This window comes from Falco cherrug, chromosome 7, assembly GCF_023634085.1.
Source record: "Falco cherrug isolate bFalChe1 chromosome 7, bFalChe1.pri, whole genome shotgun sequence".
Taxonomy (NCBI): domain Eukaryota; kingdom Metazoa; phylum Chordata; class Aves; order Falconiformes; family Falconidae; genus Falco; species Falco cherrug.
Window position 1 is genome coordinate 48,735,442 of NC_073703.1, and position 412,358 is coordinate 49,147,799.

General features: G+C 42.2%; 5 protein-coding genes across 23 annotated transcripts; 2 read left to right on the top strand and 3 right to left on the bottom strand.

Moving 5' to 3' along the window:
* Nucleotides 1-121,428: 121,428 nt before the first annotated feature.
* Nucleotides 121,429-123,941, bottom strand: FJX1 (four-jointed box kinase 1). Its single transcript, XM_055717208.1, has one exon. The coding sequence runs from the start codon at nt 123,736-123,738 to the stop codon at nt 122,446-122,448; it is 1,293 nt and encodes a 430-aa protein (XP_055573183.1). The 5' UTR covers nt 123,739-123,941; the 3' UTR covers nt 121,429-122,445.
* Nucleotides 123,942-159,815: 35,874 nt separating this feature from the next.
* On the top strand, nt 159,816-219,319 carry PAMR1 (peptidase domain containing associated with muscle regeneration 1). Of its 2 annotated transcripts, XM_014281399.3 has the most exons (12): nt 159,816-160,044; nt 172,635-172,811; nt 173,564-173,692; nt 179,990-180,104; nt 185,712-185,929; nt 190,042-190,149; nt 208,237-208,407; nt 211,067-211,279; nt 212,860-212,926; nt 215,065-215,297; nt 216,690-216,985; nt 218,266-219,319. In XM_014281399.3, the coding sequence occupies exons 1-12, from the start codon at nt 159,972-159,974 to the stop codon at nt 218,800-218,802; spliced, it is 2,337 nt and encodes a 778-aa protein (XP_014136874.2). In that variant the 5' UTR covers nt 159,816-159,971; the 3' UTR covers nt 218,803-219,319. The 2 variants fall into 2 exon arrangements, with proteins under 2 accessions (XP_014136874.2, XP_027663770.1); XM_027807969.2 differs by lacking the exon at nt 208,237-208,407.
* Nucleotides 219,320-222,855: 3,536 nt separating this feature from the next.
* On the top strand, nt 222,856-316,728 carry SLC1A2 (solute carrier family 1 member 2). Of its 2 annotated transcripts, none has more exons than XM_055716941.1 (11): nt 222,856-222,986; nt 283,456-283,595; nt 285,288-285,440; nt 286,069-286,319; nt 289,696-289,864; nt 292,830-292,956; nt 295,696-295,929; nt 299,424-299,618; nt 302,486-302,620; nt 309,555-309,786; nt 313,242-316,728. In XM_055716941.1, the coding sequence occupies exons 2-11, from the start codon at nt 283,466-283,468 to the stop codon at nt 313,314-313,316; spliced, it is 1,701 nt and encodes a 566-aa protein (XP_055572916.1). In that variant the 5' UTR covers nt 222,856-222,986; nt 283,456-283,465; the 3' UTR covers nt 313,317-316,728. The 2 variants fall into 2 exon arrangements, with proteins under 2 accessions (XP_055572916.1, XP_027663763.2); XM_027807962.2 differs by lacking the exon at nt 222,856-222,986 and adding an exon at nt 223,618-224,398.
* A 12,124-nt stretch (nt 316,729-328,852) lies between these two features.
* Nucleotides 328,853-387,583, bottom strand: CD44 (CD44 molecule (Indian blood group)). Of its 14 annotated transcripts, none has more exons than XM_055715838.1 (15): nt 387,397-387,583; nt 364,986-365,151; nt 361,704-361,840; nt 360,195-360,266; nt 359,278-359,517; nt 357,439-357,534; nt 348,928-349,032; nt 347,360-347,542; nt 345,421-345,582; nt 343,724-343,849; nt 341,756-342,016; nt 340,671-340,856; nt 337,276-337,398; nt 335,783-335,861; nt 328,853-331,606 (listed from the first exon to the last, which is right to left on the bottom strand). In XM_055715838.1, exons 1-15 carry the CDS (start codon nt 387,458-387,460, stop codon nt 331,390-331,392), a joined length of 2,217 nt encoding a protein of 738 aa, XP_055571813.1. In that variant the 5' UTR covers nt 387,461-387,583; the 3' UTR covers nt 328,853-331,389. The 14 variants fall into 14 exon arrangements, with proteins under 14 accessions (XP_055571813.1, XP_027663746.2, XP_055571815.1 ...); XM_027807945.2 differs by having other exon boundaries at nt 343,724-343,909; XM_055715840.1 differs by having other exon boundaries at nt 343,724-343,909; nt 347,360-347,395; nt 387,397-387,582.
* LOC129736468 (uncharacterized) lies at nt 351,421-357,393 on the bottom strand. Of its 4 annotated transcripts, XM_055715847.1 has the most exons (3): nt 353,541-357,393; nt 352,742-352,864; nt 351,421-351,593 (listed from the first exon to the last, which is right to left on the bottom strand). In XM_055715847.1, the coding sequence occupies exons 1-3, from the start codon at nt 353,683-353,685 to the stop codon at nt 351,421-351,423; spliced, it is 441 nt and encodes a 146-aa protein (XP_055571822.1). In that variant the 5' UTR covers nt 353,686-357,393. The 4 variants fall into 4 exon arrangements, with proteins under 4 accessions (XP_055571822.1, XP_055571821.1, XP_055571820.1 ...); XM_055715846.1 differs by having other exon boundaries at nt 352,742-353,677; XM_055715845.1 differs by lacking the exon at nt 351,421-351,593 and having other exon boundaries at nt 352,056-352,861.
* Nucleotides 387,584-412,358: the final 24,775 nt, after the last annotated feature.

Genomic DNA, 412,358 nt, shown 5'->3' on the forward strand with positions numbered 1-412,358 from the left:
GGGTGGGCCTTGCTTTAACAACATTGTTTTTCAGGAGTGAAGAAAACCCACATTGGCACATCAGCTGTTCTACTTTTATGGGAAAATTGCTGCCTGTTCATTAAGTGGTACCTTTTGATTGTAAAGTATTCCCTCATGTGTGTATGTCAAGTACATAAGTAGATCTGCAGGTGTATAGAATAAAGTTTTAACTCCCTAAAAAGCTTGCAAGCACGTATTTAATAGCTGAAGAGGAGAGCTTAGTGCAGAAGGTATTTTAGCTGAGAATTAAAGCTAGTTTATAACAGTAAAAAGCTGCCAAATGATTTCTAAAACTGCTCAGCTGATCTGGACAAAAATACGGTTTCAGGCAGAATTCTTACAACTCATTTAATATAGTCAGAGGGGCTCGAGATTTATTGGTAAGGTTTTCACACCATTTGGAAGAATCAATTTTATTTTGTATTTAAAATAAGACTTCTATTTGCATATTTTAATTTAGCTTCTGTTAGTTCTTTCATGGTATTTTAATCCCTGATAGCTAATTCCCACGTGGAAGTCATCTTGGGAACTAGTTTCCAGAAGGGGGGCTGAGACGGAGGAGTGGGGTTTGACCCCTGAGGGATGTGGCTGTGGGAATTTCCTCTGCCTGCCAGGACCCCGGTCCCCAGCCGCTGCCCTTTCTGCCTGGGCTCCCAGTGTGACAACCCAGCGTGACCCATCTCGCCACTCAGCCAGCTCCAGCCAACTCACCCCGACTACATGCAGCAATAGGGGTTAAGAGGCGAAGTAAGATGGATGGGTGGCCTCCTTGGCAGTTACCAAAAGAGCAAGATCTTCTAGTCTGCTAAGGGATTAAGCGGGAAGCTCTCAAGCTGTAAAAGCATTTTATTCACCTCAGTTTATTAGTCAGCACAGGATAAAGGGTCCAGTGTGATTCCTCGTTTTACCTTGTGGGTGTCGGGTTATACAATTAAAAGTACATAAAAAGATGCAGGAAGAACAAAGACAGGCAGAGAAACCTCAGTAACCTCATCAGGGAAACCAGAGCATACAACATTGGCTGCTTCTAGGTACATCAGAGAAGACTTGATTAGACCTTCCTACCTGGTGTGAAGTCTGCTAAGATAAGTCAATCAAGAAACTGTCTCCCAGATGACTTGCAAGCTAAAGGTGGTTATTGCCTATGGTATAGGACGCATTTAGAGATGCAATGCAAAAAACGTTTTGGGGACATGCAAGACTTACTATAGAATGTTTAGGGCAAAGACTAAAGGAGGGGAAAAGGAAGGTTTGAGGTAGATTGAGGAGGAAAAAACATGGCTAAATAAAGGGAAAAGAGGATCGAAGGGGCTGGCCAGTTGTAGCTGAGCCATGTGTTTGATCACCACAGCCTATCCCATGTTCTAGTTAAATCCTCTTTCTAGCTATCTTGCATATAGGTGCACTGTCGATTCTGAGTGGGTATGTCTGAACACTAGCAAACTTCAAACTAGATTAGCCAGCAAACAAGAGGTCTGGGTATCTGTAACTGAGTGGCACCACAGACTTCAGGTCAACAGTACATGCTCTGAGTCACCTTACCCTCATATGAACTGCCTTCATATCACCAGGGTGGATTTCTCATTTTGCACCTGGAAGCAACATGTGATCCCAGCTCTGTTGCAGACTTCGTGTGGCCTTGAGCAAGTCACTCTTGTCTGCCCGTGCTTTGGCTCTTGATGAAACTACAAGCCACCTACACCACAAAGATACTGCAAGGATAAAGAAGTAATTTCATGTTGCTCAGAATGTGGTTAGATTCTGAATGGCTACCAGTAATGCAGGGTACCAGCCAATGATCATAACAGACAAGGAATATAGTCTGAAAAAAAAACCCCATTTTTTTTCTTGCTTCTGTTAGCTTCATAGTAAATTATGCTGCGCTTGGCCTGTGATCTTGGCAGGATCTTTGTGCACTATGGCTAAGGGCTGGGAAGGGAAACTTTCTTCAGAGCCAAGCTTGTCAGAGAAGGCTCATTTACATTAGCACAATTGCTACTAGCCAATGTTTCTGGCGCTTCCTTCGTGACTCTAATAAAAGGTGTGGGATTTTGCTGCTCGATTTTAATTTCCAAATGCAACTTCACCTTCTGCCCTGTCTTGAAATGAAATCAGCAATCTTTTAATTTACAAACATCCCAATCTCCTGACATCAAACAGCATTTAATAAAAAACTGCATGTGATGGCAGTGTCCACATGGCTCACATAGTTGCACTCTTCCACAGGAAGGCTGCAGGTGGCTTCAGGGAAGCTGAAGTAATGGAAGAGGGACAGATGGAATGGAAGTACTAACGGAGGATGGGGATGACCTGCATGAGTACTGCCTTGTGTGGGTGCGAAATTATGTGTTAGAGATACACAGTCATTGTCTCCATCCACATCATAGCTGCATTCTGCCCTGCTTAGAAATTTCTTTGTGGCAAGTCTGTATAGATCAGGTGCTCTTTCAGCAAACCGTGTGTCAAAGTTTGGGTGCCTGATGACAGCAGAAGAATAGGTGTGAGAATATCTGGCTTTGGTATAAAATTCTCTCTCCACCTTACTGTGCTGCTAAGGGGCAGGCAGTTAATCTTTGTAATGCAAACCTGCCACCAGGATTGTGGGGTTTAACCCCTTTTTGGTTACATATTCTTCTGAGATGCCCAGACGAAAAATAACCAATAACATAAAGGGTTTGCTATAAAAAAAAGAAATACCCAGATGCTTATTGAAACTAATCTCTATCAATTATTAACCTAAAGGCTGCTCTTTTTAGGTTATTGTAGATGACAGAGTGTCTTCAGCTCATATTGGCAGACTGTCAGTTCCTACCTGGGGAGGGGGACACAAATTTTTAAGTACCTTGCAGGGCATCTGCATCTCCAAGAGAACCCGACCCCTCTAAAAGATACCAGTGCTCAGCATGTTGTAAGCTGAAGCTCAGATTTTTCATTTCTCATTTCTAACCAGCTTAGTATACAACTCATATTTAATTTCACAATCATTCTTATAAACTAGAAGTTGCTTTTTAGGGAGTTCACACTGCCTAAACAAGGGAAAAGAGAAAACTGTAATAATGTCTCTAGATGCAATCTAAATTTGCTGGCTTCAGTCTGGAAATAGTGCTTTGAAAAAAATTAATTCTAGTCATTTATATGTGTCATGCCCAGTGACAGGACTGATGATGATAAAAAGTCAGGACTGTTTTAATTAAGGATAAAAAAATTTAATAATATATTGCAGTATTTTGTATATGACTGAGCTGCTACTTAGCAAGCCAGGGAGTTTGGAGCTCTGCTTAGCAACAGCTTCTTGATGGATTCAAAATAATAATAATCCAATTTTTAATATATTGCAGCAAAATGATAAATGTAGATCCAAATACATTTATAAATTTGTAATCATCATTAACATCTATCAAGTTAAACAGGTATATTAGCATATCAGCCTATATCCATCTATCCATTAGAATTCATCTCCATTATGGCTTTGCAATGTTTTGATCTTTAGCTCTGCATCAAGCTTGAAGCTCTCCTGACTGTTGCAACATTATTCACTTTAGAAAACAGTCGGAGATCAGTTTTCAAAGGAGTCATAATAGGCATTCAGATTTCCTCATATCACTCGTATGGTTCTCTCATAACATCTTAACATGTAAAGCGTTATTAACTGTATGCATTGATGTGGTCCTCATCACTATGCCAGTCGAAAACATAACGATCAAATGAAAAGTAAGGAACAGTTCTCAGACCTGGGCAATTACATTGGCAGCTTTCTCAAAAAAGCAAATTGAACTACTATGGAGTTCAAAGAGCGAGTGAGACAAGCCTCCCCCATCCCCTGCATACCACGGGCTCCAGAGCCTCCAGCAACAGGAAGCACCTGGGCAAACCGGTGCACTTTCCTTGAGCTCCAGAAGTGCCAGGCTTGGATTCAGGCATCTGCTCAGCCACGGTGGCCTGCCTCTTGTGCTCCCAGGAGCTCACTGCTCACAGCTGCCTGAGGCACATGAAACATAAACAGTTAATATTGGGACTGGTCTTGCAGATTGCAGCTACTCTATGTTCTGTGTGCAAAAAGTGTTTTAATGAGCATCCAGAAGGGGTATCTGGGATGTTCTGCTAGTACAAATTAAGCCAGCTTAAGTGTTAAATTCTCTTCCTCCTCTCCTGCCAGGCTGTGGGCTCAGCATATTAGAAAATGCACAGAACCCCCTTGCTCTACAATAGCTGCTGGCTTTTCTGTCCTAGTGCTATGGAAAGGGAAGGCCCTGAGGCTCTGGCCCATTCATTTTAATTTTTTCTTCACAAAATCTGCAAAAAGCCCCCTGCTGCACAGCTCCCATTTGGCCTAAGCTGCAGCCATAATGGCGTTCTCTCTTTGGGACTCAGCAACTGGAGATGGAAAAGGCTTGCAAGGCAAATTTGCCCATACCCTGAGCAACGTGGGACTGTTCTCCATTGCACAGTAGATCTTTACGCACCCTGCCTACGTCCCTCTTACTGACCCACAGTGAGAGGCCCGCCACACTGCTCCAGAAGACTACACCACACTCTGAGAGCATGTTTAGACTCTTGCCCACGCTTTCAGGCTCATCACTGCTTGAGTTCCTTCATCTACCTCCTATCTACCCTTCGCTTCTGATTTTGGGACTAGGCAGCAGTGGGGGGCAAAAATCCTTCCCTTTTTTGTGCCACAGGCATAACCTCGGGCTTCACAATTTCAGTTCTGTCGTGCCCTTCCCTAGCACAAACTGCATCAGTGGTGGTGCATGACTGCCCTGCTGTTAGCGCAATGGGATGCACTTGGTTTTGAGCTCTCCCCTACTGCCAAAGCCATGGTAAGAGGCTGTAATGCCACAGCAGTAGCAGCATGTCCTAGGGCACAGCTTGCCAGTAGGGCAAGGGTCTTAGCTCATCACTCTGCCCACCATGACGGCAACTTGTGAGTATTACCAGGTGATGTCTAAGTTTTCCCTGATAATACAAAAGGTGCAGGATGCCACCTCTCAGTTATATAGCTCAGGTGGCACACAGCTGTTTTTTCCTTCCCTCCATTTTACTCTAAGCTATGTTAAATATCAGCTGGAAAATTTTCAGAACTGTTTTCTCACTCCCAGCCCCACCCCCACCCACCCACCCACAACATATGTGGTTGCCCCAGTCTTTCTAGACAATTCTACATCCCCACATCCCTAGCTCAAGCCAAGAAAATTCCCTGTTCCAGGTCTCTGATACAAAGGACACAGTTCGAAATCAGAAAAGCTGATAGAATGTTTTGATGCCTGTTTTACCTTTTAATCCTACTCTGTGGAGCGGCAGGAGGCTACACTATCAGATTCAATTGCAAAATAAAAGCAATTTCAAAAAATTTGCATCCTTTCCATTTTACATATTTATAAATGTACATATAAATTAGGTGGTTCTATAGTTACAGTTCTCTAGCTACAAAGCCAGACAGTTCTTGTTTGCAAGCTCCTCACCCCGCACGCCTCACCCACGGAGGTCACAGTTTTATTATACTTGACCTTCTGAGTACTGGTGTTTTCTGGAGGAACTCATTAGAAATCCATTGCATTTGCAGGGTGTTTTTTTTTAATTCAAAAAGTAATGTTGTTTCTTTGATGTGAGCTTTATTCATTACCTAACCTGTCAATATTTTCAGCTAATGATTTCAAAATAAGTAATCATAGACAGAATGTAGAACAGCAAGATGATTATGTTGTCCCCAGGTCTTCCAATGACCTCCTGGATAATTAGCATATCAATACTTTCCATTAATGTAATGGGCAGTGTGTGAAATTTCCAGACTGCTTCCAGAATCTAAAGTAGATGAAAACAAGCAGAGAGGATTATTTGGCAGTAAAGTATATAATCAATAAATGAATGCCCAGATCAATACCTGTCCCCTAGCAGGACCACAGCAGTTTAGCTCCAGCTATCCCTTAAAGGGGTTCTAACAAATAAATAACAGAAGTTAAATTGGTATGTTTTGATGATGAAAGTTTGCTGTAATTTGCAGGAAAATGTGATAAAACTCCATTATGTGTGTAAATCCCCAGCTAAAGTAAAATGTTATGCCACCTATGGCATCTATGCCACCTGAAGGTCTGAGAGTTTAACTCATGCTTCTGATTTAACACCTATTTTAAAAGTAAAGTGCCTCTCTTTTGCTCCAGGCCATGAAAAAAACACATCATGAAAGCCTCCTTTTATGTGCATATGTGAGAATTTATTTTTTATATATTTTCACAAAATATTTGGTGCTATCTCACACTGATGGCCTTGTATACAGGGTAGAGGAGATGCAACAAGAAGCAGGCAAGTCATTAAAAATACAAGGTGGGAAGGAATGGAGTGGCCAGGATGCTAAAACCTTCATAGGAAAACAAGACCTAAGCTAAAACTGAATTTTCTGAGTGCCTGATCAATTCTTTCAGAATTGAACCCTGAGGTTCTTAATCAGACCACAAAATGACTTTGTGATTAGGTAACAGGTGAAGAAAGGAACCCATCTTCTCTTTTCTAAGCCTTCTTGAAGTGCAAAGTAATAAGATGTCATGAGAAGATAATCTACGTGGTGTTTGCAGTTCCTAACTGGGAACCCAGCTGGTATTTGAAAAACTGTGAATTAAATAATTTTGTGTTTGCTAACAAGGGTAAATTGAGTAATTGTTTACATTACAATGTTTGTTTGAAATGTTATATTTTTAAATGGTAATCTGGAATTTAGAGTTTGTCCAGAATTCAGTCTTTTCCATGACTAATGTTCCTCAAGATGTACAAGGGTAAAGTCCTCCTAGCAAGCACTTTTAGGGTTCATCTAACTTTTTAAACGTCTGCTTCAAGAGGTGTTAAATCCTCAGAAACACCTATTTCTCTCCATCAAGTGTGAAAGAAGTTCACAATGTCTGGCTCTAGTGGAAAAAAATGCACTGAAAATGTCTGGAGCTAAGAGGAGATGAATCTCACCCACAGTGTGCCAGCTCATACATTTGCACAGACATCAGATTGGCTGTGCCTGAAGTGAACCATAACCTCTTTACAGTGCCAGAGCCAGCACCGGGTGAGCTGGGGGCACCCAGCTCTCCTGGGGCAGAGGGGCTGCTCAAACGGGCTCAGATCATTTCTCCAGCCCCTGAGGTGCAACCATCAGTAGTGAGCACAGCGAGGTTTGCACCCTGGGAAGCACAGGAGGCTCAGTAGAAATTTATGACCCACACAGGAACTTTTTCAATTTTGTCTAGTTTTCAGAAGTGTGAAGAACTCCCTGGTTATTGCAAGTACCCCTTAATGACATGTCATTTTGGGTGCATGGTGAAAATGGAAGACTTAGGTGTCTGCAGCATTGTTAGTGCGGTGGCTCTGGCAGCCCTGTTTTGAGGAAAGCACATCTCCCACTTCCGTGCTGCAACTTCTGAACACTTTGAGGCTTCCTAACTGAGAACTGTGCTGGTATAACCATGTTTAATATATAAGAACACAGCACAAGCTTGTATGACCAGAGGTCTGATGCAGGGGCCAGAAATACTGCATCTCTATTTCCTAGTGCCTAATGGAGGAAGAAGAGCAACAGCTGAATGAATCTGGCCCATCACCTTAGTTGTCTCAGCTGGACTGCACACAGTATAGATACAGATATAGTTTGGAATTAGATAAGCGATATGCTTCGCATACCTTTTTAGTATTTTCTGTTTGTTTGTTTGTGATCGATGCACAGAGTTGGAAGGGAATAAGACCCCAAGTCGTAACATGGAGCTGCTCTTATTTTACACAAGAGAGCAATGGCATATTGAAACACTCACTTTGATGGTTTCCCTGGTCTGCAGGGAGTGCTCAGTAAAAGCTTTCTGCTACGTCTGGATGAACATAACTGGGATTGTTGGTCCCACATGAATTGAGCCAGGAAGTACTGCAGTAGAGAGATGGTCCAGATAGGAAAGCAAATGTCACTGACCGGCAAGATCTAATTTCAGTGTTAGGCTAATTATGTGACTGATGCTGAGCCAGTAGAAAATTATTATGGCCTAGATTAGATTATGCATGCAATGTCAGAAAAGCCCTTGTCCACCCCTGCGTGCATCCCTGCCCTTCCCTACCACGTTTCAGAGTGCAGCCACCCCCTCGCCTCTCTTCTATCAAGCTTTTGTTAATACAGGTAGGTTAGAAAGCTGCATAAGCAATTACAAGCTCCATAATAATGTTCTGTCAGCCACCTTCCTTCACCCTCTCCTGAAATCTCATTAAAGGAGAAAAAAAAAAATAAAAGAAAACCTGTCTGTATGGAAATGCAAAGTGATCTCCCTTACACATGCATTGGTATTTGTTTCACATGCCAGAAGCACAAAGGGCTTTTCAGGTCCAGAGGCTGCTGGGAGTGTCAACAGGGTGGACAGCAAAATGAATGACTGCCACAAACCAGAATGGGAATTTGAACACAGCAGCTCCAGTCTGCTGAAACTCCCAGCCAGCAGATCCCTCCGGCCCAGCACTGACTTTCCTAAGCACAAAACTCTCCATCTCTTTCTCTGTCCAGCAAAAGGAGCAGGTTTGGATTCCAGTACAGGACAGCTTACATTCATGAAATGTTCTTTCCTGTCTCACCGGCTAGGAGAAAAGCCATCTTTGCTCATACTACAGCCAGAAATAACAGAGCACTGTGCAAAGCCACACATCCAAACATGGTGGGACACCAAGATGAAGCTCATGTTACACAAGGGGATGGCATGTTATCAGGTAAAAGACTATTTTTGTCCAGCTGACTTCAAGAGACAAAGTACAGCTTTCATGGACGTAGGGAAACACCACAGAATCACTACTAGAGAAGCTGTTTCTGTCATGTAGGCTTCCAATCAAACCTCAGCACAAGCTACGTCTGGATGAAAGGTACCAGTTAAAGAGTAGGTGTAGGAGCACAAGAAAGCAGCAGTGACCCCTGTTTCTTTGCAGGTGGCTGCATAACAACAGGGGTTGTGCAGAAAGTGAAGATCCTGAATGAGGAAAGGTTTGGGTTTCCCCACCCAGCAGTGTGTTCTCAGATCCCCGAGAACTGCCCTGCTTGAACTCCAGTGGATCTGAATCAGCTCTGGTGGCCCAAATGTCTCACAGGTGTGAGTCAAGAGTTAAACTGAAAATAAAAGTTTTCAGTGGCTTGGAAATTCATACAAAACCAGTGCAAATTTGGATCTGAAAACAAAATGTCCCCAAAGTCCAATGGGTTCATTTTTAGAAACTGGTGCTAATGCCCATAAAACAGCTTCATTACTGTTTGTTTTACAGTTTTGCATTAGGTGTTGCACAAATACTAAGCACGGGCTTACCCTGCACTTACATGGCCACTGGGTTGATTGATTTGGATTATTTGGTAACAGCTGAGTGTTTATTTATTCAGTGTATTGTTACAAGCCTCTTAAGGTTGACTAGAGCACTGTATAGGCATTCATTTGGGTCAGCTTGTAAAAATTTAGTGATATAAACAGGGAGTTCTCCCCTGAGCTTGCAGACGTTAGCAGAAGTCAGGCCCTAGCAGAGCTGTTCGAAATGCTGGCAGCTCATCTTCTGGGATGGCATGAAAATGGGATTTATCTTTATTAACACTCTTTTCAAAGCTTTATTTTTGAGACACTCAATGCTTTCCAAGTTTGACCTTATTAATGGCTAAAATGTAACTAGCAATGAGATGTAGCAAGTCAGATTAAGCTGGCCTGAAACCAGCTGAGAGGTGTCATTTAAAAGATAGCTGTCCATACTCTAATTTATCCATGACACAAAAGCTCCGGCTTAGGAACACATTTGAGTATAAGTTTCTGGCCTATACAGTCAGTCAAGATTGTAAAGCGTAGAAAATGGATGAGTCAAGAAAAATAAGATCAAGATAATCCTATGGCAAGCAGAGTTGGAGGCTCTAAAAGAGCAATACAAAAAGTATTTTTTTCAAGAGCAAGAGAGATCCTAGCAATAGCATTAGTCCATCATGACAAATTTCCTGTCTTCATCACTAAGGCAGGAGGACACAATTTTTTTCTGTCCTGTACAGAGGAAGAAGGAATTAATGAATTGATACCACATCACGTTTCTTAAGATACTTTAAAGCAAATGATAAGTAAACAGGAAGCCAGGCAATGGGATGCTAAGAAGCAGCTATTAATATCAGGGAACCTAAAATCAGCAGGTCAAGACAACTTCTGTACAGCATGTTATTACAGACTGTTACTTTGCATCAGTCCTGTCCCAAGTAAAAGATAATGGGTTAAAACAATGCTCAGGGTCTACCCTTTTGTTCTGAAGCAGGAGCTAGAGTTTCCAAATCATCTGTACCAGCGATATATGGCCTAAATGCAAAGACTTACCAAAGGCACTTAGCTTCCAAGAAATCTTTCCAGGAAAAGGATATTCTGAAAAGATTGCAACACTATATTAACAAAATTCTTTCCTGCAGCATACAGGATTGAACAAACTTCTGCTATGATACCGCTTTTCACCCTTAACTCTTCTCTGCTCCAACTCTTTTTTTGGTAGCCATAAAAGAAAATTCTTCATGGCATCTGTGATTCACATTTAACAGTCCGTTTTCATGAGTAGGGGTTTCCAGCGGAGAAACCTGGGCTGGTGCCTGGCTGAAGCTTGCTTGAGCTTCATGTCACACTGGGGGAGCCATCGGATCGGACTTGTCCTGCTTTGACCCGGATTTCACAGATTAAAGGCTCCATCCCAGTCCCCCAGACCACCCTATTCATGCCACGGTTGGCAGTGCTGAACAGCCAGGCACGTGTTAGCTGGATGCAGTACTGTGCTTACACATTAAAAATGCCATAATGTGGGGTGGCTGCTTCCAAGCAAAACAGCTTCGTGGTCTGCTGCCTGCCCCTGGCACTGCTGGCACCTGCTAATTACGTGTCACGGGAGCAATGAAGTGCTCCCATCCACTCCTGGGCTGTGTGAGCCTTCCTCTTCCAAGGCGGTGTGCCTTAGGGAGGGGAAGCAGGGACCGGGGTGGTCCACCAAGTACTGCTGGGCCCTGTGGCAGTGTCCCCGTGGGCAGTGAGCAGGGAGAAGCTGGTGACAGGCACTAGACCTGCCTGCACTTTGCCTCACAGGACTCAACACCCTTCTCAGATTTTAATGTCTACATACAAAGCACTGGTGGTCCTCCTGTAACAGGTATTGTATTATTATAGGCATTTATCTAAGGCACCCAGGACCTAAACACTAATTAAAGAGCAGTTAAGGTCAGACAAGTGATTAGTTAACAGTAGTTCTCCAACTCAGCTTACGTGCCTTGTTCATCTTCATTCAAAATGATTTAGTTTGCTGACAGTCATAGAATTTTCTGGTAGGTAATCCTGAACATGTGAGTCATGAAATCTTTCCCAGAATTACCAGAAGCTGAAGGCAGAGTTATGGTCTTCCAGAGGAGCATTTTCCCCCAACCTGTTACCACTGAGCTTGGTCCCCTCCATGCCACCTTGTGCCTGCATGCACATGTGGCCTTTTGTGCAGCTCCTAGAGCTCTGCTAATTAATCTAGTCAATCAGAATAACTTATATGATACTGCTAATTTGAGGCATTTTTATTCTGCATGCACTTTGCATGCATGCACACAGATGTGTGTTTATTTGATAGGCCTCATCCTTGAGTGGGAATTTAAGATTTGTTTACATGGACTAAAAGTGCAAAGATATACATGAGAAACCAGGGCCCGAGCCCAGCTTCCCACACAAGCATCAGTCATTTTCAGGGTCAGATTGAGGATTTTACATTTGTTTTGATTATGTTAGGCGAACAATGTCTCCTTATCCCAGTACTCTGCTAGTAAAAATAAATATCCATAGCAGGGAGGAAAAATATTGTCCTTGATTTGATATCCCATCCAAGGTAATTATTTTCTTTTCATCGTAATGCTCTTGTTTCTTTGTATCATCTCCTTCCTTTTTTCCCATTAGCCTTTTTCAGTAAACAGTACAGGGCTTGCAAGGTTAGCAGAGATTTATTTTTTTTTGCTCTACAAAGGGCACTTCAGCACATTAACTTACTGGACATGTACATATCTGTAGCTGCTCAGAACACTACACCATCAGGCAACCCAGTACGCTCCCTGCAAAGGCACTGCCCTCCAGTGCCCAGGGGAAATGCTCCAAAACGTTATGCAGATGATCAGGATTGTAAGTCTTTCTGGCCTTAAAATACACAAAGCTTCAAGGAAAATGATGCTTTTGCAGCAGAAAGGCTATCATTACATAATGCAGCTCACGCCATGAAAAGCAACCTAACACAAGTTCTTGGATTATTACATGACTAACACTTCCACTTTTACAAAATCTGGCCAAAAACTACCACCAAAAAACATGTTAAAATATAGTTAGAATATTAAATATGTTTATAGAGCTGTGTTTGCTTCTTCTCTCTCTCATCACATTTCCTGGGTTTCTTTCATGTGGTAAGTTTATCATCTGCTGGTTGCATCAGGTGTGTATCAAAGCCACCCCCGCTCCGTAGATGTACTTTTGAGGGATGAGCTGGGGCCCTGCAGAGATCTCCAAGGAACCACCACAGAAAACTCATTGCATCCACACCGAACTACGTGTGTTTGGAGAGGACAGTCATCCCTCCAGCCAGAGGAAAGCAATCATAACAGCTAAATTATGGGACTTCAAAGCTTTCACTGCATTGTAAATCCTGAGCACAGCAGCTGCCGGGTATTGTCCTGGTGAGCAAAACTGATCAGTCTCATTTAATCACGTCACACTTCATTTGTGCCACAAGTGTCAGGAAGCTGGTCAAAACAAGGTTAACAGGCTACAGTGCGTCACAGGCCAATAATCAGATTAAGTGGGCAGTTGCCCAGTTACTGGCCGTGATTATATTCACCCTACGGTACCGCTTTTAACTATTTGTGACTGGACTGCCAATCCAGTATTATAGTCAGGAAGAACAAGGCTCAGAACCCAGGGGAAATTAGTTACGGCTACAAATTAAATGGGGCTTCTGCAAGGTGCAAAATAAAAGCTGACAAGAAAGATATAGAGGTATTTGCATTTTCACATACTCTTTTTAATATTGTGAGGGGCCATTAGTATGGACACAATAATTTTTAAACTCTCTTTATACACACATATATTTACCTCAGCAGCAACCCATTAAGTAATCTATTAAAAATAAAACAGGGGAAAATGAATGGGGCCTTTTCCTAGTATTTTATAGGTCATAATAAAACAGGACCTTTCCTTTGACACTTTCTTGATTATTCAACTTGAAATGCATTTTTCACAGCTCTCAGATTTCATTGCTTCATCACCGGCTCAATGGGGACAGAGCATAAACTGTACAGTCTCAGTGCGGCTCCAGGTCAGGTTACAAGTCTGTGGGGTCCTACAGACTACATACGCAACAAGAGTGACATCATTTGAACAGAGGCACGGGTCGATGCATGGTAATGTTCCTGGCTGCCTGGCATCAGCCTGACTGCTGGGATGTGATGTAGAGTTGCCATGGGAAGTAGAGATGTAAGAAATGCAAAGATTAGAGAAACTCAGTGTTTTAAAACCTGTGTGATAAAGATACAAAATCTCCCCCTCCCCCTCGCTTCAGTTTTTAGGGGGAAAGCCTGCGAGGGGCTGCAGGACTTCACTGCACACAGTAGGGTGAGTGTGGCAGGAGGGTCCCAGTGTGGCAGCACCCCTCTCACCACCTGCCTCCTGGCAGTGATCAGAGCAGCTGCTGTGCTCCTGCCTTGCTATTTCTTACATGGATAAAATGGAGAGGTGAGAGAGTCAGAGCTGCCACCCACCCTACCTCATGAAGTACTTCCCTTTTGCCAAGACATTAATTTAAAGCAGAGTAAAAATGGTTCCAAGTTTGCACAGAAATATATAATTAATGAAAAGGTGTCAGATAATTAAATTGTCTTATTATTTTGGGAGCCTGACCTTTTCTACACTGAGATTCATGTGTAAAGTTAGACATCTGTTTCTCTTCAGTGACTCAGTTTTACTGTCTGTAAAGTGTATTTGATCCTATTATGGTATGAAGCCTTACTAGGCAAACAATCAAAGCAGCTCTGAGATTCCCAAACAAAGCCCCGATTTTCCTTCAAGTGCAGCTTTGCCAACAGGTAGCTCCTCCAGTTCAGGGTCTCTGCCTCATGAAATTAAAGCATTTAACACAAATAGGAGAAGTATTCCTCTATGCACTTTGCTTGTCTGGTGGTGCAGACCCAGAACAAAGGGCAAAGCCAAGCTAAGCACAATGCCACAATGCTTGGAGATACCAGCAGTGGGGGCTTTGCACCCTGTGCTCCAGCCAGCAAGTGGAAGTTTGCTCTCAGCCTTGCCCAAGGTGGGGGCTATTAAGCCAGTGAGGCAAAAAATACTGCCAGAAATTATCGTAAGAGCAGGAGAATCAAGGAACCTCCTGAACCCAGACTTATTTGAAACAGCCGCAGCTGCTGAAGCATATGATCCTGGGTGAAGTCAGGCCATAGGCACTTTGCATTTCAAGGCTGTCAGCACATCCTTCACTGTCACATATCCCCAGCTCTCCATCTGGCATACACCTGCGTCTTGCTCCTGGCTCCTGGCAGCGCAGATGCCTGCATACAGAAGAAGGCTTTCCTTCAGCAGGTTCAGAGAAGATGACAAATTGATTTCTCCTCTGACTTCCCAGTCACAGCACCCCTTAATCCACTGCAGGCAAAATGACCTGGATTAGTTCAAGCAATGTAAGTAGATGCTGTAAGTTATTCTGGTTGGTTTTGCCTGGAGGAGATCAGGAATGCTCACACAAAACAGTTTGCTGGGAGAGCTGATGAATGGTAGTGGCTATAGCTGGAGGAGGAGGTACCACCTCCGGCTGGCACAGCTGGATTTGGGATAGTGCTTGTGGCCACAGCTCTCTGCCTGGCAGGAGAAAACTTGCTTCTTTTCCCTTTCTAATGCAGAAGGTAGCTTTTATGCCTGGAGGCGTGTGGGAGAAGCCCAGTAAATCTGCACTGTGAAGCACGGTCTTAGTGCAGTGGTTGCTTTAATGTGGAGTTGGAGCAAAAGGAAATACAGCTGAATGAGAGACTCCCTGGGATTCAGTGCTGGCCAGGGAGCATCGGTGGTACGGGTCTGTGGGGATTGTCTAGGGAGAAAGCCAATAATGGGAAAGCTTGCAAAATCCAAACTTAATCTCTTGCGCTGCAGAGAACTAATCCTTGTGCTTGACATTAATCTTTTCAATGGAGATAGAATGCCCTTATCTTCCATGTTGCTCACTGAGCCAGAAAACAGAGCCTACGGTCTTTATAGGCTGGAGATGGAGCTGCAGAAACCCTTACACTGACATTGTCTTTCCATTGGCTTTTCTTAATAATTCAATATGGACTGGGCTTTCTTTGATGACAGCCCACCTTTGCTCTTTTTTTAAGAAATATACGCACATGTAGTCCTGATACAGCCCCTTCACTTGAAATCAGCAAATCTCTCTGGGCTCAGCAAGGAAGAAGCCATTGGCCAGTAGCACTGTAATAACCTGCCACCCACGGCACCCCCTGGAGGATCTCCAGGTTTTGAGCTGGCTGGCAGCGGGTATGGCTGTCACAGAATAAGTACTTGTGTTGCAAATGATGGCAGCCCAATTAGCCTGGAGGCAAAAGCTTTGTTTTCCTCAGTGAAGCAGAGGCCATACAGCTTGTCCTACAGGCAGCACTGGAGTGAAAGCCCACCGAATTTTCCACTCTTCTGGACCAGGCATGATTCCCCTGCCTCTACCTTGTTCTGACCCACAAGTTTTGATTTCTCCCTTTTCCCCCCTTACTTCTGTTTTTGTTATTCCTACTTTTGTTTCTTTAAGGAGAATTCTCTAAGGGAATTCAACACATTGCACAAGCCCTTGCACTAATCAAGGCCTCAAGGCTGAGATATTTGGATGCTCACCCAGCATCTCCGTAAGCTGCACGGTAACATATTGGCTTCTATAGAATCAGGAAATGTTGAACTTCACTGTCTGAAATAAAACTCAAAGATTGTAATACTTCTTCACTCACCAGGAGCCATGCTGTGGCAGAGCAGCCCAGCCTGTCCAGAGTCTAAAAGCAAACTGTGAAACAAATCTTTATGCTTGTTTCTTAATAAACATTAATTGCAACTAGAAGCCAAAACTATAAACACAGTCAAAATCTTCTGGGTTTCCAGACAACTCTAGGATTTGTGAATAACAGAAAAATGGGCAGTAGCAAGGGAAGTAATCGAAGCTCCTATATATCATATTGATTAAAACACAAGGACTGCCCTTCAAGGAGGGACTTCGCATCGGGAGGGAGATACATTGGCTGCTCTCGTAAGCTGCTTCCAGCTCTGCCAGTGGCACTTCAGGAGATATGACTACGTTGTCATGGATAAAAACAAATCTGCATTTTCACTCTCTCTACTCTAAAGAAATAGCCCAGGAAGAATACATGTCTTAATTAACCCCTCAGGAACAGAAGACAAAAGCAAATAACAAACAGAATACTGCACAGATGGAAAGCATTTTAACAACAAATCCTTTGAAATCAGATGAGGTTTTTGTTTGTTTTCATACAAAATAAAAATACACCTCTGTCGGGTAGCCTAGCAAAAGGTCACACAACAGTGGAGCCCTCTAAGAGTCCAATTTCAAAGACCCAAATGAGACACTGTGTGGATTTCAACTACTGACTGTTGCTCTTCTGTTGGCAGGAATTCCAGCTGTGCGTGGGTTGCTGCTTCACTACACAGGAGGCAGGAGCAAAGTATGACAAGTTGACACCACTATTTCCTTTGAGCAACAGATGCCCACATTTGACATCAGTTGGATCTTTTAAACAGTGAGAGCAAATGGGCCTGTTTAAAGTTTGTACAAGCAGGTGCACGTTGCCCTTCAGCTATACACAGACACTCAGAAAGCACAATTAAAGCAAGAAGAAAACAAAATGTTTTTTTCCTTTGCATCCTGAGCACAGGACACCTGTGCAGCAGGGCAAAGAGCAGAGGGGGAGGAACAAAGAACAGTTTGTACTGAGCCAACACAGATGAGAGATACTCTGCCTTTTCCTGAGCCACTTCTCACCAGTGTAAGAACCCAGAGCCTGAGCAGATCCTAAAAGACTCTAAAGTGGCAAAAGTTTGTCCCATGAATTTAATGGGAACATAATTTTCTTCGAAGATATTTTCTAGTTGATTTTCTGTAGAACAGAAAGAAAAGCCCTTTTCTTGATGAGGGGATTACTTGGCCTCACAAATGCTCATCTGTTGGTGGTGCTGCTCAGCTCACATCACATCAGCATCTTATCCATCGATACCTGCATAGCACTCAGGGGCCAAGTGAGCTTCCAGGGTCACACTGGAAGGCTGTGGCTGAGTCAGAAAGGTGTTTTTGCTTAAATAAACCCCAGGCAGATGGCTGTTCCAGCTGTTTTCTTCCTCCACCATAAGAATGGCAGCAGCGCATACCACACAGTGGGTTTCCCTCACAGTCACGTGGAGTTGAGTGCACATTGTACTCAGTAATGCAATTGTGCCGTTAATACTGCCTTAACCATATGTCGGAAACAACTGCCAGGAAAATGAGAGGGTTACCCTCCTGGTACTGGCCACCTGCCCATTGGGCTGAGGTCATTCCTCACCCCACCATTCTCTCAGTACCTGCCTCTGCAGACAGCCAGAACCTGGCTAAGTGCCTGCCCAGCATGCAGCATACGTGCTGCTGGAAAAAGCTGGCTGCCTTCTTGCAGCAGAGGAAATGGCCTGTACCTACCTCAGAGAGGCAGGCATTGTCAGCTTATAAATGTGTCCTGAAATTGGCTGTATCTTCAGGCAAGAAATGTAAATGCAACGATCATACCTGGGTAGAGAAAGATACTGCATTAGCCCTGATACCTGATTATAAGAAGCAGCGCTCAAAGATTGTTTCTTCCTGTCTGTTACTTTCTTATTCCCTCTCTGATCTAAGCATGATCCCTCAGCCACACTAATTACGCAAATCACATTCACACAATTGATCCCCACAAGCAGAGCCTCTTTGTTGGGTGGAAAAAGACACTGAGGAAAATGCCATTACTTCAGGCAGTTGGGCAGGGGTTGGCAAGAGGGCAAGGATGCAAGATGCATCTAAACCAAATCTTTATCTTCATTTTTGAAGTTCCCTTGGCTGGAGATGTTCCTTATCTCCTTCTCACAGCACCGCTGCCCTTGCCCCAAGGATGCAGCACGCACTGGGCATGCAGTCACTGAGGGCATGAGCAGCTGGGAACTTACTGATCCCTTGTGGCACAGTGCACCCTCAGCAAACCCTAGGTGGGCACACTGCTGTGGCTGCACTTTCTGGGCCAGCACAACTTTAAAAATCTCCACTCCCACTGCCTTCTACCTCATATTCTTGACTGGTTAGCCCTCAAACCTGAAGGGACATTTTGCGAATCCTTATGACCACCTTTGACAAACCCACTTTGGCCTAAGCAGACAAAGTGATATTTTATGGGAGATTTATCTAACAGTTGGTCATCTTTCAAATGCCGATAGCAGCAAAGTCTTCCTTGAGGATCTTTCCTAACACACCATCACCTTACTCTTCTAACAGGACTGCCTCCAAAAGCTTTGGTGCTCTGTTATGTGCCTTCTGCAAAAATGGTGAGGAGAAAATTACGGTCCTTCTATTTGGAAGCAAAGGTGTCAAAACAGAATAATAACCTAAAGCCAGACTGTGATTTTAGTGAGACAAATGGAAACACTGAGGCACTCCTATCAAGAAAACGGAACTGCTACCATGTCACTGGAGATGAGAATCCAGCCCAAAGATAGGAAAGACAGCACCAGATGGCACACCGTGCTGGTTTGCTAGTGTGTACTAAGGTGCCTCTGCCTTCTGTGAGCCCTGGCGGCCACGTGGAGAGTTGTGAGCTACACCATATCAGCCCTGCAGATTTCAGCATGGTCTTTGTTCAAATTGCCTTCAGGTGTTAATTTTGAGAGGCACCAAACATCCAGAACTCTATTTAAAGCCACTGAGCACCATGGATACAGCACGTCTAGGAACATGGGGCCCCCAAAAGTGACTGTTTGTCTGTGGAAAGCCTCAGCCATGCCCCTGAGCAGCCACAGCTAGGGGTATGGCAGCACTTGCCCACTGTGCCAGAAAGTCACTGTCCTTGACATGGGCACAATCAGTGGCAAGGGGCCATTCAGTGGTAATCAGGGCTTATAACCAATTTACTGCCTATAGCAAGCTGTTGTCCACTACCAATGACTTTGGATCACTACTAGTTTTCAGCTGTCTTTGAGACAGTGACCTAAGAGATGAAGTCTCCAGCATGTTCTCAAACTCCTTCAAAACAACAATTTCCTGGAAACGTCTGGTTTCATTAGTCTCCAGTGCAGTATTACCTTATTTCTGTTGTTTTATTTACTTTTGTTGCTATGCCTTTGATCCTCAGGTTTGCTGCTGCGCAGTCAGCAGGGACCTGGCTTTTTCATGTTTTCACAGCACAGTGACTTGGGGATGACAAATGCTGGAAATGAAATAAATGATGGATCAACCCATCCTTTCACTGCCCAGAGCCTGAACTTCAGAGAGCCCAAGGAGAGTGCTGGCAGCCAGGGCAGCACTCGGCAGCACCGCAGGGCATACAGTGGCACCCAGAAAAGTGCTCAGGATCCCTGCAAAGCAGCACAGGATTGGTTGTGCATTTGGCCAGCTGTGTCCTGCGCTGTCAGCAAAACCAGTATTGCCAAGAAGTGCCAGCAAGAAGGCAAAAGGTATGATTCTCTCCACAAAAGCCACCCCATTCATGCCAGACTTGAGAAGCTCCTCACTTGCATGCTAAATCCTTCCTGCCTTCCCCTGGATCATCCATCTTTCCCCACCTAAAGTTCCTGTGCTCCCAGGGATTTACAAACACATACACACACATGCACATCCACAGAGGCAGGTTTTGAGATGCTTGATGGCAGCCCAGACCACATACAGTCTAATAGTGAGGGGCCAGAGCCACACAGGCAAGTCAGGGAGGAGGTGGGATCACCCTGGTTATCTGTTGAGCTGACAGGCTCAAGAGAACCAAAACATCTTTTCAGCTTGAGTGCTGGTTGATCCTGTGTCCAAATTGCCTGAAACACTGGACCATGCAGCTGTACTCTGTGGGTGACACTTGGGTTGAGAGGCTTCCCATCTCCCCTCATCAAGGTCACCTGGTCACTAATGAGCTTGTTTGGGCCACAGCCATTGTGAAATGCTTGCCAGGGGATCTCAGCGTTTTCTCATTCGCAGAGGAAAAGCAGCCACTGGGGACGTGCTGACACCATGAGTTTTCCTTGTTGTCAGCTTCCCAGGCAGTGGGCTGGTGTGAGGCAGCAGGATGCAGCTCAGCATGCAGATGCCTCACAACCCGCCGGCCAGAGAGCACGGCCGACGCAGGACAGCCTGGGAGCTCAGGATGGGAACACACATCATACACAATTTATTTTCCAGCGCACTGTGCTGCTTTGCTTTCTCCACTGATGTTTTCATTCAAACAGCAGCAATATAAAGGGGAATAAGGTCAGCTCATGCTTGCAAGTAAGAGTGATTCTAAGAAGCTGTTCCAGAATAGATCTGAATGGTCTGAATATTGAGGAGCCAAGATGCAGCCCAGCCTCAGGAGCTGAATGTGTGTATGTGCATATACACAGGTACAGACAACCTCCTCCTTCCCCCTTTCCTCCTCCACTTTCTGGAGTTGTCTCCACAGCCTCCCTTGCCAAAGCTGCTAATTGAGGAAGCAATGCCTTTCTCCCGCTTTCACATAGTTTTAGGGTGACTACTGAGGGTGACCATGAAAACAGCTGTTCCCCGATTAAGGTGTAAAACAGAGGACCACCACTGATCATTAAAGCTCTCGGGAAACATTTCCATTAGGGGTGGTTTTAATTTTTGCTTCTGGACCAAATTTTTCTCCATGATATTGCTACTGCAGACTTTCTTGGGAAGATGCTTCCCTTTCTGTACTGAAGCTCCATCTCTCCTGTATGCCCAATAACTGTCAATATACATATTGAGGAATCTTGTACCTGTTTGAAAGGAATCAAACCTCCTTTGAATGAGACAGTAGAAAACAAGGTTTTCGGAAAAGGAAAATTCTTACTTGCACAACTAGGAAGCAAACTGCAGCTCCATGTTAGTTATCTTGAACACCTTGGACAGTGGAGAGATCTGCCAGGGCCACCTCGGGAGACAATGTTAGCAGCCTGGGAAGGAGTGACCTTGAAGAAGGTGCCCAACTGCCCTGGGCATCCTGGTGTCCCTGCAGGCTGAAGACTCTGCTGCCACTTAGTGCCTGGGTTCTTTGCATCACATGAAGCTAATTAACAGCAAGCACAGTGGCAAAACGCTTTCTGCATTGACATATGGTCACCATAAGCAATCCAGAGCTCTAAGCTCACTGCACGCTGCCGGCAGACTGGTGAGCTAACAGCAAGAGCTTTCACTGACGCCAGTCCTGATCTGGCTCAACGTAGCAATGTTGCTTCCCCAGGAAGCTCCCATGAGCTGTCTTCTCATCTGACTTTCTTTCCTTTATGCTGTTGCTGAAGGAGGCACTTGAAGCTGACAAAGTCTCAGTATCTGGGCAATCTTCTCCTACTATAAATAATAGCAGCCTCTTTCGGTAATCATCAACGCCATCAGCCCAGCATCTCAGCAAGCAATACTGGCATATGCGTTGTTAGCCTATCTTGCAAAGGATGCAAAATTGTACCTAACATCTCTCCCTCAGCCCAGAACAAGCCTGGAGGAATATCCTGTGCCATCTGACTTGTCTCCATTAAGTTTTCTCTCCTGCTTTGCACTGTGCAGTCTGTAAGGTAGGTTGAACATGCAAGACTGAAACTAGTAGTAAATATGTCACATTGAGCAAATAGGACACGCAAATTGGTAGGAGTAAGGAACCTCTGTGGCATTAGGACTGCTGAGGGGCCTTTGTGAGGCTGTTCTTCATTGTGACAGCAAGAGCCTGTGAACTACACAGGTAGTACTATGGTGGATATATAGCATCTAAAATGCTATGTTTCTGAATCTCCCCATGAATCTTGTATCCTTGAGCATTCTCTCTCTATCTATCACTCACACAAACAGGGCTGTTCTGATCATCTGAATGAGAGAAAAAATATTATGCACAGACAGCTAACAATTTTCAGTGAAAAAGGTAGATATTATGATAGAAGCTGCTGTTTATGCCAATGAGAATTTGAGATTGGCTGAGGATATATTGCACAAATACTGTATACAACCAACTCTTCTCTACCTCTAGACATACACATACTTTCTTTAGCTTAATAACTATGAGATGCCTCATTATATTCCCACACCTAATACCTCAAGTCAAACCACAGTATGTATGGCAATCAGGTTTTCAGAGCTTCAGCCCCCTTTTCCACTTTTGATTCTCTTTTGGGTTTCACCTTGACTTGTGCTGCTTCTCCTTCACCCCCTACCACAGCCCACACAGCCCAGGCTGCATCAAAGCAGCTCAGGGGCTGCAGCTAGACCAAAGTAAAAGTCACAACAGCTGGTTCTGGTCAGGACCTTCTCTAAGATCTTGGGAAAAGGAGACAGAGTTTCCCTTGATTTCCTCTCCTGCTTCTCCAAACAACTCTGACCCTCGATCTTGTGAGATAGGTTTATCTAATAAAGCTATCATGTTGAATGTAACAAGAATATACTCCAACCAGTCTCATTTTGCAAGCTCTTAGTATTTCCTCAGCTGGTTTCACACTGAACAGATCCACCATCAACAGGTGTTCTTTACTGGATAAGAATAAATAAAGTATCTTTTCTTCTCCAGTTACTTCTAGGAAGAAAGACAAAGGTTTTAAGGAAGGCAGAAGGAAGGAAAGTATGTGTGGGCAAGTGACAACTGTAACTGCAGTAAGGAGGAGCAATGCTCATTGTTTCATAAAAATTCACCATATGTTGCATGGCTTCATTACTCATACATTGTATGTGCTTGTTTGATGATTTGATCAGCTGTTGATTTCATTCCGTACTGCTGCCAATTGATGACTTGGCTGATTTGATTTGAGTTGTATCCCTAACTCAAGGATTGCATTTTGCTCATTTTCAGTCTAGTTATTAAGAAAAATAAAAAAGATTACTCTGCTTTAGAGGTATTTTTAATTATTTCTGTGTATGTGTTATTTAATTTGCAGTAAAGCCTAACAGGAAGACATAGCCCAGAGTGTTGCTGCTAAGTCCCCAGAAAAGCCACACACCCACTGTGTACAGGCATGGGCAACCATAATGTTCTGCTTATCCATCTTACACAGGCTGCTGGGACATTTACTGGCTATATGGTAAGTGTCTTGAAGTATAGGAGTCTAGGAGTATAAAAAAGAGACTTGATGGACCACAAAGGCCAGTTTCCTACAACTACAGATAAAACATATTTTATAATCCTCCTTCATACACTTCCCAAGTAAACTTACTAACATGTAGCTTTCAGAAGTGACAGTATTCTCTCTTGGGTGTTATGTACTGTTACCTATAAACCATGGGGTAAGGTGCTTGATTTCCTGTAAGAATTTTAGAAAATTTACATGAATAGATGACACCTCAAGCTATTGCTCAAATCCAGGCATTTTTCTTCAGCAGCCTCAACGTCAGAGAGAAACTAGCAGAGCTATGTAGCTTCAGTTCCACTTTTCCCCTTGGTACCCATGAAAGCCCGTGCCTGATTGATGGAGACGTCTGTGGTCTGAGTGATGCTGTCCATATGGGCACAGGCAGGGCTGCGTTTGACAGAGGGACTGAAAGAAGCATGTAATTGTGCATATCGCACTGCAGTGCCTGAGCCCATATGGTTTAGTGCAATATGCAGACTTGATTCTGGAAGGTGGTAGAAACATGAATGCGTTCTCTGTGAATCTGGGCCATCCAACATTTCTGTGGTTCAGATCTTGACTCTGAAGAAGCAGCCTTGCCTTCTCTTTTCTGTTTCTCAGGCAGTGAAGCAAGCCAGAAAGGTTATGGGGAAATTCTCCTTTCCTCTCCATACTGAAGTCTTGTGTATTTTTCCCTGCCACGCTGCAGATGTTATCAATGTCAAAAAAGCTTAGATGTTAACGAATAACAGTAGCTCCATCCCTAATGCACTGCCCTTTTGCAAGGGCACAAACCAGCACAGCAGCGATATAAGACAGCAGCACAAAGTGACAGGGAAAAGCTGGTGAAGAAAAGCTGTGTCTCGACAAGCTGCAATATATGCCAAGGGAGCGTTTACTCTTGAGATTAGCTTTTTTGCTGAATTTCAGATGAAGATGCAGAAAATGCATTAAACACGACTGTCTTTCATTTGAATGTGTGTGTCTGTGCACACATAGCATGCCTGGAAGTACAGAACATGCAAATAAGAAATCCTCCCATGATACAGAGAAAAGCAGGCAAGAAACTGAGATGCAGCCACAGTGGCCCAGTGTGTGCTGTTGTGCTCTTTGCTCACCAGTTGCTTTTGAGCAAATGCAGGAGACTATAAGGGCTACATACCAAACAGACCACACACGGCTCAGGGAACAGTGTGCCGGGCCGAGAGCGAGCTATGGCCATGGTTACTCATGGTTACTTAGCAGTGGAGAGAAAGAAGTCAGGGGACAGTCCTCTGTCTGGGAGGTGTTGACAGGCAAAGGAAAAGATGAAGGAGCCAAGCAATGCAGAAAGAACTGTTGATTACATACATGTGTATATAAAAAACCACAAGAAAAAGGAAGAAAAAAAGGAAGAGATGAATATGGATATAAAATGTTGGGAAAATACTTGTTCAGGTTCACAAACTGAAAACCAATCTCATTTCACTTGCCCTTTCTCATCTTCTCATTTATTCACAGGACTGTGCTTTAGCAGTAGTAGTGGTGTGGATCTAATACAATCACATGGCCATCTTGCCAGAAATACCACCAGCCACCATAAGGGAGCTGCAGCAGCGCTGAGCTTAACAAGGCTCACAACTCTTGCAAACTGCATTCCAAAAATGGATTTTTTTTTTTTTTTCCCTTAAGGCAGCAGGGATATAGTCTGCTCCAGATTTTGCTCTGTGATCCAGATTTTGATCACAACACACACCTGAAGGACAAAAGGATGTGGGCAGCAGAGCCTTAAACTGTATTAATGACAATTAATTTCCAGACCCCAGAAACAATAGAAGGCAGAGCTTTAATTAAAAAGTTTGAAGATGACACAGATAGAGGGAGAGAGATTTATGACCTGGCTTCTGTTTTCCAGAGGAACAGAACATCTGCAACACCTGCTAAAGCTAGTGGGATTCATGGGTGCCCAGCACCTGTGAAAACTGGGCCATATTTGTCTTGTCTGCTCTGCAGATTGGCAAGAAGCCATGGAAGTATACTTTTTACTCGGGAATTTATGCATTGTCTTTTTCTGTGGGAGCTGCCAGTTGCCTGATGGATTGTTTCTCTCTCTGCTGATATTCCCATAAGATCCAGAACAGAGAGGCATGGGAAGGGTTCACTCTGCATCCTTTAGGGTTGCAAATGACTTCTCCTGCCCTCTCGCAAGTTGGCAGCTGCCAGTGTGATCAGTTGCACCGCACAGCCCTTCTGCCTGCAGGAGGTAGGGTTCAGCCTGGTGGGACCCTCCTTTCACCCCTACTTCCACCCAGTGTTTCGCTGTACACGTGCTTTGGTAGCTCCTTGGTGTTCTCGTAACTCCCCGTTGCTCACCCTGCTCTTGCAGAACCACATGATCTCCTTAAGCTGTGAGCAGCACCGTGGCTCCCCTGCCCCTGGGACAGCAGAAGCCCGCAGGCAGTAGTACCCCAGGACGTGCTGAACCCCACTCCCTCAGAAATGCTGGGAAAGCCACCGGAGCAGTACAAAAAACAGACAGAACGTGGGAGCGGACCAGTATCTCAGTGGATTAAGCATGTTAGTGGGGAAGTCCAAATGCAGGCATGGGTCTAACCCAGGGTGACGCTTTTGTGGCAACAACAAAATCATCGCCCATGTCCACCCTGCAGATTCAGAAGACTTGCTGCCTCTGTCTCAGGACACTGCACCAAGTGACAGGTGCTGGTGCCCCACCCTCCAAGGGCTGAGTCGCTTTAAAAAACAAAATGCCCAAGGAAGCAGCTCTCTGACTCCCCTCTGCAGGTTTGTTCATCGCTGCCTGCAAACGCTCCCCCAGGGTGTGCGCTTGAAATCCCATCTGGGACATTGCTCTACTCCAACTTTGCATATAGCCACTGCATTGCCAAAGCTCGTTACCAGTTTGAGGAGCTTTGATTTTCAGGGGTCAGAGCTTGACAGAGTTGAGCTTCCAAAGGTGCCAGGTACAGCCTGCTCCCCAGACCCTGCCCACCCCCAGGCTGCTCCCTCCGGAACGGCAGTGCTGGAGGAGGAGGAGGGTTTACAGTAACACGGGCCAGGCAGACCTCAGGATATCCCTTTACACGGCAGGGGCCAGCAGGTTTTCAGGTTGGCCTTAGGGTGTGCTGGCCCGGACAGGAGCTCAGAGTGGAGAGTCCCAGGCTGTACAGAGTGCTCTGGGTCCCTGCTGCCACTGCAGCAATGTCCCTGGCTCACCACCCAGCATCCTCGATGTTTCAGGGAGGATGGTGAGTTCCCACTGACTTCAATTATCTGAATATGCTGTTTATTTATGAAAAAGGCTTTTCTGTGGAGCTCAAGTGATTTGCCAGTGGCTGTGACCTGTCTCTATGCCTACAAAGAACCAGCCAGAGGTAAACACAGATGCTGAAACCCTGCTGGCATGAAGCAGCTAAATGAATATATTTTCTTGGGTAATATGAGGGCTTCTGCCCATCGTGTATTTAATATACTTTACTGCTGACACGGGTAATAAAAAAAAGGAAATTAATTGCATGGCTTACTCTGTCTCCAAAAAGGCTGAGAGACCAGTTGCTGCTGGTCTCCCTGTTAGGAGAGGGGACAAAATATTTACAGAGTGCAGTGCTGATCAACAGGCTACCCCTGACCATAAAACAAGCGGCACATTTTTCTTTTGGGCCCTGGTATGTGATAAATGTGGCTGTCAGACCCCTGCCACAGCAGCCATGAAAGGCATCCTGGACCCGACAGGCAGCAGGCAGGAGCTGCCTGCCAGCTCACCTCTTCCCCACGTGCTCATCTGCCCACCAGTGGGATTTATGGCTTCGGGATTTCTTCCTCCCAGCCCCATGACACTACCTACGACAAACTACAGCAGCACTGCAATTCCTGCCAGGAAGAAGTGTCTGTGCCACCTTTTCTCCTGCCTCACCTCTTTTTAAAGTGGGAGAGAAGTTAACAGGAGCACAGGAACACAAGAAACAAGCAGATGTGTGACCCTGATGCCTCCGATTATCTCACCGCAGCGGGCTGGCCCCTTTGCCCCACACTGTGACTTCTGGCCAGGGCAGCTGTGGCCCTCTTGGTATTCCAGAGTACTCGGAGCTTTAATGAATACCAGTTGGTGGGTTGCTGGTCCTCACTCCCCCTGGCATTTGGGTTCACACTTCATTAACTGAGAAATGTTTTCCTTGGGGGATCATACTTCTTCCTCATTTGACCCCAGCTCTCAACTCATTTCCAGTCTGCTTCCTTGCCTGGCTCTGGGAACAACCCAAAGTGATTATGGCCTAGATCAGCAGCCAGGGCAGGAAATTAGTATCAGAGATGAGATGCCCTCAGGTTTGGCAAGTAAAGACTGCAACTTTAGAAATTAAGGGAGTCCCACCATACCAGAGGGAGCTGGTATCCATCAGAGCAGCACCCTCTGAGTGTCAGTACAGCCACCCTTGCCTGACCCTGCTGGTTCCACCTCCCTGCTCTCCCAGTGTTTTTAGCACTCCTGCATGTCTGTACCTCCCTCCGCAGGAACAGCACCATCCATCACATTGTTTCCCTGCTTTCCGCCGAGCAGGCAGCCAGCTCTCCTTGCTGGGAAGGGCCTCACCACTTTTCCTGCCTCCCACTAAAGATCCATGAGGACTCATTAGCACACCTCACACATCAGCAAAGGATTGTTTCTTTATTGGAGAGGGTAAATGCTCATCTGCACTTTCTGCCCTGCCCTTTTCTCAGAGTCTTGCCAGCAATACTGATGGAAGAGACGCCAGTGCAATGGCAGGGAGCAATGTGGGAAGAACGTCCTCTGTTGTTCACAGATGGTGTGGGCTTTCGAAGCTCAAGCACCAGATCTCTGCTCCCTTGCCACCTCCCTGCACACAGTGGGGGCCAGGCCCTCCCCAGTCACCAGCACAGAGGTCACAGTGGACTCAGGGAAACCACCCAGACCACGGCCAGGCCTGAGGCATGAGGACCAAACCCAAACACTTCCCAGCTGCTGCATACCCGAACAGACTGCAGCAAGATGCAGGCGCAGGGTGACAGTGCTGCTGCTGTCCCACAGCAGGCCCCGGCACATGGCTGCGCTCCCTGTGCCAGTGGAGGCAGAAGATTTTTTTTTTCTGACATTTTTGCAGTGACTGCTGCTTCATGCCTCAGCTTCCCCACTTCAAAATACAGAGGAGGTTTTTTTTGCCTCCTCTGGGACACTTTGCCTCTTTGCCATACAGCTCTCAGGGACAGAAACCATCTGCTCATGTGCCTCTCCAGGGCCACACACAATGGTGCCTCGCAGGACCCGGCTGCTAATATTAAACAGGGCTTTGGAGCCAGTTCAGACTATGAATTCACATTAGTGCCAGGACCATACTGCAAGCAGTGGACAGAGCTGCAATGGCCCTCGGTGTTCACCCCTGCCTTCCTGGCCACAGCACTTCTTGGGGAACCCCCCAACCCTGCCTGAACCACAGCAGCACCCCCCACCTCTCCCTCCACTGCAGAAGGGGACAGACTGGGGGGCTCCCCACAGCCAGGCTGCTTCACTTTCACCCCCATGTTCCTTGCTGTAACCCCTCTGCCAAAAGAAGCCAGACATATTCTAAAGAAGAACACTGCCTTTTCTAAAGCTGGAAGACGAAGCCCTTGTTTGCAATGTACCTCAACAGGGAGGAATTTGCACATCGGGGAGCTTGCTTCTTTTTTTTCTCCTCAAAAACGTCGTGGGTGGTTTTTCTGCAACAAGTCGGGTTGGGGGGGAGGAAGCCCTTATTTATTTACTTCCTGTGGAAAGATCCCAGCTGGTTTTACTGGTATTAGTTAACAATGAAATTTTGCAGCAGGGAGATAACATTCTGAGAGGAGACTCTCTCCATAGCCTGAGCTGGGGCATCTGTGCATGGAGGGAGTTTACCCTCCCCGGAGCTGCTGAACCGAGAGGCAGTGAGGAGAGGCCATGAGGAGTCATGGCCTTTTAATGTACTGGACAGAGAGAAATATTTTTGTCTGCAGTTCTGACTGCAGAAAAGACAAAGCCACCCACTGTGTACAAGGTCTGCTCAGCACTGCTGCTCTTTTAAACCTGATTTTTTTTTTTTTTTTTTTTGCCTTACTCAGACCACTGGAGCACCATCAGGGGCAGGGGCTTGAAGAACAACATTCAGATTTGCACTTTCCCAAAGTATAAGGGAATTTAAATTTTTTAAGCAGCAATATTTGCATTTAAATGCTGAAGGCTCCAGCCTGAAAAGGAGAGATCTCTTTTGCTGTGGTATGCAGAGTCTCCCAGCACATTACTGGGAGCCCCCCAATGCTGCAGAAGGAAAAGATGACCACAGCCAGCTGCTTTTCACCACTCATTGCAACGTGGGAATGATCAAACAGCAGGGTGGAATACATCCTTATAAATCCATGCAATCTAATCCCAAGTCCAGCAAGCCACATTCCTGTGTTTCTTTGAACTTGATTTTGTTTCCGTTGTATTCAGTTAGGAGCGTTTCCCATTCAGAGGAGGTCAAACAATCTTTTCAAGTCCCAGCCCACAGTGGATTAAATACTTGGCAACACTGGGAACAGCAGGAGCTAGGCATGCCCATGATGCCAGGCAGGATCCCAGCCCTGCTCCCAGCAGCTTCGGTGGTGTTTTAGCCTGATTTAGGCACACAACCAGCTGTTAAGACCCTGAATTCCTGTCCTGGAGCTGAAACGCAATTGTGCCGTTGATTTAGGCTACCTTCCTGAAACCAGGGTTTCTTTCTCTGTAGGTCCATTGGAGATAACTATTCACGGGCAGACAGCTTTGTGGGGAGAAAAGCAACAAAGGAACAAAACCAATCCCAAACCCACATTTTAGTCTACAACTACAAGAAGAGTAAGGGCAGCAACTCTGAACATAACATCTTGGTACCTACAGAAATGCACGGCCCACTCCAAAAGACAGCGCACAAAGTGGAGCACAAAGCTTCAGCAACTGCACTGAAATGCCTCAGTTCGTTGCTTGCAGCGTTTGTCTTGCAGGTGGGCAGGTCAGACCCTCTGAAGTGGTAGAGGAAGCTCATCTCAGTTCAGTCGTGCCCCAAGAAAGGAACTATAACAGAACCATTAGACAATGAAGCCAAGTGGAACGACCAGCACATGTTCTTGTTTTGCAGAGAGCCCCGCTGCATACAGTTGCACCGCAGGAACTGCAGACCTACGCATGCACCACAGGGTTCACACAAGAGCTCAGATTGTGGCAGCTCAGGACTTTACTGTTTTGGGTACATCCATCTGCAAACAACTAGCCACTTACAAAACCTCCCAGCCAGAATGTAAAAGCCTGTGTTAGGTAAGCCCTCTTCTCCCAGATAACAAGCAATGAGACAAGAAGAAATGGCCTCAGGCTGGGCTGGGGAGGTTTAGATTGAATATTAGGATATTAGGAAAAAATTCTTCACTGAAAGGGTGGCCAAGCATTGGAACAGGCTGCCGAGGGAGGTGGTGGAATCACCATCCCTGGTAGTGTTTAAAAAATGTGTAGATACAGTGCTTAAGGACATGGTTTAGTGTTGGACTTGGCAGTCCTGGGTTAATGGTTGGACTTGACCTTAAACATCTTTTCCAACCTGAACAATTCTATGATTCTGTGAAACTCAGGAGAACAGCAGCCACTGAGCACTGATGTTAAAGGCCAAAGTTTTTCCTTCAGACACCTCTGGCATCACCACGTCTTTTTTTTTGTTGTGGGTCCAAACCTCATTTCAACTTTCCAAGAGTATGACCTGCTATTTAATATTGCCTTTAACTGCTCCCCTCCTCTTTCTCAGCTTTGCAGAAGCAATTATTAAACTTTTGTTTAATCTTGGGAAAAGCTGAAACACTGTGAATTTATTCACCAAGGAACGCATATGCTGTGCACCCTGGATTTTGCTGAATTAAAGTCATGACACAGGCTGCCACCTGCCTTTGGAGAGCTTTCAGAGGTGCCTGGCATCCTTGGGCTGCATTTTGAATGTGCCCTGGAAAGCAGATGCTAAGCAAAAGCAGGAGCCCGGTCAGGTTCTGACTCTTGTCTCCAACACTGGTTGTACAGTCACTAGACCATATTACTATTTAACCCCTCTAATAGCAGGTAAAGTTACATTTAATAAAGAATTTGAGAACAGAGTTCATTTAGCTGTGATGAGAAGCTGCTTTAACACCGGCACAGCGCTAGAGATGAAATGGAGTGCTCAAAAATCAACACCCATAGCACAGAAGTGCTTATGCAGTAGGTGACCAAGCACTGAAAGGACAGGAAAAGAGATGCATCCCCTTCCCTTGACTACAAACTCAGGCAAAAGAGCACAAGCCTGGAGGACTAATTAAGTTACTTGTGAGCCAGCTGTTAAAGGCAGGTGTTTAGACTAGTTTCCTTGCTGACGGCTTGTAGAAATAGGCTGCTAAGAGAGAAATGGTCAGCTTTCTCTATTACTTTTTACTTCCTTCCCTGATGGGCAGTTAAGGCTACAGAAAGCAAAAAATTTCTTCTGAGAAGGTGTATTTATTTGTATTGCTTCTATGTTTATCCTTCAGAGCAATAGATAATCACCACTTTTATCTTTGTCAGTTTTGCAAGCTATAGAAATATACACTCCACCAGCCCTTAGAAAACCCTGTTCAGGCCTTGGTTTACAGATCTCTCCAAGAGAAACAATCACATACCTTAATGGGTCTAGGCTGCAAAACCATGTTCCTCTGGTTTGCTTCATCAGCTACTGGTCTGGCCTGCTTCTTGCTAGGATCAGGCTGAAGACTTATTTCAAACTGAGAAAACTCTAAAAAGAAATTAAAACTTTGTTGTTTTGTTTACTTTTTAGATAAGACTTTAAAGAGAAATAAAGGACCTGAAAAATCATAGCCTAAGAAAAGCTTTCCCCTCTGTCTTTAAGAAAGCTTTGCTTAATGGCACTAGCTGCCTCAGGTGCCTAAAGGTTGCTTTCAGGCACTCCCGATTGCCTGGTGGAGGGTGGGAGCTGTATGGGAAGGGACATGTCTGTGAGATATTCTGTGGGGGATTTTTTGCCTTTGAAAACATAATTCTGTTGGCTCTGATCTTATGTCAGCTTCCATTTAATCCCTCTCACGTGAAAGCAAACCACAGAACAACTGATGCAAAGTTGCCACACAGGGTTATCTTCACATGCCTGTGTCTTGGCCCGCTAGAGGTAGTGCACAGCATTTGCAGATGCTGTCCTGTGATGGTTTTGTGGTCCTTTGTGGGTTTTTTTTCTTTTCTGTCTGGCTGCCTGAGGGGAAGGAGCATGTTTCTCTTTCTTCTTGGCTGTAACAGAAGCAGAGGTAAGCATGACTCCTCTGCCTGGTGGTGTTCTCCCCTGCAGCCTCCTGCAATCAATTCTCTGCCTGCCTTGCAAACAACAGATACGAGGGGAGCTATTGTCAGGCTTCATGAGATGAACTGGAGGCACTACAGACACACTTTGGGTATCATTGTAGCAGGTGATTTCTGTGACCTGCGAAAGCCATCAGCTATTAGGGAGGTAAAGCATGCAGGCAAGTTTTAAGCAAAGATCTGGCATCGAGGTGATTCAGAACAGTACCTGCAGCTCTGCCAGCTGAGATAAAATTACAAGGTTCATCAGCTCTCAGCCTTCAGGGCTTCGAGCTGACCATGAGCCAGAAGCAGGAAAAGTGTCCCCTCGAGGAAGCTGCATCTTCTTCCAAAGCAGCCAGAGCTGTGGGTCCTGCTGGCAGGATACTGACCCATCAGTCTACTTGGGACAGAAGCTGTTAGGCTGTGATGAGCTGGGAAGCAAAACCGTCCCTGCCTCCTGCTGTGCAGCTGGGGTTGATGTCAAAGGAAGATGGGTCCCTGAGAAGTCTGTGATGTCCCCATACCACTCCCCATGGCAGGCTGGACGCTGTGGGAAGGTGGCTGCTGAGCCAGTACCTGAGCCCTATCTCCTCTCCTGCTCTGGCACACCAGGCTACAAACAGGGCTCAGCTGTGCTACTGCCTTTAGGTGGAGTTGTCTTGGTTGCTTTTAGCATCTTCACAACACTGAATTTCTTCACCAGCCCATGTTCACCCCTCTCAGTGCAAAGTATTTCACAGCCTTAGAAACCCAAATATCTTCATGTTCACTGCAAATGGACAGTAAAATCGCAACCATGCAGAGGAAGGACCAACACTAGCCTTTACCTGTGCCCCCCTCTTGCCAGTTCACTCTGCAGGAACTGGTGTGTGAAGCACCACCATATTGCAGTGCTTGCTGACCAGCAGTGGCAAATGGGACACTGCATATGCATGCCTTTGATCCAATTATTCCCCTCCTTTGAGTCCAACTTTATGTATAAAGGCTAGGGATGTATCAAGTGGTAAGTAGCACCTTACTTTGCCACATAAGTTGCCTGATAAAATGCCTTCTAAGGAAAGAGGAAATAAGGAATGCTGTACATCCTTTAACTGCTTTATTTTGCCGGAAGATTTCATTATTTAAGGCTTAGTGAAAGAATGGGGTGAAGGCTGGCAGCCAGGGCTGGCAGCCCTCTCTGCCAGCATTCAGCTTCCAGTGCCTTAAAGAGATTTGATGTGGCCATCAGGAGAGCGTCAGCTCCTATTGCAGTTGTACCCAAAGCCTGGTGAAGAGGGGAGGGAGAAGACAGGAGGCAGACAAATGCCTGGGAGCACAAGTACAAGCCCAAATGAATGCTGCAGTGCTACAAGTTCGGGAACCAGCGCTTCACCCAAGAGCACTGAGCTCACAGTGAGCTCCTCACATGCTATCAACACCTGTGGGTTGCTCCAGCTGCACTGGGGTGTGAATGGGATCCCCTCTTCTTCTGCTATGGGAAAGACAGTATAAAGCTGATGTAGAGCACGCTCTTTTTTTGCATTCCAGTAAAACAGATGATTAAGGAGCATCACGTTGAGATGAACCTCTTGCTCTTGCAGAGCCCCCCATCTATGCTCAGACTGCAAGAGTGAAAGTCAAGTGAGACTGGCTGTGGTGTGGGCAGCAGCATTTAAGCCACATTGAAAGCATGTTACTGGGTCTATTCAAGCAGTGTTTCTCCCGGTTTCCACCCGTCTCATTAAGAGTGACTCCTGGCACACTTCATTCATTGCCTCCCTGTACAGATGAGTCTTTGACACCACACTGGTCTGAAAGTGCCTGGTGAGTTCAGAGAGCAAAGCAAGCTGAAAGCTGGCACCTCTGGATAACCAGCCTGCAGCTACCAGCAGCATGTAGGTTCTCAATGCAGAGCCAGAAAACACACACACGCAAAATTTAAAAAAAAAAAAAAAATTAAAAAATCCAATCTTCACAGTTTTTTGAAGTAATTTCTATGAAAAAGCTTGTTTTATCTTCAAGAGTCTGTAAGCCCACTAAAAATAATGATGATGTCGCTAATACTCCAGTTTGATGGAACCTTATCCTTCTGAAAACACAGTCTAACTGAAGTGGCACAGTACCATTTGTCATCTGGTACATGCAGATCATCCTGTGTTTTGTAAAATGTATGTTATGAAGTGAAAGCCCAATGCATTCAAAGCCAAAATGGTAGCTATCATCATGACTAAAGTGGTGGTGGTGGTCGTTGTTTTTAAAGAGAAACAACCTTATCTTTACTTTCCAAACCAGAGGAATGGCAAATGTTTAAAACACACAGTTGTTAAGAGATACTGAAAGCACCTAAATGCACACACAGGAATACCTGTACAGTTAGGCAGAATAACATTACTGATATTGGTTAGCTAGCAACTTAGGCGCAAGTTAAAAAAAAAAAAAAAAAAAAAAAAGGATTTTTTTTTTTAAAAAAAAAAGGAAAGAAGAATTACAGCCTACCCAGAAAAGAAATTAAACCTGGTCTCCACCTACTTAAGTTTTCTGGGAATCTTTCTGGTCTTTCTTTGGGAAATGCCCGTAATAACTTTAACTGAGAAAGGACTGAATAAAATGAGGTGGGACATCAGAACCTGGCCTTTCATCCTGCAATCATATCTGCTGCCTTTTGTCCCATGTGTAACACTCTTGGCACCAAGAGAGGTCTGCTTAAGGGCAGCTGTCTGTCTGCTCCAGCTAACTATAGCACAGAAGCTACAATTATCAACATTTGCATTCCCCAAATTCCTTTGCTGATCTCCACTGGGATAATATTATAGTTATTCTTTGTTTGCAAATATAGATACTTTACCAGACTAATTAGCTGGGAACTACATTTAAACTGAAGCCATATGACATTATCTGAGGTTTTTTTAAACAGTCATGTTATGAAAAAGTGACCTTCCCTCTGTAAGCCTTGGGCAGAATGATTTGTGTTCAACAGATGAAAGTATGGGAAAAGGTTAAATGCAAAATCAACCCAAAAGTTTACAAAGAGGCACATGGGTTACTGTGAAACCACTTTCCTAAAAAGCTATTTATGCTCTTGGTTCCATTGTACAGATGGAAACACGGGGGCTCACAGAGATGAATGATGGAATGAACTCCAATTAGCTGGAATTCTTATTCAAAAGAGTGGCAAAAATATTTTAAAACCTTCTACAAATAATATACTGTGTTCTTTGTATATTAATTTTCTAGCAGCCCAAATGCTGCTTCAATGTGATTGCTTTCCTGTGCAACTTGCATGATTAAGAACTGAGCAAGGATGGAGTTTATTGCGGTAATTTTTAAGTAAAGCCCTTAAGTATTGGACTAATTTTGAATTCAGTGGGACTTAAGCTCATGCTTTATTCTAAATACCTGCTTAAGTATATGGCTGAAGTAGGGCTTAGCCAAGACTGGTTGATCCTGGCCATACTCAGGAAGTTGCCGACTGCACAGGGCATCCCCACCTGGTCATGGTGAAATAAGAGATGTGCAGCAAAACGTTAAAAGAACAGTCTATTGCTAATCATTGACATTTGCTTGAAAGGGTGTTTTCATCCCACCCAAGGGCTGCCACATTGCATTGCTGTTTCTGAGACTGACAGGCTGCCGGTGGAAGAGGCTGTCAGTCCCTCAGGAACAATTCGTTGGTGACACTGGCAATTATGTCTGGATTGATCACCTTGCTTTTCAGGTTCACTCAGAGGTAAGCAATAATGATACCGCACCATGCTCTCTAGTTATGACAGGACTTGATTTGTGGTCTTTACAGAAATTAATTGGAGTTCAAATCAACAGTTTCAGAAGCTAAATGAGCAGAGAGGCTCATAATATCTGCACAGAGGTACTGAAAATCTCCATTGCAGCATTTCTGTTCCACGTTTGCAAGTTTAAGGTGTTTTTTCAGTGGCAATATTTAGGAGAAACGCTCTTTTTGGCAGAGAGACAAAAATATATGTACCTATGTGGAAGACTGCAACGGTATAGCGGGGTGGTTAAGATCTATATGCCTAAACAAAGTTGTATGGTATCTGTGGGCCAGAAGTACTGCACACAACCAGTGGCCAAGCTCATTATTGCCAAGTGTGAATCAGAGGGTATAGTTTCATTTTAAAAGTGGCATCGCTGTTTTTCTTTCAGACTCTCCTCTCTGGTATTGTCTATACTAAGAGCCTAACGCAGCAGCAAAGAAGTCTGGAGAGGAGTTCATGGCTCCTCTGCTGAGAAAGCACCATTGTATTAAGCTCAGGCTAAGGACTCCTGGGGCAATGGTCAGCTCTGTCCCATGCTTGCACGGTTCCAGCACACCAGAGTTGGGCTTAATGAACAGTTTTCTATCCTCCGATGATAACAGCAACAACCTTAATGATAAAACCTGGTTGTTGATCCTGAGAACAGATCACTTGAGGCTGTTACCTCCCCCCGATGAAGGCTTATTCAGTACTTCAGCAAGCAGTGCAATGCAGCTCAGGTCAAATCAAAACATAATTCAGTCCAAATCTGAACAATGCACCAGCACCTAAGCATGGTCTAGGAACAAAATGGAAACTGTGTGAGTTTCATGCTCAAGGCCTATGATGGCACTGTGTAGCTTATGAGTACCTGCTGTAGCAATCAGGGGAAATATCACAGGATTTAAACTGATAAAATTAGTAAACCAGAAACCCTGGCCTGCTCTGTATAAGCCATTGTGCTGTGTTTAATATACTTACTGCTTCCAGTTTATCAGGTGTCCTAGACAGTATTAAACTGTAAAAAATATCACAAACTCCCCCTAAGAATGCTGTGATGCCTCTTTACTGATTTTTACAGAGTTTAGAGATTGTAATCTTTAGTGTTAGGTAAATTTTGTTTTAGAGGAAGCTAAGATGTTTGATCCTGGGTTGAAAATATTATTTTCTTTGAAATTTGTCATGATATCACACAACGCTAAGGCTAATGAAAAAAAAAAATCACAATCAGGCAGACGATTAAAAAACAACCAAACTCACCAAATACTAAAGTACACCCAACAGCCTTTCATTGAATCTGGCACTGCAAGAAGCGAGGAAGATTCTTCCTAAAAGGCTCAGGACTCCCTTTTCTTCTCTCCTGCCCATCACTGGTTTCATTGATCTTACTATCTGAGTGGTTATAACTGCCTCTTCTCAACCGTCCCATACAATTTCAGGTTATCCTAGAAACTGAAATGAGAAACAGAAGTGTAGAAAGTTGTTAAACTGTATATTATGTGCAAACCAATTGACCAGTCATGTAGGATCACCCCATGACTTCAACGGGTGGCCAGAGAGCTTGGCTTCACTCATTCATTGCTGTCAGCAGAAAGTTAGAGATATAAGCAAGGTATACAACGAACCTCGCAAAGCAAATGGGAGAAAACCTGAATAATTTCCATATGTATAATCATGCTGCCCTGACTTTGCAGTGATATTTCACACAACACGTGCATTCCAACTGTAATATACATCTGCAGTGTAACTCACCCACCTGACACAGAGACAGGAAATAACGTTCTTCCAGTGTAACAAGGTAAAGCAGCTGAATTTAACCCTACTGATGCCAGCAGAAGAGGAGGAAGAAGCCCAGAGGACTGTTCACATGCTTAAGGCATCTTGCTGAATCAGGATCTGAACAGAATCTCACTGATGGATCTTTTAAACTTTTGGCCGGGGACTAAAATGGCTGGTCCAGTGCCAGCTTCTGATTGTGACATGGTTATTATCTTCCGAGTCTCTTCACACAGGATGACAGCCTCATTGTTACCAGGGAAGGCAGCTCTTGTGGCGAAACGAACATAGAAGCAGACAGTGTCTCAGGACCAGCCTGCACGCAGTTGTAGCCAGTTTGGGGCACGGAGGAGCTGCCTGGGCTGCTCAGTTCTGTTGCTACACATCACATGCAGCTCTTTCAGGACTATTCTAGTTAGGAGTAGCAAAAAATTGAGCCCAGAGGGCAGAAACACAAGAATCCTCAGGTTTGTGCCTGAGGAGACTTGCTGACACATTTTGGCCACAAAGAAGTAGGCAGCTCAGGCTGTACAGGCACCTAAACAGCCAAGGGGAGCCAGAAACCACAGCCCTGTTTCATATACGCAGGGACAAATCCCTCTACAGAAGGGCACTAAGGGAATGCCACAGGCCTTACACCCGGCAGCAAGACACACCATGTTCCTGGAGGTCATTAAAAAAAACAGTTGATGGAAATTCCCCAAGTCCTTGTCCCTTAGCAAGTGTTTTGGATTTCCAGTTGGCTTTATAACCCTGAATGAGCAGGGTAGTAGCATCTTTCCCATTTTCAGAAAACACCAAGGCAGAGCTGTTCTGTAGCCGAATGGAAGATTATTAACCTGCCCAGCAGCCACATCTCAGTGCTGCTTGGCCTCACACCTTAAATGGAGAACATGATCATTTATCAGGCTTAGTCTTTTCATAACAAAGAGAAAAATTCTCATCAAATATATCCACGATGCTTAAAGCACAACAAACTGCGCTGACAAGTGGCTCTGCTGGCTACACAAAGCTAATCCTTTCAAATAATTTTACTGAGCCAAGGAATATAAACAGCTATTTTTTATCTCCACACAGGGAGAGTTCCTGTGTGAGCAGGACAATGTGAGAACTAAGGAGTCCAACCTGAAAATGCTCTCTGGCACAGCACTTGCAAAAGACAGCAAGGTCATGAACCCCATGGGACTACATTTAGGAAGCCACATGTTTACAGTGTTTGCAAGTAAGATTTGCAGAACTGAACTCTATTGATACACACAGCCCTTTAATTCTGAAGCTGCTTTGATGCCCTAAAATGTGTTCAATGCGGGGGGAAGCTGGCCTGGAATCTCCTGAGGCTTTTGGGAAATGGAGCAAGAAAGATAAAAGTGATCGTGACCACTGCACCGACCCAGAGCTTTGCACTTTGGGAGAGCTCCCTCCATCAGCCCTCTGCTGTGGGACACAGTAGGTGGGACTGCTCCCTGGCCTGCCATATTTCACCCATACATCGATGATTTCTTCCCCCACTCTCTGTACCAACTTATCCTTGGGAAACAAGGAGAAACAAGGAGAGGATTTCCTTCTGGCCCACCCTGGAGGGCTTGTGCCATGAACAGGCACTTGACTGTGGGAGCTCGTGGTTGGGCAGGTCTTTGGTCCTCCCTCCACCTGCTTGTGCTCCCCTCTGCTGCTGCCTGTGCAGAAACCGTTAGTGAGGTGACTCCCTGCAGACTAAGGCAGGAACAAGCACTAAGGCTGGGATTTCCAGGCTTTTTGCCTTCTTCTCAGATGGGTCCCCTCACTTTGCATAATATTCACAGAGGATGAGTGTTCCTCCTTTTACAGAACAGGCTCAGAAATTGTAGGGCTCTGCTGAGTTATTATACAGTAATCCTGACAGCATCTTTAAGGATATACTAAATTAAATTGTTAACTACACCCCTGAAATCCTTCTTCTTGAAAGACCATTCCTACCTCATACCATTTATTAATCTCAGCTGCGCTGAATTATTAAACTGAAATCCTCAATTACTCCCATCACTAAAAATACCAGTGTGGCTCTTAGACCCATACTTCTACTTTTTACTGTAAAGCATTCTTCATTTTAATTTTTGGCACCATATTTTCTAAGGCCAGTACCTTATCTTTGCAGGATATTTGTCAACCTAAAAAAAAGGCTGACAAGTGACTAAATCATTAGGTGATACAAGCAGTAATTCTTGAAGGAGAAGTACATGGGAAAAAATCTAGCAAACAAGAGACATGTTAAAGTGAAGTAACAGAACAAAACATCAGCTGATTCTGGGGCTGCAGGTGTGCGTTGCTCAAGACACTTTTCTGGTGTTCGTTACCCGAAGAAGACTAGTAGAAATTTTTCTGTGAAGGGAAATCAACTCTTTGGTAAGAAAGGGTAAGTTTGTGGACTAAAAGTATAACAAGGGCTCCCCAACCAAAATTCCTATGTGAAGAAATCAAGACGACTTCCAACCAAAACCACTAGAGACACCCAAACAGCAACCCCAGCCCAAAGCAAGCCTCGTCTGGCCGATGGCTCCTAACAATGAACTACTGCAGTCCTCTGGTTGCCATTACCTTTTCTGATTCAAAGAGCAGATGCTTTGTCATGAAAATGCCATCCTCAAGGCCTGTCAGTGGTCTAGCTGGTGGAAGCCCACCACACAAACTCCTCTGTACCAGCACACAGGAATGATAACTAACTCAGGAACAAGGAAAAAGTGTCCTCTGTCTGGTGCAACCCATTTTTGAGCACTCCATTGACCTGCCAGCTGGTCAGGGCAACGGGAAAGGGCTCCTTAGAAAAGCAAAGGGTTGGTTGTGACATGGGGTTACCAGCTATGTTAGCTTTTCTCTAATTAGAAGAAACACTCTAAAAAATGACAGCACACACTGATGAAGGGTCCAGAAAAGCACTGCAGTGTTGAAACCGATGCCCTTACCTTGGCTGCTAGCCCATGCCGATGCCTCTTATGCTACATTTTCATGTTTGCTACCCAGGCCAGCTGCCTGCGTCAAAGTCACTCCTCTGCCCTGCACACCAGCTGTGACACCTCACAGGCTTATGGTATGGGCACTGCCTTGCAAGAAAGCCGGCATTAGATTCTCCAACGTAACTCCTGTCAGCTGATGATCAAGAATAATTATCCCCAGCATTCGAGTTGGAGCACATGTGAGGAGACAGCAAAATGCCCAGCACTACATCCTCAGCATCCTAAAGGCAACTGCAGTAGGGGGCTTTCTCCCTCAGGGAGCAACAATGTATCCAGCCATCATCTTTTTAAATTCACTTCCACCTAGTACAACAAGAGTCATTCTTTTCCTGTCTAGTTTCTTTCTTACTTGTGTGCTTTCAATTTCACTACTTGTAAAAATCCTGGGACCAACAATGACTTCAGCAAATAAAGTAGAAAATGCAGGGAAGACTCTAGAGACCACACTGGATTTTTTCCTTGCAAGACAAATAATGTATTACATTATACCTCTCATTCCCCTTCTAACCTTAATAAGAAGAGACAAACGCAAGCCCAGCTGCACATAGTTAACATCTGACAGGGTCAAAAACTTTTAACCCACAGCATATGCTGAAGGCACTATGAAAAGTAGTTTTCTGGGAACTCTACCACCAAAAGGATACTCTGGAGAAGGTTTATATGAAGGTACTGTTAGTTTTTCAAGCTAATCTAGTGCCAGCTGGAAATGCAGGAGTAACCACCCCTGAGGCTGAACATCTAATCTGCAGAGCCAGAGTAGTACAAGATGGGAAATAAAACTTTCTCTTGTGCCAGTCCCAGTCAGCCAGTTTCACTTTTGATCTAGCAGCCGCCTTCTGGAGGTATGAGAGGGGATCTTAAACTTTTGCCTCTCTGGAGGTACTGGGTCTCCTCAGCCATCTGTGCCCTTCAAGGGTAGGGCTGGAAGATTCATTAACTCACAATACCCGTTGCCTTGTTTATCTAGCACCGAGCACAGCGACTGATTTTGATAGACACAATCACCTTTCCTTAAAGTGTTTCCCAGAGTAATTCCAGCCTATCAGTAAGAGATGAAAAAAGTACATCCTTGAACACTGCCCCTGGTTCTTCTCTTCTGGGGGAAAAAACAAGGGGAAAAGAAACAGACCTCATGTCTCATACATGAAGAGTTCCCTCCACCCACCGATACAATGGACGCTACACTGAAAGACTACACTGAGAGACTACTCCAGCTAACTGCTTTCAACCTACTGCATGAGGGTTAGCATCAGGGTCACGCTGAGGAACCAGCCACCAGAGCTGCTGTGAATGCTATCAGAAACACCTCCTTTTTCTGGGGCAGACGTGCCTCTTGCATGCCTGTTACCCTCAGTATGCTCAGGAAAGCCATGCACTTTTATACTGTGCTCTCTTGTCCAGTCTCTGCATTTCTATATAGTTCTGATGAAAGCTTCAGTTTGGTTTTCATTTTAAAAGGGGACAAGGAAAATCAAAACACAGCATGCATGCAAATGAGAAAAATATCTTCGAAGACACAAAGTAGGGCTGAATTTTCAAGGACCATCAATTGATGATTCAATAGGGAAAGATCCCTCTTTGCAATTCGTAACACTACTGAAGAAAGTAAATTTCATTTTTATTGATGAAAATGGCTCTTAATATTTATATATGTATTAAGTATCCCACCCATTTTTAATAGGCACTGTTGTACCATAGTAGCAGAGGGACTACATCATCTTCCAGACCTTGCTTCTGGGGCAACAAAACTAGCTGGGCCCTTAATGTAATGTGGTTGGTCAACCCTTTTCTCTTTTTAATTTATATCCCACCACCTCCTAAAGCTCCATCTTTCATTCTGTGCCACTGGTATTAGAGCCCCACTGCAGTCCTTAGAAGTGGCTTTCTGCTATTCAGCGCAGTTGGCTTTTGAATGAAACATGAGGTTCTTTAGCACCTCAGGAGGCTGAGCATGCTTTAGCAGCCCAGCCCCAGCCTCAGCACAAGGACTGCCCTTTAATACCACTTAAATAAATTCAGTGTTGTTGGTTTTGCCCCTGAACAGAAAGGAGCTTAGTGGGAAAGTCAAAACAGATCTCAGCCAAAGGGAAAAAATAATAAAGCAAGCCCATAAATTAAGTCAAGCAAGTGTATCCTAGGAACAAGAAAGAACTCATGCAGACGAGGCAAACCATGCCATGCATAGAAAGCAAATCCCCACTGCTGGTCTTCCCTCATGCCATTCCAAAGAAGCAAATCTCTATGTGAAGTGTTTGTGAGCATGCTGGAAACAGAGGGGCCCTAGAAAAATAATTAAGAAATAAATTCCACTATTTGGTGGCATTTGTTCCAAAGGAGACAAAGTGTCTTTTGTGAAACATTCCCACCAGAAGCCTTCCAGAGTTTGAACTGCATACACAGCCTTCACTGCTATTAAACCTAAAGTGAGATCTCATTGTTTGCCTTTCTTTTTACCACTGAAAATCAAAACAGATTTTAAAATATCTGACTAATCAGCCAGGTCTGAGCTGTACTTTTCCCAGGATATGAATCAACTTTATTATCATTTAAAAAAAATCTATTAGCATTAAACTAAACAAGAAAGGGCCATTACACTTCTGTGTAATTACATAGTCATATTATTATGGCAAGAAGAGTACCACAGGAAGTAAGAGAGGGTAAGGTGCTTAAACACCGTGAGGAGATTGTCCCTAGACTCTGACAATAAGCCCCTGCCGATTCATAATATGAAGACATATCAAGTCTGTAATATTGCTTGCTAACTAACATGTATTAGGTAAGGATGAGATTTTTAGGAAGAATTAAGCCCGCTCCAAAAATATCTTCCCGCTCAGGAGGGTTTGGAAATCTAGCTCCTATTAGACCTTGCTAAACACCTTCATGTTTACTTTCTTTGCTCTGAAACTCTAAGTAGTCAACATAGACTGACAACTGCCTTATGCATTGTGAGAGGTGCTGTGGGCTCACAGGGCAAAACCCAAGCCCAGGCTATTTTACAGATATTGCCAGGGCAGGAAGAGCTTCAGCAAAGGTCCCAGGAAAAAGGTCAAATCACTGGAAGCATGTGATCCTCTTTTCCTTTTTTCACTGAGGAAGGCTGGTAAGTGAAGTGCAAGATACCTGTAAAGTCTCCCTTGCAGCCAAAATCACTGTCTCAGCAGGCTCCATTAGCAGAGGATGCATCGTCATCATCGTCTTGCCTTTCTCCTGGGAAGGACAAATGGGAGGGAAAGGATGAGCTCTGTAAGCAAAACAAAGTGGAGAATGGGAAAGAGCTAAGAGACCAATTAAGCACTGCACGTATGTAGGCTCCCTGCACAGCAGCTGACCTACAAAGGATATTCAGTGTAGACAAAGGGCTGCACATTGAACTGATAAAGTAACCAGATGAGAAAGCAATGCAGCATCAAGCCATGTTGAGGGGGGTAGATTATCCTCACATTAACTCTATTATAAAGAGATTATCAATGCCACATAAATCAAAGCATACATATTGGCATAAACACCCAGATCTAGCTCCACTGTCTTGCATATGTGTGGTAATACAGTTCGCAACACTGTAAATGCAAAAGGAGAAGGCAGGTCCCAGAAAATGTCTTTCCTTGTATTTGCAATTATGCAGCTGGGTGATGCTGGAAGAAAGCTCCCTCTGGAAAATCCAGTTCACCTGCCACCCCACAGGAAGGCAGGGCTTAAGTAGGCCACCATCACCTTGCAAGTACTGGGGGATGAGCTGATTTTGCTCCTTCTCCTCCTACAAACATCCCTGCTTCTTACTGTTGGGAAGAAGGCAGTAAGTGACAGCTGGGCAGGGGTAAAAGAGGCAAATGGGGGTGTGAAAATTCACAGTTCTCTGTGTGGCTTGTTTGCAAGTGAGCACCGAAGCATGTCCCTAGACAGACGCATCAAGGTGAGTGAAAGGAGCCCTTTTAAGCATAAGAATTTTTAAAGTCTACCATTTGAGATGTAACCTGAGTTCAGACGAATGATTTTTCAACCTATTACACTGGCAACAGAATACTTTCCAATCTCCCCCTCCTCCCCTTATTAAGAAATGCTTCCACTCCTGCTTCTTCCTCTCAAGCCAGGACTATTGGAAAGATGCACCTTCTGAGACTGTTTACTTCCGTGGAGATCTTTAATAAAAATGCAATGACTGGAAACTGTGAAGATAGAGCAGTCTGAGGAACAGGAAATTTAAAGAGACAAATATGCAAAACTCCTCAAGGTGCTGCCAAGGCAGCAATTTCAGAAGGAAAACAATGCTGAGTAACCTAATTTCCCCCAGTAGCTGCAAGTCGTTCAGCAACCTTGTATTAAGTTCACACCTCTGCTGTCTCTGCATGGCCTCACGAGAAAGGAATGAAATCCTTTATCAGCAGTACCAAAAAACCTCCAAACAGCATAAATATTAGAAGGCTCCAATTAAATCAGGGAGCTGGCAGCCACCCGTGATGATTAATGGGTTCACACATCTCCCTATGCCCTGGCTCAGTCATACTAAGCTAATGTTTGAGAATTTCATAACCTGAGCAGCCCCTTTGCTTTCAAAGACATAGCCTTGGCTATCCAGTGATTCCTCCAAGAGACAGGTAAAATGAGAGTCTGGTTTCCTTTCTCTCCCCCCTTACTTGAAAGCATCCTTAAGACTGGGGCATTGAACACAGCCTACCAAACCGCTGTATTCAGTGTCACATTGTACACTGAAATAAAGAACTGGACCTTCACAGTAAGGAAGGGATTAGACAGAGAAATCTGTTTTCATAAACAAACAGGACTAGCCACAAAAGTGGATGATCAGCTGATAAAAAAAAAATACTGCATTATGGCTAAGAAAAATTCAGCAGTAAAAAAAAAAAAAGGAGAAAAGTAGGCACATGCAAACACTCTGTGCATCAACAGGAACCTCCTGGAGTGTGTGTCCTGGCTTCAGCAGCCTGTGTGATCCCATGTACCCACACAGCTCCTGTTCAGCCTCAAACACACATGCACATCTACATGCATCTACAATGGAAACAAACAGAAGCAAGAAAAGTACCAGTAAAGACAGGGCCTGTCTGAAGACAGAGCTGGCCTATACCTTTCATGTTATGAGTCTACATGCAATGTATACTCTTGAATACAATTTCTAATTTACAATGACAAATTCATTTGCTTCTTTTGATGCCTGACTTCGGAGTCACTGAAACATGCTGCTGACACAGCCCTGGAGGCTGACGTCCCGTTAAACCTCAAAATAGGCACCATCGCTCAGCCTGCAGAAAGTCCTGTCAGTGAGAGCTGGGTTGGGTGTCCAGGACCTTTCAGCCCTTAGTCTCTCCTGGGACAGCCACCAAGAGCTGACAATGGTCATCCAGAGCACTGGCATTATGGCTATGCACCTAATAATCCACCAGGGACTTTGATGGTAAAAATCACAAATTCTACAAATCAGACCTTATGTTGTCCACCTTTTAGTCCCTTCCAATTGTACAAACTACAGGTAAAACAAGCAAGGTCCCTGTGCAGCAATGAAACCCTTCAAAGCAGTTTCTCTTAGCACACTGGTGTTGCTGAGAAAGCCCATTCAGACCTCTACAAACAACTCCAGGTGAGACACTCAGGCATCCCGCTATCCTGCCCTCTAAGTTGCTACAACCTGTTCGATCCACTCTGTCCCCAGGGTGTCTGGAGACATGGGGACATTGGGCTTGTAAGCCAGACAGCTCTGCCTTTGCAGCTTTGCTGGACCTTTCAGCAGAAGATTCGCAAGTACATTAGCAGAGCTCCACCACAGCACTACAGACAGGGCAAGCACCCTCATTCCCACTTTGAAGCGAAACGGACCAAAGTGGCAGGAGATCAATTGACCTCCCAAGGCCACAAACCATGTCAGTGGCACAGGTTAGGCTGTGCCATCCTGGCAAGCAGTTCATCCCTCTTCAGTAAGCCACAGAGCTTGGAAAAGCTCAGGACCCAAGAGATGTCTTAGTCCACATTGCGTGAACATGTGGGGCCACACCACACTACATTCTGGGTAAGGGACAGTCATACAGTGCAGATAAAAAGCTGATTGCACACATGTATGTATGTTCAGACCATTATCTCTGTGTAGCATGCTTCTGCTGCAAAAATCTGCCTATTGTATTCAATACCATTGCATATCTATTAAATGTGTGCACAGAAAGGGGGCTAATTGCTTTTCCATTCACCAGTTATAGTTGCTACGGCTGTAGAAAGTACATTAAACACAAAGTGAATTCATGTTTGGAAAACAGAGCTGCTTCCAGAAACCGCCTGCATTTTAATTACCATCTGGATATATATGAGATCCTCTGTTTTATAACAATGCTACCGTTTCACTTGCCTCTCCCATTCCTTTAATATGGAGATTTTTATTGTCAGCCATATCTTTTAATGGTGGTGGTAGTGCTGCAAACAGGGTGCTCAGGTGCTTCACACATACGATTACTGCAGGCATGACTGCAGCAATAATGAGTGCCAAGGCAGCATGTGAGTCTAACGGAGGGTCACGGGCAGTCATGAGGGAAAACTCGAGGCCCGTGGCAAGCAGTTGTGCCGAGTGGCAACAGCGGCTCATTGCTCTGCCGGGGAATCTCAGCAAGCCATCTCCACTGTGGCACATCCTGAAATTTCCCTGGTGTATTTATCTTCCACAGTGTCTGTTTTGCAGCACATCCATCATCCGAGAGGCGGGGGGGGGGGGGGGGGGGGGGGGGCGGGAAGCAAGAAACAAACACAAACATTCAACCCACACTTTATGCATTGTACAGAGGGCTGAGGGCAGGGGATGCAGTGACAGAGCTGCAGGGAGCTTCCCCAGCCGACAGGGACAAGGGAATAGGGCAGCGCTGATGGGGGGAATGCAGCTGGGGAGAAAGGAGGCCAGCTTGGTCAGTTGTGAATGAAGCCTTTGTCTTGCAAGATTGAGTCTGGGAAGAGCGTCTCAGGGGCTGTCACCTCCAAGGTAGCTGGCATGGAAATTCCCCCCGTTTGTTTAGCGGCTAGCCTTATTTCAGTCAGCTTGAGTGCAGTCTTAATTCATGGGCAACACTGAAACAGAAGTAAGGGACCCAGTACCAAAATCTCCTGCACCAGCTGTGCACTTCCAAAGCTCACATGACAGTTTCACACTGGATACTGTGCCTAACAGACCTACCCAACTGCTTTGTGCTAAATCTCTTCCAGGACTAATCTTTTCACTTCTGTCAGAGGTGCTGCCCTTTCTCAGGTGGAAGTGTGCATAGCGGTAAGGAATAAGCTTGAGCAATTTCTTCCAACAGTACAAGCTTTTGCTTTCCTTTTGGCAGTCCAAGAGAAGATCACCTCTGGTCTCCCTCTCACCCATTCAGATAAAAACCTTTGACTGGAGACGTTAGGGTTAACAGAAATATGCCCCCATGTGCTGGTTCAGCTTTATACTTAGGTAGCACTGCTGAACACAATTTCCTAGCCACGATGTTGGCACAGTATGACTACAGACCAAAAAAACAGCAAAAAGAAGAGAATATATTATTTGTCTTGCAGAGAAACCAAGCACTGATGGCCTTGTAGAAAAGAGAGAAGTCTAAGGTTCAGTAATTCCCTGTTTCTATTGAATAATCTGGGACATTTTCAGTGAGATCCTTTTGGAGGCAGCAAAAACACAGATGTCTGAAAGCAACCGAGCAGTTCAAGCAGCACGTTCACACTTCAAGGGGTTTTCAAAGCTGTCCTACACTTTGCACACAAGTGGGAAAGTGGCTGGAATGATAACACATGTGCCATGTGTCGGGTTGTCACTGGGAAAGGTATCTTGAAGGACAAGCCAATAATAAAATCACTCTCTTCTGCTCCCAGAGATGTTACTATTATCTGTCTCCTCATTTTGCCAGATGTTTCACACTTCCTTAGGAAAATTCAGATTCTCTCACCTTCTCTGATCACAGTATCAGGCATGATTTACCAAGGAAGCCAGCTGAACATCTTCTGTATTCCTTCTTACTTTAGTGTCCAATCAGGGGAAAAAAACCCGCAAAGCCCACAAATAGCTAAGTTTCTTCTCACTCAGTAAATGAAATGTAATCTTGGTTTCATGCATCACTCATACACCTTTGTGTAAATATGTATAATACAAACATGAGCGTGCTCCCTGGAAACAAATGGTTGCAAAGGTCTTTTCCAACCTAAACAATTCTGATTCTGTGATTCTAAGTACAGAAATGCTATTTTTTCACCCAAGAGCCTGCTGCAAGTATTTTTAAATAGGACAGCTGGTTCAACAGTTGTGGTGAAGGGCCCTTATGGGATCAGGTCTCTGCTGTATTAAAGCACTGTACGCAAGGGTCCCTCACTCAGAGACCTGACTCCTAGCAAACAGCTGGGAGAAGCCTGAAAGGGGAATAAGCAAAAGGGACATTTCCATTTCACAGCATTTGTGTCCAAGGCAGAGGTGCCTTTTGGCTAAACTGATTTCTAATTTCAGCTGTCCGTCTTGCAGACTCCAAGGCTTTGCTGCTAGTGGAGCACGGATGACTGAGAGGGACGTATATGTGCTCCTTGGCTGCTTATTTTTGGCTTATGCAGTTTCCTATCTGTGCTGAAACAGCGAGGGCTGTGGAGTAGAAATGTGCCCCGTTCAGCAGTTGTTTCAGCATGAGGCTCTGGCAGGAGGAGGGCTAAAGCAGCAGCATTTCAGCCTCTGCTAAAACAAACTCCAATTGTTACATGGGGTCCGGAGAGGGGACTCCAAGTCCAAAGCCCCAGCCACTGAACCTTCCTCCTTAGCTTTTCCTGTTGTCATTGCCTATTCACCAGTGCAAACGATCACAGGAAATCTGACTTCCAGAGCTCCTTTTCATTTAGAGGGGCAATCTCAAGTGGGGGACAGACCTACACCAGGTTTTGTTAACGTTCACTTGCCTTCAGAGGTAAGAGCCTGCCCAGCAACAGCAGCAGAGACGGTGAGTGCCTACCAAACCCACCTGCATTAGCCTAAAGTAGCCATTTACTTCATTGCAGTTTCCCTCTTTTAATCTAGAAAGGAACTATAAAAATAGATGCTTCAACACAAAAACAACTGCATATAAAACACTGCAGCAAGAGTAAGATCAAATAGGAAAAACATATGAAGTCACTTGGAATAGCAGCTACAGCATTGCAGCCTCTTATTAGGGAAAGAGGAATAAGGGACACAATGCACACATACCTACTGTTTACATCAGTGTGTCTGCTCAAGTGAAGACCTTGAATTGTCAGACAAATGTACTCTGAGTTTTTGGTTTATAAATATATCTCGATTCTTTTCTTCCCTGCTCTTCCACTCCAGGCCTGTAAAAAAGTACAGGACCAAACACAATTTCTTCTCACAGTTTTGATTCATTCTTGAGAATGTAGATTAGGATCAGGAAGCTAGGGAGAACTTGGAATGATTTTAATTGCCTGTGGTTTCTTTTGGAAAAGAGGAGAACATATATGCAAAATTGTCTATGAAAGACAAATGGATGACTAAGGTCTACCTCATTATAAGCTGCTACAACACAAATGTGGCATGTGGCAGCATTCATTTGAGCACACACACATCTCCTCACAAAGACAGACAATGTTAGAGGCTCTCCACAGCTGGACAGCAAGCTCTTGGGATGAGACTACGATGTGCATGCAGGTACCACAAAATTAATTAGGACTGGACAATGAGAAAAGAGCAAAGGAGTAAGGGCAAAGTCCTCATATGATTCATTCACAGGTTCAGCCACCATGCTTTCACTCCCCCAATAATGCACCTCTGACTTGGCTAGGAGGAATTTTTCCGCTGACACAAGGCATCTGCCCTTCACTTCATGCTGTGTCTGCTAGAACTGCTTGCTTCTTATTTTCTATATTCACACCTCACTGGCAACCAGGAAGAAGTCACAGCTAACAGCCTCCCTCCCAGAGGGAACCCTCATGTCTCTTTTTAAATTGACATTGTTTTATGCAACCAACCTGTTGCTCCTTGTCCTAAAGTTTACCAAGATCTATAAAGCCCCATTTCTTTAGGGTCTCGTTAACCCCTTGCATTGTTTGCACTACACTGATTGCTTACTTGCATCTGGTTTGCAGGTTTGTTCCTACTTTTGTGTATTGCTGGGGAGGAGAAGCTGCCCAGTGAAGGAGGACAAAAAGGAAGCCAGAGTTAAGACCTCAGTTTGACAGGCTGGCCCATACACCACTCAAGCAGCTGTTCTCTACCAAAACTGTGACTACCACACAAAACATTTCCTTTGAGGGAAACTGTAGGTAGAAAAGCAAAGTATAGAGATTGATACCTTTGTGACACCATGACTTCTGATATTCAATTAGGCCCTCAACTGAAGGTCTGATGGTTCAGTAGACATGCAAGTACGCTCAGTGGTGCTGTCTAAACCAAGGATACTGCTTCTCCTTTGGATGCTTCTTTGCCAAGCACATTAGGTAAATTGACTGATTCTTCTCTTGAATTACCAAGAAAAAGAAATTACTCATAATTTGATTTATAATTAAAACATTTTATAAATTCATGAAAGAGAAAATGGTTCCACTGTTCCAAGAATAAGTAGTTATATAGGGTCACATTTAAGTTTTTAAATAAAGTAGGATACCATCAAAGATATTTGACAGCTCCAAAAGAGAAATACAAAAAGTAAATTATATATGGACACTAACGGATTTACAGGAGACATTTCTGCGTCGTGAAGTTTTTTCAGTTCTTTAATGAGATTTCTGGTCTCCTCCCAGCAGAGTCCGCACTGAGAACAAACCCAAGTGGGGCTTCATCACAGCAAGCAGCAGAAATAGGAGGCACATGGCAATCGACTAAACGAGGGACAAAATCATTTTGCTCAGAAAACAGACAAAAATGTTGCTTAGAAATTATATTCAAGCTACTTACAGGAAAACACCACAGACATCCATAGGAAGAAATCTGTATCCTATTTTGCTGCTTCTAATGCAACTTGAACATAAAAGCTAGTGTACTGAATCTATACCTTCCAAAACAGGGCTTGGGCAGGAAAGCTGCACTCTGTAGTTTGATTAATACACAGCCAGGAAACAACCAGCTGGATGTTTGTTTTTATTAACCTGTTAAGTCAGCTCTAACTTCTGTAAAGTACACTTCTAGCACTGTTGGATCATCCAATGTCATGATGAGCAATTGTTAAGAGCCATGAGCTAAGAACCCAGGCCCTGGTCTGCAGCAGAATGCCACGGGGGTGTCACTGCCTGAGACGTGTTGACAGGGACACTGAAAGAACTGGACTCTACCCCAGCACATGAGGTGGCCAGCACAACTTCACACTCTCCTTCCTGTGCACTGTGATCCAAGCTAGGGAAACCAGCTGCAACTTCAATGGGCAATGCATCAATAGCATGCACCATTAATAGTAGTTAATAATACGAAGACAACACTGTCTCCTAAGCATTACAAAGCCCGAAACTGAGGCTGGACCAGGAGAAATCAGGTAGAAGCAATTTATTTCCCCAAGGAACACAGGGCCAGACTTATGGGAAACATCTGGACATCACTGGACTGGCATCTTGACGTTCCAACAGTGCTACAGAGCATTACACAATGAAGTCTCCAAATACTAACAGTAGGGACATGATGTTAGCTGCTCTGTACACAGAAAGAGCCTCAGGTGGTCTTGCTAAGGAACTGACAGAAGCTTTTGTAAGACACATTACAAGGGAATATGAAAGTATGCTGGAATACCTTCCCTGGACTTGCACTGCTGGTGTTCATTGTTCAAGGAAACCGGAGGGAACACAAGTAATTAAAAGCCCACATTTCTGTACTGAATCTTTCCTTTTTTAAAAAAAATTGGTTCAGCAAGTTAAATAGATGTTCTAGGTAAAGCTTTGCAGAGAGTTGGGTGCTAAAACCGTTTTTATGGAGATTGGCTACCATCTTTTCAAAATATTTACAAAATATAATCAAAAAGTCAGACCTCTTGCCTCTTCCCTATTTGTGTTCTGTGAACCACTACGTGCATTGTAATGCAAACCATACAAAATAACATATCTATACTACCTGTATTCTTTCCATATTGTAACAGCATCCCACAAGAAACATGATTCCAGAGTCAATGAAAGCCATCATCCCCCCCTGTGAAACCTGTGCAGGAGTGGTTTTTAGTCATTCGCATCAGAGCTGCAGTAGGGCAGGGACAGCTGCCACATTTAACAATGTGAAACATCTTTTGTGCCACTCTCAACAGCAGCATGCTCTTGTAAGGGTGGCTGCTTTTAAACCAAGCCAACTCCCAGCACAACCATGAAAGCCTTTTGTCCATATCACAGATGCACGTAAAACTCCAAAAGTACAGAGGAGAGAGTGGAACCACTTGTGCTAGAGGCATATTAAGGAGAAGCAAGGAGACATGCAGGGTGGTGAAGGTCCTGGATGCCCACAAGGCCCACAAGGCCCCTGGGTGCACCACTACCCCACACATGCGCCCAGTAGTGTTTCCTGCTGCTCAGCACCGTGTAGCATTTCACCGTGCTGTCCAGGTCGAGCTAGTTCAAATTCATTCTCACTGCCTGACAGAAGTGACCTGTGAGAAGCAGCTGATGAGCAGTCATCTCATCGCTTCATGAAAGACAGCCCTATTTGGTGCCGTTCAATCTTGATTTTTTGCAAGAACAAGAATGTGCTGTTCCAAATGTTGCACGCAGCATCTTGGAATGATGCCTCTGAGCAAGGGCACCAGTGCTGGCAGAAAAAGGAATTATTACACAAAGATGGTGTCTTTGTCCATTTCTACAGTTAAAGAGAAAGGTGCAGGCACGCAATCACAGAGTGCCTGATACTGCTGTTTCTGTAATATGTGCTGGAGATCTTGCACTGTCCTGAATAAGACACACGTAAACTATGCTTCTGCATGAAATGTCAGCCTACTTGACTCCTCAAAATGGTGTGACACTATAGGAGAAGATGCTGTGTCTGCAGTAGGTTAGAAATCACTTTGTGGTAGACAAAGACACACTAAAGCAAGGTTTTGCTCAAAAGCAGCAACAGAAGCATAACTTCTGATCACTATTTCTACAGGTTGTTCCTTTTTATCTCAAAATGGTTCGTGAATAAATGGGAATTTATTTTTTTTAAAGTGCTTTGCCTGGAAAATAAATTGTTTACTAAATCTTAAATATTTGGTCTTCTTCCCGGGAACAATCACCTGACTTCCTCAGATCAGAAAAGTATTTATGCTGCCCCTGGCTCATGCTCAGGTGCCTCTTTTTATAAAACTGAACATCTATAAATTGTATTATAGCAATTATAAATATGCCCATTAACAAATGAGGAGCTGTGAAATTTCATGATCAATCTGAAAAATAGACAGACAGGAAACTACGAAAAGAGGGTCAAAGAAGATAAAAAAAAAATCCATATAATTAAGATAGTGAGGTGAACCCCTCTAGCACATCTACCCATCCCTCCCCAGAAACACACCATGCACCATCATGCACTGGTCTAGAGAGAACTGAGCTGCAATTTATCACGCATTCATGTGCTTCGACGATGTCTCAAAGGATGCTCTCATTAAAAAGACTGCTGGAAATTCTGCCATTTCGTTGCTGCCAGGTAGATTCCTACCTGCTGGCATGCTGGCATTCTACCTGCTTCACTGAACATCTCCCCAGCCAAATGGCTTCCTCTCCCCTCAAGCTCTCAGAATGCAGCACCAACTATGGTCAAATCACATTCTTCAGCACAAATGTGGGGGTGATTCCTACTTTATATATGTAAAACTGAGACCTCCAGGGACACAGGGCACCTTCATTCACTCTTCATTCATCCTGGAATAAAATACAGAATGCAGGATGCAAAGACTTCCCCTGAGCCACCCAAGCCTGTTTTCCTTCTGCCACAGATAAATATATATCCTGCCCAGACTAGGCTCCATATCATAGTCATATTTTTGCCTCTGTTTTTTGACAGGAACAAAATAATGCTGTTCCAAATTCTGCAAGTGTAAGTCTGCTTCAGAGCCTCACTTTTCCACAGTTAAAAAGTTTCTTCTAATTTCTAGCTAAATTTATTCATCACCAGTCTATGCCCTGCTGTTCTTTTGCCAAGACTGTCTGTTAGCTTCAGTTATTCCTTCCAACACACAGGGCAAACCCCTGTTGATTTTACAGACTGCAATCATATTGCCTCTTTGCCATCATTTTACTCGGTGACACAAATCTTTTTCTCCCTTTCCATTACCTTTTTGTTAAAGCAAACCATCATTGAACGTATTTCTAAGTTCATCCTTCTTGAACATGAGCAACCAGAACTGCACTCTTGATTCCAAATACACAATAGCTTTAATGACCCTCTCTATCAGCTCTACAGGTAGGATTGTATTTGCCTTTTCGCCAGCTGAGTCACATTGGCATCTCATGCTGCAAAAGACAGTACAGATTTTAAAAACATATTGCACAAGATCAGACCAATCCTTTTCTGCAATAAAATAACTGAATTTGTAGACAAAGCAAATGCAGCAAGTCTTATCTGGACAAAGCCGCTAGCATCTTTCTCTGCCTCACTACTCTAAGTTACGAGCCCATTTTACAGCAAAGTGGATCATGTTTAATCCTTAGGTGAATAACCTTGTACTTGGTTGTACTTGGCTTTCTACTGCTTAATCTTCAAGGTCATCCAATTCTTCTTGGTCTTCCTTTTACTGATGTGTCTTACAACTTCGTGTCAGTAACAGAAAGCTATTTCATTAACTCTCTCCACTTTCTGAGCCAAAGTCTATATATTAAGCAAGATTGGTCCCAAGACTGCTCCTTGATAAAGTCTCAATAACCTCCCTCCAAACTTCCTTCCCTCTACAGTATCACCTCCTGCCATCTCCCTGTTACCCAAGTGCTAGTACTACTTTCTGATCCCTGACTTCTCCAGTTTATCTAACTCCTGGTGATAATGGCACCAAATAATTTCTGTTTCTTGCTTTTCTTTGCCAAGGAGATCAGTTATTTCATTACTTAAAGGTATCATACATTTGGCACAATCTCTGAAAACCCTATGTTGCATTTTTTCCCACTTCACATTTATTCTTGATCATTCTCTGCTTCCCAAACTGGTCTATAGTCCTGCATATGTACTGAGGTTAGATTAGCGTGTCTGCCTGTCCCTGAGATTTCTTGTTCTTTAGTTAAATGGCATAAACTCAGACTTCACATATTTATTAAAAAAAAATAAAATCCTTATTTCCACACTAGGACTTCATGTACAGATTGTAGTAGAATTCTGGGAAAGATAAAATCAACCCTGCAGGCATGTCCACTAAACTCTCAGAATTTTGCATACACCTTGAGTGTGATAGTTGCCTCTCCTTCATACCTCAGAGCTACTAGTCACCTTCACTTTGTTCACCCCAGGTACTCAGCAAGGGTGGGAAGGTACTGGCTTGATCAGGTCCAACTGAATCATCTTTCCTGAGTGAAAAGCCAAAGCAGTTTCTGAGTTTTGGAGCTTCACCTATGTTACATTTAATTGTAACCCATCATTACTGTATCATGCATCTCCCTCTACACCCTCACTGTTACCTCATTTTGTAATTATTTGATTGCAGATCTTTTTTCCATTTGTTTTACTTCCCTTTGCTTTGAGTCTAGCTCAAGCTGGTTTTTGACAGTTCTTACTTTGTCTCTAGGGAGCCCTGTGATACTTTCCTCTTACTTTTAAACTTTTGTACTTATTTAAGCTACCCCATTAACTTAGACCTGGGGCCTCAAAATTCTATTTCAGCTTTTTAGAACTTCGTAATGTCAAAAGTGAGAATCGCCCTCTGAGATAACAGAAATGTTAAGGATGAGCTTCTCCAATGATCATGTTCACCATAATTTAAACATCTATCCTGAATAAGACCTTTCCAACTTAATTGCCCCAAAGATTCAGAACAGGCAAAACTCACAGAACAAAACCCATTCATGATGCTTTACTCCTCATTAAGTATGGCATTCTGATGTGTTTCATCCTTAGAAGTTGAACAGTTGATTGTCTCCATAACGAACTCTTTCACTTTCTCTCAGTGGTCAAGGGTGAACTCCATGATTATCTACTATAGTAAGTAGTACATTGGCTCCATTAAAGACAGGAATGCCTCCCAGGAATCCCACATAATGAACAACAATAACAAAAGACGACAAGGCCCTGGAAATTTTTTTGCTACTAAATACACATTGGAAGAGATGGGGAAAATGGAAGACAAAAGGTTACAGTTACTGCTTGTTCATTAGCTCTGCTTGAATGTTTGGGAGCTCACACCTATTATCATGACTCATTAGCTATTTCCCTTCAAGATACACTGGACAAAGTAGGCAAAGAGATATTTATGTCACAGTGAATTCCCTGTCCTCAGAGGGCTTCTGATGCTGCACTGCACTGGAGCAGTGAGGCCCCATTTAGCCAAGGAGCTTGAGTCAAACCCTACAGTCACTGCCTACCGGGTGCTTCCATGCAAACCTGAGCTCTGGCGGGTCTCCATTGCTTCCAACAGACAACAGCTCCAAGACCAGAGTTAAACTGTCTCCAACCCTGTGGTGCCCCAGGCTCTCAGCCTGCTCTTCTTCAGGCTCCTCTGGAGCAGTGGATTCAGTGGAGATTATTTAGCAACAGCAGATGTATTGTTTGACAACTCACACCATATAGAAAAAGCAGGGCAGAAAAATTTAACTTTCTTCCACTACTAAGTACCCAAGAAATGTATTTAAGAAATGAGGAAAGTGGGTAGCATTTATATCTTAAATGCAGGATATAGAGTTCCCTCTTTCATATGCCCTCAGAAGAGCAAGGAAAATCAGCCACAGAGACATCTGGAGGGATTTCAGGACTTGAGTGCTTTCCATCTGGGACCATAAATAAAAAAGTAGCACTGCAAAAATTTTCCATTTCTAGACCAGACAACAAAATTATCTACCCCAGAGCCATTAGATGCCAGAATGGAAAAAGGTATCTGACTAAAATAGCCAACAATTTACATCTTCATTTTAAATATTTATTGATCAAAACTGAGCTGCAGTTACATGCAACAGTAGCTAGGACCGAATTGGTAGTACATGCCTGCAGATCAGCCAAAAAGGACAACGGTCTGCTATAACTATAAATGGCAAATCCAACATGAAGTACCGAGACGCTTGCAGGCACACAACTGGGATGCAGTAAGTTATCCCAGGCCTGATGCTGCTGCCTGTGTGTTCACTCAAGTCCTGCCCCTGAGCACTCCAGGAGACAGCTAGTTAGTACGACCGCTTGCATGAACCAGCTATGCTGATCAAAAGATACATGCATTCCAATATAGCTGGAAAAAGCAGCTGACAGCGAAACTCTGGCAAAAGCTTATTGTTATACTGGCCAAATCCTAACATTTTCTCAAAAACCCAAACAAAGCAAACCAAAATTCCCACTGCGGTCAAGTGGCCTCTTGAATAAACATGGCTAACCAAGGTCTTTCAGACAGTGACTATTCTCCTTTTAAACCTCTGGCTCATTTCTCAAAGCACTTCTATAATTAATGCTAATGAATTAGAATTAATACTACCACTAAGACTGACATTTTGGAAGCTGCCTGGGTAATACAAATGGCCATTTCCCTCCATTTTTAATTGAAACTGAGCATCCAAATGCTTTAAAGCCTTTCTCTGTTCCCACGTAGCACATAAAACCCCTTCCTTGATAGTATGCTATAACTGTTTGGCACAGTCCTGGCACAGAGACAAAGCAGGGTGGTGACCTTACTCTGAAGCAAAAAGGTTTCTCCAGGCCTGCTCCAGCAGGATCTGCTGCTCCCAAGAAACCAGAGCAGATCAGCAGCAGGCGCCCTTGCCTGCCTAACACGTACGCTCAAACTGAGAACATCTGTAATGAGCCACTGTGCCAGCTAATGTGAAGGTTTTATACAAAATAAAGCAAAGGGTAAATTCAGCTTTAAAATGGAAAAGATTCTCTGCTTTACAAACATGCATCATTTCACATTTCGCTATAGAGGGTGATTTACATTTATTGCATGCAGAGTGAGGACTACATATTTTTGCAAAATATAAATTTCTTTAAAAGTTAGAATCATTCATAAATTGTTTAGAAAAACACCTCCCTTGAAACTATGTAGGGCATTTCAGAGTAATCCTCTCTTCATTGTTTGTTTCTCATCTTCAGGGTAGACTGGCCAGCTCAGGTTCCCCATATGCCATTCCTCTTGTGGGACTGTCAATCAAACCATCCCCACCACCAATGGTGAAGCTTGCAGGCCTCTTGCAGTGTGGTTTCCTTACTCTGGTTTGGCCCATCTCAACACAGCCAGAGTGGGAATTAAAACAAAAACCTGCAAAGCGACTACAGCAGGACTATGATCCAACACAAGATTTCAGTTCTTGTTTTTCATTCCCTATACAATCCACTTCTGATTACAACTGGACAAAAACCATACTGCAGTCCACCACCTCAGCGGCCTGGGGACAAGGCGCATGAATTATCGTAAATGTTCTTTTAAACAGACTTCACAGTTTGGTGCCATCAGGTCACTATGGTAGTTTGCAAGGCTTGAGCACTGTTAACAGTTTTGACTGTAAGGCAACATGTGGTTGCTGGCAGAAGCAGCACCAATGCTGACACTGCTGTCACTGTGCTGAAGAAATTGTCCTTCATCCACATAGCATTGGCCTTGTTTTAAGAGAGTATGTCATTTCCCATCTGTCATCTCCAGAAGCATTTCCAAGTGACATGTCTGTAAGTGCTGACACCAAAGAACAACTTAAATTAAGAGATAATGGGGTAAGCATTGGACTGTATATTGTATTCCTTTTTTTTTTTTTCCTCCCAGAGTAGCACTGCACACAAAAGGAGTCCTGCACCACAGGTAAACCATCAGCAAAGAGCACCACAGTCACACTCTTACAGTAATCTCCTGAGGTTCAGTGTGCCACTGATGCTACCTGACTGCCTGAAAGGTGGAAAATTCAAAAGTATCCTTTCACAACAAACCGCTTCCCATTCTAACTTCATTTATGTTTGCTCTGCCTGTCTCTGCTCTGAAATGGAATTTGGAATCGATTATTGGACACTTCCAAAAATAAAACCCAACAACTGTTCATGAAAAAAAAATCACCAAGGTTTATACAATCTCCATCTGAAGGTGCAATTTACCTGAACTTCATCTGAAGTAATTACTGAAACATGAGATAGGAAGGACGCTAGACCTTCCTTGCTGGAAATACGTGGCATTTTTCAGGAATGGTTAAAAATGAGCCAGGACTGAAAGCTACAGCAGCTTGTATGATCAAATTCCACAGCTCTGCCACTTTACACAACACTGCTGCAAGGGGGAGGGTGTGGGGGGTCACACCAAGAGGACCAGACTAAATCTGTTCCCTTCACTTCTACTACACCAAAGAGAAAAGTGCCCCAAAAGCACAACTCTTAGCTTCAGCTATGAAATAAGATGTGTGGAAGTCTTTGTACCAGGAATCTATTTGGCTCAATATGTCAAGAACACATAAACAACTGGCCACGGCAGCCGGGCAGTTTACTGCCCCCTCAACCTCTTTCAGCATAGACATGAAGCAGCAGATATTAACCATTATAAATTTCCACCTTAAAAAAGCAATAAATGGTAGTAGTACTCTATTTCAAAACTATTTCAAAATCAACTAAGAATCTATATCTGAGGCACAACAGCTATTTTGCTTTCACGCCCCATCTGTACGCTCCCTTTTCACATTAAGGATTCCTCTTTGCAGTTTCACGTCTGAAGTGATTATACCTAGACCACATGACAGCCTTCTTGGTGTGGAACAAGAGTGTTGAATGTGGCGGGGGCAGAATCATCATTTCAAAACCATGATTCCCAGCTAGCTGTCTGAAGCAATAAACCTGAGGAGATGCCTTTCTACTGCATCAAAAATTTAAGCAGCAATGGACCTACTGAGTGCCCCCTAGAAACTGCTGTCATGTACATGCATATAAACACAGGGGTCAAATTATCTCTTTCAAAGCGATGCAGAGATTTCATTACCTTGAAAATGATAGAATTCAGTGAAGGTGAGTTCTTATTAGATGGAGTGGTCAAGTGAAACACATTGTTTTATTCATGATGAGATTGTGACTGTATTATCAAAAAAGCTTACGGGTCTCAACTCAGCATTCCCTGACTTTGCTACTCTGGTTCACACCGGGTCTCCTGTTCTTTGGCTTTCCAGCCTCTCAGCCTTTCCCCCACTTCCAGTCTCTGTAAATGAAGCCCACCAGTCTGAGACCTGAATACTCGATCTGGTGACTCAGTGTTCAGGACACTAACATGAACCATACAGTCACGGTTTGAAGACACAGGTATTTTGTGGCCAGCTGTATCTGATATCGTAAAATGTCACCAAGGGTTCCTGCCTTCAGACTTACCTGTTAAGACACAGGGAAAGAACAGAGGAGACTGAAAAGGGCTAAGAAATCCAGGGACTGGGGCTTCCTCATTCCAGTCCTTTCTCTGACTTACCTCATTGATGACCCTCAGCTGATCATGTAGTTCCCCAGGACCACTGTTCTCTCAGCTGACTCAAGACTGTTAGGAAACTTGAGCACCTTACAGGCTCAGCAATACACAAAAGGGCTCTGGTGGGTTTCCAGAGCCACTGGGAGCACTCAGGTCTTCAAAAGACTTGGAAAGCATCAAGAAATAATGTGAGTGCACGATATATAAAAATTTGCATGGTTTTTTTTGACAGTGTGACAGACCCAATAGGAGAGCTGTGAAGACATTTAAATGCCTGACTTTGGCATTCTTTACTCTGTACTTGGGTCTGCACAAGCCCTCTGGTTCCTCTGTGCTTCTCCCCTTCTGTACCCTTCCCACACACTCCACAATTCACATCAGTGCTTGGAAGTTTGGTGCTGTTTGAACATCTGCCACCAAATTATTTCTCTCTCCTGGTTCAGTGAGCAGAGATTCTGCATCACTGAACTACAGAGTTTATCCACCAACAACAGGCTTATCACAGCAGCGCCAACCTTTTGCAGCTAAAGTGTGTTTATGTGAGCAGAAGCACCGAAAGCATCCTGCAAAAAAAAAGGGAATGGTTCCTCTGATAAATACAGAGAGCTCCTTCCCTTCCCAGCTCAAAAAAATCTCAAAGCAGGTATCTGATACAGTAAGTACTCCATTAAATTGAGCCAGCCGCTAAATGACAGGGAAACGCCTATGGCATGAACAGATGTGCCTGTTGTGTACGCAATAAATTGATTAAGGTCCGTGCTGTCACAAGGAACAGTCAATCAGTCCAGAAGGGCTGGTTGCTAATTTCTAGCCAGGAGGATGCTTCTGCGCTATGCAAGGATTATACAAGCCTGACACTACAGGCACACTTTTCCCTTGCTCCCTTGGCAGAGCAATGGTCCTATGGATAATGCTTTTAAGCATTCATTTACTGATTTAAATTAGAAAGAAAAAAAAAAAAATCCAAAGTGCTCATGACATCTACATGAATGCAGAATGAATTCATCATGATTGGCACTATTACAAGGAGCAGCAAATGCATTCATAACGGCAGGACATTTAAGAAGTAATGTGTTGTTGGATACTTTCTCTATAAAAGTGATAATAAGGAAATGGGTGCATCACAAATCTAAGAGGAACTCAGGCACTGGCAAGCTGCTGCTTCAAAGGCTCAAAAGAGAAATAGAAGTGCATGTGGTTTTTAGCACCTCAGCTGCAAGATCATTGCTGCTCCTTACTGTAATGGATCTTTTTCCATCTCGAAATCTGAGCTATCTAGACCACTTCCCAGTGCAGAAATGTTCCCTATAGGATACTTGCTACTGCTGTATCCGAACTAATTTTCAGACATGTCAAAAGAGAGGCTTTTGGCCATTCCCCTGGAAAATTTTATACAGTCTTGGAAAGGTTAAGGTTTGCAACAGGTGCCTGTAACTGAACCCAAATCTCCTTTCTTAATTTGTTCATCTACAGTCAGGATTAGATCTGGAAGATGTCTAAGGCACACAAGTTTCATTTCCACTGTTACATCAAATCAGCCAGCAAGAAGCAAAATCATCTCACTGAAGGCAAAGCACTGGCTACTATCAAGCTGACCTAAGTGCAAAAAAGATGCAAGGGGAGCATACAAGAGTGCAGGTTCAGACTAGTAAGGCCAGAAACATTCCCTGGGATAGATACTCAAAACCTCCCCTGCAAATGCTTTATCTGAGAGTAGTCTCAGCTTCACACCCTGAAGCCCATAAAGTCTGTTAGTGAAAGCCCACCTGAAGAGGTATCTTTCCAGGAAAGGTACACCAGCGGGGCACAGAGCATGTAGCACTTGCACCACCCCATTTCAACATCACACAATTGCCTTCAGAACAAAAGGCAGAGAAGATTCACAATTTCAGCATCTTTCTGTCTTCTTTTTTTCTTCTCGAATGTGGGAGAAGTGCATGGCTCTCTTGGGCTCAGATTAGCCCAGTCACAGGCTCACCTTTCTAGGCTTTCCACCAAGAAACAACAAAAGAAAGGCTAGAAAGAACTGCCCCGTATCTGCATTGCCTTTACATCTGTGCCAATGGGCTCGTGCTCATGCTGAGGGCAGTGCAGGGTGTGCCCTCAAGCACAGGAAGGGAACAGAGAAAAGTTGGTGGCAAAGCTTTCAGCAACAGCTGTAACCAAATCACACCACAAGCAGAAGTTGTGCTGACATTTGGAAATTCCCTTTTTCCTCATCCCTATGATCAAAGATTAAAAGCATCTCACGTAGCTAGCTCTTCACCACAACAACCTGAGGAACAAATACCCAACGGGAAGCAGAGCACAGCACATGGAATCACTGAAGTACATGAATGCAGCACCACTGAAAACTGAGTGGTTACATTGCTCTGTACTGCTGGTGTTGATTTTGGCTCAGAGCCTTCCAGCATGTCATGGAAATTGGAAGCCCTGCGGCCCTCCCCACACAAGACGTGAAGTCAGCTCTCCTGTGAGCCTCCTCCAGTTTGTGAGATACCCATGATCCACAATAAAACAGCTCTTTTTCCTGCTCCTCTGATGTTGTCCCTTACTTCCTCCCTGCAATGAAAACCCATTTTTAACACAGACAGGCCACAGCAAGGTGATGGAGTTACATTTTACATTTGTCCTATAAACTGAAAAAAAGCCAAAAACTCTTCACTTTTTTGTCCCTGAAAATGGAAGAACCATTTGCTGGTGCTGACTTAAGATGATGTTCCTGAGAATGCTTTGACAGCAAAAGCATTTATAACCTAGGCAATTTTATTTGAAAAATTAAAAGCTCATGCTAGGAACAAATAGGTTTGAGCTCTCATACACAAAAGCAATCTCTATGTACAAGTCTCATTAAACTTCTAAGAAAGGTAGTGATCTTTATGGTTTTAAGCTGCTTTTGGAAATAGGTGACTAGGAAGAAGTTGTTCCTATGTGCTTTTAAAATGTAACTCCATTTACAGCCAATGTCACAAGAACTCTGTAAACTAACTTGAAAACATCTCCCTCTCATATTTATTACAGGGTGTTAATACACAAAAGACCCTCATTCAGCATCTCTGCTTTTGCACTTCCACTTTGCTTCAACATCAGTGTTTTTGTAGAAAAATGCCACTCTACACCCAAGCTATGCATCAGGCCAAAAGAGACACTGTTGTGTATTTCTGAAAAGGGAACCAGAAAGCAACCAAGATATTCACTTACAAGCTGCCCAATGGCTGCTATTGCTCAATAATATACAGAATTACTGCTACAGTGAATTTGTAAGAAGCAGGGTATCCTGCTTTGTGACTTTTTGCTGATTTCTAAACCCAGTATAAGAGAAATTAACGTGCCACACAGTTCTCACACCACGTTTTCAAATACAGCCATGAAGCTGCCCTTCTCCATTTCTGAACATCCTGCTGAGTAGGAAGAACCTGACCCAGGCTTTCTACTCCACCCAGGCAGAGGCTGACAGCGACCTCTCCAAGAAACTGAGTGTCCAGCTAACCCCAAACTGTGGGGCTTCCACACTGAGATTTATTTCTCCTGTTGTCTGTGCCTGGCTTTTATATGCAGGGTGAGCATCTTAACATTCTTGTTCTTAGAAGAGAGACTGTATTTGCAGGACACAGTTTTCCCTCTTTCAGAGGTCAGCTCTACTACCAAGGCAAATGAAGTACAGGCAAGACAGGCTCTTTCCTAAATGCAACAAAAAAAATGCACAGCACCAGACTTCACCACAGGCAGGCACCAAGGGTAGAGAGTATCACACTAAAACTGCAGATAGTGCAGAGTCAAACTGCTAAAAAATGTTGTTGGAAACTTTAAAAAAGAAAAGAAAGTAAATTCAGAAATCCTGCCAGATACTCGAGCTGGATGTCAAATTATGATCAGCTGAAAAGTTCTGTCTTTCAAATACAAGAATCTTCTACAGTCTATTACAACCTAACTACAACAGTGGCTGAGTATGTATTTTTCACATTTACTCCCATATCTATCTTACTGTGACAGTAAAACAGGCCAGTGGGGAAAAAAATCTAAACACTAAGTATGCATCCTTCCTGTAACAGCTTTCCCTCTGCTTTCTTGTGTACAAGCAGACATAAAACACGGATAAGAGAACATCCAACAACACATGACACAGCTCAAAAAAAGTAATGTCACCAAAGAGCTTGTCAGGCAAAAAAGTGATACTGTGAAAGCCAGAGAAAGGGTTAAACCCAAAGGGGATCGGGTGGTTCGATTACCAGTTTAACCACTGAGGACCCTGAGGGCAGAAGACAGGCAAGCAGCTGGGTACATCGCTTGTCTTAGAGTTCATCACCTCCCATTCTGTATTACCAACCAGCCACTCTTGTTTAACAGCTTCTGGTCTTGACTAGCCTAGAATGAATTTGAGCAGGTATCTCAAAGCCCGCACAGAGATCTTGCTGGTTGGATATGCTTTTGCTGAGCACAAGTTATGGGTTCAGTGCAGCAGCACCAGATAAAATTCCCAACCTTGACTTCTGGGGATGTCAGGAGGGATGATCTGATAGTACATTAAGGTGTGGTAACTCACTGAATCACACCATTCCCCTTACTGACTTACAATTGCAATCTAGCGGAGCCTTCTCACTCACTTTACTGTAAGGAAGCATTGCTTAATAAACAGCAGCACAGTTAATTGGCCTTAGCATTGAAATCATAGGTTAAGCCATAAATAACACTCTGGTCTTCAAGCAGACAATGAAGCAATGTTTACAGCTTTCAGACTAAAGAAACATGTTCAATGTTTTTGTTTACTTAGTAAAGTGGAGTGCTATCTCTGCTGACACAGACTCTGACCTGGTTTATCTGCACTGAAAATGCAATTGCAATCTCTGGCAAAACAGATGTTTTCAAACCCAAACGTAACAGCAATACATTAGGGGGAAGAAACTAAGAACCTCTGAAATCTGGAACCGATGTTTTGGAGTGGTGAGAAGCTATACTGGCTATCAATTCCTTCCACACTCACCAAGCAACCCCTGATTGTTGGTCTTCACTATTTAATACTGTTTTACAAAGAAAGTATGAGCAGATACAACAGCATAACTGGGATTCCAGTACGCTTGCAACTGGCTAAAAGAAAGTAATCAAATACTGTGAGGCCAAAAGTGCTCTCTCCACGATCTCTTTTTTCAGAAGTATGAAAATCCCATTTGCAACTCAACTGAGACATATCAATATATTAAAAAAAACTAAAAGAAAAAAGAAAAAAAATAGTGACATTTCTCAGCTACACAACTGCTTCACTCTGAACTGATAACTCATGATGACCTTTAAAAAGGGTATTTTGGGGACAAAGAGAAACTATTACTCCCCCCTGGCCAAGAAATGTACCTGTGGCACTAACAGGATGACTGCAAGCCCTCCTCTGCTCACCTCAGAGCTCTTTAGCCCTGTCATTCACACATCTCTTTAGAGTGTAAGATATTTAAGCTATGTAAGATACCTTTCAAAAAGCATTTTTTAGGCATAGGGACAATCTTGTGCTCTAAGTTTTCATGAAGACCACCAAAACGATGTTGTCAGGCATGCCACCCTTCCTCTGGCTCAAACCATAAATAACATTTAACACACAGCATCTTGCACAAATACCTGAATAAATTACTAGCATATGCAGCAGAAATAAAGGATCATGACTGCAATTTATCACAACACTTCTACCTATGGATGTATAAGAATAATAAACACAATGTTACAACTTGGCACTATCTAGCTCATAAGCAAATTGCATCAAAATATACTTCCTAACTGCAGCTCATTACCACTGTGTTAAAAAAAGACTTCCAACCTACACAAATTTGAAGTAGTGTTTCCCTACTCCTATTTCTGCATATTGTCTGAAAGGTAAATCATATCATGAAACCGAGAAGATAAGCAGTGCTTTATTTATTTATTTCAATGCTAAAGCAGTTAAACACACAGGTTGTATGCAAGAGAGGTTCTGAATTCCCTTGGTAAACTATGAAGGGGTTTTATAAAACTGCACTCCATTACAATAAATCAGTGCCTTTTGGGTAAAAATCAATAGTGACATTCAACACAGTACCATCTGGCACATCTCCCTTGTTGGGTTAGAGTTGACTTGTGGTTTTGACTTTAAAAATATTTCTAGACAGTTGTAGAACTTGCTATGGAAGGGTTAGCACAAGACACTACGGGACTAGACTCTGGTGGTGTCTGCACATCTAGTTCAATGTGACCTGTAACTGAGATGCCTCCATAGGCTGGCAGTGCTGATAAATACCAGCTGGCTTTCCTCTGCAGCACTGGTCACCATCTCTTACATTTTATGCAGCAGCAGGAGACCACCCCTCACACCTCATGCTGGAAGTGGGGAGCTTCCAAGCTTTCTGTGCCTCAGATGTTTCAAGAGAATGTTCACAAGCAGCACAGCAGAGGCAAAATCAAAACAGATGTGAGCAGAATCAGGAAGGGGAAAGCTGCCTGAAAATGTCTTTAGCAGTGTCACACCCCACACGCATCAGCAGGGAGGGGAGGAAGTTTTGTACGATCAGAAAAAGCATCTGCATTGCCTACATGGTGTCCCAGAAAGGCCTGAGTTTTCACACATTGATCAAACTACAACCAAACCAACAGCACTTCTTTCCATTCTTCTGCATTACCATTTCGCTCCCCTTAGAGTACAACAGGTCATACATGACGGCAGCACCTGTGGTCCCTGACGAGGGGTGCAGACCTGGCTTCAAAGGAGCTGGAGCACTGCACAAACAGCCATTCATCTTAGATGAGCTCTGGACAATTACTATCCATATTACAGATAGACAAAGAGAAGCAGACAGTAGAGGGTCATGCTTACGGTCATATAGGAGATAAGTCACTAATCTAAAGAGAGATGCCAGGGGAGCTACCTGCCTGCCCATCCTCAGCTGCTCTGACCACTGCTCCAGGGTCCCTCCTGAATCCTGAGGCTTCACTGTTCACGTATAGCATCTGGACAAAGGAAGATGGGCACGGGTTATCTGCTAGCTATCAGGAAAGGAGTAAATGTCAGGTCTCCATCTTTTTAAATGAAATCTACTCCTATATGCTCTTACCAGACAGCAGAAGATAATTTATTTCTTTAGAACCAAAATTTGAATATATCACCCTAGCAGCCTTCTGCATTATGACCCCCACAATAATCTTATTAAGAGAGAGGTTACTGGGCTCTTTGTTGGTGAACAGAACATTAATGAGATCTCCTTGAAATAATCCCATCTGTAATATGCAGAGGAAATTACATTTTCCAGCGTAATTACTATGTCAGTCAAAAAACCCAGCTCCATCATTAATTGCTTTTCTCCAGATTCCAACAGCTTCTTGTCAAGCAGCAAAACTCCAGGAAGAGGAGGGGTAAAGAAACCCAGGCAGTTCATCTTATTAAGTAAAACCAACGGCAGCTCTGGGAAGCTTTGCCTGGCTGGAGTCTGTCGTTTTAACAGTGGGAGCTGCGGACATCCTGGCAGGCTGGTCAGAAGCAGGTTGCTTTGTTAGGGCACACCTGCTGCTTCTCCTCCCTGCCCAGATCACCTCAGCCAGAGCCCTTGGGTCAACACAGTGGCACACAGCAGAGCTCATCCCTAGCCGTGGCCCGTGAAGCCAAACTGCTCTCCCTGCGAGCCATCCGGTCTCATAGATGAGGCAGGGTCTAGCCCAGTCACATCTTGTGAGGGCTGGCCGAGGAGAAATACATGCCACAAAGGTGAGTGTGGCAAGTTGGAAGGTAACACTCCATGTCCCCCAGCTCAGCCCTAAGCCAAGGAGCACGGCAACAACAAGGTGGCAGTTACTGTTAACTTTTCCATAACACACAAAGACAGAGATGTGACCAAGAGAAGCTGCTTTCTAGAGAGTGTTTAATGTCCCCTTGGGGCAGGGGAGCATGGAAGGCACAGGGAGGGTGAGGAGGGATGCAGCTGGGCAGAGATGAAAGGTGAGGTGTCACAGGGGAAGCAAGACGTAGTGTGGCAAGAGGATTTGTGCCCCAATTACAGTGGGTTGACCTGGCACCTGCAGCTGTGCTACTGACTTGCTCGCACTCAGTAAGGGTGTTCAGTTCCCTTCTTAAGTTTGAGGCGATTCCAGTTTATCTTAAATAAATAAATTAATTTCAAAGGCGGTGGGCTCCCACCTTTCCACCTGGTAACAAAAGGGAGCTGAAGATCTCTTTCAGAAACTAAACACAGGTGAGTATGAACGAGGAGCTAAACCTGAGACCTTGCTTGGGGCTTATAAGGCCATAACTTCCCTGCGCTTTGATCTGCAGTAAAAGCATAACGCTTTGGCTGAGAATTGTGAAACAGTAAAATACTGGTCTTCCACTGCCTCTATCAGAAAATGGGGTTTACATGAGAAGATTTTATGCAAACATGAAAGTCAGGGTTTGGGCCTTAATAAAACATTAACAGCTTTGGGTCAGGTGCTTTGTGCAGGAAAAGCAGGTGGTTGATGCTATATATTGCTGCAAAACCACAGAGGGGTTCTCTTTCCCCTCACCCCAGGGGTCTTTAAGGATACCTGACAGAGCACTGCTCTTAGTTCAGAAGTGCTAGTCAGCTCCAGCTGACACACACCAACTTCCCAGACTGGGTAATTGCAGAAATAGTTCTGACATTAGGTGCACATCTAGTGCCTTTCAGCGAGTGAGCTCCCACCCCAATAAGCCTGGAAGCTGTACAGTATACAAGAAGGAACATATTTCTAATGAGCACTTACTTGGTAATGGACAAGCAAAGGCAGGAGCAGAAAAAGTAAGAATCCTGGGCGGGGGCGGGGGGGGGGGGGGTGGGAGCTGGAGGGGAATAATATCTCTCTCTGAGAAAGAAGGTATTTGAAGGAAGGAAATTAGAAACCAGATTATGCCTCTTTAATCATTTTTCACTGAGTGTGAAAACAGGAAACAGTTGCACGATGTTAATGAATAGAAAACCCAGCAACAAAAAGCTTGCCTGCAGAGAACTCCATGGAGTAGGGACCCTGAAACAACTGTCTGAGAGGAAAGGAAAAAAGGGATCCCTAACCACCAAGATACTTATAAAGGGATGAGGGACAGGGGATGGGGGGAGAAAAGAAAAGAAAGAGAAATTACACAGCAAGCAACAGCTTTATTCTGAACGGGGACAAACAAGCCAGCTAAAAGATTGCCAGTCCACTTACTAATTGTTGAGGTTCTTCGTTAAAGTTTAACCCATGAAAAGTCTCCATAAAAACACAGAAGTGCCACCTAGTACCTGTCCCACAGAGCCACAGCATATGCATGGGTGGAATCACTCCCCTCCCTGCAATTAGACCTCCCAGGGTTCCGATGTGACTTTAACACAACCGCACAGAACAGAGATGTACTCAGACTTCCTCTTTGTCTGTGCCACATGGTCTTTGCCAACAACCTTGAGCAAGTTTGCCATGTAAGAAGACCAAGAACTGAGGAAGGAAAAGCAGGACAGCCCTGGCCACATTACGAGCCCTATGTGAGACCCTCAAGACAGACAGAGTGACCTGATTGCTAGTGCTTACAGCTGAGCAGCAGGCAGCCCTCCCAACATCTCTGCCCTGTTAAGACAAGATCCTTATGCAAGTTATACGCAAATAAGCTTCTTCAATAAGATACATGACACCACATCAATTGCGGGATGTTAGATTTCTCTACTTCTACCTTTTTTAGTAAAGAAGCTGCAGAGACAGAAGACATCCCTTCTTGGGGACAGACCACCAAGCCTATTTTCTCCCACCTCTGTTGTTTCGTAGTCCCTTTTCCCAGGTGCTGATATAGTTCCTAGCGAGGGTACACCTGGGTGAAAGTTGAGAGGTTTCTCACCAGCAGACTTTAATCAAAAGAGCTTTCTCACTGAGAGGGCCTGACCCACTGGTGAACTCCTGCAATATCCCATTTTATTATGCTACATGTGAAACACAACCCCTGGAGAGGGATGAGGAAGAAGAAAACCCTGCACCAACAGGGTAACAAATGACCTTTCCTTTGTCCCTGGCTGCTCAGCCTCTGGGGAGAAGCTGAAAACAGGAACTCAGCTAGGAAGAAGGGTACAAATCCTCTGTTTGCTGAGTGAGCGTGGCAGTAGGCAGCTTCTTGCAGCCATGGGAAACTGCTCATGATCCAGTGAGGCAGGTTAGGGCCAAGGGACCAGGAGAGCTTTCAGCAGTGATCTATTACCACCTCCTTCCCTGGATCATAAAATGAACGTGAAATTTTATGATGAACCATACGATACCAGCAGGAGCAGAGAAAGTTGAAAACAGCATGAACGTTTAATATTAGGCACTAAAGAAAAACACTTTCTCCTTCTCTTTTATTTATTTTTGGGGGCTTTTCTAAAGCTGAGGTCTCCCTCAGCCTACCAATCACTTCAACAATGCCCTATTAACAGGAAGAGCTTCACAATCAAACCCACACAAATCAAAGGAGACCACCGGCCAATAATTAAAATGGGTCAGATCATCATGGCAGATTTCTGCCGCATCCATACTGACAGGTCACCCACTGAAAGAGCCCTTGTACAAGGCTCTTCGTTAATTATGTGCAAAGTGGGTCAAGCAACATTTAAAAACTGAAAACAATGTAGTCATGAAAAAATTGCCTGGGCATGTGAAGAGTCAATCATATCTCTGGCAAAAATGAAATTAACAGTAAAAATATGACCCTCTCTAGGGACTTTCATTTTATCTGCATGAACTTGTAGGCTTTCAGGTCCCAGCTGATGTATTGACTATTTTTGGATGAAATGTTTAATGATTTATTGCTAAAAATCTACTCAACTTTTAAAATGAAAATATATCAAAGAGAAAGCTAGGTCAGAGCAAAGTGCCTCAGTCAGCTACCTGTCTGTTAGGTGAGAAAGGAGCATCACATTATAACTTCCTAGTAAAATCCTACCTTTAAATCAGGCTGAGAAAGTAGCTCACTGATTCCTGCTGCTTTCCTAGGGTGAAACAACAGATGTTAATGTCGACAGTACCAACAGGCACTACCAGCAGCTCTGGAAGAGATGGTAGGACAGCTGATGTTGCTACTGAGTCCAGTGACTCCAGAGGGATACTGTGTCAGGGCATGGAGACATTCCTACTAATAGATAATTCCCAGATTTCTAAATAATTAGTGGATGCTTTCTGCCATAAGTCAAGCCCCTGGAGAAATCACTGTACTACATATCCAGAAATAGATGTTTACTGTGAATTTTTGCTCCCTGTGCCCCATCTCTTCTCCCTCCAGCCACTACTGATGACTCCACAGTGAGCACTGGAAACCCCCTGTGACAGAGGAATGCTCCAGCAGCCCCTCCAGAGCTTCCACACAGCAGGGTCTTCCAGACTGCCCAGAGCAGTGCTGAGGCACTCCAAAACCCCACCTTATACACACAAACCTTTGCAGCACATCTGAGATGAGGCCTCCAAATAATTGCCCTACCCCATACTTACTGGTTCCATCATGTCCCAGTGACTTGTCCCACAGCCTTAAGGCTCACTGCCTGGTTGGTGCTTTCCATGGGCAGGAGGGAACAAGCGCAGGAGCTCAACCCCTACACTAGCTGTCTTCTTCTCTCTCAAGGTCTTTGTGCGCCTGTCTCTAGGAGCTCACACAGGCCAGAGAAAGCAGTAGCTCCCTGTACAGGCCTGGTCTACCTGAACACACCATTGTGGAGCACAGCTGGCTCTTTCCAAAGACTTTAGGGCCAGAACATACTAATTTCCCTGTCTTGCAGGCCCCCTCCATCACTTCACTGCTGCCTGACTATGGACCGAGATATCATTCAGTCTCACGTGTTGCTCCTACAAAGATCGCAGCACTACTGCTATGGTTGCCTGGGAAAAAACCCAAACATTTTGTCTATTCCCACTTGCTTAAGCTGTGGGCAAAGAAAAGACTGTTGTCACTGCTGCTCAAAGGAAACCACTTGCCTCAACAGACTAATATAGAGGGACTGAAGGGAGAGGAGTTTGTCTTATTGCTCAGACTGGCTTGCTTTGAAAGGGGACACTTGAGCAGACAACAGTGCCACTGCTAAGATCGATAAGAACACCCAGCACTGCATGGAAATACCTCAAGTGGCAGCACCCCTCTGTCAATGACTTTCGGCTCTCCATGGTGCTCAGCCTTCCTTAAGGATACCCCCACCCTGTCCCTTCCACCCTCCCATGTATGACTGTAAGCACGGCATTGTGTCTGTTTTGGGGTACGTGCCACACTGGGACAACCCACCCTCTTCTCAGCAGTGTTTTGAACAGGTTCATGAGCCTGTTTCTTGCCATTCATGGCTGTGTAGGAGCTCAGCACCAGGCTGGTCAGGGCTCCAGGCAAAATAGCATTTGGTTGGCAATACCAAAGAGACCCTAGTGAAGATCAGAACAGGGACAGCACAAGGCTCCACTGTGGCTTTAGCTATGGATCTGTTTTCCACCCTTGGAACACTGTGGGACTTGACCATTGACACCACGGCACAGGTTATGCATGAATGCAAAACATGCCCCATAATCAAAGAGCCAAGTGGCTAATGCCTCTCTGGTATAGAGGATGGTGGCTGAAATATCAAATTGGGAAGCCTGGCAGATTGATTATATTATATTACACTACCTCAAACCTGCTATGGCTCCCCTGAGAGGAGCAGGGAGTCGGAGTCAGCAATTCTTATGGGTCCCCTCCAACTCGAGATATTCTTTGTTTCTATGGGTAGACACAGGAGGCCTGGCGCAGCTGCACCAGCAATGTGTGCAATACATCTGCACATCATGTGTGTTCTTGCAGTGGGGTCATCCAGACCACACCAGAGGATACGACACAGGGATGGATCAAGCACCCCTGAGGCTTGCCCCTGGCATACTAACTAGAGTGCTCTCAGGGCACTGAAGAAGTTGCCTCAGATTCTAGATGATGTAGGCATGGCCTGAAGACAGCTCTGAGCAGAACAGACTAGAGGTTGTTGGTTTCCCAGCACCTGTGCTGCTTTTGATAAACAATTAACATCAAAAAGTAAGATAGCCCACAAGTGCCAGAGGGACTTGCACTGAGGCATTTGCTGAGACCCTTAGAGGTGGCAGCATTCCCTGTGTGCTCTGCTATCCTCCAAAAAGCAGCATAATGCACTGCCTGGCTGCCTACTGCTCTGAACAAGCCTCTCACCTTCTCCTTCCTACAAGGACACCACCACAACTAGAATAGGACTCTTCAACTCTGGAGAAGGACAACTGACCAACTGTGACTTCTGCAAAATCTCTCCTCCTCAAAGACAGTACTGAACAACATAACCAAGAACATACAGGAGTAAGAAAAGGGCAGCTGCCCTGAAATCTCGCAAACTTTACTTCGGCTTCTGCCACTGTTACCTCGAGAAATTTAGCGAAACTTCCTAGTCTGCATTTCTCTATAGGTCAAGCAGAGCAGCTTTGTCATCTGGGAAGTGCCTGGAGTCATATACAAACACAGAGCAAAGTCTTGTTACTTGGGTTTGTATAACTGCCTGTTCTGAGTGTTGATCTTCTTTCCCTTTTTTTAATTAATGTGCAAAAGGTGTGCTTAAAAAGTATGTGGCATGTAAGCAAGCCCACTGAAGATGCTAGCAGAAAATGAAAGCACGAGGATTTACGGAGAAGATTGCTGTTAAATCCAAACCATCATAAATTAAGATGGACTCATTAAATCAATACAATAAGCAATTAACAGACAACTTCACAAGTTCTGTTTTTGAGAAAAGTCTGTCAGAAGCATGCTGAAGCCTACAGAGTGAGAGCCATGATTACGGAGCTGTTTATTCTGAAAATGAATTGCTACTTCATTTTATTAGAAATTAAACCAAAAGAAAACCTGTCAAAATCTATACAAAATGGTTTCATCTTACATGACAGAAGAGGAAAATGACTCAGCCTATCTGTACTGTGAGAGGACTTCATGCTCCAGTCCTGCATTAACACCTCAGCATCTCTTTGAATGCTGAATAGCTTTACGTGCCCCCATGTCCCATGCTTCCCTAGCCTCATGCCACATGCCTGTGCTTCTTCACAAGTACACTGAAATTCAGATAATGTAACAATGGACCAGTAACTGAAAAATGGAAAGAAGTGGCTGAAGTAATACTCTTGCTGTCTGCGCCACAAAGGGGCTGGAGAAGCACTTTGTGTGTCCAACATGCAGCAGTGGGCAAAGGATTAATGAAACAGATGCTTCAAAGCAGACGATGTTGCTCAGGTCACCAGTATGGATGCTTTACCCAGTGTCAACTATCTGTAATAAAAATGTTAATGTTAAAGTGAAAACAGAAGCCAGAATCTCCCGTTATGTACACCTAGGGAAACTAGGAACTATTTAAATTAATTTTTGAATTATACTGTTCTCACCTCAGTATGAGAGGAACCAGGAACCAGTATGGGAAAGCTGATCAGCTCTACAAGAGCACAGCAGTATTTCTGAAGCTAAGCTATCCCTCCATGAGCAGTCCTGGCATAGGAAACACTGAAGGTCTGTATTCGAGCAACTGCAAATATGTTATTGCTTGAGTTCCCAGTTATTTTGTGCCTTTTTTTCTACACAACATACTACGAAAGCGAAGTATGGCTTATACTGGGGACAGGAAAAGTGCCATGAGCATTACAGGGAGCCTGTAAACTGTAATATTTCTTTTTGATATAAAAAAGATGGGGTAAATACTTGCCTGTCAAATCAGCAAACCACTTGCTTTTTCATCATCCCAGGAAGATTTTGTGCTTGGGCTGGTAGGCTTTTCCATGACATTTGCCATAGTTTAACATTTTCCCTTCAGATTAAGCAGGGGAAAGGTAAAGCCAAGCAAAACAGAAAGAAAACACAGGAACAGCAGAAAAAACAGAAAAATGTTTCTTCAAAACAGGAAGCTTTCTGTTTAAATATCCTCTTCAAACTTACTCTTTGCAAAATCCTTTTTAAAATGACTAAGCATTAGTTAAATCTCCATTTCCAGCCACACCAATATGCCCCGATTCAAGCCACTTCTAATCAAGCTGAGACAGAAGAAGGGCAGATGGAAAGACAATGGACAACTACTCCCCAGTGGCAAAGCTAAGCTATTAGCTCAGTATTGGTCTGTGTAAGGTGAGCAGATTGTTCTGGTTCGTAATTTATTCTTCTGCTAGAATCCTGTTAACATCTTTTTACTGTGACAGACAGCTTTAGCTTGGCTTGGATTCCCCAAAGGCAGTCCTGGGTTGAATAGGTGCCCAAAGTCACTTTTGGAAGTTATTTTAACACCAGAGATTATCCCTGATACATAAAACTGAAGGCTCTTTGTGAGGCTGCAAAAGCAACCCATGGCCATAAAAAAAACAGAGCTAGAGTCCAGTATCACCAAAATTCAGAGAACTCTATGCAGGCTCCATACACCACGTGCTCTACCAGAGTGTTCAAGGCTCATTTTGTCCTTGTCAATTTTATGCCAGGCTCTTCAGCTTCATTAGGTATGTAAGTGATGCTTACAATAACTACTAACTGGACTCGTGAAAATGAGCAATGTGGAAAGAAAGTATGGTTTCTGGCATACTGCAGTACGTTAGCATTGCCAGCACAGCAATGGCTAAAGGAAACAATGCTATGAGATGAGCCATTTGTTATGTTGCAGAGAGGATGGAAGGTAAATGGCAAAAGCAAAGTTGTTCTGAGTTAGCCATTAAGGCAGAAAAACCACCTTTTGCCTTTCCAGAGGACCTTTCATCATGCTACACAGCAACAGTAAAACTACAAAGCCCATGCAGAAGACAATGACAGAAGATGCAGAGAAGGGGAAAGGCCAAGAACATCAAGGAAAAGCCCATCCCACAAAGGGGAACATGTTAACATCCATACAAACTTCTGACTTCAATGGTTTTAACTATAAGATACAGACTTTCACATAGAGTATCACGTAAACAAGAAGGGTGGTGCCTTCAAGTTGGTGCCACCTCCTACCAGAAGGAACCAAACGCCTTAGCTCTTTGGCCAGCATTTCCCACTTTCAGATAGGTTTCACTCTCCACAGACAATGCACTGTGTCTATGAAGAAGGTACAGGAGGAGTTAGGGTGCAGGGGAAGACTTCGCAGAATTTCCAGGGTTCTTTGCTAGGATGGAAATAGCACAGGTCTCCCTGTTCAGTGCTGTTGCATTGGTAGCTATGGAGTCAGGCTGCCTTTTGCAATTAATCCTTCCTCTGCTGCAGCAGACAGCCACACTGACAGCTGCCACAGTCCAAGTGAAAAATTCTCATATACTCGGTTGCAAATTATTTCTAAAACCTGTTGCAAGATGCCTAAATGCTGCAGCTTTTGATGTGAATTTTGCAGTAGTTTTAAGTATATTCTACTTGCAAGACTTATATTTAAGTAATAGAGTAGCTCCTGGGCATTGTGTTTGTTGTTGTGTTTTTTAAAGCAAACTATATAGACTACACAGAGAGACAGAGACTATATCTATAGTGTGTTTATATATAAACATATACATAGTATATATAATTCCTAAGCTTCTCATTCTAACAATTGTATCTTTTCATGTTACTACATAGGATAAAGAGGCAGAGATAGAAGGAATAAACACAGCCTCTAATTGTCTGTAGAAGGGTCTGGGGCTCAAACAATTCAAACTGGTAGACAAACTGCAGCTGCAATTCTTAAAGTTATTTTTAACTCTGTTCTCCCACACAGGCTGTCTTGTTACCTTTCCATCTCTGAGACACACAGGTCAAACCACAGTCCAATAGCGTTATCAGCACCTTTGTCAACAAAATATACTTGTCTCCCCGGGATGGTGAAATGTGTGCCATGAATGAGATTTCTGGAGTTCAGAAGCAATCTACAAGGAAGCGTTAATTAGAACAGACTAAGTCACAAGGAAGCACAACAGAGACAAACTAATTAGCACCAACAAGTGTAGCAGGGCAGCTCTGCAGAGGCAGCACTCCATCACTGGCTTCTAAGAAGTTAGCACTCTTTCCTATTTCTGGGCTTTAGCCTCAAAATGACATTAAAACATATGCCACCAGATCAAGAGTCACACAACAATATAGCAGGAAGATCTTTTTCTTCATCACCCACTTACCTTTCATCAACTTGTTCTCACCACAGCATTCAAATCAGTCTATCCACAAAGTTAAAGATCTTCAAGATTTCATCCAGTTAGGAGAGGGTGAGTCCTCAGAAAGGTATGCATCCCTCCTGAGTCTCAGTTGAACTGACAGTCTAAAAATGCTACCAGTTTCCTTGGGAAATCAAAAACCATTGGGTGTCAGTGCAGAATTAAACTACACAGCTTCAGTGCACAACAGCAAGGGGTTCTAAAAGTCCAGAAGGAATCTGAGAAAAGAACTAGAAAAATCTATTCAGCATGTCAGCTTATGAGCTTACAGCTTAAGTATTGCTGACATTAGTCAAGAAAAAAAAATGCTTCCTAAGTGTTGCATCAGATGTTCTCCAGATGAATCCCCGTTTTTCCCAGATGCAGCCTAGCAGATGGACTTGTGCACGAGTAATTCTGTAAGCAGATAAATAAGAGGCTGGAGATGTTAAAAAAAAAAAAAAAGTAGTATGAAGCATCATATTCAATGCTTGTTTCTCACACTCCTGTGCTCATTAATTTCCTCAATTTCAAGGAAAAGGATTTCAGACTGAATACAGGTTATACATAATACTAGTAATCAATGGGTCAACATTCAGAGTTTCCTCAGCTTCTGGCTTATAGATATAAACTTGAAAATAACACTGTAAGCTGAAGAACCCATACCCATAAACACCTAAGGCTTCAATAACCTTATTTGTTAAATTTTGCCTTTGTACAATGGCTATTTAAAACACCGTGTGTCTACCAGTTCATATTTCCCTCTGCCAGCAGCCCAAGCTCCTTCTTGATTCAAGCATGTAATTTCTTTAATAAACACAACAATGGTAGAATTCTTTGGTATCTTGTCCTCTTACTTCTTTTGGTCAAGAACCTACCTCATCTGATGGTTACAAGCTTTCTTCTCCACTCTAGTCTAAACGTGCTTGACAGACATAAAAGAATGTAGTGTTAAAACTGGTTCCTAAATAAACAGAAGTCAAAGCACAAATCCAGTCAAAGCCAATGGGAGCCATGGTTGTGTAACATATGCTAAGAACAAATCATTTCAACATGCTTTTAGATACATGTGTTGGAGCATTTTAACAAGCACCTTTTAACACAATTTGGATTACAAGGAGGTTCTTCAACATTAATGCTGTGATCAGTCCCTACTTGCCCATACAAATTTATAAAAACATTGGCTCTCAGAACTGAATTTCAGATATCAAAGAAGGCAGGATTAGAAAAGCTGAGGAAAAAAATCTGTCTTGTCTGCATTCCTCATCTTCACTCTGTAGGCAAACAAAACCCAAGAAAGACAAGGGTGTTAGGTTCAGCAGTTTAGAAACCCATCCTTTCTAAACCAAACACTTAGCAACAGGAGAGTTTATCACCTGCTGTCATTAGGGGAGACAAGACCTTACAGTCTGATAGCTGAGGGCATCATCCTCACATATGACTGGATCAAGAAGGAGCTAACAGGCCAAATGCTTTTATTACTGCATTTAGATAGCACAACAATATAGGATCACAGCAGTTTACAAAGGATTAAAATACATCTATACCCTCTTTAAGCCGTTTTCCTTCCTTTTACACTAGTAGAGAACTGGGACCAATATTATCCACCACAGTACCTCCTGCTACAGAAAGAAGCTGATCAGCTATCCATTGTGTACTGAAGCAGATGGTGTGTAAATACCAGGAGCCCAACGATACCTAGCATTTCAGAAATCCCATTTCTTTTTCATAGCAGAGTTTAAATTAAACTGCAAATGCTGCAAAACACACAGGGACAGATTCTTTCTTCTCACAAAGCATTGTAATAAGAATGAACTCCAGCCAAGTCAACAAAAATAGAGGTGTAAAACAAGTATCAGAAGAGAATCAATGTTCTTTGAAGTCATACTTGTTACAGAAGGCATCAAGATTACTTGTATCAGGTGATCGTAACTGCATCAATCACACAAGATCCGTGCAGACTGGACTTTTTGCAATGGGCACATGCAAAAGACATCTTTTTCCCTGCTCCCATTACTTTCACCCCAGAGAAAAGCAAAAGCACAGAACTGTACTAAGCAAGCTTTGATTTCTGATTGCTTGGACAATCTGGAAGGGAATTCTGTTACATAAACCAAAGCAGTCATGCAGTTTAACATGCTTTGCATAACTAAGCCCCTAAATGTCTACAGCATACCTCAGCACACCTCAGACCACTTCAAGCATTTGCCTTGTAGGTCAACTGAAGCTGTGTGGACAGCAGTTTGAAAGACACTACATTAAGGTACCTTTGTGTACAGATGACATTGCTATTGAGGCATTTACATGAACTATGACAATCTAGATTGCTTTCTCTTCTTGCTGCTAATTCCTCACAATCCATCAGGGCAAGGACAGAAATCTGGCTGGATATACTCACACACCCTACTATTTTTCACAATTGTCTATCACTCTTGCGGTTAACAATGAGAGATAGGCTTGCAAAAGACTGAGACAGAGTAAAACACAAAGCCTGTGGTGAAGCAAAGAACCAGTTAGATTCTTAGAAAGCAAATCTCTTCTCCAAGACTATTCACCAGATTGCTGGCTATGAGTTACAGAATTATAAAAACATGGTTTTCTTTGCATTACTACTCTGTGTCTTTCTTATCCCTTTCTCCCAGGAGAAACACTGTTACTTTTGTTTACAGTTAATTTTAATTCTGAACTCAGATGAGAGCACAAGTGAGATCCAGGCTTGCAATCCATTTCATTGTTTTGCTCATGCTAACCCAGCACAACTCAAGCCTAGGTCAAAAGCATCATTGCAAGCATCACATTGATGGACTTATTTGAATGAAGAGGGGAAAAAATAAAATACTTTCTTCTTCTACCTCCCTTCCAAACACACACATTATTCTGAAAAGCATTTTCCTTTCCCCTCAAGCAATAAAAAGAGTAATCCTGTGCATCATCAAATGCACAGCCAGGAAAGGAGGAAAGAAAAGGAATTTGTTTAATACTGGATCAAAAGCTATGTGCAGCACAAGGGAATCCAAATTCCTAACATCTGGGGGCCTGTCAGTGGGACACTGGTGTAACTACTCTGAAGTGCCTAGGTTTAAAGCATGTACTGATTTGCTCCTTTGGCTCTGCAAAGAGTAGGAGAGCAGGCCAGCTCCTGTATAAGCCTACCAACCTGCTTTGTCAGAGAACGGCACTAGGTCTGTCTGACTTGATGCAACATGCTTTAAACTCTCACAGTTGCACAAACTGATTATGAAATGAAATGTGATGATGAAACACACTAATTATCAAAATCTTCAGTCAGAATGGCAGCTTTGTTACCCAGTTTTACTCATCTGAACAGTAGAAAATTGCATAAATTGTCTCTTGAACTTACTGTGTAACACTGCTGCTATGGTTCCCTGCAGCCATATGGGCAATTGGGGGATGATGTGTTGCACACAGTTGCTCGGGCTTGCTCCTCTCTTCATACACACTGGGAAGATGAACAGAATTAAGGATCAACTTTTCCTCGTTGTTTCTCTCAGACCAGGAAACTCCCCTCAGATTATTTTATTTGAGTAATTTCTTAATGGTGTGGCAATTTATAAGCCTTGGTGCTCCATACCTGATTATATCGGGACAGCTGAGCCCATGCCTCTGCACTGGAAACCTTGTGTCCCACATGGTAAAACCATTCATGACCCCAGACCTATGCCCATACAGTTTCTACCAAGATGTAGTAAGGAAAAGGCAGCAAACACCAATTCTGTTTTTCCTCAGCACTCCAGGCTATGTACCATTCCAAAGTGTAGAAGGTACTTCAGTACCCATGAAGACATCTTCCACGATAACCTCTGAGAAACAAGCAGGACAATGCAATTTAATCTGGTACTACACATGAATTACAGCCTGCACGTAAGAGACTCCAGTTCAGTTCATATAGCTGAAATGCAGAGATATAACAATGTACTTAACAAGCTATTAATGACTTACAATATGGTGTACCCAAGGTCCCAAGCCCAGATGAGGCATATTTCATGGAAGCCCTCTAAAGCCTCATTCAAAAGTGTAGGGCCCTTCCTATGCAAAACCCAGGGTACCCTTCCCGCTCACGTGGACATAATCACTTGCTGCTACAAATTCTACCATACAACCTCCACTTTAAATGTAAAGCCCCCCGGCTAGAAGTAATGATTTACATTAGCACTGTGATTCTCCCACTGCCAGGGAAATAAAAATCTCTTAGTACCAATATCGGAGATTTCTGTGGCAACTCAGTGAATAACAGTAAAAGCAGCTGCAAAATAGCAAGTGAACAAAGACTACACAGCTATAATGGTGACTCAACAACCTTTCAATTCAGCTAGTAAAGTGTCTGCAGTTCCCTTTATGCTGCAGGTGAATCAAAAGTGATTGAGCAGAATTAATCTCTCCCTAGAGCATTAAAAAAAAAAGTTAGTTTCAGTGCAGACTTGCTGGGCTCTTTCAAATCTGAGTTTCTTAAAAATTCCTCCCTGCTGTAACACCAATGAACTGAATTTCAGCAAAGCTGAGTTTTGAAGGACTGAGTTAAAAGAATTATGTGAATGAAAAGTGAATATATTTCAATGATAAGCTTCCAGTTGAAATATGTAAGCCCTCAGGAAATACCAATACTGAACTGCAAACTCTCTTGGCCTCTAACCAAGCACCCATGCAGCACAGAAGGTACTCACCTTGCCTATGGGGCATTGAATAACTGCATTAATATTTTTAAATACCATACTGAGACCACAGATATTTCAGCATGTTAACAGCCAATTTATGGGTTTAGCACTAATTTAAACATCTGTTTAGGAGCCCCATGTAAGGAACAGGCTCCACAGCTCTGGCTTGGAAACCTGAAGCCCCAACTGATACATGTATATCCAGCACTTGCATTATTTAATCATCTAAGGAGAGCAATTTTTATCACCTTGCAACAAATACCATAACTATAAACAGGAAGGGGTTTATGAAGCTTTTGCTGAGCAAAAGACAAAGGAAAACAAATTTATAAGTAAAATTATTAATGTGGAGAAGTCAAAGCTGTCTGGGGAAAAAACAGAAACCACATCACAGGTTTTTAAAAGTTTACATGAAAAACACAACCTGCACATTTTCCAAATGTTTGCATAGGCTTCTCCTCACCACCACAGTTTCTCCTGAACATCTTTGTGTTTTGGATTCAGACCAGGACTATAGAACCAGGCATGTCACGTGAGACTTATTTCAGGTGCATGAATTATGAAATCTGGCTGTAAGTGAATTCTGGATGGCAGTTTATCCAACCCAAACCTTAGTCACCCGATACTCAGCGCTGAAGCCTATAGGCACTAAAAAAAGAATGAAAGCATAATATTTCCCCTTCAGGAAACAGAAGAAAACCCTCAAATACATTCTAGGACACATGCAGAAAACTTAACATAACTAAGAATAACACTGGGACATGTGAGGGTTTTTGTTTGTATAGATTGCTAGCTCTAAGGACAAGTTTACTAATGGAAGCTGATTAGCAGATATGCCTATTTGCAGAATAACAAGAAATCATTTGGTTCAGCTGTTAGTGTTGCTGCTCCCTGCAAAATTCTTTCAAGTGAAAACTCAATGCATCTCTGCCAGCCCTCCTATGTGGTACAGAGCTGAAGAGAAAACTCAGCTATTCTTCACCCACTTCTCTCTAGGACATCCCAATATAATTCAGTGCAGCAAATCCAGGAAGGCAGGGCTTTAAAATACAGACTCAGAGCTCCCAAAACTCGAGTGGCTTGTATCTCCATGCAATCAGAATTATCGGTCTTACTACACCCTCTCATCTGTTTACTTCTAAAGGACTGATTTCATTTTTGTCTTCTTTGGGTTTGTTGGAATTTCTCCATAGGCACATCTGCACCAGAAACTGAGTTTCTAGACATGCAATTACTCAAAATTACTTACAGCCTCCATGCAAACAGCTACAATATTAAGGGAGTTCAACATCAAGGTTGGTTTGTCCAAGGTAAGAGTGTGGAGTGCTCAAACCATCACTGCTCTCTTTCATTTCTACAATGTGCCTAAGCAGAATTTTGAATGTGAAGACTTCAAACTATAATTGAGCAAATCCATATCCAAAATCTGACTTGTGTCAGGCAAGAAAGGAAATCCCTCGCTGATCTACCCTCCATGCACAGACATCCAGGACCCAGGCTACAAGGAGAAAGCGTCGAGATGCACAGGCTCTTGGGGATCTAGATGAATTAAGAGCAGTGTCTGTAACAGTAACAACAGTTCCTTTTTCTAGAGAGACACATGCAATATTGCGTCTACATCAGTTCTTACTTTCAAAAAGCATTATTACAGAGAAGTAATTGGATATAAGGGAGCTTTGAAAAGCTGGGTGTCCCTGTTTGTCAGCTGAGTTATAAAAATGATAAAGCACTCTTTCACTTTCTATGAAGCAACAGCATCTCTCAATAATTTTATGTACAATACACCAGAAATCCAGTATTAAGTGGCTGAAGACATTTGGCGTTTTACCCCTCATAACCACTGAAAATCCGTGGGCATCCAAATGTAATCACACTTGTCGTGTGTTATCACTCACACCATGGCTTATCACCCTAGATATTTAGTGGCATTTATAAATATATTTAGTGCTGACATAAGCAACAGAAAAGTAAGCCAAAAAGTAATCCACTTTACCTGTTCTTAGCTTTTACTTCAGGTTTGAGTAAGGCCAGCTCATTAAAGGCAGGTGTTTGGTTGCCTTTAGGTTTCTGCTGATCAGATTTGCCATGTGGACATGGATTTCAGCCAGTACTGCAGTCAGACAAGCAGCAGCCACTGCTTCCCACAGGTCCGTGGGGCAGAGAGCACTCTGCTCCTCCTGCCAGACCAGATGCCATGCTTTACCAGACTCCTGCTGAATATACATTTTTGCCTCTGCAGGTCTTAGGAGAGAAAAACCTCTTTTTATAAAGTCTACACTGTTCATCCTCAAATGACTGCCTGGATGCAGATAATATGTAACTTATATAGGTAATAGAACTTTGGCTATACTCCTGGACACAGCCTCAGAGCAGTCCACATTGGACTCCTGAAACTCATTCCCCCCTTCCTTGAGTGAATCCTGATCATCCTCTAGAAATACAGCACTTACAGCGCGTGGGGGACAGCACAGATCTGTTACCAGACCCAGAAGGTGGCAAACCCCTGTTATCTGTACAGAGCCCATAATACTCCTGTGCTCCAGGGTACTTCTGAGTCCCTGTTCCTACTGAGAAGGACATCCCGAAGAGTCCAATGAGTACTGTATTAGTGAAGAAGAGATTCTGAAAAACAAAATCCCCTCTAAGAATTAATGTGACTTGAGACTGGTGAATACGGAGGTGGGATAAGCTAAAGCTATGAAGGCTTAACAGAACTGACACAATCAATTACCAGATAATGGCCACTTCCAAATGTCTTATCTCAATTACCAAGCAGTAAAAAAAGAAACTTCATTAAGGTAATTTGATTTTAACTAGGAAGGTTTCAAAAACTAATTTTAAAAAATGGGCTCATAGTATAAAGTAGTTACAAACAGCTACAGCAGCAAGGTTCAGGACTATTTTCCCAACAAAAATTTATCATTTCTTCCTTGCCTCGAGGCTTCCCACCTTACCTACAAAAAAATTGTTTGGTGAAATCCCCATTTTGTTAATTTGTTCCTAGAAAATATGCAAGTGAGCAGAGGCAGGCTGTGTACTTTAATCAGCAGAACCCAGCAAAATTCCTGTGGCCTGTAGGCACCAGGGACTGGGTAGGACAGAGTTTGTGGTCAGACAGAGTATCTCAGATTAGACCAAACAGTAGAGCTGGGAGAAGCAGAGAGGCTTTTGGCCACACAAATTGTAATTGGGTGCTGCTTGTGTGTTTGAAAGCATCTTTGTCTTTTCCAGCTAGATTTGCTGGTTTAATACAATACATTACCTCTGCAAGCCTTGGTCTACCTACATCCTTAGATTGTCACAATTTTGACAACACACCAAACAAAAACAATCAATGAACAAAACAAACCATGTTAAAAAACTGGATAGGAGTTACAAGTTTACATGCTCCTGAATTTAAAGCCTGTTAAACTGACCTTCTTCCTTGATAGAGTATATTCTATACTGGGTCACACAGTCTGAGGGACGTGAAGTTTCATTTCACGACTGATTTTCTGGATTCACCACAGTGCCTGATATGAATAAACAAATGGGTTTCTTATCAATTATTTATCTCTGTCCTCCCCATGAAAGGCAGAGTGCGCAAGACTAGTATACATATTTTTAATTTATTGCCTTTATCTGCAAACAAAGGTGTTTGAGACATACGTCTGCATCCTGACATTTGTGGAAATGAAAACACAGGGGCAATGTCAAACTAAACCTCTTTTGCTCTAGACTGACAGAGGGCAATTTACCCTGCCAGAAGCAAATTAGGAGTAATGCTGGAATATCTAACCACACCTGAATACAGTGAAATGACTTTTTGGATCTAGCCTATGCCTACAGATCTCAGCAGATAACTGGAAGCACATAAAGAAGTTTTTAAAAGGTGCACCGAGTTGACAGAATGAGTCTCAAACCAGAGAACAACAGGAACACGTTCATTACACTGACAGCCCATTTTGACACCTCTCATGCAGATGATGCTGCTAATCCTGATGAATATTCACTCTCCTCTGAGCAGGAGCCTGAAATGCATAAATTCACACTTCTCAAATAGGACATCTTTTGGAAGCCATCAAAATACAACGTTCACTACCTATTTTTCCACTTTGGCTTGTCCTTTTCATTTCAATTAATTAAATATTACTGTGTATGACTATATGTACATAGCAAAGACAACCACTGTGCTCTCAAAGTTCAGGCCTCAATACAAAGGCCATACACATACCACTGGCACATGAACAAAAAGTATTCTTCGCCCCTTAGCACACATTGTTCATGCAATAAAACACTTCCTTGAAATATTATAATTGCATTTGATGGCACAACAAACATTCTAGGGGCGGTACAAGCAAATAATAATCATTTTTTAACAGGTAACCAGCCCCAGCTCCTAAGGGACAATGTCCTTAGGGACAATGGAGGCTCCACACCCTGATGTAGCTCCAAACCCAGAGTAAAAACCTTGTGGGTCTTCACTGCTATCATGGAAGCTTGAAGAGACTGATATCCTCATAACCCAGAAGATCCCTGGGCTAAACTACAAAATGTTCTTTTTTTCTGTGGAAATGAGAATCTACTACAGGAAGATGATCACCAAATACAAATCACTGAAGGTGGGAACTGAAAATAGGATCACCAGGAATAGTCACAGAATAGTAATTGCCACGGGCTATCTTCGGGACTCTGCTACAACACACAAAAGGCAACCTCTCCGCCAGTTATCTGAGACACACACTTGACCTGCAAAGCAGGTGACCTCCATGGAGCTACCCAGTTCTGATCTTCAAGGAGAGTTTCACTGGCAACTGATGGACAATAATGCTATTGTTTTTCCCCTCATATCTAACCTCACTGGTTTTAATTTTGTTGTGACTTAATGGGACTAGATTCCATTAATAATTAACACCACTAATTAAATGCCAACAGTTCACAAGTGACAAGTGCCTTACAACAGTCAAAGCAAACATTTTTGTTTTATCTGTGGAGGAAATGGTGGCAAAAGGATGATATGAAGAGCAGTTCAGGTTTTAAAGCAAAACACCAGAATGACTAAGTGACTAAGCACTCGTATGTAAAAATGTTTCTAACCAAGAAGTTCCTGTAATGACTCTGATGGACAGATTCTCCAATTGCTCAGCACAAAATATGCCAAGCGCTCCTGAAATCTTTTTTAAATTTTTCCCAGTCTCTGAAGGGGAGTTTCTGCCCAGTGCCTATATAATGTGCCCACCTTTCCTCCCGCAGGCATTACAGTATGTCCTAGAAATGCACAGCCTCAGATTCTCTTCTGTAAGAAGAGCAAGAGCTTGCAGAGGCAACAGTACTTCTTCTGGACCCTGTGAACTCAGACTTCTCTGTCAAAAATTTTCACATCAGAAGTCCTTGGCAATGAGCTGAAACTTGGAGAGGATGTTATTCACAGGTAAGTGGTGGGACCAGGTTTGTCAGTAACTACTGTATTTCACTGGTCAAAACTGGGCAACTTTCACGGAAAAGTAGCAAATTACAGCAATTCTAGTGCAACAGTTCCAAAGTGGTTGTCTTATTTTTCTTCACCTTTGGAAGAAAAGTAATCTCAGAACCCAGGAATCCAGCCCCAGAAGGCTTTCTCTGTCAAGCCAACACCATCCTCTTACCCAAAACCCACAATAACTGTTACTGCCGGGAATATATTCCACATGAAGCACCACTAAGGAAGCAAGCAACACCATTCTCCCTTGAAGTCTGAGTTACCTTCATGGGTCACCCCACAAAAAGCATCAATCTGACAGTGTTTTGTGCATTTTGCAAGGACACTTGAGCTCAGGGGACAATTCACAGACAAAAGGAATGTGACCTTGCTTCAGAGGGGTTTTCAGTACTCCTCAGGACAGAGACTGTCTTTATTTGCATCTTGTACATACAAAGAATACAAGACTTTGCAAAATAGAAGCTTTGATCTAATTTCCTCCTTTACTTACATGCACTTGAGCTGAGCAAAACATGAGGTAAAATCTCATCTGCTCAGGGTCTACTCAGAAGGACAAAGGAGAAACGATACTAGGACTCCGTGTTCTGGACAAAAGGACATCACCTCCCAACAGGGTCCCCTTCTCACTTTAGGAACTGAGGCACAAACAAAAGGAGCATCTTTGTGTGAACTTCTAAGAAGCTACTGGGAAGGCTGAGCAGTTTGGAAATGTAAAAAGAGAACTATGATGTTTAAATAATAGAATTGCTTCAATTAAGATTAATCAGAAGAAGGAGATATCTTCAGGCATCCAATAGGGGGTACTGGGGGGAGGGGGGGGGGGCGTGGGCGCGCATGGCCCTCCTCATCCCATACTCCTGCTTCCTTTGAAATGCCATGAAAAGTCATCACCTCATGGAGACCTGGGTCAGGCAGCTGACTCATGGGGAAACTTGGGTTATTTTTCCTGGACTGCCCAGTAGGAACATTCTAAAGGAGCAAGAAGAGCTGGACCACCACTTCTAGCAGTAGAGCAGACTAAGATCCTGGCTGATAGCAATCATGGGTTGCTCTCCAGAGGACGTAGGATAAGGCACGCTTTCTTGGGCACAGACACTCCTGCCTTCCCTCCTGCTTGCTTGACTCCTCTGGACCCATCCCTTCTCCTGTCTCTAACTACCACAGCATACCCAGCTTTGCTTGCTCAAACGATAGGACAGGTTTAGCCTTTCAGTGAACAGAAAACCTTAATGTTCAGCAACAAAACTTTGAAGTTGCTGCTGCATACATATGATATGGCTTAAAACTAGGCAGCTTCTCACAGAAGGGGAAATGCTCACTAATGAACCCAAAGGCCACCCCTCTGCCAAATCCCAAAACTGACTTTCAAGCATTTGGGTCACTCCAGCTCACAGAGAAGGCAGCTGCCAGGATATGTTTGCTTGCTTGTTTTAATGTAAAGCAATGCTCTCTTCCTAGTCTTGTTCCTGGAAAAGGCTGAACAATTTTTTGGATGATAAACCTAATAATAATAACATGGTGATAGATAGCCCAGATGCAAAATTTCAGCCAAAATGCTAATGACTTGGTAACACTATAATCAATTGAGAACTGCTTCGGACAGAGAGCTGAGGTGATCTTAACAAGTGTAATAACAAAATTTCTTATGCAATTAGAACAGACAGTAAAAAAATTTCCTGTACAGCTCATGCTAGATACTATCCACAGGCAGCATCTTTGAACTGGCACAGGTTAACCTCAATTGACAGACAAGGCTGGTACCAACTAGGTAGCTTTGAACGCTATAGGTTTCCTTTTAATTAACATGGTTAGGTATCCGTGGAAGCCTGTGTGGAAAGTTCTCTTCAAAACTGCTCACAGGGATTCTCCAGCAAAAACTCACAAGGGTCAAAGGCAGGAAGCAGCACAGGCAGGCAGCCAAGCAGCGTGCTCGCTGCACATGCACTTACCCTATTAACCAGCCATCATGCCGGGTACAAAGGCTCAGCGCCTCACCTTATGAGACAAGGATTGAAATGACAGTGGAATTGGAAGTGGAGATCTAATACTAAAAATCAAAACAGAAGCATCATCTCAGGTGCTTATCTGAGTGGTCACTGTTTTGAAAAGGAGGAGGAGTAGTAAACAAAAGAAAAGAGCAAGGGGACATACTCTTCCTGCCAGGGTCTGCCCTGCCCTGCCTGCACAGCAGCAAGAGTCACTGGAGTGCTACCCCATGCAGATTTTGAAGTTTATAAGCCTGGAATGGCAATTTCTCCATTTGTTCTTAGTAGATTAATCTGGCTGCTTTCCAAAGCTCTGGCCTGCTCCAGGGGAGATGCATTTTGTTGTTGTTTCAACAAGTTTAATTAGGTGACTGGAACAGAGTGCCAAAAATACCCTCTGCACAGAGTTCTTCCCAAAATAAAACCCGATTCCTGTAAATAAAGGCCATGCCTTAAGAGAATTTGCAGTGTTCACCCTATTGTCAGTCAAGCTTTTCTCTTCACTCATTTAAGATGATAAAAAAAAAAAAAAGTAGAGACCAGTCTGATGGTGGTATTTCTCAGTGGCACTTACCAGGCACCTGCTTATCAGCCAACTGTTTTTGAAGCTTCAGATGCTTTCTTTGCATGGGGAGACAGCAGAATAACTACGCAATTCCAACCTGAATTTAAAGTTAATGTCTTGCAGGAGGCACTGTATGCAGTCAGACTACTGTAAAGCAGCTTCCTGAGCAGTCAGGGAAATGGCAGCAATGTGACAGCACAGTGTCTTACACTTCAGAGCTACCTAATTCCAACAGTACAGCCAAACTACTGCAACTTTCAGCAACTTCTGACTACCACATTAGTCACCAACTTTTGCATGGCTAAATTCAGCACTGCCTTGGGAAGTTAGAGAGTACTCATGCCTACAACAAAATTCACAGAAAGAAGGCAAGCAGTCTTCCCCCTTATGCTGGCAAAATGGGACTTTCCAGAATTAGAGATTAAATCAGTTTTTGTTCGGAAAAATCTGGCACTGATGCCTCCCTGGAAAGGATGCATATTGTCATGGAGAAAAGCCCTCAAGCTAGTGAAGCACCTTTTCCCTACTCCTTGAAATTCCGTTCAAGTTTTATTGCTTTATAAACAGCAGGAAAAAAAACCCAACAACTTCCTTTCTCTTGTGTTCCTCAGAAAACAATGGCAGCCTGTCAAGTAATAACTGAACGTTAATATATATATATATATATAATTTTTTTAAAAAAATGGAAATTGCTGGGTCTGTCCTGACAAAGTAGTTCTGTGCCCCACCACTACTGGCAAGGCAGGCAGACACCAACAGCATGTGAGGAGACGCTCCCTCTCCACCAAATCCATACCTGACCTTGCTCACCACCCACACTGGGAATCCCAAATTGGGGAAAGTATCCTGCTGTGAAGGATGACAGCATTCCCCCTTGGAGCCAAGGGTCCCCTTCCTGCCCTCTGACTGACAACCATATTCACTGGTGGCAGGAGATATTTTAATCCAAATGCCACAGCCACCTTAATCAACAGTCTACACACACCAGGTAAAATTCTGAAAAAGGTCTTTGCCTCTCAGCAGATCAGGGAATTAATGAGGAGACAAGGATCTCAGCCTTTGCCGAAAAGCCCCTGAAAATACAGTAAAGCATTACTGAAAACATACCAGCATCAGCAAGCAATCAGGACATCAAATTCTACTTTGCTCTTACACTGTCCCTCCCTTTGGCAGTATGCTTGTTGGGTGCTCAAAGAGGAAAACTGCAGATGGTTACTTGATTTTGTTTTGGTGTTTGTTGGGGGTTTTTTTTGTTTTGTTTTGTTTTTTTAAACATAGCTTTAACAGTTCTTTTGGGTTCTAAAAAAATTCTGGCTGTGCAAAGGGATGTTTATACTCAATTTCATGCATCTCACTAAGATGCAACTCTGTAAGACTTCAACCACTGTACTTTACAAAAAGGAAAGTTTTCACTTGAGAACAACAGATCATGTAATACAGGGAGTGATGCATACAGCAGCTGCATAAGCAACTGCAAGACTGCAGAGGACTCATCCGTAGGCCTTTCCTCCAGCAGTGATGCTGTGAAAGGACTAGAGCTGAGCAACCAAGGGGGACACAGGCACCTGGTATGAGTGACGCGCAGGGTCACGTCAAGTTTACGGCTGATAAGATGCTTAGTTCATGCCCCCTGAATCTCATACTTTGTTCTGTTGGTTTGCACCTTGCTCAGTCCTTGACATAGGTCAGAGCGAGCCCGCTTGCTCTTTCAGGTGGCTGACAGAATAGGATAAACATGCTTCTCTGTTCCTGGTCCAGGCACTCATGAACATAAAAATCAGGCAATTAAAACCACATTTTCCCCTCTCAGCAATTTCAGGAACAGACCTCCACAAATACCCAAATTCATCTGTTTAACATGCAATTTAGTTCCCTCCGAAACAATGTCTCTAACACCTTAGCATCTCATTAGCATAATGTGCACTTTACCTTTCGATGGCCGCTTGCTTGGAGTGCCAGGTAGATTGGCCAGCATAAACGAGGGTTAATAAATAACAGTCCTTTTTCAACACAACTGAAGAATACTTAATTTTCTATACATACTCAGCTAACACTTTGTCTTTCTAGAGCATACCTATTTATTTCAAATCCCGGAGCAGGTGCTAGTTTCTCCACTGTGAAATAACAAAGCCCTGTAAGGAAATGCTCTAAGAACAACTCTGCCCAGAAAGCTTGTGGTGTGATGTTGCCCAGCCATCTTATAATTAACACTCAAAACATCGAAATGCACACGTCAGACCCATGCAGTTTCACAGTCTAGAGTTCAGCATGGGATTAGCTGTACCTAATCCTTCCTGCTCTGCTGTACAGCAGCTGCAGCAAAAGTATGGTCTCCTGGGCTGGCAGTGAGAAACTCTCCTTCTGTGTTCTCGGCCCCTCCCCACAACTACTTTCTTTACTGCTGCTTCCTTGGACCTGCTTTCAGTGTATTTATCCTTCTGTGACACTTAACCTTTGTCCCCCAATTTTCAATTTATTTTCCTGTACCCTTAGCTCCACTAAAAAGTGAGCTGCTTTCCCCCGCAGCCTGCTCTTTGAGAGCTACAACCCCATATGGATTCCTACTTACTTCTCAGGCTAACATCGAAAAGATCAGTTAGAAAAACAAGACAACCCACCCCCACCTCAAGCTTCTCAAAGGCCCAGCACTCTGGTGACTTCCCTTACCTTTGATGGTTGAGATAAGGTCCTTTTATGGCCATGAGGAGATTTATTTATTTTCAGAATAAGCAGATCCTGAACACAGACACTAGATGTTTCAGATTAGAGAACAAGATTAAAAGTCCAGATATGGCAGCAGAAGAGACTATAGCATAACAAGACAGAGTCACAGTTCACAAAGCTGTAAACTCGGCATCTAGCAGTGCAGGTGAATAGGCTAGTGAGTGTTTTGAGTGTCACATTAACTGTCCTGCCTAAGAATGGACCCAAAACAGTGGGTTCTCTATCATTTTGCCTATTAGTGCAGCAGAAGCAGTAGCAGAGGGAATTTGTATATTATAACACATACAGTGATTGTCACAGAGTACATTACGTCCTGCTAACCAGGTCTCGCTCCAAGTGAGGACATAAACTATACCACGCATCCCCCTCATCTGTTTCCTCCTTGCTTACTCTCCCCACTAAACAAAGGTTCAAGATAATTCCCAAAGGAATAATATACATAAATTTTAAGAACTGTGTACTTTATTATCAACATTGCAAATACCAGTCAAAAAGAGAGTGGGGGCACAAGTTCAGACAGCTAAATACATCTCTCTGCAAATGCTGCTGTTAGCAATTCAGTCACACCAACAGAATTATATAGGTCTAGAGTGAACATTAAAGCATCATCTCTGACTGCATGAGTCATAGCTCCCAATGACTGTATCAAGTGGTACAAACCCCTTCTAGAGTTCTTCACTTGATCTTTGATTTCACTCATTTTTGGCACACTATCCCAGCTGCAGAGCCAGAAATAAACAAGATGCATGTGAATCATCTGCTCCTGGCAATCCCTGCCTTCCAGCAAAGCATCATTTTAGCATTCTCACAGCTCACAGGTGGTGCTGGAGGACCCCTAGCCGCTGAAACTCAGAGCAACCAGCAGGCACCTGAGGTAAGGTAACCCTCCCAAAACGCCATCCTGTAACTCATTAGCCCCTTCACCTCCTTTTTGCTGCCCCACTCAGGCAATGAAAAAATCTTACAGCAGTCTACACAACTACACCAAAAAATAGCAAATGTCTTCTTCCTGCTTTGCTATTTCATAAATGGTGCTATCACCCAGTGCTTCTATGGCCTGATATATTTTCTAACTAGTAACACAGCTGATTATTCTAGATCACTTCAGCCAGATCCTGCCAACCCTTCCCCCATTTTACTTAATGAATTACACTGGAATTCATGTCAGATTGTCTGGTAAGAAGCATTTTTTTCTAAGTGGGAACACTGAACAAGCCACTTATTAATAAGAAATAAGTACCTGCAATAGTTACTCATAATGAAAAATGGAAGGTAGTAGTGGTAGGAGTACTCAAGAGCTAATAACAGTGGGTTTAAATTACGGTAAGGAATATTTAAAACAGACGTTTGGAAAAGCTTTCTAATGCTCAGGGTAGTAGCAGACTTGTCCTGACTTCCTGAAAAGGCTGTGGAATAGCACCACTGAAGGTCTGCATTACAGGGTTAGACAAACATCTGTCGGGAATGGCAGATACAAACGATTCCGTCCTGAGGGAAGGGCAGATTTGAAAGTCTGAAAAAGTTTGAAAGAAGGAGCATCTTTCCATCTGCGTTTTTTTGTGGGTTTCTATGTTCTGCTCTGGCAACACCAACAGGATGGCTGTGGCAGTAGCTGCAACCTGCTGTGGACAGCCACCTCTGAGCCCCACCACCTCCACTCCTGCTATCACCAAAGCCAATTTCTCACATGTAAAAGCCAAAGCCACAGTCAAGAGCTACTCCCTCACAGCAGCACAAAGCACTCCATGCAACAGCTTCAGCAAAAAGGTGGTGGTGGGTCAAAACAAACCCCTCAGTGCGGTTTGAGCAAGGCAGGGCAAGCCCTGCCAGCTATCCCTCAGGCAACTCTATCTGCTGAGATGTGAAAAGCCCTGGAATCCAGGTTAAGCAACCGTGAGACAAAAAATGTACAAAAAATGCAGAATCAGCATGGACACAGACTGGCGATGAGGGTTGCAGCTAGCCTTCACTGACTATTCTTGATCACAAGGATATGGGTATGCAATGGAGCTACGTTTCATCAGTGGCCTTTTATCCCTTCTGTGTGAGCTGTCTCTTCACCATGCTTTAACCACATCATAAATAACTGCACACCCTCTCTATCACATATATCATAAGCCCCAGGACTCTCCAAGAATAACAGGGCAATTTCAGGTTTATTTGGGGTTTTTTTGGGGTTTTTGTTTGGGTTTTGCATATTTATTTGTTTGTTTTTAAACAGCGGTCTTATCAACTGTTAAAAGCTGGAGAGAAACAAGTGCACTCCAGACAATTAAGGAGGAAGTGGGTGGCTGCAACTGACACAAGGAGCTGGGCCTCTTCATGCACTGTTTTTAGACCCTGATGTAGAATGTTTGTTCTCCTCAGAAAAAAAAAAAATCCATTCCCCCATACTGTGCCATGCCCACTCACTTTAAATTGGAAGACTTCAAACACCATTCACCTGTTCTTTCTAGTCTCTGATGTAGGACTGGGTATGTAACTTCATGAGAAGCATGTCAGATCCCAGAGACTCTGTAAAACCATCTCTGTGCCACCTTGTCTAGGATTTAAAGACTGCTGGGTAAATCAGCCTGCCTTCTCTCAGGATGCAGTCAGAGGGCAGGACAGCTACCATGTGTATGTTTGGCATGAAAAATAACACAGGGAATTAAGATTCTGAGGCACTGACCCCATGAGGTCCATCTCCTGCTGCCACAGAGAGGCACAAGCGGGACACGCCAGCCTGTGGAAGCACACCAGGGAGGGGAACTGCATGGACGAAGCACCACTGACTTGATGCAGGGCCCCAGCACTACCACCTCAGCTCTTACCCAGTTTGACTGTTTATGAAAGACAGACATATGGTCCCTGTCATTTGCTCCTCCATCACACCCTGCAGGAAGCACGGCTCATTCTCCACAAGGGGGACAAGCTGCCATGGTGTCCCTGACCTCTCCTCCAGGAGCCACTGGCCTGACCTACTTTTGCCTACAGGATAGACTACAGTACCATCAACATCGATGCAACTCAATGTGATTTCAGAAAAATCCAGTTATCTCCTCCTCAGTACAAACACAGCCTTGTCAATACTACTAGTGCTATTTTTTTTTCTGTGGGAAATGCATTACTGATCAATACAGTGTGTGCTACTTTGTGAGAAGATGAGTAATTGGATGAATTACGAACAGAAGGTCCTTCTCTTCTGCTGACACTATCCTCACCCTTTCCTTCTCCTCTGCATAAATTCTGCCTGGTGTCTTAGGAGTGAGCCAGTGAAAGGGCTCACAGCCAAAATAAGATTCATTATTAGATCTTTATCTGCAAGTCAGATCTCCTCAATTCATAAAAATTCAGAGTTAAGTCTCCTCCTCTCCTTAATTCAAATCAGATCCTTCAACCCAAACTGAGCATGGGGACGAACCAGGAGAGAGGAAGAAAAGACTGTCAAATACAATACTCGGCCGCTTTATCACTATTATCATAGTAAAGTTTTATATGCAGGCTCTGAAGGTCTTAAATTAAATGTCAAATATTATCTGGCACCAGGAACATGAAGTATAGTTGCCTACAGGGAAAAGGAGCCTGACAGCTTTGCTCTGCATGTCAAAACAGCCGTTGCCTCATTCAGCTCCTCAGGCAAATGAACCACCATTTACCAAACAAAAAGTTACCAAAATCTACTCACTCATATCTACCAAAAAGAGGCGATGGCAGGGAGTAAGGGCAGTTTTTTAATCCTATTCAGATGTTGAAAAGATTGATTTCTCCACTTGTAACTGTTGAACAGAAGAAAATATAGGGATGTCTCAATTTCTTTTTGGTTTTATGTTGAGGTTGAAACAAGGTCATTAAATAGTCTCCTGTTTCAGCTGGCCTATGTCCTCCTGACAAGTTAAAACAAAAGAAATGCCCTGATCTTATTTCCCTCTCAGGCAACCCAGGAACTGTTGCGGCCTTTTTGAATAGACTCCAGAAAGCTTGCCAGCTGGAGTTTATGAAGTCTAGTTAATTGCTTCAGCATATTGATTTCATGTTTGTATAGGGAAATGTATAGCTAGAGACACCCCTCACTGGTTAGCTCTCCAATGGCTGGTGCCACAGCACAGCCACGCTGCTCACTGCTGCACTGGAAACCCTGCTTGGTAGGGAAAAAGGTGCAATCCTCTAACATGGCAATTGCTGCTGTGAGCCACAAAAAAACCCAGCTTCCCAAAGTCTACAGCATTGCTGCAAAGGCACATTACTACGAATTGTTGATAAGCAATCCAGATTCTAGAAAATGTTGCACCAAAAAAATTTTGCTTTCAGAAAAGCAGAATAATTTAGATAGTAGTAACTTTCCTAGGGACCTGATTCTGTCAAGGAGCATTCTGTGCCCACACAGACCTAGAGCACAGCCCTCCCAGTGTGTGGGGAGCTACACTGCAAACAGGCACAGGACACAGGGAGAAAACAACAGCTCCCAGCTGGCACAGGTGGGCACACTTGCATGCCTAAGCATGTGCTGGAAAATACATGGTAATTACAGCTGCCTCCCTGATGTATTAAATTCATTTTAAGTGGGTTTTGGGGTATAAACTGGAAACTAGGCTTTGGTGTGCCAGGAAATAGCTATGATATATGACATGCCTGACTTGGAAAAAAAAATAAATAATCTGTGAGAATGACTGTATCCTGGTCAGACTAACATCTCAATTGTGCTTGGACTTGCAGAGCCCAGGAAGGACAGTAATGCACAAGAGACAAGTGAAGAGAGACCCAAACTGATTCTTGATATTTCTTACTGAAAAAAAATATCTTTCCCCACTCCCTCAACAAGGGCAAATTCTGTGCCTGTTGAAGTCAAGCACAGATGTGTCAGCTGCAGGAAGAAATGGAAGAGTGAATGAAAATATTAAAGAAGAAAAAGCAAATTTCCACCATGCAAGTTCTGATTGGGTGCCCACATGCCTAAGCAACCTTTCTTCTCCCAGCTTGTAACAGAAAGAGCTAAAAAGGCTCTTTCCAGGATGAAGATTTACGAAGTTTTAATGACTGCAAACAAGAGCTGAAATTCTATATGTGGTGAACTCCAGAAGAGAAGTGGGACCCACTCTGCCCCACAGTCACAAAGCAAGACTGCTGGCCCTCGCAGCTCTTTAATTAAAGAAATAAAAGGCAATTTTGGGCATTGGTGTGTGTGTGTGTGTGTGTTGGAAATCATCCAACTCATAGCAGAGAAAGGAAAGGCCACGAGATTTGCAGGAGAAAAAATCATAAATCTTCATCCACCCTTTGCAGAGCTGTAACATTAATGCTAAAAATAACTACAGCACCTGTGGGATTTCAGCATTTGGATTAATCAAGTCTTGGCGGTGGTAGATGGGGGGAAAAAAAGCAGCAGAGGAACAAAGGGCGGAAGGATTTCAGGACCTGAGCATGCCGACAAGGACGCAGCATCCAGAGAACAAGCTGCCGTTTGTTCCTGGCTGGGGCAGATGTTCCATAAGGAATACAGCAGGGGAAGGAAGGGGTAAAAAAACAGACAGGCACAAAAGCACATTGAGAAATGGGTCAGGCTAGAGCAGAGCTGTCAGCCGTCCTTACCCACAGCATTAGAGCTTAATTAGTCTGTGATCTCTTATTAAGGTCCATGAGCCAGGACAGCCTATCTAGGAGCTGCATGTATTCAGTCAGAAGTTTCCTTCACAGCCCTTCAGATATCTAGCATTGGCTTGCCATTGCTATACAAACTTCCACGCTTGATGCAAACTTCACAGGCACTAAAGTATGTGACTCAGCAGCTCAGAAAGGCAGAAGCCATCATCATGCTCCACAGGAAAATAAATGTTGAGGGTTAGAGATGGGAAAAGCCTATTGGGGTACCTTGGCTAGCCACTCTAGTTTCTCTGCTATTATTTTGTCCTGTTCACTTTATATTAAAATAAGGCAGATAAACTTCTGGTGTCTTTCTGAAAGGAAGGTTATTACTGACTTTGAGGTTTGGGACTTTTTTTTGTAATGTGTGATCCTAACTTGTTTCTCCTTACAGTCATGAAAAGTCTCCTGTACAAAACACTGTAATCTCAATCTTACCAATATGCTTTATTTTACAAACATGCTGTGGATTAGAAGCTACCTCTTTTATGGTTGTTTATAAAACAGTAATACTAGATGGTGGCTTTGCCCCCTAGCTTCCTCACTCCCAATGCCTCGGTGGAAGTTCCAAAGCCACACCACTTAATACTTCCATTTTGGATTGTGGTTAGCAAATCAGGATTTACAGTAGCTGTAACCATTGGTGGCTCTTGCTCCAATGTCAGGTAGAAGATCCAGTACTCTAGATGTTGCACCCTCACTCCTATTTCCAGAAAGGCCTTCCAGGCAGCTGTCATACTCACTCCTCCTGATCACGTTACTTTTAGCATGCTTTCTGACATTGCATGAAAAGCTAAGAACTACTTTGACTTCGCTACAATGCTCCAGTACGACCTTAGCTACAGCCTGGCAAAATCTGGACCTTTTATGTGATACTTGTCCAAAGCCATTTTATAATGAAAGCTAGCCCTTAACGTAAACACTGTGGCACACGTTCATTAAGCACTTGTCTGCAGTTCAGAGCAGAAAAAAACCAAACCCATACCTACCAGTTACATGTTCGTAGTCAGAAAATTGAGGGGGAAAACATGACTTACTACCAGGCACATTAGAAGCATGCTTTCTGGGTTTTTTTTTTTTGATTGGCAGGCTTAATTAGAGCTTAATGCAATGTTCAGATAGGCATTAACAATACACTGCGCTTAGATCAAGGAGAATGAAAGCCAAGAGCAAGCAAGTGAATGCTCAAACAAGCAATCACTTCTGTAACTTACTTTTGGGTCTGTGAACTTGAACTTTAGCCTTTCCACCATCTCCACCCTGAGCAGGTTCAGTGCAACAGACTCTGTTCTTTAACGACGGGGAGCAGAGGGCACTAGACAGCACTCATTTCAACTCTACAAAGCACAACAAAGGTTCTCAGTAAACAATGGGAGGCAGCAATTTTTCAGCTTATTCTATCAGCCAAGTTGCAGCAAAACCATGAATACATTAGCCTGCCCTTGTGGCACTGCTTTTGTTCAGTCAAAAGGACCAAGAAAGAATGAAAAAAAACCGAAAGCAAGCATGAATTGGGAAAAGAAAAAAAAAAAGGAGGAAAGAATAGCTGCCAAGTGAACTGGGAAACCTGCTAGAACGCAAATTCAATGCAATTGCACAGGCAATTCATTTTTCTCATGGTTTTTTTGCATCCTTGTTAATGAAGTCGGGCTATGAGATATGTTCCTGGATGCTCCATAGCCACCACCAAAGCCAGTGGCTCAGGAGCTTGTGGGGGGCACTCAGTCATTGCATGTACAGGTATTAAATTTGCTCTCCAGAATGCGCATTGAGTATCTGATAAATTAATACTCTGATTTTCTATTTTGATTTATTCATAAATTGGAGTAGAAGAAGATTTTTAAAGTACTAATTGAGGAAGAAATCAAGGAGTCATGCTTCAGGAAAGAAAAAGTAAGTGTGAGACTCTTAAGGAATACCTGAAATATTTGTTTCCTTTGCTTCAGCTACTCCCTGCAAAAAATTGTTGCTCTTACACAAGAGGCAGCAGCTTGCTGAAAGATGCTTCAACTTGAAAGAGTTGAGGAAGAGTCCAATGGAGGCTTTTTCCAGAAGCATTTTCTGATTTTATCTATGGCATTTAATAGGAAAGAATCCAAAAAATGTCCTAACACCTTGTAGAAGGTGGCTTACTTAACAACTAACACACTCCTACCTCCATTCAAATGCCAATATCCAAAATGTCAGTCCTCAACCTCCCATCTAATCCTAAAGACACTTGAGTGTTTGCCAGCAAAAGACTTTAGATTTCCTTTCTTCTCCCCCTCTAGCATTGAGACCACCTAAGTTTCAAGCCCAAAGAGCCTGGCAGCAGTCTTGTACATTGTTTCCCACCTAATTCATCCACTGAACCATTCTTCTGCCTTTGCCACAGACAGGCCACATGTAAAACAGAATGAAGCAATGCTCTCATGATTCCTTTGTCTTGCACAGCCAGCACCCTTCTAACAGAGATCAGGCTTAGTGATGCTGTCTGCTTGATAAACCTGAAGCCAGGTCCTCTTCAAGAGAAGTGATCCAGCTCTTGGTCTGCTGGCCCTTCTGAGGCAGGACTCAAAATCTCCTCCTCTCTGCATAAATAATTAGGTATCAGTCAGATTACAGGAGAAAAAAAAAAAAAAGACTATGATTCATTGCTGTACATCCAAGCTGAAATAGGTGATCTCCTTGGCACCGAAGACAAAGGATAAAGCTTAAACTATGTATTTCTCCCAAGCATGTCTGTCTACTGACCTCATGGATCTGGCTTTCCTAAATCGCTTTCTCAGGCAGTAACTGTTCTTACATGTAACAGAGGAAGCCTAGGTCCTACATCAGAAGAGTATTTGGTATTAACAGTGGTTGCCTGACGACTCTAAAGCTGGGAGATGCAATACTTAGACTAAGGCTCTTTTCCAAATCTAGCCCCTCACGGACACTACTCTTGACAAACTCCCTCTTGTTCACACACTGAAAAGTGGGAAGAATTCAGGAGGTCCTCTTTGTGTTTCTGCCTAGGCATCCACTGCACATACTAGCGAGACTACTGGATTTTGACATTAAGTTGCTGCTATTTTTGCTTTATCCTGATACCACCCTCCATCATGGCCACCAGGGATGAGAGACAGCTACACCAAACCATAACCATCTGCTATTGGGCACTTCAGCTCCAACCTCCACTCCCAACTGGAAACAAAGAAGTGGTGTAGATATCCTGCCTAGCCATGGTCCCAATCTTCCAGTCCAGGGATGTGTCATGGTACCGACAAGTATGGTCAGTGCTAGTAAAGAAGCCTTCCAAAGCGAGTGTTGGGCAAAGACCAGGCTAAACTAACTGTATCACTGGAGACAAGTGGAGGTGGGAACAAGGGCACTGATGGCTTCCACAACAGTACCAGCAATGTGGGGGGTTTTGGGTGCACCTTGATTGACCCCTTGACCTTTGATTGACTCCAGCATCCCTTCTGATGCAGGAGAATGTTTCCTAGCCATACTACCAGTTACCACTACCTCAAGACTTTTTCGTTTCACTGTACTCATCCCACTGCTGAAGAGCCCTTTTAAAATTCCATTTACCAGACGGCTACAAAAGAAAACCAAATCCTATTTCACATGTACTTGGTTTCTCGTAGATGGAAATGAATAAATTTCCCCTGCTCCTCACCCTCCTTTCTCACTCTAAGTCTTGCGATGCTTATGGAGTGCCAGTCACTAGACTTCCTAGGTCTCCTCCACCTTGGGCAGCACAATTCTGTTGAGCAATCAGCTTGTGACATAACAAGCATGAAGAACAGCAAGAGATAAAAATCAAAAGCAACAATGTTTTCACACAGGTGCCCCAAGTCACCAAACAAGGAAACCATAAACTTCTAACATATGGCTTGCTGGCAGGATTGCTTCCAAATAGCTACTTTTTTCCTCAGCAGCATCAGTGTCAAGTGTCCTGAGGGACTAGTAATACTCAAGACAGAAGGCAGAATTACTTAAACAAGCCAAGAAGCATCCCAATAGGCCATTAACATCCCCCCTGAAGTGACTGATAGAGGCAGAAAACAGTAACTTTTTTTTCCCCTCTCTCAAGAGACACTGCAGACACTAAACATGAAAACAGATTTATATACAAGTTCCACCTGACTCCAGCTTCAGCCATGGCCCGGCTCCACTTTGGCAGCTCCACAGTTCTGACCACTGATCAGCATGGCCTCTGTACTTTTGGCTTCCCTTGCTATATGGCTCTTCTGCAGGATGACAGTACTGTCCCACCTGGTTTGCATTAATAAACCAGTAAGTGGGCACAATGGCAACACATAGGGGGACTTCTTTGCAGGGGCAGGAGGCAAGTCCTTTAGGCTAATACACACACATTGCAGGCAATGTGCTCCATCCCAGTGTTAAAAAATGTTAGCCATTGAAGCCTTTCCAATCTAGACAAAGGCACCAATTTGAAGTACACACAAATACTAATTCATCTTATTCAGCTTCCACCTGACCCAAGCTCCCTCCACACAGCAAGAAGCCTACTGATGCATAGATGTGGATGCTCTCCTGCAAAGAACTTCTAACTCATAACAGTTTTTTCCCCTGTGCAAGTGCCCTCAGCCAAGGGCCACCTCACACAGGTGGTACAGCCAGGTACCACGCACCTGCGAGGGTGTCAGCAGGACACGTGATGAACACAAACTTGCTAGTTCATTTCAAGATAGTACTCCAAGGAAACTAAAGCTTTAGCTAGCAAGTATTTATCTTTTCAGTAATAGAGACAGGAGCATCATGATTAGACTTGGGTAAATATAAATCAGTAACATTCAATTAATTAAACCTGTATACATTATAATATAAGTAAGGGTCAGCATGGACCAAGGGCAGATTCTGCACAACTTGCGAGGAGCACGGGGGTCACACAGTGACAGAAAGGACTGTGAGTAATCTCACTGCAACACCCAGCTGGCCAGAGACCACTTTGCTCCAAACCAGCCTCCAGGGAAGACCTTAGGAAGGTGAAGTTGTCTCAAGGGCTCAAGCATCTGTACTTTCTTTTAGCAGCAGCTTGAACCAAAGCACAAAACGTAAGAAGGGATACTTGCCTCCTCCAAAAGCATGGAAGCTCGAGACCAAACTAAACTTTGCTAGCCATATTCCTTCCCGATTTTCTGGATTTTTTTGTTTGCTTTGACACGGACAAGCACCACCACCTACAGCTATCTAGCAACCTTATTTGTGTGAGCAGGTCCTATGGCATGACACTTCCTTTACAAAAAAGGAAAGCCACGATCTTCAGGAGGAACCTGAAGCAAAAGACCACAAGCTACTCCCTAGAAGGCTTCAAGTTATGTTTCTTCTGTTCCCTTAGATAGCAGCTCTCATTTCTCTGAACCTTTAATATGTCTAATTTCCACTGAAGTCACAGTGGGCCCCAGGCACAAAACAGGAGCCATTTTTATAAACCTGGGAGACTGAAGTCCCAACTTCACATACAAAATATGCCAAGTCATAACAGTATTTAAGTTTTTCTGACCAATTAATCTAGCAGTTGGGGGAAAAAAAAACCCTCACTGGTAGCCTTTTTGCTAACACTGCCAGCTGAGGCAACATTTTATATGCACTACCAACAGCTCCTACTGCCATGACATGGCAACAGCCTTCCATCACAGCTGGAAGCAACCTGGAGGCAAGGGGACTGATACTTTGCTAACGAACCTCCTGAACCAATATATTCCCCTCCCTCACCAGCACAGCCGTTTAGGAGGAACTTCCCAAATCATAGGTCAGCGAAGGAATGCAGGAGAGCAGGATGAGCGCTGGCTTCTTCCACTGTTTTGTCTGTTAATGAACAACTTAACTGTCAAGTGAGTCATGAACTCAAGAGTCCCCAGCGCCTCCTCTGAATATTCCCCCTGCCACGTCTATTTAAGCAGCTAGAAAATTAACACTGTGATTTAAAAGCCTCCCACTCTTACACAAAAAAGGAACACTTTCATTGGGTGCTCAGGAAAGCAGCCATCAAGCAACTTCTTGGGAGACACGTCCCGAGACCTGCCAGGTTAGGAGGGCACCATGCACCAGGTTCCTCAGCGGCCCTGAAGGTGCCACCCGACCGGGCCAGAGGGCTGCATGTCCAGCTGCCTCCTGGGCTGCCGGGGCAGGAGGCTGGGGACAGGTGCTCAGGGGAGGCCAGCCAGGTGGCACCGACAGCAAGGAGCCCAGCACCGCCACTGCTGCCAAGAGCCACAGGCCGGGAGCGCCCGGTCGCTGCCCACTCGCTGCCCCGGGCCGGAGGCACTCTCCCTCCGCACACGCCGGCGCTCTCTGCCTTTCACCACCCCGGCCTCCCCTCCACCGCGTCCCCAGCCGCTCTTTGCCGCCCGGCCCGCGCCCCCGCAGGCTGCCCCCGGCTCTCTGGGCACCGGGGGTGCGCTGCCCGGGGCGCCCCCACGGCGCTCACCGCCAGCGCGGACAAAGCCCGATCCCGGGGCGCCGGCGGGGCGCGGCCGGCACAGGCGCCGCGGGCCGGGAGGGCTCAGCCCGTGGCCGCCACCGCCACTGCCACCGCCCGGGCGGCGCGGAGCCCCTGCCCGCCGCTGGCTGCCGCCTGCCCCCGGCGCCCCCCGCCCTCGGCGCTGCCCTGCGGGGGCCCGGCCCGGCCTTCCCCGCGCGGGCGGGGCCGCGCCCCCCGGCGCCTTAAAGCGGCGATGCCGCCCACGAGGTCGGCGGGCGGAGCTGCCGCGCGGCCGGGGAGGCGGGGAGGCGGGGAGGCGGCCCGGCGGAGCCCAGCACCGCCCCACAAAGCGTGCCCTTAGCCCACGGTGTCTGCCGTGCACCCCCCCACACCCGCACCCCCCCACAGAGCTCCCTCAGTGGCATCACTCCCTCCATCACCAGGGACTCGCTGTTGCTGTGGAACAATGTTATCCTTAATCTTATTGTTAATAATTGTCAGTACAGTTGGCATGGTTGTTACCAGCGATGGCTGACACGAATGTGAGGCAGTGTAGCCATACACGATGTAAATCTTTTTTTTATTTCCTTGGGGTAAGTCCCCGCTGCAGCCCCACTACAGTTTGCTTCTAGTGGCTTATCCCCCACCGCCATGCCCTCTAGGTCTGCTCTTGCACAGCAGGGGATGAGGAAGGTGCGTTCTCCAATGGCAAAATCCATCAAGAAAAGCTCTTGGCGGAAAACAGTTGTTAGCAGCGTCCTTTTTTTTATTGCACTAAACAGATGCTAACGTGACGATATTAGCCGTGTCCCAGCTTTTCTGTGCAGATGTGTTGTTTCGTTACAGCTGTGCTCCCGCATGTTAGTCTATCAGACCCAGCACAGCTCCTTGGGCAGCGCTGAGACAGCAATGCCCGCAGCCGGGTCCTTGTCTTGCACAGGTGAATGTGGCCACAGCACCTTCTCACACCAGCTCTGGCAGCCAGAGCCAACCTCACACCCAAAAGTACTGACAAGGACACAAGGCGCATTCCCACCCACATGAGGGGACTGCTCAGGGTGTGAGGGGACTGCTCAGGTTGGGAACTGTGCTGTGGACTTGGTAGCTGAAGTGAGCGCGGTGACTGTGAATGATGGCCCTAAAGTGTTTGAAGCGATCAGTGGGGACAGAGGTGGCCCTGGGCTTCCTGTGCTGCAAAGCACAGTGGCGGTGCATTCACGGGAGCATGCCGTGGCGTTTGGGTTTAGAACTGCCGTGTCACAAGCCTTACGCCTGTGAGCGTTTATCAGCATGCTTTCAACATAAAATTGCAGCTGCAGTCAAAATGCCACGCGGACACCAGTTCTAGCCCTTACTCCTCCATCTGACCCTGGCAGGAGGAAAGCCGCTCACCCGGCAGCTCAGAAACCCCTCCTCGCCCCAGGCAATCCCCTGTTAAAGAAATCAGCAGTGCAGCACCCTGCTGCAGGTGCTGAGGGGACCTCAGCATTGTTGTCTGCTCCTCACTATTTTGCAATATAATGGACCACTGCAGCTCCTTGGCATGGTCCTTGGGGGCTTTTGAAATGAGGCTTGTCAAGAAAGAAGTCAAAGGCCCTAGAGAGCCATCTGATGAAGAGCAAGCGAGTTTTTATGTGCTCTAAATCCTCCCACCCAATTTTTCCCCTGCTGCCAGGCAGTCCACCCCTTTCAGCACGCATTAGTGAACATCACAAGCCTATTGGAAAAAGTGCTGGAAATGAGAAATGAAATGTACCCTATTTAGTCTTCAATTAAGGAAGAAGAGTTTACTCCATCTCTCTAGGGCAGCGAAAACTGGAGCAGAGTGTTAGGTTCATTGAACATTAATGATCTTTTCCTATTATGCTAAATTATTGTTTCCTTAGCCAGTGATCAAATACAATAGCTTTATTAAAGCTCATTTCAGTTAGAAAAAAGAAAGTGCCTTTCTGCTGCGGTAGCTCTTATGAATGACAAAGGAGCAAGGGCCCTACAACAGGGTGATTGTTGGAAACAAGGGAAGCGATGGTCCCGGCTGCTCCTGCATATGCCCTCACCTTTCCCCCACCCCTGTAACAGGGACATCGAGCTGCCTGAACAAGAAGCTAATTCAGCTTCAGTGCTCACCGAGTGTAGGCTCCCCTGGCCTCTGCGATGCGGCAGGCACTGCTGAGCAGGTCTCTGGGGGTGGGTACTCTGCCCACAAGTACGCACAGCTCGCCCCACGGAAAAATATAAAAAGCCCTAAAAAGGCATTTAGCTCATGACTCGAGCTGGATTAAAGTGTGTGCTTTCGGCAACAAGGAGCAAGTGCAGGCCATAATAATGCAGTCCTGTGGGGAAAAGATAATCTGAAGTAAAATGAGCCAGTCTTGGTGCAAGTTTATGGAGGCAATGCTACACTCCTTAGACAAAATTAAATGAAACTATTTTAGTGGAGTTCTGTGGAGGCTACGGTCCAATGTAATTACAATGGCAAATTGATGTTCTGATATAAGTATGCTGCCGCTGCAGGGAAAGAATATGAAGCCACGACAAATACAATAGGTATAAAAAAAAGGGTTGAAATTAAGTTAGGTGAACATTGTAAACCACTTTTGAAATGTATTTCTTTATACCTACACCCTCTGTGTCCCTCTCTGGCATGATCGTGCTCTTGTGAGATGATTGCCTCTTGCCCACGGCTAGACACTACCCCGTGTGCTGTTCGTGAAAACTGGGTGCACGGCCTCATCTGCTGCAAGAGGAAAACACAGAAGCAGAGGTGTCACCTCCAGAAGGCCCTGAGCTGTGAGCAGCTGTGTCTTCTCTCCTTACCTGCTTGCCCTAGATGGATGAGCAACTTGACCCTGCTGGGTCATTCAGCAGTCGGGGATCCTCCTGCAGCACTCTCAGACATTCATCTTCACACCACTCTCCCGCAGTATTTAAAATGCCATTGCTCCTTAATCTGCAGCATACACAAAAATTGGCTTATCTGGGGCACAGCTCAAATCTGAGTGGGTTTGGGTGGGAAATGGGAATGATCCATGCCATTTGCATGGTAGGAGGCACATGGAGGAGGGAGGGGGAAAACCCGAGTGCTGGCAGAGGAATGTGCCAAGCACAGGGAGAACAAGTCCAGCAACCCCCCGGAGGGCACAAGATTTGCTTTATTTCCACAAGGCACTTTTGAGCTATGGGAACTTAAATTTTAAAGTTGCTTCTTCCTGCCCCAATCTGTCTCTTTCTTGCCATCCATGCTGTGGTGCCCTCTGATGTTAAATATCCTGCTTGGAATCTACCTGGATAAGGGGAGGATCAATAGGCTCTCAGTTTTGCATCCATGGCAACACATACTTTACATATCATTTTATCCTGAACAAAGGAAAATTAAATACTTGATGTGAAAAGACTTGGGGTTTCAGGGAAGGGGGGGAGGGGGGAAGGGAACAGCCTTTGCCTCCAGTGCAAACCTGTCATACAGAATCCTTAATGCAATGCACTTAAGAAAAGTGTTGATAGAGCAAAACTTGAGGGTCTGTGAGGAGCCTATGAATGCCAGACTTATTTCAGCTGACACTACCCAGAGTCTAATGCAAACAGAGCCATCACCAACCTTCAACAGACAAAAATGCAAACAAGCCATTCTCAAAAAGTAATAATAGAAAAAAGTTACCCACCCCGCCCCCCAAAAACCAAAACCACCAAGAAAGATCAAACATTTACATCTTGGACTAATCACATTCTAAACCTGATTCTGATCTGACTTCTGCTGGCAGAAAGCTAGAAAATCAGTTTTCAAGCTGCAGTGGTTTAAATCAGAAGAAAGTCCTTCCTGTGTTCCTGAGCCATGGAAGGGTTGCTAATACTAGGTGGCATTTGTGATTGCACTGGGTTTGATATCTAATGATCTACAGAACCCTCACCTACATCTAAGGATTTAAGCTCATTACTTTTCTGTCTTAGTCAAGGTATATATATATTCTTTTTTCCAAACCCAGTTATTCTGAAGTTGGGTTGAACAGTAGTTAAATTAGGCAGTCAACAGCATAAAATTGCCTGATTTTCTTCTGCTGTGTCCCTAGGGTTTTATTTACACAATCACAGAGTGAGTAAAATGCATACAACTATACATTTCTTGTATGGTTTAATTTTACAATCATGATGATCCACATTTTTAAAAGTGCAAATTCCTACACCAACAGCAATGCAGTAGAAAAATAATTTCCTAGCTGTGTGTCTATCCACATGAAAAATGAGCATTGAAATCCCAAATCTTTCTAAGCCATTACTGTGTCCCCAGTAAGTGCACATACCTATGCTAATATATAGCGCTGCACTGACTCCTCCAATCAAGCAGTTTCAAATTTCAACTTTAATGCTCTGCTTTTTCAGGAATGGCTCTGAACCAGGCGTGCTGTGAGGCTGTGCGTCCTGCTAAGGCAAGGGGAACCCAAGAGCGGAGTCAGGCCAGTTGAAGGGTGGTAGTGAGTGCTGCTTACTACAAGCAAGTTCGGAGACAACCCCAGAGGGGTCGGTGTGTTGCATCAGAGTAACCACCATGCAAACTCGTACCTGCACGTTGCAAGCCTGACACTCCTGAGTCGATGGTACCCAAGGAGCAGGAGCTTGGCCTGAAAGGCTTCATCAGCACAGAGCTTTTTCCTGGTCCTTTGTTAATAATGTATCCAAAGACACTCCAGCTGATTGCTAGCCAAGACAGGAAAGCAGAAAAGACCATAGTCTCAACAGAAAATTTGTGCAGTTAATACAGCACTGATGGGTAAAACCTCAGAGATTTTCAGCATACTTTCAGGTTGTGTATTAAGCCATATCCCCTGGGTGAGGATCCCAGAAGACAACAGATGTAGGCATGTGAGCTGTTGATGCCACGTTTATGCTCATTAAAAACAGAAAGATCTAGTATAAATATGGGGGAAAAGAGAAATAGTTCATCTGGATACTGAGCAGTGCCTGCAGTCAGGTTATTCCATTAAATCCACATCACTGCCCTTCAAGGCACATGTCACACAAGGACTCTGGGAGAAATATAAGACCAACAAAGATATGACATTAAATACAGGCTATAATAATGTCACAGCTTTCTTTCACTTGCAGTTACGACCCTGAGGTTTGTAACTATAATCCCAGACCCGCACTACCTTTTCTTTAGCCTGAAGCCTGCCTGGCATTGCTGGGAAAAAAGGTGAACTCTGCAATGTGGCTGTGCTGCTCCTGTGAGAGCAGCAACACAGCACCGGGCAGGGCAGAGGCACAGGGGAAGCCGAGCAGCAGGAGGGAGCTTTCTGCCAGCTCCCAGCAGCAGCACGGGCAGCCTGAGCTGCCAGCTGCCAGCTTGAGGGAAGTGGGTCCCCTGAGGCACCCTGAACAAGGGCCCCTCCTGCCCACAGCAGATGGTGAAGGCTCCCACCAGCCCGCAGTGTCAAGAGCACCTCTGACATAAGAGCACTCTGCAGCCCACACAGCACAGCTAGCAGAAGAAAACCCATGCCCAGGTCTTGGCAGCTCCTGTGTGAGGTTTGCCTTAGCTTACCTCCACCTTCAATGCAATATTTTCTAGAGCTCACCCATCACTTGCATTGTTTTCCTGCTAAGTTAGGTGCTTTGGCTCTCCCAGTGCCACACAACGTGCCCTTGGCTTCTCCATTCCTGTCTTTCTCTCTGTAACATAAGGGCAACAAGAGACCTGCTACAAGTGCGCTGTGATGCCTAACTCATCTTTGTAAAGTGCTTCAAATCCATCATGAAATGCCCTGCAGGAGTCCAAAGCACTAGTGCAACATCATCAGTATTTTATTTTATTTTATTTTACTGCTTTCTCTGAATGGTTCATGTCATTATCATTAAGCATTAATATTATTGTTATCTATCCATGCTATATCTCAGCTCCTTGTGAGTCGTATGGAGATGCTGTAAATGCTTTTCTTATATTTGCCCTTTCCCAACAATTTCAGGAAGATGTGTACACATCTGAAATGTTGGAAGTCAAAATTCTGTCGTTTCTAATGCACAAAAGGCTCCATCTGGCACCTGTATTTTTCAGCTGTTACGCAAACTGAGAACTGAAATGTTAATGAGCTTTGTGAGAAATTCATATCAGGCACAATAATTTTTAAAGTTGTTCAGTGAGTACACTTTTCTTTCTGAGAAGAAATTCTCTTGGTGACTGTAAACATAGTGATAGTCGCTGGAATTAGAAGAAATGGATGGATATCATTAAATCGACAGCAGACTGAAAAATTACAATGAAGAAAACACTTTTTTGCATTTCATCATAAATGATTCCATCATTTCATCATGTTGTTTGTTCCTTACCACCCTAGCTGGTGTTTCTGGGGCACTAGGTGTAAGTATGGGTAGGTCTTCCTGCCCCAGAGTAGCAAAGCAGAGGTAGCACACCCCACGGGACAATCAGGCTTGGCTGTGCACGGTATAACATGTATCAGCGTGTGCAGATTTCAGCGGTGTCTGAGAACCTGTGTGCAGCAAAGCAAGGATAAGAGCAAAAATGATCCAGATGGTAAAGAAGAGGAGTTGAGCGGTTTTAACAGGGCAAGGAGTCAATATGCTCAAGTTCCCTTTCCAGATGTGGCATTTGCTCATTACCATATAGCCCAAGGCAAGGCACTCAAATGCACCAGGGTGTCATAAATAAGGATTTAAGCATTTTAAGTGCCATCAAAACAGACAAGTTTGCTGGAGCATGTTCTTTCCTGCTGACTGGACTCACCGACTGACTTGCAGAAGCAGCTGTCCCACCCCCACATTTCAGAGGTGCCCCTGTCCCAGCCTTTTGACCAGCAGGGACCACAAACCCCAGCTGAGCAGCACACAGCTGCAGCCTCAGCTTGTGGGATGCCTCTCCCTGATTCCTAATGGATCCTTCTGCTTTTGCTACCCAGCCCTGAGGTCAAACCCTGTGTCTCAAGAGCAGTCTTGGCTGCTGAAATACTGAGGATGGTCCTGGCAGGGAGAAACACATAGTCTGGAGCAAGGCAGTACCTTTCATTAGCAAATACACAGACTCACTTATTTTTATGCCACTCGTACCTGCTAGAAATCAGGTATTGAGTTTCCTACTTGTGTCAAACAAGACCTGTCCCCTAGCACAGCCGGTGCCATGGTATGCGTGGCCCCACAGCTGTGGGGCTGGCTGTGCCTGGGGCCAGCCAGAACGCAGAGTTGTGGCACAGTGCTCGTGGCAGACAGGGTGACTACTCCGGGAGGATCCCAGCCCAGCGCTGCCCCCTGTGCCAGCTGCCACTCTGCTGTTGCCGGCTGAATTACATTTACATCAGCAGTGGGGTTAGGACAGATCTTGCAGCTTCCCAGGCCACCTGTTTTGATCCTGTCTGAACATGCTTTGGGTTGCTCCGTGGCTTAAAGATCTATTTTCAACCAAAGAGGGTGAGAGGTGACGGAGGAAGAGGGGAGATGGCTGTTCTGGGGCTGATTCTGAGGGTTTTCTTCTCCCCAGGCCAAAGCAAGCCTCTCTGACACTTGTACTCACCAGTGTCCTGAGTCACATCAGTTGCTGACACTGCGCATGCATCCGTGATCTTTGTACTAACCCAAACTGCCCACACCTTCACAAAGCATAGCTATGTCACCCATGAAGCAACGAAGCCTTAGATCCATACTTCAGTGTGTAACATACCCATCCTACGCCTCTTTGATCAGAGACAGCTTTCCTGATGTCACCAAAAGCACTGTTAAGACAGATGGGATTGCCATGCTGTTTTATAGGAAATATATGTTGCCACATGAAGCAGTTGTCTGCCCTCCCTTTGGCATGAAGGAGCTAAACCTGACAGTTTGAAAGAGGAAAAAATAGTAGCCTGGTTTGTTGAAAGTCACAAAGAAAAAATCTAAATATTCTCTTTTATATGAAGAAATTCTTTTATATATGAAGAAATAATTTTAATGAATTTTATGGGAATAGCTTAATTTCAAGGAATAGTGGTTGTAGACTCTACAGTACAGTTACTAACTGCAGTGTCCTGGTCGTGTGGGAGAGGTCTAGAAAATGAAACTGCCTGAAGGCTCAATAATGACAAACCGCCTCATTTATGTGTCTTGCCTAGAGGAGCAAAATGCCAGTAAAATAACTATCTAGACTATTCACTGAGAAGCAAATTAATTTTCTAATTTAGTTTTAATCATCTGAAGCACAAATAGAAACATAAGGAAGGGAAATGGTTTGGTTTTCTTCTTACAGAAAAACAGGAGACTTAACCCAGGAGCATTAGTTTAACCAGTCTGTATCAGCTCCAACCACTCATCTTCGGAAAGTCAGACATTTCATCACCTCCATGCATTACAAACTGGTAAGAAAACTGTCAGTCATGGGTTGTGGCCCTTTGTTCTACAGCTGCCAGGCACCTGAAGAGCCTGGTTAGCAGCTCCTCTGCATTGGCTTGAATGGAAGGGTAAATGACTGCACGGGGCTCTTGGCATTTGCAGTTTCGGGAGCCTCAGACTCTGTCACTGGACAGCATCCTGCGTAACGTGTTGTGGTGCTCCCCAGGCTGTTTCTGTCCCCCTCTGCACTGTTCCACGTTGTTGGAAAGAGGACTCAATGCTATCTGCTAATCACTTTAATGAGCCTGGGAAATAACATAGCTGGACTCAGTGTGACATTACCAGTTTGAACATTTGGGGTTTTTTTTCTTCTTTGCTGCTACTTTTGATAAATTTCTACACAGGTAATTGTTTTTATGAGTCAGAAGATGACTGCCTCATTTCTGGCACAACCTGAAATGTTCCTTGATAGAGGAGCTCATAAAACCTCCTGTCATCCTGACTCACAGCAGGCTCTGGTTAGCTGGGCTCCCGGCAGTCTGCTGGCTCAGTTGGCAAAGAAAGGAGCAAGAAGCACCACTGTCACTCCCCCTCATCATTTCTAAAAGAGAGACAAAGCATATCTTAAATAATACTCATTGCAGATATATTCACCGCCGCCTTTTGCAGCCAAATTGCAGCAAATTCATGCTTTTACCCCTACAGGGCTGTAAATCAGAATAGAATTTAGATGGTTACTTGCATTTAACAAATTGCAAACAGAGGGCCTGGTTTAGATCTCGGGTGGCTATCAAACCAGGAATATCTCCACTGAGCAGTGCCTTGCTGAGTAGCTAGTGTAAAAGGAAATACCATTAATATCCTCCAGATCCTTGCATGCAGGTTCATCCATAATGTATGCCACCTGATTTTGCACTGCACTGTTAAAAATAAAAAAAAACCACCTTTGTCAGATGGGTAAATCCTGTATGTTTTTAACAAAACAAAGGAAGCAATTAATTTTCCTTATCTTGAACATACTAAAGGGCATTGAAAACTTTGGTGATGAGGAAGGTGACCCAGCTAAACCAAAGGAAATTGACTAACTGCAATCACTTAGATAAATTCTGTGAGCAGACTCCTAGCTCGTCTACAAAGAATCATGTGTGGATAAAAAAAATTCACAACGGCAGCTTTAAACCATAGTTTATTAATGCCCTTTCCCCCACAGCAGGACACAAAAAGGAAACCTGGCAAGACAGGAACATTAAAAAATGATGACTCCTCTGACTGAAACATATGATACACAGAAATACACCCCTCTTCTTTCGTGCTGGGGTTGGCGATGCTGATATAAAACATGTTAATTCCTTACCTCGTTATGGGGTTGCATTAGTGTGTTAGAATCACTTGAGGTAAAAGCCTGTTTGTCCTTATTGCAAGGCATTTTTTAAGATCCCAGCCACAAGGGAGGAAGGCTTTTGAGAGAAGGAGTTTAATGGAGGGGTGGTTGGAGGGGCAGGCACACAGACATGGGCACTTTAACAGCTGCCTTTTCTTTTTTGTGAGATACCTTTGGGAACAAAGCCCTTCAGCTACATTTCAGTTAAAGGAGGAAAATCAGCTTCAGCTCAGTCCATACAGACAAACAGTAATTTTAACTCCTGCACGTGCTTTTGGGGAACATGAGGAGCAGCAAGTAGCAGCAGCGAGGGGACCCTCCCAACCTCGCTGCTCACCCAAAACCACACTGACCCCAAATCTCTGAATCCTCACCATTGCACAGCTGCAGGTGTAAGCTCTGAGGATGCCTCAAGGCTGACAGCATCCCCCAATCCAAATAGTTTGGGAAACCCTGGGCTGTTACATACTTGGATATTAAATTATATATGTGGATTTTATGGCACCAAAAATGGAGTTTTTTAATTAACTGCTTACAACTCATAACATGGAAAGTAAAAAGATTTTCAACATTTCATGAGTTTTGGTAAATAATATTGAATGGGTTGACTTAAATACTGAGGGCAGTAAAAATTATTGAACACATGCAATGTAATGCAGGCTGAAATGCATCAGATAACAAAACCATTAAATGACAGGTTTTGAAAATGGGCCTTTGCTTTCAAGATCACAAACTACCAGTGGTCTGTCTACACAGGGGAAGGGCAGCTCCCCTGTACTCAAGTGCCAAAGGCCTTCTGGTACACACATTTTTCCCCTTGTGCTGTGACAGGCTGCCTAGAAAAGACCGGTTTCAGAGGTTGTTGCAGGAAACGTGTCACAGAAGGAAGAGAAAGGGGCCACGGGGGAGACACTGCCTCTGCACCCATGCAATTTCCTTAAAGGAAGTTTGCCAACTGCCATCCCCATCATCTGCAAGGATTCAACTGTTTCTTTGTCCTTTTCTCTGTGCTTTCCCCTCTGTCCCTGTGTCCTTCTATACCTTGCAAGGTGGCACACACAAATTCATTGAACATGTCCCATTGCTGCAGACATACCTGGAGTGGAATTCACCAACTTTTAAATGCCTCTAAATCCATTGCTTTTAGGAATTTTCATGGCTTTGACTAGTTCTTCGAAAACACCTTCTGCTGACTTGACACTGAGGACTGGCTTGACACTGTGTGACACTTTAAAAAGCCCAGGTGACAGAGGGTAGACAAGTATGGTGATATTCTGGCAGTACATGTAACAGTGCAATTTAAATCTGTCTGTATTAATTGTATTACAATATGCTGTAACTTAGTCTTCCCCAGCTTGCATTCTGCTTGCATCCCACCTGAAGTGCCCCAACCTGCGTTTCCCTCTCTGGGATAGCAGCTGGAGTGGTTTGGGCCTTCAGGATGTCTGCTCAATTTTTCCTGCATCAGCAATAGCTGCATTTTGCAGTCAGTCTTCCCTTGGGTTTATTTCCTTGCAGAAATGGTCCGAGTGCCACATGCACTGCAACCCACAGCGCAAAACCCAGTGGTTAAATAACAGGATCACTCAAAACAGCATCAGACCCACTTTGTTGTCCTATTGCTGTCATTGATCCTCAAATAATCCAGCCGGAGCTCTTTCCCTTGAGTGCAGCTCTGGCTTGCTTTCAGATGGAATTACTCTCTGTCCTTTGCACAGCTCCTTTCCCACCTGCACACAGCAGTAGTCCCAATTCATGCAGGCCCGTGCGCTTGCTTCTTTCCCGTAAGCTCACCCTGCACCTCCACCTGGAGCAGGCAATGGAAAGTCACAGAACAAGAGGGGGTTATGAAAGTTACAGGGATAACACCTTGTTCCTGCCCCATATCCAAAGTACATTGAGTCAAACTGATCGGTCCCTGAGGGTGGGACTGATAATGTTAAAACACCAGCTAGTTCAGGACAAAGTACTCTTTGTGTTGGCGACCCCAGTTGCCATGTTGGGAAGTAACTTCTGCTCAGATGAGTGCACATTACTTCAGTGGGGAGAGCTACATTAGCACCTGAGACAGCAAGGTAAAAGGTTTTCTAGGTCATGGAGAGTCGCAGGAGCTGTGTGGGTGAGTGGCCGGCGCTGCTTACCGTGCAGCCCAGCCCATTCTCGTGGGAACGTCGCCACATTCAACCCAGTGAGTGCGGCTCTGAAGGAGTGATTAAATGTTATGCTGTGGTTGCAAAATAGGAATAATATGCAAAATGGGATTAAGTCTTAATATGTTCTCATATCCAAGCTAGCCCTGGAACACCTAGTAATGTCAGTGAGAAAATTCTAAGTATTATTACCGTTTAAAAAAATGCACCAAACTTCAAAGGGAAAGCAAACCACAAGAAATATGCTGGTGATGTTAAGAGCGTGCTGTATGCCCAGTAAGACAAAGTGTAACTAGCTATATTTTCACTGTCTTCCACTGGCCCTGAGTTATTTCCCGAATCTTTGGATGGGCTGACACAGCCTCAGTCGGGCAGCAAAATGTGGCACCAGCAGTTAGCTCGGCTCCATCCCAGGGCTGCTGCTTTTGTGTGGGAGGCAGGGGACTGTGCCTGGGAAGAGCTTCCCAAGCAGTGAGGGAAATTCTCAAAGGGAAATCCCCACTGAAAATAAATCCAGATTGGAATTTACTTCAGATGCAAGGAAACAAAAGCAAAGATTTGCATTGCGAACGCTGCTGTTGCTTTTTTCACTCAGTGGAAACCCCACTGAATTCACCCAGGCCCTGCTGTCCTGGTGCTCCCTGGGGGTGCAGTAGCCACCGCAAGTGCAATTTGGATACCCCTTAGGCAGTTCTCAGAAACTGTGAACTCGGTCCTCCCTTCACACTAGTAGGCTTTGGAGGTAACAACCCAGTGACTATGAAGTCGAGCTGGGAGTAGCAACAGCGCTCTACCCTACACGCCTCCTTAGATTCCAGTGAAAGAAAAAAATCTGAGGGAGGCATTCTGAATTTAATCAGGGAAACATACAGAAATATGGGACTGAATGAAGTGCATTCAAATTACAACACCCTCCAGATATTTCTTTCCTGTTTTTTTCCCCCCCCTGAAGCTAGCGTTATCAGTTAAGCACATGGATCTCCACAGAGCTGAAAACCAGACCTCCTGTCTCGAACCTGGGCAGACAGCACACTGTCAACCCCCACCCTCCTCAAACCTTTTTGAAGACTCTACTCAGACCTGTGTAACAGCCCACACCTGACCAAGGCACCAGTGCATCCAACCTGTAAGTACGTACTTCACTGAAAGCCTCTGAAAAGTAGTGGGAAGTGCATCCTTGAGTGTTCCGCCGAGTGAGGCCTAACCCCCGCAGCACCATTCTGATAGGACCGCACAGCCCCTGAGCCTCAGGTAACGTACTGCCGAGCTGCTGGCAACGCACAGCCAGAACTAGCCGATCCTGCGGTCCCGAACAACCTTCTACTGACAACTTCCAGGTCCTAATGCCTTCTTGTTCTCCAATAAGCAATGGCCTTCCTCACCTATCTGCTCACTGTAACTCAAAAGAAACTGCACTGGAAGAAAGCAGAGTTAGATGAGTGTCATTGAAATTATGCTACAAAAACAGAGTTTCACTCCTTGGTGCTGCAGGAAGACGATCAAACATCAGACAGCATATACAGCTAAAATGGCATGCAAAAAGCGTACCAGAACACCAGTTTACAAAGCACTGTTTGCCTTAAAGAAATCACGTGGAAGAAAGTAAATTTTCCTTACTGTGATGGCAATTCAGAGCTTTCTCTGGTACAGAAGCAGATGATCTGAACCAGACTAAAACGCAATGGAGTGAAGTATCATCATCCATCCAAGCTAGTTTTCTCCATCCCCTTTGAGCAAACACATTTCCCACTAGGGCACGCTTCTCTAGCGCAGCATCTCTAGTTTCACACCAACCTACAACTAAGCCATTTTTGAACACATAACCTATATATAACTTGAGGTGGTTACCAGTCATCGAATAGAATACCATGTTTCTTCTCAAAAGGTGCAATTATGTAGGCTCCAGCTCCAAAGACATTACAAAGGAGATTTATTTCCCATTAGCCTTCAAAACCACAGTTGTGCCATAGTCATAGAAGTACTTAAACAGAAATGAAGCCTTAGGTGTTTGTGGCACAGCAGTTTGCTCTTCACAGTGGTTTACAATTTATGCCAGCAGTTTATTATTTCAATGTATTTTCATTAGGTGAATGCAAAAGAGCTGCTGCATTCCACTTACAAAGCAAGGCTAAAGAATTAAGAATTACACAGTTAAATTGTGTATTATCATGTAAATGGCAAAGGAATGTCACATGGGATTCTGTGCATTGTTCAGAAAGATAAATGCAGTGAACTATAAATACAGGTTCAATAGAGAGCCTTGTCAGTTAAGCAGTTCAATGAAAGCTAGTCTTGGAGGCTGCTGGTACGTTTTAAAATAAATACTCATACACACAGTTGCAGTATCTAATATAGCTAACTAATCGACCATTAAGTTTAAGTCGTTTGTAAAACTGTTGTCTTGTCCTATAAAAGAAAAAAAAAAAAAGGAAAACACTGTAATGGCCAAAGAAAACTGTTAATATATGAAGTTTGATTTAAATAAATGATTATTAACAAAGACCTCCTGCAGGTATGAATACACATTGGAGTACAGGAGAAGGTTAGTGCTCGACATACTGAAGACAGCACCTACTTGCGAGCATGCTGTTGCTCTGCTGCCTTCATCGAGGTGCCTGTCCAGATGTAGAAGTGATTATGCTGCTGTTTGATTATAACAGGATATATACCAGTATGTGGGGTTTAAAGAGGATTAGTTTTTCCTTTGTCCTTATTCTGGCTGTATTTTGAGCCATACAATGGCCTCTTCTATGAATACTGGTACATGTAAAAAAGCAAATGAGATGCAGATATTTTATTTTGTACACCCACTGCTACTGCTTCACCCTACCTAGAACAAAACTTTTGTAGGAAAAAAACCCACCAACTATTTTAGCAAGATCAGAAAGCTTTCCCGTTCTTCAGTTCTGCCTCAACCCCCATTGCAAAGATAAACAAAATGGGAAGAGAGGACCCACTGGAAGAAAGAGCCACCTCCAAAGATGTTTCTGATACAGTAACACTTGACCTGTGTTAAGAGGCTGGTTCCCAGTCCCATTACCCGACGAGGCTAACGGCAGCTAGACGCACACCATCTATACCAGTTTGCTCATACGAACTGCTTCGGTTATCTCAGTGCTAGCCAAGGCAGTTCATTTCAAGCTTTAAAAAAACCAGACAAAAGTCTATTCAGCTGAAGTATGCAACAGTCACATTATTTTAGCTACTCAAAGACCTTTTGCCCTTTTGGTGACACAACAGCTAGGAAAGAGAGAGACTGAGAAGGGTAGCATTTGAAAGCTTAACCCTATCCCTCCTTGTCTCTGAAGGAACGAGAAAAATTTTGTTCAATTCGGTGGAGTGAGAAGCTGGGAAGCGCTGGCCTCCATCGCCCATCAGGGAAGATCGAGGGGGTGCACACCTCCCTGTCAAAGCTCAGACAAACATTCAGGACAAAGAAGGCAAAACATTAACACACTTTACTGAAGTATCAGTTTCTTTAGTATGTTACAGAAAAGCTTATGAACATATATAATGTACATAAAAGGCAGACTTTGTAAAATAAAAAGGTCTTCTTTATAAAAAATTAAAAAGTCAAAGTAAAGTGCATGAAACAGTTTTTCCTCCACTTTAACTATTGCGTCAGTCTTAGCGCACGGCAATGTTTGTAAAACCTGGGGAGATCCTCTTGTGTCACCCATTAGTCAGTTACTTTACTGGTCAGACGAAACGATGACAGTGATGATGACAAACAAACGCTTAGGAATCAAAAGTTTAACTCGATGCATCCGCAACAAAGACTAAGATCTAACGCAATATGGGCTTCCTATACCCTTCTCATTGACAAGATTTAAGAAACAGCAGAAAGGTTCACTCTCGTTAGAGAAAATCGGTAACAAACCAGCTTCATAAATAGGGCAGTTTTGCTAGTTAGGGGCTCCCCTACGGTGCACTCAGTTCTTAGTCTGTGAATATCAATAGCCATATTTCAAGATGCCGTTGTAAAAGGAAGAATATGTAAAAAAATGTTTCCGCCTGCCTCCTTTGGAAGGAAAAGGTAGTCGGCCCCAATCCAGACAAAGACGACAGCTTTCCAAGGGTCCTCTTAGGAGGGCGACTGCACCAGGAGAGTTAAGGAAAGTGCTCGAGCTGCCGAATCCTGTCGGATTTGTAAGCCCTGGGAGCGGAGCCCCGAGCGGAGCCGGGCTGTCGTTGTACCGATCGCGCTCCGCATCCGCAGGGGCGCTGACAGGCGCGCACTGACCGCCCCTCCGGGCAGCCCCGGCAGGCGGCCAGCGGCAGCACCCCGGCCCGAGCGGCGCCCCCGGCCGCGGCACCGAGCACCGGGGGGGCGGGCAGGGTCCGCCCCCGCCTCCGGTAGCCGCCGGGGCAGGTGAAGCCGCGCTGCCGCCGAGGGGAGACAAAGCCGGGCGGTGCGGGCGGCCGGCCCACGCCGCCAGCCTCCGCCCGCCCCGGGGCCGTCAGAGCACGGCGGCCTGTGCGCGGCAGTGGGCGATGTGGCGGTGCACGAAGTCGACGCGGGCCTGCAGCAGCTCGGCCTGCCGCTCCGAGAGGAAGCCGAGGCGCGCCCAGAGCGGCTCCCGCGCCCGGTAGCGGCGGCGCAGCTCGGCGGCAGCGCTGCGGCGGCGGTGCAGCTCGGCGACGCGCCGCGCCGTGCCCTCGCGGAAGACGCAGACCGAGCGGAGCAGCGGCTCATTGTAGGGGTCCCACATGGCGAGGAGGCGGTAGCCGTGCACCAGCCCCGCCTCGTTGTCCATGAAGACGAGCCCGCCGTCCGGGGCGCGGAGCAGGTTGCTGGTGGCGCGGCGCATCACCCGCGGGTCCCACTGCAGGCTGAAGAGGTTGCTGACCAGGCGGTCGAAGTTGGCCGTCAGGTAGTCGAAAAGGATCAGGTCGCTCCACTGCACCAGCTCCACCAGCTGTGACGGCGGCAGGCCGCCCAGCTCCCCCGCCGACAGCGGCTGCAGCCGCCGGCCAGCGCCCGCCTCGGCGCCCCAGGGCGCGGGGGCCACCACGGCCGTGAGGTTGTCCACCCAGCGGGTCAGGCTGACCACGGCGCCCTCGGCCCAGTGCGAGCCGCGCAGCTCCTCCCGCACCGGCTCCCACTGCCGCCCGCGGGCCTCCACCAGAGCGAGGGCCATGGGCGGCAGCCGCTCCTGCATGCCCAGCACCCCGGCCAGGTGGTAGGAGAGCGCCTCGCCCTGGATCTGCTCCGGGTTGATGCCGTAGCGGACGCAGGCGCGGCTCCCGTCCGACAGCCGCGCCAGCCGGTTGGAGCTGCGCCCGCAGCCGCCCCGCTCCAGCGAGGCCACGCGGGCGGCGCGGGCGGCCGACAGCCACGCCGCCGCCTCCTCCGCCGCGAAGCCCGGCGGCACCTGCTCCTCCAGCTCACGGCTCCAGAAGATGCCCCGCTCCACCGGGGACCCGGCGGCAGCCGGCGGCGGCGAGCCGGCGGCAGCGAACCGCCCTTCGCTGCCCCGCTCCGCCCGGCCCTTCGCCGCCGGCACCGCCAGCAGCGTCCGGAAAGTTTTCTGCCCGCCGCCGCCGGGCTCGCCCCGCGGCGCCGGGGAGCGCCCCCAGCCCCAGCGCCCCGGGGGGGGGCCCGCGGGCGCGCGCGGCTCCGGCTCCCGCTCCCGCCGCGCCTCCTCCTCCCGCCGCAGCAGCACCGTCCAGAGCCCCGGCAGGGCTCCCAGCAGCAGCAGCAGCCCCAGCACGGGCAGGGGGCCCGGCGCGGCCCGCCTCGCCCGCTTCATCCTCCCGCCGCTTCACGCCGCTGCCGCGGGACGCGGCGGCGGTGCAGCCCCGCCGCTCGGCCGCTCGGCGCGGCGCTGGCGCATGGCGCCGGGCCGGACCGGACCAGCCTCCCGGGGAGCGGCAGCGGGCGAGCCCGGCGGCAGCCCCGCGCTGTGTGCGCCCCGCTCTGCCGGCGGCCGGCAGGCACGGGTACCCACACCACGTGGGGGAGCCAGGGGGGCGCGCCCGACCCGCCCCGTCTCCCGGTGTGGCCCTCCGCTTAAAGCGGCGATGCCCCGCGCGGCGCCGGGCCCGCTGGCGGTGGGGCGCTCCGTCCGGCAGGCTGCGGGGGGCGGCGCGGGGGCCGCGCGGCCGCCCGCGGGAAGCGTGCGCGCTGCGGTGGGGCGCCGGGCTCCGGCGCTTCCCCCTGCCCGCTGCGGGCAGCACAAAGGGGCCCGCACACCGAGGGAGAGGGAGGGGGAAAGGGAAAGGGAGGGGGAGGGGGAGGCGGCGGCGGCGCCCACGCCGGTGGGGGGCATCTCCTCCGCTCCCGCAGCCCGCCGGCGCCGGGGGCCGGGAGCCGGCAGGTGGCTGCGAGAAGGGACCGCCCGCGACGCGGACAGGCAGCGGGCGTGCGAGTGGGCGCGCTGGCGGGGCCACGGAGCTCACCGCCGGGGGAGCGTAACGCCCGGGACCAAACCGCGACCCCGCGGCCCGGTGCCGAGGCTCCCTGCCGGGCGGGACCACCGCCGACTGTAGGCACCGCCGCCGCCGCCGCCTCCTACTCTGGCCGCGGCGGGCACAGCCGTGCGGGGCCCCGCCGCCTCCTCACACACCGGTGCGCGCGGACCGGCTCTTCCCGGCATCGCAACCCCGGGAGAGGAAGCGCCGAGGCGGCGGAGCCGGCGGCAGGGCACGGTCCCGCCCCGCGGGGTTCTCTGCCCGGGGACGAGAGCCAGCCCTTCTCTTCGAGTCTTGCACTTCTGAAGGCGTTAGGGTGGACACTGGAAGACTGGAAGCGCAGCTGTTTCTCCGTGTCCCCTATTTCCAGTTTCCTGCCTTCCCCAGGCAAGGAAGCTCAGCTCTGCTCTTTCTGTTATTTCACTGGAGACCTCTCTTGGGAAGGATGTTTGTGAGCCGGGTCAGATTAAACACCTTTCCTTTCTTCCATCAGTGCCGTGGCTATCCTCCAAAACAGTTATTGGAGTTGGATCATCGAGGCAAAACCACCACAAACAGAATCTTAGAACACACACACAAAATATATATCCTTTTCTCACCTCCTCAACTCTTTCTGCTCTCTTGAGATAACCACAACTCCTAGTTTTCCAGCCACACTACAGTTTTCCAGGCTGGATGGAATGCAATTTATTTTCTTCTAATATAAGAAAAAAGGAAGTATCTTTTTTGCCCAGGATTTCGTTAAAAAACATTCAAATTCTGCTAATCCACCTTAACTTCCAAAAAAACAATGAAACAAACAAAAAAGGTAGAAGCTGAATTCCCTGCCTTTTGCCTCAAATTCCCTTCTAAGCCAGGAGTGCACAGCCTTCCTAGGCAGTACGGGCTGGAGGGCGGCAATGCCCCCGCCCCGCGGGCAGTGCGGGCAGCGCCCTTTCTCCTGCGGTCGCACGGCGGCGGGCGGCCCGGCTGCCCCCCAGCCCAGGCGGGACCGAGCGGCGCGGCCGCTTCCCCGGTTCCAGCGGGGCGCCGAGCGGTCGTGTCGCACCAGCGCCTCCCGCTGGCCACGGCGCCACGCTGCAGCCACCGGCAGCGGCAGCGGCAGGACCGGGCGGGCAGCCCGGCCTCGCCACGCACTCCCCCACCCCAGCAGGGCCCAGGCGGAGGAGACCGGCTTGTAGGAAGCCCTTCGAAGATGAAGGCCTCACCCCTGGCTGGAGGGGGCTCTCGGCAAGACATGGGGGTGCCAGGCGCAGAAGGGACAGCCAGCGCGTGTCAAAAACTGTGGCTGATGTCCTTTGCTGATGTTTTTTCTAACAATAAGACCTCCCATCTAAGTGCAGCTGCTGTAACTGGGAGCATTAGTGCTGTTGGGTCCCTCACACACAGAGACTTGCTGAAATAACGAGAAATAGTCACCATCCTGGCTTCCCTCAAATGCAATAGAATTGTTCCTCTCATTACCTGTTAATCCAGGTCTCATGCTATTCCGACCCTGAAGTGTTATTGCCAGATGATGCTTTACACTTTCACCTTCTGAAGCCACACGAGTTGCACGGTGAACAGCAGGTGTGTGATTTGGAGCTGGTGATTGCTGCAACTCACAGTGGCCAGACCATTACACTAAGCAGGAGGCTTTTATCCAAGGGTAGGCTGAATATTTTAACCAAAGAAACAGCACAGAATTGCCTCTGTTCTCTGCCACTTTCCAGCTTGAAATAGCTTCAAGAAAAACCCATGGCTTGTTGGAAAAGGACTGAAAGCAGACGATTTTATTCCACACATAGGTTGGACATGCATTTTGATTTAAGTGAATTATTTGCATTTCTTTCAGGATGAATTATGCTTATAGTGAGCATCCAGCTGCCAGTGCCTGCACTGGGCAATCCCCCTGGAGAAGTACCATTGCCACGGATAAGGACCCCACATTTCCTGTTAAGGTGAATATAAACTCCAAGATGCGCATGACATGTATTTCAATTACAGCTTGCCTCTTGTAAGTTAAGCAGTTAACCAACAGGCTATACTGTAACTACACACAAATCAATAGCTGGGAAGACAGCATCTCTCCCAAATACTCAGCCTCCTAACTACACTGTTTGAAAGGAGAACTAGCCAGAGTTTTGCTGAGCTGTCCCACTGGCTAATAGTCCTGCTTACAAGCTGGGATATTTTTAAAACCAGACAATTGGCAGAGGGTTATCCATCAGCCAAATTGATGTACTGTTCAATTTACATCAAGTTAAGCATTCCTGAAACTGTGATCAGTGATAGATTTGAGTCAATCAGATGTCTTGTTAATTCTTTGCAGACATTGCAATGAGCAGCTTGGAGATAAAGGAGAACACTCTCCAGGCTTCTCAGCCCTACACCAGGAAAGAGACAGCTGGCCCCTGTCCACACCCAGAATCCTAGCAAGTAAAAAAGGTAACAAAATAATTTCTGGATTCCCTACACTGCTTCATGTATGAACTTGATTTTAGCTGCCTGGCAAAGATAGGCTCATAGAATACCTAGCTGCTAGTGTTTTGCGCTGATTTTAGCCTAGTGAAGATTTTGTTCTCCTCATTCCCCTCCTGACCCCCCATACCTAGCTTCCTGGTGATGTGGGGTAGCTGTCATTGCAGGCAGCAGTTATTCCTCCCATCAAAGGCAGAAGAAAGGGGGACTGAACAGAGACTTCAAGATTTCTCCCCTGCAGTGAAGTTTTTTCATGCTCAAGTCAAAGGCCAGACTCTAATGGGCTGTGGTAGGAATAGGATCACGGGGAAGCAGATGGGGGCTTTATTTTTCTGGACACAGCTTGCCTATGCTGGACTTGAGGGGCTCTGCCTCTGCTAACAATCCCTGCTGGGCAAGGAAGGCTGGCAGAGCAGTTGCAGAGTCTCCATCGCACCGGAGTCCCAAACTATCAACAGCTCCAACTCACCCAGCGATCCATCCGTACTCTCTGCAGCCAGAGGCAGGCTCCTGCCATTGCCCGGTGCTGCAGCTGGCAGAGGGGATGCATCTGCAGCCCACTGCAGGGGGCACAGCTTGAGACCGCAGCCCCCATCATGCACAGGCACCCTCTGGCTCAGGCGCGTAGTACTGAGCTGGCTTGTAGTAGTATTGCGCATCTCCACCTGATACTCTCCCACAGCTCAAGGCTTCAGTACAACCCCTCCATCCCTGTCTCTCAGAGGCATTGCCATGGAAGTTATTTCCCAGCACAGACTTTTTTAGACTACCAAGATTAGCCTGCCCAAATTCTTCCCAGGCTCATGGAAATGTCTCTCCCTTCACTGAGTACTGGCAGACACTTAATGACCGTCGTCTGTTTTGGTGTATACCCAGTGCCGGATCTAACTCACCTCAGCGCTAAGTTACTGAGGCTGGTGGCTGTCACAGTAACCTCAGCAGGGCTGTGAGTGAGCTCCTTCCCTGGAGACTGCAGTGGGTGAGCCTGAGCTATTGATTCGTGGTGATCTCTCTCAGCAGCAAAACATGAAGTCCTGTATTTACTCTGATTCGTGGTTGAGGATTCTGTGTGGGTGGGAATAGGGGCTTTTTACTGCAGTCCAGCATAATTTCTCTGGATTTCATCCTCCTAAGACTTTTTATACAGCTTGTTCCCACCTTGAGCACTCCTCCAGCTCTCTGCACTCTTTCTTCTTTATCCATCAGTTACCAAACACCCCTGTTTCTATCCAGCATTTCCTCAGCTGTCCCTGAGCAGCTTGTTTGCACTCGTATTTAGTAGCTTTGGCTCCTGGCAGTGAGCTGCTGCCAATGAGTTCCCAAACTAGTGATGGCCATTTTTAAAGAGACCGCTTGACACTGCTGTCAGGAATGCAGCACTGTGCATGGTGCAATGTGCCTGTACCTATGGAGTGGGTGTCTGCCCTGGGGATGTGAAAGCTGTTGCGAACAGGCTGTACCAAAATGATGCCCCTGCTTCCTCAGTGCTGCATGTTCCTGGCCCTCCACATTTCCTCTCTTTGTGTTTTGAGGCACTGGATCCGCGAAAATGTGGGTCTCAGGAGGGCAGTATCAGCTCTCCACATCACAGTAACCTATACTGCCTGATTTACAGTACTTCTTTTCTGCTGGTGACAGGTTCCTCCTGATGCAGTCTCCCCAGTGCTGGTTTATTTGGCAGCGAGAGCACCTTATGCTGCCCTTTTGCATTGCCTGAACCTGTGTCCTCCTGGGGAAAGGGTAGCTTCTGCACGGAGCCACTTGTCCATGTGGCCTGTGTGTTTCAATTCTTCCCTTTGCAAGAAAGTTAGGCTAGCTGGCTAGGGGAGAAGAGTTGTGCCTGCAAAGCCATCTAGTACAGATGCAGGGTTACCATCAAAACAATGCTACTGCCAATACAGCTTGTTTCTCTTGGGGAAGGGTGGGAATTTTGGACTAAACTATACTGGCAAAAAATTAGTGTGCAAAAATATGTGCTTAGTGTCACTATAAGTTATTTCCACGCTAGCAGTGTTTTGCAAATATATCAGCAACGCAGCCCATGACTAGCAACACAGCCTGACTAGAGCTCTGTCAAAGTGGATTTGTATTTTTCAACCTAAAAAAATGCATCCCACATGATGAGATATTCCACAACCGAAGGGCAGGATTTATAGCTGGTTGTGATGGGGGAAGGGCTGATGAAGTTAAGGTGCTCTGCATTTCATAGCAGGGAGGTGAACATTAGAGACCTTGTCCTGCAGGTGTGTTGGCAATTTCTAGAAGTTTTTACAAACTTGTCTCAGCCTGGAATAGAGAAATCTGGAAGATTTTCTGTTTCTTTGATTCCATAGTTGAATTTGCAGAAAAGCTCCCAGACAGATGGGACTCTACCAGGTTTTTGTTTTGTAATCTGAAGCACCGTGTAGAACAAGAAGCTAGGCAATTTCGGTACACAGAACATATCCTATCTTCCCTGCACTCTGGGACTCTGTTTTTAAGTATTGGTGACTGCCTGCTTTTAATATCAAAGCAATAAATGAGTAAGTGCTTGAGCTCTTGTGCCTGGCTCTTGAAAGTGTTCATAAGACTTGTCAGGTGCCTGATGATGCTCAGTCAGCCAGGGGATCGGTTCTCGTCACTATTAATGGTTAACTGCAAAGATGGAAAGAAAATTGTGCTATGCTCAGACTGGTTTTCTCAGGGTCTCCAACAAGCAGGCTCTGCAGAATGGTCATGGAATAAATATATTGAAATGATAGATCAGCAGCATCCGTTATACAAATACAACCCAGCCTCTCCAAACAGCTGATGATTCAGCTGGGAGGATTTTCCGTATAAGCAACATCAGGCATGCTGGCCTTGCTTTTCATGGCTTAGGGTGAGATCCTACGCTGATCTGAACTGGCAAAGCTGCACGGTGGTGAGTGGCTCACTGAAACTTACAGCATCCACATTTGTAGAGTTGTGGCAGGCCAGTGCTCCCTGCTCACCCTGAAATACAGTCCATTCTGGAGGGAAGCACAGTAGCTATTTGTGTCCATTACAAAAAATGCATATTTTTTTTAGGTCAGGAAGTAAAGAAGTTCAAGAAACCTCTTCAAGAGAAACTGCTGAGGTGATTTAGGGAGACAAAAGGTAATCACCACATGAAAGGATAAATAATGCATTGGGTACTAGCCTTTGCTTTCAAGTAGGGTTTCCTGAAGGGTCAGCTCCCATGGCCTGCAATATTCATGTCATATATATTGATAACTTTCCTCCTGGCTGCCAAAACACTATCAGTGAGGAATATTGTTTAATACAGTTCAGAGTAACTCCAGGCACCTGCCCTGGTATAGCATAACAGAAGAGAGAGGGGAAACTCAAACTCGGTGTCTTTCCAGAAAAGAGAACATCAAATCACCTTTATAACAGCCCATAGACCTTCTTTCCTTCTGATCCACCCTGCAAACCTATTAAATTGTACTTGAAGTATGTATGATTTAGAAAGGTACTGCCTTTAGGTAGAGACTCTCCATCACCTTTTGGTAAGCTGGGACAGGGGTTAAATACCCTTCACTATTAAAAATATCCTCACTTTAATGTGTTCTCCAGGCACTTAGAGAGCCCTGTGATGGGCCCGGTTAAAAACTGAGATGGACCAGACTTGACTAGAAAAATGAGGCCAGGCTAAAGGCAGAGTTACTATTGTTACAGGAAGGAAAAAAATGGTCATAAAATTTAGCTTCTATTGCAAAAATACACCCAGGACACATCTTAAACTTTTCAGCAAGTCCTAAAAAAGTGCAGCTCTTGCACTGCCAGTGAAACTGTTCTAATTAGTCTTAAGGTAAAAACCCCAGCTGCACCAGTGAAAAGCCAGCTGTTCAGTTCTCTCTAAGCGAAGCAGAGAAAAGGACCAGCTTAAATAGTAAACCCAGTTTCCAGGCCCCTAGTACCTTCTCTGTCGTGTTGCCTGGAGAGGCAGCTGGATTCTTTCCAAGGACAGAGGAGCCCCTCTGGCTGCCAAGAGTGCTGGATGGGGAAGACACAGAAGAAGCAAACATATAAATTCCCTGGACCTTTGGTTTTCTTCCCCCAGCCTCTCCATTCCTTGAAGGTGTCCTCCGCTCCTGCATGAATCTGTGAGGCGAGGTGGTGAGAAATAGGGAGCAGTGCCCCAGTCCCTCTCCTTTGGCCCATGAGTCCTGCCAGAGGAGGTCCTCTCTGCACTGTGCCTGCACAGTACAGGGTTTATCAGCTCTGCCCGTCTCTTACCCACACCAGGCATTCCAGGGAGCCTGTAGCTTGCACATAGGGGCATCCCTGGCCCGACAGTCAGTCACTTAGGGCTGTACAATAGCATGCAATCCAGCAGTGCATATACATCAGCACCCCATGGGCTCCAGCCACATATGGGGAGCAAGTGTACTGCTGAGGACAGGTATGGTCTTACCTCAGGTGACAGTACTGTCTTTTGCATCAGGCCACAGTAAGGCTCTTGCCTTTCTTGTGGGGAGTCTTCCTTCTCCACATTCTCTAGGGACTGGTTTCATCCAATTTTAAGTAACTCAAATGATGAGATTTGTGCCCCTTCCTAGTTCTATCCAGCTGGCATCTCTGCTGGGAGCACTGACTGTGGCTGCAATTCGCATTGTAACACTTTTTCTACACATTCCAGCTGTTGAGATCAAGTTATTGACTGACACTCTCACTCTTCACTGAAGAAAATAAATAGGGTCTACCTTGATGTATGTAAGGACAGCCAAAGTGTCTGAAGGTGAGCCAGCTGAGCCTGCATGTGATCTAGCTGCATTAGCTAGGCTCCCTGTCTGAGCTCAGAAGCCCGGGTTGAGGCTATTAGCACAGGAATACTGCCACACTTGCATGACTAGCCCAAATTAGGACTCAAGTGGACTTAGCAGTTCATGTCTCTGTAACTGCAGTGAACCCTACACCATGGTCTGTTCTGCAGTGGAGGTGTTCCCTGTCAGGAACCCTTTGCTGACAGGCTGAGAAGCAGGAAACAAAAGACACCCCCCCCAACACCTAAGTCATGAAAATGTCCCAGTTTTGAAGGTCCCTGCCCATGATTTTTTTGTGATTAGTGTTGGTGACATTGAGAAGTTTCCTTTCTGCACCCTCTACATCTTAATGTGACCCATTTAAGTTTCTAAGCCTTATTAAACACAGCATTAACATTCAATAAATATCTCATTGATTACATATTTACTTATCTGGTATTTAACTAGCATTCTCTTAAGGAATGAATAACGAGTCAGAAGCAGCCATAGTTACCGCATGTGATTTAAAAGGAACTGGGAAAGCACCCTTCAGAGGTTAAGGACTGCAATCAGGAACTGAATCTGCCCAATAGCTAAGCACCATAAACATTTTTCTGTTCAATTGGTTTTATTAAAAATACCATAATGCTTTTGTTAAATCAAAATGTATTTTGACCCTAAATGAAATCCAAACACTTTATCTATAAACAGGAAATCATTTCAGTTACTGCATAGTTTAACTGGCCTCAAGCAATACTTGGTTCCTCAGCCTGCAAAGCCTGTGGCTGGCCACTAAACAGCGCAGCGGTGAGGAGCAACGCTGGTTAGTGGCTGGAACCTTAGGCTGTAAAACTACAAAACAAAGATATGATTTACAGTTCTACTGTAGTTGGGCTGTACATTCTAACATGTATTCTGGTAGAATACGCCTCCTCCACCTCACTGGGGAAAGAGGTGCTGCTCCTCTTCCTCCAAAAGCCTGAGACAGGTTTAGGGCTCCTGGCAGCCGATTTTAAGAGCAGTGTATGAGGTTCCATGTTGTGCGTTTACCATGTGCTGCACAAAGTGTGTCTTTTATCAGGAATGATGAAATACAAAAGCATAAGAGTGAGTCTGTCCCTCAGTCTGTCTTGCATCCAATAGTTTGGCATGACAGGTAAAGTAGGTGCTAGTTTCTGCCGCTGGCTCTACTGCATTTCCACTGTGCAACATTGGGTGAGCCACTTAGCCTGCCTGTGCCTTAGTTTCTCCACTTGCAGAATGGGATGCTGTAAGCTATGTTATTTGAGGATGTCTAAAGAGGTCTTTGAGTCCTCCTTGAGAGCTGGGAGGAGCTGGTGGACACCCAAGAAAGTCAATGCATTAGAGGAATGAATTTTTATTACTTTTGTTGTTGCTATACGCTGTCATTTCATGTAACTCCTGATTTGTGTAGGACTGTGCCCTTCTCATTGATCTCAAACTAATGATTGGAAAAAAGCAAAAAGTTTTGGTCAATAAATGAGCTTCCTCATTTTCCAGATCAGCTACAGTTCATGCAGTCTTCATCCCTGCTCAGCTCCCTGTTATCGCATTTGTACTTCCCCAATATGTGGGTGGAAAGGAAGAACAGCACAGACATTAGAGAGAAGAGCTCTTTTTCCTCTGGGAAACCAACAAACATTTTTGCTTTAATTTAGCCCAGTTTCCTTGCAAATGACTTTCTGCCTAGCTGTTGAACTTTCTGTAAACAGTTTAGTGAGAGTCATAAACTAAATCCCCCAAAGAAGAAAAAAATAATCATAGTCATGAGTTACTGAAGTGAGCTCTCCCTTCCTCCTGCTGTTTGTTAGCCATCACAGGAGATGATTTTCCACTGAGTCACAAAAAGCAGACAAGGGAGATAACAGGAGACAGCACAAACAAACAAAAGCATCATGAAGAAAATATACATTTATTTTTTTAAGCTTTGAGATGGATTTGAACAGACATCCAAGCTTCCTCAGATACGGAATGGCACTAGAGATGCATCTTAAAGTAATCTGCCCCACAAGAAAAGGTAAGTAGTCGTGTGGAAGAGCTGAGCTGGTCCTGGGTATCTCCAGGCTGAAAAGCAGCTGCATGGGCATGTGGGCTGTGTCAACCCCCCCAGTTCAGATCACCAGGACCCACCTGCACCCCTCTCTGTCTCTGTGTCCTCACATTAAAGATTGTCTTTAGGGTCTGCATTAGGATTTTGGAATCACCAAGGCAGATACAGCCATTACAGGTCCCTTCACAAGCTCTATACCAAAAGCTTCTTACTCTTGGACAGAACCAAGTGTATGAAATACATTGCATTTCTCTAATCATCCTTTTACACGGTTCCTCAAATTCAGCATCAACATGGAGTGAATTCAGCTTAGTAGGACTTGCATCACCATGAACCCTCTCAGCATTCTGTACTGCAGTGCTATGCCACTGTACGGACAGGCAACCTAAAGCAATTACATAAAATGACTGTTGGTGCTCTCTCCTTTGCCTGCTAAGGCGAAGGACGACAAGGACAAAGCCTATGTGAAGACCTTGGACCTTCCTTCTGCATATCATCCCACCAGGAGCTGCAGTACTCAGGAGCCCACATGAGGACTTTGAGAACTTCCTGCCTCCTGCTGCCAAAGCCAAAGCAAACACAACATTCACTAGGTTACATATGCACCATGAGGATGATGCTAATGCTGTACTGAAGACTACAGCTGTGACAAGCTCAGATAGGTTCATATTATGAATTCTGCTCATGAAACAAAATAATATTTAATGTGCAACACCCATCATAACTGCTTTATTATCTTAAAATGTCAAGGTTGAATCTGCTTATGGTCAAATGCTCTGAAATGTCCAAAGTAATTAAAGTGCTGTCAATGTACCACTGGGAGTTTCGACTTAAATGTAAGTTATTCTGAGATTTATTGTTTTCAATAGGGCTTGGTGGTCAGAATACCAACATAGCAGTAAACAGCTCAGCTGTCCCAAAACTTGTCTATACAAGAATCCTTCCCCACCCTGGATGAAATGAAGTCAACGATCCAAAAGGCACATGAAAACAGTGTTTAGTCACCAAGGTGTTGAGCTAAAAGGAGTCACAAAACCAAGGGTGGTCAGGTTCTTTTATGAACAAACAGAACAGTAATTTGGATCGTGCCTCTGCCACATGCAGCTCGCACAGAATTTGAGTTTGCAGCACATGGGGCTATCAGTGTGTGTGGGAAAGTCAAAACCACACAATCAAAATCAATCCTCATGATGAGAGCTCTGCAGATTGGGATGTCAGCTTTGACATGAGATAGTGACTGCCTTCTGTGTGCATATGCGCTGTGTCCAGAAGCCAAGGGGAGCCAAGAGCCTTCTGACACATTTCTTGGAGCTCAGAGCCTTTGACATTCTGTATTCTTGGATGCAGTTTACTGTGCTGACAGGAGTGTAACTGGCAAAAAGACGCCATCATCTGGGGTCTGGATCTTTAAAATAAAACAGAAGATGGAATCAATCTTTGCTCCAGGAAAGCTCGTTGCTCGTAGGATAATAGTTGTGCTATTAAATTTCCAAGATGTTTCTATTGGTGAAAATCCAAACACTGAATTTAACTTGGGTAAAATTTCCCCCCTCACTTGGCTAGTGAGGGGGCAATTAGCTGGGCAATTAGGTTGGCTGGCAGGTAGGTAAGAACAGAAATAATCTTTAGCCTGGCATGTACAGAAGGGAGCTCAGGGAAGAGAAGGTATATCCAGGGCTGCAGTAAGTCAGGAACCCTACCCTAATAAGAAACTTGAGCTAAGGATTCCCTATGTGCTGTTTCAGTACATAGTTTTATGTCTCTAATCTTTGTGAAACTCCATCTGTCACGGATCTTTATTTAGGATCCTCTTTAGGATCCCCTATAGGATCCTTATAAATCATCTTTAGAATTTTAGATGCAACTTAAGTTTTTCCCCTCTCAAGTTGTGATTTGATTTTCACAATCGCAGTTCTGCTGGGCAGTGTCACACAGCATTGCTTGAATGTGCATCTTGATTTTAGAAATATTTTATTGTGGATAACTGGCTAGCTGAAAAGGGTCACATAGACATAGTCCAGCTGGCTGGACAAAAACGCACATCGCTCTCAGCTTATCTGAAGTAAAGCAAAAATACACTGTCTTTGGCTGTTCTTGTTACACAATAACAGGAAGATTTCGGTGGGAAAAGAATGTTGCAGGTGGGAACAGATAACTACAGAAGAGAAACTAGGGGCGGGCTTGGTATTTAGGCAACTAACCAATAATGAGCTTAACTTTTGTAATATGTATGAGCTAATTATAAGAAGGCATAAAAGGTGACTGTAAGAGACAATAAACGAAGTCTGCTGATCACTCATATTGAGTGACTGTGTCTTCCCTCCGTCGCGACATTTTATATCCCCCTCGGTATTTACTGCAAGCTTTAATCTGACTTGCCTGGAAATGGACAGGTTCACTAATAGCCAGGGAGCCTGGAACAGGAGGTCTAGATCGCCTTACTTACCCCTCAGTCTTCACTAGTTTACTTGTGCTCATTGTTGGCCAGTTGAACAGACTTCTTTGTGGATCTTGGTGAAGCTAGAGAGAGACAATGGTTTCAACTGTTCAGGTAACAGAAATGTTGGCTGGAGATCTGTTGGGAAGGTCAGGTGGTGTCCACCAGTCATTTGTCTGAGCTGCCCAACCTTGCTGTGCTGTACATCTGCTTTGTGCTATGCCAGAGCTTATCAGCCTCTGCTGAAGAGTCTCCACAGGGAAGCCAGAACACTTGCCTGTGCTTTTTTCAGAGCAGTGGCTCTTCACAACTGCTGCAGCAAGTTTCTGCATGGTTACACAGTGCTCTGCTGGCGAGGCTTGGGGAGTCCCACTTGCTAAGGAATGGCATAGCTGATCAACGTTTCCTACATCCCTAATCATTATTTATCCACCTCCCTCAGTCTTGCTGCTGTCATTAGCCTTCTTTTCTCCTGGGCTTTCAAGAAAGCCCAAATGAGAGACTTTCACCCAGAGGATTTAACTAGTTTCCACTTTACCAGAAACATTTTTTCCTTTCATGTGCAAAGTGGACAAAAAAGATACTACTTCTAATCCTAATAAAAATAAATAGTGGTAGTATGGCCAAAAAGCACTTTATTTAAATTACTTTCTTTTAGGGGTTTTCCCGGTGCAGCAACATAACCCTTGAGTATTACACAGGAAGTATTAATCCAAAACCACAAGAAAACACAAGTGGGTAGAAACCAGGAAAATTGTTTGAATTTGGCATGACACTTCCCATTTTAGTCTCATGAAAAGTTCCAGGAATTATCTTGGATTTCCTTCTCCTCAAAATCCATGAGGCTTATGAACAGAATTTGAACGAAAAAAGTGTCCAAAATTAAAAAAAAAAAAAAATCCACTGTCAAAAATGTTTGCGTTAGCATCACAATTTTACTTCAAATTTAATTTGTTTCCCCACTTTTCAAATTTTTTGAAATTTTAATGTAGTTTCCCGATACATTCTTAACATGCTTTGCTGCTTCTGATATATTACAATATGACTTAATAAGGTAGCTGAAATGCTTTATTATTTCAATGTAATTTAGTGAAATGTATAATGTTAATCATTAGCAGTAGTTGCTACTTAGAGCTACTTAAAACTTCATGCCGTATTCCCTAGCGTATTTTATCTTACTCTTTCAATCTGTGCTGCAATGTAACAGATTGGCACTTTGTGCAGCATAATTTGATTGCCAGTGTGAGCCAACAGCAATGATTTGCAGAAAGCAGTGTTAACAATGCTGTAAGAAATAGCTTAATGTTAGTGGTACTTTGTGCTTAGCTCATATTTTCCATCCCTGTAACAGCAGACACTGTACTAAGACGATTAAATATCCATTCATTACTTCTGTTTTCGAGCTAGACAACCAGAGGCTCAGACCAGTGCAGTGATTTCAGGGCAGTGTTAATATCTGGGATCTGTGTTTTGCAGGTATTGCCGTATCTTTTCCACACCATTGTTTTCTTGGGGTTTGCAGATGCTGCAGGAGTCCAGCACAAGGAGCAACACAGCACTTACATTCTATCCAGCCAAAATTTCCCTCTGAACCCTCTGGTATTCAGGAGAAGATAGTTCACTTCAGAAGGTTCGTCTTAGGTCTCCTCTTACACTGGTCACTCCTGGACTCTTGAGGGACCCTTGATCTCTCTCATCCCTGTGGACAGAGAGCAGACTTGACTCCAGTTTTATTCAGGCTGCAAAGGTGGGATGTAGCAAAGGAAGGGTCTCTGGTGTCACACTTCCTCCTAACATCCACTGCATGCCAGCAAAGACCTTAGTGACAAGCTGGGGCAAACGGTGGACCAGCACCTCTTAAAGGGCTGGCTGAGTTTCTAACGTCTTGGACTTTGGATCAAGCCCAAACTGAGCAATTTATTTTGTCTTTGAGTCACTGTATTCTTGAGTGGGTGACATGTTCTCTCAGCTCTGGCTCAGACCAGCCCCCTTTATATGGGTCAGTGCTTCAGGTGGGGCACACTGGCCTTGGCCACCTCTCTTGCAGGGGCAAACCTGGAGGCAAGCATCCTTAACACCAAAAAAAAAAAAAGCCATAGGGATTGCTAATGTACCAGAGAATGGCAAAGGCCCGTTCCTCTCCCTGTCCTTGAGAGGACAGGTTGACTCAGAGGAATGAGATAAGATGCACAGGGGTCTGTGTGCTTCTTCCTCTCCTCTCTCATTCACTCTCAGTTGTGCTGCTATTCCTAGACACAGGCATTTACATGGCTCGATATTTTTATAGCAACAAAAATGAGTTTCCCTTTAGCCAAAAGTGGCTGGAATCCCAGGTCTGGAATTGTGCTGATGGGGTAATGTCTGGAAAAAAAAAAAAGGAAATCTCCAACATGGAAACACTAAATGCTATGGCAACAAGAGGAACAACAAACAGGGCTTAAAGATACAGGCTCAGCATTAATTTAAGCACTGGGAATTAGAGTGAGGGAAATATCAGTAGTTTCTAATGCTGTGTTTTATCTGGGATGAGGAAATGGGATTCTATGCCCTTGCACAGCAAGGTATATGCACCAGTAGAGGTAGATAGGCAGTGTTCTGCTGCAGGCTGCTGGCTTTCATCAGAATCCCTTCTGGCCACTCAGCTGACAAGCTGAGCTCTTCTTACATTATCCCTTTTTTCCCTGAGCCTTCTTTCCAGTCATGTGCTGTAAATACAAAGGAGGGAGCATATCTGTGTAATTTGTTAATGCAGTGATAGGAGTTGGCTGAGCTGCTGCTGCCAAGCCATCCGCTCTTGAGTCACGGAGAGATTCCTCTCTTCCCTGAAGAGCAGAAATTTTTCTCCAGTGACATTTTTCTCCTCTCTCTGTGCTAACTGACAGCTCCCTGTTGAAAATGATGTATGAGTTCAGGATATGCTGGGTTTTGTCCCAGTTTATCCTGGCCCTAGAGATGACACTTCACGGGTCTCCCTTCAACCCCTAAATCCCTGGCAAACAGATAATTTCCATATGTAAACTTTCTGACTTCTATCCAGAGTAGCCGAAAAGAGGTTCTTCTTGTTTCTTTTATTTCCTTTGTGGATCTGAATCTCTAACCATCATAGCACAGAAGTTTCCAGTAAACAGCTGGAGAGGAAAAGACAGGTAAGTAGTCTGAAAATGCTCAGTAGAAGGCAGGGGCTTTTGAAATCAGGACAGAGGCTTCAGCTCAGCAGATCTGAATTTAATGTGTTTGCACTTCTGCCACGAAGTTCCTTTAAGATTCTTGACAAGGCACCCCTTTTCACTATGCCTTCAAGCTCTGAAGTGTCTATGCCAGAGAGACCATGACCCATCTGGGCAAGGAATCTGTCCTGTGTGCATGTACAGCATCTGCTATAATGAGTCTTCAACCTGAACTGAGACCTGGTGAAGCTACTTCCATGTATTCACTGTATTCATGTATTCATGTATTCCATGTATTCACTGGGTGAACTTGCAGTGTAAGGTATTGACAGGCGGCTCCCTTGCAGCACAACCCCTTGCAAGGCTCAGCGCCTGGATTTCTGAGCTCCAGGAGCTGCTGCCTTCTAATGATGTATGTATAATAATTTGGAAGTCATCTTTGTGAGACAGGCATTATTTCCTTGTAAAATATGGAGCAATTCTCCATTGTGTGTTTAACTGTTTTTTTAATTTTAAAATGAAATTTCTCAGCAGCCAATGGCAGTGACATCCGAGTCTTGGGCAAGTGACTGTACCTTTTTTTTATTCAGCTGCTCTGAGCAAGTCTTCCCTGGACTGGCCGGTTTTCTGGTTTTCTCCTCCTGTAAGGCAGTATCACATTTCCCCACTGTCCTTGTCCTTACCCCAATGCCCTTGCTGTGAGCCTGTCCCAGGCTGTGAAGCATCATAAGGAGGAGACATATGGCTTGAACATCTGCTGCTCTGGAGACAGGACAGTCGACTGCAACACACCAAGACTACTCTGGCTATACAGCGTCCGTGATGTGAACTGCCCCTGCATATGTGTAATACATGACGTTTGTGTAGCACACTACTCGGAGCACTGGCTGCAGAGCAGCCAAGCAAGGAAATTCACAGCAAACCTGCCCTCTCTTAGTGATGTTGTTTCTGTGTCCAGGCTGCTCAGGGTTTGGAGAAAACCTGTGCCAGGGTGGCAAGAGGAGATAAAGAGTAGCAGCAGCAGTGAGAGGGAGAAGATGAAATTTCATCTGTGTGGATTCCTCCTTCTGAAGAGCAGACTGAGGAAGTAACTCCTGGCTTCAGTGTGTTTCACAGGGCAGGCTAATCATGGGGGACAGGAACAGGACAGTGGTTATTTATTTCCCCCTGATCTACCATTGGATCTTGGACTAGTTCCTTCATTTCTTGTTGTATAAGTTCCCCTTTTCTATAATGACAGGATAAGAATACCCTCCTTTGTGAAGTCCTTAGATGTTTGAGGAGGAAAAAATCATATAGAAGTTACAGATTATTAGCTTTATCAGCATCACAGCCATCTTCCTCTTGGACAAAGTCTCTCATTTGTACAAAGAACATCATTGTTGAATAACTCTCTCTGGTGTCACATCAAAATATATCTGCTTTCATAGTACAGAAAGAAAGAGAGTTGTGTTCCTTCATTCAAGGACTTGTTAAACTTCTCAGTGTGTGTCCTGGCAAAGCATCATGAAGAAGTGGGTACAAGGGTAAATGAGAATAATGACAATCTTTTTCTTTGGATTCTGTCTCAGTGGAGTCGTGTTCCCCAAGTTTCAGCAATTTCCAAGTTAAAAAACAACAACAACATCAACAACAAGCAGTTTATGGTTTTCATTATTTCATCCAAGTTTCCTCAGAACTGGGGCTAGGTACATCCCAGACGAAGGGATCCTTTTGACCAGACTGCTCAGTTTCAAGTGTGTAACATTAATTCCATGCAATTCTGCATTTCAGCTGAGCGCATTTCACACAGCTCTGTTCAGGACTAGGGCTCTCATCATATGGCAGCTCCTAGAGGACAACATAGTGCCAGTGCTTTCAGCCTCACTCGCCTGCCTATTTCATATACATGTGAACAGCTTCTGTCTGTATTAAGCATTGATAGAGTACTTCTCCAGATGCAATGGAAATCTGTGACACTATTTCCTGATGCAACCCTGACACATTTTGCATGAAGTAGAACCCAGCATTTTTGAAATAATAGTCAGTGGGATAAAGGTTTTATTATTCAGATGAACATCTTTGGAAGACTGAAAGGCTTTTGTTTTTCACTATGTGAGCTGTGTGCCTCTTGTATCTGGAAAGCAGCCTAATAACCCAAAGCAGGAGAAATTGGTATACTCTGAGCATCAAGGAATCGTAGGATCATTTAGGTTGGAAAAGACCCTTAATATCATTGAGTCTAACCATAAATCTAACACTTCCAAGTCCACCACTAAACCATGTCACCGAGCACCACATCTACATGTCTTTTAAATACATCCAGGAATAGTGACTTAAACACGTCCCAGGGCAGCCTGTTCCAATGCTTGACAACCCTTTCTGTGAATTTTTTTCCCCAATATCCGATCTAAACCTCCTCTGCTGTAATTTGAGGGTATTTCCTCTCATCCTGTCTCTTGTTACCTGGGAAAAGAGACTGACACCTACCTCACTACAACCTCCTTTCAGGTAGTTGTAGAGAGCGATAAGGTCTCCCCTGAGTCTCCTTTTCTCGACACTAAACAACCCCAGTTCCCTCAGCTGCTCCTCATAGGTCCTGTTCTCTAGACCCTTCACCAGCTCCGTTGCCCTTCTCTGAACACACTCCAGCACCTCAATGTCCCTCTTGCAGTGAGGGGCCCAAACACGAACACGGTATTTGAGGTGCAGCCCCACCAGTGCTGAGTGCAGAGGGACAGTCACTCCCCTTGCCCTGCTGGCCACACTGTTTCAGACACAAGCCAGGATGCTGTTGGCCTTCTTGGCCACCTGGGCACACTGCTGGCCCATGTTCAGCTCATCGTCAATGAGCACCCCCAGGTCCTTTTCCTCCAGGCAGCTTTCCAGCTGCTCTGCCCCAATCCTGTAGCGCTGTGTGGGGCTGTTATGACCCAAGTGCAGGATCTGGCACTTAGCTTTGCTGGCTCTTGCACTGCAGTGACTGGGCTGTCATCAGTGTCAAAGTTCAAAATGGGTGGCCATGACTGTGAGGCCAGCCTCGGCCATGGCATCCTGGTAAGAGTTGTCAAGCTTATTTGAATTAAATTCTGTTCTTTTCCCAGCTTTTTGAGATGATCTCAAGGGAGGAAAAAAATGGGTCCATGTCTTTTCTTTCCTTTTCTAGCTCTAAAGAAAGCCTGAAAGTGTTTTATTTTACAGATGTTTTGGGAGAACTTATCAGCAGGTACTTTGTACAGGAAAATTTCAGATCTTGCCTCTACTGTTTTTCCTGATAGAGTCTCTGGACAGCTTGAGAACTAATAGGATTATGATAACTGTGATAAATGTACAGCATGAATAGCTAAGAGAGAGTTTGTTTTATCTAGGCTGTTTAAAATGCTGGTTTTGTTAGTACTTTGTTAATGCAACTGCCCTATAGACAGCTGGAGAAAAAAATACCGATTTGCTAAAGATTCAGCTCAGTCTGCCCTATAAAACAAATATCACAGATATCCATGCATTTTCACAAGAAAAAGCAGTGAGGATGAGCCTTGACCTTTCCAATGCTTCAAAGGTTAAAAACAAGAAGAGAACAGAGACTTTTTGAGAGGGAGAAAAAGTCCCACTTTTCAGGACTTTTTTTATCTGTCTTGAAAAGGAACAAGAAGAGCGCAGACTCATTTTGCACTTCCTTTTGCCATTTCACCTTTCTGCTTCTCCGTATAGCTCAGGAAATATCAGAAAAGAGCCGCAGTCAAGGCAGGTGTTTCCAGCTGAAGAGTCACCAAGTGGCAAGCAGCCGAGCTGTGTGTCTCCTCCTCAGCCTTGAGAAGCTGACCTTGCAACTGATTCAGGGCTTTAAACATCCCAGAATGTTTAAAGTAATGAAATAAACCCAAAACATTGGTTGTTCAGACAGCAGGATTTTCTGGGAGCACTGAAAGTCCTGAACAAAGGTGATCATCCAAACACCCATTTCTACCTATTGCTTTGCATATCTTGTACAAAACAACACACAGGGAAAGCTTTGCCAGATGTTGCCTTATGGTGTTTTACCAAGGGAGTGAAGTAGTCAGACCTCTGCCTTACATCCTGCAGAAATTAGCAGTGTTGCAGAGAATTAAATCAGGGAATACAAGAGAAGGAGGGTTCCTTCTGCTCAAAGAAGCATAATCCTGCAGATTTTATCCACAGTTCTGTTACAGAGTGGCACGGAAGACCCAAACACTTCACCTGAGTTCCTTACCCAAGCTTTTCAGCTATTTGCATTTGATTTTTCCATGTTCTTCACTCGCCATCCCAAGCTTTGACCAGCTGGGCAATGGCAGCAGTAGCAGAAGCCAATGTGAGTCTGCTCTGGTACTGTTAGAAGAAACAACAGAATTTAAAAGCAAAGAAACAAAGAAACAAAAAACCTAAGTGTCTCATTTTGGACCATGGAAACAAATACACTCCTCAGCTGAATCTCTCAGCTCACCTGTCTCAGCCCCTCAGGTAAAAAAATGAGACACAGTCATCACCTCCTTGTTCAGAGCTGTGAGAAAGCATTTATTAATCGTTATGAGGCATGAGGGAAGGACACTTATTTGAGTATGTTTAGAAGAAAGATACTCACAGTCAATAACCCTAAATCCACCATTGCCATAAAAAGCTTAATTACCTTTATGCCTGCTTTAGTTAAAATCCAGTCAGGAGATGTATACAGTTAACCCACAGAGATGCTGATATCAAGCACACTTGTTAAGGTACAGATCACTATGAAATATGGAGTTCAGTGTAAGGTCATGACTGCAGAGTCACGTGTATGGCAGTGGGAGGATGTGGAAGGAAGCAAAATGCATGGGCAAGTGGTCAGAAAAGAATGGAAAATAACACCTGGTCCATTGCAGAGATGTTTAAGTCCCCAAGAAAGTCAAGCAACCCATATTTTAATGAAGAATGATCAGGCTCCTGCCTGGATAGAAAAGAAATAAACTAGTTTCAGAAAGAGGGATCACATGTGCCTGCACCCCCTGGAAGGTTTCGAGGGGAGACAAGGCTTGAGAGCTGTCATGATCTGTCCAGCTGGGTCCTCCTGTGGGTTAGTGCTGAGGTGAAAGGCATACAGACAGAGACCACCCCTGCCAACTGAGCATGGGAAAAAGCTGAAATGAACTACTGGGAGAAAGGCAGAGAAAAAGGGAGAGAGGGAGCGCATAAGGAGGAGTCCCCTCCCTATTGAATCTCAGATGGTTTTTTTTCCTTCCATTGCTTCACCTTTACATCTTACAAATTTTGTGACAACATTATCTATTTTGGATCTCATGAATAAATACTTTTATTTGTAACTGATCTTATTCTAGCTTGAATTAAGAGTGATTTCAAGGCAACCAGATAACAACATGGCACTTTTCAGCCAAGGCTATGACAGTTTATGAAGTGGGACGCTACGGACACTTCAATGGGCTTCCTTGGTCCCAGTGCATTCTCCACGTTGTGCCCCCAGAGGATTCATACAAGTCAGTTCACAGAGAGGAAATAGTTCTCGTTATACCAAATAATGTAGCTGGGAAAAACTGACAAGCTTCTGGGATCACTCATGCTTGTGCTTGAAAGCTTGTCTGTTTTTTCCAGCTATATCACTTGGCCTAATCAGTAATTTTCCTCCTACTGAAAACTGTGCCATATTATTAGCCATGTGATTTTAATCATGTCTTTTCCCTCTGTTACACAAGGATAATACGTTTAAAGAGGCTGAGTTAGGACAGAAATAGCAAAGGATAAGAAAAAACCAGCAGCTAATCCCTTACGCCAGGAATATAAGGTAATTACACTTCTGGAGACATCTGAAAACTTAGCAAGCCTCACGTTTGATAGTTCATTTAAACCTGATTATGAACTTGATAAGACATTTTTTCCATTCAGGACAGTGCAACAGCTGTGGCTTGTGAACACATTTCGGTTCACCCCCATTCAAGAAAGCATTTAAGGACCCATTCAATTGTAAACATTATCTTTATGAAGATAAGCATCTGTTTGAGAGCTTTTTTGACTGTTTATGTTCCACCGTAGGATGGAGTTGCTTGTGTCTGGTGCAGTTCCTCATACCAGCCAGTCACCAGGTCATGATTGAGCAATCCCGTAAGAGGCCCTAGGCTGTCTGAGGGCACTGCCTGTAGAGATGCTGTGTTACCCTCTTCAGCAGACTGCCGCTGTGCCCCAAGTGCCCTTATGGAAGTGCATCTTTGGCATCTTTGCTGCTGCCGTCCTGTGGGGTACAGGAATAGGAGCATCTCTTCCCAGTATTTCTGCTTGAAGGGTTTGGGATAATAGTGTAACTCTCATGACAGGGAAAGTAAACACTCTGGATGTAAAAACTTGCAGAATACAATGATTTACTTAAATAAAAGCAAAAGAACAAAAAAGTAGTGGACAAAGTAGTGAAAAATGCCTGTGTCTTAGCTTTCTCTGACAGGCATTTCACTTGAACAATGAATGAAAATTAATTTGTTCTTCAGTCATGGTGTTTCTCTCTCTCTCACTCTTCATTGCTACAGAACAGCTTGCTTTGATTGTCTATTCCCACATATTAGGAGAAGACCTCCTGCTGTGAAAACATTTCATTGATCCTCTCACTGGCTACGATTTCCTGTCCTTTGTGAATTGCTCAGTTTTATACAGCATATCACCAACATCTTGCCCTTTTGCTTTGATATTAGGCACCTTCCACTTTCCACTTCCTCTTTCCCTCTTGCAGAGAAGCTGGAGGAGCTAATGAACACTTGTAGCCAGCCCATTCTCCCAGTTTCCCTTAGGCAGGCTATCAGTAAGGTTTAATGGCTGATACCTTCACTTCCTTCAGGCACTTGTTGAGAGGCTGACTAGGTCCACTTTCCATAGCAGAGCAGTTTTGGAAACAGGGTTCATGCTTGGGACTGAAGCACCTGCTCCAAAGCAGGGTTTCTGCCTTAGGTACCCACAGAATGCTGTCATGCTGGCCCAGCACCTATTTAGTTCTGTATTCCATAAATTAAAAGCTATTTTACACAACAGGTGAGATGGGTAAATCAAAGGCAATTTGCAATGCTAAAAGAATCTCTCCAACAGTGTGTGGCCAAGGCTGTATCCCAGACCAAATAACTCTCTGGCAGTTAATACTCAGAACACCCATGTGCTAGTTTCTGAAGAGAGTACAGAAAAGGTAAATGCCTTTCATGGGAAACCCACTATCTAGAGATTAATCTTCCATAAATACATTCCTTATTCTGGGGAGCTCCAAAGAATAAAAGAAACAATGATGTATTTCTGTGGAGGCTGAAATTAGATGTTCATTGCCTGTGATCTCCAGGGAGTTCATATTTATTTTGTTGAACATTTTACTAACACTGGGAAAATGTTCTCTTTTCCTGAACATTTGCCCTTTGTCACGTTGCCAAAGCTTTACAGAATGACGAATCATTCTTTGGTGACAGCAGTGCTATTATTTCTTGTTGTAATATAAGCAGTATTTTTGGTGCAAAAATTTCAAACACCTCATAGTGATGTTGCTATGGGACCTAATGCCTGCATATTTGATCATATGGGGGGAAAGGGCATGAAGCAATATAAAGAAAATAATGATTCCTGTGATCAAAATTAGGCAATACTCACATCAATCACTCATACCAACAGGGCTGCATGCATATTTGACAGTAAATAATGGGGAATTGCACAGGTGAAGGCAGAAGTTCAGCAGGAACCATCTGAGGCTGCAACAGATGATACTGGTAGCTGTGCTGATGCTGTGAGGAGCTGTGGACTCAGAATAGCAAAGGGCATTGCAAAGCAGAAATCCAGTAAATTTACATGACAGTAAAGCAGTAGGTGAAGGGTAGCTGCTTGCCATAGCTCAGACTTCCCTGCAGCCCCTTCTGATGTGCCTTATAGAAGGACAGGAATAAAATTTAAACTCTCATGGCTGAGAAACAAAGTATATGGGTCAAAGCTGCCTGACAGGTAGGAAGAAAGAGTAGGAATGAACTCTTTTTTCTTGTACCTGACAACATAGGTGTAGTGAGGTGTCTGACATGGATCTATTCTAACATGGATGTGAAGCCATATGTAGTTTAATACACATATTAAAGAGGTGTGAGCTGAGACCTAGCAACTGTGGCAGATAGCATAAGGTTAAGCTGATCAGTCCAGCCCAAGGATGTCTATGAGGAACCTGCAAAGGGCCCAAGCATAGTCTAAGTAAGGGTCTAGGGAAGCAGACAATACAACAAGCAGAGTTCAATACAAGCATCAGAAGAGTAAATTACCCCTGCACTTCTCAGGGTTGTAGGTTAGCCATGTCAGCTCAAGCAACTGAGCTGGATCCTGCTCTGCACGGGCCTAAGAGGTGGTAGCTGCAGTGGCAGCTGCATCTAAGAAAACCAGTAAGTATGGATGGAGGAGAGCATGGTCAAGAGAACAATGTGATGGTTTGATCTAATCAGTGGGATGGCCCCTGTAGGATACTCCCCTCATCCCAATCACTGCATTTCACATGGATGTTGTAGGACTACAGGATAGAGAGGAAAAGGGGAGAGGCAGGGAAAAAACATTGAACTGGTCTTGGTAGCAATTAAAAAAAAACAACATGAGAATTGTCTTACCAAAAAATAGTAACCTGCTGAATAAAGAAAATGTTAGAGAGCTATGGTTTACGTATTTGCCTTGTTTTTTAGGAACAAAAGGGTAATTCAGTGAAGCAGAAGGTGGCCAGTTCAAATCTGACCAGAGAAATGATTCTTGGTGCAACATGTAGTTAGGTAATGGATCATTTCCACTGCACACTTCTGGGAGCAAAATCTTAGCAAGTTTAAAAGGGGTATTAGACATATATGCAGATAGCAAGAGGCAAGGAGTGTAATTGCTAAGCTATAAATACTTTAGGAGTTGAGTTAGTCCTTATTAGTGAAGAACAGGACAGAACTGTGGGCTGGAACAGGTTATCCCAATGAGTTTACTGTCTGTATCTGTTGAAATAGATGGTCCTGGTCATTTCTGGAGGCAGAACCTATACAGAGAGAATACTCAATCTTGTCTGGCCTGACTGTGTTTGTTTGACACTATTCTAACAGACCTATGAACCCTAGGACTGAAAGAAAAGGAGGGATTGAGGATTGAGGTTTTTTGGCAGGGCAGTTTGTAGTCCAATAATGAAATAGCAGAGGATACTTCAGGTCAGTCCTGAAGTGCACTGCAAGATGCATCCAGTAATAGAAGTCATCCATTATCATTCAGGCACAAATATTTTGAAAGGAAAAAATTTAGACAGACTCAGAAAAGCTGGCTGGCTCATTATTCTGTTGAGATTTCCATAGAGAAGTTACAGTATTTGCAAGGTTGCCAATTTTTAAGCAATCCTCTCAGCCAGTTTCTTTATTTCCCTCCCCACACTACCAAACATGATTAGATCATGTTATGAACATGCTGTCTGCCAAATTTAATCTCCAGTTAATCATACTGAGCACTGTGACATTATAAAAGAATCTTAAAATGACTAACCTGTTTACTCTGTGCCTACATACAGAAGGAAAAAAAAAAAGTCTCACCAACTTATTATGGAGTACTACTTATTAAGGCATCCTGATTTATGTTTCCTCCCTCTTTTTGCAGTCATCCTTCAAAGGGGAAGGCCATAAAAGAAAGCAGTGGTTCCACCTTAGTTGTGATCACATGAAATAAGGGGATGATATAATATTAAATACACTCCAGATAGCCAGGAATAGGCAGATTTCTGTCATCCGCATCTTATTGTTTCCATTTATTTGTTACTGTGGGCCATATAGCTTCTTCTGATTCAGAAAATCATAAAACATTTAAAGCAGCTCATCTGTGCTGGCCAGTAAGGCTTTACTCTGCCAAAACAGCAGAGAAGGGAGGCCAGATCCTCATCTGGTGTTTGTCTGCCACCCTTCTGGCATCTGTGCTCTGACAATATTTTGCTTCATGATGAATGGTAACTCCAACCTGTGCAATCTGTCCTATGAAATACAGGTTTGAAGATGAAGTCAACATTGCATTTTACCTTTTAATATGGTATGCAGTCCTCACAGAAGTTCACCAGATTGCATTTCAGTTCAACATATGCAACATCCAATATCCTAAATGTCAGTGTTCACATCAAAGACAGTCATCTAAAAATCCCTTCTAGTGCATGGACAAGAACAGAAAACTCATCCTAATGCTGATTTTTAGGAGTGCTAATAAATCACATACCAGAAGTTTCTAGCTCTCTCCATTTATAACGAAGAGGACCTACAGCACTCAGATAACTACATACAATCACCCAGCATTTGGTGAGGTGGATGCTATCTTCATGCCTGAAATTAAAGAGCCACGTAACAGTATGAAATACTAGAGGCCAGGACTGAGACATGTTGATTGAATTACACCTTAGATCAGGAACAGAAGATGAGGCAGGAGAACCAATTTTCACTGACTGACTCCCATTAAAAAAAGCAGAAATACCATGTATTATGAAAAGGAAAGTGATTGCGGTCTGCCTTAGGCATTGTAATATTCCACCGTACATAAGAATCCCATTAAGTGGGTCATTGAGTTGCTATAGCAGGCTTCTGCCTTAGATCTTTTACTCATAATGACATGTGTGACAATTGTATGTTTAAAGTAGAGTAATAAAAGCTGCATGTGAAAACTAATCAAACATTTCAAGGTGTGAGTATTGGATTTGGCCTTGAGATACTACTGTTACAAGCTAATTGTCTAAAAGCCACTACTTACTAGGTGACTTAGGAAAGATGCATAGTTTATAAATTTTAACACACCAAAACCTTTGGGAAACACAGCTGAGGACATCAGCAAGGGAAGAATTCCCCACTGAGATCAAATATCTGGAGGTACTCAGTTGTGCTCCTGTCTTTGACAGCGGCTACTTCTGAAGGCATAGGAAAGCCAACTTCGGATACTTACAATATAAACAGTCCATACAGGAAATTTCCTCTTAATGTTTGTTTTGATAGTGTTTGGGAAAATCCTTGTTCATGAGCACATTTAATACAGGAAGAAATAATAGATTTCATTTACAATTTTGCCTGTAGTTACATAGAGCTAGATGATACAGTCATTTGAAGTGGTGTGCTCATATTAACTATGTCTATATTGCCTGCAAAGGATGGTCCCATGACTGCCCCAGGAGATGAATTGCCTATCTTTAATAGGGTGAGCTTCCAAGGCATGGTTGGAGGTACACCTGGAGCACCATTTCCATCATTTATAGGTTCATGTATGCCCAGGCCAGCCAAGAGGTAAGTCAAGACAGGCAGGAAAGGAAAGGAAACAGGCTCATAAACACTCCAGAGGTTTCTGTTTCAATGTAGAATAGACACGGGACTTTTCAGACAAATTTGTCTTAATCATCAGGATCCTTATGGACCTGCTCTGAAGGCCGCTAAACTCAGTGATAGTCTTTCCACTCGCTTCAGTGTCTTTGGATCAAGCTGTTCTGGATTAAAAATACATGGAGAGAAATCTAAAACAAATGTCAATGGCCAAGAGATTCTTCACACAGAAGACAATGACTGAATACAAACAATGGAATTATGGACAGAACCAAATATATAGGAAATACCCCGCAATAGTCAATAGTCTTTTAGCACAAACTACAAATTCTCTACTGGATCCAAGACCAGCTTTTCTGAGGTCTTCAGTTTAGATTACTTGAAGCAGACTTTTCTGTGTACTTTTCTTTCCTTGCATGATTTTGTGTGTTATAGTGCAATGGGAGTTTGGAAAGGTCTCCAGGAGCCATGAATAGATATCAGAAGTTTAAAACTATGCTGTCATGATGCACGTGCTCTCCTCATAGCTTCAAGACAGAGAAATAATGACAAGGATGGAGAAGTGTGGATCTTCTAGTAGGACAGAGTGCCATGGAATAGACTATTCCTTTCTTTTACTGCTTAAACTTGTAAGATTGAAGCCCTGTTGGAGAAAACAAGAATTGCTATTATTTCTTTTCTACTCCTTTTGGTTGGTTTTCTTCTACAAAGAAATGTTCAAAGTAATAAAAATCAATACCCTCCCTGTCAGCTCGCATGCCACAACACTAATGGTCAAGGGGAGCAACAATGGTGTGGTAAAATATTTTACTTTGCTTCAGCTGAGTTTTCTCAGTCTTTAAAGGGAAACAGCAGTGTTGATTTCTAATCCGAGAGGCTGCTACATAAATACTTACTAAAAACTCTGATACACCTATTAACAATGAATGTTGAAGGCTGTCTTATTTAGAAGCTCTTGTCACTTTTTCAATACCTCTGAAGTAGTGGTCTGGCACTAATCTGTTGGTAATCCCAGTGAGAAATCTGGTGTGATAGAATCTATTTCTTTTTATTTCTTGTACCAAGCAGGCAGCACACTGCAAAATGAAAGCCTTGTTTCTGTTTGATGCTGAGGGCAGTAACTGATACAGTAATGACAGCAAGGCTCCACAACTCTGGAGCTGCAGGAAGTCCAGCCAGCCCAGGACTTGGGCAGAAAGCTTTCTGTGTGACTTCTGATGTCACTTCCCCCAGTTTCAGTTATGGTTGTCCACTAAGACTTTTAGGCTCCAAAAACTTAAAAGAGCGTCACTTAATCCCATTGAATTCAGTGGGATTACTGATTTAACCAAAGTTAAGCATGCCCTTAAGTCTTTGCTAGGTCAGAGCTTAAAATACCATTGTGATCAGTACGATGTAGTATCTTCATGGATATTTTAAACAGAGGTCTTATGAGCTATACAAAGTCTTCCATTAACTTGAATGAACTATTTTTAGCTCATGTTTTTTGTGTATAGAGTCTTTTTCCTTGTTTAACAGCTTCTAAATCTTCTAAATCTCCCCAGATTACATAGCCATAAGTAACAGAATTATAAAAATATGCATTTTTTGTGGCATTAAGATATACAGAGGGGGATTCCCTGATACAAGCATATCCTACTACTCACTGAGCATGCACTCCTGAGAAGTGCAAGTTAGTGTTTTGACAGCAAAACAAATTTTCCCATAGGAATTAATGTAAGGAAGATGGGTGGGATCTCTGCTTCAGAATTACACACAGTTTACATACTGAGGGACAGTATGTTACAACGTATGATCTTTCTGATTCATATCCCAATACCACTGCCTAAAAAATAATAAAAGAAAAATTATTAGGAAACTTTTTTTTTTTTGTAGAAGAATGAAGCTGGGTTAATTATCATTGATAATATAAAGCTGTGGGCTGGCTTGGGGGGGTGGATGTTGGCTGATGTAGATAAGGTGCAGCTGTGGCTGGTTCTGTTAAGGGGTTGGGCAGCCAGTGAAGAGAGAGCAGCTGAGGAAGAGAGAGGAGGAAGGAGCAGAGAGAAAACACATGCCCTGGAAGAGGAGAGACTAGAAGGCAGCAGAGGGATTGGCATGAAGAGTATGTTGGTATGTGATGGTAAAAGACTTTGTTGCAGCCTGCTAGTTTGGAGAGTGCTGTGACTTTTTTTTTTATTTTTTTCCCCCAAGTTTTTAAGTGAACCATCAATTGTGGCCTGGTGAGCCAGAGTCTGAAGATGACATGGAGAATAAATATGTGGGAGCAGGATCATTAAGACTGTCAACTGCTACATCAATGTGGCAGTCTGATAGGGACAGAAGAGGTGGACAAGGTGCTACTTTTCAGCAACTTGCTTTTCAGCACCTGGTTTTGCACTAGTTGAATATGCTATTTTGGGTTTGTTTTTTTAATAAAATTGAAGACATGACTGCATATTGACCTAATATTTTAATCAGTATATCTTTTTATGCAATCAAATTTTACAATGCCCTGGTGACTTTGTCCAGCTGTCCTCGGAAGGAGCTAGTGCTCTGGAAGACCTTAGCCACTTCATCTATTAGTTTCAGCAAAATTGCTCTCTCTTTCTGAATCATTTTTATTGTCTTTGTCATCTTATTCAGCCCCCCCCCCCCCCCCCCCACACACACATACACACTTTGTCAAGGTCAGTCAAGTCAATCAAGGGAGGACAGAAAAACTGGGAAATGATTAGCATAAGACAGTGTTAAATGATGGATGGCAGAACTCCCAGAAGATGCACTGGGAAGTTACATGACATGATACTATACGCTTCCTGATCATTTACTTGTATGACGTGTAAGATAACTGTATAAAAGGTGAATTATTTCATTAATGCTTGTAATAACAATTTCACAGTTTTTCCTGGCGAGACTTTCTCACAGAACATTCTTAAGGATGTTTTGTCACATTTGACCTACAGGGACAGAGAAAGTAAGCCTTAATTTCAGGTTTTACAGGGATAAATGAAAGGAGAAAAGGAGGTCACAAAAACCTGCACTTCAAACTAAGCTCTTGTTAGACAGCACTGCTCAAGTCTTACATCACTCCATTATCTAACTGCAATGCAGTTAGAGCTCATGTGAATCATATTTCCAGGAGTGTTACACTTTCACATTTCCAGTTTGGAAAATCAGACATTCAGCACCTTTGAAAAGCTGACCTGCCGCCAATTACTTCCAACATACGTTTTTCTGACCTTTATTTCATGCACACATTTATCTGGCTGGACTCCATGTTGCAGTAATGGTGCAGTCTGGCCTTCTACATGGAGTGTGGTTAAGTTTCTGTCTCAAAATCATACTCACTTCTTGGCTTCCATGCTGACTCACATGTATGCAAGATGATAAAAAATAACTGCAACTTAAAATCAAAACAGTTTCTAGTTTTCTGTGTGTCTGTTGTTTTGTTGATCTGTTTGAATCTGCTATACAGACTAAAAATTTTATTCATCAACCTAGAAAGCTTTCTTTATTAACCTATAAAACAAAAACATGTATCACAAGAATGACTGAATCTACAGGTTGTTCATGTCCATGTAGGGAAATATGTAATTGCAGCCCTTTTTTGTTACCCCCTTAGACTGTAATATCAGTGTCTGACTGATTGTTAAGTAGGCTTGACTACTGTCTGGTTTTGATTTCTAACCAAATCTTCCACCTGTTTCTTCTCTTACATATTGCCATAGTGAAGATCATCATAGATTGTGTACAAAAGTGAAAGACAGAAGGATCGCTGAAAAAAACATCCAGACAGATTAAGACACAAAATAACAACTGAAAAAAAGCATATTGCTTGCTAGGTGTCACTAAGCAGTCATATTTTTCTAGCCATATTTTGCTGATCACCTGCCCAGAAATGTATTTGGAATCATAAACTTTAAACTACTTCTATTTTCCTGACAAAATCTTTTTAACAAATACAAGCATTACCATTGTCATTACAAGTCCCGTTAGGTCAGGGGCTGTAATGCATGCTGGCACTACAGCTCCTAGCTCTTTTGGCTTCTTCCATTCTCACCCGTTTAGCTTTCCTGGACTGTGATGCCTCAGTCGCTGAGGATTAACATCCCACACAGAGATGGGAATAGTTTGTGGAGCTCAGGCCAGAAAAAGCTGCACAAAGTGCCCTTGGCTATAGGTGCCTGTGCAGGTAGGCTGCCGCAATTCTACTGTGGATCATAAAAGCTAGATACTGCATTGCACACATTTGGCAGTACTTGAAGCCCAAAGGGCAAAGTATACTCTTAATACTCCTAGAAACTTGTAAAATGTTCCTCAGATGTTATAGTAAGGTCTGGGATTTCCTTTAAAAGCTGTGTTTTAAAGGCCAACACTTTGTAATCTCTCCTCTAAAAGGACCCCCTTATTTGACAATGATGCTTTGAGAGGAGGAATAAAATATTAGTGCTAATCCTTCATTAACTGCTCTTGCCCGCTACTCTTAAAGCTCCAGGTTTGGGTTTCAGCTGAGCTTTATTTTCCCTCTGAGATGCAAGCCCTTTTCAGCCTCTCAATGGGTCCATTTTCTTTTACAACATCTTTCAAATGGTTTCTTCAGACTTCGAGTGGAATGGGTATTACCGGGCTGTCACTGCAGTTCAAGACTCCATCAACCCTGCTGGGAATGTGTTTGAGCTCAGATGATTCAAATTCTTTCTTTGGCAGAAGATTCCACTAGTTTCAGTGGGAATTTTGCCTGTGAGAAGAGAAAGAGAGTGAAATGGGATCCAAATGTTCTTGTAAGAAGGATGTCCTGTGAAGGCATCCAATCTGTAGTAGCATAAATGAATAACATTGAAAATCACAGATTTCCTTCCAGCAGAACCTCTGGAGCGTTGAAAGATCATCAGGACCATTTGGGATGGAATCATCTGAGCAGAAGTCACAAAAGAAGAAAGTTTTCTGGCATTGTTCCAGTAACAGAAACAAGAGATTTCAGTAATTTTTTAAAATGGGGGGAAATAAAAAGCTCATTAAAATTTCAAAGACTGAAAAAAAGGCCTTCTGACTCTGAGAAAGTGATTTTTTTTCACACCCAAATTGATTTTATTCAGAACCATACATTCATTCATGATTGTTCTTCAGAGTCCTCTCATACAGGAGAGTCCAGAGCTTCAAGTACCAAACAGGGGTGAAGTTCCTGTGTTTCATTCCTGACCTGCCACTGCTTCAGGATATGAACCTCAGCTTATCTCCTTGCATGTCAATTTTTCCCCACTATAAATTGGTGGCATTCTTTCTGTTCTTGCTGACTAGACCACACAGTGTTTTCATGTCTCAGATTTAAAACAGATTTTTAGAAGTACAAGTTAGTGGCATTAATTACACTAATTATTGACTCAATGGTCAATTATTAATTATCAAAGAACTTGTCAAACCTGTACTCTGAGTATGTTCAGCAATAGGGCAGACAGAAATGTTGCAGCCAAACGCTACAGTGAGATTCCTCAGTGGTACAGACACATGGTTAAGAGCTTTTAGCTTTCTTTCACAGAGGATTACATACAGCCTGAAATATTTGGCCAGTGCGATCTGCCTGGTTTGGTCCCTGCCTCTTAATAGGAATGCAAGAAGTGCAGTCAGGAGCACTGCGTAAGTTACCCAGAGTAATTCCTGGGGCTAAAGCTGCATCCCACCAGACATCCCGTGTAAACAGGCCATGTGCAAATCTGTGGGATCATGGCTGAATTCACTTCTTTGGCTGCTGAGCCATTTTTTAAGGAGGCAGTGGATGCACCAACTAAACTGATTTTGCAAGGTGCCAAACGAAGTTAAGTACTGTAGAGTAACGCTGACTGCAATTATATTTCCTGGTGTCATAATGAACTTCCCTCAGAGACAAGATAACAAAAAGATGTCATAGATCTACCTGTCTTCCCCTTTAGCCCACTCCTCCATAATACAGAAAGACCTCTTTTCCACCCTAAAACAGAAGGTGTCCCTGCAGAGCTGCTCCTTGCACAGGACAAAGACACAACTTCAGCTGTTCCTTTTCTACCGTGCTGAACGTCTCACCACAGGAACTGGCTCAAGTAAAAATAGTTGTGGCCCTTGTGGGTATTTTTTCCCCAGTGGTTCTGCCCTTTATGAGAAACCCAAGTATTAGGTCCTCTATGCCTGGCCTTAACACTCTGTTTCCCTGTGTCCAGCCTTATTCAGTGCTCTGGGATCTCCCTTCACTTCTCACACCAAAACCAGATTTTTAAGTCCTCATGAGACTCCCCCTCAGAGACGTCTAAGCCTCAGATATCTGTAAGCCAACTTTCAGTCCTAAAAGGACTTACTAGGTTAAATAATGTAATTGTTTACTAGAAATAAGGGCTAGGAAATGAACTAATCATGATTCCACAAACATTAAAATAGTTTTGTGTGTCTTTGTGAAGAGGTAAGAGCTCACTTTTTTCACTGTTTTCATCTTGCTTGGGAGGCTTCAGTTTTTTCCTTAGTTGTTTTTCCTCCTGCCACTGACCAGCAATGACTTGTTAGAGGAACCTAAAGCTGGAATTAGGAAAGAGTTTTAAGCATATATGTGAGTGATCAGAAAGGAGCTGGGGCCACCAAGGCAGGGTTTCAGGGCTCTGGGCCATGGAGATACCGATCAAGGGCCCTGGGGGAATGTGGTGGCTGAACCATCACAGGACCCAGTGGGACCTGGAGAGCTTTGGTAGCCTCCTCCTGAGCTGCCCAGCAGCCAGGGCACCTGCTGGGCTAGCCCAGAGAGGGCGGCTCGCACACTGGGATTGGTAAAAAAGCTTTGGTCCGCTTGTTAGGACTTCTGGTTTCAGACTGCTATGGACTGTCATTGCAATTATTCTTGTGCCCAGAGGTTTCCACTTGACAGCCTTGGTTTCTTCACCTTTTACAAAAGCTGTGAACATTCTGCCTGTGGTGCCAGAGGTGGAAAACAGGAGCTACTACGAAATACAGGGGTGTGTGGAAACTACTTTGCTGTACAGGTGCCCCTGGTGAGGTGCCGGCAGTGGGGGCTGCAGGGGCCTCTGAGAAGTAGGCCTGCCCTGGGCCTGACATGGCTGGTTCCAGCCAGTTCCAACGGCCTTGCCACAGGGCACGGCCCCTCAGCCAGGCTGGTGGCACCGTGGGAAAAGTGTGTTTAAGAAAGGCCAAAAAATGCTGGACAGGCAGAGAAAGAAAGACAAAAAGCGAGAAACAGCCCTGCAAACACCAAGGCCAGAGAAGAAGGAGGGGGAGGAGGTGCCTCAGGCAGAGCAGGGATTCCCCTATAGCCCAGGGAGAGCCCACAGCAGTGCAGATATCCACACCACAACCCCTGGGGAAGCCCACACTAGAGCAGGTGGATATTTCATGAGGGACTGCAGCCTGTGGACAGCCCGTGCTGGAGCAGGGTAAAAGTGTGAGGAGGAAGGAGTGGCAGAGAGGAGCTGCAATGGACCGACCACAGCTGCAATTCCCTGTCCCCCTGCACCACTCTGAGCGTGGGAGAGGAGTCAGGAATGAAGGTGTCAAGCTTAGCCTGGCAAAGCAATGTTGGTTTATTTTTCATTTTTGTTTCTCACTACCTAAATCTATCTTCATTGGCAATAGATCGAGTCAAGTTTTTTTTTTGTTTTTTTGTTTTTTTGTTTTGCCTGTGATGGTAAACTGGTAACTGACTTCCCTGTCTTTATCTTTGCCCTCTGTCCTGCTGAGAAGAGGGGTGTGAGTAAGTGGCTGCGGGGGCGTTTGACCCTTTAGCCCAGGTTAACACACCACAGTTAGCATCTATAGATCATACCGAAATAGTTAAAAAGATGGTGTGTGAGAAGTGGAAACTATATATTTATTGAATGCTCATTACTGTATTTGCAGTTAGCATCAGTTCCACTGTTGGGAGCCGTGCACAAAGTCAAACAGCAGCTAAGTGCAAAAATGTCCTTCAAGTACCACATTATGTTGACATTTTCTGAGTAGCACTGTGTGCCGTAATGGTTAAGATCTTGGCGTCTACCTCAGGTATTCTTATATTAGCATTCTCAATGGTGGGTTTGTATCAGTGTTAAGAGATTTAGAACAAAAAGATGATCATGGAAGGTGCACAAACGCTACAAAGACTGTTCACAGTTAAAAGTCAATAGGTTGGTAGACAGACAAGCATAACATAGAGAGATGTCTGGATAAAGGAATTCACCCTGTGAAAGGCCACCTGAAGGTGTAATGGATTTTCCACTGCAGTAAACTACTCAGGGTTTCCACTGACTACTGCTCTCAAATTTTTGAGGCTGTTCAACATGCTTAAGAGCTTTACAAACAGCTGTAGGTATTTGTTAAAGCTTTTTGAGATACTTGAGTTTCTACTGCAAAGCAAATGCCAATATTTCAATTTCCCCCCCTCACAATGTACGTAAATTTTGAAAACTTGCTACAGAAATGAAATTGAGAAAGTCTGATTTAGCACTAGGAAATACTTCCTTTGGACAGCATTGAAAAACTGTGCAAGAAAAATATTAGAAAACATTGAAGTGCACTGCTATGAAATGTGGGCTGAAGACCATATAAAATCAGTAGCATGTGCTAATAGATAAAGCAAAACAAAATATGGCAGAAAGATGAAATCCTAATTAAATGGTCTCCTTTATGTGCATTGAACTTTTCCTCAGTATCAACAATGTACTGAAAAAACATTTCCATTTTGCCCAAATTGCGTTTTCTGGCAGAAATGGACTCCATAAAAAGGTTTTGACTAGCTTGAGCGCATGCATGCCAACTGATTCCTTTTGTGTTTTGTGGTTTTCATCCACTGTGGAGTGAACTGCCAGTGAGCCTCATTCATTCATCTGCCCCACCATAAAAATGCACGGCTATTTTAAGCATGTCGTAAAGTGAAACATGTCACTCGGCCAGGCTGCCCGGTCACAGGAGCGGGGCCAGGAATCCCTCTCTGCACCCACCTCATGCCCAGAGCCGCCAGTAGGGACAGCACCTCGAGGATGCAGCAGCTCCTGCATGGCATGCCCAAAGGGAGTATGTACAAAGTGCCTCCTTCTGGAGACATCTGTAACTTCAACTCACCCCCAGCAACTGGGATGACTCATATAAACAGGTATTCGCATTTCTGTTTCTTTCCCCTTTACAATATCTTTCTTTCCGAGATGAAAATTGCTATCTCAATGCTGAGCCCTGAGCCAATAAACCCATCACAAAAGGGATCAGCTGCCAGAGTCCAGAAAGGGTTAAGGCAGCAGTTGGAGAGGTTTGGGGTGACGTCGTGCTTCTGGACGACTGAGAAGTCTCTTGAAGGTAGTTCCCCTCTGGTGAGGATGGGAGTGAGCTGAGGTCTGAAATCCGAGATCCCTCGCAGCCTGGAGCTGGTGAGGTCCCAGTAAAAGCTGTTTGCCTGCTTTCCCTTTCCCGAGCAGTCACACCACTGCACTGGCCTGGGCAGCATGGAGCGAGCCCCCTGGACACATGTAGGACTCACTCTCCTCCAGCTCCTGCTCATCTCCTGCTTGCCAAGAGGTACTGTAAGTGAGTGTGTGTGTGTGTTCCCGGCATGGCTGAATTAGTCCCTTTCCTTCAGTGTGGTCAGAGGGGTTTGATCTCATGCACTGTCATGGGAAGTAGAGAGATCTGCAGGGATGTAATAATAGAAAGAAGGGGCTTTGCTTTATTTACCTTTTCTTGCCGGCATGGAGCATGTGTGGGGGGAGGTTTGCCCAGGGATGATTTCCAGGCAAACTTAACAGCCTTAAGGAGAAACAACTGGCTAGATTTATTTGCCAATGGCCATCAAGAAAAGGCTATGCAATCACTTTGCTTACTACTGCTTTATTTTCTTAACACTCAGTGCTAAGGAAATGATGATAAAAAGAGGCATTTAAGTCTCTGAATTGTGAAGCGTAATTTGTTTAGTTTGGCAAGACAGAGACTTTCCTCTCCACCCCAATACCAAAAATGAAGGCAAAGGAGGAAAAAAGTGAAGGAAAAAAGAAAACAAGAGCCACACATTGTTTCCGATCTGAGCTTTAGTTCTTCCAATATTATTCTTTCGAAGGGGAAGCCTTGTTAAAGCAGAATGATCTTTTTTATACTCAAGCCTCACTCCAGTTTCTGCTGAACCAGCATGTATGGTTACTTCTTGATAAGGTTAAGCAAAAAGCATTTACTGTTGAGTATAAATTTGCTGTTGTTATGGTCACGAACGTGGGCTGTTTACACCTGGAGATAGCTGGAGCTACTTGCAGCAGCTAGCTGACAGCATCACAGGCTGCTTTCTGGGAAGTTGCAGCCCTAAGGACTGGGAGGACTGGGAGGTGTGAGGTGCCTTCAGATCACCCACCCTTCAAGCTACTGCAGGCTGTAGCACTTCTGGCAAGGTAAGTGCCTCTTACCAAGGGAGCTGTCAGGTACACGGGCACTCTGATTGTGATGGCTATAAATAATTGGTGTCAAGGATGGTGTTCCAGAGCCCACTTTGCAGGGGCCACAGCAGAGGTTCGGCCTCTGCAGTGCTCTTCCCTGCCAGCCCCTTGGGGCCCAGGGTGCAAGTGACAGGTGGTGACCAGGGATGGCTGCCCACCAGGCTGGTCACCAGCACCTGCAGCTGTCCTGGGAAGCTGACCTCACACTAAAGATTCCCATTGGGACATGAGCACAGAGAGCTTCTCCACACCTCTGTCCCACATGCACAGACTTGTTCTGCAGGGGCCTCTCCCTCAGCCACATGACACCTTGCACACTGGCCAGGTGAGGTGACTCCATGGCACATGCCAGAATGGCACAGAAACAACCCTGCCAGTAGCAGAGCAGGCCTAGGCATGGGCTGTGGCTGTCAAGCAGCTAGGCGGGCAACAAATCTCTCCCGCTCTGTGGTGGCACGTCTCTGTCATGGTAAGAAGCTGGTCCGCAGAGTGAGCTGGCACTGGTCTCCTGGAGGCCCCCTCAGCAGCAATGGCAAGGGAAGGCAGGAGGGCAATGGGACACAAGGGCTGCAGGGCCACGAGCAGGGAGAGAGGATGCTGGTTCCCCTGACACCAGCTCCTCACATACCAGCAGCAGTGCAAGAAAGGCCTGGGGAGCACACAGAGGAGAGCTGTCTCCCTTGCTCCCTCTCCTTCCCTGCCACACATCCCTTTTCCTGCTGCTGGCAGAGTAGCTGGCGCAGGCACTTGCCCAGCACACAGCTGGTAGCATGAAGAGGGGGCCAGGAGCTCCCCTCCGGCAGTGGCGGGAGTGGCACTCAGAGACAGGGGAGCGATTCAAAAGTGCGGTGGCCTTAGCATGTCAGGGCAGGTTGGAAAATAGCATTTTGCCTCCTCCCCACAGATGTATCCAATTTTTTATCCGTGTTTATCACACCCAGTTTCACAGGGCCTGCCTCAAGAGTTGGGAGCAGGAGTCGGGGAGGTCTGGGAATTGATTTCTGGAATAAACTTGAAGTGCAACTGACTCATATTTGTTTAAAAATATATGTGTGTTTGTGTGTGTTTCTGCCTATCTAAACCCTTCCCATCGTCTCTTCCCCTCCCCCTCCAGGCGCTGTCTAGAGAAGTGGAGGCCAGATGCAGTCAGATGCATCCAGATGCATTCAATCTTAGCAAACGGGTTACTTCAGTTCACATGTTTAGGTTCCTAGCATGGACAAAGGGAAAGAGACTTGCTTTTTATTTTGGAGAAAAGCTGGGGTTACTCACTCTTGACCCTGGGGCCACCACAAGGGTCTCCCCAGAGTCCCTGCAAGCCTGCCCATGCTGAGAATTTGGCTCTCCATCAGCCCAGAGGGAGTCCTCACCACCCCAGGGCTGTGCTCCCTTGGAGGCATGGCTGTCCTTATCCCTCCTGCAGGACCAGGGACATGGTGCAGAGGCAAATGCGGAGGGATGCCATAGGGCAGGAGGCAAGCTACCAGCAGGGATAGAGGGCTGGGAGCTTGAGGGCATCTGCAGTCCTTGGTTAGGGCTGAACTACACAACCTGGGAGCAGCTGTAAGGGGTAAAATTTGAGATGTAGGCTCAGGGGTTTTGCTGCTGTCTGTGTGGACTATTTCTATCTGGGCAACATGAACTGCAAGAAAACTGCCAGCATGTTCCAGGTTTCGTACCATTACAGCAAGCAAGCACTCAAAACAGGTCCAGCACCACTCCTCCATCTTTCAAATACAAGCACATTCTCATGTTATGCTGTCACAAATTTCAATACTCCAGCTGCTTCTTCTCCACAGATTCCCAAATATTGTCCCCTATTGCAGAAGTCCTGCTTTGTCCCCCAGACCCCATTAGCAAAGGCTGGCTTCTCTAACCTCATTGATGCTGTCACTAACTTGCAAGTGCTACATCCATTGCCTGTTACATTCCTTGTCTTGTAGCACAGCAAAACCAATATCTCTTCCTGATCCCACTAGTATAATTTTCCCGACCGGAATAAGCTCCTTGATCCCACAAAGAAAGCAAGGCCTGAAGCATGATGTGGCACCCTCTGAGTTTTAACCTTACCCTGGTTATTTTATCCTGCCCCAGCTCTTCTCGGGTGAAGACGCAAGGCCAAAATGCTGATAAGATCACAAATGCCAGCTCATAATTATAGAGAAGAAACCAAAGGGGGGGAGAGGTTTAGGGTAGGCTTCTTCAGGTTGCTTTAGATGCTAAAAACATGCTGGCTAGTGGCTTAGATGGCCTGTAATTTAAATCCAACTATGACAAAAAGAAACAGTGAAAGGAAGCTGTGTGGTGTTTTGAGGGCAAGGGGAGGATGCGTGCAGAGGAGAGCGAGGTTTAAACTGGAACTGGATCTGAAATGCAGTGGAGGCATGAACACTTGATGCAGCTCTCTGAGGCTGTGACCAAGCCAGCCTGTCCCTAAAGGGAAAGGAGGGAATATAAGGGTTTGGTACAACAAAACGGGGAAAGAAGGAGCAGAGGTTTGACTTGGAACATATGGAGTATAGCTCTATTTTGCATGTTACAGCTTACCACCAGGGAATAAGAGCTGCTGAAATGTAGGAAGAAAGGGAATGGAAGAAAGCACCCTACCCTAGAGCTACCTGTCAGTCCCCTCCACAGCAGCTGGTACAGCAGGCAAGAGGAGGGGCTGCAGAGCGTGGAGGTTTATTGAAAGAGGGAAACGGTGGGAATGACACTACCATTTGAGCATCACAACTCAGGCAACGTTGGCTAAGGGGTAGTGGGATTACTGAGGCTTTAACGTGTAGGAAGACTGAACTGACAGTCCTGTTTTCAGTTAAGGCTGGAACCAGAAAACCCTAGAGCTATTTGCTTTGATGCTGTTTTTGCATTAACCCACCATTATAGCACGCTTAGATGGGCAAAGTCTAGACCACACAAATACGAAGCACAATTTTTATTTGGCTTTCCTTTCAGTTACACCTAGATACTTGATTTTTATTACAAAGAAAAACAAGGCAGTGTGAAGGGAGATACAAGCTTTGAAAGTCACATGGGAAATCTTGTTAAGGACCCAACGGAGACCTCAAAAATATTTTTTTTTTATTAAACTAACAATTCTTCTCTCCTTGGAGCAAAAGTGTTGGCAGTTTATGATTTGTATGTCATAGTCTAGTTAAGAATAGAAGCTTACAAATGTGAAAAAGGCACTACTGTAGGAGCACAACAAAACAACCTACAGCCCAGCAGGAACAATATCAAGACTATTTCTGAATTTATAGCTACTAAACACTATATGACAACAAAAAACCTGGAATAGAGACCCTCCTATTTAAAAACATTAGGCAGACCCCAACTGAATCAAAGGAGAATGTGCATTAGCCTTTTTTTCTATGTGAAACATGATCTCAGTTGTTAAAAAGGTGGAGCTTAAGAGAACAGTGGTCTCATCCAGCAGAACACAGTTGTACTTACACTAGACAGATTTTCAATGCATTTCTTAAACAGAATATACCTTCTGTAGTAGTTTAGCCTGCTTTCAACACAATCCTGCATTTGGGACTTAAAAAGAGACAATTGAGTTAATGCACATTTATTAAGTGGACAGATTCAGCTTAGTAGAGTTCCCCCTGTGTTCACCCACTGGCTTTGATTTTTTTAGTAAAAATTCATTCTTTCCCCACCCCCACCCCACTCCTACTGCTGTGTGAAAGCATACACTAATGGCCAGGAAAGGATGCTAACTGACTCTGTAGAAGAAGCAGTCTAATTATTCAGCAAAGGTCTGTGAGCTATAAAGTAAGCACACTAAGTAAAACTAAACCAGGGATCATTTTAGTTCCTCTTTTGATTAGCCCAGCTGCTAAAAAGAGTAAGTACATAATTTCTAAAGTGAAGCAAGTGTTTTTAGAGACAGCATTATCCTTGCCATACTCTTAACACATTAGGAAAACAGGCATCGTTTGCATAATAGGTTATCTGAGGCAAAAAGAAGTTAAGAATAGAGACCTGCACTTGCTTTCATTATTAATGGTTTGGGGAAAACATCATTTTCCAAGAGCTCCAGTAAAAGTTTCATAAAGGGATCATCTCTCTTCCCTTCCAAGGTCTATTCCTCTTGGCCTTGCTGAAATCAAATTCAGGCAACATGTTTCTCATTTCCAGCTGATGTATTCTAGATCATCAAATCTCAACACAGAGCTCTCTGTTGTTAACATCCACAAACATGATACCTATGGGGTGGGACCCAGCTTGCAGATCTGTGCAATGACAGCACAGCTGAGTAAGAAAGGAGCAGGATAAAACAGTAACAGAAATGGGACAGATCTAAAGAAAATGTTAGTTGTTACTAGGTTTCACCTGTGATGGAGCTATTTTTTTCTTTAAATGAGAAAGCTTCACTTAAGAATTATTATATAGCCAAACATTCCTTAATAAAAGCCTGAAGAAATTGCTCCTTTAAACTCAAATGCTTGTTTCTTCTGCAGAAGGCAGGAATTGTTTTGGAGTATCACGCTGAATAATTAAAATGCAATCAAATAAAATGGGGCATATTCTTATCTGTGGAACATGAACTGTTTGAACAATGACTTTGAAATAGTCATCCTCTATGGACTCTAATTTTAGAGACGTATCTGTTCCTATCTGCTCTTATTTACAATGCACTGTTAATTTGTATGACATTTTTCAAAATAATTTGAAATAATACCTCTTTGAGTCTAACTAGTGTTTTACCAATGTGCTGATGGATAAATTGATGCATGGAAAGAGAACTCATCTTTTCAGGATAACAGAATGGACTTGTAGGATGGGAAGTTCCATCAGTTTTGACCAAGATATGGATGTCCTTATAAAGCACTTCCATCTTTCAGGAGTTCTGATAAATACATATATCTAGTAGGTCCTAAGATGCTCTCTCTTTTGTAGGACTGTAGAGCACATTTAGGTTGTAAACTTTTCTTCCCCCCCCCCCCTCCCCCCCCCCCCCCCCAAGAGATAGATGGAGATGGCAAACTCATTTTCTGCTGGATCTGCCCTCTGATCCCTCCACATAGCAACTAACATCAGCCCAAAGATAGTGTGTGGGAATGGGAAGTCAGGGACAAAAGGGAGGAAAGTGTCCCATCTCAGCAGCAGCATGGGCTTATATCAGCTTAAAGTGACTGCAGCCTGAAAAAAGTCATTCTTCCAAAGAAGTGGAAGCCACAGGATTTAATTGGTGTAATTTTTTTTGCTTCAATTCACCTTAGTTCTTAGCTATATAATTTTCCTATTCTCAGACCTTTGGAACAGAAATCCCCTTTCTATCTAGCAAGGTATCTACGACTGAAAAATTCGCCATGGCAAAAAAGACGCGTGCTGAAGCTGAAGTTTTACTATGATGAGCTGCCTGACCCAGTGCTGAGGCAGCAATGTGCTTGTGAATCTGTTCCCAAATCACCAAAGCTTTAAGCCTGACCTAGTAAGATAAACCAGAATTGAAGTTGGTTTACTGGAATATTCCTAGGTGCAAACTGCAGTTGGTTAGAAGCCCACTAACTTGTGGATCACACTTTTTTTCCACACCCTCAAACCCTTGCTCAGAGGTTCCCCATAAATAACCTCGCTGAAGATGAAAGCTAATAACTCACTACATTCTCCACCACGGTTTTACATTTCATCCATACCCCCATCCCAAAGGAGTCTCTCTTCCTCTTTACTTATTTCTTTTTTCTTTATATGGCTGAAGAACCTCTTGCTATTATTTTAATTTCCTTTGCAAGGTCAAATTCAGCTTGGCTTTTGGCAGTTCTTCCTTTGTCCCAGAGCTCTAAGACATAGCTTGCTTTGATGATCAGACTTTTTTCCATCCCTGATAGGTCTCTGCTTTTCCCTTGAATGAGAGATTTGACTGGGCTCATTGTATATCCCACAGGATTCATCAGTATCCTTTCCAGCAGACCTTGTATTGAATAGAACTAGTGCTTTAAGATGGTGTTATCCTTACAGCTATTTTTTATTACTTGGGCATCCTCTTTGAACTCACCGGCATAAGAATAAGTAGCATATCCAACCTTCAGGGTGAATACTAATGGAGCCTTCACTTATCTTCCGAGCAGACTTCTGGCTTTTCAGAATAGTGCAGTAAAAACTACCCTTTTGGAAGGTTGCATTTCCACTCAATTTCAAACAATATTTCTGTCAAACCTCCATCACAACCCTTCCCAAGTACTAATAAAAGAATTTCTTATGTTTTTTTTTATCACCTCATTTTCCAAAGTCCTGCAGTTTGGAACAGGATAGTATTCGAGGTTTAGCGAGGACAGAGGTGGCTGAGTTATATGTGTGCCCAGGCCATGAGTGTGATAGGAAAACCAGACACACTTGTGCCAGGGAGATGATGACTACATCGCTAACTGTTCAAGCTCCTCTGCTGCACATCAGGCTTCCCAAATGCATCTTGCCCAAGGAAATCAGCATGCTTTGGAAAGCTGAAGCGAAAGTAAGAAGCAAAAATGGGAATTCTGGGCCTGAAAATGGGAGAGATGTGGGTAAGCCTGGCACATCAAATCAGAGCTGGATTTGCTGCAACTTCATAAAGGAACTGAATGACAGTAGAAGCTTGATAGTCCAACAGGTTAGAACTATTTACCCTTCAAGCCACTGCAGCACCAGGAGAAACCTACTTCCACTCCTTCCCTTCGCTGGCTCCTGTGGGTTCATGGCAGGAGGCAGACAGAGGCATACAGAGGCAGACAGGCAAGCACCACTTTTAAAAAGGCAAACACTGAGCCAAACCAAAATCAAGAGTGAAGGCTGAAGTTTTGCCTTTGCAGTCTTGACAATCTGTGGAGAAACTGAGGTCCTGTTACTGACCTGTTACTGGAAGTCAGTAAGCATTAAACTACTCAGCAAATTGGCTGTATGTTTCATTTGTTGCCAGTTCTTCTGTAGGTGCTCTTCATCTGCTTTTCAGCAGCTCAGCTCCCAGTGCTGTCTCAGAGCAGGATCAGGCAGCCCACCCCTCCACATGGTCCTGCTGCATCTTCTGCTTGCTGTGGCTCATCACACACATACAGGGTTTCAAGGAGGAAGCTCAGGACCCAGCTGTTAGTGGGGAAGTCTCCGGAGTGAGGAGCCTTTTGCTCCTCCAAAGCCCTGGCTCAACACTGGACAGCAGGGGAGATGGCAGCATCACTGTGATGAACTCCTGTTGCTGTTACCAAGGCCTCAGACTGACAGGGAGGACATTGGGAACATCCCCTTCTACCGCTGTCTTACAAAATTGACCACTGACAGCCTTTAAGTTCTGAAATATGCTATATGGACTAGCCAGTCTTGCTAGGTGCAGATGTCAATACAAGGCTCCATTTCAAATCTGGAAACACATGAGGATTACCAGCCACCTTGTGTATGCCTCAGGGCTCATCTCCCACCTCACTTGTCCCCCAGGCTGGACTCCAAGCATCAGGCAAAATATTGTGTTGTGCTCTGCCAGGCTCCCGAGCCAAGCAGGTCTTCCCTCTGGCACCTTCCCCAGAGGTTCACGTGCTGTCCCAACACAGCCATTTCTTGCTTGTTTTCCACAGCCTTGAGCTGCTTCCCTATGTGCTGTTTATGTTTGGATTTAATGGGTTTTTCTTCCATCATTAAAATCCCATAAATTAATCCACTGTTTACTTGCCTGTCCAGAGAGTTGTTTGTTCTTTTCAGCTAAATATTTTGCATGGGTTGTCAAGCAGCTTCTTCCTGCTTCTCCCAAAATCAGGTCAAGCCACTTTCTGGACTGTGTTTGATGCTGGGAGATGCAGCCACTGCCTGCAAGCCAGAATGCCTGCTTTGGAAGATTATCAAAGGCAGGCCCACAAAGCACCCCACAATTATCTCTGCCACCGCTGGCCAAGGCCTGGCTTCCAGTATTTTACTCAGTTAATAAATCTCCCCCTGCTCTTCTCTGCCTCATTTTCTTCTGTTTTGGGGTAACAATGGCCTTGTGTGGGTGTGGGGAGCTGCCGGTGGTTACCATTCCCCAAACACACAAGAGGGAGTGGGGTTATGCCTCTTCCTCCCTGGAGCCCAGGCTGAGCTCAGCAACACAACCAACCCAACATTCATTACACACACTAGCGGGTCTGCGCAGCTCCCTCTGAAATATATGAGGGAAAGGTTTCCTTTGCCTTTTGTTCAGTAGCCTGGAGATACTTATGCAAAACAAAACAGATCCTACTGTTATTAAAAAGGTGCATAAAGTCTTCACACAAATTTATTTGAAGAATAGCTTCTACAAAACTTCAGAATAATGGATTTCATTATTTCTGTGAAGAAAATCCTAGAAATGATCACTTATAAAAAATCTCAGACCCATAAATGTCCTTGTCAAGGCTATATATGTTGCCCAAACTGCAGTACCTGAGAAGCTGAAAAGGAATTAAATTATCAGTAAATCAAGAGTCTATTTTCGTTGTCCCAGCTGAGACAAGGGCAAGAAGTGAGCAAATAGTTTTTTCTAGGTGGCAGCAAATTTATTTTTACAATTCTTTAAGGGTCAAGATCTGCTGCTTCCATCTTAACACTAAATACTACTTTAAACTCTATTTATGCTACAAATACACCCATTTGGTTCACCAAGAGTAAGTGTGGCATCTGCTTTTTTGCCCTGTTGTGTACACAAGCTCTACATAAAAAAAATAAATATGCATATGCACACACATACACTCTCTACACACATACAAACATGTGTAATATTTTCTGGAAGCACACAGTAATTTAGGTTGAAAGGGGCTTTTGGAGGTCATCTGATCTCTCAGGGAAGTGCTAAATCAGAAGTTACGTTGTGTTGCTTGCAGCCTTATCTTGGCCAGGTTTTGAATTCCTGCAAGGATGGAGACATGACAGCCAGCTGAACATCAGCCAGCAGTGTGCCCAGGTGGCCAAGAAGGCCAACAGCATCCTGGCTTGTATCCGAAACAGCGTGGCCAGCAGGACTAGGGAAGTGGTTGTCCCCCTGTACTCGGCACTGGTGGGGCTGCACCTCAAATACCGTGTTCAGGTTTGGGCCCCTCACTGCAAGAGGGACATTGAGGGGCTGGAGCGTGTCCAGAGAAGGGCAATGGAGCTGGTGAAGGGTCTGGAGCACAAGTCTTGTGAGGAGTGGCTGAGGGAACTGGGGTTGTTCAGCCGAGAGGAGTCTCAGGGGGGACCTTACCAGTTACCTGAAAGGAGGCTGTAGGCAAGTGGGGGCAGGTCTCTTCTCCCAGATAACAAGGGACAGGACAAGAGGAAATAGCCTCCAGTTGCAGCAGAGGAGCTTTACACTGGGTGTTAGGAAATATTTCTTCACCGAAAGCGTGGTCAGGCATTGGAACAGGCTGCCCAGGGAGGTGGTGGAATCACCATCCCTGGAGGTGTTTAAAGAACACATAGATGTGGTGCTTAGGGACATGGTTTAGGGATGTACTTGACAGTCCTGGGTTAATGGTTGGATTAGATGGTCTTAAAGGTCTTTTCCAACCTAAATGATTCTATGATTCTATGCCATAGTCACCCCAGTGCAACTTTGCCTGTGAACATCTGGATCATTTTACAGATAGCAGTTTCTCTTGGGCGTTTTACAGCTGCAACCCAAATATAGCCATTTTATTAATAAGCTTTAGTAATAAGCTTTAGTATCTTGAGAGAAATTAGGTTTGTAGTTTGAGCTGGGAAACAGGAGAATCTGAAGGAAGCTTTGCAAAAGCTCCTGAGTGTTAGGTAGTTATTTATTTCTTAGACTTTGGGGAGTCCTTCTTAAACAAGAAGTGGGACTGACCCCCATACACCACAGATACAGCTATTTTCAGTCATGTATGGTGAGATGTATCAAAGTGAGTGCCAGTTCTAATAAGATAATTAGACACATGCAATCAATTTGCTCTGGAATCAGAATCAGATACAGTTCACAGATAAATGGCTTCATTAAAAGAGAATAATAGCCATAGGTTAAGAAGACCCAGCTTGCCCAGGTTGATTGACTGCTGTTCTGGGAATTAGAAGGCATAAGTTTAATTCCTGTCTCTGCTATTGTTTTTCTCTGGGACCTTGAGCAAAGTCACTTTACCTCCCTTGTGCTTCATTTTTCCATCTGGAAAAAGGACTTTGTAAAGCATGTTGAGTTCTACAGGCAAAAGGCTTTATAACTGCTAAACACTAAGGTTATTTTGATACAAGAATTTGTAATTGGAATAAAAAATTACTGAACCTTATTGAATGACAAAAGCAGATTTCTTTTTCTTTTTGGAATTATTAAGGGGGTGGGGAGGGAGAGTAGAAAGGTTTCAGCACAAAACAAACAGCAGCCTGGTTTCCAAACTGAGTGGTGGTAGACTCTCCCCAGTTGGTACACCAGGCACAAGGGAAATACTCAGTTCTGAGGAGCACAAAGGGCTGAATTTCATTTCCCAGCCAAAGGAAAAAAAAAAGAAGAAACAGTTTGGTGGTCCCTTTTTAATAGAGCCAGTAAATATCATCAGGGGAAACGATAATCTTCCAGGAACCAGGCTTCATGAGGCCATGGAGAATCAACCGAGACAGAGCAGCAAGGTTCAGTGGCAGGGAGCTCCAGCAGACATGGTAATTAGGTTATGAGGCACAATGAAACAACAAACAGCACTGTGAGAAGACAGGTACAGGCATGAACAGGGGTGCTGCATCTTAGAGATGTATGGCTTGTTGCAATGACAAGGCAGCCCTGTTACTGAGTTGAAAACAAAAGGAAAAAGGATGGTACCTAACCACAATGAAAAAAGAAAAAAGGGGATGAGAGAGGGAAGAAGAAAGAGAGTCTCATGATTCCTTCAAGTTTCATCTTTCTAGTCTACTCTCTCTCTCTTTACCATCAAACTCCATGAAAGCAGTCATCAGGTCTGTCAGCTGGTTAGAAGACACACTGACAGCACAGTGCACTCAATTAGATTTCAATTTGTAGAATTAAGATGGCACACTGGTGGAGCAAGATGAGATCTGCAATTACTGTGGCAGTCCAGAGTCACAGTCTGAGGTCTAAAAGGGCACTTCCAACACAGCTTAAATATCATCATATGAGGTTATGCTAAATATTATTAATAATGTTTACATATTAGAAATCCCATACAAAATGAACCTTTAAAAATAATGAAAAATCTTGTTTCCTTTGGCAGTGAAGCCAAGTGTAACACCGTGTGCTTCTGAGTGAAAGGAGGGAGTGAAACTGGCTAAAATCCAGCCTCAAAATTGGCCTTTCCTGGTGGACACCCTAGTCTTCAAGAGTAGCAAATTCACAAGTGGAAATACCACAAAAACATGCTACTATAGTTTAAATAATCTATACTATAAGGTCGTAAATCAGTCCTGCAATCTGAAGAAGTCTTTCTCATGTCACGTCATCCTCTGTATTTTTTTTAAAACTGGTTTTCTTACCACAGAAGTGGGAAGGCCTCGCAGAGAGAAAGACTGAAGCAAACATATTTCTTCCCTCTGGTCTGTTTGCCTCCTCTGGCTGGCACTGCAAAACTGTCCATGTGTTCCTTAGACACCCAAACCGAGCTGATGTTTCAGCCGCATGTTACCACATAGTTTGGGATTTACTGGGCCAAAGAACTTTGGCCAGCCTCATGCCATACATGATCTGACAAATGGCTGAATAAGAGATCCTGTCAGTCCTTGGCAGATAACAGATTATTTCCATGTGTGTCCTTCTCTGTTCCCTGCTTGCAGAGTACACAGTGATCAATGAAAACTGCCCAGGCGCCGAGTGGAATATCATGTGTCGGGAGTGCTGTGAATACGACCAGATCGAGTGCGTCTGCCCGGGACGGAAAGAAAAAGTGGGCTACACCATTCCCTGCTGCAGGAACGAGGAGAATGAGTGTGACTCCTGCTTAATCCACCCCGGTATGTTTAGGGTCACACTGCGTTTACACCAGATCTTTGTCCAAGGCTTTAGCATGTCATGGTAGCTGCTGGGCAGGGCAGTGGAAAGGGCAGGTACATCTCACTGGGGCATGGAATTGCCCTGCATCTCATCTGGAACCCCCTCTGCCCCTCTGCTGACAGCAGCAAGACACTTGGCAAGGTGCCTCCACAGCAAGTAGCATTGCTGCCAGAAAAAAACCTACAGCACTGTTGTAGTTAGGGTGTCTTGGGCAGTCTTGGGAGCTACCAAAGGATGATGTCGCAGCTGGCTTCACAACAGGAGTGTTTTGTAGGTGCTCTGGGATGATTTACGTCCCCAAAGCAAGAAATGAGAGACAAATTGGTAATTCAGTTAGCAAGGAGGAAAGGACAAAGTGAAAGGTGAGAGCAGGAAGAGACAGGACCAGGTTAGAAGACATCACAATCCCTTGGGCTGGGCCTGAGCAGCACCAGCATCCACATTCAGACTCCTGAGAGAGGCATTTACAGTTGGAGCAATGAGATTTAGAGGTTTGGGCAAATCAGACAGGGGGTTTGGTTCCAAATCTCAGAGTCTGAGCTGCCTAGGGCTTGGAGTGGAGGTTGGGTACGGTTCACAGCGCGGAAGCTGCCAACACTGCACCAGTCACTAATGTAATTGACATTTTTTGTGGAAAATAGAGAGACACTGTTCCTCTCCCCGCAGGAGAATGCACCTTGACCTTCCTCTAATGCAGTGGCTCTTCTTTCAGGCTGTACCATTTTTGAGAACTGCAAGTCCTGCCGCAATGGCTCCTGGGGAGGAACACTTGACGACTTCTACATCAAGGGGACGTACTGTGCAGAGTGCAGAGCTGGCTGGTATGGAGGGGACTGCATGAGTAAGTGTCCTACATGGCAGGGTGGCATGTCAGGGGCAGGGAGTGGTGGGATGGAGCCAAAGCCATGCTGTGCCTTTCCAGCTATTCCTGCGCATGACTCTGGCAAAGGGCACAGGCAAGAGAGGGGAAACACAATCAGGCAATAAGCAGATCTACAGTGGCGAAAACTTCTCTCTCAGTGCTCATTTGCTAGGGACTGGCCTGGGCCACAAGTCACAGGAGGTTACAACCCTACTAAACTTGTGGTTTGTTTTGGTTTATTTTAAAACTTTAACTACTGTGACTCTGGAAATCTTCTGTTCTCTGCATTTCTTGGACATACTTCAGCATAACTTGTTCCCCAGAGGCCTTCAGCAAAGCATAAACATTTACAAGGGCAACCACTATATCAAGGAGCTTCTCCTTTGTCCTCCTTCAACCCCTGGGCTGCAGAACCAGCCCTGAGGAAGCCCCAGTGCTCCTTCCATCCTTTGCACAGCTCCAAAACGCTCCAAGGCAGCTCTGGAAAAGTATTTGCAACTGCTAACAGCGCTGTGATGGACCAAGAGCGTTTCAGGCTCTGATAGCGATATCTGAAGGTTTTGTTCCTGACTGTGTATAAAAGCTCCTGCTTGTTGAACTTTGCTAAGCTGTTGGTCCCAATGCTATCTTGCAATAAGGAAATCCATAAACTAATTGGATACAGTTTAAGACTAGTGTTTCCTTTACCAGTTTCTCACTGGTGAAGAATTTCAATTTCAATTTTTCTTGACTGTCTCTCTGTTTACGTTTCACTTCTTTTCCTACTCTGTTCTGCCCATTATTCTAGACACCTTAGTCTTGTCTCCTCTTATTTATTGATTTTAAAGCAACCACTGAACCTGCTTTCCCAACACATCCCATGACCGTTCTGGAGGTGAAAGCAAACAAAATCAAACCATTGCTTCAAAGAGCAGAACATGGGAAACTGACATGCCTCAGTAACACAGCTAACTCAACCTTGGTGCTTCAGAGGTTGATAAACTGAGTCCCTTGCAGTTTATGGTGTGGTTTCTGATAGCACTTTTGCTCTGGGTCGATGCTAGAGCTCCCCTGGTACTTTTTATAAGAGCAGAGCTGAGAAAGAATCATTAGTTCATCTAATCCTTCCTCCCTCTGCCTAGGTAGATTGGTTGCCTACAGTATATTTTGGCCTGCTCCACCTACTTGTGTTTTAAAGCAAATACAGCCTCATACTGCAGCCTATTTGGACACTTTCGCAATACAGAAATTTTGCAGAGCTTTGTCTTACAGTGTTTTTCCCTACTAGTTGTTCTTTTGAGGGAAGCAGTGTGACACAGAGGATACAGTCTCTACTATACGGTTCTGCAGCACCTCAGAGGCAGGGTAGGATAGCCAGACAGCACTATTGCCTCTTCCACTCTTAAAGAGGAGCACAGGGGACAGCTGTGATACCAGCACAGTCCTGAGCTCCCCTGCTTTGGCTCTCACAACTATCTCACTTTCAGCCTTGACGGTAGGTTCAAGCACATGGAGGCTGCATGTCCGGCAAGCAGCCTAAAACCATGCCAGGTTGACAGGCTATGTGGCTTTGTGTCTGGAGGGCAGCCAGTAAGTAGCCTTCGAATAGCAGCATGCACTGACTGCTGGAGCAGTGGATGTGCTGTGTTAACGATGTATTTTGGAGAGCTAAGGAGGTACCCGCACAGGATCACATCTGGAACTTTGCAGTCTGCCCTGGCGCCTTGCCAGCAGCAGAGTGCCGGTAAATCCTGGGAATCCAAGGGAGAGCAACCACAGTAACCGGGGGATGTGATCCACCTACTCCATCGTATATTGCGGGTGCCAGTGCCCTCTGCCAGCACACACGGACAGCCCACGGGACCTGCCCTGGCCACGCCAGTCGTGCACACAAGCTGCACGCAAAGCTTCACCCCACACCAGGACGGCAGCCACGGGTGCAGCACTGCCGCAGTGGCCAGAGAGGTGGGCTCCTGCTGGCAGAGCCGCCCTTGCCAGGGATCCCCAGCTGAAGCTTCTTCCCCTGATGTCACCTCCTCCGCCCAGCGCGGCCCGCGCCTGCCTTGCCCCGGAGCCGACGACCTCCCCCCCCCCCCCCCCCTTTAGGGCGGTTGCCCAGAGCACGCACCAGTGCGGCGGGACCGCCGGAGGGGCGGGCAGCCCCCGGGCACCCGGCGGGGCTCCGGGCGGACTCTCCGCCGCCGCCCGGGGAGCGCCGGGCTTTGTCTCCCTCTCGCGGGGCGCCGCAGGCGCTGCCACGGAGCGCCGGCCCCGGGGCCGGCCAAAACGGCGAGCGGCTCGGACGGGCTCCGCCGTCACCGGGCAAGCGTCGCAGCGGCAAGAAAGCAACCCTCCGGCTCCATCCCTTCGCCACCGGACCGCCCTAAGAAGCCGTGCCGGGCCCGTCCCGCCCCGGCGCCCCCCGCCCCCGCAGCGCAGCCCCCGCCGCTCCGCCCCCCGCCGCGCCGGGTCCCCCCCCGCCTCAGGCGGCAGCGCCGCCGCGTGGGCGCTAGGTGGCGCGCGGGGTCCCGGCGCTGGGCCTGCCCGCCGCGGGAGGGGGGCCGCACGGGTGGGCGCGGGGCAGGGCGAGCCGGGACCGCGGGGGAGCCTGCGGCGGCAGTGCAGTCTGCGGGCACGATAAGCGCCGATTTAATACCGCACCGGGGGGGGGGGGGGGGGAGCGGGGGGCGGGGGCAGCGGTGGGGCGGTGCCCGGTTCCCCCAAGGGGAGCTGCAAGGCCTGCCCGCGGGGTCCTCGGGGTGCCCACGCGGCTCCGTGGGCTGGTGCCGGCAGCCGGGGGGCTGCCCGCAGCCGCGGGGGCAGGGTGAGCCCCTGGGAGCCACGCCTGGCAAATGCCGGCAATAGTGGTGATGTGCCGGGGGGGACCGTGGCAAGGAAGAAGTCGGTTGGCCTGGCCGGTGTGGCCATGGGGTTTGTACTGTCTGGTGGCAGAGCTGAACCCGTGGACGTGGCTGAAAAACAGCCAGAGGACACCAGATCATTTGGTAAAAAGAGAAATGGTGTAGGGTAGTCCAAAGGAATGTTACTAGGAAAAGCCACACTGAAGAGAACTACTTGGATACTGGGACATGACCCAATGGGACTGTTTATTGGATTGGAACTGTCGTGCCCAAAAAGGTGTATCAGAATCTAAAACCAGGAAAAAAAAAATGACCCCGCAGGACCCTTTCATCTGTACCCTGTACTCTTTAACAGCCTTTGTCAGCCTCCGATTGCCACGTCACTTAAGAACACATGCTCCATCAAAAGCAGGTGAGAAAGTCGTGTTATCTGACAGCTGTCCTCAGCCTCGCTGTCCAAATGTGGTCTCGTGGTCAACAACAGTACTTGTAGTTTTAAAGATTTTGTGAACATTAGTGTTTCAGCTAATACTGGTGACCAGCAAGCATCAGGTAGCAACAAGGCACGACAAGTGACAGCTGCCCTCCTGTATCAGCCTGTTCCTGAATACCAGTAAGGTTTCTACTCTCATTCTCCTCTGTTCAGTCCTCTTGACCTTTGAAGGAGCCGCATGTCGATGCTGTAACACTCAAACAGCAGATACTGAGTTCTTACCAGAGGTCTCCTCAGGACCTCTCCCTCCATCAACCCACGGGTCTCCGTGGGCTACAACTCAGAGGTCTCCTGAATTGTTTTCTTTTCTGTTAGTAACAAGCTTTAGAGGAAATCTTACTGAGGCCCTGAAAGCTGCCTTTTTTTGAGGAATAGGAACGGAACAAGGATGTTGATGCTCCGCCAAAGTGGATTATTTTTTTGTAAATGAGGCAGAATTTGCCAGCATTTGTGTTTAAGATGTAAATTATTTTTGAGAGCTTTCCAGGTCTCCCGCAGATTCAGAATGGGAAGAGAAAAGACTTCTTTTGATCAACAGATGATTGAACTGTTGATCTGAGGAGTCAGCCTAACTTCTGCTGGAAGGGCTGGAGATACAAGAGCACAGATCTGATGTGATCGCAAAGGTGCTCCATGTGGAGAAGGGCGGTAACAAATCTGAGAACATTCTTTTGGAGGCAGTCACTGAATGGCTCCTCTTTAGCCTCTGGACCACCTGCTTTGCTGGACAAACCTACTTCCTTGGCACCAATGTTCAGAGAGTTCAGGCTGTACCACTGCAAACAGAAAAGTGCGTTTAGTATGCCATGCATACAAGTATCTCTTTGCACCAGTTCTTTGGCTTTCCTTTGTTAAAGGCATTGGAAACTCAAAAGCCCTTCGGGACGAAAGAGAAACTTTCTTTGAGGTGGTCCAAGCCCCCTGTCAAACCATTTGAAGATTTCTAGCAGCTTTGTCTCAGGTTGTTTTTGAGGCAGTAGCCAACAGCAGCACAAGGTCCTGTTTCTTGCTGTGGGAAGGAGCATTATCATGTGTATCACAGCAGATCCTGCTGTACTCACTGAATCCTAATGTGGTTGCTGGGCACAGTCATTAATCCTTGCCTTTTACAGAGGGAACTAAGCAAGCCACAGAGGAGGATGAAACACTTTTGAGGAACTCTTCTGAGTAGCATTTCTGTTTCCTTGGGTTCTGCTTAATTAAGGGTAACCAAGGGTAAATGAAAAGCGTATTTCATTTGAGCAATACTTTCTTAAGAAGAAAGAGGAGTAATTGACCTGCAGTTTTCACATTTCCCCATAGATCAGATGCAGCAGGACTGATTTCCAGACACTAAGATCAATGGGAACTGCAGATGCTTGGTACTTCACCAAATCAGGTCACTGTCACCCTCTTTTCCCAAAGGAAGGAAGGGCCCAGAGGCAAGTGTTAAACCCCACCATTTCAGTAGGATACAATCATCCTGTGTTACTGGTTAAAAGTTTAGGATTCCTCTTTGGAAAAAGATGGAAGGAGCAGGGCTTTCTGTTAGACTAAAGAGGTAAAAAGAAGTGAGAGTTGCTGCAGAGGTCTTTTGGGTCATCTGTCTTTTTACTTACCCTCGTTATCTGTGGTATACAGCCTGTCAGAGTCCCCTGGTTCAGTGATACTGTTAGACTCAATTGCAATTTCTGGTTTACAGATACAGCCTCATCCCCCAGCAAAGCAACAGAAGGCTTACCAGGGAATGTAGCCATGTGCAAGACTCCACGTAGCCAGGAAAACAGAAACTGAGAAATTAGCTCTGTTTGGTGCATGATTTAGCTGCACATTTTGCTATCACTTGCGTTTACAGACCACAGAAGGCTCTACAAAAATCACTAAAAGACTTTCCTTCTTCCGCAGAGGAAAATACCATTAGCTGTATTTTATAGCTGGGGGAAAGGAAGAGGTTACTTAAAGTGAGAGAATTCTCTGGACTAAAAATGTTCAGCATTCATGATGAGGAATTAAGACAACTACCCCTGGACAGCTGCCTAGGGACAGCTGCAGGATAGCCATGAGAAGATGTTGCTTCCTCAGTGTGTGACCTTGTCTGTTGTTTGTTCAGGTCATTGTCCTCCAGTGTTTTTCTCAGACTGGGCACAAATGACGGGAGTACTTCATCTTATTCTGTTGATTGGATAGTTGTTGATATGAAGTACATTTCATAGTATGGTGAAAAGTTGAGAGTGACATAGGCAGAGGGGGACAGGAGGAGAGGAAAGATAAGAATGAACCTGAGAGAAGGGTGAGGGATGTATATTATATGTGTGTTACATTGAGCCATTGGCGGAGGAGCTGTGATGGTTATGTCTCCAATGTCATGGTGGCATTAACATATAAAGATGATGTGATGAATCCTGAGGACAAACAGATGTCTGCTGTAGCAGTACATCAGCTGTTTTTCCTCCAAAAGCCTGCTTGTGAAGGACTTGAAACTATGATGTTGGGTGCAACAGCTCCTCCTCTCATTGTTTCTCTGCCTTGAGCTAATTCAAGTGTTCATCATACCTCTGGCACTTGCCAACCAGCTTCCTCAGTTTCAGTGATTGCACAGGTCAACATGAGATCTATCAAAACTGTTCTGAGATGTAATGTCAGCCAGGTGGGTGGGTGGGCTAATCAAGAGTGGGACAAAAGCTGTAAGAAATGGTTTTGTGGGGCTGCATTGAAAACCAGGGAGAAGTGATCAACTAAAATTTTTATAGGGGTGCTCTTCACCTAGACAATACTCTTACAGAGTCATAATCCTTCATAGCCATTGTGTGGCTGTCCCATTATTTTATATTCTGCTGTGTAAAAAAGTGTGTATCTTCCTAAGTCACCCTGTCTTCTCATTGTGGTGTTATTTCTACATGTATTTTCTTCAAATGCATCTTGAAGGTCCTTCACACGTATTTTTTTACTTCTTTTGCTCCCCAGGGTGTGGGCAGGTTCTTCGGGCTTCTAGAGGTCAGATCTTGCTGGAGGGTTACCCACTGAATGCACGATGCGAATGGACTATTCACGTTCAAGCTGGATTTAACATTGAATTAAGGTAGGTCATACTGACTTTTCGCCAGCACTGGTTTCAGGTGGACATTGGGGCATGAATAACCAAAAGTCAACGAGGGTCAACAGCAGGAAGCCCTGGGTTAATGAAGGTAGTGCCACCACTTTGCATTTACTACCTCAGCTCTTTCCCCGGTTTAGCTTGTGATGGGCAGCCACTGCACAAATCATTAGTGCTGTGCCTTCAATTCCAATTTAGGACAGCTGGTTTCTAAGGAGTGTTTCTCAGATACTGGGCACAATGTATCTCTCTAGAGGTGTCTTCAAGACCTTGAAACGAAAGCACCCAACATTTTCTGAAGAGTCTACCAGGCTAAGACATGCTTTGAAGAAAAGCTGTAGAAATATTTTGATATGACATCTCATGCTAGGAGATAGTTGCCAATGGGTCCTGCCTTGCATTTAGCCTACATTCTCCCTCTCTTATTTTCCTTTCACTCATTTTACCAGCCCTGTCCTCCACCAGCCTCAGTTTTTCCTCTTACCATTCCTGTGTCTGAAGGATGTCATTAGTTCTCCAAGTCTCCTCTGACCTACGTATGCTTAGACCTGTTATCACGCCCCTGCTGATTCAAACTCACAGTTCTTGATTGGGTGTTCTGCCTAGTGCAGAAGAGCCCCTAGTTGGGGTAATTAATACTGTTTTCACATGTGTGTAGCTCACGTGCAGCAGGAAGCTTGGCAGGGGATTGTATTCAAAACTCACTAATATAGCAAAAACAGTAGCTGAAGCCTTCACATCAATATTTCACTGACTTTGGAGGCTAGGCAAAAGAACCAAGAGACACAGATTTCTTTCTATATGTTTAAAGATAGACTTAATATTTAATAAAAGGAAGATGATTAAATAGAAAGGAAGAGCTTGTGGCATTCCCACATGAATGCCCTTTTTTCCAGACCTGCAAGTGCAAGCCTATTGTGTAGTTTTGAGCAGCTGCAATTATTGCCTGGATAGCATTGGAACCTCTTGACTCTGGAGAAGTGTGTAGGAGACAAAGGGCAGCAATACTGTGAGGAGGAGTTTTGTGTTCTTATGACACAACTTTGCATCAGCCTTAGCTGATATGAGCTGTACCTGCCTTGTTTTTAAAAGATGTTAGCTACATGTGTGATTGGAACTGCACAAACTCAGGGAGGTGGTAATCTGGTATTTTTTACGTTTCTGAATAAGGCTTTGTCAATTGTAAGTCTTAAAACATGCTTCAAGAGCTACTGGTTTCACCCTGTCTTCACTTTTATGGGGGTGGGTGTGAGAGTGGAAATGGATCCTCTGTATGCACATCACTAGTGAATGCACCCATCTCTGGGTAAAGAGTTGACAGGCAGGTGGCACCAGGCACAAGGTATAAGAAAAGGAGGAAAGGCTATTCTTGCAAAGGACACTAGATCAAACAGCAGTACTTGCTGTGGCTGAGCTAAGGACACTGTCATCCGCTTCAAGGCAGAGGAATGGGGAATGCTGTAAACTAAACTAACAGATGTACCAACTCTTTGGAGAAATCAGGCCCTGAGGGCCACCCACATACATGCTAGGAAGATGCATCACATGAGATCTGTACGGTTCACTGTTTACCTTTGCTATTACCAGAAGATGCAAAACTTTAACATGAGGGGCATCCTGCAGAGAGTGCTTTTTTCTTTCTCCCTGCGTCTATCACAGAATCACAGAATCACAGATTCACAGAATAGTCAGAGTTGGAAGGGACCTCTGGAGATCATCTAGTCCAACCCCCCTGCTAAAGCAGGTTCACCTAGAGCAGGTTGCTCAGGATTGTGTACAGGCAGGTTTTGAATGTCTCCAGAGAAGGACACTCCACAGCCTTTCTGGGTAGCTTGTTCCATTGATCTGTCACCCTCAAAGTAAAAAAGGTCTTCCTCATATTCAGAATGAACTTTCTGTGTTTCAGTTTGTGCCCATTGCCCCTTGTCCTGCTGCTAGGCACTATTGAAAAAGAGTCTGAGCCCATACTCTTGACACTCATCCTCAAGATATTAATATACATTAGTAGAGATCCCCTCTCAGTCTTCTCTTCTCCAGGCTAAACAGGCTGTTAGCCTTTTTTCATAAGGGAGATGCTCCACTCCCCTTATCACCTCTGTAGCCCTCCACTGGACCCTCTCCAGTACGTCCTTCCTACAGTTAAACACACTAGGCATCTCTTTGATGTGACATAATGTTACATTCTAATTGTGAAAGTCTGCAAGAGGGAAGCCTGATCGTCTAACCTTCTACTGTCAGGAACTACATTTATCTGAGCTGGGTGGCATTAGACAGAAGCCTAAAGCCCTGTGCCCAGCCTGAGCTGAGCTTGATGTCTGGGTGCCTAAAGACCCCGCAGATGATGTGACACTTCTAGGGAAAGATCAGGAACTGTCCTGAATGTCCACACTTAATTCTGCCACCCTGCAAGTCAGAAGGCATAGGAGGAAGCCTCAAGAGCAAACCCGGAGCATGAGACCTTGTATCTACCTCACATAAGGTAATCCTGGAGTGTGTTCTGAATCAGCTGAGGTTTCCAAGGTGGACCATTCAAAGCTGGCCATTGAGGTACTTGAGCAGTTAGATACTGTGGAAAACTGGTAGATGTAGCTTAAAGCTTCTCCTTTAGGACATTCCTACACAAAAGGGCAGGTACAACTAAGCAGGCCACCTGAGACTTTTATATAAAAATTCAGTGAACGAAACAATTCATGCTGAATGTCACTGCATTTTCATATAAACACACTGATTCCCTCTGTGGATGCTAACCCTGCTTAGAGCTGTAATGCCAACATTGTGCTGAATCAGCACAGCTGCTAACAAAAGAACTCCTTTCTTCTCTCTGTGCACAAATCCTGTTTGCTGCCTCTCTGATGGCTTGTGAGGGCAGAGATGGGGACAGTGTGATACAGAAGGGGAACAAAGTGGTTTGTCTCTGCTTACATAGGGCAGGAAGAGCAACACTCTCAGGAGCACAGATAAATCTTCCCTTGCTTCAGGCTGTGCCACACAGTCCTCTGGGGGCTGGCTAAGCAGAGCTGTTTTGATAAATGGTGCCCAGATTGTGGTGGTAGTTTGTTTTCTCTGCTTTTTTTCCAGCCTTGTTTTTCTTTAGGTTGTGATGTATAGGCTCCCTCAGCCCAAGCCATATCATCAGGGATATGTCATACCACAGTAGAAGTAGCTCGCAACTTTCTATCATTTTCTTTAATGCCTCAGCAGAGATGCAGTTTTAAATATTTTCGTTTGGCTAGGAGCTCTCCTCAGAGGGGCTGATGAATGTATTCACACTGTACACACTGATGAAATCAAGACAATACTTTGCATTCTGTTTTGTATTTGAACACCTGTAGCACTAAATTAGCATTTAGTTTAATAATATCCAAAATAATTATGATATAATTACAGTTTCACAGGTGAGGGAACTGAGGTTCATTACATTGCCTGTACCTGTAATTGAAACAGCAACAGACCTCATGGTCTGTAAAGGGTCCCATCAACTGGGCCACAGCCAAGAGGTTTTGAAAAGCTTTGGCAGGTTTCCAGACCTGCCAATTCTGAGTTTTGATCATGGAATCCCATGTCATCAGTACAGTGCATCTGCTTCTATGCTAAGTTAAATAAAATGGAAACCAGAACCCTCTATGCCTTTCACATCTCCCACTCTGTTTTCATCATTTTTTAAAGCAGAGGAAGCAAACAAATAAAAACAGTATTCTGTGTAAGGTGCTCTCATTCTATGCCTTCACTCTGTGTGAATATCTCTTGATATTCTTTGTTCAGGAACACACTGCTAGACAGAATTTACCTTTGCATCTATAAATAATACTGCCCCCATTACATGGCGGGCATCCCAGAAACTTTCCTTCTGTACACACACATACTTAATTTTAATCAGAAATGTATCAGTTCAGACAACCAGTAAATATTTGCAGGATTGAGTCAGGATAAACTGTAGCCTGATAAGTGTGACAAGAATGAATGGGTTAATTTGTATTGCTCTGTAACTTCCATAAGGGTAGACCCCTGGGGTATGATCTGCCAGTGAAAGAATGTTTTGAAGATGTAGTGCATAACCTGATGCCTGTGAGGATATCTCTGGCAAACCCGACAGAATGAGACTTCAACTCATGCATTTTATGCAAAGCTAAGTTGAATTAATCTCTCTCTAATGCATACTTAAAGCAGATGTAATTTTTTTCTTATTCTACATTCCACTAGATGATTTAAAAATTGAGGGGTGCTGCTCCATTGCTGCTGTAGGTTCCTACAACTGCTTATTCATTTGTCTGTGTAGTGTACTCCTGATGCTCTAAAACCAATCATATGATGAACAAAGGTGACTAAATGAAGAGGCCTCTGTAAGTTAGCTCGTGAGATGTCAAAGAAAGGTCATTTTACATAACACGGGGGCCTTTCTAATACGGGGGCCTGAGTCCCAAGAAGAGAAAAGCAGGAAATAGGCTCCAGTACTCTCTTGCCTTTTCAAACTGTGAGATCCAGCAGCAGATCCGAAGTCTGTCTCATCTCTTTGATGTGGAAATGCAGTCTTTGCAAGGCACTAGGCCCATATTGGAATAGGCAATGTGGGAAGTTTAGCCTCATCCTAAATACCTAAGTACACATCTGTGGTGTTTGGAGTTCTTAGGAAGATTGAGTACACAACAAATTTCATTTATAAAGTATTCTGCTGAACAGTTAGGAACATGGCCTCTCAGGCTCAGCTCTTCCCTCATTCTTATCTGCTGTACCAAGGCTGGGCCCAGCACCCCTGGCCATTGCTTATGCTCCAAGAGGCACTTGGTGTTTCTCACTCTCTCTCTCTCTCTCTCATTCATATTCTGGTGGGATACTTTGGCTCTGTGCCCCACTGAATTCAAACAGCAGCATATAACATTGCTGTTAATGAACAAGAGCCTCGTGCAGTGGCTGGATCAAACCTAGGAAAGACAGACATTGTGGGAAAAGGCTTTAAATATTTCCCTTCTGCACTAACTCCTGTCCCTTATTTCTGTCCTCAAAGAAGGGCAAGTGCCAGACATTGGGGATTTACTACCATTTTATTTTCTAATGCAAAGCATGCTGTAGTGTTTTGGATTCTCTTTCTCTGCGTATTTCTGCTTCTGTTACATCCCTAAGCTTTCCTTCAACCCCTGATTGCCAGCTTCTGAACATCACAATGTAAATATCTTTCGAGCCTTGGTCTTTGATACTGTTACTTTCAGTACTTAGAACTTTATTTAGGGGAAATAGAAAAATTTTTAGCAAGCAGCCACAGTAGAAATATGCCCCCTACATTGTCTGACCCTAGATGAAAGTTCTAACACTGTAATGTGATTAGGGACTTGATGCATGTGAGCAGACTGTATTACTTCAATTTAGACTTCACTGTTCTGCCACTGAAATACTCTTATGGAGCAACTGTGTAGAGTTGAGCTGGCTTCCAAGGATCATGATGCAAAAATTGAGATGACTGAGGGGGACTGCATGTGATTAGGGACTTGTTGATTCATTGTGGGGCAGTCACTAATATAGCTGAACATCCAGATAAATCAAGAGTCAGGGCGCACAGGTGACAGTATGCAGTCTGACTGTGTGTCCTTCTTCCCCAAGATTTTCCATGCTGAGCCTGGAGTTTGACTACATGTGCCAGTATGACTACGTGGAGGTCCGTGATGGGGACAATTTGGACAGCCGAATAATTAAGAAATTCTGTGGAAATGAGAGGCCACCTCCCATCCAAAGCACTGGGTCTTCACTCCATGTCCTCTTCCAGTCTGATGGATCCAAGAACTTTGATGGATTTCATGCTGTCTTTGAAGAAATTACAGGTAAAATAATCCCAAAGTGGAACATGCCGCTAATTCTCATTAATTCAATTTCACTAATCTCTCTCCCTGTTTTGCTTCATTAAAAACTTGCATGCTGTGTTGCCAAGAGCAACTTACACAAAGTCAGTGCAGGGAAGATTCAAAAGCTGTCAAATGGTGTGTGAATGTGAGGCTCTTCTAACAAAGACTGCATTCCTTCCACCTGTGTGAAGAACAGGCAGCACCAGCCACCACAGAACAGCTGCTGTTTTGTGAGACTTTTCTGTTTGAGTCTGAGAACTAAGAGCACAGAAGGAAATAGAGGAAGGGGCATGTGTATCTGCAATTGCAGAATTGCCCAATCCTGTGTGCAGGAGCACAGACGCTGTCTCAATTAGCAAAAACCTGATGCAAAGCCTCATAATTATCTCGGTGGAAATGCCCTGACATGACTTTTGTGTTGGCTCATGTATCGTACCATTACAACTTAAAAAACAAAACTGTGTACAAAGGACAGATTCTTTTCTTTAAGGAAAAAGAAAACCAGAGGCTTTTCCCATTCTGTGATGAACTCAATGACAGAAGCAGGGCTCCAGAATTCCTGTGTTTCTGTTAGTACTCCGTGCTTCAGTCCCCCATACTGCTTTCCATCATTTTATTCTGACTGCACAATAACATTGAAAGTGTAGCTGGCTCCTTATTTTGCCATTGCATTTGAAGCAGCCTCTATGCTCTTTCTGGATCTTCCTTGTTTAGCTACATAGGGAATTTTGGTCGAATCTATCCACAGTACTTGTGGCACAGAAGGCTAATCAGAGCATGCTGCTTTGCTATAGATAACCTCTGCAGGATCTATGACTCACCATAACTTGCCTTCAGCACACCCTGGATGACCCCATTATTTCATGAGGTCGTCCAGGGTGTATCTGGCTCAGGAGGTTTAGTTATTTAGTATAATCATTATAAAAATGCACAAATCTACAGTGGATCAGCTGTTAACAATGATCAGGGGTGTAACTAGCAATCTGAAATGTGCATACTGCCAGATGCAGTGCCTATGCCATTTCTTAGCCTGCCCTGTTCTTCAAACGTTACCTTTAGTACCTGTTAGTAACATAGCAGGAGCAGTGAGCTATTGATAGTTCGTCTGCGCTACAGCAGGAGGGGTGATATAGAACAAATGACTGTGGTGTGGGCTATGTTGCATAAGGGCTGCCTACATTCAGGGAACTAACATTTTCCATATGGTGCAAGCTGAATTGATTCTGTTTTCTCTGCTCAGCAGGGAACACTTGCTATTCGAATACTGTTGAGCACTTTATTTCTGCCCCATTTTTAGTGGTAATTATTCTGAGGCTGGGTGGCTGCAAGTGTGGTAATCCACACAGAGCACATTGCAAAGGGCTTCTTAGAGTTTGTGAGGAGGTCTCATTGTGCACTTTATTATGAGGCTGTTCTGGCCTAATGTGTAGCTGCAGTGAAAGGCTTTTAAAACACTCCCAGTGTCTTTTTATGTGAAGCATTAACCTGGCCAGCAGTACAGTTTAGGGGAAGAATACAGCATGCATGGGGAAGTGTAGAATTGAAAGCAGGAGCAACACAGCATCGAAAGCTCTGGCAGCACATCGTAAACTGAAGCATTTCCCCTGAAAATTTTCCTCTCTGCACAGCACTGTGGAAAAGCCAAGGTCCTTGGAGCAGATTGCACAGGGCTTGCTAGAGTAATTCCCTGTGCTGCAGGTGAGAGCAGCAGCAGCACAGGCTGTGGACCAGGCTGTGGAGGTTATCTGATGTCCCCAGCACCTTAGTGGTACAACGGAGAGGACTAAAGAAGTGTCTTGTGCTCTCAGAACTGATTTGCTTCCGTTTCTGTCTTCCCTTTCTCTGAGCTCTCTGCTGCCTTACAAGTCAGCACTTGCTGAAGCAGTGGCACTGACTGCACAGAGGTCACTGGTTCAACTGCCATAAAGGTTTTGATTGATACAAAATAAGCTGCAAAGCCTATATCCCCTTTAGGAAAGGTCACTGCATGTGCAGTTATTAAAGGACAAAACCACAGAACCTGCTGTGCTGCCTGGTCTGGAAGCAGGTGTTAGGTCTCATTCCATGCCAAGTGTTAAATGGGAACCAGTAATTGGCATGAGTGACTAGAAGTGACTCAACAGAGTTCAGATGAGAAGAATGGGGGCCCAGATGGGGAGGCATCAGGGTCTCTTAGGGATTAGACATATGCTGGATCTAGTTAGTTGAAAGCTTGTTATTGAATTTCAATAACACTTTACTTTCTGTACCCCCAAGCTAGTGATCTTTGACACAACACAGGGGCTTCAATATTTGGTAGTACTGTCCCATGTTTGACTGAAGACAGGAAATCAAGACTCCTTTAAAAAGAAAAATATTTAGTGCTCTTGAGTATCAGGCATTTTAAAGGACAGTATCTAGCACTTATTCTCTTGACATGCTTACTTTATAGAATCATGAGACAAAGCTGGGGCAAGGACAAAGCTGAAAGTTCACTGTTTTCCAACCAGTCACTACAAAATACAAGTCCCTACAGGCTTTTCTGCTTCTCCTTCCCTTTCTCAGTGATATTTTACGTTCGTTGGATACAGTTGCCACATATATGTTCCTTTTAACAAGTGAATTACTGTCCTTAGTCAGACCTTGGTCTTCAATGAGACCTGGAAAATATTAATTACCCAGTCATTATGAATTGCTGTTACATCACCACATGAAACCTCCAGAGAAATATATATGTGGCATCTATATATTTCTTGTCTCTTGCCATCTGGATATAAAGACACTCAAAGATTATGCTTCAAGTGGAGTCTTTGCAAGGAAAACTGCCGATTCTGATATCTGCCATTCTGGACAGCAACAGAGAGAATGCTTTAAATGTAATAGTACACAACCTCACCATAGGTCCCCCAGGGTAGGTTGCTCATGGCTGCAAAACTCAGTGACTGGTACAAAGATTCATATTTCTGTCATAACTGAAGTAATTAGTGTATTTAGTGTGGTAGGACAAAGATGATCTTTAAATGAATTAGAATGTAGACCTTTCTAGTAATTATGTTTTCAAAGTTTAATCTGCAAGTTATCAAGCGTGCTTGGATAATTCTTTAACATGGCAAGGAATATGCTTTGTAGTCAATGTGAGCTTAAACTGAACTCAAATTCTGGTATGGATCCAGATGTGAACTTTGCTGCAGAATCTTGGTTTTTTGAGATTGACTTGAAGCAGGGCATCAGATCCTGAACACCTCAGATTTTAGAGTTACTTGAATCTTAAACAGGATCTAAATCTTGAAATTTTTGGCTCGCTTTCTGTCTGCTAAAACCTGCACTCAGTTTGAAAAATAATCTAAGTGGAAGTGATTTCTTTCTATTTTTGAAAGTAAATTGTGTCCTACTCGCTCATCTCCCCTTAAAGCAGGCGCAAAAAAAAAAAAAAAAAAAAAAGAGTGTGTGTTTAAAAAGTGTGTGTTATTGCACAGTGGAATTTGCTGATATTAAATGGCACAATTACACATTCTGATATTAATTCATGCTAATACGTACAGTTTGAAGTGTATCACTGCTAGATTTATGGTGTGCAAGTTCTTCCCCTGCATACTTACGGTCATCATGACCATTCAGAGCTTCCTGATCTTAACACCAAAGAAGTGCTCCTCAGGGCCAAAGCAACTCCCAAAGTCTGGGATGACAAGATCTGAGACCCAAAAAGCCCATCAGAACCATGGATCCCAGAACTTATCCCTAAGCTCTGGGATGAATGGCAGGAGAAATGTAGGTTGATATTAAACTGATTTAGGCTAAGCTGTAAACACTGTTGGAGTTTGCTGTAAATTAATTTTCTTCCACAAACTTTTCTTACCACTTTACTACAGTTAAAGGAAAATGGTAAAAGTGACGAATGCTGGGAAAAGAACTGCCCACCCTTATAAGATCCCCTCTCCAGTAAGTAAGAGAGAAGAGCAGAAAGCGTTTTGTCATGCATTAGGCTCTTGACTGTGTCTTCCTAACTGTTAACCAGAATACATAATTTACCCCAAGATGTAACCATCATGAGGAAAAACAGATAGGACCCCTATCCTATGAGAGACCATGAATGTCTTGCTTTTCTTTTATAGCTTGTTCTTCATCTCCATGTCTTCATGATGGAACGTGCATTCTAGACAAAAGTGGTACCTACAAATGTGCCTGTCTGGCTGGCTATACAGGGAATCGCTGTGAAAACTGTGAGTACAGACACTGTGTGTATGACCAGCCTCCAGGGTTGTCACTGATGCAGGCCATCAATTGTTAGGAGTGTCATCGATAATGTAGGTGAGGTCAGTCACAGTGCCAGAGAATGCACTGAGCTTCTCGTGGCAATTTTTAAGACATATTGCATCACATTTTATGAAGATTTCTACTGAATAGTTCTGGAGCTTTATATCTATGTGTAAAACGGTAAAACAGAATTGGAGCTGGGAAACAGCACACAAGAAGTATTTTAATGGACTAGCCTTATCAGATAAAGATATACCTGCCTGCCCTTTTCCACTGTTTGGATCAGCTCTTCTCTTCTAAAAGCACATACCCCAGCTGAGACTTGTGCTTGGTGCTCTAGCCAAGGTCAGTCCTAGGAAGTTTGTCTTCCCTCACAGCTATCTGGAAGGTAGAGTTCTGGCACCATGAGTGACAGAGACTTGTGACCAAAACGAGTGGAAAAGCAGATATTCTGTCCGTATCTGTGTTGGTGGTCCTCACTGTACATACAGGCATACACGTGGTTTTGTCTTGCCGAGTGAATTGTGAAATAACTGAGTTCAAATCAGTTCAAATCAATTGTCTGTTCTAGTAATTTAATTCTTCATGCTTGAGAAAATGTCTGTCTTCATCTAATAGGGCTTGAAAGAGCAAGAAGGGGTAAGAATTGTGCGACATATGCTATGATAAATCCCATATCATCTCTACTAGCTAAAGGAGCATTATGAAATATTTAAAGTCACTGAGCTAGAGCTCCAGCTGACCCTGGACAATTTCAGTGATACTAGTGAAATCCACTTGGGATCATATTTGACTCAAGACAGAAAGCATGGCTTACTGTGCCCTGCTGTGGCATTACTCTGGCCGTAAGGCACACAATGCCTTGCCTGCTTCCAGAGTTTTCAATTCTATGTCAGAGCAGCCAACATACACCAAACCTCACTACTTCGAAAATCTTTTCACCACATGTGCCATTGTCAGGTGTGGGTTTCTCTACTGGAATTGCTTTTACTTCATCAGGGAAGTTAAATCATAGTGACATGGTACCTCCTTGCATGGATCATTTTGAGATAAAAGACCTTTTGATTCCTACAGATCCAGAAGTAACTCATAAGACTCGGCTTTTCTCCCAGTAGACCAGAGGAGAGGTAGTTCGGCATTTTCTATAAGCCTGAAAAAGTTTTGGTTCTGAACAGCATGCTACATTCTGCCAGATTGCACAGATTCCTGGTATGTCTTCTGTAGGGAAGGGGTTGCTGAAAATTGAGGGTTCCTGACCTCAGGGCTAATGTGGCTGGCTCTTCTGCTAACAGCCTCTTGCCTGTGAGTAGCTGTTTAGCAGGTTACTTAGGGACTGGAAACTCCCAAGCTTGTTGCAACTGCTCTGTGAGATCGGTTCAGTTCCTGTCTTTAGGAAAGAGTTAAGAAAAGAACAAGATTCCTGCCTGGTTCAGAACCAACCTAAATTTCAAATTAATTAAATTTCCAGCAAACCTCAACCCTAGTTTTGGCAGGCTCTACACTACAGTGAAGGCAAGAAATGAATCTCACATTCTTTTACTAGTTTTCTTTTGTAATACTAATGTAGAAACTTCAGCCATGCAACTCACACAGGAAACAACAGACAAGCTAGTCAAAAAACGACAGGATGAGACTTCTGTCTTATTGTAAACAATGAAGGGTATAGGTAGTAACAGAATAAAAAGGAGGAGACACTTAGAAATATATACAGTAAGATTTTTAACTTGACAGCAATCCTGTAGTTTGATTTGTGAAATAACAGTTTAGATGGATAAAATACTGTTACTTTATGGTGTCTGCGGCTGTATGCTTGCCTTTTGCTTATGCTAGGAAATATTTTTTTCCAGCACCTATATTGCTGCCTTCCATGACATAGAAAAAGGTTGACTTTTTTTCTTGTACATGAATAGCAAACCTCACAGTGGGAAAACACTATGGCAAATTTCTGTTGTATGGCTTCAAAGAAGTTTTTTCTTATATATTTCATTCAGTTTTGCCAAAATGTATGCTAAGTATTTTCCAGTGTATGGGGCAAAAAAGGCAGAAAATTAAATTTTGATTTGTTTTTTAAGAGCAGAAGGAAGAACTGGAAAAAAATAGCCATGGCTGTATTTCTTTAAAAATTAGTCATGTAGTTTCCTGAACAGCATTTCTGAACATTCCTGAACAGAAATCCTGAACAGTTTAAGTGTTACAAGGAGATCATGTCATGCTCAAAATCTTTCTGTCTGTTAGGTCTTGCAGCAACAGTGCTGTCTTGTGAGGTAGAGCCAAGGGAAATACATTTATTTCTACAGAAAACAATCATAAACTGGTCACTTTTGGAATACTGAATATGACTTTCGACACTGTGAGGCTGATTCTTTCAGTCTGGTTTTCTTGGAGCAAGTCAGGCATAATCTCATTAAAGTAAACGGATTTATGTTGATGAAAAATAAGAGAGAAGAAAATTAGAGCCCCTTAAAGTTAAAAGCACGCAGAGATTTGATGCATGGTGGTGCAACAGGAGGTACCCAGGGAGGTATGAGGGCTTTAAAGAAATCCAAGGGACATGATTCAGAGGAAGGGAGACTGTGGGATTATTTTATTGAGGACTAAGTTAAGGCCAAATTAAACAAATTCAGCAATGAACATTTCATAACAGAATTAGGAATTTTCTAAGTCCCTTACCATCCCAATGCAGCTGTGTCTTTTTGTCATCAAGTTTAGTTTTTAAGATGTGGGAATCACTATTGGAATTACAGAAATCAGTTTAATCAGATAAACCACAAGAAACCTACTTTTTCCTCATTAAACTAAATTCCATCTATTTAACAGGATGATCAACATTGGTCAAGCTGCTTTCCTGGGGTAATATTAAATCCTAATTACTCCGTCAGTTACAATTTGAAATATTAATAAAATAATTAAAGGCACAGGTTGCTTATAACTAGCAGACTCTTTTCTCTACTATGGCAGCCCGGAAATTGTCTTTTTGTTTACAATTTGAGGGGCTATTATAGTGATTTAAAGGCTTCAACACCATGAAGTGAAATGCTGTTAAAATTTCAACCAGCTCTGTGTCAGGGCAAGAAATACCTTACCTAAATATGTATGATTTGACTCCAGAGACTGTGTTTTTTTTAAAAAAAACCCACCTATATGAAATTGTAAAACAAATGCTAACCATTAGGGTGATCTTTCCTTCTTTCTTCTGCCTTAAAACACAATAAAGACTTGTCCTAGACACCAGTAACAAATACCTTCTTACACATATGCATGCTCTGTTATGATGAAACAGTAAGTAGAGAAAACAAATTCCTATTTTAAATATTTGGGCTTCTTTCTGGTTTTAAACTGAATTTGCAGTATACCTGCATACCCCTCCCAGTGACCCCTTAGCCATGCTGACATGATTGAGGTCAAACTCAGACTTTTCTGTCTGACCTCTATGGATTTCAATTCAAATCCTGGAATCAGAGGCACTAAAAAAATGCCCCAAACCAGATCATCTTGTTCTCTTAGCCTGCAATACCCTGAAACACAGCAGCAACTTCCTCAAAAGATGCACGTTAGGGAAAAGGTAACAAACATCCTGGTGCTCTGCATGCTAAAAAGCATCCACTCAGATATCAGACTCAATGATTCTGTACAGCGTGACAACTACTTGTTCAACTCAAACTATGAAAGGTCTTTTCCAAAGTCTCAGTGTTGAGTTTGCTTGCTGAAGATGCAGCTGTAGAGAGATGTACTGCTGGTAACACATGGCAAATGCTCTCCTCCTCTGCTTGTCCTCCTGCTAGGACGGGGTGTTCTGACTCAGGAGTCCTCCCAGGGCTTGCTGGCCCCAGAGCAAGAGACCTTGACCTCATCCTGCCCTGAAATTTCCTGTTACCTTTATTTCAAACAAAGACAGGCGAACTAGAGTTCTTACGCAAATAAGAGGAACTTGTGCTGAATGGGGAATTCAGGGCTCAGATCCGATTTCCATTTTTATTCTGTTTCTTGCTCCTGTCTGCCAAGAAGGTTTGTTCTGCATCCTAATGAAGGGCCTAATCCAACTGAATAAGCTGTATAAACTAACTCGTTTCTGTAGCCTTTGATGTTGCTAGGGCTGGCCTTACTATGTTCCAAGAGGCCTCTGAATAGAGCTTTCAGGCCCTTCCTCACTGCTGATATAATCCTCTTCCATCCTTCTTGGCCCCATACAGCTGTGACTTGGGCTGGTTCTTGAGGACACCCTCACCCTTAACAGACTAACTGACTCATATTTAAGATAGGGAGAGAGCATTAACACTCCCCCACCCCCTGCCTTGTTCTGCTGCCGGAGAAATGAGCCCAGCTGTGAGTGCTTGGCATAGGCTAGACAGAGTTTTAATGCAGCAGAATCTACAATGAGGCACTGGGGAAAGGTTCTGGACATTAAACCTAGTTTTCTTACCTAACCGTGGACATGTAATGCAGAGTCTTCTAAGGGAATGCTTGTTTTTTTAAAAAAAATGGTCAGAAGATTCTCAGTAACAGGTTTCAAGGAGTGCCATAATTCCTGTCTATAGGTACTGGTATATATTGTGCCATTTGCAGCTCACGTGTGTTGGACCTTGCCTATGCTGCATGATTACAGTGGAGAACTTCAGGTATAGCTAAATGCCTCTGAGCCCTTTCTTGCCACTCTGGCATTGAAATCAGTCCTATTCCAGTTAGGGAAAATGTTCCAAAAAGGAATATGACTCTTAATTTCCCTATTCCTAGTTCTGCCATTGTTGGGGTTTTTTTGGTTGTTCATTGTGTTTTGCTCACCTTTTCCAATGGGAAATGGCTTATTACAGTATTTGTAAAGGGACAGAGTTTATCCCTACTTGTGTCAAGGTGGATATATCAAAGAAATGAGATTAATGCCACACTTTATCCATCACATTTCTACTGTCCTCCCTCTAGGCTTGCATGTATAGGGTGGGAAATAAGAACTCCTCCTGTTGTCAAAACCATATATACCTGGAACTGCTAAGGAGTAAAGGCTAGCGGCCATTTTTAACTACCACAATCCAAGGATTCACCTGCCTTGAGACCCACATACTAACAAAAATCAGTAACTGGAATTTGGCAGTTCTCAGGTTTTGCAGACCCATTAGGGGTTACAGGCTAAAGCTTAGACCAGCACCACCCTTTAGTGTGTCATATAGCAATCTGTAGTGTGATCACAGGCAGGATGCTCTCCGAGGTGGCTTGTTCTTCAGAACCTTCCTAGGACTCCCTCTGAGAAGTAATGTAGTGTCACTACTTGTGCCTTGAGCACTGTTACTTGGTTAAACTGCTCTTTATGGGCAAGACTGTTAAGAAGGACAGTTAGTTCAGACAGGGTGAGATAATCCTGCAGTGAAGACAGGGCCAGTGCAGTCATACAGGAAGCTTCATTGACCCACGTGTCTCTGCAAAGACAGGTAAGAGAATAGTACTGCAGTCCTCAGGGAGGTTTTTAATAAGTCACCTTCAAAGTTCAGTTCTGATGGCATAATGCCTTCTGTTGTTCTGAGCTGATCAGAAGAACATTGTGACGCTGGCTAGACGTTTGCTAGTATGTTATCCTTGCTGCCCGATACTGCCCCACAGTATACTCCTTTCCAGGAGAATCATGTGTTTATGAGGCAAGATCTGTGTTGTTTAGTGCCTAGTGTGTACGTTCAAAGGGCTTCTCTTGACATGGAGGCAGAGATTTCTGCTCCTAGTTTTCGCTTCAGTATATTTCTCGGAGGTTTCTCCCTTACTTAGAAGGATGCTGGTACTGTTCACACAGCAACTGGCAAACCATCAAATATTATGTCTGGTGCTTTAAGGTAACCTAACATCAATTTTGAGTTGTTTTAATTCACTGGGTAATAAACTAAAGCTGTCTGGCTCCTGTTACCCAAATAGCCAAGATGCCCCATAGGATGGAAACACCTACAAGAAAAGTGAGGTTGATGGCTCAGGATGGAAATTCGCACAAACATTTGAAACAATCACTAAACAACTGCTGCTTGTGAATCAGCCTGCAGAAAACTGATCCCTAGGACTTCTCTTTCCTTTTGCTTTGTCAATACAGCTGTTGGATTGGGCAAATCATGCTCTCTCTGGGAGGAAGTTGCTCATGCCATTTAGCAATGTTTGATCTCATAATGTTTTTATAGGGTTTTGAAACACCAGTGAGTAAGTGTAGCTGACAGCAAGGCTGAAAGAGACAGCACATCTGCTTTATTGACAGCTCTTCTTATCCCTTTGTTATTTTCTCAGTGTTCATTAACTAGCCATTTGTTTTTAGTTATTCCGAAAGTGAAACATGGCTGGTAAAAACCCATGGTATTCTGTCCAGAGCATAGCCCTATCATCTAAATGAATCAGAAATTATCTCTTTATCAACATAATCCATCCAAGGACTGGCCTGCCATAGGAAAAGAGGTGTATTTCTAAACCACATTAAATGGATTAATAGGGAATTTCCTCTTGCCCTACCTCAAAACAATCCTGAGCTTTTTCCTCAGTCTGCTAACATGCCTTAGAGATAAAACCATCCACATTATTCTCCCTGGTATGACTCACCATGTGGAAGGATCAATCAGTGTTGCAGAAGCACATGTTGGACCAAGCAACATGACAGGTATTCTTGGCACACTGTATGGGACAAAGAGACTTCTCCCTGACATTTAATCACTGAATCACTTAGGAGACTAAGTCTTCCTGACAGGTCTGCTCTAATGTATGGCATAAATTAGCTCTTCAGCACACAGTAACTGCATGCAGGCCAAAAAACCCAGTCTGCATCACTGGCACACTTTAGGCTTGCCCCTACCTTTTGCAAAGGTCACAGTTGGCAGTGGGCTGGTGTACAGGTAAAAAATTGTTGATGGAGATGTTTTCTGCCTCTTAGCTAGAGCTAGAAGAAATAAAAGGATGGCCCAGAGCAGATTACAGTTTTGGGGTCTCTGCCTCTAATGATTCCTTGTCCTCTTTTAAGACTACTGATACACTGCTCGTAGCTTCTGGGGGCCAAGTGTACCAACTGCATGCTCTTGCAGTGCTCTGGGGTAACCTTAAAGCTACTTCAGAAGTTTGCTGGAATAACCAGTGTGCTTAAACACTGACAGTTTAATTCTTTTCCCCCTAAAGTTCATTCAAAGGCTTTGATCCTCCTTGAGGATTTTGAACTCAAACATCTCTGAGGCAAGCTACCTTACACGCTTCCCTTTGTTGTGCTCATGGGCATGATTTCACTGTCTTACATGCTGTTTGCAGCTGATACAAGCCACTGCCAAGGCAGAATGGCCCCAGGCAGTAGGAATGACGACACAAACAACCAGGCAGTATCCCACTTGCTCTTTCTTATGGCTCCCATACTCCTCTTTGGTTTCTTCAGGAGCTCAGGAACTGCATTTCACAGCCAACCAAATTGCCCTGCTACTTCCTTAGTACTCTCCTGCTTTTTAGTTCCCTTCATTTTCTTTTTCCCTACACTCTCATCTCAACACTTGGTAATTTCCATCTCTTTTTCTTAAACAGGCAATGCCACATCTACTTTTCTGTCTGAAATCCAGCTCAGATCCCTGCAAAATACTAAATAAACTGTCAGCTATGCTAGGGTAAATCTGTATTATTAAATGGTATTTTCCTGGTACAGTTAATGCACATGCACAAACATTGTTTCAAAGCAATAAACATTTCTTTAGAGGGTCTTTTCCATCAAGCATTGCTTGACTTTGTCCCTGTTTAGCTGGAAAGCTGACATCTCCAAAATGAAACACCTCAAGATGATTTACTATCCTTTGTAATTTAGTATAATAGTGAGCGTATCAGCTTCTCTGCTGCCCTACAATCTTCCCTCTGAGCAGATAGTGCTCTCTTCTGCACTGTGATATTGTGATGTTTTCCAAGGGACACATTGGGGAACTTATTCTAAATATTAGTTCTTGCCACTGATAGAGAAAGTGAATATTAAGGATCATTAGAATTTCACTCACTCCAGTATCCCATGCACAAACAGGTCCAGTTGTATAATTAAATAGGCCATCCAAGTACCATACCGGAAAGGTTGTATCCAGAGACACAGCTTTCTAAGGGCTAAGAACAATGCTGATAAAGATCAAGTGGCTAATTGTAAGCAACAACCTCCAAATTGCCTCCGGATGAATAAATCACAGTGGGTGATCCAAGCATATTTTCACATGGATACGGTCCCATTCACAGACGCAGGGAGCTGGAAAACATCAGTGGGGAGTTCCAATTGGCTGGAAGGGAATGAAAGGATTTGGATTTCAGTAGAGATTACGTCATAGTTTTGTGTAATTATTCCTAGTGCAAAGCAAAGAGGCCCAGAGAGAAGAACTGGAAATCTACTATCTCTGGTCCTTGGGACTGGCTGATCAACTGCTCTTGTTATGATTTCCTTTGGTATTTCCAGGATTAATGTGAGGACTGGCAAAAAGCAACAATGCAAAGAGATTTGAACTTCTAAGACTCTTTCATGGGGGATAAATTAAGGCCAAAAATCTTTATGTTGAATTCTCTGTCGCAGCATTTCTGCATGAGCTGTGGCTGCAGCTGGGGATGGAGCTGGGAGAATGTGTCCTGGGGCATCACAAGAGGCATGAAGGAGGGTGGGGAGTTTCCTTTCTTTTGAAACACAAGTGAGGGCAGAGATGGTTTATCCAAAATCCTCCCTTTCTAGCAACTTGAATGGAAGCTATTGCAATGCAGGGAGGTGCTTTTGGGGAATAATCCTTGTTACCCCTGCAGGACTTGTATTTGATACTAAAGGCCAGTTCCTAAGTGACATTTAGGCACCTATTTGCTCTTTTAGCTACTGAAATCAAAACGTGGGTGCCTTTGTGGAGCTGGCTGTTAGTATCTTAGCCTTGCCAAATAAAGTGCCTGTGATAACGTAGAGGCTGGAGGTACCTCTGAGACCATCACCTAAAGCCTCACCCACTTTTTGCTGAGTCTGTGGTGACAGGCATGATCAAGCAGAGCAGTGGTGCTTGGGTGTGTGGCTGTAGCTGTTCAGAGCATCCTCATTCTTTGAGGTCCAAGAGTTTCCTTATTCCAGAAAACACTGCTACCACTGTGAACACCTTTTTATCACAGTGGTTTCCTTGCCCTTTCCTGTACCGAATCTGCTGCAGTGTTTGCATGTATTTGTTCTCTGCTTTGAGAGTCTTGCTTTAAAAAAAAATAATTTGCCACCTAAACCTTAGGACTCTTATCTTTCCTTGCTCACCTCCTTCTAATTTCTGGTTGTAAAAGTTGCAACAACACTCTTTTTTTTCACCTAAAATGCAAAGCCTGCCAGCTCCAAAAAGTAAAAGTTCTAAAGAGCAACAAAGAAGACAAGCAAGCATGCTAGACATCACCATCCCCCTCAGACATGGCCCGTGTGAACACACACCACCCCTGGAAAGCATTTCATTCAGGGAGTCCTGACCAAGGCCACCTGTCCTCTGGAGCGGTTCAGCTCCCAGCAGTCTGCTCCTGCTGTGGGGGAGAATGATGATCACATAGGAAAGCTAATGACATCAAGCCGCTCCTGCTCTTGTTCCAGCTCTTGCCAGGGTCTGGAGAAGAACAGCTGGGCAGCATGCTTGTCAGTGTGTTGCTTCCTAGTCAGCAGTGCTTTCCAGTGTAGGAGAGGTGGGAAGAAAGTTAATGTCCTTACGGTGGATCCCACAGTATTTGCTGCCATTTATTCAGGAAAGCTTGAGCTGAGAGGTGATCTCGAGAGCAGCATCAGAAGATGTCAGGCTCTTTTCTGAGCTTAAGTGCCATCACTGTGAATTTTGCTCCTTGTAGGAAAAAGGCCTGTGCTGAAATGATTGCAGCCTCAGGAAAAGTGTCAGCAGTGTCACAGGGAGGATGCTCCCACTACTACTTACACGGCTTGCTCTATGAGGCGTTGCAGGGCCTCATGAATCCAGTGTTGCTATCAGCAGGCTTATGATGTGCCCATGATCCCAGCATGCAGATAATCTTGAAGGCAGACAGGAGCCAGACAAGAATGCTGGGACTCATAAAGCAGAAGCCTGGAGTCAGAGCTCCTGCCCTGTAGTGTGTGTGACCTGACACATTGAGGTCTGGCAGCCCTGGGCAGAGGAGAGTGCAGAGCCACGTTGCCTCAGGATGGCGGGATGGCCTGATGCCTCCCGATGCTGGCAGGCTATTTCATCAAATCCATTGTCAAACTCATATGTTTGCTTGAAAGCCCTGCTCACTGCTTATGAAAAGGAATAAAAAAGCAGTTCTGCTGAGCACTCTGAGTCACGGCCTCCAGAAATCCCTTACCTCATTCCCTCCTTGAGGACACAGCCATTCCAAAAATGTTCTGACAGCCAATGTCCTTATGCTTTTGGCTAAAGTTAGCCTCTGTGGGTTTATGTGTTAGGCATTAACCATCTCTGGGCAGCTATGCCAAGCTGCAGAGGGATGATGTCTCAGGAGAGCCATCTGAGTCCTCCCCCATGTCAGTTCTTTTCTGCCAGCAAACCCTGTGAGAACCTGGGGTGTCCTCACCTTGTGGGTGCACGCTGGGGAGAGAAGGGATGAGTGTAGGAATAAATGGTATCAGAGATTTGCATGGGCTGACATAGTCATGGGCCAAGATTAGGAAATAAGGTCTGAGTGAAGACAACAAATTCTGTTAAGTCTGAATTCAGAAAAGCTCTTTACTCACAGGACCTTGCAAAGGGTTTCACAATACCCAGCAGTAACTGCTAAGCTGTTCATTGCTGGTTCCCCCCTTAACTCCTGTGTTTTGCCCGTATGGCTCCACCATTTTTGTACAAAACATTGCTGCTGAGAATAATGTGTGGATTACATAATGGTATAATTATTTAATGCTGATTTCTGCACAAAGCTGGGTCAGTTTAGAAGTAAACATAGTAAGAATATTAGGAGATAACAGTACTGTTCCTAGCTCTGCTGTTCACTTGCTGTTTGCCTTCAGCTAAATCACTTGGTGTCTCCATGCTATAGCTTCCTCAGCAGTAAGACGCAGACAGAACTAATTTTATAAAACCTTTGGAAATACAGAGATTATAAACTTTAAGAACTGTTATATAATGATACTTAGGTAGTCATGTAATAAGACTTCCCCTCAAAACAAAAGTTAAACCAAGAAAAATAATTTGATCAAATCAGAGACTGGCAGGCCAAAAGTCAGAGGTAATGGGATTTACCACTACTGACTTCAGCAGGCTTGACCATAGGCAGTGACTGCATATCAGTGAGCTACATGAAGTGTATGTCAGTAGAGCCAGCTGGGAGTTTTCTGTTAGAATGGTTTCATAGCAGTAAATTTTCAATGAAATTTATATTTTCTGCTGGATTTTTTTTAAGTTATTGTTTCCTTAATCAGAGAGAAAAACCAATCACTTCCACATATTCTGCATGTCATGCTCCCTCCAGCAACAATAATTTGGAGCTGTGCTTTCTGGGGTTTACAGGTTCTCTGGCTCCAGAGCACTTGCCAGCCACTGCTGTGGGGCCAGGAAACCTCAAAGCTCAGGATCCAAAATCCTGATGCTGAGGTTCCCTGCACAGCATCCCTCTGGCTCAGGGCCTGCTGCGGCCTTTAGCAGTATGCTGGATCATGATAGCATTTGCTGAAGGAAAGAATGTCATTTAGGCATTCTCCTGAAAAAAAGTCCTCTTTCTGAGGATAGCTATTTAAATTTCTTCAGTTTCAGTCTCTATCAGGCTTTCTCTGACAGTCATTAGACTGGTTTGGTTAGGATGGTGGCACCCGGGGCCCAAAGCAAGTTCATAGCTCACTGTCTCGCTGAAGAAGACATATGCTAGGATGCATAACAGCAGAAGCTGCTCTACTCCCCTACTTGTTACCAAGTGCAGTTTCTGTGGCCATTTTCAGTGTTTGGCCTTCACTAAGCATGCCAGCACACCTTATGCAAAAGCAATATTACAAGTACATAGAAAAATGTTCCCCAGAGCCACTACTAGATGGTCAAAATGTGCTATATACATTAGCACAGGTCAGCCTGAAAGCCAGACTCTGACCTGGGAATATGCAACAAGATAAATGTCTTTAGAAGTAGCAGTATTAAAAAAAACTGTAGCAAATTAAGAACAAAACTCCATACAATTACAAGAGCTTACACCTAATATTTCAGGGGGGACAAAAATGGAAATGTAAACCTTTTATCAGTACCAGCAATGAGAAATGACATTTATTTTAGGAATGTAATATATTATTGAAAGGTTGTGCAGAATTTAGAGATAATGTATGATATGTGTGAGGGGGTTTATATTATTTAACAAGGAAGTGGGTGAGAGGAAGGCAGCAGAAAAAAACGGTGTTCATTTAATAAAGGGACCCTGGGACAAAAGCAAATGATAATTCCATCAGGCAGGATGTGAAGGACATTGAAGAGAGAAAAATGTAGCTCAAGAGATCATCTAATTTATCTCAGTGGTGATAAAATGAGCATGAAAACTATTTCTAAATGGCAGATAATTCAGATCTGAGGAATATCTCTTACATATAATTTAAAAGGGAGAGGAATTTGCACCGTTATTATTAATAATGGAACATTTTACTTAAAAATTCAGGAACTTACTGTTCCTCTAGTCTAGTTTTTCTCAGATTGCAGAAAGTTTTCTGTGAAACTTGGAGCCATTTTAATGTTTCATCTGGGACAGAAGTATTGTTTTCTTTTTTCCGAGACACCAAAGTAAGAGGCAAGAAGGGTACCAAGTTTTATCGGGAATCTGTGAGTTATATAGACACTTGCAGCAAGTCTGTTTTTTATTCTCTCCCTAACAACTAGGCTGTCATGACTGAGCATTTCTGCCAGAGGTGTCTGTAGCCACCTTGTCTTATACCTTCCTACTTTGCTTTCTTATGAACTGTACCAGGCCAAAACTCACCTCAGACCCTAAAGTGACAAGGGTTACCTATATGCCTGTATGGATTAATTGTGGAACTTCCCAGGAACATGTTGTGTAGTAAAATATGGAAAAATTAAACCAAGAAAACCTCGCAGCTCATAATGGGCTTGCTAGTGCCACCCTGTTCTCTCCAAAGTCTGTTCAAAGCTTCAATTTTCAAATGTTGAGATGTATCATTTCCACTTACATAGAATCATAGTCATAGAATGGTTTGGCTTCAAAGAGACCTTAAAGATCATCTAGTTCCAACGCCTTCCACTAGACCAGGTTTCTCAAAGCCCCATCCAACCTGGCCTTTCTTCCTATTACGCCTTTCAAATATTTGGCAAGGAGACTTTTGTATAGGTTTTCTTGAGTAAGAATTCTCCCATTCTGAATTTTATCTTGCCTGAATATATCTCTTCATCTTCCTTTAAGCATTTTACAGTATCCTTTCTGGTTTTAGCTTTTAGATTATTGTAGGTTTTAGCTTTTGCATAACCAGGGTGGTCATTCTTAGCTCTTAGTCACTCTCAAGATTGCATTCCCCTAACATTAGTTTCACCTTTCTCTGAAATCGCTCCAGTTTTCCTATTGTTTTCTAGATATAAATTCACCAGAATCTTTATAGGTGTGACGACATCATAGCATGAAGATTGGGAGTCTCTGGGTTGCTCATATTTTTTTGGGCAGACCTTGAATAAATGTCTTTCATATTTAGCTGTCCATTACCATCACACGGTAGAATTTGCAGCCACCTAATCCGTTTTCTGAGTTCCTGGTAGCTTTGGTCTTCTGTTTGTGGAGGGAAAGGTGCAGAGACCGAGCACTGCAACCTGAAATCCTGACACTCTTGGTTTCATTTTGGCAAGGTTGTCTCAAACTTTATAGTTTGGGGTGAGCATACTGACTCATGGTACATTTCACATGTAATTCTGTCTGAAGCTCTCTACCTTGTCTTTTGCTTCTTTTTCTGCCTGCTTTGCAAAGTGCATTGATTGAAAAGGTAAGGTATTAATCTCACGAAAAGCTGGGCAGTGACTGCTGTTCAGAGGGCATTGCACTAACACTAGGGAAATGTTGATAAGGCCTTTAAGTAGGATAAGACCTGTGGATGCCAATTCTTTCTTTAACCACTACTGTGTCAGTAAGAAAGTCCTCCCATGGGTTATAAAGTCAGATATTCCTACTCCTTCCTCTCTCATTTTGCCATGGACAAGTAATGGTATAGCCAAACACAGCACAAATGACATGTGTCTAAGACACCTTGAAGGTAGGAAGCCAGACTGACAGGGCAGTAGGAATCATTTATTTCATATGGAGCAGAGCAGTCTAGCTAGTGGCCTAGGAATGGTTCAAGCTCGTGGAGTGCTCCTGGCCAGTCTATGACCTGCTTCCCAAGGAAGTGTTGTCCAACAGCTCACAGACCAGTCCCTACTCTAGCAGTCAGGCTAGACCAGGCACAGGTATAGCTCGGTGTGGATACAAGGTGGTATGGGGATGGCTGTGGGTGGGTGAGGGCTGTGAAGGGGATCCAGCCCACATGACTCTGAAAGCTGGACTGTCCAGAGGAGGACTGACACTCAGAAATACCCAACAGATGGCAGGATCAGGCCCATCATGCCTAGGCAAGGGAAACTGAGATCATATCAAATGTCTTAGAGAGCTGAGAAACTGAAGGGAATTGGGTCAGCTCAGGTGGCTGGATTTTATGGCTAGTATGTTTATCCAGAGGGTAAGGGGGCAGAACTAGGAATGAATGACATTTACAAAATGTTCTTTTCCCTTCTTTTTGAATTCTGAGAAACCTCTATTGGAGAGTTGGATATAGTCTTACACCAGGAGAGAATGTTGAAAGGCTTCAGTAAAATACCTCAAACAAAGGAGGCTGTCCTAAAATTCAATGGAATATACTGCACGTTCTGAAAGATGTAAGAACCAGTCAGATTCACAATCCTGATGGGAAGCTATCCACAAAAAGATGAGAGAGAATTGGTTGAAGCACACAGAGACTAGCATTCCCTTCACAGTAACTGTTCAAAACTCCATTGCCTGAGGTGTTCACAAGTAATGGGAAAAGGTGCAGAAGAGCTTCCTGAAGCATATTAGGTGAAAAGGACAAAAGGCAAGTCAAACTGAAGAGCAAAAAAGCTATAGAGCTCAAACCAAAGCAGTAGAGGCAGGTACTAGAGTAACCGTATGTGATTTTTGGGCTAGATGATACATCTGAAAACAGAGAGCTCAGCTGTGGTACTGAGAGGCAGGGAACATCTATCTAAAGATTCAAGCCCACATTTAATTTGTAGAGAGAAAGAATGAAGTTACAAAATCTTCCAAAGAAAAAATGAAATGAGTGGCTGTGCCTCCAGTGGCAAAGTTTAAAGAACAGGACAGACCATGAGGGAAGATCCCGTGTAACAAGAGAACAAGCAACCAGTAGATAAAGGCGTGGGTAACAAAAGGGACACGTCTATTAATAATACTTGGTTGTTTTGCCATCAGAGAAACAGCATGGTGACTCTGTGACACAAGTGGGTATGAGCTAATGTTTCTAACATCCCTGTGAGGAAAGGGGTGCTCCCATTTGTTAGATACAGCAGATGAAGCAACTTACCCATGGCCGTAGTTTCATAGCTATGATTAGATCTCATGACCTTCTGCCTCCATATCCTCTACTCTAGGCCATAGTTCCAGTACTAAAGGAATCTGTCCACGAAACACTGAATCTACATCATAAATAAAACCGGAGTTATTCCAGCTGGGTCACACTAAGATACAGAATCTAGAGAAAGTCTGGCAACCACAGCAAATCAAAAGGACTAGAAACTAAATATCTTAATCACTTAGGAGACTGAAGAAGAATGAATACTTACAGTTTGTGGAAAAAAAAGTAAGGGTATCTTGGTGACATTTTTTCCATGATGGATCTAGAACACAAAAGCACCAAAACATTTGTTCTGCAGAACTGAACTGGACCACAAGCAAAACACAAAACCTGTATTTATGGTAAAAAGGAGAACACTGAGTGGTGCATAGATGTTTATAGTCATCTTTTCTCATTTGACAAGCTGAGTGTGACTTTACATTGGAAGAGAAATATAAATGTAGTGAAATGAATTGCTATTGAAAGAAAGCTATGGAGGGAGTGGCTGTGAATACAAAGAACATGACTGGGAAGACAAGTGTTCTGAGAATTTAAAACACCTAGAAAATCTATGCTCCCATTATTTCTCTTTCACTAATGTATGGGTTTGTGTATATACATATGCACCTATAAATACATGTATATGTATGCGTGCCTATATTTCACATGAGAATTGTGAAGAGCTATGAATGAATCTTGTTGAATTTTTATCTTTATTTTTTCACTAAAGATGACACTGATGCGGAACACTTGCAGCCAAGAGGAGATGTTGAGCTCCCCTAACTGGATGCGTTTTGATGTGGAGCAGAGAGTCTGGGCCCTCCTATAATGCTTAAATGTTAGACAGTTTATTCCAAGACTTGTGCTTACTAGTGCACAAATTATTCTGCCAACTCATTGTTTGATGTTTGTAGTAATTTGTAAACGGAGGGGAATTTCTGTGGAGACTTGTTCTTGCAAATGCTGCTACTTTAAGACTGTTGCTCAAGAATTTCTTCCTTATGTCAATAATTGGATGGTGCACAATCCATATAAATAGATGCATTCATGTATGTTCTGTTCAAGGATTACAGGATGAGGCCTTAGAAAAGTTTTTCCTCTGGAAGTGGAAGGACAAAAATTTGGCTGTAGGTTAGTATGCCCCTAGCAACAAGGCAAAACAGAAAAAGCCAAATTCTAAAAGCATAAATTAGGGATGATCTCTTTAGCATTCATCTATCTTCAGTGGAGTACCACAGCTCCCAGGTAAAAACCCTATACACCTATCTAAATCTTGCACTGAATCCTTTCCGATACAGGTTTTCCACAATGAATGGCCAGGCAAAGCCAGAGACACACAGAGAGATGGGTAACGGTGTAGACGCTAAAAACTGTTTCTCCTACATTGTTGTAATATCTACATAAAGAATGCATATAATTTCTACATAGTCTTAAAAAGTGACTTGGAGAAAGTGAATAGGGCATGGATGTTTTCTGTCTTTCGTAACAGAGAAAGCAGAGCATCAAACAAAATTATCAGGTGGCAGGCTAGAAACCAAACCAAATAAAGCAGTGTATTTTTCATATAAAACAGTCTGTAGAACTCATTGCCACAGGACGTTGTGAACACCAAGTATGTAGCTGAGTTTAGTCAGTACTCAGACAAATTAATTAAAAAAAAAAAAAATCACCAGGGTATGTTATACTAAACATACCATTGTAGTCAGGTAGTCCTTGACCCCAGGTTACTGAATGCTGCCAGAATATGCCAGGAAAGTATTCTATATGCTTGCTCTGTTTTTATATTCCTTCCATCAAATCTACTATTTACCACTGTTGAAGACAGGTTTCTGTGCTGGATGGACCTTTGTTCTGATGTAGTATGGCTGGTTTGATACCAGATTTTCTTGCTTATGGTGTTTAATCTAATATTTACTACTTGCAGTAGTTAAACAGACCATTGTCTGTAAGCATTTTCCCAATAGAGCAAACCCTGTGGAAAGGGTAAATATCACAGTTTGGTAAATATCAGGGTTCCTTTTTAATGTCATTATGATAACATTTTATCTACACAGATAATGATGCTTTAATATTTCTATTAAGGTTATCTGAATAATTATATAAAAATGGAAAGAAGAATTTGAAATAAAAAATTAAAAGCCTTAAGGCTTTTAAGGGTCTAAATTTTTTCTTGACCAAGCATGGTAGTTAACTCAAAACCCCTGTTAAGATGGTGAGTGCTTCAAATACTAACAATTAGAGCAAATGAACCCTAAGGATACAAACACTTATGCACATGATCACATTTCTGAGTAATCCCATTGAAATGAATGGATCTAGATATGTTTTGAAAAAGTGGCATATATGTAAGTGTGCATAGAACTGACATCTATACAACTTTCTAAAGATCAGCATATACCTGTCTTGTCATTTTGACTCCTGTGCCCATTTTAATTGGTTTTTCAATGTTCTAAATAAAGAATTATCCTAACACAGTCCTGTTTTTGTAATAAAGTGGATTTTTTTGAAATATCTGAACTGTCAGTGGTGATGTGTAGGACTCCAGGTGCTCCCGCTCATGGTATTGTGGAAGGAGATGACTTTAAATACGGGGCCCAGGTTTACTTCAAGTGCAACGCAGGTTACAGCTTAAAAGGCAGCCGTGTTGCCTACTGTCAGCTTGATGGGATTTGGTCAACACAGCATCCTGAATGTGGTAAGGTCACTTTAAGTTTTGATTGTTATCAAATATTTTGGCCAATGTATTCACATGAAACTAGAATATCTAAATCTCACTTGAATTTTGGTAGATCCATGGCTTAACATGATGTTCTTTTATCTTCCTGTCTTCAAGAAGCAGTAGGGATTCTTATTTTATTCTGCTGGAGCCCAAGCTTGCAAGACTTACTTGTATAAAGATCTGATTGAAACATCAAATTACTGAAAAATAATTTCCTCAAAGACTTCAGGCGTATATCCTTCTCACACAGAGACAAAATGTCTGACCAAAACCAAGTGAGGGACATAGTGCAACAATGTATAGCTACTTCCAGCACTATGTACCTGATACCTTCTCTGCACAAGTCTGGTGCACGCTGTGGCAGTGATTAGGGGCTTACTGCATGAAGACTAATTTCAACAGAATTCCCATGCTAGAGAAAAATTGATGAAAGAGAAACTTCCATTCATTCTGGCTGTGCAAGTTGGCATGCCTACCATTCAAATTCCAAGCCCCTTCTTCTCATCTAAAGAGACTTTTTATTTAGTTAGTTGTTTTGTATTGCACAATTTTATTTCCATATTCCAGAATATTTTTTATCAATTGGAAAGTTCTTTTACAAGTGTATTGTGGCAAAAAATGTACGGGGGACGGGGACGGGAGGGGTGGGAGGGGGCAGGGCAGTGTTGTGAAACAGCAGTATATAATTTCATCTGAAAGAGGAAGGAATAGGCATTCTGTCTGGAGAGAATGTCTCCAGTTGCAGTAAATGTAATATCAGGATTGTGATGAGTCCCTGCTCCATGATGTCCCTGGCTAAAGATCTGTCTCTAAACTTGACTGTTACTGAAGTGCTAGATGGTGTAATTTGGGTCTCTCCTTCCCAGATGTTTTCTCTTTGTTTTTAATACATGAAAAAAGCTATAACCCTGAGTTTGGGAACAAGAGAATTTCTGTTGAAGTTACTAATAGGCAGAGAATGAAATAAGAGAAGGCTTCGTTAACTTACTTGGTCAAGCTTAGGCACATTTTGAAACATGGACTCTGCTCATCGGATGATGCCTGTAGGCTAGATAGCAGTACAGAAAGCAACTTGCAAATAAAGCATTGTACTGTGGGTGATTCCCTCTAGTCTTTACCTGCTATCAAGTTATCAGTCACTTGTGGTTCACAAGTTAGAGAGCTTGTAAGGTACAGAAAAGAAAAATGGAGCCAATTTAAAAGAAGACAGGACTCTGCTTCTCCCGTCCTCCTGGCTGAGGGGAAGTTCAGATGTCTTCTTTATTTACTGAATATGACTCACATGGAAAAGTATTTAAGTACATATATAACCTTCAGCATATGGTAAAATCCAGTGTTGTTGAAGAAAGCACTGAAATGTATGCCTAGCTTGAATTATATACTCAGTGTTAAAAACATGCCCTTCATTGAACTTGTACTGTTACAGTTAGCTGTGTGCTTACATGCTTTGCTGAGCTTGGCTCTGTCTGGTGACATGAGGATATGGCAACAGGACAGGGCCATACCTCTGCACTGTTACTGTGCTGATTTCACAGGGATTTAGATAAATGTTTAAGTGCTTTGTTATTGTTGGTGCTTTTCAGAAGTGAAGCTTCATCCCAGTCTGAAGCAATGACATGAAGAGGTCATTTCTGGTCACTTGATATGTCTTAGTTTCTCAGCCTTGCATAAGCAGAGCAGCACCAACACTAGCTGTCTAAACTAGATGTTCACTGGTTATCATGCAATGAGACACCAGGCAGAGGAATTAAACAGAATTCCATGATACTATCAGCCTGACAAGAAAACTGAGATGAAATCCAAAGGAAAAAAAAGTACCTTTTCAGCTGCTAAATAAAGAAGGCAGAAGGGTTAAAAACACAGGGGAAACCATTTATTACCATCACATAGGGAGTACTGTCGTCCTGATTTATGCCAAAAGTTAAAGTTTATTGAGAGAAAAAACCACAACAAATAAAAAGAAGGGGAAAATATCGGGAAGGAGGAAGTAGAAGGGGTTCTGTAGGCAGAATCTAGCATTAGTAATCTTTCTATAGTAAATTTTTAGTATATATATATATATATATATGTTCCCCTTGATTTCCTGTATTTCCCTGGGTTATTGAGATCTCTCTTTCAATGCTAAGAAGCCAAAATGCAACCAAACATAAAAGTAAAATTAAGTAGTCACATAAAAGTAAAATTAAGTAGTCTAGTTTTGTTATCCAAATCCAGTGAAGAAATGGGAAAATGGGAAAGGAATACCAAGGGCCTGTTTCCTGCAAATAGTTTAAGTGCATCCTTTTATGATCTTGAAGTAGCCCTGTTAATGTTAATGAGACATTAACATCATGTAAAGTCAAGGTTCTGTTTCAGGCTTGTCAGCTACATTTTAAGGTCTTTCTAACAATTTGAGAATCTTATGCTTTCAGTGAAGATTAAAGTGTGTGTTATAAGCAGATATCTGTATATTATCACTTCTTTCTTTAATATTTGATCTTTTAGAAGACAGATCCCAGACAGGTCTTGAAAAGGGAAATTTCACAAAGTGTAGATTGTGTAGTAACATCTGAATGAAATGCCAAGCAATCTGATGGGTGAAAATAATGCTGTGAACCTGATAAAATGGTTACTATTTTTTCCCCCCTATCATTAGTTCTAGATGAAAAAAACTGCTCAGATCCTGGTGGCCCACTCAATGGCTACAGAAGAGTAGTAGAAGACACTGGGCTCTTGAATGGACGCTATGCAAAAATTGGCACAGTCATTGCTTTCTTTTGTAACAACTCGTATGTTCTTAGTGGGAATGAACAGAGGACCTGCCAAGACGATGGAGAATGGTCAGGGAAGCAGCCCATCTGCATTAAAGGTAGTTTATGTTCTTTTATTACCGCAACTCACAAAAGTTGCTGTGGTTTTACTGGAATTTGTTTTATATAATTTACACTCACCAATTATTTTTGCTAAGAATAAGCCATCTGACTGACACCTGATACTGAGATTTTTAGTTTGCCAGCTCTACTGGCTGTTAAAGTCAGCTAGAGAAGATGTCAGTGATTCCAGAAGATGTTTCCATCTTTAAACATGGAAAGAAATGTGCCCTAAGACCCCTATTACCCTCGTTCTATGATCAAACCTGCATAAGGTCAAAATCAAAGAAGATCAGGAGGGAATTGAAATAGAAGGAAATAATTGTCTCATCAGAGTTGCTGTCATAGGGCCCAGCTGTCCTCTCACAATCATTTTAAATCAGGGACCAGTCATGAGTGTAAAAGACCAAACCTGTAGATTGCAGCCTTGAAGGTTTGGTTCAGAAAACCACTTGAGGACATGCCTAAACTATCTGTATTCATCAAAACACTGAAACACATCTTTAAATCCTTTGCTATAAAGGGAATTACGCTGTTGACCTGGAGCTACTCTAAGTGTGTCTGAAACCCTGAATGGATGAATGAATTTGGGCTGGGGAACTGCCAAATTCATTTTCCCAAAGCAATTGTTTGACATATATTTTAATGGATTTTTTTTTTAATTGAAGTAATGATAATATAAGGAAATATGTCTGTCCCCTGGGAATTTGCTTTATTCTGTTATTTTAGATGTAAGTACTCTCTTCCTGAAGCACATAATCACCTGTGAAAGCATCTTTATTGATGATAATTTCTGGAGAGCATCTTTATCGATGTTAATTTTGATAGTGACATAAAGGTCATCACAAAGAACTAGATATTGTTAAATTCCACAGAATACAAGTGCTCAGGCATACAGATAAAATCCATCCTGCAAGATTCCTTTTTTCCCACTGTGTGCAGCAGGAAGGAGATCCTGGCTGAATTATTTGAACTGATAAAGCTTGCTTAAAGTAAATAAACTGAATATGCAAAATCAGAAGTCCTGGATCTCCCTTCTTTTATTTTATGCATATTCAGGTAACTCTGAGATGTTCCTTTGAATCAGTCTCCAGCTCCTTCCATGGGTGCACAACCAAACAGACTCTCAGAAGTCTGTAACATCCTGCAGCCCTTCTCTGTATGCTGAGTCCTGGGGATTAGCTGTGTGTGGCTACACAGATTGAAATTAAGTATTTTTTATATAGTTCCATTATTGCAAAAGTTTGCTCAGATTCCAAACCATCAGCTGCAGTAGTGTAAACTGGCATTCAGATACAATGATGGACAAATCTTCATCCATGGCTGAGAGTGCCAGTGCAGAAGATGATCAGTTGCTTCCACCATTGTAAATGGGATAAATCTGGAGATCTGTGTGGAAGCATTTTTCCAAGGCTTTAGGTTTTAGGGCCTATCTTTATTTTAATGCACCTAACTTACTGCCTCTTTTCTTAATCCAGTCCACTATAGCTAGTGAGAGGAAAAAGTAGAAATGTATATGAACCATAACACTTGAGCTGTGAATGTGGAAAAGTACTGTGCAACATTATATTTTTTCTAGCCTGCAGAGAGCCAAAGATCTCTGACCTGGTGAGACAGAAAGTGCTTCCAATGCAGGTTCAGTCAAGGTGAGAATGCAATATCTCAACTACAGTTTAAAGAAAAAATGTGATTGCTTTTCCCCTCCTCTCCTTTCCACCCTGTGTGTTTAGCCTGCCTGAGCAGCCGTTCCTGCGACTCCACTGATAACTGAGCAATGAGAGCTGCTGGAAGAGGAGGTCTGATTAAGCATAGGCTGGCAAGCTGCTGGAGGCATCCAGGAAGAAATGCACAGTTAGATATGTCCAAACTATCAGATGATGCCAGAATTAGGCTTGCAAGCTTGTGATAGGCTATGAGAACAGTTCCTTGGGGCTAATGATATCTTAAAATAAACACGTGCTTTCGTAGTGAAGAAATGAGTAGGGAGAGCACAAGGAGAGAAGGGGGTATAGCAATGTAATCTGCTCACATTAAGTTTCACCATCCAAAGCAACATAGCACAATCGATATAAAGTTGTGTTTGGGGTGGGCATGGGGGAAAGAAGGAAGTAGAATAGGAGGGGAGGAGGGAATGAAAGATCACACCCCGTCTGGGCTTACCCTTCTGCTGATTTCTTGAAATAAACCAAATCTGAATTAGTTATGCTGCAATGTTCAGGTTCATTTTTGTCCAAGTAGTAATTTCTGATTTCAGATTTTTTTTTTTTTTTTGCAGTACATCATTCATTTATTTTTAGATGCAGTGCAAGAGCAGTCCTCGTCTTTTTTCTTAAGAACCACCATACCAGGTCAGAATAAAAGTCCAACTCAAGCCATATCCTGTCTATGGCAATGCCCAGTAGCAGACACCTAGAGAAGACTATAGGATCAGGGCAAGCACGTACATCCCAAATACTCTCCCACTCTCCAGCTCTGTGGTGTGTGATTGTAGAGATGGCCCTGAGAAGCCATCAGGAGACCTTAGTAGCCATCAAGGGATTTTTCTTGCTTAAATTTCTCAATTTACTTTTGAACACACATCTTTTTATGCTAAATATTTCAGATAGCTATATGAAAGTGCATACATGCCTCCACCTCCATAGCAGCATGATGGCATCTCATGTTCATGGACTGTTTTTATCCCTTGAAGCAGACTCTCCATTTCATAGATAAACAGTGAGGCGAAGTGTGGATTATGCAATATTGCAAGGTCACATGTGAGTAAGAAATGGGACCCTAACAGTCTAAGTATGACCACAGCAGCTCTCGCCCTCCTTCCAAAATACAAGAAACTTGCCATTGCTCTTGTTTCTAGTAGCTTTATTTTCCTTGAGTGCTGTTATGTATCGCCTCACAGATTCTATATGATGGAAGCTGTTTGTATTTCTCTGTGATCAAAAATGGAATTACCGTGTGAAAAAAACACTCTTATGGCTTTTCTGGATGCAGTCAGTACCAGAAATCTCAGGGGAAATTAATGTCCTGATGAATTTTTCAGATGTAAATAGTTTTTTCTGTAGATATGTGCTTTTAACCATTAGAACAAGGGACACCTTTTAAGTGATGAAGATTTAAGTATGTCTGTAGTCAAGCTTATGGTCGATATCTAGGCTGGTGCGTATATTTATTTTTTTAATTATGTGCCATGTTTCAGCTAATCAGTACAATTTCTAAATGGAAGCTTAGTGATTATTGCAATTATGAAATCTCTGTGGTGAGGCAATTATCTCAGTTAATTGCTAAATCAAGCAACTTTATCAACATGATTTAATCTGAATTGATTCCTAATACTGCCTATTAAAATCTTCACTAGAGAAAAGATGTGCCTAGCTCCTCTCTAGTGAGAATTAATTACGGCAATGCCAAGTTCCAGTGTAATTTCTTTATTTAAAAACATGGTATTCCAGTCCTTTTGTGAATGTCAAAAACTGTTCCACATTCAGAGGCAACTGGTTGCTATCCAGAAACTGTAAAATGAAAGAGACACAAATAGAAAATTTATAAAAATTAAAAATATGTGGGGTTTTTTTTTGTATATGGGTACATATATATATATGTAAATAAAATAGCTGGGATGTAAATGGGAGTATTGCTACACTATGTTGGAATGATATTTTTGCTTATTCTTTCAGAAGCAAACTTCACGTGCTTTTAAATGATACTTAACACAGCTGGTGATAAAGTTATGGTAATCACTGCTTTTATATTATTATTATTAGCTTGTGTTCTTTGTGACTTGAAACAGGGAAACACCTTTGCATCAACTTTACTCATCTGCATTCAGCAAGCAAAAGCTTGAAATCTATCCGACCAAGAAGTCAGCACTGCCATTTGGGGACCTGCCCCCAGGGTACCAGCATCTGCACACTCAGCTTCAGTATGAGTGCATTTCTCCTTTCTACCGCCGCCTGGGTAGCAGCAGGAGGACTTGTCTGAAGACAGGAAAATGGAGTGGGAGAGCCCCTGTGTGTATTCCAAGTGAGTCTCCAAGGGAAAATAAATGCACCCATTTCTGGGTGGGTGGGGGAACAGGATGTGTATTCATCTTAGATAATTAGAGAGTCCCAGCAGTGCAGGCTGCCTATGCTACCAGCTGGCAGATTGGAGAAATAAAGCTTGGAGGATATATGGCTCTTTTTATCCACCAGTAGAACTTGTGCAGTTGATGGTAAAGGAATCAAGGTTTCATCACTGCAATTTGCCATTAATTTTCCTACTTTTTTATTGAGCAAAAGGTGCAGTGAGTTTCTTTCCCGATTTGAAAATATTTTCCTACTATCACTTCATGTTTTCCTAGAATTATTTACTGCAAATGTGATTTTTCTTTGATGTCTATACTTTGGCACCCAACCGACAAAACCATCAAAACTTAATGATGATTCCAATAGAATGGAGAGCCTGCATTTTAAAGAGGCTCTTCTTCCTTTAATATAACCTGCTGAGGGAGGGTTCATATTGCAAACTGTAAGTCCAGGTAAAATCTTAACCAGAGCTAGTGCACAGAGTAATTCAGGGTAGGAACACCCCAAGATTTGGTACAACCCACTACTGACTTCAGGCAAACCGTGAAAAGTAGATCCTAACTTCAAGAAAATCGTAAATTTCTTGCTTATGGTTTTGCTTTGAGGTGATCTCATGTACTGATAAGTATTGCATTCAATCCTTTTCACTATGGGCATGCACACACTACATCCCAGGGGAAAAAAAAAAATGTCCTAAGAGAGAGACTAAAAAATGTGACCACATGATGTAACTTTTTCAACTGAAGGAAACCTTTCCTAATACAGGAGATTTCACCCCGGGTCTAAGCCTAGGTAATATATTCCTACAACAAGGCAGTGCTTTTTCTTTTTCCTAGGATAGCTGTTGATTTAGATGCATTTGCTTCAAGGTTCTTGTTGCAAGACAAGTCTATTCTCATAGGCATGGACTCGTCTGTGCAAAGGTCAGTTCTAGAAGACCCCACAATTACTCTGTGACTTCCTGGGGCAAGTTTTAGTGCACTTCTGTCTTTATGGCGTTTTACTATAAGCAAGAATCTGGGGTGTTCTTTCCATTTCTTTATGCCGTTATCTCATTGTAGTGCAGCTTGATAAGGTTGTCATGAAAATTCACCAGCTCAGGTGCTAAATCCACATTCCTACTTCACCCAGTAATGCAGATAATAATGGAAAAATTGAAAAAAAATATTTTTTTTAAAGCTGTATAAAATCCTCTTATAATTTTGCAGGTTGGAGACAGGTTAATTAGAAAGCTGTCAGTCATGCTAACCATTGCATTTTAGGATTTTAGCACATTCTAAGCAGGAATCAAGAGTGATATTCAGATTTTTTGGTGGGGAAAAGATGCTACTCATTCTTGTTTTCTCAGTCTGTGGAAAAGCAGAAAACATCACCCTTCAGAAGACAGTGACCTCTACCAGGTGGCCTTGGCAAGCAGCAATCTATCGGACGGCCAACAGGGTGAAGGAGAACAGCCTCCGAAAAGGGGCCTGGATCCTTATCTGCAGCGGGGCCCTGGTGAACGAGCGCACTGTGGTGGTGGCAGCTCACTGCGTCACTGATCTGGGCAAGACCATTGTGCTCAAGACAGCAGAGCTCAAGGTGGTTCTGGGGAAATTCTACAGAGATGATGACAGGGATGAAAAGACCATCCAGAACCTGCGGGTGAGTAAGTCTGCTGGGAGCAGAAAATGATGAGTACAGACAGATGCTGATCACTTCCATCTTGTATGGGGAGAAAAAGGTTATCCTGTGACCAATATATTGTTTTACACACTGCTCTTTCAAATGCATATCTAAAGATATCAAATGCATATCTGACTGAACTTTCATGGCACAAGGAGGGCACTTGCTATAGTTCATTAAATTCCCCTGACACTGTCCAACTGATATCTTCACCCCTGACACATATCGCTAAGAAAATAGTTCAGGTTCCATGGGCTATAATGTCTTGAGTGATATTTCCAGAAAAAAGTAGAGGAGATGCCAGCTACTGTCAAAAGTGATTAGCATAATTTACAAGGGAAACACTTGTGCTTTAGATCCTGGTTTGACGACATGAGCACATTTCACATCTCAGCCCCAAGGCTGTATAGCTCTAAACTCAAAAGAAGTTTATGTCTGACTCAAAAATAGCGCCTCAAGCTGACCAGAGTGGTTTGTTTTTCTCAAGTTGGACTGGAAAGGTTGAAGTCAAAATGAGGAGAAATACATCAATTTTGGCTCTGTGTGTGTCTCCTCTTGGAGAGTGTGTGTGTGTGTGTGTGTGTGTGTGTGTGTGTGTGTGTGGTTGTGAGTTAATGGATTTTATCTAAGAAATCATAGTTAATTTGATCACACACCTCACGTTACCCCCCTTTTTAGTTTCTCTAATTCCAGCTTTTTCAGACTTTTCCTGTAAGGAAATATCTTTTACAGTATTTCCTTATAGGAATCCTATACAGTCTTGTAGCGTTTCATCAAAGTGACCAGCATTAAAAGTTTGTCCCCAACATTATGTAATGTATTGCTAGTATTCTTTTTTGGTGGGAAGATGGTTGAATTTCAACAAGAAGACAACATTTTAATTCAAAGCTCCCCCACCCCGCTTCACATGCTACAGGCTGAAGTTGACATGGCAGGTGAAATCTTGTCAGTAAACAGTGGAAAAATTTGATCTGCACTCGAACTCCCCATTCTGCTGAAAATATTCTTGACTGCTTTTTATTAGGGAGAGTTTCATGCAATAAAAATTGCCCTGAAATCCAAGCCAAAAAACCTTAGAAGATGCTTGATCTCTTTGTATGTTTCTCCTTTGAGTGAGCACTATGGTGAAAGAACATTTTGGGAGTGGGGGTAGAGGAGAAGTATGTGGAATAAATATGTATTATAGTAGCACGGAAAGAGTTCTGCTGGCTTGCCATTGCTGTAACTCTACAATTCTTCCTGCTCTGTTTCCTCCCCAGATTTCTGCCATCATAGTGCATCCCAATTATGATCCTATATTACTTGATTCTGACATAGCTATCATAAAACTCTTGGACAAAGCCAGAATCAGCAGCCGTGTTCAACCCATTTGCTTGTCATCTTCTCATGACTTGACTTCATCCACAGAGGATTTAAAAATAGTGGTTACTGGCTGGAAGGTATTGGCTGACATTAAAGATCCCGGATACAAGAATGACACAATCCGCATGGGAACTGTTCGGATGGTGGATTCACTGTTGTGTGAGCAACAGTATGAAGATAATGGGATACAAATCAGCATCACTGATAGCATGTTCTGTGCCAAACAGGACCACGCAGACTTTTCTAATATCTGCCCTGCTGAAACTGGTGGGATTGCAGCCATAACTTTGCCAGGAAAAGCATCTCCTGAGCTAAGATGGCACCTGATGGGATTAGTGAGCTGGGGTTATGACAAAACTTGCAGCCTAGAACTCTACAGTGGCTACACCAAAGCTCTTCCCTTCAAAGACTGGATTGAGAAGAACCTGAAATAAAAAGCTGTGTCTGGAAATGGCATTTTATAACTATCATAATATCTCTCTCGGTCTCTGCTGCTTTAGGCTTCTCATCCCAGTGATGAGCCACATCTTGGATAAGGTTAAGGCAGACAGCAGACAGCCTGGCAATTTGTCCTGAGATCAGATGCTCCATCAGGCTACTTTTACTTAACCCTTGACAGACGGTCTTAGTGCATGAGAGGTTTTGCCATATTACACCTGCCTCCCCTGGTGGGAGGATGATGCTCTGGTCCTGAGTCTGACATACAGGAACAGGACAGAAAATTCTGACTGAAATTACTGTGTAGTGTGGAGTCCCCTAGAGAAACTGATGGCAAGCCTCTCCCAAAGATCTGAGCAGATTAGGAGGCTGGAAAGAGTAGTGTGTATTCATTATGATGGATGAGCTTGTTACAGTTTGGGCTGTCTGTATTGCCATAGTACCATGTAATCTTTTTCCCTCCCAAGTACTTTACACATTTAAATAAACTATGGTTTGTTTTTTTAACCTACATATCCAAGTCTGACATTATTTAGATGCCTTGTTGCTTTACCGGTGTCAAACTGTAGTGACTCTCTACTGCCCTTGTCTGTTTGCATGTGATTCTCACTTGGGACTCTTCAGGCACACTGAAAGGCAGAATTAGCACAAAATTCAATTACTAAATAAATAACCAATGTTGTGATTGTTGTACATGAACCACTGCAATGAAATGTACAGGAGAGTTATCTCCCACCTCATATTCTGAAGATGAAAACCTGAAATATGCTTTTAGAAAGACTTTTCCATGTGGATTATTTCAAAGACCTATGAAAACCTTAGGAAAACTTCTGTTTCCAACAGTTCACATACTTTTGTGGCAAGACAACTCCTCTATAGCTCTTCAGGGTGAAGAATAATGTCCAGGTCTCAAATTTAGCAGAGGTTTTTCTTGATTGGACTGACATCAAAGTGTTAAGATTCTCCCATTGTTAATGTTGTCCAGTGGAGAGACTTTGGTGTCCTCATAGTCCTTAATCACTGTTCTTTCACTAAATCATTCTCTGTTCAGTTGTGGCTAAAGACTAGAGATGAGCCCTGGAAAAAGTTGGGGAGCAGGGACAGGGGAGTGTCTTCCATCAGTAATGACTCCTGGATAAGCCATCTATGACACCCTGGAATTTTTAGAACCTCTAAGTTATCGCAGTGCCCGAACCAGCTCACAGAAATATTTAGATGTGAAGGCTGGGGATCTGATGAAAGGATTTAGTACTCTCACCAAGAAGGACTCAGATCCTGTAGTTGTGTTCTACCTAGCCTATTGCATGGCTATGACAAATGTAAGCTTAGAAGTCTGATTTCAGCTCTGGTGATTCTCTGGTGTTGTGAAACCTTATTAAGAGTTTCTTAGCATTCAGTAGTTTCCACCTACTTTTGAATCTGAAAATTGCTGCTAAAAGTGCACTTAGTATTGGAGGTCATTCCATGTAATTTATTTTTTGCTTTCCTGGCCAGAAAGACTTAATGTGTTATGATTTTTGCACTTTTCTTATTTTCACTGGCAATAGGACCAGGGGGTGCTGCTTGAATAAAAAAGTTTAAGGGCTACAGCCAAAGTGTATTGCTTCTCTTTATGTTGTTTGCATGTCTCCTCCTGCCAGGTGATTATGCTTGGCTAACAAACTGCATGGCAACAACAGCAGCAAAAATTCTGATTTAAATGTGAAAAATAAGATGGGTTTCGTTCCTCTGCTGGGAGGAACACATGCCAGTGAATGTGCGGTACTCCCCCGCTGAGAGAAAGGGGTTAGAGGCAATTAGGTGACAGTTTTGAAGAAGGGCAAACTTGCAGAAAGTCAACATGTGTTTCTTCCTAACACTATTGGTATAGAATTAAATAAGAAAGGAATAGGATTGTTTATTGGAACCTGGCTTGCCCAGTCAGAACTCTTCCACGATTACATTAAATGAGAGTCTCTACACTCTAATGGTAAGAGAAATTATCTTCTAAAACAGAAATCATAAAGGTCTGTGAGCTGATTCTTTTCTCAGTTATGACATCATAACTGCATTGCTCTCTACAGCATTGTTGTTCTCTGCTGCCACAACTGAGAGAGAAGAAGAGGTCCTAAATGTTTTTTTCTCCCTCTAGTATTTGTCCAGTAGAGAACTAGGCAGTCCACGCAGATTTGCAGAAGTCTGCGTTAATTCCAGCTTTAGCCCTCACTCTTCTACTTTTACTAAATATCAGCCATGTCTAGCATTTACTGATCCTCTAACTCCTCTTCGCGTTGAATCCCATCCCCATTTGGCTTCAAACTGCTCACAGATCTGGCAACAAACAGCTGAAAATTTCTGGGCTTGGGCAGCAACAACATAGCTGTTCACTGGCAGTGTATCACACAAAAGTATATTCTTGAAGAGAAACTTGAAGGAACTCAGGGAATGAAAATCACAGGAGGAGGTTGCTACAGCTGTGCATGCACAGCAGAATTCAACCCCCCTTCTTTTTACAGTCATGATACTCTTCAAAGAAAACAGAAGCAAGAAAACGGCCAGGCTTCTCTCAACCCCAGGATTCAGATTTTAACATAGTCCTTTATAGAAAGAGGAATTAGCTGTAGCATTTGCTCTTACTTCTGGACCTCAGTGATGTTTGAATCCTAGATTCAGATCTGGCTTATTTCTAAATGCAAACATAATGTTTTATTTCTAGTATTACATGACACTTGGATTCACATGGGCAGGTGGGCAGTCACATCAACATACCCAAGCACCTGTACCATGACTAGTATTTGTAGGAATTACAAATCAGCTTGTCCATCCTGTCTGGCAGGCTGACCTACAGTAGTTCCACACTTACAGCCTGAGAAGAACAGGGGTTAACATCTAACACCAATAAGGAGGAAAAATGGAGGATGAACGTTTCAAAAAAACCAACCTGTGAGCTGGAATCACTAATTCCTTTGATAGCTAGGATCTATTTTTAAGATGAATAACTATTTCAAACATCTCTTTCTAAACAGGTGAGGATCTATGCCATCTGTTGGAGAAAGGGTGTGAAATAGCACAACATCTTCCCTCCAAGGAAAAGAGCTGTGCATTTTGGAAAAGCGTAAAGGTATTGCTATAAAAAAAAAAAAAAAAAGAGCAAGACAGTCTTTGCATCCTTACTTACTCCGATGGATTTATACTTCTCCCTTTGTGTGTTTTTGGAGCTGGGGGTGCATTAAATTACTTCCAAAAGCCAGGGTGCTTAGCTGAAAAACAGCACTGTAAGGAAATGGACATCCTGAAGTACACACTCTTCTCAGGCACACCTTCAGTGACTCTAATGAAATTGCCCTGGCAGCTTGTTTCGCTCAAAAACCTAGGTCCCTGGTTTACAAGAAAAAAATGCGTAATCAATTAGGACTAGGGAATGCATACTAAGCTGCATGCTGCCATTTCTAAGCACAGCTACTGGAATCAGCTCAGTTGCAGGAAAGACATCGTGGAGGAGCGAAGGCAGCAGGCAAGGTCAGGCGTCCTTGGCTCGGCTGTGCATCCCCTGCAGCCTCGCAGCTCCTTGTCCTGGCAGGGAGTTTCCCGCATGGCTGCTGGCTTCCTTTGCTGCTTCCTTGGTGCAGAGGGAACAGGCTGCGGCAGAAACGCTTGTTCCCTGTGAAATGGGATATTGGGCGGTCAGACCTGGATGGAAAGGCAGCACCGAGGTAGGCAGGCAGAGCTTTGGCTGGGGGAAATGGACGCGAAGGTACGCAACAGGGTCTCGACACGGCATGGGCACGCCGTGCCCCGGCACCATGGTGCGTCAGAACCTTGTGCCCGCGGGCTGCAGCCTGCGGGCCGGGCAGCGGGCTGCCAGGCCTGCCTGCGGCTGGTAGCAGCATCTGGAAGCTTCCAGCATAAAGCGTGCTGGGCCTCCCAAGAGCCACGCGGTGAGGCGGAGGCGTCGCACCGGGGCACCCCCGCGCGCTGCCCCGCCCCCCCGCTCCGGCCAGGGGCCGCCAGCCCTGCGCTCCCGCCGGCTCCTGCCCCAGCGAGCGGGACGCGTCCGGCACCAGCGGCCGCCGGCAGCACCGCCCCGCGGCCACGCCGGCAGGAGGCCCCGCCCGCACCTCGGCCTCGCCGGCCCCCGGGCCGTGGCGCCCCCGGCGGGGCGGGGCGGGGCGGGGCTGCGGGGCGCGGCGGCGGCGGGCAGGTAGGGAGGGACGCGGCGCGGGGCACGGCGCGGTGCGGGCTGGGCGCGGTCGCGGGCGGCGCGAGCGGGCAGAGGGCCCCTCTTCCCGGGGCCGCGGCGGCGCGGGGCTGGGCCGGGCCCGGCACGCCCGAGCTCTGCCCCGCGGCCGGGCTGAGCCGGCGGGGACGCCGCCGCCGCCGGGCCTCGGCCCCCCGGCCGGGGTCCCGCCGCGCCGGCAGGTGGGGCCTCTGCCGCGGCACCGTCCCCTCCTCCCCGGCAGGGGGCAGCACCACCTCGCGTGGCCGCCGGGCCGTGGCCCCGTGCGCCCGGTGCCTCCGCGCCGTGCCCCGCTCGTCCCCGAGCACGGGCGGGCCGGCCGGCCGCCCCACGGCCTCTCGGTCCTCCCGCGGCCTGACAGCGGGGCCTGGGCCGCTCCGGCGAGACGGGGCGGCTCCCGCGGCGGGCTGAACGGGCCGGGGCCGGCGAGCGGCGGCCGCGCCGTGCCGCGCCGCCTGGGGAGCCTGCTGCCGCCGCGGCGTGGCGGGGCAGGTGCCTCGGTCGCGGGGGCGCGGCCCGGCAGGCGGGGAGGCAGCGGCGGGCCCCTGGGCCGGGCGGGCTGTGGGACCCCCTCCCGCTGGCCCGCACGCCGGGGAACACGAGGGGCATGCGGCGGCAGTCGGGCGCCCACCGTGTGTGTGTGTGTGTGGCGGGGGGGTCGCTCCCTCCCGTCGCTCCCGGCCGGCTCCCCAGAGTCCCGGCGAGCCCTCTCGGTGCGGAGGGCCGGGCCTGCCCCGGGGAGGCGGTGGCGGCCCGCGGCGAGCGGGGCAGGTCGCGGTCGGCGGCGCCCGGCCCTCCCCCTGCGAGGGGCTCGCTGCCCCTCTGCCCCCACCCCCCACCCCGCTTCTGTCAAGGAGCGGTTGGGGGGATTTATAGGAGTAACAACGGCTCGTGATGTCAGCCCGTGCCTAAAATAGAGAGGGATTGACTGCAAATCCACGGCTCGAGGGCTAAAACCTTCCAATCCAGCCTCAGCCAGCACCGCGCCGATGTGAAGTCACCCCCACCTCCCGCACACGCACACACACACACACGCACACGCACCCCACGGCGAGGGGAGGGCGCCGGCCATCGCAGCCCGGGTGCCAGCGCCTCCGCGCCCCGCCGGCCACTGCTGGACGGCCGGGGGCAGCAGCGCCCGTCCCCGGGCACGGGGAGCCCTCGCTGGGCGGCGGCGGGAGGGAGAGCGGCGGAGCCGAGCCGCCGGATCCGCGCCCTGCGGAGCGCCGGGATTACACGGAACTGCGCGCTCCTTCCGAGACGCGGGCGAGGGTTATCCCAAAGAGCCAGCCTCCTTCGCGCACTACTGTCCAAAATAATCCCTTGGACTCTTGAGAAGACAGGGGGGCTTTCGGGACCATGGCATCGACCGAAGGGTGAGGGGACCGTCGCTTGGGAGGGAGGAACGGGAGGATGAGGGCGGGGGGGTCCGGCATTGTGCTTTTGGTAACAGTTTCCTGTCATCTGCTTCATTGTTAATCCTTGCCCCTCGCCATTCCCTAACGGAATAATTAGGGAGCAAGAGGAAACGAGAAGCAGATGAGCCCCATTTAGGAGAGGGAGAGGGAAAAAAGAATTTCAAATATGAGCCACTGGAAAGGTTTTGGTTTTCCTCCCATCACTTCTTTATTTAACCCCTGGAGGGCAGATGAAGCTTAAACCACCTGCCTGAAAGAAGAGTCCAAGTGAATGGTTAACTCAGAGGTGGAGGGGGGAGCTGCCTCCTAATATAATAATAATAATGATAATAATAATCATCATCATCAATAGTTCAAAAAGAATCGAGGAGCTGTCCGTGTCCCATTCCCCCCCCCCCCCCCCCCCTTAAAGAGGCAACAAACAAATCTAACTTCTTGAGGAGTTTTGCAATTTTGCAGTTTTGTGCCAAATCCGTTACAGTGCTAGCAAGAGAAATGCTGGGAAGGGCAAAGGGTTATACAAGAGGTTTTAAAGAAAAGCAAACACACTTCAGCCCTGGTAGCGTTACTTGGAAGGAAACCTTTCTCCCTACCCATGACAGGATTGCAAGGATCAGCCGCTTTGCTGCTCTGATGGGGCTGGGGGCTTGTTCACTTTACAGAGTAACTGGTAGTAAGAAAGAAAAGAAAACATTTATTTGATCTCTGGTTGCCCTCTTATAATACTATCTAGTATTAGACTGCATCTGGTGTGAGCCTCCCCTTTATCCCTGGATGTTGTCAGGTTGTATCAGCATGATCTGCTCTGGATAGGACTGTCTGAGGACAGAGTGCAAAAGGAAGCTCTGTTTATATTGCTTTTGTGTCTCTCAGGCTGAAAGACTTGCTGAGCTGATTTAAATAACTGGACACATGTCTGGGAGGGTGTGCACGCAAGTGTCCCGTTACCTGGACAAAGGAGGGAACTGGCTCTCTGCAGAGTGGCCTCTGAGCAGTTGGCTTGAGAGGTGTGGAAGGTTAGAAAGTATTAGCTTTGGTTGTATTAGAGAAAGGACTGTCCCCCAGATCTGACAGAGGGCAAATCTGTGGGGCTCTTCTGGCTCTTCACGGGACTGTGACAAAGGTAACTAACTTACTGTTTGCTACTGCCTTGCCTTTGTGGGGAATTTCTGCTCTAAATTTGTGCATTCCTGTTTTGGTAGCAGCCCAGCAGTTTATTCTGCCCTGTAGCATTTCCTCTGATGATGAAGTCACTTAACTAGATATTGTCAAAAAATAATTGGAGCCACGAGGAAGGAGCTCAGAGATGAAGGAACCAGCCTCTCTCTTCTCTGTCCCTTCTGTATTCCTTGGACTACTCAAACTCCAAGTGCTCCGGTCACTTGTTATTTTCATTCCCACATAAGGTGGCTGTAGATGTCTATGCCTGTTTCAGACCGGTGGGGGAATGTGAGATCTGTTGTGCAGGGGTTTAATAAGAGGAGGTGTGATGAGAGGTGGCTGTGTCAGAGGGATTTTCAACTTTGGATGTAAGGAGGTTTTATATGTGTGTAGAAGGAGAGGTGCTTTTAAAAGAAGTTGGCTGAACAGTGGGCTAAAAACAATCAGAGTGCCAGAAACAGAAAGGCTTCAATAGATGCATGCTTTTGCTTTCCTTACTGGACAGGGTGACAAAATAAACAAAACTTTAGGCTTTGCTTTCAAACTTTTTAGGAAACTTACCTAGACTAAGACAAGCTGAAACCGTTTATTTGATATGATTCAACTAGTGCTTGTCAGTAGCTGAAGGAGGTGTGGAAAACAAGTTGAGTGGGAAGCGTTTCACTTGTCAATCCCTTTTTTACCAGTGAGAACCTCTTCCAAAACAAAATTGTCATCTTCCCCTCCCCTCAAGTAAAAAGCTGAGGATGGAGATAAGCTTTATATTCTGGCCTAAAGGTCAGCAAACTCAAGCACCATGAGGATCATCAGGAAGTGAATACCACCAGACCTTGTTCAAGGCAGGCTTTCCATCAGCACTGGCACAGTGGGAAAAAGGTAGCAGAAGGTCCCTGTTGCCGCAAGCAGAGCAGTGTTATCTCAGACAGACACAAATACACAGAGAAAGACCTGCTGGAAGTGGGGACAAACTGTGTGCACTCCAGGTTTATGCCTGGTGGCTCTTGGAATGTTCAGATAGATAACGTTAGTCAAGATCTGAAGTATATAAAGGCTTTATTTTGTTGTGATAGAGCTACTCCAACCACAGCCATTTTTGCAGCGTGTTATTTCTCCTCTAACAGGGGAGCTTATATAAAATCCCCAAAGTGGAGATGTCAGGGGTGTGACAGGATGCAACAAAAGGTGGAAAACAAAAGGCGGACAACAGAAGGCCTTGATATACACACTGAGGAAGGCAAATCTGTGTTCCGTGTTATGTTAAGAAGCAGTGATCACTTAGAGCCAGGATTTGAAAGATTTCCTTGTTTGCACCTATTTTTTCTTTCAGTGTCTTACTTGGTTAACCCATGTATCGAAATTTGCTGCCCAAATCTTTCTGTTCCAAGAGGATGGCGGACAATGAGAAACCTCAGTCAGTTGATAATGAGAAAGGAAATGTTCCCCAGCATGGCAAAAATCAAACCTACGTGTCCTCTGGGTCTACCTCTCGGTAGTTCCAGCTAGTGGGGCTTTGGCTTACTGTTGAATACACTGTCTGTATCTTGACTGTTAAGTCTGCCTTTCACAAAATCCCCTGATACAGATCTCATTACCGAGATGGATTTTTGATGTTTAGCTGGTGCTGAAAACAGAAAATAGGAAGTTCCAGGAGGAATGGCTAGAATCAAGTACTGATACTGTTCAGGATGGCTTGTTTTTATGTTCTCTGTTTAAACATCCTCTGCTGGCTGTGACTGCAGACAGGGTGCTGCAGGGAGAAGTGGCCTTCTGATCTATGCTGACATCACCTTTCATGAATCTTCAGCGTGGTTCAGATATCCAGCAGCATTAGTTCATAGATTGTGGTGTCTGGCATAGGGCTCAGTATGTGGTAGGTTGAACCTATGGAGACTTACTGTAGCAGAGCATTTAAGAATTTCCTTTGGTCTTACAGGGTCTGAGAGGACCTAATGGTTAAATGAGATTGAGTCTGATCCGATTGATGCCCATGCTTGTCTTCAGACCTTTGAGCGAAGTCCTGAACACCTTGCTTCAAATGGCTTTGTTTTGGCTCTCGTCTCTCTCTTTAGTGTTACTGTTTCAAAAGGAAAGAATGCAATACCTTTGCTACTTCTTTTTTAGAAAAACCCACATATGCGTAACCTAGAGATAGACTTTAGATGTTAAATCAGCTGACGACTTTGTAACTCAGATATTAAACCTTGAGTGTTGAAATTGTTTTATTTTACCTATTTGAGTGATGCTGTTTTAGATACTCTAAAAATCTAGAAACGCATTTGTATTTTATGTACTTTTGAAGAGTGGGACTTCCAGGTATGAAGTTTGGGTTTGGGGCTGTTCCTTCAGGAATATAGCCACTAGGAGACACTATCACTGCGTCTATAGTAGTGAATTAGACAGGCAGATCAGGTGTCTGAGCCCGGAGCTCAACCCTCTGTGTGCAGGTCTGCCTCGCAGCCATCCCGCCATGGCTTTGGCCGGGCAGCCCCTCTCCCAGCTCACAGGCAGGGTTAGGCAGTCAGTGTGGGCCAGTGGCCATTCCCAGCGGGCAGTTTGGATATGATCACCATATTCTGGAGAGTTTAATGACACTGATATGGGCTCTTCCATTTCTGTTGGTCTCGGTGCTACAAAACAGCCCCAAGGCAGGTTTATAAAAGAACAGAGATGTTACCCTTATGGATATATGGCACACAGTTAACAGGCAGGTCTGTGTGTGTGTGTGTGTATGCACCCTGCCACAAAATAAATCTACTGAAGTGGAATAGTACACTGAAACATTATTACGTCTGAAAATACAGAAGTCTGGGTAATTGCTTAGCATTGTGGTTTGATCAGTGAAACAGTTGTAAGTGCTTCACAATCCTATGTACACTTAATATAAATGGTGCTTATGTAATATGAAATGGAACAGATGCAGAGCTCCCATTCTGTTCATAGTAGTAGAAATATTGCATGCAAGCTACAGAGATCCCTGTCTTGATTTTTGACTTCATCAATATCTCACTTAACAGACACCCCCCTCAAAAAAAAGAACAACCCCACCAAACAACCAAACACAAAACCCAACAAACCCAACCCCCAAAAATAACCAAACAAAACAGCTGAGGTCCTGTCCTCCTTTCCAAACCTGACTGTTCCTACATTCTTCTTCTATAGATACTTTGTCTTCATCTTAAGTTTCACTTCTCTAAAGCTACAGTTCCACAGTTATGAATATGGTTTGTCTGTACCACCGGATCACCAAACAGTATGAGTTTGGTACAGATCAGGGAGTGTATGATTTGATTTCTCTAAATTTAGGCACAGCACATAGTATAGAACTTACAAAAGTTTTATAGTAGCTGTAGAAAGATGAATATTAGTCAATTGAACATAAAGTTAATGTAGGAGACACAAATAATAAATACCTTACCTGGCATCAAGCCCTGCGGATACAAGTTAACCTGTCAACGTTTTTTGAACAAATTCGAGCCTTAAGAATTAATTTATTATACAGGATTAGTGTTTTAGTCATGCAGTTGTGGTGGTTTTAGGTCTTGGGAGTAGGAGTCCTAAAGCCCTTTGCTGTATTGTCCAGACAAAGCCTGAAAGGGAGATGGCCAAAATGTATTATGTGCCTAGCCGACAGACAACAGGACACACCTAGGTGAGTCAGAAAAAATTAGCTTTGTGTTTCATGGTAGGGTTCAGGCATCTACATAGGAGAGTGGTTTTCAGGATCTGCCACAATATGTACAACAAGCACACCCACAGATTTCTTGTCATCTGAGTTTTTACTCTATAATTTACCCACAAAATGCCTCTATATGGAAACTTGATGAAATGTGCTGGCGCAAATGTTTAGATACTTCAGAGGATGAAATTCTCCGAGTGCTCCCACTGTTATTTATATTCAGGATTTGAACAGCACCTACTCAGGATGGAGATGTTTTACCCTATGCTCTTTCTCAGACATTTTGTGGGACAGATGGACTGGATGTAGCCTATTAATTAGACATATCAGCTGTGGCTCTGACCTCATTTCACTGTTGTCAATTGCAAATCTCTCATCGATTTCAATAAAATAGAATTAAGCTCTACAGAAGATAGCTCATGTTCCTGAAAACTAATCTGATGACATGATAGTTCTTATGGCTCCAACCTTCAGTTTGGCCCTGAGCTATGCTTTCAAAAAGAAGTTGTTACCTAGACATTGACTTAATTTTTCTTTGTGTCCAGATCTTTATATAGATGCACAAGGATTGAAGTACTTCTTATAAAGTCTACAGGGGCTTGTTTATTCTGAACTTTTTTGAAAAAATAAGTATTGGATTAGATATACAAAGCCTAAAGGGAGATAGTGCTTCCTTAAAACACAGCTAAAATTTCTGAAAGTCTTGCCTTACTGTAGCTTTCTGTGGTATCGTACATGTAGATGTATATGTACAAGAGCACTAAGAACTGAGCATACAAAGCAGTATTTTCTAGACATGCAAATTACTGCATTTTATTTTTCTTCCTTGTCTTCCTGTTTCCCCTTGATCTACAGGCTGTCCCAACCAAGATCACTAATAACTGTAAATTTGTGAGCAGTGTTTAAAGGGTCACAGTTTTTCAGTTAAAAAAGGCAGTTGTTAAAACTCCATCTTGTTTCACCTGTATAGCAGTATGTTTTCCATGTGGGTTCCTGTAGAGGAATGAAGGCAGTGGGTTGATTAACATTGATAACATGCAGCTGTGGCCTTGCCTCGAAGGCGGTGGGTTGATTGACATGGACGATGTGCATGATGTGCAGCTGTAGCTCGTTCTTCTAAGTGGTTAAATAGCCGTGAGGAGGGTCTGACCTCTGGAGGAAGGAGAAACAGTATAGACAGTAGGATCTGACCAAATGTAAAGCCTTGTTGTAGCCTGATAGCTTGCTTGTGCTGCTACAGGTTCCTTCTTGGTGTATGCGATGGTGGGAGTACTGGGGTGGTGTATGCGATGGTGGGAGTACTGGGGCGGTGTATGCGGGGAGACGCAGAACCCCCGCTAACCCCAGCCTGCAGTACCAGGCTTGTCTGCAAAGAGCTGTGTTCATACAGGAGCCAGCTGTATGCTTGGGAGGGGTGTGGAGAGAAGGTGCAGTGCTAACAAGTGGGCCTTCAACTTCAGTACTTCCTCATTTAATACCTTTTCATTTTTTTGTATGATTTAATTCTCTTCTCCAGTCCAATGTGTTGCAATACCTGTTATTTAGAACAATTAATTGTATGAGTTCCTGAAAACATTGGCTGAATCTGTCAAATCCATCATCTGTCTTGTTGTCAGTCTGCTAATGAAAACTACTCTCTTGCCAAATCGGTAAAATATTTCACACTTCTAGCCTCCAGCTCATTAGTTTAAAATGCTATTTTCAGAGGCATGAAAGCAATAAAAATAAGCGTGCTTTTATATATTTAATCCTACTTCTATATTAATTTCAAAGAAAGTGATAAGACAATTGGCTACAATACACATCTCAGTGCTTGGGAAAGAGACTAGGTTCAAAGATCATCATATTTTCCAACTTTTATCTAGAACATATTTGATCTCGTGTAAGCAATTCTACATTGGGAATCCTTACAAGGAAGAACAATAAAGAACCAAGGCATAAAAGAATTAAGGAACACTTCTGCTAATTACAGTTGTTTTCAGGAGAATGGGTGAGAAATTCACCAAAATGCAGTATTTCAGGTTCATTGACATGTCTGAGAAATCAATTTCATTGAAGTGCTTTAAGGAAAAGGAAGTGGAAAGGGAATTTAAAAATGAAAAACATCTAAGCATTTGGTTTTGATAAGTAAAAACTAGTTTCAGCCCAAACATTTTAATTTCAAAATTATTTTTCAATTGAAAAAAAGATCAATTAAAAAAGGAAGACTAAAATTAAATGGTAGGGCCTCCAATACAAAGGCAAGCACTTCACTGTGTATTAAGGAAATATTTTGGGTTGACTAAAACAATTTGTTTATTTTTCTGTTTTATTTTTTAAATTTTGCTGAAAGACTTAACATATTTTAGTGTGGTGGTGACTGATCTATTTCTTGACTTCTTAAAAATTTAATCACAAAGTCAAAAATCAATAATTTTTCTAGGTTGCTTTCTGCTTCTTGAGGTTGTGCAGGTCCCTCTGGATGGCATCCCATCCCTCGGGTGTGCCAACTGCACCACTCATCTTGGTGTCATCTGCAAACTTGCTGAGAGTGCATCCCACTGTCTATATCATTGATGAAGATATTGAACAGTACTGGTCCCAATGTGGACCCCTGAGGGGCACCACTCATCACCCGTCTTTATCTGGACGTGGAGCCATTGACCACTACCCTCTGGATGTGGCCATCCAGCCAATTCCTCAGTCACCAAACAGTCCACCCATCGAATCCATAGCTCCCCAGTTTAGAGAGAAGGGTGTTGTGGGGGATTGTGCCTTACAGAAGTCCAGATAGGCAGCATCTGTAGCTCTTTCCTTGTGCACTGAGGTAGTCACTCCAACATAGAAGGCTGCTAGGTTGGTGAGGCAGGCCTTGCCCTTGGTGAAGCCATGCTGGCTGTCTCAAATCACCTCCCTGTTCTCCATGTGCTGTAGCACAGCTCCTAGGAGGGTCTGTTTCATGATATTCCCAGGCACAGAGGTGCGGCCGATAGGTCGGTAGTTCCCAGGGTCCTCCTTTCTACCCTTTTTAAAAATGGGTGCAATGTTTCCCTTTTTCCAGTGACCAGGGACTTCACCTAGCTGCCAAGCCACCCTCCATGGTATTTAAGAAGTCATGGCAGCCATGGCAGCCAACTCTCTCAGGTCTCTGGAATGCATGTTGTCAGGTCCCATAGACTTATCTATGTTGAGGTTCCTCAGGTAGTCATAAACCTGATCTTCTTTTACAGTGGGAAGGACTTTCCTTCCCCAGTCCCCATCCTGACCCTCCTTTTCTGGCTGACCTATCTGTAGAAGTCCTTCTTATTATTCTTTGCATCCCTTGCCAAGTTCAGCTCCAGCTGTGCCTTGGCCTTCCTGACCCCATCCCTACACAACTGGGCAGCATCCCTATATTTTTCCCAGGATACCTGTCCGTGCTTTTCCACTGCCTGTGCATTTCCAGATTCCCTCATCAACTGTTCCAAGGCCCTGAAGTATTTTTTGATCACCCTTGGACTATGCGTTGTGGCTTCATTGTCACCCAAGTGGAAGAGCAGTAACGGGTAATAGTCTGAGCGCCATACCAGGCTGGGAAGTTTCCTAGTAACGTCCTTAACTCAGGCCCCAGGGAGAGATCAGGCCTCCCTAAGAGGAGGGTCTGTCTGGCATACTGGACCCTCCATTCCCCTTGGAAAGGAGTCACCTACAACTGTAATATATATTGTGTGTATATATGTATGTGTATGTGCAAGTACATATGTATGCTTCATTGCTCCATTTCAGATACTGTCTCCTTTCTTCAACAGTTTTATTTAGTAGACTTTGCTGCTGTTTCTGTCATACCAGCGTATTTTAATTCCACCTTTGTCATATCTTTCCACAGTAACATCTGGCTTTCTCTTTTACCATTAGATGCTGGCTTCCGTCCTACACTTTAGAATCAGATTTGTCTGAGTTGGAAAAGACCCTTAAGATCGTTGAGTCCAACCATAAACCTAACACTGCCATGTCCACCACTAAACCATGTCCCTAAGCACCACATCTACATGTCTTTTAAATATTTCCAGGGATGGTGACTCAACCACCTCCCTGGGCAGCCTGTTCCAATGCTTGACCACCCTTTCAGTGAAGAAATTTCTCCTAATATCCGATCTAAATCTCCCCCAGCCCAGCCTGAGGTTGTTGTTTCTTGTCCTGTCCCTTCTTATCTGGGAGAAGAGACCTACCCCCACCTCACTACAACCACCTTTCAGGTAATTGTAGAGAGCAATAAGGTCCCCCTGAGCCTTCTTTTCTCCAGGTTAAACAACCCCAGTTCCCTCAGCCACTTCTCATAGGTCCTGTTCTCTAGACCTTTCACCAGCTTCATTGCCATTCTCTGAGCACACTCCAGCACCTCAATGTCTGCCTTATTGTGAAGGGCCCCAAACTGAGCACAGTATTGTGCCATCTTTGTTGTCATTCTTTTATTTCTAGTCCTTTGTGGCTTCTATTTTGTCTTTTTTTTTTTTTTTTTTTTTTTAAATAGTAGTTCTCTTTCCTGGTTGCTAGACACTGACAATTTACCTAGGGTCTCTGTGAAGACAGCCCACTGAGAAAAGGTTTTGCCAAGTCTCTGTGCTTCAGTACTGTTTTGTTTAATTTGGAGTGAAATGTTTCTTCTTGTCTGGCTACATACAAAGGCATATCTGATTTTGGCTTCAGCTGGTTCACTGAAGCGGCTTCCAAAATTGCCAAAAAGTTTTGAGCCTTCTCTCTGTCAGTTTCAAAACCTGTTAGTGTATTTTGCACTGTTGATTTTCACAATGACAGATTTGCAGCAGTTTTAATAGTGGAAATTATATATAGGCATAGGGCCTACCTGCCTGTCTCTGTTGGGCGGGCAGGATGCAACTGCTGTTGCCAAAGTCAAGGTCCTTGAGCCTCATCCAGGAACCGATTTTTTTCTTATTCTGTTACATCTAATTATCAGCTGCATCCCCAGTAAGAAGGTAATAGACAGCACCTCTGAAGTAGATATTCTGGGGCAAGTTAAAATTTAATCAATCATTCCTTTGGCATATTCAGAATAATCAGTGATGTATACAAGTGTATAATCTGTGTTGAGTGAGAAGATGGTCAGTTGGGTACTAGAACAATTAGAGAGGGTAGTAGTAAAACCTGCATTGAAACTGACACTTGCCAAAAGTTTAAATGCATTAATTTATCCCTATACGTCTACCCCAGGGAAGACAGGTAAACAGGTCTATGAGGAGCTGTATCACCTGCTAGTTCACATTTCTGTGTGAATCAAGTTAGTCTTACTTAGCCCCACTGCCAAATTTGTGCTTCAAAGCTGAGAGTGACTGCACCTCTGATTTACTTGTGGCCTCCCCAAGCCATACCATGTGTTCTCCAGATGGTGGACTTCATATCCCCTGAGGCAGGAACCCCTGGTGTTTGCCTTTCCAACTATTCATTGTACTTTCCTCCTGTCATTTGCTGTGCTAATCCTAGCATCTGAGTTAAATTTGGATCTCGGAGATGTGCTCTCTGGCAGGGACAATGACAAGAGATCACTGGTAAACAAGTCATGTGTGTGGCTAAGCTTCTACACATAATTCACAAAAGGCTATCTGGCAGGTGCTGTGTACAAACTTGACTGTTTCTACTGCTTTGGGCAAGTGTGTCTGGTGCGGCACCCTCTTAGAGGGGCTGACTGACACCTCTGGTACATCTTTGCAAGCTGGAGGAGCAACATGATCGGGAACCAGTTTAGAGCCTGAAGGTGATGTAACTATAGTTGCCCAGCATTGTTCCAGGTTGATGACTGCCTCTTAGCCTGGCTAATTAGCTTGCATGTGGGAAAGTGCTAGTATGGATGTCCCAAGCTAGCACAGAGGCAGGCATGGGTACTCTTTATATCCCAGGTCAGGCCCATACAGATCCCAAAAGCCTGTTTCTCAGTCAAAGAATAAAAAGTTCAATGTTACTTCTTCTAGAGAAAATTATGGTATGAAAATTATGGCTAGCATTTATGATTTTTACTAATCACCAACCATCTAGGACTGTGGCTTCCTTGATCTAAAAAAAAAAGCCAACCCATCTATAACATGTAACTGGGAATATGAGAGTAGACTAGAGGCTCTCCAGAGGTCCCTTCCAACCTTAACTGTTCTGATATTCTGCATACCACAAATCCATGGTATGCAGCTATCTCCATGTAGTGGCTTCACATCTCAGTTCTTGAATATGGCTGTGATGCCCTATACTGCTGGCACACCATACTGTACTATACTACATCCGCGTTGCCAATTTCTCATGAGATTGGCTTCAGGCTATGTATACATGAACAATAGTACAGCACAACAGGAATAGTTGGTCCTGATAAGTTCACGCTACACTGATTAGTTTGTGGAGAGCCTTAGGTGTGTTCCTAGAGTGCATTTCCTCAATTCAAAGGTACTTAACCCAATGCAGTACCTTAATCCAAAACCAGCTCTGTGCATCTGCCCCAACACAGCTCCGCAGTGCAAACCTGGGTGCAGCAGGTGGGCATTGTCACTCCAGAAGCTTGCTTCTGATTCAGATTAAATTGCTAATGTAAGTTTACCCTCAGCTAGTTACTGATACTCCTCAGGTACGTGCTTCCTACTTGGCAGGTTCTTGACATCTTCTGGACACTCATGTGCATGCTGGCAGCGTGGCCGCTTCTGTGGGCACAAGCTGAGATGCTGCCCTGCCTGTTGAGACATTTGCATACATAAGCTGCTAGTGAACAGTACTTGGCCTGCTTGTAAGGAGGAGCACAGTCTGGGGCAAAGCATGGCTGGAGGTAAACCATAGTCTCCAGGCATAGACAACGTGGAGGCTTCTGTTGAAAATCCATGCTGCATGTGCAGAGGGTTCTTGGCCCCATACAATGGCAGAAGCAGCGTACTAAGTATGCAAAGTTGTGGTACACTTCCTCTGAGGCAGAAAGCTATCTCGTTAATTAAACATCTGGTCCTTATCTGTGTAAGAACTCTTGCTATAGTAGCTTAGATAAGGTTTGTCCTTAAAAGCACACGTGTATATAAACACATGGCATCCCAACACACACATGCCTGTGGGAATTAATTAACACCTGGCTGCTATTTATATCACAGCAATCTAGGACGGGAAGTGACAAGCAGATCAGAATCCCTCACCCAACATTTTAGGGGGCTTTAGAACAGGCAGATGTCAGTGTCCTGTGCTGGAAGCTGCCAGGAAATACTATTCCATTGATATAAAAAGTGCCAGAGGAACCATCACAGCTACGTAGACCAAAAGTGTTACAAAACCTGTCACTGTAATACCAAAGCACCTTGGCAGGAAGTCTGCTGCTGCTTCCAGGGTTAGCTGTTGCCTTCCTTCTTGCATTCTTTCCTGGCCTGATTGCAGGTGTATGTGCCCTGATGATATGCTGAAGGGAGTTCCCAACAGCCCTTTATGAGGAGAAGCTGGAGGACCGTCTGAAAAGCATGGTACTGGGCTCAAAGTTAAGGGCAGAAGGGCCCCATAGCATTCACTGTCTCTTCAAGCAAGTTGCTGCAGTGCCTTGAGGTGGAACTCCTTAAGAGCAACTCCCATCTCCTTTTTCTGGTAAGGGTTGTGTGTCACATGGTGGCACCCTTGCAAACAGAATGAATCTTCAACTCCCAATGCAGCCTGTCTCGGGAAGGTCTAGGGGATCTTCACTCTCACTCAATAACCAGAACTTTACTGTCTTTCAGATCTTGATCCCTTAATTATGTCTGGCTTGAAATCAGTGAATAGATGGAAAGGCTTACTGGGTGGTGGGAAACAGACAAAACCTGCAAGGATGGTGTGGTTGTGTAAGCCCCATTTTTTTTAAATTTTATTTTAGGTAACCTGGCAGTAGATGCAAAATCATAGTGCAAAAAGTAAAATGCCAGTGTGTTGGTTGGTGTTTATCATACCTGGCTATTTTTGCCAAAATGCTTCCCCCACCCCCCACCCCCCTCCCTTGATTGTAAAGTCTCATTGCTTAAATACTATCAGTAGCAGTTAAGGATTTTGTGAAGCATGAAGAATATATGTAGCTAAATTCAAACTGAAGGAATCCTGTTCTGGCCACCTGGGTTCTTCCTAGCTTCTTGACTTGTATGGTGGTTTTGTGTCAACAAGTGCCCTTAAACAGTTAGGTTATTTTGCCTTTCCACAAATGAGGTAGGCTGTTGAGTTTAGGTACATGAGTTTCATAGCTGTACGTGCTTTGGAAGCCCCTGCGACTTAGGAGATTAGTCCTCTTGAGATCTTGCCATTTGTCTTTATGCTGGCAATGTCCAAAAGCCTGGGCTGGGGTTCAGAGCCCAGCCGTACATGAACTGTTTCCATACATTCACAGGAGAAAAGTTCAGTTGTCTGCTTCATACCACTTGCACTCCTTTACAGAGATCCAGCGAACAGCTGCAGTGAGTGTGGCAGTATTTACTACCAGAACTTCTTTGTGTGCTGCTTTTTCTAGCTAAAAAAAAGACACCATCAGTTGTCATGGGCCTTTGATGTTGGGGTGAGAGCAGGAATAAGGTGGAGTCCTAAACCAAATCAATTTGTAGGTTTTATTTATTCACTTGAGAGTAATGTTTCTAATTCAAAATAACAATGGTGTTAGTTAATCTGGATATATTGTCTAAATCAGAAGAAAAGAATGTGATTTCCTATCTTGAGGGAATAGTAAAGATGTAGTCATAGAAAGGCTTGAATGCCAGTAACTTTATTCCTTTCCATTCTGAACTTTGGGCTGCCCCCAAAATATCCTGCAGAGCCAGCATATGTAGCCTTTAACAATAAAAACATGAAGAAAATTAATGTTTCATCAGTGAATTTCTCCCCAGTGTCTGGATCACTCAGTCTAGGTTCATCATTTGCTTTGATAAGTACAAGTGATTTTCTGCTGTATGTCATGCTATTCAACCTGCCTGTGAAACTGGTTCAATAGCTTAGATTCCTTGACAAATTGAGGTAATGTCAGTGTAGGACTGGTGTAATTGACTTGAAAAAGCGTTAAGTGACAGTTTAATTCTACTGGGTGGTGACAGTTCATAATATTTGCTGTTCAGCCTCTGCATTGAAGGTATGAAATGATTGTGATACCTGAATCAGTGCAGCAGCCAAAAATACGGGAGGATTTCAGCAGTTGCCACATGTCTGAGACTGGTAGGCTGCTTGTGGCAGCCGTTGCCTGCTGAGTGCTGGAGGTGATGGGAAGAAAGTGCTAGAGCTCTCACCTTAAAGCCACTGGCTTTATATTTGCCAAGGGAGCGCTGCAAGTCATCACTTGGAAGCTGGTCGGAGCCCACAAGAGGAACTTGCCAGAACAGGGTTGGACAGGCGTGTCAAACAGGGCCTGCAGAAACAGCAGTTGGTGGTGCCTGGAGGTCAGACTTGGCCTCAAGACTGAGAACTGAAAAGTGGGGGACAGATGAATTAATTACAGTCTTGTACTGTGTGTTAATGCCTGGTAATTACCCTGGGTTACACAGTGACCATACATCATCCTCTGAGTGAAGTATTTCGGTAACTTTAGACACCATAAAGAAATCACAGTAGCTGTCATCTACTTTCTTCATTATTTCCAAGGGGGAGAGAAGGGAAAGAGAAGGATTTTAACTTCCAGCCAGTTTCCCTGCTGTTTATACTCCTGCCATGAAGAAAGACTGTAGTTTCGGTAACCTCCCTTCTCACCCACAGCATATGAAGAGTGGCCACATCGAGCCATTGTTTTTCCAGGCATTAATTAGTAATGCTGTGATGCCTAAGATGTGCCTCTTCGGGGCTAAAATAACATGTACAGAAAGGTTAATGTCTCCTTCCTAATTTGTCTGCCTGTCTAAACAGAGATATTGGAGGCAGCTTAAGAGAAGTAATATATTCTCATCTTTGTGGGTGGAGACCTAAGGTGTGAGGTTTGCTCCCTTTCTCACAAGAATCTGCAGCTGTGGACAGGACAGTTGTCATGCCACCATGGCCAGTCAGGTAATGCAAGTGTTTCCCACATTTTTCATCCCGGGTGATGCTGGTTGCCCCTTTGCTGCCTGACTAGAGCAGAGGGAGGCCAGGTGAGGGGCTGAACTTGCTTCTTTGCTTGGACCTGCAGTGCCTTCCCTCTTCTTACAGAAAGAAAATACCAGGTTGTCTTCAGATTTGCTAAATTGCTCGGGAATGGTTAGGTTCTCCTTTTGCTTTCTCTCAGGTTCTTCTTATTTCCCCTGAAGCTTAAAATATCTGAAAACCTGACAACGACTATTTATTTTTAGAGGCAGGCTGCCTTTCTCAGAACTGCTGTTTCTAAGCACTGTTGTGAAACTGATGTGTTTATTAACGGTGGCTGATTTGCAAACCAGCTTTTAGACATCAAAAGTACATGCCTGAAGGATGGATAGGACATTTCCCAGTGATGAAAAATAAACTAGTGCCAAATATTCATTAAAAGCCAGAATGGAAAGATCCTTATTAGCAGATGACCAGCTTATTGCATTTCACAAACCTTCCATCGCTATTTGTTTGTGGACTATTATAAAAAAAATTACTCAGGAAAAGGAAGGTCAAAAACCTATCTGAAGCCAATGCTTTCTTTAACAATTCCTGGCATAACGTGTCATGTTTCAGCAGGTAGATTCTTTCTCATGGCTTATGCTCTTGACATAACTTCAGGTGCTGCCTAGCACGACAAAATAGCAAGAGACAGAAAAAAGTTAGTCTACCAGTTGAAATAAGCAATTAGGTAAGCAAGATAACACCCCAGTAGGGAATTTTTTACATGACCATGTGTAAAATAAAAATGGAATAGTGTGCGTTCTTGAAATGGGCCGTAAACAGTTATTGCCAAGGGTCTTGTGTTTTTAAAGAAGATGCTCACACATGTACTGAGCCACGGAAGACATTCTACATACTGAAACTTACTAAAAGAAATACATGCCAACATGTAGTCATTGTTATGTCCAAGTGGTGATCTGCCACCAACTTGCCAGGTGTCTCTAGAACATAACTGACAAACATGGCGTAGTCTTAAATTACCAGATTTGACATACTGCAAAATTTACAATAAAGCTATCATTTGGTTTATCTGGGTATTACTGGCCTCAAAACACATGTCTTAAAGTTTTATTGACAGATTCTCTCCACTATTTAACCATGTCCTGAGTTCAGTGTGAAAGAAGTATTTGGGCTCTGTGGAATTGGTCTTCACAGTCCCATCCCAGTATAAATTCTGATTTGTATTCTAGCAGCTGCTTTAATTTTCAGCCTTTGGGATCATTTATAATGGTTAATGAGTGGACTAGACACCCTTATCTTGTATTTCCTCCTCAACACACCCTTTCTCCAGAACTTCTGGAGAAGGTGATATAGGAGTTGGCTAAGCTGTATCTGTATCTTTCAGTGTCTTTTCAGATGAGCATCCCTCTGTCCAAGAATTACACTCTCAATTCCTTTTAAAATAATCAAATGATGTATGTGGAACAGAAAAGACTGCAGATTTTACCCTTCAATCTAGTCCTCTTCTAAAATCCTTTATGTAGCTAACAGTCATCCCTGACAAGTTGTTCCACTGTTAGTGCTTTCACACTGTAAGTATTAACTTGCCCTAGTGATTAATGTTTCTTTTTCTGAGTGCCGTAAAGTCCCACAAAGATTAGGTAGATTAGCAGAAACAAAGTCAGAAAACAATAATAAGGCAGACAAAAAGGCGCATCAGATCACATGAGGCCTACAGTGTATAGCTAGAAAAATTACAGTAAATACCCACCATAAAAGAAAATATGGCAAGTTAGCTTATCTGTTTTGTGGACAATACTGAATCTGATTTCACATTAAAAAAATCCACTCACAACTCTGCAAATAAGAATAATCAATGACTTCCCCAGTAGGGAGAGAGATCTCCTCTGTCCTACCGGTCCACATCGGTGACATCAGGTAGTAGTCTCTGTCTTTATCTGTGCGTTCCATATAGGTGACAACACTCAAGTATGTTTCAGTGGGTTTAAAATCAATGCACAGATGTGCATTCTATTTGAAGAGCTCAGCATTTTTAAGTCTTGTTTAAAATGCAAATCCTTCCAGGTCTGTGGGATCATGCATTATGAGTTTTCCTGTGCAAAAATGAGAAGTTTTATTTCACCATCTAGTTATTATTTGCCTGTAACAGTTACTATTTGGCTGTAACACTTGTGGTTTTTAGTGCCTTTTCCTATTCACTCATCCACTTCTGAAGTGGGAGTTCCCTACAGCTTGTGTAGTACCTGTATGGATAGAGCTTGTACCAAAGACCTGCATGCACTGCACTCCTTGACAGTCCCTGGCGGACTGCGTAAGCAGACTCTCATGTGTGAGTGTGTATTCTCAGTCACTGTGAGTGCAAATGTCCACATTCATGTGGACATTGGTGTTCACATGCAGTGTCCCCCAAGTTTGTCCATACATTCTAGCATGCCTTAGACCTGAAAACTTTTCATTCTCAAGTTTTTGAACAGATCAAATAGTGACCCCCTGATAAAAAACGGCACAGGATTTAACAGTTCTGGCTACCTGCTCTGTTCTGTTTATACTGTAAGCCTTTTTATCATATTTTTTTCTTCAGACTGTTGGCAATAGTTGGTCACCTGAACTAGAGTCAGACTTGATAGTTGCTAGAACTAATTCATGTGACAAATGTCAGTTTCTTATTGAAAAGGAAGTGAGGAAAAAAGATCATTGTAGGATTTTCAGAGTCATGTCCAAATACTTCTTTTAGTAAGTGAAAGGCAAGTATTCTGCCTGTTTGTTACTCTCTAAATATTTACTCATTGCAAGAACAAATAATTTTTATTTACAAAGGAATGTGAGGAAGGTGGTACACTAATTGCAGCTCTCCTGGCCAACTATGCATAGTTTACTTGGGTTTGCCAGTACAGACTGCTCTATTTGCCCATGTTCTGGCAATCACTTCTCATCAGTTCTAATAGAGGAAAATTTCATTTTGGGTTTACTTTTCTTCCAGTGAGACAATTGCTCATGTGGCTGTCAGGAGGAAAGCGGTGTCGGTGGAATACGCTGGTCTTTTTCCTGAAGTCCAGACTTTCACAGAATACACAATACATGTGTAAATTCTGATGCTTTCCTGGATTACCTGTTGATCTGAAAGACTTTCTTTAGAATTCCTTCTCGGGTGCTCACAAACATACTAGCACTCTGTCTGGAAATGTATGGGCTTGCCTACTGCGAAGCAGGCTATTTAGCTAATTGGCTGTGCGCTAGCTACTCTGCACTAAAATTCCTCACACAGATACACTAAAGCACAAGTGAAGTACCTGACTATACCTTGAAAGTGTAGGATAGCCAGCATGGTACCTTTGCCTGCACAGCAACAGATTCCTAGTGCAGGCAACTTTAGAGCTGTAAAGGCTTTGCTGTCCTCAAAAATTGACATCTTCTTTCAATTTACTGCGAGTTTCAGCAGCTTTGTTTCCTTTGGCTGCGTTCTGAATGTGACTGCCCAGATGAGGCCAGGAGATGGGGTTAAACAATTGATTTTGACTCTTGCTCGTTTCTGACTACCAGCTAGCAGTACACGAGACACTCTGCAAATTTGAGCCTGGCAGCTAGTAAAACTGCTGGATTTTATGCACAAAATGAATTTGACTCATACTTAACTTGTCTTAGAAATATAATGCAGCTATGTCAGAGCGACAGGTCTTTGCTTGTTCTTTAGGGAAGGGAACTTTGCCTTGTTCCCTCACACTGGGTGTAAAAGGAGCAGGACAGTCATGAAAACAAGTAGCGTGCAATTGCCTGTGGCTCTTCTGGAGTAGAAGGCACAGGCAGAGCTCAGAAACATTTATGTGATATGCAGCAAAGGGAACTAAAAAGCTAACATTCCTAGTTCTCCCTTCACAGGGCATTTTGTTAACAGTAAATGCTGCCATAGAGTAATATATAACCACAAGGACACAAGGCTGTACGGGAGGGTGTAATTAGCACTAAAAAAAGATGACCTGGGAAAACCAAAGCAAGCCAACTAGATACTTCCCTAATGAGGCTGTGATGAAGGTGTTCACAGATGGTAAGTGGACTTTCTTTTTAAATGAAATACCCTAAATAGGCTAACAAAACTCTGTTTATAAATATACTGACAATACCACTTCCAGGTTGCAGTTGTGGAGTGACATTTTTTTCCTGCCTTAGAAAAATACAAATGTGGAATTCAATTCTGCCAGTAGATGGACAGCAAAGACTCACTGTATAAAGGGAAGGGATGGTTCGTGTCATCAAACCCAGCTAATCGCATATTTTTAAGATTTGGAGAAAGATCGGTCTCTGCTCCTCCCTATTTACTTAATTCTGCTGTATCTGGATTTAGAGTAACATGCTGGTAAAACTCAGATTGGGACATGCAGAAAGGCATGGGACAGAAAGAGCTAGGCTTGGTCAGAAATGGACTTAGCTGAAAGTTTGTTATTGCCTTTTCATATAGCCTCAAGGTGCAGATCTTTCAAACCCTCGCTGTGCTGAGGTCAGTCTGCCCGTGCTCTGGGCTGGAGGGATGTCAGGCATTTCCCATCGAGGGGAGTTTGTGCAGCTGCATTAGCCCAGTGCTGTGGCTAAGCTAGTGTATCTTGCCTGTCAACTGGGATTATTAGACTGTGTCTGTTATGGTCGTAACTGTTCTGCTGAGCACGAGCAGAGGGATTCTGTTTCTGCCTGCCATATGCTGCTGGAGCACTGGGAGTCAGGGCTGTGGTGCACCAGCCCTCCTGCAGGCTGACCTCAGAGTGCTTTGCCTGATGCAGCAGGAAGGATGCGGCTGTTGCAGAGCTGGGAATCTCCACTGGGTCTCCAGACAAGAACCCGAACCCAAAGGCCAACCCGCCAACAGTACCAACTTTCCAGGAAACTAAAATTTGTCTAGACAATTAGATACCATTCTTAATGCATTTAATACACAAATTTTAATGCGGCTAGTTATATTCTAGTGCAACATAAGAGAATATGAATTAACCTTCTTTAACCCGTTACCCTCTTCTTACTACTACCTTATTCACATCTCATCCCAAATACATGCATGCTAAGCTTCTCTTTTATCTTTGTTTGCCTTTAGAGCTTAGTCATATGCAGTTTCTCTGATTTTTACTTTTTTTTCTTTCCTAGCCTTCATTTTAAGCTGCACCATAGTTATCTGATGGCTTCATGTTAACATGCTTCTTGTCTGCTCTAGGTCTGAATGAATTCAGTGCTCATGAATGATGCTAAATGAGCAACCCAGAGGAACAGATTTCAGTCAGTATTAATCCATGGGTAGGAAGGTCTCAGTGCCACTTCAGTATGGTCTTCCAGAGAAGGCTTCCAAATATGCAAGCATTTGATTTGTGTATGTTTGAAAATCTCCTCCTGTCTCTTGCAGGGAGTGAATCCAGTCCCAATAAGCAATTTATCCTTTGGGTTCTCCCTGATGTGTCTACCGCAAGTGATGTTTTCATGGTTTGTGGGACATGCTCCCTAGGAGCTGAAATCACTCATTTCACATATATCGCCAAACTGCCATTAGTGGTTGTGCGTTTCGGTCGCAGCTGAGCCATGCTGGACTGGGTCCAGGGATGAGCCCAGCTCCCCTCCCTTAGGCATCCAGTTCCACTCACTTGCAACACCAGCACCCTCCACCATGCAAAATTCACTCTGCCTCTCCCAAATTAGAAGTCCCTGTGATAGTACACGGTGCTGTCGCTACATCCATCATAGAGGTGTGACCCTATTAGAGAAGCAAGGCTGACTACACGTGTGCAACTCATGCAGTAGTGAATTATAGTTGTTAATAATTACTTCAAGCTGGTAAAAATGGCATAAGCTACAAGATCGTCCTTCTGAAATCATGGGTAGCACCACAAAGCACCCCATGCATCCATCACCACTCCTCCTGACTTACTTTCACACTCCAGGGAACTGAAAGAGCTGTGCAAAAATGTGACAGAGACTTTTATGGCCAAAGGACACAGGCTAGAGCATTCTCACTCCATACTGAGGGTGGTTGTGCATGTATGACCATATGGTACTGGTGCTCCATGAGGAGAAATAGATCTTAGTACAATGTGAACATGAGAGCCAGCAACTATTTAACAGGAGGCCCAGTGAGAAAGAAAATGGAAATGAAGACTATTTATTTTTAACTTTCCCTCAGCCAGGAGACACTGCAGACAGTGAGATATATTCTCTGCTTGTGTTCACTGATCATTGCTCTGCTGACTTCAGTGCAGTTCTGTCTGTTTACATCAGCAGAGGTGTGACCTTCTGCTTGCCTGAAATTTATACAGACAATCCATCATTCCATTGCAGACTGTGTTTTATACACACCTACCTACCTACCCATTGTCAAGTCATGCACTGTTCATGTTCAAAGCAGCCCAAGTACATTTTTATGAATAGAGATCTCAGACATTACTATGGCAACCTAATACTGTCAGTCAGGAGTAAATTATTAATGCTTTTCAGCAGCAGAAAATGCAAAATTCTGTTCCTGATAGCTGTGTACTGTGGTGTCACATGTTTTATTAAGAAAATAGTGCAAGACTTTTGTAGCTCTGGGATTTCGTAGTATACTATGTGAACTATAATGTCTTTTTTCTTGTTGTTACGTATTTTCCTGGAGCTTTGTTATCTACTCTCCATCTTTCAGCCAGTCTAGCGGTTTATCTAACCATCAACAGAGAGGCAGAATGGGTTATGTTTGAAATGGAATTTCTTCTTCTTAGCTTCAAAATTGCAATGCAAAACTTACTTGTTTTAAATTTTGTATGACACAATAAAATTTTAAGTTAGAATCTGAATGGTAGCTATAAAAATCAAAATTTAGGGGAAAAACTGTGTCTGATGCCTGCTAGTTCTTGCTACAGCTTTTATATGCAGAAATAGCATGGTTGTAAAAGTCTTGCAGAAGATTTTAATTCTTGTTTTTATACATTCAGTGTCCACAAACTTTTTTTCTATGAAAACAGAAGCTAAATTGATGAGCTCTGAAGCTCTGGTTTTGCACTATTTATTAAGAATTTTCATAATGAATTTTCCTTGTTCATATTTGTCCCCCCAAAACATATCTCAAACATTTTCTCTTATAAATTCCTGGAAATTATTTTTAGGGTTTAGTATGAAATCATAATGAGGATAAGACGGCAATTCACTTGGAATGAAACATGCCAGTGGTGTGATTTGAGGACAGAATATTTTCCGTCTTTAATGTGAAGATCAACATGTACTTCTGTGTTCTGGTATTGGCAGACAGCAGCTCTTCTCCAAAGGGTCGGAGAACTCTTTTAAACTTACGAAACTGCTTGACACAATGCTTACTTTTTCAAAAGGCTCTGAATAACTGCTGGTGGTAGGGCTTTACTAAAGCATTACTGCTTTAAAACTACTTAAAGATGTGATCCTGCTTATTGATTTTTCCATGTATGTACAATCGTTTTTCTTTGGTTACTCAGATGATCTTTATTCTTAGCCTTTTATCTGGTGACTCCAGAGAATTAAATTTCTGGTAGCATTTGAATATTTGTTACAAAAATGGCAGAAAGTCTTTAAAATATGATTTAAGAAACACATATGTATTAACCTCCACTATTCATGGTTTATGAATCTGTTCTAGGACAATACAGCTGTTTAACATATGGAGGAGGTTCAGTGGATGTAGTTAGGCTCAAAAATACTGGGGATGTGATCCTAATTTTTTTTGTTGAAGCATCTCTATAATTGAGTAAATATCACATCACAACTTTTTCCATCTAGGACTAATATGCCCCACAAATGGTCTGTCCCGGTAGGTGAATTTTCATGTTTGATCTGGAAGGGATGTGTGTGGGTCTTTTGCTAGGCTGCTGCTTCTGGCTGGCTGGAGGCATTTCTTTCCCAAATGGCTGGCTGAGGCAGGGTAGCTCGACACTTATGGCTTGTGATCAGGGACCTGCATCTTTGGGCCAGATTCAGGGCTTGCTGTAGGGCCGTGCAGCTTAATCTAAGTTCATGGACGTCTTCTCCTTCCAACCTCAACTTCTCTTGTGATAGCTGGTATAGTCAGATGTTACTGTAGGCTGATAATTATTGTTGTAATTTTTATTGCTGCAGATTTTTCTGCAGCTCTTACCTTCTCTTCACATTCCAGCTAGTCTTTGATATGCAGGAATGAGACCCAAGACAGGTTTTACGTGCAGGGTTTGAAATGCAAAGCTGATGGTCTAGGACACATATTTGCAACCTCATCAGCCAAACAGATGAGGCCTGGCTGTCCATCACAGGCCCCTTAATGAGTTCTTTTGGAAAAAAAGATAAAAACAGGAAATCAGAGCTGTAGGATGCCTCACTTTGCTAAGACACCTGGCAGGTGGCATTGATCATTTCTAGGAAAAGCAATAAACCAAAGAGTAGGCGGCTTTTTTGCCAGCTGTTCAAGCCAGAACATGTTTTGCTGCAGCTTTATAGAGGCAAGTGTGTGATCCCATTTCAGAGGGAATGGGAGACCTCAGCTGTTCAGCAAAGCTGGGAGCAGGTAAGGCCACTGAGCTGACCTCAGGTGAGTGGCAGCCCTGCAGGCTTCTTGGAGAAACTGGAAGTTCAAAGCACAGACTTCCTTTTTTCAGGTTTTTGTTAGAAGTAAGTTTTCAGTACTAGGCCACTGAAATCAGAGGGAGAAGCAGAGCTAGCCTTTACCATTGTTGCCATGGGAAGGAGAAACAGTGATGTTAGTGGAAGTTTTAAGTAAGTTGCCTGTGCTTATCTGAGGACGTTCGTCTGCTGGGCTCTGAGCTGAGATGTAGTGCAGCAGGTTGAAACAAGTATTTGTACTATCAAGAAAGGAAGGAAATTAATTTGCTTGGTCCTCATGAGATATAATTAGGAATATTCAGATGGAAAAAAAGAAGGGAAAATGAGTTGAGTTTACTGAAAAAATCCAAATGTATGCATGTATTTATGTATTAATGTCACAATTCATTAAACAGTTTCAGAGATTCTCAGGGGAAGTAGGGGAAGATAAATTCCTTAAAACTTTAATGAGCAGGCTGGACAAATCGCTCTATCACAAGATACACCACCTCAATTGCCTAGGAAGTGCCCAGATGACCCACTAGATGCCTAGTTTAGGGCTTTATTTGAAAGGTCCAAAGGCACTAATGGAAATTAAAAAAATCGATCCCTCCTTTTTCTACAGTGGGATCCTGTTGTTCTCTGCGGGTTTGAGACCCCGCGCCAGATTCTTTGTGGATGTACTCAGTGTGCAAAATAGGAAGGAGAGCATTTCTTTATCTCCAGTTTCTTCATCACTGCAGCATCTGCACTACTGTCCAAAAGCTGTCTTTTAGCAGGAAAGAAAATATTCCTTCCCCCTGTAGGGTGCAGTCCATGGTAGGAAATTATCTATTTACTGAGGCCAAGGAGTGATCGTGAAATGTTATGCTCTGAAGGCTAGACAGTGAAAGGAAAGGTGGCCTGTGGGGAATGTGTGGGGCCATAACATCAGCAGTGGAGTTGTCCTTAGCAGATATTTTAGCTATTCAGTAAACCCCGATAGAATCATGATTCGGGAATATTCAAGGCAACTCCCTCTTGCGTGTGACTGAAAAAGGAAACATTACAAATCAGATGGCAAACAGAGCAAAGAAGAAAAAGAAAGAAGAAAAAAGGAAAAGGAACAAAAAAGAAAAAGATGAAGCAGAAAAAAAAAATCAGTAAACCTTCCTGAAAATCCAGAAGACGTGTGGATAATATGTATTTTTTGCCTGCTGTATGGTGATTACCATCGAGCCCAGAAGGGCTGGCTGCAACAGACCTCCCGAAGGAGGGCTGGTATGCAGCAGTGTATGGGTGAATGGAAGGGGCCCCAGCCCCTGATGCACTTCACGTACTGGTTTGAACACAGACATGCCTTCATGACTGAGATAAAAACAGGGAATTATGGAAACCCCAGAAGTTCTGATTGTAACAAGAGCAATGCTGCTTTTTGCTATTCCCCACCCATCCTGCTGCCAGCCTGGCCATCCCTTGCGGACGGCTGATGGCCACTGGGCTCTCTGCAGGGTGGTACGTGTTATGCCCTATCCCACTCCGCTGATTTCCCTGCAAAAGTGTTAGGGGGATTGGCCAGGGGATTTAAAAGCTGAAATCCATGGCCCCAAGAAGGGAAAAATGCTACTGCTGGAGTCTCATTTATAAGATTTAGGCAAATAATTTTAGAGACATTTACTTGCACTTACAAGGCATTCCACTGCCCAGAGGTCAATAAACATCTCAAACTGAGTAGTACATCTAGGTGTCATTTCACAGCAAAAATCTGAATTATCACTGTTGTCATGTACTTGTGTCTTCTTGGTTCCCTCCCTGAAATGGAAAGGATGATTACTTAAGCATGGGGCAGAAGAGTTCAAGCCTGGTTTTGCAAAGCTTGCTCTTGTAATAAGTCCCTGTGAGGCTACTGGGAAGCATAAAGGCGGCGTTCTCCCTGTCTGCAGAGCACATCAGGAAGCTAAAGCCAAGAGTGTTTTTCTTGCTGAAGACAGTCAGGCACCATGCCTGTGCCTGAGACATGGTGAAATGGGGAGCTGCTTGCCAGAGCTCCCCCACTTTCCACGTGGCTGTTACTCCTGCACAGATTAGGAAAGTTTATTTGGTTTTCTACCCAGCTGGGAGTAACCCAAGGTCTAGGCTGTCACTTCAGGACAGACAGAGTCAGCTATTTGTCTTCCTCACAGCTCTTCTGTGTGTGAAATGGCCTTTCCTGTACCTATATACCCACACGTGTGTGTATTTCTACCTCTGGGACCTCCCTCATGCTGGAAATATCCCTCCTAATTATTGTATGATGGCCAAGTGACCCTTACCTTTCTGCCACCTGCAATAATCATGCTGCCAGGTTCCCAGTGCAAGGGAAGGGAGCACTCAGAATTAGCAGCTGCGAGGCTGTGAACAGAAAAGAGGGGTGAGTGTTGTCTCCCTCTTTCTCTCTCTGTCTCACAGGTTCAAGCTGTGGAATTGCCGATTGCAGGCTTCAAAGGCTGTTGATGTCTTTGGCACTGTTTTTATTATGTATTAAGATTTACCAGTAATACGTACCTAAAAGTGCACCATTCTGTAAATTGAAATATGTTTCTCCCTCAGCCCTTCTTTTTCCAACATCCTAGTTAGACAGGCTAAGACAAAAGTAAGAAAAATTGAGCAAGCAAATCTGATGCATGTTTTCTTGTCTCTTTGAGATGCAGTGAATAACTGCAGGCAGAGCAGACAAATTCATGCGTTGTAGAGCTGCTAAGAAGATCATGGTAAAAACCAGAAAACAGCTAAATGTGTGTGGCTCCCCCACCTTTTCTGGGCTGCAATGGGATCCCTGGGAAGCGTTGCATGCATTCTGGCTCTTTCCCGTGCCTTCCTTACCCGCTTCTAAGGGTAGATATAAAAGAGGATTAATTGAAAAAGCATTTGGTGTCGTCTTGCAGCTCACCACCAATCTAAGCTAAGGTTTACAAGAGATCAGCCTAGTCTGTGGTGCAGCAAAGATTAGTCAGGCTTTAAAATAAAACTCTTTGGAAAAAAGTTCACTAAAAATAAACTGTCATGCTTTTGTCCATGTATAGGTACAAGGACTACAAATAGATGCCATTGCTTAAAACCATATGGAATCACAATGCAAGAATGAATAAATACCTGTCTTGTTCTAAGATGAGTAAAATACGAATTTTAATACCTCTGCACTAGATGGGGAGTGGTGTTACCCTGGGTTTTTGAAGGAAACGGAAATTCTGCATTATTTTTAATGGTTAAATGAGATCGTGTTATTAAACAAGCATGCATACAGACATATCCGTGGGAATCTTCCTACTAATGAACTACTGAAAACTCTGGTGGCTAAAAATGCCTTGATATTTGGAAAGTGGCAGGGTGCTTTGCATCCCAAAGAGCCCTGACACCACTGTTAGGGATTTAGCACCTCAAACCTGGTTCACAGAGAGCAGCATGACTCCTCTGCCCAGCACAAACTATAAAACACATTCACTGAGGCAAACTGATAATTAGTAAGAGATTAAATGCAGTCAGGCAAGCAAAGCCCTTTGCTGTTTGTTTGTGTTAATGCTTATTGCACATTGGTGGAAACCAAAACAACACAGTAACCCAACCATTATAGTGTCAAGAAATAATGCTGTGAGGGACCTAAGGAGGTTTTCTATCCTTCATCTGAGACAGGATCGGTTGCTCTGGTCTCATCTCTGACAGGTTTATCTTTAAACTAGAGGGTCAGTGAAGGACATCCCCAGCCTCTGCAGGCTACTTCTGCAGAGCAGAAGAGTTTTCGTAACATCTAACTATAGCTTCCTTGCTAAACATCAAGTTCTTTCCCTTCTACCTACTACAGCCACAGGTAGAAAATAGTTTCTGTTCCATAGAGCAGCCTGTTTTATAATGGAATGCTTTTCGGATCCCCGTTTGGTGTAATATCTTAATTTAAATACCTATCTTTTTATGGGAAGAGTTACATTAAAGCTTACAGGAGATGCAGTCCAGTACTCAATTCCGCTGTGCAACCACAGAATAAAATTCCCCTTTTGTTCCAACCGTAATAAAGCTATCAGTTACTTGGTTTTATAACATGTTTTTTTTAAATGATGGTTTGCTATCTATATTCAGCATAACCTGTTTGCATTTCGCCAGCGGGGAAGATTCAGAGCCTCTCTTTGATACACCTTGCAAAAAGAACCCTTGTTTTGTGAAAACTCTACCTTTTAAAGTCTATTCAGAGAGCCTACTTTAACTCCTAGATCATAAATGGAAGTTATATTGCTTCATAGTGAAGCATCTCAGTGTACACTGTCAAAATCACAGATTAGCCTTTGGATATAGAAAAATAAAAAGTGAAGAACTTTCCAAGATGGAATCAGTCATGCTGTTCAGCAGGTCATGAAGTATCTGCATACTCACATAAGGCAGTGCTGTCATTAAGACAGTAAGGCCAGTGATGTCTATCTTATTTTGCTCTATTTGTTTTCTTTCTAGAAAATCTTACTTTATTTGTTCTTCTACATTATAATACTGGCCGCATTTTGGAAAGAGTTTTGACCTGGTGATCCTCATTGCAAATAAGAGTGATGGTGTCTAGCTCAAGATAAGCTAGTTGCAAATTTAGGTGCATGTTTCACTTTTCTAATAAAATGTCTCATTTTTCTTACTCTGCATAGCCACAATTGGGATTTAATTTTTCTAGGCTATCTTAGTTTCCTCTTTGTTTTCCCTCTATAAAGACACTGTTTGGGAAGTGTAATTAGAACAAAATAAGAGTTTAGTACGTTGTCTGAATTAAAGCACCCTGCTTTTTTGATGAAATTTGTCCTAGAATCTGACAATAAAAGCACAGTGGTTTATTAAGTCAGTGGTAAAACATGACAGGAAAATGGTTAGGTGATTACCTCTTGGCATCTGAGACTAATTGAACTGACAGGAAAATGCTGCATTGGTGGTCAGTTTTGTATTATGCTGTTGTAACTCTCTTGAGTGGTATAACAAAATTAAAAAGGAGAAACAAAGTCTGTGGTGGCTCTGGCCAGAGTGCTCCAGGACTTTGCCTTTGTTTTCATTTCATGTGGATTGCTACAATGCCAAGAGTGAATCCTATGAACTGATGGTCCCTGTTCTCACTGCAGTTCTCATTGACTCCAGTATGAATCCTTTGATGCCAGCATAAAGAGGATTAGACCTGGCAGAATCAGACTTCTCCAAGACTGGTGTAATAAACCTGAGGGTCAGGTCATTTATATATTTTTTCTAAGGACCATATTTTTAGATGTCATTGTATGCATAGATCTGTTTTATGGAAAATGCGTATGTGTTATTATCATTGTAACATAGGTCATACAAATCCTTTGATTTTTATTGGGGTGACTGGAATCTAGCATTCTGAAACAGGAAATACAGGATGAGTTGTTACGAAATGAAGTTACTAAGAAGTACGTTAAGGTTTGCAGTAACGTCTCTGTATTGTGTCTAGGACTCTGCTTTGGAAGAGAGCACCTAACGTAGCTTACATTTACACAGGCAATCATACGAAGTGAGGGTGTATTGGCACTTGCACACTAGCTTAACTTGCATGACCTTCCCATGTTGATGATCTTTGATATATAAGGAATGTGAGTTCTAATATTAACTTTGTAAAATAAATGATGTTGATGTCAAATCTGGGTGAGTAGGTTGAGTCAGAAGGAAGTGAGAATTTCTGATGTTTCCTAAGAACAATTTTTCCCTGTTTTATCAACGGCATATAGTGATGCCTTAGCATTTTTCATAGAGGCCTTTTAAAATCTGTTTTCCCTCTCAAGGCAAAAGGTAAAAGGGTTTGGATATAAGTTGACACAAATCATACCTGTGCTTGAAATGAATGTGCACTACAGACTGATTTGCTGTTTGGGAGGCTGCTGGGAGAAAAAGGGAGTGTAAAAACCCCCATGCTAGCTTTTAGTTTATACAGCTAGAATCATTGAGGGATGCTATGCAAGGACCTAGAATATAGTTATAGTCAGTGTTTGCTTTCATTGGAAAACAGTCTGAGGAGAGCTCTGGGCTGTGTAAGGACTACCAAAACAGGTACCTTGCCTACAGCTGCCAGCCCAAGGTAAAGACTGTGCTGCTGAGCCGTGAGGCTTTCTCCTACGTTTCTGTTTTGAGGCGGTTATTTGTGTGATTTCCAGGCTCAATCTCAATCCAGGGGATTGTCTGTCAGCGTAAAGTGGCAGAAGCCTTGAGGCTCTGCCGTGTCTCACAGTGCCCGGTGCCACATCAGCTAGTTTGTGTCCCTGCATTGATGCGTTTCTGGAGTTGTCCTCTGGCGCTTGCGTTGCTGGCCTCTTCTGCCAGGGAGCCTCTTCCCCTGCGCCCTTCAGTCACATTTCCATATTGAAGCTGAAATAAAGCAGAAATAAAGCTACTGTCTTTCTCTAGTGGCCTTCAAACATGTTTCTGCATCTTAACACCACCATTGCTGTTGTTAAGAAGGAACACAAAGGCAGCATTACATTTTCTGTGCTGGCAGGTGAACGGAGGTACCGAGAAGTTCGGCAGATCACCAAAGTAACAGTGAACAGATGACAGAGTCAAGGACAAATCTAAAGGAGTTACAACTCTAAAAAATGCTAGTGAACTAATTCATCATGAACTAGCTTAACTCTACTAGTGTCAGTAAAGCTGAGATGTCTTACTCCACTGTAAGTTTTCCCTTAAAGTGCCAAATTGCCCTAATAGTTGCCAGTATAATTCATATCCTGATTCAAATTTACAGTAGATGAAAAACACTGATAAAAGAACTGGAGTGTATATCTTTGTCTTCCAGCAGCTGTCTTGTCTCCTACAAAGCATGCGGTGATGCCTACAATGAACTGTCTTCAGTTAGGCCTTTGAAATAGTTGCCAAGTATTGTAAAATCCCTGCGCCTGTTTCTGGTCCAAGATCAATCTTCCTTATCAATCAATCAAGTCTGGCACACAACTGCTTTCTGGCTAGTTGATACTGGGAAACAGTTTTTGTTTTATTATTTTTTTTCTTGGCTAAATTTGCCTATGGGCAAAACTTCCACTAACCTTAAAGGAAGAAGGATATGATCAGGACTGTAACCTCCTCTGTTTTCCTATAGCCATTGTAGTTCTGCCTTTAAAATACGTCTGGACATAGAACTTAGCTTTTTCTTGGACTGATTGTTGTTACGTGTCTTTCAAACTGACAAGTTTTCTCAGATTCTCTTTGAATGAACTTCGTATTTTTTCAATGAAAAAGAAATAAACAAATGCAGAGATCCTGTTTATTTTTCAAACCCAGACTGGGAATTCTAGAAAGAAGGAACATACCAGCAAAAAAGTTGGGACGAAAAACATTTCTAAAAGCAAATGTTTTGAATAACTGGCACATTGCATGTGTAAAACTAAATAGGGTCCTTTCAGCGTACGTGGCCTGGCAGTAAATCATGCAGGCACCTCCTCTTGTTCTGTTCGCAAGAGTGCTCCCTGAAACAAGGGGACTGATTGTTCTGCTGAGTTTATTTCAGCTCACGCGAATATTGCATGCTTTAAAACATAAATCTGTTCTTTCATTTGGAGCTAAGCTACACACTCTGAAAAAGTCAGAGGGTGTTCTGCTTAAGGAAGCAATTAGGTATTTGTTTGACAGTATTGTATGGAACATTTTTTTCCCCAAGACATTGCACATCTATGCTCAGTATCCCCAAAAGGAACTTGCATAGCCAATTATTTCCATGCTTCAGTAACAAATGTTTGGAGATGGGAATAGTCTTTGATGGTATTGCAGACCCTAATTGCTGAGGAAAAGGTTTGAAGCTCCACTGTACATGGTATCAATACAGAATGACCTTTTTTTATTACTTGAAAGCTTCATAACTGAGCTGGGGAGTACGGTGTAAGTCTGGAAGAAGTGTCACAGGGAGGGAAAGAGTGGATTAGTATCTGTAAGATTGTAGGGAACAGCTTCCATACTAGACAGAAACAGAATCACTGCACTTGAAATTTAGTTAGTCTGCCTTTTTGGACAGAGCTTTATGTAATAAAGCCAATAACATGTGAAGGGGATTGAAGAAATTGGATTTTTTCCCACATTCTTATTTTTTCTTGTGTGTAAGGGAGTGCTAAGGCACAAATGTACATTGAATGCAATTGTTACGCAGTATTTAAGATGAGTGCAAGAAATGAGGTGGAGGCTTCTCTGTTCTGTGTGCCCTTGCCTTTAAGTGCTGTGGTTTTCATTACAAATGCCAGGATAAAACAGTTGCCATCCTATATAAGTTACTGAGAAAGAACTCAGTTGCTGAGTGTGACAAAATGTACTGGGGGGCACAGCCAAACCTCTGAGCAGGCTTGCCACCATCACTGTCATTCTTTCATGTCCAGAGGGAGGGTGGCATGCTCTCCAGGTGTGCTTGCATCTGTTGGTTGGTTTTTTTCCAAGCAAGATATAAACCAAAACCTATTGCCAGCTGCATTGTTCTGCTTGAGCAACTGAGAAGAGATTGTGTATAAAACCAGCAATGAGTGAATGGGATTTCTATCTACAAAAGCAAGAATGGAATAGCTCCTTCTTGCTGCTCAGGTAAATATCTTTCCTGGCATGCAGCTCAAGATTTTCAGATGGCAAGGAGCCCACGTCCTCCCATCAGGCAGCTCTGAGGTTTGAATACTTTCTCTGAAAATCACTAAAAGAAATAGAAATCTTTCATTTACTTCATCATGGTTTGGTTCAGGTTCAAAAGCATGGAGTCTTAGAAGAGATCTGGGTTCTCTCTCAACTTGTTTAACCTTTAGTAAGTCACACATGTTAGAGTCCTGCAGTGCTAGGTGATGTGCACTTGTGGAGAACTGTACCCAAGGGAAGGAAACATGCTCTGCTCACACATGTAGGAGGATGCATGGTGTGCTGTCTTCTGTACCTGGTCATCTCGGTTGGCATGGAATAATGGGGGCCTTTTTTCAAGTCCCTTTCTGCTTCCTTTGGAGCAGCTACTGCTTGCAAAGAACTCACCTTGTGTAACTTTAGCTTTGGATTTTTCATTAAAATATAATAATTGTCATGCAGCTGACTCAGAAGAGAAATCAACCACTGACGTGGTCATGCAGTGGCATGATGCACCTTAGAGGCAGGATCATAATACTAGCCCAGGTTGGCATAATTTGAATCCATTATACTCTTCTAATATTTTAAATGATACCAACTGCCCCAAGTCCCAAGCAGTTTTTGTGACAATCATTGATTCTGGTCGTTGTGATATCCAGTTACATTTCCTGTCTGTAGCCTTTTATTGGCTGTGGAAAAGAGCTCTTGAGGCATCTGCTCAAGGAGATGCATCCAGTGATAGCTGAGTGAGCTTTAAGACAGCTTGGGTCAGGTTAAGTAACCAGACAGGCTCTTTCTTTAAAGTCTTCAGTATTATCATCTCAGACAAGCCCATGAGATCATGATACTGTCTCTTGTGTACACGACTCGGCACTGGGAGGCTGCATGGATCACACAGCCCGAGCACTTCAGCACTTGAGCCTCACCCTGCTGAGCTCAGTCAGTAAGGGTTGAGTGTGGGGAAGATCTTCCAAGGTAGTGTCTTGCTCATTTGAAATCAGAGGTGAAACTGTGTTAGGAGCATGAGCAGAATCATATAAAGTAGATCACAAAGCAAAAGCATCCTTGTGAAAACCATCCATCTTGTCCTCTCTTCATCCTCTGAAATCGAAGAACCCATGGAAGTCTGTAAGACCAAAGTATGAGCCTTAGAGCTCACCAGGTCTGGACTACAGCAGACTCAAACTTGCAGTAGTTTGCATCAGCTCAGAGGTTTCACAGGCCCTAGTGAATTCTTTTGAAAGAGCAGTTGTTTTTCCCCCCATGACTGTTTTTCCTGTTGTTTGTTTTGAAGTGTGAATCAGGGTTGTACCTATTTCCCAAACTGTAATTAATCAAGAGAGAAATACACAAAAAAATAGCAACTAAGCAGAGTGGCCACAGCAAGGGCATGTTGTTTGCTGGCTGCTAATCTGAGCGCCAGTCACAGAAGCACCTCCTGAAACTTTACTAAAACAGGATTTAAACCAAAGCTGCTCCATCATAACTAACATTTTGTTCACTCCAGCACTTCTACTTGCATAATAGTACAAGCTTTGTGCCCCTCAAAGATTTGAGGTTTGAGTGTACCTGTGGCAGTTTGTTTTTTTCAGGAGGTTTTTTTTTTCTTTATATATTAAAGTGAAGTAAGAGAAAGCGTGTTCTTCATGAGGTCTTGTCCTTATCTTTAGAAGTGAATAGCTCCCACTAAAATTTCCCCCTTTCCATTTTCCTTGTGTACACCTCTTTTACGTCAGAATGTGAAATTGTGAAACTGGAGTTGGGACATTCACATGCATTTACAAAGAACAAAGGTGGCATTCATTGAAATTGTTCATGTTTGCTTTCTCACTTCCTTCCTTCTTTATTAATCTCTCATTTTGGATCTTCATTCCACATGTCATACTTCTCTTCAGTTGCAGGTTGCTTAACATAGGTACAGGAGATTCAGCTCTTAACTGCCACCTCCCCCCCCCCCCCCCCCCCCCCCCCAACTTTATGACTTGTTGTGGTAAAATAAAAATGTTAATTCAGTAATTCAGGCTGTAGGGAGATTACGGTTGAAAATCTCTAGCAAGGAGCAGGAAGAGTTACATACATGTGCATTGGGAGACAGCACTTCTTCTAAAGCTTCCAAACGGTGAAGGACCAAACCAGACTCCCATCTTCCTTCATGCTTGTAGGAATGCTGCAGCCCTCACTAGCCAGACACGTCACTTTTCCTTCTTCAAATACCACCTCGTGCACTAAATCTATTCAGGTGATTGAATCTCACCAGGCATTAGTCACAGTTTCAGGATCATGCCCTAGTAAGAAGGTTCATTTTAAAAGCCCCATTGTGCCTGCGTCTGGGTGAATGGAAGGGGAAGAGGAAGCGCAAGTGAGAGGCTGCTGCTGCTGCTCTCCTGTAGCACGGTGGTGTCTCTCAGTGTGCCAGAAGAGATGGGAGAGGAGACAGCTGGCTGCAGAGGAAAACAGACATTGCACCTCTCCAGAGCAACAGTTGCAGTGCTTCTGCAAAACCTTTCTCACCACTACAGCGCCCTACGTCCTCTTCTAACAAAGGGCTTTAGGAATAAGCAATAGCATGTCGCACGGGGGTGATGTGAAATGACTGAACGTTTCCTTGTGGAAAGCAGCAACAGACAAGAAATATCTGGTTAGTAATTCTCTTTCCTTCACATACCTGTGATAACACGTTTTCTTCATACCACTGGGCTGGAGCCTGCGTATTACTATGGAACGCATGCTGAAGTCGTGGGTGACTGGCAAATGAGAGGCATGGGGACAGGTGATGTTCTGGCCAAATTCCCCTTTAAGCTTTATGTTAAGGTCCATTTTCACAGCACCATTCACACTACATTGAGAAAAAAGCATTTAAAGTGTGAGTGTTTCTATTGTAAAGGTTCCTCTTTGGAAGTACTTTTGCCTTCTATGTTGAAGGGAAGTAAGGGAAGCATTTGATACTTAAGAGCCAAACCCACCACCTGTAGGTTGGGCTGCTGGACATAAGGAGGTGGACAAAAGCAAACAGTGAAGAGAAGCATTGAGCTCTGGGTTTTTTTGAAAGGATTGTTTACACTCGATGCAACCTTCCTTATGAATTTCAAGTTGCAGGACTTACACCAGATAGAGCATAGTAAATTCATTAGTATGTATTTAATTTTTAAATTCTACTTGCTGTTGGGATTTTTGTTTTAAGTTCATAACTAGTCTATGGGTTAAGTATGCTACACATGGAACTGATGCAGCATTGTATACAAGAGAACATATAATCCAGCATAGTGACTGTGAAATAGAACGGGTAACTTAAGTTCTTCTGTTGTCTTTCTAGCAGATGGGGGTAGAACAGGCGAAACAGAAGTTTTGGTTTTCATTGCATCGCATTTGCTTGTTTCTTCACAATTGCTGCATGGAGATAGACTTGAAGCACTGAGGTTACCATTCCGTAACTCTGTGTAACTCAGTAGTGTGTTTTCAGTGCCCTCTCCTTCTGTTGCATATGGATTATTTTATTTTGTGTGAAAGGAACTGCCTGCAAAAAGTCAGGGTCAAGTACAAATTTTAGCAGAGGTGAGGAAGTTTGAAAGTCAGATTGCAGTTTTGTGTTGTCTAATTTTCTTGCAAATTACTTGCCTGTCTGCAGTCAAATACAACTTGAATACAGCTCTATTATATGCTGCTTTCCATCTCGCACTGCTGTGAAAAAGTTCCTGACACTTTACTCTGCATGTGCAGAGTTTCAAAAGTTCTTTGAGAACCTGTAGAGCCCAAAGCATTTCTGCATTAAAGAATCTTTTCTAACATTAAAAATAAAGATGTTGGAAGATGTGGACATTGACATTGTATATTGTATTACATATAATTTGATTCTTCTGTCTGTCTCTGTTTGTGACAGATGATAAACATGTTTATTGGTATACCTTTAAAATAGTAACATTCATATTTTAAGTCTGTTCTCCTGATTTAATCTGGTTTAACAGCCTTTAACATTTTTTTAACATAACCATTTTTGTGTTTAGGGATGCTGTTATTAATCCTGATCAATACTGACAGTAACTCTTAAGGCTGTTGAAACTTTTCCACAGTAGCTTTATTTTTAATTGCTTATAGAGTTTGCTTTTGAGGCGAAAAAATTTCCTAGATAATATATAAAGTTGAGGGGTTTTTAGTAAGAATGAGCAAAATCATCAGCTGTAATTTTTTTCTGCTTCACTATGAAGATCCACTAGACTTTGACCTTCATCATAATTCATGTGACCCTAGTCAGGAATCTGAAGAGTAGAAATGGTAAATACTGCTAATTTAACTTCTCACTGAGGACATACACTGAGGAGTGGTGTTACGAGCATATCTCCTGGCAAGTAGTGATGACGTATTTATTTTGGTTCTGCATGTTTGCATTTGGTAGACCTCCTGGGTTGTTTTTTTTTTTGCTTTCTTTTCTGCATGTATTTCATGCAGAAGTACATGAAGGGCATGTACATACTGCTTTATTTGTGTTGGACAACTGATGTGGTTATGATTGAAATTGAAAAGCATAACATTGCATCAGTAATAAGTCACAACTGAACTAAAACATAGGGTTTCCAGAATTCTAGGATGTTTAATTTCTTTTGTCATAGAGATATGGCTCAGGGATGAAGGGTGTTTATGAAAATTGGGGTAATTTTGTGAATCTGATTTTGTAGCAGGTGTTTAAACTGCTTGAATAGTCTGTGTGAGGAAGAAATGTGTAGACAGAGATCTTGAGGCGTGCTTTCTTTTCCTTCTGTGGAAATCTAATCACTTCAAACTAAACTCAGGTCAGAACTACCTTGGCTGAATAATCAAACTGTCACAATGTATTACGCTGTTGTCTTGCCATAATAGTTGTAATATGGGTACCCAGATGGTTTCCCATTCTTCTTGACAGGCTGAGCTAAAGGTCGTGTTATGCCTTGCAATGGGGATAGTGAATCATGTTCACGTCCCTTACGCAGATAAAAATATATTGACCAGAGGTAACCAGAGACCTTCATTTTAGCATATGTGAACTGATATATTTTGTTCTGGGAATATATTCTGAACTTTCTCTCGCTGAATTTTTCTCAAGCTCTCGATTTTGACTAAGCCCTGAATTAGGAGTGAAAATGCTCTCAACTGAGAGACATGATAAAGTCCCACCTAGTATATTCATTTCACTTTGATGAAAGAGATTATTGCTGAGCTTTATGAACTCCTAATTATGGTAACTCATAGAGCCAGGTCGTTCCTTCCCATACACAACCAAGAGGAGGAAATCCTCTCTTTCTCTGTAGAATTGACAGGAAAAAAACCCCCACCCAACCAACAGACAAAGAAAAAACCCAGACAATTCATTAGTGGGCTGAAGCCTTAAAAAAAAAAATGTTGTATGAACTGTATGTCTCTGTCAGTGTGTGAGAGGTGGCAGCTCAGAAAAGAAATGAAACATAAGGAGATTAAAGGGGCAGGCAAGTGAGAGACAAAAATGAGATGTACTGACCTTGGTTAACTTGGAAAAGCTAATTAATAAAGAGGAAAAACATGGTGCAGGATTCAGCCTGAAGGTGAGCTTTCTTTTAGGTGATGCTTATTAAGTCTAGGGTGTTACTATACAGAATATCAGTCTGAAGAGCTGTTTTTCTAGTAGAAGTGTGTCTAGATTGTAACATGCCAGCCGAGTCACTTTGTAGAAAACCTGTGAATAATTTTGTCCTTAGACTCCCTTCTAAGCAGAAAAACTCATTGGGAAGTATGGAGGATCAACCTTGTACATTTCAGGGTAAAAGCAAAGGGAGTTGAATTGTGATCTTTGACATACACATGAATGCCATAAGGGGCTTCCCCTTTTAAGTGGCCAGGATCCATCTTATACAGTCTTAATGACAATAACACTTCTTTCTGTTAAATACAGAACTGGAAACAAGCAGAGATAAAAAACAAGTAGGTGTTACCAGGGATATTTAAATGAGCAGCACAGGACTGGTTTCCACAGAGAGGGTGAGGTTATGCCACAAGGTAGTCATTGCGATCAATTTGCTGCTTTAGAGTAATGTTCAGCCTTTGGGGCAGTAACTGTAGTACCAGCAGAGAGGGCTAATAGAAAGTGTGGTGGGACAGCTGATAGGTAGAAGAATGGGTGATCCTGGACTAATTTATATTGGCTATATGCCATCTAAAGAGTAGGCTTCTAGTCCAGAAGGTATTTGAAGCACTTCAAGATGAGCTGCAGTAGCTTTTTGGTTACACACTTATCTTGTGCCTAGATGAACTTTGATTTTCAGTGCCTTTCCTCTTCAAATGGCATAAACCACAGCATAAACAATTTATAGTAAGACTTATCAGTCATCCAGGGAAACTGCCTAAGGAGCAAGTGCTCAGGCCACAAGGCACATAGGAGTTTGCCTTTGGAAAACAGTGAAATATGTTGGGATACTCTGGAAGGCAAGTGTGTGCCAGACTTAAAATCTTTCTGCACAAACATCAGCTTCTGCTATTTAACAGTTGCTTTTTCTTATTTTTACTGTTGATAAACTCAGTTCAGTGGAGTCTGTTACTCCATCAGTGTACCACAAGGGCTTGAATTAGGCACAATGGCCATTTACAGATTAAACAAAAGGGGGCTCTCTGTAGCCAGCTTTCCTTTTCCAGCTAGGACAGATGCTTCCTTTTGTATAAGAAATCCTTCATTTCTCTTATCATTCAAGAATCCTTTGTTCTTTCAGTGAAGAGCCTTCTGGCTCATTACAAGATTACATGTAGCCATATCACCCATAACAGAGAGGAAAGAAGGGATTTAGGAAATGACCAGAGACAGTTTCAATTGTACTTAACACTAAGGAGATTCTCTGTGGCTAGAGTATTTAAAATTGCATTCAGGGCACAGTCTGATCCCACGAAATACTGAAATTTAGCTAAAATCTTGTGGTGCCTAATGGACCCCATATTGTACACATGCATATCAGGGAAGAAGTCCAGATAGCCTTCACAAGATAAATATTATGTGGTCTACCCATGCCTACTGTGTTCAAAACAGCAGCACCTGCTTAAAGCAGACTGGGTGTTGCTGATTGCTGCAGCGGCTATTAGTAAACCAAATACTGAATTCTGGTGCCATGGTATCATGACAGAAGTAGTGTAGGACACAGGAGAGAGCAGGAAGCAGCATTAGAAACTTGTGTTTATTGGGAAGATCAGAGATGCAAAGACTCAGCAACAATCGACTGTAAGAATTACCATCATAATGTCTGCACTTTTATAAGGTGTCTCTCTAATGCTGTTCTGGTTCTTTTGGCATTTAGCAGATCTTGATAAATCAGATATTGAAAGCAGATCCTGGGCTCTACTTCCCACCCAAACTTCTGCAAAGATTTTAATGGTAGTTAGCATGAAATCAGGGCAGAAGCTGTTGGCATCAAGATTAGCTGCAGGGGCTTAGGTTAGCGTAGTTCCCTCTCCTCTCCATGGTTTTCTGATAATGTGGCAGGACAAAGTACTTCTGAGGAAGTTTTGTATATGTTAGCAGAAGCTTTAATGTGTCAGATCTAGTGTGATGGGGATGCTCTTAGGGTCCACAGAGGTTTGTTGCTGTAGTCCACAGTAAGGCTTCAGGGAATGCACGATGGAAACAAAATGGTATTGCCAGGGTACACCTACAGAGAATGGTGAACTCAAGAATGAGTTGCACCTACCTCACACTAATATAAATGGCAATACAGATTGGCAAGCTTATGAATAATCCTGCTAGGTCTGTCAGGATTTCCTTCCAGGACGTTGGTGTATTAAATATGTGGGACACTGGGGTAGAGCAAAATCTTCCCTGTACAGATTGTGTGCTAAATTATATGTTTTCACTTTTACTGCATCCTCTACTGAAGGCAGAGAAAGTGGCTTTATACATGTATGAGTGCACATCCTGCACTGAAGTTCTTTAAACTGCTTAAGTGCTTTAATTGTGTGAAAGCCAGAATTGCCAACAGGGTCTGAGAGCAGAGAGGAGGGCAGGGGCAAAGAAGTCAGAGAAAGATTATTCCCTCAGATAGAAAATACAGCATAGGCCTCAACTGCACTCATCCCGAGCTACTGTTGGACAACTTCATGCAGGCTTTTGTAATCCCAGAGTGCAAAAGTGAACTGCAAAGTATTCCCTTTGCTCTTAGTTCTGAAAAAATAGTAGAAGAAAAAATTTATAGTCAACAACCCTTTATTTTAGGAAGCCTGTTTACTGCTATACCTGCTTAAATCAGTGTTTAATGTCAGCCCATAGGAGTGGTCCTGAGAAAGCTGCAGAAATCCTTCCCTGTCAAACAGTTGTGGAGTACTCAAAGAACATTTTTTCATCCTTGCTCCTGGTAAAGAGTAATTGGCCTATGCCTTTAAGATGTGGGCTTGTCCTTACCAATTTGTATCCTGCCAGGTGTAACCAAAGCAAAGGGTATAAGGTTCCCAGGAGTAACAGTAACTTTAGTCAACTAATTAGTTGTGTCCACTTTGAGAACACTTTCAGGAACAGGTGGGTTCCTGAGTGTCTTTGCAGCTTTAAGGGCTGTAAAGTGTTCACAATATTTCATGTCTATCTAATGGGTAAGTTATGGTTATCAACTGTGTTTTACCCTTAAAAATTGTAGTAGCATTCTGCTGAATTGTTCCAGCCTTCTCCTTCTTTTAGGCTACATGCAGGTAAATCGTATTTGAATGTAAAACCAACCCTGGGCTTAACATGTTTGAAAAAAAATGTGTCTGTGCTAGAAAAATGCTGTGTTAGCAAAGCAAAGCAACTTCCCTTTTAATGACTTCAGAAGCAGATTGTCTGCTAGTGCAAGTGTGCGTTTCATCATCCCAGACAATCTGTAACGCACTTCCTGCAAGCGCAATAGCAAGCCAAGTTGTTTGCAACCCAAGTGATGTTTAAGAGGAAGAAGAGCAATCAGAATAATGTTTTTTCTTCTTCATATAGACAGTACAGGAAACTGTGTAACAGGTTAGAGTTATTACCGTACACAGAGGCTTGCAGGAGGCAATGTAACTTGAGCAGAACTCAGGCTCCAAGTTCTGCTTGATACAGATAAGGCCAAAATAGGCAAGCACAGGAAAATTCATACCTCCATTGTGGGCTTTGGGATGCATAAGCACAAATTGTTCAGGGGGGTTGGTAGGGGGAAACTAGCATGGTGTTTGCTGGAGCTGCTTGGTCTGAACCAGCTCCTTTGGGCATTGTCAAGAGATTCCTGTAGCTCTCAAGTCTGTCTTCTGGAACCTGGAAGTGTGAAAATATTCAAAAGCAAAGAAGAATGACAGAGTGGGAAGGTCATTCCTGGAACAGGGCTAAAGCTTTGTTTTCTCAGATGGGTTCAAGGCCAGATATGGGTTGCAAAGTGTTTTCATGTCTTACTAGAACATCCCAGTAAGTCCAAATGAATGTATTAGCTAGGGAACTTTTTGTATTACATGTTGAGCAAGATGCAAATATTTGACCAGAGAGATAGAGAGGATTAGTCATGGAGAGAGTAAGGTTTTTTTGCTTAATGTGTTTCTAATTCAGGAATACTTAATTCTATTTCTCTGAGTAGTTTTTGGCTTAAACTTATTCATGATGAGTTGCGTGTACCTGAATGGGCATAGCATGGCCAGGCCTCCAAAGCAAGGCAGTTAAACCACCTCAAGGAAACCTCTGAGCCGTCTCCTGGCAGAACTGAGCATGGTTTATCCTCATCTGGCACAGGGCTGGCCTGTGCCCCCAACATACCACTGCGCTCCCTGGAGAGGACTTGGTGGCTCTCAGTCTGCAGCCAAAGAGACATCAGTGAGAGCCTGGGAAGTGGCCGGGGTTATGGCTGTGGTGAGGAGGAGCCCAAGGTACTCTGGTTCTCTTGTCTAATGGACTGGGATGTTGGCAACCATCCTGTGGCCTTTGACTTTTCCATCGTTAGTGCTAAGTTATTGTGGTATAGTGGATAGTCAGGCTCCATGTTTCTAGAGGTGAGTGGCTAAAAGGAGAAGCTGAGAAGCATTTTATTTTATAAAAATACACAGCTAAAATGCAAAGGTTCTAAATTGTCATTCAAGGGAGGGATTTCATGCATGAATACAACAGGGTAAGGCTCTGTTCTGTAACTTTGCTCTGTTGTTTTATACTTTCCCACTTGGTTGCCTATAGCATGTGTTCACCGTTACTGTTCAAATTTCGTGTTTATTTTTAAGCGTAGGTGAAGAATGTTTGTGTTTTCTCATCTAACACCTATGCTTCCTGTTATAATCACTTGCAAGACACCTGGGAGTCATTATTTGTGCTACTAATAAATTTGCAAGCAAAGCAGTATTGAAATGCATGGAAAATGTTAAGGGTATAAAAATCTTTTGTGTTAGACTTTGCCATGAAAGTAATCAAATTACTGAGCCCGAGAGCCAGAGGCAAAAATGCAGAGGTCATTAATATTCATTCTCCCTATCTGCTTGGTTTGTGAAGGCAAGGCCTGTTAGGTATCTTGAGCTCGTGACCCCAGTAAGTGCAGTGGTATGAGGTGCTGTTCAGGGCTGTGCTCTGCCCAAGCCTCTCCTGCCTTCTGCAAATCTGCACCAGCTTTCCAACCACTGTGGGCAATTGAGCGTGGAGGTATGTCAAGAAAGCCGCAAGGAGTATATCTTCACCATAAGTGACATTTTCTAACTCCTGTCACTCTGCAAGTGGACACGTTGGATTACCTGGGCCACTTCAGATTAGGCGTCTTTTCCCTGAAGTGGAGCTGTTGAGTTATTCAGGTTACTAGGAGGAATCACATCCTCCTGCTCAGCTGAAGATGCTTTTTTTCATTAGGTACTTTAAGCTCCAGTTGCTGGAGAGTTTAAAGCACAACAAGGAAGAAGGTGGCAGAACAGGAATAAATCCAGACTTAAAATGAAGTTAATTGTATTATAAAATGATTTAATTGTCACTTTACAATTGAAGCCCAGAACTGAAAATAAAATAGGGGAAGTCGTGAGTGATCCCATATTTATATTAGTCTGGGCCAAAATTTGAGCTCCATACAGTCCTTAGGAAACTAGGTTTTGGTTTAGCCCAGTTTTCCTTCTGGCACTGTATAGCAATGCATAAGATACTTGTTTTAGAAGAAACACATAATTTTTTACAAGCAAAAAGTATTCCTCTTCATCTCCAACAGTGTAGCAAGAGGGAGAAGAGATCTTTCTGTTTGTAGGTTGTGCCATGATTGCCAGGCAAAACCCTTCTGAAGACTGTTAGAAGTAAAACTTCATACTGTGCTAGGAAAGCTGAAGACAATATTTTTTTCCAGTGGATATTTTCCTTACTGCAGCCAATTGAAACCAACTGTACTTTTGCCCCTTGAAAGGTCGAGTGAACCTGTCAAGAAAAATAGTAACTGTCATAATTATTGAACTAGGAGTGATGCATTGGTTCTGGCTTGAAATTTCCCAATTGTCACTTTCATACACTCTTAGAAAGTGACTTTACCTGAGCACTGGGAAGCCTGCCTGTGTGTGCAGCACGGTGCAGCTGCAGTTTCTCTGTGGGCAGGCGGCGGGGGACAGCAAGGAGCAGGGAGTGACTACCCGCTGCTGTGAAGGAGCGGAGTGAGGACAGGTGAAGGGGACAACAGACAGAGAGAGAAATTGGTGAGAGAAAATGCTGAGCACACCTTTTCAAGAAGTTAATACTTTGGTATTTTCTCTGGGGCAAACATTTTTGATTTTGATGAATCTGCCACTTTCTGCCTGCTGAAGGGGCTTGCTCATCACGTTTGGGGATGGCCACAGTGCTCGTGTAAATGTCCTTAAGGACACTTGTATATTTTGAAACACACTGCAACTAGTGCCATGTGAAGTGTGTAGTGACGGAAAGACATATGGTCATAGGAGACATTTGCTTGGGTAATGAATGACTTCTGGCCATTCACAGAGTAATGGGGTGGTATTTGGGTTGCACCAGCAGGCTAAAAAAGCATTAACAGCAGAAGAAACTGAGCTAAGTAGTCCAAGAATGGCAAACCCAGCCTGTTTAATTGTGTTACAATGAATACAATCTTGAAAAACTATCATTTTCAGTAATCAGAAAGTAGGAAGGTTAGTATGTGAGACTTGAGCTGGGCAGAAAGAGAGTGGGGAAGAGACCTGAACAAAAGTATGTGGTAAGTTCCAAGTCAGTGACTTCATGATGCCTGAGGAAAGACACACAAATACACAGTCACCGATTTTTCATTCCTAGAGCTTTTCAAGTGTTTCAGTGGTACAGACTTTGTCCCTTGATTGGTGTCACCTGTTAAGTAATCAGGCAGAGAAGGACCAGAAATTAAACACTCATTGTTACTGCAGGATATGTGGAAAGGGCAGCAAAGTTTTAAAGAGCATTTGAAGAGAATGCTTCTTCAATTAGGTTTGTTAAGCAAAAGAAAACGTCAGATTTTCCCGCTTAAATTTGTATACTAAATACTTTGCCAAAGACAAGCAATTGAACTAGCATGTACTGAGTTGTTTGCAGTAACATAGAGCTAAGTCATGTACTCTGTGGATTTTTTAATATCAATTTCTTTGCTAATCTGAAAGCAACATGCAAATGCTGTAAGATGCTATAAAACTCTGTAACCTCAGCACACGTGTAAACACCTTGCTGATGTTTACAAATTCAGCCTAACCTAAGCATCGCCTTGCAATGGGAATGTGGCACAACCACACCATTACCTAGTCCATCGTATTTTTAGTGTGTCCACTGTGGCTGCTTCTGCACTTCATTTTTTTTGACAGAATAAGCTCTGTTGACAAGGAATAAGCTGTAAATGTAAATAACCAAAATGTTTACTGGCTTGCACCGAGAACACCCATGGTACGCTGAATTGACAGCCAGAGCTCAAATGAGAGTTCCAGGAGTTGGAAGCAGCATGGCTTTCTCCATGGACTCCAGCTCACTTCTGGCTACAAATGCCAATATGACAGCAATGAATTATTGTTTGAAATGTCTTTTGCTATTAAAGTTTTCAAGCAACAAAATAGAGGTGCAGTAAATAAAAACTATGAAATCTAAAGCTTCCCATAGTCCTAAAAGTAGTAAGTTTCTGGGTGATCTGCATATAATGGAAAAAAACATGAGGGTCTTTTAAAGCAGTGGTGGCTTCAAAGTCCCTAAGTACTTAGAAGCCTAATATTTAGTCAGCATCAAAAATATAAGCTAGGATACGTACAGCCTTCACTAAAAAAATCTGTTTCCCTTGATCGTTATTTAGGCAGTGATTGCTTTCAGTTTGCAATTCTGTTGTAAGATTTTCTTTAACAAGAAATAGCCTAGTAAATTCTAGAGCTGTATATTCCTGCAGTTCATTGGTTAGGGACCAGTTTAGTCAACCAGATAAACATATACTTAACTTTAAGGACATGTGTAAGAGTTGTTGAGTTAAAACATAGCTGTGTCCCACAAGATCACTATTCATTAGATAAAAGACCAGAAGATTGTGTTTGGCTGTGATGTGCTCTCAAGTGAGCCTACAATTCTGTGTGTTTACTCTGAAATTGGCCAAGGGATGGGCCAATCAACACTGAGGGGTGTCATGCGTCACATGGTTTTACTAGCCCTTAAGACATCCATTGCTTAGATGTGTAGTGGTGTGGGCTGTTTTTATTTCTTGGCAATAATTTCCTCCAAAAGTGGGGGGAAAAAATAAAAAAGCTCCAACTTCAGGTAAACATTCAAGTGACTTTAGTAGAAATCTCAGTAAAAACTCAATGAAAGCCTTAGGAATGCCAACTCAGGCTTGGTCTCTCCTAAATCTAACTGGATTACAAGTCTCACAAAGAAGAATGGGAAAAATTGCTTGTGATGCGTGCTTGTACTTTCTTTTTCTAACTTTGTCTTGAAGGCATCTTAAAGGTTGTATCTGGTTAATGCTTAAAATCCACAACCCACAGACTGATGAATGCTAGGACAATACTTGCGGAAGTACTGTGCTTCATGCTTATCTTACTGTCATGTCCTAGGTATCTAGAGCTGGTCACTGTCAGGGATTTCCAGCTGGGTTAAATGATCCCTCTAGTTTGACCTTCTTCAGTCTTAAAGGCCATTAGGGTGAGTAGCACAGAATAATTTGGAAAATTAACCTGTTTAGATTTCCATTAACATTGAAAAATTCAAGTTTCCATGGTTGAATTTGGCCAAGGTTAAAGTCCATCCTAATTTTCACAGAAGCTATTGCATCCTCATGCGGTGCCAGTAGTTGTATCATGCAGCAAACCAACTGCTGCAGCTCAGAGTAATGCATCCTGTTGTTGAGCCTCACAACTTTTGGATGTAAAGATTTGTCTTCAACACATACATAGTGATGACAGTGCTGCTATGTCTTGAAGTTGAGCATCTCCCTAAGAAGGCACCAGCAGGCTGAGCTGAAGTAGTTCAGCTGAGGCTACCCAAAGTGTTATACTACAATCAAGTAGACAATACTAAATAAGGAGCAAAACCAAAATGTTCAAGAAAATGTCTTGCTAGGATAGAGACTTACGGAATGCCAACAATAACCTTGTTCCTGCCAACGCTGAAATTCTCTCAGCTGTTTTGTATCTGTAAAATGAGCGTAAGGAGACCTGAGGGGTTCAAAGGCAGAGCTTTTGACAGCGGTGTGTGCCCAGAGGGCATCACTTGTATAATATATAAGGTAGAAAACAAGTGAATCATCATCTTCAAGGCCATAATCCTAAATATACACTTATTTGTGAAAGCTATTTTGTATTTATGAGCTCTTGTCTTCATAGTGTTGGTTTTGTGGGTGTATTTTCCTGGCAGACATCTCTCATGTTGATAAGGAGGGAACAATATAAACAGACCACCTGAGCAACCTATTTACCTGAATGGCCATTCCATTTTGTACAGCTACTAGAATAAATTCCTAGTCCATGTGAATAGGAAACTTTTCCCTTCTTTCCCAAGAATGCGGTTGCAGTGTGTTTACTACTGTTTTTCGTTTGTTTTAAAGGTACAGTATGAAAAAAATGCTCCAAACCCTAATTATGAAGGCACATGAGATAATGAAGGAGATGCTTTACACTGGGTGAAAATTATTGCTGCCTTTTAGAATTTCCTCTGTTAAGAAGCCTTTTTGATCCCAGCTTGATTAAAATCAAGATTTTAATCTTGATTTTCTAGTTTTTCTGGTTGAATGTGTGTAGCAAGCCTAGTACTATCCAGTCATTTGTCAAAAAGCATTTATAAATGAAAGGGGGTTTAGTACTTTGAGAAGCCACTTGTTGGGTTTATAGCTTCTAAAGTACACTGGAAAAGAAAGATGAAGCTTTGGTATGAGAGAGAACTTTTGTTTGCATGTTAAAGCAGTATCATCTTTGGACACTTCTTTTCAGTTGAAATTTACTTTGGAGCTGTATCTCTTAAAATCACCCAGATGTTTACAGCACTTCATTATGGCACAGCATTAATAAGACTCCTAATGAATTTGATGGGTACTTTCATGCTGTTATGAAAGCTATAGGGAACTTTCAAAGAGGATACCAAGAATTGCAGGACAGGCAAGGAGGGTTTTCCTCATTTTTTGTTTTTTCTGCTCATTGGCACGTATCGTACTTTTGTTACTAAATGGTTAATACGTGGATTTGCTGAGAAAAAAATTAAGCTATTAAGATTGAGCCTTTTTATCCCTAACAGTGTCTAGATGAATGCTAATAACTGTGTTTGGATTTAGTTAAGAGTTACTTAATTGTAGAGCTCTGATGCACCAATTCAGCCACAGGGATTTATGTGGCCACTAGAAACTTGTTCTGTGTGAGTGATGTGATCCAAAATCACTGGTGTAGCTGCTTTCAACGACAAACCTGTGAGAATTTATCGCAGGAAAGGTCTTTCAAGAGCCATCACTCAAGAAATCAATTCATAGGAGAACTTGCTTTTTGTTTCCCATTGTCATGGCAAGATTCATTCTTACAATCTGTCATCTTAATCAGAGCTCCTTGTTCAGTCTGCCATTCTGTGAAGTACTCTGAATTATATAAAAAGCCTCCACACTTCTACTCCTTTTTGTTCCTAGCTAGCATGTCTAGAAGCTGCTATATTTCTGATCTTCTCACATTCTTGCTGACTTAATCTTTGCTCAGTGCCCTTAAAAACTACGTTAATCCCCAATCATTTCATAGCCTTTTACTTTGTGCTACCTGGCACAACTTGGGTAGAGGCAAATGCAACATCATGATATTACTTGTCTCTGAGTTTCTGAGCATTTAAGTAGATAATTTTTTTTGCACAAAGCACATCATTATTATATCCTTTTCTGTAATGATAATAATGTGATTCATCCTTAATTCTATTACTTTTCATCTCGGCCTCAGTACACAATTCTGAGGTAATGAAGCATGCAAGTTCCCAGGTTGTTACTCCACTATAAAGCCCTATCAGAAATTTAACAATTAAAAAAGATGTTCCACATGTGCATCATTACATAAATAAGTGATCATCTTTATGATAGGTATTATACTTTATGGTTTAAAACACACTTTCTCACTTTAGACTTTGAATGATGGATAGAATACAATCCCTGTAGATAGAAACACATCTTGTTTACACCAGACAAGAAACAAACTAGCAACCCTCCTTCCATAAAGAACTGGTATCCCTTTAAGGTCTGAAATTTAGAGTAAATCTGAATCTTTACCATGTTACAGTAGGATTTGCTTTTTTAGGTTGATTAGGCTTGAGATTCAGGATTGGAAAAGCAGAGATAGTAAACAGACAGAGCCAGAGCTTCACATAAATATGTCAGTGCCAAATATAAAGACTTGTTAAAAAAAGTCCATGGCCAGATTCTCAGCTGTCATGATCAGAAAACTTAACAAATAGGAAGAATTATGGAAGCTTTCTCTTTGTCTGTGAAAATGTAAGCTATATTACAAATTCTGTCTTTCTACAAACAACAGCTAATCTCTACCAAGGCTTCACCCTGAAGATGCTCACAAGGAGAGGAGCATAACATGTCTTTGCTCACTCACTCTGCTTTGTAGACTGGTCAGTGCATGCAGACACAAGAAGCACTTTTGGGTCTTTCAGATATTTCTGCAGGGAGTGGTTTTCCAATCGCTCAAATTTTTGTACTTCCTTGGATCTTCCTTGCCAAGGACCATAGAATTCCATGCAACACCTGTCTTGCGTGAGGTCTGGATAACTACCTTGGCTTTGTTCTTAGGAACTGTAACTTAATCTCTTTCTGTCAGGCTTTGTCACGCCACTAAATTAGAAAGTTAACTTGCTAAGTGCCCACACACAGACACTCTGACACACACTCCCTTTGAGGTGTTAAAATCAGGTTTCCCTATGACTAGGTAAGAGGTGCCTGAAGGCACTGCTTTGTGAGGTCCCGCAGCCAGCAGGTTCATGACTGAGGGGTGGAAGGATACCTGTAAAGCTTCCTGTGGCTCCCTACCATCAGACCCACCACCTGGTGGGTAGAGAGTTGGTATTACAGATCTCCTTTTTTGCAACTTACTGCAGACATGTCCATCTATCTTCCTTTCAAGCACCTAGGTGTTATCCTGATTGCTTCCTCCCCTGCCTACCTGATACTCCCAAAACATTTCTAGGTATGCAATTACATACTTATTTCTTGAAAATACAAGTATCTTCTTTCGAACAAAACCAACATAATTCAATGATGTGGTCTGACTGGCTTCATATGGTTTATGGCGCAAGGTTCCATGAAAAGTGAACTTTAGTTCACAACCTCTCCATAGGGACTCATTTTATTTTCCATATAATAAGGCATAAAAAGCTATATAAAATCTAAGTTGCAAGTTAACAGGAAAAGTCTTGCACAGGAAGAGACTTTATCCACACACTGGAGTCTGTCTAAAGGGATTATTCAAACCCATGTGTGTGGACATGTACAGGATGTGTGATTGTGAGTATAAAACAATTCCTGCCTGCCTGGCAGACCCATCATCTTTACTTCTCTTTCTTAGAGTTCAGAGTTATTGCTGCAGCCCAGTTAATACATAAGTCAATACATTAGTCAATCAGACACAAAGAAACCTCACCAAAACAAAACAAAACAAACAAAAAAAAAGTCTGTGCTCCACTGTGATAAGTATTTGTGGAAAGACCTGGATAGATATGTAAAGAAGTACCATGTGCTTGTAAAAAAATCTTGTCACGTTATAGGTCATTTTCCTTTGCTCCTTTTTTCAAATGGCCTCTAGGCTACTCTTTCTCCACTGTACAATTAAACTTCCTAAGCCAGATTCAAAAGCTGGAGAAACTGTTAAATCAAGCATTCAGTGAGCAGAAACCTCCTGCCAACCCCAATAGGATTTAAAACCCCAGTAAGTTTTTAAAAATGGAAACAAATGGAGCCTAAGTTCAAAGATTGCAAACTCAGGTAGACCATGAAGAGCTGGTTTTCTAAATGACTTCATGGAACAGTATTTTTAAAAAATCAGAAGAAAGAGATACATGTAACTGCTAACTAATTTGGAGATAGGAGTGGGTTTGCACAGACCACTCTTCCCTGCAGGTTCAGTAAGGATGCTGCTGGTCAGCTCTTTTAAATACGGAATCATAGATAGCATCTTTAGAATCATTTAGGTTGGAAGAGACTCTTAAGATCATTGAGTCCAACCATAAACCTAACACTGCCTAGTCCACCACTAAACCATGTCCCTAAGTACCACATCTACACACACATCTCCAGGGATGGTGATTCCACCACCTCCCTGGGCAGCCTGTTCCAATGCTTGGCCACCCTTTCAGTGAAGAAATATTTCCTAATATCCAATCTAAACCTTCCCTGGTGCAACCTGAGGCTGTTTCCTCTTGTTCTGTCCCTTGTTATCTGGGAGACCTACCCCCACCTGCCTACAGCCTCCTTTCAGGTAGTTGGAGAGAGCAGTAAGGTCCCACCTGAGCCTCCCTTTCTCCAGACTGAACGACCCCAGTTCCCTCAGCTACTCCTCATCAGGCTTGTTCTCTAGAGCCTTCACCAGCTTTGTTGCTCTTTGGATGTGCTCCAGCGCCTCAATGTCTGTCTGATAGTGAGAGGCCCGAAACTGAATGCAGTGTTTGAGATGCGCAGAGTGCAGGGGGACGATCACATCCCGTGTCCTACTGGTCACACTAGAAGTCCAGGCAGACACCATCCACAGCCTTTCCCTCATCTGCTAGGCAGGTCACCTTGTCATAGAAGGAGATCAGGTCATCAAGTAGGACCTGCCTTTCATAAACCCATGCTGGCTGGGCCTCATCACCTGGTTGCCCTGATGTGATTATGATTAAACTCACTCAAATGATTATATTAAACTCACAGAATGTATACTAAATGCTAACTCCGAGGGGACAACATGGATGGAAAATGATCAAGGGAGAAGAGTTCCTCTCCCACTGCAAAAAGGCAAGTCATGCTTCAGGGTATTGCTTGTAATACCAGCCCCTAGGCCAAATCAGACTCCACGGTAAATGACTAAATCTCTACTCAGAATTCATTAATGTCTTACGAATAAGAAGAAAAAAACCTACATAATGGAGTTAAAATTGAAAGAGCTTAGTGGCAGCAAGAGGCTTAAAATAACCCCATGGTTAATGCGGGCTAAAGCTTATGTTACTCTTGTTTGTAGTAGTTTTGTGTGTTTGGTTTTGCCTCTTTTTAAATTTTTGTTTTTGTGAAGAGGCTGAGACCTGACCAGAGTATTTTAATGGTGCAAATGCAACGTTTAACAATGTGACATCACAGGAATGATGCCACAGCTAATGTATACTTTGCACAGTAAAAGTATTTTAGCTGTTTCCCCTCTATGGCCTGTCATATTGTGGCTGTATATGATGAGCTTCACCAGCTCAACTGTGGTTTGGAACTCGTATCAAATCTAAGAAAATAAACCCCCACACTACAGCACATGTCATGACACAGTGGAGCAATATAGCCCGCTTGTCCCCCAGTGTAGGCTCAGCAGCTGTTGTCTGGATATAAATCATTCAAGCAGCAGACAACTCTATTTCAACTCAAAAAAAGAAGTTTCTTGGTAAGCTGATGCTTGAGCCCTAATTTCAGAAGAGTTGTGGCAGACAGTCCAGATTCCTCACATGCAGCAAGTGAAATCCCTGTTGTCCTGGTGATGTTCCATTTTTCTAGTCACTAGTCTTTTATCTGGCAACCAGAGTTAACCCTTTCCTACATATGGGATAGGAGTAAGCGGACCATGCAGGGTAGAGCAGATCCATACCCCCTGTCCCTGCCATGAGGGCAGCATATGGTCCTGAGTCATCAGTGTTACACTGTCTCTTCAGGGAAAGGGGAAGAGCTACAACCCTGATCCAAGCATATCGCTGCTAACAAATACCCTTCAGGGCAGATTAAGTTCTCATTTACTCCCATGCAATTCCACTGATTGCTAGGATGAGCTCTGTCAGCAAAGATTCACCAAGCTTACTACACGCCAAACTTCATGATGCCATTTTTGCCATGACTTTTCAGCTGTGACTATATTTGAACTATCTGCGTATAAGGTGATTGGCAATAAGACATTTGCAGCTTGTTCACTTTTTATTCTGAGGTCAAGACCCTTTCTACCTCTGCTCTCCCCCCACCCTTCTTAAGAAGGCCAATCCTCCTAGGAACAACTGAGCTGCCATTTATGCCTGCCATTTATTCATTGCCTCCAAAGAAAGCAGAGTTTGGTTTGATAGCAAAGATCTAGCTCAAGAGATGTTCTTAGACCCTGAACAGAAACTTAAGCCAGTCTGTCCAAGGTCATTTTCTCAGGAGTAACTCTTACTACCTAGACTGAAATAATTGCTACAAAACATAAGCTGGTATTTTATTCATGGTATTCCAGGAAGAAAATGCTATTTCCCTAAATTCTTCCTAAATATTTTTCTGAAATCCTGAATGTTTTCTAAATAACCCTTAATAAGCCTCCAAGTGCTATTTTGCCAGACCCCCCAAAAATTATTTTCCTCATTCTGTTATCCTACTTTGAAATAGCCATTTGCTATGCTAAGAAGAACCTCCCCTCTGAGCAGCTCACCAGCCCCCCCAAAAAACCCTAAAAGCCAATCTCCAGGCAGTGCTGAGCAGAATTTTGTGCTGAGAATTACCTGCTTGATTAATTGACACAGCTGAAATACCTTATACAAATTAAACACGGTCTCTGCTAATTTACCCTATCTACAGCATCTGTTTTCAGTAACCTTGTTATGATCTTTGTCTACGTTTTTCATTTAGATGAAATACTGTTTTTTCCCCTCTAGTTTTTACTCTAGGTTTGTGCTAAGCTGGGTAAGTATTTGGGACATGCAGAGTTCTTTCCCCATAACTGACTGAAAATAAAAGGGCATTGTCACTCAAGCACTGTGCAAATTGTTAACCCTTAACTTTTGTGAGGAAAGAAGTTATATTTGGTAACTAAGGTAAAGAAGTGAACATTTTTTCCAACCTTTTTGGCCTAGAAACTTCACTGGGAATAGGAGAAGGAAATAAACAGTTGAAAAGAAGTAGAACAGCAAACTTTCCCAGAGGAAGGTAAAATAAAACCTAAGAAAAATGCTTGGAGGAAATAGGAACAAAAAATCTTAGGGACCTTGGTGTTTAATAAATTGCTTTCCTGCATTTTGATACCATTATGTGTAGCAACCAGCAAGAGAAACAGACTACAGCTTAAAAATTGCAGATAAATAGATTATCTCATATAGCACTGTATATCTTGTATACAAAACAAACTGTAAATATTTAGATAATCTAAAATGCTTATGGACAGATTATTTTTTTTTCTTGTACCTTGTGCATACTGTGGGGATGAGAGACAATGGAAAGAGTAAGTAGCTAAATTCGGGATTATTGAGGCAAGAGGTTGTTTTTTGCTTAAAAGGTGGTAAAATTGCAGTTGAATCCTGATACTCATTTGTATTAATGTGCTTACATATCACCTTGGCTGAGCAGAGAGTATTTGAAGTCGGTGAAAATACAGATTGTGTTCACTTTGAGACACTTCTGTATTCTCCTAAGGTGAACAAAAATCAAATATCCTGGGCTCAGGGGAGTTCCACCCTTTTTCTAGCGATAAATGCTGCCTCAAAAGGGAGAAGGATAGGTGTCACTGGGCTAGGCAGAAGATGATACTCAGTCATTCAAAAGCCACCACATATGTCTAGCTCTTGGTATGCGCTGCTGCCAAGTGATAATGCTGTTTCATGTGACTACACATCGTCCAATATTTGGTTCATTTCTTTTATAAATCTTGTCAATGTTTTCAAGTGCCTGTAGCTGGCAGAAAATATTATCTTCTTTGAAGGTCTCAGTTCTTACAGTTCTCTGTGGGCCTATCTTGGAACTTAGCTGTTTGGCTGCTTGTCACTATGACATAGGAAAATAATGAGCAGAATTAATTTATATTATCATGTACTGGCTTCAGTGAAGTTAGAATAAACGAGGTTTTGGTCTGATGGGCTTCAGACAAGCATTCAGAATGCTTTGTCTGTTTGAATAGCCAAAGAAGCTCAGCACAGTGGAACAATGATTTATTAAACCAAGGTAATCATTTACATGTTTGAAAGATCACAGCTGCTAAAATGCATTCTGCACTGTTTTGTGATACCTACCTGTGTACAGAGGTACCATTAATACAGAGATTATATTAGTGGTGTTCAGTTGCATAGGAGGGGCTCATGTTGTAGGTATGCTTCTGACTTTGCATTTGTGTCCCAGCACTGCCCATAAGTTGGTGTGCAGTCAAACTCCACTCTGTCATGCATTATTTTTTTCCTTCAGCAAAAAAATCTGAAGCATAAGAAAGCCTTATACATATTTAAGCCCCTTCCTTGCGTGCTTTAAGGTGGTACTGTGGCCTTCATGATATATAGAGAGAGCTGTGCATGTGGGCGCGCACTGATGTCAGTGACAGACAGCAGAGCAGAAGGACAGATCCAGGGGGATCCAGTCCATCAGGGCCCAGATTCTGCCCTAACTTAAATCTGTGTATCTTCTATTTACTTCAGTGGGACATTCTTGCAGTTTTGTCATTATGTGACTGCAGGTTTCAGGTGCAAAAAGTTCTGCATTTTTCTGGAACAAAGTATTGTTTACGACTGTAAATAGAGGCACAAAAACAGTGCAAAGAGGATGACAGTCCATAAGACAAAAATTCGTGGTTTAGAGGTCAAACATTTTCATCTTTAGTAATTGGATAGAAAATTTCTGATGCAAAATGCTGATTTTTGTAATGTGCTACGTAAGAAGCTTCTCTTATCCTTTGCAGAAGGTTTTTATTTCATTATTGTTTCCCCTTGTTTCCCCCCTGCAACATACTCAAAAGTCTAGAACAATACTTTGTGGTCTGGTGATAAAAATCTCATTGCTAAGAGCAGCGCTAACAGTGCATGTGCTTAGATTATTATCCTTTGTGGTACCATGTTTTGTGTGATGATGTTCATCTGTCAATGCTTTTTGTAACAGGTCTGCATGGTTAGCATATTTTAGTATTGGGTCTTTTTTATTTAAGAGACCCATACCAATCAGAATTTCAGTCAGTGCTGAGGGTTCACTTACAATCTTGAAAAGCTGGAGAGTGAAAAACGCATTTTTTGCACTTGGGGGAAACACACAATATGGTATTAAGTTCCTGGAAATTTAGGAATGTCCTTAAAGAGCTTTGTGTTCTCATTTCCTTGTCTTCTCAGAGGGTATTTGGATAGCTACATTTTACATGGATGAACTTTTGAAGGAGATGGTTGCTGTCACGTAAAAGCTCTGTGTTGTTTGACCACCTCAAGCAGGGCTGGCTTCAGTCCACATGGGATGTAATCCTGGAATCGTCACAGCAGCTGTGGGAGTAGGTCCACTGTCCCCTCCCTTCCTGAACCATTGTGTGCTGGCCTGACTCGGAATGGAAGGGGGATCTGGCCAGCAAACACCGTGCTGTCACTCAGAAATGCATGGGAATAGAAATAAGGCTTGAGTACAAGAGCAGGACCAGAGGCCTGCTTCTGCATGGGAGGACTTATTTCAGCAGTGATGTTAGGGGAATGATATGCTTGCATTGTCTGTGAGTTAGAAGCCCACAGCTCAGGAAGCCGATATTTGTGAGGTTGCTTTCCTTTGGATGGTATGAAGCGATAGGCATGGCATGAGGTGGGAAAGGTTCAGGAAATCAGACTAAACCTAGCCCAAAGCAAAATCTTAGAAAGACATATAATGTCACCAAGTGCTTCTGTTTACTGGTCCATTCCAGTTCTGCCTAATCATTTGCTAATGGAAGAGCCTCTAAGGTTTTCTTCTGAATTACTTTCAGCTGTCCATATTTCAATGTTTCAGAGCAATATGTAATCAACCTGTAGTGAATAATAGGTCTAAATAAGTTACATGTTCGTGTTCAGAGTATCATAGAATCATAGAGTGGTTTGGGTTGAAAGGGAGCTTAAAGACCACCTAGTTCCAACCCCACTGCCATGGGCAGGGACACCTTCCACTAGACCAGGTTACCCAAAGCATCCACAATTTTGCTGGGCAACCTGTTCCAGTTCTCACAAATTTCACAGAAAATAATTTCTTCCTAATAGCTAATATAATCTACCTTCTTTTAGTTTAAAACCATTCCCCCGTGTCCTATCACTATATGCCCCCGCAAAAAAGTCCCTCTCCAGATTTCTTGTAGGCCCCCTTTAGGTACTGGAAGGCCCCTGTAAGGTCTCCCAGGAGCTTTCTCTTCTCCAGGCTGACCAACCCCGACTTTCTCAGCCTGTCTTCATAGGGGAGGTGCTCCAGGCCTCTGATCATCTTCGTGGCCCTCCTCTGGACTAAGAGAAGGAAGTTATCATCCACATTCCAAGAACCTCCTGGAGTGCCTATGCCTTGCTGTGTTGCTCCTCCAACAGGTACTGGGGTGGTTGAAGTCCCCCAGTAGGACCAGGGCTTGTGAATGTGAGGTAGCTTCATCTGCTCGGTCTTCCTGGTCGAGTGGCCTGTAGCAGACCCCCACTGTCATGTCATCTGTACCTGCTCCTGTCCTTCCTTTAATCCTGACCCATAAGCTGTCAGTCAGCTCCTCATCCACATCCAGATGGACCTCCGTGCACTCCAGCTGGTTGCTGACATAAAGGGTGACACCTCCTCCTCTTTTCCCCTGCCTGTCCTTCCTAAAGAGCTTGTATCCTTCCATTCCAACACTCCAGTCATAAGAGTCATCCCACCATGTCTCCATGATGCCAGTCAGATCATAGCCCTGCAGGCATGCTGACATCTCTAACTCCTCTTGTTTATTCCCCATGCTATATGTGTTTGCATTGAGGCGTTTAAGTTGGGCCCGCGATGAACATGAGTTATTGGCTGGAGCAGCTGGAATTCTGCTGTGCTGCTCTTCAGGTGCTCTCTTGCTGCCCTGCAATTCCCCTCCAGGCTCTAAGCATCTCATGCTGGCATCGGTACCGAACTGGAGTACAAGTGAAATTAGATGTAATCCCCACTTGCAAAGTTTGGATCCCAAGTTCCTTGATTTCGTGGCACACTTCCACCAGTGATTTCATAGCTTTTTGTCCCATGTGGATGAAAACTGCAGACACTGTCTCATCTTTCTTATAATTCCTCAAATAACTGCTGTGCACATTATCCCCTGGCTAATCCTTATATATCTCTGATACTTGCATTCATAAGCCTTCAAGAAGTAGGCATGCCTCACATTTAAGCTGTCAGAATGTGCACTGATATTCATGTTTTTTATTCTACTATCAGCAGTATATTTTGTTGCAACAACCACTGTAAAATATTTTAAAAGGTACAAAGTGAAATTTACAGCACTTTGAGGGTTCCCCCCCCCCGCCTTCCCCCTTAAAATAAAGAGTATCCACCAGTGCATTTTCTGCTGGTGCTACTTTTTTAACAACCAAATATATTGGAAGGAAATGGCATTTTACTGTGAAAGGGAAAATTGTGAAACTCTTTGCATCAAAATGACTGAATTCTTATTACCAGTCTAATCATAACTTTCTGGTGAGAAACTTTATGAAGACAACAAGCTATACTATATATTACAAAAAATGTTTTGATTCCCTGGAAATGGTTTAGTACTGAGAACATCAAAACATTATATATCTTTTCAAACCTGTTTTGGGTCTGTAGACCTCAGACTACTGTTATAGAAGATTTGGTTTCCTTTTTCTAAAATCTTGTCTTTATCTTGCGTAAGACCAGATCTCAAAAATATATATTTTCTTGATTAAAAAAATATGTTCTTTACCCATTTCTCCTATTTAAGTAGATAGCCTTAACTTTTAGGGAAACTATACATTTTATCTGTAGTAGTATTTTTAGTGTTTTTTTCAAGTATATTTTAATATTTTGTTTATAAGAAGGACTGTTTTGCTGATGATTTCTCAGGTGTTGAGAAAGTTAGAGGCATGGCTTTTGAAGTCCTGCACTTATGTGCGTATCACTTACTCAAATATAAACCATAGTCAAACAACTTTCCTCTGAACACTGCCAATTCAATGAAACCAAAGGTTTTCTTGGGGGACGCATAGTTTTCGGACTAATTTTAAGTGGCAGCTGTTCAAGTCTTATTAGAACCAGGTTGAAAAATGTTCTTTTGACCTCAGCATTGTGATTATATTACAATAAAACGTTAATGTTGAAATGAAACGTTTTGGGAAGATTGAACAAAATATTGTGGAAACCTTTATTTTGCAAATAAATCTTCATAAACTTTTCCTGAATTGGAGTTAAATAAGGTATTAAAATCTCTGTTTTCCTGCTAATAAAACTTTGTTCTTCAGCCGTCTCTCCTGCTTAAGGAGACAGCCATGATCTTTGGGGAAACTGAATTTTCCAGCTCAAGACCAATAGTTTAGTCCATGAAACAGTTGGGATGATGTGTCCAGTGAATTAATTCTGTTTACATCTCCACCATTTGAGAGATAACTGCAAAAAATACCTTAAAGGCTGCACCATTAGAAGGACAAACCTTTGCCAATTTCAGAGACTTCTTCGGAGCAGTGAATATATAGTGTTTGTGAAATGTGGGAAGTGACGGAATATGCATCAGATTCCCCAGTTAAATATGATGGAAGTAATTCAGACTTTCCTCTCACTTCTGGCATTTTGTGCTATAACTTTTCCTTGATTTTCATTTTCCATTCTAGTGCCAACAATATGCCTAAGCAAGTAGAAGTACGGATGCATGAAAGTCATTTAAGTCCAGTGGAGCACAGATCCAGGAACATATGTGTGCAGTTCTGCCAGTCGCTCCACAGGAATCTGCTCCTGACTCTTACTGTATTCGGTACGTTACAGCTGCTGGTCTGAACATTCTGTGTGTATCTGGATTTGTTCGTGTAATACCACAGACTCTGTTCCAGCTGAACAGCCAGAGAGTAAATAGGATGCCCGTAGACATTGTCACTTCAGTTCAGGTGTGCAGGGTATTACTGACACAGCACAGAGCAAATCCAAACCACCGAGGTACATTCTGTATCTGGTTTTGAATGAAGTGTGATCTAAGTCCCAAGGCCAGTCAGGTCAATGTCATTCAGTAGAACTAAATGCACTACACGTTTTTTTTTTTTCTTTCAGTTACTTGAAAAAAGACAAAAACTCTTCAAAATTTCCTTCCCTTCATCTTTATCTCTCAGTTCATGCTCTGCTGCTTTTAAGGCTTGGTCCCTCTCCCTGTAGCTGTAAGCCAGTGCTCCGTGATCTCATCCTGAATATTGCCTCTGGCTTTGGCAGCTTCCAAATATGGAATAATTTGACATTTTATTGTGGTGCGCTGGCTCTTTGCCTGTTTCTTTTTCACTGAAAGCCTAACAGCCAAATGCAGCAGCAAATTCATAGACACACTCTATTTTGTTATTGTTTGAAAGACTAGCTGCAGCTGGTCTTGAGCTGCAAATTTCACATCCATATTTTTCAGTCTTCAAAACCCATACTGCTGAAGTGTTTAGACAGTATTTGCTTTGAATCATTTTTAGAAGGTGCCTGATGCAGGTCCAGAAAAAGTTTTAAGTACACACATTTTTTCATTGTATCAAACTGATACTTCAAAGAGTCATAGTTGCTGCAAATCACAATGCAGGCTTTGCTGTCAAGTTTTATTACACTTGAGGCTTGGGATCAGGAAAACAAAGGCATCCTGGATGTAAACATAAAATATGTATTCACAAAGACCATGTTATGAAAGTAAACATGGCCTTTTCCCCTGAGAGAGGGGTTTAGGTGTTACCACTGTATAAATCTAAATAAGTGATAAAGGGATTGTTTGTGATTGGAGAATATTAGCACAAAGAGAAGGATGCAGACCATCAAAGGGAAGGAATGATAAATAAGTACCAAGAATTGAGTTTTCTTCAATGGTATCTGCGCAATTCCAGGTCAGGCACTCTCTTCCAAAACCCCCAAATGAAACTAGAATCTCTTTTCCTCACAAGAATATTCTAGCTTTCCTGCAGTGTTTTTCTTAGGCTGTAAAATAGCTACGCGTGCTGACATTGTTGTCAAGTGGTTCCATTCTTATGTTGACAGCTAGATGTCGTACACTGAAGAGCTGAGTCGTAACCCCGGCTCTTCTGTCAGATCTGTGTAGCCTCATGTAAATCACTTCATCTCTTGGTGCCTCAATTTTGCCAGCTATAGAACAATGATATGAAATATATTTGACTATCACTCTATGTATTGCAAGGCCTACACATTATCAGTAAACTTCAATAACATTGTGGTTTGCAGCAAATTTGTATTTGAAGAAGCAGAATAGTACGTTACGTATAAGCTCAGCTGGCAGAAGATTCCACATCAGGACCACTTCTCTTTAATTATGAGATACATAGTAAGCATGTTACAGCCTTATATTAATCAGAAGCTTAAGTCTTCCAAAAATCAGCTGCCTTGTGTAACCATTTTTCTCCTAGGCTGTTATTCTGGGTATTCAGTGTGCATTCAGATATATATGTTACTGACCTGCCCTCTTTTATTCTTCTAGGTGTCATCCTGGGTGCACTGTGTGGGGGTCTTCTTCGTCTAGCAACACCTATTGACCCTGATATCATCATGTTAATAGCCTTCCCAGGAGATATACTTATGAGGATGCTAAAAATGCTGATCCTCCCTTTAATTATCTCCAGTTTAATCACAGGTAAGATCTATTAGCCATAAATACTTTAAGATGCTTGCTACAAATATCACCTGGTTTGCTTTTTGTGATGGAGGAAGAATGATAGTGTGACCCTGTCAGGGATTTTGCAGTTGCAATGTGTATTTCTGATTAACTTCATTGACTTTAATACATAGGCGCTCCAGTGAATTTATTTTCAAACACATGCACACATACTAGCTTCTTGAACATCAGAAATCTCTTAATATGCTGTTTCACCTAATTCCTGGATTGGACCTTGCAAATAAGATGGCATGACATTAGCAAGTCTAGCCTTCTTAAAGCTGTGGTGTCAGCCAGATTGTGACTAGTTTGCAGCAATCAAGGGCAAAAGATAGTGTATATTCTCTGTTTTTCAGTGCCTCCTCTGCAATTAGATGGAATCTTAAATGATTCTCTTCAAATTAGTAGCAGCAAACGTTGTTCACATAGGAACTGGAGGCAGAAGCTTCAGTAATCTATCTAGCGGTGCGAATTTCACAAGGACAAAGTAGGCATCTGTAGGCAGTCATTAAACTTTGCAAATTACGAAGGATTTTATTTAATGATTATTGAATTGGATTGAATGTCAATATGGGTTTTTTTGTTTCTTAAAATAAAACATCTGCAGGACTGTCTGGTTTAGATGCTAAAGCAAGTGGCCGATTGGGTACAAGAGCCATGGTCTACTATATGTCCACCACTATTATTGCTGCTGTGCTGGGCGTGATTCTGGTTTTAGCCATCCATCCAGGGAATCCAAAACTCAAGAAACAGCTTGGTCAAGGGAAGAAGAATGATGAAGTATCTAGTCTGGATGCTTTCTTGGATCTGATCCGAAACCTCTTCCCTGAAAATCTAGTCCAAGCATGCTTTCAGCAGGTAAATCCTACTCCTTGCTAATATTTTTTACACTTTTTACTTACCAGAGATGGCTGTAGAGTTAATGTCATTGTTTAGGTGAATGACAAAAACGATGGTGCAAAGAGAAATACAAGTCTTAAGTCTTGAGCAGGTAAATGAAAGAACATTATTTATAGCTGCTTTGTTATATGTTGTAGTTATTATTTAAAATCATAGATTTTTTTAAAAAAAGATTATTTTTAGTTTGTTATTAAGTAAACTTAATTTTTTTCCTCACTTTTAATACAATATATATAGTCATGAATGCTGGCTTAGGACTGAACAGCTGATGAATTACAGAATCTTTTACCCAGACCTGATCTTGGTTGGTAGTTAGATGGTTCTGCAATGCTCTATTTGTAATAGATGGATAATCTTCATTCCAACTGGTTGACAGTATAAACGTACCCCAACCCCCAACCTCTCATAATATCTATTGCTGTATTAGAGTCCTGACTAGGTGGGGATAATACAGTCAGGTGGCTGACCCACCTCAGGTGGCTTCATCAGGCCAGGTTTGAAGCGTGCTGGGAAAGAAGGATGTTCGCACCATGTGTTGCTTGCTCTGTTGGTAGATAATTTTGTCTAAAAGCTTTTCACTAATGCTTAATCGAAACAGCTTCACCTCAAGGGATAAAATAAATGAAAAATGCATGCTTCCTAATTTCTGCTTAAACATATTTCTTCTATTAATGTGCTTTTTCCTAAAACTCAATTGATGGTAACAATGCAGACCTTTTTTGAATATTTTTTTTTTGGATGGAACAGGGTTTGTTGCCAAACCTGTTCTTAAGTGTTCCTATGTGAAATGGCATGATAACTGGAGCTGTGTTTATGGCCAAAGAATAAAGTGAAGAGTGGGAAGGGAGACAAGGCCATGGGGGGTGGAAGAATAGAGGGTTACCTAAGCTGCCAAAAGCACTTGGATTGCTTCACTTCTTCCATGGACTTCCACATAAAAACATAGTCCTTGGGGGTTTAAAGAGAGAACATTCTCAGTATTTCCAAATCATCATGTGAATGTCAGTCATGTGGTCAAGCTGTGAGTGGCTAAACATCACATGTAGTAATAAATGTATTTCTGCAAAACTGAGTGAGGGGAGAGCAGGGTCCTTATGGTTTTTTTCTTCCTTTCCCTTGTTTGAAATGCAGAAGAGAGGAGAATTAAATTTCTGGTCAGCTGAAAGTGGTCAAAAACCTCAACAAAGGGACAAAAAGTGGAAAAAAGAAGAATTAAGCTACCTGTGTCAGATAGTTTTCTTAGAACCTAATATTGCTTTTTCGGTGTGTGTAATATCAATGTTCAGGTCACTAGTTATGGATCACCAATCCACTGATTGTTTTTTTAAACTTAATCAAAAAAGTTATTGAGCTTTTTGGTTTTCCAGTGTTGAATTTTATCAGTTTCCAAGCTAGTTGCCAGTGAAAACCTGCCACAAAGCCACGTTTCATTTGCAAAGTAAGTCACACTTTTTCCCAGATGGAACTTGTGACTTCTCCTCAGTAAGGAGTTAGGCTTTGCTTGTCCCTCTGTTTAGGAGGAAATTAACTGCTTTTAATGGTGTCAGCATATATTTTCCTGCATTTATACAGTCTCCCTCCATGAGCATTCAGGTTGCCTTAGGCAGAAGTAATTTTTTGCAGAAATCCTGTGAAGAATGGTTTTGAAGGGTGCACAGCAATGGTACTGTGTAGCCATGGTCTGCGGGGGAGTTTTACACACCTTCCCTTGTGACCAGGCAGAAAGCCAGTGAAGGGATTCACTTGCAATTTTGAGACAGCTCATTTGAAACTGAACTTTGAACCATCATGGAATTTCAATAACTCTTGAATTTTTGTATGGACCACAGGAAAGTCTTAATTTATAATGAAAACTGCTATTCCAGCAACGACTTAAGATCTTAAGTGCTATGAAAGAGAATAGGACTTAATCTATAAATATGATTGTGACATTTAAATGGTTTTCTGGCCTTAAACACTGGTGTCAGAATCTAAGCTTGATGCATGCTAGGCTTGGAATTTTTAGTGACTGTGGCCTTGTGCAAAGGAGGGCTGAGGACCTTTGACTTAAGTGACTGTAGTGGAATTTCTGAGTGCATGGAGTCTAATCTTTTAAGTTTAATTTCTGTGACTCTGTTCTCTCATTCTGGATACTTCACATAACCCTCAGATAAAATTTAACTCTGGAAAAGATATAAACATGCAGGAATTTTGGGTTGCTTGAGGACAACTGAAGAGTTTCTCATATAAAGCTAGGCTTTCTGTCTGCATACCCCTCTCTAGATTTAGACAGCAGGTTTTGAAAGGAGAGATGTAAGATATCGTTATCCATATTACTACAATGTCTGTCTCAACAGGAAAGAGGTGCAAATGTTCTTCAAAAGGCTAATGCACCATTTCTGATGCTTGCTCAAACATGTTTCTAGGAACAAGGAAAGTAGGGAGCAGATTGGAAACCATGGCAAACTGGTCAGAGCTTCCTAATCATTTTGCTTGTCCCAGAGCCATGAAGAGGCAGGAAAGGCTCAAGCTGTGAAGTGGGAGGAAGATGTCCCTTCTAAAAGCAGCAAGTCACAGATTTCTCTTTTTCCACTCCCTCCTCCCTTTTTTCCTAGCCATAAACTCAAGCCCATTTCTCCCCCTGCAATTCCTTCCCAGCTTTCCTTTGACCCTGCCTTTCATGTGCCAGGAGGGGTTCAGATGCATTCTGATGCTGATGTCTTCTTTTTTGCGGTGGCCAGATTTGATTTAATAGGTATCTGGCAGCTTTGATAATTTTTCTGTTATCCTGTTACAGTATTTTAATTAGAGAGCTCAGGGGACTGTGTGTATTCCATTTTGAACCCTCGCACAGTGAAGTGTTGGAAATGTTCGAAGTTTTTGATTCAAGTTAACCATCAAACTATGATAACTAGGGCTGGACAGACCATTCTGAATAACAAGACTTAGTGCAGAGTTGCTGCTGTGACTGATCTGTAGAGATGTCTGCTTTTTGGTGCTAAATAATGGTGTCAACATGTAACGTAGGTTCTGTGAAGCACCATTTGTGAACCATCTGGACAAAGGGGCTAACTCCCTGTAAAATGTTACATCGTAGTGGTAAGGAACAAGTATTTGCCATGCTTCTCCCACTAGAGTCATGAGGAGGACTCCCAGGACTTTGTGACACTTGGAACTATTGAAAAACAGAATTATTTTTGGAAGATGGGGTAAGAGGTTGTGGAATGCATGTCTAATCCTTTAAAAATACAGTTCCCTGGAATTTCAAGTGAAGACTGTGTTTATTATTATTTCTTGATCTCCCATATGGATTACATTCAGTTTCCAACTTATCCTCCCTTTTTATTGCCTTCAGATCCAAACTGTCACCAAGAAAGTGCTGGTGCCACCACCCATTGAAGAACTGCCTAATGTCACTGATTCTGCTTTTGCTCTGATGAATGAGACGGTGCGCGAAGCACCACCAGAAGCCCAGCTGGTCATTAAGAAGGGACTTGAATTTAAGGATGGCATGAATGTCCTGGGTAGGAACACTTTTTGCCTGTCAAATATATACATCATATGTACGACACAGCTTTTGACTGTGACTAGGTAGCCAGTGTTGTCTGATCTGCTCTTCAGTGCAAGTTTAGTCTCCCCAAATAATCATCAAGTGTTATCGCCTACTGGCTTCCCATTGGTCTCTGAGATTAAAATCTAATGGTCGTACTAGAAATGTGACTGTATCGCAGAAACAATCAAGTGAATTATTCTGGATTGGCATCTTTGCAGGTATTAATTGGAGTATGGAGGAGCAGCACGTAGGAGTTACCCAAAATATCCTTTCATCCTAGAAGTAGCCTACCTAGACTAATACTAAGGCATATTGGCAAAACAGTATGGGGGAGAGCTTCAAGAGCCAGTGCTTTACCCACCCCCTGATGAATTCGAGCTCATTGTTTCCAGTAGGTGTCTTGGGCATGCTGAATTGGCTTGAGGCAGAGCCTGAAGTGAGAGGTGGGGTGTGAACTGCACCACCCAAGAAAAATCCCAGAGAGGCTCGACACATCTCTGAGTCACGACTCCCTCCTCCTTTCATCTTGTCTGCTGACCTTTACCAGCTGCAAATTATGAACAACTGCCATCCTGCCATCTTGTCTGGACAAGCCAGCAAGCGAGGGTGGTACGAAGTCTTTGCCTGTCTCCCACCCCTTCCTAAAGCACCTGTTTGGATTGGGGTGGGGGTGCAGGGAAACAGAGCTACCACACCACTTCTGTTTTCTCCTCTGTGTCTAGACTCACAATTTTGTCAGCCCAGAGAGCGGTGCCCCTCCTTCACCTTCTTACTTTCTGGATGTGGGTGAAGTCAGTCACAAATTAGCCCTCAATTTGTAGCCTCATTGGCATGCCTACCCTTGAAGGTACACAGGCTCCGTGGCAGCATGTCCACAGGGCTGAGGCTGACACCTGTGTTTATAGGTCCCCAAGTATGTGGCAGTACCTAAACCACTGCTTTGTCTCACCACTAGGCCATCACTTTTTAGGAACAAATGGCCCCTTACAGACTCCTTACAACTGATGAGCTGCCTCTGCTGACACAGTGGCTGTTGTGCCTGCAGAGCTTCTCCAAGTGTTGGTGAGTTGGTTGGCAGTGGCAACTTTGCTTAGATGTGGGGGAGATAGCATCAGTAAGCTGAGCAGAGATCATTTTTTTCTCTGCAAAGAAGCCTGCTGTACAAGAGCCAGTAGCCACTGTATTCTGCCTGCCTCTGTGGCTCCTTCCATTCAACATTTGTGGGCAGAGGAGCCACTTTCTTTCAAAGCTGCAAATTGCTGTTCTGTACCCTGCATGAAGCAGCAGCTCATGGCTTGTGCTGTTACCCTCACCTGCTTTTTTTTCTCGTGGAGCTCTCCTTATGCATTAAAATGAAACAGTATTTCTAATGTGAGAGATGTATTACATTTAGTGCTGGACTTGTTTTGTGCAGGCTCTGTCATGGATAAAATACAATTCCTACAGAAAGGAAATACACAGTTTAGGTGGGGGATTTGCTGTAGTATTTTGACCAATGAGTATCAAATGTTGCAGAGTTTCCTTGGTTTAATTTGGTTTGGTGTGGTTTGGTTTTGAATGAAGAAGTGAAAATGTTGGGGCATTGCCATCCAGCTTGCATAAATTGTACAAGCCAGGCAAATTCCTGCAAATATGAACCAACTTGACTTTTATGACTAATGTAGCAGCTCATTTGGAATTAACGAATAAAACCACCTACTACCATTTTCTGATGCAGAGTCTAAATTCCAGGAAGTTACATGGTCTTTGACTGAAAAGTTTTTCATCTTCATCATTTCTCTATGCTCTGCAGCACACAAACGTACACTTCACTTCCTTATTGAAGTAAGTCAACAAAGAGAGCTTGGTGCTAAAGAATGACTTTATATGCCAGAGATTGGCTTATAAAAAAAAAAAATCTGATTGCTAAACCCAGTGTGAGGATATGGGACAGCCTGTTTTTTCCCAGGGTACTGGTAACTAAAATTCCCTTCTTTTGAATGCTTTTGTGTCCTGATGGGTTTTTCCTTGGGAATTTCCCAGCTGAGTTCACACATTTGTTAAAAACTGAACTCATGCTGAGTCTGACTGAAAGTTTAGTTTCAAAGGGTGGCTGAAAATTCAAACCATCTATCAGTATTCGTTAATAATCCCACTCTGGACCCTGAAAATTGCTGGATGGTAATGGTTAGCACTGGAGACACAGCTCCAAAGTCATATATGACGTGTACTCAGTTCACACTAATACTCCAATACTCCAGACTTTCGCACCTTAGCATTTACATTTAGGAGGCAAATGTTACTCATACTGAATTCAATGATTGTGTATCTACTGATAGCCAGTTTCAGTGAGATTAACCTGCTTAATGGGAGTTCTGTAGTTTAGTTTGAAGTGCAATACCCACCTTCTTCATTTAACTGGAATACTGCTGGCCTGGGAAAGGTATGTTCTAGGTCTGCTTTTCCCTTTTCATGTACTCCAGGAGTGATTACTGTATAGGTTGAATCTGTTAAGGGACTTTTGTAAAGTTTGGGGAAAAAAATATTTTGGTCTCTAGTGACTGTTTTAGCAACAAAGAAGAATCATGATGTGGTGGTGTGTTGCCTCTCCCATTTGCCAGGAGCTATGAGGTTTCCAACAGTTGCGTGGCACTAAGATTATGGTATATGTATTTTTTTGATGATAAGATCAATTCAAGAAAAAAGAAGAAAACATAGTTGGGCTGTGAAATTGGGATTTAGTAAAATATTGAAGAATAAAATATGTCCTGAATACGTTCATGAAAATTGAGAGTGAATCCATGTTAAAAAGTCCCAAGAGATGTGTAATGCACTAGTTTTGAAAACTGGATTAGCAGGTAGTGTAAAGACATTGACTAGGTGCAAAATCTTCTTAACCCCCATGGTTTTACTTGCTTTTTTTTTTTTTTTTTGTCTTGCCATTTTTTCCCCAACAGGTCTGATAGGATTCTTTATTGCTTTTGGCATTGCTATGGGGAAAATGGGAGAACAGGCCAAGATGATGGTGGATTTCTTCAACATCCTGAATGAGATTGTAATGAAGTTAGTAACTATGATCATGTGGTAAGTTTGAAGTTCTAACTTCTAGAACAACAACAAAAAAATTTAAACCTCATAAACCCCTAAGATAGCATATAGTGACCACAGTTTGTTAGTAAACAATGTAATTAAATAGTTCATTTTTTAAAGCCTTGACAGGCATGTTAGAACCACAGCAGCATTATTTCGATACGGTGAGGGTTATTCAGGACCCAGTTTGAAATATTTTTGGAAGTATTCTGTTTGTTTACTGAAATCCAAGACACGCAGGTACCAGCAAAGACCTTCAAATGCCACATTCATTATGAAAGTTCATTACCTAGAAGGACACCTAGCAAGCAAGAATGCCCCACATATGAACATCCAAATCTTCCTGGGAGGTTAGCATAATCCCAGGGTGTTAGCTGGGAGGTATAATTACAAAGAAGCCCGGAGACACACTTTATTCACTGTCTTCTGTACTAAAAATACTTTACCACCAAGTAAAATTCCAGTGGTTCTCAGTGATGTGTAAGTGCTTTCACCCATACATAGTTTCTGCAGTATCTGTGTCTTAGGGCAGTGGGGTCGCTGGAAGGTATGTCTCCTGTTTTTGAAGTGTACCCATCCGTAACAATGGGGCCTGGCTTGCCTTCAAGGGAGTGACTTTACCCAATTAAGACTGAGCCCTTGTTTACATTTCTGGAAGAGGATTCTTTTTTTTTTTCTTTTTTTTTTTTTTTTAAAGATGTTTCTTCTGAGGGCTTCCCCTGAGCTATTTGTAGGCAGCGCCAAGCATGGCCATATCACACAGAAAAGCGTATCATGTGTTTCAAACATGTACTACTGTATCTCTTAGGTCTTTGAAAGCAGAAATAACCACTCCAATAGAATACATGTATCATGGCTCATTGCTCCCTGTGATTCCGTGGTGTCCCTGGAATTGATTGCCTGAGTTACAAGGCTGCAGCATGCTTCTTTGAGGCTCTAGAAAAGGGAGCAGGGTGCCTGAAGTACAAGTCTTCAGCATCACCAGTGTTTCAAAAGAAGACTGTTATGCAAGAGTGATGCGGACAGCAACAGCTATGTGGAAATGTGTAGAACAAAAGAATGAACTTGAAGCAATGACTGCATTCCTGTTATGCTTCTGCTTTTCTGTAGATGATCTTGCTGCATAAAAGCACAGTTGTTTTTATTCACAAAGCCCTTCTGCTTTCACTAGTTACTGTAACCTTGTGCTCTCCACTATAGAGAGACAGTGACTATACTCTCATAACACTCCAAGAGCTAGAATTTATTCTTACTTCACTTGGCACCAGTTGGTGGATGCAAGAAATAATATACCTTGCCTATATAAATTTTCTGTAGTAGTCAGTGTTGGCAGGAAATCATTCAAGTTTCAAGAAAATCACTGTAAATATTTATTTTTTACTGATGTGCTTTTTATTTCTCTTACAATTTGTGAGAAAGGAGATTGACGTTGGAAATTTCACTTGTTCATCTCTGTCTAGAATTTTTAAGGAATTGTCCTAGCCAGAAGCAACATTTTTTATGTGTGTTTGTAAAGATAAATGCACTTCTTCACGTAAAGTTACATTTTGTTTGGTTTATGATTTCTCTATACAGAGAGATATAACACCTGTGGCAACTCCAGACTCTCAGGAGCATGGCATTGCTACACCAACATAAAACAGATCAGACATCTGGCTCTGACACCATGTAATTCTTTATGAGAAAGATGCTTCATCAAGTTCATTGAAATATGGCTTTTTATGATAACTGGTATAACAGCTGGCCTTGCATTTGAAGTGATTGAGGGCTTTCCAGGTTTTGGCCATATTGCTTGAGAGAAAATGAGATGCTTCTTACAGAAAACGTGAAGCACTTTTATTCTGAAAGTCAGTTTCCTTTTTATTGTCTTTAATTAAGCATCCAAATCACTACCACTTTTGAAAATATACATTATCATTTCTTTTCAGAGAGGCATTTTGTTTACTGTTTCTCCGTATGTTATACACATTGCTTTCTCCCAGCTTATGTCACTTAAAATTATGTAATATACTCACCGTTATCAGTGCAGGTATAAATATTGTCTTTGACCCATGCACTTTCACTATAGCTGACTATTACATTTAAAAAATAATATCCATTTCAATTTTTTTTTTATTACCAAACTGTGCTACCCATTATCATCCTATTTGAAAGTTTCATTTATGCTATTGGGGAATCACATGACTGAAGTGACAAAAAACCTACCCTATGAAGGAGAAGCACATAAGTAATGAAGAATCCATAAGCTAAAAAGCATTTGTCCAAATTATTGAAAGGACATAATGGAAATAGTTGCAGCTTTCAAGATAAAAGCAATTTATCTCAACAAATAATTTAACTGAAACAACGCAACTCCCTGAAACTAGATAAGGAGTGGGTTGCAGAAGTTATGTATTGAGAGCAAATACTACATCACTCTTCATAATGATCCAAGCCTGCGTAACATTGTAGTGTTCTTGTACAATGTTATTCCAGGATCAAAGACTATTCAGGAAATGCATATTTCATTTGATGGGATGGAATGAAATGAAGCAGATGGGGAATTCACTGGAGATGGCCATTATTTTTTAAAAAAATGTGAAAAATAACCATGGAATTTCCATCAATTCCTCATCTGCATCTCAGAGTTGAGCCTGAGAGCCCCCTACACTTTCTCGAGTCTGTACTCTGTTAAGCACAATTACAACTATGCTGCAAAGACTAGTTCTGTTTATGCTTGTTCCCTCTCTCCAGGTATTCCCCTTTAGGCATTGCTTGCCTCATCTGTGGAAAAATCATTGCAATTAAGGACTTAGAAGTAGTTGCTAGACAACTTGGCATGTACATGGTCACTGTGATTGTGGGTCTTCTCATCCACAGAGGGATCTTCCTGCCTCTGCTCTACTTTGTGATAACAAGGAAAAGCCCATTTTCGTTCCTTGCTGGGATTTTCCAGGCATGGATCACCGCACTAGGCACAGCTTCCAGGTATACTTGGGAAATAACAGCTTGCTTTATATTTTAGCAGATTATTAGCTGCTGTTTATAGAGATAATACATCTGCTGTTCTGACTGTCATTGCAAAATCATTTTATGCCATTGAATAAAAACTATTTTTAATCCAGCCATGTTGAAATAAATAAAAATAAGCACATACCATCCGGATTTTTGAGAGAGGTACAACTGACTCCAGAGTTGGGAGACCCATTTTTTTGTTTTTTCGGGCATTGGCCAAATGCAAATTGTATTACACCTGTACTTGTTTCCTCAATTAGAAAACAGTGATAATTTTATTTAAGACCAATATTGTTGCATTGGGGAAAAAAAACAAAAGCAAAACAGTGCTAGGTTTCAAGAAAGAAATGAAAAAACTTCTCATTTTATTATTTCGTCTTTTTGGCACAGTAAGGGAACTTCATTGAAGAGCTGAGCATTTTAGACTCGTGTAGGCAACTTGGCTCTCAGTAATAAATTGATGCTTTGCATTGGAACAGTCAGTAGATCTTGGGCTGAAAATATTTTTCAGTTAAATTTTAAAGTGTTTTTCATTAATGTTTTATTTCTGAAGAAAATTAATCTTCCGTTTGAATTAAAGAAGTGAAAACAAAAAAGCCTAGTTCAAAACTGACCATCAGAAAACTGAGAAATTTTGATTTCAGGAATGCTTTGGAAGATCTGTAATTCATTTGCTTCTTTGGGTCAACCCAAACCACTCTGCTGAGCAATTTCTCCCGTATTGAACAAAAGGCTATGGGGGGACCTTACTGATGTGCATATATATATTATGGGATAGTGTGTAGAAGATGAAGCAAGGCTTTCTTCAGTGGTGCCTGGTGACACATTGAGAGGCAGTGGGCACAAACTGAAATGCAAGAAAATCCTTCTGAACACAAAAAAAATCTTTTTATTGTGATTTACTGTGACAGTGGTTGAATGTTGGCACAGGTTGCCCAGAGGAGTTGTGGAGTCTTTATCCCTGGAGATGACCAAAGCCTGTCTGGGCACGGTGTGGAGCAACCTGCCCTGGCTGCCCCTGCCTTGAGCAAAGTGGTTAGAATTGGTGACCTCCAGAGGTGCCTTCCAACCTCAGCAATTCTGTGGCTCTGTGATAAACAGTGTGGGATTATAAGAGATACAGTCTGGCCAGGAGGTTCACTAAACCACAGTTTCCCTAAGGCTTTTGTTTATTGAAGTGTTTGAGTTTCCATTTAGATTTTCAATACAAAATGTACAGTGTCTACACACATTTGTGGGTTTTCTTTTTTAGTGTGGTGTAATGTTTTTCTGATGGAGTACCAAAATGGAAAAACATAGGGGATTCTAAGTGATTCCAGCATATAGATTTACCTGGGTACTAGCTTTACCACCTGATTGTTATCCAGATCTGAATTACTATCTAAACAGAAGTGGACCAGTTTATAGCATCACAGACAAGTGACAACATGACAACAATCACCATTGCATGGTCTAACCTGGTACCTCTGAAAGTTGCCTGTTCAGGGACTTATTAAAGCTTTTTGGCTAGGCTGAGGAATCACGGAAGGCATCCACATATTGTGCTCTTCTAATAAAGAAATATTGTCTCCATGGCCTGCCCACCTGTCCTTGCTCATGGTGGCAGAACTGAAGGGGGAAGATATTTGCATAGTCCCTGCCTGCTGAGCCCGCTGGTGTTCATTGCAACAGTGGCAGGCCATGACTGGTACACAACTTGTGCTGATGATCTGATTTGTAACAGTAAAGGTAAGGTTGGACTTGTATTTTTGAAGAAAAAGGACCTTATCTGACCGAGTTTCAATATGTGTCAGTGAACTGCATTTTCTATTCTATTTTTCTTTGAAGAAGATACAGGAATGTCTTTGCTGTAGGAGGCAAAGTGGTCCAGGAATTTGCTTGAAAACTGACCAGTAGTTACTGGTTAATTGCTCGCTAGGTATTTTCTGCGATCAGCTATAAGTATAGCTGCTAGAGTAAGGGAATATACTACATTGTTTTTAGAAAGTGTGAATTCTGTCTGATTTGGCTAAACCCACAGAATCTTAAGCATTTTATTACCTATGATTAAAATCACAGTAAAATAAATCATAATTACAAATGTATTTGTGAGGGTGGTAGAACACAAATGATTGTTATCATGTATCTGGCTAACTGACATCTGTTAAAATAATTATTTCTGTGAACAAAGAATGGTCCAGTCATTTGAGCACAGGGTGGGGATCTAGAAGCTTTTACCTTCTTACTCATGTTTCCATAGATGTGCAACAATAGGAGCCATTAGGAAGTGACTCAGGCACCTGTCAATCCAGAAGGCTTTGAGTTTTCCATAGATCCCACCTGAGATAGGTCAGCGTCATGTGCTTGTTCCAGATAACCTAGGATGTTTATTATGACGCTACATTTTTATAGTTAGGTGTCTCAATTGTTCCTTAATCTCCCTATTCCATGGTTTAGTTATCTGTAAAATGGAAAGATTACATTTTTTGTACCCAAAAGCATCTCTATGGTAGTGGATGAATGAATGAGTTGGGATGACCCTCAAGCTGCAAGGCACTAGCAACAGTATGGTGCAGCAAGTAACAGAAAATTTGGTGAGTCTAGTCCTTTACTCTTCTATGAGCAAATTAGTATTTTTGTAGGGGTAATGACACCAGAATAAGTGGGATACAATAGTGGAAACCTTTGAGAAATTTTGCCAACTCAGGTGAAGAAAAGCAAATAAACCACAATGGATGTTCTCCACCGAGTGGTGGATTTGAGCTCAGAGGTAACAGAAAAGGAAGGAACCTGTGTCCTGTGTTGGGTTTCATGCTTGTTGCAAGCCTGAGGCAGGCAGACCTGGTAGGGAAGGGAAGAAGTAGAAGGTATTTGTATCTACAAGGAAAAAGAGTATGTTCTGTTTTCAGCAGTGTTGAAGGTGTTTTGTTTTGAGCAAGTGAATGTAGTAGTCTGAACTACCCTCACAAAGGCGAAGCGCTGTGGATCTGTGCAAGGAGCTGTTCCTCAGTTCCAGCCATCCAGCTGTGTTGCATGTCCTTTCCTGTCCTCCAGTGCCAGGAACTCCATGGGTTGTGTCTTCTTGCCTGGCTTTCTCTTTCCTTAATGTGACACTGATTTCTCTGTTCAGAGCAAATTTGCAATCGAAGAAATTCAGGATTTGTCCCTACACTCATAGTTCTGTCCATCAGAAAAAATCTGGAACTTGCCTTTTTGAACAAAATGCAAGAAGTAATTAATAAATGAGTGTCAAAAATTCATCTACGCTCTCTCAAGCTCTCATCACTACTTCAGGTCATGTTCATGTCTTGGCCTCAGTCCCACCTCCAGCTTAATTAAAAATTTAGTAAAAAAGAGGCTTGAATCACAGCAGAAGATGGAAGTAGAAGATGTAAACAATGATAGCAGAATTTCTGACTTTGCTCCCTTATGTGTATATATTATATTGTAATTATGTCTTCTCTACTTTTCTGCTTTCTCTCCTTCAGTGCTGGAACATTACCTGTCACATTCCGGTGTCTTGAAGAAAATCTAGGCATTGATAAGCGTGTAACAAGGTTTGTTCTTCCCGTTGGAGCAACAATTAACATGGATGGAACTGCCCTTTATGAAGCTGTGGCTGCCATCTTCATAGCACAGATGAATGGAATTGAGCTGGATGGAGGACAGATAGTTACTGTGAGGTCAGTTCAAAGTACTTGTAGGCTTTGGTCCTGCAGACTGTAAAATGGGAGTTTTGGGTTGGATATCTTCTCAGTAACTGTGATTCACCGTGAAATCCATGGATTTCTAATAATGATGTGCAAAGGAATGTCATAGACGTAGGTGCTGATTCTCTGGTGACATGTGTTTTCTATCATTTGCAGTTTAGTGCACGCTGGTGTTCTTTTACAGTTTTGCTGTTGACAATACAAGGTGAAATACAGTATTCTCTGTCAATGCAATACCTTTTTTTAGTGTAGAGGGTTGCTACAAGCAATACATGAGGCATTAACTTTCTAGAATGTATCTGTTTATATACATTGGAAGAAAAAGGTGTACCTGTGAAATGTATCCATGTATTTATGTTTGCCTGCATTTTTTCTGTGATTTTGGTGAACAGCAAGCAAAATGGATTGAAAATAACCTAGCCTGGGGGTGAGATTGTGTGCAGCATGGTCTGGATACTCCCAGACATTTTCTTTCTAAGCCAGCAAATATCTCTAGTGTTTTCATATCAAATTGTCATATCTAGGACTGAGTGTCTGGAAGGACAAAGGAAAGTACCCATTAAAATTGGGTAAGAGTGATTGAAGACTGTTTACTGTAATGGAGTTTTAAGACTTATTAGGTAGGGCTACTAATAAAAAACAATGGCAGTGTTATGACTGCTGCCGCTGAAGTTAATTTGCAGTGGAAAACTTGATGAAGACACCAGGCCTAACATTTTGAAAAGTTAAAATGAAAACCACAAGTGAAGGCTGCCAAGTTTGCCACCTTTGTGTAGTTTTTAGCCACTCACCTTTCTTTTAACAGTAAAGAAACTCCTGCAGAGGGCTGGCTAATGCTGTTTCTTGCCCAGCTATACTAGTTCCACATTTTCCATTTCTTTACTTCCTGCCCCAACCCCTGAAATAGTAAAGCCAACATTTGTAAAAGGTTCAAGGCTGCTTCTAATGCAGGTAGGTGCTAGACCTGCATGATGTGTATTTTCTGCTAAGACTGAAAACGGTCATTTCAGATGTGCCACATATTAAACTAAATTGAGACCAGGGAAATTCAAGTCAGGAGTCAGCTGTCGTCAACGGATTTGGTAGGCTTGAACCCAGGTTCCTCCTCTTCTCCTCTGAGGGACTGACACCTTAGCTCTTCCTGATTTCACCGTTTCAAAGCTGATGTAGCCAGCTTTGTGACTTACATTTACTAAGCAGGCGGCAACTTTGAGCTACCTGTAAGAAAACCATTGGTTCTTCTCTTCATGCAGTATAGCATTTTTGCTACATCAGTATGACAAGAACTGTTGCTTGAGGTGGCAATACAAATGAATGACAGGTTATTAGGTTTTGTCTGCCAAATCCACTTTGTGATACTGAGGATATTCAAGTGACCCAGACATAAACTAACAAAGACTTAATTAGCCTTGACCAGCCCTAGTTACTTCATATCGGTCATGTAGATCCTCTGATTTCCTGTTTTCTTTGGGAGAGGGTGATATTGGAAATGGTGGCTGAGCCAGACTGTTTAGACCTGAACAGTGCTAGATTCATTCCTGCTGTGGGGAGGCTGGCAGGAGCATTTCCTCACGGAGCTTGGAAGCAGTCCCTTACTAGCTCAGGCTGGAAGTGTTTGAGGAGCTGGCACTGTGCGCAGAGCCTGATGGCAGAGCAGAGCGTCCTGCCTGCATACCTGCTGGACCTGTCTGGGTGTTCAGTAGGCCAGGTTGCACTCTAACCCAGACACCTGACAAACACACTGCAACCTGGATTGTCTGGGTCAGATCGAGCCATCTGCCAGCTCTAAATCAAGCTAACATCTTCATAGATTAGCTCAGAAGTAATGGTTGAGGAGTTTCCCCCACAGAGACCTGTTTCCCCTACTTCTGTGTTGGAATCACTTTCAGATTTGTTGGATACACCCACAGAAGTACAACAGTGTTACTGATCTCTGTGTTTGACAAGACAGAAATAACTTTCTACTTTTTCCTTTTTTCCTTTTTCCTTTTTTTCCTTTCTCAGTTTTCCTTTTTCCTTCTTCTTTCTTCCTTTCTCCTTTTTCCTATCCCTACCTCTCCCTCTCCTTCTCTTCCCTGTTTTCTCCCCTTGCTTCGTCTCTGACAAATTTGTTTTCCATCCTTAGTAGGACTGCCCAATTTTGTTGATATTTGTTACAGTCTGTGTTGTATTTTTACAAACATTTGGAGCACATACATTCACTCTACTGGTCTTAATCAAAAAATAAGAGAGGCAAAAACCAAGACAGGTTTGGATTCATGAAGCAATCAGATGAATTTTGCTTTTTCATCTAGGGTTATTTGTATCTAGGTTTGGTACTCCAGTGGCTTTTACTGTGGGAGTTTTGGGTGCAAAGACTTTTACTCTTTTGTACTTTGTAATAGCAGCTTTCTCTCAGCCATTACTTCACAATTGAGTCTTCAATTACCATAAATAAACAGAAATGAACCACCCTGAAAATTCAACCTGTAGCCACCAAACTTCAGCAAATCTGGATGATCAAAGTCCAGAATTCAGCACCCTGGATGTGGTGGTAGAGCTCAGAAAACACCACCAGGTCAAAGATTTGAATATGATACTTACAACTTAAGAACTTAAAACTCTCATGAAACTCTCTTACAACTCTCAGAACAAACCCCATAGATTTGATCTCACCTAATATGTATTTTTGGAGAAACACAAGCGTGAAAACTATGGCCTGAGATTACCGTGAGTTATCATATAGTCATTAGTTTTCTGGGAAGAGTTCATTAAAAATAAGACCTTCCTAATAATCATGAGTATGCATTGAAGGCATATATTTCTCTTCCTATTACTGCATTTGATTTTTGTTTTTGCAGTTTGACCGCCACCCTTGCAAGTGTTGGAGCTGCCAGTATTCCCAGCGCGGGACTTGTCACTATGCTTCTGATCCTTACTGCAGTGGGTCTCCCTACCCAAGACATCAGTTTGCTTGTCGCTGTTGACTGGCTTTTGTAAGTTGTGCTGACTCCACTGCTCAGTGCAGAAAAAGTGGTGAAGTAATGCTTCTCTGTAGTGCTTTTCAGCCATTTATCTTAAAGAACTATAACACTCTCCTGTGTTATATACTCTCACTGTATATATAGCAAAGGAGGGAATAGGTTATTTGATGAAGTAGGAGACACTGAAAGCAGCTTCTCAGCTGGAACAAACTGTTACAGAGCTACTGAAGTCAGTTTCTATGAAATCAGGATCTTCTTGTAAGACCCTTGGGCTCATGCACATATATTTTCTTCTTCCTGATGATGCCTCTCCAATCTCAGACATAGCTCAACAGCCATTTTCTGATCTTTGCATTCCTCTTTCTGTTTCTTATGGTTATGGTCTAAAATTAAGGACAAATGCTGAAAAATGCAGGTTCCATCAGGATGTTGTCAGCAAGTTATACGGTGATTTGGGCACTCATAGCATCAAATGTTTTATGCTTGTAGTGGGGAAACTCTGCTTCATTTTGTACGTAAGAAGGTAAAAGAGTTTTAAGAAAGAAACTGTTCTAGGACAGGATGTAAACCAAAGACAAATAAGAAAGCAGAGAGAGGGAGAAGGTCCTTCCCTAGTTTGATTTTACTGACAGATCCCTCAGACTGGAAGAGCTGACTTGCATTTCCAAGGATCAAATTCCTTCAGTGCCATTGCAGGTCCTCCAACAAGAAACAGCTAACCCACAGATAGTTTTCCAAGGCTTTTGTTCTTCAACATTTGAATACAGAAGCTGTAAATATAGACAGAGCGTATGCCAGGCCACATCCTTTCTCATGTTGTCATTCGACAATGAGGATAACTGTCACCTGCGCAGAGCTGACAGGGACTCAGTATGCTCTAAGTTGTACTGGCCTCTGTAGGCTTTTTCATTGTCTATATATTGTTTATGTTTATTTTTATTATTTATATTTATATATTATTTATATTTTTATATTATATTGTTTATATGTATGTACATATATTTATATAAACAATATATTATACAGTCTGCCTCAGGACAGTATATTCTGGTCAACAGCCATCTCTCCTCTAATGTTCTTTTACGTAGTAAAGACGTATGTTTCTGTTGTGCCAGCTGTGATGCCCAGAAGGGGAGAAGTCAGTACCACTTTGTACTATTTGTGCATTTCCTCCTACACTAGCAGCCTCAACTGCCCAGTTGTGGTAGCTTTCAGTCCCAGGTACACTACTAAAATGATGCAAGAAGGAATAGCAGAGTTGAGAATGTGAAGATAAAATAGAAAATTAATTTTCTGTCATTATCTTTTGGCATATTGAGAAGAATACAAGAACCTGGTCAGTTCTCCAACATGTATCTTGGATCTACTGCTACACTCTATCTGTTGTTACCTATCTCGTCACCAAGAGTTGTGAAGAATAGGACACAGCTCTGATTTCTGCTTCAGTGAAAAATAAAAGAGGAATTTACAGCTTGGGAAGGCGAAGGGAAAAGATGACTTACATATTTTATATATAACTGACTATCATGATATTATGACTCAGAATGGTGAAATGAGGCAGGGTTCAGCAGTCAGAGTACAGCTGGCATAGGGAAGAATGTGATATTCTGTGGGTTTATTATATTTATGAAGTCATGGTTGAAAACAGGAAAGTGGCATAGGAATCTGCAGATGGGAGGAGGAGAGCAAAAGGGAGGTGCATACTCATTTTAAGTACATGTTTTTGCTGGCTCTCAAAGTAAGGCAAATAGGTAGGTTTCTGCAGCTGGTAGGAGGGTGTGCAAAAGGAGCCTGTGGTTTGTTTGTTTTTTTAGGGAAATGTCATTTAAAAATATTCCTGTGGACTGAGAAGCTCTGCCCACACTAGCAAACCTCAGAGCTGTAAGCTGACCAGCAGTTCTGATCCACTAGTCAAGTGCTGCATGTCAGGCTTGGCTTCAGCAGCATTGTTACTACTGGCTGATCCAACCCTGCTTAGGAAATAAAAACATCTGTAATGTGGAGATGTAGCGGTGATGAATGTAACTATAGGAAGGACAGTACTTCTAAAATAAATGTTTCAAGGTATTTTTCCAAAACAAATGCCAGGCAAAAGAACCTTTCAGCACAAACAGTTGGGTTTGGATCCTTCTGGCCTAACAATAAGCAGTGCAACTGCAGCATGATTCAGATTTGAAAGGTAGCGGGAAAAGGGAAAAGCGATAAAAAAGGAGGCGGAAAGCTCTGTGTCATGCCCCTAGTGCTGTGAAGTTACAAGATTGTTGTGCTAATTAACATATGTTTAACAGCTAATAGGTTTATTTTCAATCTTCCAGTGGTTGTGTTGTGGTAGCCATGACGATCTAATGAGCTATGGGAAATGTCACTGCTGACATTGCTGATGTTGAGAGAAGGCACACAAGCCAGCTTTTGCACAAATATTTGGGCACACAAACCAGACCTAAACAATATTGGAAATGAAAGGTCATAAAAATATGTTTTCTTTACTTATAAATGTTGTCTTCCATTTCATTATCATCAACTAACATTACATCAGTACTTCTAGTAGAATGTAGAAGAGAAAGTTAGTAAAATATTTAAGACCCAATTCCAGCCAGTTTTCTGGAACCAGTGTGTAAATGCAACCAGCCATGTAGAAATATTTAGAATGGCTCTCTTACAACATTTTAATTTCAGATAATGAAAACCTTTAAGAAAATCATAGGATCATAGGCTGGGTTGGGCTAGAAGGGAGCTTAAAAATCGTCTAGTTTCAATCCCCCTGCCACGGGCAGGGACACCTTCCACCAGACCAGGTTGCTCAAAGCCCCGTCCAGCCTGGCCTGGAACACTGCCAGGGATGGGGCATCCACAGATGCTCTGGGCAGCCTGTGCCAGTGCCTCACCGCCCTCACGGTAAAGAATTTATTCCTAATATGTAATCCAAATCTACCCTCTTTCAGTTCAAAACCGTTACTTCTTGTCCTATCATGACATGCCCTTGTAAAAAGTCCCTCTCCAGATTTCTTGTCAGCCCCTTTAGGTGCTAAAGGCTGTCACCAGTCACCTTATTTTCCGTGTGCTTTAGCATAGTTTCCAGGAGGATCTTTTCCATGGTCTGGCTGGGCACTGAGGTGAAACTGACTGGCCTGTAGTTTCCTGAGTCTTCCTTATTTTTAAGCCTTGTTAAAAATGGGAGTTACGCTTCTGCTGTTCCAGTGCATGGGAACTTCACCGGACTACCATGACTTCTCAAATATGATGTACAGTGGTTTAGCCAGATCCCCTAGGACCTGTGGATGCACGTCATCAGGTCCCACGGACTTGTGCACCTTCAGGTTCCTTAGATGGTCTTGAACCTGATCTTCTCCTACAGCAGGCAGTTCTTCATTCTCCCAGGCCTGTCATTTGCCTTCTGCAACTTGGGCGGTGTGGCTGGAGTGTTGGGGGTGAGGAGTGAGGTGGAAAAGTCATTGAGTACCTTCTCTACTCTACTCATTTCATACTTTGAGTGTCACAATATTTCTGATGAAAGAAAATGTCAGAACATCGATTGATTTTTGCAACACTATCGTCTTCTGAAACTGTGGTCTTACCAAAGTCAGTTTTGCACAATTTGGTCGTGGTGTAACACAAAGCTGACTTTTGGTTGTTATTAAAATTGGCACTCTCTCCTTCAAATCGGAGCCAAAAATTTTCTGTATCAATTTCTTCTCACGCCTCTCCAATATCTAGAGATTAGGTTGCTCAACCTTTCCCCCTCCCATGCATACATACATACACAGCATGAGCTCTTTCATCAGGCAAGTTTCCCAAGATTTCACAACTCTCTTCGTTTCTCAGTTTAAAACTAAATACAACACAGCAGTGACATTTAATAGGACAGTAGTTATATGCCAACAGCTGGACTAAAACCAGCCTCTTTTACTCTAGCCAGAAGCTGGCCACTTTCCAGATGTGAGACTAACAAGCTTAGCGAATATCATAGCACAACCTCAAATACAGTGGTATTTTGCTGTGAAGAGAGGAATTAGAGAAAATGGGCTTGGACAGCTGATCTGGTATTTAAACCTTCATTCAGTAACTCAGAAAAGATTGTTTGAGTTCTGACTCTGTTCCTTGGCTTAGATCTAAATTCAGAATAGTCTGACTAAATTGATGTCTGAATGTTATGAACAGGGCCTTACAGAAATCAAATTAAGTTATATAAACCAGGAGCTCTTTCCTGTCATGGCAAAGAGGTAAAGCAAGTTAAGCATGTCACCTGGTCTTTGGTTTAGCAGCTGTGCTAAGATTTTAATCTCCTTTCAAAGGTCTAGTAAGGTTGATATACTGGGTTTTCAAGCTTTCAGGGAACTGGAGTAACTTTTTTGCATACTAGCATGATATATAGGTACTATGACATTAATAACATGATTGATGTCATGGCTTGATTCAGTTCTAGTTTCTCTTCCTTTCATCTACATTGTTAAGCTTCCAGTTCTTCTGATTTATGCCAGTTTGAGGAAACCAGGCATTAACCCTTATCAGGATTTAAAGAATTGCTTCCCAGTTATTCCAAGGCCCATTCTTACCAGACATTGAGTTGGCTTTTGAGAGAGAAGTTTGACTTTCAGTCCCATTATTCCTCTCAGAAGTTGTTACGGACAATGCAGAAATAGCTGTGTTGGGGCAAGTCATTTACTAGACTGCAACTTTCCCACATTGATTTTGTTAACATTGTTGCAGCATAGCTGGAATTAATCCGTTGGTTGTTTTGAACAAAGGAGTAAGTACAGTCTTCTTTATTCTTCTTAGGATGTTTTTTGGCCCGAAACAGGTCAGTGGCACTTCGCTGTTGACTCCTGAGAGCCAAAACTTTGTCCTTTTGGTTGTAAGGAAATTTACTTGTTTACTTTGGTTCACTCGGTATAGCGTGTTCTGCAGCACTGTGCGGTTTGCATTGCTGAATCTCTTGGTGAGTAGTGCATGCCTATGGGCTGGAGCATCTCCTCAAATGACCCTTTCAGAGTTTGAATTGTACCTCAATTATATTTACGTATTCTCTCCACCTTGTTTTTTTTGGCATCCTATACTATCCGTTGCTTGGCATCAGCGAATCCTTTCAAAATTTAATACCACTCATACAAAAAAAAATAATTAAGCAGGTGTTCTTTTTGCAGGGCTATGTTCCCAGGTTCAGTAAATTTAATGATCTTAATTAAAAATTATGCTCAGAAAGTCGTATCTTCCTTTTCTGCCACTCTGACCAGGTTTAAAACACTCTTCACAGGCACAGGATGAGAAACTATATAAAGCATTTCATTTGTGCGAAGAAAAACTGGAAGGATGTTTTCCTCCTATGGGTTGTTGGTTTGCTTGGTTTTCAGGGGGATTATTGGAGGTTTTTTTTCCCCTCTGGGTATTCTTTTGATGACAGAAAAATAAAAATTAACTTTTTCAGTTAAAATACTACACCACAAACTCCATGTAAGTACGATAATGCAGAGAGGGAGAAACTTGAAAGGGAATACAGTTCTACAGCTGGGAAATGAAGATTTGCAGATATTTAGAGGACAGATGCTGAAAAGGGCTCACAAGTTTGTATGGCCATGAATAGGAATGTGTAATGAATGTTTACCAGTTTGGGTTTATATATTTAGGGTGGTTTTTTTCTCAGGAAAAGGAGATGTCACATGAAGATAGTACTAGGAATACTAGAAAGGGTGTTTTCAAATTAATGGCTGTCACGGGAAATGAAGTCTTTCATGCTGGCTTTTCTGTCACTTGGCAAATGTCCGCAGTATTCAACCTGCCTAATTTATGTAAATGAGTCTTTGTGGATATACCTCTGAGAATTAATCGGTGTAATTGCTTCCCTGACCTATTTGACAAAGCTAAACTTAGTTGCTGCAGTAGCTTTAAATTGCAGTCCTCAGTCAGAAGATATTTAGGAGTCTTATGTTTAGTTCAGATATAAAGAGGCAAATTAGACTGTAAATGATTTTGACATCTGTAATACAGCCTACCTGCCACAGGCGAGATAACAGAAGCCCATAGTCCTGCAGCGCTCTGTAAGACCATCTTCCATTTTTGCAGAGTTTTGGGCAGGTTTGGGGCAGAATTCTGAAATCAGGGAAAACCCACAACCATGAGTTCACTGCTGACAGATAAAGCCACGCTCTAAAGACAAGACAGGAGAAAGATGGCGTGTCTGTCCAGCGGCATCCTGTCCAGTAAGTGCCAACAAACACATTTCCTTGTAATGAAGCATGTGAGCCTCTGTTGGCACCCTCCTACAACGAGGGGCACTTGTTACTGAAATGCTGTCACAGGCTCATCATTTTGTAGGCCATGACCTATATTTGGTTGGCGCATATGCTGAGCTTTGGCATACAGCAGTGTGAGCAGGCATGCTGCCATGCTGACAGATGACCGTCTGTGAAGATGGTGCCAGGAGAAGAACTTCAGTGGCCTGAGCCGTGTGGAGATATTTCAGACGTTTTTTCCCCGTAGTTTGCTCACTAAGAATAAAGGGACAGGTCCAGAAATGAGAACACTTCATCAGACCCAAAATCCTTTTCTCTGGCTGCATTTAAATGCAGTACTCTGAAAAATTTAGATAAAACAAAGGGCAATGTGAGCCTGACACCCTGAAATTGAAACCTCCAGCTCCAGAAGCAGGCACTGGGGAGATCTTAGTCAAGCACAGCTCCGCAGCTTGGCTGTGTCTCTAGCACAAGTTCTTTGCCAAAATCCATGAGTATGAGCAGCTGGGACATGGGAGTTTGCACATCCTCCCTGTCTGAACAAGTCCCTTGGGAAAGTAAGCTTTTTCAATTTCACTTGAAAGCTCCCATCTTTCTGTTCTAAAGGCGCCTTAAACTTTCTGAAATAAATGCAGTAACTGTAACATTAACAGGGCTGCCGTGCCCTACTTTTTCTTCCTCTCATGCCATTCAGCCTCTGCCTTTTGCTTCTTTTATAGGGACCGGATGAGGACGTCTGTCAATGTAGTGGGGGATTCTTTCGGTGCTGGCATTGTCTACCACCTTTCCAAGGCAGAACTTGACACCATTGATTCCCATCATAAAGGGCACGAAGACATTGAAATGACCAAGACTCAGTCAATCTATGACGACATGAAAAATCATAGGGAAAACAACTCAAACCAATGCGTTTTTGCAGCTCACAACTCAGTCATAGTAGATGAGTGCAAGGTACCTTTCACATTTATGGATATTGAGACATGTATATAGCACTGCATGCTTTATTTTATCTTATTTTTAACCTGCATGTATTTTTCAAATCGTTCTGCAAATAACAATGTGACAACAAGGTCCATGAACCCCAGACATTTTGAATGAGTTTGAGCAGTTCAAAAGATGTTTTTTTGCACTCTTCCTAAAAGTTGTCGTTTGAGGGGAAAAAATCATGTGCATTGTTTACATATCAAAAGGCAAGATGCAGCGTATTATGGAATATGCCAAGACGCAGAGAATATGGCATCACCTTCTATGGACATTTACTTAATTTTCTATGGCAACAGAGAACTTAAATTGCCAACCCAAATGAAGAATAGCTGCAATTCAGATACAGGTGTTGTCATTTGCTGACTGCCTTCATGATATGCTGTTCAGAGATGGACATGTTGAATGCACTTTAGCATCAGAATGCTGCTGCACTCATACAGCATGCTTATGCTTTGCTTCTGTGATTGTTCCCAAGTCATTAAGACACAAACGTTGTATTCTCTCTCTAATCCTTGCTGTAACTAACATGGATTATTAATAGTAATAATAATGTCTTGATCAGAGCAAAGTGAGCTTGACAAACCCTACTAGTTGAATGAGAAAACAGTTGGGGAGGTTAGTGGTTAAAACTTAACTAAGCACCCACCACTAGGACAGGACACTTTAAAATCAAGACAACAGTTTTTGAAAAGAGAGTAAACAAGCTGGAACTTTTAATTTTGTAATATTTTAATATTTATTTATTAATATTTTGATCTGATCCTGCACACTGTCTTTGACACAGTGAATTTGCCAGTGAGCCTACCTTAGCCATTCATCCAAACAGATTCTCTTGCATCTTCCAGTTGCCACAACTAAGCCAGTATCTCAGCTGTGAATGCCTACGCTAAGTCCATTAGCAGATCACTATGTATGCTGGAAATATAAATCCTATTCTGTCACTTTCACCTGTCTCCAGCCTGGATGGAAATGTTCTTTAGCATATATTGTTTTCTAATGCTTCTAGATAATGTCAGGCCAAGCCTGCATTTCCAGGGGAAAAATTAATACTGAATTCAGGAAAGAAAAAACTTTTATCTTATCCTCAATTTTCCTCCAAGTTTTTAATAACATGATTATTTTAAGTGAAAACAAACACTTCCTTCTGGCCCTTTCCTTTTCTGACTCACTATATTTTCATGAGAAAAAAGAAAAGAAAATCTGAAATGGAAAGAGAATACATGTTTAAACTAAACTGTACTTCTCAAAATAGAAAAGAATGCAGAATAGATAAAAATTTCAAGGAAAAAAGAAACTCCCTGAAAAGAAGGGTCTCATTTGATAATTTTTTTTTTTTTGTCATTAAAAATAAGTATGTGCACACACGCACTTTTGGGTTAAATTCTTCTGGAACTTTCAGAAAACTTTTTCAGTGAAATAGACTCCGCTAATTTCAGTGGGTTATAAGACAAATTCAGCTACCATATATCAGTCTGAATATTCAGTTCATGGAACTGAATACTGATAATTTTATCTCATAATATCTCTTAGATTTGCACAGACATCCAAGTCAGTCTAGAAAGTAGTAGCCCGTTGATGCAATGCTTGCACTTTCTTTTCTCCTTCATTTTCTTTTATAATTTCCCTCAGTCGAGGCAGTAGCTCAGCTCTTAAACATGGATTAACAGTGTAGTGTGGCAACCTAAGCCCACCCTTTCATTAAAATTTGGTGACAGTGATTCATGAGCTGGAAGTGTTTGTCCTTTTTCATTGTTTTAGGTTTGTTCTGCTTGCAATCTCATTTTGCACATTTAAACTCATGCGATGAGCCAGGGTTTACTGGATTCAGCATAAGGCTGACTTTGAGCAGGTCACTTGTCTTGTCCATGTGTCTGTCTGCAAGCTGCCAAAAGGATGTGATCTTACAGTCTACTTTATAAACTATGAATGTATGCTGACGTTTGCAAAGCATTTGGATCATGTTCAAGTGGTCTATAGCTCCCAAGTGTTAGAGTAGCAAAAGAAACATAGTATAGGATCTGGGGCTTCAAAACAGCCAGCTGTTAAATCTGAAGAGACATCTCTTCATCCTGTCAAATGCACTGGTGGGTTGAAAAGCTCACTGCAACTCTGGTCAGAATTTGGAAAAGGTAATCTACTAGCATGTCCTTTCTGTTTACTTTCTGTAATAAATTCAATATATAACATTATTAGTTTATAATTTTGCATGGTCAATGTATATAATTAATGAGTAGTTTACCTTTATACGGGGGTAGAGTGGTGGTTACTGCACGATATTTTTGTATTTTTTTTATTATCATATTTCACATGATTCTATGTGATTTTCATTTCTGAATAAGCTGTTCATTCCTGTATTTGCATGTTTCCCCCTTTCAATTATCTAAGAAAAAGCTTGACTTTGTTTCAAAAATCAGTGCATTTTGTCATGTTTCCATGTCCCAAAACGCTTCCATGCATCCAGTTTATCCAGCATGGGGAATTTCAGCTCTGTCTTTAAGTTTTCATTTGAAGCTGGGGATGTTACCTTACAAGGTAAGTTAGGAAAGAGTGAGCCATCCATTTAGGATGAAATGAAAGATTCTCTCCCAATTATAAATATCTAGATCACTTTTGTAAAGCTAAATTGACATTTTACCTTTTTAAAATTTTTCAAATCCTTTAGCTGGAGCTATCTTTCTGGAAGCATGTGTTTATTTATAGTGATTTCTGGGATGTGATGTACTGGCCAGTGTTTACTGTGAGTTGTAGATCACTATTGGTCTTCTACCATACTTAAAACCTAAAAATTTTAACACATACCTTTACTGGCAAGAGTGCTGTTTTGCTGTACTACGTGCGAGACAAAGATAGCATTATGACTATAGTCAAAGTCTTTCACTACATTGTTAGAAATAGTGGTATAATGAACGATACTTTCACAGTGTATCTTTTCCTCCATTTCTTTAAAGGTGGTGTAATTGTAGGTGAGTTTGTATAGACAGACATCTATATGATTATTCTGGCCTTGCATATTTTTCATGTCCTTGCATCAGCTATCCTGCTTTGCTAAGGAATTCCACTGAAAAAATATGGCTTTCTACATAAAAAAAAAGTAAATCTTTTTTTTTAAATAATCCAGATAAATCTATAAGAGATAGAAAGGAGTAGAATCTGAAATATTTATTTAAAAAACACTACAGCAAAGGCTAAGAAAATACAGAACTTTTTTCCTACTGCTGATGTTTTCTAGACAGTATAATAAATGAACAGGAGTCTCACTATTTGGGAGTGTTGTGAATTCTGAATAAATGCATTTTACATGTATAATAATACATGGTGTATGTAATTCCTGTAAATATCATGATCTTCCATATAAAACTCATGACTTTTCTTGTCAAAGTGCCTTGGCCTTTAAGTTGGTTGTTGATGATAATTACTTGCAGGTAACACTGGCAACCAATGGCAAATCTGCAGACTTCAGTGTTGTTGAAGAAGAGCCTTGGAAACGTGAAAACTAAGGGAAGAGGTTCCTAGCTCCATCTTTAGTAAGCCCTGAAGCTATCTTCTGGCAAAAGATATCACGATTAAAGAAGATTTCTCTTTTTTCTATTTAACAGCTACAGTTTCTGCTTACTTAATTTCTTAACTGAAACTTAGCAAAGATCTCATCGAGTCATGGTAGTGTCTTTGCCAAGCAATGATACATAACCATCTGTCTCCCTTGTGTTACTGTTTGGATGATGCAGCTGGAGAATACTCCATGCAGTGCAATGTGCTCTCACCCACCTCCCCTTTCATTCAAGACACAGAGAATGTAAATGCTGCAAAATGGGAAGATCAAAGTGCCAGTACGGTTCACTACAGAGACTCAGGGTCACAAATACGAGAGAAACATAGCACCACATAAACCTTCAAGTGTTTTGGTGACTCTTGTGGCATACCTGATCTATTTAGCACTGTATGGCTGAAATATCTTTTGAAAATATCCATAAAGATTTCTATTTGTTTTAATAATAACAAGCACTGTATTTTTGTGCCTAGTTGTACTTTAAACTGAACTTAGATCCAGGGACAAGATTAATGTGTAGAAGTTAGTAGATTATCCCAAACATTTGGTTAGATCCGTACAACTAATACTTAACATCAAGACAAGACCTTGGATTTGTATGCGCATGTGATGTGTTTTTATCGGCTGTCCCAGGGCAGGTGCAGCCTTATGCTGGGGCTGTGCCGCTTTGTGACCACAACGCGTCATGTAGTACAAGGCAGTATTACAAGGGTTGGTAGTTCCTTCACTAAATTTATGCCTGATGTACAAAATACAGAATACCATGGGCTCAGTTATGTCATTCTTAAAGTAGGTAGCACCTTACTATTCACCCTGCTCCACTGATGTCAGAGGGATTCCTCGTGTGGACTGGACTACTCAAGTAAGGTACTGCTGAGACTGATCATGGATGCCGTGACTGGGTATTTGATAATGAGCTATAAACAAATTCTGAATCCATTGCTCTAAGAAATTAAGTTTTTGAATGCAATCATCAGTAGCATTTGGTGTGCAGTGAAAGCCATCTTTCAAGTATATGTCATATTTCAGAGAATGGCTAAATCCTGAATTCATTGCTAAGCTGAATTCCACATAAGGTTAATAGAATTTGGCCAGGGTTAGGACAGAATGAAGAATAAAGCAGGATTTCAGGATTTAGACCCGTACATTGAATATACATCTCTCTCTCTGTCTTTTGCAGAGTAACAAACATGTATAACTCTCTAATGTCAGATACATTTATCTTAGAGCACATGGCATCTGAATTAACAAGATGGTGTTTTGTCAACATAGCTGACTCATCCTGTCAGAAGAAATTAGAGTGATAATTATTACCCTGTGAAGTGCTTTAAAAGGTCCTTGTTAATACTCAGCAGTTTTAAGGCACTGTTGAATGCTATTTGTACTGTTAGCAATGTTCTATAGCAAAGCTGAGCCATGCGACCTTGGGAGTCTCTGTGCACAGAATACGCTTTGTGCAGTTTTGGGGGGAGCTCTGAGAGGTTCTCAGAACGAATCAGAGTATGAGCGTATGGTACACTTAAAAGTGTCAGAAAACAGGGTTGAAACATTTACGGAAATTGGCCATTCAGTGCCTGTGCTCAGACCTGTCATGGATTTAAACAGAAATAACGTGTTTAAATGTAGAGTGGTATTTGGCTTTGTAGAAGCTATTGAAATATAAATATAATCTGCTTTTGCTCATCTGCATTCATATAAATATCTCCAAAAATGCACACGGACCTGAGCCAGCCAAGGCTACTGGCATGGATCATCATGTGCAAGATCAGCTCCGTTGGGGGAGTGCCCCTCATGGAAGCATTTGCTGTTGTGGAATGTTTTTCTTGCCATTGTATTTTGTCCTCATTTGCATGCCGTGGCTACAGTCCCAAGCAAGGTGGCCGATATAATTTAACAAATACTGAACCACTGTGAAGTCTGTAGGCCTCTAACACGCATTAGAGGTGGAGACCTTTTCCAAAGGCCTCCTGAAGCATTTTAAGGATTGTTTTTTGTGTGAGTGATGGAATTGTAGGATATTTGAGGAAGTGGTAGGCAGGTTGTCTTCTCTTTTCCTCAGTCATTGGTATCAGGATATTCAGAGTTAACCTATAGCTGACTGCTGCTTCTCCCAATTTAAATTCAAAGACATTTTTACTGCTGGGTTATGTGCTAGAAATGTGCCTGGGATGGTGTGCAGGTACTCTAAAGTGTTGCCTGCTCTGAGGGTGCTGGCTCACATAACGTGAAGTTTGCTGTGACTTGGGTGGTAATTATATCCAAGAATAACATGCAGTGTTTACCCCGGTTTATATCCAGCATTCTCAAGCTGTTTCGTGGCACAGCTCACCCATTAATAGATGACTTCTTTTCCTCTTCACTGTAGTAGTTTCCTAGGAGCAGCCACACTGATTGCTTGCCTTGAAAGTACCTTTAAAAAATGGGTCCCATGCACTTTTAGCTGTCATCGGAGACTGTTTAGCCGTTGGAAAAAACTAGGGATGCCAGCAACATGTGACTAGGCAGCTCCACAAAATTATCTATTAAGAAACAGTTAGAATATGCTTAGACTTACCCACTTGGGACGTATTGTCCTTTGAAGAGCGCTTCTTTGGATAGAGATTAGGGGAGGAAGAAATGAGATGCTGGAGAAACCCCACCCACGCAAGGAAGAATAAATTTGGGTCTTTTGATAGGACTAGAATAGCAGACTGTGATTTTAACATAGTAATTCTGTAGATACAGTAACTCAGGGATGTTTCAAAAGATAATTACGATGGTACTTCTCTATTTAAATGTGGATGTGGGAGAAGGAGAAATGTTGTTTTTGGTATACTCCTCTGTTTTTAGCCTGACTGAATATTTAATATAGTGTGACTCCAGCGCAGCACTGTATTTAACCATCAAAAAGCTTTCCATTTCTCTGGGAAAATGTAACTCACTCTTGGCTTGCATTTCTCGATTTGCTCATTCCACATGAGGCTGGGTTGCTACTTAACTAAATAAACAGAAAATAACCCAGAGACCAGCCACTTCAGCTAATACAGGGTTCGCATTTCAGCAGGCATTGCTGGCTACTGGCCAGTCTCCTTTTAGTTTCACCAGGAGTGTTGCATTAATTTGCATCTGGCCGATCTTTTGTTTGCAGTGCTAGGGTGGCAAAATTAAAGGAAAAGCAGAGCGATTTTTTTTTTTCTGTGTAGTTCCTAAACAAATTAACATTTCTTTCTATATCCATCTCATTTGTTGCTCTGTCAGTTCCACACACCCACGCCCACCCTTGTCTGTGCAACTGTGATATCCTTTGCTGTCTGGTTTGCTGACACTGGCACATGGGCACATGGAAAAGTATAGACCAGGCGAAGACTCAGTTAATTGCATACTTAATTTGCTTTTTTGGCTTTTTTGCTTTTTGCTGCTGCTGCTTTTTTTTTTTTTTTTTTTTTTTTTTTTTTCATTTACTGCTTAAGCTAGGTCGCCATGCTCTTAGTATCTGTTCATTGAAACTAAAGCATCCTGTACATTAGAGCTACAGAAGAGGTAGAGCACTTCGCTGCTGAATTTGTTTCTTCATTGCTTCCTTTAGAAGATAAAGGCTGCACCAGCATTGTAAGAAATGCGCGCGGGTCTTCACATGAAGGTGCTTGAAACAGGTAGGGGATAAGCCATTTGAACCATATTGTGGGATGTGCGCCTTCCATTTGAATGAGTGAGAAACTCAGTATGTCTTCAAAAAACTGTTTGCTATAGTAAAACCTGTGCCTGCAGTGCTCTGACTACGTGAAAGCCCCACTGAAATCTATGGGAATCATGGTCTTCCAGGAAAGGTCAGATCCCTTCCCGTCTCCATTAAGTTATAAGATATTTCACAATCCCATCCTAGGGGATAGTCTTTGTCTGCGATTTATGATGACGTTGATTCTCACATCCAGAAGACTTCTGCCAAAATGCTTCTTTTTTGCCTACTTTTTTCTATGCTAAAAGTCCAGCAATGAATTTAAAACTCAGCACAAAAATATGGATGACTATCATTAAGGTTTTTTTTCCATTTCTTTTCTAAGATACAGCTGCTCTCAATTTCTTTCTCAAAGCACATGGAATTCCAAACTTTATGCCACTTTAAAGCGTACAAGTAATACAGATTTCTGATTCATTTTCCATCACTCCCAGGGTCATTAGTTTTCCAGCAGTAGACACTCAGAAGAGCAGACTGTTCATCTGAGAAGCTGCAGCAACAGTGTTTGAACATATTTATTCTGGCAACTGCCTGGATTTTCTTTGCCTCCTCATCTTCACTTGTGTTGTTGCAGCCTTGTTGTAGCAACGCAGCAGCAATCGCACAAATCCCCAAAACCACAGGCAATATTAAACCTCACCTCTGACGTTCACTTCTGTAATTATCTTTAAAAAGGATCTGAGCTTTAGGACCAGGCTCAGGAGAATCCTTTTGATATAACTGTTTCTCATTTCATTAAGTTACATTTGTCTATTTTTATTGCTGCATTTGAACTAATTTGCAGAAGGACAAATAAGGGCACTTTATAAAAATGTACTGTAATATTACTCTGTTTTGAGCCAGATTACTATCCTTGATTTTATTACTGTGACTTCTAAGGCCACAATTAAGATATTTTTCATGTTAGTTGTTAGGATAGGCATATAGTCCATTGGCACAATTCACCTCAGCTATAATTCACCGTATAAGACTATGTAGAAGCTGCTGTTCCCAGCAGAAAGCCCTCTCGGGAAGATGAGTTATATTCTTCTCTCCAATCATATTGATGGCTTTGAAGGAAAAATATTTACCCAATTTCCTTTGTCTGAATAATGATATAGAGAGTGTAGCTTAAAGTACTGGGGAAAAAAAAGAGCATTGCAATACCGAAGTGTCAAAGCAGCAGTCCAGCTGTAAACAAATTGTTCAGCTTCACCATGTTATGTTACGTTCTTGCTTACAGTTTACCTGAGACAGTGTATTTAGTACATATTCCTTTCAAAGTCATTGTTATTTCTTCCCACGTAGGCGCCAAGGCTGTGTCTCTGCGGTCCGCAGACAAAGCACAGGTCCTGCAGTTCGGCACACCCAAGGCAGGACTCCCGGCAATGACCCCAGCAGTGCCTGGGCACAGGCTGGGCAGTGGGTGCCTCCCTCATTTTTTCCTCCTTATAGTTTGACGTTAAATTGAATTCTGCTGCTATTAATGGGTCAAACCGCTGCTGATGCCCAGGTGCTGGTAATTCTTTTACTTTGTGTATGAGTGGGCTCCTTGGCACAAGGCTCTAGGAAACCGTTCCTTGCACATGCTCCCCTGCTCGGGGGAAACCTGGTGACTTCCCACTACCGGTTGATACAAATCCTAACGGATAGGGTGGTTGTGCAGTTGCAACAATGAGTCTTATGGAAAACCCAGGCTCCAAACATTGAAAAAATCTAAAGCATACGACTGAGACACTGAGTAGGTCTCTACTAGCCCAGGATGGGAATCACCAACAGGCTAATGCAGGATTTGGGGAGGCAAGAAAACTTGTGAGACTTCTCACCCATCCTTTGAGCCCCTTCCTCTTCTAGCTGCATTCTGCTGCAGAGCCCATGCTGATCAATGCCAGAATGTCCAGTCCTTCTAGTCTGATTTTTCAAAATTCTGGAGGCCTGCAATTGTTTTTAATGATGCTCTGTGGCGCACACCATTACATGAAGGGAAACTGTCACAGGCAGCATCACACAACCTGGATAGTCTCGTACCTGTATATTGCTTTGTACATAAATAATATAGTTTGCAGGGATTTTTGTATTATTCTTTTCTATTTTTTTCTGCAGTTTTTCAAAGACTGTATGCAAACCGTGTTTACAAATTGATTTTGCAGTCAGTATTGTAGATTATAGCATTACCATTTTTGTGTTTTTATGGGCTCGTGAGTTCTTGTGTACTACAGGTTGTCCTTCCTTCTTAAAGACAATTGCATACACTTCCACCCAGCCCATCCTGCTCCTTTCTTAAATATATCCCATTCCCAATGATCTGGTGTGAACCCTAACTTGTAGAATGCATGAGAAAAAGCTGCATATGTATTTATATTGTTAAATATTATATGCTCAATACTGATTTACTTATTAATACATGTTTTAGGGGTTTGTACTTGTTCTCTGGAAACTACAGTGTAGACAGAACTAAATTACCTAGTATCTGTAATTTACAGACACACTAATATTTTCTTATAATACTTTCTATATGACCGTATAAGGTATGGGGATAGTCCTTTAAAGGTGATCTGTACCTTAGAAAAAAAACAGTTTTCTTATAACATTTGGGATCAATGAAGTATTTTTGTGTTATGTTCAGTGATGAATTATAAACAAAGCACAAAATGCAAGAAGTTAAATAGGTATTTCAAGATGTCCTTAAATGCTGCAGTTCATTATGGAACAATGTTGTAATAATCTGAACAATCTTCTAGGTTGACTGTCTTGGGCAATCGTCCCTCACTTTTGTCATTTCCTCTGGTGTTACCTTTGCCAAATCCTGCAGTTCTTTCTTAGGATCTGATCATGTGTAACTGACTGACTCAGAATACAGTTTATAGAAAACTGGAGATCTGGGTGGGCAGGAAGTACATTATCAGGTACCCAGTCCATCTTGCTATAATCCAGTGTATATGAGTTCAGCCTGTGGAAAGAGTTCATGATTTGGCCGTCTGCCTTTGCCTTTTTGAAAAGGGACCAACAGCATCACCACGGGACCAATGTAATTGGGTAGCATCCGTACAAATACCTCCTGCTTTCTTATGTATTTTAAAGAGAACAACCACTCTATTTTTTGACCAGGACAAGTGACAGTTGCTTCTCTATCATGGTCATCTGTTCCCATTGGGCAAATACCTGTTGGCATGAAGTCTGTGGCTATGATAATTTCTATTTGATTAACAAGCAACAGTTTTTAGAGGAATAAAAATAAGTTAATATAAATATTCGTAACAATTACATCACGAAAAATCTTTTATGGCCTACTAGCTCTTTGACTGTGATCCAAAACAAAGGAAACATTGAATAGCAAGTACTGTTGTCCCAGTGTGACTGATACTTCAACTATTCAGAAAACTATGGGGCCATGTTATTCTGCTGAGGTTTTGGAGACAAAATTTCTAGTAGATACACATATAGGAAGTGTGTTGGTATACCCTTGTATTTTAATCTCTTTCTTGTATTTTAAATCAGATGTACCAGGTATTATCTTACTAGGAACCACAGGTAGAGTTGTGCTGAGTTACTAATAGCTGTAAAACCTTATTGATACCAGTTTTGACATTTTGTTAAAGCATGATGTCCAGTGCCTCTCTGCACTTAGAGTAGATAACGTAGCTATCAATGTGTAATTTCAGTGAAATGGTGTATACAGTATATGTAGCAGTGCTTTAATTTAATTTAATTGGTGTCTGTGTATTGAGCCATAGTAGAAAAATGGACTGTCTTTTAAAACTTTGTTCTACTTTCTGTTTTTCATTTGTATCTGAGTTTGCTTCCTTTTAGCCCTTTAGCTGATGAGGTTGTAGTAGTAACTGCTTTATCTGCCTGTTAGGGAGTATCCTGTTCTGATAACATTCAGAATCATGTATGCAGCCAACTTACTGTAAATGTTACTTTGAGTTTTCAGCTGTCTAACCAGTGTGGTATGTGTTAGTACCTGCATGTGCGTAGTTCCCCGGCAGTGAGTGAAAGCAATCCCAGCATCGATTTGCTGCCTTGTAAATGCAGTTGTTAAGCATTAAGAATTAATGTTCACCTAGAATTACTGGTTTCTGTTTTGTTTTCTTCTTGTTTGCTTGAAATGTTGGGACTCTTATCACCAGAAGTTTAATAAGTCACTATTTAAATTGGCACAATGAATAAGGGAAAATCCATCTAACTGTGTTCCTGCTGGATGCCCTGGCTGCTTTTGACTCTTCATGCACTGTGAATCACTCAGCCCTTAGTCACGTCACAGCATCGAAGGATACCTCTGAGTCACTTCCAGTTCCTCCTTGACCACAGACGCCAGCGAAGCAAGTGCAGTCACAGGGCTGTGAGTGGGCAAGGCTGCAGGCAGCAGCGGGCTGCTAAGCTAAATGCTTCTCAAGCTACCGTGGTTGTTGTACAGGCCTGTTATTTACATAAAGTATGTCTGATCATATAAACGGACGTACAAACTATATAGTCAGTGGCAAAAATCTCCTGAAATCAGGGCTACAGTGCAGATCTGTAAGAAAATAAGACCTTTCTGGGGCAAAACCTGAAGGTGGTTCTGAAAGAGCTTGGGACAGCGAGAAGAAGCTGGTTTGTTTCTAGATACCCTGGGCCTGGATCTCATCAATATAATCATCCCCTGTGAGTAGAAGGAGATCAAAATCGGGCCCCAAAGCACAGAACGTGTCCTGCTTGGTGAGCCCCATTACGATGCTACAGTAGGAACCGCACGCTGCAGTGCTGTGTGCTGCCTAGTCATCACCTCTGGCTCCCTCTTCAAAGCGACCAGGCACAAGCTGGAATGTTTTCAGATGTTTCATGTTAAAAGGATAAAAAGGAAGAGGGATAAGGTTGGTGTTTCCCTTACACACAAGAAGTTCCCCAGATTTTGAAATGACATACTGTACAGTATCTATAGCACAGTTTGTTTAAAAACTAATGAATGCAGATGATAACAATTCTCCCAACTCTGGGCTCTGATCTTGTATATTGTAGTTGGAATGCCTCATAGACTTGAGTCTATTTTTGTAGTTCAGATCCTCTCTTCCTCACAATAATCAGTAGTCATTTGCTTTTAATGCTTTCCTACGGTGTGAACTGATTTCTGTAACTTTCGCGTATAAAATAAACTAGACATTGCTTCTGTACTGGAAATAGTTAAGAATATAGTATTTCACTAAGTGTTGTACCTCTTATGTACATATCATCAATAAATGTTGATTCATAATTTTCATGGCTTATATGTGTAGTTTTCATGTCAGCCTGGGCTCAATACAGGGATGCTTTGGGTAGGAGCTCAGATAACGCAGTCTGGTGCCTGAAAACTGCAGGCAGGGTAGGAGGTGGACCTGACTTTGACATAAGGTTAGAAATCTCACCCCTCACTATATCCTTCACATATTCCGGGGTGCTGGCTGCAACTGAGCTCATTTGCCACAAAGGCCAGGGTGCACTAACTACAGTTCTTGGCAACAAAGTCTAGAGAAGTGGGAAGAGATGTTAGAAGGGCAGGAGGATACAGTGCAACGGTTGCACTTGCTTTAGAAATCTACTTGCCTCTCCTGGCTGCTGAAAAATAAGTGTCTTCCTCAAAGCCCTTCTAAAAAAGTCAATAAATAACTCCTGTAGCTGAACCCCTGGAGCACTTTGCAAAGAAACCAACTCTGTTTAGTACATGAATTAAGAGATGCTCACGGAGTAAACCATGGCCCGGAGGACTGGCCGTTGCTAAGAATGGAGAGAAAGCTTAGACGTGTATGCTCAGAGTAGCACACGTTACGGAAATAGTGTAACTACCGTTGTGTGAGCGAGACACATAACAAAAACCCGGGTTGTGAGGTTTAACAGTCTGCACAACCTTGGGCTTGCTTCTTACTAATCTAACCAAGGCCAGCATCCACTTGATAAGTTTCCAATGAAAATCCAGGCACGTCAGGAAGTGGCTTTGGCAGTGCTCCAGCTGGCAGCCTGCCCATGCAGTCACTACCGAGCGAAGTCCTGACCCGGCCCTGGGAAGATCTTTTGGCAAAAGAGACATTTGAGGCCCAAGCTAGCTGCTGCCATTGCTGTACCACGTTGCCGCTTTCTGCCAGAGGCGGAAACATCCTGATGTGGCCTCATCAACAGGCACTGTTAATAAATGTGTGCTGCTGATGTAGAATTCCTCACTGATGTTTGTTGCGCTCAGGATTCCCCATCAGGTATTTTATGTGCACTGTGTACGTTCAAATTCCTACCATAAAAGGTCGTTATTCCTCTGTTCCACATCATGCCAAAAAGTTTGAAATTAAAGACTCTACACTGTGATTTATGTTTGATGCTTTTCTTAAAGCAATGTTTCTGCAAGAATGACCTAAAAACCCCAACCCATGCAGGACCCAATGCTGCAATTATATGGATTTGTCCCTCCTTGCAAGCCCCTTGTGTGCCCTCTTTCTACATGTCCTCAGTCTTAGAGAAAAAGGTTATTTCAGGAGTGTCTTTGTATCTGGAATGTGTCCCTCTCTACAGGAAAGCATCTGCTATAGGTGCTATAAAGCACAGTGAGTCACGGACCCTCTCAGGCATGAAAGAAAAACCGAGAGAACACTTGAGGGCTGCTAAACCTTTAACAGTCTTCTCTTTTCTATTAGTGCATGTAAACAGGACAAGGATATGAAAGAAACAGGTGGCCCCAACTTGCAGTGTTTTAGGAGGAAAACAACATTAAAAATGACACTGAGTTGGGCTAGCAAGGGTTATTGCAGCAACTGCTTCCAGTGCAAGAACATACAAGTACCTGGGCATGGTTCGGTGCTGCCAGGCTTCCGAAGCTCCCCAGAGCTGTGCAGAGCCCCGTGCGGGCACACAAAGCTGCAGCAGGTCCCCAGCCCTGGCAGATGGCCAGATACTGCCCAGCATGGGCACCGTGCCACCGCACCGTTCCACCGCCGCAGCAGGCGCGGGAAGGAAAACACATCATGTGCAAGACCAGGGCTTGCAGTCGCGGTAGGGTTAGCAAGGCAGGCAGGTCCTGCGGTGATAAGAAAAACGTGTCTGTGTAGACAGATAAATTACAAAGTGACCGCTGCCCACCAAAACTTGCGGGGGTGGGATCCAGGGGCACAAGGCCTCACACTGTTTACAGTGCTTCTGTAACTGTAGTTAAAGGATGAGTAGTACAAGGATGAGTATTTAGCAAAGCAGCCCAGAGTCTGTCTTTCACAGTGGTGTGCTATTCATTCTCACTCGTGAGCGAACCATAAAATACGTTTGCCTTTCCTGCAGCCATTTGTAGAGACATCTACCTCCATTTGACTGTTTCCTTACTGGGGTGTCTGAAAGTACTCCATGGATCACTATCCTGTGGTCCACAGACACCACTGGAGAAATGCCGCTGTGGAGTTGTGCCAGAAAAGGCAGCTGACTCCCACTCTGCGAAGGGGAGAGAAGAGGGGCCAGGCTAGGAAATGCACTCAAATGCATTCCCTCATTTCACCTAGGTTACATATATTGCCTAAATTCCTAGGATCAAATAAGCTTTGTTAACTTATTTTTTAGCACTGATTTTTGAAGGTGTTGCTCCACATGAATGACGATGGCCCTAAACAAGGCTCCCCGAGGAAGCCCCCGCGCCCTTGCAGTGAACCAGCAGCAAGCTGGTGCTCTGGACCTTGTGCCTCCCATTTCTGACCGGCATGTAACCAGTGGATAGGCTTTATACCTGTCCTCTACACAGCAGGGAAAGTCACCCTTCTTGAATGGAGGGTACGTTTGTTTTTTAAGTCACTGGCTAAACAAACAAGCATCCTTACCTGGAGTTCATTTCAGATTCTCTTGGTGAACGAAAGAAACATTAACTAGAAAATGAACCACAAAACAACTGCAGGGAAGTACCCAGTAACTATAAACTAGTCTCCACTGGTGAATCTGATGACCCATTGCTGCAGAAAAAAACATGCTTCATTGAATGAATGATCGTAAACCAATTTTAACATAAAACAAACCCCATGTACTTGAACACCAGGGTACAGATAAACAGGCAGCATTTAGACATGACATTGCCAGAGCTTGAAAAAAGTCAAAACAGTGAATCATTTGTACATCTGAAAAGTAAAATGAACTTAACGTACTTTTTCTAGAGATTCGCTATGAGGCTTGTATCGTTGATGTTTATAGTCCAGAGCACTTGCAGGAGGGCTTTTCTCCCCCTTCTTGTGCTGTTGTCAGCCAAGATCACTGTGGTTTGGATGCGGGGCTCAGCTACAACAGGCTCACCTTAGAAACACTCATTCCACAGGCTCAGGCTGAAAGCTGCTGAAAACTGCCTCTCTGAGCTAGCTGCACAAGAGTGCTGCCAGCAGTCTGCAGCAGCAGCCCTGAACCAGATGCTTGTTATTAAAAAACAGGGGCTGATAAAAAGTAGTGAATATAAACTCAGACTTAACATACAATCATAAGGCAAAACATACCCAGTTTATTACTGTTTGTTCTGGGTAAAATTAAAGCCTGGAGTCTCGATTCATGCAAAGAAAATGTGGTCACAGAAAATGATCTAAGTTTTTTGGGGTTTTTTTCAGATTAAGCCAGGAAAAACAAAAGAGCCTGTTGAGTATGTGGTGCCAGAAGCTAGATGCACACCAACGACTGCAAGTAAATTTAGATTTAAAGCTAAAACTCTGCTGTAACCAAACCATTCATACATTGCAATGTGAGACTAGCATATGGGTGTTGAAGTTGATCTCACCCTAACGTGATTGTCTGAGGCAAGGCTTTCAGATGCCAGGTACAAAACCTAGAGCTTCTGGAGAAGAGGTGGAAAACGCCTTTTCTCATCCTTTTCTGCCCTGGGTTGCTCTGGGAGTCTGAAGGCCTTCATGACTCACTCAGCAGACCTGGAGCCTGTCAGATGTACAGCGGCTCTGCTGCCTGTGAGCTCTGTGCTGATTTCCCACTGCCAGCCTACATGCCCCTAACTTCAGCTGTGCCTCTGGCATCACCTACAAGGCAGCCTCTTGCTTCAGCTTCAGCACCAGAAAAAAGATGCTAAAGCCCGAGTTAGGTGGGTGTTTCAGAGTGAGATTTTTCAGTAATATTCTAAAAAATGCTTGAGGGTTTTCGGATAGATACACTTTAATTTATCTCAGATCTTATTTGACTTGACAAGTCCTATTTTACTGTAAATTTACACAGACATTTTTTACAATGGGAAATAAATTACTTGTAGGAGTTTCATTTTAGTACAAAAGGAAAGCCATATTATGTATTAAGCATGGTGAATCTTCAAAACAAAGAAGTAATTTTGCACAGCTAGATCTTCTATCCGAGATATTAAAACTATGTCTATTTCTGAAAACAAAAAAGTCATCTTCTCATTTGACAGTCTTTGTAGACTCGTTTTGATCCAAAACTTCATTATTTTTTTTTTTTCTGAAAGAAAAGACAAAACTAATGACATTCACATTGGCGTACCACACACAGATCTGTGTGGCAGGGAATGTGTGAAAATGAGTTTCATCCATCCACTTGTTCATCCAAAACCCTTTTGCCTGTAGAGTAAGAAGTTTAATAAAAAGTTTGAGGCTCCTTGAAACTGTTGCTCAGGCAAAACCTTTTTAATGCTTGCTGGAACCATCCAGACAAATTTGAAAGAAGGCCGTGTTTAAAGCATATGTAAAGCTTTCACTGCCTCTGCTTTACTTGCACTTTAACAATAACCAGCGCCCTTGAGGTCAGGAGAGCTTCTCTGATGATAGGTTTGCCTCATCAGCTTCAACTTTTCAAAAAACTATGCAGCAGCACATTTGACCTATGTGAAGATTTGTGTAAGTCTGGTACTTTCAAAACAGGAAGATGAGCAAGAAGAGAAAAGTTCTCGAAATCTTGCCGTTGCTAACCTTACTCCAAATGGGCGAGACAGGGAAGACAAAAAGTAGTCTCTGTGCTGTACGAAAGAAACTGTTACTCATCTCTGCTAAATTTGTGCTTTGCCTCTCATTTGTCATCGTCACAGCTGCTTGGTCTCAACATGGTTTTGGCGGATGCCACATGCAGCATGGCATAGTAATAATGAGAAATAAGCTACCAGGGGAAAATTATTCAAAATCGGTTTGCAAATGAGGTAGTGAATGTAGAGGGTCATTTGGTGGTGGTGGGTTCACAGGAAAAGGCCAATTCTTTTTTCCTTCTCAGAGCTGTGAAACACTGAAGTGCCAAAGTCCTGGGGGTGTTGGAGGGACTTTCCCGGTAGCAGCAGCACAGAAATTTCACTCTCACTTTACTTCCTCTGCCAGTGACCTCATCCTCCCTCCGTCCCTGATCCCCCAGAGCTCCCACCCCAAAAGCACCTTTGCACAAATCTTGCCCCCTGAAAGGAAAAGGTTTGTCACCCACTCCCACACAGGTGGAACTGCACCGTAAGGAACAGCCCAGCCCAGCACTTTTCCTGCCACCTTTCTGTCCTTTTCCCCTCCACAGGGGAAAACTAGTCAGCACCTGTGGTTACCCAAAGGGTTTGTATTTGACTAATCAAGTCTCTTGCAACCAGAGAAGTCAGAACCTTGAATCGTTTAATAAGACTGAGAAATAATTATTGCCAATGGCCTAATATAGCATAAAATAAACCCTACTGACTTACAAAATACCCTAGCGTCTACGTATGCTGAAGCAGAACACAGTTGTCAGAGGATTGTCTACAAAAAGAGCAATGAGGATCAGCCCTAACCAGGGTGATGTACTCTGTCCCTGCCTAGCTTTTTTCCTATGTGCTGAAGAGGCACTTGGTAATTGTCCTTTAATAATACTCCAGGCAATGTGTTTCAAGCTCCTTAGCACAGATGCTGTCGTTGTTGTTGACAAAGGACATACAAAAGACACCCCTATCACATGGGAAACGTGCAGAAATATAATTTTGAGACCGATGTTGTGGAAAGACCTTAACCATCCACGGAGGCAGACCTGATGGCCGCATAACCTTTCTCTGCTTTAACCAAACGTTCCTTGTAAGGTCTTCAAGAAAATACAGGTAAAACAATCACCCCAGACTGACCAATGAAAATATTACATTCTCATAAAACATACAACCCCTCTGTTAAATATACTTACTGCTTTAGACAGTAGTTCCATGAGAGAGGTGGTCTGGATTACATTTCTTTAAAACTGTTTAAGACAAAGGAATAGCACCAGCTGATCACAGGGTCTGGTTTAGGTCCTCTCTGGTCTCCTCAGCATTTTAAGGAGAGATCCTCATTCTTTCCAGGCACCAAGGACAGACCAAGACCCAACTTGTCCGTCAGCTGCCTGAAGGAATGGCTGGTTCTTGCTGGGTGCTGCGCTCTCCCAAATCCCATCAGTTCAGTGAGCCAGGAACAGTCGTCAAGATATTATGGGGTTGATCTCAAACTGGACCCAGCTGTCTGCTTCTAGAGGGAAGCTGAGTTAATTGTTAACTCCCAGAGCACCTGAGGAAGCTATGGGAGGCTGGCAGAGAAGAAATGGTCACACAGATTCAGCTGAGCCTGGCTTAGAGTTTGCAAACAGAAAAAATGACCCTCAGCTCACCAGTACTAAACACAACTATCCTGCTGAATACCTCTCTCCCACTAATAATGCTGGTCTTACTTTTTATCCTCAATGTGGAATCAAGTTTATTTTTGGAACCTTATTTTACATTTCAATGTGCTTTTAGAAATACTATTTCTAGTTACAATTTAGAGATAATATTTTCTTTCATTTGGATTAATCTGTTAAATAAATATGCAAATATATCAAGCGCTCTCTATAAAAAAATACAACACACAACAAACAACCCCTCAAATAATAAAACCAAGATTAATAAAAATACTTACTATATTACACATATGAAATGGCCAACTAGTTTTGAAACTATAATGAGACTTAATTACACATGAATTACATGACATGATCTAAAAAGAATCAGCATATATAAAAAAATGGCATCGCCTCTATAAAGACAACTTGAGCATCTCCCTACCTAAAAATATAAAAAGAAGCCAAACAGTGTTGTCTGTGCATTTATAGCTACTGAACATTAGATAAATTAGAAGGAGTTTGTGGAATTCTCCATTAAATATCTGAATAGGGAGATGAATATCATGCCACAGCCTTTTGGGTTTTTTTGTGGAAAAATTCAGCCTTCAAGACAATGAAATGTCTCCTTTTGATTAAACCATATCCGATTAGGATTTAAAGAGAGGAATAATTCTTACTCTGGATGTCCATCTTTAGTGAAATGAGTACATAACACCAGTTTAAACACAGCCTTCAACAGATCGTTTTGATTTATAATGACAAATAGAAAAGCTTGCTTTAAAACATTACAGGAATTAAACAAAAATCAATGCAGAGTCAAAAAACTTCCCACTACACAGTTCAGTATTAAAATACATCAAAAGTCTGAGAAGTTTGACAGTGGACCACAAGTACTGACAGTGTAAATCACCCTGACTCTATTAGCTGAAGCTTATTTGAACACGTTTGGACCACAAGCTGTGTTCATAGATGAAAAATGCTGACCTACATAAAGTCAGAAATCATCCTATGTGTACTATAAAATTACACCTCCTCTTGGGACCTTTTGCCCAGGTGTAAATTGCCCCTGAGGAGATCTGCCTGCAGACACCAGGGCACTGAGCAAGTTGATGAAACACATGGGAAACTTCTGGAGAGCTGTGACTGAGAAATATAATCAACAGTCTTGTGCTTTATGTTCCAGTGCTAGCTAATGTTAGTATTTATCCAGCTGAATACTCATCCTCCAAATTGCTTCAGATGGAGAACATAAAATAACATGCTTTAGCAGAGCAGTTTCGAAGGAGGTGCTATGGTCTGTGAACAGGAACACTTGAATAATGCTACTACAGGACATTCCCCACCCCACAGCTGACACAGACCACTGGTCGCAATTACCTTAGATTGTTTTTACTTGAATCTTCTTGAGGCAGCCCAATTAAAAGTCATCATTCTCCCTCCATTCCAATATGCTTTCTTAAAAATGGCACAGACCACTGGTAGTATATAATTTTTTTTCTGACAATTCATCTTGATACAATGCACAGCATCATAGCTTAATACAAATACTTTACATAACAGACACATAAGGACAAAACAAAAGCATGTAACAATACAGCTGCGGCTCCTTTGCTGTATTACATAGCTGGCAGAGTTTCCTTTAGTTTTCTTTGATCTTTTCTGTAGAATTTGAACTTCTGGTACCAATAAGCAAGAATGTTTGTTTCGGTATTTTTAAAAAGCAGAGGGAAAAACATGGATGAAATAGAATTCAGAGTGAGCAAGATCATGGAAATGTAACTTTCAAAATATCAGCAAACTGGTGTAACATAATTGTTACAGGGGAAACAAGTTTTACTAGGCTCAGCATCTCCTAAGTAAAATGGAGCAGATGATAGAGACCTATTCTTTAGAAATAAAATACTTTCATCTTCCCTAACGACCTCCAATTGCTTGTTTTGTGCATGTGTGATAGAGCTGGGGTCATTCTGTTTTATTCATTCTCCTAACTAACAGCCTCATTAAAAACATGCACAAACTGTGACAACTGAAGGAAGGAGGGGGAAAAGCAATGAACACCTCAAAAACTCAAGGATAACTGTACAGATTGTTAGGATAATAAAGTACAGAAATTTATTAGGTATCAGCTCATGTTTCAATCTCCTTATTCCCCCTCCCAAGAAGACTTGCTGTATGCTCATAGGCATTTAAAAACAAAGATAAATAAATTTTGTCCTTCTGGGTTTCCCTTATTGCAGACCAAGCCATAAATCGTTTTAAAACATCACTTTTTGTTTATACTGGCAGACTCTGAATGCACCTATTGCTCTTCCCATTTGGAAGGCATTGCTGAAGGATTCAGATGTTTTGGACATTGTATAGGAGGCCGTTTTGATTTAAACTTGATTTTTGGTCTTGACATTTGTTCCTCACTTACTCTTGTACCATGGCAAGTTTAGTACCTTAAATGCCTGTAAGGTGGAGTGACTGGATACTTCTGCAGCTCCGCACAGCGAAGACCCTCCATCTGGGGAACAATGACGTAAACTTGTATGCCTCCTAACACCCAGGACACAGTGAGTGTCCTCTGTGTAGGAAATGGGAACTGACGACATTAGGCAGCTCTTGGGGGCTTATTTCAGAAAGCAAATGTCAATTTTGTAAATCAGACATCATTTAAAAGTGATTAAAAATGAATAAAACTTATGTTTAATTATGTTCAAAAGACATCAGTAGCACAGTGCATCTGTGAATTCCTGTCCAGGTTCCATGTGATTTTGATTTCCCCAGCTCTGATCTACTTGGCAACTTGCTACTGTTACACTCCACTCTTCATGTCAAACTCCTGATGATTTTGTGTTTCATTAATGGTCAGGAATTCGTCACATGCTCCTGTTCGGTCATTTGACTGTTCTTTATGAACTAAGTGCACCATTTCTTGTGATTTGCTGGCATCTCCATTTAATCCACTTGTCTTCCTGTCCTCCACTGCCCCTTTGCCGTTGTTAATCACTAGCTTTTTCTTCTGTCCACATCTAGAAAGAAATAAAAAGAAAGTAAGTACTAAAATGGAGACTAACACAAATAAGAAAAAAATGGAAAGTCACTATTTAGGAAAAGGTGCTTGGAAATGAAACTTGTTCTGCCAGTGCCGAGGAAATGACAGTTGTGTCTGCCAGTGCACACTTATACAATGCAAAACATACAGTTTCTCCATAGTACATAATTTGGTTTTGAAAGCATCCACCATTATGCTCATAAAATTTGGCAGGAGCTTACTTATTCAATTTGTATCTTTTGTTACTACAGATAGGAATAACATTCATTACTGAAAGCTAGAAAATATTTTCTAACATTTGGATATATAGCATTTATGAACTTTTTAGATATCCCACTATAAGGACAGGGTCCTTCTAAGTCCAGAGTTGGGACCACACCTTTGAAAGTGTTCAAGTACTTGAGATAGCAAAAAGTTTGGATCAAGTGCTCGCCTCATTATACAAGATAACTTTTTCCTTCCTTGTATTAGCATGTCAGGCCTAGAAGCTTGCCAACAGCAAGGAAATAACTACTCTTGCTATTATTAACAGCATAGCTCTTTATGATATCAAGGTTGGAAATAGCTACTGTGCTTTTAAAGTTACCCACTGTAGTGCTGCCCAATAAATTCTATATGTAGCTCTGGATTAACACACACACACACACACTCTTGTAAAGAAATCACCAGTTGTCCTGCTTTCAGCAGGGACAGAGTTAATTTTCTTCTTAGTCGTTAGTACAGTGCTGTGTTTTGGCTCTGATGTGAGAACAGGGTTGATAGCACACTGATGTCTTTAGCTGTTGCTGGGTGATGTTTATGCTAAATCAAGGACTTTCCAGTTTCTCGGGCCCTGCCAGTGAGAGAGCTGGAGGGTCGGAGGAGATTGGGAGGGGACACAGCCAGGACAGGTGGCCCAAGCTAGCCACAGGGATATTCCATACGGCATCATGCTGAGTATATGAACTGGGGGAAGAAGAAGGAAGGGGGGGACATCTGGCATTATGGCATTTGTCTTCCTAAGTAACCATTACACATGGCACAGCCCGGCTTCCCCGGGGGTGGCCGAACACCTGCCTGCCCATGGGAAGTGGTGAATGAATTCCTTGCTTTGCTTTGCTGCTCTGCGTGCGCGGCTTTTGCTTTACCTGTTACTGTTCTTATCTCAACCCCTGAGTTTTACATCCCCTTCCGATTCTCCTCCCCATCCCTCTGGGTTGGGGGGGGGGGTGAGCAAGCGGCTGCGTGGTGCTTTGCTGCTGGCCAGGGTTACACCACGACACCAGTCCAAAACTGATGCATGCTGGTCAATGTGGGATGTGTATTCTTCAAGGGAGTAAAAAAATACTAGCAGTACAGTAGTTAGATTTGCCCCAGACTGTTAAGACAGTTCTCTGACTACACAGTGCTGAACAACCTACTTGTCCTCTAACAGTCTTGTGTAAACTGAATATAAAAAGCACAGCTCTCTTAAGAGGAACAATGTCTCTGTGAAGCTTTATTTTAAAGTGCTTTCTTCTTAAAGGAAGCCTATTTTGTCTGAATGACTAATTTGGCAGTTCACTTATACTATTATCCGTCCAAGTAACTACTTTTTTCATGCTTACTGCCTGACAGATGAGGGTTGTTTTATCCAAAGTAGCTCAGTTCACTGTGATAAAATTACACATGCCCTTGGGAATGATTTCTGCTCTGCAGCCCTGAAATGCTGAAAGAGGCCAGCGAGGAGCTGGGGAGCTTCACAGCCTCTCAGAAGAGTGGCTCAGAATGTCTCTCCTGACGTGGTGGTCAGGCTGGGCAGCATCTTCTGGACCCTGGAAGGAGATCCTAACTTTTTTTATGACAGGCACCAGACAGAGGCAGTTGTCTTTGCAACAATAGGAATAACTAACTAACTAAATAGGATCACACTGGACCTTGGCCATTTTGATTTTTGGTTAAGATCACTTATGACAACACCAATTTAACAAAAAAATAAAATAAAATAAAAAAAAGAAAAGAAAGAAAGAAAAAAAATATAGTTGCCAAACAATTTGCTGTTTACTGAGGAGGCCCAGTTGCTTGTTTCAAATACTTGAAACCTCTGCCATGGGGACCTCCTAACTAGAAAGGCTAAATCTATTGATTTCTGAAGCAGGAAGGTAACTACCTTGAAACAGAAGCCTATGCTTCATTAGGCTTTTTTCAGACAACCTGAATGAGAGAAACTGGAGATGCTGCAGTTAGCATTCATTTGAAAAATTGTGTAACTGACAGCATTAAACAAATAAAAACACAGTTTATTCTCACTTTTTAAATAAATTAATGCTTGAAACATTCTCAAGCTGCTGCTCAGCTAACCCTGAAATGTTCAACCCTCCTTCCTCAGCTATCCAGTTTTCTCGAAGCGCTGCTGTTGGTTTTGGATTAGTCGGTGTTCACATGCAGTGCTCTGACCGCACACCAGCTGCCTCTCTATGAATTTTCCGTGTATCAGTGCTTATCAGGATAGATGAAGAAAGAATCCTTAGGTTATTCATGTTATCATTTGGATCCTGCTAAAATGAAAGAAAACAATCCACTTCTTTTAAGCATACCAGAGTACGTTGCTGCTTCAAAATTATTTCCTTGCTGTGACTAACACATATTCTGGGGTCTAATCCATGCATTTGTACACATACATGCACCCCCACACACTTTCTCTCTTTCCTACTCACTCCCAGCTGCATGGAAGCACTAAGTAAAAGGTGTTTCCCATTAACGGTATCTAGGGCATAATTTACAGCTCTGAGGTTGTTTCATTTCTTATCAGATGCAATCTATAATTAGTCATAGTGGCCCTGTTTGTGTTTTCCTATGGTGACTCTTCCTGTGGAGGGAGGAAACTATGGCAGTCTCTACTGTTAAAGACGTAAGAAAGTAACATATAAATCAATAAGCCATGCCATTCAGGCTGTGTAACTCCAGAATCATTTCACAGAAAGGAAGTTGTAGCATTCTCTGTCTCACCGTATGTTGGACAGCTTTCTTATTTCAGCAGGTCTCTAATAATACTGTCGGAGAAGCACTGATATTGTGGATACAGTCACAGGTCAAACGTATCAGGTAGCATCCCACTACTGACTTCAGCAAAACTGTATCAGTTTACTATTACAACTTGGCATTTAGTTTGCACTGTTCTGCCGCATAGAGGCCTTCTGCATTAAGGTCAGGGACCGCCTGGATTGCTCCCTCACCACAGTGGCAATGCTTTATTTTAGCACCCATGCCATGCTTTGGAGGACTTTAACAGTATTTCATAGAAGCTTTATCATGTGCTTTCCTGGAGCCAGCAGACTAGGAATAAATTTGCTCATGAACCTGAACAAGAACCTCTACATGTTATATAGTTACTCTGATAAAAAATGTTGAAATGCAACATTCAAGTAGCAAATAGTTACTCTGTCCACATGTTATATAGTTACTCTGATAAAAAATGTTGAAATGCAACATTCAAGTAGCAAATAGTTACTCTGTTAAGGGGTTCAACTTTAACATTCAAGTAGCAAAAAGCTGTTTAAGACAATTGAGAAGTAACCTCAGAACAGCCCCCAGAGAAAAGAAAGTTAAGAATATTATAGCCTCTTAAGGCTAGAGTTTTTTCAAATTTCCTGGCTAACTTTGCACAGATCACTGCAACTTTCTATTCCTCAGCTTCTTCATCTGTAGAGGAGTAAATAAAGCTATTGAGTGCTTTGATAGCAATGTTAGACTATATCCCTGCCAGCTGTGATACTGCTTTTTGTTTGGAATGAACAAATTCACCATGTGACAGTGATTGCCCAATACACTCCTCCACACTATACACAGACAACACTGTTAATGGTGGAGGGTGATACTCAGCTCATCCTCAGGTTGCTATGTCCATCTCACACAGTTTTCACCCTCAGTGGGCAGGATTTTCCCATTAATAACTAATAGGTAGAGAATAATTAATTCTCTATGATATATGTACAGTTAGTTTCCATCTACAAGTGAAGACTAAATGGTTTATACAGCTGCGGACTTCACGTGGTGGCCCCCACACCCCAACTCACAGTGCTTCACAGAGGAAGCTCTTTCCTGTGTTATGCTACTCTGCCTTTCCACGAAGCTTTGAAACCTCTCGATGAAGAAAATAGCAAGGCAGTGTGTTTTGAAAAAGGGGCTACCTTACCTTCTCCGACTGTTAACAGCAATGCACACTGCAAGAATCAACGCAAGAGCCACAAGAGCAGCAACTATGATCAGCCATTCTGTGGGGAGAGTTGAGGGAGGGGAGGACAGCGTGTTAATGGAGCTCATGTAGTTTTGCTGTTTTGTAGAATTGCAAGAACACAAGCTCTTTTACATTCTTTAAACTGTCAGTTTTTCCTAGTTCACATGAATGTTTGTCTGTTTTACGAAGTGCTTCTGTGTAAACTGAATACTTTTCATCATTCAGCTATATACAGGCCAACTCAGATGAAATATCCCATCACTGTTGGCACCTATAAACACTGTACTTTGGTGGACATAGGTGAAGAGGAGTTCTGTCACTGATTTATTCCAAGAGCAAAAGAAAAGGCTTTGCAATGGTATACCTGTAATCCCAGACACAAAAGCAGGATGACTTAAAGGTAGAGCGAAATGTTCATTTTTTCATTTAAAAACTTACTTAAAGGGGTATTTCTGGGGCAAAGCCTAAAAAAAGAAGGAACTACAAAACCGCAAGGGACCCTCAGAGGTCATATCAGCTACATTTCACTCCAGTGAAACAGGGTCAATAAGAAGATGGGTGAGGAATATTCCATTTGCTCTTAACATTTTTATTAAAGGAAACTTCACAACCTTTCCAGTAGACTATGCTTTATGCAGTACTACTATGACTGACAGAGATCCTCTCCTAAGAACTACCTCTTTTATTTTGTTTGTTTGAAACAAGTCTGCCTTGTTTAAGAAGTCTTCTATGTTTCATTTGAAACAAATTACTTCTTATCACTTAATTATTATTACTCCATGGTGAAAAACTGAGAAGCATTCTTTTTGTAGCATGTCCTTTTGATATCTCCCTTCAGTTTTCTCTGACAACGATGACTACTTCAAAAGTTACCTTTCCAAAATTTTCTTTGTGCTCTTCTCAGGTATTTATTTTTTTTTCTATGTGATTAATGCAATGCCTTGAACCAAATATAAAGCTTCAGCTCTGGATTTGCTGGGCCTCAGTAGAGTAGGATAATTACTTTCTCTGTTTTAAAAATAACTTTACTGTTAATATGTCCCAGAATATATTTGCATTCTTCTGCAATTGTATCATGGGTTTGGCTTCTCTCTGTTCCGTTTTAATTCTGCAACACTCGTCTCAGCTACCATTTTCACCGAATGTTCTCGTGGATTCTCTTTGCATATACCTTTACTGAATTTTGCCTGATTTCATATCAGTTTAGAAAGGTTATTTGGATCTTAATCCCATTCTCCAAATGCATGATTTATCTCATCTTGATATTTCTGGAAAATTATGTGAGTCACAATATGCTCCGTTTTTCAGACTGCTAGCGAAAATGCCAAATACCATGTGATCCAGAACAAAGTCTGAACAACTGCAATTAACCTAGATTTTCCTCTCTTACTTCAGTTCATATCAATACAATTCTGCGCTTAAATTTAAAACATGAGACTTCAAAAACCTACCTGGTACCTGGCCCGACCTTCGTTGTGAAACTATTTTTGTTGTTGTGGTGTCCCCAGGGAAAGTAGTGGATTCATAATGTCCCTTGTGCGGTCCTTGATCACCGTATATACTGGAGGTAGATCCTAAAGAAAAAAACAATCTGTTAGGCCAAATAGGCTTAGTGGATATTTAACAGTGAGTTACAAACATTATGATTTTAACAATTAAAAAAACATATTCTAGAAAGTTCATGCTGAGGCTATTAAAAATTATTTATACTGAAAGCTATTACATAGACTATAATAATCATGGTCATCTGAACTATGGCTAGTTTTAGTATTTTTAATAATAAAACTCATGGTTTTCCCTTATTGTCTTTCTCATATATTTCAGTTTTGCTTATGCTATACTTCCGTGAGCCAAAATGCAATTACAATTTTCTAGAAATTTTCTGGAGAAAATGTAAAGACATTTGAATGTTGGCAACTCTTGGAAGAGGTTTTTGTCATACAAGTCAAACACCTTGTCTGTTCCATGGGGAAAACAAAGTGAGAAAAGAAGAGGCAGGGGGAGAAAAACTTTAGGGTTTTATTTAAATCTAAAATGACCAATATGGAGAACTTTTATAACATTTAATTTTATTCCTACACAGGATAAAACTGAATTTCTAAAAGTTTAATGCTTTCATAAAGTAGAAGAATGATTACCTGAATGATTTTAAATTTGATAGCTATGTATAGAATGGGACTTTAAAAATTCGAAATATTTTTCCTAATATAAAAAATGTTCTCTTTAAACTTAGAGGTCGATCCCCTTCTCCTTTTTAAATAAGTTTTTTAACTTGGTTCAAAGACAGTATTACATCTTAAATCAAAATGCCTACTTCCAGTCCCAAGTTTTTGCAGTGCTGGTTATACTGCTTGAACTTTTACACAATTATGTTTCTGGCCCACGCCGTTACCACATGGGTACCCCAAACCTACAATTATCAGCAGCCTACAGATATAGTGATTTCATTTGGGACTACTACTTCTTTATCACTACAAAAAAGATATTACAGATCTTCACTTCTCTGAATTCTTCCAGACTCTAACACAGAAAACAAAGCACTCTCTCTAATCAGCTGTAAAGTTATTTTTCTTTAACACACATTGCAACTAATTTCTAGCCAGCATTTCTGATCTCATTTCCTAATAGCATGTTTTTTCCCTCTGTTAAGCTCAGCCAGCAAGTAGTTCATGAATCTTCCAGATGTTTTGAATATTTTTATTAACAAGAAACTTACCAAGTGGTGAGTTATTTTGTGCTATCTCACCACACAGGACAGAGCACAAATTCAGCAGCTAAGAGCCCTGATCTAGCCTCCAAGAAAGCTGACCAAAAGGAACATATGCACTTGTCTACCCCACATCTCAGCAGGTGGGGTTTTTTTAAGATGTTTTATATCATCCTTGAGAAATGCCATAGCTTTTCCACCACAAAGCCCCTTAGAAAGGCACTCAGACATTTATTAAAATTCTTGTGCTTAGAGAACTGCTACATTTGCCCTTCCCCTCCCCTGAGCACCGAGAAACAGCAGGATTCAGTCCAGTCCCCTGCTGTTCTGGCTCTGGGGAGTTGCTTGCAAGTGGCAGGGTGGGATCCTTAAAAGCTCTGTACATTTCATTTTGATGACAAACTAGATATTTTTCTTTTTGACAGTTATTTTTTGGGTTCCTTCAGTGGACTGATTTGTTTTTCCACGGACACTTGGACAACAGATCAGTCATTAGCGTGATGTAAGGCAACAGCTTAAACATTGCTGTAGAGAAAAAGCAAGTGAAAAAAAGTAGTAAAATACATCAAGCCATTCATTTGTTCAGAGAAAGCCGTTAACTATAGTCTGCCAATACGTTCATGAATCTTTTCCATCACATTACAGCTATGTGAGGCAACATTACAAATGAATGAACCCTTCAATAAATAACCTCTTTTATGATGATGGTAGTGTCCTAGTAATTCCCTTGTACTGTGTTTTTAAAAAGGACCAAGAGAAGATAAATGAAAAAAGGAAGAGTTTTGGGAATATGGCCTTATAAGCCTTTGCCAGGGCAGTGAGAATGCAAACATTCAATCCAGACATTCACCTTGAAAATTATTTTTTACAGGTTTTATGTGCTCAAAACAGAAAGGTAGCAAACATTTTTTCATAGTGCGTAAAGTCTGCACATAAAATTAAGGAGGCAGCTTGGATTACTTAAGTGAGTAGGGCAGAAAAAGTCAAGAAAGAAGTTTGTTGTAGTAGGAAATTATTATTAAAATCAGACTTATCTTCCCAATAAGATTCTATCAAATACATGTTTTGCATTTATGTTACTGTACCTATGTCAAAATACTGTAACTCAGGCAATTTTGATAGAGTTGATTTTACTGAGTTTATATAAAATTCTGAAGAAAAATAAAAAGTAGGCCAAAGTCTACCTGAAAATGTATGAATTATCATTAATTAGCAATAGAAGTATCTTTAAAGTGTCTGCTGTACAATGCCATAAAAATATAGGTACATAATCTTGCTTACGTGCAAAGAACATCCACAGAGCACTGGCGACAATCAGCTCTGGGATGGTTCCACTGACTTCCAAGAAAGTGCACAAAATCATATTTTGATTAGTGTGAATGGGAAGTAGCATTTGGAAAAAACCTTAACATTAGGATGATTATTTTTGTGGAAATTTTATTTGGGAATAAGGAAAAGTCCCTTCATTTCCTGTACTATTAGCATGTGACCACACACACACAAAAAGAAAGGCTATAGCTGGTGTAATAAGTAAACAGGGTTACTGTTAACTGCACTAACTCTATCAGAAGAATAGCCCTTTAAAAAAAAAGTTCACAAATGAAATGTCAGTTACATATAATAGCCCAATAACATAACTATAATTAATCACTGGCAAGATACCAGCAGCAAATACACCTAGAAGACAAGGTTTTGCAGAGAATTACCTTTCTTTCGATACATATTCAACTAATGTAGAGGGAATATAGACGAGGGAAAAGCTGCAGACAGTTCAGTGTTACATAGCTGTCATTTGTGCCCAGCAAATAAGAAAGACAAAATGCTGTTATGTATGTATTAGCATGAGGAGAAAGTTTACCCTCGTTCACTTTAACAGTTGTGTTATCACATACAGATAACAGGATATAAGAAAAGGTTATTTCCAAAACACTGTTTTCAGTCTTTTAGAAAATGTCCTCTGCTCTGCACAGGAAGAGATTCCCTTTAACATCTTAAAAGCAGGTTATAAACAATAATAAAAGTGAAAAAGGAAACTATAACATGAAAATAATTTACACGTATTTTTGGGGTAATCACCATTGTCCAAAATTATAACTGACTGATGGATAAATTAAAATGCTCCTAATTCATTGTTCTTACTAGTAGGAAGAGGGGTCTGCAATTGGTTAAGATGATCTTCAATGTCTGGAAAAACTCCAGGTACCCAACTGAGATGGGAACTATCTGTGGTGTTTGCTTGTTCACTTTCACTTCCAGGAGGAGTGCCAGGTGACTGTGGCTCCTTGGTTGCTTTCTCTCGGTTAACATCATCCACGGACTCTGTGACTGCCATGACGACAGCAGGATCAGCTTTAAAAGTGAGTGCTCACAAAACCACCACCCACATTATTCCACTCTTTCCTGTACCACAGCGAGCCAAAAAGCATGTCCATCTTCCTCATTCAAAGCACAGAAGAAGAGAAGACATGAAGGCCTCCTCTTCTTTTTCCACGCTGTCACTGGCTTCTAAGAGACCCTTAGGTACCACATATGTGCTCACCATGTTGGAGGGAGACAGTGGCTACATATACAGATCCCAGTGACAGATGGAGAAGGAAGACCTTCAGAAGAAGAGACCACAACAGCAACAACCTGACACTGTAACTCAGGAGTGAGCAGCCATACTGCAGCCAGATCTGTGGTGGTCTTGCCTAGCAATCCACTGGTGAGGAGGAGTAAGGAATTGAAGGCAGAATTTATGTTACGTAGTCCCTCTGTGACTGTCCTGCCTTCACCACCAGGACAGTACTCTCCAGTGCGGGTGCTGCTGCTGAGTCACAGGAGCAAGCCATCTGATTAACCCACTAGAGCACCTCCACCACACCAATCACAGTGCCAAAGCATATCAAGCCTGGTCCCACTGATGCGCAAGAAAAGAAGATGGGGCTGGGGATTCAGAATCACCAAAGTGTGTGTCTTGCAGAACAGTCAGGAGGCCACCCGGAAACATGCTTCAGCCAAGGACAGAAACCACCAAGTGCAGTTTAGCAAGGAGTCCCTTATGCCTTGTCCAGAAGGTAGTTCTATCAACAGCACAGATCCCACCACAGATTTTTGCCCTGGAAGTCCACACTGACAATGTAGACTCCCAGGATAAGAAAGATGGGGAAAGAAGTCAGTTGCAGAAGAAATGATCTCTCATTTCACACTGGGCGTGAGAAATGAGTATGATCCATTATTCTTACTGGTAGCCGTCAGAGAGGAGTCGTCGCCAGGTTTCCTTGTACTAGCTGTGGTACTGTAGAGGACCTCATTGCCAGGGGCGTCTGTGGGGTGCGTGGAGCCTTCAGTGCCCTGCCCTGGCTCCATATCTGAGGACAGAGGTGGCTGAGTTGGGTCTTCGTGGTGGCCACCATCAGGAGAGGCAATGGCTGTTACCATGATGTGAGGTGCCCACGCTTCCTGGGTTATATCTTGTGGTTTCAGAACATCAGTGGAGGCTGTGACTGTTGTGATGATGACTAAGTTAACTTCAAAGATGTTTAAGAAAACCCCACCTTATATATTTTTGTGGCTTTATGTTATTTAGCAAGCTCTACCCTTTTCTTTTTAGCCTATATAGAATATACAGTGAGAAAAGAAAAACACAAGCAAACAAGATCTTGCGTATATGTTACATTATTTTTGATTTGTCTTTTCCTGCAATAATACTCTATTGATCACTTTAATAGTTACTTATTAATGTCCTAAATTTCAGCGTGGATTAAAGCATGTAAAGGCTTTCCAAAGAATAAGTAGCAGCCACTAAGACCTGACTATTTGAGATTGACAATATCGTCATGTTAAAAAAATGTCTTTTTAAGTTTTTTTAGGTATCTCTCTTTTTCCATGAGATGATCACAAGAATGTGTTTTGGTCTCCCAAGAGAAGAACTTAAAATTAATTCAGTTGAAAAATTAAGGAATTAAATTATTTAATGAACATCCTTTACAAATCATTCTGGCAGTGCTAATACTGCAACTGATGCAGAAGAGTAAGGATTTCACAGAAGCAAGAAATAAGCATAGCTTAACTAAATGTACTTTCAGAATTTCCAAGTGGTTCAAAATATTAACTGAATAATAAAGGTTGATATTCATTCAAAATTTCACCACTGAAAGTTAACATCACTAAGCAAAAGAAAACAAAAAATGTATTTGCAAACAACATTAACCTAAAGTCTTAGTTTTGAAAATGTCTAGTAATCACTATTTAGAAGGGAGAAAAAAAAACATTTTTATCAGAAAAAACCCGAGTACAAATACTCCTGTCATTACATAGGAATAAGATTAGAATGACCTGGTTGAAAACATTTGAATAAATTGTAAAATCATGCTTAGGTTTTCATATTTGCAATTGATCTACCAAACCACATAAAGCTTAACAGGCTGACACAGGTTCTCTTCCATATTTAGAAAACAGGAGTAAGGAGTAGAGGAAAAATCTGTATTTTAATCCACACAATTTTTGGGTTTCATAGCTCTTCAGCAAATCCTAAGTGTTGCAGACGAAACAGTCCTGATGAAAATGGATTTTGAAGATGAAAAGAGACAGCATAAATGCTAATTTTTCCTTAGAATTTTTTCTTTAGAAAATGCAAGAAAGATCTTAAAAATTCCAAAGTACTACAATGTCATAAAAATCCATTACTAAACAATAAAAATATTAGAGTAAGAAAAAAATATTTTGATTAGGGATAATTTTAGTTGGATAACATACAGACCTTAGGAATTGAGGTTAGAACTTTGCATTACTACATGAACAGATTGCAGTAAGTTATTTAGAAGTTTACAGTATTAAGAGAATCTGTGGCAACGCCAAGACCAGGAATGATCAGACATGAAAAAATGTTTTTAAGTCTATGATTCATTTACACTACCCGCTAACCTCACAAAACAATTGCTTTCTCAATATCACCTTCTATGAAAAACAAACCTGAGAAAAGTTGGGGGGCATAAGAAACAGGGGACCCAGGGGAAAAAGCATCCTTAAGAGGTAGCAATTCTTGTTGGAATGTTCACATGCAACAAAATCATGAAAACATTTCACTGCAAGTCCGCAACAAGTATGTAGACTCCCAGGATAAGAAAGATAGGGAAAACAGTCAATTTCAGAAGAAATGATCCCTCATTTCACACTGGGCATGAGAAATGAGTATGATCCATTATTCTTACTGGTAGCCGTCAGAGAGGAGTCGTCGCCAGGTTTCCTCGTACTAGCTGTGGTACTGTAGAGGACCTCACTGCCGGGGGCGTCTGTGGGGTGCGTGGAGCCTTCAGTGCCCTGCCCTGGCTCCATATCTGAGGACAGAGGTGGCCGAGTTGGGTCTTCGTGGTAGGCACCATCAGGAAAGGCAACGGCTGTGTACCATGATGGTTTAATCAGCTGTAAATTCCTTGTGTGTGCTGCTGTGCCCCTCCCATTCCCACCACCTTCAAGTCTCCTGTTCACTTTAAACCACTGCTACCCTTTTCTCACCATGAAAGGGGATGAGAAGGGGGACCTCCTGTCTTCCTGTACATCATCTCTGCTCTCTCAATGATCAGACATTTTCATTTGCTATTCTCATTGACTCTTTTACTTAATCCAAAAGATTCCCAGAGACAGTGGACACAGGGAAAGGACATAGAGACAGAAGTCAGGAAAATTCCTGGACCTGCATCCCAGGCTGACCACAGATCCTTATCTTCAGGAACACTGTCAAGTGCTGCTACAGTGTGTTTTATGTTACAGATATCAGTACTGACAGTAAATAAACCTTTCTGAAGGCATTGCATCTCCTTTATTGCTCAAGACTGAGTGGTGACAAGTTACAGAAAAGAGCTTATAGCTCTTTTTCATTGTTCTGTTCATGGTAGTCACAAGACTAGATTTTCTCTCAGAATCAGCTTCAGATTTTGGCATTACTGAAGGATTTTACCTGCTAGAATTACTTTGTGATGTGGTGTGCAATGAACCCACCACCCACACTGTTTTCTTCCTAATATGCAGAGTAGACTTTAAGTTTTTTTAATTCTAATTGGATCATAAAGAAGAAAAGAAAACAGTCTTTTTATTTATTTTCATTGTCATCAGCTTTCCAGCTTCATTTCCTAAGCTGTCCTGCTTTTTCAGAATATCTTGTTAATGCTGTATAATGGCAGGAGCAGTGAGACAGAAGAGATACAATCAGAGCAACCATAAAAGGAATGTAACTAGTTTTCACAAAATCAAAAACAGGTTCTGAGCATTGTCTGTTTAAGAAAGGGTTAAAGTTACCTTTCCTCTTATTTCAGGAATAAGTCATGTGTTTCTCATATCATGCTTTTAGAACATTATTTTGATGGTATGAATGTTACATGTTATACGAGACTGCATCATGATGTTGTGTCATGCCAGTTTTGTAAATTCCTTTTTCTTATCATTCTACAAATCAGAGGGACAAATGCTTCGATAAAGTCTATGAAAAGAACACTCTTTCCCCAGATGAATATTCAGAAATCAAAAGCATTAGCCTGTTGATGTGCAAATATACAGAAATCTGAATTCAACTTTATGGTAAAGCCTGCTTGACACCACCAAATAACAGAACTTATGTAATAAGCCAGGTGCAAGTCCACATTCATGCTTCACTAAGCATCAGAAAGCACTAAGAGTGGTGTTGGTAAGTGAAAAATTAGTGTTTTCAACAGAACTAAAATTGAGACCTTCTGTCTCACCACCACCCAGTGCGAGCACAGAGAAAACTAATCACCCTATAATTTTTATCATTGCCTTAAAGAGATCAGTAAGTTACTCCTCTGTACAAGTTCATGCAATATCTTTCCAAGACAGGCCATCTGAGAGACAGAAGTGAAGAAATACACATAATTGACATTATTATTACTAGTACCTGCAGTGGAAGACTCTTTTTCATGATTATTCTCTCTGGAAGGAATAATTCTATCCATTATAGCAGGTTGTGTAGTATAATCCTCTCCCTGGTCCCAGCCTGGATACACCAATGGCTCTTGCACTGAGTTGTTCTGTTTGGCTCCATGGCTGGAGACCATAGCTGTTATAATGATGGTGAAGCAATTATGAACTCAGTATATAAAGATCCATTTCTCATATTATTCTGCTCTTTGGTTCTTGTCTCTATGACAAGCCTTGCTCACGTGTCTACTACATTTAATGGTAAAGAGAACTAAAGCAGATTTGCTTCTCATTCTGGTTTATGTTTAGAAAAGCTGCCTACTGTCACCAATAGGACTGACTCCTTCCTCAAACTGAGTATGAGCTTTTCAGAATCAAGATCTCTCATTTTTTTTCAGAATTACTTCCCCAAATCATGCTGTTGTCTTTGTACTGGTTGAATATCAAACCAGTATCCACTGATGCAGAATTAAGAAGAGCAAAGGCAGAAATAGCTGCAAGAATATGACCCACCAGTAAGATTTTAATCACAGAATTTGAGTGTATTGACTATATCCATTTTTTCCCCCTCAAAATTTCACTGTTTTATTAGTTGCAGCATGTCCAGGAAAATAGACAAGGAAGTGTGACATTCACATGCTGTAGATTTGTGAATGGTGCACACAACAAATAAGACAGCTTTCAGCTGGAGAATATTTGATATTGCGGTTATTTAGAAAAATATGATGTTGTCCGTATCAACCAGTCTGTAGTTTTTATTAGACAATCACAGCAAAAGAGAACCTGAATCTTATTTATATAGTTATGCCACTCCTTAACACCCCCAACCCAATCAAAAAACACAAGAAAGTCACCACAGCATGTTAAAATTTTAATTGCAACTAGGCCAAATTATATTGCTATAGTGGTATTGTATAGTATAGTATTTATACATATATCAGTAATACATTTTATTACATCATCAGATTTTTAAAGGATGTTGATGAAACATCTGGGGTTGATAACTTAGAGGAATGTGGAATTAGGGTCTGCTGAAGCAGTGAGCTACACAAAACTTTTGCTAATAAGATTACATTTAGTTGAATGAATTGATCCACTTTCTACAGCATCTCAAACCATGTTTATGATATGCTTGACTTCAGTGACCTGTATTTGGTAATCTGCAAGAGCAGATGACAACTGTGTTAAATTCAATATTGGCAGTGCTTAGTACAGCACATCAGTCATTAATCAGTAAACTTAATACACTCACAGGGACAGAAACTAACATATGTCAATTTTCAGTTACTAGCTTTATAGTATTTTATCTTTTATGTTTCAATTGCTTCAACCAATATGAGAGAAGTCTCTCTTGTTCCACTCTGTGCTTTGTTTTCTTTCCTTCATCACAAGTACATCTTCTCATAGTTCAAAAGTGGGGTGAGTAGATATTTTAGATAAAAACTTTTAGATATAATTGCCATATTAAAAAAAAACTGGGGGAAAAAAAAGCAAACAAGACTAATAATGACTTGCACCAGGGGAGTGAACACAGCTCCCAAATATGTGAAAAATATAAAAGATGTTATTTTTCTATTTGAACATTCACTTTTTCCTACAGATATAATCCTGGTATATAACTTGTTAAAACCTTGTGACTGCACGACACAGAACACAAAATATAGGAGTCAGTTACAGAATGAAATCTACTATAGGTCTTGACACACAATCCAAATAGGAGAGAGAACAAACCTCCAGAAACAGGACTGAATAATAGAATAATTAAAAGAGACCATAATATAACATCAGAATTGCTCAGGTTTACTCACAGAATTTCTGTTACAGCCTTAGAATACTAAATTGTTAGCTTAAAAAATCCTAAAACTAAAGCTTTAATAAAACCTGATAATTTACTAAAATGTCACCTGTAATATTACCTGTATGAGAAGATTCCTTTTCAATATCATTTTCACCTGCAACAGTAAATTCATGTTGTTCAGTACTCCAAGTGGTATTTGCAGGATTTTGTTCTTGACTGATCCATCCAGAATGAACACTGTTCATTAATAGCGGATGTTGGGTTGGTCCTTGACGGTTTCCATTCTCACTTGTAACTAGTGCTGATAAGACGTTGATTGAATCAATAATGATCAAAATACCCAACACCAGTCATTTTATTCTCACCTTCATGCTCTACACAAGAGTGCTTGGCTTTTGTGTTTTGGCTTTTTCTTTTCATCATTGCATTTGATGTGAAATGAAAGATGAAAGAAAACTAAAGTCCTTTGGAAATGCTATCACACAAAAGCGTCACCAGGATCAGAAGAAGGTTTAAGTGTGCTGGAAAGTATCCCAATGACCAATGGCAGAGAAAAGCTATAGGAGAAGCAGGGGAGGAACACCTAGAAACAACAGCTTGCATCTCTAGTCCATGTTTATTAATACTAACTTAACTGTTGAGTCTGTGTAATCTGGGGTTTTGAAAGTGAAAAAGAGGAAGAACTTTCTCTTTTGAATCAATATCTCAATTACACATTTACAAGGCTTATTCCAAGGCAATTGTTATTTCTTCTGGGCCTGGTTGAATGAAATAAGTATGTTCATATATTCAAAGTTGAAAGCATACTTGTTTTAAACTTAGAAATAACTAAAGCTCTTACTGGTAAAATAAATTCATTCTTCACTCTTTAATTTGCTGTTGTTTACATAGGAGAAGACGCAGCCAGAAATGACCTGATGTACCACCACCATAAGAAATTTTCTAATTAACATTAAAAGGCTTAGAAAAGATACATCAGAAAAAAAAAGGAACACCTATAACACTAAGATGAACATTAGAGCTCACTGTGAAATATATTTGCCTTAGGTATCAAAAGTTTCCGTGAGTGAATATATTAAAGGTAAAGCAAAGGTCCTTAAGCAGAGCATGCAAAGAATGAACTAGACCTGCTACATATGCACTAAGTCACCAGCTAGAGAAACCTACGCTATTTCCCAAAAGCAGCCAAACTGGAGGAATATTCATCTTCACATTCAGGCAATGAAATGTTCATAAAGAGGGTATTCTTGCAAGTATTATTCCTTATTTTTGTAATTAAACCTAATAGATATAGATTATCTTGTTAAAAAAAAAAAAGTTAAAATTAACTAAATACTCAGAAATAAAAGAAAGTTATCACAAAAATTATTTCTGGGTGATTATAGCACCTGTTCTGATGCCCATTATATAAACTTTCACTGCTCAAAACAATCTCAGAACCAGAAAGACAGGTATCTATCTGTTGAAGGCAAATCATATAAATGCAAGAACTACCACAGGATGTAGAAAATGCTTGTTTTCACAGAGGAATAAAGAGGCTGGGCTCTAGTACAAATAATATAAAGGCATTGTACTGAACTGGGGCTAATGGTATGGGAAATACAACCAGCTGCACCATAACAGTGTTATACTTCACTGAATTACATCACAAATCTGAATATTATCTGAAACGCTTAAATGCTTTACCCCTGCCAGCAGAGCTAGGATACTGCTCCTCTTCATCTGTGTAGGCAGAGTTCCAATGATCTTGTGTGGAGATTTCCAGAGGTGTTTTGTATTGCGAGTCCACAGCTGTTAGGACAATGGAGGATTCAACGCTGACCATGCTCTACATCTACTGCTATTACTCTACTGTTAGTGTATGTCATAAAGATGACGGAAAAGGGAAATTCATGCATAGCTTAACTGTAGTCTCTCTACTCTTATCAAATCATTTTACATAAAACCAGTTGATCTTTTCCTTGCATCGGACAGATGTAAAGTTTTCCAAGAAGAATGAGGAAAACAAGCAATAGAAGAACAACGTATAGCAGAAATAGTGCAAAACCATTACAGCTATTATAGACTTTAAAGGCAAGTTTGAAAAATAATGCTGGACTAAAGAATATGGTAGATGTCTGAATACATGTAAAGCATACTTGCTAAGTACTCAAGATGTATTCAGATTTATGTTAGAATATCCACCACTGAGCTCAAAAGCTATAGTCAGCAAAAAACTGAAGCACCTTGACAGGCACCAGGAAGCCAATATTGCTAAAGAAAGTTATATTAAAATTGAAAAGATAAAATATAACTTCCACAAGAGTCTGAAGAGTCACAGTGTATCAGAAACTGTATACACTTTCACCCATGGAGCATGCAGACACCGCTGGGCCATTGAAGGTAGTTGGAATACAATACACTGTGTGGAATAAGTCACCAATGTGGAGATGCAAAGATAAATAAACACCAGAAACAGCCAAAACTTAGGCAAAAGAGTAAAAAATCCCAAAGCAAGTGACTGATTTATTTTGTATTTTCTTCTAAAAATGAAGACCACCACTGAAAAAAAAAGTCCACTGTTTTCAGAAAAATAAAAATGCGTATAAACAGCAATTATTATAAACACTACTGTGTAAAGAAGTGCACAAAAGATGCATTAAGATGTGCTCAAGTTAAAATAAATGAAAGGGCAAAAAAGGAACTGATTATTATCTTTGTACAAATAAGATTGTTAAAGTATAGTCATTAATGGCAAAATCTATACTGAAAAAAAAACCAGGGCTGGGGGCATTTCCTGGTCATAAGGCCACACAGCAGACTGCGTGCTTCAGTGATGCACAGCATTCACCTTTGATCCTCACATGTGGTGGTATTCAGGTTTTGAGACAAAATGATTTTAGGTATGGGTGGGTTTTGAAGTTAAAAAAGAGCTATCAGATGATTACTGTGGGACTGTTCATATCAGGAAAAAGGATATGTATTAGAATATCTGAGTTGTAGTATTGGATCATGCCTGACCATCTGAGTCACAAAACAAATGAGGTGATGTTAGAAGAGTGCATAGGAAGAGTGTGGAAGGCAGCAAATATGAAATTGTTTTGTTCATACTTCCTAATGAGAAAAGCATTTGGGGTTTGGCCTCCCAAATTGTGCCTGAAAATCTTATCCCACAGACAGGAAGCCTACTATAGAATAAATGTAGATTATAAATAACACGAACTGGAATTATTTTAATACTGGTTTCACAAAAAAGAAAATAATAAAATGAAAAGTAAACATTTCTTTCTCGGAAAATCATGAGTGAATGCATGAATTCAAATAGGCATGAAACATGATAAAACAGATATTCATTCTATCGATATGGACCTCATATGATTTCTCCAATTGCAGAAGTGTCATTTTTGAAGGAACAGTTGATGAGAAGAACATCCAATTTTCACACAGTGTATGTGTGGCAAAGGAGGAGGAACATCAGGTAGGTCAGGAAAAAGAAGCAAGAAACCACCAAAAGAGAAAGGAAGTTCCTTACTAGTACTTGGAGCATACTCGTTCTTGGTCACACTCCTGTCCCAGTCTGGAAACACTGTTGGGTAAATCATGTCTTCTGAAGAGTCTTCATCATCTGAACCATTGCCACTTGAGATCACATCTGCTGTGATGATGTTAAATCTGCCATGAAGCCAGCACCGTGCTTCCCATAGTCTGTATCTCCTCCTGGTTCTTCCACCCACAAGGGATGCACCACTCTGCCATGGCCCTGCTGAACCTGCCCCAGTGTGGCTCTTAGCTACATTTCGGTGCCCTGTGCGTGCTTGCAGCACTAACCATGCTTCGTCCTCTTCTAGCAGAGTGAGCATAGTGTACTGGCTTGAAAATATTTTCTTCCTCTCCCCCACAAATCCTTCTCTTGGAATAGTCTACTTCTAAATTGCCTCCAACAGGAAAAAAAGAAAAACCCAAGTATGTCCTTTATAAAATGACTCACATACTCATCACTTTCAGAAACACAGAATATCTCTGCAGTACATGAGCCATGTGGACAGCTGCTCTATCGCTACTAAAATTAGTCAGTGAGAGGTAGCCCAATACTTTGCTTTTCTCGCTTCTAACACATGGTAATGAAAAGCAGTGACATACACCACACATTCAACCCCCCTCCACTCAATGCTTCTGAAGCTTGCTGCCCCGGTGCCCTGGTTATTCCGCCCCTAACCAAAGAGCCCCCTTAGCATTACATCCTTTACCCTTGGTTGCTTGCGTGGGTTCTTGCGTCTTCTCTGCAGGGTTCAACCACCACCAGTGGTTTGAGATCAGATCCCACTGAGCTTGGGTGGTGGCTTTCTCCAGGTTTTCACGATGAGGTCCTGGAGCTGTTAGGACATGGTTCATTCAACCAAGATCTTGTTATTATTTCTTGAGAAGCACTTTTCCTCCAGCAAAGTCAAGTCCACTAGCACCGGCACCCTGAGCATGCTCAAGCCACTGAGATGGATGTGAGTGCAAGACGAATGTATGAACCTGTGGTTTCATTACATTCCTCAAACATTTAGCCAGATGCGAACACTAGTGGCAGTTCCTAGAAAGAGCATGGTCCCTTGAGAAGATTCATCAAAAAGTCCTATGGAGCTTTACTAGCCCTTCACATTCAACGAGGTTAATGAGTTCCTCACAGGCTTTGCCAGCAGGAGAGAGCAGATAACCTTAGATAGACTCCAGAATGAGGAACATCCACCAAGATGATGTAAAATCACACACAAAAGGAGAAAGAAGTATTCATGATGTGTAAAAAGGACACCCAGAAATAAGCACACCCATTAGTTTAGCCTTCTTTTCTACTGAGAACCCCATGAAGCCAATGCTGCCAAGGACCTGGGCTCAGGACTACAGCCATTCCACTCAAAAGACACATGCACTCCCTTTGGCCTGATGCTGTCAGCAAAATCCACACCAGAAACACTTTCCAGGTAGGTGTTCAGCATAGCATGGAGAGAGAGGCATAGCTTTACTCCTGTCACATTACCACTGCACCATATTTTCTTAGAACATAGCATTTCAAATAGTAATGTTCCATAGATTTCTGACAGGCATTTAAGGATGGAAAGAGATTTTTGTTTAGAAAAATTACATGAATCTACAACCTTTTTGTCTAGTGTGTGAAGCAAGACAAATAAGTATTGGCATGAAAACGGAAACAATTGTGCCATATGTGTAGAGGCTGGAATCTCTTTCCAAAGAGGAATTATTCCTTGAGATACAACATGCCATGAGGGAAGCCCACAAATAAGATATAGAGGCAAGGTGTCAATTCTAGAAGCCATGGAAGATCGTGCTTCTAGGGATATGGGCCTCAGAAATCTAAATGAGTATTTCCCGTGGCACAGGAGGTGTGCTTGAAACAAGTGATGAACAGGAGAGCATCCAATTTTCACACAGGGTATGTGTGGCAAAGGAGGAGGAACATCAGGTAGGTCAGGAAAAAGAAGCAAGAAACCACCAAAAGAGAAAGGAAGTTCCTTACTAGTACTTGGAGCATACTCATTCTTGGTCACACTCCTGTCCCAGTCTGGAAACACTGTTGGGTAAATCATGTCCTCTGAAGAGTCTTCATCATCTGAACCATTGCCACTTGAGATCACATCTGCTGTGATGATGTTAAATCTGCCATGAATCCCTAACCCACAAGTCTTCTGCTGACCGCAGTTATGCTTTCCTGTCTCCCCTACATGCAGCCTTAGAATCACAGAGGTGAGTGTACAGCACTGTGCTTCCCATAGTCTGTATCTCCTCCTGGTTCTTCCACCCACAAGGGATGCACCACTCTGCCATGGCCCTGCTGAACCTGCCCCAGTGTGGCTCTTAGCTACATTTCGGTGCCCTGTGCGTGCTTGCAGCACTAACCATGCTTCGTCCTCTTCTAGCAGAGTGAGCATAGTGTACTGGCTTGAAAATATTTTCTTCCTCTCCCCCACAAATCCTTCTCTTGGAATAGTCTACTTCTAAATTGCCTCCAACAGGAAAAAAAGAAAAACCCAAGTATGTCCTTTATAAAATGACTCACATACTCATCACTTTCAGAAACACAGAATATCTCTGCAGTACATGAGCTATGTGGACAGCTGCTCTATCGCTACTAAAATTAGTCAGTGAGAGGTAGCCCAATACTTTGCTTTTCTCGCTTCTAACACATGGTAACGAAAAGCAGTGACATACACCACACATTCAACCCCCCTCCACTCAATGCTTCTGAAGCTTGCTGCCCCGGTGCCCTGGTTATTCCGCCCCTAACCAAAGAGCCCCCTTAGCATTACATCCTTTACCCTTGGTTGCTTGCGTGGGTTCTTGCGTCTTCTCTGCAGGGTTCAACCACCACCAGTGGTTTGAGATCAGATCCCACTGAGCTTGGGTGGTGGCTTTCTCCAGGTTTTCACGATGAGGTCCTGGAGCTGTTAGGACATGGTTCATTCAACCAAGATCTTGTTATTATTTCTTGAGAAGCACTTTTCCTCCAGCAAAGTCAAGTCCACTAGCACCGGCACCCTGAGCATGCTCAAGCCACTGAGATGGATGTGAGTGCAAGACGAATGTATGAACCTGTGGTTTCATTACATTCCTCAACAGCAACAAGATCCAATGTTTTTAGTGTAAGTGAAGTTTGAAACATTCTACTAAAGTATAAGATTGCGTTACCAGCTCTGAAAGTCCACTGAAGTCAATGAATTCAGCATAGCATTTTCAGGCAGATCAAAATAGGTAATTTATGTGCAATATGCCCCAGTATTTTGACAAAAAGCATTCAAAGCTAATAGAAGCATGCACACCACAGAAACTGAAATCCCTCAAGCAAGGCATTGAATGGTTTAACCTTTCTCTCTATTAAGTTATCCATCAATAAACGAGAAGCAAAGTTTGCAAGAAGAGCTGCACTTCAAATCATACACATATTCACCAAAAGAAAGCAAAATAATTTTCATGTTTCTCTGGAAATATTTTTATTCTGCCAGTTCCTCACAAGGAATATTTTTACCAGCACTTAGACCATCTCACTTCTATATCTTGAAGATGAAGAAAAGATATCATGTACTTTTTTTCATTCAGAAAAAAATCTTTTAAAATTCAGTTAGAAATATACCTTGAAGACTAATATCAAAGACACCAGTTTTGATCAATTTTTGTGCAATATATGAAAGCACTGGAAAATACAAGGCCTAGGAATCGAAGTTCCAATAATCAAACAGGATGAACTGATGTTATTCAGCCTGCAGTAGTTACGTTTTGCTTATCTGTAAACTCCAAAGTGTACAAAATGTATAGACTTCAACTCGGAAATGCACTTTGTCAAGGTTTAGCTATTTTGGAAGCAAAAGGTTTAGCTATTTTGGAAGCAAAACCTAACAGATTTTGCCTTCCTGAAAAGCTGTCCTTGACTAAATAAATACTGTCTCTTCTCACAGTCTCTAGTTGCTCCCTAAAAATAGTATTATTAGTACTATTCTGACATTTGTGTCAGAAAATGGGAAACCTGGATGTTCAAAATCTGATCTCTGAGCAACAGATCATCAAAAGCCAGGTAGCCTCAGATTTGGAGCTTTAGGATGGAACTGTGAACAAAATGATAATGCCAAAAAAATCAATTAACAAGAAAATAACTGAGTAACTAAGTAATTTCCATCTGACTTGCTGTAATCACAGCAAAATTCTCACCTCCACCTGCTTTCCACGGCAAGCCTTAGGAGCTCATTTTCTAAGTGATGAGTATATTCATGGCTTCCCTCCACATAAAAAATATCAATGCAGATGCTTTCCTGTCATATCAGCCAAAGTATGGACAAAAGACTTTTTTAATTGATGAGATTTTTTTCCCATGGAATGCCCCAAACAAAATGAAAGGAAATTCCACCAGAGCATTAAAATATCTATTTTATATGGATGAAAGAAAGCAGTTGCAGTCACTTTTCAGTAATTCGCTCTGATAACTTAGGGAAGTATTTCATTGATCAGCAACAGAATTTTATGACATCTGATCCATGGCACATCTACAGATGAACTATAACTTGTTAGTAACAAAAAGAAAAAGTTGTTTCAGACAGGAGAAAACGTCAATGGCAAAGAGCTAGCACTGTATTAATCTGGACCATAAACTTGATGGAGAACATCATCAATAATGTCCAAAACCAAGGAAATAATGAAAGGGGATCATCTGAAGAACAAGGATTTGTGGCAGTTGTTCACTTTAAGCCCATACCAAAGAAATGTTTTGATCAAGCTAGACACCTTTTCACCAAACTTTTAGTTTACAAATAGTGTGTGGAATAAGTGGAAAGCTACTGGTTTTGTTTGAGACTTTCACACACTGTAGAATTAGATGGATGTATCTTTAGCCACCTATGTGAAGATATATGCCAAATAGTTTTCATTACTCATTTCTTAATTTTCTACTTTCCTGTCTGTGGGATTTTTCACCAGGAAATTAAATTGTGGCTAGGATATTCCAATGAGCTTGAACTGCTGCGCAATGTGAATAGCAGACATTGGGGTATGGCTTTATTGTCTTTTTCGGTTGTTCTCTGTGTAACTTTCTCCTATGCGACTGAATATTTGATGACTTCTCACAGAGATGCATAGCTTATTCTTCTGAAAGGAGTGCTAAATTCCTGATTTGTTTGTAATGCAGTAAAATTAAATGAAATGGGTCTGTCTGGCTTTAAAGTGATGTTTCTGAGTAATAGCTGAAGCTATCAGAAAAGGCCAGGTGCAGTACCTTCATAGTCTTTTTTTTCCCCAGAGAATCACTCTATCAATTCTAAACCAATAAGCAATCATGCCAATGCTATCACTTGTGTGATTCATATCTATCAGTATTGACATTTTTTATTACATAGCTCTATAGTTATTTTGATCTTTAAAATACTAAAATACCTCTAGTTTTCCCTCTGTAAAATAGTCATGCCCATGAGAGAGAACTGTTAGCAACAGAAATGGACATACATATTTAGGATTGATACATTTGATAATCAAGTAGTAAAAGGAAAACCGAAGGATTTCCTGTCTAGAAGCAATGCACAGGTTTTTGCAAAGGGTACAGAAACATCTGTACAAGGAAGAATTCAGTAACACATGTGTACAAAAGCAAATACAGGAAATATCACCACCAGAGTCAAGCAGAAACCCCCCCACTGTTATCAGTGGGATTCATTGCATGCCCCCCTGTTCCTGCCACCCTGCCCTTACAGGCCACACTTTGTAGCAAAACTATCAGCAATCAACAAACAATTAAGCAAATTCCTCACCATTGAGGGCTTCCATGGTGGGGAAAAAAGGAGTCAGCAGGAAGAAACTTTCATTTCTACCAGTTCAGTCTTTACTATATCATATCTCTAGTGATGTACTCTGTATAATTAAAATGTTCTCGTTTTAAGTTCACTTTATTTTCTGGAGCAAATATCATTATCACTCTAAACTTAAGAAGCAGAGTGAATATATGTACAGTTACACATTAAAATGTGTAAGATGACTTTAAAAGTATTTTATTTGCTGTAGCTGTTGTGCACTGCATATTTGATAAAAACATCACAAGCAGGTTTTCCCACTCATTACAGTTATTTAAGGACAAAGCAGAGAAAATGGCTATTGCTCTTTTGACCCCTCAAAGCCTGTGGAGGCCCCAGGTTTTTCTTATGCATATTGCCATCAACAAAGTCAAAATTAGTTTTTGCAGTGTACAAGTAGCTTGGCACTTGCAACTGACACTTAAAGCACCACTTTTGTGAGTGAGGTCATGGTTTTGATGTGGATTACCCACATTCACAAACATAAATACATTAGAATCACAGACACTTCCATCACAAATTGACAAAAATGTCCTTTTCTACCTCAGAAATAAATTGACTTCAAGTGATAATTGAAAAGTTGCACTAATTTGTGGTGCCTCATAGAGTAAATAGGCATGATAAAACAGCAGTGGGAAACACAGAACGGGCCTTCTGAACTCAAGTATAAGCACTGAAGTAAATAAATAGTAAATGTTGTTGCTCCCCTTGTCCCAGAGAGTCAAGTTTATTTCTGACTTAACCAGTCTGGAAAGTACTGTCTTTCAATGTCTTTCCAAAATTGGAGGTGATGTATACTTCACCACTTACCAGAATCTCCTGCTGGAAGAAGAAAGCAGTTTTAATGCAATCTATATTTCAAGTAGTTATTATAATGCATAAATCTTACTAGTACTTGCAGGATATTGTCCACCATCTTTTTCAGGGACATCGTCAGCTGCTGTCACCAAAGAGATGTCAGGTGATACAGGAGAAACTTCATCATCTGTATGGTGATGGATGAACCATTACTATTTCATTAGCTGAGTTGTAACCCAGTACTCACAACTACTTCAATTACTCTATGCTACAGGCTTCATGCCTTCATTTATTGGTCCAAGAGAGAAGAAAGATACAGACTAGGTTCTTCATAAATTCAACCTTAATAGCCTTACTTTACTAACATAGTAAGGATATCACCAAAACTGATTATTTCATGAGGAGTATGTATTACAGTGACAATGAACATTCTGGTGATGATCCGTTCATGTGATACAATCTCTAACCGTACCTGTACACTATCTGGACAGGGATTCTAGAGCAATGAGTGAAGTTATTTGTATTCCCCTCTTTACTGAAATATATCCTGACATTTAGTCCAAAAATCTAAACTCTGCATGTAAGCAGAGTTGATAAAGAGTTGTCATGGTAAACAATTGAAGCACATGGCATACACCTTGGGAAATGGCTCTGATCCCAGTCCCTTAGGAAAAGAATGTTAGGATTTACCTTTCATCATGCTAACTATGTGGAAAAACAAGGAAGAAGATATTAATAACATTTTAATTTGAATGTTTTGTATCTCTGTGCATTCTGTAATATGCTGTAGTAAGATGTCCTAAAAAAGCCCTTGTATGTGTAGAAAATCACTTGTACTGTAACTCATTCATGTTCTTATTATCATCAATTCATCCTTTTAGAGAGCAGATAATATGTTACCCTTATCTCTATATACCCATACCCTCTGCTTGACTAACCTCTCTGTATTCACTGCTAGATATGTTTTTGAACCTTTAATGAATAAATATTTTCATAGAATCATAGAATGATTTGCTTTGGAAGGGACATTAAAGATCATCTAGTTCCACCCCCCCTGCCACGGGCAGGGACACCTGCCACCAGACCAGGTTGTTCACAGCCCCGTCCAGCCTGGCCTTGAACACCGCCAGGGATGGGGCATCCACAGCTGCTCTGGGCAGCCTGTGCCAGTGCCTCACCACCCTCACAGTAAAGAATTTCTTCCTAATATCTAAACTAAATATACCCTCTTTTAGTTTAAAACCATTACTTCTTGTCCAGTCACTACAGGCCCTACTGAAAAGTCTGTCCCCATCTTCCTTATAAGCCACTTATAAGCCCCCTTTAGGTACTGGAAGGCCTCCCTGGAACCTTCTCTTCTCCAGGCTGACCAACCCCAACTCTCTCAGCCTGTCCTCATAGGGGAGGTGCTCCAGGCCTCTGATCATCCTCATGACCCTCCTCTGGACTCTCCCCAACAGGTCCATGTCCTTTTTTTGGGTGGGGGCACCTGGGTACTTTAGGTGGGGTCTCATGAGAGCAGAGTAGAGGGGCAGAATCACCTCCTTTGACCTGCTGGTCATGCTTTTGATACAGCCCAGGATTCAGTTGGCTTTCTGGGCTGCAAGCGCACATTGTCAGGCCATGTTGATTTTAATTTTAATAAGAACAAGAGCAAATTTTTAGAACTGTCTGTTCTCAACATTCTGGGAAGGTTTATGTAGGAAACTATGCTGATGTGTGTCTGCTTTGTATTTCCATGCAATCAAAAAAATCCTTACAAATTCAGAATGCTTCTGTTTTCTTTCAAAGACACACATTTTCCTTTTACTTCTCCAGGATATAAATTAGAGACAGTGATTCTTATTCCCTCGTGACATCCTTTAACTAGTAATGTGATCCTTTTTTCCGGTATTTTAAAGGGGATATAGTGGCAACATACTGCCCTTACCAGAATCTTTTCTATGAATTTCTCTTTCCCCTGCTCCAGAAGAATGATCTGGCAGCTGTGAGACTGGAGTAACACTTCCATAATAAGAAGGGCTGGATCTCCTGATGGAGGTATCCATGGGAGTTGTGTCATGTGTTGATCCACTACCTATATTTTCATCATCGGCACCTGACGTTGAGGACTCTCCACTATGGCGCGTGCCATCTGCAGTATAACGTGAGCCATCTGCGTTGTCAATGACTGTTGGAAAGAGGAGATTAAGCAGTTGATACTACCAAGGAGCTATATAGCTATATATCAGTAATGCTATACAGTTTATGTCCTATAACAAAAAAATAAAGAGAAACAGCTGTGGATTAATATCAGTCCATCTATTTTTGCCATCCTATCTAATCTGTCTAGATCATACATCACTAAACTGTATCTATATATTTGTCAAACATACAGGGCCTACTCTGCATCAAATATTTTGATATTTTGATCAGACATTTTGATTTTGAACATAAAATCTTGGCCTCTGTAAAGTCAATCAGAATTTTAGAATTCGACAAATAGTTCATTATGATTTTTCTTCCACTTCCAGCTGCTTTTCTAGCCAGCAGCTCAAATGAGATGTACAAGGGTTGCTGCCTTAAGCAAGTTCTATATGTCAAAGAAACATTAGCAGCTCTGAAGTGCTAAAAAATGTCAAATACCTATATAAAAGATGTTTGGTAACACCTTAAGATGAGCCAATCTCCATAGCATTTAGGGGAAGACAAGTGACTAATTGCTTTAATTTTTGTTGAACATCCCTTGATTTCTTTTTATCATGTTTTGCTTAATATTTAATATTAGCAATTTTTTACATAAAGAAAGATAACCAGATCCTAAAAATGAAACAAGTGGCAGTTGAAACAATATAATCAATACAATACCTATTTCACCCTGATTATTGAGGAAAGAAGTATCTAGTCTTTCAACTGGCTCACATGCTTTGTCTCTTGTTTCTGTAAAAGAAGAAAAGTAGTAAATATTAATTTGAGAAAATTGAGAACAAAGTCACGTGTATACCCATATTAATTGTACACAATCACAAAATGTCAGCTTCAGAAGTGGACAATTGAAAACCAGTTTCCAAATCAAATGTTATTCACTGATCTACCTATGTTCCTTTTTCGCTCCTTCCCAGGTAGGGCACTTCAAGAATGTTCTGCCAGCTAACGATGAGATTGTCCATTCCCATAACCATTCCAGAAAATGGCTGCAGTTAACGTCAGTTAGAATAGCCCTATGGCCCCGTTGCAATGCATAGAGCCCTGCTGTGGTAGCAGTGGCAGCTCTAATCCTCTTTAGCTGGAGGCACCCCATTCCCTCCTTTGAAGGCTCTGCACAGGCAGAGTGTGCCTTGGTCTGGGGAGCACTGGGGAACACTGGGGAGCAGGCTGCAGTGCCATGCTCGGGGGCCAGTGTGTGAGTCTGCCTATAGCTCCAGAAGGGAATGCAACTCAGGGGGTGTTCTAAAGCTCTGGTGGGGATGGGCATCGTTGTAGCAGAAGAGTCATCCATGGGTGACAGAGGATGGCAGCTCACCTGATACTATGCTAATGCAAAGAGGATTTTTAATGATATGACCATGAAGAACAAAATATAAAAATGTCACTGCCATTCAAATCATCAATGAATTTTGATTGCATCTTTCTGTAAGATCTTTCTGTTTCCACTGTGAAAGTAATAATCTACCAAAATTTAAGACATTTACATTAGTCCAGATTTTATCTTCAAATACTATGTCCAGCATCTGTCACATGATTATCTACATTTTCTTAGTAATCTAGCAAAATATTTCCAACTACTACAAAGTTCAAAACCTTGGACAAAAACAGTCTGCTTCTGACCCGCATGGCTATCCAACTGCCTAATGTGTAAATGGCAACTTGCTTGAGAGCAAATACTGGATGAACCTGCAAGCAGCAGAGCAGAAGCCACATCCATGGGCCTGGGCCAGGTGGCCAGCCCAGGCTGTAGGGCTGCTGCGGGGGGCAGCCACTCCTAGTATGCCTTAACACAAATAACTGTTGTTTGCTATAGAAGCTCGTATGTGTATGAACAAACAAGCTGAACACCATAGCCTAAAACAGTTGGTGCCCTTTAGATTCACTGCTGCAGTGGTTCACTGCCCTAAGCCATTGTAACAAGCTGTTCTGAAGCTACTAAGCTAGTCCCAAGTGGAGAAAGTGGTTTAGTTCAAAACACACTAATGACAAAATGAGTCAAATTCATTGCTGGCATTACAGATACACTTCTAGAGGCTGACAAAATATATTACTTCTCAGCTGAAAAAATGATGATATTTAATACAGAAGTCCTCATTCTAGTACCTTAAATAGATTACATATGTTATTGTTAATCTGCATCTAAAATACTTCATAAAAGCATATACGTACCTGTTGCATTGTAACAGTATGCATCATACCGACCAGTTGTGTTTGCTGAAAGTTTGTAAATGCCAGTATGATTTGCTGCACAAAGATGATAGGGATTGATTCGTGGGATAACAATATTCCCCACCACAAAACCATACCTGTGAAGAACAGAGGAAAATATACCATATTAAATATTATAGCAGGTGATAGAAATGTTCCAGATATCCAAACATGAAGAAGCTATGAAGAGGCCATTATTTTCAACTTACATTATTTTTAAAAAATGCATGTGTTTTGCATACTTTTTTTTTTTATATGAAGGATGTTCCTTTCTCACATGGTAGCTACATCAGTCTCCAGCCACTCAACACCACTCTGCATGTAATTTCTAGAGCTAAACCCATTTCAATTGAGTATCTTGTTATCTAAGACAATTGGTTCCAAAGCAAGGCAACAAAGGTGAGGGACTGGGAGGCAGTGTGAGGCTGTGACACTAAAGACTGGCCTCTTTTTTCTTCAGGGAGTCACATTTTCATTTCTTTGAGCATAACATTCTGCTCAGTGACATTTCACACTGAAATGCTGGGGGCTCAATTTGTAGTACCTGAGCAAATTTAGAGAATGACTGTAGGACACATCCCTTTGTGCAAAAGCTGACAGCTTGGTAAAATATTCAGATACAACACTCATTCATCCACAAATTCTTTCTGTATTTTTCATTTGAAAAATGGCTGTTATGTACAGAGCTCATATATTTCAGGGATGACTGTGGCTAACAAAGCTCCATATTGCACAATGCATTATTACTATTTTGCAATCCTGTAACACCTGATTAATTCCAGTATATTTAGCTAGGAGGTGTAATACAATGTTAACGAGAACTTGGGTTTGGTTTGGTTTTTGGTTTACTTCTTCAGAAGTACAATTTCTCAGGGATGAATAAATTTCATAGCTTTGCAGTTTTTTATTTGTGAGCCCCATTCCAGTTACATGTCTAACATGCAGATACTTGCAATTCTGAAACAGTCTTTTGAGTGGAATTATAAACTGCTTTACTCACACTTCCAACTAAGCCTTTAACATTGACACTTTATAATCCATTAATCACCTACTTGTGTTATGGTCTGTTGATTCATCCTAGTCACCCACCATTCTCATGTATTTTGATGATTATATGCAGTACATTTTTTCTCTCCTACTAAAGCTTGATAAGAGCCTAGCCTTACTGACAAGGACTTCTAGCACAAGATCAACAAATGAAATTAAGAGGGTGGGAGGACTAACCAGAAGGAACAGAGAAAGGAATCCTATCTACATGACTTACATGTCCAAATCTATCCCTCTCTAAACAGTAAATTATGGAGAATTGTAACATTAATGAAAAAGTACAGCTCCCTACTGCAAAAAAAAAATAAAATCCCTCTACTCCTTCTTTCAATTATCTTTATATTTTAACTTCAGAGAAGACTTTTCACATTGCAGAGTATTCATAATTGCTAGCATGAGAAATCTCTGCCCCTAGGTCTTCAGTTAGTATTTGAACCTTAGTCTCTACATATTGTGTGGTGCTGGACAATTCAGAAAGCTAAGTATGGTCATATGCTAATGCCAGAGAAAGAACATGCCTACTGTGTTATGCAGGACTTTTCCCTCGGAGTAAAGAATTGTTTCTAGTCTTTATGCGGTACCAATTTAAACAACATTCTTACTTTTCACAGAAGAACCTTGTAAGAATTTTCCATCCATTGTTCCCTGGCACTATTGTCCACCACTTTCACCACCCTGCATGGCACAATGCTTGTAAAAATGGATGTGTCATGTGCTGTCATCAACAGCAGTGTATGACATTTATATGTATAAGAATGTTTTCAAGGCATTGCATGTGTATTTTTCCATGATTACAAATTACTTTATATGGATACTATTAATTTGAAAGGAGCTTTATTCAATTCTCATAGGCTTGAAAACCAGTGGGAAAGAACGTTCATGCATTAGGTGATAAAAAAGTAAAGCACTACTGACTAAATTGAAATGAAATAATTCACAGGGAAGTTTCAAGCAGTATTGATGGTAGTACGATTTCTCATGATATCAGAATGAAAGTCTTAAATTTCTGGAGAAATGTCCACTGAATTTTTCTACTCCAATCAGTTAATAGATAAACTCCATTTCTCTGTATTTGTTGTTTGGTTTAGATTATAATAAAGTTGAAAATCTACTGAAAGTTATTTCAACTTTATAATGGTTTACCAACATGAATCTATGTTGATCAAAAACTTCAGATTTACAGCTCCTGAGTTTAATCTCTTTTCTGCATATGAATGTTTAAGATGAGTTGCATAAAAAATGTATAACATATTTTGTAAAGCAAGATTGCAGGATCACGTTGTCTGATGTATTTACAGACCATAGGACCGTCACAACTTGATTACTGTTTGAACAGAATGTATTGTTGGGGAAAATATTTAATCCTGAAAACTATCAATTCTGGTGTGACAAAGAATATACTAGAAATCTTGCAAGTTGTTTCAGCCAATAATCATTATCCTTACATACTTTGTTAGTACATATTGGTACTCTTTTTTTTTTTTTTAATCCAAAATCTTTTGTGAGTAACTTCCAGTCTTGTAGTTTAAGTTATTTTTTGCTAAACTGAAGGCTTTGTGTTATCTGTATTTGTTGCCCTACACATTATTAATTGCAGAGGGTAATTAAGTCACTTGACGACATGGTTTTGGGTTTTGTGGTAATTTTTATGGCTGTCTTCTGAAACTTTTCCATTCACAGATTATAACAATGCTTAATACTCTGGCCATTTTTTCACTGGGATATTAAGATATCATCCCCACAGTACCACTTGCTGCTTTTTACTGTGTCTTGACAAGACAGAGTTCCCTATACTGTCTATAACATCTTCAGTCTTTGACCTTACATCAGGTCATTAAAAATCATAAATACTTGTCACATACTTATCTTACCAATTAGTCAGTGATACAGTATGATCTGAACATCTTCCTAATTAGTTCATTATACTGTCAATCTTTTGTTATGTTTAGATTTTATCTGTAAGAAGCTATGATTTCTTAAAGATAATTGCTAAAAAGTATAGGCAGTCAAGGATTTATTTATTATTGGACCCAGAGCATACATGCACAAAAACATTTTGTTCATCACAGAATATCTTACGTGAGGGCTGATATAGCCATGTAATTAACAGCTATATGAAATCAACTTTAAGTATTACACTATAGCATGGATGCATGGACTTGTCATGATATATTACTTTTTCAAGGATTTCTTTACCTGCAAGTTTCAAATCCAAGTTCATGAGCTTTCTTCAACTGCTCTAGTGTTGCCAATGTACTGTTGAGAGCTCTGCAGAGTTCAACTGCTTCAGGTTGTGAGAGACTGTAGCGACCATTTTTCTCAACATGAAAAACTCCTCCATATCTGCAACTTACATTGAATTCTGTTATCAAAAGAAAAGAAAAAAAAAGTATTTACAAATTGTTGGATTTAATGCTTCGCCAAAGACACAGAAATTATTTATTTTCAATTATAGTGCTTCAATGTGAACCAGCAACAAGTAGCAGCCACCGATCTGTTCAGAAACAGCACTAACATTTTCAATCACCTTCTTACTACTTCCCTTCTTTGGGCTGAGACACAAGCCAGAACTTCAGATTTGCTTTGCAAAAATAGCAATACAGCATGTTTTCGTGAGGTACCTAGCTCTTGCAAAATTCCATTAAAAATAACATACAGAAGATGTAAATACATTCTGAAAGTCTCGGAAGCCACATTGCTGCAAAGCTAACTGAATATTCAAATGTATTTGAAAATAAAATATTTCATTCATAACATAATTTTTTAAAGATGAAATGGTGTATAATAAAAACCTTTATGATCATGAGGTTCCTTAATTATCTCATTGTGATCCCTTCACAGTGAATCATGTTTTATGAACATATATGTCAATCCCCAGTTTCAGACCTAGTTCAAGCAATGTGTGCCTGTTACTGACTAGATAAAAGCAGAAAGCTTGCATTGGTTTGATGTTGCATGATCTACCTGAGACAAAAACTAAGTGAGCTGCACAGATATTCTGGCCAGAACAACATTATACTGTTAAATACACCCTGAAAGATAATCTTTAAGCTCTTCTTATTCAGCCTGCTGGGACAGATAGAAAAGCGTCAAATACACATTATCTAAGAATTCACGAGTGAACTTCTTGCTCCCTGCTCATGCATCTTGCCAGTATTTCCCTCCATTTTGAAAGGCTTCCTCTGGCTGAGTTGACACACACACACAAACACCTTGCTGCCAGCCATGCCAGAGTTTCAATATGTGCTGCAGTAAGCCTACTTAATGTTAAAGGATGTCTTAGACAGATTTTAATTCAATAATACTTCAAAGGTTTGCACATGGAAGTAACTTCCAATGGCAAGCAGTATCAGGGTAAAAATAATAAGATGATTAAAAAAATTAGGTCCCATAGTTATGTTGTGCAATTTGTTTTCTGGCCTTCAGCTCAGGAACCCTGAACAAGCAGCATGTGCAAAGCCTACGGGAGGGGCACGCTGCATACAATTCACTACAGACACCGGGTGAAAGGCATAAGGGCTAGAGGCTCAGAGGACATCACACTCCATTCGTCTTTATGTTGGAAAGATACTGCCTACACAATGCAACAGGTACAGTGGGGAAACAGTATAGTCCAAGGGAAGTCTGACTGAGTAAAATGAAAGGAAAAATAAACATTTAACATCTTTTTTTTTTAACAGCAACAGCTAAGAAAGAGTTAATAATAATACTAATACAAATAAGAATAATAATGTGTGCAGAGAAAATGGGGAAGGATCAGGATGCTTCAAAGCAGTGTGAATTAACTTTGCTCCTGCCCCACCTTTCCCTCAAGAGAAAAAAGTGGTTGCAACTCCAGACTAGAATGACAACTACAAAGCACATTTAATTGGAGTCGCCTAATACACCCAGTGACCAGAGGAGCATGACTCATTTTTATCTTAATTGTAATCGCAGTTCCATGTGCAAGAAAGGCAAAAATAGACCAGTTTTCTCCAAATATCAAAAGTGGGTGTCCATACCATCTATTTGAAATAAATGATGCCATATAATGACTGTTTTCCTAGAAGACCAGAAATGCAATTCATTCATGTTTGCATTGACACATTCTGTTGTGAATAACAAGCAACTTCCCTAATGTCATTTTTGCTTGATGGTCTATTTTCTTCTATGGCACAGATGTGAAAGCAAATTATAGTAATTAAGGCATGCACTCTTCCTTCAGTTGCTTTTGTTCATTGGGAAACTGAGTTTGTTTGATCTACAGCATATCTACTCTATGTAAATTGGAAGGAATGTTCCTTTCCACAGGTAACAGGAAACAATCAAGGAGATAAAATACCAGATAACATCCAGACTGTATGGTGTATAAGAAGACAGCCATTAGTGGCAGCATAGGTAAGAGTCCAATAGTATTGATGACTGCTTGTCCGAAGTTGCTCAAAAGCTTGCTTCCAATCTTAAATACTTTTACTATAGGCAACAGAATTAATCATTACGGTTACACAGATTGCCTTTCCACAAAAAGAACGCAAAAAATACCTCTTCTCCCACCTACATACACATACACCCACCCCCAATTATTTAGGCTGACAAAAACATTTAATGTAGGCAAAACTGATATACACTGCATAGCTGTTTAACAGCGTTGATGATTACAGTTCTTAATATTTTTATTATCATATGTTATACAAAATACCAAGAGGACATAATATTTAGTTTCGTAAAATTTGTACGAGGCTAACACATTTTCTCAAAATGCCTTTATTTTGACACATCTGTTTCCTTCCAGGGAAAGAATTCTACTGAAATTTCTCTGATAATAGCCATGTCATGAGAGGTTTTGAACGCAAGAATGAGGAACCTATGTGGAAAAGGACACTAACAAATGCATTTTTCTTTCCTGGAGGACTTAACGTCTTGCAACAGGGCTGAGTTGCACAGTCTGAGGAGAAGCTACTGGACTAACACAGAATGATAGTCTCAACAAGTTCCTACACATGATTCTGAAATAGTCACAGTACTTCCACAAGTGCCTGGCACAGATGGGCACAGCACTGGTCCTGGGGCTATCTGATGGACTAGAGACCTTCTGCAGCCACACCCCTCCCTGAACAGCATACTCAAAAGCCATCGCCACGTGTACATGGTGTCACAAATACTGTCAACAGATGTTCAAGTTGCAGATCAAAATAGAAGTTTTCATAACAACACAACAAATAGCTACTCTGCGCAGAAGGATGTGGCCCACGGCTACTGGTATAGGATGGAGCTACTCTTACAGCTGCCACAAGTGGCTTCTACTTTGGCTCCAAATGTTCCATATTCAAAGCCTGACATCATTTGGGAAGTTGTCCGGTCAGTAGCTGTATAAAACATAAATGACCTAGACGGAAAAAACTTTCTCTTTAGTTTTCCCTTCTTGATTCTCTCTTGTAGAACAAGGAAGGCCTAAATTTGTTAATAATTAAACATACCCTGTGAAGCCCAAGAATTAATATTAAATTTGGGGATCAGATCACAAAGATCTATTTGATTACTTAAAAGTAACAAGCTCAGTGATTTTGGAACTAGATTTGTTTGGAACATCAACATCTCTTCCAATATCTTTAGGCTGATTTCTGAAGAACTTTTGTGATAAAAGCAGATACCACATCAGTTTGCTTTGGTTGCATTTGAATTTTGCAGCTCAATCTGGATTCATTGAAATATTAAATGTAGTTCACTTTTGGTTAGAGTGAATTCGATTAAGCTGTCATCAAACCTCAGCCCATTCATCACTTTAAAACACTACAATATATGCTCCACTACCACTCAGAGATCCAGCTGTAGTTAAAATCCCACTTACTAGGCAGCCAATCCCTTAAACTCCAACTCTTGAAAATAAATAGGTTTATTTAGACAAATAGGCTTAATGGAACTACTTGTGGGCTACATTTACAATGCATGTACGTTTTCCATGGAAATGCTCAGCCTGTCTCTACAGCATTACGTACTGTACAGCAGGACACTTGTGGGAAGTACCAGGCTTACAGCACATGTGCTGACCAACTGCACTGCACACACACACAGAAGGGTCAAAGCTCCCAAGAAGCCTCACTCGTGCAGTGTGGGAGATCACATGAATGTCCAGGAAACTCTGGGCAAAAATGTGGCAATTCAGTTCCCAAAACTAGTTTTGAGGCCATCCAATTAGTTGGCACTTTGCCCTAAAGTAATGTTGAGACAGCATGGTTTGTTTTTATCTTAATGATATCTTCTACACCTACTATTAAAAATGTTTATAACATTGCTGTAGTATAGATACTCTGGTCATGAAGCAGAGAGTGTGGAAAAAGGACTACAGCAGTACCTAAAACTCACATGAAATTGTATAGTCTAAGTAAATTGCATGAACCCAGCATCTCCTCTGTGAAGACAGCAAATACCATGTTTTAAAACCAGCAGCATACAGATGTAGAATGTACTGCCTGGACCTGGCAACCCAGATTTTTTACTTTGTCTTCTCATATTTTAACATCCAGACAATGGGGACTATTAATTGAATTGATGAAAATATTTCTAGTTGTATCAATACAAAACTTACAGAAAATAAAAGACAGGGTCTAAACTGAATTAACACCTTAAATTATTTTTTTCCATGCTGAGGCTTATAGACTAATTTTGAGTTAAGAAAGAAACATGATTGCTAAATCCAAATCTAAACACATATTCCACCTTTTCCCATAGCGCAGGAAGGTCAAATACATTTCTTTTATGTTGATGTTACTTAGCTGGCTTTAACACAGTTATGCAAAAGATGGCTTTTTTTCTTTGTTTCAAGAGACAAGGCAATGCAAAAATCATACTGTGTGCCAAACTGTTACTTAACCCTTCAACCTTTTTGAAGTTTCAAAGGAGCTGATTCAGAGTGGACTCACAGCGGAATCACAAACATTACCCAAACCTTCCCTTCTGCCCCCACTTATAGCTGGCGGGCTTTGGGAGCTGACAGGCCATGATCTTTTCCTGATATCCACATGACTTGCTACAGCTGAAAGACAAAATTGTTTCATAATAGCTCTTTAAAAAGGCAGAAAGTATGTCTGCATTGTCATCATCATTAATCTCGTCCAGACCATGAGACTTGGGTGACTCAACCCAAAGCCATGGAATGCCCCTAAGCCTGCACTGAGTTTTATGAGCCTGGAGAACATTAACTTTCACACAGGCCATTTCTTTCTTTCTTACCTGGGATTTCTGGTGCTGTTTCAAGCAGCTGCATGCAAGCCCTTCTCTGCTATTGCCATTCACATATCTAAACCAGGGTCAATTAATCCTTTTCAGCCAAAATCACTAACTGCAGTTCCACAGACAACTTTCTAGCTAGAGCCCGCTGGTGTAACAGCATTGGATGAGACAGACTAAAGAGCATTGTCCTTTCATGGAAGTATGAGTTACACCCTGATTTTAATACTAGAAGCTTGTTAGAAGCTGTCACAGTAAGAAGACGGTTGCAATCCCCATTTCCACCCTGATTCTTCAACCCTTATGTACAATGAGTAACACTGACTCATGCTAACTTTTCCCATTGGAGTGGATTTTTCATAAAGATTTTTGATCCACTGCATGGATGTTTCATGCACTGCTCCCTGCTTTTCATTGTTTTCAAGACAATACCTGGAGGTTTCACTCTCGAGGTGGATACTGCCTTATATTAAAAAAAACAAAAAAAAAAGTTATTTTATCAACTGCAAAGAGACATCAAAACAAATGAAGTGGAAGATTTGCAAACAACCTTCCCCTCTTAAACAAAAACAAGTAGAAGAATACTTAAGACACAAGGTTGTTAACAGACTTCTTGGTAAAACCACAGTCTGCATTGCATGGCAACCAGGAAATGTTCATGTACTGTTCTCAAGGGGATTTTCCTTTTCTGTTTGTGGTTTGAGATGATTGATAGGTCACCAGGATGTGATAAATTTGAGCTGGAAACAGCAACAGAACTAGGGGTTTGACAGTGCAGATGGTTTTCTTCTCTGTTTGCTTTAACAGAATATAGTTCTTATATTTATTGTAATAATGTTGTTCTAAATTTATTAGATTTCAAGCTCTAGGGAGATATACTTGGGTAATAATCTCAGATTATTTAATCTTGTAGCGACACTTCTGAACGGGAACAACTGTTAGCTTAGCACTGATATCTACATTTTTAATATTAGCACCTGCTTTAATGCATGCTAGTAATGAAGTAGAGAAAAGTGGCATATTTGAAACCGATTAACATCTGTTTAAAAGAGACTCCTAGTAACTATGGTTCCTCTCCAGGCAAACCTAGAAACGGGGTCATATAAATCCTAAGATCTGAGGTCTGGACAGTTCAGATCTTGGCTCTCAGTTCAGACCTATCTCCAGCTGATCTTTTTTTTTTTTTTAAAAAAAATGTTTCTCAGGAAAACAACTTCATGGCTAAGTAAGAATGTCTATTTTACTCCTGACCAGATGAATTGCCCTCTGAATACAAAACTTTGTATGGGATGGATTCACGAAACATTTCAAGACCCAAGACATTTTGTCAACTAAGAGATCTCGATTACCACCATTTTGACATCCGGGAGAATTGAATGTACAAAGATATCATCCAGTGATTACCTAATAATACACTACAATACACATGGGCCTGGATGGTATTATTTACTGAGTATTCCATCATTTCTTCAGAGGCTATTAGTAAAACCGTTCACTAAGGCAATTCGCAGCCCAGACAACTGTAATTGGATACAGAGGCTTCCACCTTTATGTCAGAAATTGGACTGAAGCCCAGGTCAGTAGTGATGAAAATCACTGGATAGCTGTTTGTTAGGTTATGTAAAATGATTCATTAATCCCAGCTGCAGTCACCAATAGACACGTGTCGACATCATTAAAACACACCTATACCTGAATCCCTCAGGGCTTGATGGGGAAAGGAAAATTGTGCTGGGAAAATCAGAGGCTAAACTGGGATGACTACACACTGATCAAATTTAGAAGTCAGATTCTGCAGGATCCATGTGAGTCAAGCAAGCATGTGTCTATGAGGCTGCAGTCCTTTACTGTCACAACACAAAACCACCAAGGATCAAGCAACATGCACAGCCATTTAGCGTGGCTGGGTGATGTTTTTCTGTTCTCCCAGTTATGATATTCTTGATCTGCCAGCCACCATTCTCTACAGAAAGTAGAGTAAAAAACCTGGAAATAAGCTGCCTACACCATAAGCAAGGCTTTTCCAAATAGTGACAATGAAAGTAAGTCTTTACAGGTTCTTGGAAATTGTCAGATGAAATACCTTCTCAGGGGTATTCACAGGTTGTGAAACTTAAAATGATTTATAGGAAATACATTTCCAGATTTAGTGGCAGTAAACCATGTTTTCAATTCTTGAAGCATCCCTTGTGGATACTTAAATAAAGCAAAACAAGGGGTTTGTTTCTCAGTTTGAAACTGCCTTTCATTTTGAAACTTAATTAATTAGTTTGCACAAAACAGAATAAAACAATTTAAGAAAGTTAAGTTTGAACCTTTACCTGGTTGCAATACAAGTAGATGCTTTAAGGAACGCAGGCCAAAATTTCCCCATAGAGGTTTTTAAAATCTCGTATATTCGTGTCAGTTTGGCATAGGAAAGTGTTGTAAGTCTTGAAAATTTGCATGGGAGAGAAAACAACCCATAATTATATCCCTAATATATTGCTGATACTCGGGGTGGGGGTGGGCGGGTAGGGAATCTGCACACCTGGCTTTTTAAAGACAAAAAAGTCCAGGAAAACACTTCAAAAGGAATTTACCTGCATGTTGTAAGGAGTGCCTGCTATAAATAGAGGCAACATATTCTTAGTAGTTGGGTGTGGTGACAAGAAAGTGAAGATGCCTCTCTACAGATTCAAAGGTATAAAATCAGACCTTTCTTTGAAGTGTTGCCAAAGCTATTCCTACTACCCAGTTATATTTGGGTACCTAGTAATTTGGGCTGAAAAGGCAAATAAGATAGTAGCTTCTTCACTCTCCTGTATGCTGTTAACTGCATAAAAAGTCATGACGTAGCCATGTTAACCCTGTGATCCAAGTGGGCTCAGGTGGATCTGTGAAATGAAAAGGAGAGATGTGGCTGGGGATAAACACAGTGGCCAGAGAGAGATACACTGCAGCAGGAGGATCTCCTTTCTCCACCAGATGTTAACAAGTACTCCTTACATTGCTGTGTTACTTCAGCAAGTACACACTGGAAACAGGATGTGGGACCCCGCTCAGGCAGTTGACTTCCTTCTAAACTGTTCTTAACGAATCTGCCCGCTGGCCACCAAAGTCATTGTCTCTGTTCCTTTTACAGATGGGCAAAAGTCTTCAGTGTCTCAATCTGATAGCTTTCCTGGCTACTGATTTAGAAAAGTGGGAGTGGGGGTGGCACTATTCATGAATCAAGCATTCACAGAGTCACTCACAATGCAAGTAAGTACAAGAAATATGTTTCATTCCTCAGCAGCTGCTGAGGGAAGAAAAAAGTCTGCTAATGCATCTTCCAAACATACTTTATCTGCTTGGCAACCGTTGCTCTGGTAAACATCCTGAGTGAGCCTATACAGTCATCACTTACGATAAATGTCCTTGCTGTTGACATTAATATTATTCTTTTTGTAGTAGTTTCACACAATAGTGAGTTGAAAGTTTTCAGACTCCACTAGAACATGGTACAGCTGTGCAGCACCTCAGTGGAAAAATTGCAGGCAGTGAAATCATAGTCCTGGAATTAGACAGTTATCAGATATGCCCTACTCAAGATGATGAAAACATAATCATCATTGTCAATACTAGGAAAGCTTCAGGCTGTACAATGAGTAGTCTAACCCCAAAGGCTGAGTAACAGGGACTGTGAAGCAAATCAGTTGGGATCAGTTCCATGCAGTGCAGGTGAAGAAACATACATGAAACAAAGCTGGTGAATAATAGTTGGAGTCTGACTTTCATTGTTTGACTGAAATCAAACCATTTAGTCATTTGGGATAAAAGCAGGTGAGACAGTGTTTCTCAGCAGACATACCTCCAGCCTGGAGGTCGAAGGGCCTTATGCCTATTCCCTGCTCTGTCATTTACCCACTGATATAACCTGGATAAGTCAATTCATTTCTCTTTGCCTCAGTTTGCAACTAACCTCCTTAATAAAGCAATTCTAGATTTACTGATAAAGAATGCTGTAAGAGCAAAGAACCATTACATTATTATTTTATGGTGTTCTTACAGCTTTTACATTCAGCCTCCATCTAAGATCTGACAAGTCACAAGAAGTCTGTTTTAAGGTCTGTGGTTATTTAGATAAGAAATTACTGCAAAATCAGACCGACAGTTAACAAGTCCAATTGAATGACAGATTTTGAATTTTAATGATTTGCGCTGTTACTCAATAATAATACCAGCTGTGATTTGAAACTATTTTTCACATGATATTGCATTATTTTTTTTTTATAAACAATTTCTAAACTTCTAAAGTTCTAAAACTATGGTTTTTTATATTTCCTCTGCTCCTCTGAGTTATCAGGAAAACCACTAATAAGGATTCTCAAATTTTAAACTCATTTGTGCAGTAAGTTCATTATGGAAAAGCAAACAATGACCAAAACTGAAAAAGAGAAAAGAAGATGCTGAATAAGAAGTAGAACATCTATTGATTTTAACAAGTCCACTTTGCAAGAAAACAACAGAGAAGGGAACCCCAAGAATCTTTTTTAAAGCTCTGAAAGCCAGCGAGTTAAAATGAAGGTAACATTAGTCTGGCAGTCACACTAAAAAGAAGGCAGCTGCTTAGGATATGCCTCACAATGTAAGACATGTCAAAAGACAAAAGACCCATGCCAACTTCCTAGTAACAAACAATGGCAGAAGAGGACTGCCCAAATAGGAGACATATTAGTAGTTATTCCAAACTCAACATCCCCACAATGCACATGAACTCATTCCCAGTTTCTTTTCCCTCTCCATTTTTTTCAAATGCCTTGGAAAATTAAGATGAAACCCAACCTTTTGTAGAAGTTTCTTGTGTAGATTTACAAGAAGATACCTTACAAAGAGTACAAAGTAGTACAACATTAAAGACTTAAACCAGGGATCATAGTTGGTAATTGCATATTGATTAAAATACTGTCTGATAATCTGTTGAATTTGGCCTGCTAGAAATGAAACTGGGGAAGTGAAACCTCCAATGTAATGCATGATTTAATGATTCATACTAAATCCAGATTTCTCATATTAAGAATGTAACTGTAACCTTTGCATGTAATTTTGCAGTTTTAAAGATGGATAATACACTACTTTTGAATATTTGTGATTTTCACAATAAAGCAGAATAAAGCATAATATCATCTGCCTTCTGGAGGTCTCAAGAGTATGGAAAAGTTCTAAGTCTTAACAAATCACTGGATGAATGATAATCAAATCAAAACCAAAACCTGAAGAAATTTACTTGTTAGAATCAATGGTTAGCAAAAGCTGACTGCTTTGTGATGTTACACTGAAATACCATTTTCTTTCCACAATGGGATTTTGAGTAACCTCTGCTAGCAGTGCTGTCTGGTCCTTGTTACCCACAAGACCTTACAAATGGTGTGTTTCAAAGAGATCAGAAATACTGGGTACAAAAGAAAAAGTAAAGAAACAGTCTTGGAAGAAAGCATTCTCTGAAGAAGAGATCATGGAAGAAGTCTGAAGAACTTAATTCACAGGCAGTAATGAAAATGAAAGTTGCTTATCCAGCTGTATGTACAAGCTACTGCAGTTTCAGAGATGGAGAATGGGTTGACCTCAATGTGTTTCTTTCCATAAAAACCCAAGAAGTACCCAGTCATAAGTACATTTTCAATGGAGGGATGGCAACCATGGTGCTCTCAGGAGCATTGGAGGCATACTGCACCCTACTGAAAAAAGTAAAACTTGTGAAATACACTTCATTTTTACTTCCTGAAGACCTTGAAATTTTGCTCTGGAAATATTAGGACAGACAGAGAAAAAAAAATCCAAACAGTATTTTCATTGGCAGAAAGACTTGGCTTGGGATCTGAAGTAAGTATGGTTCAAACAAAACCTACCTTTGGAAATTATCACTTTGTAAAAAGTGTGTAATGCTTAACACAATCTACTTAAGCAAATCTCATTTAGAATCTATAGAAATCAATGGGAAAGGTCTTACCCCACCTTAAATCAGTGCAAGCTTCTGACAATGGAAGAGAACACTGTCACATCCACTACTCCCTTTGTTTTTTTGCTGATACTCATAAGGGCAAGGATCCCATAGCCAGTAACCAGAATGCCTGGGCCAGCAGGCAGCTCCCACTTGAATTTTTGGTGGGAAAATATTTCCATTTTCTGGACTCTGTGTTACTCCATCCATCCATATACTACAGTTTTAAGAATCTTGAGATTTATACTGAAAGTAATGACTAGCAAGAAACTTTTCTAAGATGTATGCAAGTTATTAGTATCTCAAGTTAGATGTTCAGTTAGGCTTCTTTAATAATTCTTACAGTCTTAGTTTTGAACCTTTTATAACTGGTTTAGTAAAAAGGTATGTTTAATAACTGGAGATCATAGTTAACATTAGTATGAACACAATGCTGTTGCTATCAGAAATGTGGTGAGAATAATGATATGCCTTGAGTTTAATATATCTTTCCTTTTTTTTAAAAAAAAAAGTTTATTTAAACTTAACAATCCGTAAGAGGCAGGGAAGATGCATTTGCACGTGGGAAGAATGGGAAAGAGGCATTGGCAGTGTGGCCTCAATATTCTGTGAATTCAGATACTACAAAAAATTCATTGAGTTGTCAGGTAAACTAAGACAAAGAAACTGATCTTGTGTGACCCATTACTACCACATGACAATGAATATTAACAGTGAGCTATATACAGGAAAGATAGCTTGAGACCAGTAAGCTGGTATCAGAGCTGGAAAGGAAAGCAAGTCAGTATAGCGTTCTGGAATTAGAAGTAAGAAGGTCTCATCACATACTTGCAAGAAATAAAAGTGGAAAGTTCTTTAAACAAAGCAGAGATCTCTCTTAGGAACCGCAGAAGTAGCTGACGCAGCATGGAACCACTTTTCCAGATGATCTGCTACCAGTCGTTGCGTATAGATTCCATTTGTCTTTCTTGAACAGTTTGAAAGCACGTCTTAGACACACCTTACTATACCAATTCCTGAAACACTGCTAATTCAGCTGACTCTTAAAACTATTTGCTCTGGAAGGATGGGAGATATCAGGATATCTCCCAATACAGCAGCCAATTCAGGATACCAAACCAGTAAGCTAAAAAGCAAAAGGCAGACTTATATTAGGACTTGAACATGTTGCTATGACCATTATTGTAGATATATTTGTATCATGTTGAGGGTGGGAAAAAGGTGCTAAAATGTTGCAAACTGTTGCCTTGCAATTGCTGTGAGTCAACAGTAATATAATTCTGACTGGTGTTGATAAAGTGACATGGCCTGAGTACTATGGGTATGAGCAATAAAGTCAGATAAGTATTTGACCGATTCCGTTACTAAATTCAGTGCAGGTCTGCAAACAATGGTTTGTAAGGATGCTTCAAAAATTAGGAAAATACTTAGCTCTTACTCATAAACAGTATTTTCTGATGTGGATAGTCCAGCTGAAGCAAGGTTTTATAGCCAGGATCTATGTTGGATTACCAGTTAGTAACTGAAGAGTTTCCTGTTTCTAAGATAAAAGCTTCCCAGAGAATGCTCTGGTCCTCTGTACTTATGTTCACTTCTGTACCAGCAGAAGAATGTTTGTACAAGGGCTTTTTTCTTACTACTAATAATAATGCTTGCCTCAGCTGAAATATCCCTTTCTGAATTTCTGAAATAGCTGCTTTCTGAAATTCAAGTGAAAGAGGCACTAATCTTGCTGATGGCACAGTGGCTGGGACTTAGGAGAAAAATGTGCTATTTACAGCTACATTGCTGGGGTGACTTATTTTGAGGTGGGGACAAAATCACTGACTTCCAAAGAGCTACAAAAACCCCAAGTTGTTGTTATCTTCTGTCAGTGTGTTTGTCAGATCACTTCTTTCTTACTCTCTTGGATGATCTTTACTCTGTTAAATAACAGTATATCCAGAGCTGAAATTTTAGGTTCTACAATAGTTTAAACACATTCAGCCTGATTCCAAATGTGCTGAATGTGTTGATGAAACACACACCAGATAAGATAGTAAACCCCTCTAGACAAAATGTAATATTTATGTCAACTCCACGTAACACAAGAAAAAGAAATATTATACAGGACAAAGTTTCATTAGAGAGACAACCTGTTTCTGAAGTGATAGTTTGAGAAAGCATAAGACGTTAAATCTTTTTCAAGAACTCAAGCTCTTCTTCTACAGTACTTGGAAGAATCCAGCCGATGACAAGTGGAAGGAATACATCTCAGACATATGTCGATGTTGAAATGTTCAAATGTTTAAGATGCTGTAGGATATATTGGGGAGAAAACATTTCGTCTTGTTACTAATGAGCACCTTGAGCTTTGAAGATGTAGATGTGTATCATCAAGTAGATGTTATCAACAAACACTCTTGTCGATTATTAGTGGATATAACCCTTGCTGGATGCATGACTTTCAATGCTGTAGCTATGCTACTTTGTTTTTTAAATGGGATTGTGACAACATAGAAGCAGTTGAAGCAAATAACATTGCCTGTATTTTATTTTGAATGGTAACCTAGTCAGGTAGAGAGAGTTTTTGAACTTTTCCTCCTTTGCTTGTCAAAGGAAATGAATTAAGGAGTTAATTCATTTGCAAGTGGAAAATGTTGGGTAGAAATTCCACTGATCTTTAAGGGCACTATTGCAACATTTTACGGTCTTGCATTGTTCTGTATGTAATATACTATGTATACTAATATACAATAGGGCTGGCCCCCACTGGCTTTATATAAATAGTGAAGCTGTTAGAAAATACAAAAGAAGAAGAAAAAAATGTTCCAACTCCAGAAAGAAATAGAAACCACTTGTTACACACACTACTTGGATAAAAATATACTCTTAGCAAAGTATTAACAGAAAACAAATTTGGATTCAGTCATTTGTCTTAATAAATTAGGGTTTTCTCTTTTGTCTAATCCACATGAACCCACAGAGAAAGAAAATGCTGCCTAGCACTTATGCCTAGACATGCTCTGAAAAAAACTGAGTAACTGTAGTGGTCTTTACCCTTCCACAATGCTCTAAGATTGCCTCTGCTTCACTGTTTTAAAAGCCAGTTAATGTTGTTCTCTGTCCAGTGTGAACATGAACTATATCACTACCAGATAATGTGTGAGACTTGGCAGGTCAAGGACATGTTGAGAAAATAGAATAAAACTACTGTGATCTTTTCCCGCCCAACAAGCAGCCAGGAAATACAGCCACGAGAAAATGAATGAATAGGACTGATCTAATGGAAATGTCAGGAGACAAAAAAGTCTTTCATCATACACACTCTGAGAAGAGCTCTGCAACATTTTACACCACAACAGTGAGCAAACAGATCCAGGGTTTTCTGAGGCAAGCCACAAAAGCAGGAAAGAAACTTCGCTCTAAGCAGTCACCATGGGAAGGTGTCTCACACGCTTGCAACTTCTGCCTGTTACTGCTTTTAATACAAGAACTGTGGATGATAGCTGCCTGCCTAAAATCGTAGCTGTGCCCATTCAGTGATGAACTGGAACCACCAAACATCTATTATCTGTAGGCTATAAAATTACTTTGTTACATTCTAGAAAAGAGGAGTCTAAGAGTTTAGAGCTCAATATGAGATTTCAAAAAAAGTATTTTTATTTCCTGTGCTACAAGAGTTTTTGCTCCTCCCAGAAAAGAAAGGCACTCTAGCTAGTGCAATGTAAGAGTAGCATTTTGTTACTACTGATGTGAAGTCACAGGATGTTCCTGCCCTATTAGCCTTATGTTGAACACAATGACAGTAAGTGAGACTTGACAGCACAGAAGGACAAAACCAAAAGAAAATCGTAAAATATATGAATGAGAGAATTTTCTTGTCATTTGAGTCTTCTCTAAGGCCTATCTCTTGTAAGAAGAACTTGGTCTCTATGTTTCCTTTTGCCTGAGAATGACTAAGCTGCTGAACAGAATTTTCAAATGGATCGAACGGATATAACCTTCTATCATGCTTACATGAGTCTATCAGATCTATGAGACTGCTTCAGCCAGATGTCCCAGAGAGACAGAGATGGATTAGTGGGGACAACAGTAAAAAGGTGTGAGAAACAGAAAAAGTTGTTTAAAAGAAGAGGTGGACATTTAAAAGATATATCTGGGTACCACCCGGATGCACATAGTTGCTGCACAGTGGCACTCAAACTCCTCTGGACTTGTAACATTCTGGCCACATGGTTTTCTGGCATTGTGAGCAGGTGGCCCACCTTCGGGTTAGAGACAGTGGGTCTATTCTTGCCGTCTCTGACTTGCTGGGTCATTTTATGCCTACTGGCACTCATCTTTCCCAGAGTATCAAGCCTTTACATACAAATACCTACCAGTTCTCAAGGAGATAGCTGATAGTTCTCACCAAAAAGTATTGCTTCAAACAGGAGAGAAACTTGACTAAATTTAAGACATATTTCTTCAGTTAATTATTAAATAACTTTTAAAGATCTTGAGCCAAAAGAAGTGTTAAGTTTGACAGTAGGACAAAAGACTTAAGTCAGTTCTCATTTACCAAACAGCTTCCAACACCCCTAATCATAAAAAGATAAATCTTGAATAAGAACTTTTTAAGAAAACTATACTTAGTTTTAAGAAAACCATACTTGTCTAACAGGAACCAAGTGCCACTAAACTGAAAATAGCTGCCAGCCTTCAGTGTGTGTACAGATAACATACACAAAAGTAAACAGGATAAACTGTCAGAGCAACAAAGATAAGATTTAACTGATTTTTATAGCACTGCTACTGGAGAAATTGATTTGAAGAGAACACATATTATTTCACTTCCATGTTGTAGATGTTCCTATGCGTTGAATTTATGCATAAGAAATATAGAGAAACAGAGAACAAAAACCTGCATTTATAACTATGAAGACTCATTAGTAAAAAAGGCTTTTTTTCTACACTTGCATGCCAGAGTGAATGACAGAAAAGGGAAAGGACATGCAAATTAATGGAGGACACCTAATCAAGCAGGAGGAGGAATAACAGGGAAGTGAGTAAAAGTGAAACACTAAGGTAAGTTCAGGCTTCACCCTCAGCGTCTTCATTATTAATGAATCATGTTTCTTTATAACTGGCAAATACTACTTTCCCTTGAACCTGCCCAGTTAACTATTCCATATTCCTGGTGCAGAAGCTTCAGCTAGAGCACCGTAATGGAGTTGGGAAGGCCTGGCTGCCCCTAGCAGCGATGTACTTTTTACTGCCTTAGTCTCATTCTGCAGTAGGGATACTCCACCTTGTAGATAAGATGTGCATGGCTGATGGTAAAGAGTAGGTAAAGGACTAACCACTGCCATCACAAACACCTGCATGGTGCTGTTGAACTACTGCATTTACATGCTGTGGAAGGAGCGGCTGCCAGCTTGCTTAGTCTGTATTGAGTGGGCATGTGGGCTCTGCCTACTCTCTGAGAACAGTGGCGCTCATGCTGCTCCGGCAAGTGTGATACCAAGCCCTTGCTGATAAGTGCTCCTGGTGGTGAGACACGTTCCCTCAGAGAAGCTGCCAATTCAAGGCTGGTGCTTGACTTCTAGACCCCAATTTGGATACCAGCTTGCTTTCTGCCTCGACAGAGGTCTCTCACATCTGCCCAGAGGGTCCTGTGTGACCAAAACCCATATGCTGAGCTCCAGTTAACCTTTCACTTCTGTATGGGAATGCTGCAAGAAACTCTTCATTACATCTACCCACACATACCACACCCTGCTTCTTTACAGACACCTATCTATTAACAAAAATAACAATAAAAAAGCCCCCTAGGGAAATATACTTCTGAGAACCTGTTTTGCTAACATGCTGCCACCATGAGACATATATAATCCACAAAAGCTATGTCACATCAGATTTTTTTTACTATTTTACATTCTGTCAAGGGTAGCTTCTTATTTACGAAAGCAGGTATTTAATAAATCAGACATTAACTGTGTAGTTGATGATTGCTGGCTAATGCCATTTTCCTAGGCAGCTGTCAGCCTGTACCCTGGCAACCTCTTTTATAACCATCTCACATTGCTTTTGGAACAGTTTCGTTAACAGAAACAGAGACGGAAGTTTTACCACAGCTGCTGCATGTCTGATTTTTTTCCTTTTTTCTTTTTTTTTTTTTTTTGCAAAGATACAACACAGTCTTAATGCTTCCAGCTACTGCGCTGAGCTCAGTCATCAAGAGAAGGAACGAAAAAAATGAAGCAATGTATTTTTTCAAACTGCAGATGTAAGATTCAGGTCTTCTCTGTGATTTTTAATTTGATTTGTCATGTTTGCTTGAGCTTCCACGTTACTAATTGCTAAAATCATAGTTTATTCTTCAGCTCCTTTCTGTCTTCTTTTTTTGCTGTTTCACAATGTGAAGGTTCAAAGTTATCGTACTGAAATAAGATTGCTGCATTATCTAGCACAGCCAGTGTTGTCATGTAGAGGAACTGGAAAGTCCCAAAGTTAGTGCATACAAAAGAGAGTTCAATTATGTTCTTAATTGTAGGCACAGACTCCAAAAATGACTGCAGGTTTTGTTAGGCAGGAAACAGTCACAAAGGTTTGAATTTTAAATCACAATTAGCTAAACTTTCAGTCTGACTGATTCTCCAGAGAAAACCCCTCTTTCTCTCAGTTGCCATTTCACTGCCTGCAAACTCATTCATATGAGGAGCTGCTCGGTTGTCCCTTGGGTGGGGTCAGCTCCGGCAGCCGCGGCAAGGGAGGAAAATCACCGCCAGCTGCTACTGAGATAACTGCTGATGCCACCGTAGGGAAGCCTGTGATTTGGAAGGGAGCAAACTGATAAACATTCCAGACTGACACAATCCTCTGTGCCACCAATATTAGCAGCAGCCATAATGGTCACTGAAAATTACAGTGTCTGATGGCTTTGAAATGATTATTACCTCCCTGGGAGTGAAAGACAACTACATGTTAACAGCTGATGAATTTCTGGTCTAGTCTGACCAGCAGCTACGCCAAACAGGCTTCACGCCTACAGTTGTTGATAACCCATGGAGACCAGTCCAAACCACCAGATATATCACAAAGAGGGGAGTAAAGGCAAAGAACAAAACAGACTGTGGATGTGGGTTTTACTTGGTAGCAACCATGATGTATGTTTCAGAGATGTGTTGGTGACAAACCCAACTTCTTTTTTGCTCCTCTCACTTTGCTGGCCTTCAGTTGAAAGTTTGAACTGCTCTAGTCTAAGAATTCAATTTAGTGCTGAAAAATTGGATTTGGTAAAGCGTGTTTTCAGTCACCAGCTGATGCTAAAATATCATGTGTTCTGAACATCATGAATAGTTCCAGTACAATGTTGTATTGTTTTCAAAGTAGGCAAGATTACTGCGGTGGGTCATGTTTATCTCATGATTATCCACTCTGTGAAGTTACAGTTCACAGGTGACTATATGCATTCAACCTTGGTCCTGGAAAAAGCAATTTTAGGGAAGAGTTTGGCAGAATACCTTCCCTTGCTCTCTCACATAGGGTTCTCTTTAAAAATTATTTTTTTTTCTAAATAATGGAATATATGTCATATGAAGTTAAGAGTTATCGTCTTCTATCTTGCCTATATTTTCAAACACTTATCCATTATTGTGGGAACAAATGTGAGGCAAGAAGACCAGAAAAGCCAATGGAGGAGTATTCTTACAGTATCTCTGGAATTCCAAAAGACTTCTAAGCTCTTGAACTGACTTATCCTCTCCTTATATGAGAAACTCTACATCACTTTTTCATTGCTCCTCTATAATGTATTCCACTACCAGTCAACTACATTCAGAACTAAAATTATTATTTTATCAAAGAAGAAACAGAGCTAGCAGAGGTCTTCTACTCCATCCTCTTACCCAGTAGCATAACCACCAACACCCAAACTGTCCTTTAAAGATGTTGATCTAGTCTGTCCTTATCTAATCTGTCCTTGGAAACAATGCGCCTTGCAACCTATTTTCAAACCTAATTACTGATGCCGTCTGGCCACTCCCTCTGAATGCCATCTCTTCTCTGGCAAGAACATCGCCATCTTGCCATGTTTGCTCTTTGCTTTTTAATGAACCCATATCCCACAGAGCTCACCAGAGCTTTTTCCTATGCCATGTCAGCAATGCTGGTTTTACTTTTTTTAACTTTTCACTTATCTATAGGTTCCGCTCCTATTATGCATTAACTTGATTGCTGCTGCTATCTGTCTTTTTTTATTCCTCATTTATTTTCCCCATTTTCCTGACAGTTGGCATCCAAATTAGTGGATATGTCTGCAGAGGTTTACACTAGATTCTTGCCTGGATATATTTCAGGTTTCTTCTCTAACTTAAATTTCTCAAGTCTTCATGATGTCTATATAACTAATTTTAGTTGCTTCCTGCAATCCCCCAAGCTCTTTGCTATACAATCAAACTTCCTTTGAGATCTACAGTTTTACTCACTATATTATCTTGCTCTCTTCCTTAAGTTCTTTCATTTGAAATGGCAATTGTCCTTCAATGAAAGCATTTTTTAACACCTTAATGAAATTCTTGTGAACCCATATTTGCCACAAATATTTTAGCAGTAATGAGCTCATGATTCTCTCTGCTGTTTATACCTGTCTATCAGTATCTCAGGACATCTCATCCTGCTGGGATGTTCTTGCTACAGCAGAACCTCATGGAAGTTTAGGTGCTAGATGACTAACTTCAATAGTAATACCATCTTCAAATCCTGGCCAATAAAAGTCATGGGAACTGTTCTGGAAAGAATTACACACCAGGTATGGGGGAACATTTTGTTTAACCTTGGCTACGGCTACCAGTGATTTTAAAACATTTAGTTTAAAAAGTTATTCCTCAATTGTATAATGCTCTTTCCTCATGAAGCCTTTCTCTGACTTCCTGTTTTCAAGGTAATGGTTCTACATTGCGGTGAACACCTTTAACTAAAGAATCAACAAACATTTTTCCAAGACTGCAAGACAATCCTCTGCCATGGTTTGTTGGCTCTCTGTGTGAGAGTATTTCAAGGGCAAGTATGCAACCTTCATGTTAAATGATGATGGAAGTTCAAGTGAACTTCAATAAAGTCTCGTTACTTTTCAGCTTTGGGAAAATAGCCAAGATACACACTGCAAGGACTAAATGAAAATAAACTAGCACAAATAGCTTCTTCAATCTGTGTTATTTACAAATTCACATAATGGATATATAAGTCAAGAGGCAGGCAGGTCCTTCCTTTGTGACTGACTGATAGCTACAGTAAGTAGCCCTGTCTCAGAGCTTTACCTTGTACCGGGACTCTGGCAATATCTCCAGTGCTAATAGCTAAGCTCCTCCCTCTCACTAGTGGACTCATCCTCTCTCATTTCATCTTTACTACTACTTCTATTCCAGCTTCTTTCAGTATGGGTGTCAAAATTCTAGGATTCACTTTGTATTAATCAAGGAAAACTTTGAGAGAAATATTTTTACAAATATATAGTGCTCACAGGGGAAAACCTCTCCCAGAATCATCATTAACCAAGATGACAGCATCTATATCCTCCTTGATCTGGACTCCTTAAACAACAAAAGTCACATCAATATCATGAACGCACCTTGCTCACATGTCAGTGACAGCACACGCACAACAGCACAGAACTCAGGATGAGTAAGTTTTTCAGCTGCTCTCAGTAGCTCATCTTCAGTAACCACATTAACAGTAATCACAGGTGCTTTCTAATTTCGCAAAACTCTGTACTAAAAGAATTTAAATTCCTATTCAGGAGTAGATCTGAATTTTGTCTTCAAGCAAAGTCTTTCCCAATAGTGATGACAACTACCCTGTGATACACAGTAAAGTCACTGGTTTAAAAAAAAAACAACAAAACACCACACCATCAACTGCTGTTTTGAAGTCACTACTGACTACAAAGTCATGCTGGAATGTACCACATACCAATTAAAATATATTGTAGCTATAGCCTAATATAATACCTCTCTAAGCCACTAAAGAAACTTCCCTGTGGGGCATACGTGAAGTTTGACATACTTTTTGTAACTACACCAAAGAGGGGGTTTTCTGCTACATCTCGCTGTAAAAATGTATTATTCTCAGAGTCAGTGCAGACTCTGCTTCTTTAGGATGCTCCTGCAGCTCATAAAAGGAGAAATCAGTTGAGCAGGCAGTAACTGAATAATTATAATACTTATACAGCATACAGGCTTCGACCAAGTCAGACATACTTGATCTGCCTACAGTACCTCTGCCCTTTCTCTGAGGGCTTTATCCATATACCTGATTTTAGCAAGAGCATTTTGGTACAATGGACAGACAATTTTAGAACGAAAAGCAATGAGGGTGCCTCAGCTACCACAGATACGCTGGGAACTGTTCACTTCAACACACCCATTCACAGCCCAGCACTGCTGCAGCCATTACAGAAGTATGCACTATTGCTCAGACAAATAAGATATGTATTTAGTATACATACACACACAGCTCTTGGGTGACAATGGCCATGAAAAATGTATTTTGTTAGTCTCTTGAAGCCAATGAGTAGAAAAATAATGTAGAAGTATAATTGTTATCCCTAGCCACAAAATGCCTCAAGGCAGTTGTTGTCACAGTGAGAGTCTGTTAAAAGCATGGCCATTTCCCTCAAGCATGGTTGAGCCTGCACCATGTGAAATTTCAAAAGCATATTCTCATTTTGGACATAGAAATTTCATTTTTTTTCTCTGTATTAATGTTTCATTTTAAAATACAAATATTTCAAGCAGATAACAAAGACACAAAAAATTAATTGATAAACAACTGAATTTTGCAGTCAAATCTAACCCTCTGTGTTCCAAAATCTTGCCAGTCTGCCCCAAATAAACCTTAAGAAGTCAGAAACAAGCATGCTTGGCATAAAAGCTCTCCAAATTTCAGCCACAGATAACTGCAGTTTTGCTTCTATTCAGCCAGGCTATGTCCAAATGCAGTATGTTTTATCTGTTAGTTCTGCCCATGTAAGTTCAAGAATGCAGTGGTTGTATGTTGGGGGGGGGGTTCCACTCACCCCCCCACCCCCCCCACCCCCCCTTTTCTCTACTGTCTGAAATGGAGCTGGGAGAGAAAACTAAGTCTGTAACACCAGTCACATTGTCGAACCAAGCTTTACCAGAGCTATTCTAAATTCCCTCATGTACTTCTGTTCTTAGTTTAAACTTAACTTTAATGATCTGCAATTCACTTTTTATAGATCTGGAATTGCCCTTTACAAGCAATACACAGCTTTCCGTGATTGTACAGACCAGCACAGCTGAAGTTACAGTTCTAAACCATCTCTGATAACTCTTCCAAATAATAAAACTTTATATAGATGCAAGAAAGCTGTTAGCTCTCTAGCAGAAGAGTTCTTGGTGTCTGAAGCATAAACCTATTAGCAACCATAAGTGTTTTCATTCATAAAAAACTTACGTGTTTCTGTTAGACAAAGCTTCAGTAAACATAATCCAAAAGTTGCCCATAAGAAGCTGGCCATTGTTTTCTTGGAACTGTTTTGCAAAATCCAGAGATCCTTGCAAGCTGCGGAAAGAAGGAAAGCCCTGACGCTCGTTAAGCCTGCAGTCAATGAGTCTGAAGTTTGCTGCACTTTTTATTCAGATTCAAAGGAACTGAAGTAATGACATAACTGGGAGGGGGAGCTCCATCAAAAGTCACACCCATATTGCAACAAAAGTTACCCAGCAGTGGAAGAAGGAGGGGGGAAGGGGGGAGCTAGTACTGACTAAGCAGCCACACTCGAGTTTTAAAGAGGCACTAAACCTCCTCTTCTTACACAAGTACAGTTAAAAGTTATACTTACTGCACTTGCAGGAAAATTTGTACAATCTTGCATGAGTTAGCACAGAAAGGCACTGTTTGTTATAAGCCTCCCCTCCTGCATTTTAAAATCTCATCATAAAGCACTGGATTTTCTGAACCCCAGCAACACACCTACAACTGCCCACAGGTTTCCCCTAAATATTTTGCTTATTTTGTCCCATCTCATCATTTTCTCTTTTTGCAGTTCTATTTAAAGCAAATGAAATGCCTGCTCTGCAATGGACCTGTCTAAAATGCTTCTATTTGTCCCTGGAGGGTAACCATGCACAGAAGGTAAGTCAAGGCAGCTCAGTCTCCCACAGCCCATTCTGCCCTGGGCTTCTCCGCACAGGCTGCTCCAACAACAGTGGTAACCGATGCCAGTGCCAGCAGTGATACTGAGGACTAAGGCTGCTATTTTATTGTGTCAATGGTATGAGGTACAGGACGAATTATTCCTGCTATTCCAAATTTGCAAAGCAGAGAAACAGGATAAGAACATACGACAGTCTTTGACATTCAGATGAGGTCTCAGTTCCTGAGGGACTTATGTTCATTGCAGTGTCAGGTTTTGTGTGACTGTAGATGCCACATGAAATCCCTGGTGAAAACCTCAAAGCCTCTGTAGATAAGCGAAAGCTATGTCTGCTGTGTGCCTTAGTGATTTCTCATGGTTTCTTCATACACTGGCCTCTCTTCAGAGCTGCAGAATTGCAGCAGTGGTTTGTGTGCAGTGGAATGAGGGGTTGGGTCAGGGATCACCAAAGCCAGTACATCTCACCTTTAACAACCCACATGTGGCAATGATTGACAGCCAGTAATGCCTAGATTTCAGTTTCACTCGGCAAATTTGAAATGAATAGTTCTATATCAGATTACCATTTTGCCAGCCCTCCCACTTGAAAGAATTTTCTCACTAATTTTTAATCTCTGTTAACATGAACAATGGAAAAATACAGACAGGTCTTTCCAGCTACAGGCACAAGAACATTACACAAAGAGGTTTTCAGGACTTCGCCTTTTCTTTGACTTTTGACTTACACATGGTTGGCTATCCTTTCCTCAATCAGCCAAATTTTTAGCAACAGGTTCTAACAGGCTTTTCCTACGGGTCTAGAATATCTGATGGGACAAAGTTAAAGTGAAAATCTTTCCTTAAAACACAGGGGATCTTTTTATTAAGAAGCTAGCAACTTTGAAGTTACAGATAAAACACATTTTATTTAGCGAATACGCTACTTTTTCTTTTGAAACAAATGGCTTTATAAGCAAGGAAAAAACAATCTCCTATATACCTCACTGTTTATAGCAGTGGAAAAGAAATAGTTCTGTGAATTCCTGTATGTTTATAGCTTGGCATCAAATTATATGAATGAAGTCTAGTGGGATTTAAAGAGCTGGTGCACAGTTAATGCATGTTTTAAGGTTGTTAAGCTTATCTTTTTCTTCAATTGCTAAATGAGGTTTACAATTCACCCCTATAGATGAAAATGAAGAATGGAGTATTTAATTAAAATTTAGGTATCTTTGAGTCTTATTTTTTGGTAAACATAAAATACCTCTCTGTTAATGTCCTGTATTCACAATTACATGGAATGAAAAAGTGAAAGTAAGTTTTATTTGGCACAGGTAAGTGGAGAAAAATGTCTGTTTCAGGGATGTGAGCAAGTGTTACAGAAGCAGAACTCTTATTTTATCAGGGCTGGAAATTCCTAGTCTCTTCACGGTCTGAAGTTTCAAATTCTAGCCGTTCTGACATCAGATTATGGACAGGTTGCTTTCTCAATGCTGAATGTTATTCGATATGCATCTTAGTGTGTTTGGTGGGGATGAATGGTATTCCACTCTGGAAATTCTGTCTTGCTTGTTACTCTATAAAATTGGGTTAAGATTAGGCACATTTAGACCAATTTCATGAGTGTGCTAATACCTAATGCAAAAGGAAGAGACAGCTGTGTACAAGAAAAATAATTCATCACAGCACGTCATTTCATGTGATAAGCACAGAAATAATTAATGAATTGGATGTATATAACATGTAAGTTTATCCATTTCACATGCCATCTGCCTGCTTACATGCCAGCCTAGGACACACACTTGCATTCCAATGCACTGAACACTTCAAAGAACTACCATTAACAAACAAATAAAAAAGCTGACACAAAAGTATTTCCTTCTTTCCCACCCAAAAATGGAATTTCTCCCCTAAAACATGTTGCCCTGAAGTAAGCAGCAGTCCAAATTTAGAGTACAGGGCCTGATGCTACCCAGAAAATTTAGTCAAAGGAGATGTACAGCTCTAGGAAAAGGGGGGTTTTGGTGGTTTTTGTTTGTTTGTTTGTTTGTTTGTTTGTTTTGGGAGTTTCTTTGTGAGAAATACATAACTTTTCCTTTAGCTTAAGACAATATTTGTATATAGGAACAGAAAAATCCTAAATCAAATCTTCAGCTGAGGAAATGCCACAGACCATCACTTTAAGTTGAGCCTATCATTTTTTTCCCATTCCCATGTTCTGATGATTTATATGTTAACAACACAAATCACATAGTTAAATGTTTAAACTTTTGGAATTTGCTTACTCTGTTGGCAACAAGCAGTTAAATTACTGGCACTAAAAATTTGTAAAATAATAAATGGTACCAAATAATTAAATTAAGTTTTCAAAAGAGAACGAAACAATACAACTAAAAAGAATAAACCCCCAGCATGTTAAAAAGTGTTTTCCTGTGAAGCCTTTGAAATAGCAGATACTGAATCTATGATGGTGCAATATAGTACAGAAGCACCAAAATAACTCAGGCATGATTTTATCACATACATGAACTGTAGCCAGCACCAATTAATTTTGATAAAAATCCTATTAGGGAGTATGTGTTTTAGAGCCCTAGAAAAGGAACATGGATGGCTTACAGTGATATAGAGATATTTTTGTGGGAATCCCTATAGAGGATAAAATTCTGGCCTAGCTGAAGTCAAAGGCCAAAATTCCACGGAATTCAGTGGGGCAGCATCTCCTTATAATGTATACTTACTTGGATGTTGTTATGTGGACAGATCAGAAAGTGAATGTACCTGAACTTACAATGAAAAGAGAGACACCAATGGAGAGTGGTTTCATGATCAAATGGGAACAACTGAAAGGTGGGAAGAATGAAATTTTTTTTTCTGTCAAAATAGTTGGCATGTCTATTGTAAAAACCAGAAACTTCAAAAAAGGAAGCTCTCTATTTGAAAACCTTTTCTTTTCCCACTATTATCAGCAGACTTTTTTTAAAAAAAATAAAATATTAAAAACATCCTTTCCTGAACGTATTGTAGTGGAAATTTCAAGTTTGTTATGGGGAGCTGAAGAACGTAGTCTTGGTGAACATAAAAAGTACAAATCTCATTAAGTAATTCTAGTCATGGCAGCATACATTCAGCACAGACTACAGCTGGTCTGTGAGACTGGCTGTAAATCAGTTTTGGGAGAGGAGTGAGGATTTTATACTCATTTAACTGTAATGTCAATAAGATATGGTATTTTTAATAAGATTTCCTCCTATGTCCCTAGACTGCAATCTTGTTTCTGCGTTTCAGACTGGATTTAATTTCCATGATCAACCCTGAAACCAGCTTTTGTAATGGAAACAGTTGTAAATACTTCAGCGTAGCAAATCCTGTACTGCACACTTGGGCATGGAGTGCTGGTGGGAAGGCATAAGAGCCTGTGCTGGTTTAAGCCAGAAAAGCTACTCTTTTGGCTGGAGGGCAAGCACTCCCTTGGGAAGTTGGGCACCCGGTTCTACTCCCATCAGCCTTTTGTTCCTAGACGTAATTTACAGCCTGTGTCCTGCAGAGAGTTAGGAAGATGAACAATGGCTCCTAGTTGTTTACTTCTGAGAAAGGCAGCAACCCAGATTGGCACCTACTGCGTGGATTCATCAGCCTGTTTTACTGGTTTGCCCCAGATCCCTAAACAACTCACTAATCCGACACAGGCAAAAATCTTGACAGCCAGAATCGCTCAATTAGGCCATAAGAAACTCTTTACAGCAAGGTTTCTCCTGTGGCAGACCATGTGGCCCCATCAGCTTGCTTGTTCCTAGCACCATCCCAAATCACTCGGTCCCTGGCTGACCTCCATGGCTCCCAGCAGAGCACAGGCAGGCAATGACAGTACCAGTTCCCATTCACAGCTCTTGTACCACTCTACCCAGTTAGTTACTACATTGCTGCTGGAGATGGGGCAGGAAACCTGTACATAGCAGCTGCCACCGGCTGTCCAAGCATGCAGCACAGGCATGCTGAATGCATCAGTGACTAACTGAGCCACAAGCAGCTGTGTAGAGAGCTGGGGGTGGGGGGAGTACAGGGGGAACCGAGGGGAGAAGGAGAGACATTTTCTCTGTAGGTGGTTCTAGCCTGTCTCTGCCCCTCCCTCCCGCTGGTTGGGCCTCCCAGCACACACCATGCAACAAGAACCTGGAAACCGATATATCAGAGCACGAATTACCATTTTTGCACCAAGCATTCTGTATTCCCACTTTCATTTCTTTCATTTGCAGTTCAAGGATAGGTAAATCGGGCTCCGGGCCACCTGCAGGATGTGCTCTTTCTCATCTCCCTCACTCTCCCCCCCACTGTCTTCCCATTCTTTTCCCTTTAATTTTGCTTCTTCTACTTTGACTTCTCTCTCTCCTCTCCACTCATTTATCCTTCTCCTTAGCCCCCCTCCTTTCTTATTCACTCTCTGTTCTATGCAGCATGTTAGAATAATTAAATCAAATATTTAAACCTCCAGAAGAGCAGGTGAGCTTTCAAAAAATGCAAACATTCACACAACTCGGGAAACACTTGGTATTTGCATAGGCAAACTGTTAACTGTACCTACGGATAAATCCTTAGGGGCTCTTATGCCTAATATGGACCTGGCCAAAGACAGTCAAAGTCAAGGAAAGTTTTCTACTGCTTTTGAGGAATTTTGAGTCAAGCCAGATGTGAACAGTGTTTGATTTAGTCCCAGTATCTATATTATGATAACTCTGCATGCAGTGTTACGTTTTTCCTCTGTATATACATAATCTGAGAGGATAGAGGGATTACATCAGATTTATAGCTACTGATAAAATATTTTCATATCTAAAGAAAGTAAGAACCAGATTTTAGTTGGATTCATTAATGGAAAAATTTCTTTTTACACCAGGTCTGTTTGTGCCAGTCTTGCCATAGCCATATTTAGGCTGTGCCCTAAACATAGAAGTGTGGGAATGAATAGTTAAGCCTGTCTTTTCCAGTTACCAGGAACACTAAAACCAGACCTGGTCTGTATATATAAACAGAAACTTACTGAATTTCAGCAGCCTCCCTGTTAGTCAGTTTATGACCACTGTGAAAGGTGGAAGGGAAGGAAAAGTATTCTAATTTTAGACCATAATAGGCATGTTTGTTTTCAGACACAAAGATAATAGCTAGTTCCAGTCTGGCTTTAGGAGGGAAGGTGCAGGTGTGTGCACATCATATGGTGAACAGGGTGAGGAGGCCGACAGGCATAACAATGCTAAGTTTTGGAATGCTAAACTTGCTGCATAAAATATACGCCAAGCAGTCTGCCCCTCTTACATGACTTTAGGTAATGCTTTACTTCAGCAGTAGCATCTTCTTCCTCAAACAGGCAGTCCTTTTGCCTTGTTGGATATGCACACATCAGCAGCAACTATCATTTCCCCCTTTCCCCAAAAATAACATATTTTCAGACACTGTTAGGTCTGCAGGTTAAACATAGCCAGGAATCAATTAATTTGGTTCCTCCTGGTGCAACAGCAGAAGCTTCTTTACCGAATATCAAACCTTCCCGCCTAGGCATACCCAGACAAAGCCAGGGCAGCTGTCTCCCTGAGCCCACCTGGAAAACAGGGAGCCCAGGGAGGTGCCTCAGATCCAAACAGCACTAAGCGTCCATCCATGGATGGAGAATACACAAGGCAGGACACCCCAGCACCACCACCACCGCCACCAGTTTGCTCCTTGGAGTTCACTCGGAGCATGTAGAGGTGGCAATTAGGAAAGCATTTTTCATTTCTGAGCTGTACATAATTTATATGGGAATTGTCAAGGAAAATAAATGACGACTTCTGAAGGAAATTGCTTTCTTTATATAAATAAGCAAAAGGACATAATTCTGGGTGACTCTGGAGGCAGGAGTTTTGTGTGAGGCTGGCAAAGAGGCACAGAAAATAGATTTCACAAAATTAGCGAGACCAAAACTCTGGTTTTGCACATTTCCATGTTCCTGAATTTCTGGTAAAAAAACAGATAAGGGAGGAGCTGAATGTTATTACAACACAGTGAGTTTATCTTAGAACTGCGAATTGTCACACTAGACCACACATCCATTGCCTACTCAACAACTTGGCTTAAGTAACAATGAAAGCCGATATTTTAGAAATGAAAAATAAACACTCATCTGGGATATTATTACATGGTCGGTAAGAGTTCAATTATGCATTGAAGCTTATTTCTTTCATTACATATCTAGAAAACACAGCTGTGTTTGAGAAAGTATGTTTCTTACTGACCAAAAGCTGATACTACCTGTGGTTTATTTGCTTTGTCTTTTCTTGAGTAATATTGTGTGACAATAACTTACTGAAGTTAAGAAAAAACTATTACCTTGAATATGATTTTGAAAACGTGCTTGCATTCAGTTGCAGTCCTTTCAGGTTGCCTTTTGAGGAATGATTGGGGTGACAGAGATATCAACTGGACAGAAAATCTCTACAGAAAAAAGAAATTCAATGGTTTATGCAATTGTAAATTACAATATTTTCACTTTGCTGGTGTTTTATATAAATACACTAATCATCAAATGACGCAGTATCACACGATCATCATTGCTAACCAATCTCATATAATTTTTCGGTTCCTGCACACTACTTTTTCAACCATTTGTGATTAATTTGTAAATAAAACACTTGTTCAGGAATTTACCAAATTCTTTTGAATAATGCATATCTAAATAGTTGCAATGTGTTCACTAACTTTTAATTTGCAGAAATATGCAACTAGCAAGAAATAAAGTATCATGAGTTATTTGTTCACCTCTAAAACATTACTTATATATGCTAAACATTTTATTGAATTGTTGGAAGGATTAAGCAGGTCATGTCTGAACAGCATTTTGAACAAGTCAGATCTGGAAAGCTATTAAGACTCCTTGAGATGTTAAAGTTTCAGCCAACTTGCACTGAATTTACAAGAAATGATCTATGCCTGAGTCATCTGAGATTTCAAAGATATGATACGAGAGCAAATTCAGTAATATACAAATGGATATGAGAACTAACAAGAGAGTTTGCAGTTTATTTGCTGTCCGTTGTACCTGGAAGTCCCATCAGCAAAAGGCCCCTCTTGCTATCTTTTGCAAGATACTTTTAAGGTAAAGGTGGTTATACACATAAAGATTTAGTTGGGATTCACACTCCACTCAGTTTCTTTTCTGTAACGAACCCTTGTTTAATTGTTACAAGAATTTAATGAAAAGTTTCCCTAGGGGAATGGATAGAAGAGGCAGAAATAATAGAAGGAAGAAAAAAATGTCCTCTGAGTCTGATAGATCTGGTACTGTAATAAACTCTGCACACCACTACCTAACAAGCAGGAACTGCTAGTCAGTACCACAAAAAGAGTATCATACTAAACAGTTTTTTGAGTCGGGACAAATGGAATGTGTTGAGTGCACTCCTACAAAGCTTCTTTCCCTTATACAGGAGGAAAGTCACTGCTTGGTATTAGCTAGCTCGGGAAGGACAGACCTACACTAACATCAACTCTAACAAATCTATTACTCCCCAGGTGATTAATTATATAAGGCATATCTCAAGGGGTATAGATGTGAGATAGACAGGCTATGAATGTTCAACAGTCTAGTTCAAATAAAGATATAAGGATACTAAAGCTTATCTCAACTATTTAAGGATTCCTTTTTAACTTCTCCCTCCCATATTCAAATTCATTTCTTATCCCAGCCTAGCTAGTTTTTCCTCTCTCCTTAATCACACATTTCTTTACAGACAGATATCTGAAACTCAGTTCACATGGCCCAGTCTTTGCCGAACTTAGCAGTTCCAGAATATTTTGCACTTTTTCTAGCTTAGCCCATTAGAGAACTAATTGAAGCACTCATAGGGAACTGAGAAATAAAAAGGTAAAAATACACCATACTCTGCTAGTCACATGCAGCCAGAAACTCTTACTGAATGTCTGAGGAAATTCAGATTGCATGTCTCAAGAGATTACTCATTTCCTTCCAAAATATGGGTGCGTCAGGTAGAGGGCAGAGCCGATCCTTTGCACAATATTGTTAAGTATGAGAATTTCAGAGAACAGAGATATCATTTTTCTCTAACTGCAAATATAGGTTACAGTCTTAATTATTCAGATTGTGATAATCTGAATTAGAATGCAGTCAAGGCTATAAGACTTAACACACAGCTACGGGTGAGTAGGACCAGAGTATTTGATTGTACTGGATTTTTGCCTGGGATGTGGAAGACACCATGTAAGTCCTTTACCTGCTATGACCACTTCAACCACAACTGCCTTCCCAAGAGTGTGCATTAGCTAGTGGACAGTTTTGTCCCCTTGAGCTGGGTGTCTCTCAAGCAATTGTGTTGAAGTTGCTCTATTTTGCTTAGACTGTTAGCGAAATATTAGGCCAAATAGAGAAACAGAACCTATGGCAGGGTGGCTTTGTTTAACACTCTTGTGGGAGAACTGAGGTCCTCTTATTTCCTCAGGGAGCAGGCAGTTTAGCATGTATTTGCACATCTGAATAGCAAAGAAAGCTCCAGCCTGCTGTCAGCTGAACCTGCTTCAGACCTGAAAACATTGTAACCACAATTGTATGGCATTGCATATGATCTAATTAGCCTTGCAGATAAACCTAACTAGCTAGGGCCAGCTGCATTCTGGTAGTCCTCTATGGCTTTCAGGAACTAATGTCTCTACATAGCTTGCCGTTGCATCATGTGGAAGTACCAGCTGGGTACATCTCTTCGCCCTCTTCTACAGTATGCTGTAGTGGTGTCCCTAGTCCCTTGAGGTGAGCCTACCTGAAGAACACAGCACATTGTGGGACTTAGCCATGAGTCACCAGTAACACTGCTTGTGGCCTTTCAAATAAGAAAGGGGATATCTTTCACTGAAGTCTGGAGCAGCCTGTCCTTTCTCCACCTCACCCTTTTTTTCTTTTGCAAGGCTCTGCAGGATTTCAGATTTTGATGGTATGGATTTAGGTTGCAGAAACAGATTTTGGCCTTGCCAAATAAGAATTTCTTTGCCAAGCAGGAAGTCGTGGCCAAGCAAGACTAGGAAAAATTCCTCCTGAGACTCAACTGGAGGAAGTGGTAAAATTCAGACAGGAAAAAAATGAGCTGAGTATTAGGAAGATCCTGCTACGGTACCAGCTACATAGTGGAATAGCTTCCGAGAACATGCTCATCCTTGCTGAATGATGGGTGAGATGACTAGACCTTTTAACCTATGAGTCTGTGATTCACTTAAGAGGATCCCACATCTCAAGTGCTGTACTAGAAACATCTGAACAGTCACTGAAACCAGCACTAGGAATTAATCACATCATGGTGGGATTTGCCACTCCTCAGAGACTGTGAAAGCAGCCCCACAGCTTTCAGTCTGAAACTCAGTTAGTAGCTTCCTCTGTTTCTTGGAACACAGGTTAATTACTTCATGGAAAAGAACTTTTGTATAGAAGTTTTGTATTTTAACCTGTCTCATCTCTATTCATGTTATTGACCATCTCACAGACTTCCTGGATTTTACATTCCTCAAGAATCTATTTGATCATCCCTGATAGATGAGAGATTATCAGTAGATAGCCAATTACTAGATGAAAAATGAGGAATAGTCTGAATATGAATCTGTGAGATTAATTCTTAATGGTCTCTTACTCTGTGCTCCAAACTTATCTACACTTTCCTCCACTCAGCACTTTTGTCATGGAAAGGCAGCACCATGTTCTGGGCTGTGCAATGCAATTAGAGCCTTACAGGATCAAGATCTTAGAAAAATTTCTACTGCCTCACAGATTCAGTAATTGCTTTTTACATAAACAAGAGAAAACATACTGTTTGATGCCTGACTGAATTGAGAATTCAAGTCACAGGCATTGTAAAAAAAAATCTATATGCAAAAGGGAGCTCTAAAGGTACATATAGTGATCTTTCAGGTCAAGCACACTCTCATTGCCATGCTATTACCTATTTTTTCCACATTGAGCTTTACTTTGCAAATGATGGTCACTTTTTAGAATGGTAGAAGTTGCTAAGGAATATTGGAAATAGCAACTGTGCAGGTCTGAGTTGTTTCATAAATTCGTGAGTGGAGTGATACAGAGGGGAAAAAATCGTAGAAAAAAGGGACACAGGATTTGAAACATGGGTACCAGGACTGGGCTAAACACTTTCTTTTCTGGTCGATATTATTATAATGTGGCAAACGATTAATTTCTAAGCTGCAGCTCAGAAACAGGAAATATATAATGCCCTTTTCCTATAAATATGGTAGTAGAGTAAGGAACAAGTATAAGATCTGTCAGGAGAAAGGTTTTTACTACTTAAAATATTACCTCTAGAGATACAGAGCTCTCAAGCAAAATGTATTTATATATTGTCCTTCAGATGAGCCTTTACAATGCCCATTCATGTGCAAAGTTTTAGCCATGCAACACTGACAACACAAGCAACACTAAAATATCTTTATAAATCTGAGAGCCACGAGACAAGTTATAGAGAGCTGGGTAAAAAAAGGAGGGGAGTTCCGGGAGAGGTTCACATGATGATGACTCCTTTTCCTTTCTGGGGCAGAGCTGAGCTGAGATGGTCACACAGAGTAACCCAGCAACACTAGCCACAGCCATTCTTTCCTACAGAGATTCAAGTTCACAAGAAGCTTTGGTCCCACCTGAGCCTTCCCTATCGATAAGCAGTCTCAGAATTAAACTATGCAAGGATTATGAGCTACAGTTTGATCTTCTGTATATTTAGGTTTTGATCCCTTGTTCTAAATGTAAAAACTCTAAGATGGAGTTGTACATTTAGACCTAGAAAATTGATTTCTTCATCTGAATAGAGATTCCTTTTCCATGTCAGCATAAAAACACCTTTTTCCAAAACAAACATAATTTATGACAGTTTGAAGCCTTTCAGTATTTTGAGACCTGAGTACTGTCAGCCACTCTGCAAGTTGGTATGGAAAACATTCTGAATTCAGACGTTCAGCCTGTCTTCAGAAGAATCATGGTAAATGTACAACGCAAATGGCACTCAGATGTATTACTCGACGACCTCAAACAACAGTACAACAGAAAGAGAGTAAGATACAAAATAAATCTTAGAAATTTGGTCTGTTCCATGTTTGAAGTGTTAAAATCAAGGAGCTGGATTTCCCCATTTCGGTTGTAAAGTTTAGCTTTGGTTAGGAATCAAAACCTACCCCTAAAGCTGAACACTTAGAAATGTAGCAGTATTTCCAGTAAACCAATATGCCTCACTAAGCCAAACACTATGTTGTCTTTTCTTCCTATATATATCCCCTAAAACCCAATAGATTTTAGAAGGGAAACTCTCAAGTCTCAAGGATTTCTATAAACCTCAGCTTGCCTTCTCTGTTAAATCAAAGACACACCAGAATTTGCATCTCTGATGATTGCTGTGAGGTGGAAAGAGGTGCAAACAGCAGAGAAAAGGTGAGCCTTGAGAGAATTCAGAAACCTGCTTTAAGCCATAATCTCAAATCAGATACAAACTTGAGAAAAGACATGTGAGCCACGATATGGACAGAGAACTCATTTCCACCCAGCAATTAAGACTGCATTGTCTCAATCAGTAATCATTTGCATGTAATCACCACCTACTAACACTCATTCTGGATAAACAGAAATTTACTTCTTAAATTTATTTTTTACCTCAGCATCAAACACATTTGTTTAATTATTTAAAAAAGCTTTTGAAATGGAATCAGAAGCGATATGTGAGGGTTATAAATCAAATTCAGTTTCCAAAGTTTCCAAATGAACACACATTTTTCTCAACATCCACCTTAGTCCAATCATTTCTTTCCTCTGCATGTGGCTACATGATGAGTGAAGGAAAGACATAAATAACCATGCCAAGTATTTGGCAATAAACTCTCTCTATTATAGTCAAGAAATTGCACATCAGATGAGAAGCTGCAAAACTTAATTAAAAGGAAACACAGTTGCACCATTTGTTACACTGTTGTTTTTTTGTTGTTGTTGGCTGGGGTTTTTTTTGGTTGGATTGTTTTGGGTTTTTTTTTTTAGTTACAGTTTATTTTAAATTTACAGAAATCCTCAACATCCTCTTAAGGGAAATAAAGGTCTCAGCTATGCAAGTAGATTATAGAAAGAACCAAAATGGCATTCAAAGATTGCTTGGTTTAAATATTCCTCTGTATTTCTGCACAGTTGCTCTGCTATAATTTCTGATACGGTTGTATCTATTTTCATTTTGACATGCAAATGAAGGCTGAAACTTCCACAGCAGCGTGTAGTCATCTTAAGACATTTGTGTGTGTGTATATATATATATTACATATATGTATGTGTATGTAAAACAAGAAGTTTTATGAATCACCCATCACATATTTAAAGAACGAAACTATAAGAATACATGAGAAGGGGATTCCTGAAGGACTTCAGTAGAATTCAGCTATGGCATTAACCCAAATCAAGGAACCACATCCCAGTATCTCTCTGAGATACTTTGGTTCTGACTTCTGTGATTTCCTTGAGGTTCTTAATCCTGATCAGGTTTAAATAAGGTAGGTACTAAAACTGATCAGCTCTTTAAAGACAAGGGAAATTCCAGTGCAAAGTCACTACTGCTACCACTGACCATATTTTAAAACAGAAACAACCTAGTTTTCTCTCTCTTTGATGTGGGAGAGTAGGAATTTGTTTTTTTCAGATATGGCTTTACATAAGTAGCTACCTATATACTTTTAGTGCTAGATTCCTACATCCAAGCAGTCGTTCTGAGCCGTGATGCTGTGTGAATGGAATTATTGTCTTGGAAAATTGAGGAATCTACCTAAACCTCAGAGGAATGTGAGATTTTAGAAATAGCCCTATTCCTCTGTAGATTTCCTGCCATAGCTATAGGAAATGCCCTTTATAGATCCCATTCGGAGGTACTTGGCTTGTCCACTCTATAGGGAACTCTGGGTGAGGTTCTGGCTTCTATTTGGGAAGCCATAGAGATGACACATCTAAGTATTAGGTATCCAAGTGCTTTACTGGATCTAACCTAAAAAAGTACGTTCCTTGAAAGTTATGTCAGTAATTCTGACTGGTTTCAGTGGGACTATTCTTGAGCTTAAATTTGTGAGTTTAGGTACTTTGCTGAATGAGAGAGCTCATGTGGTTAACTGATCACTGATTACTAAAAAGGCATTATTATACATGAACTTTCTTCTGTTTCTGTTACTTATAACCTGACAAAATATGTTTTATCTGCTGCCATTGTATTTGCTTTTCACTGTACACTGCTTTAAATCCCCCAGAGTGGCTGCTTAGGATATATAGTGAAACAAGTTTTCTGTGTTTTTTCCTAAACTCTGTAATATAAATTCTGTCCAGACAAATCACACTTTTAACTGATAAGATATGGAAGACTGATATGTAAGATAGGAAATAATGAATTAAAACAAGATTTCTTTGATGTTTTGCAGCACCTTCTTGCATTTTTTTTCCAAACAAATCTAGGAAAGACATGAATGTTTATTACAAGGAAACACCAAGCAAAGAAACATCAACCCTGTGTGTTTAAGGCATGAAAAAAAGAAAGCTATTATCGTATTTAATGTGTATTGCAATTGCTTTATATAATCCTAAATTATCCTTAGGGGACCTGAAGTATGTTCTGAAATGTAGAGTTATTTGACCAAATCATTAAAATATTCTTTGATTCCTGACATCTCATAAATGGAATGAATAGTTCATGCTTTCAGCTCATTTCAGATCTGTGTAGCTCAAAAGTGAAGTCAAGTAATTGTAACAATAAAGTCTTTATTTCTGTCAATGACTCAGAATAGAGTAAAATAAGTTTTCTTCCATAACACCACATTATTACATTTTCCTGCAGCCAGAAACTGAGTGTGTAGGACTCTGGGAGGCATGGAGAACACCCCATTTTGCTTAGGAAATACCAGACAGACTGTAGCAATGAAGAGGTCAGGAGCTGAGCTGAGAGAGAGCAAAGTAAACTAGCAATTAAAGGAAACAAGAAAAGAAATTGTGAACAAGGAAAGTCAGCTTAAAATGTGATTTCAGGTGAACATTTCAAAAGATAGATTTACCTGCCAGCCTACCAGGAAGTAAGAGAGTTGAATCTGTGAAAGGGATTCAGGTGTCTCAAGGTTTTGTCTCTATCTCATTAGAATCTCTAATGCTACAGGAATGATACTAACTACAACAGAAGCATGTGTTTGGGGTTTTTTTTCCCTTTTGTGCAAGATCTAAAATCTACATCTTTGTGCGGTGCCTCCTCTTAACAGCTCACTGAAGAAACTTCTGACATCTCATTATTTTAGTACTTGAACTTCCCCTTTCTATAGTCTCCAAAAGACCCTGTTTCCCCCCTGCTACAACTAATCTCACCTTTTCCATCACAAAACGTAACCAACATTTTAACCTAATTTAAGAAGTAGGTGTTTTGTATTTTTCATTTTTTAAATTTAATTCTTTCTTTAATTAGATTTTACAAAACTTATGTTAAACCAGTTTTTCTCTGGCAGGATATTAGTAAAAAACTGAGACCATGTAAGTTCTCTTTGAAAGATTCTTTAAAATTTTAAATAGAAGGTGTGTTTGACAGTGGGCTACCCGTATATCCTGGTGGTTTCACACAGAAAGCAGCCTAGCTTCAGTATGTGGTAACTCTCTGGATATCTGTAATGACTGACAGCACATGGATGAAGGTATTAGATACAGAGACATGTTCCATCACATTCCCTCTTGAATGCAAGTTCCTGTGTCACCGTACAGTCATCAGTGGCTCATGATATTGGTTCATCAAGTGCCTGTTTCATTCTCCAGGCAGCTTCAATTATTCCTAACTGCTGCTCAGGGACTATTGATGACAGCACATCTTGTTCAGACAAAAGTGCTCAAGACAAAAAGAAATTCATAAAGAGAAAGAAAATTGTTTACTTGCTAAAGAGTCTTTGAAACCCAGCTCTTTACTATCTTTCATAGTATCACCTAGTACAAGAAGTGTCCACATGTACTTCCACTCACTCAAAAAAAGAACAATTTCTTTTTATTCTGTTTTACCCATTGGACTGATGAGAATTCTGTCAAAAGAGAACAAAAAAGAAGTTGAATTAACAAGTTAATTCAAAGAAACTTTCTACACAGTCTGTTGCTGTTTTGTCTTGATTAAATAAAAATTAAAATGAAGAATGTTCTTACATGCCCTTACTTTTCTTTAAAGATATACATAAGAGTATATCTTCATGACTCTGGTAAATATCATTGCATAGCATGATATGAGATTAGATCCCTACTTTATTGCCGTGTTCAAAATAAATTTTTAGAAAGACAATTTCCCCACTATTATTCCTACTGCACTACAGAGAATATACATCTACTGTATTTATGTAGAACACATGGGCAGAGAGGAAGTTAGTGTTGCTGGTGACATATTTTTCCCCCCATGCTTAGCAGACTGTAAGACGCATGCTTTCAAAGCAGTAAGGCCTGTCAGTTTTTCCACCACCAATATGATCACAACTAGAATTAAATAATTCCCTCTACCATCGTATATGATGTTCTTTCCTTTCTTTTTATTTTATTTTTTCCCCAATGTTTCTGGCCTAAAACACAAAGCCTGAGCATAAACTGTCTTATTTCCTTCAGCACTCTAAGCAAAGTAGTTATCATCCCTCCCAGCTCTCAGGTTAGAACTCTGTATTTTAAATAAATTTGCAGTTATGACTTAGAAACTGAATTGATTACATGTTTATAAGAATATGTGTTTATTTTTATGTTCTCATGTATGCATATTTGGATCTTAATGGAAGAAATTATTAGATTAAGCAAGAAAGTGAAGCAGTGTTAATCAGTGCAGAAATGTTTATGTTGAGCCTAATAGTTTCTCCTTCAAAGGGTCTGAATGGGTATTCATTTATGCAATGAAAACAGAACAATTCCTCCAAAATGGATTTTCTCATTTGAAGAGATGAAGTTAAAATATTCATCACTTCTCTCTTACTGTGTTGGCCAGAGAAAGTAATTTATATTCTACTGCAATTAGAAATAACTAGATAGGTTCATTTTGACAAAAAACCTTCACAGTTCTCTCTTAAAACAGCAATTTTAAAGAGGAGCAAATAATTTTGTGCTCTATACTGAGGTATGTGGTCCCATTGGACTGAAAGGGAGTGTACATAGTGATCAGAATTTTACAGCATGTGAGAAAAAATTTCTAGCAGTGAGGCCTGTTTTCCTATACAATCACTCCCAAAGGAAATGACAATAATAATAGAGCCCAGCAAAGCAGTGGATAACATAAAATACTGAAAAAAATGCTTCTTTGACAGAACCAACAGACTAATTTGTATGTTTAAGCCATGTTGCTTCGGACATATGTAGATGTGCACAATTGAAAAATGAGCTTAAACAGATACACTACTTTGCTGAGAGGATTTGAAGATGCACTGCAGTGCTTGTAGGAATTTTGCATGGTTTGTGTATAATTACCTCCAAGGTAATGAGGAAAAATGTTTGTACAGGGATTAAGAAGATCAGAGGGTTATAAACACACAATACTATCTACATAAATACAAATGCAGGTCCAATTTTAACAACCTTCATGTACTTTTCCTGCCAGCCTACATTAAGTAAAGCCCTAAATTATATCAGTGACCAAGAATGCAGCCATTATTTAGAAAAAAATCTCAGGAATAAACCTGGTTCTTCCACAGTAAGATGTCCTTGGAGTTAGCTCGCATTTTTTCTAAACAGCAAGAGTTAGTAGTGACTCAAAAATTCAGTGTTGATGTCCACTGATGTCCTTGATAACCTTTCTTATACTCATTTCATGAAGAACAACAAACAAGTTCACAAAAAAAGCTTGCTTAAGTCCAGAATAACCAAGTTTCTCAGGGAAATCTGCTGCTTGCACCACTTCCATCTCACTTTTGTGATCTCAGAAATCAAAGCGGTTGCCATCTAGAACAACTCCTTTTTAATATATATATCCATATGGGCTCTGGAATCTCAGAATCAAAGCTTCATATGGTTTTAGTCACCAGATACTGAAGTGACGCAGAAGGGCAGGAGCAGCAGAATTACTGCCTCAAAGCATTCTCATAGCCCATATGGCTATACTTTTTGCTTTTCTATTACGTTTGTTTAGCACTCTTGCATCTAGCTAAATAATACTTGTGCATGATACTGACACATGCATTTTCCCAGAAAATTATTGAAGTTGTAGGTTTAATAAGTTGCAGTAATTGCATAATCTTTGATTTCAGTAAGGTAAACTGAAGTAATTTTAAAGAACATATTAATAATAATAAAACAAGAGATAATGTATAAGCTTTACTTTAGTCATTCTAGCAGCAGATCTCAAAGGAGTATTAGGATCTATCTATTTGAACTTAAAAACAATAAGGATGAAAATAAACTTTGCTTATATGCTTGATTTCAGGGTTCTACATTTCTTCTTCAAATTAATTTATGTTACCTTATTTATTTTCATATCACTTGCTGCAAACTGGATGCGTAATGTATTGCTCCTTGGTCTTGATATATAGATGCTGATTTTCTGTCCATCATTGATCCTGTCTGTTGGTCTGGGAAAACATATATTAGCTTACAAAATTTGTTCAGCTTTACTTGCCAGTGAATTAAATATTGGGGCAAGGGAATCATTTTTCATAAAACTAAGATCATTAACAGGAGGTACTCTAATTGGTTTTTCACATGACAAGAAGAGATTTTTTTAAAAAAGTAATTAAAGCCTTTTCTGATGTTTATAAAGAAAACATTGCAGAACTGACTAAAAATGAAATTGGCTTAAAAACAGTAAATGCAAAAATGAACCCAGGGTATTTTCATTCTTCACTAAGTAAACTGCAAAAAGCAAATAAACAGAAGCAACTGTGAAAACCAAAGTTGTTGTTTTTCCTCCCTGAACACCTTCTGATGTCCAGTACTTAGAAGTTGTTATCTATCATACAGTTACAGATTTTTCATTTTACATACTAAGTCGGCAGCAATCTTGTACTTTTGATCAGAGGCTCTGTTAATAATGTGATACATCTTTTACGCACACATTGATTGTGACACTCATTATGAACACATATGCTGATGATATCACCAACAACAGCAGTGAAGATGGAAGAAAGCCAGGCATTGGGGCCTCTTAGATGAGCCTGAGGAGGAAAGCCATTGAAAATAAGTAGTGCTAGGAGATTATTATATCTTATTGAGCCTTACTGCAAGACCAGTCGGTTTAATTGATCAACATGATATCAATGCCTTGGTCCTGGGAGCACAGGTTGAAAAAAGCACACACAAACAATATCAGTTACTTTCAGCAAGTTAAATAAGGAAATAAACTCATATTGAGGCCTCTGTTTAACCAGCTTGAATGAATAAAAAGGGAAATCAAAGCAGTGAAAAGAAGAGTTTGTTGAAGACCACTTGACCTGAAGAAGAAAACTGAGAAAGCAAATAAAGAAATAAAGATGTATTGTGAGTGGTCCACCTATATGAGCCTTATTAGGGTGTATGTACATGAGCCTCAGGGTTCAATAGTCCTACAACTATTTAAATAACTTGGCCATGGCAGTAATGCCAGGAGGCTGGTAAAGGTTCAGGTAACGATTTGTAGCTGTTTCTTTCAAGCTATGCAATGACTGAACTCTCATCAGTCCCCAAAATTAATCACAGAATCACAGAATGGCTGAGGTTGGAAGGGACCTCAGGAGGTATCTGATCTAAACCCCCTGCTCAAGCAGGGCCATCTAAAGCCAATTGTGCGGGATCATGTCCATACAGCTTTTAAATATCCCTGAGGATGGAGACTCCCCAACCTCCCTGGGCAACCTGTGCTAGTGCTTGGTCACCCTCAGAGAAAAAAGTGTTTCCTGACATTCAGAAGAAACATCCTGTGTTTCAGTTTGTGCCCATTGCCTCTGGTCCTGTTACTGAGCACCACTGAAAAGAGCCTGGCTCTGTCTTAATTACTGCCTCCCTTGAGGTATTCAAATAAATGTGTAAGATCCCTCCTGAACGTTCTCTTCAGCCTAAACAGTTCCAGCTCTCTCAGCCTTTCCTCATAAGAGAGATGCTCCAGTCCTTGCATCATCTTAGTGGCCCTTCATTATATTCTCTCCGGTCTGTCCATGTCTCTCATACTGGGGAGCCCGGAACTGGACACAGAACTCCAGGTGTGGCCTCACCAGTGCTGACCAAGGGAAGCATCACCTCCCTCAGCCTGCTGGAAATACTTTGCCTGATGCAGCCTAGGATACCATTAGTCTTCTCTGCAGCAAGGGCACATTACTGGCTCACGTTCAACTTGGTGTCCACCAGAACCCTCCGGTCCTTTTCTGCCAAGCTGTTTTCCAGCTGGGTGGCCCCCAGCATATAAATGTTATACATCTAACTTTTGAATATCTACACAGCTTTTTTAGCCATTGTTTTAATAATAGCATAATCATGGCCTTTTCCATCACACATGATATTTATTGCACAAGTTTTGGAAGAAAACAGCTGGTAACTTTGAAGCAATGAAGAGATGTACACTCCTTGCTCTGGAGGTTCAGAATGTCTAACTCGGTGTCTAATGTAATCAGCTAGGTCACATTTCACCACTGTAGTTATATTGTAAAGTGGAGCAGCTGGTGAGTATAAGCTTGACAATCCCTTCTAATAGACAAAATAACTTTCAAATGGAGAATCAAAGCAGTTTGCCAGGACTCTTGAATTATGCCCTGAATATGTCTTTGAAAATAACATTTTTGCTATGTTGTAGTTAGGACAGAGGGATCCTCTCATTGACCTAGTCCACTCAGCATTTTCAGTTTTCTTTTCTGTTGCAATTTCCAGAGAAAATGCTACATTGTACAAAGGTCAGATTAATCCAGCCTCATTGTACAAAGGTCAGATTATCCAACCTGGACTGTTAAACAGTGCATCAAGCATCTACAGCATTTAGTAGTAGACGGTCTTTAAAAGCTACCAAGATTTTGGTCTTGTTTCTGTGCAAGCCATCAGGGCAAAACAATTTTAATGGTTCAACCGTAAAAATGAAATGTTATGGACTCACTTCTAAAAAAGTGCTGATTTCACCTTGGAAGCAAAGCTAATACTTAACTGAGCAAGATATCGAGCAAAATGAAACAGCTGAATGAGTCTGGAACAATGTACTGGCTGAAATAGGATGGGGAAAAATGAAAATATTTACATTTGGAAGGAAGAAAGAGACACAAATGTCACTGTGTAAATTTTTGGTTTAGAAGATCCTATTATCAAATCAACAGGAGAAACCCCCAGAAAACAGGAGAACAGTTCAGACGTAGGTGTGGTCTAAGACATAAATAATCCCATATGTATACCAGAAACTTATTTCCAGTTAGTTATGGATCATAAAAAAAGAAATGCACAAAGAGCTGCTTGCTCTTTGCGGGATTCAGTTTCCTGTCTAGAAAACTGTTCTCTGCTCACAGTTGTGAAATATTCCCTGCAGCTGTACTAAAATACAAGGTACAGACCAACCACGTGAACTAGACTGCTGTGTATAACTGATCTGTCTGGCTATTTTTTTCACTACACCATGTTTTACGTAAACTTTATTGGAAATGATTTAAATTCTCCTACTCATTAAAGAGGAAGATATTAAATAACAACTGAGCCAAGAAAACAGAGACTCCTCTAGGAACTTTTCCATGTACTATTGATTCCTTTTTTACAGTTTGGTGTGGGTCTTTTTTATCTCTCAATTAATCAGGTGTTGTTTCATTTTCTGGTAAAAACACTGACTGAACAGGTACCATCTCAGTTAGAATACCCACGTATACAGTAAACATGCATGTGCTGCATCTAAGCGCTAAACCTCCTGTTCATTTTCTCCTTTGTGTTCCCAACTTTTGCTGAAATTATTCCTACAGAATCTCAACTCTGTATGCTTTTATGTGGTTTCTGCTATTGTCAAAACTCATTACCAGCTGCCAATATGAAAAGATCTGGACAGACCCAGCTCTCTTCCAGAAAACAGCATATTATCAATGGAAGGCATAGTAGATTCTTCCTCTATAGAAGCCAATGGAAAAAGGTTAGCAAAGACTGCATTCAGATTTTATCAAAGGGATTGAGAAATCAGTTTGCAAACCAATACTGGCATTTTATGGAAGCACTGCAATATTCTAGATCTAAAATATTTTCAAAGTATTTTTGACTTCTTTTTTTTATGCTTCCAAGCCGTCAGCAAGTTCTCAATTAAATTGTCCTTAAATACTGTTTACGAGAAAGTAATGCAGATCAACTTCCTCCTGCCAGATACTAAAGCGAGCTACTTCATTCATACAATTCATCTATTCAACTGCAACAGAGCTTATTTAACTAACTTTTTTTCTGACTGATTTTTATGTTGCAGTTCCCCTCCCTTTCCTTCTTTTCTTATTTGTTCTCTTTAATTGTTAAATCCACTAAAAATTTCTTGCAAGAAATGTCAAACTTAATATGTTATGCATTTGAGGAGATAATTCAGACAGTTTGTTTTACGCTGTGTATTTATGTTTAATATGATCTCACAAAGGACCCTCTTATCGTGAACAAAGAGCTCTCAGATTATGGACTTCCCATTTGTTCAGCTGAAGACTTCTGCGGTTTGTAAGGCTGGACAGAAAGAACCAAGCAAAAGGAAGTTAAATTACGTAAAGGCCATTTGCTTCCACTATAAAGAAAGCCAAGTAGGGAGGAAAAAACCCATGAGGTTTCCTCTGAAGATTCTACCTTGCCATAGCAACCAAAGGATTTTTAGAACTAACAGATGAAAATGTCAATAATCCCTGATTCTTGAGAATTCAGGGTTTAGTTCCTCTCAGTCCTCTCATGCCTCTACACCAAAGCAGCTCTAGAATTCATGTTTCTATTTGATTCAAATGCTTAGCAACAACTTAAAAATGCTTACAGCAGGCAGAACAATACTGACACGCCTGAATGGTAATTACTTTCTCCCAGACTTCCATTTAGAAACACAGTAGATATGTAGTGGCCAGAAATATATCACTGCAGTCTTTCCCATCCTGAGAACTAACAAGCCTCTTTTCCATGGAGCACTAGAAGGGGTCCAAATGTGCAGCTGAGATTTAAATAATGGCAGACAATGATCCAAAAGAAGACAGAGGATGCTTCAGCATTCTCTTAGTAAGTGCGTGACAGATCTGTTCATTGTATCAGGTGCTGTGCCAAGGAATGAATATCTGGTTTTGACCTTCAGTGGTTTGGGACCATAATACTTAAGCTAAATCTCCCCTTCACCACATCGCTTGCCTCCCATGTGCTACCTAGAAAACACAATCTTGAAACTGTAGTTTCCTATTTGGTTCAGGAACAGAGAAATACTGCAGAAGTTGTTCCTAGTTAGAAATAACTACTGAAATGTGTTACTGTCCCTATCACATTTCATTAAATGGGATTGAGTTACTAAGAAGATGTCAAAGGAAAAATAAAGATTTATGGTGTACATCCATTTGTACAGGACAATCCTGTTATCTTCTGTAACCAGAAGCTGTTTTAGCCTCACACTTAAATTGCTCTATATTAGCTAGATTTTAATGGCTACGCTTGTACACTTCTGCAACTGCAAATTGTTTATCAAAAAATATAATAAGCTATATAACCTAAAGAATGACAGTTCCAAAAAGGAACATGCTGCAATTTTCTGGCAACAGATCAGAAGTTGTTTGTCACAGCCACCTTAAAACTAAAAAATTTTCCCCTCTGTCCAAGAACCCACCCAGAAGAACCAGAGAGTTAAGCGCTGAATTGTTGGTATGTAGTAATTGTTTATGAAATCTGTTAGACTAGTGGGGAAATGTCCAAAATTCAGATATGTTTTGGATTCCAAATAATCGTATTCCAAATAGTATTCAATAGTATACCAAAATGTTCTTTTAAAAACTATTTCAACTACCAGAAAGCAAAGTTTGCATTCAAAACTGTTCAAATAAATGATATTAAAAACTGGGTACAGATCAAATCTAAAAGCTGTCTGAAAGCTCTCTTTTAACAAACATAGTCTGGAAACTAGAAACCACTCTCACTTCTGGCTCAAATCCATTGCTGAATCTTTTGAGTTATTCCAGGCTGATCTCAGGCTCTTAAGCAGCAGGAGGTAGTCCTAGCTTTTGTGTTTTACTGTGTCTCTTCTGCTGTATTATGGGGATATTTATACTGCCAGTTTCTTTCAAGGATTCTGTTGCCTTTGTCTTCCACACTCCACTTTTGCTCCGTCACTTCTGGGATGTCTTTCAAAGCAGGACAATCAGGTTTCTGCCCAAAAGACAGCTCTGCTCCAGTAGGCAGTATGAATCAAGATCAAGACATGCCTTGCTCCACCTCACTGGTTCCTTTCTCAAGTGTTAATACATCAAATCTTGTGCCTAGCTCCTTACGCTGTGTGTCTCTATACGCAAATAGATACCATTAAAGAAATGTTGGGAGAGCAAAAATAAGGTGAGCAACAAAGTGGCCCTATAGTAATCTTTGGTTTCTTGTAAAGAAATGTTAATGGCCTTAAAGTATCTGTAGAAATGTTAAAATACTTCAGGCTCAACAGTAGGTCAGAAGGAGTTTTCAAAACCCAACTAGACAATGTGCTCTAGATGACCCTGCTTGAGCAGGAGGGTTGGACCGGATGATTTCATGACGTCTCTTCCAACTTCAGCCAGGTTTCTAAAAGGACTGAAAGTGCAAAATCTTGTAGGATACCAAGTGCATTGTGCCTGATTGTCCTAGGGCAAATGACCTGGAGAACAGGTACACAGACATAATCAGTGATCAGATAGCATTTAACCAAGCCAAGTTTAAAGCTGGATTTAGAAACAGGTTCATGTGACATAAATAGACCAGAAAGGATATGGGTAAATTATATCAAAAATATAGCCTAAAATAAAAATAAAAATAAATAATTATAGAATAGAAATATAAAATAAAAAATTCTGTCAACTCTTCTCCTAAGAAATTGACTGGAAGTCTATTTTAAAATACATTTTTTTGCTTGTACTACAGAGAAATAAAGCAATTACTTTTAAAACAAAACCAACAAACATTTTCTTGTCTGAATGCGGCAGCTGTAAGTATGATCAAATCTTCCTGCTATGCAGATTCATGCAAAGAATTCAGGCACTATTTATAAATATAAACCCACTGAAATTCCCATTGTAGCAACAAGAAAATCCTCTAATTTATTTTTGCATCCCTCTCACTCAATACAGACCAACCATTTGCTTTCAATGAAACCAACTTGCATAAGTA

Coding starts and splice junctions, on each gene's coding strand:
- LOC129736468 (XM_055715844.1), bottom strand. CDS start 353,685: ATGAACCATGTCCTAACAGCTCCAGGACCTCATCGTGAAAACCTGGAG. Junction 352,865..353,540: donor ACCCACGCAAGCAACCAAGG/GTAAAGGATGTA, acceptor ACATCATCACAG/CAGATGTGATCTCAAGTGGC.
- PAMR1 (XM_014281399.3), top strand. CDS start 159,972: ATGGAGCGAGCCCCCTGGACACATGTAGGACTCACTCTCCTCCAGCTC. Junction 173,693..179,989: donor GTATGGAGGGGACTGCATGA/GTAAGTGTCCTA, acceptor TTTGCTCCCCAG/GGTGTGGGCAGGTTCTTCGG. Junction 190,150..208,236: donor AGGGAATCGCTGTGAAAACT/GTGAGTACAGAC, acceptor CTGAACTGTCAG/TGGTGATGTGTAGGACTCCA.
- FJX1 (XM_055717208.1), bottom strand. CDS start 123,738: ATGAAGCGGGCGAGGCGGGCCGCGCCGGGCCCCCTGCCCGTGCTGGGG.
- CD44 (XM_027807945.2), bottom strand. CDS start 387,460: ATGGCCAGCTTCTTATGGGCAACTTTTGGATTATGTTTACTGAAGCTT. Junction 360,267..361,703: donor ATACTGTTACAATGCAACAG/GTACGTATATGC, acceptor CTTCTTTTACAG/AAACAAGAGACAAAGCATGT. Junction 342,017..343,723: donor CTCCTCTCTGACGGCTACCA/GTAAGAATAATG, acceptor TCATCACAACAG/TCACAGCCTCCACTGATGTT.
- SLC1A2 (XM_027807962.2), top strand. Junction 285,441..286,068: donor TATCTCCAGTTTAATCACAG/GTAAGATCTATT, acceptor AAACATCTGCAG/GACTGTCTGGTTTAGATGCT. Junction 302,621..309,554: donor GTCGCTGTTGACTGGCTTTT/GTAAGTTGTGCT, acceptor CTTCTTTTATAG/GGACCGGATGAGGACGTCTG.